The following is a 527181-nucleotide window of genomic DNA, read 5'->3' as shown; positions in this document are numbered from 1 at the left end:
ATAACATCTATTATTTAAAAAGCAGCCAGTCAAGTATTGGATTTTATTTCTGCAGGATAAATACACTGTGGTATAGCATCTCATTTACAGGGATGTCATTCAGATATCAGCTGCATGCTGCTGTACATATACTATACAGTGTACAAAAGCAAATCAGAACAAAGAAAGCATCCATTAAAACATGAGGTAATGGTTAAAAAAGTACAAATGATTGTGGACTGGTAGACTGCCTGTTCAAAGTGTCTGTATTATTTTGTGAATTCGGTGTCAAGGTTGTTCCAGGGATGTGAATGGGCTTTCGGAAATTCCGAGTGGTCTGTTTAATGTCCTATCTTACCTTTTTCTTTTATCTTATGTCAAATTATCAGTCTAGGGTCAATGACAGGGGCAGGGCCAGCGCAAGGATTTTTGCCGCCACTCATATCACTCATATATATATATATATATATATATATATATATATATATATATATATATATATATATATATATATATATATATATAGTGCTTAATTTGTAAATAAAGAGGTGCCGGGGCGCAAGCAATGACAGTGAATAATACCGTTCTTAAGAACTGCACATTCAAAATCATGCATGCTTATTTGAAAGAGTATTGTATGTACTAGTGTTACATGTTTACAACCACGTATTCTACATCATTCATATATAAAGTAGTAATACGTGCAGAAAAATTAATTCAAGGCAACCGCAGGACAATAAATAAATAAATAAATAATAAATAAAGCCTGCGTAGGGTTGCCACCGACAACGCAACTGCCCCGTCCCTTACAGTGGATTACAGGACTACATGTCTTATATGCATGTTAATAAACAATATTTACTTCGGGCAAGTGGCAATACTGCAGCAGTGATCTTAATGTTCATATTGAAGTAGGCTATAATATTTTTTTCATTGTTGTTCTTTATTGAAATTAATGTTCAGCTTTTATATTTTGTTGTGTACTCATTTAATCAAACCAAGTAGTGCACGTTTTTCAACTCAAGTAAGCTTATTTGTGAATAAAAAAACAAAAACAGAGTTGCAGTCCTTGTTGTAAAAATCGTAAAGTACGGATTGTCTCTCTTTAGCACTGACGCAAGAACTGTTTTGATAATTTTAAGAAAACAAATTTGAGAGCAAAAATGTGTAATGAGATTTTTAACTTTCATAACTAAAGAGGTTCCGGCACAAATTAAGCACTGTATGTATATATATTGTAGCATCGGATCCCGCAGGACTTATGAATGGGATGTTTTGGTGCTGCATTGAACTGCTGGGGGGGGGGGGGGGGATTTTCTTGTAAATAGTTGTATGCTGTGTTCACTTTCATGCTGTGTTGTGCGTCTGTCTGTCTGTCTAGCTGCTGCAGCCTGGTTCCAACCAGGTCTGCTCTTTCCCGTCTGATGACTCTATATAAGCTGCAGCCTGCACTTTTAAGCGCCAGCCTAGCCTGCAGCTGGAGCAATAAACGCGCCAAAGGAATCCTGTTGCAGTGTCTCTTTCTTTCCGCTGAACCCACGGCAAGCCGCTGTCATACTGGTGTCAGAAGAAAGCATGATATGGAGACCTCAGAAGGAAATTGGAAGAGAAATGGCGGCGGCAGAGAATGCAGAGAGAGAGCATGTTCTACAGCTGAGGTGCGGTGGCAGCCTGTGCCGCCCAAGGGAGAGGTGCCACGGCTGCCCAAGAGAGAGCCGCCGTGGCTGCCCGAGAGAGACCCGCCATCGTTGCCCGAGAGAGCCGCCGCTGCTGCCCGAGAGAGAGCCGCCACCGCTGCCTGAGAGAGAGCCGCCACCGCTGCCCGAGAGAGAGCCGTCGCCGCTGCCCGAGAGAGAGCCGCCGCTGCCCAAGAGAGAGCCGCCACCGCTGCCCGAGAGAGAGCCGCCGCCGCTGCCCGAGAGAGAGCCGCCGCCGCTGCCCGAGAGAGAGCCGCCACCGCTGCCTGAGAGAGAGCCGCCACCGCTGCCTGAGAGAGAGCCGCCGTGGCTGCCCGAGAGAGAGCTGCCACCGCTGCCCGAGAGAGAGCCGCCGTGGCTGCCCGAGAGAGACCCGCCATCGTTGCCCGAGAGAGCCGCCGCTGCTGCCCGAGAGAGAGCCGCCACCGCTGCCTGAGAGAGAGCCGCCACCGCTGCCCGAGAGAGAGCCGTCGCCGCTGCCCGAGAGAGCCGCCGCCGCTGCCCGAGAGAGAGCCGCCACCGCTGCCCGAGAGAGAGCCGCCACCGCTGCCCGAGAGAGCCGCCGCCGCTGCCCGAGAGAGAGCCGCCACCGCTGCCCGAGAGAGAGCCGCCGCCGCTGCCCGAGAGAGAGCTGCCACCGCTGTCGCCTGAGAGAGAGCCACCGCCTGAGAGAGGGCCGCCGCCGCCTGAGAGAGAGACGCCGGCGCTGCCGCCTGAGAGAGGGCCGCCGCCGCTGCCGCCCGAGAGAGAGCCGCCGCTGCCCAAGAGAGAGAGCCGCCACCGCTGCCCGAGAGAGAGCCGCCGCCGCCGCTGCCTGAGAGAGAGCCGCCACCGCTGCCCGAGAGAGAGCCGTCGCCGCTGCCCGAGAGAGCCGCCGCCGCTGCCCGAGAGAGAGCCGCCATCGCTGCCCGAGAGAGAGCCGCCACCGCTGCCCGAGAGAGAGCCGCCACCGCTGCCCGAGAGAGAGCCGCCGCCGCTGCCCGAGAGAGAGCCGCCACCGCTGCCTGAGAGAGAGCCGCCACCGCTGCCCGAGAGAGAGCCGTCGCCGCTGCCCGAGAGAGCCGCCGCCGCTGCCCGAGAGAGAGCCGCCATCGCTGCCCGAGAGAGAGCCGTCGCCGCTGCCCGAGAGAGAGCCGCCACCGCTGCCCGAGAGAGAGCCGTCGCCGCTGCCCGAGAGAGAGCCGCCGCCGCTGCCCGAGAGAGAGCCGCCGCTGCTGCCCGAGAGAGAGCCGCCGTGGCTGCCCGAGAGAGACCCGCCATCGTTGCCCGAGAGAGCCGCCGCTGCTGCCCGAGAGAGAGCCGCCACCGCTGCCTGAGAGAGAGCCGCCACCGCTGCCCGAGAGAGAGCCGCCGTGGCTGCCCGAGAGAGACCCGCCATCGTTGCCCGAGAGAGCCGCCGCTGCTGCCCGAGAGAGAGCTGCCACCGCTGCCCGAGAGAGAGCCGCCGCCGCTGCCCGAGAGAGAGCCGCCGTGGCTGCCCGAGAGAGACCCGCCATCGTTGCCCGAGAGAGCCGCCGCTGCTGCCCGAGAGAGAGCCGCCACCGCTGCCCGAGAGACAGCCGCCATCGCTGCCTGAGAGAGAGCCGCCATCGCTGCCTGAGAGAGAGCTGCCGCTGCTGCCCGAGACAGAGCCGTCATCGCTGCCCAAGAGAGAGCCGCCGCCACTGCCCGAGAGAGAGCCGCCGCCGCTGCCCGAGAGAGAGCTGACGCCGCTGCCCAAGAAGAGCTGCCGCTGCTGCCCGAGAGAGAGCCGGCGCCGCTGCCGAGAGAGAGCCACCGTGACTGCCCGAGAGAGAGCCGCTGTGACTGCCTGAGAGAGAGCCGCCGCTGCTGCCCGAGAGAGAGCCGCCGTGACTGCCCGAGAGAGAGCCGCCGCTGCTGCCCGAGAGAGAGCCGCCGCTGCTGCCCGAGAGAGAGCCGCCGTGACTGCCCGAGAGAGAGCCGCCGCCGCTGCGCAAGAGAGAGCCGCCGTGACTGCCCAAGAGAGAGCCATCGCCGCTGCCCGAGAGAGAGCCGCCGCCGCCTTAGAGAGAGCTGCTGCAGCCGCAGACCAAGAGCCTGCAGCTGCTGACCAAATGCCTGCAGCCGCTGGCCGAGAGCCCGCAACCGCTGACCAAGAGCCTGCAGCCGCTGACCGAGAGCCCAAAGTCCCCGCCAGAGAGCTCGGCCCCACAACCGCCGCCAGTAAGAGTGTCCCACGCTGCCTGAGAGAGGCTGCCCCGCACTACCAGAGTCTCAGAGAGAGAGCACCGCATCGCCAGAATCCCTGAGAGAGAGCATCGCATCGCCAGAGCCCCCGGGAGAGAGTCCAACGCCGCTGCCTGAGACAGAGTACACCGTGCCGTGGCTGCAGCACCCAGCTCTCTCTAAAACAGCCAGGTGCTGAGGTTGCTGTTGGGTGTGCTCTGGCTAGCCTCTGCCTCGCTGTGTGGAGAGGGGTAGCGGTCTAAGGGAGCCCAGATCAAGGAGGGACTCTGCATTGTGTCGCTCTCAAAACCCTCCGCTACTGGACTGAAGCAGGTTCTTCCTGAGCTGGGAAGTGTTTAAGCGGGGGGCAGTGTAGCGTTGGGTCTCGCAGGACTTATGAATGGGACATTTTGGTGCTGCATTGAATTGCTGGGGGGGCGGGATTTGCTTGTAAATAGTTGTATGCTGTTTTCACTTTCATGCTGTGTTGTGCTTCTGTCTGTCTGTGTAGCTGCTGCAGCCTGGTTCCAACCAGGTCCGCTCTTTCCTGCCTGATGGCTCTATATAAGCTGCAGACTTCGTGCTGTTGAGGAGAGTGTGCTGAGTGAGTGGCAGCAAGTGTTGGAGAGTGAGAGTCGAGGACGAGTGTATATCCATTTGTTACCTTCCTTTCAAAAACCAAAGGCACTTTTAAGCACCAGCCTAGCCCGCAGCTGGAGCAATAAACTGCCCTTTTAGCGCCAAAGAAATCCTGTTGCAGTGTCTCTTTCACAAGGCAAGCTGCTGTCACAATATATATTGTGACCAAAGATGTGATAAGGGCCTACAAAAATGGCAGCCAACAAAGAAACTACAAGGGCCAGGAGTACATAGGGTTTAATTGAAATGTAAACCAGCACAGCTGCAGGTGTTTAAGAGGTGTTAGTTTTGTAAGTGGCTGGACTGGTTGACAATAAAAGGAAATTATCTCCTTTGTTCAGGGTCGAGCTGGGGGAGGCTTATGGTGGTTGCGCTTAGACTTTGTGGAGAAAGGAGAAGTTAAGGAAAAGACAAAAAGAAATACGGTGCAACAAGTTTAAAACTGGTAAGTAGCTTAGCTACCCAATGGATAAGATAGATAAAGGGGGGGGAGAGTGAAGTCAGAGCTCCAAACGGAGATAGATATTGTTTAGTTTAGTTTTGTTTTGTTTGGTAAAAATAAATATACAGGCACCGTACTGTTTTATTTCATTTCTGTGGTCCTGTGATTCTATCTTACACCAAAGAAGACAGTGAAGACGGTCCTGCAAGTGGCAGACTTACCCCGGTGTGTCACAATATATATATATATATATATATATATATATATATATATATATATATATATACACACACACACACACGTACACAAATTATTGACACCAGATTATGTTTTTTTTTTTTTTACATCGTCACACAGCTATATACAATCATCACTCTGGTTACAAACGTTAGTGACATCTACTGTCAGCTCTACAATGACAATATTTATGATCAATGGATTCTACCACCATGAATGAGCTTAGAGTTATAAATAACAATTGATACAGGATACACAGGTTCCTTCAAACACATTGTATTTTCATTGTACCTTATTTGTACAGTATCTTATTGCGTTCCTTATCTACTATAAAGCTGGCATCTAACATGTAGGTTAGTGATCATATATAATTGTGCACAGCAAATCCTCTGGTATTCTTTTCTATAGGCAGATCCTTGATTTAAGAATTAACTTTAAAGAATCTTTACCGATGTGTTATGAAAATGCTTAAATGACACACAACCGCTCCAATTAAACTGCCTGGGGACTGATGAAGCGATCTCTTTTCCTTGTTGTGTCAATAATAAGCCGTGTGGAAATCAAATATTTTTTTTCTGCATCTTGAAACAATGTTGCCGATTTAGTGACTTTAAGGGCTGACTTGGCGAGATTTGTTGTCAAAAGCAACTAGCTACAAATCTAGCGATTTCCAGGACAGTCATCGGAGAATTTCAGAGATATAAAATCGGAAAAACGTTTAGATTATCTTGTATTAGCAACGTCATTTTATAAGAATCATGGTAATTAAATGAAATCCAATAATGCCACACCCCATTTGAATATGCAAGGAATTTCAATACATCTTTTGCTTAGCAATGGCCTCAACAACCACAAGCCTGTTCCCAGGGGAGAACAGATTTCGCACCGGCATGATCACCCTGTCTCCCCAGCATTCCCGTACTTCCAGGTTTAGGACTACACCACTGCTCATGATATGGTTCTGTAACATCAGCAATACGTTTTGCAGAACAAAAAACAGTGATCTAAGATGTTGAACATTTTACGATTAAAGAAATGAGAAGTATAAAATGTAATTCTGCACCGTTTTTGCCGCCCCTTCAATCTGCTGCCCTAGACGGCCGCCTGCTCTGCCGATATGGTTACGCCAGCCCTGGACAGGGGTCAGAAAATGACAGTGATTCACATAGTGAGCTGTGATAAACAGACACCGCTTACAATATGCTGTATGTCTTTCCATGTTCATTTAAATGCAGATGCACATATTATAAATGCATTTTTCATTTTATATGTGGCATGGTTCTTTATTGTATTTTTTATTACAATAAGTCAGTCAAACAACATGCACAAATAAAATAAGGTATGCATTTGGTCAGAAACCAAGCATTTTTTAATGAAGTTGCTTACACTCTTTAACAATAAAATAGAAGAGTTTAGTTAGTGATGCCAAAATAACATAGTGTATCTGGTTACAAACACATATAACTATTATGATTTGCCAATGCAATGGAATACAAGTCTGTGGACTTGAGTTGATCACATGGAGCTATAATATATGTCCTGTTACATTATCACACAAGTTTTACTCATGTCACACAATATTCCAATGACATATCTGACATTTCACATTTTCTCCTGCTTCAGTGTTTCTTCCTAGTTTCAATCAAAGTTTTTAACAATGTTTTCCAGTGTATATAGGATGAGGATATGCCACGTTTTCCCATATGGGGCCCTATTATTATTATTATTATTAGTAGTAGTCCTATTTAATGTCCAGTAGGGGGACAAAAGGGGTGCTAACAAAGACTGGCCATTAACTAATTTTAAATGAAAAAAAGACAGTTAAAAGGTCTGTAAATTAAAAGTTCAAAACAAAGGGGGGGGGGGGGGGTACTAAGCACACCACCAGAGCCCACTGGTTGACAAAGGCCATCATGTCACCAGTGAACTCCGTGCTGGCGTGCTCTAACTTAACCTGTGACCGGACCAGGGCCCTGAACATGGCTCCGCAGATACCATTCCCGGTGATCTTGCGCTTCCTGGTCTTGTATATTACAAGTTTACGAAGAGCCAGGAGCAGATTCACCAGGAGGTCTCTCATCTTGATGGAGCCACGAACAGGGTGCCCAAAAATGAGGAAGGTGGGAGAAAAGTGCAGCCAGAACTGCAGCATGAGGTCCTTCAAAAGAGAGTCCCACTGGGGACTCTCGCCCTCCGGGGGTTGGAGGGTCTCCCGCCAAGCGGTGTCTCGGTGGGAGACAAGGGCAAGAAAATGGAGGGTGTGGAGCACCATCGCATACAGGGTTCTCCTCGACGCGGAGGGGAAGGGGGTTGAGGAGAAATCAGAGATCTTGCTCAGGTTATTCTGAAGGGGAGGCCGAAGGGGGTCCCACACCTTTGGTTTGATCAGCAGGACCGGGGGTAGGGAGGGAGGTTGGCTCTCAGGTCCTGCTGATCAGCAGGGTGCATTTATTAGAACAGCAGACAAACAGGGTCCTCACTCAGTGGCTCACCAAGTAAAAATGCTTCTGTTTTTTTTTCTTTGGAGAGCAGGGTGAGTCATGCAAGAGTGGATTAAATCTCTTTCACACCTCTAGGGTTCAGTGTACTTGATGGGGAGCCCTGCCTAGGTCTGCCGACTGAAAAGAGATTGGCTAACAGTTGGAGCAGAGATTGCTCATAACTTTTCAGTCATTCTGATTATTAAGTGGGTAGCAGAAGTAAGGTGGGGGGTTTGACAAAATAATAAAGTACTGTAGACAAAAGGTTGGCATCCAAAAGGTAGAATTAGTGATCTGTTGACAAGAGACAAGAGTTTTTTGTTGTCGTTTTTGAAAACTGACAAAATTAGGAGCTCAGTCACACATCTGTCTGGAGAAGCTAACTGTCATTTTAATAAGATAGCATATGACAGGTAAAGCTGAACAGAGCATATAAACAGAGAACGCTGCAGGTGCAAGAATGATGCATTCAGTTCCATCTGTTGTACCATGCAGTCTGCAGTCCTGCAACCCCACTGAATGTAAACCACTTGGCTTCTTTAACAATGCTCAGATTATATTAGTATAATTGCTAACATCTAGTGCTACATTTGATTATTTGTTCTGTTTTGGTTTGCTTGTTTATATTTTAATGGTTTGTACACTAATAATACCCAGAAATAATATTTGCAAATTATTTGCCTAAAAGTCTACCTCTCAAGTTGTATAGCAAAGCCAGTGAGGTAACAAGATGTTATGAAACATACAGCTATGGCCAAAAGTTTTGCATCACCCTTTTTTACTTACTAAATTTTGCTTACTAAAGTCGAATGAAACCTTCTGGATAATGTTACACTCACATATTGAATTACATGCCAATTTGTAGTTTTTCATATACATAATGAAAAACTGACAAAAATTGGAAAAAAATTGACATTTCTAAATTTAACATGAAATACTGTACTATTATTATGGCTTTCTGTAGACTTTTGCGATATAATCTTGTTTCTTTGATTACATGATGTTAAATAAAAGATCTAAATTATGTTCATACAGTTTGTTTTTATTAAATTATGTCTCAATCCTAAAATTCTAGGTGATGCAAAACTTTTGGCCATAGCTGTACATATTAGAGGCCCAGTCAACATGTGAATAGTTTAAATTAACCAATGAAGCACTGTTGAAAATACAAAGATAAAGGGAGAAAATTGAAACCTAGCAAGTGACATATCAATAATTAGAAACTGATTGCAAAACAACACTACAGTAGGTTAGCGTGTTGGCTAGTGTAGACTGGGAAGTTTGATTATGTGTATGCTGTACAAACCAGCATAGAGCCACAAAAATACGTTATCAAAATGGGTGAGTTCACATTTACAATAACTCAACAGGTATCAACATCAATAAAAGCCAGGATACAGGTACAATCTTTAAAAAAAAAAAAAAAAAAAAAAGCTGTAATTTCTGTTTCACAATCATCTTGCTTATTTCTGCTCATTATACTCCTGTTTCACACCAGTAAGTAAGCAAAGTTTGGATTGATTGACTCTAATTAACTAAAAATGGTTCCAAGCCATGCATTTATTATCATGCTAGCTAGCCACAAAAGAACGCAACTATCATAAATGCAAACCTAGTTAATTTTTTAATTTTGTTTTTATTTGTCCAGAATAGATCATTCTGTTCATAAATTTAAAAAGCTATGTTCATTTACAGTTTAGTTAAATACTGCTTTTCTCAACATATGCTTATTGTGTGTTTTTACCTATCTAATAAACATCAACCCCCCTCCTAATAATTCAAAGAGCAGCAATTACTTTTTAATAATATATCCATTTTTTTTGTGATTTCGATATATATGATACAAAGCTGATGGTCCATCAAAACACAGGCACTGAGCACACATCTACAGGAGGGGTAGGAGAGAACCCGATGTGATTCGCCAGCTTCCTGCATCGAGTAGTTTCTAATAGAGTTTAGCAGATGATTCACGGCTTAGGGTGACTTAATGCATCCTTTGGCCACATGGCTACAACATAATTTGAAACGTTGTATTTCTCTAGATCCAGATAAGCTTGTTGTACTGTGACCGTTTTTGTAGAAATTGTAGAAATGTGTCATTCTGTCACTTTGTTTAACATCTGTGAATATAAAACATGTATTCTTCCTAATTGATAAAAAAAATTGCCCCTTTTTGGGTGTGGAAAATGCGACTGTTATCATGAATAAGGCATTCAGTGATATCAGAGTGTGGTATCTGGTAAATAGGATCAAACATGCATTCCAGTTTTGATGAAAACAGGATTATTGGTAGTTCCCTTTCAATTAGAAGACGACCACCAACGATACTTTTGGGAAATGCCTGCCACTGGTATGTATTTGCTGAGCATTTTATATCATAGCTGCCGGAAGGCCCCTCTGGGGAGTGACAACCTCGGTCCCGCCTCCCGAGGGAACAAACAGTCACTCCAAGGAGCTCACTTCCTCTTTTGCTTCTCACTGCAGTAAGGTAAGGTACTAACCTGAGCTATAAACACTGCGCAACTGTGCTTCGTTAAATCTTTCTTTCTTTCACCAGTCTACAAATTGCACTGTGTTGCAGACTGCTTTCTAACCCAGTAGCATCTGTTGTTGTGTGTTTTTTCTCAGTACACACTTAGCCTTCCGTCTATTGACTTGGGCACAACGGAACCTACTATCCCTCCGGGCTGTTCATCTTCCCGCAGTGGTGAACTGGGCAGCGGACCTGTCATTTTCAAGACTGGTGTATGACCAGAGGTCATGACCCTACCTCTTGCCCTATAGCAATTATTTTGCAATTCCTGCAAGAACTGCTGTAGGCGGGTAAATCCCCCTTGACGTTGAAAGTGGACCTGGCAGCCATATCTGCGTGCCATGTGCCCATTGACTCGGTGTTCCCAGGTGCTCATTTCCTGGCGATTCGTTTTCTGAAGGGCGCTGGGCGGTTACGTCCTGGGTCAGGCCCTCGCAAAGCAGCGGCTGTCTCACTGGACTGTGGACACAGTTTTGACTGCATATAATAATGCTGGCCTCCCCCCACCTGGGCGGGTGGCCGCACATTCTACCAGAGGAGTGGCTACATAATGGGCCCTCTTTAGAGGAGCCTCATTGATTGACATATGTACTGTGGCTAGTGGGGCTACTCTGCATACTTTCACCAGGTTCTACCGACTTAATGTGGTAGATCCCTCTATACCCTCATTAGGCACAAGGGTCCTCGAGGTTGCACGCTTGCACCGCCAACCATGGTTTTGCAGTCTCGAGACCCTCATCTGCTGCCTCCGCTCACGCTCCCTCGTGACAGCTTTGGTATACTTTTCCCAAAAGTATTGTTGGTGGTTGTCTTCGAATTGAAAGGGAACATTAGGTTATGGATGTAACCCTGCTTCCCTGAAAGAGAAGATGAGCACCAACCGGCGAGGTCGCATCGGTCGCCTTTGTGGGTTCGATGCAAAAGAGGAAGTGAGCTCTGTGGAGTGACTGTTTGTTCCCTCGGGAGGCGGGAACGAGGACGTCACTCCCTGGAGGGGCCTATCGGCAGCTCTGATATAAAATGCTCAGTGAATACCAGTGGCAAGCATTTCCCAAAAGTATTGTTGGTGGTCGTCTTCTCTTCCAGGGTTACATCCGTTTGGAACTTTTTTAGATTTCTTACACAAATTTTGTGTATGCCATATTGCTTTCTAAATAAATAAGCACTTTTTTTTTTACAGGTTATCTGCTCACCTAAAATGCTAGTCCCTAGAAGTTTTTTTTTTCTTTTTTTTTAGTAAGATCTTCAGAAATCTTATTTTTAAAGCTAAAAATAAAATATTTCAATACGTTTATTTGTACTGTACTGTACTGTAATGTATTTACATAGTGGAAAACAGAACCAATGATAAGTAATCCATAGCAGTAATAGCAACGCAGTGGATATTGAAAAAAATATTAGAACAGTGGTCTTGACAGGATATTACACTGGAACTGAACACACAAATACTATATGATTCAAATAAACATGTGATTTTGTATATTTAACAATCCTGTTTAAATGTCAAGTCTTGTACTGTATACAGTACACTGCACTTGGTGAAATAGCACAAGCTAATATTTCCCAGTGTTAGTCGACTAATTTGCTCATCACCTATGTTTACTAAAAAGTAAAATGAGCACTTAATGTCTTTTTAGCTTTAATTTGTCTGAAAATATACATATATATTTTTTAAATCATCTGATTTATTCTTACTTTAAACCAAATGTCGTCTTAACCTTATTTTAGTAAACAGATTAAAGTTTTAGCTGTTGCAATCATTTTCAGTTCAGTTTTTTCGTAAGGTCTTCATGCTATAATAAATGACATTAGGCTTTTGTAAATTCTTGCAGAATATAACAGATCATTGGTTTTATAACACAGTTGGTGCGTTTGCATTCTGATGAGATCATTAGGAGAAGCATAGAATAAGGCATCACTGCATACTTTTGGTGAAAAGAAAACATGAGGCGCTTTTTAAAAAGCTCTGTGGTTAGAGGACGTCAATGGGCACTGCTGCTTTAGTGCACATTTGAACATATGTTTAGTTTGTTGTATTCCTTTTACATGGAAACAGAATCATTACCACTCAACAATAAACAGAGACTTGTTTAATTTCGCTTGCTTACAAAGACAGGATAATATAGGAGTTACGGTATTGGCTTCCCTATGGTATTTTAAATTATTTTAAATACAAAACCTTGATATCAGCATGATCTTATCCTTGTTAGCATGTATCCAATTTCAATTCATTCAGAAGAGAGAGAGAGAGAGAGGGAGAGAGAGAGAGAGAGAGAGAGAGAGAGGGAGAGAGAGAGAGAGAGAGAGAAAAGAAAATCTCTGAGAGCTCTGTGGTAAACAGGCTGGGCTGGTACAATATAAACTCAGCTCAAAGTAACCCTTGTCTCAAGAGCTTATTTTAATGCAGGAGCTTACGTTGCTGCTGAGGTGCATAACTACAGTTTGGTGTTGTACTAACAAGTTGCAGAGGACTCAGTAGATAACAGAATGCTTGTAGCCCCCCTTTTGTTTTACTTGTCACTGATGTGAATAATTGTGAGTGATGACCATGCCAGACAAACCATTTTACGACTGTTATACACAAAAAATTACAACAATCATACATTTTCATTGCTCTACTAGGGCCACGTTCATACAATATTAGTGCCCAGGTAAATGAACAAGACTACATGGCACTTGTTATACTTGTACACTAGTAATTCTTTGAAGCAGACATATTTCTCCATATACATTTTTCTTTCTTAAATCGGGGTATTTAGTATTTTAAAAGGGGCAAAACAACCTTTGTTAGTGTACATTTAAGCGGTGTGAATTTGCATGTGATTACATCAAATCTAAAATTATATTTCAATAAAGTAGGCATCAGTTCATGATCCATCTATTTAATCCTTTTTTTTGGTATCTGTTGCAATGGAATAATTCACTGCATTTCCTAAATCTTCCAAACCTCTTTTATAGGGTCAGGCTACATCATGAGTCAAGTGGCCTACACCCTTAACAAACGACTTTACACTAGTGCTCCTCCACTATCCATCCTGATCCCACCTGACATTAACTTGGATGTGTATTTAATTGATGTAAACATAAGAATATTTCAGTTTTTTAATTAATTAATTAATTAATTAATTAATTAATTATGTATATTCCAGCTTATTTAATAACAGTATAGAGCAGTTTAATAAATATTAAACGTACTCAAACATATTCATTGAAAAAATACTTAATGATATGAGACTTTGTGAACAGGGCCAGCAAAGCCTTAAATCTCCACAAAAGCTGTTCTTTACATTGTTTTTCTGTGTTTTTAAAAACTAATGGGAGAAATTGTTTCATCTTAAAACATGTAAAGAAAAAAATCAAGCGCCCTGAGGAAATTGTTGTCAAAACAAATGATTTATTTAAATGATGAGTCTGCAGTGTTGTCACTGTCTTAATTACAGTAACATTTGCATCAATAGTATGCCTGGTGCACCTTAATACTTGCTTACTGCTGCTATCAGCTTGTAAATTACTGCTCACTAACTGCCATCCCATTAGCCCATTTCTGAAAGATTCAAGACCTCCCACATGTAGTCCAAGATACCCAAGCCTAAACAAAAAATATTATCCAGGTCAATGAGCCCCATCAGCCACGGGTAGACACATTTAATCTGTTTTACATCTCACAGGGCAAGTGAAAACTGCAATTTCACTTGCCCTTAAATGCAGCCGGAAATTTAAAAGATTGATTTTCTGAAACAGTGAAGACAGATTTATAAAAAAAATTAAATATACGCCTTGTTGTATACTGCTTATACTACATTCAGAAAGTGTGTTACTGTTACTTCAGAATACAACAATAATCAGTCATTCTATGCTGCTCCTGTACTTTTCAGGTATGTGACTACTTTTGCACTGACTCGTCACAGTAAACAAAATGAAAGTATAAGATAATAATTTTGTTAAAACAGTTTTTTTTTAAATTATAATTTCTTTTACAATAATTAGGATTTGCAGGTTCTTCCAGCATCAGAAAGTTTAAACCTCTTTCTGCAGTTCCACAAATGCTGGCTTTAGTTTCGAAATAAGAATGACAGTGTGAAAAGCCATTTCAGTGTAAGTATGATAGCACCACCAGCCAATCAGTGATATGTAGGCAAACACTAGTATTGTGGACTGAACTGCTGTTGAGCCCTGTTTAATATATCTAGTCAGGCAGTTGTTAGTAGCACAGTGATTTACTCTTTCTAGTGCTGACACCTGTGCTATTGAAGGCTATATCTAGAGATGTGTTTGTTTAATTAAGTGATCCTTTGCTTTTAAGTATAGCGTACGAGGCGGTAAATATTCCAAAGTCTTTATTCCACGAACGAGGATGACAAGCTCCTCAAGTGGGTTGTTTAGGGCCATTTTTTTTTCATCTATCCGCATTCATGGAATAACTACAGTACTCTATACATGTTCATGGTGTATCCTCTGTATACTTTGTTTCTATCTTTTAAATATTGACGTGTCTTTATCAACATTACTGTTCATGGACCCTGAAAATACCCAGTTGGAACAGAAAAAAAGATTCAACAAATGCCTTCTTTTTTTCCACCTGGATGTGTCCACTTCTACTCTGTGCTCTCTAACTTTTTAATCTTCCCATGACATTGCTCTGCTGAATGATTAATTGCCACTCCTTTTATAAAACTGCTGTTTTATCAGACACATTCTGGTTCCTAATGACAGTGCTTTATTCAAACAGTTTTTATCCACCCACACAAAACTGTGAAGCCAATCATTTAGAGCAGGGGTGCCCAATCCTGGTCCTGGAGGGCCGATGCCCGCCTGGCTTTTGTTGCAACTGTGCCCTAAATTACTTAATTGGACCAATCAAGCCCTTGTTAGAAGCTTAACTGGTCCAATTAATCAATTTAGTGTACAGTTTGAACAAAAACCAGGAGGGCATCGACCCTCCAGGACCAGGATTGGGCACCCCTGATTTAGAGGGTTCTGCTTGCTCTGGACCTTTGTCATGCAATGCTGCACAATTACATTTTTTGGTCATGCTTTATATTAACCAGGAAATAATTAACAAGAATTAGAGAGTAATTAATAAGGCAATTATTTTTTTACCTTTCTCTGTTTCCGAGTGCAAACTGTTAATATTGATTAGGTTGAGGTTAAGGTTGAGGCAATGACAAGGATCATCCTCCTATTTATTTCAATGGAGTATGTGTAATGGGCTATTTGATCAGGAAAGCTAAATGCAGTCTATAATGAAACACAAAGTAATAGTAGCTAACAAAATAAGTTATACATTTTCCACACCATGCACATCCATTATCTATACTGGTCTCAAATTTGTAATTTTGAAATAATACATGTCCGCTAGCATAGATTTTGCATTTAAGACATGATATCTGGTACTACACTAGGCTAGAGAAATCTCTGTTTGCAGACCTTGCTTTCTGATAGTCTTGAACTTTCATGGTCATTTCTCCTGGAGAGTGAAATTTTCCCCACCCCAACCAGCAGCTTCCCCTAATGCTTTGCAGCCAGTAAGATGCTTGCCCTCAAAGACACTGCGGAAGTCACATGACCCAGGAAGTTCAAATGCAACACATCTTCTGGAATGCAAGGCAGACACACTGGGAACTTTGTTTTACCTGCGGTAGTATCAGATGTCATTTTCATGTCGTTTTTTTTTTTAAATGAAAATACATGTTAGCCATATAATGTTTTATTCAAAACTGCACATTTGAGACTTATCGGAAAAACACCACAGGTGAGATTTTTTTTAAAGTATTCTGTTAGCTTCAACTACTTTAAAGGTAATATACAGATATGGTAATGTAGATGAGAAGTAAAGCCATGACCGCACATGCAGTGATTAGATCAGCTGTAATGATATCATATCAAAGCACTCATTTGTTACAGAAGCCAGCAGTTTACATTTGACAGAGGTTTCTATAGAGGTTGACTGCACGTTGGTGTGTGGGAAATGAACACCCAGACAGTTATACTTGATTTTTTTTTTTCCAGTTGTCACCGAGCAGGGATTATATCCTGAATGACAAGGCTTGTGGATTAATGGTATGTGAACACAGTTTTGTAGTGATTTGTCACTACTTGTCCATCAGATATACATGTGAGCCTCAGAGCTGGCAGTAAAGTATGAGAGCACTGGATGCGAAGAAGCTGATATTATATATATATAGTAGGGTAAACTTCTTGCCTATAGTTTCCAGATCATGTTACTGTGTATCGATGTGTAAATACAACTAAAAAAGGCAGCAGGGATTTATATGTTGACCAATATGTTCTATGCAGAGAGCAATATGCCTTCCTGTCTCCATGACCATGTTGCCTAGGGTTTGTCTGAAACTCACATCTCAGGTCAATAGTGAGGCACAAGACATGTGCCTTCAACCACCTGGGAAGTGGGTTGTCTCAATACAACTAAACGTCTTTTTGCGTGTTATTACTTGTGTGTTATGTGTTATTGCTTGTGTGTTATGTGTAGGGCTTCTGATTTCTGGTTTTAACTGATAAAACCCGATAAAACACCCCCGATACAAAAAAATCTAATCGGTGGATAGCCAATAAACACCGGAAAACACCGGAAAAACTGTGGAAATGGTTAATCTATTCACATTGACTTTACCCTTTTCACATTAAAAAAAAATAAAACCTACTACAAAAATAATAATAAATACATTTCCCAGTGCTGCTGGGCAATGTCCCACCTTCCTGACTTGCATCTGTCATTGATTAGTTCTGAATACTTTAAACCCGCCTCAACTACTGAGTGACAGCACATTCTTACATTTCTATTGGAGACTCCGCTTGCGAGATTTAAAATGAGATTACAATCAGGATGGAGGCTTGTTAGCAGGATTTAAAGCTGTATTACAGTTAAGATACAGAGGATTTAAAACAAAATTGTGGCAAAATGTACAAAAATGCCTACACACAAAACCCCCAGAAGAATGTGCCCGTGACCATAGGGATTTCGTTGTGGAATACAGCAAAGGAGAGAAGGTACAATTTAAGTGTGCAAGTACTGTCAAGTTACTACTATACATATTTTGACACAAAAAAAAACGCTCAAGCATTTTGGAAAGTAAACAAAAACACTAATTTCATACAGTATATCAAAAACGAAAGCCCTGAAAAAAACGATTTACATAAAACTCGAAAATAGCTAAAAATAAGCACCGAAAAATAAAATGAATAAAACCCGAAAAACAGAAGCCCTAGTTATGTGTTATTGCTTGTGCGTGTTGTGTTATTGCTTCCAAAGACAAGGGATGGGTTTTGAAGGGAGGTCTGATATCCTGTCTTGAAAGAACATACACTGTACAAGAAAACTGAAAGAAACATGGCACAAAAATAACATCTTGATAAAAAGTCATGCAACTGTCATTTCTCTGCTTCCTGCTTTTGAAGTTTATTGAATAACACATCTCATCTTATGAAAAATGATATACGGGTACAGTCTCGATTTCTGTCTGTACGTAGTGTAGAATGGAGCAGATCTGGGACTCCATTTCCTTCTCCTGTTGGTTGCTAGATACCTTATTCCCATTGCCTTTATAATATGTAGAGAAGGATTATGGTGCCATGATCTCCCAAAATGGCATTTGAATAGCTACTTTATACAACAAAGACAGACGATTGATCTTTTTTTGGTATGAATTAAAATGTTAAGGCTTTCTATTGTGAGAGCTCAAGATGTCAACTTTTCTGCACAATAGCGACATTCTTTGCAGGATAATTGTATTTTCTTTGAAGACTTGGCAGGTAAAATACTTTATTATGTATACTCTGACGGCGCTTCAGAGATGTCCCGAATTTGATTGTGCTCTCCAGATGCACACCAATGATTATACATGCATTTGCTAGATTGCAAAGAATAGATTAGCATTGAGGAGGCAGTTATTTCTTTGCAGTGGTACCTGTTACACTGTACAGTTTGTAAACTGTATTATTATTTATTTCTTAGTAGATGCCCTTATCCAGGGTGACTTACAATTGTTACAAGATATCACATTATTTTTACATACAATTATCCATTTATATAGTTGGGTTTTTACTGGAGCAATCTAGTTAAAGTACCTTACTCAAGGGTACAGCAGCAGTGTCCCCCACCTGGGATTGCACCCACGACCCTCTGGTCAAGAGTCCAGAGCCCTAACCACTACTCCACACTTCTGCCCACATCCATACAACCAGGGAAAAAATAAGCCTAGTTTAACCCAAGACAAGATTGCTACACTCATGGAGCATTTAAGCTCTTCCTCACATTATAAAGAACAGCAGTTAGCTCTTTTGGGGTGCTCACGTTTTATGACAGCAGCTTTTCTTAAATTGACTGTCCTCATTACATCATTTAGCACAACAGGATTTAAGTGTTAAAGCAATCTCCTCATTTCTTTATTGTTTTGACCAAAAAAATATATATATATTTTAAAAATCTCAGAGCATACACAAATATCTTACTTTTTTGTTTGTTTTTAAACACCTCTAATAAATTCAATTATTGAGAACAAGTGTAGTACATTTATTTCTCCCTTTTCTGCAGCCATCAATACTGGGCTGCACTGCATTTATTATTTTTATTCCAACATGGCCATACAAGGATTTGCCAAGTTACAAAAAGAGAAATACGAATTCTCCTGCAGGAGTGCAATGCCACATTCCGTGTCACAGGCCTATCTCCTAGGTAATAAAATGGAATTTTTACTTTGGTGGGTTGTCATACTCTGCATTTTGTAGAGGGGATGTATTTACAAAGAAGATGATATCACACTGTCAATGATATTAATATGATAGGATCCCTGATCTGTAAACATCTGGTTATCTTGGTTTTTCATGATAAGGGAAAGTGCTGAGGCTTTCCAGTTGGTGAGCACATTTGGGCAGATTCTTTCACACGTCTCAAATTGCAGATGGGAGGCAGTGATCTTGAACAGGCAGTCACATTTCCGTGACCATCTGACACCTTCCATTTAGAAAAATAATACTTTCTCTCTTAGCATACGCTCCCTGCTGCAACCGGCACCAAGACTTATGCCTGGGAGAGTTTGCAGTGCTAAACAGTAATGTTTAATATTTTCTATTTGTTTTGCTGTTGTTGTTGTTTTAAATCATGCTTAACCAAAGATTGCTCATTCCAAATGTTTTATGTTTTTAAATGTAATTAAATAATATCATCAGGTCTTAAATCAAAGCAGCTTTGTATGAAATGCATTTTTAGAAATGCTATTATTGGATTTAGTACATTATTAAAGTGTAAGATACAAAAACAACAGTTTTTTTTCACATCGTTGTACGATAAAGGTGACAGACATTGATCTTTTTATGAACGAGCTCACTAGATTTGCCTTGTAGTTTATACATCTCGATCAGTAGAGGCTCCTGACTTTAATAACTGGGGAGGCTATATATACAGTTGTAGTCAAAAGTTTACATACTCCAATGGAAATTTATGATTTCTAGAAATCTCTCGAAAACACAGAATTTTAGGAAAAATCATTTGTAGCAAAAGTTTTGCTTTTGTGGATGATGAAAAAAAGTTACAAGAAATAGATGACTACAATTATTTATTTCAGCAATTTTTTTGAAAAACTCAAAAAATGCTAATTCAAAAGTATTCATACCCTTTGATGCTATGCTAGTATTGTCTATAATGTGCTAGACATTTCAATATGATAATGCAGAACCTAATTCTAGAAAAGTCTAGAAAATGCTGGATTGTAGGTGAACATTCTTACAGAGTATAAAAGGGTTAGGCATAGGATGAATGCTGTCATTACCAATAAGTCAATATGGGAAAAAGTAAAGAGCTATCTGAAGACCTTTGACAGAAAATTATTGTCATAAAACTGGAGAAGGATACAAGAAGATTTCCAAGCATTTGAGAATCCCAATTTCAACTATTGTTTCTATTATCAAGAAGTACAAGACTCATGGCACTGTTACAACGCTACCTCAGTCTGGAAGAAAGTCACAAGGAGAATCGCTTAAAGTATATATATACAGTATATATATATATAGTGTACATATATATATATATATATATATATATATATATATATATATATATATATATATATATATATATATATATATACTGATGCACAATGAAAACGCAACAGTCTCATCAATAGATCATTGGGCACATACATAATGTTATTTGCATTTTAAATAGTGAGCAGATAGGTTTGTTGATTGGTTGAGTAATATTGTTCCTTGAGATAACAAAATACTGAGCTCAAGTCATGTGATTTCATAAAAACGCCAGGTGAATCAGACATAACTCCTCTCACCTCTGTCTGCTGCTGCACCCTTCAGGGTTACCAACCTGCGTGCCAGTCGCCCCGGTCACACTGTTTGGGTCCCCCGTCGCAGGTTTGTGGTCCCTTCCCGAGTGGATCAACCTGCCCTCAAGTCCGCCCACATTGTCCACTTATGGCCTTTGAGGGAGGGTGGTGGAGTTTGGAATGGCCAGTGTTTTATGCACAAGGGGGAGGATATGTGGCAGGGCAGATCCTTCTCTGAAAGAAATGTGTTGGGGGTTGGCAGGGAAAGGGTTAATTGCTGACCCTGCCAGATAAATGAGGGGGTGTGGCTGTGTTTGCATTATTTTTAGTTAAATTCAATTAGTGTCACCTGTCTGTAATAAGCAGGCAGGGATTTAAATAGAAAAAAATGTTTGTCCAGGACTCCAGTCTGTGTGAAGAGAGAGGCTGTCACATTGAAGAAACCCGTGTGGCTGTGATAAAGGTAGTGTGTAAACATTATTGTTTGTGTGTTTAAAATTGTTTTGTTTTAATTGGTAAATGGCTTTTGTTTTGTTTCCATTTCTTTTATTTCTAATAAAATGGCATGAAAGTGCTATTTAAAACTTAAATTATTGTTCTGGGTCTGTATCAAAGGGGCTACAATCCTAAAACCTCTCTCTCTCTCTCTCTCTCTCTCTCTCTCTCTCTCTCTCTCTCTCTCTCTCTGTAATTTAATAGGAAATGTAATACAGTAATATTGTATATGCAGCGCATAAGGCAATCAACTGAATATAACACAATCTTGATGAATCCTGAATGATGTCATTTGTAGAAAAAATATTTGGAAGATGAAGAGCCGGTTTGAAAAAACAAACAGCGAATACTTGTTTAGTTTTTTCATACTGTACCACGAGCAATTAAAAAGGCAATTTTGTTTTGGTCCTCTCTGTATAAGAAGGTCCAATTTAGGCTTTGGACAACCTTTATTGCTATTTTGTATTCTTATTTTTTCCTCAATTGAAAGTGAGGAAAATGGCGTATGAATTTAGAAAATCTACACCATACTGTATGGAAATGGAAACTTAAGGGAGTTACCCATAACCTGCCTGTCAACAGACACGTTAAGATTAAGTCTAATTATGAGTGGTAGAGGCCAGCAGCAAGCTTGCATCGTGTAGCCAATACAAATACATTAAAACCTGACAGACAGAGGGTGATTGCAGGTGGAATACACACAAAATCCCACCCATTTTGAGGCTACATGTTAGCCTATAGCAATACAGTAGACCTTGGAAAGCATGACGTAAGGTAAGCTTTTTTACTTTTACAAAATTACACGTAGGCTTCGCCTCCGTAGCCTCTTATGACGAGCCACCACTGACCATTTATCCATCATGATCAACCTCTGCAGCACTGTTAGTTTATTATTGAACAGAGGAGATTAGTTCAGATTTTGTAGATCCTACCAAAGTTTTCGTACACTGTGTTGTATGTGCTCCATGTGCTCCCATTGCTGGTAGTGTCACGTGAGCTGTTCAGTGTGTTGATATATAAATAAAGCCTGTTCGCCTGCGGGGCGTATCAACTTCAACCTCCGTCTCGATCTCCTGTCTGTCACTCAGCAGCGAATGCACGCATCCACACGGCAGACGACTACCCTGTCACAAGCATTAATACTCTGCATCTTTCTAAACAAGAGATTTAGGGGAGCTCCCTAATAAGAACAAAACAATAATAGAGTAATGGATAGAGTAATTGTTACAGCCATGTGTAATGGTATTTAAAAAAGGATTCATTCATCTGACTTCTAGCATACACCCTTACTCCAGTCCCACCGCGGTCGGATATGCGACAGATTACTATGTTACTGGTTCTGGCATGATCATGGCCATACAAATCTGTGGCAGAGCAGATAACAGCTACACATCTTACATTGTGTATTGCAATAACTCTTCATGTTAAAACCAGGTTCATGATGTTCTACACCAGTGCAAAGAAAGGAAAAAAGTTGAATGTTCCCAAAACTAGTAATAAACAGTTAGGTACATTACAGGAACAAAGTGGCATCCATATATTTAAAAAAATAGATCCCCACCCCCCAGCTATATGTGGTTGTAAATCCCCCAGTTTGCCAGGGCAGTAGCCATTTTAAACAACTTCCAAAGGTAAAGTATACTGTATGTTCCCAACCAGTACATGACTGCCGAAAAAGCAGTCAAGATTCAATTACCTTTGCAACAGGAGTGTGTGGGAAAACTGTGAAATGTTAAATGTTTAGTATGTTTAGTTTAGTATCCCTCAATTTTGTTTAAGTTGTTAATATGACCCACTACAAATATTATGTTTATACTTTTCATTTCTGGTACCATTGTGTTAATTTAGATTTGACATTGACTCCTTTAAATAGCTTGAGAAATGAAACCAGGCTTTAGAACAAAGGGTTTTTTTTTGTTTGTTTGTTTCATTCCATGTGGATTCCACAAAGTTTTTAGGGTGCTTTGCATCATTAACCTCGGGGAGATGTGCAACCAATATTTTTTGTACCAGAAGACACAGCATGTCTCTTTATAATGCTCTCATATTCTTGGTTGTACACAGTACCCTCTGTTTTTAGAGCATTAATTTACCAGCCGAATTACAACTAAAGCCTGATTGTCTGAAGGGATACCAATCCCATCTTCATCATTCACCCTGGCATCAGTCTTCTTCAGACGTCTTCCTGGTTTCTCTGATAAATCTGTGTTCTGCTTGGAAGGGCTGCATCCCATTTTTCTATCGCTACCTCTACCCATGTATGAACTTTGGGATAATAACCTTTTCTTTCTTTCTTTCTTTCTTTCTTTCTTTCTTTCTTTCTTTCTGACATGAAAGTAATAAATTGCTAAATCCTGGGTCAGGACATAACTGAAGATTAGGTTACAATTATTAAGTACACCCAAATGTACAGAATAGTGCTGTCATTTTATTGAGACATTTTGATGACACTTTAAACACACAAGAGCCAAAGCTTGAGTGGTTTATTTATGCACCAGAAACTAATTTGTTATAATTAGTTGTAAACGATTTGATGATTCTCAGTTTTTTCTAGTTTTTTGTATAACTGTTTGACAATGGGGATTGATTAAATCTAAAGCTAAGGTAGATGTGCATTCTGAGAAGATGTGAGAATTGTGTGGCTTTCCAGTTTGCAGTTTCTCTTATGCAGCATCAACTCAAACAATTCCTGAAAATGAAGGTGACACAAAATGGAAGAGATATAACACAGGCATGTTTGGGAGGGAACTGAAGTTACATTTTCCACTTGTATAGCCTATAGTTGTGTGTGGTGCACTTTTGTACAATATAATGCCAATTTTTTAAATTTAATTTATTTGTGGTGTTTTGGTTTTCAAACGCGATGTGTAAGAGCAACTTCAAAGTTGTCCTTAAAGGTGGGGTCTTTTACAATGCTTAAATGTATGTGTTTTTTGTACCACGTTAAATAAGACATCCCCTAGAAGAGTTAGAGAAGCCACAAAACACTGTGGCACCTTGAATTTAGGTTTTAATACCAAGCAATTGGGTGAAATTGTGAATTTTATACATACATTTATCCCACCGCAAAGAATTTAATTCATTTTTTTAAAGCTTGACATTCTATTTGCAATGACTGGAAATAATAAGACTGGAAATGCCTTATAGATCAAAATGAATATTTAAAAAGAAACGTGAAATGGTTGTTTGTCACCAAAATTAGGCGTTCTCCTGATTTTACATGCCAGAAAGAATTCTGTTTTGTATTAGAAGTGACAGAGGCTCCTTAGAAATACTAAAGAAACAGTAAGTTTATTATGTTTATTTTTGTATTTCTAAATGTAGTATTATTGAGGGTTTAATCCTAGTTTTACTCAAATGGCTGGTTTCACAAACCTTGATTAGCACTAATTGTGGACTGCTTAATCTTACACTGGGAAAAAGTGCCCATGATTGGTGCTAATCAGGGTGTGTGAAACAAGTCGTAAAAATAATTAAAAAAAAAAAAAAAAAAACATTTCTATGCATTTTACAGTTCTTATTTGTTCATATCTTGAGAGCATCTGACAGACCAGATTCTATTGAGTTTCATTATTTTGATACATTTTATATACAATTTTCTTTTGAGGATATACAACACAAAAAATATGGAATTATTTGAATTTTAAATAAATAAATAAATTACAGTTACTGTACATAACACAACAGCTGAAAACGTGTGTATAATATATATTTAAATATATAAAAAAAAATAATAATAATAAGTCAATGCATTATGTATAGAGAATTATTTGGTCCTAAAAAAACACAGTCAACTGTACTGAATTGTTTGCAATTTTGGAAAGAAATATGTGATACCTAAATTAATAACATCTACAGTCTTTTAATACATGTTTAAAGTGTGGGAAATTTCACTGAACTGAAATATAAAACAATGAAGTTCTGATTAAAATAAGTCACAGTCTACATCCACTAAATAAATGCAGGAATAAAGTGGGCTTGCAACAAAGGGATCCTAGAAACAGTAAAACCCATAGGCGAGGTTAGACAGAAACTGTTCAAATTACATAGAGCAAGCATGTTATTTAATATTCTATTTTGATGATATAATGTAAGGATTTTTTGTCATGTCATTTAACATAATAATGAGATTTAAAAAAATGTAAAGAAAAAATTACAGAAGGTGTATATTTATATTCAATTTGGAGCTCAAGGAAATTTGCATAACACTGAGGTGTGCTAGTGGTGTGTATGGGGGTGTCCTTTGACATCTGCAGTCAAACACACTCTTTATTCTTTATTCACGTGGTTACAATCCGATACAAAAATAACTTGACTCTATCAGTTGCAATTCAACACCTGTACATACAATTATGAAAACGAGACCACCACCCCACCATTAAAGTTGGCATGAATGCAAATATTTTGAAAGCTATTATGACTTATTGCTTTAATTAAATGAATGAATATCCAGTATACAGTATCTAATACGGAGCTCATTCTTTTGTCAATCTTACCAAATTAATGCATGAAACTAAACGTGTGTTCTTCTTTATTACATTTTAATTGCCAATAAAATTGGCAAGCAAAGAAAAATACATTAAAATCTGATTATTATTTAAAATGACTGAAATGCTCACATGTTCTCATGGGATGAAGAAATATCGACAGGTAATAAATACACGATTTCTCCTTGTGAGTGGCTAATTGCTCTTAATTTGCTCTTAACTTTGCACCGGCTGGGACCCGTCATCAGCACGGCAAAGGGATTCAGGGGATTCCGAGGGATACAGGTGACTGAGGGGTGAACCTGGCCAGAGGACGGGGGGAAGTTGACGGGTGGGGGGCTCTGATTGGCTGGAGTGTGTGTAATGTTACAACTGCTTTAAGAGATCCTGCGAGCTACTCTGGGTTGAGCGTGGTGGAACTTATGGGAGTGTATTGGTGGTGTTCAGAGAATTGCTGAGAAAGAGCCCTGTCGAGTTGGTGTGTGATCCTGAAATGAGCCTGTAATGGGGGGAGGTCTGTGCTGACTGTCTGGCACATGTGTGGTTCTGCAGGAAGAGGGCAGCAGCCTTTGCCTGTCAGTCATGGCGATGACACAGAGAGGTGGGGAAGAGGGTGTGTTGGCTTTCCCTCTCCCTGATTGGCTGAGAGGCGGGCCTTGGGGGATTGCTCGCCCCATAAGTACTGCGCTTGGCTGTGCATTCAGATGGCCAGAGAGAGGATACCCCGTGACGCTGGCGGAAGACACCAGTGTATACAAAGCCCAGACAGGAACGCCAGCGGTTGAAGAGAGAACAAAACAGGCAAGCACGGCTGAGGAAGACAGCCCGCCTTAAACAAATAAACCAAGAATGAAAATAAATAATTATGTACCCGAAGGGACGTGTGTAGTTATACAGGGAACTCTGGCCACCCCTGTGTATAGGGAATAGCTGAGCGTAGGTCGGAGACCTGAACTGACCGGCTTAGCGGCAGTGGGGGCACTGCGTAAGCAGCACCTTTGTTTTGTAGTTTTATTACTGTGTTTTATTTTCTCTTTTTATTTCACCTTTTGCGTTCATTATTATTTTAGAGCACCTGTGTGTGCTGACGGATACAAGTGCAACCCCTGCTTACCATCATTGGTATGAGGGGAGTTGCAGCACCAGCGCCATCTGGCGACAAATAATTAAAAAAAAAGAACATTCCCAAAATAAAACTGGGCACCAGTGCAGTGTTTCAAATAAAACCTTGTGCCAGTGAATTGCCCACCACCCTTCCACAGCTCCTAATAAAGAACTTCTGTTTGGAACCGCATACCTGCTTTACAACTTGTGGTTATAGCGGGTTTGCTACAATAATGATGCGGTAGTTAGGGTTGAGTAGGCACTTTAATGTTAAACCCCAATTAGCACAAAAGAATGCATGTGTGGTCTCCTGGGATAAATCTCTAGATGTGGCCCATTTCGTACCGCTCCGATGTGCGGATTCTGAGATCTGGATAATGAAAGAAAAAATGATCTTTTTTTTCTGTTCTCTCCAACACCGAAACGACTTGTAATTTTGGTCTGAAATGTTTAGGGTACAAAAGGGACTGGTCCAGAACAGTGGTTTCACTGGTTTGGTGAAAAAATATTAATCCATTCCTGAGTTAAAAGGATTTGTGGTTCTGAGCATACCCAGTACAGCTCTTCAAGTCTGAGCACATGGGCAACCGCAGGAGACAATGGGGGTTATTTTCAAAGCAAATCATTTTTTTCTGCACCCGTTTTTCCCACTGATTCAGTATTCTAAAGCTGTGGAAAACACGGTGGGGCTCTCCACTAGTTTGGTTCATTAGTTATTTTGACAGTTTATTTTGGTGGAATACCTAATACCGATATCGGCGAGCCAGAACTTGTGGTCCAGCAGGCGGTTCCCAAGGCGAACTTGGGAGCAACTTGACCGGTCACTGTCTTTATCCGGGCCATGGTGGTGCGCCAGGCCTCCGGGTTGCCCCCTCTGTCGCTGGGGAGCATGCCAGGGTGGACACAAGGCTGATGGTGGACCCTGTGTCTATGAGTGCCTGGAGGGGGAGTCCATTAAGTTGACACTGAAAGCCTGGAATGGAGGGTGCACGTGAATGGGTCCACGTTGTCATTGTCTTCATTCATCCCCGCACTCTGACACCAATTTAGCATTTTTGCTCTGCGTGGTTCAGGATGAAGAGACAGAAAACCAATTTCAAGTTTAGAAGCTTTTTAATGGTAATTCCAACAACCCTTAAGGACAGCAAGTCTAGCAGATAGCAGATAGCAGATAGCAGATAGCAGATAGCAGATAGCAGATAGCAGATAGCAGACACACGTGTCAGCACACATGGGGAGGGAGGTGTGGGGGGTGATTCTCACACACTCCACTGCCACTTAAGGTGGTACTGACCTATTTACCGAACAGGTACAGGGGGAACAGGGCAAGATAATACAGCATTTACACAACTATTTACATTTATTTACAATGTCCCGGAGCATTTCGATAAGTGCCACTGGCCAAAACAGTACCTCCCATCATGCTCCACTCCAAACTCCTGGTTGATTTAGAGTTCTGCTGTGTTAGTGGGGAGCCTGTCCAACAGGTGGCGGTAGCGTGCTTGATGATTACATTCATTTAGAACCACAGAAAATGATGCATGAAATGTGATCCGACGGCGGATAAAATGGAGCATCACGTTAGAAAATAGGCAGATCATTTTTAACTGATTAACAAGTGGAAAAATTCTTCAGATTTTGCCATTTCCACCAAAAATAAAACCCCTTTCAAAAACCAGGTCCAATGTGCATACAACACAGAACAGAACAGAATTCATGGTTAACCGCAGGAGAATACAGACAGATGCTTAATGGGAGGGATGGCCTTACCGTCACTGTTGGGCTGTATTTGCCCAGACCAAACAAAGACATATTTCTCAGTCAGCCTGGGTCTATCAAAACTGCAGTATACTGTAATACAGTTTAACACAATACCACCAGATCTCGGTACAAATCAATAATCATGCAGTATCCACAGTATTGTGCTCTTGATATTTCTTGCAATCGAACTTGCAAGCCAGAACAATAATATATGTATCATGGTAGGTTAAAGGCTAATCTTACCTGAGACCAGTAGCTGTGGTGATGAGTAACGCTGTAGTAAATCAATGCAATTTCTGAAGCAAAGATCCTGTCCACCTGCTTTTTTTTATACAAATAATTGTTCCACAGTCACTGGATTTCTGAGCCTGAAAAGCCAGTTTGTGACAGTCAGAATTATTTTACAGCCATTGTGTCATGGCAATCCCCCTCCCCCCCCCCCCCCCCATAAATATTAACAAACGTTATTAATTAAACGTTAATTAAATTATGACACAATCGGTTGTTTGTCGGTAAAAAGAGCGCTAAATATGCAGTGCATATTACACATACACATATGTATGGTTTAATTACCATTATATATCGTAAATAACCCATATTTTACTGTAAAGGTTATGTATTTAATCACATGCAGATCAATGTAATGTAAAACATTATTAAAATGCTGGGGGCACAGTAGAATTATTTCTAATAAGATAGTGGAAATCCTTTAAGCAACTAATGTCTTGTATAACTGGAAATTTTGGATGGTATTAAATTTGCAGATTTGCTACCTTGGTAGATTGACGGTTTTTATCACTACCACGTTCACAAAGAAAAATGCCACACAGTTTTGTATTTCTTCTTTTAATTCCCAAAACATTCAAATACATGTTTACTTAATGGAATATGTCTGCTATAACAGTATCTCATTCACAGTAACTCGTTATTGCATCTACAATGTCACTGCAGCAACCTGGATAACAAAGAAGACCTTCTGAAAATGAGTTACAATATTTATTGTTCTTATATGGCCCTTTAATGTTAAGATATCAGTAATTGGAAAGGATACTAAGTGCAGTACACTTAAACAATAGGCATTTGCTAAATCAGTTTTAAAACTTAGCTATGGTGCACTAACATAACACAGTGAAATGATCACAGTATCATTTAGTAATTGTAGGACAGTATTGCACGTGTGAAAACTTTAACAATAAAGTCAAAACTAAAACACTTTCAATTTAAAACTGGTTAATAGACTGGCAAAAAAAATGTACATGATGCAGAACTAATTGAACATATTGTTTAGGGACATTGCGATACCGGTAAAATAATAATAAAAATAACAGAAAACTGCTTAACCTAAAAAAGAACAGTCATAGACAGTGCGTATAAGAGGCTTGGGGAGGCTAAGCCTCCCGCAAATAAATTGTTCAAACCCTCACAAGAAATTGTTCTGACCAACACAATAAATATTTGTGAGAGAAGAAGATTGACTTTTTCCCCCGCAAACCCTCAAAGCAGGTCAACAAACATATTTCTCATTTTCTACTGCGCAACCGCCAGACCGCTAGGGCAGCTGGGAAATCAAAATCAACACTGTAGTACAGATACAGGATTTAGATGCCTTTCAATGTCGTTCGAGGAGACAATGCTTGGCTGGTTTAACATCCATTCTTCCCAGTCGATCTGAGCCCCATATAGATATTCGAAAGTTTATAGTAAGAGTGCAGTTATTTATTTTGCAAATACACCTTATGAAATACGCTGAATGGCCCTTGATTATAAGTACAATAGTAAGTGCATGTTTAGACGCTTAATAGTCAGTATTAATAATTGATTTAAATTGGTGTGTGATGGAAGTGGTGTTTGAAATTGGTGCAGGTACTGTAGGACTGAAGAACAGGTTAACGGATTTAAAGGTTTTAAAAAACAGTGCAGCTTGTTATCCTTACTGCTTTTCTAATTTTCTTAAATAGGCATAACATGTCTTAAAGTACAAGCTAGTGCTATATTAAACTTCATGTATCTGTCCGTCTTATGCTGGGGAAAAAAAAAACAAAACAATGTCAAATATACATGTAGCATCCCTGAGTGGTTTCAAGGTCTGTTTTTTGCTATAAATTATTATACAGTATAAGTTCTCAAAAAGATGCAGGAAAATCAGTCTGACTATTTTTCAAACTCAACACAACGAATGAAACTTAGTATTCACACTCACTAGTAACAGAGTAATAAAAAAAAATGCAAGTCTTAATTATATATATATGTACAACATATTGAAACATTGGGCAGCTGGCTTTTTGAGCTAATATATATATATATATATATATATATATATATATATATATATATATATATATATATATATATATATATATATATATTATGTGTGTGTATCTTACTGTACATCGTTGGGTTCAATAAATGCAGGGGGAAAGTGTGGAATAGCCTCCCCAAATGGAAGACTCATGCGCCACCTATGAGAACAGTCCTACAGGTACCCCAGTAGGAGTTTACACTGCCTCTGAGTTTCTGATCGCATCATAAATTCCACATTTCCATTGATGGAAATGCCCGGTCTGCTTTTAATTTTTTTAAAGCAAATTGGTTTCAACACTCACTACCATTGTCATATTCACTTTGACATCTGACACATTCTTTCCCTTGGCCAGCACATGCTTCTTTAATCTGTGCTGCATACCACCAGTCTGTCAGGGGGCGGGATCGCACTGTATGCCACACTCTGATTGGTGGAGGTATTATTGGTGATCCAAACCAAACCGCCAATAAAGCCAAAATAAAATTTATCTCCAAAATGTCCCGTTATACGGCATGTTAAAGGTAATATTAAAAGGAATGTTGGTGTTTCTTATGCATTTCACTTAAAACCAGACATTAGGGCATCCGGGTTTGTTAATTCCTGCCACCCGGACAAAGATGCCAATTTCTGGACTGTCGGGGTCAAACCCGGACAGGTGGCAACCCTACTGTATACATTGTGCAGTCATGCCAGTATGGTCTTTCTTCACCATTTCTCCAATGTCTCAGGACTATGTTGGCAGATAGCACACACATGCGTTCTATAAATAACCATCCTTATGCCGCCTCCCAGTAGCTCTCTAGGGAGCACTTTGGGGTGCGATACACGCAGTGACCCCCCATGGTGCCCAGCATGCAGGCGTTCCTCCAACACACTGTCATGGCAGCGGACGTCATACACCGAGTGGACCATGATGGATGATTCTTTTGTTATATCTGCAGAGTTGTATGTTGTTCTTTTTACTTGATGATGGCTGTCTGTGGTTGCCTTAGCCTTCCGCTGCTGGTAGAAAACCCTAACATCGCATTTGCCTACTTTTGCCATTTCATTATCAACCCTATCCGATGCATTAACAGTTTATTTTCAAAGAATATATATAGCTGTTACACACTGGTCCATGTGGGAGGGTGTGTTGGGTGGATGTTTTCATTATAATTGTAACCGCATCTGTTAGTGATTCTGTTGCAGCGGGAGAATGCCCCTGGAGCACCTGTGGATTGAGCAAATTATGTGTAGCTCCAGCAAGAATAAAGTGACATATTTATATTAAATATCATAAATCAGAAATGATAAATACATTTAATTATACAATAGTCTTTGTCCTGGCATTTTTAGAACTTGATTTAATGTTATTACAGTATTTATTGAATGGTTTGGGGTTGACTATTACAGTTTCACATGGGCCATATGTCTGAATTGTTCCATCTTAAAAAAAAACATTGGGAATTATTAAGTAAGAAGTAGTCTGAATAGGGTGAAAGGTAAAACAAATCCCCCACCTTTAGTTGTTTCACATTTATACATGAGTCTTATCTTAACAGTTCACTTTGTTGCATTCAGATAGGAATGTGCATGTCTCCGTGCCCTTTATATTAGTCACTGAGACACAGACATGGCATATCATGGTACTGATGTCTCAGTTCATTATTAAGTTATGTTATCCAGTGGTAGCTTAAAAGAAGTGCATTCTCAGAGGAACCATATATACATTGAGTTTGTCTAAGATACTGAAACACACAGCAACACAACAGAGATTGTTTTTGATAGGTTACCTTAGTTCAGTAAACTTAAATTGTTTTTGGGCACCAATGATACAGTCAGAAATATGTGTTGGCAGTCAACAGAACCAAACGTGGGGGAGTGCAGGGGTTGGCTTAGGTAAAACTAAAGGAAACTCAAGTCAAGTTCTTAGTTAAAACACATGCTGGTATGTAGCCTTACTGATATAATTCTATGTGCTATCCACACTACTTAAATAGTAGTGATTAGCATGATTACCTAGGAGCAGTCGCCCTACCAAAATCTCTCCAAGAACAAACTGGAAAATCATCACAAAGAACCCCAGACTAACATCCAAGGATCTGCAGGTCACTCTCGCCTTGGCTAATGTGAGTGTTCATGACTCAGCTATCAGAAAAAGACTGAACAAGAATGGTGTTTTCCAGGAGGAAACCACTGCTCTCTAAAAATAACATTGCTGCCCGTCTGAAGTTCGCCAAAGAGCACATAGATGATCCACAAGACTTCTGGAACAATGTTCTCTGGACAGACGAGTCAAAGGTATAACTTTTTGGCCTCAATGAGAAACATTATGTATGGTGAAAACCAAACACTGGGTTCGAACAGAAGAACCTCATCCCAACCGTCAAGCATGGTGGTGGGAATATGTTGGTTTGGGGCTGCTTTGCTGCCTCAGGACCTGGACAGCTTGCCATCATTGACACAATCATGAATTCTGCATTGTATCAGAAGATTCTAGAGGAGAATGTCAGGCCATCCATCCGTGAGCTGATGCTGAACCGAAAGTGGGTCATGCAGCAAGACAATGATCCTAAACATACAAGCAGATTTACAAAAGAATGGCTGCAGAAGAAGAAATTCCGCCTTTTAGAATGGCCAAGTCAAAGTCTGGACCTAAACTCCATCGAAATGTTGTGGCAGGACCTGAAGCAAGCTGTCCATGCAAGGAAGCCCTCAAATGTCACCGAGTTGAAGCAGTTCTGTAAGGAGGAATGGGCCAAAATTCCTCAAAACCAATGTGAGAGACTGACCAACAGTTACAGGAAACGCTTAGTTGAAGTCATTGCTGCTCAAGGGGGTGCCACCAGTTACTGAATCTAAAGGTTCACATACTTGTTCACACATGTTGAATCATTTGTGGATAAATAAATGTTGAAAAAGTATGTTTTTGTGTCATTTGTTTAATCACGTTATTTTTTATCTATTATTAGGACTTAGATTAAGATGTAATAACATTTTAGGTTTAAATATGTGAAAATCCTAAGGGGTTCACAAACCTTTTCTCAGCACTGTATGTATATATATATATATATAGATAGATAGATAGATAGATAGATAGGTAGATAGATAGATAGATAGATAGATAGATAGATAGATAGATAGATAGATAGATATATCATTTATTTTGTAATATTGTATACAACATCTCTATATAATTTATTTTCAGTCCTGGATAGAAGGTGCTTGGCTTTCTATTTAGCATGTAAACTGCTGAGCAAACAACAACATTTTTTAAAAAAAAAATTGTGTCCAATGTTGAACAATATCCAATGTATCCCCATTTTACAATCCTCAGTATCTTTATTTGAATAAAGAGATAAATGCTTTTACCACCTGCAGTAGCATTTTCGAAACCAGAAGTGCAGTTCTGTTATCTCAGCATGGGGCAAGCTTTCAATTTTTGATTGGTAATGTCCCATTTACTACGCATGAAACCACTTCTGTGTATAAGGGTTACCAGGAACGTAGGAAAAAAAGGAAATCAAAACATCTCAATTTACCTGAGGGAATCTATTTCCGTACTGATGTCAGTTTTAAGATGCGTCAAACGTAAGTAATTTGCTGCATAAAAACAACCACTAGAACATCATGTAATATATATATATATATATATATATATATATATATATATATATATATATATATATATATATAGTTAATCTTGGTTTTAATTGCTTATTTAATTGATACAATTAATGCATCCATCTAATTTAAGTTTGTTTTATTACTGATGCTATTATTATTATTATTATTATTATTATTATTATTATTATTATTATTATTATTATTATTATTATCATCTTCATCATCATCATCATCCAAAAAACAACCCAGCATAAAAACCTTGTTTTCCTATTTCTGGATTCTCGTTATAGTTTTATATTTATTTACAATCTAGTATTGTTGTAAAATTGTTTGAACCAACTGCTAAATCACAATGGAGTCCGTTTATTACCTTACTGCATTTACAATTATCAGTTTCCTTTACTCATAAACTGATGTTTTTCATTGCTGTTTAAATACTACTACTACTACTACTACTACTACTACTACTACTACTACTAATAATAATAATAATAATAATAATAATAATAATAATAATAATAATAACACTTTTAAATTATATTTTATGAATAACTTAAAATGGCCTAAATAAAACAAAACGTTCACTCAGTAAGGGTTATATCCTCCATAATTGTAAATAATATTGTTTAAAAATATATGTGATTACTGATAAAAACAGCGCTAATGTTAACGGGTCTGCATTCAGCTATCCAACAGCACTGGTTATATCATACTTAGCTTGATTCATGTGTTTGCAGCGATCCTGAATTTGTAAGAGTACTCTGTCGAAACTGACGGGTTTCATTTGTTGTTGTATTGTTGATGTCTGTAGCAGAAAAACTACTAATAGAGTATACTAATAATATTGCGAAGTTAAAGCACGTTTAGCACGCAGGTGGTACAGCAGACTAGATGCACTTCTGTGATACTGGAACTCACTTTGACAGTATATACAAGTAACTCTTTCTATCCAATGAACTGTAAGAAAGTAAATAATAATAATAATAATAATAATAATAATAATAATAATAATAATAATAATAATAATAATAATAATAATAATAATAAACGTCCCTTTCACAAGTCCTTCAGTTTGAGAGCTTTGCTACATAATGCGGTTCCGTGACTAATTTTATATTCAAACGGCGTCTACACGCATTCAATTCTGGCATGCATTAAAATGATGGCGCAGGAGATGAATTACGGTATGTTAAGGGTAATCTCCCCAAAAATGTACGTGTTAATCGGAGAAGTTAACTGCGATTATTTACAGCCCTAATGTACGTACAGTGCTACCCCATTATAACGTGACCTGTTACAGTTCAGAATCGGTTACATACAGTTTGTACGCAGCCAGTAACGTTTGAGCTGATCTAATGCGGTGAATAATATTCAGAGGCATGCGCAGTTAGACTGTAGAAATGGGGGTTCAACTGGACCGCGATATATCCAAACCCGCAGTATAGTTAGGGGCAATATATCGAGGGGTGGGTGTATGAATCAGAAATTCTGGCCTGTGATTGGTTAAAACCTCATCATCGGAGCAAAAATAGTTTGAACTATTGTCCTGACATCCTTACACCACCGTGTGTCATGTGATTGGTTCACATTACTGTCAGTCCTGCCCATTTTCAAAGGAACGCCTTTCATCTCCACCCCTCACAAAAACAGAAAATGGCTGAATAGTGATTCTGTGATTTAACAGAAAATGAATTACACAACATACTACAAAAGAAAGATGCTCCAAACACTAAAATGGTGATTAAACTGTCACTGTTTTCTGACTTTCTGAAATTCAAACAAATTCAACGTGACAATGTACAGGGCAGCAGTGTGGAGTTTTGGTTAGGGCTCTGGACTCTTGACTGGAGGGTTGTGGGTTCAATCCTAGGTGGGGGACACTGCTGCTGTACCCTTGAGCAAGATACTTTACCTAGATTGCTCCAGTAAAAACCCAACTGTATAAATGGGTAATTGTATGTAAAAATAATGTGTAAAAAATAGCGTAATTGTATGTCAAAAAATGTGATATCTTCTAACAATTGTAAGTTGCCCTGGATAAGGGTGTCTGCTAAGAAATAAATAATAATAACATATGACAGCCAGGATATAAACTGGATTATGCAGCAGTCAGCAAACCAGACAGAGAGATGTACACCAAAAAACACTTTGATAACTATGCAGTATGAACTTCAAAAACATTTTCTGTTTTTTTATTTATTATTTATTTATTTACTGTATTGTATTTATTTGCTGTATCAGCTATATTTAAACTATATATATATATATATATATATATATATATATATATATATATATATATATATATATATATATATATAAAGTCATATTTACTGTCCAACCATGCCTCATTTATTTTCTTGACTGATTCATATATTAAATATGCAGACTCAGCCATAGTGGAAAATTAAATGCCCCTCGGGAAGACTATTGTTACCTCCAGACTATTGTTACCTGCGGCTTCGGGCATTATAGACCCCTGTCGGTAACAATAGTCTTCCCTCGGGTCAATCATTTTCTACTATAGCCCTCCTCGCCAGTCCATATTTACTATATATACGTACTTACCACAGAAGTACTCGGGTAACCATAACTGTTTTGTTTATGCCTGTCAGGATGTAACCCTACTGTGCCATTCCTGCCATGCGCAGTGGAAGCAGGGGTTGTTCAGCAAAGAAACAAAAAGATGGCTGTAAGTAAGCTCCTCTGTGTCTGAGTCGATATATACACCCGAAGATTATTACACATCACACTCAACATAAAAGTCCTGATAGTCAACATATATTTTCAAATCAACTCACTTAAATAGAACAAACTGGTAGCCTTGTCTGTTTTGATGGCGTGTCTGTGTCTCACATGACTACCAATATAATATCTTCCTGACTGACAGATAGCAAGACATTTTAACTTTTGCAGTACAACACATACATGCTGTATGTTCCAGTGAAGTAACCCTGCTTTTTTATAACCCAGAAACTACAGCAACTAACGGTAAAGCGGTCAATTCTATAGTGAGAGGGATTTTACTGTGTGTTTTATTTTTTCTGTAACCAGCTTAATCAGTTCTTGAACCAGCATTAGACTCTCTAGAATTTCTTGCTTAGATTGCTAACGGGGTGACTCCTACACTGCGATGACATCATAAATACAATCCATTTTGCAAACTTAATGTACTCTGTCCTATCTTCAGATCTGCCTTTCCACACATTTAGTAATCCTACAGTGATTCAGAGGGCAGTAAACATGTCAAAAGTGATTTTTTTGTGACAGAAATCACAAACACACACAGAAATCACAAACACACACAGACACACACATTGGGTCAGTCATATTTTATGGCTTGCAGGTACATCATGAATTATTCAGGAATTGTTTAATAGTTAGTTCACAGGAAGAATGAAGAATCAGGAAGAATCTGTATTTGCTAAACTGATATATTCTGGTCATCTTATTGTGAATCTGCTCAAGAAACGGTCAAGGAGGTTTATATCAAGATTTACAAGATTTTGATTCCACATTTCCATCCCAGTCCTTCAAACTCTATGTCACATAATTCTTCAACTGACTCCAATGTTTTCCTGATAATAAAACAACATTGAAAGCCCATTTTCTACAATTAGGGCATCCATCTCCAGTGTTCTACTCATTAGACACTCATTAGGCAACTTCCTCTCGATCAAATAAAACAAGCTGGATCTCACTCTGCTACTGAACTTGCAGATAATAAGAAAAGAGATAGGCATGGTTAAAGTTCAAATGAAAATGGTGTCTCCATTGGCAGTGTATGGAGTACAATGTGTTGTTTTGACAAATATAATACACTAATTGGTGCATTCAAAACCTTTTAACTCACACCAAAACTTTCAAGCTCAAGAAGGTTTTAATGTACTTGATGAAAATGGAAATCCACCAGACATGTTTATCAAGACTTTGCTGGCTACAGTTTTGTTGTGGCAGGAGAGGGAGAGAGCAATGCAACAAAGTGTTCTGGCAGCCCCCTTTTCTGCTCTTCTGTGGTGTTCTCTTTAACCTTGGGGGCGAGGAATATGAAAGCTGTAGAGGATACTGTGCTGGTCACAGGCTCACTGGTGGCTGCCCTTTTATACTTTAGTTTTCCTTGCAGAAAGACCACGGCTTGAAGTGGAAGGTGACTAACATTTTCTTTACACTAGGGATGACTGTTAAAGGCTTCACCACTCCCAGTGCAAACCTGCCTAGAAGGAATAATTGTCTCACTCATGAGGAGTAACAAAACATTTTTTTCTTCTGGGCAATAACACGATGACAACTAGCGCTTCCTCACTGCCAATCTTTTTTCTACCAAAGACGCTTCATAATCCCCAGTTGCACCCTTGAGGTTTGTGGCTAGAAAGCAGGCTATCTATTGGTTGCCCCAGATGTTAATTTGGGCCTTTATGACAGAAATAGAATGATTCTTGATGGTAAATCTCCCTCCCAGCCTGTGTCTCACAGGCTTCAATCTCAAACAGTGCTTTGAAATCTTCCGTGATTTTTTAGCCATCATAAACAGTGGGTTTCTGCAGAACTTTTACAGCTTGTTCGGCAAGGAGGCTAGCTGTTTCAGCAGACTGGTGCTCCATTAACGTTGTTTCATTTTACAAATATCTTTTATGTCTCCACTCCCATCCTTTCCTCATGCTGGACCTCTTCCTTTAACTTCTGGGGCCCCAAAATATGGCTTTGCGTAGGGCCCCCACATCCTTTATTCTGGCCCTGGTCAGGGGAGTCTTTTCTGGTTGTCTTAAAGCTCCTGTATGAGGTTACAATAAATTATGTATGAATGACCATGTGTCATATAATTAGGGTTTGTAATTTTTGGTGTTTTAGTCTGACTTTTATACTATCCTTTAAGAATTAAATTGATACCTGTTAAGCCATTCGTGTATCTCAATCACAACTGAGAAACGTGTTAATAGTAAAATTGATTTAATTTACTGGTTTTTTTTCTGTGAAACAGGTACGTTATTTAAACAGTTGCAGCAACACGTGGGGACGTGTAATGTTATATTGTTGGGAACCCAGCTACTTACTCCTTAAGCCCGGTATTTGTCTTTTTGAGCAAATCCGTGGAAACAACAGGATTTTTTCCGTTCTTCTTAAACAAATCTTGCTCAATGAATTAGACTGAAGAGATTTTACTTCAACCGAATCTTTGCTGTCGGTAACCCACAGCAATAATACAGGAGACCACTGGCACCAATTCCCATCTATGCTAATTTAATAGATTTTGGGGTACTGTGACAGAGACAGAATGAATCTTGGTTATAAAACTCCCTCCCGACCTGTGAGGGTGCTGTGTAAAGGGAACAGTGTGCCCCGGACTGGATGGTCTGGCAATTCATTCCAGAGAAAGGTGGAAGTTGGCCTTCTAGAAAGGGGCGGAGCCACAGTACTCCAAGTCATCGCCCCAGATGGGAGGTGATGTGGCAATTGCGGATTGGAGGAAGAGCGATTGCACTCGCTAGCCAATGGGGTGTGGCTGAAGGTACAAAAGGAGATGTGGCCGAGCGACCTGCTCCTTTGTTATGGTTGCGAGAGAATCGCTGAAGGACCGTAAAAGGTACCATGAGTGTTTTGTGTTTGTTTGCCCATCTAATTGCACTTGTTTTTCATTATTAGATGGCTAACACGTTCCGGGAGCTGTAACTTAAGACCAGCATTAACCCGGACAGTGCTGTACTATTGTACACAAATAAATTGTATTTCACCACTTACACGTTAGCACTCACTCTGGACTTGTGATCGCATTTGTGTGCTGTGTGTGTTTATACCGTGTGTATTATTTCGGGACTGTACCCCATGGTTTAAACTGTGCAATACACATTGATGTGTATTGCCAGGGATTATTATTTAACGGTTGCCGAAACAACCTGGATTAAAACAGATTAAAGAATTGTTTGGACTGTGAGCTTTGTTGTTTGTCATCTGTTTACCCATTGCATCACCTCTACACCTGCGCACTGCAAACCACTTTATATGTAACTTCCTGTCCTTTGTAGATACTCATGATAGTTGCTATTTAAGGATTGTGTACAATGAATTGCATTTCATTGCTAAAGTGTAAAGGATGAAAAAACATCTTTCTGTGCTTTGCAAAGAGCTTCATTTTTCATGTATTTATTTATTGGAAAGGGCTGTATTTATTAATTGTAGTAGATTCTGTATTTTTTTTATAACCTTGTTTATAAAGCACTATCAATTTTATGAGTCAAATGTTAATAATTTGAAACAGTAAATAAAGGGTGCCACATAAAAGAAAAACTGAATGAAGAGGTCTCTAAGCCCCTCATAATGTATGCTTATTTTTTCCAGTTTGGTCAAAGAGATTGCCAGGGCTACTTCCAGCAGATCTCAATTGTTAATAAAGAATTGTTTGGTACGATGGCCTTAGTTATAGTAGCAAGTTTCGGGAGGTTACGTCAAAAATATGATTTTCACTGCTGAAGTCTCCTGAACATAAGGTATGGCTTTCAGACAAGTTTCCATGCAATAACCTTAGTTTTTGGTCAATTTGCACATATTTTTAACATGAGAAAAATGCAGCAAAAACAAAGCGAACGACACAAGCCAAGGTAATATAAAAGTTAATCATTAAACAGTTTTAGATACTGTGATGTATTTTTTTTTTTAAATCTGTGATCTTTATATATATAATAGATGGGCTTCAGTAAGTTAGCTTCGAACCAGGAGATCCCCGGTTCAAATCCCACCTCAGCCACTGACTCATTGTGTGACCCTAAGCAAGTCACTTAACCTCCTTGTGCTCTGTCTTTTGGGTGAGACGTAATTGTATGTGACTCTGCAGCTGATGCATAGTTCACACACCCTAGTCTCTGTAAGTCGCCTTGGATAAAGGCGTCTGCTAAATAAACAAATGATAATCCTGAGATGGAATTATTTTCCTATAACTCACTGAAACCCATCTATTATTTTTTTTTATAATACATGGATATTAGTATCTGTAATAAAAAAGACAATAAAAGGGCGTTAAGGTATAAATTGAAAGTGAATTTAATGAATAATAATAATGTAAATTAAGTTAATTTTAAAGAATCTTAAATATAATTTTCTTTTTGATAATTCAGTAACAGTGAATTAAACTGGGTAGATAATGAATTGCAAAAAAGTGCTTCAATGGGGTATGCTTTTTATTTTATTTTTTAGTCGCTGTCAGAGTCGAAGATTATTTGTCTCGTTCGCTTGATTGGTGCTGCCGTTGGTGAAGGATGATTGTAAATCTTCACAGAGACAGACATGTTAAAAGTGCCTAAAAACCACAAATTGTGGATGTTGTCGAGTGATTGAAAACGAGACATTTTGTGTTTGAAAGCAGGGTATGTAGTCAGAGACCTGAGTAGCAGTGGGCGGAACTAACTGAGAGCTAGCAGCCCTATAGTCGAGCAGTGGAAAGCTCCCAAGTTTGTTTAAGCTTACACCATGTTGTCTTGAGTCTCCTTGGAAGATATAAGCTATGAGGATTCTTGCTAAAATGTCCATTAACAAACATAATTTGGTTAACAAAAGTGATTCTTTTTTTGAATACTGTATCTTTTTGTGCTACTGTTTAACAGAGCTTGAAGATGTTGTTTTCTGTGTACATGTAGTTTCTACTGCTGCAAGTGCTGTAGTGGCAGGAGTACAGTAGCCAACCTAACTTTGTTTAAACAGTGTAACTATCTTTATTTCTTTAACAAGGAAAGTGTAAACCACCACCAATCACTTTATAGTGCAGCAGTGTGGAGTAGTGGTTAGGGCTCTGGACTCTTGACCGGAGGGTTGTGGGTTCAATCCCCAGTGGGGGACACTGCTGTTGTACCCTTGAGCAAGGTACTTTACCTAGATTGCTCCAGTAAAAACCCAACTGTATAAATGGGTAATTGTATGTAAAAAATAATGTGATATCTGTATAATGTGATATGTTGTAACAACTGTAAGTCGCCCTGGATAAGGGCGTCTGCTAAGAAATAAATAATAATAATAATAATAATAATAATAATAATAGTGCAAGATTGACCATCACAGTGGGGGTACTGTAGCTTTAAAGACCCTTCTATTGATCCAACACTTAAGCTTCTCTACATAATGCCTGTTGTCAGACACAGAACTATTTTGTCACAGTCGAAATCTTTTATTATTATTGTTTTTGTCCAAAATAACAGACCATATTTCTGTGTTGAAATAAAAGCTTAATGGGAAGGATTGGAGAAGGTTGAGGTGGAAGGTTAAAAGCATACTGCTATGGCCAAAAGTTTTGCATCACCCTATGGAATTAACAATAATGTCGAATGAAACTTGCTGAATAATTAGGGTGACCAGATTTTCAAAGCTCAACACCAGGACACATTGTTAAATAATTGATAAGTCTAATTAAACCTGTTAAATATAGGCTATTTAATGGTTATTTAAATAGCCACTCTCTCACTCTTTAAACAGCTAGCTAATTTCAGTACATTCCCGGGTGTATAATTTGTGGCTAATTAGTCATATTGTGTTATATATGTATTGCTACTTTTCTTATTGTTTTTATAATAATAATAATAATAATAATAATAATAATAATAATAATAATAATTCATTCTGTAGATCGTCATTAAAAATACATTTACATTTTGGCATTTCTCTTTCTTTCTTTTTTTACTCACTGTGTCAAGATGTCTCTATTTATAGGCATTGATGTGGTTTAACCTAGTGGAATCCGATGCTTTCAACCTCTCGCTGCTCTGCCTAGATCTGTCTGTGCTAAATACCACCAGAACTAAACAGCTATGAAATGTATTGCACATAATTGCAGATTCATATTGAATATAAACTAAATGAAAACACATGGTGCACTGAGGAATACACACCTATGTCTGCGTTAATCACTTTATAAAAATAATGTTCTTGATTACCCTAGTACCTTTTTTATTTTGTTTTCACTGCAGGTGCCTTATACTAAGTTATATAAAAAGCAAGTGTTTCCGTTATTGTGATCAAAGGTAGGGGAGACCGGGGTTGGTTGTCACACGTTTTACTCTTTATTATTTTCCTCAATCTGGTGACATTCTGCAAGGTTCTGTTCCTCGTTATATTGAAGAATAACTCTTCAACTACAAATTGATGTTTTTTTTTTTATTTCAGCATAACTTTATTCCAAATATGATATTTAGATGGTTGAAAATGCGCCGGTCACCTGTGACAACCTGCCCCATACTGGGGTTGGTTGTCACACGATATGGGGCTGGTTGTCACAAAGTATGTTCTTGGTTTTACAGTACGACAATAATGCAACTTTTTTTTTTTTTAATAACATAAAGTTTCTACTGTGTACAATGACAGAAAAAGTTGTATTTTTACTTTTTATGTGAACATAAAAAATATAGACCTATATATATATATTTTAAATGTTGACCCATGCTACAAAATAATACCACAGCCTCCACAGAACCGGAGATCAAACAGTAAATAACTTAAATAAGCATTATACGGTGACATATCCCACATGTTGGTGTAAAAAAAGTAGAAAGAAAAAATATGACTTCTTCCTTTAGGATTTACATGTGACAACCAACCCCCAAAACTATGTGACAACCTCCCCCAACCCGACTTTACATGACAATTGAATTCTCTCAGTACTACTGGGAGAACCTACTGGTTTTGTTTTTACACCAAAAGATAGCCAGTATCTGGTTCTATTAACATGGCCATCAGTCCAAACAATCTCTAATACTACTAAGAGTTATAACATAAATAACAAGATATACATTTTTTACTTTGGGTATGAAAAAAATGAAGTATGTGCTAACCTTTATGTTAGATGGAATTGACCTCAGATTACAAGATGGCTGAGTTCCAGACAATAGAACACACATTTCAGTGTCAGTATCACCTGCCTGCACCATCTAGTGTCATAGTTATGAGCACTGTGACAACCAACCCGTGTGACAACCAACCCTGGTCTCCCCTATATGGAGTGTGTCGCGCTACAGACAGTGGCTAAAAACCGGGACTTTTGTTTTATAAAGTGGTACATAGTCACAATGTGGTACGCTACCAAAATGTGACCCCTGTAATGTTAGAAAGTGGTATGCTGTGAGAGTTTGGTACAGGTGAAGAAGTAAAAAAAAAACCAATGTATTGCAAATGATAAATATTGTAATACTATTTTCTTAATGGTGGAAAATTATGATAAATTCAATTTTAAAAAATGTAAAAGAACAAAAACAGCATAACGTATGAGATTAGAATGGGCACTTCCCTGCTTTCTTAGTGGAAGTTGCTTAGGCATGCGTGAGGTGCCACTTTTTACAGCGTACCTAAAAATAATACTACACCGGGACCTTTGATGGAAAACCGGGATTGTCCTGGCTAAAGCGGGACGTTGGGTCACCCTTTGAATAATGTTACGTTAAACTATTGAATTATATACCGCTTTGTGGTTTTCTAAACAAAAAACTTACAAAAATGAAAAATGTGACATTTAAAAATCTAACATAACACACTGTACTTGACTTCCGGTAGACATCTGCAATATCATTTTGTAGTTTCTTTGATTCTATGATGTTAAATAAAATATCTAAATTATGTTCATAAAATTCTAGATGATGCAAAACATTTGGTCATAGCTGTGCATCTATTTTAAGATTAAGTAATTATTTATCTGTTATTGCAAGATATTTTATCTTGTAAAATTTTGGAAAAAAGAAATTGCATTTTATAGCTATTTTGACTTGGGTATATATATATATATATATATATATATATATATATATATATATATATATATATACACACACACACACACACACACACACACACACACACACAATGAAAATAAAATAAAATAAATTATTGTTTCCAATTAACAATCTCTGGAGAATATGCCAACAAGTGAGTAGATACAAAATGTTTATTAACTAAACTCACTGGGGTGTACATGCTTTATCTAAGAGGGGGGGGCGCAGATACAATATGCAATATGTGCCTAAAAAAGCAAATCATTGTCATGTTATTTGAATATGCTGTTAATATGATTAATAAACAAAGGGATGGCCATATCAAAACTACTATAAGACTTTTGAAACAGAACATCTATTGTAGCTTATTTTTTTAGTAATTGATTGACAGGAGTCTCCGTGGTATAGTATATCCTCAAACAGTTTCCTTTCCATTCAAGGATGGCAGCTTATGATAATTGCAAAAACACCCATGGTTGATCAGTTTCAGCATAAGAAAGCAAACTAGAAAGGCAAGGCTGCGTGCTAACTGATTCTGTTTCATCATTATGTCGTAGGTATACACTTTATATACAATTTAATGCTGGTGCTCATGCACTTAAAAGTGGTATAAAAGTTGGAGAATGGCTTTGGGGTACAGTGAAGAAGGTTTTTTTTTTTCGGGTATCTTTTTTTATACGTCTAGTAGTGCAGCAAGTGACGCAGGTGCGCCACGAAAGTTAGCGGATTGAAGAGCAGCTCCATTCATACTAGGGCCTCGGCAGCAGCAAGAGATGAAGGGTAATATTTTGGCGATGGAGATTAAAGCAGGGTTTTTTGTCATCTGTGCGAGACAAGCTATTCATCCATCCAGATCACAGCGAAAAAAAGGCTGGTCCCAGAAATTAGCAGTTTCAGCTCAGCAGCAAAGTCGCCAGGCTGTGAAGGCAGAGAGAAATTGACTAATTAGCAATGCGCACTAAAACTTGACGGTTCCCTCCATAAGAACGAGGGAGACTCGCTTTTTTTTTCTCTCTCTCTCCCTCTCTCTCTCTTTTCTTTCTTCCAAAGATGTTTGAAATCGCAGTCATTTACGCTCGACAGTTTTTACAATAGCCTTGAGCCATAATCTTGCGAGTCTCTCCAGCATCCATCCCCCTGCATGGTCTCTCTCCACTGGCCATGCACGACCGTTTCTCTCCCCAACCGTGGATTTCCTATTACTCTCGTTACGACTCACTGAGCCCCAGGCCCAAGGATAATGATGTGTTGTTTCTTGGTAGCATAATTTGTCACACGTACATTTTTTCTTCTTCTTCTTCTCTTGCAGAAAGCTCTGCTCTCTCTCTCTCTCTCACACACACACACTTCTTGCTAATTCAGGAGAGCAAATGATCAACGACAAAAAATACAATGTAAAAGAGTGACTGCAGGAGTTGGATTCCAGGATAATTTTGGAGAATCGACCAGAGTCCAAAAAGCAGAGGATTCTTTCTTTAAAAAAAGAAAAGATAAAAAAGAAAGAAAAGTGAAAATCTTGAGGACGTGAAGCTTACTTTTTTGCCAAGCTGGTGTGCAGGTAAGTTTTGGCCTGCATTTCTTTATACTCACATTGTTCAATTCAATTGCGACAAGCGCCTTTAGCAAATAAACCAGATGGCACCTACTGTCACATTTAAATTAAAAATTTAAATTCTCGTATAGATCAATGCTTAGGCTAAGCGTGCCGATCGGAAAGCGCTCCATTTACCCCTGCAAAGTTAATTACAGAATGAACTGTATTTGTTTGTCTGCTTACAAGATCTCGACTATAGCAGATCAGGTTAACCCTAACTTGAATTTCTTGCATTTAGCAAGTCATTAGTAACAGACAAAGCGCTATGCCTTACTCGGGGCAAGTGTTTTGCATTTTTGTGTGAGGTGTTTGTTTGTGCTTTGTGTTTATGCTGAGTGCAATAAGGTTCGTTTAAATGGAAGAGGCTACCTGAATATCAAACAGCACTATACCTTTACGGAAATATTTATTTTTAGCATTAACAACTTCAGTTACGTTAAGGGGCTGCAGTATCCCTTGTCAGTTTTTCCAAGCCGTAGACAAGATTTTTTATTCAGAATATATACATTTGTTTTAAAGAAACATTTTGAATCTTAAACGGAAAACTCTCTAGATAGATGTACATGTATAAAAACTATCCGTTATTATTTTCTCTTTACTAGATCATTACAAAAAAAAAAAAAAAGATTGATGAATGCATTCTTCTGGCGACCCTTCCACACTTTTAATTTTATATTTAACAGGTCTGAGTACTTGAAGCTTATTGATGTTATTAAAAACGTGAATTAGAACATGTCCCTGCTTCTCATTTTAAACTAACATACTATTTTATAGGGTAACTAAAATTATTTTGAGAAGAACAAAAAAAATAAAAATACATATCCCAAAACTTTACTAGATATCAATGAGTGTTTTGAGTTGCATAGGTTGTGCAGTGATTGTGGTGTTGTTGGTGTGGTAGTTGTATAGTAGATTTTTCATGGCTGGGAATTAAATGTGCTGTACATTATCTTGTTTATTCGGTAGAGTTTACTGCCAGATAGCCATGTCCAGATCTGGTGATAGAACATCCACCTTTGACCCGACTCACAGTGACACCCTGCTGCACGGTCTCAATCTGCTCTGGAGGAAGCAGCTTTTCTGTGATGTGACTCTCACTGCCCAGGGACAGCAATTCCACTGCCACAAAGCAGTGCTGGCATCCTGCTCTCAGTACTTCAGGTCTCTCTTTTCTAGTCACCCCATCAGCAAAGAGGGCAATGCCAATAAAGACCAGGGGAGTGGTGGGACCCCATCGTCCTCCCCAGATGAGAAGCTCATAGCCAGCCCCAGATCCATCAACAACCTGGTCCTGCAGGGCTGCTCTTCCATTGGTCTCCGGCTGGTCTTGGAGTACCTGTACACGGCCAACGTGACTCTGTCCCTGGACACTGTGGAGGAGGTCCTGTCTGTCAGCAAGATCCTTAATATCCCCCAGATTACCAAGCTCTCCGTGCAGTTCCTCAACGACCAGATCTCGGTACAGAACTACAAGCAGATCTGCAAGATAGCCGCCCTCCACGGGCTGGATGAAACCAAAAAACTTGCCAACAAGTACCTGGTGGAGGACGTTCTCCTGATGAACTTTGCGGAGATGTGCTCCATGCTGGACACCCTGCCTCCTCCGGTGGAGTCCGAGCTGGCCCTCTTCCAGATGTCTGTCCTCTGGCTGGAGCATGACCGGGAGACCCGCATGCAGTACGCCCCCGACCTGATGAAGAGGCTCCGCTTCGCCCTGATCCCGGCTCCAGAGCTTGTGGAAAGGGTGCAGTCGGTGGACTTCATGAGATCAGACCCGGTCTGCCAGAAGCTGCTCCTGGATGCTATGAACTACCACTTGATGCCTTTCAGGCAGCACTGCAGACAGAGCATGGCCAGCAGGTAAGACACATTGATTATTTGTTTTTTTACTGGCAAACCCATACTCGAATATTTGCCTCAGTGCATTTTAGGCTTTGTGCTAAAACAACACCAAAGTGGGTAAATAGGGAATGTTGGCTAAGACTAAAGTTGCAGTGTCCGATACTTAAAAAAAAAATTAAATAGTTCCGAACATTGTTACCATAGTGAAAATAGTAGTCCGTCTTTTTTCACACAACCGTGTGAAAATGTCCCTGTCTTCCTTCCTGAGCTGTAATGCGGCCCATAGACATCATTCATAACCTCCTCCTCCTACTAGTAGTAGTAGCAACCCAATACAGGCTTGTCTCACACATTCATTTAGCGACAAACAGTTTCAAGGGAAGCTAAGCTAAAGGGAAAAACAAAGAAAACAGACTCCAAAGAATCATTTTTTAAATTAGAACACTGCAGGTTTAAAATATGTATAATCTGTAATCTTAAAGGATTGGAATATTGATGAAGACTTCTTTATAGTGAGCCGGCATACAGTGAAGCAATATTGGTGATGAATTGCTAAATCATATTTTTTATTTTCATTAAGAGCAAGATGTCTTTTTGCTTATTTGGGAGGGGCTTTCCAAATAGTATCATGTACAATATTTCAGACCAGGCAAACAATAAGACTATTTAACCAAATGGAAAGGTGTAAGAAGATGCAGCCATACAATTGGTTAGAGGAGAAATTGTTCAAAAAGTTGATAGCATTAAACGGAAATGTATTTGGATGAATATCTCTACACTTGTTGATGTTTATAAGGTTATGCATGCAATCTCCAACAGAACAAGGAAGAACAATGATTTGTGAGCTTCCTTAGAAACAATACACTCCATTCATATGTGGAATTGATGTGAACAAAAACATGGTCCACAGGTGAACCACATGTACTCTAGTTGATGTGGTTTAGATGTGATTCATAGGCATTAGTATTGTGATCTGTACTGTGTGTGTATAGTTCAGGGTTACACAAGTTTCTGTCTTGTTACTAATAAATTATAACTTGTGACTAGAAATAGTTTAAAGACTATAGAAAGTTATATACTTTAGACTGCATTTTGAATTTAATGCCAGGTTGCAAGAGCCGGCGCTTCCCATATGGAATAGGTAGTCTAGAATTCTGCACCACAGACTAAGAGAAGCAAAGGGCAGACATGGTACAGCGGGGAAAAAAAGGATGAATAAAAAGTGAAAAAAATGTGACATTGATGACAACTCATGGAGGTGTCTGCTGTGAGGAGATGTCTATTGTGGCAGAGTGCCTAAGGGAAGGAATGTATTACGGTAATTACATGCAACACCAAGGACACCTAATGGAAACAACCACTCTACCTCAAAAATGGGCTACATCAAAAAACACCCAAAAGAGGAGCAGTGCCATCCGGTGAAGTATAAGGGTATTAAATATAAGGGTCAATTCTGAGATAATGGGACTGGATAGTGGGTTCTTATGAACTGTAGTAGTGGTCTGTTTCCCTTTTCACCTGAGCTAAACACAGTAAGTTCCATACAGATTTTATACACAGGTGAGCGTTTTGGACCATCCAGGTTTGGATAGGTTAATATATTCAAGCATTTGTATATTCAATCCTTTTATTGCTTAGAGTTGGGAAATGGTTACCCAGTAATTAGCAGTGACTGCTTTCAAGAAAAGGTTGAGCACAGTGGTGACAATGCAATGTGTTGCAGTTTGCTCTGCTAATCCACGTAATGCCTTCCCCGAGGTCTGTTATTTAATATGATGTATTGTTAGTGTAATACCATTAGCTGGTGATGTGTGTGTGTGTGTGTGGGGGGGGGGTATACTTGAAATGATTGCATTGCTAAAAGACTGGTAAAGTGGCTAGCAAAAATTATGAATGTACCAATCAGGTTCTTATGCCCCTTTGAATCAACTCTGAAAAGTATTTTTTTTACTTCATGCAGGTGCTAGTTGTTGTCAAACTCTTGAAATATACCACCTTAGGCCCTGTATGTCAATGAAAATGTCATTGGAGACACACCTAGGTTGCGTCAGAGTTTAGTGAGTTTCTCAACCCAGCCAAGTAATGTCAAATTCCCTCAAATGATCACCAAAGCCAGGTATTTATTTATTTATTTATTTATTTATTTATTTATTTATTTTACAATTTTCAGGCTTTTTGTAGATGGCCAAAATGTGTTTTTATCTGCGTATCTCTGTGTTTATCTTGGCTTTATTTTTTATTATTATTATTATTATTATTTTTTTTTGTTTGGTATATGGCCCTCAATCTGAATTGCCTCATTATTTCTGGTTTTGCCCAAAAGTACTCTAAGCTTTTCTGTATATAACTGCTCAAATCAAAATGGTCATATTTTGCCCGTAAATAACATTGCTTTTTCACAACAAAATACAAACTGTTTTTTTTTAGATCTCAAAGGTAAGAAACACAGAGCACACACGCACGCACACACACACACACACACACACGTGTTTGCATTCCTATATTTGTGGGGACTTCTCATTATCTCTCGCTATATTTATATTTACTATTTCTAGCTCCAGTCAGACAAAACTCCACACAGGGTCAAAGACGACAACAAACCCCCAAAGACGCATACAGTAAATACAATTAGTCAGGTTACTTCAATTTAAAAGTCGATGATAGACAAGGGGTTTATATTTCATACCCCTTATCGCAGTAATAAGCAAAAGCTGATGTTTCATGATGTTTCAGTAAATAACCTCTCCAAAAGATATGGTAGTCTTTCGTCAAAAATAAACACAAGAAACAAATGACCCTATGTATCCTGAATTAAAGAAAGGCATCCTAAACCACTTCTATCAACAGAGATAAAATATTGTGATATTAAACGTATGGTACTGTGTCTTTGAAAACGCAGGCAAACATAAACTACAAAAATGGTGTCGCAGCTTATCCAATAGGTGCTCGCATGTGACGCATTGCTCAGGTCCGTTCAGGGTCATTAGTGATTCCATGCATATTAATGGTTGCGCAGTGGAGCAGAGTTGCAGCCTACATGCACAGTGGGGTACTGAATTTGGCTGCAGGGGTATTTAGAAAAATGACTCACACTGCAATTTGTGTGTATCTTTGTAGACCTCTGCAGCTTTTTAGTGAATCAGGTCTAATGTCATTGCTTTAATAGCAGGACCATGGTATACTGGTGAGTCACCTGTCTGCTAGAAAACAGCTCCACTTGGATCATTTAACTTGCTTAATATGCATTCATGGGTAAAAAAAAACATGTTACATTTACTGCTAACTTTACCGTTTAGGGGTACATGCGTGTGCGTGAATGTGTCAATCAGGGTTTGTAAAACAAATGCACAGAACAAAACTACAAATATTCAGTTAAATTTTTAAAACTGTGCATCAAAATATAGACCTTTTATGGTATTTGGCCAAAGTCACTTTATACTGTTTTTCGCAACATGAAGTGACACCCAAAGGCCAAGCGTTGTAGGATCAGTTCCTGTGAATGGTATTTTTTCATGGTACACAGATCCACTTACTGGGCACATGCCAAAGTCATATAAAAATGTCCCTAGTTTCAACTCTCCCAGTAGTAGATTATTTTAGGTGTTTTAAGAGGAACTTTCTACATGTATTTGGTGTACGTTAGTGATAGTGTCTTTAGATCAGAACCCTGTCTTCCAAAAATTATTTGATAGTGGTTTAACCTTTAAACCTTTGAAGCTTTATGCATGGACCACAGACCTTAGTTTGCTTAGTTTGTAAGAACTAAAGTATCTGAGATCAGTCTGTTATTTATTCTACTTTTAATCAGCACTAGGAAGAACTCCCACTAGGTTTACTGACCTGAGGGCATTCAGTGCAATCCATTTTTTCCACTGAAAATGCCTCCCTGTTCTCCTCATTTCTGCCACATGACCTCAGCTGTTAACTTTTCCAGATTTCATAGTTTTTCAAACACCCAATGACATTGTTTTATATCTGCTAGTCAAGTAAAATGGAAGGAAGCATCAGTTGGGAAAGATAATACAGATTATGTGTGCTGGAAGAGAAGTACATTTCAATAAGAAAATACAGGGATTCAACAGAAGAATATGCTGTAAATATGTGTGATATTACCTGCATGTTTTTTTGTAAATAAGCTCACAGGAAGGATTCATTTGTTACTCAGCTGGCATCCCATTACTGATGTTTCACACGTAACAGAAGTGATGACTCTGTGGGTCATTGTGAATACTTTGCTGCAAATTTCCACCTCTCACCTCCCGAAGAGATGGTAATAGCGATGGCCATGTCCAGAACAACTGAAACACCTTGAAGACTTGTCACATTGAATACTGACTGTGATGGGAACTCCTATGTCCGACTGACAGTGATGTTGTTACATTAGATATTTTACTGTATGTAATCATTAGAGCATCAAAATGGGTAGTGGGAGGAGAGCGCTTGGCTTCTGGAATGCGACTACCACCAATTCGAGCATACATGGATGACATGAGAACCATGACTACAACAGTAGCCTGCACTAATCGGTTATTGGGCAAATTAACCAATAACATTGAATGGGCACGAATGCAATTCAAGCCCACTAAATCAAGGAGCATCTCTGTAATTAAAGGTAAAGTAGTAGATATAACGTTCTTCATTAATGGTGAGGCAATACCAACAGTGAAGAGTCTGGGGAGATGGTACGACGGGGATCTAAAGGATACAGTTTGTGTGGGAGAAGTTAGACAACAAGCAGTGGAAGGGTTGAAGAGCATAGACAGCAGTGCTTTACCAGGCAAACTAAAACTCTGGTGCTTTCAGTGTGGTCTACTGCCAAGGCTGCTGTGACCACTGACTGTGTACGAGGTTTCTTTGACAACAGTAGAGAAGCTGGAAGCTTAATCAGTTCATACATCAGGAAATGGTTGGGAGTTCCACGCTGCCTCAGCAGAGTGGGACTTTATGGTAAAGGAATACTGCAGCTACCAGTCTCCGCTCTAACCGAGGAGTTTAAGTGCACCAAGGTCCGACTGGAAATTATATTAGTAGAGTCATGCGTAAGGGAGGCAGCACCTGTGTTGAAAACTGGAAGAAAGTGTGCGGCAAATAAAGCTGTGGAAGATGCAAAGGCTGCCCTTCGAAATGGTGATATCATGGGGCAAGTTCAGCATGGAAGAGGGGGCCTTGGTCTTAGTTCAGCTCCTCCTACATGGCACAAGGCAGCCCCAGCTCAATGGAAGAAGCTGGTAGTCAATGAGGTGCAGGAGGAGAGGATGAGGTGTATAAAGGCCATTTCCCAGGCCAAGCAGGGAGAATGGATGGGATGGGAGAGTGTGGAACAACGCAAGATTGGCTGGCAAGACCTATGGTCAATGGAACAGAGCAGTTTCCTCATTAGGTCAACATATGATGTTCTCCCATCACCACAGAACATAAACCTCTGGGTAGGAGAGGATCCCTCATGTCCTTTGTGTTCATCACCTGCAACATTAAGGCACATTTTGACAGGATGTAAAGTGGCTCTTAGCCAAGGACGGTTTACTTGGCGCCATGACCAGGTGCTGCGATGTTTGGCCTTAGCATTGGAAGACAAGCGTAACATGACCAATAAGTTGCCACCTGTTCCATCAAAACATTACACACAAAAGACAACATTCCTCCGCCCAGGAGAGCAACCACCAAGAAAAGGTGTTAAAACCAATCCTCGCCCAGGACAACTGGAAGCTGCTAGAGACTGGAAAATGTTGGCAGATGTTGGTCAATGGCTTATTTTTCCACCTGAGATTGCCACCACTAACCTTCGACCAGATATTGTCTTGTGGTCTGGATCAGCACACCTTGTTCACCTGGTTAGAGTTAATAGTGCCATGGGAGGATGCTGTAGATGAGGCGTATGAGAGGAAGAAACTGTGGTATGCTCAACTAGCCACTGAAGCGGAACAGCGAGGATGGAGAGTCCGGGTTTACCCAGTGGAGGTGGGTTGTTGAGGATTTGTGGCACACTCTACAAACCGGTTTCTCAGAGACGTCGGATTCAGTGGCCAAGAGTTGCGTCGCACAGTGAATAACTTATCTGAAGCAGCAGAGAGGAGCAGCAACTGGCTGTGGTTGAGACGGAAAGATTCTGACTGGGGATCTCAAGCACAATAGAAAGGAAAGCTGATGTACAGGTAAGTAAGCTGGGCTGAGTTGAGTGGTGGATGGAGGGGGGTGATGCTGGGACGCCAGAATCACCGTCGAGCCATCTTGAGGTGTCATGGGCTAGTCGACGAAACACTGAGGATGGAAGGTGCCCACTTGAAGACCCCAGAGATGTACCCTACTTAGCTCAATCCAGACGGTTGTCATGCTGATGCGCTGGGGAGACTGCATTGTGGTTGATCCCCGGAGCCAGCATCGCAGCAGTTGTGTGTGCTGATGCGCTAGGGAGGCAATAAGCTGATCCCTGGAGCCAGCATTACACTTCAGCCATCAACACCAGACAGAAGGATATCTACATCATCATATTGGAGGAAAGGCAAATGGATGGAGACACATATGGATCACATTAGTTTACTGTAAAGCTACGTCTTAGCTAGTGCTTATCTTGGCGAGAGCCGAGTTCAAATCAGCATGAAGTTTTAACATCTACTCTTGTGTAATGGAAATCTTAAACCAAACTATTGTTCTTTAAATATGAAACATATATGTGACACATTGTATGCAGATCTGCTTTGGGTTAAGCTGTAAGGCCTGTGTAACAGCGAGTCACATACAATACCAGGTTTACTAGTTTACAAAATATTACATCATTTCAACAGTATATAATATACATTTTTTGTAGGAGCTAAGGCTGTTCTAAGATTAGTTGTTAATGTAATGAATCCCAAAGGAATGAGATAAAATAAGGCTTTATTTCCCTTAGGTCTGAAAATTATGTAAAACAATTTGTAAACTGCAAAAAAAGGTAACTCACACATAAAAAATGTACAATAAGTATAAATATTTGTTAGGAAAATTAAAACAAACAATTAGATTATAAGTCTGTAAACCTGTCCGTTCAGAAGATAGATTTATTTTTGTTTTCAAACATGTTAGCCCTCACTTCAAAAATAAATTAATGCTGACATTTTGGTATTGAATCTGCATTTCCCATCTGGTATTGATGAGAATGCAGAAATCTGTGAGTTGAGGGTTTTTCAAGAGCAAAATAATAATAAAAAATCTCAGCAACTGGACATTTGGTCACCTAGGGGACTGGTATGGGTGTTTTCTGTTTATTTTTAAACAAAAAATATTAATAATATTGCCTGAGATCAGTGTGTATTGGATATTGGTGCATAAAGTATTGGCACAAGTGCATCAATCTAGAATGTATGGCTGTGGGGAATTTGTTGCCCGTTTTATACTGATTATATTCACTAAATCATCACTGTTCTATAAACACATTCAGCTCTGTTCCCCTAGTAATGTCCTGCCCACTCATTCTGCATTGGAAGTACATTCATGATATTTGGGGTACCACTATACCGCTTGGACAGAGTTCTCATTAAAATCTTTAGCATACAGTACAGTACAGCGATTGAAGATGGAACAATTATTTATTCTGGTATATTTAGCGAGCAAGGGCTCTGAATTGGGTTAAACAGACAAGGGTTGAGAGAAAAAAAAATATTACTTTGGAACATATGAATCTATCCAGCGGGTGCACAGTTTGTAGCACAGGGACACCTGGATTAAATAAACAAATGTATTGAAGTTTACCAAGTGACTACTGAATGCATATTGAATTGCAGGGCAAAATTCAGCTTCTCATGATTTCAAGATATTTGACAGTGAAACCCATGGGGTGAATGATGGTGACTTGTACTGAAGTACTTTCTTTATGAAAAAACAGAGATACTAGGTGTTTTATAGACTGCCATGCACTGAGTTTGATTATCATAACCTTGGCCCACAAAGGGTCCTTTATTAATTATCTAAACATTTATGTATGCTGATCCCCTGCTGCTTAGATCAACCGAACAGACTCCACTGTGTTTCGTAATTTCTTTAGACCTGATTAATCATATTTCTTATGAGGATGTATAAATGTGCCATGGGAATGGCATGATATTGTATTTTAATACATTTTAATAAAAGCCACTTACTTGAATGCTGGTTAATAAGAGGTATTGAGAGATTAATATCAGGAAACAAACTTTGGAATGATAGTTTCATGGGGGGTTCCTTCCAGTTTCTTTCTGTTTGGGACACACAGCACATTCCACTTCCATCTTTCAACTTTCACCTCTCCTTTCTTTGTGTGGGTCTAGAATCCGCTCCAATAAGAGGATGCTGTTGCTCGTGGGTGGATTGCCTCCTGGACCAGACAGGCTTCCGAGCAATTTAGTCCAGTATTATGACGATGAAAAGAAGACGTGGAAGATACTTACAAGTAAGTGCACTGCTTTAAACACACCTCAGTATATTTCATGTTTTGAACATGCTTTGATTACTGACCCTTTGAGTAGTATATTCTCACTGTGTGGAAAAAAAAAAAACTATAACCTTTGAAACAGCACTGTTTTCTTAGGTTCAATCTGAAAAAAGTTCCTTCCATTCTTAAGGCAATTATGTATTACTATCACTTTTAATATAGGTTTTTACTCAGAGCATGACTTCACACTGTTGTGAAGCTTTATGCATGGCCTCCTTTGTTTTTGCTGAAATCTCTTGACAAGATTAATTTTAGTTTAATGCTTTAGCATAGATGTAACATGGAAGCCTGAGATGTGTATTCCATCTGGAAAACACTTAAATGCAAACCTGTGATAGCACTGTGCAATAGCCTGACTGTGTAGTTCACTTAACATGCAGGTGATGGTTTTGTGACATGTTACAGACCTGTATAAAGACACCACGTGAAAAAGTATTGTTGTTGCTACAAAGGACATATTGCTGATAATTAATTCCACCTGCAAAAAATATTTCTCTCACCACGTTTTGCGCAGTAAGTGGATCAGACAGCGCAATATAGGATCCCTTGCTTTGTTTTCATTGTATTAATATTGGGTCATCACTGGTAATGCCAGGCTGTCTGAAAAGTCAAATGATATGTCCAATTCACATCCATTCTTTCCTGTTAGATATGTAGGTTATTTCAAGGGATGGGTTGGCCTGTAATAGCGCAGCAATACTTCTCGCCATGTGAAAATGCATGGTATACCCCTTCATCTTATACTGGGAGACCTTTTATCTGTGCATTATCAGCATTTCTCTTCATCTTCCTTATTGAGTTTGTGTCTTTATTTATCTCCTTCTCTACAACAGGCCTAGAACACTGGTAATGTGTTCTAGTGGGGATACAGGGTCATATGGTTCACCTCTTTGTTTTATAACAAAAAGTCTTACATGTGCTGTAACTTTATTCAGTTATATTTTAAATATTCAATGGAATATTTAAAATCTATTCTCATGACTTATTTAAATAATGCATTTTTGAAGTATGTTTTTTTTTTATGAATAAAATGCTGAAACTGTTTTGTGAACAAAAAACCCAACATTTTTACTTAATAAATACATTTTTATACAACACGTGTGTAAAGATCTACACTTTTTCATTTTCACCAGTACAACATAAAATAACTTTTTGGAATCCTTCTAGGGTTCATTCAAATCCAACAACAGAATAACTGGTACATACAGTACATACATGCACACATACATACTGTACATATACATACACTGACATTCCCTTTAACAGTTTAGCTACTGTAGAGCAAGAGCAGTGCCACGTGTGACGGTACCTTGGCAATGGTTAGGTTCCGTCACCATGGATAAAGTAGACACTGACATGTGCAGGTCCAGGGAGATACACTTGCAAGCTTTATTATAATTCCTTCTTTAAGACTCACATAACTTGAATCCCCAAAAGTGGTCTATAATGAGGCATAAATAACAGCAGGCCAACAGCCATCAACTAAACCAGCATTATCCAAACAATACTGGGCCCATTGTCTTTAATCTTATAAACATTTATCAAAACTATGTTATTGTGGTTTGTTTTCCAGTGTATGCAAACAAGTGAGCACTAACTGCATCATAAAAAAATGCTTATTAAATGAATAACAGAGGTTTCTACTTACTCACAGATACCACTGATTACTTGAGTTGCATTCCACTCTAGTCATGACATAACAATACCTTGCGTAATGTTTACAACATAATCAATATAGAAAATTGTAACTTGGAAAATAAACAACCATCACCATGGAAATAACACTAAAACAAGCACACACTCTGCTTGATTTAATTTCCAGTAATGGGCAGCAGTGTGGAGTAGTGGTTAGGTCGCTGGACTCTTGACCGGAGGGTCGTGGGTTCAATCCCAGGTGGGGGACACCGCTGCTGTACCCTTGAGCAAGGTACTTTACCTAGATTGCTCCAGTAAAAACCCAAATGTATAAATGGGTAATTGTATGTAAAAATAATATGATATCTTGTAACAATTGTAAGTTGCCCTAGATAAGGGCATCTGCTAAGAAATAAATAATAATAATAATGTCACATACATGTAAGACTTAAAAGCTTTTAATATTCAAATAGATGCATGTTTGGACATAGGAAATGTACACTGGGGAAGTTACAATATAGACAAACTTGTAAACCTTATTGTTTTATTTTGCAGGATTAAACCTGATTCTTTTTTAAACCTGTGCTTTTGTGAGACACACTTTACCATGCTTGCAATTGGTACAGTACCTTAAATACCTTAAATCTAGCAAAATATAAAGACATATTTCTGTGTCATCAGGCCCTATTCAGAAATCTTTACTGGATGGCTGTTTTTTTTTTCTGTGCGGGATATATATATATATAAATCTAACAGAATGTTGGCATAGGGTTTTGCACAGGGTTATTTGTGGGCATGCCTTCAACTACATGTTGGAAAGTTTGATTGAATAGAGGCATAGTAATGACATGGGTCATAAAACAATTCAGTATTTTTCTTATTAAAATCCCCCCATAGTAGTCATTAATAAAAATAGCTTCTAAATCTGTGGCCCAAAAAGCCCATTGAAAAATCAGTAATCCCCATTTTACATTAGAAAGCTTTGTTTGATTCGGCACGGTTGGTAACAGGCAGTTGGCTATTTTACCAAAACTGAAATCACCACCATCTTTGATGTGTTAGAGCTGGCATTATTATGTTTGAATATTCTTTCATTAGCTATGAAAAGTGTATGACTGGTACCATAAACAAGTGAGGATATTTATTTTATGTTTTTAAACCGTGATTTATAAATTATGTTATAGGAATAAACACAAACATGGTCATTTTTGCCTCTGAAAACATTTTCAGCAGTGTTGTTTGAATATATGTCAGCAGTTACAAAAAGTAATAGTAAGGGATTGTTTTGAGTAACATGAATGACCAGAAAACAGATAAGAAAGGTTTCAATTTTTAGTATCAAAGCTTATATAGCGAAATAAAACAGAACTTTAATATTTACAAAACTGACAAACTCCAAGGTAAAAAGACTGCTGTTGACTGAGGGTTAATTTAGCACAAGGAACACTGAGAAATGTCTTTGGAGTAAGGTTACTTTCTGTGGAAACAATTATATATGGAAATAAATGTTGCAACATATTTTCTAAAGTGGTGTTTTTCAGATTTGTCTATTCAGGATCTAATTAATTGGGTATCACATTGGCAGCAATCCAGTACTTTTTATGCTGGCATATACACAGATGGCCTTGTGAGCTGCTACCTTGTTAAAAAAATAAAACTAATGTTTACTCACTAAGATTCTAGAAGGAAGCCATCAAAAGGGACTTATTACTCCTGTCACATAAACGCAACTAAATCTAGAGGTGAAGAACATAATGTGTAATATAGAACTTTTTTTGGCTTCCGCCATCTTCAGGTAGCATAGACGTTTTTGCAATCTGATATCTGTTCAATATCTTCTTAACTAGAGGTCACTGACTACCCACAAGTGAGTGAAAACCGCTTGTACCTGGCACAAGCTATGGTTTTAAAATATATAGTTTAGTCAGAATAATCAAACTGTATGGATGTGTGTAGCTTTTCATATTCCAGCTACTTCCAACATAACTGGTACTTTTCACAGTATCGCTAAAGTTTAGGTACAAAAGACCCAATGTAAAGGGTAGTGTCGTGTGATACGCTGCCGTTATGGATTCTGTCCCGTTGGTGAGATGAGATGAGGTTAAAAGCTCTAAAACCACAAACGCAGACAGGCCCGGTTCTTTTGAATTGTGGGTCGCTGGTTTGTGCCCCCAGCCTCATTTAACATGTAAAGGAGGCCACTCCCATAGAGTTGTGCCGACCACTGTTGCTGGTGCTGATGGAAAAAGACATGTTACCAAAATTGTATTACAGGGCAAAGGCAGTTTTCTTGTGCTTGCTCCCAGTTTTTTCACTAAAATTAAGAGAAACATGCTTGCTGTTCTGTAAGAGGCCCTATATCTAATACAAATACATTTCAGATGCAGCACATTAATATCTGGGTCTGCTTGTTAATTGTGTAATACTCAATTGAGCGTATCTATAGCTATCTGACAGTTGAATAACAGATTATTAAAATACACTCATGTCTTGCAAAGTGCAGGACAGCTTTTGAGTACATTCATCAATATGTTTTAGACCTCTGCCACCTTCCCTTAAAATATTACCACTGATGTTAGCTTTTTCTTGGAAGTAGTGATTAGTGCCACCAAGTGGTTATAGTGTATAGTCACTGAGCAGTGAGAACAGAACACTGTCAAATGACTGGGATACTGAATTCACACCCACCACAAGGAGGACATTCATTATTGATGTATCCTAATATGTACTTCATTTAACAATCTTTGGGAACGTTCCTGTAGGTATAGTCACATATTCTACCTGGCTTTTACCTGGTGAATTTTTTAACATGTTTTACCATGCTTAAGCATGTTTTTCACTATGCATTGTTGTCATGTCTTTTTAAACTTTTTCAAGGCTTTAGTGTAGTAAAATCTAATATATGTATGTAAGGTAAGAAAGACCATATTTTCTCTGGAATGGCCAAAAAAGGTTTCAGGTCACTTACCTGAGGTCAAGTTCATTAAAGGTTTGCTCTGTGACAATTGCAGTTCAATGAGCCACATGCCAAACTAATGGTACTATAACTGGAACATGATTTACCAATTGTAACCATTACACACTGGTAATACACTGCAAGATCTCTTCTATATAAATACTGGTGGGCAACATTTTTGGTTTATATCAGTATTTAAACTCGTACTGTTAAAGTCCCAGTTCAAATCCCATTGATATTGATGGAAAGAAACAGGATCTGTTTTAAATTTCTTTCAACTGTCGTACAGACAGATTAGTACGTTATTGGGCAAACTTTAAAACAAACCAGGACCCTGTTTATTTTATGTTACAATAAAGGGCATACCCTATAGAAAAGAAAGGATAATTTGTATTAAAAAATAGATAATTGCGTACAAACAGAATGGCCTTTCATATAGCAGATAGTGGGGAGTCTATGGGGAGACTTCTAATCATATGTTAGTGTTTGAGTGCGTTATGAAGGGCTGCTCCTTTATCTTATCCTGCTAAAGTGACCCTGTTTAAATGGAGAGAAGTGGTTTTAGATGACAGTGATGATGAACGCGGTCATGTTCACTCAATAAAATAAGGCCCAGTGCGTTTGAGGATAAATCAGTGAAATGTACAACCCCACCTGTCTGTCTCCATCATTCATTTCCACTGTCACTTTCACAGTAGCTGATGGATCACAGTTGCTGTAGAGTTAGACAGCCTTTAATCTAATTTCTTTCTGATTAGCCTCTCCCTACCCTTTCTCTCAAACTCACTGACTGACTTGCTGAAGGCTTCCATTACAACTTGTCTCAGTAAGGGATAATACAGCTGTATCCTTAAATAACTAAAGGAGATGATGCTGCTTGAGTAGTGCACCAAGCACAGCAGAAATACTGAAATTACAGAAATTACAGACAGACCATTTAAACAGAGGCCAATGATGGACTATTTTATATTGTACCTTATTTCAAATTGTTATATCATTGTTTTATAATGATTACATTGTTTTATAATTGTTAGTATAAAAAAAAAAAAACACTTAGCTGTTCTACACTAGGTTTCGGCTTCAATTAAATGGAATTACATTTTGTAAGCTAGCATCCATAGTAGGCAGCAGAACTGGTTTCGTTAGGATTACATAATAATTTGTAAGTTACCTTTTTTTTTGTAGATGTTTCGGCTCTTTTCAGTTAGAAGGAGACACATACATAAAGTTCTACGCATATCTTTTTTGTTTGTTTGTTTTTCTGCAATACACCAAAAGTACAATAATTTTGGTCCCATACATTTTATTTCTGTGTTTTCTTTGTAATACTGCAAGTATTGCAGTAAAATGTAATTTCAATAAATAGAAAAGGCAATATACAGCTATCCAGGGACGATATACTCTATTATGTTAAATATCATTACTTTAATTCAAATCCTCTATATGGACTAAATTAATTGTATATAGAAATTGTATATAGAATAGGATATACATCCCCCAGAGAGGTGAGAGAGGCTGCCCATGATCTTGGAAGTGAAACCTTATAGCCACAGGTTCATGTTGACATCTGTGTGTCCCATGTTCTGGAAAAATCTGGCCCATTTCCATGGAAAATGCAAGACTTGTATTTATTCCTCACAATCTTTCTCAGGGATACACCATATAAAATTGGCCTGGATTAGTTAGGTGTGGTTTAATTATTTGAACGTCTGTGAAGATTTTCCATGTGGTGTTGAATTTCTCTCTGCTCACAGTTGACAGTGGTATTAATCTGTCAGGTGATTTTTGCTTTTTATTTGCAGTTCATTTAGGTTGTTTAATGGTTTGTGTTAAAGGCTCGAATGTTGTAAATTATTGTGACGTCACTTCTATCTGATACAAACTATTTGAAACAAGCTAAATATAAACTGTTGTCCAAAAGATTCCTTGCACCCTTGTGTATTTATTTATACACTGCAAATCTGATTAACCAACTGCTGCCCTCCAACTTACACAGTATCTACAATTACAAGTACTGATCATCTGTGGGCTAATTGGCAGCATTTTCACTGACAATGGATGTGAGAAAAACAGTATTTCTGATGTTTTGTTTGTCAGATACATATTGCTTTTAAAATAAGGGACAGACAGCTTTTAAACCCAAAGGTAACCTTTATTTTGTAAACATCACAGTGCATAATTACAGAACAGCCTTTTGTTTAGCAAGGTCATTGCTTTTATTTCCTTTTCACTCCCACTTGCTTAATTAATTGTAGATTTTCTTTTTTTTTTTTAATGGCCAAACTGAATATATTTAGGCCATAGCCTCTTGTGGTTCTGGTGTCTGTGAAGCCATTAGATCATGTCTAACTTGTATCTGGTTTGTATCCCACAAAGCAGGAGGCATACTGAGAGTGTATTTCTTTGCTCTAATCTTTCAGGTAGAGATCTGGAGGCTTGCTAAAGAAATAATAAATGTTTTATCAAAATGTAAAAAAAACAGGAATTAGTTATTGAAATAAAAGCTTTTTAATTGTAAACGTATTAATTATATCATTTAAGCTGTATGGTATGACAACTGATGTGTAAGTATTTATGTAACTACTATATATGTATGCATATGTGTATAACTTTAAATATATAATCTGTAACTCTACATCTGTGCATTAACTGAATATTTTGCTGAAAATTTAGAATAATACAAATTAAGGAATGCTCAGAAGAGAAAGGTGGACAAAATGACAGATTGTTACCAGCACCATGGCAACTGACATCACTAAATCATCATTTAGCTCTTTCCAGCTAAAAACCAGTAGAGCAGAAGAGTTTGTTTGGGAGAGGTTGAGGACAATGGCATGTTGATGCCGATCACTCTTCCACATTAGACAAAGGATCCAGAATTCCCAGAAACCAGGAAATATTATCACACGTCCCTCTTATCTTCTGTTGAAGATTTTGGTATCTTGAAGTACAAGATTCAAGCAGGTTATTGTGATTACAGTCTAGGGTGAAGCTGCATATAATTTTGTGGTGCTGTATTTAAATGTTTTATGAAAATCAACCTTGGAAACCAACCTGTCAAAAATAATGTTGAAAGTCAATGGCGTATGACAGCTTCCAGCAAATGTGTAGAACATTCACCATGGAGATGACCCTGTGGTGACGTAATACTTTCCTAGTGCATAGTCTATCTTGCAATCAGGTCATGTGATGTACCACATAGTAAGTGATAAAACAGCACATTGCAAACAAATCTGTATATACCAAATTAGTGTAAAAAACAAGAAACAAAAGACATTCAGCAGAAGTAAAAGGGAAACCAGTGGCAATGCTAGAAGAGGTGTGGCTGACCCTCTGCTTCCAGTCCTTTAACATCCTGACTTTGGATAGTGTAGGTAGTAAAGGCCTGGGGACAGCTGAAGATATGATGAGAAGATTGTATTAATGTCTTCAAAACATTGGTCTCCATTTTAGTACTTCTGCAAATCTTATGACTGAGCGTGTAAAGTTACCCAAAGGCAAACATAGAGCGAATGTGCTAAATTTACTCATCCTGCAAAATGTTCTCAAGCATTGACATGACCGGATCAATATCTAACAATACAAACAGAACTGTGTTCAACTCAAGCATCTCCTGCATTGACTAGACTAGTGTTCATTTCTCCTATGGTGCATTACTTTTTTCCACACCTTGCATTTATACTCCATCCAATCAACACCCAATAGCTTGTTTAGATTGACATGTAGTATTGGATTCATGTAATTTGTATATAAAATGTGGAGCCTCCAAGGTAAAGTATGTAAGATAATACTTCATGTGTCGGGTGTTTACAAGAGATGTCTCGTGTAGCTTTGGGCAAGAGAACTGCTAAGCGAAGCTGAGTGTTTCTAGCTGCTCAAACTGTATGAAATGATATCTTTTATAACACGAGACATGGTGTATTAACATATTATAAAACAATCATAAAAAAATATTGTTGGGAACAGTTGTGCTCTATGTTCTATGCATGGGATGACATCTGTACACAGGATACGATGTACTGGAATATTTGACATGATTTGTAATATGTTTAATAACTTTATCCTTTTACCTTTTTGCAGTTATGCCTTATAACAGTGCTCACCACTGCGTTGTTGATGTGGATAACTTTTTATTCTTACTGGGAGGAGAAGATCAGTGGAACCCTAATGGTAATGAACCTTTTCAGTGTTAACCTATTTAAAATAATTGCTTCAAGTTGTGTTTTAATCCGTTTTATTTTGGGATAACCTGAATTTTAGGGGTGTGCCATTACTCTTTTTATCCAAGTAATTCCCTTTACTAAGTTGTTGTCGACAGGTATTAAATGAAACCAAACAGGCCTATTAATGTATGTGCTAATTTCACAACAAGATCTTGATCTTTCGCTCACCTTTACAATTTTGTACAAATCAATGACAATTAACTTCTGCATTGAGTGATTTAAAAGCCACATGGAAGCGAATTTTCCTTTCGCCTGGGAAAATTGACTTTTTTACTGCCATAGTGAGGCCATAAAGTGACAATAAAAATAGGTCATCCATAACTTTTTAACACTTAATAGTGCTGAATTATGAAATACTACTCAAAGAAACTCAATGACAAATGTTTCGATTACAAGTCTTTCTGAATGTCTTCAAAATAGAAGTGCAACTGATTCGTCACGTACACGTGACCTTTCCTTAGACCTAACTTAGGAGCTTCCCCTATGCAAACTGGATTATTTATTTATTCGGTAAGTTTAATTAGAGAGTACAATCCCACAATTCACTGCAGAGGTGATCCATGTTTAAGAAATAAGCAAAGTTAAATCAAAAAGATTTTATATCAAAAGGTGATAAGAGAAAGGTAAGACAAATAATTGCATAAAAATATGAGGGTTTTTAATTAATTTGATCACAGCCGGTTCTATATAAATTACAATGTCAGATTGTTAGTGATTGATAAAGAAAGGGAACCAAAGAATGCTTTGTTTTGTGTTGGGTAATTAACACGTTTATTACTTTTTAAACTTCTTAAAGGAAATAACTCTAACTATTTAATGTATAGTGCTTTGGGACGCCTGTCATAAAAGGTGCTATAAAAATGATAGTTGGCCGATAGCCGTATAATAGATTGTTTTCTCTGTAATACAACTCAGTTCGTAGTTCCAATCTGTCATTTTCTTCTGTTTATCCCCTTTGTCTCTGATAAACAGAGTAGTACCGTATCCCTTCGAATTTAAGACTTTTTGAACAATTTTTTGCTTCTCACAAATGCCCTGCGTCTTAAATTAGAGTACAGTATAGTGATGTGTGTATTAAAATCGCCAACAAAAGATGGGACTACCCGAGTGCACAAACAGCAATGTGACTGACTGCTGAGAAGAGACGTAGAAAGACGTCACTGCCTGAATACACAAGCAGCAATGTGACTGTCTGCCGAGAAAAGACGAAGAAAGACGTCACTGCCTGAATACACAAGCAGCAACGTGACTTACTGCCGAGAAAAGACGAAGAAAGACGTCACTGCCTGAATACACACGCAGCAATGTGACTGTCTGCTGAGAAAAGTCGAACCAAAACTTTCAGAACAGAAAATAGGAGGCACTTTTTTACACAGAGAATTGTGAGGGTCTGGAACCAACTCCCCAGTAATGTTGTTGAAGCTGACACCCTGGGATCCTTCAAGAAGCTGCTTGATGAGATTCTGGGATCAATAAGCTACTAACAACCAAATGAGCAAGATGGGCTGAATGGCCTCCTCTCGTTTGTAAACTTTCTTATGTTCTTATGTTCTTCTTATGTTCTTTACTGCCTGATCTTGAATCATCCATGACATACAGGCAGCCATTTTCAAAGAAGTATCATTAGCTTCCTGAGGAATTCAAAGAGAAGCTTTTACAAGTTCAGCGTTTCTAACAAACAGTACTAGCTTGGACAGATCAGAAATGCTGATCAGACCCCCGTATTTTTCGACATGCCAAGCAATACCACAGTTCACAAATTGGGAGAAAAACAGGTGTGAGTAATCACGACTGGAAATGAGAAGCAGCACATAACTGTAATGCTCTGTGTGATAGCAGATGGCCACAAACTGCCTCAATATGTGTAATTGTGGTTGTATCTTTGTAAATGCATATTTATTTTATGTTTTATTTTTTCCACAAATTGAAGGTCGGACATTTGGGCTGCATCTTAAATTTTAGGAATTTGAATTTGAAGGAATGCGGTATTTTAGATATATCGCCAACTACAACTTTTGGTGCGTGTAACAAGTCGATGCTACATACGTGGGTCGTCACCGAATAGTACTAAATCAGACACAGAGCAGTGGGTGTTGACACACCACACAGGTGCTTAGATTTAATCAAAAAACATGCCCCCAACAATGGTAATCCTAGCACCAGATTTAATAAAGAACAGAAAACAAAACAAAGCGAAAAATAAAAGTTTGCCCACAAATGGCGAGCGCTAGCCTCACTAAAAGGAACGTCCTGCTCCAGGGACCTACTACACTACACTACACAAACCCTGTATAATACTGTTTGGGATCAACATCCCCTAAACTGACCTACTTCTGGGCTCCTGGTCCCGGCATCGTCACGGCGACTCCAGCCTCTTCAAACGGCCTCGGCTGGGCAATGCCTTCATGAGCACCGTCCGGAGTGGAGGGTTTCATGTAGTAGTTCTCTTCATAGAGTGGAAGCTCTCCTTGTCGATGTCAACAAGCGCAAGCTTTCGCTGAGCGCCTGCCTGTGCAGCTATGGCATCGCATTTGCCTCGAGCTGTGCACAGACACTTTTTGAGCGAAAACATAATTCTAACCTCTTTTTCCCCCAGGTAAACACAGCACCAATTTCAACAGCCGCTATGATCCAAGGTTTAATAGTTGGATACAACTCCCAGCCATGCAAGAAAGGTAACAGTGTTTTTGATGATTGTTTCGGCCAGAACATTGTTGCTGCCTCCAATTTGTTAAATTAAATACATTTTCATGTCAGTGCAGAAGACTAGCACAGCAAACTGGAAACAGTTCTGTCAGTATTGCTCCAAAAACATGCAACAGTGACTCTTTTTGGATGCAAAAAGAACTAAACAGCAACACTAAAGACATGGAGCAGATATGATTTTATTTTAATCCATTATAGGAATTAGTGGTTACAAGTATCTTTTATATACAAGGGAAATTAACATTCGTAATTGTTTTAGTTTTACTTAAGTATATATAATCCCTTTACCAAGATACAGTTGCTCTCTGATTTTGCAACCAGGCCAAAGACACAGGACAAAGAATTTAAGAAACAGTTTCGAAAGAAAGAAAAGCACGAGAAAGCACCTGTCGTAGAACTTATTTCAGAAAAAAACAGTGGTTTTATTAATTCCAAACCAGTCTTATTTTGAATTGTAACACTGTGTTTTCTTTAGGCGAGCCAGCTTCTATGCATGTCGACTGGATAAACACCTCTATGTGATTGGTGGGAGAAACGAAAGCGGGTACCTCTCCAGCGTTGAGTGCTACAACTTGGAAACCAATGAGTGGCACTATGTGTCTTCTCTACCCCAGCCTCTGGCAGCGCATGCAGGGGCTGTACATAATGGAAAAATATACATCTCAGGTTAGTGCTATCAGTTCCATAAAGTACCATATACACAAGTCTACAACCTTACTGACAAGGTATAGGGAAACTTCTGTCATGCAAACTACAGTTTGTATTATTATTTTATTATTATTTGGCAGACGCCTTTATCCAAGGAGACTAGGGTGTGTGAACTATGCATCAGCTGCAGAGTCACTTACAATTACGTCTCACCCGAAAGATGGAGCACAAGGAGGTTAAGTGACTTGCTCAGGATCACACAATGAGTCAGTGGCTGAGGTGGGATTTGAACTGGGGACCTGCTGGTTACAAGCCCTTTTCTTTAACCACTGGACCACACAGCCTCAGTAATATTAATTGATTTGAGCAGATAACCAAATTGTTATTGTAAAATTGTTTACATGACATTCTCAGTCCAGAAAGCTGTACATAAACAACTGGTAATGGAAAACAGTAGCTGCAGAGAATTATGAAACCTGAATGTTTAATGTAAAATAGCTAAAAAAACGTTCTTAATAACCCATGCAAATAGCGTCTATATGTTATTTTTAATGAGCCAACCCCTAAACACTAAATTAGGATACTATTTATTGGCAGGAACATTAGCATTCATATACTGGTGTGGACATTTTTTCTATATACAAGAATGATCTACAAGTCAAGTAGATAATCGTTTTGGCTTTTACTTTGTTTATGCATTTTAGTTTTTCTCTTTAAAATGTTTTACTTTAACAAGCTCCATAAGTTGGTTTCTGACTTCTAAGATGTAGCTTTGTGTAAATGTGTTTAACCGATGTTTGGGAATATTACATCAATAAAATATTTTAAAAAGTGTGTTGCCTGAAAACAGCATTTGTCAATATAGGGTTAAAATATGTGTGTGTGTTAAAAGCAGTACTACTGTGTGTGCTCTCTATTAGTCACCTGTTGGTGGCAGTATTGTAGCAAACAAACCTCCATTTAAAGGAAACAAAATTATTATTGTTATTATTATTTATTTCTTAGCAGACACCCTTATCCAGGGCGACTTACAATTGTTACAACATATCACATTATACATTATTTCACATTTTACAGATATCACATTATTTTTACATACAAATACCCATTTATACAGTTGGGTTATTACTGGAGCAATCTAGGTAAAGTACCTTGCTCAAGGGTACAACAGCAGTGTCCCCCACTGGGGATTGTACCCACAACCCTCCGGTCAAGAGTCCAGAGCCCTAACCACTACTCCACACTGCTGCCCAAAATGTTCTTCTAAATAAAATAAAACATTTCACATAACTTGTATGTCGTAAAGACAAGTAATTACCGATTTTATATGGTAAATAAATTAACAGTGAAATGTGGGAATAGAAATGTGTGTTCTCTATGTGACGCTGGGATGAGATAAATGAGTCTGAACAGTCATATAGTACACTGCTGACAATTTAGGACAGCTCGGGCAAGGAGCTCACTGGTCGCTATGACGATTTCTTTCTAACCACCTCAGCCTCTATATAATAGCTTGTTGAAAACAGTCTATATTCAATACACTATGAAGACTTGTGAGTTATAATATTTTGTTTCCATTTAATGAAGGTTTGTTTGCTACAATACTGCCACCAACAGGTGACTAATAGAGAGCACACAGTAATACGGCTTTTAACACACACACATATTTTAACCCTATATTGACAAATGCTGTTTTCATACAACGTACTATTTTTCAAATCTATCAAGGCAGTAATCAGGGGTCTCTTCAGTGTTGTGGGGTCAGTTGAGGAGCTTTAGCTGGTCTTCTTGAACTCAAGTCAGACTTAAGCAAACTGTGCCTCGCAGTTTGGTCACTTATGATGACTCCAGTTTCTGTCCTGAAGTGGATATTGAGCACATATGCACTGGACTGGCGGTTCCTCAGTGCCATATTGTGCAGATATCGGCCATTTCCTGACCATTTTCCACTACCTTGTCCAGGGCATCTAGTGTACAAAGTACGGTTTGATAACGTGGGCACAATGTGCAAACAACAGAAGGGGCCACACCAAATTGACAGCTCTGGCAGTCTGGATTTCAGTCCAAAACCTTCTTCTGCCACCACCTTAGCAGCCACTTGACTAATGATCAAAACTGAAGTCTAATTAGGAATTACCTGCTTTTAGGGAGAGGGGGGTGGGGGAAGAACACATAAAAGGTCTATCTAGTTAATGCCTAAAGCTTTACCTGATGAAGCATGTGCAGAACTGTCAACTCAGTCATTGGGCACCTGTTTTGTTAACTGATGAATCAAGATTGCATCTGCCCACTAATGATCAACATGTTTGAATATAGGGAACCCAAGGAGAATGATTTGCTCAATTCAACTTAGTTGAATATTGGAGGGGACTGAGGTCACACTGCTCTTATTGTGCTTCCATGGGGAGGATTTACAGCTCTACATAGACAGATCCATAGTCTTGGATGTTGTAAGACCAGTTGTTGGTGCAATTAGAAGTCTGTTATGGACTGGCCAGCAAGAACTCCAGACCTTTACTTCATAGAACATCTCTGGGACCTTCTAGGATGCTGTGTTCATCAGCGTTGTAACCCTCCATGTGACATCAGAGAGCTTCGTATTGCCTGACTGAAGGATGGGATCCCCCAAAAAATCACCTGTATGAAAAATTAATCTCCAGTGCTCCCTTGAAATACTTAAATTTGATTATTGTTGTCAGCTGAGTTTTGTAAAAAATTCCAGTTTGAAATGTTGCTACTTTAATTTTTTGAGATATGGAACATGCCTTGAATCAGTCTGCATCGTTCCTGACTCTGTTTAATGTTCATGTGTGTCATTTCCAGGCGGTGTCCACAATGGTGAATATGTGTCCTGGCTCTACTGCTATGACCCAGCGATGGACGTGTGGGCTAGGAAACAAGACATGAACACAAAGCGAGCCATTCATGCTTTAGCTGGAATGAATGATCGTCTGTATGCTATCGGCGGAAACCACTTGAAAGGTGAATTTGTCCTAGAGCTAGTTGGAAGAGTGCCTTTGTTTTTTGTGTAATGAATGATCCCCATCAAAACACACATCTTGCTGTGCTGTGTTCTGATAGTGATCTCATATATAACTGGAAGTTTGATTGATTATCCTGTCTTAAAACAGGTAAATAATGCAGAACATTAAAATAATATCTGATCCATATTGGCAACCGAATAGCTTTGTACCCAGATAGAAAACTTGCTGCACAGGATTTTTGAGTCTTTTGAAAATAAATGATTTCTAACATCCATGTCCCGGCATATCCAAGCTGCATCTGCAGAAGGTCGCCCACCTAATGATGATTGAACAGATTGCCTCCACCGGTTTGCCTGCTGCACGTTTCACCTGAACACAGCTTTGCCTGATGAAGCATATGCAGGCAAAATGCTGTGCAGCGGGTGATCTGTCAAGTGGATCTGCACTTTTCATTTTGCAGTATATTGGTGTGTTTGCTTTTGCCTTTTAAAATTGGACCAGGGCTTGAACCCCAAAAAATTGGCTTAATTTTATTGTAGTGGTAACTTGTAACAGGAAATTGCATAGGTAAACAGAATAAAAAAATAAAAATAGTGACTGTTATTAATTGTTCAGGGGCTAGACAAAAAAGATTGAACCACCATTCTTTGGTAACAGGCTGTACCCACGTAAATGGCTTCCCTGACATGTATTCTATAATATACATAAAATCTGTAGACCCCAGTTGCAGTTTCAGTATGTATTGTAATGATTAAATATACAGATTGTACAAATTTAGCCCAAATATCATTAAAGGCCGCTGATATGTTGATGTTTTCAGCACCGCCCTAGTAATAATGAATAAAAACATCAGGAATGAAAAGGGGATGCCTTGACTTGCCACCCAGCATGCCACACTGATACTACGAAGCAGAGTGACCCTTTACAGTTGTCATCCCCCCCCCCCCCCCCCCGTAAGCCATAATGTGAGGTTTATGTACATTATGCATTAAGGCTGTAAAGGGCCACCTGCTCTCTGGCTGTTTGTTTCCTTTAATTGTGTGCTGCTTTTAATTTTCAAATCTAAAGGATGGTTGAGAGGAAAGACTATAAACTGTGGCCTTTAGGTTTCACAATGCTGGATGAGTCACCCCATTAATGATACATGCATCAAACCTAATTGTATCACATGAAAGGCTTGGCCTTTCCAAGAGTTAGCGTTCCACTGACACTCATTGACATAGATTTTATTTTGTATATGCTTTTGTTAATCATAGTCATAATTACATTGTTTAATTGCCTAATCAAAAGCCAGTGTTACCTTGTTGGATAGAGGGAAAAGAAAGGTTTGCCTCAGAATATAAAATACAGAAGCTAATTGAAATAATTGGCAGTTAAAGTTTAACAGGAAACCCCATTCACAGTCTGGAGAAGCCATTATAAATATGCAGACATTAAGTGGTGCCAGGTGCTATGTAAAACATCAGACAGGAGGTCAAGGGAAAGGCTCTCCAACAAATGACGCAGAAGCGCAGTAAAATACCCTCAAAATACGAATTTATTTTCAACATACAATACAATGTCTGTCAGTAAAATGTCATGAAAATAATGGTTTCTGTACACCTACTCCTTTTTATTGTATGTATTGCTATTCCAAATGCCTTTTTCCCATCTGTCCCATCCCTCACTACTTTGTGAACTACAGAATAATGTTGTTATACGTTATGTGTATTTTAAAAACAATATTATCTTTTTGATGGCAGTAATGGAAGACGTGTCCTCCAGGTGAGATTCTGTAGTTCACACTGCAAGGGTGTCACCATATACCGTATTCCTTGCACATTTTGCTCCAGAAATACTATATAGCGACACTTCCTGACAGGATTCATTCAAATATTATCATCTGATAGGGGTAATAATTGCCCTTAGTTGAATTGAACAGCAGGAATTTGCCAAAGGCATAATTTTATTTAATGTACATTTATTATTCAGCCATGACACCTGCTTTTTCTTTAACTAGTGCAACAGAATAATACATGCCCCAGAAAGGACAGCAAAGCCATGGTTTCAGTCTTACAGCCACAGTGCTAGGGGGTTAAGGTAGAGTTATGGTGCCACAATAAACCCTAAACATGACATAATGCAGAACCTGAAGTTCATGTGTGGTTTAAAATCCAGCCCAACCCGGTTTTGCCTCTGAGATCTGCTGAGTTCAGAATCCAAGGTGATACAAACATGCAAATTCGGAATCCATTCAATCCCCCTTCCCCCAACACCCATTACAAAGTTGCATCTCCTAACAATGGACTCCTAACAATCTTTGGAATTTTAACAATTTATATAAGCACTGCTTTGTTTTGAGTGTGTAGGGAGTAGTAGGTTAAGAACCCCCTCTTGTTAGCTGAGGAGTGGTATGTTTCAACAGTGGACGTTTTTTGTTGAACAGGCTTTTCCCACCTTGACGTCATGCTGGTGGAGTGTTATGACCCTAAAGGTGACCACTGGAATATTCTTCAGACCCCCATTCTGGAGGGGCGCAGCGGGCCAGGCTGTGCAGTGCTTGATGACAGCATTTTTCTTGTCGGTGGTTACAGCTGGAGCATGGTATTTATTTATATGCTATTGACTATTGTACTCCATTTATTATACACATCCATTTGTAGTAGGAATTAATCATCTACGGTGACCTAAATACCAGTGTAATAATGCTGTGCAATATTCATCAGCACCACCGCAATTGGTTGCCTTCAGACAAGAGATTCCAAAAAAACCTTTTGGACAAAACCTGGTTGATATATAAAACAGTTAGTTTGGCAGTGTGTGTGTGTGTGTGTATCCCAAACTGTCCTCTGAACTGCATACCCTTTAGACTGTCACTGCTGCCAACAAACTCGTTAAAGAAGCATTTGGAGCATAGAATGTTGTTCTTTTTTTTTTTTTTTTTTTTTTTTTTTTAATTTAGTCGTCGCCAATTGTTTTTACCCCGGTTTTCACCCCAATTTAGCATTCCCAATTATTATCTGTATCCCCGGCTCACCGCTCGCAACCCCCCCGCCGACTCAGGAAACGGAGGCTGAAACACGCGTCCTCCGAAACGTGCTCCTTCCAAGCTGTCATTTTTCGCACTGCAGATCCACAGCAATGCTACCAGACCTATAGTGCCGGAGGACAACACAGATCTGGCGGCTCCGCTGCAGAGCCACAGGCGCCCTATCGGCCACAGGGGTCGCTGATGCGCAGTGAGCCATGGATTCCCCTGCCGACCTAAGCCCTCCCTACCCGGGCAGCGCTCAGCCAATTGTGCGCCGCCCCCTAGGAACTCTCGGTCACGGTCAGCTGTGACATAGCCTGGATTCGAACCAGCGATCTCCAGGCTATAGGGCACATCCTGCGAGGAGCGCCTTTACTGGATGCGCCACTCGGGAGCCCCTAGAATGTTGTTCTTACAGTTTGTTATATAAAAGTAGGCTAGTGGCTTTACTTTAACACTTTTGATGACCTTACACTGGCGTGCATGGAGGTTTACATTTTTTAAAATAGAATAACTAATTTGTCAATGCTATAGCACACCCTTTTTTAACTACTGGTAATATTAAATAAATATTTTTAGCAGAGTCTGGTGTTGAAGTATAGAGCCAAAACTTAATTTGTGAAAGACACTTTACTGCCTTAACAGCTTTATGTCTGTCGTGTTTTGTAGTTTAACACCTTTAGGTTCACAAGGAATTGAGCGGTTGTTCTATGGTTTCTTCTTAAAGTACATTTGAGATTGACTCAAGTATCATAAGAAAACTGACCATTTGGATGACCAGATCTAATCTGTCAGTACATTTTAAAACCTGTTCCGTGCACCTCTTTGCAAAAATAAGAAAGTTGGCATCATTTTATTTGTGGGACACATATGTCCCTTGTGCCTTAAAGGGTCAAATGATGAAACATCAGATGGCATTGGTGCTTCTGCTAAGCTGGGACACTCCTCAGCTACCATCCCAAGCTTTATTACATTTTAAATGTATTTTGTGCATTTCAACTTCTGAAAGATGTGTACAGCAAGCTTTATTTGTCATCCTACACCGGACAAGGGAAGCAGGATTGATAAAACTGGCACAAGATTAAATTTGTTGTTCACATTAAACCCACACGCACACAAACTCATTCTGATTAATCAAATTGCAGCAAGACAATGCCAACCACCCACCCCCACACTTATTTTATTTAATACTTCCTGCTTTGGCCCTTGGTCTTAACATTTTGAAAAGGGAGTATGTATAATAAAGCTTTGAAACATTATAGATTTTAATTTCACTGTGTGGGCTTATTTTCTGAATTCCATCTGTAGGAGTGAGTTAGGAATATTTCAATTTTGCACGTCCTGCTTCGTAGGCAAGGGAGTGAAGCTTAGGGTTCTATTTTAGGGACTTATTTTTTAGAACACAAAAGCCTTTATACTGCCAGAACTACTTTGCGGGCTAAGCTACTTTTTATTATTAGTTGCATAACCTTCACATTCTTTGTGAAAACGTTTAAGGATGCCTTTGTGGCATTAGACAAAGCACACTGGTCATGACACAGATCGCAATGAAACATTGCTGCATTCACACAGTTACAGTACATTTATTATCATTTCTGCTCTTTTGCAGGGAGCGTACAAGTCCTCAACCATCTGTTACAGCCCAGAGAAGGCAACGTGGACAGAGCTGGAGGGAGACGTGGCTGAACCTTTAGCAGGCCCAGCATGTGCTACAGTTATATTGCCAGCTTGTGTGCCATTCAGCAAGTAATGTACAGTAAACTCTGTTGAACTGTGAGAAAAGGAAGAAAGATGGTTCTGTTTTGTAATGTAGTCATGGGTAACAAGCCTATTCATGAAAAATACATAACAATTCTGCTGTACTGTCACTTCAACAGCAGGGTAAAACAATTAGTAAATAAGAAGAAACAGAAATGTATGAATGATTTGTACTGGATTGTGGTGTAGCGGGGGTTATTACTTAAAGGTTTAGCAAGGTTAATAGTTTTAAATAAAATTAATCAATGAATTAAACTTGACCCCTTTTGGAACTTCCAGGAACATCCATAGGATATTGTTGTCATAGGGTTTTGAATTGTTTTAAATGGGTTCTGCTGTTTAACAGTAAATCCAGAAGTTTGGTAACTGCTTCACCAATCTGAGCCACTAATACCCCAGCAATTAAAGCACTGCACTGTCTCCAGTTTAGGTGTGAACTTGTTAGGGCTGTATTAGAAGGTTCGAAGGTTCATTCGCTAGCCAGGAATTCGAAGATTGTTTTAAACCTTCGAAGGTTCGTCAGACGCCTTTCACGCACTGTGTTTGCTTTTTTTTCCTGTTAACAGAAATCGTTTGACAATATGTGAATACTATAAATCACACATTAAATGTCACTCACATGCAAAATTCGATCTTTTTATTTGTATAATGCATATTACTTAAACAAAAGTTGTTATATTTGTGCCACTGCCGTGTATGGAGCAGGGTATATTATTCAAAGCACTGGGGGGGGGTACTATAGCGGTTATTGTGCTTCAGTAAGATATGTACTGAATACCTAGTGTACAAAAATGTAAGAGAAGTGCTATGGTAGAATATGTTTGAAACATACAAAATATACGCCAAAACTAATTATTTTAATTTTGAAAAAACTGAGCACCGTCCGTCCCTCCACCCTCCGGCCGTGTTAACCAGAGGCACATTTCTTCATTCACCATCTCGACAGCAAAACGATAGCGTAAGCTGTATTGAAAGAAATGTCTCGAAACCACTAAATACTAATTTCATGCCAATGACAGTAATGAAATCAACCCCACAGTTCCATTTTTCTTGGAACGGTGACTGTTAAATTAAATTTGTTTTGCCTGAGTCCGCTGCAGTTCGTGCTGCTGCAATGCAAGCTTACTCGCAAGCAGCATCAGTTACGTGTAAATAAACAACGTGTATTTTTTTTTTAATTTAAATTATAAAAACATGATTACTGTTCTACATAATGTATTTTTAAACTACATATGAATGTTTTATTGCATTTATACGGCTTACCTGTAAAATAATAGGATTTTCAAACAAATATAAACAAGTAGCTATGGTGACGTCACCAGTAAATTATGCAAATGAGTACCATCAAAGGTTCAAACCTTCCTTCGGTAAATGTGTCCCAAACCTTCGAAGGTCAAAATGTACCCTTCGTTGCAGCCCTAGAACTTGTTATACTATGTTTATCATAAAAGATATAAAAATAACTAGGCCTCTTATAAAAATGATCATTAGAAATTATTTCATTGAGCCTTATGGAAAAGGAACTATAATATATATTCCTATATAATGTGAATGGATTGCTCCTTGTTATTTCTTTACCTAATTTGATGTCCTAGGTAATATGTAGTTCATTGCATGAAGTATGAAGTGTTCCTGGGATTATATTGCTGGAAAATTGTACTGAAGCGTTGTGCAGAGGACACTAATTCATTGTTTTCCTTTCACTGACACAGTGTCCCATGACATTTGGAAATCGGGTCCACCTTAATCCAATTGAAATTTCTTATTCCTTGCTTTTCATTTCTGCACTTAAAACAAAAAAACAAAAAAAAACCTTCTGAAGCTTTCCCATTGAGAGCTAGAAGCATATCATTGGGGCTCTTATGCAGCGAGTAACTCCATAACAGTAAATAGTGGTACTATGTTTATTGGTTCATAACATTGTGATACGATTGGTACTGTATGTCACAATATGAAAATGCTACCACTGTGTTGCCATTCTACCACTGAATCATACAGTTGCAGCCGTCACTGTGCTACCATTACCGGGTAACAACAGTGTGGGAGACGTGGTAAGACTTCATTATTAAATTAAGGTGTCAGCATGTGTCAACTGAATGGGGATACAGCTTCCTCAAGCTACCCTGTGGTTGTTACAGGGTGTAACATTATAAATGAGTGTGTGCAACAGTGTGTTCATTACAGGTTCAGATTTAGCTGCTGCATTATGCAACTGAGAAACATGTCTAAGTTCTGATAAGGTGCTTCTATACAGTACATTGTTTCAGAGGGGTGGGTGCAAGGAGATGATTCAAATTGATATAGACCTAGTCCTAGAGCTATTATTTAAATCTTGATTTGTGCATTGTGCTTCGGCGTAAAGTCCTCACTGTTGCCCGTCACTATCAGAAATCTGTCGCTTACCTTCAAAGGGTATTTTAATGTCCTGTGCTTTTTATTAACCTGACTTAAGATGTACTGTAAACCTTTCTATCTTTCAAGACAAAAAAAAGGCATGAGCTGTTCAAATGCTGAAGAGGGAAATCATTCTGAATGTAAATTTTGTACAGTATTAGAATGTGTAAATGAAGCTTGCTTGTTGAGAAAGAACTTTAAATAAAACTTTATGTAATAAGCTGACTTTTTCTTTTCCTAAGCATTTGTCTAGTATGAAAGCACTGCTAATGCTATTACTTAAAATAGTAGGATTTCAATATTGAATTCCTGCACTTGTTAGTTGTAAACTGATCTGGAATCCAACACTGCTGCAGGTGATATCAATTCTGCACATTTACACAGCCTGTTTTTCTAGGAAAACACTTACCCTGTTGGTGTTATTTAGTAATAGTGAACATTATACAGACCCCTTATGAGGCCACCGGCCATTTGTCTTGAATTCAGGCAATATTTAATAAAGACTGGAACTTCAATACCAAAATAACTAAGCTAATGAAACTTTTACAATATGAAAACTTAACTATTAAAGATCTCAAGTCTTGGCGGTTGCATTTTGTTACCTTTCTGAGCAACCCTCCATCACCGCATATCCTTTATATCCACATGTTTATTAGTGTGTTGCAGCTTTAAATTAAAATTGAATGCATTTTTCAAACAATTTGGGAAAGTTGAGGCTTCGAGGGATAGTAATAAAGGCTTTCCTAGTCTTCCTCTTGTTCCACCTAATTATGTTCGTACTTGGATCTATGACTTTCAACATGGATTGCTTTTTGTTTTAATTAAGATACATTTAACAGCTTTGCCGTTGTGAGTAAAAAATGTAGTGGCTTAATTAGCTGTCCCCATTTTTATGATAAACAGTTTGGTAACAGCTAGCCAGTGTGTACTTCATATAAGGGCTGTATATATAAACGCCTGATTCTGTAGCAGTATTTGTTATATATATATATATATATATATATATATATATATATATATATATATATATATATATATATATACACACACACCATGTTCCACAATGTGTACACACAAACTTGTTTTTAATTATAATTTTTATTTTCTCTGTATCCTTATTTATTTCCTGTTGTAAATGTCCACCTAAACGAATTTGAACAAATATGTATGGCCTCTTACTGAGAGCCCAAACTTTGACAGTAAATAGATTAATGACAGCTGACCGTAAACTGTAGACTTTAGATCTTTACAGTAAAGGTTTTTTTTAACCTCCTACACTAATTGGAAACGATAAAAAAAAATTCTCAACAAAACGCAAATCTGTGGTAAGTAATAGTTTGGATATGTTATTGATACATATTTTTAAACAAGACAATATACAACCAACATTCAGAACGTTTATTCCAGTCCTTAAGTGGGTTAATGCTGCCTGTCGCCTCCTTGTAAACATCCCAGTAAATGGAACGTTTCAGAAGTTCAGGTATTTCTGATGTGTTGCTCTACCACCCAACCCGCAGTCGAACACGGAAAAACCCAGGACGTTAATGCGATTGGAGCGAGCAAAGAAAACAAGAAGTTGACAAAGGAGAACGGACACTAGACACATTATCCTAAATCATTAATCGTGACCGTAGCCTACTGCGTGTTCTTGAATAGATTTATATACATTCACATATCCTTAGGTACAAACCAACTAGAAATCAATCGTTAGAAAACTAAAATTGAACTGCACCTGCTGGGAAACAGAAGCATCTAGTAGTACTATAAATACGATATTGAATCATAAACGTATCGTGTTTATCGTTTTTATTTGAAAATCAGTCCAGTACAGTAGGTACTTTTAAAATGACTCCGAATTAATTTGTGTATCCACAACATGAGAAACATATGGTGATAGAAACAGTCGCCTTGATTGAGTTTAGACAGGTCAGAGATGGGGCATGGATGAAATGTGAGATTTTTGGTTATTGAAAATTATTTTGGTTTTGGTTGGGAAGACCTGCATCCTGCAAAGATATATTGATGACAGCTTTCATCATTCCGACGTGTCTACACTTGGTAAGTACCAGGAACTAACACACAAATAATGTGTACTGGTTCGCATAGTGTTTACTCGGCGAAAGCCGACTGGCAGCATCTGTGTATTTTACTGTATGCTGTATTTATAAAATAAAAAAATAAAAAAATAAAACACTGCGAGTAATCTTTAAAATCAATTCTCGGCAAACTGTTCTTGTTAACTTCAACAGTCGTGGAAGTTTAATGAATATCTTTAAAAACACACTTTATTTAACACATTTTGTGACTAGTGCCAATTATTTCTTAAATAAACAAATGTATGAATTCATATTTATTTATCTGGTATAATTCTAATGATATTCAAACAGAATTTTATTAGCATATTAATAAAATAAAATAAAAATGTATTAAAGCACCTGTTATATTATGCACATTTACACCCAAATGTAATTAATGCTTTGGTGAATGTTTACTTCACTCTTCCTTCTGTGCGCTCTACTTTTTCAGGAACTAGTTTATAGAGCTTATGTAGTTTTGATGCAGTCACACAAGCATCCTCTCTAGTTCTTTCTTTGAACTTACTCTTACTACTTGCACCATCTATGGGTATGATAGCCTTAAGCTCAGCTTTCAGTATATATATATAATTTTTTTTCTTTGTTCTTTCTTTTGTACACAAACACATAATAAACAAAGTTAGACAGTCAGCCTCACAGGTATATGAACAGATGGTTAATACTGAACATGTACATGCAGTTACATTATCGATCAGTAGTTTTAACACATTCCATTTTTTTTTTCTTTAGGGATTGATTTCAAGGTGAACTTTACACTTAAATGACACATTCATTAAACTTCAGATCTGGTAAGTTTCTGATAAAAAAAAAAAAAAAAAAAACTTAGACTGCTAACTCATCTCCATGGGTCCTCTCCTCCCCTGTGGAGAAGATTTTGAGAGGTGTTTTGACATAAGCCCTGCCTAACACATGAGGCAAACAACATTGTACTCTTAACAACAGGTGGTGTTTTGGTGTAAACTATATTAAAATAGGGAAGCCAGGTAGTCTGACAATGTTAAGAATTACTTCAAATACTTATTTAAGCTAACAGAAATGCATTCTATATTTATTATTATATGTTTATTTAGCAGACGCCTTTATCCAAGGCGACTTACAGAGACTAGGGTGTGTGAACTATGCATCAGCTGCAGAGTCACTTACAATTACGTCTCACCCGAAAGACGGAGCACAAGGAGGTTAAGTGACATGCTTAGGGTCACACAATGAGTCAGTGGCTGAGGTGGGATTTGAACCGGGGACCTCTTGGTTACAAGCCATTTTCTTTAACCACTGGACCACACAGCCTCAAATTAATTAATTTAGCAGATGCTTTTATCCAAAGCTATTTACATACGGGCCAACAGCAGTGCCCCACCCGGGAATCGAACCCCAAGTCCGGAATCCTAACCACCACTCTACACTGCCGCACTGTGTAAATACAGTGAAATACAGCCTGGCACAGTCCATTAAATACAAACAGTATTTTAGGTGATCATTTGCAATATAAGAAAAAATTCAAAGCTATGCAATAATTTTCTTTTGAGCCAATACATCTTTGCCACTTTGTAAATACGCTAAGGTGTGACTAGCTCATGGTAAAACCTGGGGAGGCTGTGCCATGCAATGAAAAGTGGTCTCTATTTAATAATAATATAATTTCTTTCTTAGCAGATGCCCTTATCCAGGGCAACTTACAAGATATCACATTATTTTTACATACATTACCCATTTATACAGTTGGGTTTTTACTGGAGCAATCTAGGTAAAGTACCTTGCTCAAGGGTACAGCAGCAGTGTCCCCACCGGGGATTGAACCCATGACCCTCTGGTCAAGAGTCCAGAGCCCTAACCACTACTCCACACTGCTGTTTCCACCATTGTTGGCTTCATATATGTGTGTGCCTGTAAAAACTAAAATTACCTCAAATTATCCAAAAAAAAATAGCTTATATTTATGGTATAAAACTCCAGTTGTTCTCTTAGATTACCTAAATCAGGGGTTCTCAAACTTTTTTTTACCTGAGGCCCGTCTGTTCAGCTTCTTGAAAAATGATAAATTAAAAAACATTTTTAACACTGTAAATAAACAAAATCTAAATTGTTCTTTTTTCATTACAATTTTATTTTTTCTCCATTAGTATTTTATTGTTGCATTTCATTATTAATATTTCTATATAAAAAAAACACTCAGGACTGCGTCACGGCTCACTTTTGGTCACGGCCCACAGTTTGGGAACCCCTGATCTAAATCATTAGAGACTGGAGATTATAACAGGGAATACTTTTTTTTTTTGTCAAAAGCCGAGATGTACAGTATATTGAATGTTGTATTTCACATTCAAACACTTCTTTAAACATATATATATATATATATATATATATATATATATATATATATATATATATATATATATACAGTATACGTTTACTGTGAAACAAAAGGAACGGTTGAAAACCAGGAAAAATATTTTAAAATGAGAAAATACAAAAGCTTTCACTGTTCTTTCCCCCGTTAAATAGACATAATGCATCATTTGACCAAAGACATCTTTTTAGAGGATGCAATGCAGACCTGGGGTAAATTACAATTGTAATTGTAGAATGTGTAATTATTATTATTATTATTATTTATTTCTTAGCAGACGCCCTTATCCAGAGCGACTTACAATTGTTACAAAATATCACATTACACATATACTACATTATTTTATATACAATTACCCATTTATACAGTGGGGTTTTTACTGGAGCAATCTAGGTAAAGTACCTTGCTCAAGGATACAACAGTAGTGTCCCCCACTGGGGAATGAACCCACAACCCTCCGGTCAAGAGTCCAGAGCTCTAACCACTACTCCACACTCCTGCCCACTACTCCACACTAATTAATTACAATTACAATGTAACTGGAATTGAACCTTGGCACACCTGTGTAATTGTATTTGTAATTGTTATTATCATATCATAGATCAATTACAGTTCAATTACACACCTTTCCTTCACAGGCCCATTTTGTGTTTTACATTTAACCAACATTCTTGTATTTTCAACCACTTTTAGTGACCCCATTTGGTTGAAAAAAGTCATATAGTAAGTTTTTGTATTTGTAACTGTGATTACTGCTTGGTAGAATAACCAGAGTAAGCATGTTAATGTGTGGAGCTGTTTATGTTACTTTTTAGTGCAATTGTAATTGTAATTGAAATTACTGCAGCATAATTGTAACTGTAATTGTAATTGAGTAAAATACCATTGTATTTTAAATTTCAGCAAACAATTATGCTGTGATTCTAATTGTAATTCTAATTAACTCCTGATGCAATCACATTTTCATTCATAGATAGATGTTGTCCCACAGTTGGTCACTAGAGGGGATCAGTGCACTGACTTGTCTAAGTAACATCGAGTGCTGACAATTTGTACATTAGTATGTATTAAGCTTGATTTTTTACTTTGTTCTTTTGCCAGGGATGCAGCTGGGCAAGAGCGTTTCGACACCATATCAACTCATTATCTCAGAGGAGCCCATGGGCTGTTAATTATCTATGACATCACAAATTCATTGAGCTTTGACAATGCTGTTGGATGGATGAAAGATGTTGATGCAGTGAGAAAAGGAATACTTTTCGTAACTTGTATCATAGTTACAAAATTGAAAACATATGTTTTAATGTTAGAAAAGTGTTATATCCTCCTTTAGTCCACAGCAGACTTGCTCACATTGTCACTGTTTGTTCAATCCCTGCTTTGTGGGTAAACAGGAGAGACTTCTACGTGCTTGTCTGGCAGTCAAACATTTCAGGAGCACCTAAAATGTATTCAACAATATTTCTGCAATTAGCCTAATTGGATAACCATTGCACAGCTTTATAACAGTTTGCTCATTTTAAAACAACATTAGGCTGGATGTGTGATAAAATCTTTGCATGGATTCTGTTTTGTTTTTTAAGAATGTAAGGGAAGGTATTGACAGAATCATTTTAGGCAACAAGTGTGACTTGGAAGAAAAATGAGTCATCTCTAAAGAAAAAGGAGAGAAGATGGGTTATAACAGATTGTTTATTACAGTCTCACAGTTACAAGCTCACAAAGAAAGATGTGAGCGATCCATTCCATCTGATATGACATACTGCTGGGGATGATTTATTTTTGTTCAGAAATACTACCATTTATTTTCCAGTTCACAGATTGAATAGTTCAGTTCTTAAATTGTCCATGCTGTAAAGTCCTACAAAAGAAAGTTAATTCTGTACCCGAATACCAGGAAACGTGAGTGAATTACATCTACATTGTACATAAAATGTACTAACACAGAATGCCCACTAAAGTGTTTATAGATTGATTAGATTGATTAAATGAGTGAGCATAATGACAGTGGCAGTTTGTCCAAAGTTTGTATTACTGGTCATCAAAGAAAACTTTTCCGGTCAAAAGAATTTGATAAGAAGATTGGTCTGGATTTACGGGGGTTTTTTTTTTTTTTTTTTTTTTGCACTATGCCAGGTTATACAGTATCTATTTTCTTATGTAGGGTTAGGCTTGTTCTTTTGACTAAGTTGTTTTTTTTTTAATACAAAGGTCAGTAAAAGCAAGGAAAACTAATCACGAGACTTTGTGTTACAGCTTGCCTGGGAGCATGGAGGGAGGTTCTTGGAGTCAAGTGCTAAAGATAATGTAAATCTTGAAAAGGCATTTTTGGCTCTTGTGCAAGATATAGTGAACAAGGTATCCTGTAGCACTAAACAATGTAGCATTTGATCAACTGTATTTAGAACTTAGAAGAAAGAAAACTCACAGTGGGCAATAGATATAAGAAATCAACTTGTTTTCCCCTCATAATAGTACGATAACAGTGAATAACAAACAATTAGAAATCAAGAGAATTTCAGGAACTTGTAAATACAGAATGATTTGAAGATGTCATTTATTTGTGTTTCTTTTCCATACAGAATAATATCTACAGTCAAAGAACTGATGTGGTCAACCTTAAAAGAAACTAAAAAGAAAAATGCTGTAGCAGAGAAACTCTTTCTGAAGAACAGGACAATGCCCCTATCCAAAAAAGTATACATGAAGCCTTGTATAGCTCAGGTTTGGATATATATTCCAAGATTTACTGTATGTCATATCGTTAAATCTACAGTATTTAAAGTATTACACTATTGTATACCGTACCAGGTGCTCAAAAATAATAATGAAAACCAAAGGGAAACGAAAAAGGGAAAATAAAACACAGTAATAGAACTACAAAACAAAAGTGCTGTTTACGCAGTGCCCCCACTGCCACTAAGTTGGTCAGTACAGGCCTCCGACCTACGCTCAGCTATTTTCTATATACTGGGGTGGCCAGAGTTCCCCGTATAACTACACACATCCCCTCGGTACGTAATTATTTATTTTACTTTTTAGTTTATTTTAAGGCAGGCTGTCTCCCTCAGCCGTGCTTGCCTGGTCTTTGTTTATACTAGCGTCTTCTGCCAGTGTCACTGGGAGGCCCGCCTCTCAGCCACTCAGAGAGAGGGAAAGCCAACACACCCTCTTCCCCACCTCTCCGTGTCATTGCCATGACTGACAGGCAGATCTTACGAGGTTGCCGCCCTCTTCTTGCAGAACCAAGCATGCGCCAGATAGTCAGCACAGACCCCCCCCCCCCCGTTACATGCACATTGACTGGTGTCTCAATTTCTCGAAGAGACAATGGACCCAATTCAAGGTTTAACTCATGACTTGTTTTAGTCTAATAATCATGACAGTTTCATGAATACAGTACCTTAGTTAATGCATCAATTGTCTTATGTTTTGTGGTCTTGCGATATCCTTTTGCATATGCATTAGAGAATTGATTTTACCAAATCGTACAATTGTTCTTGCCAATTTATGGTTATAAGTGTCCTTAGTAATCCCACACCTGTTTTAAACAAGTTATTTACACTTTGATCAGACATATTCACGATGGATGAAAACATGTTGTACTGCAGTACAAAATAAGTTTCCACATGAAACTCAAATTCAGATCAAATAAAAATCACAATATGTATTTTTTATATTGCTGTTTTCATTCTGCAGCCCACAAATAATTAGTTACATTTCTGTGAGTAAATATGCATTTAATTAAAGACGTTCTTGTAAATATACTCTTTAAAAGCAGGATATTAGTTGACTTAGAAACACAACATAAATCTTAATATTCAAAACTTTTTTTTGACTTTCGTCTTGCGTCGTTATTATTTTATTACAAACAGAATACAGCAAACATTAATTAACAATCCTTTTTATTAATTTGTTAATAAATGTAGATATTCTATTCATTTTGAGTAACATAAGTCTGGGTGTATTTGGGATAAGTAAAACTTTGTCGATATATGAAAAGAACATTGTTTACTTTGTTTATATTTTTCTTCTGCTACCCTTGCCTGCAGTGGAATGAATTGCACTAGTTGCCTGGAACATGGCTCGAAGACCCTATCGAGTCCTTAGAAATAATATAGAAATAGTAGAAAAAATTAAGTTAAACACAAAATGCTGCTACAGATGCAATACTATTTACAACCTGGGGAGATTCCCACAACTTTAAATGTTAATGCTTAGTTTTTTCTTGCTTGATACAAGTTCAAGTCATAAAGGTATGTATTGAGAATGGCATTTTATTCTGTCTCAGGTAACACAGTTACCAAATACAATTACCAAATGTTTAGATTAAAGCTTGAATAAATCGTTTTGTTTCTGTGTACAGTGTTTGTCATTAGTCTGTGTTTGTTTCTCTTCATGTGTTTCTTTCTAAGATCTCACAGTATGTTTCTTAAAGAAGTGTTTATTTACCCAGGGAATAAAATTATACTTCAAAACAATTCAGTTTACAATACCTTCATTTGTTTATTGTTATAGTATCAAATCTATATGATTGTCCCGTACTTTTTAAAAAATACTTTAACTTACCATTCCTTAGTCAAAAAAGACTTAAAGTTGGCAAAAAAAAAAAAAAAAAATGAGAAAGCTATCTTGTGGTTTCTTTGTTTTAAATGATAGCTGAGTGCAGGTGTGAGATGAAAGATGACTTGCCAATGGCAGGTTTTTAGTAAAAGGCTCAAGTTTCAGTCAAGCAACTTTGATCCTGTGTTCAAAAGTATTTTACAGTACAGTGCCCTCCTTTTATAAAGCTTCTCTTTGCAAGATGTCATAAATATCAATGTGTTATACTTTCTATATTTCTACTGGAAAACATTTCTACTGGAAAACATTTATAACATGGCTGATACTCAGAAATAAGCTAATTAACACGTGCGTGTTCCGTGTTCCGTGTTCCATGTTCAATGTTCCGTGCTGGCTGTGCTGTCCCATCCTGGGTGTGTACACCTGTGAGTGTTTTGTATATACCTGTTGTTCTGGACCTTGTGCCTGTTATTTTGTTAATGTGTTTTTGTTCATGTCTGTTTAGTGTCTTGTTAAGCACATTAGCGCTTCACAGTACCTTCTGTGTCTGAGTTTCCCTTCCTGGTAGAAACAGCCTGGCCCGTGATGCTGTCCTGTCAAAATTTTTAGCAAGGTTTTTACTAATGGAATCTGTTTTTCATAATCATGTTCTTTCCATTGCTCATCTCAGCGGATTTACCGTAGATTTTGTAACACTACTTTTTTTCTTGAATGAACTTCATCTAATTATTGAAACCTGTTCTATCTATAAAAAAGCAGACCATGGTTCATATGCAATTCAACATGTAGTATAAGTTGGTCAAAATTCTACAATTTGTAAAAGGGCTGTCTCCTATACAACTGAGACCATACAATTTCCAGCGTGATGTAATCTTTAATAAATTAAGCTGAATCTCCTTGGTTCTTGGTTTCTGTCATGATGTGATGACTGCAAATCTGAAAGACTTTGACCGAGGGCTGATAGTAGGTGATCAGATGGCAGGAGCTTCCATATCCAAGGCAAACAAATTATTGTTATTTCACAAGGAACAAGGGGATCTATTCAATTGCTCCAAGCAGTGACAGATTTAAAATATGAACCTTCATGTATTTTTGTATATGTTTACAAACTTAACATATATAATATGACACACCGCCATATAGATCAATTGAACAGACCTCCTGGTGTTTAAAGTGATAAGTCTTACACAAATATTTTGAAAAAAAAAAAAAGTCCAGTTCTTTTGTGTGGTTTGATTATTTGTTCTGAACCTTAAACATGATCCCTTCCTCCATGTCTTGTTTCTGTTTCATCCTCTGCTCTGGAAACCATAGTAAAGAATAACTGACGCGGAATTGGCAGTTACAAGTACCATAGTGTTCACTCAGGTAATTTATTAATCTTTCCATAACTGGTTTTGTTGGTTATTGCACGATGACCCTTGCTGTGAGTCATTCATTACGAGCCATTGGTTAAAATATGAAAGCTGTATAACAAACTGTGTATAAAGGATATTTTACTTCCTGAGCTAGTACAGAGTTGATGATTACAAGCACAACATCTTCAAGGTGTTGTATCATATCATCTTGAAGACGTTTAGCTCACCTATATGACTAAACGATGGCAGAATGTTGAAAATGCTACTGCTTTAAAAAGTTGTGATCTTTAAATTAGAAGATCATGAACAGCCTAAACATAAAAAATAATAATAAAAGCTTTTTTTTTTTTTTAAACTTGTCTTACCTTCCTCTAAAGCATGAACAAATCACATCTGTTGGAACCGGTATAGGATTTCAGCCATTCAGAACCTGCATTCATAGCTTGAGAACTTAAATAACAGATCTGTGTAGTTATAAAGAAGAAAAATAAATAAATAAATACAAGCAGCCCAACATCCATTACCCCATTGTTAACATTGGCACACAGCCCAGGACTAAAGGTACAATCTAAAGTAAATTGTTAATATTTGCTTAAATTATTTACTCGCTGTCTTTACACTGAAAGTAGTTTGGGAAGTTTTATGACAAGTATGTTTCTATACATGCTTTGATTTTTACCTGTTTACTCAAGTAGTCACTTACAATAAAGATGTTTGTATTATACTATGTTAGTAAAGACTATAGCTTTAAACAACTGAGTTGCCGTGGAGCAATACCGCACCTAAGTAATGGCTTTCTTACTTTTTTTTTCACACTACATTTTTACTTGGAACATGAAAACCCTTTATCAATGTTATCTCTTAAGTTCCCTGTAGGTCCATATATGGGAACTGCTCACCTGAGTTTGCTGAAACTTTTCATTTGTTACAATAATGTATTTAATGTACTTTAAATGGAAGTCATGTCGATGGACAGAGAGAGAGAGAGAGAGAGAGAGAGAGAGAGAGAGAGAGAGAGAGAGAGAGAGAGAGAGAGAGAGACAAATTGGAATAGTATTTGTATAACCAACAGAATTATGGGATCTGGGAGTGCTTCAACCTATAGGACAAGTGGTGGCAGTAACTAGCAGAGGGTTGAGCGAGAAAGCAAAAAGCCTGTTTGGTCTACATGCACGAGAGGGGAGGCGGTGTCCTCCAGCTGTTGCGCAGGCGTCCTTACTATACACTTTACCCACTGTAATTCCATGGCGTTTCCTGTCAACAGCTACAACCGAGTCTGGATAACAACTGAAAGTCTTGGAAACAGAGACGCTTTGCAGGGTCCATGTCTTTCTCCAAATGAATGTTAAATAGTACTGGGTTAATGTCAGCAGCGAGCAACCATGGACGCGGGATTAATGCTCTATAACAATCTCAAAGATATGAAATGGAGCACGACCTCTCTGCCACTGGACCGACTGGTCAGCTCGTACCGATTGCCGCAGATCGTCAAACTGGACACCGGTAAGGATCATTTGGGTCACTCGTGCTGGCTGTCATGGTACAAAGTGGGCTCTGGCATATAACATATTTATAGAGACGCCTGTATCTAGTAAAGACGCCTGTATCTAGTAAATACGGGGGTCTGTATGGATCAAATGCAGAAGAGTGGTAAACAGTACACACGGGACAAAAAGGACTTCACTTACATCATTTTTAATCTCTGCGAATTACTACAGGGTAACATACAAATCAGTTCTTTTTGACACAATACTGGAGAGAAGGACATAATAAAGGATTTTTTTGTAAATGTGTGATATTTAAAAGGCTTTGTTCAGGATGGAAGAAGTGCTTAGGGGAGTTAGTGGAAACATTGCTAGACTACTGTTGAAGTTGGTCTATGTTAGAAAAGAAATTCTGAAGGCTATATGTCTTTTTAAATTAAAATAACAAATGACTCATAACGGGTTAAAAATGTATTCTTTGGTTGACGGGCTTTTATCAAAGCCTTTAAATAGAAAAGAACAATGATATATACTATATTACTGTTACTATTATTGCAACAATGTAATATAAATGAATGCTTACAAATATTCTACAAGTAATATGTTACATATAAGGCATAAACAATATCCTGCAACAATACTTATTACATTTTTAAGGACATATTGACTTTAGTTTAACTGGCTCCATTTAGGCTGTACTAAACCACGAACTGTTGAAATGGGTGGTTGTTCGATACCTCAAAAATGTTGTATCTAACTTTCTGAATGTAGTCGGTTGGACAACCAGGTATGAATACAAGTAAAAATCAACATGTGAATAAGTATGTGATTAACAAACTACTGATTGTAGCTCTGCGTCGTATAATGCAGTGTTTGTTATACTGTACAGTAAATCTTACCTGCTTTGAAAGAGGATTTCAGCAACACTAGACAAATCTCGCTTTGTTATGAATATGTGAACAGGTAGAACACGTTTTATTGTATTGTTTCAGAAAGCAGAGGAGGGCTGACACATTTTTTAAAATGTATGTTCCCTTTCAAGTGCGAAATGTAACAATTACCTAATGGGTATTTACCTCCTAAAGACCCAAAAATCGTATACCAGTGCTGCTCATCAAGCTGTGCAGTCCCGCCCCCGAGGGCACAAAAAGACAGCGCTCACCGATCTCAGCTCCGTTTTTTCTTTAAAAGCTGGCGTGATCGGAGAGCATTGTTCAGATAAGTACATTGTTGCTTCTATCTGTATATATATATATATATTTAACATGTATTGTGTTTTTTTACATAAATTATATGTGACATTTAAACTAATTGCTGTAATAGTTTTTTACTAATTATACGCATGTGTTAACATCCCGCGGCGGCCCTGTGCGCTTCAAGTCGCACCTTGCCAGGTATCCAGCAACATAACCCCCAGGCTGCATAGCTCCAGCTGGAGGTTATTTTATTTCAGTTTTTTGCGTTTTAACACCATACAAGACGTTTGTATTATTTAAATTGTTAATTACTGTTTTTTGTTAAGAACGTATTGTAGCGATCCTGGTTCCCGCAGGCAGGCGCATCACACAGGGCAAAGCAATCCACACACAGGCGAAGGGCGGGCGCAAACCCGGGACCTCTAGCACTAAAGCATAGCGCCGATACCGCTGTACAAAGGAGCCGGCTCCATTGCAAGGAATGTATATCGGGCTCATGTCTTTGTGTGTGATTACGTCACCTACCAGCCCTGCTGCTGCCTTCCTCCGTGCACGCTACAGTATTTCTACGTGCAAGCATTTCTAAGTGCAGGCCTGTCAGCAATGTGGTGCTAAACACACGTGCAGGACCGAGATAATCGCTTTATCTTGATGCCGTTTTGGTGACAGCTTTTAGCATCACCACTGCGAAGGCTGTTGGTCCATTCTAGCAAGCAGGCTTCCCTCAGTCTCGACAGAGTGGTTTTGCCAGTGGCTTTTACAGGTTAGCATCCCTGTATGTTACCACCCATGTACCCGTACCGAACTGGTACAGAGATCACCGACCCGCTCCGCTCCTGACCCGGTACTGTACTGGCAGGTTACCGCCACCGAACCCGACCAGGCGCCGTCCCAGTGCTGACATGGTGCTAAAGATACCGACCTGGTACCATACCTGTACCAACCCGGTGCTAAAGTCTCCAAACTGGTACCGAACCGACAGGGTTAGAAACTAACGCTCGCCTGAGGCGAATTAAAACTGATGAGGACTAGCTGATGTCTGTGTCTCAGTAGTCCTGTGGACAAGTGCTTAAAAAAAGTGTACAGATATACTCTAACATTCATAGGCTTGCGTTTAAAAAAAAAAAAAAAAAAGTGAACAAACATTCATAATGGTTACAAAACACTCACTCAGAACTGAAACCTCCCTTCATCTCCCCTTGTAATGACGAATTTTGCATTATTTTGAGATAAGCAAATGCGTCTGCATTTCATTGAATTTTGTCTGTGTGATTGCTTACACTATTAATTTATTCATCGCCGTGGTTTAACTATGAGCTTTCGGTATAAACAATTTATAGGGCCCTATGAAATCTGTTTTATTTTGAATTTTCTGATTTTATTTTACGAAGCTTATAAAATGAGTCCAGCATATTGGTGTGTGTGTGTGTGTGTGTGTGTGTGTGTATATATATATATATATATATATATATATATATATATATATATATATATATATATATATATATATATATATAATTTACACATACACACACACACACACACGTTAGTTATGTGTGCAAAAGTATGTATATTCAATGAAAGTCATTCATATCAACTCATTCTTTTTGACATTTAAAAAAGTGTTTGTTACACATAAATAAAATACATTTAATTTTTTTTTTAAGTTTGCAATATAAACCCTGTGTGAGAATCCTACCCAAGACATGCTTCTAATGCAGCTTGCAAGACATGCTTCTAATGCAGCTTGCAATGCAGACGCCCTAGCTTTCACTCCACAAAGTTTGTACTTCCATTTTACAACATTTGCAAGTAGTATAGCAGTAAAGTTACAGTTTTTAATAAGTAACGAGACGAACAAGATTTTGTAAATAATGATTATGTATTATCCCGATTTGTATTGAAAGCTTTCATCTGATTTTGCAAACTATCATAATAAGCTTGATCTGTTCCTTTAGTATATTGTAACATTTTCATGTTTAGGAAGTAGTACTCAGCGAGACGGTGTTGAATTCTCAAAGTGTTTGTTTTATTTGAAACTACAGAGAATTCCTGTTAGGGGCCGGAATTCACGGCACCAAAATAATAGCCCTACGTTTTAGTCTTGGCACTTTCACTGTATATTCTCTCCGGTCACAGCTCACACACTCACTCAGTCGCACCCACAGTATCTCATTCAAGTTCAGCGCTGGACTGTCCAGTACCCAGGCTCATGCACCCTCTTATTGTATAACCTCCCGTCGTTTCCCGCTGCTGTCAAACTCATCAACCAGTCACATCCATGCTCTGCAACCCCCGAAAACAACACCACACATTCTCCCCACTCATTCACTCCCTCACTCCCTTCCCATGCTAAGTAACAGCGTGACCCCCCTTTACAATACATGTAACACATAAAAGACAGACGAGACAAATTGAACAGACAAAAAGTCTTGCAACAAAGCAATTGTCCCAGTCGTTGCAATATATTTTTTAATTTGAAAGTAAAATATATGAAAGTAGGACGACCTTCATGTACAAAAATCTTCACTAATATACAATTGAACAAGAACTGTTGAGTATTTATTTTTGTTTCATACAGTATTAAATAGCAGTGTTTATATCTGATAGTGAAAAATAAATATCAAGATAGATAAAGAAATAAATGTCTATGTGTTTTATGTATGTATTAATTTGTTACATTATTTATTAATGTTTTACTTTTACCAAATATATAGGTTGTCCTTCAGCATAGCTAATTCTCAGAAAAAAATTACGTTCCTTTTTATCCAGTGGGGACCACAAATAGTGTTGCTCTCATCAACCAGTATCGAGAGGAACCGTACTTCCTTGTGCCAATAGGGACCACAATGAGCGTTACACTGACAGGAAACCAAAATTTTCAGAGCTCAACATCAGAATCTCCGAATGATGATGATGAAGATGAATGATGACTCGAAAAATCTCCAAAATATAACAGTCTTGAGAATTCTCAGCTGGCTGACTTCATCTTTCAAAATACTGCTTATCTCAACTAATCATGTAGCACTGACAGTAACACAACACGCTTGCAAACTGAAGGTTATAGTTTCATTCAAGTCCCATGCATGTCAGACCTTTTTTTATATTTATAAAAATATATATTTTTTTGCAGGCAAATGTTCAATTTTAAAACAGAAATAAATAATTTTATATAAATGATATCAACGCCACAATAAGTGCGTTCCCTAGTATATTTCCATGTTGACAAAACAAGTTAATTGTCATTAAAACTCAGATGTCCTGTAATGTACTCATGGATAAAAGTACTTGGGGTCTGCAAAAAATTACTTGGGAGAAAAAGGTGGAGAAGGACATTTTTGCCTTAGTTTGGCAACTTACTTCTCTTACTGTATTAGAGGTGTGGCAAAGTGGTTAGCAGAGTACAGGTGTAGGAGTAGGAGTGATGCGGTGCGCAATGAAAAGACCAGTCAGAAAATGATTTAATTCTGTAATCCAGGACTGGTGACCAAACCATAAATTCCAGGCATACACAGCAATGTGTATTGCACTGTTGTAAATACAGGGTCTGCAGTGCCAAATAATAAACACAGTCAAAGTACGCACACACAATATACAAACACGGTCACCAGTCCTGGGTGAGTGCTGTAGTGCTTGTGGTGTAAATACAGTTTATCGTGATACAGGTGTAGTGATGTCCGGGTTAGTGCTGGTCTCTGGCGACAGCTCTGGAACATGTTAGCTGTCTACTAATAATAACAAATAGCAACAATTAATGACAAACAAACAAAACACTCACGGTACGATAAACACAATACGGGTCCTTCCGGGTCGTTCCTTAACCATAGACAAAGGAACAGATTACGTCGCTTCGTCCCCTATTTGTACCGTCACGCATGACTATGGCCCTGTGAAAATCCAGGAAATTTTCTTTAAAATTCACGGCAGTGTCACTGGGAAAGGATCGTATTTCACGGAATATGCACGGAAATATTTTTTAAAAGGCAAATATACAGATAAATGCACTGACATCAAAATTAACATCAAAGTTATTCAAGCACTTTACAATAGCTTGTGAAACTGTGTTCTAATTAACAGCCTGTAGGTAAAGTGTATCTGCAAGGACAGCTTTCAGTTCTAGTATGTCAGGTGAATGTTAACCATTTAGGTCTTGCAAAACAAATACAATGTGTAACTCATACTGATCTTGTGCATCACTTGACTCAGTGTGACCACTGACAAGCAACCAGACTGTTTTACCAATTCCATAATCTCCTGCTTGTGATACTAGGCAACTTTAGGTAAGTATTTACATTTGCTACACTCTGTCTGAAGAATTTCCATAACTTTTGGTTGGACTTTTGGAATATGGAAGTCACTGTTTTTTGTTTCTTTGCAAGTAAAGCAATTCCCCCCCACCCCCCCACCCCCCACCCCCCACCCCATGTTCATTTCATATTGAGGTTCAATGGTGCATGATTACAATATATATAGCAGTGACCAAACATGATTTTTTTGGAAAAGCATTTTTTTTTTTTTTTTTAAACATATATTCTTATCTCTGCCTGATCCTGTTGCAACTTACATAATATGAAAGGAAGTGTTGTGGCCTTTCATTTGATATGTTACATGCATTCAGTACAAACTACCCAGTAGTTAAACATACATAAATGAAAACAGCGAAAAACAGGTGAAAATAGGGCAGGTATAAAGAGTTAAAAAAAGAAATGGAGCGCTGGTTAAAAAGAAAATCACCTTTTTCTTCTGCTGCATGCAAAAACTTCACGTCAGGCAATGGCAAAAGCAATGGAGAGTGCTCTGTCTCACAGTTATGAACAACTCTTAGGTCTCCTGAAAGCAGCTTATTTTAAAGCAACACCAGTGTGAATGGTGACATGGTAATATATAGTTTCTATATGCCATTCCCCCTAAAATTTTGGAATCCCCCTCCCCCATTGGCTGCAGCATAGGGGGGAAATCCCCCTCAGCACACGAAAATGAAATTCAAGCCCTGCCCTAGGTAGATGGTGAGCTGATAATATCTCTTCAGCCAAAGGTAATTTAAGACGTTGCCATAATGCATACTGAAAAACTGTAATGTAGCGTGAGTTTTGTAATAAAGCAGTGTCCGCTGTTGCAAGGAAAACAACGTTTATTTCTCAAACTGACCAGAAAGGTGAAAACAGAACACATATAAATACTTGGGACTGTAATTAGGAAGTGTACTGCTGAGAAAAAATAAATACATTGAGAATTAAAAATTAAATGTACTGCAGCTTACTTGACTGCAGTGAAATAAACTGCCATTCACTAAATTTAGCTCTCAGGTTGTGCTAATGAAAATATCTAAAATATATGGCAATGTGCTTGCTGTAGTGTATTTAATATTGAAAATAGCAGAATGAACACGCTGCAATTTAAACTTGTTTTTACTGTAAAATAAAGAGTAACATGTAATCATAAGAGTTGCCTGTGTTACATTACATGCTGTCTGATCAGTGCTTGACTAATGCTGAGCGTGGGAGCTGCAGCATGCTGTTTCCCATATTACAACTGTACACAATTAAAGGTGTGGTCACCAATTCCACACACATTTTCACATTATTAAAGAACTGCTTCATTGACACTTCAATACAAAAAGCGGGCATTCCAGGTTTCCCAGGATGCTTAGAACACATCAATGTGATCTGGCAACAAATTCAATCAGCTAAAAAGGAGAGGAAGGAGCTCCATGTGACATTCCTGGATTTGGCTAATGCATATGGTTCAGTGCCACATGAACTTCTTTGGGCAACATTTGATTTTTTCAGTGTACCGATGACAATAACAAATTTAGTGAAAGCCTACTTTGGAGATTTGCAATTTAGTTTTTCAACTTCAGCACTACATGGCAATGCCTAGAAGGATGCACCATTTCTCCACTGGCTTTTACCATGGCAAAGGAAGTAATCATTAGAGAATCAAAATGGGTAGTGGGAGGAGAGCGCTTGGCTTCAGGAATGCGACTACCACCAATTCGAGCATACATAGATGACATGAGAACCATGACTACAACAGTAGCCTGCACTAATCGGTTATTGGGCAAATTAACCAATAACATTGAATGGGCACGATTGCAATTCAAGCCCACTAAATCAAGGAGCATCTCTATAATTAAAGGTAAAGTAGTAGATAAAATGTTCTACATTAATGGTGAGGCAATACCAACAGTGTCTGAGAAGCCAGTGAAAAGTCTTGGGAGATGGTACGACGGGGATCTAAAGGACACAATTTGTGTGGGAGAAGTTAGACAACAAGCAGTGGAAGGGTTTAAGAGCATAGACAGCAGTGCTTTACCAGGCAAACTAAAACTCTGGTGCTTTCAGTGTGGTCTACTGCCGAGGCTGCTGTGACCACTGACTGTGTACGAGGTTTCTTTGACAACAGTAGAGAAGCTGGAAGTTTAATCAGTTCATACATCAGGAAATGGTTGGGAGTTCCACGCTGCCTCAGCAGAGTGGGACTTTATGGTAAAGGAATACTGCAGCTACCAGTCTCCGCTCTAACCGAGGAGTTTATGTGCGCCAAGGTCAGACTGGAAATGACATTAGTAGAGTCACGCGACAAATGCGTAAGGGAGGCAGCACCTGTGTTGAAAACTGGAAGAAAGTGGGCGGCAAAGAAAGCTGTGGAAGATGCAAAGGCTGCCCTTCGATTTGGTGATATCATGGGGCAAGTTCAGCATGGAAGAGGGGGTCTTGGTCTCAGTTCAGCTCCTCCTACATGGCACAAGGCAGCCCCAGCTCAACGGAGGAAGCTGGTAGTCAACGAGGTGCAAAAGCAGGAGGAGAGGATGAGGTGCGTAAAGGCCGTGCAGGGAGAATGGACGAGATGGGAGAGTGTGGAACAACGCAAGATTGGCTGGCAAGACCTATGGTCAAAGGAACAGAGCAGGATCAGTTTCCTCATCAGGTCAACATATGATGTTCTCCCATCACCACAGAACCTAAACCTATGGGTAGGAGAGGATCCCTCCTGTCCTTTGTGTTCATCATCTGCAACATTAAGGCACATTTTAAGGATGTAAGGTGGCTCTTAGCCAAGGACTTTACTTTGCGCCATCACCAGGTGCTGCGATGTTTGGCCTTAGCATTGGAAGACAAGCGTAACATGACGAATAAGTTGCTACCTATTCATCAAAACATTACACACAAAAGACAACATTCCTCCGCCCAGGAGAGCAACCACCAAGAAAAGGTGTTAAAACCAATCCTCGCCCAGGACAACTGGAAGCTGCTAGAGACTGGAAAATGCTGGCAGATGTTGGTCAACGGCTTATTTTTGCACCTGAGATTGCCACCACCAACCCTCGACCAGATATTGTCTTGTGGTCTGGATCAGCACACCTTGTTCACCTGGTAGAGTGCCATGGGAGGATGCTGTAGATGAGGTGTATGAGAGGAAGAAACTGCTGTATGCTCAACTAGCCGCTGAAGCGGAACAGCGTGGATGGAGAGTCTGGGTTTACCCAGTGGAGGTGGGTTGTCGAGGATTTGTGGCACACTCTACAACCCGGTTTCTCAGAGACGTCGGAGTCAGTGGCCAAGAGTTGCGTCGCACAGTGAAGAACTTATCTGAAGCAGCAGAGAGGAGCAGCCAACTGGCTGTGGTTGAGACGGAAAGATTCTGGTTGGGGATCTCAAGCACAATAGAAAGAAAGAAACGCTGATGTACGGATAAGTAAGCTGGGCTGAGTTGAGTGGGGGACGGAGGGGGGGTGATGCTGGGATGCCAGAATCACTGTCGAGCCCTCTTGAGGTGTCGTGGGCTAGTCGACGAAACACTGAGGATGGAAGATGCCCACTTGAAGACCCCAGAGATGTACCCTACTTAGCTCAATCCAGACGGTTGTCATGCTGTTGCACTGGGGAGACTGCACTGTGGTTGATCCCCAGAGCCAGCATTGCAGCCGTGGTGTGTTCTGATGCGCTAGGGAGGCAAAATCAACTGATCCCTGAAGCCAGCATTACACTTCAGCCATCAAAACCAGGCAGAAAGATATCTACATCATCATATGGAAGGAAACGCAAATGGATGGAGACACATATGGATCACATTAGTTTACTGTAAAGCTACGTCTTAGTTGGTGCTTATCTTGGCGAGAGCCGAGTTCAAATCAGCATGAGGTTTTAACATCTACTCTCGTGTAATGGAAATCATTGCACATGGAGTATTTTGTCAGACACTGCAAGCAGGCCACTACTTGTCTAGCACATGCTTAACCCTTTGCGGTCCATTTATTCAGCGCATCTCAGGCGTGTCAGGTCCAATTTATTTTCACACGTGCAGTTTATTTGACGCGCTGTTTAAAAGTATTTTTTTTCACAGTAAAACAGGTTTAAAAGGCACTTCATATCAACAGGACACTCAGTACTGCATCTCCAGCCCCACCCCACCCCTAGTTCGCTGTATTTTTCACATACCTCTTCATAGTCGTGCATACCAGTAAATCATCTCCTGATCACTCCTCAAAAATGCGATCTAAGTCATTATTTTATTACTATAACATCTCAAAAAGCTCTACAAATGTCTGTGATATTCTTTGAGCGCTGGATGCAGAAGCAGCTATCTTGTTTGTTTATGTCCGTGTTATCTCTGTGGTCCTGGGGCTATCTGTATTATCAGATACACCCCTTTTCTTTTTTTTTGTTTCGGCTTCTCTCGACTCCTATCAGTCTCACTCGGCCATTGAATGGTTTTCTCGACTTTTTCCTAGAGGCCTGTTTTTTATGTCTTTTTGATGATGTTTTTGATGATTTGGACCGGAAAGGGAAAATTGTAATGTCGGACCAGGTCCAACATAGGATCGCAAAGGGTTAAACCATCCACAATTGCACCAGAAGCACCATTTTAATCCTTTTTTTCAAGGCCCACCATCGAAATTATGCGCCACTATGAGATTGGTGCCCCCTACTACCTTGTAAGTGCCACATACCTTAAAACTAGTTGAAAACCCTGGGTTCTACAGGCTAAATGTCGTGTTACCTCAAAACCCTGGTTTTGGAACTAGAGTGTTAAGGGTGGCTTCTCACTCGACCCTTAAAACACAGACATGGAGGTGAAACTCCCTCAATATTTTGACCAAGCTGCTTGTTACTGGGGTTGCGAATGGTAACGCACAAGGCCGCTTTCGGCTTAGTAGCTTTGGTATACAACTTGTGTGTTTTTTTATAGTTACAATTGACATCGTATTACATTTATTCAGCTGCACTTGAGGGTGAAGTGTTGACAGCAGAAGTGTGTTCAACTAATCTGATTTCTGTGCCAGATCTGACTTTCCTATTCTTCCAGCTTCAGGACGAGAGATTGGCAGTTTGTTTGTATTCATATTTTTGTTTTCTATGTGATATATTACACATGACGTTATATTTTTTTGATTGTTTAATATATATCTCCTGGAAATACATCCTTAAATCGTGAAGTTAACCTGAAGAAGCACTGCGTGTACCATCAGTTTTTGTACACTTCAAAGGTTAGAGGTTGGGAGTGTCCTGCTCCTAGCTTTATTTCCTGCGCAACAGACATTTTCTGTGGAACCTTTATATAAACTTGCACACAATATAACCTAGGAAGAAAATCCCACATCCTGTTTGTCTTCAGAAAATAAGAAAATACAATTTTTTTTTTCTCCTACACATTCTCTAGGCTTGTGTCTAAAATGGTCTGTTCAACCGTTTATGGCTGAAAGAACCATTCAAATGTAATACAAATACATTTTGTTCTATTTTCACAGACTGCTAAATGTCCATAAATGTGATACTTCACCTCTTACACAAGAGACATATTTAAGAGCTTAGTAAGCCATATACTGCATGGTTTCAAAGCCACCAGTCTGACAACTCTCAAAATTGCAAACGCTGTGGGAGAAAGTATCAGATTAAGCAGTGCCCAGCATACGGGAAAGTTTGTGTAAACTGCAAAGAAAAAAGTCTGCTTTTCAAAAAATAAATTTCGAAAGCACACAGACATAAATATGCTTGAAGAAGCCGAAGTAGTTGACGACACTGAAGCGATGTTTATTAGAGTCATTGACACCCACAGAAAAACATGAAATGGCGGTGCAAACAATTGCAATCAAATACGCAGCAAGTGCTGATAAATAGATAGTATCGTTAATGGTTAATGGCACGGTTTTGTAACTGAAACTGGACACTGGTGCAAAAGCGAACCTGATAACAGTGAAGGATCTGAAGATGCTGAAAAATAAGCAGCAGATCATCACAGGTGATGCTGAAAGCCTATAATGGACAAATGATTGCCACCCAGGGCGTATGCAAATTACAAGTCCAGCATAAAGAAAAAATGGCAAAGAGTCATTGCTCTGAGACTAGGCTTGTGAAGTGATGGGACTGGTGAAACTTGTTTACACAGTGACACACACGACAGGAAACAAGCATGCACAGACTGCACAGCACACAGTTTCTACCACGATGCCAACTGTGGAAGTGTGAGAACAGGTGTCCAGGCATTTTTGAGGGAGTCAGAGCATTGCCCTTTAGTATTAGATTAAAAAAACATAGCACGTCCAGTTCCTTTGAGACAAGATTTATGGAAGGAATTTGACAGAATGGTCTCGATGCAAGTGATTAAGCCAAGAGAAGCTGAGTGGGTCAGCTCAATGGTCTGTGTGAAGAAAAGCAAAAAATCATTTAGAATATGTATGGGCCCTAAGGATCTGAATGAGAATATCTTGCTTGAGCATTACTAAATACTGGAGAGGAAATTCTAAGTGAGATGGCAGGTGCACAGTATTTGACAAAACTAGATGCATCTCATGGCTTCTAGCACTTAAAGTTGGACTGTGAAAGTCCTTTGGACATTACAGCTTCCAGAGACTGCCCTTTTGGAATATGTTCTGCACCAGAAATCTTCCACCGAGCAATGGAAAATATATTTGAAGGGCTGGAAGGCGTTCGAGTGTACATAGATGATTTCATTATCTGGAGTTAAACACATGAAGTGCACAGTGCCAGAGTGCATAGAACCTTGGAGAGTGAGCACCGATATGCACTGAAGCTCAACAGAGAAAAATGCCAGTTTGCCAAGCAGGAAATTACATTCGTGTGAGACAGATTGACAACAGCAGGTGTACATCCAAAGTAAAATATATCACTGAGATGTCCAGGCCAGAAGATATAAAAGCCACCAGAGAGCTTTGGGAATGATTAACTATATGGGCAAGTTTTTACCAAACCTATCAGCTAGAACAATGGTCTTGCGAGAATTACTGCATGGAAAAAGTGAATGGTCATGGACACCAGCTTGCAAAGAAGAATGGAAGCTATTGAAACATACACTCTTGAGGAAGAATGGAAGCAATTGAAACAAATGCTGGTAACAGAACCAGTGTTAGCTTTCTTTTTGCTACAAGATAACGATGGCGCTTGGAAACCTGTGGCTTCACTTGAAATGTATTTGCTTACGATTGTAAGTCGCCCTGGATAAGGGCGTCTGCTAAGAAATAAATAATAATTACGCAGCGAGGTCTATGATTGAGACTGAAAAACGCTACACTCAGATTGAGAAAGAGTGTCTGGGCCTAATAATTGGCTGTGAAAGGTTTCACTTTTACATCTTTAGAATGCCAGACATAGAAATAGAAGAAACACTTCAATGATATGTCGCCATGCATTCAACGTATGATGATGATGATGATGATGTGCTTGCAAAGATGTGATTATGCCCAAACGTACACACCAGGCAAGTGCTTGATTTTAGGCAACTTTCCCGGAAGCATTTTTAATAACTGCTCTATCTGGAAATATTCAAATCAATTACCAAGGAAAAGACACAATCTTTTGTTCTCTGTTTATTCAAATAAAAGTATTTAGTTTTAAAAACACTTTTTTTGTACACTCATTTTATAGAGAAGATCGTTGTTATGGAGGACTATATTTATGGAATGTTCATTTTAGAGTGCTTATGTGGAAGGATATGTAAACAAAAAAGGAAAACCTAAATAAATTCAGTTAAAATCAATAAAAATTATGGATAATTGTGCTGTAACACTGACGTATATAAGCAATATATATCGGGCATTACAAGGATTATATGACTTCGTCTCGGGACCCATTACCCAAACGGTCGTGTAATGCCTGGTAATTCCCTCTGTGTCAGGTCTTATTGCTTACACACACACACACACACACACACACACACACACACACATATATATATATATAGCTCAGAGTCAGCTGCCCAACTTTTCAATATGTTGTACATATTTTTTTCAAGGAGCCTGTGTTTGAATCAAAACATTGAAGGTATTTATAAGTTTTTGATGGCATGACAACTACTTGTTATTGTTTATATTCAAATCAATGATTTATTCTTACATGATGTAATGGTGTTCTATATATTGTGACATCATTTTTGTTTTTAATTTGTATTAATTCTAATTAACATTATTTTATATAAACTTATATTTATACTATCATGCAATGTTGGCTCTGAGGATCAGCCTTGATTTGGCCTCCCCAGCGCATCAGCATGCACAACGTTTGAATGAATTGTGTTTATTTATTTATTTAAATGTTATATATTTATTGGAGTTAATTAGTTCATTCGTTTCTGTTGCGTCCCGCTGGCATAATCGTGTTTAGTCTATTTAACCATTTACTTTCTTTTATTCTTCGGTATGTTGCATTGTCTAATTTTTGCTGTTCTAATACTACAAACTATGTCATTTATGTCATGTCCTTGACTGGTGAAGTGCTGTACTATTGGTTCATTAATTTTCTTATTTCTAATTGATGAAAGGTGGTTCTGAAATACTGGTGCATGTCAGTAGGTTTAAAGAAGAGGTCAGTCTCAATTAAACCTTACAGTTTTACTATGGTATCTAAAAATTCTATTTATTTTCTTGTGCATTGAAGGTCCACCTTAATATTACTGTGTATTTCATTTGCCATTTTATGAAACTGGAAAAGAGATTCTTCTCCATGTGTCCAAACCCCCAAAATGTCATCCACAAACCAAATGTATTCTAAAGGTTCTCTTTCCGATTTTCTAAGTAACTATTCTTCCCATTTCCCCATATATGTACTGGCAAAATGCATTCCTAATTTAGATCCTTTTGCTGTACTATCATTTTGTTTGTAATTCTTCCAAAGTTTCTTTACGAGGGACACTTGGATACAAGGATTTAATATCCATGCAAAATAAAATTGTATTCTCTGGAAGGTTGTCTTTAGTGATTGGCCTCCCCAGTGCATCAGCATGCACAACTTTTGAATTAATTTTGTTTGTTTCTTTATTTAAATGTTTATTGGAGTTAATTAGTTCATTCTTTTCTGTTGAGTCCCGCAGGCATAATCGTGTTCAGTCTATTTATCCATTTACTTTCTTTTATTCTTCTATATGTCGCACAAACTTCACATCATTTATGTCCTGTCCTTGACTGGTGAAGTGCTGTACAATTGGTTCATTAATTTTGTTTTTATTTCTAATTAATGAAAGGTGGTTCTGAATTCTTTTATATAAAGTTATTCCAGTCTCTCCAACATATTTGATTTCATCACATTTAGAAAGGCAGTATAGTGTAATGAGCACAACAGTTAAATAATTAATACTGTTCCTCTAAAGGAAGGGGGATGTAAGGATAAGCCTATGTTACTAGTATGGACTAGTGGTGCTCCCATAGTGCTTGGTGCTAGAGGTCTTCACAGGTCCAAATTAATCAACCTGACTGACCACGAACTGACAATTATTTACCCACCCCAACCTGTTGTAAAATTCTTGCTATTAGGCTCAGATCCGACCCGGTCCGAAAAACGGTGGAACGCTTTTCCTTTCCCCAGCTTAGTATATGCACCAGAGCATATGCACTGACTAGATACAGTATTAAAGCAGTGTTTTTTCCAGTCAAGCTGGAAATGTGGCTGAACTACATACAGTGTTTATTCCATCATGAACCTAACAGAGGACTGTCAAATTAAATATGTAGTATGTTTGTGTAAAAGATACAAAGATAAATACATTATCTGAAAATCAAATGAACTGAAGTACGATCTCGTAAATGCGGGATTTTATTACAAACTTAACACAAGAGCAAATGGAACTGAGATGGAAAATGTGTGTTTTGCAAAACTTGTTTTCCTTCTTTGTCCACAATAACAACAAATGATTCCCACACCACAGACTTTCACGTCCTTCATAAACAAATCCATTACTCCGACTTTTTTAAGAATGATCTAAAAGAAACACCTTCGATATGGGTCAGGTGTCTGCTGCTGCACTCTGCAAGCCATGTCATGTGCTACTGGGGGAAGCCAATCCACGCAACAGGAATTATAAACAATGATTTTTAGTACCAAACTAAGAGAGCCTCTTTAACAGTAATCTACAGTTTGTGTATTACTAAGTAAACAAAATGGGACCTGACCCTACACAACCCGAGTGTGAAGAGTGCATTTTAAGAATTTAATTATACAATCAAAGTTTTTTTATGGTTAACATTAGCAGGGGTAGGTTTGGACTTGGGGGGATTGTGAATTATAATCACGATAGACAAAATGCTGTTGACTTGATTGACCTGCACTCAGAGTTAAAGGATGGTTTCTTATGTATGTTTGAGAATAACCGAATAGTTACCAGTAGTGCATTGTTAAATCTGCATGAACAACATTATTTTTTTTTTAATTTTCCTTTATTTTACTTCACAGGAGAGTCAGTAGAAGGGCTGCGAGACAATGACTACATTCTGCTTCATTCGTGTCGGCAATGGACTACCATCACTGCCCACAGCCTGGAGGAGGGCCACTACGTCATAGGGCCGAAAATAGAAATCCCAGTCCATTATGGGGGTAAGTCAAGAACAAACTACATCTCAAGCTGCAGTTAACCTTTGAGGTGGTTATCGAAGCAAAGACATTTCTAATTGTAATGATCTTTTTTTTACCTGCAATATTATTATATGCAAGTGCTTTTTTATGTTTTGATTTAAAAGAAAAAACAAAGCATGTAAAACATTTTAATAATTCCAGGCATATGAGTTATTATTGGTATATGGAGGCTGTTCCATATCTGTTTCCATCTACCACCACCAGTTTCAATAACTCGCCCACTCTACATTCTGTTTTACACGTATTCAGTGGGTGTATGTCAGTGAATTAATCAACATTATGAATCATCATACTTCCTTGCGTGATATATCGTATTGTGAAGGAGATACTGTGATACATGATCAAAATCCCAACCTATGTACAGGTATGTAGCCTTATGTAGTCCTCCAAATGTTTTTTGAATGAAGAAAACATTACAATTATAGTTGGCATGAACAAAATTGTTTATCATTAATGATCATTTTATTTTATTACGTGTCAGACAAAGTAGCTCATCAGGATCATCACATGTATTGTGAATCACACCATATTGTGACCTGTGGAATGTGACTCAAGTCGATTGACACACCCCTAAAAGGAGGCACATCTGAAGACCACCAGGGTCCAGGGGTATGCACTCTGAAAAAAGAAAGAGAGTGCATTAAAAGTAAAGTTCCTAATCATGCTACAAAATAGCTTTCAGCTGTAAACACTGCAACACATATAAGAGAAGCCTTTGGGCTGCACACTATGGAATTAAAACAGGATGTACAAGACAGGATACAGCACATATATGCAAAGTAGATTTAATTCAATCGCATTACAACCTCTTTACATGGCGCGCATGTGAAGTAGGTGTTTTTTCTGTTTAACTAAATAGTGGGTGAAGTTTTCAGGTCCATTTATCGATTTATATGTTGTTTTAATGCTGTATAAAACTGATCAACAGGGTTTTTTTTTTACGTCAGCTGTAAATACAATGGAAATGTGGTTAACTGTATGTTGGTGCTTCATTTCTGCTTAATTTACCATTAAATACAAATACTTTTACATATTTATTTAAAATGTTCTAACCCCCCCACTTTGCGCACCACTAGTTTAGTGAACTGCAAAGCAATCGAGTGAACTGTTGTCAAGTCAATGTGTGTTTTTTTTTTTTCTTCACTGTAGGAAATTGCTTTAGATTGGTTTAGTATGACTTCGGGAACCTGCTGTACGAGTATGTGCAATAACAATCACTTTTTGTTCTTTTTTCTTCTTCTAATTGCAAATATAATTTAATTTGGTTCTAATGGCAAACAATTGTATTAATCAGATTTACATAATCTAAGAGAGCTTCTGTTTCTAAGATGTAATTCCCTAAGGGCACTATAATGTATTAATGTCTACCACTGACTTTAATATTTGTTTCACCTGAATCAAAGTGAAAAGAAATATAGAAAACATATATTAATAACAAAACAATAATGTATTTGTAAGGATGCTGTTGTGCCAAGATGTTCATAAACTTGCATGGGTACAACACATCTCCAAGGTACAACACATCTGAATATTGTTAATTTCACAGTAGTGTGATCACAGGATATGTTAAATCATTTAATGGTGCATTAAAATACACAACCAGGTTAAATTTTGTAGGGCAACTTGCTGTTGATTACCTGATAATCCACTGCAAACAAGCCTATGTAGGATATTTACAAGGATAGAAATACAAATTTGCTTATACAGTAGCCTCCCCGTATAGGAACATCTCCTAAGAGAACACTTCGCCTAAGGGAACACCCTTGTGGTGAAACAGATTTTTCCCATTGTAAATGTTCCGGCTAAAGGAACAGGAACTTTGCTTAAAAGACCGCCTTCTTGGCACCGATAGGGATTCGTTCACAATGGATACAGTACTGTTTTGTAACCTGATAACTCATCATCATCAAACTTAATTTAAAATGGTTTATTCAGTCTTTTCAAAAGCGACTTGTCATGGAGAGTGTCTTGAGGCACACTGATTGGTTTAATAAATCTTTCCATCATTGACTCGTTCTGTATTTTGATTTCCACGAGTGCACATCATCGCTACAAAATGGTATGTAAACAAACGCTGAAACACGCCGCTGTTTCTCTTGCTACAAAACGTTCGAACATTTGAAAAAAAAACCTGAATCAGAGTCGCAGAACAATTTGGCGTTTCCCGTTCTGGTGGGTTGCTTCACCATTCTGTTAAATAATATACATGTCTTGTATATTGCTGCTACGTGTGTAGGGGTGCTGTGTTAATTTAGTTTGACAGTTTATTAACGTCAGTTTGTCTGTTACTTAATTATTATAGATTATAAACATACACTTGCCTATTGCTTTTCTTTTACTTATTCAGTTCATTTCATATGTTGATGGACGTGTGTCATGACAAGTAATACATATTTATTTATTGATTGATTGATTCATATTGTGTCTGGCAGCTAACTCTGTCTTGGAGAACACTTTGGAGGTAATAACACTTCGCTTGCATCCCGAGGGGTGTTCTCTTAGCCGGAGACTACTGTATTGTGTATCACAGGAATTTTGAATAAAAATAGCATTGTGGTAATTAAATGCATTCTGAAATTCAAATATCAGAGATTATGGTAAGGAGGTGATACTGTAGTATAGTGTGGTCCAGTTAAATGATACTGTACTGGGACTAATGACATTTAATGTTAACATTTAATGTATTTGGATTTGCCATTACCAGAAAATTAGACCTAAATGTTTCTTTCTTGTGAAAGGCCGTGCTAAAACTCTCTCCCTGTCATGTAAGCTAAGATAAAAGTTTTCCTTCATATTGTTTTTGATTATTGTTACCATTTAGATATAAAGTGCTGTTCCAATTAACAGAATAATCGGACTGATTAATCAACTAAAGAGTTGATCACAGATTATTATTTTTTTTACAATTAAATTGTGCATTCAAAGTGCATTCTGGGTAGAGAGAGAGATGCATGCTGCTATTTAGGTAGGTGCTGATATGAAGCTCACTGTCTCTCCATGAGCTAGGACATGGGGGCTCCCAAGTAGCGTATCTGGTAAAGGCACTCCGAGTGGAGTGCGGGATGCGCCCTATAGCCTGGAGGTCACCGGTTTGAGTCCAAGCTGTTCTATTGCCAACCATAAACGGGAGCTCCCAGGGCGCAGGGGGGAGGGCTTAGGCCGGCCAGGGTGTCCTTGGCTCACCGCACACCAGTGACCCCTGTGGTCTGGTCGGGCGCCTGCAGGCTTGTAAGCTGCCCAGAGCTGCGTTGTCCTTCGACGCTGTAGCTCTGAGGTGGCTCTGCAGTGTGAAAAAAAGCGGGTGGCTAAAGACACACACTTCGGAGGACAGCGTGTGCTCATCTTCGCCGCTCCCGAGTCAGCGCGATGGTGGTAGTGGTGAGCTGAGCCTAAAAGTAATTGGATAGGCCAAATTGGGAGAAAATAAAAAAATAATTGGCGATTAATAAGTTAAAAAAAAATTGCTTGTGTCACTGTTATCATGTACCTAATACTGTTTGATTAGGGTAATATGACAGAAAGGTAAGATTTGTTACACTTACTAAAGTAAAAATAATAATACAAATGTTTTTAAAAACACCAAATTCCCATTGGACTTTTTTTTTTGATTTTTGATTTTTTAAGTTTTATTATGTATGGCAGCCGCTATATGATCGTTACCTTTATTAAAAAATTTCCAATATTTTAATCGAGTGACAGCCCTTTATATATACCGTGTATATATACACACACATATATATATATATATATACACACACACACATACATATATATATATATATATATATATATATATCTATAATATGTACACACATACATACATGGTTCTAAATTGGCAACAAAAAGGGCAAGGCCAAAATGGCCTTTAGTTCATTTAATTTGTAGAGGGCACCAAGGCCAATAAACTTAAGTCAAGGCCAAAGTGTAGGATGTTGTGTAATTCCCTTTCAATTCAAAGATGACCAACAACCAATACTTTTGGGATATGCCTGCCACAGGTCAGGTATTTACTGATCATGCCGATAGGCTCCTCTGGGGAGTGAAGTCCTCGGTGCCACCTACTGAGGGAATAAGTAGTCACTCCGCGGAGATCACATTCTCTTTTGCCTCTCACAATCCGGTAGGTAAGGTAGGTATAAACTAACCTCTACAGCTGCATGATTGAGTCTTTGTAAAAGAGCTGTCACTTCAAGTTCCTGCTAATTCCACTGCAATTTTTTGCTGGAAGTTGGCTTGCCACTTCCCGGAACCAGAAACTCGGCTTCTGAGGACTGAGCTAAACGCTGCACAACTGCGCTCCGTTTATATTGAAAAAATCTTGTTATTTCAACAGCCTACATCGCTCGGCGACTGTAGTCTGCTTTCTAATACTACAGCATCTGCTACCTATATTTTTTCTTTGCTTTTTGTAGCTAAAAAATATATACAGTGCCTTGCGAAAGTATTCGGCCCCCTTGAACTTTGCGACCTTTTGCCACATTTCAGGCTTCAAACATAAAGATATGAAACTGTAATTTTTTGTGAAGAATCAACAACAAGTGGGACACAATCAAAAAGTGGAACGAAATTTATTGGATTGTCACAAAGACGGCCAGAGTGGGTGGCGTCAGACCAGACAGGAATACACAGACAGAGACGGTGGTGATGATGAGCTGAGTGCAATGGCTGCACTCAGCGTTTATTAACAAATAAAAGGTTTGAACAATGGAATACAAAACAGGACACGGCACTTGACGCCAAAATAAACAGACAGACAAAACGACTAAACACTTAACAAACGGTGCACGGAGACAAACAAACACGGTGAGTACAAAACACTTATAATTATTCTTATCACTTATTTTAACTCCTTTCTCTCTCACCCGTTCTCCTCTTCCGAACACCCAACCCTGAGTGCAAGAAATGTGCGTCTATATATACTATTGTGCTGGGATTCAATTACTAATTAATTATTCACTTGAATCCCAGCACGTGAATTAATTCTGTGCAACCCCGTGCTCACATATTACATTTAACCAGCACGTGAAGTGATTTGTGCTCTCCTCGTGCCTAAATACAAATCTACACTTTTTAAATACACGTGAAACACAGACCCGTTTATATCCTGTGTACCAATCTATACACCAACATTAACACACGCAACATACAACACAAAACACACAAATGCACACAGGGGCGGGGCGCATTGCCACATATACCCCCCCTTGTGCGCAGCACACATGGCCTCAACGGCCACCTCCCCCCTTAAAAACCCAGCAGTCCAGGACAAAGTCTCGGGCTGGGAAGGGAGGCTTCAGTGGGCCCATGGCTGGCCATGCTGTCAGCACCCCTGCCGGTAGTGGCACGGCTGACAGCCTGTTGGTCCCGTCCTGCAGCGAAAAAGCTGCGGGGGCAGGTGGTCCCCCGACCTCCCCCTTCTTCGTAGCCGGCAGCTCCCTCCTGTGGGGCTCCGGCCACAAGAACTCCTGCAGCGAAACTGCTGCTGGGGAAAGTGGTCTCCAGACCTCGTCCCCCTTCTTTGTAGCCGGTAGCTCCCTTTGGTGGGGCTCCGACCACAGTACTGCCGGCAGCGAAGAAGCTGCAGTGGGAGCAGGTCTCCGGACCTCCCCCACGATCTCCGGCAGCGAAACTGCTGCTGGGGTTGGTGGTCTCCAGACCTCCTCCCCCTTCGTGGCCGGCAGCTCCCCTTTCTGGGGCTCCGGCCACCGTACTCCCTGCGGAGGTACGGGCAGCAGAGGCAGCTCCTGCTCCTCTGCTCCGGGCGGTGGCGGAGGCAGAGGCAGCTCCAGCTCCTCTGCTCCTGGCGGTGGTGGAGGCAGAGGCAGCTCCAGCTCCTCTGCTCCTGGCGGTGGTGGAACCAGCAGGCATTCACCCTCTGCTGGTGGAGGTGGAACCAGCAGGCATTCACCCTCTGCTGGTGGAGGTGGGACCAGCAGGTATTCACCCTCTGCTGGTGGAGGTGGGAGGGGCAAGCAGTCCTCCCACTGCGGTGGAGGTGGCGGAGGTAGAGGCGATGGGGCTGATGCTGGCCACTCAGAGGGAGGCTGTGGCGGTGCTGGCTCCCTCTGCTGTGGCGGCTGGGCATGTGCGCGCCGTGCTGCCTTCAGCAGCATAGCTCGAGGCTGCTGGGGGACACCAGCATCCTGCCCTTCTCCCCCCAAAAAATTTTCAGGGGGTTGAGCCTGTAACTCCTCCCCTTCTGGCTCTTGGGACGGCACCAGCAGGTATTCACCCTCTGCTGGTGGAGGTGGGACCAGCAGGCATTCTCCCTCTGCTGGCAGCTTGGGTCCTACGGCTGTGGAAGCCCCGACTTCCCTCTTTTTGGGCTGTGGACGCACCGACTCCTCCCTTTTGGGCTGTGGACGCACCGACTCCTCCCTTTTGGGCTGTGGACGCACCGACTCCTCCCTTTTGGGCTGTGGACGCACCGACTCCTCCCTTTTGGGCTGTGGACGCACCGACTCCTCCCTTTTGGGCTGTGGACGCACCGACTCCTCCCTTTTGGGCTGTGGACGTTCGGGCTCCCCCCACTCAGGCGTAGGACGTTCGGGCTCCTCCCACTCAGGCGTAGGACGTTCGGGCTCCTCCCACTCAGGCGTAGGACGTTCGGGCTCCTCCCGCTCAGGCGTAGGACGTTCGGGCTCTTCCCGCTCAGGCGTAGGACGTTCGGGCTCCTCCCGCTCAGGCGTAGGACGTTCGGGCTCCTCCCGCTCAGGCGTAGGACGTTCGGGCTCCTCCCGCTCGGGCTGTGGACGCTCAGGCTCCTCCCGTTTGGGCTGTGGACGCTCAGGCTCCTCCCGCTTGGGCTGTGGACGCTCAGGCTCCTCCCGCTTGGGCTGTGGACGCTCAGGCTCCTCCCGCTTGGGCTGTGGACGCTCAGGCTCCTCCCGCTTGGGCTGTGGACGCTCAGGCTCCTCCCGCTTGGGCTGTGGACGCTCAGGCTCCTCCCGCTTGGGCTGTGGACGCTCAGGCTCCTCCCCATAACTGCGGAAGGGACAGTGGGCGAACAGGTGATCCTGGTCACAGAGGAGGCACCCTGACGATGGCTTGTTACATCGCCGTGGATGCCTGGCCCTTAGGCGGCACTCCTCCTCCCTGTCCTTCACCTCTTTATCTGTCTCCCGCTTGGGCTGTGGAGGCAAAACCAGCAGGCATTCACCCTCTGCTGGTGGAGATGGGGACAGCAGGTACTCCTCTGCTGGTGGTCCTGCTACCTGGGCTGCTGTTCCGTTTATCGTTGCCTCCAGGTAGCTGAGGAGAAACTCCACACCTTCCTCCAAGGTGTTTGGGGTGTGTTCCTGCTGATAGGCCTCCCATCTCTCACTGTCCATCATCCACAGGGCCCGAACGACTATGGGCAGAGCCTGGGCCTCCAGCCCAGCATTCTCCAGGAACCAGTCCCGCCATTTTGTGGCGTCTTCTGCCATTGACTTTTTTTTTTTTTTTTTTTTTTTTTTTTTTAATCCAGACCCCTCCTGGTCTGACGCTTGGAGGCGCGGCTATCCCACGATGACACCACGTGTCACAAAGACGGCCAGAGTGGGTGGCGTCAGACCAGACAGGAATACACAGACAGAGACGGTGGTGATGATGAGCTGAGTGCAATGGCTGCACTCAGCGTTTATTAACAAATAAAAGGTTTGAACAATGGAATACAAAACAGGACACGGCACTTGACGCCAAAATAAACAGACAGACAAAACGACTAAACACTTAACAAACGGTGCACGGAGACAAACAAACACGGTGAGTACAAAACACTTATAATTATTCTTATCACTTATTTTAACTCCTTTCTCTCTCACCCGTTCTCCTCTTCCGAACACCCAACCCTGAGTGCAAGAAATGTGCGTCTATATATACTATTGTGCTGGGATTCAATTACTAATTAATTATTCACTTGAATCCCAGCACGTGAATTAATTCTGTGCAACCCCGTGCTCACATATTACATTTAACCAGCACGTGAAGTGATTTGTGCTCTCCTCGTGCCTAAATACAAATCTACACTTTTTAAATACACGTGAAACACAGACCCGTTTATATCCTGTGTACCAATCTATACACCAACATTAACACACGCAACATACAACACAAAACACACAAATGCACACAGGGGCGGGGCGCATTGCCACAGATATTTCAAACTTTTTTAACAAATAAAAAACTGAAAAATTGGGCGTGCAAAATTATTCAGCCCCTTTACTTTCAGTGCAGCAAACTCTCTCCAGAAGTTCAGTGAGGATCTCTGAATGATCCAATGTTGACCTAAATGACTAATGATGATAAATAGAATCCACCTGTGTGTAATCAAGTCTCCGTATAAATGCACCTGCACTGTGATAGTCTCAGAGGTCCGTTTAAAGCGCAGAGAGCATCATGAAGAACAAGGAACACACCAGGCAGGTCCGAGATACTGTTGTGGAGAAGTTTAAAGCCGGATTTGGATACAAAAAGATTTCCCAAGCTTTAAACATCCCAAGGAGCACTGTGCAAGCGATAATATTGAAATGGAAGGAGTATCAGACCACTGCAAATCTACCAAGACCTGGCCGTCCCTCTAAACTTTCAGCTCATACAAGGAGAAGACTGATCAGAGATGCAGCCAAGAGGCCCATGATCACTCTGGATGAACTGCAGAGATCTACAGCTGAGGTGGGAGACTCTGTCCATAGGACAACAATCAGTCGTATACTGCACAAATCTGGCCTTTATGGAAGAGTGGCAAGAAGAAAGCCATTTCTTAAAGATATCCATAAAAAGTGTCGTTTACAGTTTGCCACAAGCCACCTGGGAGACACACCAAACATGTGGAAGAAGGTGCTCTGGTCAGATGAAACCAAAATCGAACTTTTTGGCAACAATGCAAAACGTTATGTTTGGCGTAAAAGCAACACAGCTCATCACCCTGAACACACCATCCCCACTGTCAAACATGGTGGTGGCAGCATCATGGTTTGGGCCTGCTTTTCTTCAGCAGGGACAGGGAAGATGGTTAAAATTGATGGGAAGATGGATGGAGCCAAATACAGGACCATTCTGGAAGAAAACCTGATGGAGTCTGCAAAAGACCTGAGACTGGGACGGAGATTTGTCTTCCAACAAGACAATGATCCAAAACATAAAGCAAAATCTACAATGGAATGGTTCACAAATAAACATATCCAGGTGTTAGAATGGCCAAGTCAAAGTCCAGACCTGAATCCAATCGAGAATCTGTGGAAAGAACTGAAAACTGCTGTTCACAAATGCTCTCCATCCAACCTCACTGAGCTTGAGCTGTTTTGCAAGGAGGAATGGGCAAAAATTTCAGTCTCTCGATGTGCAAAACTGATAGAGACATACCCCAAGCGACTTACAGCTATAATCGCAGCAAAAGGTGGCGCTACAAAGTATTAACTTAAGGGGGCTGAATAATTTTGCACGCCCAATTTTTCAGTTTTTTATTTGTTAAAAAAGTTTGAAATATCCAATAAATTTCGTTCCACTTCATGATTGTGTCCCACTTGTTGTTGATTCTTCACAAAAAATTACAGTTTCATATCTTTATGTTTGAAGCCTGAAATGTGGCAAAAGGTCGCAAAGTTCAAGGGGGCCGAATACTTTTGCAAGGCACTGTATATACGTAATAACAAGAGAGAAAAGAGAGAAGCTTCCTCCACCAGGTCCTGGCTCTGCTGCACCCGCTGTCGAGTCGACACCACTGGGCTGACCTTGCCCGTCCACTCGGTGTGCAAAGCCAAAAAAAGAAAACCTATACCCTACCCTTCAGCTTCTGCTGTGTGTAAGTGTGTGTTGTTTTTAAAAATAAGTAAATAAATAAATAAATAAATAAATAAATAATAATAATAATAATAATACAACGTGTGCTTCCTCCTCTGGGTCTGAATAGCCAGATGTAGAGTTGATTTGCATACATTGACCACCCACCTCCGTGCGTAGGTCTTTCTTTTTTTTCTGTATACTGTCTGCAGGCTGTGCTCCATGCTGCTGTGAGCTACACGCTGCCTCGGTTGTGTGACTGCACATGGTCCAGACTAGACACCCGGCCCAGCGACCTCGGTGCTTACGCCCCTGGTGCTCATGCCTTCAGTGCTTCTGCGCCCTCGGTGTCTCAGTGCCTCGTAGCCTCGGTGCTTCGACACCCTCGGTGTCTCAGTGCCTCGTAGCCTCGGTGCTTCGACGCCCTCGGTGTCTCAGTGCCTCGTAGCCTCGGTGCTTCGACGCCCTCGGTGTCTCAGTGCCTCGTAGCCTCGGTGCTTCGACGCCCTCGGTGTCTCAGTGCCTCGTAGCCTCGGTGCTTCGACGCCCTCGGTGTCTCAGTGCCTCGTAGCCTCGGTGCTTCGACGCCCTCGGTGTCTCAGTGCCTCGTAGCCTCGGTGCTTCGACGCCCTCGGTGTCTCAGTGCCTCGTAGCCTCGGTGCTTCGACGCCCTCGGTGTCTCAGTGCCTCGTAGCCTCGGTGCTTCGACGCCCTCGGTGTCTCAGTGCCTCGTAGCCTCGGTGCTTCGACGCCCTCGGTGTCTCAGTGCCTCGTAGCCTCGGTGCTTCGACGCCCTCGGTGTCTCAGTGCCTCGTAGCCTCGGTGCTTCGACGCCCTCGGTGTCTCAGTGCCTCGTAGCCTCGGTGCTTCGACGCCCTCGGTGTCTCAGTGCCTCGTAGCCTCGGTGCTTCGACGCCCTCGGTGTCTCAGTGCCTCGTAGCCTCGGTGCTTCGACGCCCTCGGTGTCTCAGTGCCTCGTAGCCTCGGTGCTTCGACGCCCTCGGTGTCTCAGTGCCTCGTAGCCTCGGTGCTTCGACGCCCTCGGTGTCTCAGTGCCTCGTAGCCTCGGTGCTTCGACGCCCTCGGTGTCTCAGTGCCTCGTAGCCTCGGTGCTTCGACGCCCTCGGTGTCTCAGTGCCTCGTAGCCTCGGTGCTTCGGCGCCCTCGGTGTCTCAGTGCCTTGTAGCCTCGGTGCTTCGACACCCTCGGTGCTCCAGAGCCTCGATGCCTCGATGCTTCGGCGCCTTCGGTGCATAGGCGTGCCCTGCATTGCTTAGATGCTCCTTGCATCAGTGCCCTTGATGCTTCCAACGCCTCCGAGCCTCAGTGCTTTAACACTCACTGCATCGCTGCCCTCGATAACCCCTGTGTGTAGGCAGTGCTCCACAATGGGCTCTGCCTCAGCAGCCCCAGCAGGGTCCCTGAAGGCTTGCGGCTCAGGCGCACTAGCACCACAGATACCGGTTATGCACACCATCACATTCTCCAGTCTGTGGACTTAAAGGATGCGTATTCACGTTCCTATTCATCCTGCGCACAGGAAATATCTCTTCGCTTCGCTTTTCGAGTTTTCCATGCTGCCAATCGGCCTCTCCTTAGTTCCTTGCACGTTTTCAAAGTGCGTAGATGCCATCCTAGGCCCTTGCGGCTGCAGGGGATCAGGGTGTTGAACTGGGCGACTGGTTGAGCTTTCCCCTGTCCGAAGGGGCAGTGGCCCATACAGCAATAGTAACAGAGCATCTGTCGAGGCTGGGTCTCACCCTCAACGATGCCTAAAGCCATTGAATTCCGGTGCAAGGTACGGTTTACCTGGGACTCCGGTTGGCCTCCCTTACAATGCGAGCCTACCTGTCAGACGACAGAGTGGCTGTCATTAAAAATTGCCTATCCCTGTTTCAACAGGGGACGATGGTACTTTTGGTGTTGTGTCAGAATTTGCTGGGTCTGATGGTCGCGGCTTCATCAGCCCTCCAGCTGGGGTTACTCCATATGCGCCCGCTTCAGGTGTGACTCAGTGCCTTCCGGCTACATCCTAAACGCAAACACACCGTCAGCTGAACGTATCTCACGTATGCTGGGAAGCTATGCACTGGTGGAGGCTAGCCTCTCACACGCGCGAAAGTGTAAGGATGGGAGTAATCCACTGCTGTCAGGTGGTGACAATGGACGCATCCAACTCAGGTTGGGTTGCAGTCTGGGCCGGCAGAGGAGTCTGCGGTTTCTGGTCAGGCTGTTGGTCAAACCTTTGCCAGCTGCTGCAAGGCCAGCCCTGAGAGATTCCACTGCGCTTGGATCTCCTTAGTCAGAAAAGAGACACCCCCTGGCACTCAGAACCGGGCAGACTCCAACTTTGGGTCTGGCCTCTGAACGAGACCGTATGCCCGCCTTAGGGCTCTCAGACGCAGTCGTAAGTACACTGCAGAATGCTAGGGCCTCCTCCACAAGGTTGTTGAATGCCTATTTTCAAAATTGGTGTATGACCAGAGGTCATGACCCCATTTAGTTATTTTACACTTTCTGCAAGATTTGCTAGAGGCGGGCAAGTCCGCAGTTACGTCTTCATAGAAAGGATGTCCTCCCCGAATGGAGTCTAGATGTGGTATTGGAGGCTCTCACTAAGGCCCCGTTTCAGCCTATACATTGTATAGAGTTTAAATATCTCTATGAAGACAGCCTTTTTGTTAGCCATATTTATACTGAACAATATATTGCATCTCACGCTTGCTTCAGTGCCAGTAGGATAGACCAGGTCAGACCAGGTGACATTGAAAACCACATGTGTGAATCATCTTCTGACGCAGATTTAAAAAGACCATGAAAATACATTGACGTGAATTATTATTATTTCTCCCACTGTTCAGAATGGGGAAGTAAGAATTGTGTAGGTAGCAGTGGTTTGCCAATTTTATATGTTTGATGGTGTATTGTCATTATGAAAGAACTGTATTTCTTATTCTGTCAAAATTGTATTTCTTATTCTGTCAAAATTATGACTCGTATCCCTTCAATTTTACCATCTTTTTTTCTATTCTAGTTGTAAAGAAAAATATTAATAATGACATACATTACCTCTCTTTGGGGTCTGGGTTAGCAGAGTGCAGAGGGGGAGGCGAGTGCTGGGTGGCCTGGTTGAGAGGAGACGTAAATGCTAATAAAATGTTTGTCATGGCTGTATTAGTAGAACCAGAGATTCATATCCTGTATAATAAACACAAATCGTTGTATGCAGGGCTAACAAATAAAAATGCATTATCTGGAACCAGGTATGTACTAAAAAAAAAAGTAATTTAAAATTAAGCTTATCACATTATTATTATTATTATTATTATTATTATTATTATTATTATTATTATTATTATTAGTAGTAGTAGTAGTAGTAGTAGTAGTAGTAATCATTTCTTAACAGACGCCCTTATCCAGGGCAACTTACAATTGTTACAAGATATCACATTATTTTTACATACAGTTACCCATTTATACAGTTGGGTTTTTACTGGAGCTATCTAGGTAAATTACCTTGCTCAAGGGTACAGCAGCAGTGTACCCATGACCCTCCTGTTAAGAGTCCAGAGCCCTAACCACTACTCCACACTGCATAAAAAGGATGCTTGCCTTTACTGGAGATTACAACAGGTAACAGTGGGCCTAATACCTTTTTTTTTTTTTTTAAAGCCTATGAATTTTGTGTTCTTCGCCAGGTAAAAGCTTTGATCTGCTTTTTTTAGTAAGTTACTGCATTTGAAGCCATAACTGCTGTATAAGATAACGAATGTATGGGCTTATACCAATTGAAAGATATATTGTACTGTACGGTAGAGAAGAAATGGTTAGAATACATTTTTGTAATTCAATGTACTATTTACAGTTTCTAGAATTAAACTGTTTGGCACACTTTACCACTGCTGATGTTTACAACCATTTCCTAGGTGATCAGACCTAGATCTTCGGTTATGGGTATGTTGGTGGTTGTTGCTCTGCCACAATAACATTGGCACAATAAAAACTTTGCAATCTTAAAGAACATCTTTTAATAACCAGTGCCACATCAGACCTGTAAACCCATAGATATGCATTTGTTTGTTTATTTATTTGCTTACTTAGGCTATTTGATATTTCCACATTTGTAAGGCCACACTGGATTTTTATGTATTAATTTTCATCCTAAAAGTCATGTAAGTAAACTGGTGGGCCCATGCAGTTAGGGCTCCTCGTTTGCTGAATGTGTATCTGTTTGTTCCACACAGCTTTGCTAAATAGCTTGAACTCACACAATGCGCTGTCATTTCCCAGAATGAAAGAGCATGTTAGCCTTGTAGTGTGAATGTGCCCATCCTCCATACAGGGTTTCTAATGAAGCCTGTATCACCATCGAACAACCTCCAGGGCTGTCTATGAGAGTGCTCTCTGAGAATGACAGCACTTTCTGTACTGCTGATTGACCTGGGTTATTTGTGGGAGCGATTGTCTGCAAGCAATTGATTGGGTCGTATCTCAGCTGTCACAGGCTCCAAATAGCAAAGGGCTCCAAGAGAACCAGCATTAACAGCAGTCAAGGTTAGTCCGCTGTACAGTAGAAGATCCATGCTATTACTGTAGTACTGTCGACAATACATAGCTTCTTGTAATGAAACATCGATAAGGGTATTGACTGAAAAGCCCTCTTCAAAAAGGCAAATAATTAAATAGCGTTTCTTTATTGAGGACCTTCCTCAAACACTAATTCAGTCCTCAGGGTTGCAGAATGTGTGGTTTTTATGAAGATCTTCATAGCTCTCTGAAGGCCTTGAGCAAAAACTTGTGCACTCACCCACCCACAGGTAACCACGGTAGGCATGTCGGAAAATACTCATAAGAAATATATTGTAGGGGCTCCTGAGTGGCGCATCCGGTAAAGGCACTCCGCGTGGAGTGCAGGATGTGCCCTATAGCCTGGAGGTCACTGGTTCAAGACCAGGCTATTCCACTTCTGACCGTGGACAGGAGTTTCCAGGGGGCAGCGCACAATTGGCAGAGCACCACCCGGCTGGGGAGGGCTTAGGTAGGCCAGGGTGTCCTTGACTCACCCGTGTAGACTGCCCGGGTGCCTGCGGGCCTGCTGTAAGTTGCCCAGAGCTGCGTGGTCCTCCAATGCTGTAGCTCTGAGGTGGCTGCATGGCTAGCCTGCAGAGTGAAAAGCTGACGGCTGACGGCACACGTTTCGGAGGACACGTGTGTCCATCTTCGTCTCTCCCGAGTCAGCTGGGTTGAAATAATATAATTGGGCTTTCCAAATTGGCGAGAAAATGAGAAAAAATAACTGGCAATTCCAAATTAAAAATAAATAAATAAATAAAAATAAGAAATATATTGTAAAGTCGTAATTATCAGTAAAAGGCGAAAATGTTTTTCTGCATTTTTTCAGCATTTTAATTGTATGCTTTCAACTTATTTTTTATGATTTGTGTTACATCTATGAATTCCTTTCAGGCATTTAAAATGTTACACAATGTCACACTGCAGGCCCTGATCTTGGAGACTAATAATAATAATAATAATAATAATAATAATAATAATAATAATAATAATAGCAATAATAATAATAATAATAGCAGTTTTAGCAATGTGCACAAACAGCTGTGGCCTTGAAAATGCCTTATATTTTACAGCTATTCTGAACCAGTTTTGTCATCAAAACAAGCTAGGGTAGCTAAAAAAATATATATGTTTTTCAATTGACAACACATTTGTTTTCAGTGTTTTCTTCAGTTAACCTTGGCATAAGTCACTTCTAGGCATAAAGGCAATTTGAGCTTGGATATTCTCAATACCCAATTCATGATGCCATTACCAAATCAGGAAAAGTAAAATAAACCCGTTCTCGTATTTGATTCCCTTAAATTGTCGAGATCATGTGATACATTATAGACAAAGCAGTTTAAAATGTTGAGGTCCTGAGAAAAATTGTGATTTTTTTTTTTATATATATATATATATAAATATTGGCCTAGATGAGCCACTGTATAAATCTGTGTTTATTGTTCACAAAATGTTTCCTCGAGTATTTGTCACTTTTTTTTCTAATGGAATAATAAAATTGGTGATGTTACACAACTTAAATTATATAATTCAGTTTGTTAGTTTAAGGACCCATAGGGTATTTACAGCTTTCTTATTTTGTATAATTTGTTGCATAACTTAACAACTTTCTTATTCATTTAGAAAGAATTGGTGCAAGTTCTGTAGTGGAATGAAAACATTGTGTTTAGTCCAGATGTTTATAAAGCTGTGATATGATATGTCCTACTCCTTTTGATTCTTATCTCATTGAAGTACATGCTTCCCCTGAGCCCAAAATGTATGTTATTTTTCTGGATATATTTGGTTGAAGTAAACCTTTCCTTGTTATGCTCTTTCCAAGGTGTCTGCCTACAGGCTGTGGTGTAGTCGAGCCAGAACGCTGTTCCGGTCCTTTATTTTTTTATATAGGCAGAACCTTGACTTAAGACTTAAGAATGTTTTGGTGTCTGGGCACCAATGATCTCTTTTCTGTGGGGAAATCAAATTAGTCTTTCTGTGCCTTGCTGTGTGGTCCAGTGGTTAAAGAAACAGGCTTGTAACCAGGAGGTTCCTGGTTCAAATCCCGGCTCACTGACTGACTCAGTGTGTGACCCTGAGCAAGTCACTTAACCTCCTTGTGCTCCGTCTTTTGGGTGAGATGTAGTTGTAAGTGACTCTGCAGCTGATGCATAGATCAAACAGCCTAGTCTCTGTATGTCACCTGGGATAAAGGCGTCTGCTAAGTAAACAAATAATCAGTGTGTGGTTCCCTACATACCAGTTTTGATGGTACACTTCGAATCGGCATCTCTGATAACCGGCATGTGTTTTAAATGTTTGCAGAGTCAAGAGTCCACACATCTCCCACACAATTGTTTGATTCAGTCAGTCGTCCTTGTGATGCAATGAATTGAACATTAGTGACTTAGATTACCAACTAGTACTACTTTAAGAAGGCTAACAATGGTTTTAGTAAAAATGCTGACGAAGAAGACAGCAAAAGTGCAGCCTACTGTGGAACATGGGTTTAAAGCTGATTTATATATCAGTCAGTGCAGAGACCCGGAGACTGAATGAACGACTTTCCTTGCAACTGGCTTAGTATGACACTTTGTGCCCTGGGGGGAAAAAAGGTGTATAAGCTATGATTCGGTGGGGGAGGAATGAGGTGCCGGTGGGCTGGATTGTGTGTCTATGTTTTTCCCGTGTTAATCAAGCGAATAAAGTAGCCAAATTTGTGTTTTTTAAACCAGCCAAAAAACACACTTAGATTTAATATGTATTACAAAAGCATAAATAAGTGCTACACATTTATTTAAAATAAAAATAAAAAAACAGGTAAGTAATAATGTTATAAACTATTTATTTATTGATCTGCTTTGCTTGTTTTCTTCTCACAATTTACAGTACCAGAACTACAGTTTTTTATCTGATGAGATCAAATGCAACATTTACCTGCTTTAGATGCTTTCAAAACAAGCCACATTTGGCTGGAAAAAACGCCAGTCTGGCAGCACCGGTCAAGGGGAGGTAACCTAAAAGTAGCATGAGAGACACATGCATTAGCTATTAAATGTTACCTCAAGTTCATTGTACAAATAAAACACGAATTTGTATAATTTGTTTGAGAAAAATTTAATTGGCGTTCCGGTACTTTCAGATTTAGGACTAGGTCTGTTTATCATTTGTGTAAACTAAATAAAAGAAGAAAAGAAAAACAATCTGCATTGCTTTTGGTTTAGGTATCAGCCAGATATTTAAACAGCCTGGTGCAGGTCAGATTGAAAGGCACTAACTGCAAACTGTAAAGCTGAAAGATTTCCAAAAGTTCCTCAACACTGAAATTCAATTTAGACTGCAATAGACTGAATGGGTTTACTTCCTGCGGGCTTACAAAGCAATCTTCTGTAGCTTAAATAAAAGCTCCATTTACATAGTCCTAATGAACAAATTAGAGTGATTTCAATAAGTATAGTTCAATGGGGTCTTTAGGTCCACAGCACATGTGCCCTGGTTATCCTGTAAGAATGAGCTGCATAAGCCCTGCTGGGCATGTCCAGAAAGACGTGGGAAGAAGAGCTGATTTTGATGAATAAAAAATGACCCCCGATTTGTGAGTTGTTTTTGATGCATTCATGTATTAGTGCTTTGAGTGAAGAGAAGGTGGCCAGTTGCAGGATTTTTATTTTTATTTTTACAGTGCAGGTGAGAATTAAGAGTTTTATCCTCATGTGGTGGCTACAGTATGGCCACTCCCATATTGCATATCACAATCACTATTTAAAAAAAAAAAACTTTGATATGAGGATGGGTAAAATATACCAGTATTCTTCAATATGCTGCCCAGTTCTTACCTCCTGACATGTAAAGATAGCTTTATTTTTTTTTCTGGATGGCTGTCTTTTAAATTGTCAGTTCACTAATATGCTTTCTATATGGTTGACGAGCAGCCTAAAGATGTAAAACCGACCATCGTTTTTGTAGCATTTTTAAAATACAAACCTTTTGTTCTAAGAGAGTGAGAGGAAAAGTGTAAAGGTTTGTTCACTTCAGCAAGCGTTGCATATCAAAAAGGCTTGTGGTGACGCAGGTGTTTCATACTCTCTGTATGTTCATTCATGAGATTTGCGCCAAGATAACTGGAGGTGGGGAGAGGGGGAACTTACACATAGCTTGGTCACGATTTTTGTTTCAAGGCTTCTGTTTTTCACTTTTGGGTAGGCAGCTCTCCTTCCTAATTACAAACCAAGTGCTTCCTGCTCTGTTCTTTCAAGGGATTTTTTTAGTTCAGCCAGAGTGCAGCTGGCAGGGACCCCTCCTGCACATTGGGGGCTGGCCAGCTTATACCAGCACTTTCAGCGTCTGGCACACAACGGTGATCAGAGAGCTACTCTTCATGTCCTTGCTTACAAAGCCATAGCGCATAAAAAAGCATCTGAAAAGTTGCCAACGTGACTCGGTTGCTAAGCTTCTGTATTTAATAAAACTGTAACAAAAAGTGGATTTTGACCTTTGAAGGTTTAGAACACATTTCCAAATTGCGGCTCAAACCTCCTGTTGTAGTGTTTGATTTGTGGGTGCAATATTTATCTGAAATGTCCAATGTCCTCTGAGCTTGATCTGATCGACCACTCTAAAAAGAACCAGGATTTATCAGTACACCAGTAATTTTTGTACTGTAATTTTTGTAACAGAAATATGTGAAATAGTAGTATTATGGCAGAGGTTTGCCATAATTCATAATCAGCAGCACAATAAATTATATATCAAAGGTAGTATACAGTAGTGACGACAAAAGAAAGAAATTAAAGGCATTTGATATTCCTGCACAGATGGTATTCCAATGCAGCCATTGGAATACTATCTTTGATATATAATTTATTGTGCTGCTGATTATGAATTATGCCTCTCTTCTTCTATACCATGTTTTATGTCTTCTGTTTTATGAGTATTTCTTCCTGAATGCTTTAATCCTCTTGATCAGACTTAAGTCCTTCCTGTCTGTGGCTCCCAGTCTTCCTTTCAGTCTCTTCATCTGAAAAACTCCTTTAAGAGAGGAAGATGTGACAACACAATGAAGCGAGAGAGAAGTGGCATCCTTAATGTTTTCATGTTGTGTTGGAAACATTGGGACTGCACTGTAAGGCTGTAAAAGATACTATTTCTGAAGACTATATTAAGACCCAGCAGCTTAACACAAGTTTTTCAGTGTTCTTCATGTTACTGTGAAACGGTGCTAGTGAAAACTTCTTTTTTTATTTTCCAACTAGTAATTTTACTACTTTCTGATCTGAGCTGTAACAGTTCACATATTTCAAAGTATAATGAATTAGAAATATGTCACCACTACATTTTAATCACTGTATAGTATCGATGGGGCTTATTCAGCAGTTTCTTAATTGAATGCATGGATAGGGATCTTTGGGTGCCCTGAACTGTTTATGCCCCTATACTATATGCAATTCTTGATTATCTGCTGACACTGGTGTTTGACTGGAAATGAATAGACCATGCTAAGATAGCATCCTAGAAGTTGAGATTTTGTAGTCTCATCCACTGCAGATCCCTTATGAGCATTTGTGGAAATGCAATTGCTCATGACCTAAATGAAATGTAACTTACATTATACAATTTTAAACAAATCCAAGAAGCAGAATATTATTTTTTGTCCAGATACAAAACATATTGGTGTATTAGCCTGAAGTTTTTTACAACAAAAAGGAACACAAAAATACATTAACAAAATTATTAGTGTCAGTTAATTCATGGTAATTACTTTTTACAGTTTACAGAGAAGCTTTTTGCTTGTGTTATATCCTTGTCTATTGTTATTATTGTGATGTATTCTTCGAACTGTCCTCTGCCTACATAAACCCATTACTGCTATCCACACCCATCACACCGTATCACCACAACACCAATTAAAATGAATACATTCTCTACTCTGATGTTCTATTTCCATGACTGCTGGTTTTGCTCCCATACTAAACAAAAGAACATTTTTAATTGGTTATTATTGTAAACATTATTAGCAAACTAAAAACTGTTCTTTGTGCTGTACCAGAATACCAAGTGCCTTTTAAATGTTTTGGATTTGTATTACTGTTGATATTTTCAAATATTCACTTTAAAGTGATGTTTCTTTTATATCATCTAGCCTCAGCACAGTGATGTACAGGCTTCAATGCACAATGCAACAGAAGCATGCGTCTCCACCTTAATTCAGATAATCTCCTTTTTTCAGAAGAAAATGTATGCTGGATTGCATAAAATAGAAAGCATCCCAAAAAAGGATCTGAGATAAAAAAATAAAATTAAAAAAATTAAAAAAAAACACCAATAAAGAACTATACAGAACACACGTAAAAGGACATTAAACATTTGTGTATGTCAGTAAAATGTAGATTATGTGAATAAAACAGGGTGGTGATCTCTCGTTTTTGTCTTTTCAGTGGTCATCTGTAATTTCCATATTATGGATAAAGTTTATTGTCTGGGGTTAAACAAAAAAAAAAAACTTGCCACTTTCTTTTCCCCAAAAACCTGCCCTTCTGTCATTGAGTCTCCAGGGCCACTGTCCCGCTTCTGACACCATCTGTGACCGGGTAGCATTGGCAGTGAGACTCAGAGACCAGAAGGCTGCAGTTTAAGCGCTCATGCGTATTTTAATCACCCAATACAAAAAAACAAATGCAAACAAACACAGCACTGCAGTGTACCTTCACCATTACCAGTCCTAACACCTGTGATCACCCTTTTTATACACCTGTGGCTGAAGCCTAGTTATTCATATTCAATGTACAGCTCCAGCCACATTCCCACGTGTTTTTGCAAAATAATGTATTTATTTATTTATTGCCATTATTTGGGGCTTGTCACCCAATATTCCCCACACACAAATGCCCTGCCACACTCCCATTAAAAATCAAACTTATTATATTACGTTGTTAGTGATAAAAGTAATATTATTACAGTAAAGCATCACTTAAAGGGAAAATAAGGACCTTTTATTTTATTGTGTTACATGTTCCCATGTGTTGCTACGACTGTTTACATAAGGTGTGTGTATTGTTTTATTTATTTATTTATTTATTTTTTTATTTTTTACATTTTGAGCACTTTTTTAAACTTTTAAATTGCATTCCCTGCCTCAAGATGGCTTCCCATGTACCTGTCTTGAATAACTTTAAAACAATATGGGTTTTCATTCTGTACATTGATCCCTTTGCCTTTTTATACTGGCACTCTTGACTAATAGATCTTTGTGCGTTATTGTTCACGCTATTGTATTTCCCTTGATCAAGTGGAAGTCCTTTTGCCCTTCTCTGACCAGCTAACGAACAAACTGGATCAAGTGATATATAACCACTATCTTTGTGTCAGAAGCCTTTAATGGATAACTTCATCACAATCTCTTGTATGAATTATGCACTGTAACTCAATTTCTGCTAAACCGGTTAAACGACTCCCAATAGTAATGGTGGCTAAGGATGCCCTGGCTAATCCAATTCCTGCTCATATTAATTATCTGTATATATTGATGAGTTTTGTTGGCAATATTAGAGAGCAGGCTCGTTCTATTCTAAGTGACGGTCACAGGGATATTGCCCTGATGTTTTGTGTTGTCCTTTAGAATTTCCTAATGGATCATTAAGGTTGTTGGCACCTTGGTATGCTGCTGTGGTATTTTAGCAAGTCGAGCTTGATTTCTCCACAAAACTCCATTGACCACCAGGTATGCAATAAGGGCAGTGCATACAGTTCAGTAGTCTTTCAAAGTACATCATTAGGGTCATACGCATGTTTTTATTAGTTAGAGTACCTACATTTGAGTGACCTTGACATTTAAACCATGTTGTTTTTAAATGTTTTAAACTAATAGGAAAAAGGAAGTGTTATGTTTAACAGTTTTGTAGACAAAAAAAAAACAAACATACATGAATATGTTTATCAAAAAGTAACAGGTTTTAGGGAAGGTGACCAAACACCTTCCACAGATAATGAAGATATATGTAATAATTCACGTCTCCAAATGACATGACAGTGTTCATTATATTGACTTTAAAAACAGACTCACATACTTCCCATATTATGCAGTAATAATAGTATAATGTTATCAATTATAGAATTAGTAATCATTTTAATTTGTCCAAAAAGGTCGTACAGGGAAATAACTCTCAATTGTATATCATTTGAACCACTTCAATATACAGTGAGGTTACCACTTCTGAATAAGAAAGTAGAAGACTTTCAGTTTTCACTAAACTAAGTTAAACTGTATGCGTGCAGTGCAGTCAAACTTTTCAGATCTCCCCTTTTTTTCTTTTCTCTTTTCCTGCTTGCATCCTGTTCCCTTAGTCCCGTCTCTTCTCGCTCCCTATTGGCTTTCTGTCCTCCCCAGGTCTTCGTAAAGCTGAAAGCTATTGGCTGATCTCGACATACATTTATACAAATGTGCCAATTAAAGACTTTCATTTGACAAGCATTTTCTGTTATTATTATAACACCTAAATGCCTATTATAATTATACGATTTTAAACCATCAAAAATGAAACCTGCCAACCTCTGGAACCCCCAAATAAAAAGAAACAAAAACAGACGGAAAAGACCCCCCAAAAAAACTGCGATAAGCACACTGTCAGATTTTCTATGTAAATTTTAAAATGATTATTTTCTGTAGTGTGTGTTCTTTCTGTTAATTGTGTACTGTGGCAGGACGGCCCCCTGCCTGGTGGTTGGCAGGGATAGGGTTGACTTCTGTCCCTGTAAGAAATGTGTGTGGCTGTGTTTGCACAGCCACAGGTGTAATTAGTTTATTTATTTAATTTAATTGATTACCTGTTTAATTGTTTTGTAGTTTAATTAGTGACCCTAATGATGGCATTTAAACAGGGCAAAAAGTTTGCTCAGGGCAGTCTGCAGTCAGTGTGAAGGCAAGAGGCTGTCAGCAACAGAAGGGACTGTGTGAAACCTTTGTGTGTAACTTTTGTGTGTAAAAGTGTTTATGTTTTACTGGTAAACCGCTTAGCCATCCAGTGTGTAGTTAGGATGGAGAAAGTTCAGTTAGCGCTCCATGTGGGAGTTAGGTTTTTTGCTTTTCATTTCTGTAAATAATAAATAATTGCATGAAAAACCTTCAATTTCTGTGTCTGCTTAAAAGGGGCTACAAACCTTAAATTCAGTGAAATCTTTCACAGTACTAAGTAAGCTACAGTAAAGAGAATGCGCTAAAATTGAGGGGCCTACTGGAGGTCCATTGCCCGGGGCCCACAAAAACCTGGTGCCGGCCCTGCCCGAAGCATACTGTAACCGATGTAAAACGAAAAGAAATCACAATTGTTGAAAAAAATATGTACAACAAAGCAGTAAGCTAGGGAAAGTAATGTGCTGTGTTTTAAACCCTACAAGTACTCATAAGAAAAGAAAAGGTGCATCTTGATTCAGCAGTGGCATTAGCAGCACCACCCAGTTAACAATGTTTAGAAAACAAACCATGTCTACACTGTGATTATGAACATTACCATGTCAGTACTAACTGATTAGCTCTGAGCAGATGTGTTCCAAACTGTTAGTACACTGTTTCCTGAGGAGGAAAAGTAAAACTGATACTATTGGAAATCTGATTGGGTTGGGATAACCTTTTAATTTCATTTGTCTGTCTCACCAGGACTCAGAAGGTTCTTCAGAATCATTTAGGTCACTTGGCTTAATATCAGTCACACACAATTAATTATTTTGGGTAAATGGGCCAACAATATCAAGCATTTATTCTTATAGTTGTGTAATTAAATATATACACTTGCAAGAGGGCACTAATCTGCTTACTGCAGTTTAAATCATGAGTATTACATTATACAGTATGAATTGTAGAGTTATGATACAAGACACATTTCTTTAAGGGTGGTTGACAGCAAGGCTCTCAAGACGGTGCTTTTCGTAAATTATCGAAAGGCCTTCCTCCTTGAAATGAACGTAACCTTCATCCTTTTAGGAAGCACCAAACTCAGCAATTTAAATCAAACAAATACCAAAACTTCTGATAATAGGTAGTATTTTCTAGTAAAACAGTAGCACTTCAAAATGTTGCTTCCGTTGAGTATGAATATTTTTTATCTTCTCAGTTAATTATAAATATTTGAATATGGGGTTGTGACAGGATGGTTAAGTGGTGACGTGAGGCCAGAAAGCAGGAAGAAACCAAACAAAGTAACTGCGGTGTAAAGAGACGCGCCGTGTGCCGTTTATTTCAATAACAAAAATAAAATAAATATCTAAAACACAAACAGTGCTCACAGAGCAAAATAAAAGTTTAAACAAAATAATCACAAACACAAACAATAATACGATCCCAGGTCAGGCTGGGCAGTTGCTGTCACTGTTCCTAGAATCTTTGCTTTATTTGTTATTTCCTGTCTCCTCTCTCTCCCGTACTCTCCTCTGCACTCCCCCTGGAACATGGAGAGCTGCAGGTTTTTATACAGGTGACCATCTCCCAATTAGCAACAATTACACAACTAATTAAACTCGGGGGATGCTCAAGGTTTTTAATTACTGTGGATCCACGCTACTAGACAATACAAAACATTTGGCTACGTCGTCAAAACAATAACAAAACACAGCTCTGCGACTATATTTATAAAACAATAAACCATAACAATAATAATAATACAACAATAATCATAATAATAACAACTAAAACAAATGCAAAACAATAACCTGCACAGGGGCGGAGCGGTAGACCCCGTTCTAAAAATAAATAAACAATATAAATGTACAGGGCACCTCGCCCTATTACAGGCGTTAACATAAAACATGATATTGTTTGTAGTTGACAGTATTCACAAGCAAAATCAATATGTTCATTAGCTTAAAAAAGGCAATGTATTTAATATTTCTGCATTTTACTGTTTTTCTTAACACTGAAGAGAGGAACACGGAACACAGTGCTTACATACAGTTGCCTTGGAAACTAGGTAACTGTATCCCTGCACTACATATTTTAGACCAGGCTCTTCATTCAAACATTTGATTATTGCTTTCAAAAATTACTATCAGTGCTAATGAAGTGTTCTTATTGCAGGGTGCCTACCAAGGTTGGTGTTCTGTAGAAGCACTGGTATTTAACACATTTTCCACAATAGTGTCTTCTTATCCAGTCATTTATGCTTTCCCTGCTTTCAGAAAACAGGGCCTGGCTGTTGTAAGAAAAATATTGCCCTGGGTGCTTGTGTTTTAATGTTATGGTAACACCTTTCTTCATGGCAGTATTATGGCTAAAGTGGAATAATAGACAGGTCATTTATCTGAAGACAGCAGTCAAGATATTTCATTAAAATATAGTTCTAACATTACATCTCAAACTTAATCACAGGTGCCTCAATTTGGTAACCATTTGAATGTAGATGTTTCTGTCACTTTTATATAGGTTAAAGTGGTCTGTGGAGCAGTCTGTTAACAAGCAATTTTTTAACAAGAAGAAGAAACACCCTACCATAGTGATTTAAGGAAGCACAGCCCTTAATTTTGAATAGCTTATACAGTAGTACTGGCACTGTGCCAAAGCCGTTGGCACTGTATCCATACCAATTCAAATCATGAGTATTCATTTTCAAGCACTGTTTCATCATAAAAGTGTAAAGCCTGCTGGCAGCTGCCACCTGGAGTTTAAACTGTTGAAATCATTCTCTATGCAATCACGAATTTCTGCATGTACTTTTGATACATTTTTTTGTGAAACTGGCATTTACCAGTGAAAAGAGGAAGTTAAAGACTGTCTCCTGGGCTGTGTACGTATCTCTGCAATATCTTTTTCAACATAAAGAAACCTGTTGCACACAACTATAGGGAAAATAAATAGGTAATTTCACAGATTTTGTTAGGTGCACCTTATGTTAATTCCAGGCAGGATATATACATTGCAACCAATCTTCAGGGGAGATAGGCAGTTACACAAAGCTTTTTATAATGGATACCTATTTTAGGTGAACTGGAAACACAGGAAAACAGCATATCAAATACATCTTGCAGTTATTGATTTAACTGATATAGACGTGACACTGGCTCTTTCATGTCTGTTGTCCACGTACCCCTAAACAGACTTAGTAGAAACTTGGATCGGCATTAAAAAATCTTCTCCCTTGTCATGCTGCATTAATTTATAAAATATTGCAAGCTGTTTCTGAAAGTGGCATCTGTCAAAGTTCATGTTACTATTTGTACATTACTGTGGCAAGATCATTTTAGACTTGGGATGAACAAAACAAAAATCTGAATATACTTAGTGTGTGTATGTGTCAACTGCCTGTGAAAAAACTAAGTTCATTTTTACTCTAAGGGAAACGCGGTCATAGTACGTTCTCTTCTCTTCTGTTTCATGTAACTGTGAATTTGAAACTAAATCAACCTCATGTCAGAACACCAAATTTACACTGCTGAGATATATACTCAATAGCATTCATAATGAGTTCCTGTTCCTGTTTTTTATTTTATTTTATTTTTTGTTCAAGAGATATATGGCTTGTAAAATAAATACAATTTGTATATATTGGATAATGAAACCTGTACTGTAGTTAATATTTAAATGTTTTATTAATTTCAGTAAACAGTATTTGAAACACATATTTGCAGATTGATTTCAGATATCTCTGAATGCTTATTTGGTTTATTTATTTATTTATTTATTTATTTATTTATTTATTTATGTATTTATTTGGCAGATGCCTTTACCATAGTATCTGAATATGAAAAATACAGTAAATGAAAAATACAGTACAGATGAAATGCCACCAGCCATTAGTGATGAAATTAGATTAGATCAAGCAGTGGAATCAATGCATATAGTTTCTGACCTGAAGTATATAAACTGACTGGCCTCAGTATATCTCAATATATATGGTCAGGCCTCTGGAGATCTTATTGATCAGAGAAAAGTCAGGCGCCAGTTACAGAGTGACAAACGACACTCAACTGTATTGTTTCTGGAAATCTATTTCAGAAGCAGAGGCCGCAGATAGAAAGTCTGAATGCAGCATGGACTTTTATTCAATTCACATTGACTTCATCCCTTTGCCCCATTTAAAAAAATCACAAACAATCTAAAAACAATTTAATACACAATATAACAATATAACAGAGCACACAACACACAAAACACTCGAATAGACCATGCCAGTCTACAAGCAGGCCTTAGTGTAAAAATGTGTTTTTGAGTTTAAGTATATAAAAAGCAAAAGCCCTGAAAAAAAAAAGATTTACATAAAACTAGAAAATAGCTAAAAATGAGCACTGAAAAATGAAATTAGTAAAAACCAAAAAACAGAAGCCCTATCTATAATTAAATCTTGACTTGCAGAATGGAGACAAAGTTTTTTATTTATTTTATTTTTTTTATTCCTGTAGCTGGTTGTAGTAGTAGTGGTAGTGGCAGTAGAAGCAGTATTTAAATCATAATGCTATAATATATAGTAGTGTTTTTCAGTACTAAAATGGAACATTAAAGGCTAAAATGTGCACTTAACAGTCTTCAGTGGCTGCAAAAACTTATTATAAGGAGAGACTTATATTTTTTTTTAATTCTGTTATTGGCTGGAAAGACCTATGGACAATGGAACAGAGCAGGATCAGTTTCCTCATCAGGTCAACATATGATGTTCTCCCATCACCACAGAACCTAAACATATGGGTAGCAGAGGACCCCTCATGTCCTTTGTGTTCATCACCTGCAACATTAAGGCACATTTTCTGCACATTCGAATCTGCGGTATGCTCAACTAGCCGCTGAAGTGGAACAGCGAGGATGGAGAGTCTGGGTTTACCCAGTGGAGGTGGGTTGTCGAGGATTTGTGGCACACTCTACAACCTGGTTTCTCAGAGACGTCGGATTCAGTTGCCAAGAGTTGTGTCCCACAGTGAAGAAATTATCTGAAGCAGCAGAGAGAGGCAGCAACTGGCTGTGGTTGAGACGGAAAGATTCTGGTTGGGGATATCAAGCACAACAGAAAGAAAGAAACGCTGATGTACGGGTAAGTAAGCTGGGCTGAGTTGAGTTGGGGGACGGAGGGGGGTGATGCTGGGAATCACCGTCGAGCCCTCTTGAGGTGTCGTGGGCTAGTCGACGAAACACAGAGGATGGAAGGTGCCCACTTGAAGACCCCAAAGATGTACCCTACTTAGCTCAATCCAGACGGTTGTCATGCTGATGCGCTGGGGAGACCGCACTGTGGTTGATCCCCGGAGCCAGCATCCCAGCCGTTCTGTGCGCCGATGCGCTAGGGAGGCAAATAAGCTGATCCCAGGAGCCAGCATTACACTTCAGCCATCAACACCAGTCAGAAGGAGATCTACATCATCATATGGAAGGAAACACAAATGGATGGAGACACATATGGATCACATTAGTTTACTGTAAAGCTACGTCTTAGTTGGTGCTTATCTTGGCGAGAGCCGAGTTCAAATCAGCATGAAGTTTTAACTACTCTCGTGTAATGGAAATCATTTATTTTTGTAGTTCTTAGGTATAGAGGCTTAAAACTTTGGGCAGTCTGTTAATACGTGAAAACCCTTGACATGATTTTGTGTTCCTGTTGGACAATCCTGGTACCTTTTTTTTTACAGCATGTGGTTCTTTCACCTGCGACATTACCTCATTACCTGTAAGATATGTCTTGAAAATCAATAGTGCATTAGTCAAATACTGGAGCCTGTTAAGCAGGCAAGCGTTCCAGATAATGCCGCCTTCATTAGCGTTCTGCATTCAGCCAATTTACAGTGGTGTTTTCTTATATAAATTGAGCAGGTTATTTGGTGCCTCCTGTGCAAATTAGGTGTGAATGGCACATACTAGGTGTCACATACTGTCTGTACTGTACACCAAGGTGTGAAGAAATAGAGGTTTGGCTGGGAAATAAATGTGTTGGCATGAAATCTACAATATTTACTTCCTGGACTCAGTGTTGTACTCTGTTTTACTTTATTGCAGCACAGCTATTGTGATTATCATTACCCTGCAATCATCCACTGTGTTCTCTATGACACACAAGACCAATGAGCTTTTCTAAACTTTAGTTACTGTATCAATCACTTGAAATATGGATTCACTTTCTGTCGACACAAGGCCTTTGCTGTGCTGGTAAAGCTTGGAATCAGTGAATCACAGGACTTGAAATGGAAATCTATCTGTTTATTTAGAGTTCTCTTATCTGGGTATGATTAAACTGTCTGTCTGTTGTAAATATCCTATTAGTTCTTCTCCGCCAAAACATTTAGAAAATAATGTACCACAGAAAGGAGAGATGTAATAACTATAGCTTGAAACATATGTACAGTATGTGAGCCTTTTGGGATGGTTTCTGCTCAGGTAATATTTAGGTTTTTAAATTGCAGGTAAACTAACCATTTGAGGTGCCTCACCAGCTGGGAGTTTTAAGGACCTCGTTTATTTGTGGGCTCCTGACAAAAACAACAAATACATAGAAAGTACCATAAAAACAGAGTTTAAATATTATTTAGTGCCCCCAAACTACAAGTATTATTATGGAAAACAGAATGATTATAAAAATTGAGTTGACAAGATACAGCACGTATCATTTAGGCTCTACTGCTGTACTTGTGTGTAAAATGTATTCCTTAGAAATGTAGCCGTATCATGAAATATTTCAGACAAATGCATGTTATATTAAGATATTGTTAAAGCTTGATTCCATTTATTAAGCTGTACAAATGCTAATATCTCACTATACTGCAAACATAGTCTGGCACTGGTTTTATTAACAACAGACTTGGTACCATTTTATATAATTACTTATCCGCATATTGATTTAATATAGTACAAACTGAGAGCTTGTCTAGAATGTGATCTACAAAAAGCTAATAAATAATTGTGCAATTATTGTTATTTTGCTATTTGTATTACACAGCCATATTGGATTATTGTAATTTCCTAAAACCCCCGACTTACAGTCAAATGAAAACCAACTATTATTTTGGATTGTTTTTGATTCATCCAAAGAAATTGGATACCCTCTATAAATGGGGAGATTCTGAATATGTAGATATGCTATTAAATTTTAAAAAAGCTTCTTTTTTTCCTGTAGGGGTATACACTCAACAGTGCAGATGTTTCACTACATTTCAGATTTTGAATGTCTCAACAGAAAGTTATTCAGTTTACAGCACTGAATAGGCTATTGTCATGCATCAGATCCATTTCCTTCATCATTGCTTTGGTCTTTGTGGCAACAAAAAGCTCATGATTAAATTTGGCACACTACATAAATCACCTTTTTAATAGTAGTGAAACAGCTGTTAGATTAAACACAATCTTCGAATATTTTATGAACTGTATTGCAGTGGATTTATAATTGTATACTGTATATTAAACAGTCTAGTAGTTTGGAAGATTCAATAGTAGAAAAATACACCGTTATATACTGATGTTACAATACCCCTGTCTAGGACATGTGTACCACAAACTTTAGGAAGTCTTTTTTTTTCCCAGAAGATACTTCCACTTCATACCTCTAGTACTGTATTCCTTATTCAATGGCATAGCAGGCATTCAAGATCTCTGTTTCCCACATTACATTTATGAAACCCTGAACAGTGTTTAAATCAACTGAATCCTATTTTACAAACAGCAAAAGAAATAATGCAAATACATTAAATACAGGCATATTACAATGCAAATACATTAACTACAGGCATATTACATTAAATACAGGGCAAGGATGTGAATTCTAAACATTGTGGATGTGTGTGTCATACAGAATCATACAAATAAGATGGAGTGAAAAACCTGAAATAACAATTTAGACAATAACTAATAACAGATATCAGGCTTAAAGAGCATTGAAAGCGAGAGAGAACAAGTGGGTCTAAGTTGGTATAAGTTTGGCTATATTTCTCAAATGGTAAAAACATGCTTTAGTAACTTCAGGATCAATGATGACCCCCAAACTCATTTCTAGTTTATGTTTTGATGTGACTGCAAGGGTCGAGCTTGTTTAACCCCACATTACCTTTTAGTTGCTTCTGTGATCCCACTAGCATAACCTCTGTTTTATCTGATTTCAACATTAGAAAATTCTGTGACAGCCAATGCTTGGTGTCTGTAAGACAAGTAGCTAATAACACCCAGGCAGAAGAAATTCCTGGCTTTACCGACAAATATAGCTGGGTATCATCAGCATAGCAATGGAAGTTCACTCCGTGTCTGCGGATAATGTCACTTAACGGTAGCATATATAATGAAAACATTTCATCTTACGAGTTGAATCATTGTATCACTGAACCACAGTGAGCTTTTGATTGGTGCTATGGTATCTAAGATACCAGTCAAGGTGGTGTTGTAGGTATTAACCAGCTCATCTACTGATAAGGACTCTGAGAGGTGGTAATGAACTCAAGGCATCAGAAAGCTTAACAACAGTTGAAGAATTAATTACTCGGGATTTAAATGTACGGTCCACAGTCTTTGTAGATACTGGCAGATTCACCTCAAAAAGAATGGCAAGATGATCAGAAATAGTAAGATCTAGGGTTATGATGTTCTTAACAGCTAGACCATGAGAAATTACCAGATCTAAAGTATGGCCACGATTATGCGTAGAACATTTGACATGCAGGATATAATCTAAGGAATCCAGTAGCCTCAAAAATTCCAAGGAGTTAGAATCAGAATCCATGTCAACATGAAGGTTAAAATCACCCAATAAAAGAATCCTATCATATTAGGTGGTCGATAAATAATTAAAATATGAACAAGTAATGGACTGTTTAATGTCAATGTTAAAAACTTCAAAAGATGAATAACCTTCAACAATTTCCTGTTTGATTTTCTGTAGTGAAGTTCACTACAGAAAACAGTAGCAAGTCCACCTCCCCGCCCAGTAGAGCGAGCTTTCTGGAAAAAATAATAGTTAGGTGGAGAAGCCTCAATCAGGGAAACATTGTCATTCGGTCCAAGCCAAGTTTCAGTTATTATTATTATTTCTCAGCAGACACCCTTATCCAGGGCGACTTACAATTGTTACAAGATATCACATTATTTTTACATACAATTACATTATTTTTTACACATTATTTTTACATACAATTACCCTTTTATACAGTTGGGTTTTTACTGGCGCAATCTAGGTAAAGGACCTTGCTCAAGGGTACAGCAGCAGTGTCCCCCACCTGGGATTGAACCCACGACCCTCCGGTCAAGAGTCCAGAGCCCTAACCACTACTCCACACTTCAATCCTGACAAGTCACTAATTAACAGAGCCTTATTAGACAGAGACCTGACATAAAATAAACCTAGGCGTAAATTGGTCCAATCAAGAGCATGTGGTTGAGCAGGGGTAATAGGAATTTGATGAAGGTTACTGTAGCATACACCTCTGTGTTTACTCAGTGGGTAGCGGGAATGGAAGGATACTTTTAACCTGAATTTGACATGCCTCTTTAGATTCCCTCCCCTCCCCAGTTCCTAGTTTAAATACCTTGCTAGGTGATGTTCGATGTTATCAGCTACAGGAATTTCAGCACAGATGGAAATATTGAACAACATGATGTGTAATTTAAAAGGGAAGGCAAACAAGCTTTCAATAGATGTATAACTTGCAAGGGTTTGAGACGATCAGAATTCTGCACTGCAGGTTGACATTTTCAAAGAATGTTCGAGAAAACCATACACATTTTTGTCAAAAAAGGACTTTTTTGACACCCTGCCAAAACCGAACGGCAAGGTAGAGATCAAATACTTTTGGTAAAAAACTGACACATAATCTGAGGAATATTATGAGCCGTCTTAAACACTTCTAGCTCAGGTGGAACACATTCTTCAGCCATTTGAACTCAGTGTCCAAAAACAGCTCAAAACATGATTCATTGTGCCCTTTGACGTCTGATAATGTCACATGATCATATTACCCCACACTGTGACATATTCAATAAAAACACAAGTCTCTTCAATGCAATGATACCACTTTTGTGTTAATCCAATGTGTAAAACTCTAGTTACGGTCATTTGTCTTACCACCACACCTAACATTTTAAAATATTAATTTCAGGTAAATTATATGAAAAACTGCCTCTATTTTACCACATTGCCAATGACGTACCCACCCTAGAAAGATGTATTAGGACCTAGTCTGTCTCAAAAACACAGAAAAAAATTCTCTACCGGGAGTTGCGGTTTATCGCCAAATTTGGTACTCAGATGATAGTCTATTATAAATCCCAGCCCTTCTTGCACACACCAACCAGTCAGCCAAGTATTTAAGGTCCTAATTCTACTGAATACTTCAACCCCACCACCACCAATAGGTGGTAGACCTGAGAGAATAATTCTGCATCCTAACTTTTTCAGCTGTCTTGTTAATGATTTAAACTCCTCTTTCAGAATCTCAGATTTTCTGTTCCTTATGTAATTTTCACGAGCATGTACAATGAACACAGACTCTTTTTTGTGATTTAATAATCTGTGCACTCTTGATTTAATACCCTTTACTTTTTCTCCAGGGAGGCAGGTAACAACCCTATTTACGGGATCTTTATGGCTAAAATCACCGTGGACACAGCGTATAATTGAATCACCTACTAACAACACCTCACCCCTGTGTTCATCCAGCACTAGGTCGTCATTGCTCAGTGCTTGGACTCTATTAGCTAGATCAATCTCCTCTCTGTGTTGACGGCTCGGTGTCGTCCTCCTCTTTGTACTTTAACAGTTACCCAATCCCCACTCACTTCCTGCCTTTCCTCCATGTTTGCCTTCTCAGGCCCCTCTACACATACAGTTCCACAATGACACACCTCAGTCTATTTAAAGCAGTTGCATGGAATACCGTCACTGTCTCCAAATAGTGATGAAATCAGTTGAATAGATCCTAGAGTGTTGCTCTGCAGTTGTTTGTTAATTAACTGCTTTGTTTCTTGAATAAATGAGGAAACCTCTCTAAGGTAAATCTATTTTCCCACCCAAACACTGACATTAAAACCTAAAATAATGATCCCAAATCTATTCTTAAATCTGCACTCATTTTTCGTGACACTGTAGTAGCTTTCAGAATGACACTTGCCTACTTTGTCAGATAATAAACAGTAAGTCAATCACCAGACATTGATGATAGAGAGAATGTAATTAGCAAAAATGAGTGCAATAAACATAGCAGATTGACCATTCAAGACAAACGTTTTTCTGGTAATCATGTTTGGCTTTTTGCTGACAACACTCAACTCAATATCTCAAGACAGCAATCTGTTACATTTCAGACTTGAACTAGACATGCAGAGCTGAAGACAAAAAGATAATGCGGTTACATATTGGACTGCATATTGGAAGCACATGTAAATACAAGCGGCTTAAAGTAGATTACAGTCCAAATTGTCATTTGCTCATTTTTTTCATAAAGAAAAAAAGAATACTAAACCATAAATTATTTGTTAAACCCAGTGGATGTCTTCTTGAATATTTAGTACAAATCATTATTTTTTCTTGTTTGTCTCTTTTAGGTCAGTTTAAACTGCTGGAACAAGACCGAGATATAAAGGAACCTGTGCAATACTTCAACAGTGTGGAGGAGGTGGCAAAGGCATTTCCTGAGCGGGTTTACGTCATGGAGGAAATAACATTCAACGTTAAGGTCAGAATGAAGAACAAATATTTATGAGCACCTATCAGATAAATCACCGACACTCACGAGATATAAGTTAAACATTTTCAGGACTAGAACATTAGGATGATTTGTTTTTATAGAAAAACCTAAACACCCAAATACAGTGGGATGTTTTGTAAAGCAGGTCATGAAACATAATTGCAATAAATCTGCCTCATGCAGGTTGCCTGAGCGAATCTTTCGTACATTTTTATTTAAAAAATGAGACTAAAATCCCACCCATAAAAGCTCTTTGAAACACGTTTATTCAAAACATTTGCAAATTATTTATTAAGAGTTGCGTTTGAGATAATTTTTAGTCTACACATAAGCTAGTTGAAGTGACAGTTATTATAATGTTGTAGCCCTAATAATAATAAAAACAATACACATTTATATTAAAAAAAAAAAACAGTAAAATGCAGTTCTGTTTGGTTCTTGTTGCCACACTATACTGAAATATGCTTTTTGCAACGTTTCTCAGAAGTGGTTGATATTTTATTAATTGAAATATGTCTTTTTTTCTATTAATACAGTATGGTTACCGTAACATAAAGAATGAATACATGAAAGAATAGCCTATTGCAAAATGCCTATTCTCCTGCATTGTCAGTACAGTTCAGATTCATTGTCCAGGTGACAACTATTGCCAGCAAGGGTTTGTATTGCAATTGGTGTTGGGAAACACATCCATAGCATACTGCTTGGGAGAACTCTCGAGTAACAATAAATAGGTGCATCCAGTGATGTTTATCGGGGTGCACCTGATTGGAAAGCATAAAGACACTAATTTAGGGACTGCAGCGAACTGTGTCACCAAGATAACAGTTGACCGAAGCAATTCCAAATTCCTGAAATTTATTTCAAGTGATGCTGGAAGATAGGAAACAGCACATCAAGATCCAATATATCTTACAGGTATTGTTATGTGGACGTGATACTCTTTAAAATTATTAAAAGAGACCCAGTGTGTCTTTAAAAGTGTTTAAAAGTACAGGTTTGGTCCTAATTTTATATTTTAACATAGATGGTATTTAGATCTGTCACTGTTTTACATAACAACAACAATACCTTTAGCACAGTTTGTGTTTTTCAACATAAAGAATGAACCATAACTCAACTCTCTGTACAGATCTGGACAGAAGTGTTTACAGCACACACCCTAACGTGGGTGTGATTTGCATAGTGTGGAAAAAGAGTTAAGAATTTTTATATGTAAACATAAATTGCTTAACAGCTTTACGGTTATATAAAAGTTTCAAAACTATCTATAAACCTCTGAGTCACTCAGTAGAGCAGTGTTTCCTATGAAAAGTTTGCTTACATTACTTAATCCTGACATATACAGTACACTAAGGCTGTTTTCTCATACCTCTACTCTGACCCAAGGTTTTCAGCACTGAACTGGTGGTGGTCAGAGGCTGTCATTTGTAGTAGATATTTTATGGGTTAGTGTAATAGATATGTCATGGGTTAGAGTAGTATTGTCAGACTGTACAATACCATCAGCAAAATTCCAATAACGTCTGAACTTGAAAATCCTCCCACAGTCGATAAACAGAGATAACATGCCCACAGAGAGCATCAGGAGCTCTGTAAAATGAGTGCCATACTAATGACTGAAACACTAGAAAAGTTTTGGACAGATTTATAAATTGACATGGGTTGTGAGCAAAGGTTCCTTATGCAGGTAAATTCAAACCCACTTGGATGCCAATAAGAACATAAGACCATAAGAAAGTTTACAAACGAGAGGAGGCCATTCAGCCCATCTCGCTCGTTTGGTTGTTAGTAGCTTATTGATCCCAGAATCCCATCAAGCAGCTTCTTGAAGGATCTCAGGGTTTCAGCTTCAACAACATTACTGGGGAGTTGGTTCCAGACCCTCACAATTCTCTGTGTAAAAAAGTGCCTCCTATCTTCTGTTCTGAAATGAATTGGGCATGTTCAGCTCAGTAATTTTTAACAGGGTGTTCAACACATCAATTCACAAATTAACCTTCAGACTTTTATCTCTATGTTCAGTGTTGCCGTGATGTCATGGCTCGAAGGTGACTTTGCATTTGGTCAGGGATTATATGGTGCTCAGTCAAAACTACAGTATCTCTTCCTGGTTAGAGAGTGAAAATTAAAGATCTTTCAATTCAGTCACTCAACATGTACACACAATTATCTTCTTTTAATAAAACATTTTAATAATGCAAGTTATTCGGCACAATGAGACACTAGAAACTAATTACATTGCTTATTTCTTAAAAGGAAAAAAAAAAAAAAAGGGACATATCAGTGCCTGTAACCGAGGAACAGTAGTTGGTGTTCAAAAAGTTAACTGAAAAGATACTTGTATATTATTTTGATATATTTTATAGTACTGTTAGAAAATACTGTATTTGTTACCAATTAAAAACAAGTAAAGTACAATATAAATATGTCTAGAGGGTCCACATACAAATGAAAAATGCTATTAAACAGCAATAGATACGATGATTTTCAGTTTCCTGAAAGGAGCCTTGGCCGGCCCATGTGAGAGAGCTATAGTTCTTGCTGGAAAGAAAAGCAACACATGTTATACGTGCATGTTTAAACACGGAGACCACTGTGGATTAAATCTGGTCCAATAAGCTTTTTGACAGTGTGTTAAAAATTATTAGGGACTCATGTTGTGTGTAAGTAGAACTCTGAATTGTTTCCTGAATTTGTCTATAGGAAGCAATAAAGATTGTTTAAATACTGAAAAGCTGTTTGACTTCCTGTCAGGAAACTGTGACTGAAATAATAAGCACACAAAGCCAGACTCAAGAAAACTTGCTTTGATCAAATACTCTTCCAGACAAACGTTTTCAACTTTTGTTTTTGTTCTTCGCCCTCTAAATTTAAATGGAAACTTTAGATTGTATAGGCATGATTTTTTAATTCCTTGTTTCTGAAACATTACACACAAACACCCCAAGCCAGACAAGGCCTAAACTACATTAGGTGTGTCTGTATAATTCTCTACTGTTGTCTCTGCTTAAATCATTATTTCTCATGCTTACTGACTAAGCGCGTTCAAAAAAAAGAAAAATGCTTCTGGATAAACTTATGGGGATGTAATGTGGTGACGCTTATTCAAATTCCACTGAGCACTAAAGCTTGTATGATGAAGAACTGTGCACTGAAATTCTATATAACACTGATGTGCTTCCACATCTCAGTTGCCCACAATTAGCTTTGTGGAGTATTTTCAGAAGCCATTTTAGCTGTAACTGTTAGTAAGCATGGCAACTAATGATCTAAACAACAATGTAAAACACACATTAAATATTAGGATCCCATTACTTCTCCTTTTCTTCGGTTTATACAATTTTGTCTAGGCAAAGATGCAAGCCTGTTTGTTTTTATAAAGCAACTAAGAGTTTTGACTGAAGTGGAGATAAGAACTAACTAACTAACTATACTACATATACATGGTTAATTTACTCTTCATTCAAAATGTTATATCATTAACCAAAAAATGTTGCCAACAGTTTACACTTGACAAGTGGTATTCTTCTTTCATGAAGGTAAAGCAATAAAAAGTTTAAGTGAAAATCATAAATGAAAAATAAAATCTTTCAGAGAACCCTGAAACCAAAACACTAAGTGAACCAAGCCAGACAGGAAAACTACACATAGCTCTATGCGAGAAAAGAGCAGAAGTATTTGAGTACTTTGTGGTTTAAAAATAGCTTGCCAGTAGCTCTTTATAGATTTAAACATTACAAAAATGTGGTTTTATATCTGTTTCTAGGTTGCTTCAGGAGAATGTAATGAGGACACAGAAGTCTACAACATCACTCTGAGCACGGGGGACGAATTGACTCTAATGGGACAGGCAGAGATCCTGTATGCAAAAACATCAAGGGAGAAGTCCAGACTTAACACCATCTTTAAAAAGATTGGGAAACTAAACTCCATCAGCAAGCTGGGCCGTGGCAAGATGCCGTGCCTCATCTGTATGAACCACAGGACCAACGAGAGCATCAGCCTCCCATTCCAATGTAAAGGCCGCTTCAGCACACGCAGCCCGCTGGAGATCCAGATGCAAGAAGGGGAGCACACCATCCGTAACATTGTTGAAAAGACCAGGCTGCCTGTTAATGTCATTGTGCCCAGCACCCCTCCCAGGAACCAGTATGACCTGCATCTCATCCGGGAGGGTCACCGGTATAAGTTTGTCAACATCCAGACGAAGACGGTGGTGGTCTGCATCGTGCTGCGCAGCAACAAACTCATCCCTACCCACTTTCCCCTGCACTTGGCCGTGCCAAAGTTCACCATTCCAGAGGGCTTTCTGAAAAATGAGTCCTGGCTGGAGACCATGGTCCACCGGTGGTTAAGCTTTTGCCAGGAGCAGTTTGACATTGACGAGTACTCGAGGGCGGTACGGGACGTCCGGGTGGACTGGAACGAAGACTGCAAGAGCCCCAAGAAGAACAGCAGCTGCCCCGGTCACAGCCACATGCCGAGCTCTCTGAGCTCCGCCCGTGATGAACTGACTCAGTCCTTCCACAGACTCTCTGTTTGCGTGTACGGAAACAACCTGCACGGCAACAGTGAGGTCTACCTTCAGGGGTGCAAGAACCTCTGTGGGGATTGGGCTTTGCTTTCTCACGATTCCATGCATTGCACTGACTCAGGTGACAGCGGGAGCGACTACCTTTTCCCTGAGGTGACCGAAGAACCCGGACAGTTATTCCCCACAAAGTCTGAGATTCCTTATGAGGAGCTGTGGTTGGATCAGGTAGTGGGGAGACACGCTGGACAGACTGTGTCTTGCTCTGCTGTTGAAATAAACAAATGTAATGGCAACAGAAGCTCCATTCAGTTAAAAGGTACCTCAACATCTTCTTTGCCTGCCCCAGGGCCAGCCAGCTCAGCTAAGGTTTCTGAAATATCTCTACCTCCACCTCCAGTGCCTCCAAAGTCTGAAGCTGTAAGTACCTTTTTTTTAACTGTTAAGTACTAAATAGATATGCTTGAAAGCAATGCATGCAATTTTAGTAGGGGACACATATCCCAGCAACTGACATGTAGTATGCATGTATGAATTAATAATATCTGCCATTTCCATTAGACTTCAGATGCTATTATCCCCAGCAGTATAATAACTTTTAATCACATTACATATATATAGCAAGTTATTTAGAGAATTACATTCTGGGGATATTTAGGGTGGCTGTCTGTCTATACATTTGTTGATATTACTTGAACTCAGGAATGTACATACTGTAAATCAAAGGGGGGGGGCGGGGGGGGGCTCAGGGCCGCCCCCCTTAGCCATAGACGCGATTACAATTGTGTTTTTTCTGTATTACCGACTACAAATTCATGATATATTCATATACACGTACTGTACGGAAGCACTGACTGCAGCAAACATCGCTTCCCTTCCACCCAATGAAACCATTTACACAGCTGACCAAATGCGACCAATGAAAACCACACTTACAAAGGCTAGCTGACAAAATGCAACCAATTAAAACTATGTATGTAGGTGATAGCAACGTTTTCCAATTTAGAAAAAAGCACGGTTTGCTTCTAGTTGAAATTAAATATGACAAAAAATAAAATAACACTAATATAATTAGCCTTATTAGAAAGTTAAACATTTGATTTGACGGTTGAATTTTCTTTTGAGCTCATCACTATGGTTACTGCTGAGTACATAATTACTGCATAAAAACAAAGTAAAAAAAAAAAAAAAAAGGCTTGGAAGAAAAGTTAAAAGCTATTGATCGAGTCAAAAGTGAGGCTAAACAACTGGTTGTTGTTCGTGATTTAAAAGTTGGCAAATGCAAATCAATTATGAGAGGATGGATAAAAGTGTTTTGGCCCAACATCCGTGTGAACAAGAAAAACAAGCAGAAAAAGGCCACTGAAAGTACCCCTTTGTACACTGCCTGACTGACTAACAAGTAAGTCACAGGTTTTATTTATTTGTATTTATTATAATAGGCAGTGCTTAATTTGTAAAGAAAGAGGTGCCGGGGCGCAAACAATGACAATAACACCTGTTCTACATCCTATACAAAGTAGTAGAATGTGTGGAGAAATTAATTAAAGGCAACCGCAGGACAAATAATAAATAAATAAATAAATAAATCCTGTAAACATGTTTTTAGTTATGGTTTTACATTTAAATGGCTTAAAAAATAAACAAATTAAAAGGCATTCAGAGGACTCCAGAAGGACGACAATGATTAAAAAAAAATAAAAAATACGCACCCCAACACGAACATTGGTTGACCCACAGTCTGCACGATGTGTATGCAACAGAAGCCGCTGGGAGATTACAAAAATGATTACTTAAACTCAGGCTAGGTAGTTTTTATCTTAGTATGTTTTTATTCTCTATTAATTAAATTATATTCATTGAAAAAGGCAAGAGAACCAGATCGTTATTATTTTTTATTGTTTTGGTTTAATATAATAATAGCAGGCTAATGTTCCTATTGAAGTAGGCTACAATATATTTTCTTATTAAAAAGTTGTCTTTTTCTTTGTTGAAATTAATGTTCATCTTTTATATTTTGTTGTATACTACTCATTTAATCAAACCAAGTAGTGTAAGAAGTTGCTTGTAATGTTCATGACGTTTTTCAAATCAAGTAAGCTTATTTGTGTATAAAAAAAGACAATAGAGTTGCAGCCAGTGTCATCTTACTTAAAGGCACTCAAGCAGAAATCGTAAAGTAATTTAAACTAGGCTACAAACGTAAAAGTGGTCTTTTTAGCGCGCAGGCAAGAACTTGCAGACTTGATACAACCGTGTTGAGAATTTTAAAAGAATATGACTGCACAGCACTGATAATAGGTAACATTACTGTTGTGGTGTGTGCAATCTGTTACTTTTACCCTACTGTAAACAGTGATTGCCCGTTCTCATCTAGCAAGACTGCATAAACTGAAAAGCTTATATTAAGTTTACACTATGGTGTACTGTATTATTAGCCTCCTATTTCTATGTGTTACTGGATGTATTGCTGCCCTGTTTATAATATCTCAGACCCACGGTAAAACGAGTTTGATTGTATAGTATTTGTGATTTTTTTTTTCTTTTGTGGGTCTCACTATAGCTCTTTTTTTTTTTTTTTTTTTTTTTTTAAGGTGAGGAATGTGTTACTGGCATTATTGTTATGCTAGGTTGGGGAAAAGTAGACTAGCATCCACAGACCTCAATAAGTGACCACTGACCAGAAATGTAAGTGGTGATCAGATTGCAAAAGTAATTAGGGTGAAGCTATATATTAATTAGTTATCAGTTATCAATAAAGCTCAGTAAGACGTTCAAACCAATTCTATGTAATACATACTGTACATGTATTTTTCTTTTTAACTACAGATTTAAGGCTGACATTTAACTGCTCCCCTTTCTGCCCTTTATTTTTATTCTAAAGAATATGCAGTGCAGATAATGAATTGATAAATGTTGACTGTCTCCTTTTCAAAAACTTTATAGACTAGAGTTATTGCTGTGTGGGAGGATTTTACACACAGAAGTTGTCAAGGTGATGTCACCACTGGTTAACATAAGACTCCTGACCTAGTTTGAACTGTGTGAAATGGCAGGTGGGTAACTGTTTAATGTATTAACCCCTTCATGTCCCTCACTACTGGATAAGTGCTTCACAGATATAAGGAGAATGTAAAGTGTGACCGGCGCCACTACATATGTACATCTCTGCGGGGGCTAATAACACAGAGTTAAAGGGGAACCCAAACAGGAAAAAAAAATCGAATAAAAAATACTGATAATTACTCCATGTGGTCCGTATTTAAAGACAAAATAAAAAATAAAATAAAATAAAAACTGGTATTTTTGCCCCAAGCAAAAAATCTTGTGACCTTGACCAGTGACGTCATAGAGTGAACACCTTAAGTGTTGGACAATGCAGCTGCAATAGAGACAGACTACGACAGCAGCTCTGATTCAGATTTGGTGTCTCTATATTCAGAAACAACGTACAATAATAAAAGCCTTATGGAGCAACTATCTTCAGATGACCTGATAGTCCTATCATTTTGAGCCGTACGCGAGCGAAACGGATGAAACGTAAAATAGCAGCGATCAAGACAATCTTGTTATCGTTTAAACAACCCTGCCTGGTAAGGGTTTTTGCTGGGTACCATATCTTTGTAAAACAAAAATGTAAGTTAGCTAATAATAAAAAAACAAAAACTCACCTATTCAGAAACGCTTCTTCAAATTCCGCTAGACAGAGCCAAAACCACAGCAATGTAGATGCACAGATTCCCGAATACAAACGAGAATAAAGGCCTAATTCCACTGGTATGTATTTTAATAATGACCCTCCGGTTACATGCGTAACCTGTTATCCAGACTGCAACCCAGTATGTCTCAACCGCGGGGTGCTGGTAGGGTTGCCACCCGGGCAGTTTTTCACCGGCCTTTGTTTATGAATTTGCCGGTTGCTAGGGGGATAGCTAATGTTAAACGTTTCTGTGTCCAACTAAAGACCATTGCTGCAGTGTTGCCATTTCCCAAGTTTAAGCAATAACTAAAATGCTGAAAATACAGCAGCTGTCTGCCTCTATTCTGCCCACCAACACGCAAAAGCACCCCGCGCACGCGCGTGTGTGTGTGTGAGAGAGAGTCAGGCGAGAGTACTTAGTGTGAGGTGAGAGTGAGGGGATGTGCGAGGCGAGAGAAGTAACCGTTTTGATTTAAGTAATGTGTGTGATAGGAGTAAATAAAAATTAAACAATATGACGATCGGGGTGAAGGTGCATCATTGAGTGATCCTACTACCCCCCCTGAAAAAGAAATCTCGCATCAGTAACTGCACATTCAACGACAACTGGTTAAATGCAACAGAGTTCAAAGACTGGCTGGCAAAATGTGCTGATAAAACAAAAGCCCATTGTACAATTTGTCAGTTTGTCTTTACGGTAAAATATGATGGAGTTGATGCTGTTTGGAATCATTCAGCTGGAAAAAAACACCAAACAGCGGTTCAGAGTGCTAAACAGAATGCATGCATAACATTTTTCTCACAGAGAAACACTGTTAAAGAGGATGCTGTGTTTGCAAGTGAATTGGCCTGCGTCTTTCATGGAGTGAAGCACAGCTACAGTTTTTTGTCAGTGGACTGTGGCAGCTAATTAGCTACACGGCTGCATGCCGATTCCGTTGTGGCAAGTAAGATGAAGATGGGAAGAACTAAAATCGAAAGTCTCGTTGAGAATGTACTCGGGCCATTTTATGTGGAAACAGCCGTCAAAAGATGAAAATAAAGCGGTTCTCTCTTTGCAGTTGCTACTGATGCTTCAAATAAAGGAAGCCAAAAGTTTTTTTCCTTTGGCTGCTCATTTTGTTGATAAACAACGTCCTTTTGGATTTTTATGAAAAAGCAGATGAGACATCAGAGTCGATTGCAGGACGTATAGTTAGTGCCATGAACGAGCTTGGGTTGGACAAGAAAAATGTCAGTGCTTATGGAGCCGACAACACACCAGTGAATTACGGTAAGAACTGTTCTGTGTTTGCTAAACTGAAAGCAATTCAACCACTGATGGTTCAAGCTAACTGCAACTGTCACATTTTACACAATGCAGCCATAAATTGCATGAAAGCCCTCAGCTTTGACGTGGAAGGTTTGGTTTTGAAGATTTTCAATGAGTTTTCATGCAGTGCAAAGAAAGTAGAACGTCTTAAAACCTGCTTTGAATTTGTGGAACAAGAATATTGCAAAGTGCTTTTGCATGTGCCCACTCGCTGGCTAAGCCTCTTTACTGCAGTTGAAAGGCTTCTGCTGAACTGGGAAGCTATCAAGGTGTACTTCTTGGAGCTTGGAGAATAGGACTTACAGGCTGATTTGGAGAGCATGAGTTTAGTGACAAGTTGACACTTGCGAAGTGCTACATTTATTTTGTGCATTTTCTCATGGCCATCTTTCAGAAGTCAATCTCCATTCTTGAAAATGGTTCTACGAATGCCACAGAACTTTTCGATCTCATGTCGCATGTCAGAAGCCAGCTGACTGACAGAGAAAATTACAAGTTTTTTGGTTACCAGGTAAACAAAGCTTTGCCACACTTGCCTAGAGAGGCCCAGCAAATTCAGAAATGAAGCAAAGGATGTGTCCAATCGAGCAGTAGCGTATCTGGAGAAATGGTTTTCTTTCGAAGACTCTCCATTAAGTCATTTTCATGCAAACTTCAAGAGAGTGCCTCATTTGATGACTTAACGAAGCTGCAAGACCTGAAATTGAGTGCTGCTATTGTCCTGGGCGGGGATGCTATGCACAGGGAGTTCTGTCTCTTACACACTGCTGCCCTGCTATAATAGAAGATGACTCACTCATCGCTCCTGCTGATAAGTGGCATTTTTCAGGAAGGTAGAAACCCCAAACATCTTGAAAATTGTTCAGCATGTGTTTTCTGTGCCATGAATGCATTCGTGGAGCGAGTTTTCAGTTTAATTGGAAATCTTTGGACTGACGAGAGGAATCACCTAGGTGTTGAAGAGGTCAAAAGTGAGCTTTTCGTATCTGGAATTCTATGATCATGCCATTAAAAATAAGAAATTGTTGAACACGGCAAAATCAAACAGCAAATACAAATTCAAGAAATAGACTAAATGGACATTTTTATGTATAAAGTTCATGATTTATCAATCTTGTATCTCTGTCTTATTTCTCTAGATACTGTATTTGTCTACCTTTATATGTGTAGAATGCGCTACTATAAGTGTGTGTTGTTGTATATTATTATTATTATTATTATTATTATTATTATTATTATTATTATTATTATTATTATTATTTATTTCTTAGCGGGGGTAGCGGGGTGGGTGTTTTTTGGGCATTTCAAAGGTGGTAACCCTAGGTGCTGGATAGCCTATTACCAGTACTGACAACAGTACAACGCAGACGATTCCAAGAAATTCCGGGATGAGTATGTAAATCATATTTTCCACTTTTGTAAAGTTTTGTATTACATTATTAACATTTACTATCATGAAAACAAGTTAAATGTTAAAAAAAAGCACAGGTTATATTATTTTAGCTGTTTCTGAAACAGAACGGTTAACAACAAAGATACTGTGCCTGTGTAACTCTCATGTTACATGACATCCCACTCCCACGTCAGGCCCCACAAACACAAGACACAACACATCCAGACAAGTTCTTAGATCAAGGATTCCTTTATTACTGTGAAAAGTCAGCTTCGGGTCTGAAAAGTGCAAGCCTGGAGTGATCAAAATAAAACATACGTATAGAGAGGGAGGAGGGGGGGATATATACAATAACTATATACAACCGCCTTTTATTCATTACAGACGTGTGTGTATGTGTGTGTGTGTGTGTGTGTGTGTGTGTGTGTGTGTCTATATATATATATATATATATATATATATATATATATATATATATATATATATATATGTGTGTGTGTGTGTGTGTGTGTGTATATATATATATATATATATCATCAAAATACACAGTGTAAGACTACTATATTACTGTATAGCATAGGGTACAGTTGCATCTTGTTTAGTTGGTTGATTCTGAATAGAATTTGTAAGCGAATGTACGTACCCTCAAGTTCTCCCTTTTTTTAAATGCTGGCCTTACAGCTGGCAGAAATCCTTTCGTTTTGGGGGATGATGTCAACACAGAGGCAGAAGTGTTAAAGGGACTAGGAGCTCTTAAAATAAACAAATCCCCCTGGGCCGGATGAGATCCTCCCAATAGTACTCAAAGAAATTAAAGAAGTTATTTACAAATCGCTAACCAAGATCATGCAACAGTCTCTTGACACAGGGGTTGTACCGACAGACTGGAGAATTGCAAAAGTAATACCGATCCACAAAAAGGGAGACAAAACACAACCAGTTAACTACAGACCAATAAGCCTGACTTCTATTATATGTAAACTTATGGAAACTATAATAAGATCCAAAATGGAAAATTATCTATATGGTAACAGTATCCTGGGAGACAGTCAGCATGGTTTTAGGAAAGGGAGATCGTGTCTAACTAACCTGCTTGATTTTTTTGAGGATGCAGCATCGACAATGGATAATTGCAAAGCATATGACATGGTTTATTTAGATTTCCAGAAAGCTTTTGACAAAGTCCCGCATGAAAGATCAATTCTCAAACTGAACACAGTAGGGTTTCAAGGAAATGCATGCACATGGATTAGGGAGTGGTTGCACAAAGTCACCACACCCCTCTGCAATAAACAGTGGCTGACCAGATTTGTTTGTTTTTTATCAAGCTTGTTACTATGCCCAACACTTGCCACAATAATGGGACTTTGATTGGCCAACATAATCTCAGGTGATAATGTGTTAAAAAACAGCATTTTAATCAAAATATTGTGTATTTCCTATAAAATAGTACCGGTAAAATACTGAATAGTAGACTAAAAATCAGGTATAAATTAGTTAAAAAAAAAAAAAAAAAAAATCCTGTAATTTTTCCAGTAAAATTCAGAATAAACCGGAAATGCAGAACACTAGTTAAACTACACCCCAACTTTTATCACAAGATTTGAGGGCACAGGGCATTTGCATATGTCTGTCTTAACCTTGTAGCTTTCAGTAATACGTAATGCATAAGGAAACCATGTAAACCGTTGCACCCACAAAATAGACATGATTCCATTGTTTAAATCTGCAGCCCCTGGGTTCATATTCATAAACGTATGTAGTAAAGGAATTCCCTTGTCAAATATTGATAACACTAATGCATTTTAAATAATGAGCATCAATACCTATTGTTCATGTTTTAATAAATGCATCTACTGTACATAATACCTCTGTATCCCAGTAGATAGGTTACATTACATTACATTTACTGCAGGTTTACTAGTTCTGTATGTTAAGAATCTGCGGTAGACAGCCATGCAACAGCAGGGATGTACCGATTAGTTTTTTTTTTTTTTTTTTTTTATTATTATTTTTTTTTTATTATCTTTATTTATTTATTTTTAATATATTTGGAAATACAGAATTAGACATGCAAGCTGACTGATTTGATAGTGTTAATGCAGAAGTACAAAAAAATTACCCTATCCTATTTTACAGCTTGTTTTCAATTATATATTTAAAAAACTGGGAGTTCTGCAGACCATAAAAAGCAATACTGAGACCCTAACAGATGTAATGCCAACATGCGTTATCTCTGGAACAGGGTTTTTTTTTTGTTTTCCCCCAAGCCCATCTGTTTGAAACGGGTGACCAAGTTGCTTTTCATTTTCAAAATGGAGTTTAGAACTATGCTGATTGATATTGAAAATGACATGATACATATTCTGTTATTACCGATGCATTAATGCAACACCCTTGATTAAAACATTTACAATTTCAGTCCTTTACATGTGTATTTGAGTATAACACAGATTCTGAATAAATTAGGTTACTAACAAATAATTATACATTTTTGGGAATGACCCATATGCAGGTTTGATCATTTTATATACAGCATATTCAGGTGTAGATTGAAGTGCCTATATGTACAGTATGTATTATTATTTATTTTTTACTAGACACCCTTATCCAGGGCAACTTACAATTGTTACAAGATATCACATTATACATTATTTCACATACAATTACCCATTTATACAGTTGGGTTTTTACTGGAGCAATCTAGGTAAAGTACTTTGCTCAAGGGTACAACAGCAGTGTCCCCCACTGGGGATTGAACCCACAACCCTCTGGTCAAGAGTCCAGAGCCCTAACCACTACTCCACACTGCTGCCCCAAATGCATTTGTTTTTAAATGTATTGGTATTTATATAACTGGCACAGTGTCATCCCTCTCGAGTTTCACCTATAATTTCTAGAGACCCTCAGTCAAAAGCAGTGTAGCATAATGGACAAGATCACTGGGATTAAGAATCTTTCTGTTAAGGTTAACACTCTTATCTCAAGGGAGCCTGTAGGTTATGTTTATCATGGCATGGTTACTATTTTTTTATTTTATTCAAATCATGTGTTTATGGTCTTAGTAACTCGTTTTATTATTTATGTATTTATTTTGTATGTTTGCTATCATTCTGAGTTGCTTTGTTGCTCATCTGATAACCAGAGACTTGTAATCTGTAAAAGGGGTATTTGTAGACTGAATTTTCTTAAAGGTTTTTAGAAGGTTTCATTTTCAATTTTTAATGATTGTGTCATAAAATCTGCAGGTGTTAGATCGGAAGTGTTATGATAGCACACTTAATGCAGATCCGCACTAGAGTAAATTCACTCACATTTCTATTTTTATTTATTTTTAAGTATAAGGATTCTGTATTTCATATAAATTAAACTACTAGGAGATTATTAAGAAAGGAATAGTTAACAAAAACAAACAAAAAAACAACTGAGATTTTGAACTCCACTGTCTTTTTGAATAGGTATTATAAACATGGATGGTGAAACAAGGCAAGAATCCAGGGTAGTTGGCTACATTGATCACACCACTGAGTCAAATGAAATGCCAAATATAAAAAGACAACCATTACTGGCTGGACCCGCTGTCTACTGTGCCCTGCCGAGCAATCAAAGAAGCTTTAGTATCCCCTGCTCGATTAAAAGATGCTTTACTCGCAGGGTTTACGCCCAGAAAGAGCGCTTTACTTTATGGCCCTATTATAGCTTACTCGACTGCAAGCTGGAAAGCGGATGAAAAGCATCTGGGAATCAAAATTTAAATGGCATCTACACTCTCCTATTTGGCATAATAAAGATATTTAGTCTGGTAGACAGCCTTTCTTCTCAATGTCAAGGTCTAAAAAAGGTATCAGTACCTTAAATGATATATTTAATAGGGATGGTCTTCTCAGTTTCCAGGATTTATGTTCAATTTTTGATTTTTTTTTCTATCTAAGACTTCGATCTGCCCTGCGAGCTTATGGGGTTCCCTGGGGGTCTGAACTACAACTACACTCTATAATAAAATGGATTTCCACAGGGGGCTCCTCTAGGGGGTGGTCCCTGAGATTTATTTGCATTTACTTAAAGCCTCTTACAAGTCTTTGTCCTTAACTGCTTTATGGGAAAGAGATTTGGCTATAGCTGATAGACCAATTGAATGGGAAGCAATTTGGGACATCATATTTGGAGCTTCAGAAAACCCTAATCGCCAGTTTAATTCATTTCAAGATTTGCCATAGATCTTATTTAACCCCCATAGAAGCTTCCTTATGGGTATTATTCCGAATCCACACTGTGGGCTTTGCTCTCTAGGTGTTCCTGGTACCTTATTACATGTTTTATGGGAATGCCCAGATGTTTTTGTGTTCTGGGGTCAGGTGGCTTCCACTTTATCTAATCTGATCAGCAGGGACTCAATGACGACTCTAATCTATATCTATGGGTCCAGGTTGCCAGGGGAGGGGGATATATAATATACTGTATGTTATTCAGTTCTGTATGTCAATCCTGAAGAACAAATAAAAATGTGATGTTAAAAAAAGGCATCCGTTACAAAATGCTGATTTTAATTTAGATATACAGTAGAAGTATTGCCATCTGCTAGCAGATCTTATATAAAAAAAAATATGTTCTGTTCTGATAGCAAATAAAGAAATCATAGTGGCCCTTAAGTCTGTCTTTCTTTATTTTTTATCAGGTATTACTATTCGAAATGTATTTTGTATACTTTATGAAAGGTTCTTCATAGAAATATTCAAGGATCAGTATTTGTTATCCAGCTGGGAAGAAGAAACGTTCTGATACAATAGATTTTTTTTTTTTTTATCAGTAATTCACATTTTTTGTACAGAGCACACTTCTGATTATTTGAGGGGGATATGAACTGTACTTTGCACCCCTAGCTAGACCGCTCTTTTCAAAACTAGACCATCTCTGAAAATTTGTTTTGACTCTTCATTCTTTTCTTGACATATATTCATTGGATCTGGGATCTTTTGCATTTCCTTAAATTGGAAAAGATAAAGTTCACACTGATGGGATGTTGCCCAACTCGGACTGCCTTCTGTTCCATAACTTTCTTCTAGAGTAACCAAGCATGACACTCTCTCTTTCACTCCCTCCTTCTCTCTCTATCTTTTATTATTATTATTATTATTATTATTATTATTATTATTATTATTATTATTATTATTATTATTATTTCTTTGTATTGTGATAGCTTATTTATCTCCTTTTAAAAACTTGATAAAAATAATAAACATGATTTTTTTTAAGTATAAGAGTAAAAAACACACAAGGAAATGAAATTTGAAGTTACTTTAACTGACCAAATCAAAGTATATTGAATATAAGTAGGCAAGTCCAATATAAAAAAAAAAATCCAATTGAACCCATTTATACTTCTGTTTAATAAGAAAATGTTGAATGTGTTTCCCGAAGGTAAAAGAAGAATGCAGACTTCTGAATGTCCCACCTGTCCCCCCACGGAGCTCAAAGCCAGCTTCAATGAGCCCTTCCCTCCCTTCACGCACAGCCCAGCTCCAGCAGCAGCAAGCACGCTCCCCCAGCCCAACGCTGTCGTACTACTCATCAGGACTTCACAACATGTGAGCAGGCCAGTGTACCTGTGTGTGTGTGTGTGTGTGTGTGTGTGTGTGTGCCTATGTATATCTATAAACAAACTAAATATTCTAAAATTGTTAGTATTTTACAAACAAAGTAACTAAATATTCACTTTTTATCAACTAAATATAATTGCACTGCTAGAAGGAAAGTTCTAAGAGAAGTGTTTTCTTCTCGTTGTTATTTATTTTAGTAAAAAGCTGAAAATAAAGTGGTGTGATACTCATTCGTTTTTCACATCTCTCTGCAGTGTCGTCACTGAAAACGATGTCCCCCAGCCAGCTGAGCAAAATCCAGTTTGCTACCCGTGTAACTGGATGAAGCCAGATTCAACAGACAATGACAACAAGTCAACCTTCTGGAGACCAACTTCCGAAGGTGTCCATTCCAGATCGTCTTGGCCGAATAACTTTTATGGAACAACGGATTCCCATAGTATTAACGATTTCTTGCCTGATCAGTGTCACAGTTATTACAGCTACCCACGGCAGAAGACACTGGGTACCTCAAAGGGAAACATTCCAGCATCCTTTGATGCCAGTGGGACCGAGTTCTCTGAAGGATGTGCTTCACCACCTAAAACAGACGAGGCACCCATCATCGTTCCAGGCTGCCCCAAATCTGCAAGTTACTCCCTGGAATCATACACAGACAAGACCTTAGCAGAATGTAGCACAGCTCAAAGTCAGTCATGCCCTATCTTGCCTCCAAGAGCACCCAAATTGAATGAAGAAAAACAGAGTACTGAAGTGTCATCTTTACCATCAACCATTGATGGTGCAGAGAAAGAACCTCAGACTTGTTCAATAGACCCAGCGGGGGATAACTTACTTGGCAACAAGGGCACACTGGATATCTTCTCTGTTTCATACCCGTTTTCATCTCCACTGCATCTTCAGTTGGCACTGAGGTCATGTGGAGATGGGTCAGCATGGCAACCACCCTCTGACCTCTCTGAACTGTCAGTTGAAGAAGTGTCAAAATCCCTCCGGTTTATAGGCCTGTCTGAAGATGTGGTATCCTTATTTGTCACAGAAAAGATTGATGGAAATTTATTTGTACAGCTTACAGAGGAGATTCTATCAGAGGACTTTAAGCTGAGCAAACTGCAAGTAAAGAAACTCATACAATTCATTAGTGGTTGGCGACCTAAGATGTAGCGTGAGGGGGAGGGATGGGGGAGACCAGTCTTTAGAAAAGAATATGCTGCAAATGCTGATTCTACTTCAGCAGACTGTGTTGCACTACACAACTTTGTGTTAATATTGGTTCAGAGGTTAAATACTATGCAAATTCAGGTACCAATCTTTGGAAGCTGTTTTGTATGACAGTAGTATTGAAATAGATTAACATGATGCTGTATAAGTGTGCCTTGTGCATTACTGCATATGTCATAACACATCATTTTAGAATTGAGAACATCATTGTTTTTAGTCCCAGATTAAAACTAAAGTGTTATGTTTGTCCTGAACCACGAACCAAAGCTTTATACTGTACAAATACAAATGTATTTCTGCAGGAGAAAAGATTCTCTGGTTGAAGATGAATAAATATTAAGAAAATAACCAATACATCTGTTATTAGTTTGTTTTTTTGATACTATTTGTTTATTTCGTGTTATTTCAAGAATCTGATTTTTTTTTATAGAAACACTATTTAAAGTTAAATCTCCTTTTGTCCATATATTTCCACTTCCTGAGCTTACACCAGTAGGAGTATGCATAGTAGCTTCAAATGTGTTTTTGTTTTTTTCATTTAAAAGCCTTCAGTGTTTGTGCTCACTTAAGTGTGTTTTCTCAAGCTGAATTACCATTAACTTGGAACACTTAAGTGGGCACTAAGACTCAAGAGCAGTTTCTGAATATGGATATTAGTCAAATAAATGTTTGACTTATGCCTTCATCAGTGTGCTCATATATAAGGACAGATGGCCAGACTTGACTAAGGTTTCATCACAACTGGATAAGCAATTCTCTATGATGGTGTAAAACTATGGATAGCGTATTCAGGAATATTAAAACAATCCCCAGTGAAAATAACTGAAACTGTTCAACTGGAAATGCAACCAAGCACTGTGGTGAGAGATATATAACTTACAGAAGAGTACTCTGTAGTGAACAATATGTGAGAAAAGTTCACAAATATAGGCAGGCACAATGCATGAACCATCATTATGATGCCCATTTTTGATCCCCGCCCCCACTAGGTGATCATCTTGTGGTGAAAGATTCAAATCAGATAGGAAATGGATAGTTGCTTTTTACATCTTGGGTTTGACCAAAGTGAAATTCTGCACTATTGTAAGGAGGGGGCTCCCCCTAGTGGACAATACTTGAATAACATCCATCACCAACACAGATACACAGTGCCAGACCTATTAACAGGAAATGTAATTTTATGAAAACATAAATATTTTCTTGTTATAAAATAAACAACGCATACAAAGTATGCCTTTCTCCTTAAGTAACAAATGAGTGCTATAAAACTTTATGTAACCCCTACAAAAAATGTAATAAAATAAACATAAAAGCACAATTATTTTCAAACAGATTTACTGACTGTGACTAACTATGGTGATCATCAGTATAGAGTTTCTGAGTAAAGTATCAATTGATTTAGTGATCTTATTGTATTTGTTTTTATTTATTTGTTATTTATTTTTTACCCCTAAGTGTACTCCACATGAAATTACCATTCTTGGTTTAATGCTTTAAAAATTAATAAAGTTCACAGCCCACCAAAAGAGGGAACATCAGCTTCAGGTCGAATCGGGCACTTAACAACAACCAATAACTTTTTTGAAAAACCTTAAATCACTGAAACCTGTCTTGCTTTAAAAAAATTGTAAAAACTTCTCAATGTAGCAAAACAATAAAAGAAATACAAAATACAATTCCTCCAGAGAACTTCTGCATCTGAACCAATGCACTGTGATGAAGTTTAAAGCCCTAGCTTTACAGAAACTGCTTCGTACACAACTGGATCTATTTGGACATGATGTTGTGTCACTTGTTTAGGAGGAGAAATCAAAGTGACAAGATTTTCTAAAGTATACAAAATGTTATCTTCAGGCTAAAAGAGCTCATTATAAGCACCATCAACTGGACGTAGTGGAGTGTTTTGGTTTGGACCTTTCTTTTTTTCCGTATGTTATTTGATAGCGGGGTATCATTCAGTTCTTTTGTTGTTACTTTGGAAATGGAGCATTTTGCAGCTGCACTTTTAATCTCTGCAATTGTTTTGTACCTGTCTGACTAATTTTTATTAATCTCAATTACTTCTTTCAACTTTTTGGTAGTTTGGTATGCCTTTGCTCTATCCTTTTTCACATACTTTCTGCTCCTTTTCCTCTGAATTGAAGACTCGGCTGCACTACTGTTACTATCACTTGGTGTGGCTGGGGGTGTGGATGGATGAACAAAACTTTTCAATTGCTTCCTTCTTTCTGACTGTCCTTCTGTGTTGGCTTAGCTGTGACCTGCTTGAAATTTCATGTATACTTGTCAGCTTGCCCTGCTCTTTTCTTGTATATCTTAGCTGTTCCTGTTAGAGGTATTCCTGATATTTTCCTGGATCTTCTCTAAGTTGTTCTCTGTAACATCTAATGCACTACTATGAGGCATTTAGTCTCTTTTCTTAATTTCTCTCTCTGTGTTAATCTAAAAACAAAAAACAAAAAAAAAACTGTAAACACAGTAAAGCATTAAAATAAGCAATGCCTGGCATTTCTATCCTATGGGGTCAGGTGTGGTGGAGGCCTTTATTGGTCATATTACCTTACATAACCCCTTTACTGTCTAAATATCTTAGCATCTGTAAATATATTATTATATTAATTATTATTCATAAGCAAACATTTCAAACACAGGGTGTACGTACCCAAAAATATCGTACATGTTCTAGGAATGCAGATGAATTAGTGGACATAAATGGCATTAAATGCCCCAACCCTACTCATTCTGCATTCCAAGAAAATGCTTTGGTAAAATACTGACTAATTAATTTATATTAAACAATACGTTGGTATAAAGCATTTCTAAAAAGTGTAATTACTGTCACAGTTATGTCATTGTAATAGCATTATAAACCTAATCAATGATTTTCAGACACTTGAAGTGATTATTTTTTTGTTAATACATTTTTTTAAATTGATCTAATCACCAAATTATCAAATTATGCAATCTCCTTTCATGATCAGCAGCAGTGTGGAGTAGTGGTTAGGGCTCTGGACTCTTGACCGGAGGGTTGTGGGTTCAATCCCCAGTGGGGGACACTGCTGTTGTACCCTTGAGCAAGGTACTTTACCTAGATTGCTCCAGTAATAACCCAACTGTATAAATGGGTAATTGTATGTAAAAATAATGTGATATCTGTAAAAATGTGAAATAATGTATAATGTGATATGTTGTAACAATTGTAAGCCGCCCTGGATAAGGGCGTCTGCTAAGAAATAAATAATAATAAATGATCACATGATCAAAGCACCTTTGGCATATTTGCAATATACTGTCTGTTACGGTAATGACATTGAAAACTGGGGACAGGGTTTCAATTGCTTTTTATTAAAAAAAAAAAAAAAAGAAAAAGAAAAATATTTTAAAATAATAGTTCAACATCATACAGTATTATAAAATTATTCAATGAAATGCATTTATTTTGACGAGAAAGTATAAGAGATGGAAGTGGGGCACTGAACTTCTTTTTTTTTTTTTTAAACACCCTTAAATGTTAATATTGCATTAAATAATTATGCATATTTGCAAAATGTTAACGAAAACAGCTAAAAAAAATGAATGTATAGTGCAGAGGTGCCCAAACCGAGGCCAACGAGCCGCATTCGGTTCGTTTGCAGTTCAAGTGCGGAAATGCTGGGTGATGCACGCTTTGCGGCTCGAATGAACTGAAGAAAGAATAATAACAAAAACAAAAAGACAGAAAGTAAAAATAAACACAGCGTTTATTATTTTTGTTCTTTGTATTCATTCCTGTTAATTATTAATTTAATCTTTCTCGTTCTCTAGCCTGTTTCTTTGAGCCTGCAGGTTCATTCAATGGAAATGGAGCGAGGTAACCAGTGGAGTACCACAAGGTATTAGGTCCTATGCGTTCCCTAATCTACGTTAAACGGCCAGCTCAACCGGGCGGTCGACGTCCAAATGAACAATGAAAAAATTGCAGGATTTTGCACTGACTCAACTGGTCATCGCTACTTGCTGTTAGAAGTGTATATTCCTTGTGGTGTCACTAGATGGCACTGCAGCGTCTAATTACACCTATAGAAAGTGTTCACATTTCAGGAAGTGTAGATATACTAAAACAACTCCTATTTTACTATTTAAAAAAAAAAAAAAAAACTTCTCAGTAGGTAAGGGAAGTTACTTATTTTTTGTTTTAATATATTTTAAACATCACAAGTAACAGAAAGATATTAAAGCCAAATGCGTTCAACAACAACAACATACGAATTAATTAAAAACGTGCTCGACCGCAGGGTTGAGCGGATGGGTTATGGTAAAAGTAGGTATCATAAGGACTGGCTGAACTAATCAGTAAAAAAAAACAAATCTATACAGTTATTTTTCTTTTTGTCTGTTTATTTGATTAGCTTGAAATAGTGAATAAAGTTATTTAACAACTGTAAGCTATTGTGCTCTTTCTTCAATTAATGCTTGGTAATTCATATTTTATGTAAAGTATTTATAATTGTCAAAAAAGAATATATCACCAAGGACTCTGTAAATTATCTTGTGTCGCTGGCAAAAACAACTTCCTCCAAAAAGTAATTTGCAAACAAAAAATGTAATCCTGCTTCTCTCCAAAATATATTAATAAAAAGCCAGCGTGTAAATGAAGTATTTTTATTTTGAGAGAAGAAGTAAAAGTGTGTGCTACCCCTATAAAAATGTACCATGGTACTTGTACCACTGAATTTAGAACAAGGTATAATGTTATCAGTGTGAAAGTACAGTGGTACTGTATTTTATATATAATACAATGTATAATGCTGTATTATGGTACTATAATGCAGTATCACCATAATACAGCATTGTACTTTTTATTTCTAGGAAGTATCATGATATCAAATTGCAACACTGTACCTTAGTATAGTGTAGCTATATTCCATTGTATTATTATGGTTGTGCTGCATTATAGTACCATAATAGGTAATTGGACATGGATGGTATAGGATATATACATATATTATACAAAACCATTGTACTTTCAACTGATCCCATAATACCATCATACCTTGTTCCAAAATCCGGTGGTACAAGTACTATGGTACATTTTTATGTAGTCAGTTTTATTTTGTATATATGATAGAATAGCTGCTAGTCTATGTAGTCAGTTTTGTTTTATAGGAGGAGTGGCAAACACCGTTGCAGCAGCAAAGGTCATTCAAAATGATCTAGGCAGCGTGCAAATAACATTTAATACAGAAAAGTGTAAGGTACTGCACACAGGCAATAGAAATGTGCATTATAAATATCATATGGGAGATACTGAAATTGAAGAAGGGTCTATGAAAAAGACCTTGGAGTTTATGTTAACTCAAAAATGTCTTCATCTAGACAAGGTTGGGAAACTATAAAAAAGGCCAACAAAATGCTTATATAATGAAATATATAATGAAAAGTGTTGAATTTAAATCAAGGGAAGTGATGTTAAAACTTTACAATGCATTAGTAAGACCTCATCTAGAATATTGCGTTCAGTTTTCGTCACCATGCTAAAAGGATATTGCTACTCTAGAAAGAGTGCAAAGATGAGCGATCAGAATTATTCTGGCTTTTAAAGGCATGTCATATGCAGACAGGCTAAAAGAACTGAATCTGTTCAGTTTTGAACAAAGAAGACTACGCGGCGATCTGATTCAAGCATTCAAAATTCTAAAAGGTATAGACAATGTTGACTCAGTGACTTTTTCGAACTGAAAAAAGAAACAAGGACCAGGGGTCACAAATGGAGATTAGATAAAGGGGCATTCAGAACAGAAAATAGGAGGCACTTTTTACACAGAGAATTGTGAGGGTCTGGAACCAACTCCCCAGTAATGTTGTTGAAGCTGACACCCTGGGATCCTTCAAGAAGCTGCTTGATGAGATTCTGGGATCAATAAGCTACTAACAACCAAACGAGCAAAATGGGCCGAATGGCCTCCTCTCGTTTGTAAACTTTCTTATGTTCTTATATTTCGTCACTTGTTGACTTTCGATACTGTTGACGTTTGAAGCCAGATGTGCAGTTGATAGCAAATTTCATAATTTTGAATTAAGTGCTTGTTCGTTTCATGGAGACAATGGCATTAAGCAAACACTCCACAAGTAATAAACCAGACTGGGAGAAAGTTTGCTTTCACTGAAAACAATGGTAAACCTGTCTCATCTGCAACAAATCGTACACACTATAGCCTGACCAAGACGAGCAACCTCAAACGTCACGAAAACACATTTGCATCTGAATATCCTCCTGGATTAAGTTCAAGGCAGATGCTGCTTTCAGCATTCAGTAAAGAATCTGATTTAACGACTCAAGCAAGTTTTGTATGGCAAGCAAGGAATGTTGCTCATGGCAAAGTCCTTATTCAGATGAATGAATATTTTTATATAATTAGAGTTTTGGCACTAGACTAGAGAATGCATGTTTAAATGTTATATTGCATATATATTTTACATATCTTACATCTTGTGATGAACAGGTACTGTAATCCCTTTCATGGCTCTCAACCATATGGAAATTCTGGTATGTGGCTCGTATGGTCAGGAAGTTTGGCCACCCCAGTGTAATATTTAGATACCGGTACTGAGAAGAAGGGACTCAATTTGTCCCATTTCTTAGAATGGCCCATATATACACACACGGATGTCAACTGCATAACACATTATTGAGTGATGAGAGGGTATTTATTTAGGCCTACACGGTGAGTATAGCAAAGCGTAATAATGAGCAGGGCAACCTATAGTATAGGTGCATTGTATAACAAACTGTAAAATTACCCTTGCAAATTTAGCTTGGATCGTGGTACACGTTTTAACAACACGTGTGCTGAGAGATAAAATAGTCTACAGTATAACTAAAGATTCTGCTTTTCGGTTTTAACCGATAATAATAAATACATTTCTCAGTGCTGCTGGGCAATGTCCCGCCTTCCTGACTTGTATCTATCATTGATTCGTTCTGAATTTCAAATTCAACTTCAATCCCGCCCCAACTACTGAAGTGACAGCACATTCCTACATTTCTATTGGAGCCTCCACTTGCAAGATTTAAAATGAGATTACAATCAGGAATGGAGGCTTGTTAGCGGAATTTAAAACTGTATTACAGTTAAGACACGGAGGATTTAACACAGAATTGGGATGAAATGTACAAAAATGCCTACACACAAAAACCCCAGAATGTGCCCGTGACCATAGGGATTTCATTGTGGAAGACAGCAAAGGAAAGAAGGTACAACATAGGGCAGCAGTGTGGAGTAGTGGTTAGGGCTCTGGACTCTTGACCGGAGGGTCGTGGGTTCAATCCCTGGTAGGGGACACTGCTACTGTACCCTTGAGCAAGGTACTTTACCTAGATTGCTCCAGTAAAAACCCAACTGTATAAATGGGTAATTGTATGTAAAAATAATGTGATATCTTGTAACCATTGTAAGTCGCCCTTGATAAGGGCGTCTGCTAAGAAATAAATAATAATAATACAACTTAAGTGTGCAAGTACTGTCGAGTTACATATTTTGACAGAAAAAAAACATTGCGGAAGCATTTGGAAAGTAACCGAAAACACTAATTTTATACAATATATCAAAAACGAAAGTCCTTAAAAAAACGATTTACATAAAACTCGAAAATAACTAAAAATAAGCACCGAAAAATACAATTAATAAAACCCGAAAAACAGAACCCATACAGCATAATCAAATATGCTTATTTTTTAATGTACAAATTTAAATAACAATACGCAATGACAAAAAGTAATTATAGCATTCCAAATAATAAACAAATGTATAATTTATATTGTCGCCTCTCACCTGTGCACCCCAAACAAATGTGAATGACCCTGTGACCTACACATCGCGGGAATATTTGCATAAATACTTGGGAATGGCGGTTGGTCATGTTTATGAGTTTGTAGCGGTGTTTGCTATCTGGGATGGATACCGACTTTGAAGACCAAGAATTGCGAGAGGCGCAACGAGAGTACCTAGATTTTTTGGACGATGATGTAAGTGCATTATTGCTTTTGTTGCAAATATATATTATAACTTCGAGACCAGTTATTTGGTGCACTTAATTCAATTGTTCTTTTCGAAAACTAGTCTTGGCGGTTAGTTTATTTTGTGTTTTGCTAAAATGACCGCTGCCGTGTATACGCTGGTTAAATCAAAGCTGGTCTACGCAGTGCATAGTTTACGCACTTGCATGTTGTTGTAGATTTTGTGTATACAGTTTAATAATTATACGCTGACACTATAATGTGTACCATGCAATAAAACGATCTGCTTGAAAGACTTGTAGTAAGTTTCTCCTGCCGTGGGTTCTGTGTTAGTTTTAATATAAAAACACTTCTTTGTTTATATAGTAACAGGTAGTAGCATTGTCTAAAATGCTTAGTAAACATAGGGTTGAGTCCTAGCTGTATATCCAAAAGCTGTGCCTGAGGGGGAGGAGTGAGGGAAGTCTAACTGCATGCATTTGGCTTCTAAATTTGGTAACCTTTTTCCTTGTGTTCTGTCTTAATTGATTGCAATTGAATTTGTTGTGGGTTACTGGTTGGAGTTAAAATGGATACTCGCTCTCTTTTTTTATTTATGTATTTATTTAATATAATGTGTGTGTTATTTCCACCCCTCTTCAGCAAGACCAAGGTGTTTATCATGATAAAGTCAGAAACATGATAGCAGAGAATCGGTATCGTTTACTCGTAAATATCAACGATCTCCGAAGAAAAAATGATAAGCGGGCAAACTTGTAAGTAACATTCCTTAAGGGGAAAAAATGCATTTACAGTACTTGGTCAGTTCTTCTGTACACTGTGTAGTCTTGCTCATTTTAAGTACTTTTTATTTAGTCAATATTTGCAGTCTCACTCCTAAAAATCTCACTCATTTGGCATCTCTATAGTTAGTTAACCACATGAATCAGTGTGTTACATGCAGTGAAACTAAAACAACCACTATAATTGCATTATTATTATTACATTTCTTAGATGCCCTTATCCAGGGTGACTTACAATTATTACAAGATATCACATTATTTTTTTTACCTACAATTACCCATTTATACAGCTGCTTTTTTTTTTTTTTTTTACTGGAGCAATCTAGGTAAAGTACCTTGCTCAAGAGTACCGCAGCAGTGTCCCCAACCTGGGATTGAACCCACGACCCTCCGGTCAAGAGTGCAGAGCCCTAACCACTACTCCACACCGCTGCCCGTATTGTTCTTAATTAGGTATTCATGTGATTTGTTTGACTTGTAGGTTGCTGAATGATGCATTTGGTGAACAAGTAGCTTTTCAAAGAGCTTTAAAAGATTTTGTTGCCTCGATTGATGGTACATATGCCAAGCAGTTTGAAGAGTTCCATATTGGGTTTGAAGGAAGTTTTGGAGGGAAGCATGTTTCACCCCGTACACTGACTGCACGCTTCCTTGGAAACCTGGTCTGTGTGGAAGGAATTGTAACCAAATGTAAGAATTCTTAATGTCCTTCATTGTGCTGTTTTTAGTTTTAGGTTTTGATGTGTCAATGTAACTTTTTTTAAGTTGGTTATTTGCAAACACAAAAATATGTTTATTCTGAATAGAATATCTAGTATAGGTACCATGCAAGCACAGTACATCCTTTGTAGGGGTATGCTGTAAAATTCAGACACACAAAATAAGTAGACCTGCTTTGTCATGACTGGGCATGTAGGCAGGTCTCAGTCTTCCAGTGCCTCAGACAGTGTGATGTTGTGGGTAAGAATAAATTCACCTTTCAGTACAGACCATAGTGCCCCGGGTCACTAATACAGTACCTGGAACTTGAGCAGATCCCAGGAGGTTCCCATTGTTCTCTTATTGTATTCGCTATTATCATCTTCCAGGATATGGAGTACGTCAGCGCTCATTCCTATAAGTGATTCTAAGTATAGAAAAATATCTTTCAATGATAATGTACAAAAGGCATATGCCCCCGAGACATCTGATTTATGTGTTTTGTTAAAGGCTCTCTGGTGAGACCCAAGGTTACTCGGAGCGTACACTATTGTCCTACTACTAAAAAGACAATTGAAAGAAAGTACACTGATCTCACATCTCTCGATGCCTTTCCTTCAAGTGCAGTCTATCCAACAAAGGTGAGCCGATTCTCTCGCTATGTTTTTATTTTATGCAATACAAGTCTGTGTAATGTATATGCCTAGTAGACCCTGATAGTGATGTGATGCATATACAGCCATCTAAGATTTCTTTCTTTACTGTTTTTGATTTACTTAGTAACTTGACTAAGAATTTAAAGAGCATTGAATAGCACTGATACCATAACGAATGCAACGTATGTTTTATGTATAATGTCTACATTTTATAAGACTATGGACTGTAATTTTATATGTTGCCATGGGACTGTGAGGACTTGGAGACTTCATCAAACTTTTTCTTAATTGTTTGAGTTAAAATAGCTTTTTCCAATTGTAACATACTACATGTGTTAATCATACATGGTTCAGATTTAATCGTGCTTTTATCAGGTTTGTTTTCAGGAGGAAAAAAAAATTGTTCTGGGAGAACAGGGAAGCTGAAGTCAGACTGATGGTACTATCTGATACTTAACCTGTTTACAGGATGAAGAAAATAACCCATTGGAAACAGAGTTTGGACTTTGCACATACAAAGACCATCAAACTTTAACTATCCAGGAGATGCCAGAGAAGGCTCCTGCTGGGCAGCTGCCCCGTTCAGTGGATGTAATTGCTGATGATGACCTGGTCGACCAAGTCAAGCCTGGCGACAGAGTTCAGGTGATAGGAATCTATCGCTGTCTGCCTGCCAAACATGGCGGTTTTACTTCTGGCACATTCAGGTAACCACATTGGTGGAGGAGGTTGTTTTTTTGAGTCTCCAAAGAAACAGAGTTTGGGGGGGGGAGAGAATGTGTGTGTTTAAGTTACACTTGGACCTTTAAATTAAAATGGTATGTAGCCAGCAGCATTGTAAAGTACACACTGAGGACTACTGGTCTTTCTCTGAAATCTTTGTTTTTCTTTTTTAAATTTGGAATCTCCAATTATTTCTCATTTTTCTCCCCAATTTGGAAAGCCCAATTTTTAATTTTTTTTTTCAACCCGGCTCACCGCTGCCACCCCCACACTTCCTCGGGAGAGACGGAAACGGACACACACGTCCTCTGAAACGCGTGCGGTCAGCCGTCCGCTTCTTTTCACTCTGCAGGCCTGGCATGCAGCCACCTCAGAGCTACACCATCGGAGGACCACGCAGCTTGCAGGCAGGCCCACAGGCGCCTGGCCAGTCTGCAGGGGTCGCTGGTGCGCAGTGGGAACTCCCGTCCACGGTTGGCAGTGGAATAGCCTGGACTTGAACCGGTGATCTTCAGGCTATAAGGTGCATCCTGCACTCCACACAGTGCCTTTATTGGATGTGTCACTTGGGAGCCCCCGTTCTCTGAAATCTTAACACTCCAAGAAGACTACGTTTTTCTTTCTTGCAAGCCCTATATTAAATGTCAAACATATTTCTGGTTACTTTTAAATGCATTTATGGTTTAGCTTTAATTACTTGTGTATTGGTCACATTATTCCTTCAAATAACTGTTATAAACTCTGACTAGGACCATCCTCCTGTCCAGCTATGTTAAACTTATGAGCAAGGAAATCACACCAACATTTTCAGCAGGTGATGTAAGCAAGATCAAGAAGTTTTGTAAAGCCCATTCCAAAGTAAGTAGATGACCAAGCAAAACCATGTCCTGTTAAATCATGTCTTTTGTACTTTTGTATATTTCCCAAATTGTATGTTTTTTGTTTTTTTTTCTTTTGAACAGGATATTGTTAGGTATTTGAGCAAGTCTCTGGCACCAAGTATCCATGGCCACGAATACATTAAGAAAGCTATTCTGTGTCTCTTGCTTGGAGGGAATGAAAAGGTTCTGGAAAATGGGACGCGTATAAGAGGAGATATAAATGTATTGTTAATAGGTAAGGGGTTTGTAAGAAATATCATTTGCTCTAAAGAAACATGCTGTACTTTGAAATCAAATTTCTTCTGGTTGAACTGAACATATTTACTCAAGTTATGTTTTAAAGTTGCTATAGTGCTGGGCAGTTTGTTTCATATACACAGAGGTGTAATATTGCATAACAAAGTCGTAGGACTGATCAGATTCCAGTTAAATATACAGTGCAAACCCGTTGCTCTGAAAGCTGTGTATTGCAGAACACACAAATTCATTGTACTGGGAAGTGCTACAAAATATTTAACTGATGTCTCCTTTAACATTTAATTTATACCATTTTTTTTTTTTTGAGTCCTGCCAGTTAGTCCTGCGCGGGTCCAATTTATTTTTTTTACGAACAGCTTCAGACTTGGACCCGACCTGCTTTAATAAGACCTGCAATCTGACTCGAACCCGCCAGTGTTTGTCCTTCACCTACTGCCTGCGCCGTCTGACTCGCGCGCTGTCACATCCACACACAGATATCGCTACCATTCTCCACGGATTATACAATAGACTATTAACAGTGTGGTAGCTTTTTCTAGTGGTATGAATATATTTTAACATTGTAACATTAACTATCTCTACTTAATTTACTATAAAATACCTGTCTTTTGTGCCACCAGTTGAAAGGGAGCTACACCAGTGCTTTTGCAGAGATTTTTGTGGCTGTCATTCACAAAAACATAATGACAGGTTTTACAAGCAACTAATCCAGTCGCATGTTCATTATTTTCATTTGCTATGATTCCATAAGAATTCCACACTTCTGATTTACCTCTCGCACTATTATCCACTACATGATGTAAACACTGCGCTATCTTTTGTTTCACCTCGTCCACAGGCGTTTTTAATATCCCCAAGCAGACGTGATAAAAAGATCTCGCTATGTATCAAACAAGCAATAACACTGCTTAGTCAGATGACGCCTCCCTAATCGCCTCCTGCTTCAGTGCTGGAAATACGGGTACATTTACCTTCAAATACGTTATTTGGGAAGGGTTACAGACGAGTATGCTGAAAGGACAGAAAATGTTTTAGGTGATTCAAATTCAGACCTGAATTATTATTTTTTATTTTTGACCCAAACTGCAAAAAAGTTGCCACCCCGACCCGCTTTTGCGGTTCACCCGCAGGTACCTGACCCGATGCAGGACTCGAGCACCAGTATTCACTGCTCCTTTTTTATTGAAATATATTGAATACTTGTTACTACACCCTTATTGAAATGCCATGTAATGGCTTTATGTTCAGTATTGTCAGATTATGAGAAACCTCGGTGTGGCTACAATGGTTTGTCATAGAACCAGAACTGCACAACAACCACTGCTCTCCCATTGTTTTCTACGGAGAAGCCATTCTGTTGAGAAATGAAGCATCAAGGCACGACTGGGTGGGTTGACATGATATAACCGCACACTTCAGGCATTCTAAGCCATTAAGCGGAGTGCATTTAACCCTTAAGTGTGCGGTTATATCGTGTCAACCCACTCCCTGGAGTGCCTTAATACTATTTATAAAGTTTTAGATGCATTTACTTTTTAAATTAACACGGCAAAAGCAAAAGGGGGGGGGGGAAAAAAAATCTCTGCACAAGAAAATGGTTCCTTTTTTATTGTGTTTCTTTTCGGTCAAGTTAGTTTATTCAGTATTGGTTCTGTTATTTCACTGCTGTTCTCTCCTCCTTTTTGTTTGTTAGGTCACTTATAGGTATTAAGTGTTATAGAATTAGGACAGGTAAGTGGCAGAGGAGTTTGAATTGAATGTGATCTGTTAAAAGGTTGTGTGTGATTAACATGGCTGATAGAATGCTGCTAACCAATCAGAGAGCAGGATTTTTCCAAGTAGGTTTATGTTGCTAATTAAGGACACCTGTTCTAAGACTACTGTGTAGCATGCCACACATAGCTTAAATGTTGCCATTAGCAGCACTATGAGATTGCTTCATTACAATTCACTGCTGCCAATATAACTTTTCTGATTGCAGGGGACCCCTCAGTGGCAAAGTCCCAGTTGCTGCGCTATGTGTTGCACACGGCTCCACGAGCAATTCCTACCACTGGCAGAGGATCATCAGGGGTAGGTTTGACCGCTGCTGTGACAACAGATCAGGAAACAGGTATGCTGCCTTACGTTTGCATAGATTTAACTACAGTAGTAAATAACTTTTATTAAAGATTTTATTAATTCTACTGTGTCTGAACACGCATTAAGGAGTATGAGGTGATTGATGTAATTTTAGAATATATTTCTAATAGAGGTTGTAAGGCAGGGTTACTAATCTAAAATTTCAAGTGGCTCATGTTGAAATTGTTGTGTTGCCTAATTCTGGGTATTGGGTAAAATATTCAATGGCCATAACATTTAATTCCAGCTTACTGTTTTAAAGGTTCAGTAATCCAATAATTTCTCTGTTTTTACATTTTACCGGCTGTTCCTAGGAGAACGAAGGCTTGAAGCTGGGGCAATGGTGTTGGCTGACAGAGGTGTGGTGTGCATAGATGAATTTGACAAGATGTCTGATATGGACAGAACAGCTATCCATGAGGTAATGGAACAGGGCCGCGTCACTATAGCCAAAGCAGGGATCCACGCTCAACTGAATGCTCGCTGCAGTGTACTGGCAGCTGCGAATCCTGTCTACGGAAGGGTGAGGTTTAAGTTTCTTGCCACACTAGTGGTGATTTTGTGTACTTTTAGAGCCCATCCAATAACACACAATCATTGATCACAATAAAACAAATGGTCAGATACTTAAATGTTTTTGCTGTAGTTTGAAATCTGTTTTTATTTATTTTATATACATGTATAACTGTTGGTAAACTATAACAATACGTGGTGGATATGTTACTGTTTCCTAATGCTGTGTGTTTTTTTTTATTTATTTCTACTGTAGTATGATCAGTATAAAACTCCAATGGAGAACATTGGTTTACAGGACTCGCTGCTGTCAAGATTTGATTTGTTGTTCATCGTCTTGGACCAGATGGACCCAGACATTGATAGAGATATTTCTGACCATGTTCTGCGCATGCACAGATACAGAGCACCGGGCGAACAAGATGGGACTGGTATGAGAATCTAAAGTTAAATAGCTAGCGTTCCTTTTTTGTAAAAGACACGTGCCAGCATGAGGAGTTACAGTTGCACAATGTTTCACCTACTGTAAGGCTTCAGTATGCAGCACAATTCAAATGTTTTCCAACCTCATTTTAGAATATCGTTTTGGAAGAGTTTTTGCTTGAATAGTAAATGGCAATTTAATAATCTTATCAAACAGCAATGGAGAATGAGAGGGAACACACTTAATATAGCGCGTGTGTCGCATGCATTAACAGAAAACACGTCTCCTGCCTTTTTTAGCCATGCCCATGGGATGTTCAGTGGATGTGTTTGCCACTGATGATCCAAATATCACTGAGGCAGCAGAACAAGAGCTTCACATTTATGAAAAGCATGACAACCTTCTTCATGGACAAAGGAAAAAGTATGTGAAAGATTTCCTCGAACATTTGCACAGAGAACAATAGTCTAATCTCTAATGTAACATTGAACTTTACAATACTAAACTTAACAGAACTCCTTTAAAGACACTTCTTTAAACAGCGAGTGGTCAAGTAAATGTTATGTGGTTACCTAGTCATGTTAATGCTGAATCACTGGAATCCTTTTGGTGCGTTTACCCTTGCAACTCGGACCTGAGCTGGCTTAGGGTCTATCAGATTAAAATATTATTTGAGCCACCCATTTACACTTGAGCACAAACTGAAGCTGGTTCAGGACCCGTATACATGAGCATAGACCTTGAACTGTAGTGCGTGCCCAAGGACATTTCCCGTCCCCAAAACACAGATGCGGAAGTGTTTTAAATTAGCAGTCATTTGTCACTTATGTGCTTCTAGTGGTAGTTCCATGCAAATTCTGATTAATTTGCTATCAGAAATGGAGCGAAGCATCAAACTTGCGTGACGGTACTGTCTACAAGTATCTGACTCGATCTTTTACAAATAGGCTTAAAACGTACGCTTTTAAGACAGATGGAGCTGAGAAGGCTGCGTTTTATATACACACACACACACACACAAAAAACCCTGAGCTGACTCCATGCCGGCTTAAGTGGTAGGAACCGGATGGGCTGAATGCTCTCCCCTCATTAACAGTTTCTGATGTTCTGCTGTCGTGGAATTTATTAGATATGAAACTGTCATCTTTTTGCTTTGTACATTTAGAGGCGTGAAGTGGAATACATGGTCTAACTTTTTTTTTTTTTAAATGTGTTCAACAGAGAGAAAATTGTGAGCATGGAGTTCATACGGAAATACATACATGTTGCAAAGCTGGTGAAACCTGTCCTTACTAAGGAGGCTGCTGATTACATAGCTGAGGAGTATTCAAAACTGCGGAGTCACGAGCAAGTAACATCGGAAACTGCCAGAGTAAACCATATTGATTTTAAACCATTTAACAGCTAGTTATTCAGTATAGACAAGGTGATGTTAATCAGACATGAATAAGATCTGGTACATTCATTAAGTGTATCAAGTTTTACTAGCAGGTGTTCAAAGGTAATATAAAACATGTGGAATCTATTTGCATTTCACTTTTATTGGAAATCCAGTGTCACAGCGACTTACATTCACAGTCGAGAAGCAGATATGTGACTTAATTTTTTTTGTTAATCCAGGGTCAAAGGGTAGTCCACTGCACTTGTCACAATTATAACTGTAAAAGGAATCTCGTTTCCGTCTACTGATTTTTAACCAATCAGTCTTCATGCACCCATTAGTTATTACTTGATTTAAGCCTTGTTAAAACAGGCCGTGATATGTTAATGTCTTTGCAGGGTATTGCTGTATATTTAGAAGTTCAAAAAGTGCAGAGAAATTATGATCACATTGTAGAAATCCTACAGGCAGAAAACTTGGAAGATATCCAGTTATGTAGCTGCCAGTGTGTTATTTTAACATATAATGGGCATTACAATTTTTGGTCTGTTTTCCTTTACGTACATGGACTGTGCAAAGATTTAATATGTACTGCAGACTGCAATTCGGTGAACATACTGTATGTTGTGAAGGTGTATGTGCTAATAAAATTTAGGCTAGGCTAGTATTTGAAATTATTTGTGGTTTTTGTTTCAGACCACGCCTGTTACTGCTAGGGCATTAGAGACAATGATCCGATTATCAACAGCCCATGCAAAAGCCAGAATGAGCAAAACTATTGAGCTACAAGATTCTGAGGCTGCGCTGGAATTGGTCCAGTTTGCTTACTTTAAAAAGGTATTCTTTTCATACTGAAGGCACTAGCCGAAACATTTTCCACTTGGTTTTGCGTTTGCTGGCACTTTTGGTTTTGGTGGCTCTAAATGTGTGGTGTTTCAGACTGGTTTGCTTATTTGCTCCTAGATTTTAGAAAAAGAGAAAAGGAAAAAGGTTGATAATGATGACGATGTAACTCCGAGTCAGGAAATTCCTAGCCAAGAAAGCAAAAGGTAACCTAAAATGGTGTTCTTTTTAAATACAGCAGTTCAACACATGAATGGAAGTTTATCTAATTGGTGACCTTGTTTACAGAAAAAGTTCTCGGCTCGTAAACAAAGATATGGATGTAACAGGTGCTGGTGATGAAGATCCATATGATTTCAGTGGTGAAGAAATGGAGACGAGTGAGATTTTATTTATGTATTTAAATGTATTTTAAATCCATTGGTTGAGTAGCTTAAATAAATACAACTACAGATTCAACCTGTTAAGTGTTTCTGAGGTTATTTTATCGTAACCCAGCTACATGATGGACTATGTTAATAGTAAACCCTTATGACCTCTCCTAAGGTGTTTTTTTTGTTTTGCAGCCACTTCCAGTCAAAAACGTAAGCCAAAAAAAGTTCCTGTGGATCAAGGAAGCACACAGAAGAAAAAGACTGAAGTAGGGCGGGACAGGTATACATTGCCTTGTTTATGATTTAGGTTTCTGAATCCTACACATTTTTGGCTTTCCATTTTTTTTTCACAGGTGGATTTTAGAATCTCTGGCAAGGTCTGTTTTTATTAGGATTGAGCTACTACAACATTCCGGTGAACTGTTTCTCATAAAGCCATGGTTACCAGGCCTTATCTTGGCAGGAACCTTGTTTGTACAGTAGCGCCCAAGCCATAACCTTCCCGACCCATGGTCCGCTACCAGACAATAATGCCCTCACAGAGTTGTGTTCAGATTATCTTATTGGGAAGTTTGCTTGATCTTGTGGTATGTTGGGTGTGTTTTTTTTTTTTGTTTGTTTTTTTTCCCCCTGTCTAAAAAGATTGAGACATGGAATGTACATACTATAACTGAACTGAGACCTAAACACTTTCATTCAATTTAGTCATTGCAGGTAGTAGTAGTACAATATTTATCAAGATGTAGTGTTGCATATGACAGGTTAACCAAAGCAATGATTTGCCACCTTTGCGTTCTCTCCTCGCTAGATTGAAAGTGTTTAAGGCTGCTCTACTGAAAGCTTTCAAAGGCGCCCGTTCCCAATCCATTTCAATTCCAGAACTGCTCGCTTTCATCAATAAGGGGGCCATCGACTCTTTTGAAATGGAGGAGGTGCAGCAAGCCTTAAATCAAATGCAAGATGACAACCAAGTCATGGTGTCGGAAGATGTGGTTTTCCTGATTTAAGATTACAAAGACTTTGATGTAATTTCCGTGTGTTACAAATGCCAAGTACTTTGCATTGAATGTGTGAGTTTAAATCTTGTGTCAATTAAATATATATTTACATAAAATAAAATTAAACCTTTTTTGAGCATATAACATTTCGGTGTTCTGGTTTGATATAATGGCGTACAAATTGTAGCTTTCTGTTTCTCCACAAAGGGGTGCAAGAAAGCAAAGAAATATACGTTTAGTAAAGGTATGGAGGAAACTACCCACCTAGCAGGATCTGATAGACATGCAAGATGTTTTACTGCAAAGTATGGATTTAAAAAAAAAAAAGAATCGGTAATAGGGGAAACATTCACTATTCACAATCCAGCTCCCACACCATAAACAAACATAATATATACAAAATAAAATAACTTTATAGTTGAGTAAGACCATATTGCTTTTCATGTGGGGATGTGAAGAGGGTTTTGTGGAATCTAAAAAAATATATAATTCTAGTTTTGGCTGTAAATAATAATAAAAAAGAACAGGTAGTCTCAAAGTGTTGCCCAAGCGATCTGCCAAGACTTTGTACTGTGTAGAAAAAGTACTGTATATCTCGCTGATCTGGGCTTTTCTTAATGTGCACACTTAATGAAATTCAGATTCTCTTTGTATGTTTCAACAAGTTTAATACATTTTTATTAAAAAGACATTGGTTTCAAAAATCCAGTATAAATCATTTTAACCATTCATTTTCATTTAACCATTTCATAATCTAGTCTAAAACTAAGATCTAGATAAACCTGGAATCCTCATCAAAATGTGCAGATTTCATCACTTGTGTTTGCCGGACTGTAAAAATCTAAACCTTTTTTTGTCTATTTCAAATGCAGCAAATGTCGTCTTCAAAATGCATTGGTCTGGAAAGTAAAACAAGAATTGATTTGTTTTTAATATGAGATCCAGAACTTTACAAATTGTGAACAAAAAACAGTTGTAATAGGGGTATATGAAACCAACCACAAAATGAAAAAAAAGTGTTAAGTGCCAATTACATGTACTACATCTTGCTTAATCATATGGAGAGGGCATTATGGAGCCAATTATATTGTTTCAATTTATACGGAATTCCTCACAAGTAGACATACATTTATCAAGATATAAGATGTCCCAGTGATATAAAACAAGCAACAAATGTGCCACCCCTGTAGTGGATGACTTACTGTATAAAGTAAACCAGTGTTATGGGGAATGTACTGTATTTGAGAGTATGGGTTCTGGTTATTTCAAGATGAGAGCAATGGAAAATGGATTGTAGGGGTGCATTTGTTAAAGTGTGTCCTAGTCATTGATATATGGGTTCAATGTGTTACCAGTATGGATCCTTTTGTGGTCTGGATGGCCTACAAATACTTGGAACATCCCAGTCCCTTTCTCATGTATTCTGTGCTCTGGGGTCAAGATTGTGCATCTGTTGCAGCCTGAGCTCTTTGTGCAGCTCCTTGTATCTTTGCTGGGTGATGTACAGTAATGTGATAGTGGTGCCCCTTAGAAACTCATATGGGCAGTGCTACCATGTGTTTTCCCCAGATTATTATACTTTTCTTATGGAAAACATTAATCAATGGTGTGATCTCCTTTCTTATGTATTCACTGCGCCACAGCAGAGCTGGCAGGTGACGTTCACATCCTCTGGTTGCTACAGGAAGTACCTGGAGTATCCAGAGAATCAAGAAAGATTCAACAAGGGATAGGGCTTGTCTGACTGAACTGAAACTTTGTATGGAATGTATACCAACTGGAACTCCAAAGAGATAAGCATTCTGATTAAGCTGTACACAAAAGGGCAAACTATGAAATAATGTAGCCACCCAGGATTCATCGATCAGGATCCGATTGTGGGACACTGCTGATAAGAAAATTGAAAAAAACATCTGACAAAGAGCAGCAGTATACAGTGTCAGTTTAGGTGGTAAAACAAGTTTGATTTAGCAACATGATGATAGAGACGTCAAACTGTCTTTGTGAGTGTGTTTTATTCGTAAATAAAAAAATAAATAAAGGCATTTTGATAATACTTACATTACCCATTACGATTCCTGGGGTTTGTCTCTCCATTTTCTTTAGTAATTTCTTCTTCACACAGTATACACTAGTAACTGTGACTAATAACATTGCAGCAAAGACAGCAACAGATGCAGAAACTGCTGCTATGACAGTGTCCTCTGATTTTCCTTTTTTCTGACATTTCTCTCCCATAAACCACCAGTCTTTACCCACTGCACATCTGCAAAAAATGCATTACAATTTCACGGTTCAATCTAGGTAAAGATCCTTAATCTCAAACAATTCACCCCGAGCTTATTAAATGAAAGTTCTGTGTGTCGCCTTAGCTAAGGAATACATGTTGGTATTAAACTCAACAAATTTGTAATTCCGCTGCTATTGCTTGGTAATTTAAAAAAAATGAAGATGCCACCCATTGTGTTTTGCAGGTTCTCTTATGCAGAGCCTTGTAAGGGTCTGTCATTTAACCTGGTATAAATCGCAATAATTCAGACGTAGAACCCGCAGAGCGGGTTATATAAAGTTGCACTTATATAGTGTGCTTCAAGATTCGAGTTTAAAAAATAAATAAATAAATAACAACATATCAACTAAATATAAAATTGGCATTACATATTACCAAAGTACACCAAACACAACTATAGCCTATTTAAGTGGGTCTGATACATGAATATTGTAACTTAATATTGTACCCTTGCAAAAGGTAAAAATATACCCGCTTTATATCTTTCCTCCCATTTTGCGGCACCCTTTCAGGAATTGTGTGATTTGATGCTTTGTACCACACACTGAAAGCTACTCAATATTGCAGCTTTTCCAAACACACACGTCCACCTCAGCTTTCACCGTGTCCAACAAACTTCAGTGCTGTGCCAGTGGGTGTCATTTTATGGTAATTAAGGCAGGACTATTATTTTGGATGTCACGCACCATGAGAACCATGCTACAGTATTAAATAAACTCGCACTGCATTAAAAAGGGTGTTTACAAATACTTTAGAATAATATTTTACAGTAACTGTTTAAAATACATCTTTAAAACTATGACAAATGTGAGCATTTTTATTTAAAAGCAAATCAAATGAATTGAAAAATCAACTGGATTCAGATCCATATTTGCAGCCAAATGCTTTTGTCTTGTGTGATTGGATCAATCACTTGTTTTAAACTACAGTACATGAACGTTTTTGTGGTTTTAAATCTTATTTTGTCTCACACCTTATTTTAAATTTTTCAATAAGCGAACAGTATAAATAAAATGTAAAATTTTAAAGCCACCTTCATCCTTTTGGCATGAAATATTGAAAATGCAATCAATCCTGTAGTTTACAATCACTAATCCTAGAATGTAAGCAGATTTTAATTTTTTTATGGTATGGCTTTTGTACATACAACTATTATAGGCTGACAGCTTTAACAAAGTTCATTAAAAAATGTAAAAAAAAATAATCTTACCTACAAACAGGTTTCCCCTTCTCCACCACACAAACCCCATCATTCTCACAACCAAAGGTCTTGCATAGTTCACTTGCGGGTGGAGTTGTATTTGGTGGAGTTGTATTTGGTGGAGTTGTATTTGGCACAGTTGTGGTAGGTGGAAGTGGCTGAGTAGCAGTAAGTCTTGAAATATCTATAAAACAAAAACGAGTTTAAAAGGTGAAGCCATCCCCTTCAGGTTACAGTCTCACTTAACTTTCTGGAATGAGGAAATCAAAGAAGTATCCTTAACAGTAAGGGACTTCGCTGAAAGCTACAGGAAAATAAATGCTGATTAAAATACTTTGATGACATTGCGATAATCCTTTATTTGAATAGAATATAGACATAACATGCATACAAGTATTTAAAACATTTGTTAAGCCAAATGTTCTGTAATAGAAACGTCAGCATTCCAAGCACATATCTGTGACTTTTAGCTATTAACAATTCTATTAAAAGTAGCTTTATAGTAAAACTTGTATGACAACACGTTTGACAAAAGGGGTTATGAAGGATTATGCACATATTTATACAAAATAATATAGCCTTTATGAAGGTGTTTTGAGTGCTACATAATGTCTAATTGAAATAAAATCACCAGATTGTTGGCTGCTGGCTGAAACAAAACAATTCCAAATAAAAATTGCTGGGAATAATTATATATATATATATATATATTCTTTAAAAAATATATACCTTCCATTGTTAAGAGAAAAATGACATCATCTCCTTTAATGAAGTTTCTGCTCCTCAGTCTGTCATGAGTTAGAAAGACACTTGTGCCTTTTCCTGGCCCTCTGTGATATGACGTGCCATCCGGATCCTGAACAAGGGTTCCTACTTTCTGGGGATCATCCCAAAAATATGTTTTGCTGCCATCCGCTAAAATTAAAAATAAACATTAATGAGGTTTTCAATTTGTTACTGCATTATGGTGGACTGACCTAAATAATAAAATGAGGTGACCAACCCTCTGTTTCAAACAATGTGGGGTCCGTAGTTACACTTCTTTGATTTGACATTTGCCGACGAATGTCCGGGTTTTGGTCTAAGAGCAGCCCTGTGATTTGCTTCCAGGGACATGGCCATTGCAAGCGGTCATCCTTCAATCCGGATGCCAGGTGAAAGTATATTGCCAGTTCACCTGGATTATTGTCGTCACCATTCACGTATAAACCAATCTGAAAAGCATATCCCTCACTGGAGTGGAACCTAGGACTATAAATCCTGCCACCTGCTCCAGAAGGACTAGTTGCTAAAAGATGTGTAAAATTTTTTATGTGCCAAATATGAGAGGGACACTTTGTCTCAGAGAGGTTGATGTCATCAATTGAGAAGCCCCCATTGGAAACACCGGCTCCTTTAATTCCTTGAAATACCACCCGGAACTTCTTGGAGACATTGAGACTTAAATGATGAAACTGCCAATAGTCCTGAGGCTCCCCTAAAGGAAAAAAAAATCACATTATGCTATTGTTGAGTACAATAAACTGAGTCCAATGAACCATTGGGCCGTATTCATAAAGGATGTTTATTGACAGGCTGTTTAGAAGTGTCTGAGAGTTACACATGTGCAAACTGGAGTTAAGCATGTCTGACTAAAAGGGGTTTCACCAAACTTCAACTTGTATTCATAAAATGCCTTTAACATATGTGTGGCAAAATGAAAAGAATAGGCTGGTTTAGCTATAGCCTATTCAAGCAAATACAAGCCTCCTGCTCCCATTATCACATTGCTTAAAGGTAGCTCATTGCTTTCAGGCACTAAAATAAACCCAAATGCAATCAATGAAAAGCAACTTTCAGATATTTTATTTTTTTTTACCAAAAATGTCTAAATCACATACCTTGTATACCTCTCTGTCTAAATCACATACCTTGTATACCTCTCTGTCTAAATCACATACCTTGTATACCTCCCTGTCAAAATCACATACCTTGCATACCTCTCTGTCTAAATCACATACCTTGTATACCTCTCTGTCTAAATCACATATCTTGTATACCTCCCTGTCTAAATCACATACCTTGTATACTTCCCTGTCTAAATCACATACCTTTTATACCTCCCATGTGCCTTAATTTACCCTCAGGATTCATTTCATCATACTCTCTAACCCAGATATTAAGTTCATCGTTTGGATTTCCGCTGTTGTAGTAGAAGAACTGCAAACACTGGAAACCTCGTTTTGGATACAAAATTCTGCTTTCCAAATATGCTTTGTGTCCTGCCATCCCTGTAGCGGTACTGAAGTGCATGAAGTACCCTGTACCTGCAACAAGATAGGACGTCTCTTTAACATCCATAGTAAAAACATAGCCAAGTGTAATAAAGCACAGTGGAAACATGGTAAAGCACAGGTAAGCATTGTACAATCCAGCGAGGTAAGGTAAAGTATATGAAAAACCAGGGTAAACTATGGTAAATGCATAGTATAGCCACGTGAAAAACATGGGAAAACTGCAAAAATACTGTGACAAACCTTTGTAAGGGATGTCATGAATTAGTCTTTCTCTGTACTGGTTAATAGATTTAGGAGGGTCTCCTTCACAAGATTTTAAAAACAGTTTTTTATTATTAGTGTTCCCCTTAAAAAAAGTGAAAAAAAAAACTAATAAGCTCTCACTGAAAAATGTGCCTTGAACTACAAGATCAAAACTGTCTTATTCATATTCTACAAATGGTTTACCTATAAAGTGTGACTTGAACTATAACTTTCATTAACTGATATGATGATTGTTTGTTGACACCTGCAATTACTGTCATAAAAATATTACAAAAGATCCGGGACATTCTGATATCCAGGGTGAGGTGCAGGACATGCAGACTCCCTTCCCTCTCCATCTCAGTACAGCGGTCAAATATAACAAAAAGCAAATTGTCAGACAAAGGGAGAAAAACAGAATACATGGATTTCCCAAGATTTCAAGTTGAGAATTTTTTAGAAGACTTTCCTCTCTGTAATAAAACAGTAATTAAAGTGTCTCAAGCCAGCAAAATACTTTTATAAATCTTACTATCATAATTATGCATGGTGTGAAAATGTCTGTAATTATTTTTTTTAGCTACATTGTAGTTTCAAATGTCAGATATGTTCTTATATCTTCAGTTGTCCATTTTCTTCATGTGGAGAATAAGGATAAACTGAGAAAACATGGACAGGTTACAGTCAGAAACTCTTTACCTTCACACTTCCCCATGGTTGTGTAATCGATCATAGGTCCACCATTGACTTGCATCACATGTTGCCAGTTAGCATTACCACCTGATCCTTGGATCATACCACAGATATTTTCCAGCTCAAAACTGCAGTGTTCCATAAAAGTTAGCGAAGATGCTAAAACAAAACAAACAATACATGTTTGAAACCAACACATTATTTATTTTAGATGAAGCAGTCACTTGAATAATAAAGGTGCTGACCTTCTTTAATAAAAGTTAATGGTTAATTAAAAAACAGTATCTTCTATGCACATATACTGTGTCATGCAACAGTCATCGATATGTTCTCAGTAACCATGCCAAACTCATTTCTAATCTAGACTTTATTGCTATTTATCAATCTGTACCAGAACAGACACTTTTTACAGTATTGTCTGCCACATGTAAAAAAACGTCAAATATACAGAACACTTTTCTGACATTAAAATCATTACCTGTTTGATATCTTGATTGTGAAGCAAGATCACTTTTGTTATTTCTCCCATAACTTGAATGAGACGATGATTCAGTTTCATTGATAATGTAAAAAAAAAAAAAAAAAAAAGCAACTCCTTATTTTTAATTCAAACTGAACACAAAAAGCGAGTTCAGTTATATTGCTTTCCCTCTATTTTAAATCTTAATGACTTGTTGCAACAATGTTATATAACCTGTTTGTTCGGCTTTAATTAAAAATAAGGACCTGCCTTTTTTTTTTTTTTGCAATATCAATGAAACAGAATCATAGTCTCAATCAAGTTATGGGAGGAAAAACTAAAGTGAACTTGTTTCACAGTCAACACTTCTCCAAGAGTTTAATTGAGTCAACTCAAAAAAAAAGAGACATCACGTGATTAAAAATAAAATAAAAATAAAAACGAAAACAAAGAGCCCTAGACATTCAACGTAATGAAAATGTAGATGAAAAATAAACTTTATCTAGCTGTACTTTGAAGTGTATTTCGCAAATATAAAATGCAAAACAAAGTTAAAGTCTGGAATTAACAGATTAGCATCAGTAATTACATTATCTTAAAATATGTTCCTAATTATATTTCGTAATAGACATTATAACAGTAGCTTATCAGTATTTCATTAGGTTTCATTATAACACCGTCTAAAGCAGGGGTCTTCAACCCTGGTCCTGGAGAGCTACTGTGGCTGCTAGTTTTTGTTTCAACCAATCTCTCAGATACTTAATTGAACCAGTTATTGGTTTAATTAGTCAAGATTAACAGGTGTTCCAGATCTTTAGCCACTGATGATGTAAACATTACATCATCAGTGGCTTAAGATCTGGAACACCAGTTAATCTTGACTAATTAAACCAATCATTGGTTCATTGTAAAGACATCTATAAAACCTGCTGGATAGGGGCTCTCCAGGACCAGGGTTGGAGACCCCTGGTCTAAAGGTTTTTTTTATTATCTTGTTTTTTTGCATTTTGATGCACATTGACATGTTTCAAATGATTGTCCTTCTATTTAAAAAAACCAACAAGTATTGGATTTGCAAAACATGTAATTAAAAACGTACAGCAGTTGTACAATCTGTTGACCTTCAGAAGGTCACTGTCACTGAACTCCATGCGTTGGCCAATCACGTCGATGAACTCCGGTATTCTGGTGACTATTGTTGACTCTGTTCCATTCTTAAATGCAGTTTTGCTGTAGTGCATCATCGAGTTGTAGTCATAAGGTACATTCAAGGAGCTGGACACTTTGTCGCTGTACTTATTAAAGTTGTGCTCTTTACCTGTAGCAGACAAAGAAGGGATATATTAAATCAGCATCTTTCCTGGGGGTGGACTTAGGGTTAAAGCACTAGTGAATTACATCTCACACACCCCTTGTGTGTTTTCTGAGAATGCCTCAATCTAAATTTCTGAATGTCACACTGAAGCATGTTTCTGTGTAAATTAAAATGCAACCTGTCACCTGTTGCAGCACAAGATGTGGCCTTGATGGACTTTTTTTTTTTAAATCACACACAAGTACATTCTAGTTTATATTCTGAAGACTAAATAGACGTGTTCTCCAAACGTAGTACAAGTGGTGGGAAATGACATTCGTAGCATTCTTCCAACAAATTAATTTGTTTGGCAAGGATTAAGAATAGATTTTTGATATTTTTAAAAAATCTACGGATTTCATGTAAAATGTTGTCAGCATAGCGAAAGGGTTTGGAAATGCTGTTTGTTCCTAGTATAATTTAGCTTGTACAATATTTGTTGTGCAGAAACTAATACAAATTATAAAAGATAAAGTTGCTTCAAATAGCCTTTTATTTGCTTTTTTTGCCCTACATTCTCTAAATCTGCTAAGTACTATGTTACCTTTCATCATCACCACCTGCTCTGTCTATAAAACTGCAGAGTAGGGTAGGCTGGCAGAGTTGAAAGGTCTGTGCCTCAAGGTACTGTATATGCCTTCCCTGTGCAGTCATATGATGTATGTGAAGTTTCCCTTTCAAGATATCCCATTTGGTAAACCTTAAAAAACTCAATACCCTCTGAAATTCGATCCCACATAATTGTTACATAGTCATCTCGGTCAGCTCTTGACTGCTCATGCCAGAATCCAAGTGCGTGGAGAAATTCATGTTCAATAGTGGCTATTCGGTCACATCCATTTCCAATTGATAAGCTTTGTTTTCCAACACGACGGTTTCCCACCGAAGAAAAGCACCTAATAAAAGACAAAACATTATTTTTTTAAAAATACAAACTAATACAAAGTTTTCTGAGCATATATTTTTAAAAATTATAATTATATGCAGCATCCAAATGAGTGCTTTTGAGTACTGGAAACCAAAAACTGGCAGCTTCTCAGAACACACATGCCACCTAAGTTAGATTTTATCTAGACCTCTGACTACTGTAATATGTGCCACTCACAGTGTTATTAATTTAAAATGCTGTATTTTAATTCTGTTTCTACAAGAAAAGGGCAACCAAAATGTATGTAAATTCTTAAAAAAAAATATCAGTATGATAAACCACGTTGGAAACTTGAAAAACTTTCAGAGGTTCTTACCCATTGCCTTTAAAGACTGCAATGTAATTTGGTTCCCCCTCCCAGGGTTTATAGTCAATGCACGTTTTAAGCCGATATTGTTCAAAGGCCTTCAAGATAACTCCTTTTGCATTAATATCTTTAAAAGATTCATAAGAGGACATGTTCAGATTGTTTTCCCCACACCTCCTCACTTACAAATGACTTATCAGCATACTGAATACATTATCAATATGATAGCATTTACATCTGCTGTGTATGTAGGACATGTCTCAGAAAAGAAGCAGTTTACATGCATTTGAAAATTGGGTAATCATATATATATATATATACAGTACTGTGCAAAAGTTTTAGGCAGGTGTGAAAAAATGCTGTAAAGTAAGAATGCTTTCAAAAATTGACATGTTAATAGTTTATATTTATCAGTTAACAAAATGCAAAGTGAGTGAATAGAAGATAAATCTATATCAAATCTATATTTGGTGTGACCACCCTTTGCCTTCAAAACAGCATCAATTCTTCTAGGTACACTTGCACAAAGTCAGGGATTTTGTAGGCATATAGTCAGGTGTATGATTAAACAATTATACCAAACAGGTGCTAATGATCATCAATTCAATATGTAGGTTGAAACACAATCATTAACTGAAACAGAAACAGCTGTGTATGAGGAATAAAACTGGGTGAGGAACAGCCAAACTCAGCTAACAAGGTGAGGTTGCTGAAGACAGTTTACTGTCAAAAGTCATACACCATGGCAAGAATGAGCACAGCAACAAGACACAAGGTAGTTATACTGCATCAACAAGGTCTCTCCCAGGCAGAAATTTCAAGGCAGACAGGGGTTTCCAGATGTGCTGTCCAAGCTCTTTTGAAGAAGCACAAAGAAACGGGCAACGTTGAGGACCGTAGACGCAGTGGTCGGCCAAGGAAACTTACTGCAGCAGATGAAAGACACATCATGCTTACTTCCCTTCGCAATCGGAAGATGTCCAGCAGTGCCATCAGCTCAGAATTGGCAGAAAACAGTGGGACCCTGGTACACCCATCTACTGTCCGGAGAAGTCTGGTCAGAAGTGGCCTTCATGGAAGACTTGCGGCCAAAAAGCCATACCTCCGACGTGGAAACAAGGCCAAGCGACTCAACTATGCACGAAAACACAGGAACTGGGGTGCAGAAAAATGGCAGCAGGTGCTCTGGACTGATGAGTCAAAATTTGAAATATTTGGCTGTAGCAAAAGGCAGTTTGTTCGCCGAAGGGCTGGAGAGCGGTACACGAATGAGTGTCTGCAGGCAACAGTGAAGCATGGTGGAGGTTCCTTGCAAGTTTGGGGCTGCATTTCTGCAAATGGAGTTGGGGATTTGGTCAGAATTAATGGTCTCCTCAATGCTGAGAAGTACAGGCAGATACTTATCCATCATGCAATACCATCAGGGAGGCATCTGATTGGCCCCAAATTTATTCTGCAGCATGACAACGACCCCAAACATACAGCGAAAGTCATTAAGAACTATCTTCAGCGTAAAGAAGAACAAGGAGTCCTGGAAGTGATGGTATGGCCCCCACAGAGCCCTGATCTCAACATCATCGAGTCTATCTGGGATTACATGAAGAGAGAGAAGCAACTGAGGCTGCCTAAATCCACAGAAGAACTGTGGTTAGTTCTCCAAGATGTTTGGGCCAACCTACCTGCCGAGTTCCTTCAAAAACTGTGTGCAAGTGTACCTAGAAGAATTGATGCTGTTTTGAAGGCAAAGGGTGGTCACACCAAATATTGATTTGATGTAGATTTTTCTTCCGGTCACTCACTTTGCATTTTGTTAATTGATAAATATAAACTATTAACATGTCTATTTTTGAAAGCATTCTTACTTTACAGCATTTTTTCACACCTGCCTAAAACTTTTGCACAGTACTATATATATATATATATATATATATATATATATATATATATATATATATATATATATATATATAAACAGTTAACTGTCATGGAGTCAGAAACCAGTTTATCTTATTTATTGCATAAACCCAGAAAGTGTACATTACAGTTTACAATGCTCTTTATGTTCTGTGATCAGGTGGACTTGAGTGGCGTGTTTGGTGAGATCTTGTTTATTTAGTTAAACAAAAAAAGCAGTTAAACATAAACCACGTGCTCGGTAGCTGATGGCTTCCTTTTCTGGGGCTCTGTCCCCAGACTTTCCAGTGGCGTAAAGGCTACTGCTGGAGCCAACACCACCTCGGGTATGTATGTTGATGATGTCATCCAACGTGGCCACCATGTTTTTTATTGTAGCAACTTCCCTTGAACATTGTTTAAAGACAACCACACTAGGATCATATGTGCCAATTTTTGGTTCAATCGGACTAGTGATTTCAGAGACAAAGGTTTTTGTAAGCCAGTTTTGTATGTTGATGATGTCATCCAATGTGGCCGCCATGTTTTTTTTATTGTAGCAACATCCCATGACCAAATCTTAAAGACAACCATACTAGGGTCATGTGTGCCAATTTTTGGTTCAATTGGACTAGCAGTTTGGGAGAAGATCTTTGTAGTTTGTGATTATGACGTCTGTACCGTGCAATTTTGACGTCATGCAGCATGGCCGCCATACCACACAACCTATCAGCTTCTTACGAACACCTGTTAATCTTGGACTATCCCTAAACAAGTTTACCAACTTGCAGCACTCTGCAATAAGTGGTTTTTGAAAGCCACATTTTTACATTCAGGCAAAATGTTTTCAATTTTTTTAATCCAATATGGCGGCCAAACAATGTGATCTTCGACATATGTTCAATTAACATTTACCAACTTCCCATGAGCATCTACCATTGTACCGAATTCTGTCCGTTATCGAGCAACTTTTGGTGGAAAGAAGAAGAAGAAGAATCCCAGCAATAACAATAGGCTTCCCAGCCCTGTGGACATGGAAGCCTCATAATAATAACAACAACAAATGAATACATACATAAATAGAATCCACTCAAGGGGTGGGCACCCAGTCACATGACCCTATTGAAACATTTTAAGTATACGATTAACACAAAGGACAATATTACACTGTAATTAAGACAGTGTTCTTACCTAGGGTGTCTTCCAGATAGTATGGAATAGTTGTTGGCCACCGGTACTCATCACCTAAAATAGAGTTTCTCTCCTGTGTCTGAAGAAATAGAGGTTACATGGATAAACAAACCTCCCCTAGACTGAATGCTATAAATGCTCCAAAAAAGTAAGTATATGCTATTCATGTCTAATATAGGAAGCTTGAAATGTAAACATATCCTTTTTCGAGTACAATTCATTTTTAGAATCTTTTTTCATGTTTCCATGTTTAAGGGTCCCTACATTTAGGTTATCTCAATTACTTAATAAAAATAAGCAAATACAATGTTGATTATATATATATATATATATATATATATATATATATATATATATATATATATATACACTGTATATACTTTATATATATATATATATATATATATATATATATATATATATATATATATTGAATGTTTGACTCTATATGCCCTATATACAGTTGTGTTTGATGTACTATTGTATGGTTAACTGGCCATTTGATATTTTCTTTATATACTGTGTTATTGTTTTTTTTTTAATATATACATTTGTTTTATCTTAAATCCTCAAGCCTGCTATATAGCAGTGAAGGCATCTATAAAAAAAGATCTGGGTTACCTGATGCCAGTCATACAGGATAACGTTGAATGAATGTGTTTATATACAGTACTGCATGTACGTTAAATGACACACCCCCTACAAGTCGTCTCATATTTTTGTTTTAATAGCATAAAACTGGGCGGCAATGTCATACTTTGATGTTTACAATGATTATGAATTCCTTTGAAACTGAAATTTCACAGCAGAGTATAAACTCACGTGGTCAATAAGAATATCACCCTCTACAAGATCCAGTCCTAATGCTGAAAAAAATAAAGAACAAGATGTTGGAATCTAATGGGAATATATCTGATCTACTGTATTTCACCTTTGAATCTTTTTAAACATTACCTTCATTTATGTCAAAAATGTCTTGATCCCGTCCACCATCAACATCGATTTCTATCAAGAAGCAAGATGATGTTTAATACAGTGTAGTACGATAGTCTTGAAAAACTGATAGGTAGAAACACAGTATACTTCAATCCATTACAACAGTTTAATTATTGGTTATAATTACACTTACCAATAACCCTGGATGTTGGCTAAAAAAAGAGAGAAAAAAAACAAAACAAATACAGCCATTATTAAAAGTTCCCAGTATATATAGTTAGCTCAATGATATGGTTTGGTGTTGTGGGGAATTTAGGAGATCATAAATTAAAGAATAAAATAAAACAAAATTCAAGACTCCACAACAAAAACAAAACTGTATTACAAATAAAACAAATAATCATAAATGTGCAATGAGAAAAAAATCAATCTAAACTTTAAAGCTGTACACAGACTTTACATTCTAATAAAATTCCTCAAAAAAAATCTTCACAGTCTTGCAGTTTACGAATAATAGTATGCATTTTATAATTTATTAAAACACCTCCTTCAAAACAAATACTTTTTCAATAGTTAATTGTGTGATCCACAAGAAAATGGAATCATTATATAGATGTTTTTAATACTGCACAGGTAGATAAGGGATTAGCTTACCAGGCACAGGGTTTGTTTGAAAAACAAAGCCAGAAGCAGAAGTACTGAAAAAGAAGCCATTCTCTTGAGGCTGATCACTTTCAAGTGATTTAGTACTTTGGGATTGGAGACAACCCTTGCAAGTGTCATAAACATCAAACTTTGTCCTACTACAACATGCTGATACAATGATTTTGTTACAGGTGTGAGATACAAACCTTGGTAAAAACACTGATTACAAATCTCCTTACTTTCCATGCACAGGTGGAATTTCTATGCCTTCTGCCTGCCTTAATAAATTCAGCTATGTAATTAGTCTTACATATTTATTTTTCAAGCTACAACACCAGAATTATTATTTTTGTGAAACAGTAAGCATTACTGGCTGTTTGTCATCGTAAAACCAAGTGCTTAAAAATTAAACATAATTCCGATTTTACCGACATCTTAGAGCTTATCTTCATTGTTTTAGAATATACTTAGCACACACAAAAAAACACAAGTGTTACTAAATTAAACATTATCAAATTAAACATTACATTCTGCAATAATCCTGTGTTAAGCTGCTTTCAGCTTGAATACAGTATTACAATATGTTTTCACAGAAAGTAAAATATACTTTTTTTTTTTTTTTTTTACTTCATTAGTGTTTTGTAATTAGTGGGCTGTTACAGCTTAGATCTAAAATGTAGGATTTAACTGAAAACGGAAATCGCTGGCTGCTACTCAATTGATACTTTAAATGTAGTTGACTATGACTGCAATAGAGGAGGCCTAAATACTGTACCACACAGATTTCTTTTTGATTTCATAGGCCAGGTTTTTCTTGTACCAAGTAAAACATGAATTGGTCAAGTGGAATATTCATTTTTTTAACACAGGTTTTTCTCTCCAGTAAGAACAGATCACCTTCCCAAATCATATGCAGGGGAATATGTCTTATCCTCTTTACTTCTCCAACTTTTTACACATATGTACTATATTAAATGGATGGTATACAACATAATAATCTTACATTTTGCATTGATTTGTTTCCAGATCTCACTGATTATGTTGGTATATAAATCATTTTGACAGCGTTTTTAGTAGACCAGCGGTGGGTAATTTCAGTCATGGTCTTTTCCACCCAGGTTTAATAGATACCGTATAATGGAATAATTATAAAATAAATTAGAACCTGGAGTGAAGAGGCCAGATCTGCCGTATAAAACCAGTTTACTCAAACAAACCATTGGTATTATACAATATTTAACCTTATTTTTTAGGAAGTAATTTATAACTTCAAAGACTTATTTATAAATTACTTATTTATAAAATCGTTCAAGGGCCTTATTTACAAATCTTGAATTCCATTTCATTATTATCAAAAGTAATTTAATCTTTCAAAACAGACTATATAAAAACATTCATTAAATAATATGACCCTAAATCAAGTCAGCAAGCATTTCAGAAATGAAAGTACAGTACTCCCTCGTTATACCACCCACATGGGACAAGTACCAAACTGGTGACACTACAATTAACTACAAAAACTGCATGTTGGCAATCAAAGCATTTTATTGTTCAACACAACAATGACAATAGTATGTTTGTACGGTAAATATTGTAATACTGTATGCGGGTTACTGGAGGGCTGTTAATTCTGTATTTTCTGTAAAGATTTTTTGGCGTGATGAAAAGGATGCACAGTGATAAGCAAACATCATAACGTCCTGTTGCTACATACTAATTGGCCTAGTACCCTTTCATGTCCGCATTTTAACTTACCAGCAACATCCTCCTTTTCCATTTTTTTTTTTTACATAAAAAAATGATTTGTTTTACAATCACAAATTGCATCATTTTGTGTTGTATCCTGAAAAACAGAAAAATACAATGAGGTCTGAATTCACATCCATATCTCACACAGAAAAAAAACTGAAGTAAAACTAGACAAAAGACAAAAGAGAAGTGTGATATATCCAGTACTGGATTGAAATATCTTGATTTCAGTTATCACATCCTTTTTTTTTTTTTTTAAACAGAAATTTTAACACGCATTTTACTAACACCATCTGTAACCGTATCTACTGTAAATCTGTAGTCAGCTCACACTACAAAGTAGTCGCCCACTTGTTTCTGTAATAGGGCAATGCATAATGTTTGAATAAAGGGAAATGAAACATATCAATAAGAGAAGATAATTAAATAGCCAAGGTATTTTTAAAAAACATTTAGAGAAACGTACTAGGTTACACTTTACTAGGCTACCATTTTTTCTGTAGAAATACATTAAATATATATATATATATATATATATATATATATATATATATATATATATATATATATATATATATATATGCACTAACATTCAAACTTCCATTTTGTCTGCACAATGTTCTGTCTATGACCTGTATAAGGCAGGACTTAAGTATTCTCAAGTAGCATCTCACCACATAATCCTCTATGTAGAACCCATGTCTCAAGTTTAAGTGTCCAATGAAGTCCCTGCTTTGATAAGACGGATCTCCATGAGGCATGGATGCACAGATGGGACACACCTTCCAAAGGAAATACAAGAACAGTTGAAATCCCATTTGTGGGCAAGTAACTGGACTGGATAGATATATTACTTATTTAATTACATAATAATAAAAATCTTCAGATTTACCACATTCCTGTTGTCAGATTCATGGTTTTCATTATAATGATTCAAGAGGTCAGGATTTTCGAGTCCTGTCTCCTGACAGTAAGGGCATTGAAAGGTCATCACTGGTCATCTGAAACTTAATTCATTTGTATGCAATGTTAGAGCTTTCATTATTATTATTATTATTATTTATTTCTTAGCAGACGCCCTTATCCAGGGCGACTTACAATTGTTACAAGATATCACATTATTTTTTACATACAATTACCCATTTATACAGTTGGGTTTTTACTGGAGCAATCTAGGTAAAGTACCTTGCTCAAGGGTACAACAGCAGTGTCCTCTACCAGGGATTGAACCCACAACCCTGCGGTCAAGAGTCCAGAGCCCTAACCACTACTCCACACTGCTGCCCATTAAAACAACGGGACTTAAAACAAACAAACAAAAAAAAAACAATGGTCTACACACTCGTAAATTAATTAACATACCAATTCTAAAAAATAAAAAAAATAAAATGATGACAAAATATTTCTTGTTAACCTTTTTACAAATTAAAAAAGAAAGAAATTAACTACAGTATATTGCTTCAAGAAAGCGACTAAAACCCTGCACCTGTTCCAAAGTACATACTTCGATGTCATATCAGTTTACATCTTGTATTTTGCTGACATCTGTTAAAAGTAATGTTTAGATAAGATCAGTTAAAGGAGTTTGGACTTTACAACTTCAACTTACAAAGCCACATGACCCAATGTTTGTTTTTGTTTTTTTAAATGTTATTCACACTGTTTCTGGTCTATGTAGTTTGTTTATAGTATTTTCGGCTTTTCCAGTTATTTTCCTTTTCAAGTCAGATCTTCACGTAAGCAAAGCAAAACAAAACACCTGGGAACCAAACTCGCACTAAAAACCTAGCCACCTCCTGCAATTTCAATGTAATTTGTAATTGTAATTTAAGTACCTGAAACTGCATGATGATTTACTGTTAATATCAAACTATTATTACTATCAATAGCATTAAGAGTGAAGTCTGAAAGAGTGAGAAACAGAAAAGAAATTAGCCATGAGATATTTAGTCTGTCTCATGCACGATGACACCTCGAATTGCATGACACCTCCAATATATTCCTTGTTACATGGAGGTCTCAAATCCGAGTGTAGACCAGGCCTAATACAGCTGTGATATGACCAAGATCATAATCCAAGATGGTCTAGTGACAGCTGGGTAGGGGAGCCTATATTATCACTGAACGGCAATCAAACAAACCAATTGTTCTGTGTGTTCACTGCAGATACATGGCTTGTAAGATCGGATTTCATTTGGCTGAAAGGCACCTAGGGAAGAAAAACATTATTCCTTTCTCTAATTTTAATAGGTTGTAGCTATTCAATTCCCCGTGTTTATTCTACTGATTAAATGCTGGAATTGTTTCAAAATCAAGGGGGATCTGTGTTTCATAAGCCTCAGTTATCATTTCTAGGCTGCATGGATGATGTGTTTAATACACCAGCAGCATGGGGCAAAATAAAAACGTTTTGAAAACTTGAATTAGATTGGCTAATCACTGCTTGTGACTGCCAACAAACTAAACTGGCTTTTATTTAAAGAATCATTCTGTTTGATTGTGTTTGCATGTCAGCACCAGTTCAGTGCTCGAATAACTGATTATGGGGTGGTTATTAGTATAAACTGGCTTTTATTTAAAGAATCATTCTGTTTGATTGTGTTTGCATGTCAGCACCAGTTCAGTGCTCGAATAACTGATTATGGGGTGGTTATTAGTATAAACTGGCTTTTATTTAAAGAATCATTCTGTTTGATTGTGTTTGCATGTCAGCACCAGCTCAGTGCTCGGATAACTGATTATGGGGTGGTTATTAGTATAAACTGGCTTTTATTTAAAGAATCATTCTGTTTGATTGTGTTTGCATGTCAGCACCAGTTCAGTGCTCGGATAACTGATTATGGGGTGGTTATTAGTATAAACTGGCTTTTATTTAAAGAATCATTCTGTTTGATTGTGTTTGCATGTCAGCACCAGTTCAGTGCTTGGATAACTGATTATGGGGTGGTTATTAGTATAGAAAGAGATTACATGTTGTTAGGATTTGACTGGGATGAACAAACACAAAAAATGGGTTAGTTTTTTGAGAATGGGGTGGTATTTGTTATATAAATAATTGTATAAATTGGATGAATTTTAGAGAATATTTGGGGGAGGTTCAGTGACGTAAAAAGGGCAATACAAAATGTTTTCAGCAGATGGTGTAAATGTTTAAAAAACACGCTTGCTTATCCTTAGCTCTCTTCACTGTGATTCAGTACTCAACACAAATGTTTGCAAAAATACAAACAAAATTACATTATCTTGTCAAATTAGCATTTTATTACTACTTTGCTCCCATGAGTACTTTAATGATTTAATTTTTAAATTCTTTATAAAATCATAATACTAACCTGCCAACATTGAACACAGCATTTGTTTGCTTTTCTGATCATTAAACATGTATGGGATGACAGCCCATTACTGTACAATGTCATTGAGCCTTTGGAAGAGTATTACAGTCATAGAGATTATTATTATAGAGATGCATAAATTAAATCATACATTTAATTAAGTGGTATTTTCTGTTTCCCTTGAGGGCTATCCATACAGCTGCATGTGTGTTGTTTTTTTTTCAGTTGGAATACTCAAACTACTTGCATTACACTAGAAGTCTGAAGTCTGCATACCACAGAACAGCATTCCATACAGGTGCCATGTCTGCCCTCCATCTGCTTGATGACATTGTTATTATTATTATTTATTTTTTAGCAGACACCCTTATCCAGGGCGACTTACAGTCGTAAACAAAAATACATTTCAAGAATCACAGTACAAGTATTAATACAATTAAGAGCAAAATAAAATACAATCACTTCGGTTCTAGCAAGTACAAGTATATGACAAAATACGATTAAAAAATGGAGCAGATAACAGTATCAGTGATAGTTACATCAGGATATAATTAAATACAAAATGCTACAGATTAAATGACACTTGACAGATTACAGTACTCTAAAGTACAGGGTTAAATGCAGTAAAATAGGGAGCAGATAAGAGCAAGTAAAATGCATTTAAGGAAGAGTGATAAGTGTCCAGATGGAAAAGAGGAGTTTCTACAGGTGCTGTCTGAAGAGGTGAGTCTTGAGGAGGCGCCGGAAGGTGGTCAGGGACTGGGCAGTCCTGACATCTGTAGGAAGGTCATTCCACCACTGCGGGGCGAGGGTGGAGAAGGAGCGGGCTCTGGAGGCAGGGGAGCGTAGAGGAGGTAGAGCCAGTCTTCTAGTGCAGGAGGAGTGGAGAGGTCGAGTGGGGGTGTAGGGAGAGATGAGGGTCTGGAGGTAGCTGGGTGCAGTCTGGTCAAGGCATCTGTAGGCGAGTACAAGAGTCTTGAACTGGATGCGAGCGGTGATCGGGAGCCAGTGAGTGAGCGGAGCAGTGGAGTTGCATGGGAGAAGCGAGGCAGAGAGAACACCAGGCGAGCAGCGGAGTTCTGGATGAGCTGGAGCGGACGGGTGGCGGACGCAGGGAGGCCAGTCAGGAGGGAGTTGCAGTAGTCTAGGCCGGAGAGTACCAGGGCCTGGACCAGGAGCTGGGTGGCGTAGGTGAGGAAGGGTCGGATTCTTCGTATGTTGCTCAGGAAGAATCGGCAAGTGCGTGCCAGAGTGGAGATGTGCTGGGAATAAGAGAGGCAGGGGTCCAGGGTGACTCCGAGGTTCTTAGCTGAGGATGAGGGAGAGAGTGTGATAGATTCCAGAGGAGCGGAGATAGAGAGATCAGAGGAGGGGGAGGAGGAGGAGGCAGGAAAGAAAAGGAGGTCAGATTTAGAGAGGTTGAGTTTGAGGTGATGCGAGTGCATCCAGGAGGAGATAGCAGACAGACAGGTAGAGATACGGGAGGGGATGGTGGAGTCAGAGGTGGGGAAGGAAAGGAAAATCTGAGCATCATCAGCATAGAAATGGTATGAGAAACCATAGGATGCGATGAGGCCCGGGGAGCTGGTGTAGAGAGAGAACAGGAGAGGACCCAGGACTGACCCTTGGGGGACTCCTGTTGAGAGAGGGCGAGGTGTGGAGGTTGCTCCACGCCAGGTTACCTGGTAAGTGCTGTTGGAGAGGTAGGAGGAGAACCAGGCCAGAGCAGTGCCAGAGATTCCCAGGTCAGCGAGAGAGGATAGTAGAATAGAGTGATCGACAGTGTCAAAGGCAGCAGAGAGGTCGAGGAGAATTAGGACAGAGGAGAGAGAGGCAGCTCGGCAAGAGTTTAGTGAGTTAGTGACAGACAGGAGGGCGGTTTCAGTGGAGTGAGCAGAGCGGAAGCCAGATTGGAGAGGGTCGAGCAGAGAGTGGTTGGACAGGAAAGCAGAGAGCTGGCGGTGGTTTTGGAGAGGAAGGGTAGGAGGGAGACAGGACAGTAGCTCTGGAGGGAGGTGGGGTCGAGGGTAGGTTTTTTGAGGAGGGGATTGATAGAGGCTTGTTTGAAGGCAGAGGGATAGAGACCAGAAAGGAGAGAGGTGTTGAGAAGGGAGGAGATGAAGGGAAGTAGAGCAGGAGCAGCAGCTTGAAAGAGGTGAGTGGGGAGGGGATCCAGGGCAACGTAGTGGGTTTGTGACCCTGGAGCTGGGAGGAGAGGTCAGAGTCTGAGAGGGGAGAGGAGGTGGAGAAGGAGGGTGAGTTAGTTGGGGATGCAGTGGGTGTAGGGGTGTAGCAGGTCGGGAGGTGAGGGGACAGAGTGAGTTGAGGGAGGAGGTGAGGGAGGAGAAGAGGGTGGAGGTAGCAGAGTCTACAGAGAGTTGGGAGAAGGAGTCGATAGGAGGGAAGTGAGAGAGAGCGGTGGAGGCAAGGACAGACGGGGAGAGAGAGCGGAGGTTACGGCCTGAGGTGACAGTGGGGGTAGGAGGAGCAGGGAGAGAGGGGAGAGACAGAGAAAAAGAGATGAAATAGTGATCAGAGAGGTCCAGGAGGGTGACAGAGAGGGTGGAGGGGCAGCAGGCCCTGGAGAAGGTGAGGTCCAGTTGACGGCCAGCTTTGTGGGTAGGGGGGGATGGAGAGAGACAGAAGTGGAAGGAGTGAAGGAGAGGGAGGAATCCGGCTGGGGTTGGAGAGATGAAATCAGCTTTGTTAGCAGAAGAGTGACAGTTCCAGAGTGCACCAGAGAGAGTGTGAGGGGGGAGAGGGTGAGAGGAGGGGAGAGACAGAGGGATGAGGTTAGAGGGGTTGGAGGAACAGCGGCTGGTGTAATTTGCCCAATATCTGGATTCCTGCAGGTGGGGCAGTGTTTTTTGACTGAACCTACAGAACCTACAGAACAAAATGCCAAAGAGAGAACACTAGATGTTTGTTCCAATTACTGCAGTGACCTAGAGTGATTACAAGACTTACCTTCTTGTCATAACCTACACCCCCAAATAACCCCAATAAAAAAAAAAAACACCAACAAAAAACTAGCTGTTCTATTATCCCCTGCAGTATCAATAATACTGCATGCTGTTGGAAATAACCAGCACTCGCCATTGGATAGTTTGCCGGTTTTCAGCTGATAATGCTGGTTACATTCAGGTTATGCTGGTTCAAGAAACAAATGCAATTTAAAGTCCATTATTTTAAAACTCTACACTTTTAAATGAAATCTGCTCTAGGGTTTTTACACCAGCTAGGTATGGAACCAGTAAATGTGTGTTTCACTTCTCAAACACTGCTGGTCACCTGTTCACAAGCAGTTGTTGGCAGAGATGTACAGCTCCGGTAGCTGTCAGTGGCACTAATACAGTAATCAATGATTAGTTCCCATAATTACAGTAATCTTGAACTTAAAGTATTACATTTTTTTTCATAATGAGAAAATCCTAACACAATGGATATATTATATATTTTGTTATTGATAATATCAAGCATTGGCATTTTTCGACAAACAGTTTTAAACAAACACAGACACTTCCAGAATGTAAGCATGATAACTGCTCAGGAAAAGGATAATTAGTAAACATGCCCTCCATTTAATTATGTAAATAGCTCATTATTATTAAGCTGACATATTACAGCAAATCATCTGTGCAAATTTCATAAACCATAACAGGATCTGTTAATTCCAGCACCTAGAAAGTTGTAATATTTGCTCAATCCATTTGTTACATCTTACCAATAGTGTGCTGTGCAACAACATTCCATACAGACTTAGATTTAAATTAGTTCAGTCACTGAGGCATGGTCTTTCCTCTTCACATTGTCTTCTTTGGGACAAAGGTAACTAATTAATCAAATTTCACCACTGTAAGTTATCCATGGATTTTGACTGTATAGACTGTTTTTTGGGGTTTTTTTTTGTCAACTATCAGACTCAGGAGTGTTTGGACATATGGCCTTATGTACTGAAAGGGGGATTTACACAATTAAGTGCTGAGCTATTGGTTCATTTTCTTTTATATAATGATGTACCTGTCTCTCCTACATATTTAATTGTATTACATTTTATGCAAAATATACCATAAACAAGGTTGATATCCTTACATGACGGATTTTTTAAGACTAAATATTTATTTGCTTTATTTGTGATTTCACTTTTATCTTTACCAATATATTTGCACACTTGACATGTGCTTTTACAGGTTGCAATGTCTCAATGTATCTCTGACCCCTTTAAGTTTACTGTGGACTAAAATGTCAGCTGAATTTGCATCCCATCTATACGATCGGTGCTTTCAGAAATAAATGCTTCCAAACTATTTTTGAAAAGTTGGGTAATAAATATATATACACATACACACAAAGATTTAAAATAAAAAGCTAGAAATACTGTACAATATGTATACATATTGTACAGTATAGAGATGCCTCTAGATTATCCAGAACCTAATTATCCAGCAACAAACAGTATGTCTTATGCAGTACAAGCTTTTTCAGTGGACCCTTGATTATCAAAAACACCCAGTTATCCAAATAAAATGTGACTTAAAATAATTTATTTTTTATTGTACATAGAAACTACACAATGGCGTTGAATGATTTAGGTTTCAACAGAAAGGTAATCTTACATTGAAATATTACCCCTGTATGAAGACATTTATTTTCAGTATGCTATTCCAAACATATTTCTATTAAATATAAAAAATGATATAACAAAACTGTTGCTATTGTTTATATGTGCATTAAAAATATAGGACTTATTTCTTTAAAATTACAATAAAAGGACATATACCTGCACATGTAATGTGTTTTTACCCTTCTCTTATTGTTTAATGTTTTCATTACAAATAGTTATGTTTCAATATTATGATTGAATATAAATATAATAAGATTTTGTTCTATACCATACCACACCATAGAGTTGAAAGGCTGCTATAGGAAGCAAAGACACATGACAAAGCAGCATATTCCTGCTTGTAAGATGGAAGTCAATTAGACAGAGAGAGAAATGTTTTCAATAATTTCATCTCAATACAACAATAGAATAACTGAGAAACATGAACAATGATGGCAAACATGCAAAGGTAGAAGAGGATGAGAAATACTACAAACGGGAACATGGCACCTGTATCGTCTCTGACTGGCCAAATAATGCGTGTGACCTGCTAAGACCACGATGTGCAGGCCCTGGCACATTGCTAGAGTGGAAACAGCCAATGCCATGGCACCTGCAAAGTTAGCGAGCTACTGCTACTTTCACATTATTTTGGTGAAAAGTTGCACACTACCACCAGAGTATTTAAAGGGTTCAGATTTAATATATATATATTTATGTTTTTTCGAGTTTTGAATTTTAAGAACTGTTTATTACCTTACTTAGACACAGAATAAGAATAAATCGGGCTCCTACTACACCTGTCTTAGCAAATAAAGCATCAAAAACATTACCTTTTTAATATACTTACATTTAATACACACATTTAGTGTACCTTTTATTTTAAGCACTGGTTAGGTGAATTATTGCTCTATAGCAGGTTTTCCCACTGTGGTTTTTATTCCAACCGAGTTCTCAATTACTTAATTGAACCTTTAATTGAACTATTCATTAGCTTAATTAGTCCTTTTTAATTGTTTTCAGCTTTTAAACAGTTGGAGATTTCAACTTAACTATTTTATAAGTAAATTGACATCGGCAACTTTTTAGGAGCTGAAAACAATTGAAATAGTCTAATCAAGCACATTATCAGTTCAATTAAAGGTTTAATTAAGTAAGAACTCAGTTGGAATGAAAACCATATGACACAGTGGGTCCTCAGGACCAGGATTGGGAAACCCTGCTCTGTAATAGCTACACACCATTAATGAATGGACCTGTCAAGGTAAAAACCTTTTTTTTTCATCGTTTTCAGGGGATATCTTGTTAAAGACTAATTTGAAAAAATCAATTGGATATTGGGTTTAACCCTAAAATCAGAAATCTCCAGTATATTGGTCTAACGATCTCATGACACATCAAGTAACCATAATCTGAGTAAGTTGAAGAGTAGGTGATTTTCAGATTTTGACTTTTACTCTAATTTGTTAGCTTGTCAGTGCATATATACTTTAACAAAACAACCCATGAGAGAGAAACACTAAACAGGAATGTAAAAAAATATACATTTGTTTAATTCAGGGGTGTCAAACTCCAATCCTCGAAGGCCGCAGGGTCTTCTGGTTTTCATTCCAACTTAAGCTCCCAATTAACATAATTGATCTAATTATATGTTAAATTGGACATATTTCATATTTTTCAAGGTCTTTTACAGTTGATGATTTAAAAATGCACTTGATTCAAGGTACACAACCTATGAAACACTTTGAGACCTGGAGAGAAGTGTTAAATGCGTTCAGTTAATCCAATCATTAGACCAATTAAGTAACTGAGAGCTCAGGTGGAACGAAAGCCAGAAGACACTGCGGCCCTCCAGGAATGGAGTTTGACACCCCGGGTTTAACTGTATCACATTACTAATGATTGTATGTATTACTGACTTCAATCCAGCGGTTACAGGTGTATTTAACATGTGGAGGCTAAAGTTTCCAGTGTTGCACTTCAGCATGTTATCCAGAGAGAGCTTGCATTCCATTCTTCAATTGACACGTGAATAGCAGCCTGCAGCTGCTCATCTTCATCTTGATGAATGTTCTAAAATGTGAAAGCATTAACCTCATGGTAATTCAAGAATCATCTGATGTGTGAGAATATCATTAAATCTCTATGTAGCCCCAGCTGTGCTCATGCTTCAGTTCTAAGGATTTTTAGGTTTAAAAAATATCTACCTTTACTATTTTTTTTTGAGGCAATAGTACATGCTAAAAACAGTTGGCATGTGCACTGCTGAGGCAGTTTAATACTTTTGTTTAATCAGATAGTAAAGCATGGTTGCCTCGATAGTCCATGATCAAAGGCAAGTTCAAAATTCTGCCAGTTTCGGTCACTTTACTGTAGAACTAGAAATTGTTTTTTTGAGCTAAAAAACGTTTTACACTTTTTACACTTATAACTTTAAAGTATGTTTCCAAGCTCTTTTCAAAATTGCTGCTCTAGTGCACTAGGGTTTAGGATCTGTCCTCTAAATCACTTCAGGAAGCAAAAAAAAAAAAAAAATGTAAGTGCTCTGTTACCTGTTTGACAATGTGGGTAATAATCCTTATGCTATCAATGCACTAGAGCAGCCATTTTGAAAAGAGCTTTTAAACAGACTTTAAAGTTGTAAGTATAAAAAGTTGTCAGGATGTTAACAATGAAAAGACAAATTACAGGTACATTATTTAAACAGTTGTAGCAACATGTGGGGAATGTGTAACGCTATATTTTTCAGAACCCTGCTACTTAAAAGTCTTTTCCTTTCAGAATGGTCAAATACATTACATTACTTTCTTAATCTATATTACTTTAAATTGGAATGAAGCCATCTGTCACAACTGTAGAATCATAAGGTTACAAATGTCATCTGCAACCTCCAGCATTATAACTCATGAAGCAAAATAATGAAAAATTGCACATGATAGTTTTATAGGATGCAAAACCTTATTATAAAAGTGCAACAGCCTCTTATTGTGTTAACTGTATTGGGCACTAATAATCCCAGAGTCAGCAAATAACCAGTGCAAAGTGTACCTGTGCATGTGTGATGAAAAGCTGTTTGTTTTTTGTTTTTTTTTACATCACCACAGCCTTAATATTTAATCTTTAAAGCCAATATAAAAAGGCCACTTTTAAAATTACAATATTTACTCACCATATAATGACCATAGCTGATTCTGTGCCTTTGGTGTAAATGGCTAATGAAATTTCTGCTGAAGTAATTTGGATTTCCATAGGGCATTGCAACGCAGATAGGACAGACCTAGTGCATAATAATCATGTCAACATATGTGAGTAATAAGCTTTTGTAAAACAATTTTTACATTACTACACCTATGCAAATCAACTAGTTAAGGTTGGTTGATATTGTTTTTCTCTTGCAGAGTTGGGGAAACTTTAAACCTGATTTAAAATCAGGGCCCATGATTGTATAATAATGTGTATTTTATATTATATATATATATATATATATATAGATAAACTCACATATGAATTTACGCCTAACTTACCACACGTGTAAGGTCTCCGAAGTGGTTGGAGTTGCAATGCTGCACTAATGCCATATCAGTAAATCCACTCTGATGGCAGTAGGGACATATAAATGTGGTCTCCAAGCTAGAATAGGATGTCAGAAAAAAAATAATTTGGATTAATGCCTCAATTGGTTATTATGCTGCTATAGATACAGACATTTTATAGACATTTTAATTAACATGTCTTTATAGACAATAACTCAGCAGGTAGTGCCATCTTTTTAAAGAACAAATTGAATGAAAAAAATAAATAAAAAGGGGAATTTAATTTTTAAAATACAGATTAATTTGGGAACAGATATTTCACCAATTTCTGGGAAAATACTGCCCCTGTTCATAAGTTTCTATTTATTTATCATTCCTACCTTCCATTTTCTATGGCCTGTGGTTGGGCACTGTTTCCACTTAGAAGCCTAAATTTAAACAAAAATACTTTTTCATCATAATTATTAAAAACAAATACAAAGTCATGTATTTGTTGGACCTAGCTATAGTCAAACTTTTAGCACGGACCACTTAAAATATCCTTGCCACCTAGATGCAATGCCAACAATGCCACTTTTAGTTTTGGGCAAATTGTTTCTTTTTAATATTTGGTACTCAAAACTGACACAGCACAAAAACACAATGACCACAGTATAGAACAGAACTAAAAAACTTTAGTGTTGGACTACTGTATGTTGGTGTTGGACTATTATATGTTGTAAATAAATGCCAATACCCAGGATAGATATATTCCTTTCATTGAAGAGCTGAACTGTTTTTTTAAATGTCTGTTAAATTTAAAGGCCTGTTTTTTTAATTTCCCCCAACTTCTCAGTTAACATTGGAACCTTATTGGTAGAATTTTCCTGACCTTCAAATTACTGTCAATGTAACTTACCCATCTGCGGCTGTGGCCTGTGTTATCCCTACATATATCCCCTGTGCTCTGGACTCCACAGGAGTTGCAGGAGGGGCACCATATTCTTCTTTGTACAGTCTGCAGTATTTATAGTGAGATCTCATTTTACTGAAGAAAATCTGTGGATAAGATAGCAAGTTAATCATTACACCCTCAAACACTGGACCAACAAACTAAAAGTTTCCCTTGGAAAGTATTTGTGTGAGACAGATTTTTAAAACCATCTGAAAAAAAAAATGTGAATGATAATCAAAGCAACTTACAGAGACTAGGGGCTGAACTATGCATCCATAACTGCTGCAGAGTCACTTACAATAGGACCTGTTTTACATCTCATCCAAAGGACGAAGCACAAGGAGGTTAAGTGACTTGCTCAGGGTCATACACAGTAGGTCAGTGGCTGAGCTAGGATTGAACTGGGAGTTAACAAGTCCCTTTCTCTAACCACTGGACCACCAAGCCTACTACCGGTATTTCAAAAGTGTTTACCAGAAATCTCAAGCACATGTGTCAGCATAAAGCTATTGGAAAAATCCCCCAGATAGGTAAGGGGATTTCATAAATGGTTTTGTTTGGTTTGGGAGCTTGATGACACATGACATTGAGACAAAGTGAAACAAACTCTTTAAGTTGAAATCATAGACCTAGTCACAACTTAGCCAAGTTGGCTTTTACTAACCCTTTAGCTACTGAGCTATTGAAATACAAATTTAATTATGAACAATAAAACAATATGTTTTGCAATAAAGTATTACTTTTCAATGTAAAGCTTGTTGTTTTTCTTGAAACATGATTAAAATTCAATTTTTAGGACTTTGAGTGTGTGAGTTATAGCGACACTGTTAGTGTGTCAATAGTTAACTTCTATTTGTGCCCACATTCTCCTTAAACACCTATAACAGATATTTGTCTCAAATACTTTACGTGCAAAAGATTTGAATGTGCAGTCTCAACCAATGCAAAGTGACTGGGCTGCAAAGCTTTTTTTCTGCAAAAAACAGCACCTTTAGTTTGAATAGTTGTGTGTATGTGAGGGGTATTTAAACCTCTCAAAAGTAAAGAAGAAACACAATAACAGTTACCACAGTGCTGCATGCCCTGCATTTCCCTTGTTTTTCCTTCATCTGACGATGTATATCAGTGGCTCTTCTCTCATTTTCTGTCACTGGTCCTCGACACATTGGGCAGTGTGGCCCTTGAGTCCTTACTGCAGCCACAAAACAGTTTTTACAAAACCTGTGTAGTGAAATAATGCTTTAAATTACAGTATGTTCCATTCATGACAGATGGACTCTCAATGTTATTTCCTTTGAGAGATGTGTGGGAGAATATTACAATAAACTTCCAACTTGTGCAGGGCTAAAGTGAAACTAAAATCTGAGATGCTGTGTTTGAAATACAGTTGCTACCCAGTTATAATAGCGGTTGCCAGGGTCCATAATTAGGAGACTGTGTTATTTGTGTTTCAACTTCTAACTAATATTGGCATTTTTGTTCCTGAAATGATTTACAAGGCCTACAAGCCAAATTAATATTGTAGCGTACGGTGGGAAATGAAGGAAGAAGACACACACAATTTGCATGGCTTATTGGGACGATTATTCCCGGCCCCTGTTAGCCTGGGCCACACCAAAAAAAACAAACCAAACAGGCTTGCACTGTCTCAGCAGTACATTCACACAGCAGCTGGTCTCGCTCTTTAGTGCAGTGCGTTTTTTTTGTTCCTAGAGCAGCCCTCTTTGAAGTCAATCTTATCAAGAAAACCTTAGTTTTTCTTTGTCTTTTAGCCAGCCACACAATGTAGATTCTGCAACATTTCTATCTTTTGAAACTGCTGTTTGAGTTTCACCTTTTCTTACTCTGTCCACCGCATCGAGTTTCATTTTAACAGAGAAAGATTTCCATTTTTTGCAGTCTGCCATTCTTCGTACTGTATATTTGTGAGTCAAATTGCAATACGGGGGGAAATGGGAGCCACAATCTTACTGTGTAACCGATTCCGCACTATAACAGGTTGAGTTTTAATGGAGTAGCACTGTACAACCATGTACCAGTGTTCATATTCAACTGAAAACTGTAAGTTAACAGAAATATATTTAATATATATTTTAATATAGTATGTATACGACAAGCATCGAGACATCTAGCAGCAAATAATGTTTTCATATTCTGTGGTCCTGAGTGAATAGTTATTACGGTGTGGGTTCCATTTGGGTTTCAAGCCACCAAAGGAACTGAAGTCAATCCCATTTCTCTGTGCATGTTAATAACGTACCTCATATATTGGTTTACTTATTCATTTATTTACCAGACATAACTCATTTAGTGTATTTTTTTTTATTACAACACTGTTGTTATATCCAAAATAATAACACAAATAAATTATACAAACTCCAATTACTTACACATGTTTGCAGGTTTGTGTTCTAATAGGTGTTTTGAAGACCTCTTGACAGATTGGGCAGTCAAAAGCCTCTGGGGAGTTCAGCTCTTCTGGGGATTCATCATCTACCCTGTTAATGGAAACAGGGCCTTCCATGGGATCCACCACAATGTCAACTGAATCTCGATTGAAATGAAAACCTATCCTTTAAACCACTGAAGCTACAGCATGGGTGTGAGCAGTGTAGCAGAGTGGAAAGCCCCCTCCTTGTGAGATGTTTGTATTATATCACCAGCAAACAGGGGTATTGTATTATCCTGACAGTACTTTCCTTATTAGGTGTGACCATAAAAAAAATGTTTCTATGCAGGTTAAATATTTATAAACCAATATTGTATACATCGATAATATTACTGAGGCTGTGTGGTCCAGTTGTTAAAGAATAGGGCTTGTAACCTGGAGGTCCCCGGTTCAAATCCCACCTCAGCCACTGACTCACTGTGTGACCCTGAGCAAGTCACTTAACCTCCTTGTGCTCCGTCTTTCGGGTGAGACGTAATTGTAAGTGACTCTGCAGCTGATGCATAGTTCACACACCTTAGTCTCTGTAAGTCGCCTTGGATAAAGGCGTCTGCTAAATAAACAAATAATAATAATAATAATAATAATAATTCAGTTCAAATCTTAAATGTTGAATAAGAATGAGAATCTATTGAGACCAACTACTATTTCCCCCAATTTGTCCTGAGAAAAAAGCACACAGCCACACTCACGTAATTCTAATATTACACTGCAAAATGTTCTTACAGTACTTGTAAGTCACCCTGGATAAGGGCGTCTGCTAAGAAATAAATAATAATAATAATTACAATTGAGTGACTCGTTGCTCAACACTGGTCTGTGTAGAAAATGGTAAAAGTGTCAAGCAAGCAGGCCTAACAGCTGATATACGTCTTTAGGTGACTACTGTAACAAGTCTGAGCCCAAGGTACTAATAGCAGTGTACATGCGTGAAAGTTATTATTCAGTAATAACATATGGTAATTGTCGTGTCCACGCTGTGTGGTTGTTCTGAAAATGATCCAAGAGATTAACACACAACTAATTACTGCTCTTAAACCGAGAATAGTCAATTCAAGAGTAGTTCCCTCAGTACATTTAACCCTGCTCAGCTGCCGTGAAGCGTGTGGTTCAGCCTTTTATATACCAACCTGCTCTCCAATCAGAAAGAAGGAGACTTAGTTATTAACCAACAGAACATTTTTATTCACAATATTGACATATATAGGAACGTGTAGGCAGTTATGGTTTTTATTCTTACAATATACTGTACTACAATTACTCTGTATTACCATATTTACCTTAGTATATTTCCACACTCATGCTTATCCTAGGCTCCCAAAGGGTTTTCCTTGTTTTACCATTCCTTTCTGATCTTAACCGTGGTCTAATTTTTCTTTTACATTACAAGGAGTAGGTACTAATTTTGTGAGATATACTGAGTCTTTACTGAACAAGGCATGGGTTGGGTTGGTTACTCCTCCAGGCAAGAGCAAGTAATACTTCTTTTGGGGGTGTATGTGGGAACACTGTGGGAGGTTTGTGTCTTTTAGGTACAACTGTTGAACCCGTGATGGAGGTCCCAAGACAGCACGCCCTGGTCCCCAACAGCTGTTGCATCTCCCCAGAAGATCACTTGGAATCCCTATGCTACCTGGGCTAGGTCCCGGTAGTTTTAATTTTTTTAATGGTTTACTTTTTCGATCTTGGCAGTAACTTTAAGTAAATAGAATTTGTCATTGACGGGACGTCGATAAAATTTGGCTCTTTTGTACAGCGTTATCGGCGCTATGCTGTGAAAGGTCCCGGGTTAATCTAGTTACTTGACATCCTGTATCATTTGTCAGATATACACGTCAAGTAATTAACCAGTTGCCAGCCGACTGATTATTGTGTATACAATTGCGAAGAATGTGATCCCTTTTTTAATAATAGCAGCTCCTATACAATGTATAACTACAGATACAGTACCACAGTCTAGTCTTGTTAAGTGCGGTGCTGAATATATAATAGCTGTTTCTTTGTAGAAAAAGGCTTTCACATTGTATCCCAAAATAAATATCATATTTTACATACATAGCCTTAGGTAAATAAAAGGCAAATATATGAGTGGTGTTATGATATGGGAAGTTATAACGTTAGATCCTGATAAAAATTTCTGGAGATGGACATGGTCGTTCACTCTGGGTTCAATCAGTAAAAGTTCAAGAGTGATAAACATTTTTAGGGGGTTGTTGTACAGTGCTGCGAGGTAGTGGGTTAGTTGTCTTTCTTTTTTTTTTTTTATCGCCGCTTCACAAAAGTGATGTGTGTCCACCAAGCAAAGCGGTATTGCCGCGCGCCGCCCCGCAAGCAGCGACGCGCTGCTCATGTGTCCTGGGCTTGTGTGTGTGGATTGCCTCGCCCTGTGTGATGCGCCTGCCTGCGTTAACCGAGATCGCTACAGTATTATCGACTGCAAAAGCATGGCAATGTATTAGAGTTCCATACCTGGGAAGATGAAAACAACTGAAGTCTCCAAATAATCTTATTTTAGGGGTTGTCTGGGAATGTGTTTGAGAAAGCAAAATCCCCTTTCCAACTGCAATGCTCTGCTCAACACTTGCACAATTTAGTTTCATTTTCACTTTCTGTGCTGTTTTACAGGAAGTAATCCCCCTGAATATGATCTATTTTTTGTTTTGTTTAAGCCCCGTCTCTGGAGTTGTGCTGAGCAGCACTGCACTTTGTTTTTTAATTATAATTGAGCATCTATTGTTTTTTTGAACAGTGCAAACCCCATGCCGTGACACCACCTGGAAGTTGGTTACTTATTCCCGGTTCCATATTTGCGACGTAGTTGACAAAGCAGTGTTTCCTTTTTCTGTGTGTTTTACCTCACTTACACATCTTGCTCAATTAATATATTGCCACTATTTCAAAAATAATCGCTCCTTCTTTAAAAAAAACAACGAAAATATTAATAACAAATCTGTATCAGCAGCATAGCGGTACCCTATATTACCCGCTTGTTTTGCCCCATTTAGCCCACCTTAGACGTCTTGCTCACTAAATATCGAGGTATCCCTAGATAGGTTATAACCCCCTCTTTGCAAAAACACTAAAGATTTTAGTGAGCAAAGCGTCTAAGGGCGGTAAATGGGGCATCAAAGACGTGCCCCCATGCGTTCTGTATAGGTTATAATGGGCTACACTTTGGGGTGCTGCTGATCGTGGGGAACGGCTTGCTCACTAAAATCTTTACTCTTTTTGCAAAGAGGGGGTTATAACCTATCTAGGGATACCTAGATATTTAGTGAGCAAGCCTTCTAAGGTGGTAAATGGGGCAAAACAAGCGTTTAATATGGGGTACCGCTATGCTGCTGATACAGATTTGTTATTAATATTTTCGTATTTTTTTAAAGAAGGAGCGATTCTTTTTTTAAATAGTAGCAATATATTAATTGAGCAAGATGTGTAGTGAGTTAAAACACACAGAAAAAGGACACGCTGCTTTGTCAGCTACATTGAAAATAAGGAACCGGGAATAAGTAACCAACTTCCAGGTGGTTGCTAACATATGGTCTTATAAAAAGCGCCAACAGTGTTTGTTTCTCCATGTTTTTCCTTCTCTTTACTAAATACTTTGTGGCCTCCATATATCCCAGAGAAAGCTAAAGACGGGCCCACTACCCTATAGAAGTTAGGTATTGTATCCTTGGAGAACACAACACCCAGCTTCCCATAACAATTGTATAGCGATGTGTACAATTAACTGCTAAACATAAAAGCTGCAAGCATGGACAATGTGGTTTAAGGACAAAGGTTGTAAAATGTTATGTTATTAATACAATACATGTATAGTTAATAAAAAGCACTGGTGTCTACTAGTATTATCAGTATATTTGGCAGACGTCCCAGAAATCCAGCTTTTATTTGGGCAGCAGTGTGGAGTAGTGGTTAGGGCTTTGGACTCCTGACCGGAGGGTCGTGGGTTCAATCCCTGGTAGGGGACACTGCTGCTGTATCCTTGAGCAAGGTACTTTACCTAGATTGCTCCAGTAAAAACCTAGCTGTATAAATGGGTAATTGTATATAAACAATAATGTGATATCTTGTAACAATTGTAAGTCGCCCTGGATAAGAGCGTCTGCTAAGAAATAAATAATAATTATGTACCACGTTTACTAGCGTTATACTGTGCAATGAAACCCATGCGTCTAAAGATTATATTGGCTGAAAAAGTCAGTAAAGAATTGGTGTGTAGCAAAAAAAACATAACAATAGACATTTCCAATTTTCCAGCAATATTTTGACATAATACCTGATAACTGTGAAGAATCTCTGGCGTGAAATTATGATGTAAGTGTGTTACACCAACAGTGCACACATACAGTGAGAATCTGCATTTCAAAGAATCTGTAGCTTTCTATAATGCTTAAATAATCCTTTCAATTCACAACATATGTTGCTAAAACCATTCTGATGTTTGATTAATCAATGTGTACTCGGTTTTAAGTTCTTTAATAGCTATTTTACTTGACGTACTACATATTTTATGTAAAGCTTTTGGTTTTACGATTTGTCTCGTTTAAGTTTCCCCCTACAGAAATTGCCATTCTAGTGGTGCAGCTGCAGTATTTGAATTGGCCAGCTGTATAGAGAGATACAGGCACCACCCTGTGGAATACATTAAAACTATAACAGCACCATCTGCTGTTAGAAGTCTCTAGTCCCTAAGCAGTAATAAACAGTACATTTCAAACTAAATTAACAGGAGGAAAAGCTACATAACTTTATCTCTCAAAAAATGATCAGGCAATGGATTGATCACATCACATATCTAAGTTTAGATTTTGGACCAGAACATCTGCGTGGAAGGTGAAGTTCATGAACAAGTATTCCTTACTAATAAAACTCCCATGCACCAAGGTTACTGTGTATCTTCATTGCTCTAGTGAGACACTCTGCGTCCTAAGCACTATGTTGGGACGACTATTATATTTCAGGGTTTGGTGAAATTTGGAGCCCCAGCTCACATGGCAGTGTCTAGCCATTTCATAATACGGCTCAGTATTATTATTAATATTGACAAGTTCGCAAAAAATGAGATCACACTTATAAGGTCCAGTTCTGCATTTGTAAGCGTTATAGATTGCCTTCTGTTTTGAAATATTTGACTTTTTGTGAGACATCGGTATTTTAAAACAGTGCATAACGAAACATAATAATTCGTTCTTGATGTCCCAATGTCTGTAATTGTATTATTCCAAATAAACCACTGTTCATCTCCATGTTTCACTTTGCAATAATGTGGCGCTTAGTTATTTTCAAGGTCTTGTGTTCCAGAATGTCAGAATGTTCTTAATTGGTTTCTTATCAACAGTAGCTTACGTGACATTGAGGTAACTTGTATGGTTTTCTTTTCCGTATTTAGAAAAATAAAATATTGCAAATGTTGTACTGTAAACCGGGGTCGCGTGTGATGTAATATTTACAGTTTTTAAAATTATAGTTACAAACTTGTGAAATTACTTTCAATTTAAATGGGAGGTAGTGAATTTCCAAAAATGTGTGCAGCCGTTTGCGGTTTGCTTTGAAGGGGATTCAGTCGTGTCACATGACAGCGGCGGTGCTGCATGGGACAGAAATCGATCAGCAGGCAACTCCAGGATTTAACATGGCTTCCATTGACTGTCAGTAGACGGGAGTTGTTTTCAATTCAGGAGCTTCAAGTTTACCAATAAACAGAGATCCGTGAATTGTTATTAGAGATTAAGTGCAGAGCGCGTTATTCGCGATGGCTCAGTGTCTCCAGTCTGTGCAGGAGTTTATCCAGGACTCCTTTGTCCCGATGGTGGCCGTCCTGTGCAGCGAAGATGCGGAGCAAGTGACTCGTAAAAACAACCTGAATTTCTCCGAGCTGGTTAGGCCTTTCTGTCGGCTCACCTCGGAAGGTTTGTATTTTTCATTTCAACTTGTCAGCTAATGTGCTTTGATGTCTTTGGCAGCGGTACGACAATGACTTTTGTCTTTCGACTGTTGTGTTGACACAGACCATAGTCAAATGACAGGAAGAGTAAAATGGTCTGGATTCTACTTGTGAACAAACTAGGCCATCTCCTGTTTCAGATCCTGCCACTTCAGACGGATATCTGAACAGCCTACCCATGATATCATTTTTGACAGAATAGATATACAATTGCAGTCCTGTGATACATGATGATGTGCTGTGTCCGTAGTAGAACACAACAAAAGGAACTAGACGAGCTCGTCTATGGTACACAGACTTGGTTCTGTTTGCAGCTGCAATGCATTTCCTCTTTGCTTGGCTCCAATGTAAGAGAACATCCTTTTTTATGAAAACACACATTTATATTAAAGAACAAAAATGTGAGGTAATGCAGACAGTACTGTCAGTACTGAAGATTTATCATTTCCAATTATAGCTATTAGATAACTGTTGGAGTATGTTATGTTGTTCTGATTACAATGATAAAATAAGTATGTTGGTGACAAGTTACAAAACACACACACACACAAATAAAAAAATAAAAACTACAATTACTGTAGCTATCAGTTAGATATGTTCTAACCATAATTCTTTACAACTGGAGAAGCATTTACACTCACTCTGCTATACAGTATGTGTTGCAAGGAGCTGGGAAGGGTATTTATTATCCTACAGGGAAAGAGTCACATCAAATTACTCTTATCTGTAGAGGCTATTGTAATTGAAAGGTTTTAGAAAATGCATCTGAATGCGAAAGTCACGGGGAGCTTTGAGCAAAGCACATACTTACTGATCCAAAAGGCCTCTTTGAGTATAATGCCACATGACCACACTGCAGTACAAACTAAACTGGACTTCCCTTTAGTTTCTAGACAATTTAAAGAATGTGTTTAGCTATACACAAAGTGATCTTGTGTCAAAGGCGATTTTGAAAGACAAGAAGCTAGTCTTCTGTAGCCCGTCTTAAGTAACTTACTGTGGGACTAACAGAAAATACCATCATGTTCATACTTCAATCACTTAATTTAATTTTGTAAAATATTTTATTATATCAGCCAATATGTGAAAAGGGCCTTTGGGTGTGAATCCTGTTCTTCAGAGCAATTATAAAAAGAATATTGTCATATTTTAAGAAATTATTTGTAAATATTTAGAAAACAAATTATTCCAAATATGTATTTATAATGACAGAATGTGTGAAGTTACAAACTTATGTACAGGCATAAGTGCATGATTGAAGGTCTACATCAAGTAGCCAACTCCTCAACCCACTACATTTAGCAAGCTACCATAATATTTTGGACCACTGTTTATTGTGGTCCAAAATATTAATATACTGATAGCATAGTTCACATTTGTTTCTGTTGTATGTCAATTAGCTGTACTGTAGACCATGCTATTTTACTGATACTGCGGCTACAAAATTTAACACAGAAATGGCACTGTTTTAATAATAAGCTACAATGTTTATTCTTTCGCTGTCTTCAGCCTAGCAAGGGTGATTTTAGACTAAGTATGTTGCAGGGCTCTCCCAAACATTTCCCATTGAGGGTCCAGGACTCTCAACTAAAAAGCCTGAAGGTGCCAGAGGAAATGTTGGGGGTCCCAATAAAGTACAAAGTCTTAATGTTATGGAACTTATCAACATTTTTTTTTTCTTTTCATTTAAAGTTTGTACATTTTCTTTACAAGAACAATAAGAAACAAACCCTAAAAGCTACACACATAATCTTGTTTTCTGTCTAAACGAATGGATAGCAAATAGAACAAAAGCAAAATTCTGAACTATGTGTGTTCTGCTGTCAGTGCCAGAAGACACTAAGCTATAGAAAAGTGGGAAGTGGAGTTGTTAGATTTCTTAAAACTGCATCAACATAATTAATATTGGTGCTGGGACGAACACGGGATTTTTGGATATTCGCGCATAATTTATATATTCGTTCGTTTTCCAAAAGTAATAAAAGCCATTTTATAGCATAGCATAGCAGCAGGGACGGGGGGGCGTGGCTTTATTTTAAAGCAAGACGTTACAATATGTAACACGTTAAAATAGAAAAATATCCTAGCAGTAAAGAATAAGTTGTGTAGGACTTACTTTACCCCAGTGAATTAACTACAAAACAAAGGATGACAAATAGCAGTTCAAGTTAAACGCTGTTTTGTTTATTTCTGAAATATAGTACATAATGTTGACACTGCATTTTATTTTTTACTTTTTTTTTCATTCCTTGACATTGCTGTTCCTTCACAGTAAACCGTGGCCATAGACACGTTTTCATGAAGTAATAACATGAGCTTTACTTGTTTTCTTTTTGTAGCTGAACAAGCAAATCGAAAACTGAAATTTAACTTTAAACACTTCAAATAAAACAAATGTGGAAATGGCATTGATAATGAAGGGGGAAAAACTTTGCTTTGCTTCTCGTTTTAGTACATTCCTGTGAACATGTGGGTTCAGTGCGTAGGTGTAGGGGTGATGCAGGTGCTCCAGACAACGACAAACACAAAGTTCACGGTTCAAGTTCTTTTATTTTATTTAGTGGTCAGCTTGACCGTTGAAATAATAATGCTGGCTCAACCCAACTATGGGTATTGCCAGCGTATAAACCAAGGGGTTGCAGTCCCAAAATAATAATACAAAAACAGACACACAACACAGATACAGACACGTCTCCGGACATTGTGTGCTCTAGGTGCAGGTGCAGTGTTTAGACAGTGGTGTTTGTTTGAATACAGGTGCAGTGCAGTCTGGGTTTATCGCTGGCTTGAAGCAGCAGCTCCTGGATTCGTATTAGCCATCTGGCAAAGACAAATATACACAGTTACACAAAACAAACAAAACACTTCACTCACGATTCACAAATTGATCCCTTCCTTTCTCAGTACTAGTGGTAACCACATCAAAAGGAACAGATTGCTGGGGCCATTTCACCTAAATACCCTCCGTCATGCCTCCTTTCGGTGGCGCGGCCAATCACGTCTCCTCCAATCCGTGACTGACACATCGCCTACCGCATTAAGGCAATGACTTCTGGTATTGTGGCCCCGCCCCCTTCCTGGATGGCCAGCTTCCGACTGACCCTGGAATGAACTGCCAAACCATCCAGTCCGGGGCACACTGTTCCTGTTATACCGTGCCCTCACAGATCGGGAGGGAGATTGTTGACTCGGATTCTTTCGCCCTCTGTCACAATTCCACATAACAGAAAGTTGTAACAAATATATAATACAGGGCGCGAAATAACCGACGGCAGTTGCCGTGCTGCCCAACCCGTTTTGCCGCAATGCCTCTCCAAATTTAAAAAACTTGCGACAAAAGTTGCCTCCGTGCCCGCCGTCATTGCCGCCAGTGTCCCTCAGAACCAGCACATCTGATCTATAACTCATTCACACACTTGCTCAGCGTCAGCTGGCCCGTTCTGTCACAATTCAATTCTGTCTCGTCTAATCTCGTCATGCGAGAAAATTACTCATTATTATGATCTGTCATTGTTGCCATTCTTTTTACTATACACCTCCCAGACTAAGCCACGAGAACAATGTATCATTGGTTTATAAAGGGCTAACAGAGGGAGGGGTGCTATTAGTTGTAAGACTGAGCTGAGTCTGACCACGCTTAAGTTCCAGGGATTTCAGTCACAGAGTTGTTGTCTGGCAGGGTCACTGCAGTTGTGTGGTTTTTCCCAACCGTGAGCAATGCCAAACCAGCAGCGAATTAAAAGAAAGAAGGAAGAAGAGCTGGCTAAAGCAGCACCTAAGTGTTCCAGAATTGATGTGATGTTCAGGTAGGAAATGGGTGTACAACAATTCGTCCCCCAATACTAACATCAAATAATAATAATAACCGCTATTTCATCCCCCCAGTCCCCTCTCAAATGTTTAAGTAGTGAGAATTTGGTCCAGTAGCTGTTTATTTATACTGTACATTAAAAAATACTGTTTTAATTTTAATTAATAGAGCAAATTACCACAGTGTATAAATCTGAATGTTCCATAGGACCACATTATACTAAATGAAGTAAAGCGATCTGTATATGGATTTGTGAATATCCTTCAAATCTATATACCGTATATATTTTAATTTATAGCTTAGTAAACATCCCCTATTCGTACATCGCATTACACAAATATATTCTATGATCATATGTGGTACAAGGAGATCTGATTCTATGGTTAAAATTGCATTACTTTCAAACGCAACCTGCAGTACGCATTATAACTCCGTTTGGGTCTTCAGCGTATATAAATTGCTAATTTATATGGACACTTCAGTGACTGTTGCTGGGTTATTCCTCCGAAACACCATGGCTAAATATGAACACAATAAGTAAATAATAAATAATTGTGTTCAAATTCTTACACAAGGAGCTAGTGGCTATGACATGCGTTATGAAACGAGTTGGAGAGAACACTAGTAATCGAAACACAGTAGTTCTGTTTTTTTTTTAACTAGTAACGTGTGCTTTCATGAAAGGGGTTAGAATGTGTATGACCAGAAGCAGCATTGCAGTTTTCTCTTGAATCGAGTGTCCAAATTGATGGCCCCCAATAAATTCAAATGCAGCTTGCTTTATTGTTATTATTAATTATGATATTTTTTTAATTAGTAATGATAATAATAATTGTTGTTATTATTCATAATTATTGTAAATATTATTAATTGCTTAGCAGACACCCTTATCCATCCTTTATCATTTTATTTTTTTTCCATATAGCCTTTTTTACTTTTTATTTTCGCTTAGTACGAAATCGCCTTGGTGTCCTTGGGTCTGATTTTTGTTTTTCCTCTTTGCCCCCTAGAACTGCAGTGGTGCCCCTGGATTTTCATGCCCACCGAAGGCAATATTGCCTTGCCCTTCATGAACTTAAATTCATGTCCTGATAATATATACAATCCATATAAAAATCACTACACATTTCCAGCAAGTTGGGCACTGTTTAAATGAGGCATTTCAGAATGATGTGCTTGCCTTTTTTCTGTCCCATGAGATTCTGACTTGCTCTAAAGCAGCACAAGGCTTTTTTGACCCAGATGGCCTTCCATAGAGATCACTATTCGTGCAATTTTTTTTTTTTTTTTTTAACATACAGTTGTAGTCAAAAGTTGACATACCCCACTGGAAATGTATCATTTCTAGAAATTTCTCAAAGAAAGAATTTTAGGAAAAATCTTTTGTAGCAAACGTTTTGCTTGTGGATGAGAAAAAAGTTAAAAGAAATAGATTGGCCAAGGAAAAAGCCACTCTTAGTAAAACGTCACAAGGACAATCACTTAAAGTTTGCAAAATGGCATTTGAATAATGGATATGGGTTCTGGTCAAAGGTTTTGTTGAGCGATGAAACAAAAATCAAGCTATTTGGTCATACTGATAGTTGATACGTTTGGAGAAAGTCTGGTGACAAAGAAAAGAACACCATACCTACTGTCAAGCATGGAGGTGGTAATATCCTTCTATGGGGCTGTTTTTCCTATAATGGCACAGGAAATTTAGTTCCAATACATGGTAAAATGGATTCCGTAGCATACCAAAAGATATTGGCCAATCATCTGAAACCCACCGCTACAAAATTTGGTTTAAAGCGCAACTGGACATTCCAATGCAACGATCCCAAAGCACACATCAAAATCTACTTCAGAATGGTTAAAGAAGAATAAAATCAAGGTTCTGGAATGGCCTAGTCAAAGTCTCAATCTAAATCCGATTGAGAGTCTTTGGTATGAGTTGAAGAAGGCTGTGCATAAGAGAAGTCCTCGGAATTTGATTTGTAGGTGTTACAGTGCAAAAACAATATATATTTATTGTTCTCTGTATATCTACAGCTATGGCCATCGAATGTTCATACCTTCCTTCGGTAATGTGTTCCGAACCTTCGAAGGTCAAAATGTGCCCTAGAATGATGGGAGGTTAAGAGATGGACAACTCTGGATATAGTCGTTCATGCAGTCACTGTAGAAGGCTTTCAGTTCAGTACCAACACAGTGTTTCTAGCATAAATGATGCTAGAAATGGTTGAATCCGTAGTCTCTGACAATTTTACGTAATTTGCATGTATTGTGTGTTTTTGGAGTTTGGATAGAAAATAATTAAATGTATTTCACCAAATTCAGTATATTCTGTGTTATGTCAGTCATAGACAAAGTAAAATGTTAATTTTACATTTATACTGATGACAAATTGGAAGGATGGATTGTTACAGAAATTTGGTTAACTTAAATACAGTAATGCACTCGCTGTAAACTATTGAGAAATGTGTTTTTGTTTTTCTGTTTATCAAAAATAGATTGTACTGTAATTTGCCCAAATTCATTACACATCATGACAGAATGTTGAAACATGTTCACTTACAACTCTTCCTTTTTAATTTCAGGCCATATGCGAGATCCTAATAACCAGATCCAAGTAATCAAAAATCTGAAGATACATGTGTCCAATATTGTCACCCAGCCACCTCAACCGGCTGCCATTCGGAAGATGTTGAGTGAAGTTGTCTCGGTCAGCCAGCCAGCGGAAGGATTAGTAGCTAATGTGATTACAGCAGGAGATTATGATCTCAACATCAGTGGTAAGTCACAAGGCGTAAAACAATGCAGACATAAAAAAATATATCTTTCCATATCCTATTAAAAGCTAAAGGGCCATCAATGATTTCACCTTTTACAAGTGAACATTTAGTGTTTTAGCTAGTTCAGACACCATCTATATACAGGTGGTTTGCACATTAATATACAGTGTAGGGATGTGCTTTTGGTAAATCTTTATGAACTTTTAAACTCTTTGCAATGTCAGCGTTTAAATCATATCTACACACGCACACGCGCACACACACACACACACACACACGCACACGCACACGCGCACACACACACACACACACTCTTTATATTACATTTTGATACTGACAGTCCTGGTTATTATTTTCTAAGCAAATAAACCCTAAATAAGCAAATAACGTTTTAACATTGCTTAACTACAAAGTAAAACAAAATAAATAAATAAAAATAAAATAAATACCTACACATCAAAGTGTATATTAAAATGCTCATATTTATGGTTGTAATTAAAGTTGCTAGTGAAGATATAACTATATACTATATACATATTGAACACATTTTCAGATAGTATGTTTTTAGAATACTGTGTTTCTTAAAGGTTCGTTTAACAACAAAACAGGAACCTATTATGTTTTTTTGTAGCTTTATTTTTTGTTAGAAGTAACTTTGCCCCAAACATTACCCACTGTACAGCGCGAAAGTGAGTTGTGCCTACAATTGAGAGTTAATTACCAGGGATAAAACAGCACAATATTTTGGAATTTTTAAAGAGTGTCTGATATTAGGAAGTCTGCCTCAGAGATTTAAAAGTTTACGGTCTTTGATAGTAGTGGTGGAACTTTTGAGATCTATTGTTGCTCGAGATGAGTACCTGAGCATTACAATTTCCGCGTACGCGAATCAAACACCACTCTCCTCTACATACTGTACTAGTGTACATAATGCTATTACACTAGCACAGGTATTCTCGTTATAATGCGGAACACAAACAGCACAGTCTCTTAACTGTGGCTCCTGACTACAACTTTATAAAGGGGAACACTGTACTGTGTTGTAGGTTTGCAGGTTAGTGAACAGCCAGTTCAAATGAGTAAAAACCAAGGCTTTAAAATTTATCAAACTTATCACTGGTCTCCTTTTTCCGGTGCTGAAGATATTTCAGTTCTTTAATGGCTTTGTTTTTTAATTTGAATGTGGGTTTTACATAATCTAGTTGTATTGGACACATGTGAAAGATTAAAAAGATAAGCACATAGTCAGTCTTGATTTATCAGACCTTCCAATTAAAACAACTGCATTTCTGATCCTATTTTAACTGACACCATGAGTCATAACTAAGTTTAAAACAACTTCCTTTTTAAAACTGTAAACTTAACTACAAGTGATTTAAGTCGTTCCTGTAATGAGAACCTTTACTTTTGATGTGAGCGTATCAGTTGTAGGCTACTTCATAACTCTTCATACAGCAGATCAGAGGGATTGTTAGTTATTGTGAAGTGCTACTGGTTTTTCCTTGAGATTTTAGTAACTAACCAGCAATACAAATTTAAAATGTGGTCTTTAAAAATGATAAAATAATACTTGAGTGCTAGTAATTCTGCTTCTCTCTGATAAATGTTGAATGATTATTAAGAAACCAATTATTTCAACCCGAATATACTGGAGAACCAGAAAAGGGAATGCATCATTTTTGTCTTGTATAACAGTCAACTGGGGAACATACGGATGATATGTCATAAGTTAACAAGATCTACAAAGAGCTACACAAGAATTGCTGAAAATGTGCTTTCTCCACAGCCTAATTTGGGAGAGCCAGAGCAATTCAATTCCTGCTTCATTGCAGAATCTTTGTATATCGTCAGCATGCATACATAATGAAATATAATTTATGATTATTGTCTGTGGATCTTCCATTGATGACTTTCGTAGTTATGTTTAATGCCATTATGCCATTATTAACCCCTTTTAATCAAGTCAGAATCTCAGTGTAATTAATTAAAGTGATTATATAGTTGTGTTGTGAATAGGCATAAGACAGCAGGTCTTACATTAATGTCTGTATATATGCTAAATAATAATTTTATAATTTAAATGTTTTATGATCCTCAAGACAGTTATCTGGGCCAAATTGCAATTTATTTCTCACTCAATATATGTAAACATCCATATATATTTACTATTATATAAAACTTGCTGTTGTGAATATACGATATACAGTACCAAGGTATGTTCTGTACTTTTAAAGGTATGAAAATAGCAATACTTTAAAAATAATCTCAACTCTCAAATGTAAAAACAGACTACCTTGTATGCTTTATAAATCATTTTTTAAGCAATATCGCACCCGATTAGGTTAATAATGTGGCATTTTATTTCCATCAGATCGCTCAGTTAAAGCTAGTGTTCCTTGGTACAATAGTTGGAAAGAAACACTGACGCAACTGAACACATCCAAGTCCTTCACAGGTATTCTCACATATTGGTGTGGGGCTTTCATACTCCCCCTTAATTTAAGACCCCTATTCCTGTGCCCAATCAAAATTTCCTACAGAAGCTAAACTTGCTGTCTTCAGTAGCTAACTTGATTCTCTTGCGTATAAACGGTTCTCTCTCTCTCTCTCTCTTTTCTAGATTCCTGTTTGTACGTTACTTGTTGTGATGTAGGTGGAGGCTTTCTAGTTTACATGTTATTGGTGCTTGTGTAGAAAGGTTAAGTTGCACAAAGGCCAAATGTTCAAAAAGCTTTAACATGGCTTTTAAATTGGTAACATTCCTGTACTGTGCATCACACAGTTTTGTTTTGTTTTGTTTTTTTGAAAAACAAGTTGGCTTTTGAACATTAACCTTACATGCAATCAATCGTATTAATGTTTCTGTTGTCTTTTTTTGTTGCATTTTGCGTTTAGAAACCTGCATTACTATTCTGTTACCTAAACCAAGTTTCTGTGTGTGTTTTGCTGTTGACAGTTTGTAATGCACATTGTTACAAAACACCTTGCATCACGTTACCTTTCCTGTGTCCCGTGTTGTCAGTATCACAGTGTTATTTTGTATCCAGATCACACTCCGCTGTTGCAGAAGGAAGCACGAACTGGATACATTGCAATGTTTAGAAAAAATGTTTGTTCTCCTGGTGAACGTTCCCAAGTAACATCTGAAAAAAAGTCATTTGCCAAGTTGATTTACTGTTCCTTATAAATGTGAATAAAAATATTGAATCAGTCGTGAATATGCTTAAAAAAAATTCTGCAATATAGACAACATGGGATACAGCAAAGGTAATGTGTATCTTGTGAACACTGCAGACGGTTCTGTACCAAACCTTTTTGCAAACGTAAGTATCTTTGATATTGCCCTTAATAATAATGATACATTTACTGTGTAGAGACTTGCTTTACATTTTTACTTTTATCATTTAATATTTATACTTTGTGTTTTAACAGAACATTAAAAAGTAGCACATTCGGCCTGTTGTCAGCTAACGTTATTCTTTTATGTCCTCAGATTCTTCTTGAGCTCCCCTCTAACAATCCTGATTCCAGTTATTTATTGCTTGCAAGTGTACCAGTCCAAGTTGTAACCACAGCAAAGTTTTGCTAAGAAAGAAGTGTTAATAATAATAATTAATTTTTGTTGTTCTGTGAAACATTGGCTGGGTATATCTTCTCTCTTAGGTTTACCCGCTGAATGAAACATTAAAAGAAAAAAAGGTTTCTTTGTCTTCAATAAAAAAAATTTAAAAATAAACATTTTTGTTTTTCATTTCAGCAACAACACCTTGGTTTGAGGCCTACAGAGAAAGCTTCTTCCAGTCTATGCCGGCATCAGACCATGACTTTCTTAACCACTATCTGGCATGTATCCTTTCCTGTTCTCTGTGAATTTAAAACTCCCTAACCGTAGAGTACACTTTGTATTTACAAAGTTATGGAAATATAAGTTAGGTGAGATTTACAGTACAGTTTACAGTACTTCTATTGTACTAATATACTGTTTCAGATATGTAAATATTGCAGAATGAGACTGCAGTAGCAAATACTACAGAATGAGATTTTCAAAAAAAGAATAATGTATAATATTTCAATACAAAGCACATACAGATTAATATGTTATTTAGGCTGTAGAGTTTTACAACTGAACACAGTACTTACTGATGTATGTAAGCCCAAAATATCTTTATTTAATTATATATATTTATAAAAATGCACACATCTGTGGTCATTTATAAGTGTTGCCCAGTGATTTTCATTTCGCTTAACTGAAAACTCCACGTCAGAGTTTTGATTGTTCATCTTTCTGCCTCTTGTCGACTCCCTCTGGGCTGTAGACTGATTAACAGGAGCTTGAACAGGTTTAAAAATATGCATGACAAGCCTCATATGAGTGTGTTTTATTCTAACAGTATGTATTACAATTGATGTCCTCAGGGAAATAATAAAGTATGTCATGACCAATTGTGATTATTCATACCACAGCATGCACAATAAGAAAGATTTATATTTCTTATTTATGATAAAATAACATTCCAGTAGTAAATTGGTAAATTAAAAAAAAGTGATATATAATATATAATTTGGCTAGGATTGAGTTGGATACAAACTGGGGACTAGCAACACCTTAAAGTACACAATGCTAACAAAATAATTGCTATAAATCTTACCTAATATATATTGCCATAATTTCGTAGGTCAACTGTTTTTTGTGTTTTTTGTATGAAAAATGCACCCATTATGGCAAAGGTGAATTAGATTTTTTTCATGCTATGGGAAGGTGGTGCAAGGTAACGTTAACCAAGGTTATTGTTTACAAATGCTATGAAAAGATACCGTTAAGCTAATACACGTTTGAAGTAATGTGTGCCTTTTCATATAAGAGAATGTGAGTGATGATCATACATAGTGATGATCATACATCTTAGAGAAGATTTACTGGAATCATATTGTTAGATGTTTGTGCTTTCTGAGCCACACATCAAATTTAAGTCTGTCGGTAGATATCACTACCTATATACTCAATGTTTATAATATTTATTTATTTTGTTCAGACTTGTAGTCGAGTCCTCAAACCTTGAGTCTGTTTCCGAGTCCTGAGTGTTGAATCCGAGTCATCAGGGTCCGAGTCCCTATTATTTGAGGTTGGAGTCCTTGAAACAAACTCAAATCAATTTTCATTAAACTAGTGTTAGTAGTGGGGGAACAGTTTACCTAACAGACGTTGTCTGATATCCCTCATGGAAAATGCACAAATAAATTAAAAAAAAAATAAATGATTTTGATTATTTTTTCTAGCTATATGATTCTATTTGCATGCCTTTTTCAACTTGTCTGTCACTATCTTCTTTTCAATTGGAATTGGAATACTGTTTGCATGTACCTGAAGTTTATAGATAAGCTTCAAGTTCACGTCTGTGGATGTTGTTTTTCACTTTGATAGAAGCTGTGATCTCGATTATAGAGCCGGTGTAGTGTTAGAAAGTGTTATGCTGTCCGATTGCAAGTGGTATGCAGTCAGATTTTGGTACAGGTGCAATCGATTGTGATCTGCTGGGTGTTTTCTTATTGTCAAAAAGAGGTACATTTACCATGTGTAATGTACAAGACCCAATGTATTACATATGATAAATATTTGCATACTATTTTCATAATGGTGGAAAAATATGATTCATTCCATTAAAAATGACATGACAAAAAAAACAGCATAATGTACCAGATTTGAATGGGCGCGTCCCTGCTTTCTTAGCGGAAGTTGTTTAGGCATGTGTGAGCAAGCGCAGTACGCAGAGTATCACTTTTTAATGTGTACCTGAAAATAACACTACACCGGTAAGTTACTTTCACCTCTGATTATAGCATCTACTTTGACTTTAATTCAGGTAAATCTGCCAATCTGATTTAGACATTTCTGGAACTGTTTGTGTGTGTGTGTGTGTGTGTGTCTATATATATATATATATATATATATATATATATATATATATATATATACACTATGTTCTTAAATAGTAAATGTAATATTTTTATTATTTGTTTTGCAAAACAGAAACGTTATGTTTCACTTTCATTGCATTTGCACTTTTATTAAGTCTGTAATACAATGATGCATTTACGAGATTGTGCTTCAGTTCATTTGATTTCAGATAATGTAGTTTTTCTCTTTTACACAAAAACATATTATATTTATGTATTTCCCCTTTATGTAGGTTCATAATGGAATGAAAACATGAAGTAACACACAGACAGTTTTCTAGGTTGACGCTGCACAACGTATTGTTAATGTGTTGTTCCTGCTTCCATAATAAATTATTTTCATTTTGGTAAATGTGGTATTAAGTGGTTCTGTCGTTCGTTTTTTTTTTTTTTTTTTTTTGCTATCAGTCAGTCCTTCTGTCATATCAGTCTGATATATCTGCCTGTTTGACGGTAGGCAATTTTCGATTTGAGACTTTAGTGCCTAGTTTTACACTGAATTTATCAGGTGAATTGACGTTGCTTGCAAACACTGATGGCGTGTTCTGGGAACAAGTGGAGATTAGAGATTAGCACAAAATATTTAATCACACAGCGACTTTCTGATATGAATTAAGAAGCTCTAAAAATATGATTAACTTTTATATGATTATTGTATTCATTTTTGTTTTCAGTAAACTCAGAATTATTAAGGTAACCAATGTTCTATTGTTTCAGTGCAAACAAATACATTATATTCCAGAGATTCAGGGAGCTCAGCAAAATCAAATTACGTATTTTTAGAAATGTATTTCTACAGTGTTTTAGAAATGTATTTCTACAGTGTTTTAGAAATGTATTTCTACAGTGTTTTAGAAATGTATTTCTACAGTGTTTTAGAAATGTATTTCTACAGTGCTTTAGAAATGTATTTCTACAGTGCTTAACATAGAACACGGTTTAAAGTAGTAAAGAGAAAGGCTTGTTAAAAGCTAAATAATTACTTGTTTATTTGTTGTACAACTTATTGCAAAAGAGAAAATAAACTTGGTCTGCAATGGTTGCAGTTGGATTGGTGTGGTTGTGTGTTTACGCTACAACCAGCTGGATTATTGTGGAGTGGGGGGGTGTTTATGCTACAACCTAACTCACTTGCAATTCCTTATTCTTACTATGATTGGCTGCAAAGACAACAGGGCTAACAGTGATTGGATAACGTTTTGTTGGGTGGGTTTTTATTGTGCACCGTTTCCTAGTAACTGTAATATTACTTGTGTAATAGAAAATAAAAAGGGACTCATCGTTAATATCTCCGCACGGAGCCCAAATGTTCGAGTCCGAGTTACACAAGGTCGAGTCTGACTCAAGTCCGAGTCCCGGATTCGAGTCCTACAAGTCTGATTTTGTTGTAAATTATGTGGCCTATTTATAACACTTTGTGTACCAATCAATCTGAAATTAAATAGAATTTAATAGTAAAACCACATTTTGAATGAGGTTTGATTTACAATGGCAATTACTTGTATGTCAGTGACATGCATCACCCATCACAGCTGGAAATTCAAAATTGACATAGATGGGGCATCATGTTCCCCAGATTTGGGTACTCAGTCATTTAGGCTGAAATAATATTCAAACCACGATTCAACACAGTTGAATAAGCTCTTCATTAGAATCTCTGTCCCTACTGAACCCTCATATATTTCAACAAACAAAGTGTGACCACAGGAGTCTCGAGGCTAGAGCCCATTAAAGATTTAAGACTTTATTATGAACAAAACAATAGTGTAATCATGTAGTGTCTTGCCTCATCATACAGCATTGTGGAAAATAGTCTGGTATATTCAGAATTGTAAATATTGATATTCTACTAAATTATATCTGCATTTACAGTTTAAGGTAAATGTCCCTAGCATAAAATAATTATTGCTGTTTTTTTTTTATTTTTTTTATTTTTGTTTTTCATTTGGGAAAAGTGGCACAATTGTTACAGTGTGTGTTTTTATTTTTATTAAATGTTTTCAAATAATATATGTATATTTATTATCCTTAAAATGCCTTCTAAAAAGGTATGCTTGTAGTTTCATCTAATGAACCTCAGCCCGTGGAACAGTTTTTGAAGCTGTCTCAGGAACAGCACCGGATTCAGCACAGCAGTGACTACACCTATCCAAAGTGGTTTATTCCAAACACACTGAAATACTATGTGCTGCTTCATGACATCAGTGAAGAAGACGAACAAAGGTATCTTCAGATATATATATTTATTTATTATTGCATTCAGCTTTTACTGAAGTGAAATTAGTTGCTTCAGATTTGTTGAACTAACGTTATACAGAATCAAAACTAATGGCTGATTTGTCAATAAATATAAGCTTTTACAGTAAAGTCTGTAGTACCGTAAGTCCCAGCGTACAGTATATTTTAAAATTCCCTTTTTCAGGTATTTTGGTTCTTTGCTTGCATTTTGTACTTCAATTTGGAACATACAGATATTTCAAATACAGCACTATATATAAAGGCAGTTTCCTCAATATATTAGTTATACAATGCATACTAACCTGGGTGCGTGTATCTTTTTGCAGGGCAGATTCTGTTTATGAAGAAATGAAACAGAGATATGGAACACAGGGTTGCTATTTACTTAAAATCAATTCCCAAACTTTGGCAGTAGCATCAGATGAGCAGATACCAGACCCCTGGAGCCAGTATTTACAGAAAAGTAATTTGCAAAACCAGGTATGAAATAGCAGTCAGTTGATAAACATTTTCTTATAGTCACACATTATAAATTGACCTATTATATGCATTAAATAAATTGTGATTACGTTTGAGCAAATGGAGGTGTCAAATGGAATGATTTAGAAGTTTTAGGGTAATATATACCGGTATGTCTGAAATGGAGAGGTAGAAACGTGATTTGTACACTATCTAAAAGAGTGCAGTAAATCATACTTGTTAATTAATTATTATTATTTAGCAGACGCCTTTATCCAAGGCGACTTACAGAGACTAGGTTGTGTGAACTATGCATCAGCTGCAGAGTCACTTACAATTACATCTCACCCGAAAGACGGAGCACAAGGAGGTTAAGTGACTTGCTCAGGGTCACACAGTGAGTCAGTGGCTGAGGTGGGATTTGAACCAGGGACCTCCTGGTTACAAGCCCTTTTCTTTAACCACTGGACCACACAGCCTCCTTGCAAGAAACAAAACTATTACAATTTAAATTGGACAACTTCAGTTTTACTCATGTTTAAAAAAAAAAAAACACAAAACTTTAAATTGTACAAATGAGAACCAGATACAAGAAATGTAAATTCAGTGTTTTAAAACTGTGTTTTAGGAATTGTTTGAAGATGGCACATCTGTCTTGATGGGCAGTAAAAATACAGAAAACAATGTAATTGCACCAAAAGTGGATGGGATCAATCCTTCAGTCAAAGGTAAACGAGGCATGTTGGAAATTACCATAGTGAAACACAAGAATTTCTTTTAAGTTGCAAAGTGTATGTTGAATTAATTGAAAACTACTATATACTATTCAGTTAGATGTGGTAGATGTAACATGCTACACCACTTCTATACTCATACCTGAGAATCCTGAGATTATACTGAAAAGCTGTATTATAGTAGGTTAAAATGAATGCTATAAAAGCATGAAGATGGAAATAGTGTATTTCTGCTTAACCAACAAGTTTTCTAAGAATCATGTATTGATTTGTATGTAGTTTCATTTTACAGTATCTTTATACAATGCACAACAACGTACTATAATACTTTCTGTGAAAATGTAAAATCTCAAAATCTTTTGTTTAAATGTGTAACATGGGAAAAATATAGTGATGGATCTCTCTTGTTTATTGTTATCCCATCCTCTTATAATTCCTATAAATGCATTAATAGTGCATTGCGATGCACACAAGCAAAGGGGAAGTAAAAAAAAAAAAAAAAAAGTGTTAGTTTGACCCGATATTCACAGTGCAGAAATAATACAAGATTAGTGAAAAGTGTAAATTAGTATTGTAGTCTCTGAAATTGGCAGAAGTTAAAAATATTACATTCAGATGCAGTAGGCAGTGAATCCTTCTACCACAGAATCAACCTTTGTTTGAAATTCTATTTTTTGTGGGTTATTACTGGAATTGTATGCATATGGTTCAGATGCTTTTATGTTGATGCTGCATAATTTGTATGTAATTCTCGTGCATGTTTTCTCAGATCATCATAGAGATTTTAAAGATTATTGCATTTCAAAAAAATTTGTTTTGCAAATACAAGGAATTGGGTATTCGAGAATTGTTGATTACCTTTTACCAGTTACAAGATTGGTTCATTTTGTTTTATGATTTATGAAAATTGAGGGTTAATACTGTAAATGTAAGCTGTGGCTATTGAATCATTATAATAGCTTTATTGGTGGGAAATGATTTATGAAAATAAAAAAAAAACAGGTATGGATATTTCTGTTGAAATTAAAAGACAATGGCTTGGACAATGCTATATTCTCTTTTTAAAACATGTTTCCTTTCAGCTGATGGTGTTCCCAACAACTTTGAAACCCATCCTCTTCAGCTAGATCACCCCAGTGATCCAGGTGGCAGCCTTGATGGCCTTGATGATACCTTAAAGAATACGGTACAGATAACTGATGGGAAGAAACCTAGCACTGTGACCACACATGGCGCATGTTTGACACTTAATGATCACGACCGGATTAGACAGTTCATTCAGGAGTTTACATTCAGGGGGCTTCTACCCCATATTGAAAAATCTATCCGTCAACTTAATGATCAGGTAAGAGAAGACATTTCACTGCTGTTTGCTTGTGTATTAACTTGCTTATATAAAAGAAAAAGTTGCTTACTGTGTTAATGTTAAAAAAACTAATAAATAAAAGTAACTCTGCTTCTGGGGTATTTCGATTTAAGAATGCTTATTAGGGATGTGCTTTTAGTACATTTTTATGAACGTTTAAATGCTATGCAGGTGTCAGCGTAAAAACTACTTGGAGGCAATTGCCAAACTCCTTCCTTTTTATAATATCTGCCCTTACCCTGACACCACAGCAGTCGGATAAGCGACGGGCTACTGTACGTGATGATAAATTGCTAAAACGGATACATTAAAAAATATGCGTTTGGTGAAATGTGTCGTGTGACTGGTTATACGTCCTAGCATATTATTCAACATTTAACCACTTTAGAGTTTTTATACGTTTTTAAATGCTTAAAATTCCCAGATAGGTTTTTTGAATTGCTATAATTCGACCTGAGACAAACTGTTGCTGCCATATTGTGGTCACGCGACTTTTAAGAGTTTTGCTGGATAGACAGCACACTTGAGATATTGTTGCCGTTCTAGTCTTGCAGCTTATTGTAGATCTTATGTTTACATACAATGGTGTGAGGTACTTGAATTTATTGTTGCTGCATCTCTGTCTAAAGCCCTAGTGGGAGTCATGATCATTTGTTCCTCACATTTACTTTTAATAATATCTAAACTGTACCAGAAATAGACAATCCTTATATAAAGTAATATATCTTCTGTTATTTTGCATATTTTATAAGGAAATGTGATCTCTGTGGTTTTTAAATGAATGTTGGACCAAATAATTTTGGCCTGCTTCCTAGCTTGTTTTACATGAGCCACGTGCATTTTATAATTGGGGTTGGTTTTTATGTCTGTCTAAATAAAAGTTTTTGCTTACAACTGATTAGGTACATTTTGATTGTCTATCCCTACTTGCATTGCATGTTGAAATATTGGTGACTAATGCATGTTCTTTCTTTTTTTTTTCAGCTGGTGTCCAGAAAAGGTCTGAGTAGGTCTTTGTTTTCAGCGACTAAGAAGTGGTTCAGTGGCGGCAAAGTACCAGAAAAAAGTATAGCTGAACTGAAAAATACAGCAGGTCTTCTGTAAGTATTGTGGTTGAGATTATTACATATGAGGCTTTAAAATTCCACATTTTCATGTGATACGTTAAAGGAACAGCATCTACATGTTTGTAATGGGGGGGGGGGGGGGGGGGGGTAAAAAAAGTGGTTAGACCAGCAGACCTGAAGTGTTATATACCAAAATCAACAGAAAACATGACTGCACTTCTGTTTTAAAAATGTATTTAGCATTTAAAACATTTTGCGTTTGACATTTGTATCTGATATAATATATGCCTGAATAAGTTACTTCAGCAACGGGACTTCAGCTAAAGCACCTTGGCGCACTTTTAATAATAACACAGACACAGGAACAAATCACAAGGTTGCACAAAACACTAACATATAAAACAACTCCAAAGCTACGGCTATCATGGTGCTGTTTCTTTTACTTTGTACTTCCTTTCCATTCAGGCTGGGCCAACTGCCTCCACTGAACCATCTCTACAAACAAACATTTCCTTTGCTCTTTTATATGGTGTGGCCAGGGGAAATTGACTTCAGTAATTTAATCCCACCTGGACACTTTCCATGCTTTTCTAATTAACTAATAAAACAATACACAATTAAACAATTTTAACCATTTAATTAGCTTGTGCCTGTGCAAAGGCAGCCACAAACACATATTTTACTTGTGCAGGGCCTCTGCCCTGTCACTCTCCCCTACTCCCTTCTCCCTACTGCTTCATGCCATTGATTCTCAATGTGTGGGTTTGCTGTCTTGCAGATATCCTCCAGAGGCTCCTGAACTTCAGATAAGGAAATTGGCGGATTTGTGCTTCTTAGTGCAGCATTATGATTTGGCATATAGCTGCTACCATACAGCCAAGAAAGACTTTTTGAATGACCAAGCAATGCTTTATGCTGCTGGTGCTCTGGTAAGTGGAACATATAACAAAGTTTTCATGGGAATCCTTCATACGCACTGTGCTTGGACACTTTCCCTAGGGACTGTCTGAGGTGAAAAAAAAAACAAAACACTTTGACAAACGTTTGTAATAATAGTGTAAAGCTACGTAGAGATTTGGTGATACTAAGCCTTAGTTGTAGTCGATTTAAAATGTCACATTATTAAACTGAAACTGTAACTAATAAATGGAGACCCAATAAGGGATTTTAGGAACAGATTGGTTGGAAGGGATTATGTTGAAAATTCGGAGATTCAGAGTTTCACATGCTTTTCCTAGAATACCAGAGCAGGTATCTGAGACAAGCTTACCAATCATTTTCTTAAATGACACCTGACCTCTCTGGAACTGCTATTTTTTTATAAAGAAATGTTTAATTTACAAACTAACCCAGTGGTGGCCAATACACCAAACACGGGGTTCCATTTTGGTGGACCTCAATGGGCTCTGCGATCCACCAGTAAGCGATGACCAATAATTATTAGCAGGATTTAATATAATAGTGTCAAACATGTAAGATAGCAATAATAAAAAAGAACAACCACAACAACAAAAACTTTACAAATGCACAATCAAAGCATTTTTAATATTAAACAGGTAATTATAAAATAAACTTACCAGCAGATTTCATCTGAGTCTTGCAGGGTGCTATGCTAACTTTTTTTTTAGGCACATGTGCGCCTAAGTTAAATGTAGGCATGCACTAAAAAATTTAGGGGCACACAAACAAAAATACAATTTTGCTCAAATTTATTGTTGAATAACTACATATCTTTCTTTCCTTCCTTTTTTTTACGTTAGCTTACGTGTTTCAGGGGGCGTGTATCTGGGGGCTTCTAATTTCCTGTTTAATTAGTATCTATTTTCTATTTAAGCCCTGATCACTTGCACCTTTTGTTTCATTTTCCTCCTCCTCCCCTCCTCCACCTTTCATACATGCCTTCGCATCGGTCTACTCTGGGGGGCAAGTGAGTCTCACTTCCCCGACCTCAGGGCTAGGCATCCGCCTCCCTTACCTTCAGGGGGGTTCTCACCATGTGAGTCAGAGCGGACCCCCAGCCACACTCTGTCCTGTCGCAGCTCCTGCGCTTATCTTACCTCACTCGAGGCTCTGTTCTATTCTGCCTTTCTTTCAGGACGTGGCCACTCACTCGTGCTCGAGTCCCATACTAACCTCCATGCTTCGTCCTTATTTCAGGTCCCAGGCAGCGTGAAGTCTGGGCCAATCGGGGGTTTAACGAGCAGCGCCCCTTTACAGAAGTCTCAGATGCTGGGTACCTCTCTCTCTCTCTCACTCTCTCTCTCTCTCTCTCTCTCTCTCTCTCATCTCCTTTTGTGTCCCAGTCTACCGGGACTGACTTCCTCTCGAGGGGTGGCTCCCTGTCATAACCCTTGTATGTGTTTTCGGTCGCTGGGTCCTCTGCCCCTGGGATGTATCAGCGTTGTCGCCCTCAGTCAGCAACCATCTTTTCTATCCTGTTTTGGTTGCTGGGTCCTCTGCCCCTAGGATGTGTCGGCCTCGTCTCCCTCAGTCAGTGACCACTTTCTGTCCTACTAACTGCTCCTTTCTGCTTCTTCTGCCCTAACCTTACTCCCCCTAGATAACGCCCTGTGAAATAACACTTGTGCAGTTCAGTACTTTTGCATCAACAAATTTATAATGGACAACTTTTTTTTGCAACTTAAATTATTTAACTACTGGGTAGCGTCTTCCTCAGAATGTATGGTGCAGTGGTTAAAGAAAAGGGCTTGTAACCAGGAGGTCCCCGGTTCAAATCCCACCTCAGCCACTGACTCAATGTGTGACCCTGAGCAAGTCACTTAACCTGCTTGTGCTCCATCTTTCGGGTGAGACGTAGTTGTAAGTGACTCTGCAGCTGATGCATAGTTCACACACCCTAGTCTCTGTAAGTCGCCTTGGATAAAGGCGTCTGCTAAATAAACAAATAATAATAATAATAATAATAATAATAATAATAATGCAGCGGGATGGTCTGGCTGACGTTTCTGGATGTATGCCTCTCCGCACATTGCGTGCCGTTTTGAAGCACTATGTTTTAATATATTTTCACGTTTAAACTTCAGGCTCCCTGTTAAAAATGCAGTCTTGCCTGCCATCAGTTCCCCTGCATCCTGACAAAATGTACAAAACGTGCAAAACATGGATTTTTTTTCCACTGTTGGTTGAACTTGTATGTTCTTTTGCTGCTTACAACTGTGAACATGCTGTAACTCGGGGTGTTGCGATGTGTCGAGAAAAAGATAATCACGATATGCATTCTAATGATTATTCGATCGTCAATAGTTTTAATTATTGTGATAATTTATTTATATTTATGATTTTGCACACTCTGAGAGTTGCAGCAACTGGAAAGAATGCAGAAAAAACTATAAAAGGAACACCCAGTAGATGGCGATAATGAACCTTTCACTGGGTTTTATATAGCCAGAAAAATCAACAAGAACAGTGCGCAATATAATCAGGACCATTTTGGTTTTAAAAAAAGACGATGGTCAGGTTATTGGAGAGAGGGCCAATTTGTAAATTGCACCATATTTTTTTTCAATTTGATTTATAATGTATTATAACGATTGAGCAATAACAGCTGAAAGAAAATCACGTTTATTTTTTATAGTCATCCTTTAGGAATTTCTAGTCATACACTCCCCATCAGCAGTAACAGAAACTGTTGTATGCTAATAAGTTAGTGCTTGTTCTGATTTGTCCCGAGAGCCACCAAAAATCTTTTGTGATCCACGTATTGGCCACCACTAAACTAACCTTTGCCATGGCTGCAGTTGACAGGCATTAAAGTAGCTCACCCCCTAGTGGTTATTTCTAAAACCACATTTAGATGGTTGACAGTTTTTCTAAATAGTTTGGTAAGCTTAAGCAGAAACAATAGCGAGCACACATAATATAATAATAAACATAACAAACACATAAATTAAATAATAAAAAATGTACATGGCATGAAGTACCCCTTTTAAAGTAAATCTTAAGCACCACCAACAATCACTTCTTTGTCTTATAGGAAATGGCGGCAGTATCTGCTTTTCTACAGCCTGGTGCTCCCAGACCCTACCCAGCACATTATATGGATACAGCAATACAGACTTACAGGGATGTGTGCAAGTATGTGGAATACTTCTCTCACAGCTATGAGATATAAATAGTACTACAATTAGCCTCCTTTAACGTTTGATCCAAAGTATTTAGAAGTATTTAATTCTGTTTTAAAAGTATCTGTTTTACACTCTCATTACAGGAACATGGTGCTAGCAGAAAGGTGTGCTTTGCTCAGTGCTGAAATTCTGAAGAGCCAAGCAAAGTATTCAGAAGCTGCCACTCTCTTAATCCGGATGACTAGTGAGGTAAAACAGCACTGGCCCCTATTTTCATGTGATGACATTTGTTTGGTGCTTTTCAGTCTGTAGAGTTTATGATCCCTTAGGCGAAATTAACCATGATTTATCTAAGGCGTCTCTAAGAAATAACATTCTGATGACATAGAAATATTGTAAATTGTCAAAGAATAAGTGATCTTTTAAATGTCAATATGTTACGGTAATTTAAGAATACTGCAGAGTCAGTGGTTTGCTCACTTCGAGCATCAGAACCATATTACTCACACACCTAACAAAAACTTAGTGGTCAAGTATTGAGGTTACACTCCATGAAGAGAGCTCTGACTTTCCTTTCTGAATATAGTCCAGTTCATACTTGGAGATACTAATTGTTATTGTCCTCCAGACGTTCACGTCACTTCATTGTATTTATCTTGCTCTTAATTGTATTACTTGTACTGTGATTCTTGAAATGTATTTTTGTTTACGACTGTAAATCGCCCTGGATAAGGGTGTCTGCTAAGAAATAAATAATAATAATAAGAAGAAGAAGAAGAAGAAGAAGAATTACCTTTTTGCAATCCTCAAATCACACTTAATGTATACCAGGGTTCTTTGTTGTTTATTTGAATTATCGACAGAGTTGTTTGCCACAGTGAACATTTTAACATAAAACCAGCACTGAAAAAGACTGTGAATATGACCTATATTTATACAACAATTTTCACACTATACAAAAACATGCTGTACAGACTATACAAATGCAAATGTGTTGCTGGAAAATACAGTAGTAATAGCATATAGGAATTGAAATATTTAGTGAAATGAGAGATGTTGTCTTCTGCATACGAAGTATGTTTGTCTGTACAACTACTGTATAGTACAGTACCAGTACTGAAATTACCAAGTATGCTGTACAGGAATAATAATAATAATAATAATAATAATAATAATAATAATAATAATAATAATAATAATAATAATAATATTTTATATAAGTATGTTGTATAAAATGTTTATTTTATAATTCAAGTTACTGTTATGAATAAAAGTATAAGCGACCTATATCAGGATATTTTTTAAAATAATCTTGGAGGTTGCCATGTTTTAACAAAACAGCCAAGCTTCCCTCTGTCATCCTGTTGTAGCTGATTTGCGGAAACGGTAAAATAAATTCATGCCTTTTTAAAAAGTGAGGTTTGTGAATTCTCAATTGAATAGAAAACCATGGAGTGCTAACTGATTTACATTGATAATAGTTTTATAGCCTGTCCCTCATTTTACACCACCCTGAACTAGGTGTCTAATAATGGAGCTAAATGGACTCTTTTGCGCCTCTTTTCAGATTGAAAATTGTCCATCTGCAACAAGTGCACTGAGATAAGATGTGTAGGAGCAACAGGGCCAGTAGAGCTCTGAGTTAAAAAAATAAATAAATACATTTTAAAAAAAGGCTTTTGAAAAGAGTATTTTGGCAGTGATGGGGTACACCCCGCCCCTGTGTTTATTTAGTAGTATTATTATTTAAATGTACTGTTTTGTGTTTGTTTAAAACCATGTTGTGTTATTATTGTTTTACAGCATGGATGGGGGTAGAATTCCCAGTCCAGCTAAACGTGTGCATAATGTGTCCAACTCCAAATTTAATTAAGAGATTTGGAGATGGACACGTGTATATATAAAGAGCGGGTCAGCCGCGCATGAGGGTTGGTTGGTTGGAGAGAGTTTTGGAGAAAGTAAGAATGAAATATATATAACCGTTGCTACTCGTGCTGGATTAGGACCAGCACGATACTTGTTTGTCTCTGCTTATGCTGGCCAACGTGCCTTTTGTTTTTTGTTTTCTTTGTTCAAATAAATACAAGCGCGTTTGCCCCTCACCCTGGAGTACTTGCTTGCCTGTCTATTTCCTGGTCTGGTGACGTCACTTATGAAGCCGTTCTGTCACATGGACCAAAAGTGGGGCCGTATAAAATTACCTTGCGTGCAAATAATTGAAAGTATGCCTGTAAAATGTACCCTCACACCACTAACAGATAACTGGTGACTACAATGACCTGTTCCTAGTGTTGGAACAGTTTATTGATACATTTATTTATAAAAATTGCTTTGTAAACATATTAAATCTAAAAAAAGGACGAGAACACCTCTTACATCTCGTACTTTGCCTATTATGCGATTCTGGTATAGCTTTAATTTAAAAAGCCAACCCATGAAAATCAGGCAGAAACTAGGGTTGCAATTCATGGGAGCAGAAATAACATTTAAGATAATTGTAATTTACATAATAATGACATTCAGTTGGCTCTATATATATCTTAAGATATTTTCCAACCCACAATTTTCAGAAAGCAAAAAAACAAATAACAATGCAGGTAAAATACTCATTGGTACATTGAAGAAGGCATTAGCTAAAATGTTTGTCTACTTGACTTAAACCCCTTTCACACTGGCATGGTGTACCCAGGTCGCGGGTCGGCTGCATGAGATCACACTGTTTTTTATAGAAGCAGGCTCAACCTGGGTGACAGAAGCAAGTAAATGCATGTACACAATGCCTGGAAGCAGCTTGTTACAGACGCTTCCATCCAAGCTTCTGTGGATTAAATTGTCTGCCCAAACGTTGATTAGAGCAAATGTTTCTTCATCCCTGCTGCAGCCTGGCTCAGTGTGTCTCAGTCAACGGAAATATGGCTGAGCAGAAATGTTGTTTTACGGAAGAGAAACCTTGACGTGGCTGTTTGTTACTTTGTTCTAATTACGAATGCCCATCATGCATTTTGTCTCGCTCGACCCGGGTACACACTACGCGGGATTGAGCATCAGTGTGAAAGGGGCATTAGTTATAGTCTTACCTTAAAATTCTTAATCGTTACACTCAAAGTTGTATAAATGAATCCACTTTATGAACAATTCATATTTTAGTTTGCATACAAAAAGCTTGCAAGACTAAATCACACAAGCAGCAGGGCTTGTATTTCAGTGTGCCATTGCAGGAATCCTACAATTTTCAAACCACTCTCTCCCTTTCTGATAATAGTGTGATCATTTAGTAAATTATGTGTATTGGATTAATAAAATATATAGAAATGCCCATCCCTAGTTAATGCCCTCTGTCACTTTGTTTCCAGTGTCTCTGCATTGATAGTCCAAATATGTTGAGAATATCTTGGAAAGTTTATTAATGTCTGTCAAAGTGCTTTTTTTATAGTTTTATTGAACATTGATTTGTTACGAGAGCATTGTAGTAACCTCATTATTATTATTATTTTTTTTATCAACTAATTTAGGATTCAGATCTACGAAGTGCCCTTTTACTGGAGCAGTCTGCACATTGCTTTATAAATATGAGAAGTCCGATGGTGCGCAAGTTTGCATTTCATATGATACTGGCTGGACATAGGTTTAGCAAAGCCGGGCAGGTAAGTTTCTCTCTCTTGTGTTTTTATGTCTTCTTTGTTATATACACATTAAGAGCTGCACTCCTATTAGCACTAATCTTGGATTACTTTGTCTCAGGTAGTGATGTAACGCTACACTAATGTCACGATACGATAATTGATGGTCCTGGTGGGCTACTTTTATGATGCATAATGTCATTATCATTTAATGACGGACTATTGCTAAAAGACGAAAATGAAATGAGATAGGGCAGAGTATGTATTCACACCAACTATTGAGGTGTTGCAGTCACATGCCCTCGCAGGGTATGCCACCATACTAGTGGTCAAAACAACCAAGACGGTTAATGCATAAATCTTCTGCACCAAAATGTATTTGCAACCACAGCGCAGCACACTTCTCGCCTCGTCACAGGAATTAGAAGATATAATGATATTTGGAATTTGTGACCCCCCCCCCCGGTGCTTTTTACTGCCCTGAAAGACAGCGATAAACTAGATTTTTTTTTTCCTTTTAAGAAAACTTAACTTCCATGTTACCAATTAAGAAAATATACATTTTCAATAGTTTGTTAAAAAAATACGGTACTAATATGAATTATATACAGTATTTCTATGTTTAAATCGCAATTGGGATTTAAAAAAAAAAACTTGTTCTACGAAGCGTCTAACTAGAATCTGTAGTTTTTTTTTGTTCCTGTAAAATCAACTTCAGCGAGTGACAGCTAAACGGTTAAGATAAGAGACTGTACTAGGAACAGTGAGCACAGCATTAACAATATGTTAAGGTACATGCAGAACCTGTTCAGTTTTCAAGTAGCCTTCAAATACATGTAGACGAATGCAGTTTTCATTATTGTGCATTTAAATATGTTATAAACTGATGATTCCGTAATTTGAAGTTCAGTAAAATAATAATTGTAGCATAATGCATTCTGGTAATTGTAAAGTAATATTTTATGTATTAACTTGAAGTATTTCTAAAAAATCGATTATACAATTAAGTGTGGTAATAATAATAATAATAATAATACTACCATAAAAATTGTTGTATAGGTCGCACTGGTGTAAAAGTCGCTCCCCCCTTTCTGAGACTTCACTTTTAGGAAAACACCTTTTTTGTGTTTTTAAAACACTTTCTTTTTTTTTTTTTTTACAATCGATTTGTTTCCTACATGCTCAACACCAATAAATAAAGATACACAAGTTTAGTTTCGAAATAACCCTTGTTTGCAACTTTTTATTCCATTAATAATTTTGCAGTGCTGTTTTTTGTTCTTGGTTAAACTGCTAGAAACTATTCAGTTTTTTCAAAATTTCTAAACAATTGGTTAAAGTAAATTTAAAGACATCAACATATAGATATAATACTACTACAGTACTGTAAATTCCAGTAGTAACAGTGTAAATCGCTGACAAATGGCACTTTGAATGGATTTAAAAAGTAATAAAATCAAATTGTACACCCCACATCGTATCTGTATTAACCTACTGGTATTTTATTTTAGCTTATCAAGTACCCAAACAAGTTCAAGAACATATCTTCTTTGCTTTACTGAACATTTCTTTCCAAAACCATACTTAGACAATAGTTCCCGCTGCATTGGCTTTTACAGATGCATTGTATTAATTCAAATTTAAAAGAAAGGTATTAAACAGTGCTGCTTCATTAATTAAAAAAGCAAAAAATAAAAATAAAAAACAATAAACTAAACAGTGCACCATTGAATAACCAGTAAACGATGCTGTACAAATACATTCATTTTGTTTTGTTTATCAGAACCATAATGCGTTCCTCCTCTATCATCTTGTTTTTCTTTTGCCATTTTAAGTTTGTCTTACCATGTATTTCAGCAAATTCAACAACGCGCAATTTCAGACCTGTTGAGTAACATTTTTGTTTTTTGACTGTCCTACTTTATCCAGTCTCAGTCACCTGCATTATTATAGCATTGCAGTTACAACAAACGGAAGACCTGATAAGTTTACTCGCCTTTCTAACCAATAGCTGTTTGCTACGGATCCCAGGGGCACGTTCAGTCTGAATGTTGACAAATCAATGGCTCGGCAGGGTAGGAATAAGGGAATTCATAGAGACTGACAGCTATTGTGTTAACAGTGGGGGAGTTTCCATGTGTGGTTATTTACACGTGATGTGGCGATGCGCGTGCACGTTTGGAAGAACAGCTTGAGAGGATCACTGCTCCCCATCCAGACAGCCTTGGGAGCATACATGCAAGGTGTCTGGCACAGATCATCTCTGACATATTTTATATACTGTTCCAAAAACATTTATGAAACCACCTTGTGTCTTTTAGTGATGTTAGTTTTCCTAGCCATGGTGGTTAAACTGTGGTGGCTGTATTTACTAATGTTTGAATTAAAATTAAAAAAAATGCAGCGTCTGAATAATATTATGAGTATTGATGTTTGTGCTTTTTTTCTTTGTATATACAGAAAAGGCATGCCCTGCGGTGTTACTGTCAAGCTATGCAGGTATACAAAGGGAAAGGCTGGTCCCTTGCGGAAGACCATATTAACTTTACCATTGGACGCCAGTCTTTTACATTGAAGCAACTGGACAACGCAGTGTCAGCCTTCAGGCATATATTGATCAATGACAGCAAGCAAACAGCCTCCCAACAAGGGGCTTTCCTGAGAGAATATCTTTATGTTTACAAGGTAGGTAAAGTGAAAAAAAAAATTCTTAAGCCAATAATAATAATGAATGCTTATACTGACAAGTTAAGATACATGTGATTTACTATATAGCAAGTTGATGAAATCCATGCTAGGCTTCACACGATTTCCATTACACGAGAGTAGATGTTAAAACTTTATGCTGATTTGAACTCGGCTCTTGCCAAGATAGCACCAACTAAGACCTAGCTTTACAGTAAACTAATGTGATCCATATGTGTCTCCATCCATTTGCGTTTCCTTCCATATGATGATGTAGATATCCTTCTGTCTGGTGTGAATGGCTGAAGTGTAATGTTGGCTCCAGGGATCAGCTTACTGCCTCCCTAGCGCATCAGCACACACAACGGCTGCGATGCTGGTGGTGTGGTGCCGTATACCTTCCACTTAATGATCGACTTGACTGTGCTCCAAGGGATATTCAGTGCCTTTTGAAGTATTTTTATACCCCTCCCGTGATCTGTGCCTTTCCTCAACTTTAGCCCTGAGTTGTTTTGAAAGCTCCTTGGTCTTCATGGTAGTATCTTTGCTTTGAATGCACTACCCAACTGTGGGACCTTACAGAGACAGGTGTATTTAATCTGAAATCATGTGAACCACTTTTATTGCACACAGATGGACTCCATTTAACTTATTGTGTGAATTCTGAAGGCAATTGGTTGCATTTGAGCTTATTTAGGAGTGAATACTTATCTAATGAAGACTCTTCAGGTTATTGTTTTCAATTGATTTGTTTTTTCACCCCCCCCCCCCCCCCCCATTTTATCACACATTGAAAGTGTTGAGTAGGTTGTGTAAATCGAAGGAAAAAAAATCCCATTCAAATGCATCAAGATTTCAGGTTGTAACACAACTGTGAAAACGTCCTATAGGCTGTATGTATGTAAAATAATAGTCAAGTAGGCAAATGTTTATGAAGGCAGTAGCCAGAACAATTCATACTTTTGGTTTAGTTTTTCAGAATGTATAAGACTAAGTAGCGGGGTAATAAGGCATTAATATAGCATTACTCATCCCCACGTGATGCTACAGCTGTTTAAATAACATACTTGCAATTCTTCTTTTCATTAATATCCTGACAACTTTATACACTTAAAACTTTTCTGTTTCAAAGCTGTTTTGAAGATGGCCGCTCTAGTGCACTGGGGTTTGAGATCTGTCCTTTTTAAATCACATAACAACATAACAACAAGTGATCTGGCTTTTTTGTTCCATACCACATCATGGATCGTTATTGCTGTGTTACCTGTTTGACAATGTGACCAATAATCCTTACACTATCAGTGCACTAGAGCGGACATTTTGAGAAGACTAAAGGTATAAGTGTAAAAAGTTGTCAGGATGTTAACAATGAAAATAAAAATGACAGGTACATTATTTAAACAGTTGCAACACGTGGGGACATGTAACAATATTTTTCAGAACCCCACTACTTACTCTTTAAACTTGGTAATTTACAAAGAGCGATTGTTTTAATTAATTTTTCATATCCTTTTTTTTTTGGATTTCTTAAGAATGTTAGCCAGCTGTCGCCAGATAGTCCTTTACCACACCTTCCGTTGCCGTGCATACAGAGCTCGGCAACACGGGTCTTCTTTGGACATGACCGGCGACTGGCAGAAGGTGAGTTTCAGTGACCTGTTTTTTAACATTATTTTCATTGCTTTTTGCGTAGACATGACTAAACTGTCTTATTTTCACTTTTAACTTTTACAAATACAGGTTTAGGAATAGGGCTCGAAATAAGCATTTGCAGAGTTCTGCCTCATAATTTTAAGGGCAAGGTTTAGTACTAGTATCTATCATAGGCAGGGTGTAATATAAGAGTACCGTGGGAAGTCAGTTTAAACTATTTCAAATCCATTTTACTAGGAGCTTAGTTAATGACTGAGCTTTATTAGGCTTATCCTAGAAGCTACAACCTTAGGTGCAGCTAATTAAGCTCAAAGTAAAGCCTGACATGGATTAAACTGCAATGCAATGGGAGTTATCTGTTATGCTGCATAGGGCATGCATTTTCTGGGAAGATGCACCCATTAAGCATCAGAAACTATAATAACACTGGTAAGAGAACATGAAAAATAGTTTAACTTGAAGGTATGCTGCGTGTATTTTTCTACCCAATATCCACTGCAACAAAAATAAAGGATACAAAATAAAAAGTGTAACTTCTTTTTTTTATCTTTCATGGACCAAATCACCAAAAAAAAGACATTAGCCAAAAGGCTCTTTTCTGGTTTAAAACATACTTTTTAGTGTTTTAAGCCTATGTTAAACATATTAGATTTGTCATTATTTGCTGTACATTATTTATCAGTATAACAAATATGTTTAAAAAAGGAATAGTAATAAAGCATACAATTAAAAAATCTCAACTACAAAAATAAAACAAAAGCACAAACTGCTGGAGCTTAGTGTTCAGGAATCTTACTCTTACAGTTGTTAACATGATACATCTAGTGCACATAAAGGGCTGGCACCCTGCAAACTATTTAAAAAGTATATGTATGGGTGTGTCTTCCCTTGGTGATACTACAACTTTGAGTTGGCACATGGCACTTTATATGAAGATTCGGATCAGCTGGAGACTATCTGCTGTTTTTTATTACCAGCTAGTTTTATACAGTTTCTGGTGTCTCACAGTTTTACTTAGGTCAAAGAAGCTTTTCTGACCCTGAACCGGATTTATGTGTGTTTCAAAAACGTAACTAATTAATATATTTTGTATAACCCGCAAAATGTCATGGTATAGCAGCAGCAGGGTGTGACTTGTCATATATTTCCAGTGGGAGGGGATAAAATACACAAACTACAAAACAGTAGGCAAGCCTATAGTAAATATACATCACTCATGTGCCAACAACTGCCACCATGCAAATATAGTTGTTGTCATTTAAAACTCTTTTTATTATTATTCTCTAACTAAAAGGCAATAACAATGTACGCTTAAAATCAGCCAAAAAATACATTTTTTGAAAAAAAGCACTCGGAACAAGTAATTGCACATAACCGTCTTGATAACTTATTCCTGTAGGAAGGGTATTTTTACCTAAAAAATAATTGAGCATGGAGCCTACATATTTAAAACTGCCCTGCTTGCCTTACTAAAACAGTTCAACCCACTCTGTGAAATGTTATTTTCAGTTACCAAACAACTGCTGTTGGCTGTTCTTCTGAGGTGGCTTCTGATAACTTGTCTGTTAATTGTTGATAGATACACAATTAGTGGGTTCAGAAGGCTTTATTGGGAGAGCACATGTTATTAGGAGGTGTACAGAGCAGCTGTTTAGTCTCACTCACCTATCTCACTTCTAATATCCCCTACATCAGGGTTCTTCAATATGCGGCCCGCGGGCTAAATCCAGCCCGCGAGAGCCTTCCTTTTGGCCCGTTGAGCACCAGCTGTCCTTCATTACAAAAGCTGAAATTGCTGATATGCAAGATTATAAGGTCGCTGCTATTGACAGGGTATTTGCTTCCCCTAACAAGCTTTTTTTTTGGCAGCCTAATACAGGAACATGTCAGCTGATTGGCCAAACTTTAATTGTGATGAGTTATCATTTTGGCATGTGTCACAAATCTCCGCCCATTTGCTTAGTTTTAGTGCCTCATTGGTTGAGCAGTGAGAGAAGGCTTCGTGCAATGTGAAAACAGCGGTAGTAATATTATTTTCTTTAGTGCGGAGAAACTGAATATTCTTACAAACATTGCTGCACATTAATTCAAAGGCAAAAATCCACGTCTGTGTCTAAAATGGCAAGTGATGTGTGGGATTAACATAAAAGAAACGACAACAAAGTGATGCATCAGATTTGGCAAGCGAGTCAGAATCAGGGGATACAGATGCAGGTAATGCACATCACTCGAAAATGCTTCCCACTTTCCAGACACTGGCCAAACTAGCAAGGTAAATGTTACGTATAGTGATCAACGTTTTGTTTTGTTGTGATCCTATTTTCTGTTGTGAGGAGAGAAATAAACGAAAAAACCAAATTGGTGTTTTTTGGGTTTTTTTGTATACAACTCCCCCTTTTCCACATTTATTTTTTGAAGAGTTTAAGTTAAATTTGACAGTTTTCACTTGCATGCACAGCTTAAAGAAAATGTGTAATTTGCCACTAGTTGCGAAGAAACTACAATGGCAGGGATGAAAAGAAAAAAAGCGATGTCTACTTTTGTACTGTTTCTGCCTGAAATACATTCATGAAAAGTGTATAATTTTAAGTTTGACATCCTCTGTGTTTATAGTTAATTCAGTGGAGCAAAGTAAATCCTCACCTATTCTGGAATATTACAGTTTTACATATTATTTTAGGATAAATAGTATTATTATTATTATTTATTTCTTAGCAGACGCCGTTATCCAGGGCGACTTACAATCGTAAGCAAATACATTTCAAGTGTTACAATACAAGTAATACAATAAGAGCAAGAAATACAATAACTTTTGTTCAAGCAAAGTACAAGTGTGACAAACCACAATTCAGTAATACAGCAGATAATAGTGATAGTTACATCAGGATATGATTAAATACAAAATACTACAGGTTAAACACTTGGCAGATTACAGTATTCTGAAGTACAGGATTAAATGCAGTAAAATAGGGGGCAGATAAGAGCAAAATAAAGCACATTTAAATGAAGGGTGATAGTGTCCCAGGATACAAACAGAGGAGTTCTACAGGTGCTGTTTGAAGAAGTGAGTCTTAAGGAGGCGCCGGAATGTGGTCAGGGACTGGGCAGTGCTGACATCTGTAGGAAGGTCATTCCACCACTGCGGAGCAAGGGTGGAGAAGGAGCGGGCTCTGGAGGCAGGGGAGCGTAGCGGAGGTAGAGCCAGTCTTCTAGTGCAGGCGGAGCGGAGAGGTCGAGTGGGGGTGTAGGGAGAGATGAGGGTCTGGAGGTAGCTGGGTATTGTGCAGCATGTGATTGGAACAGGAAAGTGAAAGTAGTTTTTGTATTAATTTAACTTAAATACATTAGTAATGTACTTTAGCTTAGGTATTGTATTAAGTTATATGATTGATTAACCTATTACATTTGACCTGTCGTCAGAGCAATAAAAATACTTTTTTGAAATCTTCCAAAACAACAGATGTTTGTCTCCAGTTTATTATAGCAAGGCTTGGGAAGTTGAGAGTTAAGACTTAAATGCATATGTCTATTTCCTTTATTTTTCATGTGATAAACTAAGTATTGTTAGGAAAATTAGCAATGCGGCCACCAGTAAGTGTTCAGGCACAGGAAATTAGCCGAAGAAACCGAGCCTGTCAAAGATCTTTTATTTGGGCTTAAAAAAAACAGTTTGGTAACAGTAAGAAATGCACCTACGCCACACCTCTCAAAGGTGGCACCGTGGATATGCACTTAAGTTTATTTTCCCCTCTGTTTACTGTCATGACATGTATTTAATTTAGAAACTTCATTTACATGCTAGAACATGCATATTTAGACAGTGCTACTTTTAATCTGGACTGAGCTGAGTAGGGTACTCTTCAAGTGGGCACCTTCCATCCTTGGTGTTTCGTCGACTAGCCCACGACACCTTAAGAGGGCTTGACAGTGATTCTGGCATCCCAGCATCACCCCCCTCCGTCCCCACTCAGCTAAGCCCAGCTTACTTACCTTCCTTTCCATCGACGTTGCTTTCTTTCTACTGTGCTTGAGGTCCCCAACCAGAATCTTTTCATCTCAACCAGAGCCAGTTGCTGCTCCTTTCTGCTGCTTCAGATAAGTTCTTCACTATGTGTCGCAACTCTTGACCACTGAATCCGATGTCTCTGAGAAACTGGGTTGTGGAGTGTGCCACAAGTCCTCGACAACCCACCTCCACTGGGTAAACATGGACTCTCCACCCTTGCTGTTCCGCTTAAGCAGCTAGTTGAGCATACCGACGTTTCTTCCCTTCATACACCTCATCCACAGCATCCTCCCATGGCACTGTTAACTTTACCAAGTGAACAAGGGGTGCTCATCCAGACCACAAGACACTATCTGGTTGAAGGTTAGTGGTGGCAATCTCAGGTGGGAAAATAAGCCGTTGTCCAACATCTGCCAGCATTTTCCAGTCTTGTGCAGCTTCCAGTTGTCCTAGACGATGTGTCTTAATGTAGCTGGCGATGAACACAAAGGACACCACAGATCCTCTCCTACCCATAGATTAAGGTTCTGTGGTGATGGGAGAACATCATGTGTTGACCTAATTAAGAAACTGATCCTGCTCTGTTCTATTGTCTATAGATCTCGCCAGCCAATATTACGTTGTTCCACACTCTCCCATCTCGTCCATTCTCCCTGCTTGGCTTGGGAAACTGCCTTTACGCACCTCATCCTCTCCTGCTTTTGCACCTCGTTGACTACCAGCTTCCTCCGTTGAGCTGGGGCTCATTGTGCCATGTAGGAGGAGCTGAACTGAGACTAAGGCCTCCTCTTCCATGCTGTACTTGCCCCATGATATCACTGATACGAAGGGCAGCCTTTTCCACAGCTTCCTTTGCCGTCTTTCTTCCAGTTTCAACACAGGTGCTGCCTCCCTCACACATTTGTTATGTGACTCTACCAATGCCGTTTCCAATTGAACCTTGGTGCACTTAAACTCCTCAGTTAGAGCTGAGACTGGCAGCTGCAGTATCCCTTTAGTCCCACTCTGCTGAGGCAGCGTGTAACTGACATATGAACTGATAACGCTTCCAGCTTCTCTACTGTTGTCAAGGAAACCTTATACACCTTGGCAGTAGACCAAACTGAAAGCACCAGAGTTTAAGTTTGTCCAGTAAAGCGCTGCTGTCTATGCTTTTCAAGCCTTGCACTGTTTGTTGTTCTCCCACACGAACTGTGTCCTTTAGGTCCCCATCATACCATCTCCCAAGACTTTTCACAGGCTTCTCAGACACACTTGGTATTGCCTAACTGTTAATTTAGAACCACTTATCCACTGCTATAACTTTAATTATAGAGATGCTCCTTGACTTGGTGGGCTTGAATTGCATTCGTGCCCATTCAATGTTATTTATTAGTTTGCCCAATAACCGATTAGTGCAGGCTGCTGTTGTCATGTCATCCATTCTAATTGGTGGCAGTTGCATTCCAAAAGCCAAGCTTTCTCCTCCCACTACCCATTTTGATGCCGTAATAATTACTTCCATTGCCATGGTAAAAGCTTGTGGAGAAATGGTGCAATCTGCCATTATTCCAATTTCTAGACATTGCCATGTAGTGGTGAATTCTGAAGTTGAAAAACAAAAATGCAAATCTCTGAAGTAGGCTTTCACTAAGTTTGTTATTGTCCTCGGTACACTGAAAAAATCAAATGCTGCCCGTGGTACTGAACCATATGCATTAGCTAAATCCAGGAATGTAACATGGAGCTCATTCGTCTCCTTAACTGTTTGAATTTGCTGCCAGATCACACTGATGTGCTCTAAGCATCCTGGGAAACCTGGAATACCGGCTTTCTGTACTGAAGTTTCAATGAAGTAGTTCTTCAGTAGGTAAGCTGACAATGTCTGAGCAACAGTGCTGTAGAAAATCTTGTCTTCCATGTTTAACAGTGAAAGAGGGCGAAAATGACTGATACTCGTAGAATCTTTTTCTTTGGGTATAAAGACCCCACCTGCGCGGCGCCATGCTCTTGGTACAAACTGTTTTTCCCATGCCACTTTCATCAATTTCCACAGAATTCGTAGAACTCCTGAAGCACTCTTGTACACTCTGTACGGAACTCCATTAGGCCCTGGAGATGATGACTCCCTTGCCTTTTTCACAGCTTGCTCTACTTTCCACTTAGGTGCGCAGTCCTCCATTTGGTATTCTGATGGATTGATAGGTGCGATGTCTGAAGGAATCGACATAGGCTTCTGCCTTTTTTAATCTGATTTGAATAACTGATTTGAGGGGTGCGTAGGTGATGACGTGATCAAAACGTGCCAATCAAAAACAAATGCAGATTGTATCTCCAGCGTTCACTAGACAACACAGAACTGTATACAATCAATTGGGGCCCAGGATTCTAGTGGAAATACAGCGAGATATTTTTATTTATGCTACATAAACAAATACAAACACTCTTTATAAAAAAAAAAAATCTTGCGGAACTTACTGTACAGTAGTTTACCACGGTATAATTTTGTCATTAGAAATGTTTTGTGCATGTAAATGAATGCAAAATTCTTGACCTTAGGGGAAAAAAAAATTGTGTAATTTACTGTGAATGTAAACAAATGCAAACGGACGATGAACTGAAATGTGTTGAATCTAATTCAATCTGGATGGGAGTGGAGGTGAAGATGATGAGGGTTGTATTCATGTGCCAGTTTTGCTGCTTGTTCTCCTATTTCAAGACGCTGTATTATACTGTATTTAGCTTGTATCAACAGAAAGAACAATTTGTTTTCTCTTTCACTTGTTAGACTCCATTGCTTTTTACACATTTAGTGTTGCTGCGATAAAACTGCTCAATGAGTGGTTGCCCTAGAGAAATAAAACCTGTGCAGTTGATTTGGACATGTGGTTGTTTGGCGTGCAATTTTTTGGAGTTCTACTGTACTTATAAATTAAGGTACTATGAATAAATGCATTACTGAAAATGTTCTTGAAACCTATTGATATTAATAAGCATTTATTTATTTAGAATGCAGTTACTTTGAAATATACTTTTTTTTTTTTTACACCTTTCAATACTGTACATAAAATAAAATTGCGTCGATTTGAACTGAATAGGAGATGGGAAACTTAAAAGAAACCGCTACTGCATTTTAACTTAATACTTAATACACTGTTTGACAATGTGGGCAATAACCCTTGCACTATCAGTGCACTAGAGTGGACATTTTGAAAAGAGCAAAGTTATAAATGTAAAAAGTTGTCAGGATGTTAACAATGAAAAGAAAAATGACAGGTAGGTTATTTAAACAGTTGTAGCCGCATGTGGGGACTGTAGCCCTATTTTTTTTTTTTTTTCGGCACCCTGCTAACTCTTTAAGTAACTCTAAAAGGTGAGTGATTTATCATGATATTTTGTGAGCCCCTGAAAAGTAGCAAGCTTACCTTTTATCATAATTCTGGAATTGATATTTCAGACCCTTTTGTGTCACTTTTGTTGTTATATTAACTTTATAATACTCGGCTATTGGGTCTCTTGAACTGATTTTTTAACAGTTGCAGATCTGAATTACTGCTGCCAATAAGATCAATAAAATTAGGCCTTTTGTCTACCAATAGTATGAAAAACAACAGCTGTGTATGCATGTGCATTTTTGTCTTTTTAAAAGTATGTAAAATGTAAATGTCTGAGACGGCACTATAATCAGTAGCAGTATTGAGGTCCACTGCTGTCTGTTTGAATGGATCCCTTTGTCTGCTAGCTGTTTTGAAGGAGATTCAAAAGATTGTCATTCTGTTTATGAATATTTTTCAGGAGAAAAACAAGCAGCTACCCATGTCAGCTTGGATCAGGAGTTTGACAGTGAATTATCACAACAGTGGAAAGAGCTGGAAGAACAAGTTGTAGCTGTAGTCAACCGAGGAGCAATCCCAGTGAACTTCCAGCCAACTCAATACTGTCTCAACAGCCAAACTGACAACTTCAGATTTCCACTAGCTGTAGTAGAAGGTATATTTTTCTTGAATATTGTAATGGGGGAGGGGGGAGGGGGGGAGATACAGGGGCATTCAATAATTCAGTTTTAATATCTTCGGGCTTTCTAGTCTTTATCTTGTTATTAAATGGGTGAACATGAGACATCCACCTAACACATTTAAAAAATAAATAAACTAAAAGACAGTTTAACTACAATAGATGTCTCTGCTCCTGTGGGAATCTGAAAAGGTTGTTCAGTCTTCCCTTAATTAATGGAGGCAGATTTAGTTATCTCTCTAAGAGATCAAAAGATTGCAATATCAGTAAGTTTTTGTCTTCAATTATTTAACTAGAAAAATCTCCATTCAAAACTGCAGATAAATGAACTAACCAGATACAGTCAACTTTCATTAAAACTAATTTAAAGGGACCGGCAAAATAATAATCTTATCAGTAATTCATATTATCAGTAGTCTTAACACAAATGCATACTGTCAGTTTTTATTGAAGTGGCTTAAAAAATGTTTGGTTACACACATTTTTTTTTTGTTAAGTTGGCTGCCAACCAAAAACCAAGAACATTTCATTGTAAATTTTAAACCAAAGCATAAATTAAATTGATAAAAAGACAAAACCTCTTAGACCATCTATAACATCTATTAGTTCCAGTGGTACAAATTTCTGTGGTTTTAGTTGACACTGCAGTTTCACAGATCTGGATTACAAAACTCTGTAAAGATTCTAAACAATTCAAATTCCAGAGCTCGTCTCCAAAACATCCAGTCAGATAACATTTTACTGTTTATACCATTTACAAGTGCACGTTCTGTTTAGTAAAAGGGAAGACTTTAGGAGTATGAAAATGAGCAATACAATACATTAAAATAATCAAAAAAGAATTCCATGGAAGATTATAGTGAAAGTTCTGATTGACCATCTGTGGCAGGATAGCATCACAGCCCAAGCTGTTTAGAGACTCAGAGACAGAAGCTGCAGTTTAAAGCACATTTATTAAACACACAAAACAAATAAACAGGGCACTAGGGCCAAAATGAAGATTCAAACAACAGACGAAAGAGTTGTAGACTGGGCATCTGCCTTCACTACAGGTTTGTCTAAACACAGGTCAAAACCCCCCTAACTCCTTCTTCCAAACAAAGATTTCTCCCTGCTTTTATAACATGTGGCTGGCCTTCATTGATCCTCAATTAATCAATTAAGCTCCAGCCACGTTCTGCACAAGGATTCGTCAGGGGTCAAATTAACCCCATTTCTGCCAAACAAATAAATAAATAACACAACACCCACACTATTTAGACCAACAGGGCTTCTGCCCTGCCACACCATTGCTTGCTTTAAAGCTAGCAGACAGTTAGCATCATCTCAGAAGTGCAACACAGTGGTGTTTTAGATGTATTAACGTATTGGACGGGTGTATTTCTCAATGCATCAATGTCAGCAGAATAAAGTTTAATTAATTATATATATATATATATATATATATATATATATATATATATATATATATATATATATATATATATATATATATATATATATATATAGGAGGCTGTGTGGTTCAGTGGTTAAAGAAAAGGGCTTGTAACCAGGATGTCCCCGGTTCAAATCCCACATCAGCCACTAACTCATTGTGTGACCCTGAGCAAGTCACTTAACCTCCTTGTGCTCCATCTTTCAGGTGAGACGTAGTTGTAAGTGACTCTGCAGCTGATGCATAGTTTACAAACTCTAGTCTCTGTAAGTCACCTTGGATAAAGGCGTCTGCTAAATAAAAAATTATATTTATATATATTTTAGAGGAAGTGGCCACTCCCCTGAGTCTGGCAACATGGATTTCAAAGAACCTCTAGAGGCCCTGTAACACAAATTAAACATGTGGTATTTCTCTACATGGAGTAGGTCACAGAATGGCACTTAGATTATATTCACTGCCACATTCTTTTAACCTTGGATCATATGAATGATACAGACCAATTAACTTTAGGCAGCATTTTACAGTTGAAACAGTGTTGTAGTCTATGATTCTCTCAGGTGGTGTCCGGTAGGAATGAACCCCATTCACTGCTGCGGTGCTTTAATCTCAATACATTTCAATAATACAGATGTTTTTCTTTATTTTTGTAAACCATTCTGATATCGGGTACGACATTGCCCTTAGATTTTCCCCTGGGCATCCCATTTAGTGTTCGACATCCTAGGTCAGTTTTTTGTAAGGATATTTTGTAACAAAAATAAACACACACATTAGAAGTTTATATGGCTACTCTTCTTTAATTATTAGTTGCTTGGTGAAACTGCAAATGTAAACCAAAAGTAAAATAAAATTATTTGCCTCCTAGGTTGCTGTAACCTTGAACTTCCTTGAATAAAAAAAATAATAATAATAAAAAAAACAAAAACAAACAAACAGACAGAACCTCTATACTGTAGCCAGATACACCTTTATGTACTGATCAAAACGGTTACACTCTGTGAAAGAACATGCGTCACAGGTCAGTCTATTACTGGGAGTAATGCATTTTTCAATTTAAAAAATAACTGTGTACTACTTCTTCCTTATGATTTGCTAACATTGATTTGGTTTCCTTTAGAGCCCATCATAGTGGAGGTTGTCTTTAGAAACCCCCTGAAGGTTCCTCTCCTGCTGACAGACCTCTCGCTGCTAGGGAAGTTTCAATCCAAAGATTTCGGTCAGCTTCAGAACAGGGAAGAGCCAAAAAGCAACGAGAAAGATGCACATGGGAAGGTACAGTTTTCATAAACCCCCACCCCCCGGTGTCTTTTAAACGTTCTGAATACTTGCTATGTATTCACCTGGGTTTGCTCCCAGAACAATTTCACTGCCCATGTCTTGAACTTTCTTTTGAAATCAAGCATGTACTGTTTGAACATCAGTGTTGTAGAAGTCAGTGAAAATGAAAGGACTCTAACCATGTTGCTGATTCTCTTTCAAAAACTGCTTTGATTGAGTTTTTTTTTTTTTTTAAGCATGCAGCAATACTTCTAAAAGACAAGATAAAGAAGTTTTCTGAAGACAGTTTGGAATTGCTTTAGGAACAACTGCAAGTTGGGCTAATGGCCCAGGTCACACAAATAAGTACACAAAAACATTAATTTAAATCCTAAAATGTAGGTATATGTATTGTCATACCTAAAGGGACTTTTACCTCCTCCATATAGGTAAGAGTGGCTGGCAGAGCCTTGTTTAAACTGCATTTCATATGCTCCGTGTCCATGTGATTTATTTATTTTTGTCAAGTTTTGTGAAAATCTGTGCGATTTAGTTTTTAAGTTATAGAATCGTGAACTTTTTTTTCTTTTTTTCTTTTTTTGACAAATTAGTCTCTTTTTTGCGCTAAAATAACTCAAACGGCTGCGTGTTTAAACACCATATCTGGAGGCGGATAGTACTCATTGACTAGGAGTTTCTTTTTTTTGAAACCGAAAAAATGGATAAAGTATTTAGCGAGTTATTTAATTTTTTCATCGTGCATGCACGGTTTATGTTTTGCTAACTCTCAAGATGCGCAGTCGGGCTCCACCACCAAGAGTAAGTTAGTGGGTATTAGTCAGTTTAATAATTCTTCCTGGGTAATTTTAACTTGAGTTCCTTAGGTCACTTATAGTTCACTTATAGTTCACTTATAGTTGTGAATATACTAGGGTCACTTATAGTTATGAATACACTTGGGTAGCCTGCATTTGTACAACAAAAAAAGTTTTTTTGGGGGGGGGGGTGATTTAGGTCACGGTGTCCTCAGCTCACTGACCCCTGTAGACTGGCCGGACACCTGCGGGCCTGCCTGCATGTTGCCCAGAGCTGCATGGTCCTCCAACGCTGTAGCTCTGAGGTGACTGCATGGGGGGCCTGCGGAGTGAAAAGAAGCGGACGGCTGATGGCACACGTTTCGGAGGATGCGTGTTGGAAAACATGGATCGAGAATTGATTAGCAGTTTGCTACGCATGTGGACTGGCAGAGCTATACTGGTGTTCTTTTCTGAAAAGAAACTAATATTGCAGATAGCAGACTGTTTGGTTCAAATTGCATGTACTGCTAACAATTGATAAGAGACCTTGTGTCTACAAGCTTCTTGTCCAACATTGACCTCAAGCTAACAAGATATTGGTGCTGTGGACCAGGAGGGGCTAGGCTCTAAGACTTTTAGGAATACAAAGCATAAAGGGGCTAAAAGGCTCCCAGGGACTGCTGTTGGACCAAGAGGTTCACAGGGAGAGTAAGAGATAATACCACTAGGACTTGAAGGGTCTAAGGCAGAACGGAGAGAAGATGACAAAAACCAGATGTATGGACCTTTTTGGGGCACCAGGGGTTTGAGGAATGCACTGAGTTCAGAGGTCGTCACACTAGACTCACACACACACACACACACACACTCACACTAAATGAAATATATGTTAACAGGATAATGAGTTGTACCTTTTCTATTGGTTAAGTGTCAGAGAAAGAGGAGGAGAGAGACACCTATGCAGAAGGGTATTTAATGTCATGCAACAATTGTAAGAACGAGTATTCTGTGTCCTGTACCTGGGACCAGACTCCCTGCATATTTCAATAAACCTAACAACTGACTGAAGAAAAGGACTCTGTGCAGTTTCTTGAATCTACTTACTCACCATCCTCTTTTTTAAGTTACATCAATGCGTATGTCTGTCTTCGTCCCTCCTGAGTCAGCGCGGGGGTGGCAGAGGTGAGCCAGGTTGAAATAAACAATGATTGGGCTTACCAAATTGGGGAGAAAATAAGAAAAATAATTGGCGATTCAAAATGTACTGTACTGTACTGTGTTGAAGGGGGTTTTGTTCAATTCATGCATTGAACATTTATTTCAGATTAAACATCAGTGACATCATTTGTGAATTGATCTTTTCATATTTATAGGCAACCTTCAAAAATGAGTTTATCAGCACAGACGTCATACTGGAGTTTTCTATGGGTAGTGAAGAAACAAAAGTGGTAAGTTTCTCATAAAAAGCTTTAGTTTAAGAGGACATTTTTATTTAAGTACTATTTATTTTACTTTAATCTACTCGTCTCATTAACTGCTCTCTATCTTGGCAAGCCCGTGAGTTTCAGTTTCTGTGAGCGCATGTACTGCCCCTAATGAGTCCTTGCTTGCTGCAATGCGTGAGAGCCCTGTGCTTTGTTTCCCAGAATCCTACTGGAAAATGACGTTGCAGTGTGGTTGATGGTTCACTTCTATATATGTGCAAAACACAATCTGTATCCAAAACCGGGATCAATCACTGGCAGAATTCGAGGGATTGACATTCAACCAAACAGCCCTGCAGTTTTTAAAACCCTAAAACCCTAAAACCCCTGCATTTGTGTAATGTGAAAACAGCAGCTCACCCCATAGACTACAATAGCCTATTGGAAAGCACTAAGTCGCAGTTACACCATCTGATTTCATGAGACGGGTCACGGTTCAGTGAAACGAGGTGTGTGGATCACAGTTCAGGCATCTACGGGTTTTATGAGCAAGAGAAATCTTACTGTTTACAACATGAGGATAGCTATAACAAGTGAAGACTTCCCCTTCAAACCCTTAATGTTATTGTATTTCAGAAAATTGTAGAAGAGATTTAGTGATTTTGTTATTGTCTATTCATCGATTAAATTCCTTATTGTATTCAAGTAAATGGTCAATGTATTTGTTAATAATACAGTAACTATCTACTATGTAATACAGTAGGGTGTTTTCCAAATGTATTAATAATGCAGATTTGAGTTTTATTCTCTTTTTTTTCTTTCACTGTTATTGGCAGATGAGATTATGTTCATAATTCTAAATTATTTAAGCAGTAGGTGAGTGCTGCACTTGACACAGAGTAAAGGAATGTGTTTTATTATTATTATTATTATTATTATTTGTTTATTTAGCAGACGCCTTTATCCAAGGCGACTTACAGAGACTAGGGTGTGTGAACTATACATCAGCTGCAGAGTCACTTACAATTACGTCTCACCCGAAAGACGGAGCACAAGGAGGTTAAGTGACTTGCTCAGGGTCACACAGTGAGTCAGTGGCTGAGGTGGGATTTGAACCGGGGACCTCCTGGTTACAAGCCCTTTTCTTTAACCACTGGACCACATAGCCTCCTCTTTTTGTTATCTTCCTTTTATTATTTGCATTCTACTATAAAAAAAGTACATTTCTTTAAAATGATTTATGCATTTGTTTATTTTGGGTGCCAAGACTGGGAAAAGAATACAAATTATGAAGCAGGTTAAAATGTCTTAGTACTGTTGTCACAAATGACTTGTTATAATTTCCATTTCATAGGCACGTTTGAAGCTCCTTCCCCATCAGACAGGAGAGTTGCACATTCTTGGGGTTGTTTATAACTTGGGAACTGTCCCGTTTGTGAATGTGGTAGATGGAACAGATCCTTCTTCTGGTCTACAGGTGGATGGTGAGTGGAAATGCTATATAAAGTATGTTGTTCAAGGTGACAAAACTGCACATGCATGGTGTGGATGACTGGGAATTTTGAAAAATAAATAGAAATTCCAGTTTTCCCAAATGCCTGACCAACAGGGTCTGAGGTACAACAAGCTGAATTGTTGTGGCCAGCACTCCAGGTAAGCTGCGTAATGGGTGTTTTACACCTTGAAGAAAATATGAATTTGAAGAAAATTGATCATAGAAATGTCAGGACAGCTAATTGTAGCCTGCCTGGAAATTGCCAGAAACACATGAACAGTGAGTTGGGGTTTTCATATAAAAAAAATAATAATAATCACTTTCAATGTGAGTTTGTGACTGGTGAATAAGCGACTGGATTCTTGATCCTTCGGATTTCTCAATATACCGAACAGTCAACTGAATTTTTTTTAAGGTAAATCTATATAATAAATACAATATCCTGTGTTTGGAGGGAGTTGGGATGCTTTATATTGCTATAGCAAAGCGATCAATAAGGAGTACAATTTTATTGTTTCTTTATTTGATTTAGTGCAGTTTTAAAAAAAAAATACTCAAAATAATATATAGTATGTGAATGCAGGCCTGTTGAGTATATTCCATCAGCAACGTTGGAATAAAAAGAAAAGTTCTGCTTCTGTGTTTATTTGCTTCACATCCATATTGTTTGTGGTCAATAAAGCAAATAAGAGTAATTTTTTTATTTTGTTTATTTTTGTACAGTAGTTCAAAGTGACATTACAGTTAAAATGCAAGGCTGTAGTTAATACATACCCCATAATTTAACTTTAAAGTATGTACAGTATTTATTGAAGGTATTCAGGATTTTAAGGTAATGTTGCATTTTACTCGCCCAAAATACATTTCACTCACATTGGGCCTCATTTACTAACCCTTCGTAAAAGCAGAACTAAGGCGCTCTAACACCATCCTTTAACGCGTTCCTTATTTCTACAAGTAAGGTGGTATTCACCCAGATGAATGCCTCTTAATAAGGCATAGCGTGCACCTTATCAGATAAGGAAATTACACCATACGGAGGAGAAGAGAGCCTCTATCCTGCACACGGAACAAGTGGAGGGACGACCAGGGCTCATAGACACAGATAGAGATCCTGAGCAGTACAAAAACATGTGTGTACATTTTTATTAATTTAAGGTTGTTTATATTAAATAAAATAGTATTAAATCAATATATTAGTGGGGCAGGCTGAGGGCATTGTCCCCTGGAGGTAATGATAGTTCTTCCAGAGGGACCTGTAGTTTCCCACTAAAGGCCTGGTCCCACGGGCAACTTTTGTTGATGGCAACAAGAGGAACACAGTTGTTGCCTGCATGTTGCCTTGCAGTTTGAGGTGGTCACACGAGAGACAAACCTGCAGCCGACAAGCTGGCCACACACAGGCAACAACGTAATGCAAACTAATCACTAAACTAATTTTGCTGCGAAAAAGTTCATTTTTTGGGGTTAATGTAGGAATGACAGGCATACTGCATACACAGCAAATTCATTTTAAATAGATATTTTTAAAAAATACACTACACATGGCATATTATTAAGATACATTTATTCATAGCTTAAATATGTTATTGTAATCATGGACATTAACATTCGCTTATCACTATAATAATAATAATAATAATAAACTTTCTTTTGTATAGCGCCCTTAAAAGTAATCATCTCAGAGCGCTTCACAATTAATAGTACAGCAATAAATAAACAGATTATACATAAAAAAGCACAAGGAAATAAATGCCCAGGGTGGTCACACGAGGCGACAAGACGGCAACATCTGTCGCCCCCTTGTTGCCATCAACAAATGTTGCCCGTGTGACCAGGCCTTAAGAGCTGAGGTCTGAATCAGTCAAGAAAGTAAGTGAGGCAAGGTTGTGTACTAAATATGATGTTATATATATATATATATATATATATATATATATATATATATATATATATATATATATATGTTGTTTAAATAAAGCTGTTACAGGAAAAAAAATAACTTTCTCACTGCTGCATAGAATTCTCGGAGGAGTCAGTTGAGTTTGTGGACGTCGTATTTATTTACATTGTTGAGTTGGATTTGTTTGAATTTTAGGAAGTCAGAAAACAATGAAAGCAAACTTGTTATGATGATTTTAGTGTTTGCAGCATCTTTGCTTCATAGTATATTTTGTATATAATATATTTACATCACACAATCTCTGTCTAGCGAGATGCGGGTTTGTCTGGCATTTTGCCTTTTTGTGTGAAGAGAGGAAGGACGCTCAGCGTGATGTAATTTGAAGGAGTTTGTAAAAAAAAAAAAAACTATTTACCGTAAGCAACGTCACAGGGGCAATAGTTGGATTTATTTTTGGTCATGTTATGAGGTTTTAACCAATCACATGCCAGAATTTCTAAGGACTGATACATATATATACACACACGCGCACAGAGGCATACAGAGAATACAATGACAGTGGTAATGCCTTGTAAACCATTTCATTACAGGATTCTATATACAGTAATGTTGCAAATGAATGAGAATTCTCTTGTAACACACATTCTGTACTGTAAAGCTGGGTCTCTCTCTCTCTCTCACTCTCCTTTGGGCTATGATCCTTTCTTCCTCACTACTTTAAAAACGGTGCCTTTCTCTGTTAGCAAGGAGTGTCTCCATGATAACTCGTGCTGAAAGGCAGCTTTTTATAAGAAGGATCTCAGCTGATAACACCTGCTTTCCATCAGTGCTACTAAGCACGCGATTTAAGGCGCACTTTATGGTTAGCACGGTTTAGTGAATACCATGTGTGTACCATTCATCTCATTAGTGCTATCTTTCCACATCATTTTAATAGTTACAATGCATTAGGCAAATTCAGCAGATGCTAATCAACCCAACAACTTATTTTTAAGGCTTGTGTGTTAATGTGCGTCTTATGCTTTAAGGTGCACCTTATCTAGGTTGATCTAGGCGTTCAATAGCATGCACCTTATCCTAGGAGAAGGCACGCTTTATAGCATAAGAACATTTAGTGAATGAGGCCAACTTACTTTTTTGTGGGTTTTTGCGAGGGTTCTTTTTTATAGTCCTTAGACAGTGACTGTGATGATATCAGTGACAAAAATGAGTCACTAAAGGGGTTAGAGAATGCATAATCTTTTCACCTCTTCCACTCAATTCACTATTAAGTCAGCGAGGAAGAAGTTTTATTTATTTTATTTATTTATGTATTTATGTTTTAAAATATGTTTTGCTTTGTGTTTTAGATCTTTAAATCTTTCAAGCTTGCATATCTGTAAAGAGGTCCTGGCAGACTAAAATAAAATGCTCAAGAGCACAGGCAAATATGAAAGGAACTGCACAGCTGCTGTAACAATGAAAAACTTGCAAGACTGTGCAGGAAAATGTACCTGCGCAAAACTTTATACCAGAAAATTGATTTTATTTCCTTTATCGTTCCCCACTCTTATACTCAAGGAAACCTTGTAAGTAATGGTATGTCAGTTCGAGGTCGACAAGATCTGGAAATTCAAGGACCTCGTCTTAATAACACTAAAGAAGAGAAAACTTCAGTCAAGCATGGTCCTGATCGACGGTTAGACCCTATCATCACCCCACCGATGCCATTGCTAGAGGTGATCTTTTAATTTTGTTTTTCAGCATATTGAAGCACTGAATCTGAATATCAAAAAATAAACAAACACATGGTCAAGTCCTGACCATTTTCTGATTTCACACGTACAAAACATCTGTACACTAATTTGTTTTATGTTTTAATTTTAAAGTTTTAAGTTTTAAAAGAAGGCATTTCTGACATTTTCAAGAAAATTGTATATTACAACTTTTTTACTGTACTTGTACTGTTTTCTATAATAAAAAGTGTGTGTGTATATATATATATATATATATATATATATATATATATATAGCCTTTTGTTCGTTATATCGAGGGGTTCATCCTAGCTAAAGGACAATCAAAATGAACGATAAACTGTTGGAGTAAGTTAATGAGATTATATATATATATATATATATATATATATATATATATGAGTACAACGTCGCATATCCGACCTCCTGTGGACTGGGGTATAGGCGGATATGTGAAAAAGTCATGTACACATGCATAAATAGGTTAGTGAACAAAAACAACACTCAAACTGCTTTAAACACGGTGAAATTATTTGCTTTTAAAAGTAAGCAAAACGTAAACAAGATTAATTAGGCTACAATACACAGTGTTGCTCTGCGGTTTACTATAAGCCATCTCCACGCAAAGCTTTTAAAAAAAAAACCAAAAAAAAAACAAAAACAAATGGTAATTGTAGAGTAACCTCCAGCTGATGGCTTCTTTCTAAACTCTAGAAGTCCCTGCCTCCCTGGTTCTGCTTTCTTAATATCTCTGTCACAGTGCTTTGCGCTATTTCTTGATATTGCCAACAGCCGATAAGAAGCTTGGTTTAAATACTGCTTCGGTTATTTTAAACAGACGGCCGGTAAGCATTGCGTTTATGAAGCTTGCTTTGTTTAATTCAAATGCATTTAAAAGCTACAACAACACGCTGCCAATATCTGCAACCATGCGCTCCATCATATAAATACATTGCACAACAAGAGTAAAACACAAAACTTTCTCAACTGGTGTATTGACATGTCACTGCTACACACAGCTGACTGACACGCACACATTCCGTCTCTCTTAAAGGGGAACGCACCAAAAGGCTGATTTGCTATAACGCTGTCTTTCTGTATCCATTGCGGACGCTGCATTTGCTGATAATACCATTACTCTTGTAGCTGCCTTTATTTATTTATTTATTTATTTATTTATTTAGCGAGGCAGTTAATTGATCAGGACGGTTTTGTGACGGTCGGATATGCGATGTTCCACTGTATATTATTATTATTATTATTATTTTTTTTTTTGGTAGTTTGTGGACTTTTTAAAAAGGCTTCAGCCCTTTGTGCTATCAGTAGATGTGTTTTCATTTACTGACAACTTTGTATTTCAGGTATTCTTTATAAATTTTCCTACTGGACTGCTCTGTGGAGAGATACGGAAAGCACATGTTGAATTTGTGAATGTAAGCAAGGTTCTTCTTACTGGATTAAAGGTTGCATCCAAACATCCAGAGTTCTTTACATTTGGAAGCAATACTGCAGCACTGACACCCCAGAGTCCCACATCATCAGAAAACTGCAGTGCATACAAAACAATAGTAACAGACTCTACCTCTGCATGTACGGCATTGACTTCCCTGGTGTCTCCTGTGGACTTTGGAATGGGTTCTGGGAACTCATCTCTTGGGGTGATTGATATTCCGCTGCCTGACTCTGTTCTCTTACCGGGAGCATCTATTCAACTGCCTCTGTGGCTGCGAGGACCTGATAAAGAAGGCGTCCATGAAATTAACTTCCTGTTTTATTATGAAAGTGCCAATAAGGTTTCCAAGCTGAGGTAGGTAAAGCAATACACAACTGTTAATTTGTACAAACTGTAAAAACAAAGTTTTTAGTTTTGTGGTGTGACTGCATGCATTGTCAAGTGTTTTTTGCAGCCTTTATATAAAGGGTAAGCACTCAGCTGTTTTGAAGTGATGGTGGTAATGGGGGATAAACATGAGGATTTCTACATTGGACACAAGGAAAAAATATAACAATACATTGCATATCAATCAAGAAAGACTGCTCTTTGGACAACTGCACTGGAAGCCTTGTTGTGTTGGAAAACCGTCTTGTATTGATTGTTGCTTTGTAGGTTTCATTTTTCAGCTTTTATGTTCACCAACTGACTTCTGAATTCCTGAATTCTGCAGGTGTGTTGATAATTTGGTGCACTGCTGGGATTTGGCAATTCTCCCAGTTGCCATGATTGCTTCAAAGCAGCAGAACAGATGTCCTTGAAATGTTAGCAAGTGTTTGGAATAGCTGAAGATACAATACAAATGTATGACTGGCCATCTTTGGTACTCACAGTTCTTCTGCATTTTTAAAAAGTGTATCCTATTTGGGATACCACTGAACAGAAATGTATGTTACCTCTAATTTATTGTTAGACCCTGCTTTTGCATGGCCACCTACATGCTGTTGAAATGACAAACATATGCGTAAGTCAGGGTCCAAGCATCTGAGATGATTAGGCCTTTTATTTTGGCTCATTTAGGCCACTCTTTGTTTTTCAGTGAGAAAACCTGGACATAGGAGGGAGGGAGGGATGGGGGAAAGAGCCTGTGGCCTATGTGGAACTGTTTATAATCTAGCACCATAATTGACAATCAGTTGTATTTGAACCTTCTGAACACTCTTCACAGACTGTGGTATAAAATGTGTGTATGTAAACTTAATATGACAGACAGCATTGGCATTTTTGACATGCATCTTGTTAAGTTTTCTTAAGGTGTAGTGGCTGCCTAAAGATTAGTGCCCTTGTTTTTCTTTCCTAATATATGGCAAAACAGGTCAAGGAGAATGTTCAACCATGAAGAGTGTGAACATCCCTGCCAGGACATTGTCTGTTTACTGCTTAGTGTTCAGGATGGATTTTATCTGGGTAAAAGTGGAGCATTAAGCCCAAGATATTCTCATAATTATTCCCCCGCACATTAAGTTTTGTTTCTAAGAGCAATTTTGTGTTCATGTCAAACAGAATTTATTGTCCAGAAAGTGATAGGTGTTTATATAAAAGTAATACTTTTGTTTGTAATGTGTGTTATACAATACATTAATATATCCATCATGCTTACCAGGAAGTAACTAAACGTTGTACACCATGTGCATTGTTTGCTAGCATAATTAATAGTAATGGTTTTAAATGGGAAACCACTAATAAAGACGGTGCAGTACCTGTACTTCTACCCAAAATTGGACTAGCTTCCAATTTATAAATGGCTGTGCGATTGGTCAGATAATTTTAGGCTTGTATTTTCTTCTCCAGCCATAGAGTTTTACGGCATACAGCAGTGATCTGCACCAGTCGGTCTCTGAGTGTGAGGGCAACAGTTTGCCGGAGTAATACTTTCCAAGATGAAGAAGATGGTAGAAATGGCAATATGCTCGTTTTTGTGGATGTTGAAAACATCAACACTGTAAGTAGAATTATTTACCAATTTATTTAGTTCAGTATGTAACATGAGCCCGCTGAAATGGCTTTTATTAAGAGTTTGATTGATTTATTAAGCTTTTAAAAGTTACAAGTCACTTCTGGAATTGTGGATACATTAGCAGGGTAGACCAAGATATGTTTATATTTCTTTTTTTATTATTATTATTATTATCTTCAAGTTGCCATTGCTGTCCTGTTCACATCTGATAAACCTCAACAGTTACTAATTAAACAGTTAATGAATTTCATTCTGCTGCCACTTAAGATGAATCTTTTTGTTTTCACTTCGTTCCACCTGTGTTTAAATTTCTACATTTCTGATGCTCATTTTTTTGCATTTGCAGAGTGAAGGAGGTGTTCAGGAGTTTCACATTGTGCAGGTGTCTAGTAGCAGTAAACAGTGGAGGTTTCAGAAATGCATCAACCCATCTGAAGATAAAGGTTAGTTTCATATTTGTAAGCCCAGTTTAAAGTTTATTCTGGCCCCAATCTTGTGATGCGTGCAGGGTCTGTTTGATTAGTATCTTTGGTCTAACCCTGCAGATGTGAAAAAAACACTTGAAAAAAAAAATACAATAAATATACATATGCAATACATTAAAATAGAACCGTGGTGTTTGATTGCTTAATATACAACACTAATTTATCCTGATGTTATTCCTGTAATTGTGGAAAAGAGTTTTTATACAGCATTTTCTTTAGATTTTACTGGTGTTTTACAGATGCAAAGCTTACAAGCAGAGAACGAGGGAAGTTGTGCTTCAAAGCAACTACATGTAAATATCAAGATGGTAAGTTACTGGTCGGCTTGGGGGGCATATTTAACTGTGTATAGTAGTTTTATAATGTTGTGCATTTAAACTCATATTTGCTTTATTTTTCTTTAGCTACCTCTGGTGCATTAGGGAAGTATACATTTGCTGACATCATTTTAGGAAATGAACAGGTAGGCCTTTGTTTTGTCATCACTTTACAGTTTAACCCTTCGTCTACCAAACTGATAATAGGCTTGATTGACTAAGCAGGCAGTGCTGTCCCTTTCAAACGCCAACTAGAAAATGCTTCCAGATTTAAAATGTAGGCACATTCAAAACTGGAGCTAAGGTAGCTTCTCCCTGTTTTAAATAAAATGTTTTGTTCTGTGCTTCAGAGTCAAACCGCCTCATAGATCCTAGATCCTTTCCCTTCTTCCTAAACTCTTCTTGTGATTCCAGAAGTGGGCATCTTATCTTTCAGTGCAGGATGCTCCAATTCATGTTCTTAATATCTTTAAAAAGGGAATGTGAGTATCTAGGTATAAAACATTCTATAGAGATTTGTTTCTTGTTCTTGTTAATACTGTTTCCCTTACCAGATTTAAACCTCTGTGTATACGATTGGATATTAATTTGGTGCTGTCCTACACACTTTCTATTGTTTGAATGAAAGCAAAATATTCTGCCTCCACTCATAGAAAAAGCATAGCATATTTGACAGTGCCTTAACATTATAAACATCTGAAATTCCCCCTACAAAGAGTTCAGAGATGTTCTGAGTAAAGTACTGCACGCAGGCAATAAAAATGTGCATTATAAATATCATATGGGAGATACTGAAATTGAAGAAGGAATCTATGAAAAAGACCTAGGAGTTTATGTTGACTCAGAAATGTCTTCATCTAGACAATGTGGGGAAGCTATAAAAAAGGCCAACAAGGTGCTCGGATATATTGAGAAGTGTTGAATTTAAATCAAGGGAAGTAATGTTAAAACTTTACAATACATTAGTAAGACCTCACCTAGAATATTGTGTTCAGTTCTGGTCACCTCGTTACAAAAAGGATATTGCTGCTCTAGAAAGAGTGCAAAGAAGAGCGACCAGAATTATCCCGGGTTAAAAGGCATGTCGTATGCAGACAGGCTTAAAGAATTGAATCTATTCAGTCTTGAACAAAGAAGACTACGCGGTGATCTGATTCAAGCATTCAAAATTCTAAAAGGTATAGACAATGTCGACCCAGGGGACTTTTTTGACCTGAAAAAGAAATAGGAGGCCCTTTTTTACACAGAGAATTGTGAGGGTCTGGAACCAACTCCCCAGTAATGTTGTTGAAGCTGACACCCTGGGATCCTTCAAGAAGCTGCTTGATGAGATTATGGGATCAATAAGCTACTAACAACCAAACGAGCAAGATGGGCTGAATGGCCTCCTCTCGTTTGTAAACTTTCTTATGTTCTTCTTTGCAGTAAACTAAATTGGGGGTTTTCAACCCCTGGGGGGAAAAGCGAAATTAAAGTTGTTGTTGTTTTTTTTTACATTATTATATATTTTCTATAAACCACTGTGCATAAATATTTCATTTTAGTTTAGCAGCTCAAAGGTTAGTATAGTTTCTAAATGATCATCCATCTGTACACATGCATGATTTCGATTTGAGTGGACTTCTTCTCTGACATTAGGGTAGGTGAAGCAGGCGTTTGGTGATTCTGCCATGGAGAACTCTGCAGAGAGCGTTCTGTGCAGCTCATGAACTTTGTAGTTTCCATTGTATAATTGAATGCCAATGAGTATAACACAGTCCTTCTGCATTTTTCACCAGTATACGTGCTCCTGTAAACATGAATAATAATCGCAATACTCGTACTTTGACCGTTTTTGTTTTATTTATTAGACAGGGCTGCATTTTAGTAACCGCAATAGCAGTTGGTTGAATTTGTTTTCGATGAGTACATCCAGATTGCCCTGTGTGTCATTTCTCAAAGATGGATACATTTCTTACTTGCTGAAGAAAAAAAAAAAGAAGAAAACACAAAAGTCTGCAGAAAGTGCAAAGCGACAGAAGGTTATAATGAGATGCTTTGGATCATTTTTATGTTGGCTTTATTAAAAACGTTAGCGTTGTTAAGGCTGTATTTTTTTCATGGTTCCATGTGAAAATTCCAATTTCTGAAAGACTAGTATAAATATAATTTTTTTACCTCTTAAATAAATACAGCAAACGTTTGCCTTACTGACACTGCATTAGGAATCTGACTGGCGGTTTAGTTTCCTTCCATCTGGTAAATGATTGAACACACTAGAACAGCACGATTTCTTTAAAATGTATTTGCAAATTGTCAATGTGGCTGAAGAGCTTTGCTTGTAAGGCTTAAGTTTATTTATTCATTAGGTTATTAAATTGATTACAATCCAATTTAATTGCATACCTGGGGATAATAGGTCAGATTTACATTTCTGTTGCCCAAAGAAACATAAACATGCAGTTGTAACCATGAATTTCCCTTGTGCGTCTAACGTTAATTTAAGGTGGTTAGTGTTAAGGAAAACATTCCTATGAATGAGGATTTATTGTATATTCGATATCTAAACTCCATGTGCAAGTAGCTCCGATGCTTAAATATACTCTCAGCAGGGATTTCATAATGATTTTATGAGTGCATGTTTGTTTTGTTTTGTTTTTTCTTAGATAATCAGTGCAACCACTCCATGTGCAGACTTTTTTTTCCGAAGCTGCCAGTCTTCGGAATCAAAGAAGACCCTGACTAACGGGTATACAAGTTTTGTACCTGCGAGATGGCCAACCGACGATGTGGGAAAAATCGTACGAAAATGCAGCGAAGTTGATTTGAACATCATTGTGCTGTGGAAGGTATAGCTTATGTTTTAGGTTTTATGTTGTCTTTTAACATTTATGCTAGTTACACAGAAATTATTTGACATGCTTGATAGAAAATGTTATGCATCTATAACTTTTAACACACAAGTTGTAAAATTCAAGCCATTATTTTGTAAGTCCCACTTTTTTAAAGCTGTGATTGTAATAAGAGTTATCAGCTTCAGCTAAATAACCCTGTGCCTGTACCTTTTAGCTAAAAGTACCATTTATATTTACTGTACCAAAGCAAGTGACTTGTATTGTATACAGCCGTGTCAGTAGGGGGTATGACTAGTTAATAAACAACAAAATATTTCTTTTAGATTGGGGGAACCTGTTCATTTTGTACACTTGCCCATTACCTCTAGTTGTGCTGCTCAAATGTCCATTTTTAAGTTGCTTTCCCATTGTCTGTGCCTGCTGCTTTCCAGGTCCTAGAAAAATTCAAATGGATTTGCAGGGCTGCAGTTTGCCTGTTTTTTTTCTGCTCATTGGTTGCCTTTTTATTTGCAGGCATATGTGGTTGAAGACAACAAGCAGCTTATCTTAGAAGGTCAGCTTCATGTAGCTCTTCAGACAATAGGGAAGGAAGCATGTTCTTTATCACAAAAACAGGTAAAATAAATATATATGTTTAACATGGCAGTGGTAATTTTTGGTAGATTTATTGTTTTGTTTGGAAACTAAAAATAAGGCAATTTAATTTTTCTAACATGAATTGTGTTACCTATTGAGCGCTACAGCTTTGTTCCTAGTTTGTACCAATAAAAAAGACAAACCTTTTTTTTTCTGACTGTATGAACACCCTGCACACCACAAGATCATACCAGGTAAGCCAGAGACCCTGTCTCTCTCAACCCTTTCAGGACCAGGTATTTTTCAGTGAGATGCTGCTCCCCCAGGACCAGGCTCTTTTTGGCTGTAGTTGACTCTCTTCCTATAAAAGTGCACTCAAAATTCATTTTTTACAGTAGCATCTTGCAAATGGTGTCCTTCTGGGGAACATTATAAAGTACTTCAGAAACCATACAAACTTTTCACTTTTTTTTTTTCAACACAATATCTTTTTTTTTTTATTAAAAATAAATGCATGGGTTTATTCAAATTTGTATTGTTTAAACAGCAGCAGCATTTAGATCAGTTAAATTGACTACTATTTGTAAACTAATGTTGCTGCCTCAGTAACTTGCACATTGTTGTCCTTGAATCCCTGTGTGCTCACAGGTATAGTGTAGATACAACTGAGAAACTGAGATTACATTCTGTCAGTCATGACTGGCTGGTGTCAGACCTTATCAGGACTTCAGACTGCTGCCCTAGAGATGTGATGGCTGTTTTTGGGATGATAGCAAAGTATATCAGTCTGTAGCACAGTACAACAATTCCTTGTGCAGAAAGATGCATTCTAGCCTTTTCCTCTCTGCCAATATTTATGTTATTTGTTTATTTAGCAGACGCTTTTATCCAAGGCAACTTACAGAGAGTGGATCAAGATCTAAAAATGTTAAGATCAAATATTAGCTGCTGATGAGAGATGTATTTAGACTTCATTGATGTTATGACCATTTTTTTTTTTTTTTTTTAAATTAAATTCAGTATACAACAAATAAAAATTTTACAAACATGTATTGTACATTTTGTATTGTGCCAAGTCTAACTGTTGTGCAATGCATTGTTTTTTAATCCCTTTTAATGGTTTGCATATACCATACTTTAATCTATTGTACATTTTGATATTTCAGCAAATATTTTTATATTGTGAACATCTGTCTAGGAATTTGCCTAGTTGCTTTTGCATACATGTACGACATTTATAACATCCTGCTGCTGCCACACCTGTCCGTCTTGCAGGAAGACATGAAGGATTTTGAAACATTTTTTCTGATTAATTCATATCTTTTCAGCTGTATGCACATGTGACCGAACCAATTCCAATGTTTTAGATATCTGTAATGGCGATAGGTGATGATAAACCATAGTGCTTTTATTTCTAGTATTTTATTTAAACTCCAAGTCGTTCTGAAGAAATCATATTTGTTGTCAAATCTCACCTTTTATACTTCATGAACTTCATATTTTACATATTACTACATATTTGTTTTTGTTTTGTGGATAAAGGGCTGTTGCTGTTTGACAAAGCCTGAACAAAGGGTGCTGTTTACTGTACTGTTTCTGCTGACACTGATGCTAGTGATGCAAGCTTTAGACCAGTAATTCCGAACAAATACCTTTTATTTCACTAAAATGACATGTAAAATGTTAATTTTAGTGAAGGTTGACTCTTAATTTACAATACTCCGTCTAATATATTACCACCCACTGGTAACACTTTCAGTTACAAGTGTTATCTAGGGAAATTGAACTAACCTTTGGCCTTATACAAATCAAACATTTGGTACATTCCTGTATTTTGCAATTCTCTTGATCAAGATTCATAATGGTCACTGGCTATGTTTACAGTGACTTTTGGCTTCTAGAATGGAATGTTCTTTTCTAGAATTTTGATGTCATCATACCATCATCGTACTATACTTTTCTAGATTTAAGAAATGCACGTTCAAAACGTGGAACATCTGGAGTGGGTAAGCCAGTGCAAGTTTGGTTCGATTTACATCTTTCCATGGGTCAAAAAGTGTCAAATTCCAGGGACATCTTACTGGCGAAGAAATACACTTTCTTATCTTCTGTAATCCTGTTGCAAATCTTGTGTTAAAAAATGCTTATTGCACAACTTCAGTACAAATAACGCAGCTATAGTACATCAGTGCTTCACCACGATTGTCGAAAGTGCTTTCTCAGGAAATTCACAGCAGACTTATCTTAATAATCTTAGAACAGGTTAATCTGTTTGTACTGTAATTATTATTTTTTAGTTTTTTACAAATACAATATTTTGTCGAGATACTGGCGCTGGTAAATCACTGAAGGTCCTCAAGATCACAGCATTGTATCCCACTGTTGGAAAGTATTTAATGCAGAGGTACTTATCTTATAATAATTCTAGTAGTTTTAACATTGCTTTGAAAATGTAAGAAAGTAAATAATCATCTTTTACCATACATATTTTGTTTTAACTTGAAATTCCTATTACTATATTACTATCCCCTACTAACAAGGAGGGGAAACCGCATACATAACATATTAATTCTATGGTTAAAAAAATAAACTTCACTGGAATTAGTGTTAGCAATAGCCTGTTTGGCACATCTTTTGCACAGCACATTAATTCATCTCTTTTGTGCTACTAAAGAATCTTAAGGAATACATTTAAAAATAAATGCATTTGTCTGTCCTCGGATATCGAAAAAAAATAAGGATGACTGAGTAGAACGATCCAGGTACATCTGTTGTAAACCCTGGTGTCCTAGATTAAGTAAGTAAAATTGGAAAGTTTTTTGCAATATAGTTATAAAATCTTATAAAGGTGCTATAAACACAACTTTTTATGCAATATGTGTTTTATTAATTGTACGGTCCCTTTGATGCATGACAAGGAAGTTATGATGAGGTTGTATAATGCACTCATCAAACCGCACTTAGAGTGCCGTGTCCTGTTCTGGTCACCACAGTACCAAAGGGATATTGTGGCCCTGGAGAAAATCCAGTGAAGAGCAACCAGAGTAACCCCAGGTCTTAAACGAATGAACTACGAAGAAAGGCTGAAGGAACTGAATCTATTTAGCTTAGAACAAAGAAGACTTAAGAGGGACAGTATTAAAGTCTTTAAAATCTTAAAAGGAGTTGACATAGTTAACCCTAACCAATACTTTATGTGCAGAACCCAGGACCAGAGGATTTTCTTATGTTCAGATGACATCTAAAGTATTAGCTTAGCCCCTCCAGAAATACCATAAAATGACACCTTGTTTTAATTTAGTAGTCGCCAATTAGTTTTTTGTTATTTTCTTCCCAATTTAGTAGTATCTAATTATTTTGTTTGGCTCAGCTCACCGCTACCACCCCTGCACTGACTCGGGAGCCGCCCGCTTCTTTACACACCGCAGACTCACTATGCAGCCAGCTCAGAGCTACAGCGTCGGAGGACAACACAGCCCTGGGCAGCTTATAGACAAGCCCGCAGGCGCCCGGCCAGACCACAGGGGTCACTGGTGCACGGTGAGCCGAGGACACCCTGGCCAACCTAATCCTCCCTCCCCCCGGGCAGCGGTCAGCCAATTGTACGGCGCTCCCTTGGGAGCTCCCGTCCTCGGTTGGCAAAGGAATAGCCTGGACTCGAACTTGCGACGTCCAGACTATAGGGCGCATCCTGCACTCTACGCGTGTGCTTTTACTGGATGCGCCACTCGGGAGCCCTTAAAATGACACTTTTTCTCATCAAGTCATTTGTTACCTGAATCTTTTGACTATTGTTTTTTTTTTTTTTTTTAATATTGAAATCATTGGATATGAACCCAGATTAAAATACACAAAATCATGTTGTAAATGATCACAAATCAGTTATTTCAGTTTGTTTAGGGGGGAGTTTGTGTTTATAAACTGTAATCTAAACATCCTGAGTCAACAGGGCTTGCAGCTTCAAAAGAATTGCTGTGAAGATAGTGGCTTACATTTTTAAAAAGTGTTAGGAACTCCTGTTTTAAATTAGTGCTGTTGTGTAATTATTTGAAATATATCCTAACCCCAGACAGTAGGTTTGTTTAAAAATTTCTGGTAATAACAGTGTGTACTTGTTTTATTTGCAGGAAGCGCAAGAAATGGTGCTGTTAAAATTAATCCGACCTGAACAACCACCTGTACCAGCAAGGCCGTCAGTGGAGCAGCTTTCTCATCTTATAAAAACAAGTCTTCATTACCCAGAGTCATATGACCACCCATTCACACACAAGAGGTAAAAGAAAAATTTAAAAACAAAAGCTATTTCATTCCGGCAACATGAATAACTAAAAGTTATTCTCAAGAGTTCTCGGCAACATGACTGGAGTAAATAGTCTTATATTCCTGTTTTAATATGAAATATGTTTATTTACATACCAAATTATGCATTTTCTAATCAAACACTTAGTTATGTCAGACTCGATGATTAGAAATCATTGTAACATACACATATATATACATTCACACAGTGCCGTGAAAAAGTATTTGCCCCCTGTCTGATTTTCTGCATTTTTCACATTATTTGGTCAGATCTTTTTGTGGATTGTGGTAGTATATAGAGGGAGTCTGAGAGAAAAAATGACACCAAAGTTTGGTACTTCTTTCATTTGTTTGGTGTGCAAGGTAATCAAACATGCAGTCTTCAGGTGTGAAAGTTATTGCCCCCCCTAGTTAACTCAACCCAATTAAAGGGATAATTAGGGTCAGCTGTTTGAGTACTTGGCCTGATTTGGGCCAGCCCTGCCCAATATAAATCTGACTAACTTTGGCCCTTACCATCAGAGTGAAGTTGTCGGCACACAGGTTCTAGAGGCACATCATGCCACGAACAAAAGAAATTCCTGAAGACCTCCGGAAAAAAGTTGTTGATGCCTATCAGTCAGGAAAGGGTTACAGATCCATTTCTAAGGCTTTGGGGCTCCACCGAACCACAGTCTGAGCCATATTGTCCAAATGGAGAAAGTTTGGGACAGTAGTGAATCTTCCCAGGAGTGGCTGTCCTGCCAAAATCTCTCCAAGAACCCTAGAACAACATCCAGGGACCTGCAGGCCTCTTTCGCCTCGGCTAAGGTCAGTGTTCATGACTCCACCATCAGAAAGACACTGTGCAAAAATGGGATTCATGGCAGAGTAGCAAGGCAGAAACCATTGCTCACCAAGAAGAACATGAATGCTCGTCTCAAGTTTGCCAAAAAGCATCTGGATGATCCTCAAGAGTTCTGGAACAATGTTCTATGGACAGATTAGTCAAAAGTGGAACTTTTTGGCCGACATGGGCCAAAAATGACATGTTGTGGCAGGACCTGAAACAAGCAGTTCATGCTCGAAAACCCACAAATGTCACTGAGTTGAAGCAGTTCTGCATGGAGGAGTGGGCCAACATTCCTCCAGGGCGCTGTGAGAGACTAATCAACAGGAAGCGTTTGGTTGCAGTTATTGCTGCTAAAGGTGGCGTAACCAGTTATTGAGTCTAAGGGGGCGATTACTTTTTCACACGGGGGCATTGGGTGTTGCATAACTTTTTTAATAAATAAATAAAATGTGTATCACATTTTTGTGTTGTTTGTTCACTCAGGGTCCCTTTTATCTAATATTTAGGTTTTGGTTGAAGATCTGATAACATTCAGTGTCAAAAATATGCAAAAATGCAGAAAATCAAGACGGGGCAAACACTTTTTCCTGGCACTATATATATACAGCTCTGGAAAAAATTAAGAGACCACTGCAAAATTATCAGTTTCTCTGGTTTTACTATTTATAGGTATGTGTTTGGGTAAAATGAACATTTTTGTTTTATTCTATAAACTACTGACAACATTTCTCCCAAATTCCAAATAAAAATATTGTCATTTAGAGCATTTATTTGCAGAAAATGACAACTGGTCAAAATAACAAAAAAGATGCAGTGTTGTCAGACCTCGAATAATGCAAAGAAAATAAGTTCATATTCATTTTTAAACAACACAATACTAATGCTTTAACTTGGGAAGAGTTCAGAAATCAATATTTGGTGGAATAACCCTGATTTTCAAGCACAGCTTTCATGCGTCTTGGCATGCTCTCCACCAGTCTTTCACATTGGTGTTGGGTGACTTTATGCCACTCCTGGCACAAAAATTCAAGCAGCTCGGCTTTGTTTGATGGCTTGTGACCATCCATCTTCCTCTTGATCACATTCCAGAGGTTTTCAGTGGGGTTCAGGTCTGGAGATTGGGCTGGCCATGACAGGGTCTTGATCTGGTGGTCCTCCATCCACACCTTGATTGACCTGGCTGTGTGGCATGGAGCATTGTCCTGCTGGAAAAACCAATCCTCAGAGTTGGGGAACATTGTCAGAGCAGAAGGAAGCAAGTTTCCTTCCAGGACAACCTTGTACTTGTATGTATGTGTGTGTGTGTGTGTGTACTTGCATACATATGCAAACACTTCTGTCCTCTTTGCTGTTATTTATTTATCTTTCTCTCGTGGATTGTGGAAGGAGCTGAAGGAAGCAGTGGGGTAGGAATGGAAACTCTTGAGCAAGTTTACGCATTGTTTATTGCATTACTGGTTTTAGTTTTATCATAAATAGTCTATATTTGTTTGTTTGTATAATTTGCTGGGGTTGTGTTTGTGCTGATTGTAGGTCGGCACAGCAATGGCGTCTCAGTCGGTCAGAGCAGGTCTGACTCGCCGGCACGGTGTGTACCCGACAGCGCGGTGTCGATTAGGTGGGAGGGGGAGAAAAAATTGTGTCAGCATCTAGAATGAACAAAGCGTTAGTCATTTTTCTTTAGAGAGATACAAGATGTAAACAAACTGGTACAGGAAGGGTTTGTACCCGATGAGAGAAACTGTGGAAGGACAGGAGGCCGGGGGAAATCGGAGAGCACGAGAGAGAGCCGGTACCAGAATCGGAGCCGAGAGCCGAGACTGCTGAAAAGCAAGGGAGCTAAGGTTTACTGTGGTAAACAGGGGAGGAATGGTGGCGGCTCTGGGTCTCAGCCTGGGGTGGTAGCACCTCTCTGTTCAGAGGGAGAGGAGCACGGCGCTGGGTCTCAGCCCGGAGCTGATGCGACTCCATCTCCACCTGACTCACAAGCAGAATCAGCCGAGGTGGATCGGGGAAGTGACAGTGAATAAGAAGAAATGGACATGAATGAGGCAGAGGCAGGTGATGCTTCAGACTGCTCGTTGCTTTCTGAAATTCCTAACAGCCAGATCGCCAAGAGAAAATTATATTCAGTAGAGCAGATCAATGATTTTTTAGACTTGACAAAAGGTAGGAGAGGGGTTGGATATAAAAAACGTTTTTCCCAGACCTTAAATTGTTTTTGGGTTCTGCTGACATAGTTGCGAAAGGAGCTAAATTAAAAGAAATTGATCAGCCAGAGAGATACAGGCTGAAAAAATTAACACAAACTGTTAAGAAAATGTTAAAAAAAGAACCAACCTGCAAAGCACAAACAATTGATATTGGTCTTAAGTGGCACAAAAGTTCTCTTGGTCTGTAGTTAAATATATATTTTTTTCTAGTTAAGCGTTTTTTTTTCTTGGTTTTTTAAATTTTCTTAAGGTAAACTGCTGCATTGTCTTGTGTTTTTTCTTAAATTTAAAAGTCTAGAATGTAACAAGAAACTGCCACCTCATGTTACCTTGAAATACTGATCAACGCTTCTACTCTTTCATTAGTGATCTGAGAAATATAACACATTTTACAGTGTCATACAGATAACTTGTGATCCATCATGTTTACTACAGTATAAATAGAAATGCTTAAATATTCTTCAACGTCAATTGCTGTAATGCCCGCACAGTTTTTCCTGTTCTTCTGTTTCAGTGTGGTTGCTATTAAAAACTGAATGTTATGTGTCAGTATGCAGGGAGACGAACCATACATGAAGCAAAAATAAATTATTCTCTGTTAAGTAAGCCCATTTCAAGCCCATTTTTTTTCGTGTTTAAAACCTATTAAACTTATTAACATGCATGCTTTTTAGTTTTGTAGTTTTCTGATCTTGGGACCAAGATTACTTTGGGATATAGTGGAGGTGCTTGTCTGTACAAATGTCACTTTTATTTATAGATAGATAGATATTGTTTCTGGGAAGACGAGATGTCTTGTGTATAGGAAAACTATTTTCTACAGAACCAGTACAAGGCTCCAACCAGCAGAATATTTTCTAGCTTTGTCACATATCGGCAACACAGTGCTGGAAACGAAATATGTCCCTGTTAAATGTTAGATCGATGGAGCAAATGAGGGGACAGGTTTCCTCTTCCATCCCTTAATCATCTTGAAATAAGATGGGATACACTCCACAGTTCTACTTCACAGGGAATTAAAAACAGAGCATTCAGATTATTACCCTTTGGCTATTTTGATGTGCTTTCATGAAAGAGGAATTGGTGACAAACTGAAAAAGTGGCTTGGAGAGAGTGCATCCAAAAATGCTAACACATGCCTTGAAGTTCCAAAAACAGTTCCCTAAATAGCAGTACAAAGTGGTGTGATTTTTAAAAAAAATATCAGTCATAAAAAGGTAATATAACCTATGAAGTGGACTGTCTACCGGGAATAACGCATTATTACTATCCTGTGGTATTCTAAAGAAAGAAAAATATATATATATATTTCTCTATTTGGCCAGTCAGTGATTGTCAGGAGTGAACTTTTAGACAATTTTGTAGATTTGTATTGGAAGAGGTCTACGCCTCACCAATAAGAAAACAAAGTGCTCCGTGGTTTGTTCTGTCAATGATAGTCAGAGGCAGGTTTCTGAGAAACAGCAAATATTTGCAATGAAATAAAAGTCCTATGACAATAAGAAAGCTTCTTCTCTGAGGTTTGGTTTACAGTCGTGGTGGCTGACAGAACTGGTACAGCATTCAAAGTGATTCCTGTCTTGATAGTCACCATTGCAGAAGCAAGTTTTCAGGATAAAAGAAAAAACGAACCTCCCACCCCTCATGCCTCCATCCCCCCATTAAGGTACAAAAAACATCTGTCCAATTTACTGTGTAAACATTGGGTAAAACTCCTTTTTACTATTTCTTAATACAGTGTACACTGAAGAAGGCACTAGCCGAAAAGTTAAGTTAATTTGTTTCTTTTAGCTTTACCTACTGTACTAACCTACACACCTAGTCTAAAAATTGTATCTGGCAATGGGATTGCCTTTTAATCAAGTTATAGTTAGGGCTTCTGATTTTCGGTTTTAACTGATACATTGATAAAAACCCCCAATTTAAAAATAAATAAATACATTTTTAAAATCGGTGTATATCCAGTAAAACACCGGAAAAACACTGGAAGTGGTTACTCAATTCACATTGACTTCACCCCTTTCCTAGTGCAGTTAGTTATGCAATGTGTCTCCTTCCTGACTTGTATCTTGCATTGATTCGTTCTGAATACAGTAGTCTCCACATATAGGAACATCTCCTAAGAGAACACTTCGCCTAAAGGAACAACCTTGTGGTTTAACAGATTTTTCCCATTGTAAATGATCCGGCTAAAGGAACAGGAACTTCGCTTAAAAGAACACATTCTTGGCACCGATAGGGATTCCTTCACAAGAGGTACAGTACTGTTTTGTAAACTACTGTACTGTTTTGTAAACTGATAGCTCATCATCCCCTTCAACAGTTTTCAATTGACTCCCCTTCAGTCCGTCTGGTTTCTGTCCAATAATTGAGGTAGTCGTTCTCTTATTACCTTATGGTCCGCCACGTGCTACCTTGAGTAGGGCACATCCATCTTGTCTTTTAAAATACCTCCCCCCGTCTCAGGGTCAGCCACGTGTAATGAGAGAATTCTAAACTTGGACAATACTGCATTAAAACAACTATAAAAACACATTCACACACAATTTAAACATAATGATTCTTAACTATAAAAGACACACACATAATGTAAAACTTTAATAACATAATTAATGCCTCCTGCAGAAAGCCATTACTACAGTCCATCCTTTTTGTGTCGAGTTGTACAAGTACATCCAAATTATCATATCCGTTTGAGGTCCATCAAATGATGTTGACAGTTATTAGTTAACTGCAACCATTTCAGATGCTAGGTGAGTTATGTTTGTATTAATTGGAGTGACTGCAGGGCATTTTCATACTACATTAGTTTTATAACAGTATGCTTTGTTCACCATATCACTCCAGTCACCATGTTGCAGTTTCACAGACTATAGCTGTCTTTTTAACGTTTGTCTAATATGGGTATGTGGCTTGCAATGCTGATCAAACGTAACAGTAAGATTACATAACGTGTTAATGCCATCATAATAAAAAAAAAAAAAAAAAAAAACTTTTTGTTTAAGAATTAAGGTTATTTCTGAGCAGTCGCATAGATTCAAAGCTATCAATGATCATCTTCAACTGTAGTTTTTGTCTGCGCAACCAAAAACACTGCACTAGATTCCCAAGAACAATCATTACCATGAATATCCAATCCCACTATGTGCCGTTGGCACCCTCACCAGACCACCCAAACCACTTCAGGACTTTGGCCTCTGCTTGAGCCAGGTTTACCTCAATTTTGGCTTTGCTGAGCTCTCTGCCAGAGTTTTCTTCATCTGAGCGTGGATATCAGCAAACACATTGGATTCGGGTGCCAGATAGTTGTCGTGCCACCAGGCTGAAATTTCAAATTCACTGACTTCCAAGGCAGGTCAATAAATGTTTCCCATTTGAACAGAGTGAATTGGTGCAAAACAATATTCAGTGTAAATCACACCCTGGTTTTTACCATATACAAATTTTGTGTGAAAGCTCAGAATGCACCATTGATCTCGATCTATCTGCACTGCCCTTTCTACCTGTTGTAACGGGTATATCTCCATTTCAGTGGTTAAGTTACTGTCAATAGAAACCACTGCATCGCATCTGCATACCATGTGGGTGTTTGTCTCTTATCAACAGCTTTTGTGTATCATACCACTTCAATCCCCTTTCTGAACCTTCCAAGTTGCTTTTTCCCATACAATCACAGTATTGTTGTTATCCACTACTCCAATAGGCTTCGCTTTAACTGCTAATCTGTATTGATCTGTATCAGATGTAGCATACGGGACCACCATATAAAAACCAATATGCCCTGATGGCTCTTTACCATTTCCTTGGGCCATACCATTACTGCTCCTAATATATCGGTCTCCTCTGGGTTATGGAGCTGTAATCTCCATCTCAACTCGCTTTGTGCCTTCCGGCGGACAGTAGCTAATCGTAAGGCCATGATTTTCTCTTTCATTATTCCCAGAAGTTCATTAGCATAATATCTGCAACTTTGTTCCTTGCTTTGATAATATAGTGCTTGCTCAACCCCTTCAATTAGTTCTGCTGTTGCTGCTCCTTGCAACTTTATGCTTTGGCTGGCATACATTTGTCCATTTCCTATCCTGTCTATCACCCCCTGGTCCATATGCCATTTTCACCTGTGCTTTTGATAACTGATACATGTCCCAGCTATTTAGAACCGAGTTACCTGCCCCAGTCCATCCTGCAGTATCATCTATTAACCCTCTTTTTTGTCTCTTTCCCACTTTCATTTGCTCAGCTATCCTCTCTCAATAATATTGAATGATATGACCCACCTGTTGTTTTAACCATTTCTTTATCTGTCTGTACTTTTGGCAGTGCTGATCAAACATAAGTAAACTTATACATGACATGTGTTAGTACCAAATTAACATCATTTAAAACAATTTTATGTTCTGGTCCAAAAATGATACCCTCTCTGGGCATGGGGTACAGTTGAGGACATTTGTCTGGTTGTTCTAATTTGCATGAAGTTAAAGTTACGTTCTGAATAGCTTTATGTGTGCTGTTGTGACTCCAGAGCGTGAGTTTACTCACCCCTGTGTCTGTCCCATTTGTCCAACTGTTTGAATCTTCCCATGTTCTAGGAGGTTGACACTATATTTTCATATGTACCTGCATGTTGCTCTGACCATACAAATGTAGGTGCATCATTGTTAGACCAGACCTCTACCCGGTGCCATCCACATAATTCTCTCAACCATTTATCTTCTGGCACACCTGTGTTATTTTTAACTTGTATATGTCCTACCCATGTACCCCCCATACTTCCATGTGTATAGTATTCCAAGGTCAGGCTACAATTATCAGTTTCAAACCAAAGCTTTCCAGGGTAATATGTTAATAAATGCTCAGTTATTACTTTCCCCTGGTTGTTCCGACCCTCAGTCCAACTATCTACGTTACTTGATTATTGTAGTGTGTCCATTCACATGCTTTTATTGTCAAATTGAATTGTTGTATTCTTGGGCATTGCATAATCATATTACACCCCTATGCAATTCCCTAAATTCGATCCAGTCCAAATGTTTTTCCATCTGCAACCCCAGTGGCGAAGCAAACTGCACCTGGATATATTGTCTTTGTTTGACACATTGTGTTTTAGTTACGTTTGTGAAGGGAGGATCCCATTCAGTGCTGATTCCCGTCCACAGTCCACTCCACACTAGCAGAGTCAGTGTCTTCCTCATCCTGAGATGTTTGCTGTAGGAGAGAAAAAACTAATGTGAGTGTATGTCCTTATGCAGTTTTTATAACTTTCACTTGTGAAATGTGATACCATTTCATTTTTTTTTCTAATGATGACTCACACACACATTTACCCTGTCGGTTACCGTATATGGCCCATGCCATTTTGGGGTGAGGGGTCTCTTCGGAACAAATACCCTGACCATTATGCTATTTCCTACATTAATTTCAGATTCCTTAATTGCAGCACGTTTGCAGTCATTTTCAGCTTGTATCATTTTTTGTTGAATACCAGCTTCGATTTTGAGCTGTGCTAACCTGTTCTGCCCCTGTGTCAAGTATTTGATTTGATTTTGTTTTATTTGAGCACCTACCAGGTCAATTGGATTAGGATCTATTGGTAGCCTCATTAGTCTCCGTGTCATCATTTCATGTGGGCTGATCCCTGTTGATTTGGAGGGTGTGGCCCTTATTTTGGCCAAAATTATTGGAATGGTTTGAGGCCAATTGTTTCTGTCCAGTTCATGCGTTCAACCATCCAACGGTATTGGCATCTGCAGTATTGCTTGTTTTTTAGCAGGGTCAATGCCTCTTATTCCCCGAGTTATTTCATGGCCTAGAAAGGTTACCGAGGGCTTCATTAGCATCGCCTTTTTCGGGTTCAATTTTAGTCCTTCTGCTCGGATTTCAATAAAAATCTGTTGCAGGGTTTAGGATTAGGTAGTGGTTAACATGTAGAAAACAAAGTACTGATTAGAGGAGAAACCTCAAAATGGAGAGAGGTAACCAGTGGTGTACCACAGGGATCAGTATTAGGTCCTCTGATATTCCTAATCTACATTAATGATTTAGATTCTGGTATAGTAAGCAAACTTGTTAAATTTGCAGACAACACAAAAACAGGAGGAGTGGCAAACACTGTTGCAGCAGCAAAGGTCATTCAAAATGATCTAGACAACAATCAGAACTGGGCAGACACATGGCAAATTACATTTAACAGAGAAAAGTGTAAGGTACTGCACGCACGCAATAAAAATGTGCATTATAAATATCATATGGGAGATACTGAAATTGAAGAAGGAATCTATGAAAAAGTTTATGTTGACTCAGAAATGTCTTCATCTTCTAGACAATGTGGTGAAGCTATAAAAAAGGCCAACAAGTAATGTTAAAACTTTACAATGCATTAGTAAGACCTCATCTAGAATACTGTTTTTAGTTCTGGTCACCTCGCTACAAAAAGGATATTGCTGCTCTAGAAAGAGTGCAAAGAAGAGCGACCAGAATTATCCCGGGTTAAACGGCATGCCATATGCAGACAGGCTAAAAGAACTGAATCTATTCAGTCTTGAACAAAGAAGACTACGCTGTGATCTGATTCAAGCATTCAAAATCCTAAAAGGTATAGACAATGTCGACCCAGGGGACTTTTTTGACCTGAAAAAAGAAACAAGGACCAGGGGTCACAAATGGAGATTAGATAAAGGGGCATTCAGAACAGAAAATAGGAGGCCCTTTTTTACACAGAGAATTGTGAGGGTCTGGAACCAACTCCCCAGTAATGTTGTTGAAGCTGACACCCTGGGATCCTTCAAGAAGCTGCTTGATGAGATTCTGGGATCAATAAGCTACTAACAATCAAACAAGCAAGTAGGGCCGAATGACCTCCTCTCGTTTGTAAACCTTATGTTCTTATGTTCTTAAGCAGTGGCACATCCTGTAGTGTTTTGAGGATTTTTTTTTTTCTTTTGTTTAGTTTTTTTTAGTGAATCCATACTTGGAATGCATATCACTTAGATGGGGATGCTGTTGAGGTGTTGGGGAGTGTGAATTGCAGATATTTATTTCACAGTGTTCCTCTATGTCACACATTGTTTCTGGGGTGTGAAAGGTTTCTTTTTTGTCACATCACAGCACATATTTGTTGGTCACGTCTGATGTGTGGCAGCCTTCACCCTGCACTCCAAACTGTGGTGCTTTTACTTGCTGAGCAACTTCGGAACTTGTTTTTACTTATGACAGCCATAGTGTTATACAGTAATAGTAATTGTTCTAAATGTTTTGTCTTCTGGAGTTTTAAAACCAAAATACAGTACTACAATCGTTTCTATGACACCAAACAATAAAATATATAGATTGACAACTATTCAGCAATATTGTCATTTTAACAGCCTCTTGCCAACTTTATTACCCTGTTAAATGCCTTGTAATTCTTGTGCAGGAATGATTCAGTGTAAGTTCAAATTGTATTGTATTGTATTGAATTATACAAATATATAATCATAATTCTTTAACTTCTAAACATTCCTTCTGCATCACACCATAAAACATGTAAAGGTTTGTGTATTAAATCAATAATTATTTTCAGAAATAATCAAACACAATCTAATCAAGAAGATTTTAATATATGATCAGGTTTTCATATATACAGTAATCCGTTGCGTATCCACCTGTCACGTATCCACCATTACTGTTTATCCGCCATGATCAACCTCTTCAGCAACATTAGTTTATTGTTGAACAAAGAGGATTGGTTCAGAGATTGTAGATCCTTCCATAGTTTTTGTACACTGTGTTGTATGTGCTCCGTGTACTCCCATTGCTGGTGGTGTCACATGAGCTGTTCACTGTTGTGATATGTAAATAAGGCTGTTCGCCTGTGGGGCGTATCAACTTCACCTTTGCACCGGTGCAAAACACGCGCTATTTGTCACTCATATGGAAAACAAGCACTGTTTTCGGCGCAAGGTACCAGTTCTTAACACTACATTCCTCTGCATACTTCACATTGCTACAAGCAGTGTACAGTGGGTTACTCTGCCTTAGTGCAAGAAAAAGCAGATCAAGTTCAAAGTCTGAAACACACTATGGAGCACTTTAGATTTTGTTCAACAAAATATGCTTGTAAAAAAATTATTTTGTTTAAATTTAATAGTAGGGCTAGATTTTTAAGCTTTAGTGCAGTGCCTCCCTCCCTTTGTCATCTCTCTCCATGCACGGCTTCTGATAACATTAAATGTTTTTTTCAGTTTTCTATTTAGTACAAAAAGCTTTATACTGATCACGTTTTTATTGCTTTTGAAAGTAAAATATCTTGAATATATTTGGAAAGGGTTAATAAATTGCTATAGTACTGGTAATATGTTGCCAAATTCAAAACACAAGCTCATTGAATTTCAGTTTCAAAGATTGTACTTTTCATCACATGGCTGTTCTCAAAGATTTTTCTAACATTGCTAGTAAAAAAGCATAAAAAAGTAATTATTTCACTGTTTTAAGATCGCCCAATGTATTGGATTTTACATAAAGATGAGGTTATTTAATAGAAAATCTGTTTCAGCTGTTTCTTATCATTATATATATATATATATATATATATATATATATATATATATATATATATATATATATATATATATATATATATACACATACACACACACAGTACTGTGCAAAAGTTTTAGGCAGGTGTGAAAAAATGCTGTAAAGTAAGAATGCTTTCAAAAATAGACATGTTAATAGTTTATATTTATCAATTAACAAAATGCAAAGTGAGTGAACAGAAGAAAAATCTACATCAAATCAATATTTGGTGTGACCACCCTTTGCCTTCAAAACAGCATCAATTCTTCTAGGTCCACTTGCACACAGTTTTTGAAGGAACTCGGCAGGTAGGTTGGCCCAGACATCTTGGAGAACTAACCACAGTTCTTCTGTGGATTTAGGCAGCCTCAGTTTCATCTCTCTCTTCATGTAATCCCAGACAGACTAGATGATGTTGAGATCAGGGCTCTGTGGGGGCCATACCATCACTTCCAGGACTCCTTGTTCTTCTTTACGCTGAAGATAGTTCTTAATGACTTTCGCTGTATGTTTGGGGTTGTTGTCATGCTGCAGAATAAATTTGGGGCCAATCAGATGCCTCCCTGATGGTATTGCATGATGGATAAGTATCTGCCTGTACTTCTCAGCATTGAGGAGACCATTAATTCTGACCAAATCCCCAACTCCATTTGCAGAAATGCAGCCCCAAACTTGCAAGGAACCTCCACCATGCTTCACTGTTGCCTGCAGACACTCGTTCATGTACCGCTCTCCAGCCCTTCGGCGAACAAACTGCCTTCTGCTACAGCCAAATATTTCAAATTTTGACTCATCAGTCCTGCCATTTTTCTGCACCCCAGTTACTGTGTTTTCGTGCATAGTTGAGTCGCTTGGCCTTGTTTCCACGTCGGAGAGGTATGGCTTTTTGGCCGCAAGTCTTCCATGAAGGCCACTTCTGACCAGACTTCTCCGGACAGTAGATGGGTGTACCAGGGTCCCACTGTTTTCTGCCAATTCTGAGCTGATGGCACAGCTGGACATCTTCCGATTGCGAAGGGAAGTTTCCTTGGCCGACCACTGCGTCTACGGTCCTCAACGTTGCCCGTTTCTTTGTGCTTCTTCAAAAGAGCTTGGACAGCACATCTGGAAACCCCTGTCTGCCTTGAAATTTCTGCCTGGGAGAGACCTTGTTGATACAGTATAACTACCTTGTGTCTTGTTGCTGTGCTCAGTCTTGCCATGGTGTATGACTTTTGACAGTAAACTGTCTTCAGCAACCTCACCTTGTTAGCTGAGTTTGGCTGTTCCTCACCCAGTTTTATTCCTCCTGCACAGCTGTTTCTGTTTCAGTTAATGATTGTGTTTCAACCTACATATTGAATTGATGATCATTAGCACCTGTTTGGTATAATTGTTTAATCATACACCTGACTATATGCCTACGAAATCCCTGACTTTGTGCAAGTGTACCTAGAAGAATTGATGCTGTTTTGAAGGCAAAGGGTGGTCACACCAAATATGGATTTGATTTAGATTTTTCTTCTGTTCACTCACTTTGCATTTAGTTAATTGATAAATATGATCTATTAACATGTCTATTTTTGAAAGCATTCTTACTTTACAGCATTTTTTCACACCTGCCTAAAACTTTTGCACAGTACTGTATATACATACAAAAAAACATGTGTTTATTTTATAATTCTGAAGTTATCCAATGTGAAAGTGTGGACTACATTGAGTGCATATAATAAACCATTAGTGCATTTCAGACCACAATTGTGTGTGAATTAGTGATAATCGTCTTTGAACCATTTGCACAACTAGTGAGTCTTGATTTACCTGTGTAATAGAAGCAATAAATATATAATTTATTTAAGGAAACATACTTTCAAAATGTATTGTATTAATAAGTCACATACTGGAAACTGCTTTCCTTCTGTTATGGTTAACATATACTAGCTGTCATTCTGGTTATAAGAAAATAAGCTTATTGTATTTCTTGCCTTGCAGCCTTTGTGTAGTACCCGTAACCCTTATGCTTTCAAACTGCTCTCAAGCTGGAGTTGATGTGATAATAGACCTGCGCCATAAAGCCATAAGGTAAGGAACATTTCTGGATTGCATCTCACCATTCATGTTCATTTTAACAATGATAGGTCCTTTTGAAAATAGCAATGTTGCAATAAAGAGGTCAGGTTTGAGTGATCTGGTTTAATATGGTTGTCTATTGGAGTTGCTAATTATCTTGTGATTATTGATATAAGTTTGTGTTTTCACATATTAAACACAATTAAATAAATACATGTCTATTACAAGAATCATATCCCCTTATTTGTATACTTTTCTACAGCTTGCCTGCCAACAATATTCTGTTTATTGGTGCTTTTGTGACTATTTTGTACCCTGCTTAACTGAAGCATTAACAATCGTATTTCTCCCTCCTCAGCCCTGAAACATTAGAAGTCCATGGTTCTTTCACTTGGCTTGGACAGACCCAGTTCAAACTTCAGCTCAAAGCTCAGGAAATTCACAAGCTTCAGCTCAAAGCCTGCTTCATTCATGCAGGGGTCTACAATCTGGGAACTCCAAGGGTCTTTGCTAAACTGACTGACCAAGGTTCAATGTGTGAAACCAGCCAGCAGAACTCTATGCCAGCACTGATCATAATCAATAACATCTGATCTCAATTTCATGTCACATACTGGAAATCGAAAATACATTGTTTTGTACTTCTTAATTCCTGCATCAGACCTGCTTGTATAGAACAAATAGCAAGAATTTAAATAAACCTAGTTATTTTATGTCTCAAATAACAGGCACTATGGACTTTTAAGTGTGTATGTAATTATTTATATTTTTTCAGCATATTTGTCTTTCATCAACAAAGGTGATTGAAACATTGTTGCTGCCTGGAACTGTCAGCAGTGCGGTTCAAGTCTGTATTAATTTGTGTCTTCCACAAATGTCTATTTGTGGCTCTATTGTTACCTGCCTATCTGCACCAACACAGGGCTATGGTGTTTATTGGGGTAGTTGACAAAACGTTCTACACTGCATGAGCTAATAACTCTTTGGAATCAAGACAATTTAATTAATAAACGTTGTGTCTTTTGTTTGCATTGTATGTTTATGTTTTACACATTGATCTAGTTCATTATTTTGAAATTTAAAACTCAAAAAATGATTTCAAACTTGGAAAAGGCCAAGAAGAACAGATGCATCAGATTAGGACAAGTCAACCTCAAGTTTCACTATACAGATTCAAGTTAATTCTCAGAGCAGGGGTCTCCAACCCTGGTCCTGGAGAGCTACAGGGACTTCTGGTTTGTTTCAGCCAAGCTCTCAGTTACTTCATTGAACCAATTATTACCTTTAATTAGTCCAGATTAACATGTGTTCTAGATCTTTAGCCATTTATGATGTAAAGACACCTGTAACACCTGCATGATTGGGGCTGGAGACCCCTGCTCTAGAGTATATAATTCACTTTTTGTGTAAGTTAAGCATTCAAGTTGATTTATGGTGTTATTTAAATGTCATTTAATGTGTTGCTTTTCAGAAAATTATGTATTATATTTATAACAAATGTACTGTAAATAGAATAAAACAACATAACCAATACATGATGTTGTTGCAAGTCTGTTCTATTTTGCCTCTGACTCAGTACAGTTATTTGTGATTTTACCAAAGGTGTACCGATTACACCTCTTATAAAACAGGATCTTGATAACTTATGAAGTGTGAAAAATCATCCCAGTACATTCAAAACATTCAATCAGAATTCTAAGGTAAAACTCTTAAGAAACTAAGTCAAGCAGACACGTTTTGGCTAGTGAAAAAGTTATAAAGGTTTTACCTTTAGCCCTTTGCAGACGGCCCATTATAATTACGATCGATTACATAATTGCTTATGTTATTTATTTTTTTATATTAACATAAAAGCCTTCTTCAGACTTCAGATAATAATCAAGAAAAACACAAATAAATATAATGTTTACAAATAAATACAATGTTTACAAATAAATACAATGTTTATTCATTTTTCAGCTGATTTTTAGTTCGTTGCTTTCTGCCAAGAACTTGTAGAAACTCAGAAGTTTCATCTACTGATAGGAAGGGTCCATTAGACAGTACAATCAAACAGAACATGCACATTTAAAAGAAAATAAGTGAAATAAACCATATTTATTTATTTATTTATTTTAAATAACAATAAAGTCACTGTTTGACAGCTTCTAATCACAATAAAACCTTGTCTGCAGTATGTGCCTGTCTGATGAGGTCAGTTGCTGAACAGTAATGCCCTGTGACCAAGGCTATATTGCTTGTTCTCTATGAAGTTTTGTAAGATTTGCTGTCTTGCCCATCGTGACTCAAACTGTGCTTGCAACAGGCTTTTGTCATATAGAACATTTGTCAGAGAAAGCATGCAAAGGCTTAAGATAAATACAGCTGGATAAGATAGTAACACACTAAGAAACGGGATGCTTCTGGATCCATGGAACCATAACGCTTAGCCTGGCTACTGAGGAGACCAGCGGATGATATGTACTAGCAGGCTGCATAGAGTAAGCTAGTGGTTGATATGCAACAACAGGCAACACTAAAGTGGTTGTAACACAATACACATCTTACCTGTTGTTAATCTCATACACCTTGTTGTTTATCTGACAAGGTTTGATACATGCTCTATAAGTATCCATTCGTTACAAAAAAAAAAATTAAAACAAAATTTATATATATATATGTCATGGTTTTCTGACAATCTTGCCCATGATTGGAGTAGTGGTTAGGGCTCTGGACTCTTGACCAGAGGGTCGTGGGTTCAATCACAGGTGGGGGACACTGCTGTTGTACCCTTGAGCAACGTACTTTACCTAGATTGCTCCAGTAAAAACCCAATTGTATAAATGGGTAATTGTATGTAAAAATAATATGATATCTTGTAACAATTGTAAGTCGCCCTGGATAAGGGTGTCTGCTAAGAAATAAGATAATAATAATAATAATAATAATAATAATAATAATAATAATAATAATAATAATAATAATAATAATAAATAATAATGTTTTAAAATATAATTACAGTACACATTTGCTATATCATGTGTTTCTTTCAAAACTGTAAATTTCAGATCTTTATAGTGAATTGATGTGCATGACAGAGAACATTTATGTAACTGTTTTGTTAGCTTCAGTCACTAATTTAACAAGTATTTCATTAGCAACCAAACAGCGAGGAGTGGTTGTAGTCCAGACTAGCGTCTCAAAAGGTACTGGGATGCAGCAAACATATTTAAAAATGTATAGCAGACCATATTTATTTGATACAGCCACCTGAAATTATATATATATATATATATATATATATATATATATATATATATACATATATATATATAATGAAGAAGAAACTTAATTGCTAAACTAAAAACTCACTTTAACAATTAGCTACAATGTTTCGGCTTCCACCACCTTCTTGTTTATATCAGGCTATGGTAATCCGGTTTACTAGCGTGTTGTGCAATAGGGGTGTTTTTCAGAGGACATCCCCTTTTATATGATTTAACCTGTTTTTGGTTAATTAATTTTACACTTCCTATGTAATCATTTCCAACTTGGTTTTTAAAACATTATAATGAAAAATACATGATCACTTTAAAGATACACTTATTTCGGTTACACTTTAAAACAACTGCAGCAATTTCCCGTGATTTTGCATTGGTAATCCCGTGCTGTTCCACTTGAATTCGTTGTGAATTTGTGGCCCTTTAAAAAACAAATATCTTCAGCACTAGAAAAATCATTAGGCTGCAACATAAAAAAACAAAACATCTGTTATTGAGATGTTACTCTTAAGCAGTCGCATGAAACAAAATGCATCTGAATTTGCGTCTATTGATATCCAAAACGCAGCACAACAAATTGCCCAGCAATTCTTTTGAATTGTTTTTTTTTAGGGTTTTTTTTTTTGTTATGAGTAGGAGTTTTCCTTTCCCGGTGCACCTTCAGACGCCACAGAATCTGTCACTCACAGGCACCAGCGTGGCAGGAGGAGGTAGCGAACACTCCCTGAGCCACTTCTCTCACGCTATGTAAGAAAGATGCTCAAACAGACGAAGTCTCGCCACTGCAATGACATGTATGTAGAATTTAACCACTTCGGTTGAGATTCAAACAAAACTGCCAGACACAACATCCTGATTATTGTATTTAAGAGAAACATTTGTAAGTGTGGCTGAATTACTGAAGCACTGATAGAAAATGTGAAAGTTGTGGAAGTAGGTCGTGGTAAATGTTGGGCTTTCCGTGAAACTGGGTCAGACTTCCCGGATTTGTTCCAGCTTAGTGGGAACCACCAGAACAAGGTAAATTCTGCTTTATTTATTATAAACATTTTTTTTTTAAATAAAACATCCATTGTTGCTGTTTATAATTGATATTGGCATACGTTGTTATGATAGAGTAAGTAGATAGAGTTGAAGTAACCAGAACATCAACATTATGTTTTAAATGCCATTATTCTGAATCTTAAATGCTATAAAAATTGAAGCTTGAATTTCCAACTCAAACAAATCTCGAAATCACCCAACTACAAAATTAAAACGTGTAAACTAACTTATTACGATGTTAAGATGCACAAGGTTATGTTTTTTTTGTATAATGCAATTGCTACATTTTATTGCCGTTAATTTGAAAAAAATGTGCAATTGTATGTTTCGTTTATAAATGCAATGTTACAAGCGTAGTTATAATTATAATCTAGAAAGGGTACTTTACCATACTTCCTCGATTATAAACATTGCTGTATGGAATTGACGTGAGAAATTCAGATGAATTTGATAGACAATGATGCTGTTCTTTTATTTTTTAAGGTACCAGTATTTTCATAAATATGGAATTACTTTAAACAGCAAACGTGTTGTAATTATATGTAGGCTATAGACTGTATACAAGTTAAATTGTAGAACAATATTATACAAAATAACAAAAACAAACTTCTACAGCTGTGCACTTTATTTGAGAACGAATAATCTATACGATTATTAGCATTACATACAACAAACGTACTATTGGAATTTCAGTGCAATTCTGGAATTGCACTGTCTCATTAAATGTCACAGCTGAGATTATAGAAATGAACACTGATAGGTCATTAAAGATCCTTGCCTGAGTGTGACAGAGCATGAAAGAAGGAGCAGGCAGCATCAGGGTTATAAGCTACAGTGGAACAAATTGAATTGGCACCAGGTGAGTTTTTTTTTTATATAAGGTACAGTGCTGCTACAGAAAGCTTTGAGAAATGTGAAATGCACAATATGAATTTAAGTGTGTAAGTAAGAAAACTTACATAGTGAATACCACTATAAAGATTAATGTGTTACTTAAGCAATAGAACATGAATAAAGCCCCTTTCACACTGGCATGATCTACCTGGGTCAGAACCTACCCAGGCAGGACCCAGTGTCATGTGGGTATCGGGTACGCGATTTCACACTGCTAAAGCAGGGTTGACCTGGGTGACAGACGCAAGTAAACAATGCGCATCAATGCCCCGGAAGCAGCTTGTTACAGATGCTTCCATCCAAGCTTCTCTGGGTTGACCGTCTGCCCAAATGTTGATTAGAGCAAATGTTTCTTCATCCCTGCTGCAATCTGGCTCATGGTGTGTCTCAAACAACAAAAATATGGCTAAACAGAATAAACGTTCCTTGCAGAAGTGAAACTTTCAGCTTACCTGGATGCGGTCTGTATCCCTACCCAAACCGCTAGCTTCAGAGCTACGCCTGGTCTCGGGTACGTTGCTACAGATATCCGGCTTCCAAGGGCAGAAGCCTGGCAGGCCTGGTGGTGGCACGCAGACAGCTGTGGCTGTCTCAGGCGAGGGTCCACGATGCAGACAAGTCCGCCCTATTGGACGCACCTATCTGCCCTGGCCATAGCTTCGGGCCAGTGGTGGAGGAGATACTGCTACGCTCCCACAGGGAACGGGAAACATCTAAGCAGATGGCAGCAATGCTCCCCTCCCATGTCTCGATTGTCATTGTATGATGTTGCTTCTTTTAAAAATGTTTAGTATTTACTAGGTACGTTTACTCTCTGGAGTTTAAATGTTCAGTGTTAGTAGTTTAATCAGTTCAGTGTTTTATCTACCTTTACGTTTTTAAATAACCGTATTATTGAGTTGAGCAGGCAGCTGGGCCGTCCTACGTAGACAGTGAAATCACTTGTTCTGCGCTGGAACTGGAGCGACACAACTGTTATCTTCACTTGCAATGCTTCTGTGTGTTTTTTCATTATATTCGTTGAAGAACTCCTTTGTCATGTGAGTGCATTACCCTACGCTTCCACACTGGTAATTATTACTAAAAGCAAAATAATTTGTGTGTTTTTGGTATTTATGTACTCTTCTATGTAATGCCGTTTAATGCAACAGAACTAAATCATACAATTTCACACAAAGACACTGGGTATTCAAATTCTATTTGTGTATGCCTTTTCATAGCTTTAAAACAAACTTGACTTGGAAACACACTGCATGATGGCTCAACTGAAACAAATAATCAGCTCAGATTCTGCTCCAGAGGGCTTTGTATTGGAACTCTCAAGACCAGGCCCCAGGAGAATGTCCCTGAACACACCCAAAAGTAAAAGATGAGAAACAGAAATGTTTTCTTTGTGTGATCTCCAGCCCACACTGTGGCTTATGTTGCAAATGATCTTTTGTTCTTTTTTTTTCAGATGGGAAGGTTTGCAGATAACACTAGATTCCAGTCAAACATACCCAAAGCTGCTGATATTATTGTTGCAATAGTTTATTCTATATTTGGTAAGTAGATGTAAGTCCCAAAGCACTTAATTAGCTAATTAGAAATAGCCACATTCCATCTGTGGGCTCCATCCCTGCCAAATTTACATTCAAAATACACAATCTTTTGTCTTCTGCCCTGCCACAGATACAATGCAAGCTTTTCATTGTTATTTTGCAAGAGGGTGTATTAAGTGGACAGGACTTATCATGCCTATCATGTCCGTTAATAGACAATAGCCCTTGCATTTTATACCACTATCGTTGCAGAACAGTATCGTAACGTCTGTTCACACTGGAGTTGTTACCGGCGTCAAACCGGTAAATCTGTATTGATACGGAACCCAGACAAGAGCAAATGTTGTACTGGTAGAGTTGCGATATGACACAGAACAGTTCAAATGTGGACAGGTGGATCGGTACAACAATGGAATAGAGTCTGAGGCATGCACACGCTTACACGTAATTATTCTTAACAGAAATACTCTTTCAAAACATGCCATCAAATATAGTCTAGCAGATCGAGTAGCAGATCGCAGGAGAAGTCAACGTCCCAGATCTGCCACCGCTAATGAAGTCACAACTATTGTTTAGGTAACCGCAGTTGTGAGCCTGAGAGTCAACAAGATATATCACATTGCAGATAAGAGCCTTAAAGGGCTATCTCAACCATCTTTGTGTGGGAAGCCTGCAGTTAGAATCAGCGCCACCTATAGTCAGGAGGTCGGATATGCTTGAGTACCTTAACCCTGTCACAATAATATACCAAACTACAGAGATAAATGGCTGGATTTTGAAACTATTGATAAATTACAATATATTAGAACTTAAGGTTAGATAACAATTTACATGTACGTGTCTCAAACTACACTGTAAATGTGTAGTTACAATTCAACAATATTCTTTATTACAAAATCTTGGCAGTTGTAGCTTTTTTTGTTATTACATTGCACACATTTTATTTATAATGTATTGACACATACCACTGTAGTGTGATTACAATGTAGATGCACATTACAGACACTTAATGTAAAGTGAAGGATGAAATACATGTATTTTAAACAATCCATGTAGTTATTCCTTGCTAACAATATTACTAAAAATGAAAGACTTTTGTGACTAGACCTTACATTTTTTTTTTTTTTATTGTAACACAAGTGACACCTCATCAACTTGCAGATTCCTGTACAGGTGTTTAATGCATCATCGTGGACCATCATTTGTTCTATATCATATATATTTAATAGAAAAATCAAATTTTGTTCTCCTTTTGTCTTTCCAGGAGTTTTCTCTTTGTTTGGAAACAGTATGCTCCTGTATGTCGCATACAAAGTAAAAGACTTTGCTGAAGCCGGCAGAGTTTTTCTTCATCAACCTTGCCATCAGTGACCTTGGCATGACTGTGACTTTATATCCTCTAGCTATAGCTTCCAGCATATCACACAGGTAGGTTCGGTGGCCTGGATTTTCCACTTCCCTTTATGAAGTTGTGTTCATTTCAGTTATTTACGCCTGTTTAAGGGGAATGCAATATGACAAGTAATGTATTTTCAGTACAGTAATGCATTTTGAGTAAAAGAAAAATATGAAACCGTTGTAATTACAGATAGTGGTGTAATAGGGCAGCAGTGTGGAGTAGTGGTAAGGGCTCTGGACTCTCCCAGGTGGGGACACTGCTGCTGTACCCTTGAGCAAGGTACTTTACCTAGATTGCTCCAGTAAAAACACAACTGTATAAATGGGTAATTGTATGTAAAAATAATGTGATATCTTGTAATAATTGTAAGTTGCCCTGGATAAGGGCGTCTGCTAATAAATAATAATAATAGCACCACATTTTAGCCTTATTCATTTTAATAAGTCATGTTTTATCATACAGCACAATGGAAAATAGGGCCCAATGTGCTATTTGTTTTGATGGAGAAGCAAAATGTAACAGTGTTTTATGTGAATATGTTACATGCAGCCTCAGAGTACGTGTTTTCATGGCGTCTGTATGCACTTACGTTCACTCCACTGAAACTGTCCTACTGTCTGTCACCAGCTCATTTAAGTGTGCCTGAGCTGCCTCTCTCTCCTCTGTCCTAATTCTCCTCGACCTCTCTGCTGCCTTTGACACTGTTGATCACTCTATTCTACTATCATCTCTTGCTGACCTGGGGATCTCTGGCACTGCTCTGGCCTGGTTCTCCTCCTACCTCTCCAACCGCACTTACCAGGTAACCTGGCGTGGAGCAACCTCCACACCTCACCCTCTCTTAACTGGAGTCCCCCAAGGTTCAGTCTTGGGTCCTCTCCTGTTCTCTCTCTACACCCACTCCCTGGGCCCCCTCATCGCATCCTATAGTTTCTCATACCATTTCTATGCTGATGATGCTCAGATTTTCCTCTCCTTCCCCACCTCTGACTCCACCATCTCCTCCCGTATCTCTACCTGTCTGTCTGCTATTTCCTCCTGGATGCACTCGCATCACCTCAAACTCAACCTCTCTAAATCTGACCTCCTTTTCTTTCCCTCCTCCTCCCCCTCCTCTGATCTCTCTATCTCTGTTCCTCTGGAATCTACCACATTCTCTCCCTCTTCCTCCACTAAGAACCTTGGAGTCACCCTGGACCCCTGCCTCTCTTATTCCCAGCACATCTCCACTCTGGCACGCACTTGCCGATTCTTCCTGAGCAACATCCGAAGAATCCGACCCTTCCTCACCAACTACGCTACCCAGCTCCTGCTCCTGGCCTTGGTACTCTCCCGCCTAGACTACTGCAACTCCCTCCTGGCTGGCCTCCCTGCGTCCGCCACCCGTCCGCTCCAGCTCATCCAGAACTCTGCTGCCCGCCTGGTGTTCTCTCTGCCTCGCTTCGCCCACGCTACTCCACTACTCCGCTCAATCCACTGGTTCCCGATCACCGCTCGCATCCAGTTCAAGACTCTTATACTAGCCTACAGATGCCTTGACCAGACTGCACCCAGCTACCTCCAGACCCTCATCTCTCCCTACACCCCCACTCGACCTCTCCGCTCCGCCTGCACTAGAAGACTGGCTCTACCTCCGCTACGCTCCCCTGCCTCCAGAGCCCGCTCCTTCTCCACCCTTGCTCCGCAGTGGTGGAATGACCTTCCTACAGATGTCAGGACTGCCCAGTCCCTGACCACATTACGGCGCCTCCTTAAGACTCACCTCTTCAAACAGCACCTGTAGAACTCCTCTGTTTGTATCCTGGGACACTATCACCCTTCATTTAAATGTGCGTTATTTTGCTCTTATCTGCCCCCTATTTTACTGCATTTAATCCTGTACTTCAGAATACTGTAATCTGCCAAGTGTTTAACCTGTAGTATTTTGTATTTAATCATATCCTGATGTAACTATCACTATTTAATCATATCCTGATGTAACTATCACTGTTATCTGCTGTATTATTGAATTGTGTTTTGTCACACTTGTACTTTGCTTGAACAAAAGTTATTCTATTTCTTGCTCTTATTGTATTACTTGTACTGTAACACTTGAAATGTATTTGCTTACGATTGTAAGTCGCCCTGGATAAGGGTGTCTGCTAAGAAATAAATAATAATAATAATAATAATAATAAACGATATGACGAGAAGATGCTTATGACAATTTGGGTTCATAAAAAATCTATTGCATTTCACAGGGGATGTTAACAATCTCAGGTTAATATGGGATGTCAAGGCCTGTTAAAATGGATAGAGGGATGACAGAGGGATACTGTGTTTGGGGATTCCCAGCTCGTCCTGTATAGCCTGTAAACGTTGTTTGGCTAGCACAGTGATTGAAATGAGTGGATTTGCCAGAATGTCCACCACTGCCTTCTGACTAGAAATGCCATCATTAAGCTGTAGTGCAAGCTTAGAACACGATTCTATCATTGTTCTAAAGCCAACCACAAGTGAAGAGACTACAACTTCATTAGCAAAAATCACCACTCCATGAAGAAGCAAACACATTCAAATTAATAAATAAAAAGCTGAGTGCCATTGCTGCTCAATTGAGCCCCGTACGTTTTCGTGTTTCGGTTTCTTTTCCCTCGATCTGCCTTGCATATATTTTTGTAACTGTTAGTATTAATCTGTATATTTAAGGTTCAGAATGAATAATTCAAAATTAAACATAACCTTAATTTTGATTACAATTTTAGATTTTAAAACCATTATTTAAAATAAAATGCCCTTCCCTCTGAATTTAGCTTTGTCCCCATAAATTAGCAATGCCTTGTAGCTACTACAAAAACGTTTAGGGAGGGTGGGGGTGGGGGAGAAAATACGGGAGAAAATTTGTCCCGGGAGCTGTCCGGGAGAAGTGTCCAAAAAAACTTATATTCTAATAAAACAAAAAGAAAAACCTTTCTGGTGGCTTCCTATGACTTTTAATGTAGTACTGCTGCCACTTGATTATTTCCTGGACTGCTAACACTACTAAATTACTTCATCTCCACCTACTGGACATATTGCACATTACATTCAATTTTTCAGTTTCAGGTTTTTTGGAAAAACTGGTCCCGAGCCAGCTTCTCCTGGCTAGTGGCATGTGGGCATAGGCCCTCCTGGTTAGTGCCTCTATCGCTGCCACTATTACACTAAGTGGCTCCCCCGGTTTCCTGCTTTGGCTGCGGAGCCCGTTGCAGAGCTCCTTGCTGTAGGCTGTTCCCAAACTGCCCCTGTCAATGCCCCACAGTCCAGTCTCTGCCCCAGTGACTGTTCTTGTGAGACAAAGAGAGGATCCCAAAAAGCACACAAAAATATGAAATAATCCAAAAACACCTTCAAATAATTTATACACTAGTTGTTTTTTCTAAATGACTACCCAGTATCAACTCAAAATATTTTTTTTAAAGTATATTTTAATAAATGATATTCTTTTAGAACAATTGTTAGGAAATCACCTTTTTAAAGTGGTCGACAGTTTGTCACTGCCATATTGGAGCCAGAAGTTGATTCAATGCATTTTTCTACTTACATTGTTTCTCTCTGAATAACGAGTAATAGCAAAAGGTAGATTGCTATCTGTCTGACAATACCTTTTACTTAATTTGCATCTTCTAGCACAGTGATTGAAATGAGTGGATTTGCCAGAATGTCCACCACTGCCTTCTGACTAGAAATGCCATCATTAAGCTGTAGTGCAAGCTTAGAACACGATTCTATCATTGTTCTAAAGCCGACCACAAGTGAAGAGACTACAACTTCGATAGCAATCGCTAGTCTCTTTGCGCTTGGCTCTATTATCTTAAATATTGCATAATGTATCTGCAGTAGGTCCTTGCCAAATATAAACTACAGAAGTCAAATCTTATTCCAACTGTGATTTATCCTGGTGGGGTATTGATTGATCAAATCCATTTACCTGTTTAAAATTCTAGCAATATTCAGCCTGTGATAATAGGAGTCAACCTCTATAAAGATGATTTGTGAATTGTGAAAATGGATTTCCATAGAACATTCCTGCTAGCTAAATTGTGGAAGATTTTATTTTTTAAAAATGTTGAACTAGAAAGCCTAAACCTCTGGGTTGAGCGGAAACACAAAAGAAAATATGTATTTTTACTTCACAAACAATGTGAGATTTTGACAGAAAGTTAGTAGTACCGGCAGTAAAAATGAAGTGTAGAAGTCAGATAGAAACTGTGCCACTGGTTGTAAAGGAGGTCCACATTGTTGACAACATAGCCTTGTATTGTATTGTATTGTATTGTATTGTATTGTATTGTATCATTGACAATGGCCTATGGAATCCAATTGGGGCTACATAGGTGAGCCAGATAGAGACATGCACTCCATAACAATATACAAGACAACTACAGATACCAGACTGGATCCTTGTTCAGGGCCCAAATGGCATAAACAGCAACAGTTTAAGAGCAAAAGGTGAACTCACAACTGCATTTAGACTGTATGTGTACGTAGCCTTTAAAGTTGCAATTTCAAACAGTCACTTCCAACTGCCTCTGCTTTTTTGAAAGTGAACAGTTATAACCACTGTACTTTTTAGGGTAACTACAATTGAACTTTTAGTTTAGTATTATTGAATTTATTTATTTTGTATTATTATTTTATTTTTTTAATTATTATTATTATTATTATTATTATTATTATTATTATGTTAACTGTAGTGGCTGTAAGAGGCTTACCTTTTATCTCTATTTTCTTCTTTCTTTGCTTTCTTTCTTTTTCTCCTTTGTTTCTTTCTTTTTTCTTTAATTTTCATCTCTTTCCTATTCTTTCCTCCTCTCTCTGTGTGTATTTCTGTTTATTTCCTTAGCACTGTGGATCCTGGGTGGGTTTTCTTCTTTTTCTTCTGTTTTGATGTGGTTGTTATTTGTACACATTATTTTAGTTCAATATTTGTTTACATATCTTTGTGTTTAGCATTCCATTTCAGTAAGAAATAGTATATATATAAATTCTTCAAGAGCACATCTTTTTGGTGACTGCTCACAGAAAGACTGCTTTAAATTTTGGTATTTGGCTCTCAAATTTAGGAATATATTTCCCCTGTATTTCTATGTATTTTAAGCACGATAACTGGAAGTGCGTCTCTGTTTCAACCTCCCCTAGTTCACAGTGACTGCACAGTCGTTCCTCTGTGGTAACCCAGGATTTTTTTTATGTCTGTCCTTTTCAATGGCCAGACTGTGGTCACTTAGTCTGTACTTTGTTAGAATTTGTCTTTCTTTTGTATTTTTAATTTTTAGATATTCCGATAATTTTATTTTTCTGTTTAGGGCCCGATAGCATTCCAGTTTATTTGTTAATTCTATTTCAATGTTCCAATTTTAGGTGTATTTGATCTTCAAGTTAAGGTCAATTTTTTAAATTATTGTTATTGGAATTTTTTTTGGTTAGTGGCTTGTATCTGAGGCTCACTGGTTTGAGTGTGGCTCGCTTCTGTGAGCCTCAAAACCAGTTGGCCCAGGGGGTCCTTGTCTGGGGAGATCTGGTTGCTAAATAGGGTCTTGTATTGATAGGAGTCCTGGTCTGCATGTTTTAAGTCGAACCAGAATTTGGCTGCTCTCTTCTGAATAGGGATTAGAAGGGGGAACAGTCCCAGCTCATCCCTGCAGGCATTATGGGGGCGTTTCTGTGAACCTGCATGATATTTTTGCAAAATTCCAATTGTAGGATTTCTGTTGGGCTTTTGTCCCAGTTTTTGTATTTGGGGTTTACGAGGGGTCCCCACACTTCACTGCCGTATAGCAGGATTGGTTGTATTCTTATTGGTATTTTGGTTTTGCCAAGTCGAGTCTTTATGGTATAAAGCCTGACGTGCTTTTTCTTTTAATGCATTTATAGTCAGTTTGAAACTCTGAAGCACTGATGGTCAGACCCAGGTAGTTGTAGTTTGTGCTGTGATCTAACACGTGTTGCCCAGGGTAAAGTGGTACCTGTTTGCCTGAGATCTGGCTTTCTTCTGGAATACCATAACTCTGGTCTTGTCCAGATTGACTGTCAGTGCCCATTTCTGACAGTACTGCTCTAGCAGTGACAGGCTCTGCTCTAGACCCTGCTCTGTCCCAGGTCTGACAGTACTGCTCTAGCAGTTACAGGCTCTGCTCTAGACCCTGCTCTGTCCCAGGTCTGACAGTACTGCTCTAGCAGTGACAGGCTCTGCTGTAGACCCTGCTCTGTGGGGGACAGGAGGACCAGGTCATCTACATAGAGCAGGAATTTTATCTCTGTATCATGGAGAGTGAGGCCAGGGACTGCAGACTGCTCCAGCACTGTAGCTAACTCATTGACATAAATATTGAACAGTGCTGGACTCAAGCTGCAGCCCTGTCTCACTCCATGCCCCTGTGAGAAGAATTCTGTCCTTTTGTTGTCTATTTTCATACCGCATTCATTTTCTGAACACATAGAATTTATTATGTCATATTATTATTATTATTATTATTATTATTATTATTATTATTATTATTATTATTATTATTATTTATTTCTTAGCAGACGCACTTATCCAGGGCGACTTACAATTGTTACAAGATATCACATTATTTTTTACTGGAGCAATCTAGGTAAAGTACCTTGCTCAGGGGTACAACAGCAGTGTCACCTACCAGGGATTGAACCCACGACCCTCCGGTCAAGAGTCCAGAGCCCTAACCACTACTCCACACTGCTGCCCTATACTGTCATATACTTTACCCCCTACACCACTTTGGATGACTATAAGGAAAAGTCCTTCATGCCAGATTGAATCGAATGCTTTTTTTAAATCAATAAAACATGCAAATATTTGTCCTTTATTTTTTTTTGATGGACGTGTTTATTAGGGTGTGTAGGGTGTAAATATGTTCAGAAGTGCAGTGTTTTGGTAGAAAGCCAATCTGACTTTTACTCAAGACACTGTTCGGTAAGGATGGCCAGTATCCAGGTGTTAATGATGCTGCAGAATACCTTCCCCAGATTACTGCTCACACAGATGCCTCGGGAGTTAGTGGGGCTTGCAAAGCAAAAGTCCCCACTTTAAATCTTCGACATACTTTTTCTTCATCTTCTTATTCTTTGGCACGCTACTCCTCTTACACCGTTTAAGCTACAAACGCCATTCAAACTTTAAAACGTGTAGACCGGTCTGGAATAGTGTGCTTGTATACAACTTTTTGATATATTTGATATTTTTTAAACTATTAAGCTTTTGTCCTTTTTTTGTCCATCTTCATTCACTTTAATGGGACTTTTTTCAACATTCTAAAGCTCCCCATTGTTTAAAAACTCCCAGACTTCCAACATTCTATTTACTGTAAACAATGTAACACAAATCAGCTACTTTGACCACTTTCCCAATAAAGCAAGCCCCACAACTTTACTTGTAAAGTTGCCATCTAGTTACTGGGGTCAAATTTGTCTCCACTTTTATAGACAGGGGTAATTAGTTGTTGATTCCAGATCTCAGGAAAACACCCAGCTCCCAGGACTAAAATAGTTTTTCCTAGCCACTTCGGATTGTTCATTTTTTTCCGTAATTCCCAAAAGGAGTTTTGATCAATTGATCCTCAATTTGGGTCAGTTTTTTTGGACATGTAGTCTTGTTTTTTGTTGTTCAGGACGTGTTTGTACTGCTTGAGTGCAGTGCAGTAGTTAAGGCCACTGGTGGGACTCCCTTGTTTTTGGTTTGACAGTCATCTCAGGTGTTTCCTAGCTGAGCTACATTCACTGTCAAACAATTTCTCTTTGAGAGGGTTTTCTGAAAAAAAAAATTTTCATTGATATTTTGCATAGAGTTGATTTTTTTGGCAATTTTTCAAAAATACTATTTAAATTTTCAGCAGCTAAATTGACTTATTTTTGGTTATTTTGGTAATGTTTTTTTGGAAGCTGTTTAGCATACTTCCAATCTCTCTCTCTCTCTCTCTCTCTCTCTCTCTCTCTCTCTCTATCTCTCTCTCTCTATCTCTCTCTCTCTCTCCCTCTCCCTCTCCCTCTCCCTCTCAGATACGGCACCTCGCTCGGCACAACTCCCTCAGATAGAGGGGCTGCCCGCCAGATCATAGGGGACCAATCAGCACACACGTTCAAATTCTCATATCTCATTTGCTGCCTTCTGTCAGGCCCGCCGTCTTGCTCTGACATCAGCCCGTCAAACATTCACAGCACAACAGGTTACACGCTGCACGCAACACATAAAACAATACAATAACAATGCAATAACACCATGTAACAATTTTTTTTTTTTTTTTTGTTCCTGGGTAGTAAGTGTTATTTGCTAATTGCTTATGCCTCAAAAGTATAGAAAATGGCTATTATTCCCCACAAACTTTGCTTTTGTGACCAGGACAGTGATATTTTGAAATTTACCTATTTCCAGTGAGAAAACGCTCGAATTTGTGTCTTTTCATTCACATAAAGTCAGAAAAAACAACATATGAATCCAAATTAACATGTATTTATACTAAAGTAATACAAAAATGACTACAAAAGATTTAGAAGTGAGTAGTTTTTCGAGATTTACGATTATACTGTAAATCACTTTCACGAATCAGCCCCCAAATGTAGTCTCCCATCATGTTCTCGTTATACTGTCCTTCACTGACAGCTCATCCAGGAGCCTCAAAGCCGTGCTGCTCCATAATGGTAACAAGTACTCGTCTCTTCCCCTGGCTTACTCGGTGCACCTCAAAGAGGATTACAACAGCATCAAGACCTTGCTGGACGCCTTGAAGTATGATGAGTACGGCTGGGACCCCCGGAAGGTGCTGATGCCACCACTGCACATCAAATTGGGCCTTATGAAACAATTTGTCAGAGCTCTAGATAAGGAGTCGGCAGCCTTCAAGTACCTTCAAGACTTCTTCCCTAAGCTGTCTGAGGCAAAGGTCAAAGCCGGTGTCTTCGTCGGACCACAGATAAAGAAGATCCTGGAGTGCAATGAATTCCCCAAGAAGCTCACTAGTAAGGAGAAAGCGGCTTGGAACAGCTTTGTCGCAGTGGTTCGGGGCTTCCTGGGCAATCACAAGGCCGAAAACTATGTGGAGCTGGTTGAGACTCTGGTGAAGAACTACGGCACAATGGGCTGTAGGATGTCCCTCAAAGTCCATATCCTTGATGCTCATCTTGATAAATTCAAGGAGAACATGGGAGTGTACTCGGAGGAGCAAGGCGAGCGCTTCCACCAGGATATACTGGACTTTGAACGCCGCTACCAAGGACAGTATAACGAGAACATGATGGGAGACTACATTTGGGGGCTGATTCGTGAAAGTGATTTACAGTATAATCGTAAATCTCGAAAAACTACTCACTTCTAAATCTTTTGTAGTCATTTTTGTATTACTTTAGTACAAATACATGCATTAATTTGGATTCATATGTTGTTATTTTCTGACTTTATGTGAACGAAAAGACACAAATTTGCCCGTTTTCTCATTGGAAATAGGTAAATTTCAAAATATCACTGTCCTGGTCACAAAAGCAAAGTTTGTGGGGAATAATAGCCATTTTCTATACTTTTGAGGCATAAGCAATTAGGAAATAACACTTACTACCCAGGAACAAAAATTGTGTTACATAGTGTATAATCAACAATACTGCCAGTCCCCCTGATAGTCCCAAAACCAGTTCCTATAGTTCCAGGGCTCGCGCCCGTTTGACCCAGCGTCACGCATTTGTTTAGGCCTTTTCGCTGTGTTATTTATGGGTGATCCATGAATACTGGTAGCTACATTAAAGTCTAACTATTAACAGCTTTGTAGCACGGTTATCGTAGTTTTTGTGTCTGTGGCCGGAATGGTATGTCAGATCGTAAATACACGGAGCACAAAAACATACAGGCTAGTGATGTGCTTTTTGTGAACGATTTGTTCTTTTTGAACGACTCATTACGGTGAATCATTGGAATCCGTTCAGAATTTCGTTTGAATCGATTAATTTGATTCACCCTATCAAACACACCACATGACATGATTCGAGTTACCAGCCCAACTCATTGAAAAGGTTGATCTCGAATCTACCATTCATAAATGTCCAACTCAAGCCTACACACAGCCACATAAATAAATAACATTTTCCTTATAATTATTATACACGAGTACCAATAGGTTGACCTCTTATTACAAGACAAATGTTTTGTTTTTCCCAGATTTAGCGCACATGTGTAATAATATCGTACTTCGTATTATTATTGCTTAATAACATAGGAGCTAGGGACATGAGCTGCGTGTCATCTAGCTAAATAAAAAACCCAAGCTGTATTTATTTAAATGTTGTCAGATGTTTATGTATCATTTTGAAGTGCGCGTGGTGTGTGCTGAGCGCTGCTTCATAGTCAGGGTTGCCTTGCTTTGATGTTCTTGTCTTTGATTTGTCGTAACCGGGTGGATTTCGATCGTGTTGCTGAGAAAGTTATGAAACTTAAATCTGCCAAAATCTGCCATGTTGGCTCCAAATGCTGTATAGTTTAATACATGATGGAGACTATGTTGGAGCCACAATAGTGTCAGTTTCACAATCTCGGCCATTAAAAAAAAAAAAAAAAAATCTGTACAATCCCGTACAAAAGGTAGGAAATCGACTATTGTTAATTTCATTTACACTATAGCTTATACTTTTTCATTTTTGTAAAATGTCACATTATTAAATAGGTTGCAGTTAAAGCTAAATTACATAGTTTAAAATAAATAGCTAATACTTAAGTTTTCTCTTTGAGGATTTTTTTTTTTTTAGTAAAACGTAGTTGTATTTTTTAAACTATAATACAATTTCATGTGTAAACACAACTACCCAGAAAATCAATCAATGATCCTTTCTGGACATTTTTCAGTTCCATTAACCCAGCGATTCAGCCAAGACGTGATTGTTTTCCGTCAGTGAATCACTGAATCACACGAACGAATCTTTTGAAACGATCCCAGAGTTGAAAGTAACTTTAATTAACGTCTTGCCGGTGTTACGTAGAGTTCAGTGCCCCATGGAAATCAGCTGTTTCCTTGCTTAGTGGTCTGGCGATTCGCCTTCCGCCCTTTCGCCAAGGTTTGTTTTTGCCGAATCCCGAAGTGAACACTTGTTAAGGTTAGGTTAAGGGTGAGGGTTAGTCTATTCGCCCGATTACGCGCGACAAAAACAAAACAAAACAAAACAAATTCCAGACGAAATTACTGGCAGGGGAAACTCATTTCCACGGGGGAACATAATTCTTCGTAGCACCGGTACTGTATTGTTCAGTCCCGTCCTCTGCCCCTGAGCAGTAGAATAGTTAACTTCAGTTACGCCACACTGCACTGTAGGCAATTTGACAAAAGACTGAATATATTTTACTGTTTTTGTGAGTTGTGTCAAGTTGTTCGGCTTGGATTTTGGTCTGACGAAATTTATATCAGAGCTTTAAGTTTCTCACACTCTCCATGTAATTAGATTTACCAGATTCCAGAGTGAAAAACTAGTACCTTTTTTTTTCAATTCACTGACGCCGTACCAACTCTGAAGCCGTTAAAATAACAGTATGATAACACAATAGTAGTTTAACAATTACAAATCTGGTGTATTCATTTTCTTATTGGCACCTCAAAACATGTTAAATGTAGAACAATCCTGATTTAAATATAAATCAGCTATTAGCATTACAATTTTAATGTGATAAACACATCATCAGAATGATCAAACAAACAATCCACAATATTATATAATTGTCTTTATTTTTGAATGGCGCTAACACAACCTAAACAATTACTCTGTTATTATCTTACTGAGCACACCGATGCAGTTTTGTACTTTAAAAAAAAAATGTGATACAATCGCAAAACAGGGACGACTTACAATTGACTTCAATTCAGGCCACTAAGATTTCAGTTTACAAAAACTGCAAGAGTTTCCAGGGCGAGGATATATATATATATATATATATATATATATATATATATATATATAGATATAGATATAGATATAGATAGATATATATATATATATATATATATATATATATATATATAGATAGATAGATAGATAGATAGATAGATAGATAGATAGATAGATAGATTGATTTCCAGAAATGCTTCCTGCACCGAATAGACAAATGTTACCGAATTACCCTGTGACGGTTACCATGGCGATCACACGCTTTGTCATCCTGTCACGTGAACGGGATCTGAGGTACTGCGAGTTCTTTTGCTTAAATACAAATTAAAAATGATGTAGCCTAAACCAGTGGTTAACCTTTTTTTAGGTAAGGCACACCCGGGCACTTGAAATTATTCTGAGGCACACCACATTATATAATCTTAAAATTGTAGTTTAATCACAGATAGTATTGCTTTTTATATTACTAATTGTACATAGGCAATCAGTGCACTATGGGCACTGCATTCCCAACGGGCAAATCATTACTGACAAAAATAATAATAAAAAAATACCATTATAAACTTATTGGTGCAATTGCAAGGGACAATCAGATTGGTGATTGAGGTTTAAACTCAATGCAATTGCACCATCATGTTTCAGGATAAACAAAACTAAAGACATTGACTAAAGACATGGACTAAAATGTAACAAATGACAATCTTAAACATTGCAATGAGCACTCATATTCAAATCGAGAACAAAATACTTAGTATAAGACAAACAACTGATTTAAGTTAATATAGCATTGTGTTCATTTAAAATGATTAATCAAACTATTAATTCAAATAAAAGTTCAAATAGTTCAACCTCGTCAATTTAAGTTGCTAAATAGGCATTATAAAAGCCAAGAAAAACCATGTCAGAATGCTCAAAACTGAAAGCATTGTCCTTAACACGGTAAACACACACACACACACACACACACACACACACACACACACAAACTTTTAAATAAATTATTTAAATGAAAAACCGTTTATAAACAATATACTCGTATGCGCTCAAATTGTAATTGAAGATCGAAGTGAAATTAAAAACAATTGGTTGACAAAAGTGTTGTGCGTGCTGCTATTCACAGTCTGTTATGAAAGCAAAAAACAAAACAAAACAAAAAAACAACAGTGTGACACCTGAGGTGTTTAATCCTTGGGAGAATCGTTGACAGTGACACTCGGAGTCGCAGTCGCTCTCTTTGTTTGTTCTTGATGTAAGTAAGGCTTGAAAAACTTAACTCATGTAAATTGTCGAAAATTGCTTGTCGCTAGTTACTTCTCACGTGACAGAAACACACCGCTAGCTATCGGCCTACTTAGCGTAACTTTACTGTAGCTGATTATTATATTTTTTAAATATACAATACAAATTATTATTATTATTATTATTTATTTCTTAGCAGACGCCCTTATCCAGGGCGACTTACAATCGTAAGCAAATACATTTCAAGTGTTACAATACAAGTAATACAATAAGAGCAAGAAATACAATAACTTTTGTTCAAGCAAAGTACAAGTGTGACAAAACACAATTCAATAATACAGCTGATAATAGTGATAGTTACATCAGGATATGATTAAATAGTGATAGTTACATCAGGATATGATTAAATACAAAATACTACAGGTTAAACACTTGGCAGTATTCTGAAGTACAGGATTAAATGCAGTAAAATAGGGGGCAGATAAGAGCAAAATAAAGCACATTTACATGAAGGGTGATAGTGTCCCAGGATACAAACATAGGAGTTCTACAGGTGATCTTTGAAGAGGTGAGTCTTGAGGAGGCACCGGTATGTGGTCAGGGACTGGGCAGTCCTGACATCTGTAGGAAGGTCATTCCACCACTGCGGAGCAAGGGTGGAGAAGGAGCGGGCTCTGGAGGCAGGGGAGCGTAGCAGAGGTAGAGCTAGTCTTCTAGTGCAGACGGAGCGGAGAGGTCGAGTGGGGGTGTAGGGAGAGATGAGGGTCTGGAGGTAGCTGGGTGCAGTCTGGTCAAGGCATCTGTAGGCTAGTACAAGAGTCTTGAACTGGATGCGAGCGGTGATCGGGAGCCAGTGGAGCGAGCGGAGTAGTGAGTAGCATGGGCGAAGCGAGGCAGAGAGAACACCAGGCGGGCAGCAGAGTTCTGGATGAGCTGGAGCGGACGGGTGGCGGACGCAGGGAGGCCAGCCAGGAGGGAGTTGCAGTAGTCTAGGCGGAGAGTACCAGGGCCTGGACCAGGAGCTGGGTAGCATAGTTGGTGAGGAAGGGTCGGATTCTTCGGATGTTGCTCAGGAAGAATCGGCAAGTGCGTGCCAGAGTGGAGATGTGCTGGGAATAAGAGAGGCAGGGGTCCAGGGTGACTCCAAGGTTCTTAGCTGAGGAAGAGGGAGAGAGTGTGGTAGATTCCAGAGGAACAGAGATAGAGAGATCAGAGGAGGGGGAGGAGGGGGGAAAGAAAAGGAGGTCAGATTTAGAGAGGTTGAGTTTGAGGTGATGCAAGTGCATCCAGGAGGAAATAGCAGACAGACAGGTAGAGATACGGGAGGAGATGGTGGAGTCAGAGGTGGGGAAGGAGAGGAAAATCTGAGCATCATCAGCATAGAAATGTTATGAGAAACCATAGGATGCGGTGAGGGGGCCCAGGGAGCGGGTGTAGAGAGAGAACAGGAGAGGACCCAAGACTGACCCTTGGGGGACTCCAGTTAAGAGAGGGTGAGGTGTGGAGGTTGCTCCACGCCAGGTTACCTGGTAAGTGCGGTTATTATTATTATTATTATTATTTATTTCTTAGCAGACGCCCTTATCCAGGGCGACTTACAATCGCAAGCAAATACAAATACATTCAAGTGTTACAATATAAGTCATACAATAAGAACAAGAAATACAATAATTCTCAAGTGTGACAAACCACAATTCAATAATACAGCAGATAATAGTGAAAGTTACATCAGGATATGATTAAGTAGTGATAGTTACATCAGGATATGATTAAGTACAAAATACTACAGATTAAACACTTGGGAGATTACAATATTCTGAGGTACAGGATTAAATGCAGTAAAATAGGGGGCAGATAAGAGCAAAATAAAGCATATTTAAATGAAGGGTGATAGTGTCCCAGGATACAACAGAGGAGTTCTACAGGTGCTGTTTGAAGAGGTGAGTCTTAAGGAGGCGCCGGAATGTGGTCAGGGACTGGGCAGTCCTGACATCTGTAGGAAGGTCGTTCCACCACTGCGGAGCAAGGGTGGAGAAGGAGCGGGCTCGGGAGGCAGGGGAGCGTAGCGGAGGTAGAGCCAGTCTTCTAGTGCAGGCGGAGCGGAGAGGTCGAGTGGGGGTGTAGGGAGAGATGAGGGTCTGGAGGTAGCTGGGTGCAGTCTGATCAAGGCATCTGTAGGCTAGTACAAGAGTCTTGAACTGGATGCGAGCGGTGATCGGGAGCCAGTGGAGCGAGCGGAGTAGTGGAGTAGCGTGGGCGAAGCGAGGTAGAGAGAACACCAGGCGAGCAGCAGAGTTCTGGATGAGCTGGAGCGGACGGGTGGCGGACGCAGGGAGGCCAGCCAGGAGGGAGTTGCAGTAGTCTAGGCGGGAGAGTACCAGGGCCTGGACCAGGAGCTGGGTAGCATAGTTGGTGAGGAAGGGTCGGATTCTTCGGATGTTGCTCAGGAAGAATCTGCAAGTGCGTGCCAGAGTGGAGATGTGCTGGGAATAAGAGAGGCAGGGGTCCAGGGTGACTCCAAGGTTTTTAGCTGAGGAAGAGGGAGAGAGTGTGGTAGATTCCAGAGGAACAGAGATAGAGAGATCAGAGGAGGGGGAGGAGGAGGGAAAGAAAAGGAGGTCAGATTTAGAGAGGTTGAGTTTGAGGTGATGCGAGTGCATCCAGGAGGAAATAGCAGACAGACAGGTAGAGATACGGGAGGAGATGGTGGAGTCAGAGGTGGGGAAGGAGAGGAAAATCTGAGCATCATCAGCATAGAAATGGTATGAGAAACCATAGGATGCGATGAGGGGGCCCAGGGAGCGGGTGTAGAGAGAGAACAGGAGAGGACCCAAGACTGACCCTTGGGGGACTCCAGTCAAGAGAGGGTGAGGTGTGGAGGTTGCTCCACGCCAGGTTACCTGGTAAGTGCGGTTGGAGAGGTAGGAGGAGAACCAGGCCAGAGCAGTGCCAGAGATCCCCAGGTCAGCAAGAGATGATAGTAGAATAGAGTGATCAACAGTGTCAAAGGCAGCAGAGAGGTCGAGGAGAATTAGGACAGAGGAGAGAGAGGCAGCTCGGGCACACTTAAGTGAGTTGGTGACAGAGAGAAGGGCGGTTTCAGTGGAGTGAGCAGAGCGGAAGCCAGATTGGAGAGGGTCAAGCAGAGAGTGGTTGGACAGGAAAGCAGAGAGCTGGCGGTGTACAGTCCGCTCGAGGGTTTTGGAGAGGAAGGGTAGGAGGGAGACAGGACGGTAGCTCTGGAGGGAGGTGGGGTCGAGGGTAGGTTTTTTGAGGAGGGGAGTGATAGAGGCTTTTTTGAAGGCAGAGGGGAAGATGCCAGAAAGTAGAGAGGTGTTGAGGAGGGAGGAGATGAAGGGGAGTAGAGCAGGAGCAGCAGCTTGAAAGAGGTGAGTGGGGAGGGGGTCCAAGGCACACGTGGTGGGTTTGTGACCCTGGAGCAGGGAGGAGAGGTCAGAGTCTGAGAGGGGCAAGAAGGTGGAGAGGGAGGGCGAGTTAGTAGGGGATGTAGTGGGTGTAGGGGTTGGAGCAGGAGGGGGTGCGGGGGAGGGAGAGGTGTTAAAGAGTTTGCGGATATCTGAGATTTTAGAAGAGAAGAAGGAGGCAAAGTCGTCAGGGGAGATAGAGGAGGGAGGAGGAGGGGGGGGAGGGTTTAGGAGGGAGGAGAAGGTAGAGAATAGTTTACGTGGGTTGTTAGTGGAGGCTTGGATTACAGATTGGAAATAAGCACATTTAGCAGAGGAGAGAGTAGAGGAGAAGGAGGAGAGAAGAGTGCGGTAAAGGTCTAGGGCAGCAGGGAGTTTGGTTCTCTTCCATTTCTTTTCAGCAGATCGCAGTGTGATTCTTGCCGAGCGGAGCACAGAGGAGAGCCAGGGATGGGGAGGGGAGGGGCGAGCGGGTCGGGAGGTGAGGGGACAGAGGGAGTCGAGGGAGGAGGTGAGTGAGGAGAAGAGGGTGGAGGTAGCAGAGTCTACGGAGAGTTGTGAAAAGGAGTCGATAGGAGGGAGGTGAGAGAGAGCAGTGGAGGCAAGGACAGAGGGGGAGAGAGAGCGGAGGTTACGGCGAGAGGTGACAGTGGGGGTAGGAGGAGCAGGGAGAGGGGGGAGAGACAGAGAAAAAGAGATGAAATAGTGATCAGAGAGGTCCAGGGGGGTGACAGAGAGGTTGGAGGGGCAGCAGGCCCTGGAGAAGGTGAGGTCCAGTTGACGGCCAGCTTTGTGGGTAGGAGGGGACGGAGAGAGACAGAAGTCGAAGGAGTGAAGGAGAGGGAGGAATCCAGCAGAGTGGCTGGGGTTGGAGAGATGGATGTTGAAGTCACCCAACAGGACAGTCGGGGTAGACAGAGAGGGGAGGGAGGAGAGTAGATAGTCGAGTTCATCCAGAAAGTGAGTGAGAGGCCCAGGGGGGCGGTACAAAACAATGAGCAGGAGAGGTAGGAGGAGAACCAGGCCAGAGCAGTGCCAGAGATCCCCAGGTCAGCAAGAGATGATAGTAGAATAGAGTGATCAACAGTGTCAAAGGCAGCAGAGAGGTCGAGGAGAATTAGGACAGAGGAGAGAGAGGCAGCTCGGGCACACTTAAGTGAGTTGGTGACAGAGAGAAGGGCGGTTTCAGTGGAGTGAGCAGAGCGGAAGCCAGATTGGAGAGGGTCAAGCAGAGAGTGGTTGGACAGGAAAGCAGAGAGCTGGCGGTGTACAGTCCGCTCGAGGGTTTTGGAGAGGAAGGGTAGGAGGGAAACAGGACGGTAGCTCTGGAGGGAGGTGGGGTCGAGGGTAGGTTTTTTGAGGAGGGGAGTGATAGAGGCTTTTTTGAAGGCAGAGGGAATGATACCAGAAACTAGAGAGGTGTTGAGGAGGGAGGAGGGAGGAGATGAAGGGGAGTAGAGCAGGAGCAGCAGCTTGAAAGAGGTGAGTGGGGATGGGGTCCAAGGCACACGTGGTGGGTTTGTGACCCTGGAGCAGGGAGGAGAGGTCAGAGTCTGAGAGGGGCAAGAAGGTGGAGAAGGAGGGTGAGTTAGTAGGGGTTGCAGTGGGTGTAGGAGTTGGAGCGGGAGGGGTGCGGGGGAGGAAGAGGTGTTAAAGAGTTTGCGGATATCTGAGATTTTAGAAGAGAAGAAGGAGGCAAAGTCGTGTGTATGATGAGTTAATTGTGAGCAACATTGTATCAGCTAACGTTAGCTACGTATTTCAAACGTGTATGAGGGCTTAATGTAAATGTAACGTTAGCTAGCTAGCTAACAGTAATGTTTTCATTTTTTTCCACGGAACACATGCATACGTCCCACGGAACACCACTGTTCCACGGAACACCGGTTGAGAAACACTGGCCTAAACAATCGTTTTGATAAGTCGAACTATAAAATGATCCAGCACTGCATCGCCAGCTATATCCTGCCACCACACTGGATTGATGCATTCAGCAAACTTGTTATTTATACTGATTTTATTATTATTATTATTATTATTATTATTATTATTATTATTAATAATTTATTGTAATTCTACCATATTTGCTTGATCGTATTTTTCACTTACTGCTTAGTAAAACTGTAAGTCACCTTGGATAAAGACTTCTGCTGTATGAATTAATAATAATAATAATAATAATAATAATAATATGGAAATCCATCAAGATCTTTTCATAGATGCTGTCACCAAAGTAAACGTTTTTTTTTATTTTCTTCTAATGCTGAGGTGATTGAAACGCCTTTTTTTTTAGTAGCCTGTTTTGCTTGAGACTGAATTATAATAGGTTGCAATTGTAGTATCTACCCCAATTGGTTAGAAATGGGTACGCCTTTTTGGCACAGTGCGAGATTGACAGTTGGCAGTTCAAATTTAAATTAATTAATTCGCAGAGAGGTGAATCGTGCAGCAATCGATTCACCCAGAAGTCAGTCCAGCCTTTGAATTGCTGCACTGATTAATTCATTGATGAATTGGCGAATTAATTTCTGAATTGATGGACGAATTAACGAATGCATCTGTGAATTTATGCAGGAATTGATTAATTGATGAGTTGACGAATTAATGGACAAATTGCCAAATTAATTTCTGAATTGATCCCTTTGGCTCCAAAGATGTGACTCACGCCCCTTGGTCCCACAATTATTTACTGCAGTCTGAGTGGTTGCAGGAGGGCCGGGGAGAAAGTGGACTGGTTACACCCACCGGAAACAAGGTCCGCAACACAGCAGCAGCTATGAATTGGAACGAAACTTGACTGTTTTTAAGTTTTCTCTTTAAAACTACTAACATACCGTTTCCAGAATCACATAGTTCATCTGGTGTTGTTATGTTATACATTAGATTTAACCGTTTAGATTCAGACTAGACCGTTTTGAAAACCAACAGCTAGTCCGTGAGTGGGAGGAAGCAGTGCAGAACCATTTTCCAGGGGTACAATACAAACCAGGCTTCATTGTCTGCGAAAAAATGTAAAGTACAATTAGGGAGTCATATACTGTACCTTACGCTTTTAAAATAACCTTTTTTTTTTTTAAACTAACTTGTAATTACCGATATTATTCACTGCCGATAATGTGCTTGTGGTATTTAAAATATTTGACAGGGCCTGGCGTTTGAGTCTGAAATATCTTGCACAGTAGATTTTTTTCATTTTTTTTTTTTCATTTTTACTGCACCAGCATTTAGGAGGAAGACTGTATCGACAGATTTGTTTTTTTAAAATAAATATATTGTCTCGGTTACGGACCTTGTTCTGATACATCTAAAGTGTATATTTTCCTTTTTTTTTTCTTTTTCTTATGGGATTGTATTTTTTTCCCTCGTCTAACCTAAGCGAAGATGCTGCATCTGAAAAGGTTGCTGCGGGTCTCAAACCGCTCCTTCCTGGCCTTCATTTTCTTCTTCTCCTTGTCAACATCATGTCTCTACTTCATATACGTGGCACCTGGACTAGGTAAGGGTGCTTTTTTAAATATTCGAATACGAGATTTAGAAATAAAGGCCGAGGCGGTCTACATTAGTATTGCATTTTTTTTCTTTACATATCATCTCAAGCGCAACATGCAGTGAATTGAATTTAAGCCTTAATTCCGCATGGTTTCAGTATTAATATAGTTCTGTTTATTTTTTTTTAAAAAAGGACAATAAGGCCGGGTGTTGTGACGGCTGTGTGTACAAAACGGTCAATGAAGTGCTACATTGACAATGAAAGATTATATACCGGTACCGAGCTGGATAGTTACAGCATAACAGAATCTCTCTTCCTTTCTCTCTCCCCGCCCCCGGCCATTGGTTTTTTGTGGTAATTTAATATGTATGTATGTATGTATGTATGTATGTATGTATGTATTGAATTAATTATTTATTTATTACGAACGTGACAGTGAATTGTAAACTATGGAAGTTAATATCATTCAGTAACTTCCTCGTCTGTTACATTGTGGACATGCTTGCAGTTGTTTTAAATTTATTACATATAATTAATATTAATGAACATTTACGTTTTATGTTAGTACAATTCCGACATTCACTAATATTGGATTACTTGAATAGAGCTATATGAAACCATGACGCTCCACTGCTACATGTGGAGCAAGGGGGATTGGAGTTGTCAGAGTCTACAGTCTATGAAACGGTGCATGTAAATATGAGTTCCGATTGTATATTTAAGTGTGGAATTGACTCTTTCACATGTATTTCTTAACTGGAAAAATAAACGGTGCAGTAAACTTGTTATTCTTCAAGAAGCGTACTGAAATAAGTGACTTTTTAATCGTTGAAACCTTTTGTGTACATGCAAAAAAAGAGAACTTGTAATGTTAATCTTGTTGTTTTTGTACACTGCCGTTATACCTTCATACCAACTTTATTTTTGGTGTTAATTTTGTTCCATGTGTTTTAAGTAAAGTTGATGCTATCCAATTTATTTGTTTTTGGATTTGTCAAATTGACTCCTATTGCTCTTCCTTCTAAAGCTACATTTTTATCTGCACCATGAAATCAGTATGTAAAATTTCAAACGAGGCAGCAGCCAGTACCATCTGCAGTCTACAGTCATCAATGAGTCTACAACCGGACATTTTGTACACCAGTAAAATAACCCCTTTGTGTCATGCTTTTTGTAATAACTGTAAGTTAATTAGTGGACCTCAGACATTTCCCAGAGTATAACATATTCACAACATGTTTAGCTTAGATCAGTGATGGCCAATACACCAAGCACTGCGATCCATTTTGGTGGATCTGAACGGGCTCCGCGATTCAGCTATCACCAACAATTATTAGCGGGATTTAATATGTCCAATACGTAATAGCAACAATAACACAAAACAACCACAACAGAAACGTAACAGACGCTTTACGCTGACTTCTTTGGCATATGTGCGCCTAAGTTTAAAAAATAAAAAAAATAAACGCGCACTGAAACGTTTAGGGGCACGGAAAAAAATAAACATTTTTTAACACTGTCAAACTTAAGCCAGGGGAAATCTTTTAGCCACTGTTGGTTGAACTTGTATTTTACAACTGTGAACACGCTGTAACTAACTCGGAAGTTCACTGTTCGCTTTCATCTTCTGACACACCTGCATTGCTCATTTCTTGTAAAGACGCCGACATATGAGTTTATTATTTTCCTCATCTTAGTTTGACAAACTCTGGGGTCTTCAAGTGGGCACCTTCCATCCTCGGTGTTTCGTCGACTAGCCCACGACACCTCAAGAGGGCTTGACGGTGATTCTGGCGTCCCAGCATCACCCCCCTCCGTCCCCCACTCAACTCAGCCCAGCTTACTTACCTGTACATCAGCGTTTCTTTCTTTCTTTCTATTGTGCTTGAGATCCCCAGCCCGAATCTTTCCGTCTCAACCACAGCCAGTTGCTGCTCCTCTCTGCTGCTTCAGATAAATTCTTCACTGTGCGACGCAACTCTTGGCCACTGAATCCGACGTCTCTGAGAAACCGGGTTGTAGAGTGTGCCACAAATCCTCGACAACCCACCTCCACTGGGTAAACCTGGACTCTCCATCCTCGCTGTTCCGCTTCAGTGGCTAGTTGAGCATACAGCAGTTTCTTCCTCTCATACGCCTCATCTATGATGTCTGGGAGAACATCATATGTTGACCTAATGAGGAAACTGATCCTGCTCTGTTCCTTTGACCATAGGTCTTGCCAGACAATCTTGCATTGTTCCACACTCTCCCATATCATCCATTCTCCCTGCTTGGCCTGGGAAATGGCCTTTATACACCTCATCCTCTCCTCCTGCTTTTGCACCTCGTTGACTACCAGCTTCCTCCGTTGAGCTGGGGCTGCCTTGTGCTATGTAGGAGGAGCTGAACTGAGACTAACACCCCCTCTTCCATGCTGAACTTGCCCAATGATATCACCAATTCGAAGGGCAGCCTTTGCATCCTCCACAGCTTTCTTTGCCGCCCACTTTCTTCCAGTTTTCAACACAGGTGCTGCCTCCCTTACGCATTTGTCTCGTGACTCTACTAATGTCATTTCCAGTCTGACCTTGGCGCACTTAAACTCTTCGGTTGGAGAGGAGACTGGTAGCTGCAGTATTCCTTTACCATAAAGTCCCACTCTGCTGAGGCAGCGTGGAACTCCCAACCATTTCCTGATATATGAACTGATTAAAGCTTCCAGATAAAAATTCAAGATAAATCACATATTTGTTTACGTGTTTTTCATTTGTCTAGTCACTCTAGTGTTATCGGTTGTATTGAGTGGGGGTTGTATTGTTTCCATTAGTTGTAATTGCCGTAATGTGAATAGCTATTTAATCTTAATAAACTGTAAGCCCAAAAAAAAAAATCAAAATCAAAAGCTTTTGTAAGATACCCAGTATAAATTTGATAAAAACTACAAGCCCCAGTACAGCTCATCCACACGTCATTTATCAACAAATTTGTATGGAAGCTCTGAAGGGACCAGGCCAGCAAGCGAATTACAGCGTGATACCTTTATTGAAATACTAATGCTGGTACTGTATCCCAAACAATATTGCAAACATGAAAACAGTTCAATCTTCTGAAGTTATACCACCAATCTAATTACATTATCAACCCGCGACTCGTTAATATTTCCTGCGGCTGTGTTTTTGAAGTAGCCTAATTCTGCGGGGAAAACCGCGGACCTGGCAACACTTGGTATGACACAGGCCTGGTTTTTGGGATGGAACCGCATAAGTCTCGCGTTTTGATTGGTCCATGTCTGTCACATGAATGTTGTCACATGAGTGGGAAGGCTTGCAGGCATTTTTAACATTGCGACCAGAGAGAGAGATACATTATAGGATACATTAGTTTATCTCTAATGTAATCACAGTTTTACATATAGACTGCCCCTGTTTTCGTTTACGTCCCAAATTCTGGGCCGTTTTGCTTTTCAGATAATGTCCAGAATTCTGGGCCGATCTGGTTTGCAGATAATGTCCAGAATTCTGGGCTGCTCTGATAACTCCCAAATTCTGGGCCACTTTGCATCTTCGATATTCTGCTTATCTGACCGCTGGTGTGCATGGCCAAAGAGCTCTATTTTCGTCTCATCTGACCATAGCACCCGGTTCCAATCGAAGTGCCAATGCCATTTAGCAAACTCCAGGCGCATATGTTTTGTTGGTAGAAGCACCTTTGGCAGCAATTACAGCTGTGAGTCTTTTTTGCTAAGTCTCTACCAGCTTTGCACATCTGGATCCTGCAATTTTTGCCCATTCTTCTTGGCAAAATTGCTCAAGCTCTGTCAAGTTGGATGGGGACCGTTGTTGAACAGCAATTTTCAAGTCTTGCCACAGAGTCTCAATCGGATTGAGGTCTGGGCTTTGACTGGGCCATTCTAAGACATTCAGGTTCTTGTTTTTAAACCACTCTAGTGTAGCTTTGGCTGTGTGTTTAGGGTCATTGTCCTGCTGCAAGGTGAACCTCCGCCCCAGTCCCAGGTCTCTTGCAGACTGAAACCAGGTTTTCCTCTAGAATTTCCCTGTATTTGGCTCCATCCATCTTGCCCTCAATCCTGACCAGTTTCCCAGCCCCTGCCGATGAAAAGCATCCCCATAACATGATGCTGCCAACACCATGCTTTACCGTGGGGATGGTGTTCTCAGGGTGATGAGCAGTGTTGGCTTTGCGCCACACATAGCGTTTTGCGCTAAGGCCAAAAAGTTCAATTTTGGTCTCATCACACCAGAGAACCTTTTCCACATGTTTGCTGTGTCTCCCATATGCCTTTTGGCAAAATCAAAACAGGATTTGATATGGGTTTTTTTCAGCAATGGCTTTCTTCTCGCCACTCTTCCATAAAGCCCAGCTTTGTGGAGTGTCCGGGTTATAGTTGTCCCATGGACGGTTTCTCCCATCTCAGCTGTGGATCTCTCCTGCTCCTTCAGAGTTACCATTGGCCTCTTGGTTGTTTCTCTGACTAATGCCCTCCTTACCTGGTGAGTTTTGGTGGACGGCCTTCTCTAGGCAGAGTCGCGGTTGTGCCATATTCTTTCCATTTTTTAATAATGGATTTAACGGTGCTCTGGGGGATGTTCAAAGTTTGGGATATTTATTTTATAACCCAACCCTGATTGATGCTTCTCCAGAACTTTATCCTGGACTTGTTTTGATAGCTCCTTGGTCATCATGATGCTGTTTGTTTAGATATGCTCTCTAACAAACTCTGGGGCCTTCCAGAAACAGGTGTATTTAATCTGAGATCATGTGACACTTTAATTGCACAGCACACAGGTGGACTCCATTCAACTAATTACGTGACTTCTGAAGGCAAATGGTTGCACCAGAGCTTATTTAGGGGTGTCACAGCAAAGGGGGTGAATGCTTATGCAATCAAGACTTTTCAGTTTTTTAATTTGTAAATAATTTAGAAAAATATGTAGATTTTTTTTCTCCCCACTTCGACATTATGGACTATTTTGTGTAGATCAGTGACAAAAAAATCCTAATTAAATCCATTTTAATTCCAGGTTGTAACACTACAAAATGTGGAAAAGTTCAAGGGGGTGAATACTTATGCAAGGCACTGTATGTATGTGTGTGTGTGTGTGTATATATATATATATATATATATATATATATATATATATATATATATATATATATATATATTTGGGGTGTGAACTCCAATAAACCAATGTTGTCCTTCACCAATCAAATAAGTGTTTTAAATTCAAGTTTTGAGTTAACACTAACAGTGTTTTTATCATTTGTTGCATTTTCAACAGCCGCATCTATCCCACATGTAGTCTGAGGATGATTTAATTGTGCAGGAATGTACCTAGTTACACAATGAGCCGATAATATCTCTTCAGCCAAAGAAGCAGGCACAGAAATTAAGACATTACCATAACTGGTTTTGTACTAAAGCAGGGTCAGCTGCTGCAGTGAAAACCAGTTTATTTCTCACTAACCATTTTAAGAATGCATTCTGCCGTCACCATATAAATACTTTGGACCGTAATTAGGAAATAAAATTAAGTATGATATCTAAAATATGATATTGTGTTTACTGTGGTGTATTTAATATTGTAAACAGAACAAACTTGTAACCATTTATTGTCAGTAAAAAAACAAGTGAAATACATCAGCACTGGCTGTGTTGCATGCTCTTCAATCCGGACTAACACTTGGCATTCACGCTGCAACATGTTTCCCATATTACAACTATACACAATTAGAAGTGCGGCCACCAATTCCATACACAACAAGAAGTTAGACTGTAGTTATTAAGTTACGTAGGTATTTATTTTTATTTTATTTATTTATTTATTTTTATTTATTTATTTATTTATTTTTCTTCTGTGGCCAATAATTTCCTACACTTTGGCCATGCCCTCTACAAATTTATTAAATTTTGGCCTTGCCCAATTTGTTGCCAATTTTTAGAGCCCTACTACAATATATACTACAGTGCGTCATGCAACAATATAATTAGTGTTCCACATTCTCGTTTTTTATCTTAACAATTTTTTCCCTGGAATTTTGCAGGAGACTTTTACAAATATTAAAATTGTGATCAAATCTGTAAAAATGTTTTTAATTGAAACCTCAGGAACATTTTGGTAAAAAAATCTCAGTATGCACACTTTACATGTGGAATATGATGCTTAGCAGTTTTGGTTTCTTATTTAAGTTTGTAGCAGTTTTGGTTTCTTTAAGTTCAATGTCCCTGGGTGTATGATGAAGCAGAAACTGTGCAAATCGAGGCCACATTTTCCCAAGTTACCTGGTACTTTTGGGCAGTCACTGTGCCCAAAAGTTCTAGTATCTAGCAACTAGTATCTGCTGAAGGTATGAACGTGACATCCACACAAAACAAGCCAGTTTTTTTCGCCTTGAAATCATAAAGAAAAGAAATTTGACAGAACTGGACAATTCAAGACATCGGGAGACGTGTTAAATCACACTGGACATTTCCATCAATGTGTTACATAAGGTTACCAAGTACCAAGCATCATGATTTTCTGTCAAATATTTATGATTAAGATTGTCTGCGTTTGGGGGTCCTTGAGTGTCTTATCCAGCACAGGCAGACTTGTCACCGGCCACCTTCAACGGTTGGGCCTTACGGTGAATCATGCGGAGTCAGCTAACACCTTCCCTAACAGTTTCCTATTTAGGAGTGTGCTTGGACTCCAGGGCCATGCTGTCCAATCTGTCGGACGGCAGAGTGCAGAGAATAGCTGCTTGCTAGGAGCGCTTTCAGAAACTTATGGGCCTCATGGCAGCAGCTTCCCAGACCCTTCCATGTGCACTCTGCAGGCCTGGTTCAACAGTAGGGTTTTTCCAGCCCATGTTGAACTGCAACCACCTATTGACAGTGTCTCATCATTGTATAAAGGCTCTCTCTTGGTGGAAACAGCTGGCCCATCTACGCCTAGGCATAGCACTGGGTAGTGTCATCAGAAGAAAGGTCATCGTTACAGACACATCCAGTGTGGGCTGGGATGTTCACCTATCCTTGCAGAATTTTTTGCAGGAGGTTTGAGGGAGACATGTGCTTGTCCATACAGACAACACAAAAGTGGCGACTTGCATCAACCACCAGGGCGCACTCCGGGTGCATGAGAACCTCCTCTCACTGCGTGCAGTTCATCTGCCTGGGGTAAACTAGGCAGCAGATCTAATCTCAAGGGGAGTTCCCAGCAGCTCAGAGTGGAGGCTTCACCCCGAGGTGGTGAGTCTCATCTGGGAGAGGTTTGGGAGAGCACAGATAGACCTTTTTGCCTCCCAGTAATCAACCCACTGTCCCCTCTGGTTCCTCACAATGGGACCCGCTGGTGATGGATGCCTTGGCACACCGGTGGCCGAGGCTTCTGTTTATATGCCTTCCCACTGCTTTCCCTTCTTAATTTTTAGAGGCCAGGACAAAGTTCACGCTCTGTACCAATCCTGCCTTTTTGCCGAAGACTGTCTCGGCATTCCATGTCAACCAGTCTGGAATTGGAAGCTTTCCCGTCCATCTCCATTCCAGTCTGACGGAGAGCGACAGTTACATATGCTCTGCCCAGATTGGGCTCTGGCGTACTATGTTGACAGGACAAAAAGTTGGAGGCAGCTGAAACAGTTTTTTGTCTGCTATGGGGCGAGGTCCCATGGTCAAGCCCTGTCTAAGCAGTGGCTGTCCAAATGGATGGCACAGTCAGGACTACCTATAAGCTGGCCAACTTGCCCCTCCAGAAAAGCTCACTGTCCATTCCACCAGGAGCATGACAACTTTGTGTGCTTTATTCCAGGGTGTATCTGTCAATGATATATGCAATGCGGCGGTGTGGGCTACTCCCCATGGGTTCTACAGGATGAATGTCTTGGATCCTTCAATTGTGTTTTCTTGTATTGTATTTTCTTTTTTTGTCAGTTCTGTCTGGTTTGCTGGGTATAGGCAAAGAGTGTGAATTAAAGGCATCATTATACATTGATATTATTGAGCATTATCGTATACACATGATTAAAAAATGCAACTACTGCCATCCCATTATATCAAACTTTTGGCAGGGAAACTGTAAAAGCGGCAACAATCAGTGGTACTGTGCATCTGACAACACAATACCTGGAACAATGAACCGCAAACAAAAAAAGATAATTGCGATCGCCCTGCTCTACTGGAGAAAGGGACAAAAAATGTAAGATTGCTGTGGGTTTATGACATCCTTAAGAAAAAAAGGTATGGCGAATATCATCGTCTGATACAGAAGCTCCGGTTTGATGAATGCAGATTTCAAACCTACTTAATGTTGTATTATACAACTCTGGAAAATCTGAAATCAGAACCACAAGTTTTTCCTCCGTTTTTTTATTTATTTATTTTTAATTTCTTCCTCGCAAAGGAGCCTCCTACTTTCCCCCGATTGGCTGCTGGTAGTTTACGTCACGGCGCGGCGAAAGTTGAAAATAGTTGATCTCCTGTGCGCCACTCTGCGTGACCGCCTTCATTGAAAACAATTGCTTTTGCCGTGCAGCACTGCCGTGCCGTGTCTGGTGTGAACACCCCTATACATTCCAGCCGTTCTGCAGTATTGCCCTTGTGACGGCTTTGGTGTACTTGCCCATACGGTAATGGTTACATTTTGTACTTGAAAAGGAACGTTGGGTTATTATCATAACCCTGGTTCCCTGAAATACAAATGTAACCATTAACCACCAAGGTCACTGTGTCCATGATTGTAGCAGGCTTGAAGAAAAATATTAGAGATTTGTGAGTGTAGGCCTTTTGTGCCCTCTGAGGCAGGCCATTACTGGGTCACAGGCTTGCGGAGCAGCTTTGATATACAATATTTAGGTTTCGGGTTTTTAGGAGGTAAATATCCATATGGTAATGGTTACATTTCTATTTCAGGGAACTAGGGTTATGATGATATTTTCTTAGTTGCTTTTTTCGGCAGTTTATGATGGAGTCTACTGCAAATAGTGGATACTTTTTGGTAGAAAAACAGGAAACAGTGCAGAAAAACTTGATGGGTTATATGCAAGTCCTTTTTAAAAATCTGTGGTTCAGCAGTTACAAAAGAAAAACTGAATTTCACAAAGTAGCAGTAATATTTGGCAATGATTTCGTGTCTGTGATGCAACAAACAAACACTTGTATATCAGCAGTTGAATTCAGCTTTGAGAGAGTGGGGGGGAAAATAGGCAGATGCTTAATTGTATAAAAATAAAAAAAATCATATTTTAGTAACTCAAAGTATTGCATTTTATAGTTGTACTCTTAGTATGTTACTTTTTAAATATATTTGAAAATTTGTCCCAAATTGCACTGAAAGAAATATTTACTCGGTGTTTTATAAATTTGTTGAGGTGGGGTGGGGTCACTTGGATTTTGTGTATATTGAAGAATTTAATAAAGTCAAGCTACAGGCCTAAATCCACCCTTCTCTCTCTATCTATCTATCTATCTATCTCTATATATCTCTGTCTGTCTGTCTGTCACTTGCATCCGGTTAACATTGCATACTTAACATTGAGGGGCCTGAATTTGAGGAGTATGAATATTGGCTTACTTCTGGTGGTACCATGTGAGGGGCCGTAAGAGACATCTTTCTTTCTAACTCTCTTGGTCCATGAGGTCTGATGTAGTTTTAAATCTTTTTTTTTTCTTATATATATATTTTATTTGTATTTATGGTTTTGCCATGAACACACATTTTGAAGTTGATTTTTCTAGCATTTTCTCCCTTGTATGTTGCGATTTACATCATAATTTTAGAAAAAGAACATTCCAACAAGAGTATGCTGTGAGAAATGTAAATTGCAAATGCTGGTAATTTTGAACAGGCCTTAAAACAAGAAGTAAATATAAAGGCCTGATCACACGGGCAACTTTTGTTGACGGCAACAAGACAAACACAGTTGTTGCCTGCGTGTTGCCTTGCAATTTGAGGTGGTCACACGAGAAGACAAACCTGCAGCCAACAAGCTGGCTACACACAAGCAACAAAGTAATGCAAACTAATCCTAATGCACATTTGTCACAAGATGTAAACATGCTGCGAAGGAAGACTACAATATAAAAATGTACTAACTTACATTATAACATTAAATAAAATGAAATAACAAAAAATTGAAATAAATTGCATCTTATTTATGTGTATTTAATGTTGGCACAAATTATACTCCATAACTGCATACATGGCAAATTAAAATAAAACCATTTTAAAAAATACGCACACGTGTATTTTATTGTAGAATTGTATTCCTAGCTTATATGTTATTGTAGCAGTGAACATTAACATTCGCTTATTCACATACACACTGTATTGCATATCTATAGACTACATGTAATTGGATGAAATGCAGGAATCAGAATGCATCATATACACTGTCTGATGTTATGGTCGAGCCTTATGTGACAGTACTATCAAATTTGATTGGCTGGTATTGAAAATGTTGCCCTCGTGTTAACTGAAAAATAGAACATCGTCCTTAGTGGGAGATATGTTGCCCAGGGTGGACACGTGAGGCGACAAGCCGGCAACATCTGTTGCCGTCGACAAATGTCACCCGTGTGACCAGGCCTTTACAGTATTATATACTGTATGACCCAAATAAATAGTGTAGTATGTTGTAGGAAGCTGTAGTACTTATTTATACAGCTGTAGTATACTACATCATGCAACAATATAGTACAATACAAAGTACACCTTTATACCCACTTTCAGCAAAGTACGTATGTGAAAAGTATTGTAACGGTCAATTTACAAAACTTCTGAAAGTATAGTTTAAACCATCTACCATATCTAGTTTTTAAATGCATGACAATAGTTATATTTGTTTATTCTTTTGAGATGTAAAAGTCTTAAATTAGTAAAAATCTAAGTGTTTTATCTGTGTATTTCAGCAAACACCTACCTCTTCATGGTTCAAGCACGAGGTATAATGTTAAGGGACAATGTGAGAACAATAGGACATATGATCAGATTGTACACAAACAAGAACTCCACCCTTAATGGCACAGGTAAGTGTTCCCTGGAGGTATGGGTTAAAACACAGGACTGTCTTATATCCCATCTTTATAATGGCTGATTCTAACGTAGCTTATTTTGTTCAGGTACCATATTTTTAGTCCAGATTACAGTGTAGTACTGCATTTTTTTTTTTTAAACTTAAGTATAATTTAAAGCAATGAGATTTAAAACTGTCCCACTATTCCCTTGCTTGACTACAGCAGGAAAAAAAAAATTCCTGACCCTTCAGTAAAATGGACCCTCAATTCAATTTATTTAGCCAAAATATCATTAGTGACAGCTACTACACACCAGACGCTATATGATTTTTCATCGGGTGACAATAATTTCCGAGCGACATGACCATACACACCAGAAGCAACACAGATGTGATGCGACAGATTTGAAAACTGCCAGATTGATAAAACTATTAAAATTGCTATTGACAAAACTATGATCTACTGGTACATATTTGTCAAAATGATGTGGAAATTGAGTGCCTTCTGATGGTATTTCAACATGTAGCCTATGGTAATACATCATACATACCAGGCTTATCCATTTCCTTTTGAAATGGACATGCACATATTATCTTTTAAATCTGTATTTTTATAATTGTGGTGATCTTTGTCATAAAGCTCTGGGTATTTTTCCACGGCAAGCATTATTTTTTCCTGTCATTTTGGATACTGCTACACCCTGCAGAACCACATGCTAGAAGCTGTTCTCTGCTGAATTCCCTAGTTGTCGCATGACAACATTGCAAAATGGGATTCAATCCTATTTTTTGCATTGCTGCCGTGTTGCTTGTTGTGTGAAAGATAGATACTTCTCAGTTATAGGTTCTATTAATTTTGTTGCATAGCTGCAGGTTTTCGCTTGTTTCATCATGTCTGGTGTGTAGCAGCATTAATGCTGGCTTGCAAGATTTAAAACAAATGTTGAGACCTGTTTTACTCCATTGTTTCCAGAATGGAGTGTTGTGGACTGCTGCTCTATTCTGTTCCTAATTACTGTTTTATATCATTGTTTCATTAGATTATCCTGATGGCAATAACACCAGTGAATACATTGCTCAACCAATTGCATATCTTCCAGATAATTTTACCTATGCTCCAAACCTTCCTTGTCCTGAAAAACTACCTTCTATGAGTAAGTAGGCTGTAAACCATTGTTTTTATAGCCATTTTTCTTAAATTGTTATATGATTGCTTGTTGAGTAAATAGCTGTATTTTTCATGCTTAACTTATGTAACCTTTTGTACTATTGGAATAGTATGGTAAGTAAAATAATGGCAGGAATTAAATATAATTTTTGCATCAGAAAGCTAAATAATTATTCTGTAAAGTAATACTCTGAAACCTTTCGTGAAGAGTTGGAGACTATTAAAAGAAAATTGTATCTTAATACTTCTGAATTATTGGTGTCTGCTACAGTTTATGATGCTACAAGAATAATAGTTTAATAATTATTCATAGGGTTCAAATTTAAGACTTGTCCATTTGCCCAGGACAGTCAAAACTGGATGGACAAGTGCTTCCAACATATTCAGTGGTCTGTAGGACAAGTGCTTCATAAATATATTAACGTCTTGTATAAAGAAAGCTGAATTTTCCAGTGTGTGCCTACCATCTATGCAGTGGTACAGTAGCTAAAGATCATAGAGATGCTGAGATAAATAAATATATTGTCAGATTACAATTTTAAAGTGATGGATTACAATTGTATTTAATGGAAGGGGGGGGGGGGGGGGGGAATCTGTATCGGAATCCAGTATCTGCCATTAATTGATATGGAATATTGGTAATCGGAATCAGCCCCAAAAAACACAAACTGTCCGTCACCTCGAGCTATGCAAGCAATGTGGTTTGCAGTGCTTTTCTGTAGAAACTAATTTTAAGCGCTACGTATACCACTGTACATTAGCATAATCATTCTGTAGGGGTAACATCATTTAGGGGTCTCGCAAATGTTGCATGTGGATTAGTCTCCAACCAAATAACACAGTTCCGCTTATTCACACTTCCAGACGGTGAAGTGTGCTTCATCCGTCCACATGATATTAGCAGGCCACTGGTCATCCAATTCCAGTCGTGCCAAGGACTACAATGCAAAATCGACACGTCCTGATAAAATCCGTCTCCTCCAATGCTTGAACGTAATGCAGCTCGTATGGAAACATCCGCAGAGTTGAACGGAGAGCCTTACGAACTGAATGGGCAAATCCAGGCGGCGGGCGACAACACGTGCAGCTTGTGCTGGGTTCTACTATGGCATGGCTGAGCTCAAGTTAAATTTATTAAAAAAAAAAAAAACTAAAAAAAAAACTTGAACAGCAGCTTTTGAACACTGCCTGTTGCGGACGTTATGCACTGTACAGTATTCCAAGAGCTGCCTCGGCATTGCTTCCTTTTGCTGTAAAAAAAATAAATAAAAATAAACTTGACCACTTCACCTCTCTGCACACTTGTCCGCTTCATGTTGCTTGACTGAGCTGCCTTGCGAGTGACAGGACTATTTATACCCACAGTACTGGAAGGTGGAAATACTCTTCACTAACCACAGTGGTGTCCCCTAGTGACAAAAAATTAATAACTTTGGCATTTGCGTCCCATGGTTCCCTTAACCATATGTAACTGTTTGTGAGATATGGTGTGTTGATGTGGTAAACTTACTTTCTAATTGCCCTGTTGATAGATAAATGGTATATACATACACACTTTTTATTTGTATTGGACAACCAGTGATCTGTCTTAAACTTGCCCGTCGGATAATCTGAAAAAATCCTTAAAAATCTAACCCTGGTTCATAATGTCCATACTAATTGCTTTAGCTGCAACAATAAAATATTGTATAGTATAATATTGTATAGTTGTTTTTGGATGCGAAGAAAGCAATCCAGATTTAGATGCAAGGGGGCTCTGTCCAGTTTTCTCGTGTTTCTTTTGGAAGTTATAGAAGTGATTTATTTTTATTTTTATTATTTTATTTATTTATTTAATTATTTATTTATTTAGAAATACTGAACCAGAAAATAAAGGCTGTAAAATCCATCTCTCCATTCTCTGTCTGTTTCTAATGCCCTGCATGTTCTTTTACTCTGCATGGGCAAGTCAGGGATGGTATTCCTTGTGCAGTGCTTGTTCCAGCTTGTGGATAAGCAGAAGGTAAAACCGGATCTTGTTAGAAATGTTTGGGAAACTTCTTGTTTTTTGTTTGCCTTCCAGAGGGTGTTATTGATGTTAATATGACTGAAATAACAATGGATGAAATTCATCAGAACTTTTCAAAGTATCTGGATATCCAACCTGCAGGACACTGGAAACCTAAAGACTGCAAACCTCGATGGAAGGTAAAAAGAATACTTTCAAATCCAATATTATTTAGACCAAGATGAAGGTAGATACAGACTTTATATCTGCAGGTATCAACAAGACAACTGTACAGCAAAGTTGGCAACATAACATTTTCATGTCCTATTAATATATTTTCCTACTTCTTTTCACAGGGGATGAATATCCCCATTGGCAGGTCCCCATGTGCAAATATAGGATTTGTCTTGATTTAATTTGTTTAAATGTTGCATAGAGACTGTTTGTTTAGTAAGTTTATTACACAGAATGTGAATATACATCACAGTGAGTACCAGGTGTAAGTATAGTTTTTGTTTTTGTAAATGATACTCGCACCTGATAGGAGTGAGGTTTTAAAGGCGTTAGCCAAACCAATCAGCAAATGTTTGCGCACCTACTACGGATATCTTCCAAACCATTTAAGTGGTCAGCTTCAAATAATTCAGTGTTATGGAAACTTCTTGTGCAAAATTTAACACACTTCATTTTCACCGGTTACCTAAAATGTCTGCCATGTGATTTTTTTATTTTTTTTTGGATTACGGATGATAAAGACCTGATGCTTCTTACTGAGTATACATATGTATTGTGATTCCATAGGTCACGTCTGATCGTGGCTGTCGGACAACAAAAAATTAACTGCCTTCATGTTTTTACACAGCTGTATTGTTCACAAGATCTCCCATTTTAATTTGTTTTCTTAAACAATTTAGACAGGCCGTTTTTCTAAAGAAATTGTATATGGACAGTGTTTGAAGTTAGTTTACAAACCAGTACTATGAACGTAGCACACAGTTACTAAAAGGCTCTATATTGGGAACCAGCAGTTTTTATGAAAGTATACATGAGCAGTAAAGCAAATAAGTAATTGTTTTTGTACAGTAGTTAATGTAAGACTGTAGTTTAATACTTGCCCGATAAGTAAGCATTAAAGATGTACAGTGTTTATTGAATGTACTCGACTTCAAGGTAATGTTGCATTTTAGTCAACCAAAATACATTTAGCTCGGTGTCTAATTACTGAATCACCCAAAACCTTATCTGGAGCGCTGGGCGCAAATACATGACCTATTGAACTTCAACCCAGTGTTCTGATCACTTAAATAAGTATGCCCTCTGTTACCAAGGATACATGGTAAAACATGAAGTTTGTGTGTGTCATCCCATTCAAAGGTGTTGGGTTTTGCTCCATAAGGGAAGCAGACTTGATGAATATTTTAGGAAGTGGTTTAGATTTCACTATACCTGCAAGCTGCTCGTCATATGGAATAATGATCATATGTTGCTATTTAAAATCTGATACACAGTCATCTGATTTGTATTTATTTATTTTATATTTTTGTGCTTTTCCATTGTCATAGAAATATGCTGTAAAGTAAATTGTGTACAATTTTGGTTAATATATATATTCTTTGGCATTCAGAAATGTACTGCTAACATTTGAACACCACTTCTGTCGGTTGCAGGGGCCTGTTTCACAAAGTGCTTAGAAGCCTGCTAAATCTTTAACTAGTTTGTTTTTATTTGGTAAAGTCCACATTGTTCATTGAAATAAATAAATAAATAAATACATACATAAAACAGGTCAGCAGTGAGACCATTATTACAAATTCCAAAAATGTACATAAAAATCATAAAAAGAAATATATTGTCTACCTAATACCCAGGATGACCCAACAAGTCAACTAAGTCAACTTATTTCCATTGGGATCCTGTTGAAATGAAAAGGGTGGAAGCCAGGTATAAAATAAATTACATATTGAAATTAAAATGTTGTAATAAGGGTCACATGGGCATTCAGGAAGACATTGTGTCTTCCATCTGAAGTCTTCTATTATATAAGTTTCTTTACCTCCTTCTTAAACATTCATGCTGTTTGAACTCTTAATATGGTTTGGAAGTGAATTCCATATCTGTATGCCAGTGAAATAAACAGTATCCATAGCTCAGCTATTTACCATTGGCACAAAGTTATAAATAATATTCCTTGTAGAATAACTTTGTTGTTTTTACTACTCTTGAAATTTATGTAAATAATTGATAAATTGCTATGAATTTTGAAAAATTAACTGATTGACACTGTCGTTGACATTGAATTCCAATACTAATTAATTATTTCTGTCCAATATGTGACCTAGAGTCCCTGCCTTTTTTATAAAGCAAATTACTTTACTTTATTTTGTGCCACTTGTAACTTATTCTTCAGTTTTTGGGTTAGGCCTGAATACAAAGATGAACAAGAGTAGTCAAAATGGCATTTAATTAAAGCTTGACAGACCATTTTAAAAAATGTTCCATTTAAAAAACAAAAAAACAAACAAAAAAAAAACAGCTTGCCTAACAAAAATTTAGACGAGAGTTACTTTACAATTTCATGTGCCATAAAATCACCTGACATTGTTTCATCCAGGATAATTCCAAGATATTTAACAGAGCTTTTGACTCGTGCGTGATTATCTGATACTGATATAGCACTGTCAGCATAAAGTAGAAGCTTGCATGTAACACTTATTGGCATGTCATTAATGTAACATAAGAACAACAAAGGGACTAAAATACTTCCCTGTGGTACTCCACGATCAATACTCATAAACTTTGATTCAGCGCCATTGACATTGACTGTTTCCTGTTACTAAGATATGACATGATTTGAACCACATAATCAACCCTACACCTATTGCTTCTAGTTTCTCACATAAAATGTTATGATCAATAGTCAAAAGCCTTTTGTAGGTCTAAGTGCCATACCTGTATAGTTACCTTTGTCAATTTCAGATCTAATATAATCTGTAAGATAAATAAGACATCTTCATCTGAAGAATCTCCACCTCTGAATCCTGATTGAAACTGATACAATATTTTGTTAACTATTAAATAACTTATATAATTGAGTATACACTGATCTTTCTAATATTTTGTATACTGATGAGAGAATACTAACAGGTCTGTAATTTCCAACTTCCTCTTTTGTTCTTCTCAAAGAGAGGTCTAACTCTTGCTAGTTTAAAATCTGGTACAGTATTTGTGGTAATAGATAAGTTTACAATAAATGTAATAGGAAACTTTTTTAATTCACTGGCACCATCTTTCTAAAATCGAACAGTAATGTTATCTAGCCCAGTGCTTTTACAAGAGTTCAGACCACAGAGTTGTTCATATGTAAAGCTATCACATACAGGTTGTAATTTAAAACTATTTAGCGCAACTCCTTTAGTTCTATAAAAGTATTTAAATATCTCAGACTTGGTATTAAACTTCTCGGGTGCACTTGGTAATTTGATAACCAGCTCAGAAGCCACGTTCGTATCGAAAGTATATAAAACATTAGCCACCTTGTTAGAAGCATAACAAAGTTCACCATCAATTTCCAAAACCACATTAGATTGACTTTTAGAATTCTCACTGTAACTTTCAGGTCTTGCCATAACTTTTTTGAATTCTTGTTTTCAATAATTTGATCACTAAAATAATCAGATTTGGCCTTTTTTAATATCTCTCTGAACTTTATTCCTCAATTTGCAAAAGTCAGAGTACACTTTTAATTTTACTCCTAATCTTTTTAAAAAAATATTTAGGAGTTGATCTCTAAATCTAATATTCTCAAGGATTTTGTTATTCATCTATGGCTCAGTTCTATTTTTTTAAACTAATTTCCTTTACAGGTGCAATATCTAGAACTAATTGCAATAACTAGTTGGCATCCTTCTATCCTTTTCACTGAATTCTAAGTATCAGTAACTTTGAAACCCTAGCTATGTATTTTGTATGCTGCTAATACTATTATTTGTATATTTAGCAGATACCTTTATCCAAGGCGACTTACAGAGACTAGGGTGTGTGAACAATGCATCAGCTGCAGAGTCACTTACAATTACATCTCACCCGAAAGACGGAGCACAAGGAGGTTAAGTGACTTGCTCAGGGTCACACAATGAGTCAGTGACTGAAGTGGGATTTGAACCGGGAACCTCCTGGTTACAAGCCTGTTTCTTTAACCACTGGACCACACAGCCTCTAACGGCTTTCCAGAGAGTCTCGCGACATGCTGGTAAACGATCCGATACTGTTAAGTACATTCTAAACCTAGAAGCCCTCTTTTAGTGGCTAACTTTACATCAAAAGGAAGAGTTGACAATTGTGAACATATTCCACTGACCGATGATAGCAAACTTTTAATCATGGCTTTGCTACTGATTTGGGTCAATAGAAATTTGACTGAATATTTTGGGACAGAATAAATCTGCTAGATTTAAATATGATCATCATGAATTCAAACTAGTCTAAATTCTAATGCTAGAATTGTGACATTTTGAATACCAGTGAAGCCACACATTAATGTAGCTTTGCCTTTTTATGCATCTGGCTAAAGAAATGTTGGTGATTTACATGGCATTAATAAGGCAACCGCTTCAGGTATGAGTGCCCGTGTTTCCCTCAGCCATGCCAATAGTAGGAAATACATCCAGTTCCCCTTCAATCGTGAAGATTAAAGGCTTATTAAACAGGGTTTTGATAAATATGCAAACGTCCCAAATGTTCTAGGGTGCATAGATTGTACTTGCTTCACAATCCTAGCACCACCACAGAAGAAGCATTTGTAATATCAACAGAAAGGGATATCCAGCAACAGTTTACAGCTTTGTGTTGCTTAAATAACTTACCCGTGTGCAACGTCTCCTAAAATGTTAATTGCTGTAGAATAGATTTATATTAACTCATTTAGCCAATTTATTTGCTGTAAATGTTTATTTTTTTTATTGAATATATTTTTATTGAATATATTATGTATATTGTAATATTCCTCCGTCGTGGGTGGTGGTGTTTGTGAACATCTGGGTTTAAAAAAATAAATACACCCTCTAGTAAACTATACTCCATCTTCAACTTTTATTTGTTTAGATGGCCCACACATGAGTACAGTTACCATGGTAATGATCATTCCCATCACCTGGAATCATACTAGCTAGCAGCACAGAAGCAGCCTTCTAGCTTTTAACAGTAGAAGCACTTTATGAAACCGGCTCCAGGGCTCTTGGACATCCCATGCTTTAGGGCAAGTGCAGAGCTTTTTCTTCAAAGGAAATAAATCATTTAGTTGAATAAGCAGTATTGTAATTTAGCATACCTGATGAAACTGTTTATTTTTCTTGTTTTGTCTTCACTTGCCCTCAGCCAGTGCATGTTTTTACTTTTGTCAGGTGGCAATACTTATTCCCTTCCGTAACCGTCATGAGCATCTCCCAATACTCTTCCGACATCTAATTCCTATGCTCCAAAGACAGCGTTTGCAGTTTGCCTTCTATGTCATTGAGCAGGTAAAAACCTTTTTATTGGGTCATTTTCCATCATTTTTGTGTGAGGACTGACATCTAGTGTCATTTAAACTACTACTATTTGAAAGCATAACATTGATTAAATCATATTACTAAATTATGAATTAATCGATATTTGAAAAGTGTTCTGCAGAACATAGTATAGATAACTTGTATAGATGTTTTCAACAGTGTAGTTACTTTTCCATGTAAAAAAAATCTTTACAATAAGACACACACGGTATACTTGACAAATATCAAGCACAGAACATATGTAAAGAGAATCGCAAGTTCCTTTTTTGTTTTAGTTTTAACTTTCAACCTGTAATTGGTAACAAACTTGGTTCTAGGACAAAAAGTTAGTTTTAGTAAAACACACCATCATAAGACATAAATACTAGACGAGTGTAATTTCTCCATCTTCACTTTGTAATGCCAGTTTGTTTTCCTAGGGTGGCACCCAGCCCTTTAATCGTGCCATGCTGTTTAATGTTGGCTTTAAAGAAGCCATGAAGGACCTAGACTGGGACTGTCTTGTTTTCCATGATGTGGATCATATCCCAGAAAACGATCGGAATTATTATGGTTGTGGACAAATGCCTCGCCACTTTGCTGCAAAACTCGACAAGTACATGTATATGTAAGTTGTGCCTTTTATTCTATGTTTGAGCATTTTAAAGGGAAAATGCAGCACATTTTCTAACTATGTAAACACTGTAGAGTATATCTACCAATTTTAAATCATTTGTGTAGTTGGTCTAGTTAATCTGTCCCAGCTGTGCTCAGTGCAGTTTAATTCTGCTCTAGGGAATCCTGTGTTCATGAACAATGTGTCGATAAGTTTAATTGACTTGTTGATACTGACAAATGTAACAGCAATGGGTATCACTTCTTTTACTGGTCAGTAAAATGTTTCCACTTTACAGTTTTTATAGTCATGTGGTATACACTGTGTGATGTATGATTTTAAACGTTTATACTTATTTTAACTGCAAGCTTTTCTACAAGCCAGCAAGTGTTTTTCACCCTGTCAGTTGGAATAAAAATAGCAGGGTATTTTTATTACATCAAAACCACCACAGACTTACCAAGCCCATTGCATGCCAAGGTTATGGAAATAGAACATCAGCAGTATTTAGGTCCTCTGCTAGATTTTCATCATTTGAATAGACATCAAAAAAGAGAACACCAATTTGGGAGAAACGTCATTACCTTATCTCTGCATCTTGAAATAGTTTGCTTGTTTTATCTGTGCTTAATCCCATTGTCTATTTGTTTTTGCTTTGTCTTTTTCTCTTTTTTCAGTATTTTGACACAAACTTCTGTTTTTTTTAAGTTTATTTTTTATTATTTATATGTTAATGTTATGTTTGCAAACTTCTCATTTTAATATTTTATTTGCATACATATTTTGAGCTGAAAGACAATGAGAGGTTTGATTGCCAGGTAAGTAGCAGGAGCTTGGTTGTGTAGTAATGGAGTGTGTACATAACACAACTGGTAGCTGTGGTGGCAAAATGTTTGTTTGTTTGTTTGTTTGTTTGTTTGTTGTGTTGCCCTGGGATATATTTAAACTTTAAATGTTCATATGTATAGTGTACGCTATTTGTTTTGTTAATAGTTAAACTTTTTAGACACACTAATGGGGTCATTCTACACCAAATGAGTGTACACATTTATGTAGAAGGATGCCGTTTACAAATGCACAGATTAGGATTTTTGTGAATTCCGTTTTACCGATATACCATATTAATAACAGTTTTTGGATTGTAACGTGCACCCATTTACACATTTATTTAGGAGATTATTGCAGATGGGTGCACAGAATGCATTGAATCTTTGATCTACAAATTTTGCGTTTATCTGAACGTGCAAGATGTTTTGCCAACACTATTTGATGTCCTGTGCATCATAATGTTATTTATGTTGAATTAATTGCCCCCCAGGTTTGTCAAGCAAGATTATATATATATATATATATATATATATATATATATATATATATATATATATATATACAGCTCTGGAAAAAATTAAGAGACCACTGCAAAATTATCAGTTTCTCTGGTTTTACTATTTATAGGTATGTGTTTGGGTAAAATGAACATTTTTGTTTTATTCTATAAACTACTGACAACATTCCTCCCAAATTCCAAATCAAAATATTGTCATTTAGAGCATTTATTTGCAGAAAATAACAAAAAAGATGCAGTGTTGTCAGACCTCGAATAATGCAAAGAAAATAAGTTCATATTCATTTTTAAACAACACAATACTAATGCTTTAACTTGGGAAGAGTTCAGAAATCAATATTTGGTGGAATAACCCTGATTTTCAAGCACAGCTTTCATGCGTCTTGGCATGCTCTCCACCAGTCTTTCACATTGATGTTGGGTGACTTTATGCCACTCCTGGCGCAAAAATTCAAGCAGCTCGGCTTTGTTTGATGGCTTGTGACCATCCATCTTCCTCTTGATCACATTCCAGAGGTTTTCAATGGGGTTCAGGTCTGGAGATTGGGCTGGCCATGACAGGGTCTTGATCTGGTGGTCCTCCATCCACACCTTGATTGACCTGGCTGTGTGGCATGGAGCATTGTCCTGCTGGAAAAACCAATCCTCAGAGTTGGGGAACATTGTCAGAGCAGAAGGAAGCAAGTTTTCTTCCAGGACAACCTTGTACTTGGCTTGATTCATGCGTCCTTCACAAAGACAAATCTGCCCGATTCCAGCCTTGCTGAAGCACCCCCAGATGAGTCCGATTTTCAGCTTTGCCCAACACCTGGTCGTCTAATGGTTAGACGGAGACCTGGAGAGGCCTACAAGCCACAGTGTCTCGCACCCGCTGTGAAATGTGGTGGAGGATCGGTGATGATCTGGGGGTGCTTCAGCAAGGCTGGAATCGGGCAGCTTTGGCATGAATCAAGCCAAGTACAAGGTTGTCCTGGAAGAAAACTTGCTTCCTTCTGCTCTGACAATGTTCCCCAACTCTGAGGATTGGTTTTTCCAGCAGGACAATGCTCCATGCCACACAGCCAGGTCAATCAAGGTGTGGATGGAGGACCACCAGATCAAGACCCTGTCATGGCCAGCCCAATCTCCAGACCTGAACCCCATTGAAAACCTCTGGAATGTGATCAAGAGGAAGATGGATGGTCACAAGCCATCAAACAAAGCCGAGCTGCTTGAATTTTTGCGCCAGGAGTGGCATAAAGTCACCCAACATCAATGTGAAAGACTGGTGGAGAGCATGCCAAGACGCATGACAGCTGTGCTTGAAAATCAGGGTTATTCCACCAAATATTGATTTCTGAACTCTTCCCAAGTTAAAGCATTAGTATTGTGTTGTTTAAAAATGAATATGAACTTATTTTCTTTGCATTATTCGAGGTCTGACAACACTGCATCTTTTTTGTTATTTTGACCAGTTGTCATTTTCTGCAAATAAATGCTCTAAATGACAATATTTTTATTTGGAATTTGGGAGAAATGTTGTCAGTAGTTTATAGAATGAAACAAAAATGTTCATTTTACCCAAACACATACCTATAAATAGTAAAACCAGAGAAACTGATAATTTTGCAGTGGTCTCTTAATTTTTTCCAGAGCTGTAATATATATATATATATATATATATCTCTATATATCTCTATATATCTCTATATATCTCTATATATCTATATATCTCTATATATATCTCTATATCTCTATATATATCTCTATATCTCTATATCTCTATATATATCTATATATATCTATATATATCTATATATATCTATATATATATATATATATCTATATATATATATATATTAGTCACCACCAAAATTATTGGCACCCTTGATAAAGATGAGCAAAAAGTCTGTATACAGTAAACACAGGTAATGAGCTATATTTTATGCTCAAATATATGGGAAAACCTATATTCTTTTATTCTAATACAATTGCTCAGAGTTTTTTTCTTTAAGTTCATCTCAGTCTTAAGGAACTGTATTGTGGCCTTCCATGGCTTCCTGTTTCACTGGGGTATAAAAATGAGGTAACACGCATATGAAATCCATTTGTCATCCATCACCATGGGGAAAGGCAAAGAACTCACAAATGAAAAGAGACAAATGGTTGTTGACCTTCATAAATCAGGCAATGGGTACAAAACAATAGCTAAAAAACTAAATATACCACTTGCCACTATTAGGGCAATAATTTAAGAAGTTCAAAACCACTGGTAAACTTGCCTGGTACAGGACACAAGTGTATCTTGCCCCCACGCACAGAGAGGCAGATAGTTCGGGAGGCAAAGGGAAATCCAAGGGCCTCAGTTGGAGAATTACAGAACTTGGTTGCATCTTGGGGTCACCAAGTCTCCAAATCTACAATTAGACGCCACCTCCATGCCAATAGGCTGTTTGGAAGGGTTGCCAGAAAAAAGCCTTTATTGAGAGCAACCAACAAACGTAAGCGCCTGGAGTTTGCTAAGCGGCATTGGCACTTCGATTGGAACCGGGTGCTATGGTCAGATGAGACGAAAATAGAGCTGTTTGGCCACACACACAAGCGGTGTGTTTGGCGTCGAAAGATTCTGTGCCATTATCCTTGCAAGGGGAGGGTGCACAAAGTAATGAAAACAAGGGTGCCAATAACATTTCTTTTTTTTTTTGGAAATTTATAATTTGAGAAATGTGTAATTTTGGTTGATTCCATTGAATCATTAATAAAGTCAAATCTATTCCACATGTTGGAAAATTACAATATAGCCAAGTACTGGTATTTATTTTATACAGTCTTTTTTGCTCATCTATCAAGGGTGCCAATAATTTAAGCTGACTGTATATATAAAAAAATTATAGTGGTTTGGAGAAGTATTCACCCCCTACCAATAATGTATGCATAGCTTTTCCTCAAGGATTCGGCTGTACTTTGCACCATCCAGTCTCCCCTCTATCCTGACAAGCTTCTGTCACGAAATCCGAGGGTTCAGATTTCTTTACGTACTCTTTTTATTTGCTCAGCACACACTCTTATCTCAGGGGAGACGTTAGGAGGACAGAGATGTTATTACTCCTAGTGGGGTATAGTTCGTGCACTGGACCCACAGTATATCCAGATGACTAATATAGTACCCAAGGAATTGACAGACTCATGTATCTAAAGTGTTTATTTACGAATCAGAGTATGATCAGTACTCCTTTGGTTTATTAACAGTTAAATATTGGATTGAGTAGCTACAGGCTACTTCATATCCCCAGCTGACAGACGTTCTGGGTAGTCCAGTGTCTTAACAGATATTAACGTTAACACTTTAATACATCTTTATGTATTCGTGCAGCCTGCAGGCCTGGCCACGACCACGACACTAAAAACACCTAGTAGCCTATTTCAGCACATTCAACAAATGTTCTCCTATTTTCTAAACATAGCGTGAGTCCCTTATAGCAATACATGCAGTACATGTGAGAGAAAATAATAATTGATTAATGCTTACCCTTTAATATAAATCGTAAAGGAATATGACTGTCTTCATCAGGCAAATGAAACGGAGTTCAATCAGCTCAATTGTGTAAGTCTGCAGAAGATGGACCACATTACCCTGTCTGGGATGAGTGTGGTACTCCATTGTAATTACTTAGGAGTTATATAGGTTTTTCGTCTCATTGGAATACATGGGACGCCTCAATTAAATCCAGTCATTAATCTGTTGAGACCGCTCCTTTCCCTTTTACAAATAATAGTTTAAGATCCGGACTAACTTTTCAGCATTTAGGTGTCATGTACTCAATAAATTCAAGACTTCATATTTGTCCAACTCTATGATCTCATTCCTTGTTTTCCTCCGAGCCCCTCCTTTATCTGAAAAGTCAAGTAAACCAAGGTTCCCAGGATCTTGGATTATAATATAATATAAAAAACACTACTGTTATAGGTGCATGCAAAACACTATTTTTATATGTGTTATATATAAGAGATGTTCTTAATATGTGACATCATCTTGTAATTGATTATATTTTGCTAAATTAAAGGTATGTGTTTCTTTTAACCTCATATTGTTTCATCATTTTGTTAATGAGTCAGTTTTGATTCCATATACCATTGTCTAACAGGGTATTTGACAAAAGATTGTCTCATACAGTATTTAAGTCAATTAGTTTCAATAAGTTTGAGAGGTAATAATTTTCATTAGAATTATTTATCCCTTAAAAGATGCACTAACCAGGCTTTGACCTGTACTTGACTCTGAATAAGCTATTGCAAGCAATTTCCACAGTCTCTGGCCTTGAAAAAACTAAAGTCTGTGCAAACACTTTTTTAGATATGACCTATCAATGTCTGTTAAGCCATAATTTTTGCATATTTCAAGATATATTCTTATCTGTGATAAACCACTAATTCCATAAACCTCAAATCCCAAATCTATAAGACTTGCAGCTTTTGCTAGAGTGGAATGTAAAATTACCCCTCCTTTCTCTACAGCCCGTACATCTTGATAAGGAGAGAGGCCCCCTTTTTCAATGCAGCAGTTTCAAAGAACCACATTATAATGACTCCATCTACCATCATTAGACAATAGTATAGTGGATTAATAACAAGGTACATTATAGTATATTATTACAAACTTAACACAAAAACATCACAACACCTTTTATATTCTATAATTCATTGGATATCATAATGTCTAGAGGTTTTGTTGTTCAATAGGAGAAAGAAACTGTACCACTTTCCCATTTTAATTAAATCGAATACTGCTTTTAGTTTCAAATATCATGTTGTCTAAAAAAGGGGTTGATCATTTATTTTATTAATTTATAATACCTTTGTGTCTAATTTTTATTCTTTGACCATTATAAACTATAAACAGTGTCAATTAGCACTGAACCTTTTTTTATTTTTTCACTTTGTGGCATTATAAGATAAACTTAATTAATTTACTTCAGTTTAACAGTTGCTCCTAGAATTTTATAATATCACTTTATTTCTTTGGTGAATCCCTCTAAGATTTAAATCCAAATACAGGCCAGCATAAATGCATTCAACTCTTATATATTTTATAATGACTGAACTAGGCTTGACCCTATTCTTTATTCATACAAAATCCAGCCAAAACAGGTTTTTTCTTAAGACCTTGGCTGTTTTAGTTTTAATGTTAATTTATATGTTGCAAAGAGTCCCTTTCTTATCTTGTTTTTAGAAACATAAATTTGTAGGTGTGATTAATGTTCACTTTTTAGCCGGAATGGTGCTTTTTATCAAGCGTCATGCTTTCTGAAGATAAGATATACAAGCGGTAAATCGTTCATTATATATTTTCTTAGAATTTCCCAGATTACTAAGTATTTAATTAAAAACAAGGGTGGACTGACCTATTTCATGGAGCTAGAGAGCCAGCTACTGGCGGTACAAGGATACTCTCTCTTTATCCTTCCTTCAAAAAACCTCTAACACTTCATTTTTATATCAAAGTACATTCCATATTTGAAATCGCCTAGTACATGTCCAGCAGATCCCCACGTTCCCAGCTGGATTCAGCTTCTTTACTAGGTTTCGCTCTAGTTGTTTCTACAAGAAGTCCCTTGATCCAATGTTTCTCCAGCACAGGTGTGGATTTCCATGGTCTGACTTCATTCCTATAAGATACTTGGACACGTTTAGCTGTACATATTATTTCTATATATTTCCTTTTGTTCACACCGGGTTGTTTTGCAAGGTATGCGCTCCATCCAGAATTCTAAAGGAGGTCAAAACTCACTGTTATTCATATTTTTGGGCACTCAGTTGTTGCCTTGCCCTACATCATCAGTGGCAGACTTAACATAACTGAATCTGAATCAGTTGATGAACCATGCACTGTAGCTTACTGAGATCCTCCATGCAAAGGAGTCCAATGTTTTACTACACGGAATAACTAGTTCAGTGTCACCTGCGACACTTCCCAGTCCCTGCTGAAGAGAAGCATCCCCATAACATGGTGCTGCTACCACCATGCTTGACAGTTGGGATGGTGTTGACTGGGTTATGTGCAGTGGTGGGCTTGCGCCAGACGTAACGCTTGGAATTTAGACCGAAAAGTTTGATTTTTGTCTCCTCTGACCACAAAACCTATTTCCACGTCTGCAGTCTCATCTACATGCTTTTTCGCAAACTCCATACGTGCTTTAAGATGATGCTTTTTGAGTAATGGCCACCCGTCCATACAGGACAGCTTTGTGTAGGGACCTGCATATTGTTGATGTGTGAACACTGACTGCCATCCCAGACACAGAACTTTGCAGATCTCTCAAGGTCATTGGCTTCAGAGTGACATCCCAAATCAGTTTCCTGCTTGCCCGGCTGCTCAGTTTGGGAGGGTGACCTGATCTGGGTAGTATCTGGGTGGTATGATGCATCTTCCACTTCTTAATGATGGATGTCACTGTGCTGAGAGGGATAATCGGCACCTTTTGAAATGTTCTTGTACCCTTCTCCTGCTCTGTGACTCTCTACCACTTTGTCCCTGACTTGTTTCGAAAGGTCCTTGGTCTTCATGGGTGCTTTGTTGGATCACTATGTGAGTTGCAGCTTGAAAGTCTTTATTTACCTGAGGGGAAATTACCTACATGTTAAACCACTTTGAGTACACACAGGCTGAAACCATTTCACTAATTCTGTGACCTTTCAAACAAATAATTTGCACCTGAGCTGATTTAGGGCTGCAGTAGCAAAGGGGTTGAATACTTATGCAACTGAGATTAATCTGTTTTTCTCTGTAAATCTTACTTATTTATATTCTATATTCATTTTTTTACTTTTATCAATGTGGAGTAATTTGTGTAGATTCTACATGTAAACTCTAATTTGAAAGTGTCGTGGAGTACGCTCAGGTGCCAACAAAATGTGAAAACTTTGCAGGGGGGTGAATGCTTCTGCAAACCACTATAAAATTTAAATAGCTACAAAAAAAGGCGATTCCATCTGGATTATTAATTGGTGTTATTGTATGTGTATTTCCTTAAAACAGACGCCTTATCCAGGGCGACTTGCAGTTCTTACAAAAAAACACATTACAAAAATCAGATCAGTCCAGACACAGAGCAATAGTGGTTTGATAATTGAGATCACGGCTAATACTGAGAAGAGGGGAAAAAAAACTGATGGTACTGTAACAGAAAACAAAAGTAAAATATTAATTAATTAGAATAGGTAACATGTACTCGTATTTTTGTGACTCCTGTAAGAATTATGGAGACAGAAGTAGAGAAATCATAAACATGAAGCGGAAAACACTTACCAATACTACCCTAAAATAAATCGTACTTTTGTAATTAAACTGCGCAGATTGGATTTATTTATTTTGTCACTGGTGTTTTGTCTTTTAATTTGAAAACCATCTGTGTGCATTTTATTTTAAATAATGAATCCCAATAGATTTCACTAAATAGGGGTAAATATCATACATAACTTCATTTTGCACATTAAGCGCTTTTCATATTACGAGCCGTTCACATTAAGTAGGTTATTTTTAGGGCTTAACGTTATTATGTTAATAATGATGACGTTTTAGGATAGTATTGGGAAGTGTTAAGCCTGATGATATTCACAAAGTTTGTAAGCATTTATTTTCCATTTTAAGCACATTAAGCCACAGTAAGCGTTTTAGGCTGTCCCCATAAACATACACACAGATAGTTAGCAAATGTCTGACGAGGGTCGATCCCTTTTCATTGAACAGTGCAAAATCACCTGCCCTGTGATCTGCAGCATATTTTAAAATGTTCAAATTCTTTGTCAATTTTCTTATCTGTACATTTATATTTGTGCGGTTTCAGCACCCTCTTATTTTATGCATATGCTGAGACTGAAAGGCATAGCACACCAATGCCTTTCTTTTTTTTATCTTCTTTTTCACATAGTTATGTTTCAGAAATATATTTTGCAGAATATCCTCCATTGTACCCTAACTAGGCGGTTCAAAATTGAAAATGAACCTCAGACTTGCACACCCTATCTCCAGGTGCTTGTCAGGGTCCTTTTACCAATCAGTAATAGTTTGGGTTGCAATCCTTGAATTATTACTTAACAATGTGAACTATTGATTGTGGAATCAAAAGGTTCGATGCCCCAAGATATTAATCTGTTTAGTGGTGTCCCGCACCACAGTCGCAAGTTGTAAGGAACTCATTTAATTTGATGTCTGCAAATGGGTGCCCACAATACTAATGGCTATGTTAGTAGGTTTCCAGTTATTGATTCCAGTATTCAAAAGTTACACATCTATAGCGTAAACATTTATCATTAGACATAACAAATGTGGCACCTAATTTTAAACGGAAATCTGGTAATGATCAGTTAGCTAATTCTCTGGGAGAAATGCTCGGGTAGAGATGGTCTGTCGTTGGGAGAGGATTCATGTAAGCTTGTCTCGCTCGCACTAATGAGTGCCTGTCTTGTACATGTTGCCTAACTCTGTGTGTGTGTAGCTGAACTTTGAACTCTGCTTCCACTATGTTTACCTGACAATATCTAAACACTATCGTTTTCTTGGCATGTGTTATGTTACCAAGTCGTCTGGGCTGGTTGAGTAGATGATAATATTCCTACAACTGCAGCTGAGCTCTAGTGTTCTTTGTTTAGCCTTTGTTGATCCCTACAACAGGGAACTACATATTACACGACAATGGGTACATTTCACGGAAACCACAAAAGGAATGCAGCCTTAGTTCAGCCAAGTGAATTTAGCAATTTTAGCAAAGCACTGCTAAAATCAAATAGCATGCAACATGGACAGTATAAGCATTCACTGCTGGGTGGATTTGCAAAATGAGTGGTAAGAGGTCGTACTCCTGTATAAACTGATTTTATAAATCCCCCTTTTTTTTTTTTTTTTTTTTTTTTTAAAGCTTAATCTGCTTTTTACAAATTGTATTGCAGTATTCATATTGCACTTTCGTTTAACATTGTAAACATGAAATACATCCATTACCATGAAAAACTAGTGCACTATTAAATACAAATAAACACACGCTTTATGCCAAAGTTATTTTGAAATACATAAATGTACTACAATAAGGCTGATTAAGGAAACGGTGCTACCCAGCTCCTGGTCCAGGCCCTGGTACTCTCCCGCCTAGACTACTGCAACTCCCTCCTGGCTGGCCTCCCTGCGTCCGCCACCCGTCCGCTCCAGCTCATCCAGAACTCTGCTGCCCGCCTGGTGTTCTCTCTGCCTCGCTTCGCCCACGCTACTCCACTACTCCGCTCTCTCCACTGGCTCCCGATCACCGCTCGCATCCAGTTCAAGACTATTGTACTAGCCTACAGATGTCTTGACCAGACTGCACCCAGCTACCTCCAGACCCTCATCTCTCCCTACATCCCCACTCGATCTCTCCGCTTCGCCTGCACTAGAAGACTGGCTCTACCTCCGCTCCGCTCCCCTGCCTCCAGAGCCCGCTCCTTCTCCACCCTTGCTCTGCAGTGGTGGAACGACCTTCCTACAGATGTCAGGACTGCCCAGTCCCTGACCACATTCCGGCGCCTCCTTAAGACTCACCTCTTCAAAGAGCACCTGTAGAACTCCTCTGTTGTATCCTGGGACACTATCACCCTTCATTTAAATGTGCTTTATTTTGCTCTTATCTGCCCCCTATTATACTGCATTTAATCCTGTACTTCAGAATATTGTAATCTGCCAAGTGTTTAACCTGTAGTATTTTGTACTTAATCATATCCTGATGTAACTATCACTATTTAATCATATCCTGATGTAACTATCACTATTATCTGCTGTATTATTGAATTGTGGTTTGTCACACTTGAACAAAAATTATTGTATTTCTTGCTCTTATTGTATTACTTGTATTGTAACACTTGAAATGTATTTGGTTGTGATTGTAAGTCGCCCTGGATAAGGGCGTCTGCTAAGAAATAAATAATAATAATAATAATAAATAATAATATGCATCAAACATACTCGTTTCAGACGCAAATCTGTAGCCCAACAGAAAACACACAATTTGTGAACTATTCTAAATAAATTCTTACAAAGATCCTGTGGCAATGTGCCCCGACCCTGTGTGCATATTATGTGTTGTATGCTGCGTGCGTGTGTTAATGTTGGTGTATAGATTGGTACACGGGATATAAACGGGTCTGTGTTTCACGTGTGATTTAAAAAGTGTAGATTTGTATTTAGGCACGAGGAGGGCACAAATCACTTCACGTGCTGGTTAAATGTAATATGTGAGCACGGGGTTGCACAGAATTAATTCACGTGCTGGGATTCAAGTGAATAATTAATTGGTAATTGAATCCCAGCACAACAGTATATATAGACACATTTTCATTCAGTCGGGGTTGGGTGTTCGGTGACTGTTTATTTTCTGTGCTGTTTATTAAATGCTGAGCGAAAGCATTCGCTCAGCTCCACCAAACCACAAGTCTCTGTCTGTTTATTTCCTGCTTCTGGTCTGACGCCACCCACTCCGGCCGTCTTTGTGACAGATCCTTATGTATATTTTTGTCAAAAGTGTAGTTAGGATGTAAGTGTGTGGGATATATTATATTGCATATATTCAGGCTTATTTGTTATTTCACCATCGCCTGGGGAGGCCAGTTCGCCATCGGCTGGGCGTGCCTGCACAGTGCTGCCCGGGGTGCCTGCTTATCATCGCACAAGGCTTTGTGTTCAGCAGCGCCGCCACTGCCGGAGTGTCCCATGCTGAGGGCAACATGGCCACTGCTAGCGCCACCACCACTTTCGAAGTGTGCCACACTGCTGTCAGCCTTTCTGCAGCAAGCAGTGCCACGGGAGGAGGACCCTGCCCTGCTGTCAGCATTTCCACGGACAGCATTGCCACTGGAGGAGGACTTCGCTCCGCTTACAGAACCGCCTGGCTGGAGGAGCCAGCCTTTCCGCTGTAGAGAATTACCCCGACTGGAGGAGCCAGCCTTGCCTTTGTCCGCATTTCCGCTGACCGCATTACCACTGGGAACATTTCCGCCCGTGGGCCCAGTGAGGCCCAGGAATATGATCAGGACTTATGGGGTTTTAAGGTGGGAAGTTGGCCTTTTGAGGCTGTGTGTGCTGTGCACAAGGTGGGAGATATGTGGTGGGGTACACCTGCCCCTGTACCTATTTTATGTTGTATGTAGTGGTGCATGGAGTGTGGGTTATGTAGCAAGGGTGATTTTAAAATATAAATTGGTATTTAGGCACGGGGATTGCACACGATACTTGTTTGCATTGTTCTGTGTGTTTGTCTGTCTGTTTTGGCCATCATGCTATTTTTGTTTTCCAAAGTGTTTTGTCTGATTTTGTTAATAAATGTGCACAGTGTTCATAAAGTGATTAACCATAAGTTTGCAACAAGGAAAAATGTACAAATACTTATTGCATTTCATACTGTGAGCCACTACAACAGTGTGCTCTGAACAATGCTGAGTTGATGCTTCTGTTTGAAGGGCGGGATAAAGTTTTGTTTAATTTATGGAGACCCACAGGCATGGGACGACAATTTAAATTGTCAAGGGTGGATTGGAGATGAAAACTGGGTCTGACCCCAATGTTAAAGTATAATATCATAGCCACAGAGCTTTTGAATTTGAAATTCATTGGAAACCTTTGTTTTAAAGTATCTCCACAAATCTTGTTTAGTACACTGCAGCTAATCCGATTTCAGATAATCTTAAAGGGCTAATAATAATCCTAATCGGAGATAACGACAGAGAAACAACAATGACAGATTATGGTATTTTATCAATAAGCGGCTCCTGTTCCAGTCCGATGATTTGGTTGCATCCCTTGTGAATTTTACAATTCCAAACTTAGAAAAAACATCGCTTTATGACCTATTTAAAGCACAAGTGTGTGTATGAAATCCCTTTTAAATTCAGGAGTGCTGAAGGGATGCCATTTGTGGCCTGATGTCCACATTGGGGGCTCATAACATGTGACACTGACAATTTTGTTCTGTAGACAACCTGAAGAAACTACAACGAAGGTGATAATTACAGTGGTACAGGAGTTCTCATAAGTACAATATGGTATTTATTGCCATCATTTCACTTTTTCATGGTTGCCAATATTGAACTAGAAGAGCAGTTGTGTGTGCAGCGACTATCAAGATGATGTCTATACTTTGAAATATATGACTTCTCAAACATGGCCCCTTTTCAAAGAATCTGAGCCAGTGAGGGGGTGACCTATAGTCCATTTGATGTGGAATGACCCAATAGTTTTGCATACAAAATGTAAATAGTCCTGTGCAAGTATTACAAAAGGGTTAAATGATATGAGTGTATGATTTTTATAAATAATTTGTTATGGCATTATGTAGTTATTTTTTTAAAACATGTGTGTTTTTAGAAGTGTTACTTTGAGTTGGGGTTAGGGTTTTACACCAAGCCCACTGATGTGGTTATAACTTGTCCACACGATTTTTATTTACATTGTGTTTTCTAATGTCTGCTGCTTTTGCTGTCTCATCACTTCTATTGAATAGTAGTACTGTATGTAAACTGGGATTTTTTTTTTTTTTTTTTTTTTTTTTAGTAAATTGGTAAATAACCATACAATCAGTATTGTTCTTTGTTACCTAATGCTTGCACTGATACATAATGGTAAGGTTGTGCTTTCTTGATTTTCTTATTTCTAAGAACACATTTTATTCCAAATTTTACATTCAACAGGTACAGTAAGCTGTGTATTATTATTATTTTTTTTTTTATAAATCCTTTAATGTTGAATAAGATTTTAGTTTTGGCTGATTGTCTGTCTGTTTTACATTTGCCATTTTAGCCTTCCATATAACGAATTCTTTGGGGGTGTAAGTGGTGTAACAGTGGAACAGTTTCGGAAGATAAACGGATTTCCCAATGCTTTCTGGGGCTGGGGTGGAGAAGATGATGACCTGTGGAACAGGTGAGCTGCTGCAAACTTGTATAGATACAGTAGATATGAACCAGTAAATGCAAATGGAGGATAGCACACTATACTGAGCTTTATATGGAAAAATAAAATGGCAAACAAAGAATGGCCACTGTTCTGTTAACTAAGCATTGTGGGTTATATTGTAGGCTGTTAATATTCTTAAACAACCACGTTTTATTATGTATAAACCCGTTCTCAATATAGTTCTCTGAAAATGATAGCAGATTTACATGTTGCAACAAAAAAAGACCACAATTGATTTTCATTTAAAGTCCATAAATCGAGGTTGTTATACAGGAAAATTATTTACCAGGAATCTATTTTAAAACCAAATTTATTAAACATGCATTCAATTTAATAATACGTTCAGAAAATCAAACGGGCTATAACACAATACATGTAGAATATCAATTAAATCTGCAATAACAATATGTTCAGATAATCAATAAAAACAAGTAGTAATAAAGAATGTCTATTACATTAAACAATGTTACAGTAAAACAAAGCATTAGACAACAATTTGCCAACGAAATACTGACTTGCCAGCATATGCACGAGCCACAGCGAACCTACAATAACCTCACTATTCCCAAATGGAGATTGAAAATAATTATACTTAAGATTTAAGTTGAATTCCAAGGAGCAGGGCACAGAGTACAGATTAGACGTGCAGGGATCGTCAGGACTGCAGAAATCTTGGTGGAAAAGTTTATTGGACAAAAACTGAGCCTTATCCTAAGCTGCAGTCCTTTACAGAATGTCAAACAGGAAATATCTGAATTTCCCGATGTGCCTTCTCATTGGTTTAGACTGCATTTGGGGTTTGTCTGGGGGTTGGGTTTTTAACCCTGCCCAGTCTCCCAGAACTCAGAGCAATTATGATGGTGAGACAAGCAAAACTTTTAAAAGTACTTAATGTTTGCTATGCGTTTTTATATTTTATTCTGAATCTCTGCTACGTTGCCTAAATTAAATTGTCTCTCTTTAGACGCTTGATACATCAGTGTGCATCCCCAGTTCAAAGCTGCAAGCAGTTTTTATTTTTACTTAACAGCTATGCTGACTGCTGTCATGTTCATTGGGGGAGTAAAAACTATATTTTGTGCTAGAAGTGGTTTTAAATCATGATGTGGAAAATATCCATGTTTTGTAGTTTATTTGTCTTACACTAGGAGCACTGTTAAGTTCTACTAAAAATTTAAGATGACTTGGATTTTGTATATTCGAGTCTGCTCTGCAAGCCTGGTGTCATGCCTCAATGTAGATTGCAATCTGTCTGGCCAACAAGTACCCTTTTGCTTAATAGGCATTTTCTAATTAACTTAAAGTGAAAGCATCTCTAGGCTCAATGTCTCTGTACAGCACGTGGGTATAGGCTCAAATAATGCATATAGACCTTTGCCAAAGACTTTCAGTATGTGAGATGGGCAGTGTGATGTTGTTTAAGCCCCTTTCACACTGTCACTCTTACCCGGGTCACAGTGACCCACCTCAGGATGTGGGTCGACACGCTTTGACCTGGGTTGTGCGAGACGAAATGCAAGGCGGACGTTTTGATATGTGCATTGTGCTCTTGCGTCTGTAACCCAGGTCAACTGTGCTTTTATCAAAAGCAGTGTAAAATCGCATACCCCATCTGCATGACACTGGATCCTGACCTGGGTAGGTTCTCACCAGGGTAGAGCATGCCAGTATGAAAGGGGCTTTAGATTCCAGTAATGTACAAAAAAAATTCTGAAATGCACATGGCAAAAATATATGCAGTAAAAAATAAACATCTATTGCAGTTCAAACCTGTTGTATTGCCTGATCTTGTTTTTGATTTAGTTTTTATGTCCTTTCTTCCTGTGCATTAAAAAAAAAAAATAATAATAATTCCCAAGTCTGCAACACATGACTGTGTAGGACTAGTATGAGTTTAAGCCTTATATAATTGTAAACTTGATTAGCTTGCTTTTAAAAAATATCTAAATTATAACCACAAGCTTCTTTTCAAATGCTGCAGTGAACTGTTTCTGTAGTTCTGTGTTATTGCGTGCTTTTTCATGCTGCATATGGGATGTTTTAAATGTAACATTTACATACAACTAGTTATTTTTGTTTCAGAGTTCACTATGCTGGATTCAATGTGACAAGACCAGAAGGAGACTTGGGAAATTACAAGTCAATCCCACATCATCACAGAGGAGAAGTTCAGTTCTTGGGAAGGTTAGTGTGGAAACCTTTCAATGTTTACTTCAGCCTATTTTACTCGGGATCTTGCATTGGTGCAAGCTTCCAGAGCTCCTGATCATTTACAGTAGATATGTAAAATAATATTTGCACACCATGCCTGCAAAATTGTTGATTTATTATACAGCAGGGCTCTACACTAACTTTATTTTTCCAGTTGCCCTGCAGGGCAACCAGAAAAAAATCCAGGTTGCCCGGAGTGAAATTTTTAGGTTGCCTGAAAACAATAGCCTTGCCTTGGATGTCAGTGCTCCCTCTCAAGGTGAACCACAATTGCTGCAAAATGATGCACCAATGTTTGCAGTGCATGGTGAATGTGTGCCAGCCAACTGGTGCCTTGAACCCTGGTTGGTTTGTGTGCCCTTGTGTCGAGGAGCTGTGCTTTGTACATCTTGTACATATTCTCAAGAAGGTCAGTTATATCCTTGACCTGTTTCTCCTCTCTGATGACATCTGTGGCTGTTGGCTCCAGGCAGTGAACAGGTATCACACATGGAAAGTCCTGCTTCAGAACTGCTGCATGACCTTTGTTGATGCTGTGCATCATTGCAGCACTATCAGCGCCAAACCCCACAATTCTTTATGTCCAGCTTGCAAGTCCTACATGGAGAGAACTAAAGCAGAGTTAACACTGTACAATAATTACATATTCATTGAATCATGCATTCCCATTAAATACATTTCTATAAATACATAACTGAAAAAATCACTGCACTTTGAAATACAATACCCACTAATAATTAATTGGCAGATAAATAATAATAATAATAATAATAATAATAATAATAATAATAATAATAATAATAATAATAAAGAATAATGGTACTCCACCTGGTGGGGGCAGGGAAACCATTCACTCTGCTACATTGCTAGACAGTTAAGCTAGTTTAAATATGAAATGCTCAAAAATCTACACCAAAACAATACTCTCTGCAGCCAGCTACATTTGTTATGACATTCTATAACGCAGCCCATAATTTCATTTGTGCACTTTTGTTTAGCTAGCTATATTCGCATGTTACATGTTTTAGCAAGCAAACAGTTTTACGAAGGCAAGTCACAGTTCCATTCACGCAAATTAATATAGGCACAGTAATACAGATATTGTATGAAACATATTTTCTATTGAAACATTAGCTAGTTATTTGCAAAGCAAATAATTTGTCAAGTACAATATATAAATCTAAATATCTATTTTTCAATTAGCAAGCTAAGTTAGCTACTTACTCCTCGACTACACCACGGTGGCCTGTGGCATCAGCTGTCTCAAGCTCCTCCACTCCAAAGAAGTGGTTGGTAGGGGTACCACTTTTAAGGTACTGTATGTACAGTCTCCAAATCCTTGTTGCTTATGTCTGTTGATGAGTTAAGAAAAATGCTCATACTTGGTTTGATTTGACAGCTGTCAACTCTGCCTTGATCAGATCTTGGTAGATGAATTCTGTGAACTTTGATGTGTGAACAAATACATGGATCAATTGGCTAGTATAAAAGTTTAAAAGATAGCTTTTCCTCAAACATAGCTAGCTAATTTTCAAATGATTAGACAGTAAGAAACATACCTGCGGCATGCGTTGTCGTTAAGCAGATCCCGCATCAAGTCTGTTCACTTGCAAATTTAACAATCTCAGAATATTTAGTGAATGGGGAGTTCTGATTTTGCCACGAAGTACGCTGTATTAAAAAGTTTATTTACTCGAGCCAATAGCTTCTTGTCCATTATTATAAGATGGTCGGGGATCGTTTCGGGCTTAGCACTGGACACACTCAATGAAATTTCCTTTATTCCGATCAAGAAAGCACCTCCAGTCTCTGCCAGTGTAGGATAGCTTCTACACATGTTGCAGAACATTTTGTTATTGTCCATATTGTACCCAAGCCATGAAAACTCCACTTTCCACTTAACCTGGAATTTGCCTTGCCATTTCTCCTCGTACGAAATCGCCGCATCCCCTTTACCGGCAGCCTGTGGCTACTACGACTACTTTGAATTTATATTTGTGTGTTTTGCATTTGTGGAACATCTAAAAGTTAAATTTCATTAACACTAGAACCGCCTTCTACAATACATGTTTTTATTTTGAATATACCCTACAATATTATATACAGTGAACTCCAAAAGTATTTGGACAGTGACACACTTTTCCTGTTGCTTTGGCTCTGTATTCCAGCACTTGAAATGAAACAATGACTATGGGGTTAAAGTGCAGACTGTCAGCTTTAATTTGAGGGTATTTTCATCCATATCGGATGAACCGTTTAGAAATTACAGCACGTTTTATACATAGTCCCCCCATTTTAGGGTACCAAAAGTATTTGGACAGATTAACATTATGTACAATAAAGTAGTCATGTTTAGTACTTGGTCGCATATCCTTTGCATGCAATTATTGCCTGAAGTCTGCAACCCATAGACATCACCAAACACTGGATATTTTCCCTGGTGATGTTCTGCCAGGCCTGTACTGCAGCCATCTTCAGTTCCTGCTTGTTTCGGGGGTTTTTTGCCTTCAGTCTTGTCTTCAGCATGTGAAATGCGTGCTCAATTTGATTCAAATCAGGTGATTGACTTGGCAGGTCAAGACTTTTCCACTTTCTGGCCCTGAAAAACTCCTTGGTTGCTATGGCAGTGTGTTTGGGGTCATTGTCCTGCTGCATGATGAAGTGCCGTCCAATGAGTTTGGAGGCATTTGGTTGTATCTGAGCAGACAAGATGTTTCTGTACACTTCAGAATTCATCCTGCTGCTGCCGTCAGCAGTCACATCATCAATGAAGACAAGTGAGCCAGTTCCAGTTGCAGCCATACATGCCCAAGCCATAACTCTACCTCCACCATGTTTCAGATGAGGTGGTATACTTTGGATCACGGGCAGTTCCTTTTTTTTTTCTCCACACTTTCCTCTTTCCATCACTCTGGTACAGGTTAATCTTTTGTCTCATCTGTCCATGAGACTCTTCCAGAACTCTACAGGCTCTTTTAGGTACTTTTTAGCAAACTGTAACCTGGCCGTTATGTTCTTGAGGCTTACTAGTGGTTTGCATCTTGTGGTGTACCCTCTGAAGTTCTGCTGGTGTACTCTTCTCTGTATGGTAGTCTTTGACACATCTATGCCTACCTCCTGGAGAGTGTTCTTCACCATTTGAAAGCATTCTTCACCATTTGAAAGCATTCTTCGGTCATCCACTATAGTGGTCTTCCTTGGTCTACCGGGTCGTTTGCCATTGCTGAGCTCATCAGTGCTTGCTTTCTTCTTAATGATGTACCAAACAGTTGAATTTGGCATCTAATGTTTTGGCTATGTCTCTGATTGATTTATTCTGATTTTTCTGCCTCATGATGGCCAGCTTTACTTGCATTGACACTTGTTTGGTCCTCATGTTGTCAGACACCAGCAACAGACTCCAAAGGCAAATGCAAAGCTTAGAATCAAGACTAGACATTGACAGCTCTCTTGTACATACACTAACGATGCAAACAAACACACCTGCCTAATAAGAAACAGCTGTGAAGCCAATTGTCCAAATACTTTTGGTACCCTAAAATGGGGAGACTATGTACAAAACGTGCTGTGATTTCTAAACGATTCATCTGATGTGGATGAAAATACCCTCAAATTAAAGCTGACAGTCTGCACTTTAACCATAGTCATTGTATCATTTCAAATCCAAAGTGCTGGAATACAGAGCCAAAACAACAAAAAATGTGTCGCTGTCCAAAGTAGGAGAGATTTCATCTTGAAGCTAACCACAGCGCTTCAGCAGAAACATTTCGATCAGAAAACTCCAAAGCTGCAGCAGCTCAACCTGGATTCTGAGCTGTGAGTGACACACAAGAGAAATCATATGTTTTCATTTTTAGATTAAAAACTACTTTTTGTTTTTACAGTTTTGTATGTACATAAACCTGTTTTCACACTAGTTTCTTTTGACATGTTTATTTTATTATAGTTCATTTTTTTTAAAGTAGTGCTTTATATGTGGTAATAAACCCTTTATGTTTGATTGTTCATTTTAAATACGGCGTTTCGGCTGTGCAGATGTTTGATATAATGTGCTTGAATAAAACTTTTGCGTTGTATCCGGAAGTTTGTGTTCCATTTTAATACTGATGCTGTTTAAAATGTACCATGATAATGACTGCCGTTGGCGGTTGTAGGTATGAGTAACTGTGGCGGTTCTAGTGTTACAGTAGTCCTTAAATTTGTACATTTTGTGTGTGTGTTTTGTACGGCCTTTCAGATGGAGATTAGGTGAGATTAAGTCGGAACAACAGGATCATGCCGGCTGAAATCTCGTGAACCACAAGCACGATTCCTGCTCTGGTTTACATTGGTTTTTACAGCTATTTTTATCGTGAGAAATCGATTGACCCTGCCCTTGGTAACGCTGCCAAAAGGACTTCCTTTTGCTGTTTCACGATGTATTTGAATGACGTCACAGTCATGACTGTAGAGTCGATTTTCATGTGCATGTAAACCAAACCATTGAAAATTGTCAAACTCCTTAAATTTGGTCTTTGAAAATTATCAGAAATGTCCTTGAAGGTCCATGAAATTTATATCAGAAAAACTGTATGAACCTTGTATTTACCACATCTGATTGAATTAAGCACAGATTGTATATTTTCACGCTGAGGTTTTATAAAATTAATATGTGAAATGGGCATACATGTAAAAGGTTTGAGTAACATTTCAAATGTTTAACTAGCCTTGTGTGATTTATCAGGTTGATAAATGACACGTTTTAAGAAGTAAATTCTGAATTTTATTTTTCTACAAAGTCAAATTAGCTTCAGAAAGTGGTCTAAATGGTTCAGAATGCATCTTGGCGCATGTACAACCCCAGAGCTTCGGTGGGCCTAAACAGGCTCCCAGTCAAAAGATTGGTTTTGCCCCAGGAGTTTCAGTCAAAATGACCACTGGCCACTTTCACCCATGATAATGGTATGTCCGCATGCACAAATTCAGTCGGGTTTTCGATTTTTAAACTTTCATTTCGATTTTATCAAAAACCAGTTGGACGTCAAACAGCTGAAAAGCTGATTTAAAAAAAAAAAAATCAAACAGACTTGCATCGCACTGCATCATTATTTTGTGTACAGCGTAAAGAACTCAGCTGCACAATATGCAAGGGACCTGCAGTATAGCAATGAGAACATGCAGATATAAGATAAAAGGTAAATGCTAGCATGCATTTCAGTTATTTTATTTGTGATGGCAAACACATATGTTGTACATTTAAAATTGTTCTTATATAGTAGTTTAACTTCTAATAACTCTTTTTTTTTTGAGGTGTGCATAAATTTCATTGAATTTTTTATTTTTTTTTTACTTAACTAAACAATATTGTTTTTGTCTTTCTACAGGTACAAGTTACTAAGGTACTCCAAAGAACGTCAACATCTTGATGGTTTGAACAACTTGAACTATACCCCAGAAATTACAATGTGTAGTTTGTATAAAAACATAACGGTGAACCTTACTCCAGAACTAGCTCCAATTGAAGACTATTGATCTAATATACATGGCCACAGATTCAGTGAATTCCATTGAACCAGTAATGAAGATCTCACGCTGAAACTTGTGGCAGTTCAGAATGGGAGTATGGTGTAAAATTTCAAAGTTACTTTATTTTAAGTGGCGATTTTTTGAGGGAATTTAGGGCCCATATAATCTAACAGTTGATTGTGTGTGTCATTGCATGTTAAGTGTCAGTGCTGGCTTTTGCTAATACATTCACATCACCGTAAGGAAAGAGTGGCAGCAGTTACAAATTAAAATGTTTACTGCAAAGCCTTTATAAATCCATTTAGGCTTTGTATCACTATCTGTTACAATGTGAAGCCACTTCACTACATTGGGAGCCAATAGAGATGTTTCTCTTTAATGTTCTACGCATATCATTTGTGATTTAATTTGAAATTTATTATTCTTTGTGTTTTTTAAAGTGTAGTTCATTTTATGTGTACATGTGATTGTACATGTTAATTTTAATTATTATTTTAGTAGCACTCCTGGTCATATGTAACAAGTATTGTCCATTCTTCTGGCTGTATAGTGTATTGCAGATTCAATTTGCATGAGTGAACATACGTAAATGCAGGCCTTTTTAAACCAATTGTTTAACATATTAGAATTGTGAAACATACCAATGTATCTTTTTTTTTATTATTTATTTATTTATTTATTTATTTTTTATTTCTGCTTTGGTTTTGGCAGCTATGACTACACATTTTTATTTGATAACCTATAAAAATGATGCGAGGCCTTCCATGTGGGAAGGTATAATGCATATAATGTGGGCAGAAGTTTTGACGACTTTTAGATTGACTGTCTCCTGCATGCCTTAATTTATTGTATTACTGTGCATATATATATATATATATATATATATATATATATATATATATATATATATATATATAATTAGTGTGTGTGTGTGTGTGTGTGTGTGTGTGTGTGTGTTTGTTTATTTGATCAATTCAGGTGTTTTACTTTTGCCTATTTTGTTGCATACAATGGTTTTGGATATATTTTTGAAGTGCACTGTTTTAAAATCTAGGGTTCTTATGAAGGCATATTAGTCAGTCACAGGGTGTTCCAGAACAGATACAGAGGGATGGTAAACGTGCCAGTGCTGCTTGATGCCAGAATGTTTCTGACAAAATGATTACTTTAGTTATAAGTATGATTTGATACTGCATTTCTGTTTAAGCTGTACAAATTATTTGAAATAAGCCTGAATGAGAGGACATGATGGTTGTCCTTGAATGGCATGTGGAATCATATTTGGCTCTTGTTTTTTTTTTTTTGAAAACTTGTACAAAGATTGAGCACAGCATGAAATTGCAAAAATAAGGATTTTATTTTTGTACCTTAAACTTTTTATTTATTTATTTATTTGGTTTAAAGCAGGAATACAACTTTTTTTTATAGCATTCATATATTTCATAAACTCTTAGACCAATTTGGTGCTTTTTTTATATATATAATTTGCCAACTGTACTGCATGTGCCACAGTGCTCCCATATATAATGCAAAACAAACTTGACTGAGTTTTTAAATAAGTGTTTTGTAAATAACTTTTGGAAAGTTGATGAACAAAACTGTTCTAGACAGCTGAGCCAAACCTCTTACTAAAATGTGTCTTAATTTGGGAAAACGTCACTGGACCTCCATTATTTTAAGTGCTACTGCAGTAAACAGAATTTACAAGTCTCTATTGCAAGATCTAAAAACAGAAATGAGAAGTAAGTGCTGAATGCTTCAATAGTTAACTATATTGCAGTACAGTATTTCAATGAGAAACTTTAGAAGATTATAAAATAGCTGCATGCTAATCATGTGTTAGGCATAGAGTAGCCTATTGGAAAGAGGAGGCCAGGTTCCAGGAAGACAGAAGCTGTCTGTTTAAATAATAATAATAATAATAATAATAATAATAATAATAATAATAATAATAATAATAATACAAATGGATGAGTAATCTACTTGCCAATCAAATAACTTATGGCAAAACTTTTTGAAAAATCATGAATTCTGAATTTAATAAGATGTGTGTTTAGGGAACACGAAAGAGCAACTAAAAGTTGTAGTATTTATGAATACCACAGAAACATATCTTGCGGCCATGCACATTGGTAGCTGTATAGTTTTATCTCATGACTAAGGAGTTTATTGCAAAACATTCCTGGCTGTCGGGATGGAGGTAAATAACATCCATTATAAAAATAAAAATGGACTTAAAAACCAGTTGCTTTCCATAAGTTACTGTTTGTCAAATAATCCCTTTTTTGTTATTAGTGTTCACCATTACTAAGACATTTTAATGAAGAGCATAATATTTTGCTGTATTCATATTTTTGTGCCTTGAGGTGTGGTTGTTTTTTTTTTCTTTTTTGTATTGTATAATAGATTGACTGAACTAGGGATGGAATAGTTCTAGACTAGAATCTCGGTGTGCACTTTCTATTTTTTGTTTTTATTGAGCCCCTTTTCCTAGACTTTTTGCATTTCAGGTTTAAGCAGTGTAATTATAGTAAAAATGCTGATCTGATTCCAGGGAAACACATTTGCAGTAAAACTCGAGACTGTTTCATTCTGCTGACCACAATTTGGAAATTTGTATGATACACTGCACAATCACCAGTGTTTACTTTTTAAATCTTTTATTGTAAATGTATATAGTATGATCAAATATCTGTGGTGAGGTATGAAAGTATTTACACATGGTTTGATGGCTAATGTAACCTCTTTGTTACAACATGGCTTCAACAAAATGCTTTTCAGTATAATATGTAGGCCTCCTAGGACATGGCATGGGTTTCTTTTAAAAATACTGGAAGGTAGATCTAGTTAACTTGGCGAAATATTGTATTGTCCAAGCTGTCCATGTTAAGAAGGTTCTGCAGTAAAACGATAAAACATTTTGGTACAACTTGAAGCCTGTTTGTTATTCTAGTGAGACATAATCACCAGTGGTTTATCTGAATTTCTAGTAACATTTTGTAACAAACCATGTATTCTGTTTTACCAAAGGTAAAACAATCTCTGTGTGTGTGTTTGTTTGTGAGGTGTGTTACATTGGTCATGTTACTATGTTAAGACAACACAATCGTACATCAAAACTGGCATATGTGTGTTGCATACCAGTGTGTGTCACCATGCTGTAATAAGTTTTACCTTATGTAGGTAAACATAACACTTATTGTGACGAAACAGTGGAGTAGCACAGCTGCAAATGAACTTCCTTGTGTACTGTAGTCCTCTTATTTATGTTTATAGAATATTTGTATATTTATCATGTATATTTGTCTTATGAAAATAAATGGTAGCAAAACAAATGTGACTTGTAAATGCTGGTAAACTCTATCAGCTGGCTAAGGTTTCTTTTTTGTTTTTAATATATATCATGAGACCAGCATTGACCAACATCAAAAAATAAACTTTAAATGACCATAAGATTTTTTTATTTTTTTTTGTCATGCATTTTTGTATTTCTTGCATAATTTTATTAAATGGTTAAATGTTTTATGTTTACAGTGAGGGCAAAATAAGTACTAGATTCTAAAAGCTGATAACCAGGAATAAGTGAAATATTTCCATTAACAAGAATTAATACAATGGAGGATATACATGTTTATTCATGCGCTTTGCTGACTACAGCAGTAGTTGTGTAAGAGAAGGGACTCAAGAGAACTGCAAGAGTATAATGACGATGACCAGCATTATTTGCTTGAAACACCACCTGAAAATAAAATATACGTGTCATCTTTACAATTTATAAAAATTATACTATTGTAACAGTTCATTTAGTCTGCTGTTTTTCTAAAATCTAAATCAGTTTATTAAACACATCTCATTGGTGTATTATTTTTAAAGATGAGTTCTTAATGGAATTAACAGATTTACATTACATTCGTAAAATGTATTTCATTGTTGCTGAAGCCAAAAATGTAATTTTAGCATAATAACTTAAATGGATGTTACAATTATCATTATACATATTTATTTATTGCTGCTGGGCCATACAATGAACGGTTATAATGAACTGGCATAACACATTCACAAGCTGTGTTGGGTTATTTATTTTATATATATATATATATATATATATATATATATATATATATATATATATATATATTAAGCGCAAAGTAAATAATGCTTTTATTTTTTGTTCTTTTTACTTACTTCTGCCACTTCGTGAAAGGGGCTAACACCCATGGGTTTCCAGTAGGATTTTGTGTCAAGCTCCACCTTGTATGTTCCTTCAGTGAAATCGGCCTCTGGGATTAAGTCATGGACCTCTCCTGTGTCATCTGTGACACTGAATGAAGCAGCAAAAAACAAATATTCTATCTGATTGCATGAAAAGCAATTAGCCAATGTATGTTAATTAATGTTGCATTCTGATAGCATCTAAAAACAGGTATGGGAGCAGCATATGTTCCCCACCACACCTGTAAATTCAAAATTAGAGCTATTAGGATGACAAATGTTGATGATCATGTACATCAACAGTATGTGTAGAATAGGAAATGGCAATTAATAGCTTAATGTAAGTGGTATTTAAGACCTAGATGTCATTAAGTAAGCAAATGAGGTGTTTTGTGTCCTTGTACTGTATATTAAAATAACTGATTTTACAGTGTGTAAAAACTTGTTTTCAGTATAAATCTGACAGGCACCTCTATAAATTTCACAATCTACTTAATATGCTAAATAAGGGTAAGACCACATTTCATCTTAATTTTAATACAAAGCTTTCCAGATATATGCAAAAATGTAAGTGTGATGTACAGATGGGCAATTGTACGGACAGAAAACTCCATACAAAATCCAATGCTCTCAATCTGCTTTATTATGCACGTATGTACTGTATAGCTTAAAACTCACCTGCTAGCTATCAACTGCCAGCTTTTATCCTGTGCCTGTCGATGGATTTTAATCGCCACCTTCCCAGCGGGAATTCCCATGACTGCATCAAGAACTTTCACCATGAGAGGGCACTTGCTGTCAGTTTCACCATGGCTTTTGTGGTCCTAATGTACATATAAAAAAACAAAAAGAATTTATTAGTTAGAATAATTTCTTATTTTTTAATTAGGTTGCTTGTTTATGTTTTAAATTAAATTGTCAGTATCAGCACTTAAGATACAACAGTAAGTTTGGATATTTAAATCCTTTATTAGGCAATTTGTGTATTTATGTTTCTACTTGTTTGGAACAGGACAAAGTGATAAACAAGATAAAACTTGCTGAAGTAACTCAACTCAATCTTTTATTCCATGGATTGACTAGAAATACTGGAAAATCCAAAATAATTATTTATTGCTCCCAGTCAACCTTAGATTGCATTGAAAACAGGTAAAATACCCTAAATGTTACAGATCCCAGACAATAATATAATATAAAAACTTACCAGTGGTGCTGCATTACAAAGAAAAGCAGTGGCAGCTAATACAACAAAGAAACTGGAGGTTGCCATTCTGCTTTTAAGTAAGAGTTCCTCACTGTTGTGCGCTGATGCTCTCCTTTTGATTTTATACCCCAACTTTTGTTTTTTCAATAGACCATGTGGCCTAAAACCTGCTGACACTGATTATTGACTCAGTAAATAGTAGGCGAATAAGTAACCTGTGCAAATGTGCTGTGTAACAGCATTCCAAAAGATTCAGCCTCCAACATAATCCACCTAGCGTAATCCCCAATGTTGCTGCACATATTTTAATAATTCACAATCTTTCTCATTGCTGGAACTCAATTTAGTTGAGTGTTGTTTTTAACAGTATAACGTGAATTCATCATGCTTTTTTAATTATTTTTTTAAAATCTTGCACTAAAGATAAGAACCATTATCCACAATACAGTATATTGTTACATTGGGAAATACGTTACAGAAATAACTTCCAAGTAACAAAGCATGTGTGCAAAGATAAACGTTGGATCTAATGTAACATTTTTTTATTTTTTTGTTAAACTGTAATCGTGCATTAACTACTTCTACCAAAGAATGAGCACCAGCTGTGCAGATTAAGTCATCCTTGGAGCTTGGTGCTGCATATGATGCTGCTTGTATCTTTCACCCATAGTGGTTACAAATGTGTGATCAACGTTTCCATCCAAAAATAATGTTGCATTAAGAGGTTTAAAGACATGTTTTCGGTATCAGGAATTCAGTACTGGAATGAAGTATTATATATGGCTGATTTCTTATGGGGAACAGATACAGTACGGTTCAATAAACCAAGAAGAACAGTTGAAAGTGGTATTGGCATTTGTTTTTGGGAACATGGAAAATCAATTACACAATTACTAAAGGCACTCTTAACCTATTTTCTAGTATCACTATTCATCTGATTAACTTTTCTTAGCTAACTCTCTTTAACTGTTCCTTTTGATTTATTTTTAATTCCTTTCTCTCACTTATTTTCCCCAACCTTTTTAAACTGCTGTTTTATTTGGAATAGGATGGATTGCTAACCTACTAGTGTATATCTGTGGATTTTTAGTAAGATTACAAGTGACCCTTGATCCAGTCTAACAGAAAAAAAAATCAATCTTACTGTTTGTCCAGTGAGGTCCAACTCGATATTTGGGTGGACATAATTTGCTATTTAAATCAACACATCTTCTGAACTCCAAGTTTAAAGGAAATTCATCCTGTATTAATTGTAACACCTTATTAAATATACCTTAAAAACATACAATGTATGGTTTATTCATAGAAACCAGTGCCAAGATTTTCGGCATCATTCTCTGTCTGTGAACTTCAGAAAGAAATACTCTGAATTACATGCTCTGTCTAGAGCTAGGAAATGCAAGGCTATTTAATGTCATAGTACAGTACAATATCATTCCTTAACATATAACAATATCATGCTAACATCTAACCTTGTCACTGCTGAAGATTAAACTAGATTGTACAAATAGTTAACACGATTTTGTTTTTTTGTACAGTCAGCACCTGTTAATCCGCCTCTCTTTAATCCTTTGATAATTGAATTGCTCTTAGACCCACTTGTTCACACTTGCGATTTGTGGGCTGCCTTTTCTCGTATGTGAACACTCCAAAAAAGAAAAGGCAGCCCAGGACCGGCCCAGATTTAGGCCGCCGTTTCAATGTGGCCCAGGGCCTGCAATCTGAGACCAGGGCCGGCCTTTACATATACAGTACTTTGCAAAAGTTTTAGGCAGGTGTGAAAAAATGCTGTAAAGTAAGAATGCTTTCAAAAATAGACATGTTAATGGATTATATTGATCAATTAACTAAATGCAAAGTGAGTGAACAGAAGAAAAATCTAAATCAAATCCATATTTGGTGTGACCACCCTTTGCCTTCAAAACAGCATCAATTCTTCTAGGTACACTTGCACAAAGTCAGGGATTTTGTAGGCATATAGTCAGGTGTATGATTAAACAATTATACCAAACAGGTGCTAATGATCATCAATTCAATATGTAGGTTGAAACACAATCATTAACTGAAACAGAAACAGCTGTGTAGGAGGAATAAAACTGGGTGAGGAACAGCCAAACTCAGCTAACAAGGAGTTTACTGTCAAAAGTCATACACCATGGCAAGACTGAGCACAGCAACAAGACACAAGGTAGTTATACTGCATCAGCAAGGTCTCTCCCAGGCAGAAATTCAAGCTCTTTTGAAGAAGCACAAAGAAACAGGCAACGTTGAGGACCGTAGATGCAGTTTTCAGCCAAGGAAACTTACTGCAGCAGATGAAAGACACATCATGCTTACTTCCCTTCGCAGTCGGAAGATGTCCAGCAGTGCCATCAGCTCAGAATTGGCAGAAAACAGTGGGACCCTGGTACACCCATCTACTGTCCGGAGAAGTCTGGTCAGAAGTGGCCTTCATGGAAGACTTGTGGCCAAAAAGCCATACCTCCGACGTGGAAACAAGGCCAAGCGACTCAACTATGCACGAAAACACAGGAACGGGGGTGCAGAAAAATGGCAGCAGGTGCTCTGGGCTGATGAGTCAAAATTTGAAATATTTGGCTGTAGCAGAAGGCAGTTTGTTCGCCGAAGGGCTGGAGAGCGGTACACGAATGAGTGTCTGCAGGCAACAGTGAAGCATGGTGGAGGTTCCTTGCAAGTTTGGGGCTGCATTTCTGCAAATGGAGTTGGGGATTTGGTCAGAATTAATGGTCTCCTCAATGCTGAGAAGTACAGGCAGATACTTATCCATCATGCAGTACCATCAGGGAGGCATCTGATTGGCCCCAAATTTATTCTGCAGCATGACAACGACCCCAAACATACAGCGAAAGTCATTAAGAACTATCTTCAGCGTAAAGAAGAACAAGGAGTCCTGGAAGTGATGGTATGGCCCCCACAGAGCCCTGATCTCAACATCATCGAGTCTGTCTGGGATTACATGAAGAGAGAGAAGCAACTGAGGCTGCCTAAATCCACAGAAGAACTGTGGTTAGTTCTCCAAGATGTCTGGGCCAACCTACCTGCCGAGTTCCTTCAAAAACTGTGTACAAGTGTACCTAGAATAATTGATGCTGTTTTGAAGGCAAAGGGTGGTCACACCAAATATTGATTTGATGTAGATTTTTCTTCTGTTCACTCACTTTGCATTTTGTTAATTGATAAATATAAACTATTAACATGTCTATTTTTGAAAGCATTCTTACTTTACAGCATTTTTTCACACCTGCCTAAAACTTTTGCACAGTACTGTATATGAACGCAAAACAGACTTAGGGCCGGCTTTTTGTATCACATGACCAATGTGGTTACGTAGCTCAGTAGACACTCTAATACTCCCACACGTGTGTGAAAGGTAAATAGAAAGCTGAATCTGTGCTAGACAAGACGACGATCAACATTGAATGTGCTGAAAAATCAAGCTTTAGTTTCTGGGTCACGTTTTTATAGGGGCAAGAAACCGAAATAAGGCCACCTTGTCGCAATAGCTACAGAAGTGGGCGTCTTTACATTAACGCTGATCATTTCTTTTTTAGCTGCTTGCTTTTACACACACATAAAATACTGTTCTGATCCACAAATATTAAGATAGTTGATGCACCATGTGAGGGTGAAACGCTCACTGTAATATTTCAATACTGTGATTATTATTGTTAATGTTATTTTACTGGCGCTAGAGCAGTGGTTTAGGCCTATCATGTATCGTTCATGGTGTTGAGCAAAGTGTATTTGATATGTGACGGTATATTGTTGTCTTTAGATTACGGCGCTTCCCTTAATGAAGTTGTTGTTTACATGTGGGACAAGGATTTTGATGTATAGCCATATGTTCGGTAATCCTCCAAGAGAAGGGGTAATGATAATGTTATTCAGTCTTTATTGGTTATGGTTAGGGACTAGAGAATAATAACAATGATAATAATGAGTAAGCGATAGAATAGTTTAACGATCGTGTTTGTAAACACAATCTAAATACCTCTGTGTTCTTGAGAGAATACTGTGATTGTGGGTGGGGTTAAGCTCGGACCATCACCCCATTACACACCATAACAGCAAGTCAAAATAGGCCCTTTTTAAAAAAAAAAAAAAAATATATATATATATATATATATATATATATATATATATATATATATATATACCATAATTGCTACTGTACTGCATTGAAAAGAAATATTAATAAAACATCTGCTACAAAATGATTGTAGCAGATGTACAAAATGATTGCTGTATATCCCGGTAGCGCTTCCATTCTGGGTGCAGGCTATTGTTCCATTAAAAAAAAAAAAAAAACGCAGTTAGCCATAAAGGCACCTTAAAATAAAAACGCAAATGTGAACGTGGTTGCAGACCTAAATATGGGCCCTGGGTAGTGTGAACGGGGTCTTACTTAGACATCGGTCAGCACTGTAAGTAACAAATTGATTCTATATGGGCTGTTAATGTACTTAAAGACTGGCTAAAAGAAAAAAAAAAAACATTTTATGGAAATAAGTCAAAAAAATCTCAACAACATTAAGGGAATTTTATGCCAGTGCAAGAAGTTCAAGTGCAAAAGAAAGTAAATCCTTATTTTTACAATGAAAAGATACACCAGAGGGCAGAGTAGAGATGGCACTGAGGTTGAGGTGTGTTTTTTTTTTCCTTCCTATCCGTGCAGACATAAGAACATAAGAAAGTTTACAAACGAGAGGAGGCCATTCAGCCCATCTTGCTCGTTTGGTTGTTAGTAGCTTATTGATCCCAGAGTCTCATCAAGCAGCTTCTTGAAGGATCCCAGGGTGTCAGCTTCAACAAAAACTGGGAGTTGGTTCCAGACCCTCACAATTCTCTGTGTAAAAAAGTGCCTCTATTTTCTGTTCTAAATGCCCCTTTATCTAATATCCATTTGTGACCCCTAGTCCTTGTTTCTTTTTTCAGGTCAAAGTCCCCTGGGTCGACATTGTCAATAACTTTTAGGATTTTGAATGCTTGAATCAGATCGCCTCGTAGTCTTCTTTGTTCAAGACTGAATAGATTCAATTATTTTAGCCTGTCTGCATACAACATGCCTTTTAAACCTGGGATAATTCTGGTTGCTCTTCTTGCACTCTTTCTAGAGCAGCAATATCCTTTTTGTAACGAGGTGACCAGAACTGAACACAATTGTAAAGTTTTAACATTACTTCCCTTGATTTAAATTCAACACTTATCACAATATATCCAAGCATCTTGTTGGCCTTTTTTATAACTTCCCCACATTATTATTATTTGTTTATTTAGCTGATGCCTTTATCCAAGGCGACTTCCTGAGACTAGGGTGTGTGAACTATGCATCAGCTGCAGAGTCACTTACAAAAGACGGAGCACACAGAGGTTAAGTGACTTGCTCAGGATCACACAATGAGTCAGTGGTTGAGGTGGGATTTGAACCACCTGCTGGTTACAAGCCCTTTAACCACTGGACCACACAGCCTCCTATAGATAAAAACAATTCTGAGTCAACATAAACTCCTAGGTCTTTTTCACAGATTTCTCCTCCAATTTCAGTATCTCCCATATATTTATAATGCACATTTTTATTGCCTGCATGCAGTACTTTACACTTTTCTCTATTAAATGTCATTTGCCATGTGTCTGTACAGTTCTGAATGCTGTCTAGATCATTTTGAATGACCTTTGCTGCTGCAACAGTATTTGCCACTCCTCCTATTTTTGTGTGGTCTGCAAATTTAACAAGTTTGCTTACTATACCAGAATCTAAATCATTAATGTAGATTAAGGAATAGCAGAGGATCTAATACTGATCCCAGTGGTACACCACTGGTTACCTCGCTCCATTTTGAGGTTTCTCCTCTAATCAGTTCTTTCTGTTTTCTACATGTTAACCACTCCCTAATCTATGTGCATGCATTTCCTTGAATCCCTACTGGTTTCATTTTGACAATTAATCTTTTATGCGGGACATTGTCAAAAGCTTTCTGGAAATCTAAATAAACCATGTCCTATGCTTTGCAATTATCCATTGTCGATGTTGCAAAAAAATCAAGCAGGTTAGTTAGACACGATCCCTTTCCTAAAACCATGCTGACTGTCTCCCAGGATACTGTTACCATATAGGTAATTTTCCATTTTGGATCTTATTATAGTTTCCATAAGTTTACATATAATAGATGTCAGGCTTATTGGTCTGTAGTTACCTGGTTCGGTTTTGTCTCCCTTTTTGTGGATCGGTATTACGTTTGCAATTTTCCAGTCTGTTTGAGCAGAACAGACGGGAGGAATAAAAGTAAATTCAACAACATCTAGGATTTCAGTAATTTTGCAAGGTTTCCAATCGGACAGCATTGGATAATGTGCAAGTGTCTTTTAGTGTTTCTGTAGCGTTTACAAACCGCTAAATACATTATTGAAATGTCTGTTTATGCTGCTTTGTGGAGTGATTTTTAAATGAAAGCGCTATTTAAATGTATTATTATTATTTGAAGTGCCCGAGGCGTCAGTTGAGGGCCTTTAACCACTTCAGAAGTGGTATATAATATAGCACTGGAACCGCACGGCCCAAAGTGGTTTATAATGCTTACAACAAGGCTACCCATCATTCTGTGGGAAGAAATAATTAAACACATTTTAAATTAAGACAAAACCAGAAACTTTTATGTATACATCTGCAGTGTAATATAGTCCCAAATGTAATTTCAATATATTGTTCACTTACTAAAAATAAGTTGCACATGTCCGTTTATTGTGAATTTCTGCTAGAGGACCAATCACAAGCTGGTGATGGGCCGAGTTTCAGATGACACTGAGGAAGGCAGGAGCGGCGGCGCTGAAGCCGGATTTTGAGGTGAGTTTGTGTCCTCGTCATATTCAAGTCTGTTGTCATCTTTTTGGATCTCAAAAGATGTTTTTGTTAATTGTCGGACACCCTTGCATCCTAGTCGTGCCAGATTAAGTTGACGATTGAACTAGACTTTACGTACCAATCCGACTGTGGTGTCAGGGGACAGTGCCTCACTTTCCCATAGACACTTCAAATCCAGGCTGGTAATTCGGGCGGTGTTGTCTGGCCTGTTACCTGCTTTTCTAAAAGTTTTCGTGACTGATAGACATACATTATTGTTGGTTTTAAACTCGCTGACAGAGATGTTAAAACTTCTACTGTTAAAATATGTATTTAGTCCAGCTCAGCGTTATAAAACTGGAGACTGAATACTGGTCCCCAGTTAGGGTTGCCACCTTTTCCACAAACCAAAACGGGACATATTTCTCAATTAGCCTATCAAACACCATACTATCAGATCCTGGTACATATCAATAACATCATACTGTTGGTATTTTTAGCAATTGAACTTGCAGGCCATAGTGGATATAGTAAAGTAATTCCTGTCTGGTTGCACATTTCGCTAGTTCAGTATGGTGTACATTACTGTGTAACACCACTGAAAACTCAATCATTCATAATTTCTGTCTACGGTACCCGCGTTTGCTCTTATATAGTGTATTATACAGTACATTACTTTTAATGGACAGAAAATCTTTAATTTAGTGTCTGCTAAATGTCAATAATAATAATAATAATTAACATGTTAACAGTATGTATGCTTTGCCTTTGTAGAATGCACTATGCATTCTAATTTCTACATTCCAGTATATTAAACTCTGGTGCCCCGTACTGGATTACTTTGAAATAGCCTCTAACAGTTAATTAACGTTTGCAGACACAACTGATAATTTAAGTACATTAAGCCATGTTTTTAGCATTTTTAACATCAAGCATTTTAGAATGTCATAATACCATACGGTATGTAAAACAGTTCTCAGGAGTTAGGACTTTTTAAGTTGCAAAACCCTAATAGAAATTGGATATTTAATGTATTCCAGTTTTAAAACTTTTTAAACAAATGCAAAATAAATGTCCGGAACCTCCTTAACTTTACTGGTGCTGAGGCTTACAATGGTCACGTAAAAAAAAATAAAAAATAAAAAAAATTCCTCATATACCGTTATCCATTATGAATAGAGCATTACAGGATAACAACCACGAAACTCATAAAATACAAACTACATACCATATCTAATTTAAAATCCATGTTAAACAATAATTGTGCTGAATGATAATAGGGTTTTACCGCAATAAACAAAATAACCCAGCATATAAATAAAGCATTTTCTTAACTTGGCTGTCATTAAATCCTTTCCCCTGCGGTTCTATTGACTACTATTTTCCTGTCTGCAATTTCTTTTAACACCAGAGGCATTATTTCTGGTGATGCTATTGGGTATGATAGCACTACCAGAAATATGAAGACAATAGTTTTTAATGAATGTTTCATTTTGATGTTTTAAGAGGGCTGTAGTTTCCTTCTAGCGTTTATATTTATTTATTCCGCAGCAGCCTTCAAATTCACGCCAGAGCAGACCTCTATAATATATTAACCAACTGTTTTTTGTTTTTTTTTAGTAGTATAGGAGAATTTGTCTCTCTCGCGGGATCTAAGGTTTTTGCGGGTGGGAGCGGGATAAAAGAGGCAAGAAACGGTGTGCACTCGTCCTGGAATATGAATTCTAATTCGCAGTCCTCGGCTCGCACCTAAGTCCCACGAGTCACGAATCACAGCTATTGGATTCTTTACATCAGGTGGATATATACGTTGTTCAAAACTCGACACTAGGAAGTGCAGCGCTTACATGACATTTTAAGTTCAATGATTGGACAGTACATTCATTTCACGTACACAACATAAAATAACACAAAAATACAATGTACATATCAGTACTAAACAATCTAATTTTCAATACGATATTGGAACTCCTTTAAGCAGTAAGGATGTTGTTGCTTATGCATTTCACCTAAAACCGGACATTCGGGTTTGTTAATTGGCACCCGGACACAAATGCCAAAAACCGGACTGTCCGGGTGAAATCCGGACGGGTGGCAACCCTATCCCCAGTTGAACTTGCAAAAAAAAAAAAAACACCTAACATCCACCACCGACCCACGCACACACGCAGTCCTCCGTAGCCGTGCAATCTAACTAAACAAAAAAAAAGTTTATTGGCTATCCACCGATTTCATTGTTTTGGTATCGGTGGTGTTTTATCGGTTAAAAACGAAAATCAGAAGCCCTTTGTATTGTGTAGCGCCGTCCCTTTTCTTTACGGCGCCAACAATAAAGTCGCTGACAAGTTCGTTTAGCCGTCTTTTATTTATTCACCACCAACAGAACTGAACTGTAACACACTTAAGAAAAAAAACAAAACCTAACATCCACCACCGACCCACGCACACGCAGTCCTCCGCAGCCGTGCAATCTAACTAACCCCATTCACTCCCGGCTGCGCATACACACTCGCATACCAGTTTAACAATACACCCAATACGTACAACACATAACACCCAATACGTACAACACATAACACCCAATACGTACAACACATAACACCCACAGCAGCGGGTCTTCTGAGCGCCTAGTTGTCCGGATCACTAGTACAGTATAATATTATCCTGTGCAGTTCCAATATCTGCCACAAGGCGTCACTCTCACTTCATTTCAGATTTGGTAAGTTCTGCAAGGCCGTCTTTAGTTGGCTCTGTTTATACATACGCTTTTGTGACACCACCTTTTTGAAAATTAGAATTGAAAGTGCAATGCATACGTATATGCATTTTTTTTTTAGCTTACAAGCCTCTATTTAAACACATTTAGCGTCTACATATCTGATTGACGTACTATACTGTTCCAATTAGGCATTTCCAACCGTCCATATAAATCGCAGAGAATGTTATTGAGGTCCTGATTTTAATGGATTTGAAGTCTACATATATTGAATAAGCATGTCTCTCTATATTTACATAAAAACTTAGTGTGATATATGGAAGGAAGACAGACAGACAGACAGACAGACAGACAGACAGACGAACAAGGTGCTTCCTGAGCAGGGCTACCAGCCAAGCGAACTCTGCTAACTTAGTGTCATGTAAATGCATCGGTCTTACATTAAACTTCATCATAATTCAAATGTCATCGTAATTGGATAGACAGTAAAAGCTGTGACACATACATCCACCAGATTGTAATACACGAAAGACATTTCTTAGCAAGTTTCATCTCGTCCTTAGTACGTTTTTACTCACACTGTGGGAAGTGGATATACGCAATACATGCAAAACTGAAAGCGTTGACACACAGTACAGCATACGTAACCCCAGTGGATGTATAAAGTCAATAAGCAGTGTGAAATATGAAAATGTATATTATAATTATCTGGGACGGATGATTAAGGACAAGTGAATATATTACTAACAAGCTTGATAATGTGTAAAAATAAATAAATAATAATTGTATGTAAAATCTTGTAACAAATGTAAGTCGCCCTGGATAAGAGCTAAATAATAATAATAATAATAAATATCTATACAAGAATTGTGGTGGATTTATATATATATATATATGTTTTTTTCTGGCTGATTTTCCAGGTGTTTTTGCTATTTGAAGAATGCCTACTTAAAGTTTTTATTTTCTTTGGTGCAGCACTTTTCTGTTTCGGATTAAATGATATCGCCAGTTATATAACTCATTTTAATTTTCTCTTTGTATTATGCACGTACAGGATTACAGTCCAAGTGTCCACAGTCGTCTCTTTTGCCTAGTGATATTTTCAGAATCATATCGTTCTGAATTAAAATACTTCTGTTGAAAATATAGTACTGTACCAACAAAACCAACTACAGTACATATAAATGGTTGCTAAAAAAAAAAACAGCCCTTTCACCAATGTATTTTTGACATTTGTATGCATTTTTGTGTTCCCTGAAAAAACGGACAAGGGTTGGAACGGGATAAAATGAAAAAAATCAGATATGTTTCACACTCTTAACCGTATATATGAATAAGTCTAAGTACCTCCACTGTTTGTTTTCAAAAACATTTCCCTTGACTAAGGCAACATTGGGAAGTTGGCTCTTTTTATATATATATATATATATATATATATATATATATATATATATATATATATATATATATATTAATCTTGGACATTTCATAAAACTGTCACTCTCATTTATCCATCAGGGGAGCCTGTGACAGGAGGGATAGATAAATGAGTACTGACTGTAATTCTCTTCTGAATTTGCAGAAAAGCAATGCTCTGAAGTCTTTCATGCTTATTTCAAGGGCAAATCAGTGTCATCTTTACCAAACCACTGTTAACGTTACAGATGTGTGTTTTTTTTTTTTTTTTTTTTTTGTATTGTACAATATTTGTCTTCATTTGAAAATGTTATTTTATTGTTTATAAAGTTATGGTTTAAAATGTTTATACCGCGTGTCACTTTTTTGGTTCCAAGTATTTCTGCCCTCACTGGATCCACTTCAAAATGGATGTACAATAACTACAGTGTAGCTACACTGTACTTTTATTACATTTAATACACAAACTTGTGATTGGGAAATTAACTTTGTTAAATACATGCTTTTAATGTGTAAAGCGCCTTACCATCACAGAATTCTGTGTTAAATGCAGATCGTTCACCCTACTGTACGAACAGGAGAAACATGTGCCACAAGCCGTCACTACATTTCAGATTTGGTAAGGTCTGCAATACAATCCTTTGCTGACTGTCTTCAATAAATATACATACAGTTTTGAGACACAATCTTTTTGAAATGTATTTAATGTGCCATTTCTAGCTTACTAGCCTCTATTTAAACACGTTTAGCATCTATATGTTTTAACATGATTATGTTTCTGACAATAACAGGAGAATTTAATTCTGTTGATTGACATGCTATATATTTTGTTCCCATTTGGCATTTCCAACAGCCCCACAAAAATCACAGAGAATGTTATTGAGGCCCTTAATTTCAATGGATTTGAAGTCTAAGGGCCCTCTCCTGTTCTCTCTCTACACCCGCTCCCTGGGCCCCCTCATCGCATCCTATGGTTTCTCATACCATTTCTATGCTGATGATGCTCAGATTTTCCTCTCCTTCCCCACCTCTGACTCCACCATCTCCTCCCGTATCTCTACCTGTCTGTCTGCTATTTCCTCCTGGATGCACTCGCATCACCTCAAACTCAACCTCTCTAAATCTGACCTCCTTTTCTTTCCCTCCTCCTCCCCCTCCTCTGATCTCTATCTCTGTTCCTCTGGAATCTACCACAATCTCTCCCTCTTCCTCCGCTAAGAACCTTGGAGTCACGCTGGACCCCTGCCTGTCTTATTCCCAGCACATCTCCACTCTGGCACGCACTTGCCGATTCTTCCTGAGCAACATCCGAAGAATCCGACCCTTCCTCACCAACTATGCTACCCAGCTCCTGGTCCAGGCCCTGGTACTCTCCCGCCTAGACTACTGCAACTCCCTCCTGGCTGGCCTCCCTGCGTCCGCCACCCGCCCGCTCCAGCTCATCCAGAACTCTGCTGCCCGCCTGGTGTTCTCTCTGCCTCGCTTCGCCCACGCTACTCCACTACTCCGCTCTCTCCACTGGCTCCCGATCACCGCTCGCATCCAGTTCAAGACTATTGTACTAGCCTACAGATGCCTTGACCAGACTGCACCCAGCTACCTCCAGACCCTCATCTCTCCCTACACCCCCACTCGACCTCTCCGCTTCGCCTGCACTAGAAGACTGGCTCTACCTCCGCTCCGCTCCCCTGCCTCCAGAGCCCGCTCCTTCTCCACCCTTGCTCCGCAGTGGTGGAACGACCTTCCTACAGATGTCAGGACTGCCCAGTCCCTGACCACATTCCGGCGCCTCCTTAAGACTCACCTCTTCAAACAACACCTGTAGAACTCCTCTGTTTGTATCCTGGGACACTATCACCCTTCATTTAGATGTGCTTTATTTTGCTCTTATCTGCCCCCTATTTTACTGCACTTAATCCTGTACTTCAGAATACTGTAATCTGCGAAGTGTTTAACCTGTAGTACTTTGTATTTAATCACATCCTGATGTAACTATCACTATTTAATCATATCCTGATGTAACTATCACTATTATCTGCTGTATTATTGAATTGTGGTTTGTCACACTTGTACTTTGCTTGAACAAAAGTTATTGTATTTCTTGCTCTTATTATATTACTTGTATTGTAACACTTGAAATGTATTTGCTTACGATTGTAAGTCGCCCTGGATAAGGGCGTCTGCTAAGAAATAAATAATAATAATAATAATATGTAGACACACACACACATAATTGAATAAGCACATCTCTCTATATGTAAAAACTGATATGGAAGAAGACAGAAAGACAAACCAGGTGCTTCCATCTACCCCCAGATTACTGGTACTAATAATATTAATTTTTGATAATGAATGCCCTTTTCAAATTTCATCATAATTGGATAAGCAGTAATACCTTGACATACATACCCTAAATACTCGAAAGAAATTTCTTGGCAAGTTTCATATTGTCCTTAGCATGTAGCACAAGTTGTTATATGCAAATACTTGTATGCAAAACTTGAAAGTGTGACGTACAGTACAGCATGCATAACACAGGTTAATGTGCTGCTTGTTGTTTTTTGGCTGGTTTTAATGTCAAGTTTTTTTTTTTTTCTTAACTCCTTGCTTATTGAGGAACGCCTATTTAAAGTTATTCAATGACTGCACACTATGACGTGTGTTATTGCCCTTATAAAATGTCTTGTACAATATAAACTAAAGCAAAATGCTTTTTCTGGACATCAAAGACATTTATTAAATATAAATCCACCACAATTCCAGTATAGTTATTAATTCAAACTTGTTAGGAATATATTCACATATCCTTGAATCATTTTCCCCATAATTATAATTAAAATGTTCACATTTCAGACTGATTTTTGACTGTGGTGAACATTATACATCCACTGGTGTTATGTATGCTGTACTGTGTGTCACTCTTTGAGTTTTGCATGTAAGTATTTACATATATCCACTTGTCATAGTGTGATTAAATCTATGGACCAGATGAAACTTGCTAAGGAATTTCTTTTGTGTATTATAATATGGGGGTATGTACAGACGTGCTCAAATTTGTTGGTACCCTTACAGCTCATTGAAATAATGCTTCATTCCTCCTGAAAAGTGATGAAATTAAAAGCTATTTTATCATGTATACTTGCATGCCTTTGGTATGTCATAGAATAAAGCAAATAAGCTGTGAAAAGAGATGAATTATTACTTATTCTACAAAGATATTCTAAAATGGCCTGGACACATTTGTTGGTACCCCTTAGAAAAGATAATAAATAATTGGATTATAGTGATATTTCAAACTAATTAGTTTCTTTAATTGGTATCACACATGTCTCCAATCTTGTAATCAGTCATTCAGCCTATTTAAATGGAGAAAAGTAGTCACTGTGCTGTTTGGTATCATTGTGTGCACCACACTGAACATGGACCTGAGAAAGCAAAGGAGAGAGTTGTCTGAGGAGATCAGAAAGAAAATAATAGACAAGCATGGTAAAGGTAAAGGCTACAAGACCATCTCCAAGCAGCTTGATGTTCCTGTGACAACAGTTGCAAATATTATTAAGAAGTTTAAGGTCCATGGAACTGTAGCCAACCTCCCTGGGCGCAGCCACAAGAGGAAAATCGACCCCAGAGTGAACAGAAGGATGGTAGAAAAAGAACCAAGGATAACTGCCAAAGAGATACAAGCTGAACTCCAAGGTGAAGGTACGTCAGCTTCTCATTGCACCATCCGTCGCTTTTTGAGCGAAAGTGGGCTCCATGGAAGAAGACCCAGGAGGACTCCACTTTTGACAGAAAAACATAAAAAAGCCAGACTGGAATTTGCTAAAATGCATATTGACAAGCCACAATCCTTCTGGGAGAATGTCCTTTGGACAGATGAGTCAAAACTGGAGCTATTTGGCAAGTCACATCAGCTCTATGTCACAGATGAAAAAATGAAGCTTTCAAAGAAAAGAACACCATACCTACAGTGAAACATGGAGGAGGCTCGGTTATGTTTTGGGGATGCTTTGCTGCGCCTGGCACAGGGTGCCTTGAATCTGTGCAGGGCACAATGAAATCGCAAGACTATCAAGGCATTCTGGAGCGAAACGTACTGCCCAGTGTCAGAAAGCTCTGTCTCAGTCGCAGGTCATGGGTCCTCCAAAAGGATAATGACCCAAAACACACAGCTAAAAGCACCCAAGAATGGATAAGAACAAAACATTGGACTATTCTGAAGTGGCCTTCTATGAGTCCTGATCTGAATCCTATCGAACATCTATGGAAAGAGCTGAAACTTGCAGTCTGGAGAAGGCACCCATCAAACCTGAGACAGCTGGAGCAGTCTGCTCAGGAAGAGTGGGCCAAACTACCTGTTAACAGGTGCAGAAGTCTCATTGAGAGCTACAGAAAACGTTTGATTGCAGTGTATTATTTTTTCTTTTGTATTATTATTGCATTATGTTATGGGTGGATGAGGGTCGAGGGGGGTCACCAGAGAACAGATTTGTAATTGTAATCCATGTGTTATATATGGTATACCTTTAAAAACTCAATAAACACAATTAAAAAAAAAGAATGTTGTTATGCAGTGGATGCATTGACCTACATGGTCATCAAGACAGTCTCCCAGGTGCTGGAACTTGTGCTAACCATTGTTTCTTGTCCAGTTCCAAATGTAAACAGCAATGTTGTTACAACTCTGTTAAACAAACATCCCATACCAAACTGATTATCATTATTTAGTGTGCAGCAAGAGATCCTGATTACATGCATACAGTGATCATTAGCGATATGAAGTAGTTATTTCTTCACATTATACACAGTGTGCAGATAGTGTGCATTTAACATGTAATTAAGCCAACCATATGTACATAAGGTTGTGGATGTTTACATGTGAATAAAGTCGATATACTGTAGGTCATGGTGATCCTTTTTTTGTTACTAGTAGCTTTCATTTTAAAGTTACAGTTGTGATGGTGGATGAATGTCTGATCGTTAGCATCAAGACAATAAAAATATGATGGAATGAGGACCTATTTATATTATTAAACAACAGCAGACTGTATGCAAAGATCTTACTCAAAGTGTGTACCTTGGGAAGTGGCTAATCAATTAATGTCCCCAGCCATTCTGAATTGAAAGTTCCCAAGCAAAAAGTAATATGCTTGAATCTGCAAATCCCAAAATCTGACCTATTCAGAATTCAGATAAAACACTGAATTTGTTGCACGGCTTTAACTATCTTGTTTCTAGTTTTCTTACATTATGTATTAAATAAATACAAAGCTTTGTCACATTTACAGTACTAAATATATATAAATATTTTCTATACAATTTGGAAGCTGATCTTGAGTGAGTTCTGTGCAGTGCATGAAAGTCAGCAGAGGCAGTGTACGGCAAACTGACGTGCCTATCCCCTCACTTATAGAGTGAAACTACATAACAAGCTCCAAAATACAAAGTGATTTTGTAACATCATGTGTCTTTAGAATATCTGTATATTCCAAATTAAGGAAAGAAAACAACCAAAAGATAATTTACTGAGAATCCAAACAGACCTCAGAAAATGTATGTATACTTCACACAACTTTAAAAAAAAACAATCTTGTACAATTCAATGTTGCCACTGCATCCCGAGTATTTTAAAAAAAAGGCATGTGCGGCATTAATCACAAAGGAGTGCTGTTTTGAAAATAACAAGGTGTATTTCACCCATATCATCATCTGCCTTTAAACACTGAAAACAGGTTGTACTTGCTAAATGAGACCTGCACTCTTTAACTCCACTCTAAATGGCAGACTGCCAGTGCAGTCTAAGATAAATAACTCCACAGACCAGTTAACCAGTCCTAGTAAATAAACTATACTTACAGCCCGGAACACACTGCCCGATGCAAGAGTTGCATCTCAGCGGAGGAAGTCGCAAAAAAATCACAAAACTATGGCAGTACTAACTACAACATTGACTAGAAGGCGACGTGATTGTGAAAACCACATAGGAGACATGCATATATTCTCTCTCTCTCTCTATTTAAAAGAATATATATATATATATATATATATATATATATATATATATATATATATAGTGTAGCAACCTGAGGGACTATGGGCTGCGGGACTCTTCTATGTTGTTTGTCTGTTTGTTATTGAATAGGTGCATGTATTGTCCGGGATGGGATCATCAGGGTGTGTGTCTGTGTATGTGGGGAAGGTTTGTGAGTTTATAGCAGTCCAGTCAGATCACCCCCCCCCCCCCCGGTGTGGAATGGTGGAGAGTGATGAATGAGAATGATTGAGAGCAGACAGAAAAGTACAATTGCAGTAAATCAGCCTATGAGGGTTAGCCAGTGCGAGAGCTGGGTGGCTGTGAGAGCAACTGGAGTAGGAATGAGGAACGAGAATAGAAGGAGCAGGTACTGACAGTCTATAGAGATAAATTATATAAGCAAGGGGGGTTATTGTTTTGGTGTGGTCTCAGCCATGCAATCCCTGAGTCTGTCCATTTATTCTGTTTAAAAGAAAACAAAAGAGACCTTGTGTCACCACTATATACAGTGGCTCTCAAAAGCATTCACCCCCCTTGGACTTTTCCACATTTTATTGTGTTACAACATGGAATCAACATGGATTTAATTAGGAGTTTTTGCCACTGATCAACACAAAAAAAGTCCATAATGTCAAACTGAAAAATAAAATCTACAAATTGTTCTAAATTAATTACAAATACAAAACAGAAAATTATTAATTGCATAAGTATTCACCCCCTTGAGTCAATATTTGGTAGAGGCACCTTTGGCAGCAATTACAGCCATGAGTCTATTTGGATAAGTCTCTACCAGCTTTGCACATCTGGACACTGCAATTTTTGCCCATTCTTCTTTGCAAAATTGCTCAAGCTCCATCAAGTTGGATGGAGACCTTTGGTGAACAGCAATTTTCAACTCTTTCCACATATTCTCAATTGGATTGACTGAGCCACTCCAGGACATTGACATTTTGTTTTTAAGCCACTCCAGCTTTCCAGGCCCTGACGCAGAGAAGCATCCCCATAGCATGATGCTGCCACCACCATGCTTCACGGTAGGGATGGTGTTCTCAGGATGATTTGCGGTGTTAGGCTTGCGCCAAACATAGCGCTTAGCGTTGAGGGCAAAAGCTCTATTTTGGTCTCATCAGACCATAGAATCTTCTTCCACTTGGTCTCAGAGTCTCCCACATGCCTTCTGGCAAACTCTAGCCGAGATTTGGTGTGAGTTTTTTTCAACAATGGCTTTCTTTTTGCCAATCTCCCATAAAGGCCAGTTTTGTGAAGCACCCAGGCTATTGTTGCTGTATCCAGTGTCTCCCAGCTCAGCCGTGGAAGACTGTAACTACTTTAGAGTTGCCATAGGCCTCTTGGTGGCCTCCCTGACTAGTGCCCTTCTCGCCCAGATACTCAGTTTTTGAGGACGGCCTGTTCTAGACAGATTCACAGTTGTGCCATATTCTCTCCATTTCTTAATAATGGACTTTACTGTGCTCTGGGGGATATTCAATGCCTTGGAAATGTTCTCATATCCTACCCCTGATTGGTGCTTTTGAAGAACCTTATTCCGGATTTGCTTTGAATGTTCCTTCATCTTCATGATGTAGTTTTTGTTAGGAAATGTACTAACCAACTGTGGGACCTCCCAGAGACAGGTGTATTTAACCTGAAATCATGTGAAACACCTTAATTGCACACAGGTGGACTCCATTCAACTAATTATGTGACTTCTAAAGACAATTGGTTGCACCAGAGCTTATTTAAGTGTGTCATAGCAAAGGGGGTGAATACTTATACAATCAATTATTTTCTGTTTTATATTTGTAATTAATTTAGAACAATTTGTAGATTTTATTTTTCACTTTGACATTATGGACTTTTTTGTGTTGATCATTATATATATATATATATATATATATATATATATATATATGTGTGTGTGTGTGTGTCAACAACTGTTTCCAAAGATCGGTGGTTTACTTAATTTAATTCACTAATTAGTAGATGACACAATAATTGGTTTTGATTTATGGTATTTGTATTGTTTGATGATTTGTTTGTATATTATGATTTGTTGTGCACCACTAATTTCTTTTCTTTTGATTATTTCATTTCTTTTGATTATTACAACTGATAATTGGAATTTGGCTTCTAAAGAACTAGCCACCATCAACCACCTCCAGGTGCAGCATTCCAGCACACCTATAGAAGAACAGAGAACGGAGCATGGAGAATGGAGAACAGGGCATTGGAGAATGGAGCACGAACAGAGTACAGAGAACAGAGAATGGAGAACAGAGAACGAAGCATGAATGAAGAACAGAGCATGGAGAACAGAGAACAGAGCATGAACGGAGAATGAATGGAGCATGGAGAACGAAGAACAGAGAACGGAGCATGAACGGGGAATGGAGAACAGAGAACGGAGAACAGAGAACAGAACGGAGCATGGAGAACAAAGAATGGGGAACAGAGAACAGAATGGAGCATGGAGAACAGGGAACAGAGAACAGAGCATGGAGAATGGGGAACAGAGAACAGCATGTAGAACGGGGAACAGAGAACAGAGCATGGAGAATGGGGAACAGAGAACGGAGAACAGAGCATGGAGAACAGGGAACAGAGAATGTAGAACGGGGCATGGAGAACGAGGAACAGAGAATGGAGAACGGAGCATGGAGCATGGAAAACGGGGAACAGAGAATGGAGAACGGAGCATGGAGAACTGGGAACAGAGAATGGAGAACGGGGAACAGAGAATGGAGCATGGAGAACAGAGAACGGAACATGGAGAATGGAGAACAGAGAACGGAGAACAGAGAACGGGGAACAGAGAACAGAGAACGGAGCATGGAGAATGGGGAACAGAGAATGGAGCATGGAGAATGGGGAACAGAGAATGGAAAACAGAGAACGGAGCATAGAGAATGGAGAACAGAGACCAGAGCATGAAGAATGGGGAACAGAGAACGGAGAGTGGAGCATGGAGAACGGGGAACAGAGAACGGAGCATGTTGCATGGAGAATGGGGAACGGAGAACAGAGAATGGAGCATGGAGAATGGGGAACAGAGAACGGAGCATGGAGAATGGGGAACAGAGAACGGAGAACAGAGAACGGAGCATGGAGAACGGAGAACAGAGACCAGAGCATGAAGAATGTGGAACAGAGAACGGAGAGTGGAGCATGGAGAACAGAGAACAGAGAACGGAGCATGGAGAATGGGGAACAGAGAACGGAGCATGGAGAATGGGGAACAGAGAATGGAGAACGGAGCATGGAGAACAGAGAACAGAGAATGGGGGATTGTGAGCAGCGAACAGAGCAGGAGAGTTAACTGCACAGACAGCGCAGCACAAAGGAACGGATAAAGCCAGGTGAAGCGCCAGTATCCAGAATGAGAAACGAAGAACACTGGAAAGTAACCAGGGGAGTAAGCTGTTTCTTTTGTTTTGGAAATATAACTGTGGTTAATGGATATTAACTAATGGATATGAACTAAAGCGAAGTAGCTCCGGTAGTATACACTGACAAGCAAGGAACTGCCAGGAAGTTAGCAAATAACCATTAGACAGTTAGAATTGTGGACGAAATACTGCTGCTCTGTATTACTCTATTGAACATCGCAGTACCCTCAGAGGCCTGCCTAGAGGACTGGGAGAGAGTGAGGGAGAGGACGCGTTGCCACGGAGTTAAGTACCGGTATTCCATTCAGCCTAGGTGCGGGAGCACTTTATGGCTGAGGCATAAATCTGTGGTGCTTAAAACTTTGTTATACTACTTGACCAGAGTTGGGGTGAAGGGGAGTGGAGCAGAGATCTAGCCTTGCAGTTGGTTGGTGGCTAAGCAGCTGTGTTTTGTTTCTCTCTCTCTCTCTCTCTCTCTCTCTCTCTCTCTCTCTCCACTAGCATCTAGAGGCGCACCAGCATGGTGATCAGGGCGGAGCCAGCACGGAGGGTACAGAGGCTTTTGAACTGTAGTTGAACATCATCATTTAGAGATACAATTATATTTACAAATTAATTTATAGATATCTCTAAATATTTGAAGATGTCTCTAAATCATTTTAAGATATCTAAAATACATTTAGATACATGTTAACTTTAGTGGAATTAGGGGGGGGGGTGAGCCAGGGCTTCACCCCTTCCTAATTTCACCTGCCTATCATCATTGACTTCCTATTTAAACCCAGAGAGAGAGACAGAATATAACCAAATTGATTACTGTGAATGAACCTTGCCTGTCTGACTTCCCTGATTCCATTTTCGACTCCTGAACCTCTGACTATCCGATCCGGCTTTGAACTTTCTTTCGTACGACTTGATGACTGAACTAAGAATGGACCCGACACCGACCATGGATCTACCTACCTCTTCCTCTTCCGACTCTGAGAATCCGATCCCTCCAGCGGCATCTCCTTCCTTTGTTTCAGCCCCTGACCCAGGGCCTTCCCAGCTAAACCTTTCCAAAGGAAACGCCAACAAGATTCCTTCCCTGCTGTCACAGGTGGCCTTGGCATGCCCCTTTTGTGCTATAAATCATTGGAACCCTTTGCATGGCAGGTCTCAGTTGCTAGGGTGAGCGGTTCTTTAATGGACCCAGGTTCAGTTACAATGAGCCTGCCCACTGATGATGTGCAAGGCAGAATAGGTTGGAAACCAAGTGTGGCAAAGTGGTTGATTGTGTACAGGTGCAGAGGTGATGCAGAGCAGGAATAAAATAGACAGAGATTGTAATCTGGTATGGAAAAGGGTATTTTTATTTTTATATTCCAGGTCTGGTGACCAAAGCAATGATCCCTGGCAATACACAGCAATGTGTAATGCACGGGGTTAATAATAACGGGTTGCAGTCTCAAACAATAAACACGGGTGTCTCTCCCACAATATACAAACACCAGTCACCAGTCCTGGGTGCGTGCTGCAGTGCTCGTGGTGGGTGACACAGTTTAATGAGTGACAATTGTGCAGTGCTGTTCCGGGTTCAGTGCTGGCCCTTAGCGACAGCTCCGGAACATGTTAGCCATCTATGAAAACACAAGTAACAATTATAGACAAGACAAACACTCAGGATATTTCACAATTACTGCACGGGTCCTTCCAGGTTATATTTCATAACCAAAGCGAAGGAACAGATTACGATTCTCCGTCCCCCTTATATGCTGTCATGCATGACCCCTTGGTAAACGAATGCAGCTGCCTTTACAATCTGCGGCTGGTACATTGTTTCCCTTCTGGGTCAATACGTTCTTGCAACGGAGTCTCGCCTTCTTCCAGACTGATCGACTTCCTGACCCGGGGAAAGAACTGTCAGGCCAGCCCGTCCAAAGAACTCTGTCCTCGCTGCTTAGTGCCTTTTACCTTTTTTGTTGTAGAAAAACTCCAAACGTAGCCGTCTTGCCATTTTAACATGGCTACATCAAATTGACTCAATTTTTAGCACATATTTTCGCTGACTGAAAGTGAAAGTCTCACACGAGAACAAATATAACAGTGAAGAGTCTTACACAGTCTGGTTATGTTATTAAGGTTTGAAAGTTTGAAATAAACTGTTCACTTACATATTTTCTACCCACTTACAAAAAACATAAAAAATATATATTTTCATTTTTAAATAATAAACCCTGGCAGCAGTGGCATACCCAGGATTTTTTTTTTCGGGAGAGGGTGGAAATGGTAACTTTTTTAAGGTGAGTAATCACAGTGGTGCAATTGGCAACCTGATTTCTTATTCGTGCATTGACGTTTTATTTTCGAAAAATAAAGAACAATCTTAATAGTTTGAAATTTGCAACAACTTGTACATGTCCCCTTCCTGGCCCAAGACCATCTGCCCAGCCAAATGACAATCAGCACTTTTTCAGTCTCCACCCCCATCAACATCCCAGCCCTAGCCAACGCACTCCAACACCAACCAGATTGGCAATTCATTGCTTATTTAATTAACAGCCTGCAGTCTGGTTTCTCCATCGGCCTTTATAATCTCCCCTCTGTCCAATTCATATGCAAAAATCTTCGTTCTGCTTATCTGAGCCCCGAATCACAAAGTCTCTAATTCAAGCCGAGGTAGACAAAGAATTCATGTCTGGCCCCTTCCCAGCTCCGTTCCCCGTCTTCAGGATTAGCCCCATGGGAGTAGCGACAATTCTCCCTTCATTACATTACAGTTTCCGACGCTATTAAATCCATTAAAGCAGCAAGCCATGACACCTGGCTCGCAAAAGCGGATATTTCAGACGCTTTTGAGTCATGCCCATTCATCCCTCCCTCTGCCACCTGTTTGGGATCAGCTGGGAAGACGACTTTCTCCTTATATCCCCCCCTTCAGATGGGATGGCCGACACATAGCTTGTTCCACTAACCATCTATTTTTAGTTATTTTGTTTGTCATTGTTTGTCTCTTCTTGCTTTTATGTTATACATTGGCACGCGGTCTTTGTTTGTCTTCACAGGTGTGGGTTCAGCGGGAAGCCAGTGGTCCATCTTTTGAGGGATAGTGAGTCTCACTTCCCTGACCTAGAGTTCCAGTAACTCCACAGGCTCTTCATGCAGTCAGAAGGGACCACCAGCCACACTATTCTTTCACAGCTCAAGTGCTGTATCTTGCCTCAAGAAAGAAGGCTCTGTCTTACTTCCTCATTTATCCTCCTGGGACATGGCCCTCATACTCTTAGTGCTCGAGTCCTATAGCTAACAATGATTTGTGTTTTTCAGATTCTCTTTTCATCCTTACGTCAAGGCTTCGTATGAGCCGTTCTGTCCTCTGGAGGTCAAACCCGGTCACTAACTGGGACCCAGTCGCAAAGCAACGCCTATAACGACTCCTGAGAAGTCAGAGGACTGTGTTATCAGGGGCCTGGAGGCCGATATGGCCAGCCTCGACTCCATAGGGAAAGCTCTCTCGGTTGGAGTCCAGCCCGTCCTTTTCTCTCTCTCTGCCCTGCTCTAGAGCCCATGCCTCGAATCCTAAGTTACAAAACACTCCCTTCCTCTCGCAGCCCTGGTTCCCGCCCCGTGAAATCTATTTAATATTTTGATATCTCAAAATGAAATTAAATTATCTTTAAAATAGTTTATTTACAAATTCATTTAAATATATCTGCAGGTAATAATGCATTACAATTGTCAATTCTAATTATCAGGTGTTTCTTGAGTCTCACCTGGAGATGGGAGATCACGTCTCTATATTTGGAGTCTCCTGACAAAATCGGGAGACTTGGCAGGTATGCATTTACGATCCAGCACCTTTAGGGAAGAATACAAAGATGCTAATTTTCAGCTGCAGTCTATGCAATTTGTTTTTTAGTGTGTTACCGAGCTATGTTTCATGAAATTTTCTGCGTCTTGTTTTGTTGATGTGACGGTACAGGAAGATTTGTCCTACTTCTGAGGCTGGCTTATCGATACCATTTTAGCTTATCATCTGAGTGGGGAGACAGTTAAAAACTTGCGGTTTCATTTTTTCCTGTCCAGTGGTGTAAGCTCAGCGATCGGAGGCTAAAATAAACATTAGGAACCACATGATTTCTTTTATAATAGTTGCTGTAATTGAAATCTCAGAGTTTGTTGTGTCTGGTTGAATTGGTGTTAGAGAGAAAGCAGATTGATCTGCTTTACATAGCATATCTTTTTCGATTATCTTATTTTTGTAATCCCTGTATTACATCCCTTTTCTTACCTTATAATTTTATATTAGCTCTAATTCTTAAAATCTTAATGTTTATATATATATATATATATATATATATATATATATATATATATATATATATATATACAGCTCTGGAAAAAATTAAGAGACCACTGCAAAATTATCAGTTTCTCTGGTTTTACTATTTATAGGTATGTGTTTGGGTAAAATGAACATTTTTGCTTTATTCTATAAACTACTGACAACATTTCTCCCAAATTCCAAATAAAAATATTGTCATTTAGAGCATTTATTAGCAGAAAATGACAACTGGTCAAAATAACAAAAAAGATGCAGTGTTGTCAGACCTCGAATAATGCAAAGAAAATAAGTTCATATTCATTTTTAAACAACACAATACTAATGTTTTAACTTAGGAAGAGTTCAGAAATCAATATTTGGTGGAATAACCCTGATTTTCAAGCACAGCTTTCATGCGCCTTGGCATGCTCTCTACCAGTCTTTTACATTGATGTTGGGTGACTTTATGCCACTCCTGGCGCAAAAAATTCAAGCAGCTCGGCTTTGTTTGATGGCTTGTGACCATCCATCTTCCTCTTGATCACATTCCAGAGGTTTTCAATGGGGTTCAGGTCTGGAGATTGGGCTGGCCATGACAGGGTCTTGATCTGGTGGTCCTCCATCCACACCTTGATTGACCTGGCTGTGTGGCATGGAGCATTGTCCTGCTGGAAAAACCAATCCTCAGAGTTGGGGAACATTGTCAGAGCAGAAGGAAGCAAGTTTTCCTCCAGGAAAACCTTGTACTTGGCTTGATTCATGCGTCCTTCACAAAGACAAATCTGCCTGATTCCTGCCTTGCTGAAGCACCCCCAGATGAGTCCAATTTTCAGCTTTGCCCAACACCTGGTCGTCTAATGGTTAGACGGAGACCTGGAGAGGCCTACAAGCCACAGTGTCTCGCACCCACTGTGAAATGTGGTTAAGGATCGGTGATGATCTGGGGGTGCTTCAGCAAGGCTGGAATCGGGCAGCTTTGGCATGAATCAAGCCAAATACAAGGTTGTCCTGGAAGAAAACTTGCTTCCTTCTGCTCTGACAATGTTCCCCAACTCTGAGGATTGGTTTTTCCAGCAGGACAATGCTCCATGCCACACAGCCAGGTCAATCAAGGTATGGATGGAGGACCACCAGATCAAGACCCTGTCATGGCCAGCCCAATCTCAATGTGAAAGACTGGTAGAGAGCATGCCAAGGCGCATGAAAGCTGTGCTTGAAAATCAGGGTTATTCCACCAAAAATTGATTTCTGAACTCTTCCTAAGTTAAAACATTAGTATTGTGTTGTTTAAAAATGAATATGAACTTATTTTCTTTGCATTATTCGAGGTCTGACAACACTGCATCTTTTTTGTTATTTTGACCAGTTGTCATTTTCTGCTAATAAATGCTCTAAATGACAATATTTTTATTTGGAATTTGGGAGAAATGTTGTCAGTAGTTTATAGAATAAAGCAAAAATGTTCATTTTACCCAAACACATACCTATAAATAGTAAAACCAGAGAAACTGATAATTTTGCAGTGGTCTCATAATTTTTTCCAGAGCTGTATATATATATATATATATATATATATATATATATATATATATATACATATATATATATATACTTTGCATAATTGACAAACTTTTATTCATAATTGTATATTTTATCAGATTTTTTCCTTTTCTACATTTTAAAATATTTGATTTTTTTTAAAACAATTTTGATTAGTATTTATTGATTAATTTTTTTCTCCACTCCACATCCCCCTGAAAACTTTTTTTTTCTCCCTGCGATTTTATTGGAATTATTGATTTATTTATTTTTATTCTCCTGGTCCATTTAAAAACGTTTTTAGAATTTTTCCTGTTCTATATTGGTAAAAAAAAAATAAGACTTATAAAAATAAGACTTATAAGACTTATAAAATAAGACTGATTTATATGTAGTGGAAAAGTCAACGTGGCCTGCTATCAGTCTAGGGCATTAAACATCTGAAAAGCTATATAAAGGTGCACATATTTGGTATTTCTGAACTCAGAACACTTGGAGAAATTTGAAACCACTGTCTTTTTAACAGTGAAACTAAAGATGTCAGATTCACAGGTCCAAATATTGTGAAAAAACAAGTGACTTTTACTACATACAGTGACAGTACCTCAGATAGCAAAGGATTGTGGGTAACAATCACTGGAAGGGCGATGTTTTTTTTACCCATTTCTAAAATCCTTATTTTGTGCAGTTTCAAAAAATGTATACTTATGCCAGGGTATATCATTCTTTGGTGCTGTACTGGGCACATGAAATTGGGCTGGCTAATATACACTATGGGCTGCATAATTCGAAGTGGAAAAGTCAAAGTGTCCTGGTGTCAGTCTAGAGCACGTAATACCCCCAAAACCAATGAAAAGATGCACACATAGATAGGAATATCATGCAGCTTAAAAGTTTCTACAATCTTACATCAAACATTATGATTTTAAGGACTAAATGTGATCTAGGTATAATACATTTTATGAATAAGTAGCATTTTGTTTCCAATAAGAGCTGTATTTTGTGGTATCACATGACCAAAAAAACAATTTTGTATAGTTTAGAGGGTGGCTGTATTCACACTTGAACAGTTTGAGATACAGCCAAAACTACATCAGAGCAGAGGCAATAACAGTGACCACATCTTGTTTTTGACTTTTTTTTTTAAATATTATGAATATTTGCTGACACACAGGACACACAGGGATATACTTAGGAGACTGGTTGATTACCTGTGTGCAATTAAAGTGTCACATGATCTCAGATTAAATACACCTGTTTCTGGAAGGCCCCAGTGTTTGTTAGAGAGCATGTCTAAACAAACAGCATCATGAAGACCATGGAGCTATCAAAACAAGTCCGGGATAAAGTTCTGGAGAAGCACCAATCAGAGTTGGGTTATAAAAAATATCCCAAACTTTGAACATCCCCCAGAGCACCGTTAAATCCATTATTAAAAAATGGAAAGAATATAGCACAACCGCGACTCTGCCTAGAGAAGGCCGTCCACCAAAACTCACCATGTAAGGAGGGCATTAGTCAGAGAAGCAACCAAGAGGCCAATGGTAACTCTGAAGGAGCGGGAGAGATCCACAGCTGAGATGGGAGAAACCGTCCATGGGACAACTATAACCCGGACGCTCCACAAAGCTGGGCTTTATGGAAGAATGGCGAGAAGAAAGCCATTGCTGAAAAAAAACCCATATCAAATCCCGTTTGGATTTTGCCAAAACGCATGTGGGAGACACAGCAAACATGTGGAAAAAGGTTCTCTGGTCTGATGAGACCAAAATTGAACTTTTTGGCCTTAGCAGAAAACGCTATGTGTGGCGCAAAGCCAACACTGCTCATCACCCTGAGAACACCATCTCCACGGTGAAGCATGGTGGTGGCAGCATCATGTTATGGGGATGCTTTTCATCGGCAGGGACTGGGAAACTGGTCAGGATTGAGGGCAAGATGGATGGAGCCAAATACAGGGAAATTCTAGAGGAAAACCTGTTTCAGTCTGCAAGAGACCTGGGACTGGGGCGGAGGTTCACCTTCCAGCAGGACAATGACCCTAAACATACAGCCAAAGCTACACTGGAGTGGTTTAAAAACAAGAACCTGAATGTCTTAGAATGGCCCAGTCAAAGCCCAGACCTCAATCTGATTGAGAATCTGTGGCAAGACTTGAAAATTGCTGTTCACCAACGGTCCCCATCCATCTTGACAGAGCTTGAGCAATTTTGCCAAGAAGAATGGGCAAAAAATTGTAGGATCCAGATGTGCAAAGCTGGTAGAGACTTACCCCAAAAGACTCTCAGCTGTAATTGCTGCCAAAGGTGCTTCTACCAAGTATTGTCTCAGGGGGGTGAATACTTATGCAACCAACAAATGTCTTTTTTTTTGTTTAATTAACTTTTGTGTCACAATAAACAATATTTTGCACCTTCAAAGTGTTAAGTATGTTGTGTAAATCAAATGGTAAAAATCCCAATTAAATCCATTTTAATTCCAGGTTGTAACACTACAAAATGTGGAAAAGTGCAAGGGGGGTGAATACTTGCAAGGCACTGTACTTACCACAGCCACTGATAATGTTATTGTCATCAGATATTTAATCCAAAGGAAACATTTCAAAACTTGTTCTGGTAAAAACCACGACTGTGACTAATACAGCAACAAGGCCCAACAGGACTTGTAACTGCTGCTTTGATTTTTTGTAAATGTTGACAACATGAAATAATGCTGGAACGAACATTTTACAGGGGCGTAGCGTACTTTGAGGTAAAAATCAGCTCTGTACATTAAACAAACAAAAAAAATTAAAATAAAATTTTTATTTGCCATTTCTTCGTAACATTACTGTGACCACAGGCTGTATACAAATTTGATAGCCTGGGTATTTAAACTTTGCGCCACACAGACATGTTCGCTTCTCATTGGTCAGACAGTTACGCCGTGTATAGCTCCAGAATTAGATCACAAAAACAGGAGCAGTGGCAAACACTGTTGCAGCAACAAAGGTCATTCAAAATGATCTAGACAGCATTTAGAACTGGGCAGACATATGCAAATGACATTTAATAAAGAAAAGTGTAACTTTTTATAAGAATGTAGCAGGGCGGGAGCCTGCCTGCTGTGTGTGATTGCCAGCTGTAGATAATCAGCAGGTAGGTGTGTTCCAGCAGGGTGTCAGGTATAAAGAGGTCCCGTTTATTCAACACAGGGCTGCTGCAAAGCCAAGGACAATGGGCTGAAGATCGTCCACTCTACCCGAACATAGAGACTGAAATACCTTGCTGAAATCCTCTGATCGCCATGATGGTGAAACGGGATCGGAGCCAAAAGAAGAGGTCAAACCTGCAGACGGCTGGAGACGGTGTTTGTATCGATACATTAAAGATTAGTTTGGGGATGGTAGATCCCCATAAAGTATAGAGAGGTGAGCAAGCGGGACCTCCATGCATTAGGGAGTAGCGCACACCGTTTTTACGGCACCTTTTATTTTATAGTTCTTTGTATTGTTTATTTTGCTTTTTGTACGCTGGCCGTATGTCCTCAGTGCACTACCATTGTTGGTAGTGTCACGTGAGCTGTTCTCACTGTGTGTGTGTAAATAAACCTGTGCGCCTGCGGGGTGTGTCAACTTCATCCTCAGTCTCGATCTCCTGCCTGTCACTCAGCAGCGAATGCACACCCACAAGCAAGAACCCTGTTTCAAAGAAACTAATCATTTCATTTGGATATTGAAAACATTTCTATTGTATTAATTGAATACATTTTCTATAAACATGCAAAAGAAAGTAAATGTTAGCTGGTTCACATACAACCCAGTACACTAACCAGATATTACTGTTTATTTGAACAGAAACGAAACCATCCCCTTGGCCCAGCATTTTATGAATATAACAGTTTGATACAAATTAAACTTGAAGAGTTGAAAGTACAGTGGCATATTTACAAACACACCTAGAGGATGCTTAATAGTTTATTTTATTTGAAAAAAGGATTAAACAGACCACTGAAATACCTGTATGAAAAACAACCACATTCTTAAAAAGCGTACATACAAATATTGTTTATTCCAGTGCATCTACCTTGAACACATATATTCTATTACAGAGGTGGCCAAACTGCGGCATATAAAAAAATAAATGAGAGAAAGTAATAATAAAGGTAACGTTTATTACTTCTGTTCTCTGTATTCATTTGTGTTAATTATTCTTTCTTCTCTCTCGTTCTCTCGTCTGTTTCTTTAAGCCTGCATGTTCACTCAAGGATATTTTGTCACTTGTTGACTTTCGACACCGCTCGCTGGCGCATGCGTCTTTCGAAGCCGGATGTGCAGTTGAAAGTAAATTTCATCATTTTGAATTAAGTGCTCGTTCATTCTGCGAAGTAAATGGCATTGAGCAAACCCCCCACGAGTAATAAACAAACGTATGAGGCTTTAAACCAAACTGGGAGAAAGAGTTTGCTTTCACTGAAAACAGTGGTAAACCTGTCTCATCTGCAACAAATCGTACACACTATAGCCTGTGCAAGGCGAGCAACCTCAAACGTCACGAAAACACATTTTCATCTGAATATCCTCCTGGATCAGGCTTAAGGCAGATGCTGCTTTCGGCGTTCAGTAAAGAAGCTAAAGCTGATTTAACGACTCAAGCGAGTTTTGTATGGCAAGCAAGGAATGTTGCTCGTGGCAAATGTCCTTATTCAGATGAATGAGAATCTTTTTATAAAATTGGAGTGTTGGCGCTAGACTAGAGAATGCATGTTTAAATGTTATAGTGCAGGTTTAAAATTATTATTATATATCTTACGTCCTCATCGTGAGCAGGTACTGTAATCCCTTTCAAAATAAATACAGTGCATTTGTCATCCACAAAGCTCAACAGCATTTAATACATGCAGCATTCAGATCTTCAATGGATGAGCTTGTCAAAAAGAATCCTTACAAAAATTTGTGTTTTTATGTAGTCTTTCTGGTGAAATCAGGTCAGTTGTTGTATTTTGCTTCATAATAAATGCATATATTTTATTAAAAATGCGTAATACATACAGTATAAACAGAAATAATGGAAAAACAGCATGGTGTTACATTTAAAGTTTAATGCACTGTAGATCTACAGTACAATACTAATTACACAGAAACTATAGGCCCTGCAATGTTCTATCCCTTGTTCTTGTGTATTCTGCTGCAATGCTAGCATTTAAAATGTCTTGCTCGCAAACATTTCATGTGTTACAGTATGTGTCTTGCGGCTCTCGACCATATGGAAATTTTGGTATGCGGCATTAAAAGGTGAATCCTATAAAAAATGGTTTGTTTGATAAATTTATTCAATTTTGTAAAAAAATAAAATAATAATAATAATAATAATAATGATAATCGTAATAATAATAATTTTTATGTAGTTTGCATCACTTAATACAGGTGTTCCCAAACTTTTTTACGGTGGCACATCTTTTAAGCTGCATTAGGCACTGAGGCCCACTATTAGCAATTCTTAAGAAAAATTACAAATTAAAAAAATTAAACCTGTAACACTGTAAATAATCTTATACTAAATTGTTCATTTTTCATTTTAATCTTATTTTTTTCTTCATTAGTATTTTATTGTTGCTTTTCGTTATTATAGACAGTATATATAAAACATGCATAGAATATCATTGCTCCCGCAGCCCACTCAGGACCCCCAAGCCTTTAAATCTAACAAGTTAATCTATGTATTACTGTTTAGATTATTCTTATATATATATATATATATATATATATATATATATATATATATATATATATATATAGTTTACATACCCCAATGGAAATTCAGAATTTTAGGAAAAATCTTTTGTAGCAAAAGTTTTGCTTTTGTGGATGAGGAAAAAAGTTACTAGAAATAGATGATTTATTTCAGCAATTTTTTAAGCAAAACTCTAAAAATGCAAATTCAAAGGTATTAGTTTGAGAAATGTCTAGAAATTATAAATTTACATTGAGGTATGTAAACTTTTGATTACAACTGTGTGTGTATATACATGTTTTTTAAATGACCCTCTATATATGCCAAGTGCATCTTATTTCATCCTATTAAACCACCCTGCACACTACTTGCAGATACCACTCTCTTCTCTGTTACCGTTACATTCTGTGAGCCTGGCATTACATTCATGCGCAGAGTACCCTGACCAAACCCCATCTTTCCACCCTGCATACTGGAATCAGATACCACTCTCTTCTCTGTTACGGTTACAGTCTGTGAACCAGGCATTTCACTCATACGCAGAGTACCCTGATCTAATCCCACCACCATGCCACCCTGAATATCTGAGCCATGCACCAATCTCTTCTGGGTCACCATCACATTCTGAGTGCTTGGAATGTCACTCATTAGAAGATGACCTTGCAAGCCAGGGACAGAAGACCTTTCTATCACAACATTCCTTTGGATCTGTGGCTCAACAATGTATCGAGTGGTCTGAATGACTGGGTTAGTGGCATAGTATACAGGCTGTTGAACATAGCCAGGGTCAGAAACAACTACATTTTTCTGGAGATATACGACTTGCTGAGGAAGAAGAGGAGGAGGCATGTTTTCTGTAACAACCACATTCTTTTGGACCTGGAGTGCTGGAACTGGGCTGATCACCTCATTGGTTTTGTTGGTCACCACACAATTATTGGTGATGGCTGAGTTAGTGGACATGGTGGTGTGCTGAACAGCAACACTAGGCTGCTTAACTGAAACTCCTGAAGTCATCTCTGTGCCCCTGCAGAGTTCAGCAAGAGTCTTAAACTTTGGTCCTAGTTCATTTAGGAAGCTTTGGTCCAGATCTTCTTCAATAAAGCTACAAGATCCTATCGAACCCACAGGGGACTCCTGGCCTTCGTAATCATACACCAACATGGCATCTTTTTGTAAATGACCTTCCGTTAAAACATATTTAGCCTTCTACGATAAAAAAAGAAAATAAAAATGCATTTAGTCTATTGTACTTCCTGGTGGAAAAAACAAACAAACATAAAGAATAATTTGACGTTTAAAACACCTTTTCTATGATCTTTACATGTGAAATATTAGATCATTATTCAATTTCTCCATATTTACAAATACCAATAATGTACATGTCAGAGCATAGAAGAGTACCCCTTACTAAATATTAGCTTCAAGTACACTGTTCTGGAAAATGTCTTGCAAAGTTTGCAAAAATTTATAAGAGGCACAACACAAAAAACAGCATTTGAATATACCATATAATTCATTGTGATTTTTTTCCCCCACAAAGTTTAACTTGTAGTTTACCTCCATATAGTACTGTTCCAAGTAAGTCTCATGTAGCGCTATACCCTCAAAGGCACCTACACTCCATCCCTTAGAGTGCCCCCAGTCTGCTTCACAACCAGACCCATATCCTATTGAGTTATGTCCTGGCATCATAGGAGATTCTCTAAATCCTGGTGTCTTCATGCCACTGCCATTGCTTCCAGTGAAGTCCTTGCGTATTGGTGATAGAAGAGCTGGAACTGCCTGTTCAGAAAATAAATGCAAACATTAAGAGTAATGTGCATTTGAACACATTTATAAAAATAAAGAACAGTTTAGAGAAAGCATTTAAAACATAACAGGCATGTCTGCATGGAAGGGGATATATAAGTACTTAAATCATAATCAATACTATGTCCCCCCCGTCCCCCCCCCAGTTTTGGGATTTGAGGGTGGGCCCTACAATTGCCATACTGTCATTAAATCTGATGGCAATGCAGGCCAGGGCAGAATGTTGACATGGTTACATATCATTGAGCTTCCACTACCCCTACAGTAGCCAATCATCTCTCACTGAGACAACAACATATTTTATTCAGTAGGATTACTATTGGAAGCTATTAATGTACCTATTTTCAAGAGAATGTAAAAGGGAAAAAAGACTGAATACAAAAATAATTTGAATGTAAAACAGATTACCTTATCTTCACCCTTTTGTTCTATGTCATAAAAAATCAAATGTCCTGCTGAACCATCAGTAATTGGCACAAAATCACATTTCGCTCCAGCTCCACATGAACAAAATAGCAGCAGAAGAGGCACAACTGTAGAAAAGACGGAATAAGGCACAAAATACATATATTTCTAACCAAGTAACATTACACTATATTAAAAAGAAAATAAAAAAAACACAATATAATTGTATTTTATTCATAACTTTAACAAAGCACTGGAAATGTCTTTCATGTTTTAACATATGTTATAACTTCTCATTTGAATATTTGTCTCTCTGTATAACTATCTTTATTCCTAGCACTACTGTATATCAGATACCTCACTTCTTGCACTTTCTACAACTTCAACTCTTCTATAGGGTCACAACTGAATATAGGCCAGATTGTACGTTAGCTTTGTATTCCTATTGCATTTCATAATCGCCAACTTTTTACAGGTAAAAACATAACTGTAGTGTAAACATATCTTGGAGACCAGTCTAAATGTTTATAGTGAAAAGATCATAGCACATGGTTTGACCTTGTCAACACATCTAAGAAAAGGCCTCAGCTACATTAATCTGCCTTGCGTTACTTATCAGTCAATTCCAAGTGGTTGGACTTTATGGTTAAAGCAAATGTGTCCACGAGTACAGTCCAGGATTTTGCTCTGGATTGCATGTTACCCATAATTTAACGCAACAATAATATATAGAAACAAAGAAAGGTGTAGTAGGGAAAGTGTAGTATAAGCAATACAAAGTGCATTCTTTTTTTTTTTTAAAGTAAATGCATGTATATAAATAAAAGAATAAAAAACCAAAAAGAGACATCAACCAAGAATCTGGAGCTTTAAGCCTTTTAAAGCTTAAAAAAGTTCTAAACAGCACAAGGGGTCAATGCATGGAAGCCTTCTTGTGTTCAGTTTTCTGTGTTAGACAGAACCCTAGCTACAGCCTTATGAATAAGCTGAAAACATAATCCTAGATGAACCGAGGGGCTGCATTCATTGGTCTTTCAAAATCAGGCACAGAAAGAACAGGTCTTGCAATATTTCTCACTTGAGAAAATAAATCACACAAAATAAACAAAATACCAGTCATTTCATTCAATAACTTACGTAGTAGCAGTAAGAGTCCTAGAATCATAAGACCAATAGCCGCAGCGCCAAGTCTAGCTCCAGTTAATTGAAATCTGTCAGACTGTGCACAGGCCCCGGTATTATTACAGGTACAGACAGCAATATTTAGAACCTGTTTGTCACTACAGGATTTCCCCTGCTGATCATATATTAAAAGGGGTACACCATATTGACCAGGCCAAAAGGTTTCCATGGGTCTGAGTATCATGCTAGTTCCTGTTAAAGAAAACAAGCAACATAAATATGTGGTTATTACCTAAAAACTTACACTAAACACTCACAAAAACTGAATGTCATTAGTTATAAAACTTAAAATTATATTATACATATATTATCTATGTCAAAATAGCCAGACTTCTAGAGGGATATAATATCAAATATTTACTAACCATTGAGAGGTTCAACTTTCCATTTCTGCGCTGTACCCTCAGGTTCATCAACAATCTTGTATTTGAAGGGGACACTATTGGGATCCGCATCTTCATCTACAGCTGTGACTATCACTGATTTGTCATCGGAACACATGGCTGTAGAGGTACTTGTAAGAGTTGGACAGTGATCATTGAAGTCTTCTACCTGGATTGCAACAGTACCAGTGGCGGTTTTTGCAGGTAAATCTATTGTTAGAAGATCAGGTCAGAATATTAGTTAAGAAGCCCCGTTTACACTCCCCTTCTTATATCATTGTGTGTGCTCTGCAACACTTACAATGGTGTAAAAAGGTGAGTGTAGACACAATTGATTAGTGTAATTGCTTTGCTCAAAAGATGAGGAACAATAATGAATTAGTGACAGAAGCAGGTGAATGTGGATGCTCTCAGGAAGGGATACATGGCAACTTCCAAGACACTTAGCGATCATTTCTTTGATGTGCCAGTTTAGAAGAAGATATGGTTTAATTTCTTTTTTTTTTTTAAATCAATAAATACAAGACATTAGCAGTTCCTACGTTTTGGTTAATACTTTTGTTTTATATTAATATAACCTTGCAAGCATGAGGTCAGTACCATTAGTAACAGCTTTGTCAAATTATTGCTACAAAACAGTTGTTGAATTATACTCACAAGGTGGGTGCTTAAATGCTTACCATCTGTAATGGCCAATATTTCTGCAGTGTATGTGCCATTAACTAAAAATTTTGATTCACGGTCTGGTACTTTTGCAAGTTTAATATCTCCAGTCTTTGGATCAATTATCAGCCAATTATCAAGATCATATTTCTTTACATACCTGTATAAAGATAACAAAATCACAAAATCCACTTTTTTGGTTTAGTACAGAAGTAACTTAAATAAATTACCTGCATACTGGCAATGTGAATCGTATCTTCTCTCCAACTATTGACTGTGTGATTACATTTTGGTTACATAACAGCTATAAATTCTGAGTACAATCATCCACTGCCTGCATAGATTCTGACTAGTTACTATTAGTGGCACCATCTTGGCTAATCAATCTGAATCTCAGAATCGGACAGTATTGGACAAACTTATTAACCACAGACTGACAGATACTACAAAACCCAGTTAACTAAATTAATGTCAGGGTGTTTGATATACCTATACAGTATAAAAGCTATACATTGTTAAATAAAAGACTTCACAGAACATCCCAAAACAAAATTTGAAAAAAAAAACCAAAAAAACATTTACTTACTTGACTCTCTCAGCAATTTTTCCAGAGTCTGCATCAATGGCTGGATACTTTGCAATTACTTTTGAAAGAACCACTTTTGATGTCTCCTCAGAAATGGGAATTACCTTTACCTTTGGGGAAAACTTAGGACCTTCAGGCTCATTTTTCACATTGATTTTAACTAGAAAATGTTTTTGAATGAAAGAATATGATGAGGATGTTGTTGAAATATGGAAAGCTACTTTGTTTCTGACAACAACAGTGAGGGCAAGGCTCTGTATTTCTTCATAGTCAATTTCCTGAAAATAGAAAAACAAACATTTCAGGATATCATCACATGTTGTCATCATCATGTGATGGCAGATTAGTTTAGATGAGTGATTACCACTGACAGTTAAAAACACTAACATACAATAACTAAAGATATTTTAGATTATTATTATTATTTATTTATTTATTTGGCAGATGTCTTTATCCAAGGCGACTTACAGGTGTTACAAGGCAGTAAATGATTACAATGCAAGCTTAATATTTAAATACAGTGTCGTTTACAGTGAGTGCAAATATTACTACTAAAATACAATATGAACTAGATGTTATTTAATGTGGCATACATTATTTTATTATATCTTCACTTTTCAGTTTCATTAACCGTAAAAAGGATAACCAGAATGAATTTGATATTCAACACAAAGCTAATTACTAAATGTAAAAGTTTACCTTTTGTAGAATTAAAATCCCTTCATTAGTCTTAGGATCTGTCTCAATCCTGAAGTAACCCCCTTCATTGCCTGATTCAATTTCGAATTCAGCAAGCCAGTTGTCTGAAAATTCTTCATCTGCATCAAGGGCTTTCATTCTCATTACTTCCACGCCTTTTGTATTTTCAACAACACTACCTTCATACTAAAAGAAAAAATCAGTAATTATTTGTTCAATGTGTTTACAGTATAGACTATACAGAGCAGACACAAACACATCTGGTTTAAAAGAAGAAGACATTCATTCCAAAAGTACCACTGTGGAATGACATTGAATACTCACCCAGTCCTGTGCTTTATTAATATCATTATGTTGCCAAAATGATCAGGTGCCAACATTTTTGCCCTAATAAATCTGGTTATGGTCAGTTGACAAGTTTTGAGAACAACATATTCAATATATAAACAATTAACAATTTACATTATCAGTGTGTGAAATGATAACAAACAAAAAGGAAAAAAACATAACACAACTTACAGACTCCATCTCCAGTGTTGGGGCATTATCATTGACATCTTTAATTTTAATGTCAACTTGTACTGTGTTAGCCAGACCACCCGATTCTCCATCCAAATCTTTGGCTTGTACCGTAAGAGTATACTTTGACTGTTTCTGCAAATCAAAGAGCAAGATAAAATTACAAAAATACACATATACATACTATCTCTATAAAATATTATCCAGACATCCATCTTAGTTAAAATCATAAAGTAATGATCATAAAATCAGAAGATTTCTCTTGAATTAGGCGAGCACAATTTGACAGCATAATCTAGAAAATGTATTAATACGCTGTAACACAGTACTGAATAATAATAATAATAATAATAATAATAATAATAATAATAAATAGTATGGCTATGCCAAACAATCTGTTTTCACTGAATATTCGATTGGAAATCAAAGGTTATTAACAATATTTGATAACCCCTTATTTACGTTCCACCTCGCTGTCGTTCAGGGGAAAAAAAACTCCCCAGGTTATTCACTAAGGTTTGTTGGCTTTTATTTTTTTAAAGTCTATAAATTATTTAATATTACTATTTACCTTAATACTACAAATAAACTGCTTTCCAGTAATGGTTAGTTACTCTAGATTAGAAAATGCTGTTTATGAATGTGAGGCAAGAATGAAAAAGGGAACCGTGAACTGTTAGGTTTTTTATGTACTCTATTTTATTTAATTCCAGCATAAATAAATATATAAAATATTAATTTGTACAGGGAAATTGATAATGTTAAAAAAAAAAAAAAAACATCTGATGGATTGGATTTTAGGTCTCTTTTGTCAAGTTATATAAAACCCTTTAAATGTTAGCTAGCGAGGTTCGGGGGGCGTGGAGCTGGGGGGGGGGGCGCTAATCTTCTAATCTTTCAATTTTCTAATCTCCCGTTAATTAGTATCTATTTACTATTTAAGACCTGATCACTTGCACCTTTTCTGTCTAGTGTTTCGTTTCTCCTCCTCCCCCCCTCCTCCACCTTCTACATGCCTTCGCATCGGTCATCTCTGGGGGGCAAGTGAGGCTCACTTCCCCGACCTCAGGGCTAGGCAGCCGCCTCCCTTACCTTCAGGGGTTCTCACCGCGTGAGTCAGAGCGGACCCCCGGCCAAACTCTGTTCTGTCGCAGCTCCTGCGCTCATCTCACTCGAGGCTCTCTTCTATTCTGCCTCTTCAGGACGTGGGCACTCGTGCCGAGTCCTATACTAACCTCACTGCTTTGTCCTTATTTTCAGGTCCCAGGCAGCGTGATGTCTCGGCCAATCAGGGGTTTTACGAGCGCCCCTTACAGAAGCCTCAGATGCTGGGTACCTCTCTCATCTCCTCCCGAGGGGCGGCTTTCCAAGTCATAACCCTCATATGTGTTTTCAGGTTGCTGGGTCCTCCACCCCTGGGATGTCGACAGCGTCGGCCCCAGTCGGTGACCTCTTTTCTATCCTGTTTCGGTTGCCGGGTCCTCCGCCCCTGGGATGTCGACAGCGTCGGCCCCAGTCGGTGACCACATTCTGTCCTACTAACTGCTCCTTGCTGCTGCTTCTGCCTTATCCCCCCCCAGCTCACGCCCAGTGAAATATCATGAAATTATAAATTGTAGAGTTTAAATGTGTTATGAAAGTCTGCTTTCATTATTTTACAGTTAGAGTTTTCTCTTACTGTAATGATAAATGATTGATTCTTCAGAATACACCTGTTCCACGTGGACAGTTTGATTGAGCATTAATTAATAAAACTCTCACTGGTAGTAAGACCAAAATCCTTAGTAGTGTGGAATCATTTTAGAGTACTTAACTGCTAGACATCAGACCTATAAAAATGAACTGTCTGCAAAATGCAGTTCAAATACTTTAACAGCACAACATCCTGGATGGAGCACATTAAAAGAAAGCATCCCACAGCTTTCTCAGATCATAAGTCCAATAGGTAAGTGGTGCATATTTTCCAAAAATAAATAAAAAAATGATAATACTGTCAAGGCACCTTGAAATTATTTGCCACAATAAAACTTGACTGCTGGATTTCATCTGTAAAATGAATTTTATCTTAGCTGGGATTCAATTGATCTTAACTGTGAACATATAATAGATTAAAATGTAAAAGGAAATAAGACACTTCTTTTGTTCTGTTTTTTTTTTTTAAACACAATAAACTGATAGTATAAAACAGGTTTTTAAAAAAAGGAAATCCTGGACTTTATACAAATAAACAATTTAGATTAGAATATTCTATTACAAAAATAATCGCTTGGCAGAGCCCTAAAAAAAAAAAAAAACTGCCTGAGGGACCTCTTTAAAATTTTCACACAAGACAGCTTTGGCCATTGATTGGGAATCCCAATGTATCTTTTAGTTGAGACCAAAGCTCTACAAAACACTTACCTCTCTGTCAAGGGTAGACTCTGCTACCATAATTCTGCCAGTGCTGCTTTCAACAGAAAACATATCTGCAGGGCTCTGTTCAAGTATTTTGTAAGCAATGAGTGAATTTCTTGAGTTTGGCTCATCTGCGTCAGTTGCATTAATTTGCATTACAAAAGTATCTAACAAACAGACAGATGAGACATGACCATTAGTAACTGCTTTACATGAGCACTGTTTGAGAAACACCAAGCCATAAAAAAAGCATATTTGTAAACAGAAATGTGTCTCTGTGACGGAAATATAATGAGTTCTGGTTGTAAATCTCCCTCTCAATCTGTGAGGGCACTAAGTAGTGAAAGGGAAAGGCTTTGGACAGGTTGGCCTGACAGTTCATTCCCTGGGTCGGGGAGGTCAGTCAGCCTGGAAAAAGGCGAAACTCCTGTGCAGGAACGTATTGACCTGGAAGGTAAACGAGGTAGTAGCTGCAGGCAATAGAGTCAGCTGCAATCGTTTACCAAGGGGTCATGCATAATTGCATAAAAGAGGCCTGAGAATTGTAAATCTTTTCCTTTGCTTGGGTTTCAGAGATACAAGGAGACTGGAAGGACCGGGAGATATCCCCAAAATAAAAATAAAGAGTTAGTGAGTATTTTGTTGGTATTTTCTGTTTAGTAACTGTCTGTTTTTTTGTTAAATAGCACTAGATGGCTAAACACAAATCCGGAGCTGTCGTCAGGGGCCAGCACAAAGCCGGATCACCACAGCACTTGTTTTTCACCAATAGCACGTAATATATTGTACTTCACCACAAGCACTGAGAGCACTCACTTTGGACCTGTGATCGTGTGTGTCTAATTGTGTGTGTTTTGTACTGTGTGTATTGTTTGCGGGACTGCAACCCTTTTTCATTACTGTGCATTGCTGTGTATTGCCAGCTCATTATTGTTTTCTGGCTGGTCATCAGACCACTGGATTTATAATCATTAAAACCCTCATTTCACCCGTACTTTGTTGTCTGTTTGTTATTGGAATTACTGCATCCGCACTGTACCTGATATACACCGGCTACCAATCTACCACTTTGCCACAGTCTCACATTTAATAAATCAATCTCACAAACTAAACCACCATAACCAAACCACATTTAAAAGGCTTAAATGGTATGCTTGTAAAGTGCTAGAAATAAAATGACTTGTATTTTCCACTTTCCCTTTATGTTTGGTTGAAAATGCCTCAACATTTAAGTTATATATTCCAGGTTAAGGGGCATGCAATGTGAAACGTTATTAAAAGAGTTAAAGGTAAATTAGTCATGCTTTTTTTTTTAAAAACACAGGGTTGACACATTATGTTGTATTCTCTTGGTATGTGCATATACTTGCCTCTCTCACTCAGTTCATAAACGCTGCCAGAAAATGTTTTCTGCGTGAACATCGGGCCGTTATCATTAACATCTTTAATTTTAATCTTCAGGTCAATATCATTTTCCACTTGTTTTCCTGCAGAGTTATAAGCACGTCCTTTCAGCTGAAACAATAGCAATATCAAATTCAGAAAATGTAATTCACAAATATGGGCAATTCAGATGGACCATATTTATGAATGCTGAAATATACTTACTTTGTAGATAGCCTTTTCTTCTCTGTCAACAGTTGCTCTGATGCTAATTTCACCATTGTCTGGATTAATAGTAAATAAGTGATAAGGTTTCTGATCAGCTCCTTCACCAACAATTTCATATTTAACTACACCTGGTGCATCAGATCGAATCTGAAAATGAAAGCAAAACACTACTGATTATCATCACTATGGTTTAAAAATTGAATATTTACTTGTACTAAAACATTAACAAAAAGCTCAATAAAATACAAAAATACTATAGAAATAATTTAGCCTCCTGCTGCTACGATGACTGATAATGAACAAACAAAAGGTTAAAACCTGTATACATTGACGGTATCTTTCAACTTTCAACAGGCCTTTTGTTATAAGAAAAAAACAAAAAACATTAATGTATATATTCTCCTGTAAGGCTTGTTTACCACAGAACCAGAAAATACATAAAATATATATTCCAATAAATTACAAAATAAAAAGGATCATACTTTGGCAATTGGGTTTTTGCTGGAGTAGTCTTCATTTTCTCTAACTTCAACCGGTGGAATAATCCATTCTGCTTTCACATGACTTTCCAAAATCTGTAAACACAAAAATAAAAAGCTAAACCAGTTTTTTTTGTTGTACATCAGTATGGAATAAAACCTACACACACACACACACACACACACACACACACACACACACACAAACACACACACACACACACACACACACACACAAGAGGATCCTCCTACTCTTACGCTATGAGCTCCTAGTGTTCTGAACACTCTGTTGGTTTTGAAAGTGTATTTAACTTAAATTTGTGATTTTATAGAAGCCTTATTTACCTTCCTTCCATAGTTGAGACAGATTAACATCAGAGCTGAAGAAAGACAACATTCATATTTTATGGGCCTTACATTTAGAGAAAGGGCAAGCAGGCACTCATTTGTAAGGTGGGATAACACCTATCTCATGTACCTAATTTAAACTGTAGTGGATATTTGATCACACACATATTAAATCACAAGTTTAGGGGACATTTTTTTTTAATTTTTTTTATTGATTTCAGAGTAGACACAACAAGGTGTATTACAGGTGTATAGAATTTTCAGTTTTAATGGAAGTAGTCAGAACGTGGCATTGAATGTAAGGAGAATATAAATATTTATATAACAATCAACAGTTTACCGGAGTATAGCCAATTGTCTAAAGGAGGTTAGTGTAGTTAAAAATATGTGTGATGCAGTTGGGCAGATGGCCCAACTTGCATGAGCAGTGCATAAGGGTCAGATTGTGAATCAGGGCTAAAAAATACTTCAGTGGGACCTTCATTAATAAGCATTTGAGAAGACCCAAATTGACAGGGTCATAAACAGGTTTTACGAGAACAAGATGGTTTCCATAGAGAGAGGGGATAGAGGTGTATGGGGGAGGCCATTTGTTGACCTCTGTTAGTGCCCTTAACAACTTATGTCATTTTTACTAATTATATTATTATTAATGAGTCATTCAGCAGATGCTTTTATCCAAAGTGACTTACAGAGACAAGCATCACAACTGCTGTACCACAGTCACTTATAATAGGAACTCGGTTTTACGTCTCATCCGAAGATTTGGCCAGCATCAATCTTGAAGCGTTGGACGAAACTAGACTCGCCCGGGCTTGACAAGATATTAAATTCCAAACCACTCTCCAAAGTTTGAGAAACTTACAAAGCTGGTCTATTTTGAAAATTTTCTCATGAACATTTCAAGAAAGAGGTTTACAAGGATCTCGTGAATAAAAAACAGCAAGCAATGTCATTTATATTCTGTCTCTCAATAGCATTATGCATAAACCTAGTGCTAAAACAACATAGATAATTATTCTTACTGGGGAAAAAAGAAAGTGGCTCTCAAAGTGAAAACATTGTCAGGTTGTCTTTGTCTGTCTCTTGCACCACATCTACACCTACACGCAAAAAAAGTACCGGTGTTGCGTACCGAGGCTATTTTCACCCTGCTCTGCGCATGCCCAGATTTTTTTTCCCCTTAAGACCAAGGACGCTCATCAAAACCTATTTTCTTTGGATGAGAAAGTATGTGTATGAAAGTAAGTTACATTTTACCCCACATGTAATAATTAGTTTTATGTTAAATACAGACAGCTGGCGTTAACGAACGATCGGTACATTTTTTAAATAAAAAAAGCAAAAGATAAAAAGGCAACTATACGCTGACTGCAAAAAAATGTTTTGCAAAGGTATTATTATTATTAGTAGTATTATTATTATCATTAGAGATATTTCCTGGTGTGAATTCCGATCATGTTGTTGATATTAGTTTAAAAATAAGTAAAAATAAACCCCCAGCTCACTCTGCAGTAAAAATGAAGTACACAAAATTAATCCGCAGTATTCCATTTGATTTCTTTATTATAAAGTGTGATAGCTTGTAATAGGTCATTTCAACTGCTTTTACTCTGCTCACCTGGTGATAAAAAAAGACCAAAAAAAAAAACTAAACTAAACTAAAACATTAAATCGCAAACTGCGTTCCGTACTCACCATTAACAGAAACAGCAAACCAAATCCTGGAAAGGAAATTCCAGCCATGACGGGTAACTCCTTTATAAAACTCCCCCTGAACCTATTTCTTCTTTTGATGTTTCTTTTCTTTTTATATGCTTGTGACCCCCCCTTCCACTAAGACTCCTCTTCAGGACGCCTCCTCTGAGCCAAGGATAAAGATTTGGGACCTGGGTTCGATAAGCTATACTTTAAGTAAGAGTGGTGGCTTTCTTTCTCAAGTCTATACACCTGTGCTAGAAGTCAATTTTGCTAGTTAAACTGGAATTATAAGCATGGCAGCACATCTACCAAAGCTTGATCCACTTGATCTCTGTTCAATATAAAAAGCAACGGAGTGAGGACATTAAGGACTTGATCCACACCCAAACTTGCTGGGTTGGTCAGGGGAGGACTTATCTTTTTTTTTTTTTTTTTTTCAAACAAACTTTATTTGAATATGAGTCAGAGAAACAGACTTATCATCATGGATCTACATGTTTACAGCATGTCTAGTGTGGGCATAAAAATAACAAACAAGAGAAACAGCAGACATTTGGAAGAGACCTTTATTAATAAAGTTATTTTTTAACTACACGCCATTGTTCTTTAAAAAGAAAGAAGATATTAAACTAAAAGGAGCATAATTGTGTTGTTATTGATGATTAAATGTAATATAATTTCTTAAAATAAGACATGTTAAATAAACCAATGACATTTCCATCTAAAATATTTTCCAGGAGATAATTAAAATGCTATATCAATGAAATAATAAACAGATGTAGCCTTAAATTTGAATGTATTTATGCATTTGTCCTTTACATAACCTATTTCCATTTAAACTTTGGCTGTCTTGGATTCTATTGATGTTTTTTGTTGTAATTTAAATGGTAAGAATATTAAAAACATAAATAGCATCTGTGCAGTAGTGTTGTTACTTTAAAAAGAAACTATGCTTAATGATATGATATGGCTGTATTTCCAAGGTGTCCGTTTATATACAGTACATACATATAAGCACACTATTGGTCACAATGTTTTCATATATATATATATATATATATAGTAGGGCAGCAGTGTGGAGTAGCGGTTAGGGTTCTGGACTCTTGACCGGAGGGTTGTAGGTTCTAATCCCCAGTGGGGACACTGCTGTTGTACCCTTGAGCAAGGTACTTTACCTCCATTGCTCCAGTAAAAACCGAACTGTATAAATGGGTAATTGTATGTAAAATAATGTGATATCTGTATAATGTGAAATAATGTATACTGTGATATCTTGTAACAATTGTAAGTCGCCCTGGATAAGGGTGTCTGCTAAGAAATAAATAATATATATATATATATATATATATATATATATATATATATATATATATATATATATATATATTCCTGGCAAAAGTCTTTGATAATGCATCAGGGTTGATATTAAAAATGACAAAGGTAGAGAAATGTGATGTTAGGGTGAAGGTGTAGAAGTAAGATCAACATCAGTGATTTTTTTTCTTTAGTAATACTGATCCAGAAAATAAAGGCTGTAAAATCCATCTCTCCATTCTCTGTCTGTTTCTAATGCCCTGCATGTTCTTTTAATATGCATGGGCAAGTAAGGGATGGTATTCCTTGTGCAGTGCTTGTTCCAGCTTGTGGATAAGCAGAAGGTAAAACCTGATGATGTTAGAAATGTTTGGGAAACTTCTTGTTTTTTGTTTGCCTTCCAGAGGGTGTTATTGATGTTAATATGACTGAAATAACAATGGATGAAATTCATCAGAACTTTTCAAACAAAAACATTCCTTGCGGAAGTGAAACTTTCACACAGGAGTGACTGCTTGTTATTTAGTTGGCCGTCATGCATTTTGTCTCGCTCAGCCAGTTCAAAGCATGTCAACCCCTGCAGCTATGTGGTTTCACATTACATGAGTTTAATCAACACAGTTTTAAAGTGCAAGTGTGAAAGGGGCTTTAGAAACCATTTAAACGGCCAGCTTCAAATAATTCAGTGAAAACTTATTGTGTTAAATGTAGCACCCTTCACTTTGACCTGTTACCTAAGATGTCTGCTATGTGATTTTTTTGGATTACGGATAGACCTCATACCAAATAAGCACATTGTATGTGTACATAAAAGACATGAATACAATTCCCCATTAGCGAAACTGTAGCGTGTCTGCCTGTAGTGCCAGGGTCAGCAGTTCAAATCCAGACCACAGTGAGTGTAAAAATAAATAAATAAGAAGTGTTACAAATGACACCCAACTAGTGGTATGACTCACACAGGTTGTGTAGTCTGAGTTCAGATATATACTGCTCAGTTGCTCTACACTCAAGGATAAGCTTTCTCTAAACAGGGGAAATATGTAGTGAAAGACCCCTACTGGCCAAATAATCACATTGTATGTGTGCATAAGAGAAATAACTACAAATTCTGCTAGGGGGGATTCACCTTTAGCAAAACTGTAGCATGTGTGCCTGTAGTGCCAAGGGTCAGCAGTTCAAATCCAGACCATGATGAATGTAGAATTAATGAAATCCAGCGACAGGAAGCAAACCACAGTTCGCAGGATATCAGCACCCCTGTCATAGACGTGAGGAGGACTTGCATGGATACAGTTAGTGATGAACCTAATGATCCTTGTGAACCCAGTCAGACAAACCAGCATAAGAGAGAAAAGAACCTCAACGGGCACAAGCCTAGAGTTAAATGGCCAAGAAATTGTGAGAAAATTGCATGGGACACAGTAAACACATATCTCTGCTTTGCCTTGGAAAGGTTAAGAGGAACAGTTGAAAAGAAGCTGGATAAATTTGGGGACATCATCTACGCATATGGAAGCGAGAGGTTTGGAGTTGAAAAAAGGAAGGAAAAAGTCTAGACGGCAGCAGGAGATTGAACGCTTAGTTAGAGAAAGGAGACAGCTGAGGAAGCAATGGAGAAGAGCAGAACAAAGTCAGAAGGAGGGACTCAATCTCTTACAAAGGGTCATAAAAGATCAGCTTGCAACATTGCGCAGAGCTGAGCGCCTACGGAAACGCTTCAAAAAGAAGAAGCATGCGAGAACTAACTTTTATAAAGACCCATTCAAATTTGTAAAGAAGTTATTCACCAGTGAGAAGAATGGCACACTAAAAGCATCTAAGTTTGAGCTGGAGAGATATTTGGAGGAAACACATACAGATTCAAAAAGGCAGGAGCCTATGTCAATTCCATCAGACATCCCACCTATCAATCCATCAGAATACCAAATGGAGGACTGTGCACCTAAGTGGAAAGAAGTAGAGCGAGCTGTGAAAAAAGCAAGGGCTTCATCATCTCCAGGGCCTAATGGAGTTCCGTACAGAGTGTACAAGAGTGCTTCTACAAATCCTGTGGAAATTGATGAAATGTGGCATGGGAAAAACAGGTTGTACCAAGAGCATGGCGCTGAGCAGGTGGAGTCTTTATACCTAAAGAAAAAGATTCTCTTTCTCCTCTGGGTAGGAGAGGATCCCTCATGTCCTTTGTGTTCATCACCTGCAACATTAAGGCACATTTTGACAGGATGTAAGGTGGCTGTTAGCCAAGGATGGTTTACTTGGCGCCATAACCAGGTGCTGCGATGTTTGGCCTTAGCATTGGAAGACAAGCGTAACATGACCAATAAGTTGCCACCTGTTCCATCAAAACATTACACACAAAAGACAACATTCCTCCGTCCAGGAGAGCAACCACCAAGAAAAGGTGTTAAAACCAATCCTCGCCCGGGACAAATGGAAGCTGCTAGAGACTGGACTAAATGCTGGCAGATGTTGGTCAACGGCTTATTTTTCCACCTGAGATTGCCACCACTAACCTTCGACCAGATATTGTCTTGTGGTCTGAATCAGCACGCCTTGTTCACCTGGTGGTTACATTATTGTTTTAAGTTATTTTATTAAGGGCAAAGTTTGCCCTCAAACTCAATGGACCGTATTTAAAAGCAAACACAAAGGCAAAGACACAATTTATTGGAGGAATAAGACCATTTTAATGGTACAAAACAAACAACTCTTGACCATTCCTTCCTGCAACTAAGTTTTATACTGTTAAATATATACTACTGTTAATAATAATATTAATAATTTGCCTCTCTATGCTGGGCAGTTAGTCCTTCGGTTTTTTGCCTCTCTATGCTGGGCAGTTAGTCCTTCAGTTTTAACATCTACTCTCGTGTAATGGAAATCATTATTAGCAGACCAAGTTTTTGTGAAGTAGTTCAAAGTAACATTACAGTTCAAGTGTAAGGCTGTAGTTAATGCATACCCCACAAGTTTGCATTAAAGTATGTACAGTATTTATAGAAAGTACTTATCACTTCAGGTAGTGTTGCATTTTACTCATAGGGCAGTTGTAACAGGGCGAGGAGCCTGTACGTTTATTTGTATATTTATTTTTAGAACGGGGTCTCCCCCTCCGCCCGTGTTATTTTGTATTTGTGTTTTATGATTTATTATTGTATTTGTAAATGATGGCGAAAGCCATGTGTTTTGGTGTATGATTTATTTGTTGTAGTATTATTATTATTATTATTATTATTATTATTATTATTATTAGCGTTATGTGTAAATATGATGGCGAGAACCATGTCCCGTGTTTGTTATTGTTTTGTTTATTTTTAAACGTGTTCTGGCAGAGGTGAGATTGGTGCTCGTCCTCTGCCACGAATAATTAAAAATCTCATGCAGTAGGTAACCATCTCCCGAGTTTAATTATTTGTGTAATTGTTGCTAACCAGGAGATGGTCACCTGAATAAAAGTCTGCAGCTCTCTGCACTCGTTGTGGGTGTCAGGAGCGAGAACGAGAGCGGAGAGAGAAACTTATTTAAAATTAAACCTATAGGGTCAGTGAAGGCAATTGCTCAGCCTGACCTGGGTTTTGTTTATTTTTGTGTTTGTGATTATTTTGTTTAAACTTTTGTTTTGGCTCTGTGAGCAAAGTCCTTTTGTTAAAACGTTTTATTTATGTTGTTGTATTTAAATAAACAGCGCACGCCGCGTCTTTTTGCAACTGCAGAACTGCTTGTGTTTCTGTTTCCTGCTTCTTGCCTGACGTCACCGCACAGTCACCCTGCCACAGCAGTATTTAGCAAATATGTACGTAGCTGCTTCCAGTCGGGCAAAAATGACAGTGTTAGCGAACCGCTGTGGTAGCGCACGAAAACATGATTTAGAAGTCAAGTGTCATACATGGGCTAACTCACATCAAATAGCGAATCATGCGCCCAGCTAATCAAACACAGTGGCGTAACGGTACAACCAATAAGGATTCAACATCCCTTTAAAAGCACCTGTGTATCTGCGATAGCGAATGGAGGGCATTTTGAAACCAAAAAAAAAGGAAAGAGACAAAAGCGCAAAGAAATAACAAATGTACAGCAGCCCAAGTGAGGAGGTTGACCACGACCCTCAAGCAAGGCTACAAAATAATAAAAAATAATCTATAAGACTTTGTCTGATCTGCCTGGCACTTTCAGCATCTGCAATCTCCACCACTTGGGCTTCAAGTTCAGCATCTGCTTCCCTCAAACCCTGTCATCTTTCCTCTATAAGTAAAACATCACATCCATTACGGAGAGCTATGTTATGTAAAACACAAGAAGCCAGAATGATATTGCTAACCTTCTGATGAGTGTAGTATAGTGTTCCCCCACAGACATCCAAACATTGGAATCACATTTTGAGGATTCCAAATGTTCGCTCAATTACAGTACGAGCATGTTTAAAGTAGCCACCGCTTCAGTGGATACCCATTGTCCCCTATCAACCGGCCTCTCATCCTGTTCCCCTATCAACCAGACTCATCCTGCTGAAACGCAGCTGCCACCTGTGAATTAGCCAGGATAAACGAATCATGAGTGGAGCCAGGATGGTTTGCATACACATTTGTGATGTAGTTGTTGGCATCAGACACTACTTGCATGTTGACAGAATAGGTCCCCTTACGATTTATGTTGAGGTGCCTATTCTGTGTTGGTGTGTGTAGCTTCAAATGTGTGCAATCGATGGTTTCCAGGACACCAGGAAACCCATACCTCCCAAGAAAACCCTGCTTTGTATGTTGTTGCAGTTCGTGAGAGACAGGGATATGGATGGATTCTCCTGCCCGCTTTACTAAAGCTGAAGTTGCATCTCGCACTGCACATGATACAGCTGACTGGCTCATGCCTGCAGTATAACCCAGAGTGCAATGAGCCAGTGGCATAAAATGTTAATACATCTCCTCTTCTCTTTGTCTGGCCACGTAGAAATCCAGTACGCACTCCATATTTCTTTTATTTCTCTTTTTCTCTCTCTCTTCCCTGGTAGTTTCAGCGGTAAAATCATAGCCTGGGATAGCCTGGGATGTGTTCTGTAGTGCATAAAATATAACACTGTGTAACAATTTTTTTAAATTTTTTTTTTGTTCCTGGGTAGTAAGTGTTATTTCCTAATTGCTTATGCCTCAAAAGTATAGAAAATGACTATTATTCCCCACAAACTTTGCTTTTGTGACCAGGACAGTGATATTTTGAAATTTACCTATTTTCCAGAACATTCCAGATAGATTCAGTGCTGAGTAAACTTGGAGTAACTTCTAGAACTTTCTAGAACTTTCCAGTAATATAAATAGTAGTATAAATACAGGGGCCTTAAGCCCACCAGTTCAGTTTAGTTCCAGCTGCCTAAGTGGATACATATCTGCATTTTTCTGAGATGGCATCAAGAGGCTGCAAGCATCCGGCAGACGCATTTTGCTATGTCTGCGGCCAATTTATCAAGACAAGAGCGAAAAAGTACTTCGTGGAAGCATCTGCTAAGATGTGTGAGGTCTACAAGGCATATTTCGGCATGCCTGTCGGGGATCAAGACAAACCCTGGGCACCTCATTTCACCTGCGAGCACTGCAAAAAAACTCTGGAAGGTAAGATGGACAATTGTTGCTCGGAATTTTATTTGATAAAATTTGTTAAAATTTTTAAAATTGTAAAAGTTTTTAATTTTAAAATGTTTTACAATTTTCAATGTTATTGAAAAAATATATCATATATGAAAAATGTTGCGAGAATCTCTTACACATTAGTCATGGGTGAAATAAATGTATTTTTGTAGGATGGTACAGAGGGGAAAAGAAAGCCATGAAGTTCGCTATCCCAAGAATTTTGCGGGAACCCACTGACCACTCAAGCAACTGCTACTTCTGCATGGTGGACCCTTCCAAACGTCGGACTGGCAAGAATGCACCTGCTATCACGTATCCGGACCTTCCTTCATCCATCGCCCCGATGCCACACTGCCATGAGCTCCCTGTACCCACTCCTCCGGAGAGAGAGAGTAGCCGTCTTTAGAAGAGAGCAGCAAGTCAGAGAGCGAGGAAGACGTTGCAGATCCAGATGACAAGGTGAGGTGAGAGCTGAGGTGGAGCTGAGGAGAGAAACCCATACTACCCCAACCAAAAAGACCTCAACGACTTGATTAGAAATCTTGGTCTCACCAAGTCCAATGCCGAGTTTTTGACGTCTAGGCTCAAGCAGTGGAGCTTGTTGGATGAAAGTGTGCAAGTCGCAGATCAGAGGAAGCGTCACCAACCTTTTCCAGCTTCTTCACCCGTCAAGATGGGCTTTGCTTCTGCCACAATGTGACCAGTCTGTTCGAGGCAATCGGAATCGCCTGTAACCAGAATGAGTGGCGCCTCTTCATTGACAGCTCATCCAGGAGCCTCAAAGCCGTGCTGCTCCATAATGGTAACGAGTACCCGTCTCTTCCCCTGGCTCACTCGGTGCACCTCAAAGAGGATTACAACAGCATCAAGACCTTGCTGGACGCCTTGAAGTATGATGAGTATGGCTGGGAGGTCATAGGAGACTTCAAAATGCTGACATTCCTGATGTGTCTCCAAGGCGGTTTTACCAAGTTTCCCTGCTATCTTTGCCTTTGGGACAGCAGGGACACCAAGGCGCACTACCACAGGCGGGACTGGCCACAGCGGACCAAGTTCTCTGTGGGGAGGAACAACGTCAAGTGGGAGCCAATTTGTCAGAGCTCTAGATAAGGAGTCGGCAGCCTTCAAGTACCTTCAAGACTTCTTCCCTAAGCTGTCTGAGGCAAAGGTCAAAGCCGGTGTCTTCGTCGGACCACAGATAAAGAAGATCCTGGAGTGCAATGAATTCCCCAAGAAGCTCACTAGTAAGGAGAAAGCGGCTTGGAACAGCTTTGTCGCAGTGGTTCGTGGCTTCCTGGGTAATCACAAGGCCGAAAACTATGTGGAGCTGGTTGAGACTCTGGTGAAGAACTACGGCACAATGGGCTGTAGGATGTCCCTCAAAGTCCATATCCTTGATGCTCATCTTGATAAATTCAAGGAGAACATGAGAGTGTACTCGGAGGAGCAAGGCGAGCGCTTCCACCAGGATATACTGGACTTTGAACGCCGCTACCAAGAACAGTATAACGAGAACATGATGGGAAACTACATTTGGGGGCTGATTCGTGAAAGTGATTTACAGTATAATCGTAAATCTCGAAAAACTACTCACTTCTAAATCTTTTGTAGTCATTTTTGTATTACTTTAGTATAAATACATGTTAATTTGGATTCATATGTTGTTTTTTTCTGACTATATGTGAACGAAAAGACACAAATTCGCCCGTTTTCTCATTGGAAATAGGTAAATTTCAAAATATCACTGTCCTGGTCACAAAAGCAAAGTTTGTGGGCAATAATAGCCATTTTCTATACTTTTGAGGCATAAGCAATTAGGAAATAACACTTACTACCCAGGAACAAAAATTGTGTTACATAGTGTAATCAGTAGCTGCACATAATACAATGTAGTGCTGTGTTTTCGCACGCCGTCTTTCAACGTGTATAATGTTTACCTTCCGGTGGATGTAGGCGGCAACGCAAAGCAGACGAGATTACGCAGTGCCGTGCTACAGAAGCAGCGTGACTAAGTTAGGAGAAACGTCATCAAATGCGGATGGATACTTTTAAAGTTGCTTTTCTTTAGGGGCAAAGCGGGAAACATTTCAGCGACGGAGAACTCGTGAAAAAAAATTGCCCTGGCTGTACAACCCGACAATACCCTTTTCAGAGATGCACCACTGAACAACAACACAGCTTTCAGAAACCAAACTTGGAAGTCAGCCCAGACAAAAAGTATTCCTGTCTGCAAGTTAAATCAGTACTAAAGTGATCCAGCACAGCCACCTCGCTTCAAACTGCTGCTTACTTTTTCGTAGTTGGAATTTTAGACCCGAATAGCCACGTTCTCTATGTTTTGACTCGGTACTAATCAAATAAATTATTGGATGGGACAAATAACATGACAACGAACGTGCTGCATACATTGCCTTTATTAAAGTATGCCAGATGCCCTTGGGTAAACGAGTTTTGGGGCTGTTTCTGATTGATTGATCTGTATAACTTGGCAAAGCTTTGCCTTAACTTCCAACCAATTTAGTAGATGTAGAACGTGCAGTTTCAATGTATGGGCAAGTCAACTGCAGGGGGATGCTTCATGCTTGCCTTTAACAAATTACAACACTCTGTTTTAGTAAGGAAGCTAGTACCACTATTTTTAGGCTTTATAGTGTTCTGAAATACTGTCTACTTAGGTTTTTTAAACGTTTAAACAGGTCCGCTAACTCCTAATTTTATTCCTCAACATACCCGAGAAAAATACGTAAATTTACCGTGATTTAGGTAGACCCCTACTTATTTGTAAAAGATCACTCATCATAGAAAACTTGGATTCCAAACCCCCCAAACATTACCCTCCGCCTGGTACTGCAAGCAAGCAAAGGTTACCAAGATTAATTACCTTCTCTTTGGCAAGCCTACTATATGCTTGACACAGACTGGTATTATTGTGCTTTGACTGAAGTTTTTACTTTAAGTTAATTTCTGCACTATATTCTCTTATTTTCAAATTTAACAGTTGTTCTGTTAAAATAAAACATTTACACCAAATTATTCTATAATACCTGTGTTTAGCTTAAAGACTACTTTCAGATCAAGCTTACTTATTTAAATAAGAGACTTGACTGTGAACATTTGAGTTAATTAAATGAGATTCTTGTTTCTGCTTTTCTCCTCAAGGTTATAAACCTTGGCACCAGTAACTCAGACAAAGACAAGCTTAACACATTTCACAGGAGTTTTTTGGTCAGCGTGACCAAAACCTAGATCCCTTTTTACTCAGACTTACAAAGATACAATAATATTTGTCACTGTTATAACAGAATAAACAGGAATATAGAATGTTCCAACATAACTATAGGTTAATAAGAGCATATTATAACTTATTGTATGGACAGTGTGTTTTAACAATTTGTTTAGTATTTCAGCTGGCTTTATATTCTTTAAAACACAGTACAGTTATTACAACATTTTAACACACATGCAGTTTCACAAATGTTCAATTTGTATCCCAAAGATCAGCCTGCTTCCAGTAGCTGTCACAGTCTTGGGTCAGTTTCTGCTCTCAGTGAGTCTGTCAAAGCCACCACAGGTGTGTCTTTAAAAGCCTGATACCTGCAAAAACGTAAATCTTGTTAGCAGAGCTTCCATCTCTACATTCCCATTCCCATCATCAGTGGGAAGACTTCAAATAAATTAAACTGTTTCTATCAAAGAGACATCTATCTTTTAGGTTCATTCGTGACAGTGTGCTGAATTATTTCCAAGAGAGCTGCATCCAAAAGCTTTTTATGTTTCACTGTTTTGCCCACCAGTTCTTGCCAGTATGGCTTCCATGAAAACCATGGATGAGGTTGAATCCACAGTGAAAAAGAGTATCAATGCAGTCACCACTAGCAGTGTTAATAAAGTGAGATTTGCAGTGTTCAGTGAAACAGGCATTGAGGCGCATAGCGTGCTGCTGAATTACAATCCAATCAACTGGCTCAGTTTTAATAACTGTAGATGAAATGGTAGCCATATTAGTCCAGAGCTGATGGACAAAGAGAAGGAGATGTGATACCTTTTATTGGACTAACTAAACAATAATTAATCACAAGCTTTCAAGACCTCAAAGGTCTCTTCTTCAGGTGAAAGTTGGACAGACAGATTGATGTTTACATTCAAAGGTGATGCCAGCAAAGGGTCTGCACAACTGGAAATCCTCTCTGAGGATCTTGAAAAACATTTCAGCGATGGGAATTTTTTTTGTCAGTACACACCACCTGTGTGAATGTCTTTGGCTGCAAGCAACCGAAGTGCTTTGCAAAACAGATAGCTTCTTTTATCTCAGTGAATTTAACCTGTGTTGCAAATGCGTAATGATGCAAGAATGAAAGCGTACTTTGATCAGCCTGGTGTTACAGTGCTGGAGTAATATGTACCAGTTTTCAGATAACTACAAGCCCCTAGCTGGCTAAAACTGCTTTGCTTTTCTTGTCCTGGTTCCCTAACACAGTGCCCTATGAGAGAGCATTCAATGCTCTGCACTTTCTGAAAAACAAGCACTGGAAGGAGAATCTAAAACGAAAGTAAAAAGAAAAGAAAGCAATTGCTGGGAAGCACGAGCACGGTACTTATTGGTGTCAGTTTATGTTTGAGATTTGTTTTTGTTTAAACTTTTTCTCTGTGAGCAGTGTTTTGTCAACCCTTTGTATTTATTTTTGTTTTCAATAAAAACGGCGCACCAGCGCCTTGCACTCATAGTACCTGCCTCTGTGTCTCTGTCAGCAGTCTGGTCTGGAGAAGTCATCAGCCTTCCTGTCACACCAAATGTATTGCAGTTCTGAATGTTTTAATCTAGGCGACCCATTGTGAAACGTGTAGCTTATTTTTTTCAAGATAGAATTTCTGGGGTGTTAAGTGATCACAGGTTTAAGCAGATTTTTTTTTTAATTATTATTTTAAGCTGAAAAGCGTGTTCCAGTACTAGCTGTTCTTTTTACTGTGCAAGTTTTGTGCAAAAAACATTTTATTCAATTTCAAAGTTTTAGAAAGTTTTAGGTTACTGTTAGTTATTTGTTTGTTTCTTTGCTGCTAGATTTTTGTGTAAGACAGTAATTCTGGGCTTGTTTGCGTATTTCTATGACCTTGTTTAACATGATTTGTTATGGAGTTTTACTGTGTAAAAGCATTATTAAATTTAGCTCTGAATTGTGCAGAAAGTGATTGATTGTTTTTTTTTTGTCTGCTGACAGACACCCAAGTTTTACCTGTTGTCAGTGCAATAATAATAATAAATAACCCTTGCAAGTGCCCTTTTTATATCTCCAGTTTATTGTTAGAAGGGCCTTAGAATTAAGATCCAGTAGAGAGGGACTGTTGTAATGTAGCTTTATTACAGAAATGATTGAAAACTATGTGCGTATGTCTACATATTTTTTATCAAACGATTAACTAAATATATTTAGGAAAATAATGTGCAGTGAGGCCACCACTAAGAAAATAGTTTGAGAACCCCTGTTTAGTGGCTACCTTTATTCAGATTCATTGACTCTCCCGTTTGATGTAAATATAGATAAATATAACGATCATGAATTCAAACGACTCGAAATGTAATGCTAAAATTGTTTGACATTTTGAATACCAGTGAGAAGTTACAAGTTCCTGTAGCTTTGGTATTTTGTGCATTTGGCGAAAGAGATGTTAGTGATTTACATGATTGCTTGTGTTTCCCTCAGACATTCCAAAAGCAAGGAATACATCCAGTTTCTCTTCAGTCTCAATGATCAAAGGCTTATTAAACAGGGTTTCGATAAATCCGACATGTCAACCCCTAAGTGTTACCAGTGAGACCCCTGCTGGAAAACCTTAACCTAGACCACTACATTTTGTTTGGGGGGGTGGGGGGTGGGGGGTGGTGCTGGTGACAGATCAAGCTTTTTGCACGTGGCTGACAGCTATGCCACTGACCTAGACTTAAGGGCTATGCACACTGGGAGCGAAGCAAACGACACAAATACAGCACAAGTACATAAAAAACGATACACAACTGTAGCTAGTCATGAAAAGAAAATACTCCTTTTGCTCCTTTTATGGAAACGAAATAAAATAAATAAAACAAAGGAATAGTCTGGGTACACCACACACACTAAAAAAATGACATTTAACAGTAAATGTTTATATGTGATCTGGTTTAACATGTCAGTTATTCAAAAGGAACACATCTACACATATTTATTTGTAAATACTGAGAATTAGTTTAATATATATTTTTTTCAGTTTTGACAACATCTTCAGTTAGTGTGTGAATGTGAATATTATTATTGGTCCACATTATTAAAACAAAGAAGCGTCATTTTACAGAAATACGAAACCAGTGTGTGGCACTCCCCCATTACTTTGACTAAAATTAAGGTGAAATAAAGAGATAGACATACCATCAATTTCCAATTGTTCTGCTATTTCTTACCATATGACATCTTTTCTTTTTATTGTCTTTATAACCACTGACACTGGCATCATAAAGAACATTATATTTTTTTACTTTAATAATTAAATTCTCATTGATGTCCATCTCTCTTTTATTTCTGTGGTAATTTCTGCGTGAACGAGACAGTGACAGTCTAACAGCCTCTCCTTCGACTTTCTCGAGTAATGACGTGTTGTGTACAGAAACATAGAAGGCTCGCGCAGACAAACCGTCAGTTTGAGACAACAAGGCAATTCTATCTTTGGAGTAAGGGGGGAGTTTGCATAGCACCTACAGGAATATAGAATGGTAATGTACATCTCTTCATGGTAACCTCCCCCCAAAATGAAATAATACGCTTGGACAGTTGTGTTGGATTTGACGCTGTATAATGTAAAAAGGGTTTCACAGCCTAGCAAACAATAACAAACTTATGCACAAACGTGAGACTCTCAAAATTGTGAAAAACTGTGAGTTTCACGGGTAAACCTTGAGATTTGCCATCCATGATAAATATGCAAAGGATAAGAACATAAGAACATAAGAAAGTTTACAAACGAGAGGAGGCCATTCGGCCCATCTTGCTCGTTTGGTTGTTAGTAGCTTATTGATCCCAGAATCTCATCAAGCAGCTTCTTGAAGGATCCCATGGTGTCAGCTTCAACAACATTACTGGGGAGTTGGTTCCAGTCCCTCACAATTCTCTGTGTAAAAAAGTGCCTCCTATCTTTTGTTCTGAATGCCTCTTTATCTAATCTCCATTTGTGACCCCTGGTCCTTGTTTCTTTTTTCAGGTTAAAAAAGTGCCCTGGTTCTTACTGTTACCATATAGGTAATTTTCCATTTTGGATCTTATTATATTTTCCATAAGTTTACATATAATAGAAGTCAGGCTTATTGGTCTGTAGTTACCTGGTTCGGTTTTGTCTCCCTTTTTGTGGATCGGTATTACGTTTGCAATTCTCCAGTCTTTCTGTACAACCCCTGTGTCAAGAGACTGTTGCATGATCTTGGTTAGCGGTTTGTAAATAACTTCTTTCATTTCTTTGAGTACTTTTGGGAGGATCTCATCTGGCAAGCTGTATCTCCCTCTGGCAACTATCAAATCTTATCTAGCTGGAATTCAATATCATTACACCGTGTAACAAATTTTTTTTTTTTTTTGGTTCCTGGGTAGTAAGTGTTATTTCCTAATTGCTTATGCCTCAAAAGTATAGAAAATGGCTATTATTCCCCACAAACTTTGCTTTTGTGACCAGGACAGTGATATTTTGAAATTTACCTATTTTCCAGAACATTCCAGATAGATTCAGTGCTGAGTAAACTTGGAGTAACTTCTAGAACTTTCTAGAACTTTCCAGTAATATAAATAGTAGTATAAATACAGGGGCCTTAAGCCCACCAGTTCAGTTTAGTTCCAGCTGCCTAAATGGATACATATCTGCATTTTTCTGAGATGGCATCAAGAGGCTTGAAGTATGATGAGTACGGCTGGGAGGTCATAGGAGACTTCAAAATGGTGGCATTCCTGATGGGTCTCCAAGGCGGTTTTACCAAATTTCCCTGCTATCTTTGCCTTTGGGACAGCAGGGACACCAAGGTGCACTACCACAGTCGGGATTGGCCACAGCGGACCGAGTTCTCTGTGGGGAGGAACAACGTCAAGTGGGAGCCACTGGTGGACCTCCGGAAGGTGCTGATGCCACCACTGCACATCAAATTGGGCCTTATGAAACAATTTGTCAGAGCTCTAGATAAGGAGTCGGCAGCCTTCAAGTACCTTCAAGACTTCTTCCCTAAGCTGTCTGAGGCAAAGGTCAAAGCCGGTGTCTTCGTCGGACCACAGATAAAGAAGATCCTGGAGTGGAATGAATTCCCCATGAAGCTCACTAGTAAGGAGAAAGCGGCTTGGAACAGCTTTGTCGCAGTGGTTCGGGGCTTCCTGGGCAATCACAAGGCCGAAAACTATGTGGAGCTGGTTGAGACTCTGGTGAAGAACTACGGCACAATGGGCTGTAGGATGTCCCTCAAAGTCCATATCCTTGATGCTCATCTTGATAAATTCAAGGAGAACATGAGAGCGTACTCGGAGGAGCAAGGCGAGCGCTTCCACCAGGATATACTGGACTTTGAACGTCGCTACCAAGGACAGTATAACGAGAACATGATGGGAGACTACATTTGGGGTCTGATTCGTGAAAGTGATTGACAGTATAATCGTAAATCTCGAAAAACTACTCACTTCTAAATCTTTTGTAGTCATTTTTGTATTACTTTAGTATAAATACATGTTAATTTGGATTCATATGTTGTTTTTTTCTGACTTTATGTGAACGAAAAGACACAAATTCGCCCGTTTTCTCATTGGAAATAGGTAAATTTCAAAATATCATTGTCCTGGTCATAAAAGCAAAGTTTGTGGGGAATAATAGCTATTTTCTATACTTTTGAGGCATAAGCAATTAGGAAATAACACTTACTACCCAGGAACAAAAATTGTGTTACATAGTGTTATCACCTATTGTGTATTTCCTGTCCTCCTCTCTTATCGATCCCTGCTATTCATCTTCTTCTATTCATCTTTCCTCACTCATTAATAAAGCTGGTCTTCCTCCCCAATTGTATTCCCCCCATTCATTATGTATAGGTGCAGCAACATCAGCAGTCAAAGGTAAAATCAACCAGTACTTAATTCTAAAAATCCTCCATTCTGTCAGCACCTTTGCGTTTCATGCCGTTGAATTGCATTCTCCCTGCCATTATTGTTCTCTATCGCCCCCCTGCTCACTTCCTTGATGAGCTTGATTTCTTATATCACCACTATTCCTACCATTTTGTTAGGTGATTTTAACATTCATCTCTCCAACTCAACTCATTGTGCTGCCTTCCTCCCCCTTCTTGATTTTTTCTCTCTTCAACTCTCCCCTTCACCTCCTACTCATAAAGCTAGCCACCAGCTGGACCTGATTATCTCCAGAAACTGCTCCCCCTTCCCCTACTATCAACCCCATCTCCTTCTTGGACCACTTCTTCATCTCCTTTTCACTTCTTCTACCCTCTTTCTCATCCACTTCTACCCCCTTCTCTCCTTTTGCCACAATCTCTGCTCCCTTTCCCAAACCACCTTTACTTCCTCTGCTCTCTCCCTCCTTTTCCAACTGACTCATTCTCTCCCCAGCCCTGGCTATCCTATACACTCTGCTCAACCTGAAATGAGCTGCACACTGCTGAGTGGAAATGGAAGAGATCCAAGCTACTTTTTGATTTAGACCATTACTGCTCCCTCCTCTCCTCTTTCTCGACAGCCCTCACCTCTGCCAAATACTCCTACTATCCATCTATCATCCTGTCCTCCACCAGCAACCCCCACTGACTTTTCTCTATCTTTTCCTCCCTCCTTAAACCCCAACCCCTTCCCAACCCTCATCCTTTACACCTGACTTTGTCTTCTGCTCCAAATTAGAGGACATTCCGAAGCTATTCTCCAGTCCATCTTCTCCTTCCCCCTGCCCACCTGAGCATATCCCACCCTCCTGCCCCCCTCTCCCTCGTCCTCATCTTTCACACCTCTATCTGACTCCCTACTCCTGGATTCCAGGCCAACTACATGCACCCTGGATCCCCTTCCTACTCGCTTCTTCCAATCCATTGCCCCTGCCCTGCTTCCTTTTATCTCCTCCCTCATCAACACCTCAGCTCTCTGGCTCCTCCCTCAGCCTTCAAAACTGCTTGCGTCACCCCCATTCTTAAGCCATTCTTAAGAAACCTTCTCTTCACCCTTCCTCCACCCAGAACTATTGCCCTGTCTCTCTCCTTGCGTTCCTCTCTAAAACGCTAAAGTGAGCTGTCCTCCGCCAGCTGGCATCCTTCTTCACCGAGCATGCTCTGCTTGACCCTCTTCAATCCGGGTTCCCATGTTCTTCTCCTCTCCTCTCTCTTTGACCTCAGGATCTCAGGCACTGCTCTTGCCTGGTTTTCTCCCTATCTCTCTAACCATTCCTTCCAGGTTTCCTGGCGGGGCTCCTTCTCTTAGCCCCATCTCTACAGGTGAACCTCAGAGAGCTGTCCTGGGATCCCTCTTCTTTTCACTCTACACCAACTCGCTAGGTACTCTCATCTCCTCTTTTGGCTTCCCCTACCTCCTTTACACTGATGGTGCCCAGATCTTCCTCTCCTTCCCCTCCTTTGACTCCCACATCTCCTCCCGCATCTCAGAATGCCTCTCGGCCATCTCAACTTGGACAGTCTCACCACCTCAAACCCAACCTATCTAAATCTGATCTCCTCTACTTTCCTTCTGCTTCTTCTCCCACCTCTGACCTCTCCAGCTCAGTATCCCTTGACTCTATGACTCTCTCTCCATCTACTTCTGCTAAAAACCTAAGTGTTATTCTTGACCTCTCCTTCTCCTTCTCTCAACACATCTCCTCCATGTCACACACTTGCCGCTTCTTTTTATTTTGTATTCATTTTTTCTCTTTAATTTTTTTCAGTGTTTATCTTAATTGTCTATTACAACAAAAAATCAAGAAAAGGATCATTGTCAGAGTTTCAATGACATTCCTTGCCAAAATGCATTGAGGCCTTCTGCAAGTTCTTATGGAAAAAGCATTTTGAACAGTTGCCTGAAGAGGGCACCTAATAGCCGCTAAAAACATGCCATATATTAATGATATCCGCTAAAGTGCCTCGTGATGGGGTACGCCCCACCCGTGTTTATTTGTATTTCTATATTATTATTGTTGTTATTTAATGTATTTGGTATTATTATTATTAATGTAGGTGTGTGGTGGCACGGCAAGGTGAAAGCCCTGCCATAGCACAGGTGTATGTGTGTGTGGGGGGTGGGGGTGGGGGTGGGGGGGTATTGGGTGGTGTGAATGAAAGTGGCGGCTCGGTTTATAACCACGGTCTTTAAAATGTATATGTAGTTTTTTGTCTCAGCTGTTTGTTTTGGCCATTGTGCCTTTTTCGTTTTGTTATTATTTTATTATTAAAGTGTGCAAAAGCGTGCTTAAACCTGCAGCTTTCTTGTGTCCGAGTCTCCTTCCTGGTAGAAACAGCTTACCAGTGACATCATCCTGTCACATGCTCATACAAACTTCTCAGAATCAAGGATTTTAATGTTTTACCTAATGTAGAGACGGCAGGGGCGCTGAGCGAAAGCTTGCTTGTTGACATTGAGGAGAGCATCCGCTCCGCAGGATTAACTACTACGGAACCCTTCAACTGAAAGATGGTGCTTGTGAAGGCAGTGCCCATCCAAGCACCCGTTTGAAGAGGCAGGAGTCGCCATGAGGATGTAGGGACTCCGGGAGCCCAGAAGTAGGTTAGTTTAGGGGAGGTTGATTCCAAACAGTGTATAGAGAGGGTTTTCGTAGTGTAGTAGGTTCCTGGAGTGAGACTTCTCTTTGAGTTAGACTAGCGCATGCCTTGTGTGACAAGCTTTTATTTTTAGCTTTGTTTTCTTTATTAAATATGACACTAGGGCTACCATTGCTGGTGCCCTAGTGTCAGCACTTGTGTTTATTAAATCTGTGTGCCTGTGCTGCGTGTCAACACCCAATGCTCTGCGTCTGCCTCATTATTATCCAGTGACGACCCACACATATAACAAATCCCCCTGTGTGCTTGTGGGGTTTGTTCCTAAGGTACCATATATGTCAAACTATGAGGTTGTTCCATATGAAAACAACTGCTTCAAGCACATATGGAAACACATCTTCTTCATGGTATGTACAGAATCTATTCCAACTACTTTGTGCTTCAGACGCTTTCCATTGAATTACAACTTTTAGGCACCTGAAACAGGTTATGTAGTCCTCCTTTGTTATACTGCCAAGGACAAGAGCGGTGACAATCATATGTTGTAGTAATCAAAATGTGTTATTATGCTATATATGGTCTTAGATCATGGGTTAGTGTTACACAAGCCATGAATAACCAACATAATTTATTGGGGAGGAAAATAGGAACAGCAGCACTGGAGTGGTGTAGCCGTGTTCGTGTTTTGGGAAAGAAAAACAGTCCAAACACCATTTCTTGCAGATTTGTTTTAAGGATGCAAGTGATACACTATAAACACATTTACAATTGTGTTGTTACAGCACTGCTTACTTGCTTTACAATCTACACAGCCACACTTGGCTGCTCACTGCTCTCCATCTGAACAACTGCTGACAGGATTTCTAAACCTAAAACAGTGGAGAGTTCATGCAGTAGTGTGGCTCTCACTGATTCTATTAATAATAAACTTGGAAACCGCAGCGAGATGTTGGCATCTCATACAGGGATTCTTAGATGTTATTTCTAGAGTAAATTGACAGAAGGTCTTGTAAGGGCATGTGAACCTTGTCCTAACCTGTGTTGTAATCCTGAGCTGACCTTCTGCATTCAGCTTGAGTATAGCCGCGCTTGTAAAGACCTGAGTCTGCCTGCAAACTATTTGAAAATGCTACATCTTACGTTACAGCATATCTGTCAGCGCTATTGGTTTCTGTGTTTCTGGCTAGGTTATTAAAAGCAGCTCTTGTACAATGGGCAAGACTACTGTAAAATGCAACTGCTATGAGAGATCAATTATATCATCAATTAAATTATGAAAAAGCCCACCAGCCCGTGTACAGTATTGTGTTTTCATCACCAGTGAGGGAATGTGAAATAAATGAGGTAAATGTTTGTTGTTGGCTTTGAATTATGTTGTGTAAAAAATGTGTACAGCATTACCATATTTTAAATACATATGAAACTAATTTCATTTACAGCAGCCCACATGGTAACCACTCTTGCTATTATGCTCATTTTTAGGGTACAGAATACACAGAATCTACATATTGTTCAATTGGCTGAAAGCTGCATGGGCTTGTCTGTCATTGCATTTCTATTCATGTGGGCGTCTTTCTGCAGCCTGTCTCACTGCAAACTTTTATAAATCAAGCCAAAGCCTTTGCCTCTTAGCTTCTCACGCTATACTTCTATTACCTGGTTATAAAATGCCTCTTGGTCAAGTATTGTTATCTCCCTGTGTCCTGAAGATGTTGACACTATGCAGTGCAGCATCAGCTTTCTTTCTCTTATTCGTGTTACTCATTTATCTGAAAAGGCTTTATTCAGAAAATGTTGGTTTCAGAAAACACACGTTGCAGCTTTCGTAATCTAAAGTATGTAGGATCATATTCTTGCTTATCTGATAAGACATGATCCAAATGCACAAAGCAAGGAGCTGTGGGTGGTGATTTAACGCACCCTGGCTCCTATACTTCTAGGAGTTTTAGCTTCAGAAAGGCACACAAACCTGCAATGAGAACGAGGAAAGTTCAGAGATCTGAATTGTTACATCTGGGAGACAGCAGATTTTGTGCACTAAACCAGAACAAGCTGCTAAACTGGGAGCAGACACAAGCAAGAAAACGAAAGATCTTTCTGTGAAGAATGGAATAAAGTGCACATCAATACTAAAACCATTAATTAACTGTAGAGTGTGTATAGGTGTTAGAGGCTCAGTGACAAATTGTAAAATCACTGTAAAATCTCCAAAACTCGTGACATTTCTGATTCCTAATCTGAAGCGTTTGATGGTCACATTCTATTAGTTAGTCCTTTTTTTTTGTTCAGCAAAAAAATAGTTGTTATGTTTTACATTACATGAACTTTAACTCACTTAAAAATTATAACACAGAGTATCTGTTGCTGGTCTGGAACTGCACTGAATTAGGGTGATTAATTATTAAGCAGACTATGGCAGCTATTAAAGTCCCATAATAATGCATCTATGTCCATATTTATGAGCTAAATCATTTAGCTGATGCTCTCTGTTTTCAAAAAATAAATAAGACAGTGAAACCATTATATCTGAGCATATAGCAACTCTCATCCCACAGTAAAAAAGTAAAAACAGGTACAGTATGTGAGCAACATAGACCCGCCCTGGCTTACTGTACAGCTTCCTCCTCTTATCTCAATGGGAGATAAAATAGCAACCCAAAAAATGACACTCTTTATTAACCTTGTGTTGAATAGAAGAGTAGATATTTGTAATAGCAGTATAAAATCTATGTATAAACTACATTTAGAAATACTAAATACACTTTGATAAAGATTTAATCAGACTTGTCTTTGGATTTATTTGGTTCCTTTCAGTATTTCTAAATGTAGCCCTATTGGGTGTTATACAGTTATGTATGACGTATGTAGAGGTTTTTCTTGTTCCTTGCAGTTAAAAAGCAGTTCAGCTTTTGAAAAAAAAACATTTTCTTTAATTAAATTGATCTTCTCTGCTTCTCTCTCACAGTGCACACAGTCTTTCACATGCAGGTATGTTATCTTTTCAGGATCTACACAGTTTTTTAAACCTGCCTTTTGCTGGGATAAACAGGAATGTTAACACAGGATTGATTGTTCCTTTGTTTGAGGATGCAGAAAACATTCAATGATTATTCCAAGAAATGTGATCATCAAGATCTAAAATTATAAATGAAATAGAAAGGACTAGAACAATTGCATGTGGGCTGCAGATAGACAGATAAAAAAATGCTTTAATTGGATCATATGAATGTCCAATGTTACATTACAAACAATGTTTCTTTTTTTCAAATTAGAAATCTCTAAACTAAAGTGGTTCTAGTGAAACAATTCCACAGATCTTACACTACCACTCGCTATGTTAATGTTTTAAAAGAAACACAAGTTCAACAAAACACTCTAAGCTACAACCACTTTAAGGAACCTCCTACATGTTCTGTTTGGGATGTTGTTGTTTTTTTTTTTATTGGTGTGACAACCTTCATACAGTACATTGTTTCACTTAAATATTGAAGTGACCCCACATGCTAATGGTTACAGAGCCATAGTTCCTGACACAGAGCCCAAATCGAAGACAGATATGCCCTACATAGTTTCTGGTAGCTTCAGCCATGAAGGGTTGTTCTGCAGTTTTCTTTTAGAAATAAAATAGTTTAGGTTTGAAACCTGCACCCTGTAAAAGGGCACAACAGAAACTCTAAAATGTTCTTTAAGAAAGAGTAAAGCTGGCAAAAATAACAATAATAATGTGACAATAATCTCTCGGACCTCTGCTCCTTACTCCTGGACCCCAGGCAAAGTACTTACGCCCTGGATCCCCTTCCTACTTGCTTCTTCCAATCCATTGCCCCCCTCTTCTTCCTTTTATTTCCTCCCTCATTAACACCTCAGCACCCTGGATCCTTTCTCTCAGCCTTCAAAACTGCTCGCTTCACCCCCATTCTTAAGAAACCATCTCTTGATCCTTCCTCTGCCCAGAGCTATTACCCTCCTCCCGTTCCTCTCTATAACTCTTGAGGGAGCTGTCAACCGCCAGCTGGCATCCATCCTCACCGAGCACTCTCTGCTTGACCCTCTCCCAATCCGGGTTCCATCCTGCACATTCCACAGTAACCGCCCTCCGCTCTGCTCGGGCTCTCCCTCTCCCCAATTCTACCTCTCCTTGACCTCTCCTCTGCCTTCACGGTTCATCATGCTATTCTTCACTCCTCCCTCTCTGACCTGGGGATGTCAGGTACTGCTGTTGCCTGGTTTTTCTCTTATCTCTCAAACCGTTCCTTCCAGGTTTCCTGGCCTCTCTTCTCACCCCCTCTCTACAGGTGTACCTCAAGGCTCTGTCCTAAGACCCCTCCTCACTATACACCCACTCATCTCCTCTTTTGGCTTCTCCTACCACCTTTATGCTGATGATGCCCAGATCTTCCTTTCCTTTCCTTTCCCTCCTCCCGCATCTCAATATGCCTCTCGGCTATCTCAACTTGGTGCATTCTCACCACCTCAAACAACCTGCATTCAATTCAAGACCCTTGTTCTTACCTAGCGCTATCTTCACCACACTGCCCTCCTCCTACCTCCAATCCCTCGTGTCTCCCTACACCCCCTGTCACCCTTTCCGCTCCTCCTCTACTGGCCGACTGGTCATACCTTCCCTCCACTCTCCGTCCTCCTGTGCCGGCTCCTTCTCTTCCCTAGCCCCTCTGTGGGTCTTGCCCTCAACCAGTGCATGTTTTTACTTTTGTCAGGTGGCAATCCTTATTCCCGTAAGCAAACCGTCATGAGATCTCCCAATACTTTTCCGACATCTAATTCCTATGCTCCAAAGACAGAGTTTGCAGTTTGTCTATTATGTAATTGAGCAGGTAAAAACCTGTTTATTGGGTCACCATTTACCATAGTTTTTGTGTGTGAAGACTGACATCTAGTGGACCATTTAAGCTACTGACATCTAGTGGACCATTTAAGCTACTACTATTTTAAAGAGTAACATAGATTAAATATGAATCCAAATTAACATGTATTTATACTAAAGTAATACAAAAATGACTACAAAAGATTTAGAAGTGAGTAGTTTTTCGAGATTTACGATTATACTATAAATCACTTTCACGAATCAGCCCCCAAATGTAGTCTCCCATCATGTTCTCGTTATACTGTCCTTCATTGACAGCTCATCCAGGAGCCTCAAAGCCGTGCTGCTCCATAATGGTAACAAGTACCCGTCTCTTCCCCTGGCTCACTCGGTGCACCTCAAAGAGGATTACAACAGCATCAAGACCTTGCTGGACGCCTTGAAGTATGATGAGTACGGCTGGGACCCCTGGAAGGTGCTGATGACACCACTGCACATCAAATTGGGCCTTATGAAACAATTTGTCAGAGCTCTAGATAAGGAGTCGGCAGCCTTCAAGTACCTTCAAGACTTCAAGACTGTCTGAGGCAAAGGTCAAAGCCGGTGTCTTCGTCGGACCACAGATGAAGAAGATCCTGGAGTGCAATGAATTCCCCAAGAAGCTCACTAGTAAGGAGAAAGCGGCTTGGAACAGCTTTGTCGCAGTGGTTCGGGGCTTCCTGGGCAATCACAAGGCCGAAAACTATGTGGAGCTGGTTGAGACTCTGGTGAAGAACTACGGCACAATGGGCTGTAGGATGTCCCTCAAAGTCCATATCCTTGATGCTCATCTTGATAAATTCAAGGAGGACATGGGAGCGTACTCGGAGGAGCAAGGCGAGCGCTTCCACCAGGATATACTGGACTTTGAATGCCGCTACCAAGGACAGTATAACGAGAACATGATGGGAAACTACATTTGGGGGCTGATTCGTGAAAGTGATTTACAGTATAATCGTAAATCTCGAAAAACTACTCACTTCTAAATCTTTTGTAGTCATTTTTGTATTACTTTAGTATAAATACATGTTAATTTGGATTCATATGTTGTTTTTTTCTGACTTTATGTGAACGAAAAGACACAAATTCGCCCGTTTTCTCATTGGAAATAGTTAAATTTCAAAATATCACTGTCCTGGTCACAAAAGCAAAGTTTGTGGGGAATAATAGCCATTTTCTATACTTTTGAGGCATAAGCAATTAGGAAATAACACTTACTACCCAAGAACCAAAAAAAAATTGGTGATTCACATTTGAAATAACAGTGTTCTGCAATGCATAGTATAAATAATTTGTTCTTTGCTTTCAACATTGTATTGACTGCTTTCCATGTAAAAAAAAATCTGTTTGAGACACACAGTATACTTGACAATAAATATCAAGCAAGGACCATATGTAAAGAGAATCACAAGTTTAGTAATAAGCCCCAGTAATCATTATATTTTGTAAGCAGCATTTGCGTAATCGCAAACAACAGCAGCTCTTGCAGAATTCAATTTTTTACCACATTTTTGGCATCCAATTTTTTTTTTTTTTTTTAAATAATACCTTAACACAGGACAGTGTGGTTTACCTGTCCTAGTACCCTCCTGCGATGTCAAAATCCAAAAGTAAGCGAGCAATGACGGTGGATTTGACCTACTCTGAGGGGTCTAAGGAAAACACAATAGTGGTAATTATTATTATTACTGTATTTAAGTTATTATTATTTAATTTTTTTATTTAACATAATTTAAGAACTGGGAAGAGATGGGGGCATGGGCTGTCGATCGTTCGTCGGGGCTGGGACTGGGAGACACGGTTCGACCTGTGTGTTATGGTATGTGTATGGGCTCTTCCATTTTGGTACTCATTTCTTACCAGTGAGCACGCCTTTGAAGCTAGGACCAGCAACTAATGAGTCACCTATGTTCTTTATCTGGCATGGTGCTTTGTTATTTAAAAGCGAGAGTGGTGATGTTTTATTTATTTATTTGTATTGTTATTTATCTATTTATTCATGTATCTTTTAAATGGGAAATGACTCCCATATAACATAAGCAGGACTTTGTAAAACCACCCTTTTTTGTCTGTTCTTCATTAAACTGTGCTCTTTATTAAATTGTGCACCCAAACTTAACATAAAGAATAATACAAGGACCCCCCCCGGCCCGCTCCCCCCCCCGACCCTGCTTAGTTTTGTTATAATGATAACAAAACTAAGCAGTGTGCAGCAGTGTGGAGTAGTGGTTAGGGCTCTGGACTCTTGACCGGAGGGTTGTGGGTTCAATCCCCAGTGGGGAACCCTGCTGCTGTACCCTTGAGCAAGGTACTTTACCTAGATTGCTCCAGTAAAAACCCAACTGTATAAATGGGTAATTGTATGTAAACATAATGTGCTATCTTGTAACAATTGTAAGTCGCCCTGGATAAGGGCGTCTGCTAAGAAACAAATAATAATAATAATAATATTGAGAACTTTGAGCCTCTTGTTAACTGTGTTCTTGACATTTTAAGAGTTAATGATCCTCTGGAACTAGATTTCCCTTTCCTACCCCTTTTTAAAAGTTGTATTATTATTATTATTATTATTATTATTATTATTATTATTATTACTATTATTACTGTCTCAGTCTACAGTATTATGTAAGCCACGCTGCTAATGGGTGATTCTAGCAGGATGCTACCTTTTGTTCTCTGCAGAGTTGTCAGTAAAGGTACACCTTAGCTATAGTATAAAATAGGTGTGAATAGAGATGAAGCTCTGTGGCAGAGTTGAAGCTCTGTGACAGAGTGCCCAAGACCTGCAACCCGACTCGATCCCGCCAGTGTTTGTCCTTCACCTACTGCCTGCGCCGACTGACTCTCTCACGCTCTCACATCCACACACAGATATACACGCTCTCACATTCACACACAGATATACACACTATCACATTCACACACAGATATACACGTTCTCACATTCACACACAGATATACACGCTCTCACATTCACACACAGATATACACGCTCTCACATTCACACACAGATATACACGTTCTCACATTCACACACAGATATACACGCTCTCACATTCACACACAGATATACATGCTGTCACATTCACACACAGATATACACGCTCTCACATTCACACACAGATATACACACTATCACATTCACACACAGATATACACGTTCTCACATTCACACACAGATATACACGCTCTCACATTCACACACAGATATACATGCTGTCACATTCACACACAGATATACACGCTCTCACATTCACACAGATATCTCTACCATTCTCTACAGATTGAGTTTATACAATAGGCTATACAGCATTGTAGCTCCCTCTAGTGGTCTGAATATATTTTAACATATTAACTAACTCTGCTTACTTTACTATAAAATACATGTCAATTCCTTTCGTGCCACCAGTTAAAAGGATGCTTGCACAGAGATGTACCAGTTTTGTGGCTGCCCTACACAAAAACATGATGACAGGTTTTACAAGCAACGAATCCAGTCACATGTTTATTATTTTCATTTGCTATGATTCCAAAAGAATTCCACACTTCTGATTTACAGCTCAAATTATTATTCACTACATGATATAAACCCTGTGCTATCTTTTGTTTAACCTCATCCACAGATATTTTTAATATTCCTTCAGGAGACCCACTTTCACTCTTCTGCACTTTCGTCTGTGAAGTGGGTGGGTGGGAAAGCTCTTCCGTTCACACCTCCACGGGAAGGCCTTAGCTGCAGCAATTAATACATAAAACCATTCCTTTTGTTGCTTCCCAAACTACAGTAGATCCAAATGGGCAATATATTATAGTAGCAGGTAAACTCTACAACACCCCTTTAATTCTGGCAGATGTATATGCACCTAATTGGGACAATAGCAGCTTTATTACTCTTTCTGTCCTCTTTACCTGACTTACGCTCTCACCATCTCATTCTAGGATGGGGGAGGGGGGGACTTCAACTATGTCCTGAAACCAGCCATGGACCATTCTTCCCCAAAATCTCCTTCACCATCTAGTTCTGCTAATGCCATCTGTACTTTTCTAGACTCGTATGGGGTCTCTGACCCCTGACGTTTCCTCTTCCCTATCCCTAGACAGTACTCATTTGTCTCTTCTGCACATCACTCTTTTTCTCGTATTGACTACTCCTTCATTGACATCAAATTACAGTCTCCTCTGTTTGATCCTGATCTTATCACAGCATTGTTATATCTGACCATGCCCCCTTGTTACTGGAGCGTGCACTTCCACGCCAACCTTGGCGCTTTAACCCTCTGTTGCTTTCTGATAAAGAGTTTGTTGAATTCATCTCTCAAACTGAACTCTTTCTGGACACCAACACTACTGAAGAAGTTTCCTGTACTCTCCTATGGGAGACTCTTAAAGCTTACCTCTGTGGTCAAATAATTTCATACACAGCAAAAATAAATAAACAGCGTGCAGGACACCTGTCGGAGCTGACTACCCTTATTTTACACGTAGATCAACAATATGCTGAATCGTCTAACCCTGATCTTTAAAAAAAAACAGCTTACCTTACAGACAGAATCATGCAGAACAAACTCTTGACTAAGTCCCATCATGTTATGAGCAACCAAAATCTTGCCCCATCAAGCTTTAGCAGTCCTGCAGCACGCTTGATTACTGGAGTCCGCACAAAATCAGGTTCACCTGCCACTGACCAGAGGGAGAACAATATTGAATTCCAAAATTTCTATTTGTCCCTTTATAAATCTGAATCTCTTAAATACCCCTCCTTATTTAATTCATTTTTCGAGAAGCTTTCCATCCCTACGATTGACACCCAGTCCAAAACGTCTTTAGAAAAGCCCCTGACACAACCTGAAATCACACACGCCATTAACTTAATGGAGATCGGCAAGTCTCCAGGCCCGGAAGGATTCCCTTCAGTTTTTTAAGAAATTCTCACCTCAATTTTCTCCACTGTTGGGATCCGTGTTCTCAAAATCTTTCAGGTCCGGATCTCTGCCTCTGACCCTCTGCCAGGCATATCGCTTTTATTGAAAGAAAATAAGAATCCTCTCAACTGTGGTTCATATCAACCTATTTTCCTTCTCAATGCAGACGTCAAGATTCTTGTGAAAGCCCTTGCACACAACCTTGAGTCCATTATTCCATATATTATCTCTTTAGACCAGACAGAGTTCAGAGTAGGCAGTCATTTTTTAATCTTCAACGTCTGTATTCTGTTATATACTCACCATCAACTTCACCGCTCCCTGAGATCCTTGTTTCACTTGATGCAGAAAAAGCTTTTGATCGTGTTGAGTGGGATTACCTCTTCGCTGTGCTTCATAAATTTGGTTTTGGCCCCAATTTTATCTCATAGATTCAATTACTATATTCTTCACCTCTGGTTCCCATCCGTACCAATAATATACAATCCAAATATTTTTCACTACACCGTGGTACTAGACAGGGCTGCCCTCGTTCCCTGCTCCTTTTTTCTATTGCCATTGAGCCCCTTTCTATTTTCCTGCGTACTAACCAGGACATACAGGATGTGACATGGGAAAGGCATGAGCAAAGGATCTCACTATATGCAGATGACCTCCTTCTCTACATTACTGATCCTATATCTTCCCTCCCTCACATCCTTAAATCCTTAGAGCAGTACATTCAGGATATAAACTGATTCTTTACAAAAGTTAACTTTTCCCTATTAATTCAGTGGCTCCACACCACCCCTTTACCAGCCTCCCCTTCCAAATAGGCCCTGTCAAGTGTACTATTTTAATTTCAATTACTCTGTCCTTCAATAACCTCTTCAAATCTAACTTCACTCCCTTAATAGAACGTACAAAACAGGCCTATGCCTGTGGGTCAGCCCTGCCCCTTTCACTTGCTGGCCGCATTAACTCTGTAAAGATGAACACACATTTCTGGACCTGTTTCAGTGCATCCTAGTCTTTGTCCCTAAAACCTTTTTTAATTGCATAGACCAACTAATCTCCTCATTTATTTGGAGCCAAGAATTCGCAAGGTCTTTCTCCAAAGATCCAAACCCTTAGGGGGCCTGGCACTACCACATTTTCAGTTTTACTATTAGTCAGCTAACTTCCTTTTTTTTATTATTATTTATTTCTTAGCAGATGCCCTTATCCAGGGCGACTTACAATTGTTACAACATATCACATTATTTTTACATACAATTACATTATTTTTTACACATTATTTTTACATACAATTACCCATTTATACAGCTGTTTTTTTTATTGCATTTCCTTTTGGCTGCATTCCAGCCCTGACCAGGACATCCCAACTTGGTTAGATATGGAAGCAGTCTCATGTCAATCCTCTTCCCTACCTGCACTGCTGTGCTCTGCTCTACCTCTGGCCAAATCTCATTTTAGTGCTAATCCTTTAGTTCAGCACTCTTTTAAAATCTGAGCACAATTCAGGCAGCATTTTGTCTTACAAGCAATTTTACTACTCTGTCCAGTAGATAGAAATCACTTATTCGATCTCCCTGACCATGTTTGGGAGTCTATTCTTACTCAAGTGCACTCATCATCTGCCTGTGCCTGTCATGGCCTAATACAATTTAAAGTTTTAGATCGCATTCATTTCTCCAAGGTGAGATGGACCAAGATTTACCCAGATTTGGATCTTATCTGTGACAGGTGCAGGCAAACTCCTGCTACCCTTATCCATGTTTTGGTCTTCCCCTGAGCTAGCCCCCTTCTGGACATCTATCTTTGAGACTCTCTCCCAGATTGTACAACAGCCTATTAATCTCAGCCCTCTGATTGCATTATTTGGGTTAACACCCAGTGACAACCCCTTGACAAACTACAGTCTGACTCTCTGGACATCTCTACCCTACTAGCTTGACATCTGATTTTGTTTGTTTGGAAGCGAGCTGCCCCGCCCTTGCATACTCATTGGCTAAGGGACCTCATGCAACACCTCAAACTTGAAAAAATAAAACGCACGCTTCATGGATCTACCCAAAAATGTTCACACAGCCTGGCATGCCTTTTTCTTATATATTAGGGAACTTACACTTCCACATCTCCCCTGACCTCTCATCTTATCATCCATAATTTATTTTCCTACACCCACAAGCAGACCCGTTTTATTCCTCCTCTCCTGCTCTTCTGTCTCTGTCTCTATCTCTCACTCTGTCTAATAGAAAGGCTGTTTTCATAAAGAGATATTTCAACTCTATGGAATGTATAGGCTCAAACGGGGCCTTAGTGAGAGCCTCCAGTACCATGTCTTGGCCGGACAGACTGGAGGATGTGGCGATGTGTAACCATCTGGAACCTCCTCTCCCTCAAGAACCTGTTGAGGTGTCTCAGGTCTAGGATGGGGCGAAGGCCGTCGCCCTTTTTTGGCTCGAGTATCTTGAGTAGAACCCCTCTCTTTAAGAGGTGTGCTCTAAGAGACGGATGGCTTGTTTTTCAAGTAGTGTTTCTACTTTTTGTCTGAGGGCAAATACCTGGAGAGGGTCATTCACAGATGTGACCGTGACTTTCTTGAAAGGGAGGAGGTCCCGAGTGGAATTGCAGTGCATAGCTGGTGTGTACAGTGGCGAGCACACAGGAGTCTGAGGTGCAATTGTGCCAGTATTGCAACTGGTGTTGTGCAAATGGGTTGGTCTGAGGCCGCAAGCCTACAGGGCCCCTTCTGGGGCTGCCGTGGCTGGGGCGGAGGCTGCCTTGGATGTGGTTCCTGGGCGCTGGTGTGCTGGGGCCCCACGTCCGGCGTTTCCCCATCCTTGCTGACGGCCTCTTGAATAAGCTGCTACAGAGGCCTGAAGGCAGTGCCTCAGGTTTCCCCCTGGCGCTGTAGGGATTGTAATAGTCCGGATTACCGTAGTAACTGCTGGACGCCATCACCTCCCCCATCCCCGTGCCGGGGCATGGGAGGGGAACATTGCTGCCACCTGTCGGGACGCCTCTCATTCTCTGTGAGAGCGTTGTAGGATCTCCTCTACCACTGGTCCAAAAGTATGGCCAGGGAAGATAGGCGCATCCAGTGAGACAGACTTTTCCGCATCCAAGACCCTTGCCTGAGACAGCCACAGCTGTCTGCGTGCCACCACTAAGCCTGCCAGGCTTAGTGCCCAGGGCTTGCCCGGCACCATGCGTAGCTCCCAAGCTAGTGGCTTGGGGAGGGTTACAGAGCACAGCATGCTGTCCAGGTAGGCCGCCAAGATGCTTCCTGTGTTGGCAAGGCTCGTCACCTGCACTTCAGCCGAGTAAGCCTTTTTCAGGTGGGCTTCCGTGATCCTGCATTGACCGTTAGGGCATACAGGATCCTTGGACAAACCTCCTACTGGGGAGGCTCATACTAGGGCCGCTATGGTGGATTCCACCAGAGGGAACTGTGCTAGGCCTACTGCCTCTGCACCTTCCATGTAGGCAAGTGCAGCAGTGCTCTTGGGTGTTGCCAGGAGGATTTGACCTTCTTCAGAAAGTCTGGGAACACCGGAAAAGGCTGGGGGGTCAAAGTCTGGGCTGGTCTGAATGCAGACCTGCGCTGTTAAGAGACTGCCTTCCAGGGAACCTGACGGTTGTTGACGACTCGTTCCATAAGCTCCCGAACAGAGCTTGAGGGCACTGGAAGGCAAGCTCAGAGCTAGGGACCATTACTTGAGTCAGGTCTGGATCTTGAGTATCTCCCCAAAGGAAGGACACGGACAACATGCTCATCATACCTGCTATATAAAGTGCGTCCTGTTCCTCCTTGCTCATCACCACATCCTGCTCTGAAACGTCTGGAGCAACCACCGGTGAAGCCGGTGGTGGAGCTGGGGCAGGTGTGGGGGGGCGGGGGGAGCCTGCTGCCTGGTCAAGTGCTCGAGTATATAACTCAGCAATGTCCCTCACCTGGTCCGCATTTTTCGCTCGCTTCCTACCCCTCGAGAAAGATCTAGAGCTGTTGCGGGATGAACTGGTTGGAGCCTGCGTGCAGATATACTGCGCAGACTGGAGACCTGGGATCCCGAGACCGAAGACTGCTCTCCCAGGCTGGCCGCAAAGGTCTCGCCTGTGAACTGCGCCATTCTATTCTGCAAGGTCTTTTCCTTGGATCCGGTGCAAATAGTGCAGAACATCCCATCTGCCAAAGCAGCAGAGGCGTGCTCTATGCCAAGGCACGTGTGTTTGTCCTTGGGGGCAGATTCCGCCTGCATGACATTGAGGCCGACAAACGGCTAAGCGTCGAAGCTCTGGAGCATTGACGGAGCCGAAGTGTCAAGGCTATGAGCACTGAGGCACCGAAAACCTTGAGGGGATTGAGGGGGCCGAGGATGTCGAGGCACCGAGGTAGCGAGGCTATGGAGCACCAAGACACGAAGCCACCGATATTGGGGAGCACTTGAACACTGAGGGCACCGAGGCGTCGAGGCTTTAGTGCACCGAGGGTGCTGAAGCACTGAGGCACCGGGACCTGAGGGTACCGTGGACGTCGAGGCCTAGACACTGGGCGCTGAAGCATCAAGTACCGAGGGCAAAGCACCAAGATGCTGAGCTGTGTGTCTTTGTCAAGGCTGCTTGCAGTCACACAACCAGGAAGAGCACGTAGCTTGCACCGGTGTGGAGCGTAGCCTGCAGACAGTTGCAGTGCAGTCACACAATCAGTGCAGCGCGTAGCTTGCAGTGGGGTGGCACAGCCTACAGACCTGGAGAAAGGAGAGAAAAAAAGACAGAGAATATTTTTTTTATATATATATACCTACACACTGCTTTATGGGTGAGTGGTTCAATGTGCTTAGTCAGCTCAACAATAGGGCCAGATATATCAAGCCTAATGGAGGAAGCACACGGTTGTTGTTTTTGTTTTTGTTATTTTTTAAACTGCAAGGCAGTAGCACACACAGACACTCAATAAGTAACAGTAAGCTGGAGTGTGAGGATTTTTTAAAATTTTTTTTTACTGCAAGCAGTAATGAAAAAACAATAGTAATTAACAACGTGTAGGGGCACTAGGCTGCACACAGCGAGTGGGTGTGCCTAGGTCGCCCAGAGTCCAAGAGTCAACAGCGGCGCAGAGCAGAGCTGGTCTCGCTGGAGGATCATGTTCTCCCTTCCGAGGAAAATTTTAGAAAACACATAAACACAAAACACAAAACGCAGTTGTGTAGCGTTAAGCTCAGCCTTCAGATGCAAAGTTTCTTATTCCGGGGAAGTGGCAAGCCAACTTCCAGCAATAAAATTGCGAGGGAACTACAGACGAACTCGAGAGAGAGAGCTCTTTAAAGAGTCAATCACACAACTGGATGAGGTTAGTTCGTGCAGTGACTATTTATTACCTCGGGAGGCGGGACCAAGGACGTCACTCCACGGAGGGGCCTATCGGCAGCTTTGATATCCCAAAAGTATTGTTTTAGTGGTCATCTTCAAATTGAAAGGGAACTGTCTGTTTACCTGAACCACATTTTAAGTACAAGTGTAATTCACACAACTTAAGCTTTTCAACTGCAATTGAACCCAAGGTTTCATTTGTGCTCTGAATGTGTTTGCTGCGGTAGGATGGCACATTTACGATCCAGCGCATTGAGGGAAGAACACTGCTGATTTACTGCTGCAGTCTATGCAATCTGTTGATGGCAGAATACTAAAATTGCCTTGAACAGTAATAAGGCATGTAAATGTACTTCATATTTAAGAAAAAAATTGTGAAAATAAAACAATATATATATATATATATATATATATTGAATACATATTTTGCATAGGATAGCTGTATTCACACATGAACAGTTTGGGATACAACCAAAACTGCAGGTGGTGGGCAAAAAAATGCCTATAATTATGGGTAGCATGGCTGCAAGAAGAGACCTCAGTGACTTTGAAAGAGGGGTGATTGTTGGGGCGCATTTGGCAGGAGCTTCAGTGACCAAGACAGGTCAACTTGCTGATGTTTCACAAGCAACAGTGTCTAAGGTGAAGTCAGCATGGAACTCAGAGGGAAAGACATCATCAGCAAAGGGCAACAGTGGGCGGAAGCGCATACTCCAGGATCGTGATATCCGTGCATTAATTTGAAATCCAAGGCAAAACAGGCGAGCAACTGCAGATCAATTGACTGCAAATTTCAACCTGGGGCGCGAGCAGCCAGTTTCATCAAAAACGGTTCACCGAGAACTCCACAGAGCGGGATACCATAGTGGCCCAACGCCCTATTAAGTGACTTTACTTTGGTGTTTCCATTTTTTTGTCCACTACCTGTACATCAGAGCAGAGGCCTATTCACAACAATGACAGTGACCTCCTCTCTGCAAATTAATTTGATCTTTTTCTTTTTTTTTAATATTATGAAGATTTGCTGACACACAGGGATATCCTTAGGATACTGGTTGATTACATAGTAATATACAGTATAACATTCATACAGTGGTTGCGTTAAGCCACTCAGAGCTGCTCAATGAAAAAACCCCTGTAACAGCATGCTCAGTTCCGCTCTTCCTGAGCAGCTCAGAGCGTGACAGAGCAGACTTCATCTGTGATCCTGAGGGAGTGGAAAAATTCACTCTGAGACACTCAGTTACTTACCACACCCACTGATATATTTTCCTGCCATCTCTTTGTCATGACAGGTATTGAATTCAAAGATAACATTTCAAAGCTTATCTGGAAAATAACCACAACCACTATGACTAATACAGCAAGGCCCAACAGGTTTTACTACAGTGTACACATGTACTACAGTGGTCTTGTTTGCTATTATTTTAAAACAAAGAAACACATTGAGAACATGTAGTAGTGCTGGAACAAACATTTTATTTTCTTATTTTTTCAAAATTATTATTAGTATTTTAATATTCTTTAATCTTGAATTAGCTGGAATACAAAAGTACAATATCCTTTTTTTCAGATGTAATTTATGTAATGGTTTTCTTTGCATGATATCCGTTTGGTAGAGGTATTAATACATTCTGTTACATGATCAGGTTCATTTTTGCTACTGAATACATTTCAGGCAGTGTTTGTTTGAATGTTCTTCCCAGTACTTTAATATTGGGTCAGTTCAGTATTTTTTTTTCTAAATCAAATGGGAACATTAAATTGCAACTTTTATTTTTATTTATTTTTTCTTTAAAACTACAGTTGGCAGTTTTATATTAGCCAGAGCAGTACGGCCATTTTATAAATTATTGATTTGTTTGAAAGTGCAAATGGTTTCCTTTATTTTTAATAGTGGAGGTGGTCTGAATATTCTCTTCACACTAAAGTTAGTGAAAGCATATTGCAGCTGTCAAAATATGGCCTTGTGCAGTGGTTGTCAAGCAAAAAATCTCTCATTGTAAACTAAAAGATGTGTTGCCTTAGAAGCATATTCTGGACTTTAAACCCTTTGTTATCATTGTGGCGGAATGTCCCGCCCCTTTGTTTATTATTTATTTTATATTATGATTTATATGTTTATATTACGGCGAAGCGCTGCGTATTTGTTATCGTTTTGTCTTGATTTTAAAAACCTCGTGAGGATGCGTGACTGATCAGCTAGTGATTTATTTAACTGGCTGACAGTCACGCATCCTTACTAAACTTGTGCAGACTATGGCTAAGGGGTAATAGGATAATTAATTAACAGCTAGTTAACCCCTCGGTCAGAATATAAAAGACCCACTCTCGACTCAGAAAGCGGAGAGTGTCAGAGGAGAGATGTAAGGCTGTGGGAGAGTGAGAATAAAACAATTGCTAGACGTGCTGGCTAAAAACCAGCACGATACTTGTTTGTTTGGCCAACGCGCCTTTTTGTTTTGTGTTTGTTTAAACCTTTTGTTTGATTTATTTAATAAAACACTGAGCGCCGTTGCATTCAGTTTCACCCGCCATTCCTTGTTTTGGTTTCTGTCTCTGGTCCGTGACGTCACCACCCACACGCCACTCAAAAACAACTCGGTCACAATCATATAATACGATTTTAAACTGCAGGTGAACACAAGGTTCTCTTAGTTTGTTTGTGCTCTGAATGGCTTTGTTGTGGTATTGAAGGATGGCACATTTACGATCCAGCGCATTGAGCGAAGAATACAAAGATGCTGCTTTAGGGTACATTCTATGCCATCTATTGATGGCTGAATACCAAAATGGTCATTGTGGAATTAGAATTAAATGCCAGTTTAGAAAAAGAAAAAAAAACTGCAGGGAGGCAAATAAGCTGATCCCTGGAGCCAGCATTACACTTCAGCCATCAACACCAGACAGAAGGATATCTAGAACATAAGAACATAAGAACATAAGAAAGTTTACAAACGAGAGGAGGCCATTCAGCCCATCTTGCTTGTTTGGTTGTCAGTAGCCCATTGATCCCAGAATCTCATCAAGCAGTTTCTTGAAGGATCCCAGGGTGTCAGCTTCAACAACATTACTGGGGAGTTGGTTCCAGACCCTCACAATTCTCGCTGCGTAGTCTTCTTTGTTCAAGACTGAATAGATTCAGTTCTTTTAGCCTGTCTGCATACAACATGCCTTTTAAACCCGGGATAATTCTGGTTGCTCTTCTTTGCACTCTTTCTAGAGCAGCAATATCTTTTTTGTAACGAGGTGACCAGAACTGAACACAATATTCTAGGTGAGGTCTTACTAATGCATTGTAAAGTTTTAACATTACTTCCCTTGATTTAAATTCAGCACTTCTCACAATATATCCAAGCATCTTGTTGGCCTTTTTTATAGCTTCCCCACATTGTCTAGATGAAGACATTTCTGAGTCAACATAAACTCCTAGGTCTTTTTCATAGTTCCCTTCTTCAATTTCAGTATCTCCCATATGATATTTATAATGCACATTTTTATTGCCTGCATGCAATACTTTACACGTTTCTCTATTAAATTTCATTTGCCATGTGTCTGCCCAATTCTGAATGCTGTCTAGATCATTTTGAATGACCTTTGCTGCTGCAACAGTATTTGCCACTCCTCCTATTTTTGTGTTGTCTACAAATTTAACGAGTTTGCTTACTTTACCAGAATCTAAATCATTAATGTTGATTAGGAATAGCAGAGGACCTAATACTGATCCCTGTGGTACACCACTGGTTACCTCACTCCATTTTGAGGTTTCTCCTCTAATCAGTACTTTCTGTTTTCTACATGTTAACCACTCCCTAATCCATGTGCATGCATTTCCTTGAATCCCTACTGCGTTCAGTTTGAGAATTAATCTTTTATGCAGGACTTTGTGAAAAGCTTTCTGGAAATCTAAATGAACCATGTCGTATGCTTTGCAATTATCCATTTTCAATGTTGCATCCTCAAAAAAGTCAAGTAGGTTAGTTAGACATGATCTCCCTTTCCTAAAACCATGCTGACTGTCTCCCAGGATATTGTTACCATATAGGTAATTTTCCATTTTGGATCTTATTATAGTTTCCATAAGTTTACATATAATAGAAGTCAGGCTTATTGGTCTGTAGTTACCTGGTTCGGTTTTGTCTCCCTTTTTGTGGATCGGTATTACGGTTGCTATTTTCCAGTCTGTCGGTACAACCCGTGTCAAGTGACTGTTGCATGATCTTGGTTAGCGGTTTGTAAATAACTTCTTTCATTTCTTTGAGTACTATTGGGAGGATCTCATCCAGCCCAGGGGATTTGTTTATTTGAAGAGCTCCTAATCCCTTTAACACTTCTGCCTCTGTTATGCTAAAGTTATTTAAAATTGGATAGGAACAGGTCGACATGTCGGGCATGTTGTCCGTGTCCTCTTTTGTAAAAACCTGTGAAAAGTAATCATTTAATATATTAGATTTTTTTTTTTCTTCATCTATGATTTTGCCATTTGTGTCTCTTAGACATTTAACCTCCTCTTTGAATGTTCTCTTGCTGTTATAATATTGGAAAAATATTTTGGAATTGGTTTTAGCCCCCTTAGCAATATTTGATTTCCATCTCTCTCTTGGTCTTTCTAACTTCCTTTTTGACTTGTGTTTGCAGTTCCAAGTACTCTTTCTGTGTACTTTGTTTTTGGTCCCTTTTAAACACTCTCTCATCATCATATGGAAGGAAACCCAAATGGAGAGACACACAGATGGATCACATTAGTTTACTGTAAAGCTACATCTTAGTTGGTGCTTATCTTGGCGAGAGCCGGGTTCAAATCAGCATGAAGTTTTAACATCTACTCTCATGTAATGGAAATCAATCATCTTAAAATAGAGGGCATCTCTGTTCACACATGGACATTAGCCGAGGACAGCTCACTGCAGTGACAGTGACCACAATACAGTCTCCCAGTTTATTTGATCATTTGTTTTAGGTGTGGGGTTGAGGGTTGCAAGTTTGTCCCAAATGTTGCACAAGCTGGGTCGTGCTCAGCCACGTTGCAAGAAATAATACCTCTCCACAGATCTGCCTCCTGATTACAGAAAGCCAATCACTTCAGTGGAATCCTGAAACATGGCTTGCAAATAGCTACAGCGAAGAAACACTGGCAAAAACAAGTCACAATTTTGTTAAACGTGCCCTTAGTTATTTTTCTTTAATTCTTGTAAATTGCATAGGGACGTTTTATTAAACATTCTTGACAAACACAAGAGATGGTAAAATGCTGAATATTTAGAATCTGCATTAAGTATTTTAAATAACGTTAATCCCAATGATGATGCCATTTTTAAAAACAATGTGACGCTAAACATGGGAAAGTTAGTCCCAGTTGGGTCTTGTTTAACTTGACCATTTTTAAAATAAAAATTTTGTACTGACTGACAGAACATACAGAATATACACATTATTTTGGCTTTCAATATGCATAAGTGTTTCATGATAGTTTATTTTAAAAACAAAACACAACTGCATCATGCAGATAGTATAAAACTGAATTAACAGCATATTTCAGACACTAGATAGATAAAATGTTTGTGTTTAATGGGTATTGGGACTTTTAAAGAGAAACCAATCATTTAACTTGGATACTGAAAACATGTTAGCTGATTCATATATTCATATACAACCCAGTACACTAACCAGATGTTACTGTTTAGAAACAAACCATCCCCTTGGCCCAGCATTTTATGAATATAACAGTTTAATACAAATTCAATTTGAAGAGTTGAAAGTGCAGTGGCATATTTACAAACACACCTAGAGGATGCTTTATAGTTTATTTTATTTAAAAAAAAGGATTAAACAGACCATTGAAATACCAATATAAAAAACAACCACCGTCTTAAAAAGCATACATACAAATATTGTTTTTCCAGTGCATCTACCTTGAATACATATTATTGCATTAAAAGGTGAATCATTTAAAAAATGGTTTGTTTCGTAAATACATACAATTATGTAAAAAAAAAAAAAAAAAAATGGTTGTTTGCATCACTTGATACAGATGTTCCCAAACTTTTTTTTACCAGAGGCCCATCTGTGAAGCTGCATTAAGCACTGCGGCCCACTTAAGAAAAATGACAAATTAAAAACATTTTTAAAACCTGTAAATAATCTTAATATAAATTGTTCTTTTTTCATTTGAATCTTATTTTGTTATATATATCAGGGTTCTCCCCAGGAATTCTGTACAGCGGGGCGGCAGAACATTATAGCCGGGAGGTCTATTAACGGAAAAATAAACTTGTCTTACCTTAAATATATAATACGACAAAGCATTTGAATAATGTGTTGTCTTTCGTTGACTATCTCTGGTTGTGCTTTTTTATGTTCTACATTATTTTGCTAGAAGGGCAATCAATCCTTATTGTTAAAGGCACAATAGCATCTGCAAGACGGGCGGATCGGGTTTTTTTCAGCCGGGCGGAGACAGCTACTTTCCCAGGTGACGCACGTGGCTGAAAAGGCCTGGGAAGAACCCTTTTATTTATATATATATCGATTATATATATATATATATATATATATATATATATATATATATATATATATATATATATATATATATATATATATAAATACATGGATGAAGGCTATAGTTGAATCCTGAGCCATTCGAAAAAAGTGATAATACCAAGGTAGTGAGGTCAAAAAGTGATAATTCCTCTAGATGAAAATATACTTTGACCCTCAAGACCATCACTTTCAATTCAACACACAAAATGTCTCGTTTTCAATCACTCGACAACACTCACAGTATAGAAATGTTCATTAATGAATACGTATAAAAAAAAAAAAAAAAAAAAAAGTAAAGCTGGTACATTTGTATTTCAGAGAAACTAAACATAGAACGTCTGTACAGCACCTTTAGGAACCCCCGACATTTTCTATCTCCGATAACCCAACACCACCAATGATAATTTTCAATAGAAAAAGGCAATACCTGCTTATGAAATCATGAATTGTGTTAAATTCTTGGAAATATTCACTCACTTCCAGAACAACTACCTTCTATTCAAGTCTTTTAAAAAGCAATGATGAGATGCACAAAGCGTATAGAACCCCATTAGTGTTTAAAGAGGCCTGTACAGCACACCTGATCCAACCCCAAAGCATCAACCATGCCCCAAGCCTTTAAACCTAACAAGTTAATCTACTGATTACTGTTTAGATTACAATATTTTATATATACGTACACACACACAAATACAGGACACAAGCATTTATTTATCCATATAGATTGTATTTTACATAAACAGTCCTTGAAAATTAAAAATGAATTACTGTATTCCCAGAACCCTGGCATAAACCTTGGATAAAATTAAATTTGACTTGGATACGGAATCCTATAATACTTAATTCAAATGTAAGATATAGAACCATTCCATTCTAAGGTGTTCCGTCGATGTTGTGGGCTTAATTTTAAATCTGTCCTCACTCACACTTGTTTGTTAAACAACTTTTTATATATGCCAAGTGCATCTTATTTCATCCTATTAAACCACCCTGCACACTACTTCCAGATACCACTCTCTTCTCTGTTACCGTTACATTCTGTGAGCCTGGCATTACATTCCTGTGCAAGCTGCCTAGTTCATACCCCATCATGCCACTCTGCACATTATGTCCAGACACCACATTATGAGAGACAGGTTCACTCAAGCGCATGCTTCCCTGATCAAAACCTCTATTTTCTAGCATCACCACATTCTGTGAGCCTGGCATTTCATTCATGCGCAGAGTACCCTGACCAAACCCCATCTTTCCACCCTGCATACTGGAATCAGATACCACTGTCTTCTCTGTTACGATTACATTCTGTGAACCAGGCATTACATTCCTGTGCAAGCTGCCTAGTTCATACCCCATCATGCCACCCTGCACATTATGTCCAGACACCACTCTCTTCCCTGTCAAGACCACATTCTGAGAGACAGGTTCACTAAAGCGCATGCTTCCCTGATCAAAACCTCTATTTTCTAGCAGTAACACATTCTGTGAGCTTGGCATTTCACTTGTGCGCAGAGTACCCTGATCTAACCCCACCACCATGCCACCCTGAATATCCGAGCCATGCACCAATCTCTTCTGGGTCACCATCACATTCGGATTGCTTGGAATGTCACTCATTAGAAGATGACCTTGCAAGCCAGGGACAGAAGACCTTTCTATCACAACATTCCTTTGGATCTGTGGCTCAACAATGTATCGAGTGGTCTGAATGACTGGGTTAGTGGCATAGTATACAGGCTGTTGAACATAGCCAGGGTCAGAAACAACTACATTTTTCTGGAGATACACGGTTGGCTGAGGAGGAGACACATTTTCTGTAACAACCACATTCTTTTGGACCTGGAGTGCTGGAACTGGGCTGGTCACCTCATTGGTTTTGTTGGTCACCGCACAATTATTGGTGATGGCTGAGTTAGTGGACATGGTGGTGTGCTGAAAAGCAACACTAGGCTGCTCAACTGAAACTCCTGAAGTCATCTCTGTGCCCCTGCAGATTTCAGCAAGAGTCTTAAACTTTGGTCCTAGTTCATTTAGGAAGCTTTGGTCCAGATCTTCTTCAATAAAGCTACAAGATCCTATCGAACCCACAGGGGACTCTTGGCCTTCGTAATCATACACCAACATGGCATCTTTCAGACCTTCCGCTGAAACATAGTTAGCCTTCTACAATAAAAAAAGAAAATAAAAATGCATTTAGTCTATTGTACTTCCTGGTGGAAAAAACAAAAACAAACAAATCATAATTTGAAGTTTAAAACACTTTCTATACACATGTCTAACTTTACACATTAACTATTATTCAATTTCTCCATATTTCATATTTCATATCTCCAAGAGCATAGAAGAGTATTAGCTTCAGAAAGAGTCCTGCATCGGGTCGGAATGTGAACTTTCGCAGTTTGTGTTTCGGGAGTGGGTCAGAAAATGTCATTTTCGGGCCAGGCTCGGGTCTGAATCTGAATTTCCTGCACTAAAGCAGGAGGCGATTAGGGAGGAGTCAGCTGACTAAGCAGCGTTCTCGGGTTGTTTTGCCGCTTGTTTGATACGTCGAAAGATCCTTTTACCACGTCTGCTTGGTGATATTAAAAATGTCTGTGGACGAGGTGAAACAAAAGATTGTTCAGGGTTTATATCATGTAGTGGATAATAGTTCGAAAGGTAAAATCAGAAGTGTGGAATTCTTATGGAATCATAGCGAATGAAAATAATGAACCTGTGACTGGATTCATTGTTTGTCATGTTTTTTGTGTATGGTAACAACTCAATCTGTGCAGAATGTGAGAGCATGAGTTGGCGCAAGCAGTAGGTGACGGACAAACGCTTGCAGGTCTTATTAAAGCGGGTCGGGTCACGGTAAGAAGACGCTGTTGCAGCGGGTTGCGGGTTTAGGTTGGTCTTGTAGTAGCGACTCTGGCTTCAGGTACACTGTTCTAGAAAATATTCTGCAAGTTTGCAAAAATGTATAAGAGGAACAATACAAAAAAAAAGCACACAAAGTTTAACTTGTTTACCTCCGCATAGTACTGTTCCAAGTAAGCCTCAGGTAGAGCGACACCCTCAAAGGCATCTACACTCCCTCTCTTGGAGTGCTGCCATTCTGCTTCATAACCAGACCCATATCCCGATCCCACCAAGTCATATCCAACTGCTACTGGTCTTCTAATCCACTGCATTTGTTCAGCAGAACCCACGAAGTTGCTGTTGCTTGTGTGTATAGCGGATGCTCCAAATCCTGGTGTCTTCATACCACTGCCCCCTTTTCCATTGATGTCCACTGATGATAGAAGAGCTGGAACTGCCTGTTCAGAAAATAAATGCAAACATTAAGAGCAATGCGCATTTGAACACATTTATAAAAATAAAGAACAGTTTAGAGAAAGCATTTAAAACATAACAGGCACATCTGCATGGAAGTGGTGATACATCAGTACTTAAATTATACTCAGTACTGTGTCGCCCCTAACCCACCCCACCCCTCCAAGTTTTGGAATTTGAGGGTGGGCCCTACAATTTCCATACTGTCATTAAATTTGATGGCAATGCAGACTTACTCGGAAATCCCCGAGTTTCACAAGCAGCATGTGGACAGGCATTAGGAGTGACCTGAAAATGTATGTAGTAGTGGCTGCTTATTCCTTCACACTTTGAGCTTCCACTACCTCTACGGTAGTCATCTAATAGTTTGGTCTATGCTTTCTGCTGTTGAAGCCGTATAACTATGGTCCAACTGCACTTGATCAAATAAAATTCCTAACTTCAATATTAACGATGTGTACTCCAGACACTGACTGGCCATTAAAACAAGGATTTCAAGCGAGTTGGCTTATTATAGCCAATTGTCTCTCACTGAGACAGCAACTGATATTTTATTCGGTAGGAGTACTATTGGGAGATTAATGTACCTATTTTCAAGAGAATGTAAAGAGAAAAAACATTGAATACAAAAATAATTTGAATGTAAAATAGCTTACCTTATCTTCACCCATTTTTTCCATGTCATATGAAATCAAATGTCCTGCTGAACCATCAGTAATTGGGACAAAATCACCTGCCGCTCCAGCCCCACATGAACAAAATAGCAGCAGAAGAGGCACAACTGTAGAAAAGACGTAATAAGGCACAAAATAAATATATATTCTAACCAAGTAACGTTAATATATTAAAAGAAAAGAAAAATACAATACCTGTATTTTATTCAAAACTTTAAACAAAGCAATGTAACAAATGTCTTTCATGTTTTAACATATAACTTCTCATTTGAGCATTTGTCTCTCTGTATAACTATTCGTGGCACTACTGTATATCAGATACCTCACTCCTTGCACTTTCTACAACTTCAGCTCTTCTAGAGTCACAACTGAATACTGGCCAGATTGTACGTCAGCTTTGTATTCCTATTGCATTTCATAAATCGCCAACTTCATTTTTTACAGGTAAAAACATACCTGTAGCTCGGTAGCATAGGAGACCAGTCTAAATGTTTATAGTGAAAAGATAATAGCACATCATCTGACCTTGTCAACACATCTAAGAAAAGGCTTCAGCTACTTATCAGTCTATTCCAAGTGGTTTCCCTGAATATTACTGTACAGCAACCCTCGCATGAGAATGCAACTCCAAAAATAAGTGTGGCCTTTATGGTTAAAAGCAAATGTGTCCATTATGTTACCCATAATTTAACGCAACAATAATATATAGAAACAAAGAAAGGTGTAGTAGGGAAAGTGAATTATAAGTAATACAAAGTGCATTCATTTTTTAAAGTAGTAAGCTTATGTTTATATATAAAAAAAAAAAAAAAAAAGGAGGAAGAAAAAATTGATTTTTTAAACGTGGATTTTAAAGAGCCAGAACACCAGCTTCCCTATCAGATAACGACACACATTATTTTGGAGAGCCATAATAACAAGCCCTTCTGGGTTTTCTGTTTGATCGCCCCCAATCCCCACCAATTTAAGAGGCAACAACCAATAATCCTGTTATTGGAAGCATACAGGGTCAGTAACTCCTGTAAATAACTCAGTTTTAAGCCTTTTAAAACATAAAATCTCTTTAAATCAATTCTAAACTACACAAGAGGTCAATACATGGAAGCTGAAAATAAGCCTAGATGAACGAGGGTCTTTCAAAATCAGGCACAATATTTCTCAGTTCAGAAAATAAATCCCACACAAACAAAACAACCATCATTCAGTAACTTACGTAGCAGCAGTAAGAGTCCTAGAATCATAAGACCAATAGCCGCAGCTCCAAGTCTAGCTCCAGTTGATTGAAGTCTGCCAGACAGTGGTGCACAGGCCCTGGTATTTGTACAGGTGCAGACGGCAATTTTTAAAACCTGTTTGTCACTACAGGATTTCCCCTGCTGATCATATATTAAAAGGGGTACACCATATTGACCAGGCCAAAAGGTTTTTGTGGGTCTAAGTAGCATACTAGTTCCTGTTAAAGAAAAAAAAAAAAGAAGCAGCCTTAAAAATGTACACTGAACACTCACAAAAACTGAATGTCACAAGTTAGTTATATTACTTAAAGTTCCATTCCACATATATGTCAAAATAGCCAGACTTCTAGAAGGATATAATATCAAATATTTACTAACCATTGAGAGGTTCAACTTTCCAGTTCTGCGCTGTACCCTCAGGTTCATCAACAATCTTGTATTTGAATGGGACACTATTGGGATCCGCATCTTCATCTACAGCTGTGACTATCACTGATTTGTCATCGGAACACATGTCTGTAGAGGTACTTGTAAGAGTTGGACAGTGATCATTGAAGTCTTCTACCTGGATTGCAACAGTACCAGTGGCGGTTTTTGCAGGCAAATCTGTGGATGAGAATATTGTAAGAAGATCAGGTCAGAATATTAGTTAAGAAGCCCCGTTTACACTCCCCTTCTTATATCATTGCGTGTGCTCTGCAACACTTACAATGGTGTGAAAAAGGTGAGTGTAGACACAATTGATTAGTGTAATTGCTTTGCTCAAAAGATGAGGAACAATAATGAATTAGTGACAGAAGCAGGTGAATGTGGATGCTCTCAGGAAGGGATACATGGCAACTCCCAAGACACTTAGCAATCATTTCTTTGATGTGCCAGTTTAGAAGAAGATATGGTTTAATTTCTTTTTTTTTTTTAAATCAATGAATGCAAGACATTAGCAGTGCCTGCGTTTTGGTTAATACTTTTGTTTTATATTAATATAACCTTGCAAGCATGAGGTCAGTACCATTAGTAACAGCTTTGTCAAATTATTGCTACAAAACAGTTGTTGAATTATACCCACAAGGTGGGTGCTTAAATGCTTACCATCTGTAATGGCCAATATTTCTGCAGTGTATGTGCCATTAACTAAAAATTTTGATTCACGGTCTGGTACTTTTGCAAGTTTAATATCTCCAGTCTTCGGATCAATTATCAGCCAATTATCAGGATCATATTTCTTTACATACCTGTATAAAGATAACAAAATCACAAAATCCACTTTTTTGGTTTAGTACAGAAGTAACTTAAATAAATTACCTGCATACTGGCAATGTGAATCGTATCTTCTCTCCAACTATTGACTGTGCAATTACATTTTGGTTACATAACAGCTATAAGATTCTGAGTACAATCATCCACTGCCTGCATAGATTCTGACGAGTTACTATTAGTGGCACCATCTTGGCTAATCAATCTGAACCTCAGAATCAAACAGTATTGGACAAACTTATTAACCACAGACTGACAGATACTACAAAACCCAGTTAACTAAATTAATGTCAGGGTGTTTGATATACCTATACAGTATAAAAGCTATACATTGTTAAATAAGACTTCATATAAATTAATGTCAGGGTGTTTGATATACCTATACAGTATAAAAGCTATACATTGTTAAATAAGACTTCATATAAATTAATGTCAGGGTGTTTGATATACCTATACAGTATAAAAGCTATACATTGTTAAATAAGACTTCATATAAATTAATGTCAGGGTGTTTGATATACCTATACAGTATAAAAGCTATACATTGTTAAATAAGACTTCATATAAATTGTACCAAAACAAAATTTGAAAAAAACCAAAACATTTACTTACTTGACTCTCTCAGCAATTTTTCCAGTGTCTGCATCAATGGCTGGATACTTTGCAATTACTTTTGAAAGATCGACTTTTGATGTCTCCTCAGAAATGGGAATTGCTTTTACCTTTGGGGAAAACTTGGGACCTTCTGGCTCATTTTTCACATTGATTTTAACTGGAAATTTTTTTAGAGTGAAAGAAGATGAGGAGGATCCTCCACCTGATCCAAAACCACTTCCTCCTCCACCTCCTCCTCCACTTCCTCCTCCACCTCCTCCTCCACCTCCTCCTCCACTTCCTCCTCCACCTCCACCTCCACCTATATTAACATTAGTGCTGGTGGTTACAACAGAACTGTGGAAAGCTGCTTTGTTTCTGACAACAACTCCAAGGGCAAGGCTCTGTAATTCTTCAAAGTCAACTTCCTGAAAATAGAAAAACAAACATTTCAGGATACCATCACGTCATCATCATCATGCGGTGGCAGATTAGTTTAGATGAGTGACTACCACTGACAGTTAAAAACACTAACATCCAACAACTACTGTGTATTTTTCAAATATATTTTAGATGTTAATTAATGTTGCACACATTAATTGTATTATATCTTCACTTTTCAATTTCATTAACCATAAAAATAATCAGAATAATTGTATTAAGACCGGAGGCTTTTAAATTTGATATTCAACACAAAGCTAATTACTAAATGTAAAAGTTTACCTTTTGTAGAATCAAAATCCCTTCATTAGTCTTAGGATCTGTCTCAATCCTGAAGTAACCCCCTTCATTGCCTGATTCAATTTCGAATTCAGCAAGCCAGTTGTCTGAAAATTCTTCATCTGCATCAAGGGCTTTCATTCTCATTACTTCCACGCCTTTTGTATTTTCAACAACACTACCTTCATACTAAAAGAAAAAATCAGTAATTATTTGTTCAATGTGTTTACAGTATAGACTATACAGAGTAGACACAAGCACATCTGGTTTAAAAGAAGAAGACATTCATTCCAAAAGTACCACTGTGGAATGACATTGAATACTCACCCAGTCCTGTGCTTTATTAATATCATTATGTTGCCAAAATGATCAGGTGCCAACATTTTTTCCCTAATAAATCTGGTTATGGTTTATTCCTCAAATTTATAGAATGGTGAGTTGACAAATTTTGAGAACAACATATTCAATATATAAACAACTAACAATTTACATTATCAGTGTGTGAAATGATAACAAATAAAAAGGAAAAAAACATAACACAACTTACAGACTCCATCTCCAGTGTTGGGGCATTATCATTGACATCTTTAATTTTAATGTCAAGTTGTACTGTGTTAGCCAGACCACCCGATTCTCCATCCAAATCTTTGGCTTGTACCGTAAGAGTATACTTTGACTGTTTCTGCAAATCAAAGAGCAAGATAAAATTACAAAAATACACATATACATACTATCTCTATAAAATATTATCCAGACATCCATCTTAGTTAAAATCATAAAGTAATGATCATAAAATCAGAAGATTTCTCTTGAATCAGGCGAGCACAATTTGACAGCATAATCTAGAAAATGTATTAATACGCTGTAACACAGTACTGAATAATAATAATAATAATAATAATAAATAGTATGGCTATGCCAAACAATCTGTTTTCACTGAATATTCGATTGGAAACTTTAATCAAAGGTTATTAACAATATTTTATAACCCCTTATTTACGTTCCACCTCGCTGTCGTTCAGGGAAAACAAAACTCCCCAGGTAATTCACTGAGGTTTGTTGGCTTTTATTTTTTTAAAGTCTATAAATTACTTAATATTACTATTTACCTTAATACTACAAATAAACTGCTTTCCAGTAATGGTTAGTTACTCTAGATTAGAAAATGCTGTTTATGAATGTGAGGCAAGAATGAAAAAGGTTTTTTATGTACTCTATTTTATTTAATTCCAGCATAAATAAATATATAAAATATTAATTTGTACAGCGAAATTGATAATGTTAAAAACAAAACAAAACCAAAAAAAAACATCTGATGGATTGGATTTTAGGTCTCTTTTGTCAAGTTATATAAAACCCTTTAAATATCATGAAATTATAAATTGTAGTTGGTGTTTAAATGTGTTATGAAAGTCTGCTTTCATTATTTTACAGTTAGAGTTCTCTTACTGTAATGATAAATGATTGATTCTTCAGAAAACACCTGTTCCACGTGGACAGTTTGATTGAGCATTAATTAATAAAACTCTCACTGGTAGTAAGACCAAAATCCTTAGTAGTGTGGAATCATTTTAGAGTACTTAACTGCTAGACATCAGACCTATAAAAATGAACTGTATGCAAAATGCAGTTCAAATACTTTAACAGCACAACATCCTGGATGGAGCACATTAAAAGAAAGCATCCCACAGCTTTCTCAGATCATAAGTCCAATAGGTAAGTGGTGCATATTTTCCAAAAATAAATAAAAAAAATTATAATACTGTCAGGGCACCTTGAAATTATTTGCCACAATAAAACTTGACTGCTGGATTTCATCTGTAAAATGAATTTTATCTTAGCTGGGATTCAATTGATCTTAACTGTGAACATATAATAGATTAAAATGTAAAAGGAAATAAGACACTTCTTTTGTTCTTTTTTTTTTTTTAAACACAATAAACTGATAGTATAAAACAGGTTTTTAAAAAAAGGAAATCCTGGACTTTATACAAATAAACAATTTAGATTAGAATATTCTATTACAAAAATAATCGCTTGGCAGAGCCCTAAAAAAAACTGCCTGAGGGACCTCTTTAAAATTTTGACACAAGACAGCTTTGGCCATTGATTGGGAATCCCAATGTATCTTTTAGTTGAGACCAAAGCTCTACAAAACACTTACCTCTCTGTCAAGGGTAGTCTCTGCTACCATAATTCTGCCAGTGTTCCTTTCAACATAAAACATATCTGCAGGGCTCTGTTCAAGTATTTCGTAAGCAATGAGTGAATTTCTTGAGTTTGGCTCATCTGCGTCAGTTGCATTTATTTGCATTACAAAAGTATCTAACAAACAGACAGATGAGACATGACCATTAGTAACTGCTTTACATGAGCACAGTTTGAGAAACACCAAATCGTAAAAAAAGAATATTTGTAAACAGAAATGTGTCTCGCATTTAATAAATCAATCAATCTCACAAACTAAACCGCATTTAAAAGGCTTAAATGGTATGCTTGTAAAGTGCTAGAAATAAAATGACTTGTATTTTCCACTTTCCCTTTATGTTTGGTTGAAAATGCCTCTACATTTAAGTTATATATTCCAGGTTAAGGGACATGCAATGTGAAACGTTATTAAAAGAGTTAAAGGTAAATTAGTCATGCTTTTTTTTTTTTTTTTAAAACACAGGGTTGACACATTATGTTGTATTCTCTTGGTATGTGCATATACTTGCCTATCTCACTCAGTTCATAAACGCTCCCAGAAAATGTTTTCTGCGTGAACATCGGGCTGTTATCATTAACGTCTTCAATTTTAATCTTCAGGTCAATATTACTTTCCACTTGTTTTCCTGCAGAGTTATAAGCACGTCCTATCAGCTGAAATAATATAAAATATCAAATTCAGAAAATGTAATTCACAAATATGGGCAATTCAGATGGACCATATTTATGAATGCTGAAATATACTTACTTTGTAGATAGCCTTTTCTTCTCTGTCAACAATTGCTGTGATGCTAATTTCACCATTGTCTGGATTAATAGTAAATAAGTGATAAGGTTTCTGATCAGCTCCTTCACCAACAATTTCATATCTAACTACACCTGGTACATCAGATCGAATCTGAAAATGAAAGCAAAACACTACTGATCACTATGGTTAAAGATTAAAACATTAAAAAGCTCAATAACATAAAAATACTATTAACATACTTTAGTCTCCTACTGCTACTACGAATGATATTGAACCAACAAAACATTAAAATCTGTATACATTGAGGGATTCTTTCAACTTTCAGCAGGCCTTTCATTTTAAGAAAAAAGCAGCGAGGCAAACATGATTGTATATATTCTCCTGTAAGGCTTGTTGACCACAGAACCAGAAAATACATAAAACATACATTCCAATAAATTACAAAATAAAGTTATAAATTGAACATACTTTGGCAATTGGGTTTTTGCTGGAGTAGTCTTCATGTTCTCTTACTTTAACCGGTGGAACAATCCATTCTGCTTTCACATGACTTTCCAAAACCTGGAAAGACAAAAATAAAAAGCTAAACCAATGTTCTTCTTTGTTGTACATCAGTATTGAATAAAACCTGCACGCACGCACTCACCTAATCTTACGCTGTGAGCCCCTCGTGTTCAATGTGTTGGTTCTGAAAGTGTATTTAACTTAAATTTGTGATTTTACAGAAGCTTGGCTCTAAAAATACTTCAGTGGGACCTTCATTAATAAGCATTTGAGAAGACCCAAATTGACAGGGTCATAAACAGGTTTTACGGGAACGAGATGGTTTCCATAGAGAGAGGGGATAGAGGGGTATGGGGGAAGGTCATTTGTAAGCCTTTGTTGCCTTTAACAACTTATGTAATGTTTACTCATTATATAACACAATTTGAGTGTTAGGCTACTAGAATATAAGCATTAAAAAAAAACCACACACAACACTTTGATAATATGTCAAACCCATAATAAATAATGCATTTCCATAAACATAAATCCTGCAGGGTCTGAAGATGTTCGATCAGTTCTAAGCTTTGTAAAATTAATTTTTGTCCAACTAAATGCCTCCAATGTATCCTGCTTTGCAAGCCTGCTTTGTTTTTGCCATCTGTTCACATCCCTTTTAAAAGGCAGGTACACACACCAGCACCCCCTCCCTCAAGAAACTTGCTTGTGACGGCACTGCTGCAGCACTTACAAGTTAGACCAAAGTCAACCTACAGTCATCTGGAAAAACAGAAAACTGTATTTCCTTGTTAATGTTAAAAAGAGCCCTTGTTTTTGCAAAAAAAAAACCTGTGCAGGTATTTGTGTGAATAGGCTTACTATACAGTGAAAATGTCTGCACATGAATACTATACTCACTTGAAATCCTTTAAAAAGCACAAGAGAAGTTTTGGTACATACAAGCGATACTGTGATATTTCAATGCAACAAACGGACTTAGCATACAGTATTTGAGATGTCAAACTACATTGCTTGGGAAAGTTGTGGTAGAAGAAATAGGACTGAAATCATTAGTTGCAGCAGCAATAAATTCAACCAGCTCATCACATGACAACTGACAGGACAGAAGCTCACTCAGGATAGGAGAATGCATTAGGCCTATATATATTTAACAGGTTTATAATGCATTTTTAATGATGTATGCTTGATATGTTTCAAGTACACAATGCAGCATGAATCTAATACACAGCATGTGAGGTGAATGGTATCAATTGTGACTTTATATTAGAGTCACACAAATGTAAATTTCTTGCTAGTAGTAGCCTCTTGCCAATGTACAGATAGTCATTCAAGGTCATTCACATAGTACCATGCAAAACAAAAGAGATAACACTTTTTTATTATTATAACAGCATACCAACACAAACTTTACTTTCATGTATTTGTATTTCTTTACGAGTACAGGTTTGTGGGATAAAATGATTATAATTATAGGAACCTGAAATGAACAATACATATTTCACACCATACAAAATGTCATCACACCAGAATAAGATATTCACAACCTTCGTATTAAGCTACAAAAACGCAAATGCAAAAAAAGGGAAAGGAAAATTCTGAGGAGTAAAACAATTGTAACAATATACAACTAGCATGAAACAAACTATTGAGCCTTTTTTCATTTTGCAACTATTAACTATCAGCAGCGAATCGTTATCAATGGGTTTTGAACCCGCAACTCACAGTACAGTATGTCATTAAATACACACTGAGAATTCGCCTTGGCCCAGCCAATGGACGAAGTTACTTCATGACCATCAAATGCACAAGTTTCTAGTGTTAGATTTTAAAATGACATATGACATAAAAATAAATAGAGCGCTAATTTTATTATAAATGTATATTTATAAATGGCAATTATATGAAACCATTCGTTTTTAGATTGTATTATAGACAGGGCAGACACAGTTTGATATTAGAACGAGGTGAGATTTGCTTACTAGCGCAGATAGAAACATGGTATCACCTGCAGAACAGCCCAGACAAGTGTGGGCCTATACCTGATGTTCATCGCATCCATTGTTTAAAAGTAAAATGACACTGGGGACAAAATACAGGCCTGCAACTTTATTGTATTACTGTCTTTTTTTTTTTTCCACTGGGATAGACACAAGCTAAAGCTAAAAGCGTTACCCACCAATTGATTCCTTTGTTGTATGCCTTTCAGAATACGGACACAGGTAAAGCAATGCAATTATGAAACAAATCGGTATATGATGTTTACATATTTATCTACAGTATGTGTTACATAGAATATCAGAATATATTGTCATACTATGTTCTATGTTACCCTGGCAACAGACCCCTAAACTGTAAAAAAATAAATCCTGATATTAGTTAAGGTCCTACGTATAAACAAGACTAATATTGTTTTCATATTATACCCCTTACTAGGTCATTACCTTCAGTGTGTAGTGCCTGTAGTGCTTAATTATTATTATTATTATTATTATTATTATTATTTATTTCTTAGCCGACGCCCTTATCCAGGGCGACTTACAATTGTTACAAGATATCACATTATTTTTACATACAATTACCCATTTATACAGTTGGGTTTTTACTGGAGCAATCTAGGTAAAATACCTTGCTCAAGGGTACAGCAGCAGTATCCCCCACCTGGGATTGAACCCACGACCCTCCGGTCAAGTCCAGAGCCCTAACCACTACTCCACACTGCTGCCCCACTGCTGCTTAATGCCAACAGCCGCCATATTTATCATCAATTACAACAAGCACTGTAAGCAGACAATACTAGGCTACTTTCAAAACAAAGATATGGACAACTGGAAAAAAATGGAGGTTCACACCAATAACAGAACAATTTAAACAAAAGTATTTAATAGCAGAAAAATGAAAATACAATATGAAAAACTTACTGACATTAACCTCAAAGTCATATTTGCGTTAAGTGGGAGAAACGAGATACCTGAAAGAGACCTGGTCCAACAACCTTTCAAATTCAGTAAAGAAAAATGGGGACGACTTTTAACCAAGTTCTTGCCGAAGCATTCTTAGCAGTTGAACGTTATTTTTTTAGACTTAACGAATGCAGTGCCGCACGTTGCAGATTACAAACAAAATACTCTCTCTCAGCCAAAAAAAAGCTTAAGAAAGAAGGTAAAGGCAACCAGGTTTAAGAAACATAGAATACTGTAAAGCCATAAATATTATGTGTTTTTCGCATTGGTTTTGAGTTAGTAATGCACCTGTGGCTGTAAACCAATTCCATAATGTCTTTTCTCTTTGATAAACTTACTAAAGTTTAAATGGCTTGATGTATTTTTTTTATTTTAAAAAACAGGTACAGGTAAAATTCCTACGGCCTCCACCATGAGATGTAGCTGCAGGCAATAGACACACCTTATCGCATTGTGATTGGGTGTGACTCGAGTGTCTGGTATGACTGACAAATTTCAATCAACAGGGTCTGTAGCCATGAAGCACATTTGGTGAAAAAAAAAGAAACCACAAACAAATATGACAACTAACAGTTTCTTGCAATGGGTCTGAATTAAAGTCTATTTTTCGTTGAATATGCATTATTGTTAATTCTGTTCAAATGCCCAATTCCCGCAATGTTCAAATTGAAAAAAAGATGGCTGTGTTCTTTGCAATTAAATATTTAATTGTCATCCATGAGTTCCTACAAATGAAATGTAATAAAAGTTTTGACATTTTGGAATTTCAATTGATATTACATCATGTAAACATATGTATGCACATTGCAGTTAAATCTGTTGTAGATGAGATGTAGAAAGGCTTTTAAAATATTTGAAATAGTAAATGAATATTGAGTCCCTGGCAGAGTGTTCTGGAGTGTTCCGGGGTGTTAAATGGCGAAGTCATCCTGTGCGGCTCACACAGATGAGAGAAAACATTCTGAAGACTAAACTGTGATGGTCTCCCATTTGTGGGTCAGCTGCAAAAAAATGAAACCATGGACACTAAAGAACCTATGTCAAAATGCTAGGCCTCAGGGGTCAGTGAGTACCCATACAGTAATTTAGACTGATACACACCCAAAAGTTATTATATATAAGAACATAAGAAAGTTTACAAACTAGAGGAGGCCATTCAGCCCGTCTTGCTCGTTTGGTTAGCTTATTGATCCCAGAATTTCATCAAGCAGCTTCTTGAATGATCCCAGTCTGTCTAATATATATATATATATATATATATATATATATATATATATATATATATATATATATATAGATAGATTTAGTTGAGATTATATAGCAAACCCACATCTGCCAAACCCATAATGATATTTTATTTATTAGGGGATTACAGTTGATGTAAATATATATTTTTCAAAATGTCTTTGATGAATCACATTTGATAATATTAGAAAGTTCATTTACTGTGCTATTTCTGTCTAAAAATATTTTAAACGTTATTATATTGTTTATGTTGGTTTACAGCAAACGATTAATTTAGTGGTGCAGACAGCAAACTGTTTTAAAACTTAACAGCGTCTCAACCAGAATTAATTGCTGGTTATTGCAGCCATTTCCCTAAGGGAAAATCACATTCTCTTCGCTTTTTAATAATTGTTAGGTAACACAGAGTGAAATCCTCATACCAGTGCTTGCTGAATAATTCAGTATGGTAACAAAGAAAAAACAACAACAGCATCACACTAAAATGCCAATAATATTTTAGTGTTTGTGACAATATTACATCCCAAACCACACTCAAAGATTGAGAAACGCAAGAAAAACGGGTCGACTTTTAAACTCTCATGAACATTTTAAGAAAGAGGTTTACAAGGATTTTACACACTTATTTTAATAAAAAAAAACACAAAGCAATGCAATTTATATTCTGTCTCAATAGTATTATGTATAAACCTAGTGCTAAACAACACAGATAATTGTTCTTACGGGAGGGGTGGAACTTAAGACTTAAGTTATGTCTCAAGGGAGAAAATTGTCATGTTGCCTTTGTCTTTTTCTCTTGCACCACATCTACACCTACACGATCTGTGTTACACTGTGCAACATATGAAGAAAGCAACACAATTTATATATATATATATATATATATATATATATATATATATATATATATATATATATATATATATAAAAGTACCGGTAAACAAACAAGCATACAAAAAGAAAAGATCATAACAACAAAACAAGCGTCAACTGTTTTCGATCAACAGATCTCACGTTAACACTGCGGCAAAAACAAAGTACTACAAGCTAAACTTAATTAGCACAGTACTTAACGATTCAGTTTCATTTATTTATTACTGACAGTGAGATAGCTGATAATACGTTATTTCAATTACTTTTATACCGATCACCCAGGTATAATAACAACAACAACAAAAATAAACATTAAATTCAAACTGCGTTCCGTACTCACCATTAACAGAAACAGCAAACCAAACCCTGGAAAGGAAATCCCAGCCATGACAGGTAACTCCTTTGTAAAAGGGTTTTGATTAAACTCACCCTGTACCTACTTATTTAATGTTTCTTTTCTTTTTATATGTTCGATTTCAATAAAACCTGCTGGGTAAACCGGAGGTTGCTTCGCTTGATCTCTGTTCAAAAAGCACCGAAATGGGGAAGTCAATAGAGTTTCACTTGATCCACACCCAAACCTGCTGGGCTGGTCAGGGGAGGACTTTTTTTTTTTTTTTTTTCAAACAAACTTTATTTGAATATGAGTCAGAGAAACAGACTTACCGTCATGTAACCGATCAACCTGTTTAGTGTGGTCATAAAAATAACAAAAAAGAGAAACAGCAGACATTTGGAAGAGACCTTATTAGGCTTAAAGTTATTATTTAACTACACGCCATTGTTCTTTAAAAAAGAAATAAGCTATTAAACTAAAGGGAACATATGTGTGTTGTTATTGATGATTAAATGTACGTTCTTAAAATAAAATATGTTAAATAAACCAACGACATTTTATCTAAATAAATAAATAAATAAATAAATAAATAAATAAAAAGATAGTTGAATGTTCTTTCAAGGAAATAATACAGATTTTACATCTGTATATTCTTTTAAAAATACAACGTTTCCTATTTGGTGCTTGTTGGTTATGATACATTAATTTTAAAATCCTGTTTATCATGGTGTATTTATTAGAACTAGAAGAGGTTTGATTACTTATGTGTTTAACACCGTATTTTTCTTTTAATCGCTAATGCAAATGACCCAGGCAGTCTGGATTGACCCACAATTCGAATGGACCACATTTCAATATCATCCTTCTGTGGTAAGTGTGTAGACATTTACAGCAATCTCGGTTTTTGTTAATGTGTTTTGATGTAATTTAAATTGTGATAATATTACAAACACCGTCTGTGAAACTAGTCGGTTTTACATTAAAAAAAAAAAAAAAAAATTATGCTTAATAATATGGCTGTATTTCATACTACTCCAAAGTGCGTTTACACCATTGATCACAATTTTAAACTTAAACTTTTGAGAAAAACAAAGTGTGTGTGTGTATGTGTGTGTGTATATATATATATATATATATATATATATATATATAGTTGTAGTCAAAAGTTTACATACCCCAATGGAAATTTATAATTGATAGAAATTTCTTGAAAACAAATAATTATAGGAAAAATCTTTTGTAGCAAAAGTCTTGCTTTTGTGGATCAGGAAAAAACGTTACAAGAAATAGATGTCTACAATTATTTAGTTCACCAATTGTTTTGCAAAACTCCAAAAATGGAAATTAAAAAATATTCATACCGACAATGAAAATTAAATTAAACGATTAGGATATTTGTCAATGAGCTTTCGGCATGATTCTTTAGAGATTTCTGACCATTCTTCAATGCAAAATTGTTTCAGTTAATACAAATTCCGAGGAAGTCTCTTGTGCACAGCCTTCTTCAACTCATACCAAAGATTCTCAATCGGATTTAGATCGGGACTTTGACTAGGCCATTTCAGAACCTTGACTGTATTCTCCTTTAACCATTCTGAAGTAGATTTTGATGTGTGCTTTGGATCATTGTCTTGTTGGAACATCCAGTTGCGCTTTAAACCAAGTTTTGTAGCGGAGGGTTTCAGATGATTGGTCAATATCTTTTGGTATGCTCTGGAATCCATTTTACCATGTATTGGAACTACATTTCCTGTGCCATTAGAGGAAAAATAGCCCCATAGAAGGATATTACCACCTCCATCCTTGACAGTAGGTATGGTAGCTCGATTGTTGTTTCATCACTCCACAAAACCTTTGACCAGAACTCATATCCATCATTCAAATGCCATTTTGCAAACTTTTAGCGATTGACCTTGTGACGTTTTCCTAAGTGGCTTTTTCCTTGGCCTACGACCACTGAGACGTTCACCATGCAATACTCAGCCTATGGTTGAAATGGAAACCCCAGTCCCACTTGCAGCCAATTCACTTTGAATATCTTTGGCAGTCAATCTCGGATTGTTATTAACCTTCCTCACAATAGTTCTACTTGTTCTTGGTGAAAGAACCTTCTTTCTTCCAGACTGAGGAAGTGTTGTGACAGTACCATGAGTCTTGTACTTCTTGATAATAGAAACAATAGTTGAAATTGGGATACTCAAATGCTTGGAAATCTTCTTGTATCCTTCTCCAGCTTTATGACAATACATCATTTTCTGCCTAAGGTCTTCAGATAGCTCATTACTTTGTCCCATATTGACCTACTGAGAGGAACGGTAGTTCCTCACGCCAAGTTATCCGCGAGAACTGACAGAGACTATACAGCAAGGATAGTTTCCGTGTTTTCAGGGTATTGGCGCAGCAAAAGTAAATTGGCGCAGCAAAAGCCAAAAGCACCACTTCACTTTTAATTTGTAGTTCCCAACACTCTTAGGTTAAATGCAGGGGTGGAAAAAGTATTCAAATGTGTTACTTGAGTAAAAGTACTGTTACTTGGAAAAAAATGTAAGTAAAAGTATCCTAGAAAACTACTTGAGTGAAAGTACAAAATTATCATCTCTTAAAAGTACTCAAGTATCAGAAATAGAAAGTAGCCACCCTTAAATTCTACCCATGGAAATCTGTCCTGCAGATCTACAGTATGTATTTGCTTCTGATATTATTTGTATTTTCCTGCTTGATGGAAGAAAATCTCCGTTCTTATTGTACACACACTCTGAACGCAGTCTGTCAATGAATATTTCCTAGCTGTCCTCGATAACAAACACTTCACAAAACAGGGTACGAACAGCTGCATGTAAGTAGAATATTTTAATTAAATACTGTACTGTATTAAATTGTTATTTACGCCGCAACTGGAAGTTCCCTACATGGTCCACAGCTTGGATTACACCAAAGAGCCTGAGAAAACCACTCATAGTACATACAACATAAGAAAATTTACAAACGAGAGGAGGCCATTCGGCCCATCTTGCTCGTTTGGTTCTTAGTAGCTTATTATTATTTGTTTATTTAGCAGACGCCTTTATCCAAGGCGACTTACAGAGACTACGGTGTGTGAACTATGCATCAGCTGCTGAGTCACTTACAATTACGTCTCACCCGAAAGACGGAGCACAAGGAGGTTAAGTGACTTGCTCAGGGTCACACAATGAGCCAGTGGCTGAGGTGGGATTTGAACCAGGGACCTCCTGGTTTGCCACTCCTCCTATTTTTGTGTCGTCTGCAAATTTAACAAGTTTGCTTACTATACCAGAATCTAAATCATTAATGTAAATTAGGAATATCAGAGGACCTAATACTGATCCCTGTGGTACACCACTGGTTACCTCGCTCCATTTTGAGGTTTCTCCTCTAATCAGTACTTTCTGTTTTCTACATGTTAACCACTCCCTAATCCATGTGCATACATTTCCTTGAATCCCTACTACGTTCAGTTTGAGAATGAATCTTTTATGCGGGACTTTGTCAAAGGCTTTCTGGAAATCTAAATAAATCATGTCGTGTGCTTTGCAATTATCCATTGTCGATGTTGCATCCTCAAAAAAGCAGGTTAGTTAGACACGATCTCCTTTTCCTAAAACCATGCTACCTCATGGAATACTGAGGTAAACGCTTAGCAACAAAAAATAGTTCTTCATAAAATCCGGATAAAAGTATTAGAAAAATTTAATTTTTTAATTTTGTTTAACATACCCATATTCTAATAGCATTTGAGCCCTCAGGAGCCTTCTCACCTTCAGCACGGCATGTAACTACACAAAGCGGGCATTACTACACGATAAGCCCACTCCTTCGGGTTCAAATGCTTCATATAAATCTCAAATCAGGAATTTAAATTGTAGTCACAATCTTTATACATAAATAAAACACAATTCATGAAACAGTTCTAGGATCAAATGTTAAAAATGTGAAATCCTATTTTGAAACTGCTTGTAGATTCCTATTACTCTTCTAAGCTACTAATGCAGCTTGTGTTTGTTGATTGGTTATTTAAAAAATCAAAACGGTCTCTGGTTGGGCATGAACATACTATGTCATCATCAAAGTAAGCAGACACTGCGCATGCGACTCTGCTTTACCCAGTCAGAATCCTGGCCCGCGCAAGAGTCTCAGTGTGCTGAAAGAACGAGTAACAAGATGCTTCTGGGAAATGTAGTGGAGTAAAAAGTACACTATTTTCTAAACAAACGTACTTGAGTAAAAGTATCCCAAAAATAAAGTATAGATCCCGAAAACAAATACTTAAGTAGTGTAACAAAGTATTTCTACGTCATTACTTTCCACCCCTGGTGAAATGTAGCAAAGTAAATACCTGGCATACAGTAAAAGAAATAAGTCACCAAAGTAAGGTTAAAATGTTCTTCTACTTCGTCATGTTCTTTTTCTCCTGTTTTTTTGCAGATTTTTGCAGACCCCAGGCACTTTTATCCCCGCATATGTATATTACTGGACACCAGAGTTTAATGACAATTAACTTGTTTTGTCAACATGGAAATATACTAGGGAACACACTTATTGTGATGTCTATATCATTTATATTAAATTACTTATTTCTGTTTTTAAAATGGAACATTCACATGCAAAAAATATATTTTTTTATCTAATATAAATATAAAAAAGTTCTACAATGCGTGGGATTTGAAACTATAACCTTCAGTTTACAAGTGTGCTACACGATTAGTTGAGAAAAAAACTGTATTTTGAAAGAAGTCAGCCAGTTGAGAATTTTCAGGACTTTGCTATTTTGGAGAAAATGGATATGTTGCCCCAACTGTTTCTACTAACTTGGCTTGTGTTTTTCAGGCATAATAAAAGCGGATCGAACTTTTACAGCTTAGTGCTGGCCAAGGTTGCCCCAATTGTTTCTTCTAACTTAGCTTGTGTTTTTAATACAAGTTAGAATAAACAATTGGGTCAGCCTTGGCCCCCATCCTTTTTACAGTTGTGTCTATTTGCTTTGTGCTGGGCAAGGTTGCCCAAATGGTTTCTTGAAACTTGGCTTGTGTTTTTGATATCTCCACTTTCAATTATTTATTATTATTATTTATTTCTTAGCAGACACCCTTATCCAGGGCACTTACAATTATTACAAGATAACACATTATTTTTACATACAATTACCCATTTATACAAGTTTATAAACTGTCACAGAACCCCAAGATGGAATTCTTTTCCTGTAACTCACTAAGGAGGCCTATCTATTATTTTTTTTATAATCCATGGATACCCTTGTGATGCTAATATTAAAGAAGACGAGGTTCAGCAGTACAGTTGGGTTTTTACGTAGTGTTTCAGTGCTGTACAGATGTTCTATGTCGTTATTCATTAGTGCTTCAGCTTTATTTTGATGATTGCCTTTACCTTTTTTTAATTTCCTGTTCCTCTCCAGTTTCTCTGAGATACAAATGTAGAAGCCTTACATAACTTTTAACGTATTCTCATTTTGTTGATCATTAATGAACATTTCTGAACTGTGGGTGTTGTCGAATGATTGAAAACAAGACATTTTGTGTTTGAATTGAACATGTTCAAGTATATTTTCCTCTAAAGGAATTATCACTTTTTGACGTCACTACTGTGATATTATGCCTTTTTTTCGAATGGCTCAGGCTGCAAATATAGCCTTCATCCATGTATTATATATATATATATAATATATGCCCAAAGGTGTAGAAAGACTATTGAACTGAAACTACCAAGACTGAACTAGATTAAACACGAGACACACCCATTGACACCATGGCAACACACAAAGCAATTACAGCAACAGCCTGGGGTGTGGTAAAATACCTGCAAGTCTGTTGGTGAACTCTTGGAAATAAACCAATTTAAAAAGGTACTGTAGAGCCAACGGTATGTTTCCCACAATACATATAGAATTTGCCACAGCTGTTAAATAAAAAAATAGAAAGATGCTTTGTGTTAGTAAATCAAAAAGTTTAGATTACAAATAAAAAGTAGGAGACCCTTTTTAACTTGACAAGGAATACAAGTTTGGTTAGTTCCCATATTAAAGAGAGGAGAACCCCAATGAAAACAACAGCAGGATGTTCAGATATGGTCAAATATCCGCACACCTATGTAGTCTGGCACGAGTCAGCAGTCTCTCAGTTGAAACCACACCTTCACTCCCCTAGCTTCATTGTATAGAAGGTCACCTGGGTCAAAAAAGCATTATTTAGTACACTTTTCAAATATTTAGTGCACATTCTAATTTGACTTTAGTATGTGTAATTCTAATTATTACGCATACTAATTTGGCCAATCACATCACTGAAAATGAAATGAGAACCAATAAATTAAAAAAAGTGTAATACATTATCCAATTAAAAGTCGCCTTACATCTGCCATTCCCGCCCAATTCGTCGCAGTATATGGACTTAGCATTGGGTAAACCGACCGTTTCAGAGCCTTAGAAACTGGTTTAATTCAATGGTAACCCCATTGTAACTAATATCTAATTTTAAACAAGTGTTGAAAGATCTGACATTAAAAAAAGGATTGTGTACATCGCTAATACCGTATCATGGTCAACATCTGTCTCAAAGTCAACATCACTCAGCAAATCTATATTTGCACCGTCGAAGAAAATCTCTTGCCGCCATGATTTGTAATTTTCCTTATTCCTGATTTTTTTGTGTATTTATGTCTGAAATTAAAGATGTTATCCCAAAGGTGATTGGCTACTCTTGTAATTACGCTGCATAACTGTAAAATGATCATTTATTTTGAACACCTAGGGCTCTATTCTAATGAAATGAGTGCAATTGCAAACGCAGTGGTTAAAGTCATTTGTATCTGCCCCGCAGGGAGTGATTCTGATGAAATTAAAAACACAGCACAATCACGATTAGTGACGCACTGACATCTCCCAGCCAATCAATGCTGAGTAGGTTGGAGAATTTTCTATCCAAATAGGGCCAAGCAACAATCCCTTTAAGACAGGGGTCTCCAATCCTGGTCCTGGAGGGCTGGTGTCCCTCCTGGTTTTTGTCCCAACTATACCCTAAATTACTTAATTGGACCAGTTAAGCTTCCAATAAGCACTTAATTGGTCCAATTAAGTAATTTAGGGTACAGTTGGAACAAAAACCAGGAGGGACAACGGCCCTCCTGGACCAGGATTGGAGACCCCTTCTTTAAGAGACAGAATGCGCTTGCTTCACCGCAAGGCTCCATTTTGAATGTAGAAGTGGCGATCATGTTGAGCGGCAGCAGCACAGATCAAGAAAAAACAGCTGAAGTCAGAACAACAAGTGGTAGGTCACTTGCCGAGAGAATACGTAAACCACGCTTCATGACACAGGAGACTGATATATTAATAGATGAGGTAGAGGCACATAGGGCAATAATTTATTAGTTATAATAATTATACAAGATACATTATTTTATGGCATTGACATTACTACATGTAAAGTATAAAATAGTTACCCTCCCTGACCTGTCTACCAGTAGTAGCAGCTGATTCATTTTCTAGCAGAAAAAAACACATCACATTCTCTCTAAGCTTGTAATGTATTAGGGATTAAAATCTCATGGAATATTTCCCAGAGCTAAACCGTTACTGAAACTAATCAGACTGCGTCAGTTGTTTGATTTCAACTCGTCATTCAAACCGGAGACTAGTTGCTATGGTATTGTGGTCACTGTATTGCCACTGACAGCAAACACTTTATCTTTTTTTTTTTTTTTTACTTGTATTTGCTATACTAAATTTAAATAGATAGATAGGACAGTGAGGAAGCAGAATATCTTACATTGACAGACAACATTCAGGGGACGTGTGCACTACAAGAACGGATACTTTATTTCAACAAGCAGGCACAAGGTAAAATATGTATTTTCGGGCGGATTGACTTGGAACAGTGATTAAAGGATAACATTCAAGGTCCTTTATCAGAGATTTAAGCCCTTGTATTGACCAATCAGGTATTGACCAGCAGGGCTTCTCAAACTCTGTCCTAGGGACCCCCTGTGTTTGCTGGTTTTCATTCCAATCGAGCTCTCAATTACTTAACTAGACCCTTAATTGAACTGATAATTTGCTTAATTAGACATTTTTACTTGTTTTCAGCTCTTGAACAGTTGCATATTTCAAGTTAGCTGTAACATTTGATAAGTAACTTGAACTGCAAGTTTAAGAACTGAAAACAAGTAAAAATGTCTAATTAAGCAAATTATTAGTTCAATTAAGGGTCTAGTTAAGTAATTGAGAGCTCAGTTGGAATGAAAATCAGCAAACACAGGGGGTCCCCAGGACCGAGTTTGAGAAGCCCTAAAGGAAATCTCTGATCCATTTTCTAATTCATTCGAATGTTTTGAACTAGTTAAGCGTGTACATTAACAGGCAACTAAACCCATCTTGTTTCAGGCCTGCCGTTAGTAGTGACTTATTTCAATCACAGAAACAAAGCAAATACATGTTTTACACAGCAGTTAACTTGTTTACAGTTGCACATGATACACGCACACACACACAGCACTAGCAACAACCAGGGAACAGAAGGGCAGACATACACATAACAGATACAGAAGCGGCGCTCCTGTTATGTTGCTCTCCATATACTGTACGTAAATATTTTCACTTGTAATAATTGCCATGAAAATAAATTACTACAGTCCTTCTGAAAATTAATATATTTGTTTAGTATTTATTTACGAATAATATTTCCTTACGTTTTGTCATTTCTAATCTTAGGTTCTTTTTTTTCTTTCTTTGATTTCCTCTTTCTATGTCAGTCAAAATGCAGGTAGTTACTACTTAGGACTACTTTGCTTTTTATAGTGTGTTCAATTGTTAAAGTTACTGATTGCACCACTAAATAAACCTGATTTCAGTGGGTCTTAACACAGTGCTCAATTGTCTATTTGGGACCCCATCAGAATCGCTTTGGCGAATCTGTTAATGGTACCACGATGCAAAATTTATGCCGACCCGTGGCGATGGGGCAGGTACTCTATAACGGCGCAAGAATGTCTTCAGAATACCATTTCAGCGCAGTGTTTTTTTTTTATGTCTTCGCTCCATTTATGCTCCACAGAATAGTGGGGGCAAGCGCTTTTTGCTCTTGGACTCGCATTTGCGCTGTGATCAGAATACAGCCAGTAGTATTTTATGTATTCTGATTGGTCCAAATCAATATGTGCAGTAAATATTTGAAACGCGTACTAAATAATACGTTTTCGACCAGGTTTGGCCACCCTACTATGACTACTACTACGACTAATAATAAATACCTATATCCTAATTCTGCAGAGTGCAAGGCTCGGCAGTCAGCACTCACGTATCCGACCCTATAAAATGTTGATGCTAATCTGATTATTTAATTTTGGCACTTTCAAACCCTTGTTTGTTTTTCAGGGAACACAAAAAAGATACAATGTCAAAAATACATCTTTCAAAGGACTGTGTTTTAAAATAAGTAAGCTTCCATTTTGATGTACTGTAGTTGGTTTTGTTGGTACAGTACTATATTTTCAACAGGAAGTATTTTAATTCAGAATGACACGATTCTGAAAATATCACTTGCAAAAAGAGACTACATGTGAACTGTAATACAGTACATACTTTTAAATCCTGTAGGTACTGTAGCAGTATGTAAAGTTTCCCAAACAGCAAAATGAACTCAAAATGTTATCCATGCACAGAACTGCAATTTAGCAACAACAACAATACAAAAACAACAAAAAACAGTTTCTAGAATTAAAACGGTACCCAAAGTCAGTATTCAAAATGGCAAAATACAGTGCTCAATAAGGCCCTAATGTCAAAGTTCACTTGCAAATGAAAATGCACAAAAGCAACTAAAGATCACAGATTTAAAACAAATAAAATACAATCACAGTATCTAAAATTGGTTAATGACTGTTTTACATTACAGCTGGTATCATTCACTTTGTTTTTGCTGCATTTCCGTCAGATGTAGCTGGATGAAGCGCTGTGTAACTGCACAATAAAGACAGATTGATCTGGCATGCAACAAAAAAAAGTTGCAGGCTGTGATGGGTAATCAAATAAATTGTAACACTGAAGAGATGGAATGGGTGGTGGAGTCAGAAATCGTGTGTGACGGGTAAGTGCATTCATGTGTTACAAATACATATAATGGGAATTGATTTGTTTAATACAAGGACGGTAAAACGCGACTGACGTGTATCTGAGTTGAACAAATTTATGGAACTTTTTTTTTCATGTTTTCATTCTTGTAAAATAAATCTTCCTCAGTGAATTAAGTTTACGAGATTTTACTTTGACGCTCACCTGGTGCTGTCGTAGCTATAATAAAGTCACTGGCAATGAATTCCCAGCTATGCTCATTTTAATACGTTTTGGGGGTAAAAACATGACCTTTTTGTCCTTGGTTGGTACCCATGATAGATGCTACTTAAGGCTAGTGTACAGTGTAATACATCTTATAGCTAAGGGACAGAAAAGTCTAAGCTTAAAGCAATCGCCAAACACGAAGATAACAAAACTGTAAAAGGATGAAAAAAAATCTGTATTTAAGAGCTTTGTTATTTTATTTATTTATTTATTGCATTTTTTTTATTTGTAGTAGCTTCATTATTTTTTTATACCTTGCTTATAAAACAAGTGACTTAGTTACGGTACACCCTGCTGGACTGGCATCGCCAGATCAGTTCCTCTTTCAGTGGGTGGTGGCTTCTCCTCCCCTTAACAGGTGGGACCAGCGGCCAAATAGTCCATGATCACTACTTTCACCATACCCATACAAGCAGTCATGATCCTGACACTGAACTGAATACTTAAACTTGACTTGATAATGATGTAACAGCCGTACTGGTAACTAAATATGAACAGACGAAAAATATAAGTTCTAGAGTTCAAACAAATTGCATTCTCATTTAGTACAATCCCTATGTATGGTGAGTACTGATTGCTGCTTACAGAACTTTGAACCAGAATGCATGTTTAAATACGTTATATTTGCAATGAAAAAAAAGTGAAATTAAACATATTACAAAGGCAATTTTATGTATTGTGTTGGCTGTTTCTCAATGTAAGGGCTCTTGGCCCTGCAGTGGAAAATACCAGGTCAAAGTTTGTTCAAGATTGCATTACCTAGTGGATAGTTAATCATTAAAAAAGAGAAATTGTTAGTTTAAAAAGTGAAAGATAATATTACATATTCGTGGTAGAGTCAACAAGTATGCACAGTTTTATAATAATCTTCATTTATTTCCAATGCTTTTCCAAGAAGATGTTACCACTGTAAATGCTGATTTGCATTTACACACACATACTCATTGTATCAAGATCGGACATGCTTTTTATACTGCCTGTCCTCATTGCCTCTTTTGTCTAAGCAGTATGTCAAATGTAATCCTACCGTTAAATAATTTTGTATTAAACTGTATGCTGTGAAATACATTAGCAGCATATGAGATTTATAAAACAATACTTGCAGGCTTCCTTAAAACGTGCTGTTCTCTGGCAACATAAATACATTTACAGCAATATGAACAACAAGGTATTAAAATACTGTAAAGATAGAAAGAATCAGTACACACTTTTTGTTTTAGCAATTTTAGGACAGTCATTAAAACTGGGTTGAGTACATTGCATAATTAGGTATTGGCACGCAAATAAAAGGTCATTTACAGTATGCTGCATAGTACACTTTAATATGTGCCTGTAAAAGGGGTGTGGGAGAGCGAGTGAGTCAGATTATTATTATTATTATTTGTTTATTTAGCAAACGCCTTTATCCAAGGCGACTTACAGAGACTAGGGTGTGTGAGAAATTGTTAGTTTAAAAAGCTGTAGAGTCACTTACAATTACGTCTCACCCGAAAGACGGAGCACAAGGAGGTTAAGTGACTTGCTCAGGGTCACACAATGAGTTAGTGGCTGAGGTGGGATTTGAACCAGGGATCTCCTGGTTACAAGCCCTTTTCTTTAACCCCTGGACCACACAGCCTCTTCAGATAGAGGGATGTTATGTCTTTTCTTTTCTTTTTCTCCATCAAGGATAGAGATCTGAAGCTTCTCGGTTGATTCTGGCTCAGAACCAAGGAGCTGGCTCTCTGTCACTCCTTTATACATCGGGCCAGGCAATCAGCTAACCAGTTTAGCCTGATGGAATTTTAGGAGATAAGTGTTTTCTTGAGAGGAACACTTTTCTACTCCTTGATGACTGCATGACTGCAGACTCAGCTTCCTCTGGAGTGTGTCTCTTCTTAAAAGCTATGTCAGGCTGCTGGAGTTGAGGCTAAATCTTACACAGTTCATAACTCTGAGCACTGTGCTTGATGCTATTGGCTATTGCAAGTACAGCTCAAAGAAGATATGAATGCATCTGAGAAGTTTACTGTAACCAAAAATAAAATTCCACAGAAATAAGTAATGTCCTCTTCGATCCCCCTGAATTGTAGTTTGAGAGACACACATTTCAAAGTTTTAATTCATATATATATATATATATATATATATATATGAATTCTTCTACAAAGTGTACGGTCACATTCAAAAGTTTTTCACAGATAGTTTTATAATTATTTTAAATTTTAACATATTATTCTTCATAGTTGAAATGTGTAATTCACTTTTTTAGCGACTGCACATTTTGTTGAGCTATAGGTAATGTTCTAACAATCAGAAATGGGAAGACATGGATAATTAAGGATTGTGAAAAAAGTGCACAATTACAGAAAAGCTATTTTCTGTAGAATAGTATAAATAAGCTATTTACTGCAGCTCATCTGCACTGTGGATTGTAGTTCATTCTCTAAGAACTATAAAATGTGTTTTAATTGTTTTTTTAAACCATCATGCCTGAGTGACAGCTCCACCATTAATGATGACCATAAATGCGAACTGGGAAATCTGCCCAAGGCCAAACTGAAGAAATAAAGCTGACAAAACAGGTTTATTGCCGAGAAGTCTTTTGTAACCACACCCCAGGCTGTTGTTGTAATTGCTTTATGTGTTGCCATGGTGTTAAAGGGTGTGTCATACAGGGGAAAATCTGATTTCAGCATTTAGCAAGGAGATGAAGAGAGTGAAGCATATGGTCATCACAGAGCTATATCAAAATGTGTACTAAACAAATGACAAACCTCGTAGTTCCATTACTGTAAGGTCCTCTCTATCAGTCTGGAGAATTTTTCAATTAACATGTCGGCACGTATTAACTAAAAATAAGTTAATTGTAAAACAAGAAACAGTATATTTTCTTTTATTTCCAATATACACATACAATAAAGTGAGAATATATGTTTGTTTGTTTTTTTACTGTCTGTAGATTCAACTTTACTGTGTAGTCTACAGTTTTACAGTGAACCGTTTCAGTCAAAAATATAGCCATGAGTACGAATAGTTTGTAATATTGTTTGTTTATTTTATAATCAATATAGTTTTTTGTGAAGGTGGAACTTTTAACAATAACTGATTGGCAAAGGTTATGTGCATATTGAAATACAATAATCCATTGCGTATCCGACTGCGGTGGGACCAGAGTAAGGGCGGATATGTAAAAAGGTGGATAAATGAATCCTGTTTTAAATACCATTATACACAGCTGTAACAATTACTATCTTCGCACAATTATTGTTTTGTGATTCAGCTTTTATTAGGGAGCTCTCCTAAATCCCTTGTTTAGAAGATACAGGGTATTAATTCTTAACAGAGTAGCCGTCTGCCGTGTGGGTGCGTGCATTCGCTGCTGAGTGACAGGCAGGAGATCGAGATGGAGGTGAAGTTTTTTTTTTTTTTTTATAAATTTAGTCGTCGCCAATTATTTTTACCCCGGTTTTCACCCCAATTTAGCATGCCCAATTATTATCTGTCTCCCCGGCTCACCGCTCGCAACCCCCTCGCCGACTCAGGAAACGGAGGCTGAAACACGCGTCCTCCGAAACGTGCTCCTTCCAAGCCGTCATTTTTCGTACTGCAGATCCACAGCAATGCTACCAGACCTATAGTGCCGGAGGACAACACAGATCTGGCGGCTCCGCTGCAGAGCCACATGCGCCCTATCGGCCACAGGGGTCGCTGATGCGCGGTGAGCTGTGGATTCCCCTGCCGACCTAAGCCCTCCCTACCCGGGCAGCGCTCAGCCAATTGTGCGCCGCCCCCTAGGAACTCTCGGTCACGGTCAGCTGTGACATAGCCTGGATTCGAACCAGCGATCTCCAGGCTATAGGGCACATCCTGCGAGGAGCGCCTTTACTGGATGCGCCACTCGGGAGCCCCATTGATGGAGGTGAAGTTGATACGCCCTGCAGGGGAACATGATTTATTTACATATCAAGTCAACACACTGAACAGCTCACGTGACACTACCAGCAATGGCAGCGCACGGAACACATACAACACAGTGTACGAGAACTTTGGTAGGATCTACAATCTCTGAACTAATCTTTTCTGTTCAATAATAAAATAACGTTGCTGAAGAGATTGATTATGGTGGATAAACGCGACAGATTACTGTAGCACAGTGTGGGTTCAACAAATTATTTTAGCCTGATACAACTTTTCATTGGCTCTGGTTATCTGATTGATCCAAATAAAATGTGTAGTATTTCGATTTAGAACATGTTCTAGATATCTTTTTAATGTGTCTACATGGTATTGACCTGCACGGCTTTCCATTTCTTGGTGATATTCATTTATATTCATGTACTTTCAAGTAACTGTTTCCCTAAACAACACAAAACATGTAGGAGTAGGTGGCATATCATTTTCACGTTGATTGAATAGTTCACACCCTGATGCATAGTTCACACACCCTAGTCTCTGTAAGTCACCTTGGATAAAGGCATCTGCTAAATAAACAAATAATAATAATAATAATCCTAATATTCTACTAGGTGATGCAAAACTTTTGGCCATATATGTAAACTATATTAGAGTATATAGCCTATGGTATGGAATTGACAACTGCTGTACTGTACCATTCAATTTTTCTATATTGTATGAAAAGTCAGTCATGTAGTGCATACCACTCCTGTGTTTCTGGGTGCAGAGTAGCGGTATTGCGCCGCACCTGTCTGTCTCGTGCTTTAAGCCCCTTTCACACTGGCACTCCTACCCAGGTCCGGACCCTGGTTCTGGCTACCCAGGTCACAATCCTGCGTAGTGTGAAACCATGTACCTGGGTCGTACCTGGGTTATCCCGGGTCCCAGCAACCCACCTCAGGATGTGGGTCAACATTCTTTGACCCAGGGTTGAGTGACACAAAATGCATGACGGCGGACAAAATAACAAACAGCCACGCCTGCGTGAAGGTTTCACCTCCGCAAGGAATGTTTTTGTTTATTCTGTTTGTTGCTTGAGACACACCACAAGCCAGATTGTAGCATGGATAAAGACATGTTTGCTCTAATCAACATTTAGGCCGACAGTTCAATCCAGAGAAGCTTGGATGGAAGCATCTGTAACAAGCTGCTTCTGAGTCATCGATACGCATATTGTTTACTTGCGTCTGTCACCCAGGTCAACCCTGCTTTATCAAAAGCAGTGTGAAATCACGTAGCCGACCCGCATGACACCTTGTCCTGACCTGGGTAGGTTCCGACCCGGGTAGATCATGTCAGTGTGAAAGGGGCTTAAGTTAACGTCATCAAAAACATTTTTGAACTGAACTGTTACCTGGCTGAGCAAAGTTTTGCAGTGCATAGCAAATGATACATAGGATGTATGTGCAATTTGTATATCGGCATGTGACCGATTAGCTGTTGTTGAGTGGTGTGTGTGGTGACAGGAACCAAAACAAGAAATGGTGGTGGGTGAAACTGAACGCTACGGCATTCAGTGCTTTTATTAAATAATAAATAAACAAAAGGTTTAAACAAAACAAAACAAACAGAAACCAAAGGGAACGTTGGCCAAACAAATAAACAGAAACAAGTATATTTAAATATAGCAATTGTTTTTCGCTCTCCTTGCTTGTTCTCCCGTACTCTCCTCTGTACACTCTTCCCGGAGCACGGACAGCTGCAGGTTCTTATACTCTCTGGCCGAGGGGTTAGCTAGCTGTTAATTATCTTATTACCCCTCGGCCACAGTCTGCACGAATTTAATAAGGATGCGTGACTGACAGCTAGTTAAGTAGCTGATCAGCCACGCATCCTCACAAGGTTTTTAAAATATAAAAACAATAACAAATACGCGGCACTCTTATCCACGCCGCAAACAATAATACAAATAATACTGCTACGGTAAAAGTACTGTTATCTATCAATGAAAACTGACAAAAAAGATAAGACAGTGACACCTATCCTGCTTCCTTCTACTCAGCAGTCTTGAGCACACTGGCGTCACTCCTTAAATACCCTGCACCTGGTCCTAATTCAATAACAACCACCAGGTGCAGGGTATAATTAAACAATAAAACAATAAAACAATTTAAATGAAACAATAAACAAATACAATTAAACTAAAACCAGTGTGCATTTTCACATGTTTTCTGTGCAGGGACGTTTTAACCCCCTCCCTGCTGTCTCACAATCTATATATATATATATATATATATATATATATATATATATATATATACAGACGTGCTCAAATTTGTTGGTACCCCTCCACAAAAAACAAAGAATGCACAATTTTCTCTGAAATAACTTGAAACTGACAAAAGTAATTGGCATCCACCATTGTTTATTCCATATTTAATAGAAATCAGACTTTGCTTTTGATTTTTTATTCAACATAATATTGTAAATAAGAAAACAAATGAAAATGGCATGGACAAAAATGATGGGACCGCTAACCTAATATTTTGTTGCACAACCTTTAGAGGCAATCACTGCAATCAAATGTTTTCTGTAGCTCTCAATGAGACTTCTGCACCTGTTAACAGGTAGTTTGGCCCACTCTTCCTGAGCAAACTGCTCCAGCTGTCTCAGGTTTGATGGGTGCCTTCTCCAGACTGCAAGTTTCAGCTCTTTCCATAGATGTTCGATAGGATTCAGATCAGGACTCATAGAAGGACACTTTAGAATAGTCCAATGTTTTGTTCTTATCCATTCTTGGGTGCTTTTAGCTGTGTGTTTTGGGTCATTATCCTGTTGGAGGACCCATGACCTGCGACTGAGACAGAGCTTTCTGACACTGGGCGGTACGTTTCGCTCCAGAATGCCTTGATAGTCTTGAGATTTCATTGTGCCCTGCACAGATTCAATGCACCCTGTGCCAGGCGCAGCAAAGCAGCCCCAAAACATAACCAAGCCTCCTCCATGTTTCACTGTAGGTATGGTGTTCTTTTCTTTGAAAGCTTAATTTTTTCATCTGTGAACATAGAGCTGATGTGACTTGCCAAAAAGCTCCAGTTTTGACTCATCTGTCCAAAGGACATTCTCCCAGAAGGATTGTGGTTTGTCAATATGCATTTTAGCAAATTCCACTCTGGCTTTTTTATGTTTTTCTTTCAAAAGTGGAGTCCTCCTGGGTCTTCTTCCATGGAGCCCACTTTCGCTCAAAAAGCGACGGATGGTGCGATCAGAAACTGACGTACCTTCACCTTGGAGTTCAGCTTGTATCTCTTTGGCAGTTATCCTTGGTTCTTTTTCTACCATTCGCACTATCCTTCTGTTCAATCTGGGGTCGATTTTCCTCTTGCGGCCGCGCCCAGGGAGGTTGGCTACAGTTCCATGGACCTTAAACTTCTTAATAATATTTGCAACTGTTGTCACAGGAACATCAAGCTGCTTGGAGATGGTCTTGTAGCCTTTACCTTTACCATGCGTGTCTATTATTTTCTTTCTGATCTCCTCAGACAACTCTCTCCTTTGCTTTCTCTGGTCCATGTTCAGTGTGGTGCACACAATGATACCAAACAGCACAGTGACTACTTTTCTCCATTTAAATAGGCTGAATGACTGATTACAAGATTGGAGACATGTGTGATACTAATTAAAGAAACTAATTAGTTTGAAATATCACTAGAATCCAATTATTTATTATCTTTTCTAAGGGGTACCAACAAATGTGTCCAGGCCATTTTAGAATATCTTTGTAGAATAAGCAATAATTAATCTCTTTTCACAGCTTCTTTGCTTTATTCTATGACATACCAAAGGCATGCAAGTATACATGATAAAATAGCTTTTAATTTCATCACTTTTCAGGAGGAATGAAGCATTATTTCAATGAGCTGTAAGGGTACCAACAAATTTGAGCACGTCTGTATATATATATATATATATATATATATATATATATATATATATATATATATATATATAATATAAACAGACAAAATCTAAATGAAAAATAAATAGGAACACTAAACAGAAAAAAAATTAAAAGAAGATAATTGGTTTGACGAAGGTTGTAGGAATTTAAGAAAACAACTTTTATCAATTATGAAATAGAAAACACATACAACCAGACAACCAAGATCTACGCCTTAATTACAGTGAGACATTACAAAATTACAAACACACACTCCAAAAGAAAAAAAATAACCACACCAATAAACAACTGACAGAAATCGAGGAGTCCATTAACTCAAATAGATTCTGGGAAAATTGGAACAAACTGAATAAATCAAAACCTGACAAATTGGCTATTCAAAATTGAAACACATGGAAAGAACATTTTAAAAAACTATTCAAAACAATACCACAAAATGAACAAATATTAGACCAATGGAATTGTCAATTAAAGACAATCAGAACCCCCTGGACTCCCCGATCACTAAGCAGGAACTAAATGAGAAACTGCAGGCCCTCCAGAATAGAAAAGCCAGACACTAACACATTAACACCCTACACACCCTAATAGACAAACATGTAAACCAAAATAAAAATAAAATATTTGCTTGTTTTATAGATTTTAAAAAAGCTTTTGACTCAATTTGGCATGAAGGGTTATTTTACAAACTTATCCAAAATGGTGTAGGGGTTAAAGTATATGACGTCATCAAATCAGTGTATACAGAAAATAAATGTGGGGTTAACATTGGCAATAAAAGAACACCATTTTTCTCACAAGGGTGGGGAATGAGACAGGGCTGCAGTCTGAGCCCAACACTGTTCAACATTTATATCAACGAGCTGGCCACAGTGCTGGAGCAGACTGCAGCCCGTGGCAGTGAATGCACTGAAAGAAAAAGCATGCAGAGCATTTTATGCTATTAAGAGACAAATTCATATAAAGATTCCAATTAAAATTTGGCCGAAAATCTTTGAAAGTGTCATCCAACCCATTGCTCTGTATGGCAGTGAAGTGTGGGGTCTGCTCACAGAGCAGGATTTTACAAAATGGGACAAACACCCAATAGAAGCCCTGCATACAGAGTTCTGCAGTATCCTGCAAATACAAAGGAAAACTCCAAACAATGCATGCAGGTCTGAATTAGGCCAATACCCACTATTGATTAATATCCAAAAAAGAGCAATTAAATCTTGGCTCCATCTAAAAAATAGTAACATAAACTCTTACCACCATAAAGACCTGCAATACCAAGATCAGAGCCCAGAGAAGAGTCCCCTCAGCCAGCTGGTCCTGAAGCTCACTGCACTGAGCCACACTAACACCAACCAGCTTCAGGACAGCACCACTCTAACACATACAATCAGAGTAAACCAAATTATAGCACAAAACAAACAAGAATTCCTTATTCATTGGGACACACACACTAAAACACAAAGCAAACTGGAATGCTATCGGGCCCTAAAAAGACACTACAGCCTGGCTGAATACCTGACCAGAGTGAAAGACAGTAAACAGAGACAGACCTTGAGAAAATACAGGCTCAGTGAGCACAGCCTGGCCATCGAGAAGGGCTGACACAGGCAGACATGGCTGCCCAAAGAGGACAGGTTGTGTGATCACTGTCTGCTCAATCAGGTTGAGACAGAGATACACTTTTTACTGCAGTGCACTAAATAAAAGAAGATAAGGGAAGCCTTTTTCCCAAAAATACAACATCTCTGCGCAGAATTCCCAGACTTGCCAGACCCAGAAAAACTCCTCCTCGGAGAGCAAACAAGCTGTATAGAAGTGGCAGCCCAGTACACAAGCGCCTGTCACAGCCTGAGGGACAGAGACTGAACACTTAGGCTCCTCACACAGGGAGGGAGGGGGGAATATTATTATTATTGCTGTTTGAAATGTTTTATTGTTCTTCATGTTGAATATTCACTTGTTTGTAAACTGTTGACTGAATGTGAGAGAGAGAGGGATATTTAGTGCTTAAGTAATATTGAATTGTATTTTGTGTTGTATTTGTAAAAAAGAAATTCAAAATATGATATGTCATGTGACTATTATGATTGTTACGTTTTTCGTTAATGGGTTTGTTGCAAATCAGTATAATGGATGGCAGCGTTGTGCTTTGGCATCATTTCACTTTGTATGGTAGGGAGGGATGGATCTATCAAATCAAATACAGCCTCTTACAACGCAGTATAAAGATGTAAGTAATTCAATTTACTTATTAGTTATTTATTTATAATAAAACAACAACAGCAGATCAGTTTTTGTAAGGTTGCAGGCTATTAAAAATGTTTTCTCCAGGATTTTTACTAAAATGTAATATTGTTTGTCATTGTTAAGAACCCAGACAACCAACTATAGATTCCAGCTAGCTATTTCCCGTTAGTGATGTGCAGTCTGTGAACGATTCATTCTTTTCTGTTCAAATAAACCTTCGTAACCAAGTGATTCAGGTCTACATTGATTGGTTTTGTTTCATTCAATCAGTGAATCAAAATCTTTTGAATCGACCCACCAAACTGAACTGAATCAAATGAATCGAGTCAGTAAAATGAATCGAACTGCCCACCACTAGTCGTCAGTCAGAATTGTCTGACGTAAGTCACTGCCGAAAATTTAAATAGCCACCAGCCACCATCACAGTCGGATTTTTTCTGACTGACAAATGAAGAAACCAATAATGGCAGCAGCAGGACCAATTCTGAGTCTGTACTGGCAGGCAAGATCTGTGGCCCCGCCTCTAAGAGTGACGTTTCACCCGAGTCATGCGCTGTTAATCATGGGAGTCGTAGTTATTTTACAGCATGGTGATTTTGGCGGCACTCAAAAGCAGAGCAGGGAGCAGAGTCATTATAAACTCTGTTTCTAAATTGTATTGTTAATGTTTCTGTAGTTTTAATAATGCTCTTAAAATGTGTTTTCTGAAACACTGATAGGTGTCTTCAAATTCCTAGCCGCTGCCTTGTTGGTTTTACATGTCGTGTTTTGAAGAGCGTATGATTTAGGTTGGGTTTTAGGTTGGGTTTTAGTCTTTTCTTTGTGCAAAGAACCGCAACTAATTGCCATTTTTTGTAGGTTGCTCGCAAAATAATGTTTTATATTAAAAGGGCAGCAAATGTTTAAATGAAGAAAGCTTTGTGTGGGTTGCGTTATTCTGCAAAAAAAAAGTTTTATTACATTTTCTTACTTTGTTGAGCTAATCCAGAATTATTTATTTATTTATTTTTTAGTGTTTATTGTAATCAACCTTTGTACCTGCTTGGTAGGGAATCCAATTTTATATTGAATCATTCAAAAAATATAGGGGGTCATGTATCAGGTGTTTGCGATGGCATTAAGGCCATACATAGCACTGAGTTTACGCTGCCCATAAAACTGCCCTGTATGTATAATGACACTTTTGGCAAGTTAAGGTTGTGTTAGCACCACCAAAATGCGCTCTGCCGTGCAATGTGCTCAGTTGCTCGTTAGCCATGGATTTTAAGGTATGTCAAGCCTTAATTATATACATGGGCAAATTGTAGGTGGGGCTTATTTGTAAATGAAGTCTGTGATATTAAATTGAGATTTATGAAGCGGTAGAACAGCTGTGCCGGCCCTAAAAGGGTCCACAAATAAGTCTGATTTCAAATTGGTCTTATTTGGACGTAAAGGAAAAGTCAGAAAGTAGCTGATAGGAAAGCATTATGGAAGCAGTCATAACATATTTCTTATGACGGACAGTGCAGACACCTAACCTTCCTGAACAACCCAGGAACAGAGGGAGAGTACTGAGAAGCAGGGAGAGAATATTTAGCGTCCGCATTACCCTTATTGATCTCCCTGAGGATGAAATGATAGCTCAATACCGGTTAAGCAGCAGCGTTATTTTGGATTTGTAGGAAATCATGGCAGACATAGAACCAGGCACCGCTCACACACAGGCTGTGCCAGTGTTCTGAAAATCTGAGCTCCCCATCCAAATGGGCCTCCCGTAGCACAGATTTTCAGACTAGTCTGATAAATAACGCCTCCCCTCCAAATGAGCTACCTAAATCGAACAATACCAAGAAGCTCATTTGGAGAAATGACTGCTCCAAATGGGCAGCACATTTACGCATTTAAATATGCCAGCTTACGCTATGCCTCATTCATTTTGGTCCAGTTAATACATTCGGGATGGTGTAAAATTTGTGCTGCAGCAGAGCGCTTCTTTACACTCCGCCAGTTTAGCACTGCGTCGGTCGATCTTGATACACGACCCCCTTTGTATGTATCAGTTTTAAGCTTTATGTTTAGATTTGCTAACTATAACCTATAAGAATTATTTTTATATAAAATGCTTACAGCCTGAAAATGTCACTGGAGACATGCTTTTCTTTGTCATCTCTCCTTCTTTGCATTATACATTCTGAAAAACCTCTTAAAAGGCATTTACTTTCAGCTCATCAGACTACACCTCAAGGAGCATAGAGGCTTGACAAATTAATTTTTTACATCATTGTTTTTCTAAACATTTTTTAAACAAATATTTATTAAATGGGACTCTACATGGAAATGACTTAGCCTTTATATCTTTTAGAAAGAAAATTGTGTAAATATATCAGCATCCTGGCCTTGCTGCTGCCTCTACTTCGCTGCTGTGACCACGGTCAGCTCATTATGGGTTGCGGTGGTCATCTGGTTCTCCTGAAGTGCCTGGTGCCATTCTTGGCCCCTATCCCCTCTCTGCTCAGTCGCAACCAGCTCTTCCTCCTGGATCTCCCGCTTGTGGCAGTAGCTGCAGTCCTCGACAGGACAGCGCATTCACATTGTTGTGGCCAGTCCTGGCTGTGTGCTGGATTGCATAATCGAAGGGCTGTAGCTGCCTGATCCAGCACAACACCTGCCCCTCTGTTTCCCGAAATGACAGCAGCTACTGCAACGTAGCATGATCCGTGTGGATGAGGAAGGGCAATCCACACAGGTAGTGATGAAAATGGCAGACCGCCGCCACTACTCCAAGCAAGTCCCATCGGGTGACATAGTATAGCCGCTCTACCTTGTTCAGGGACCGGCTGAAATAAGCTACTACCCGCTCTCCGTCTTTACCCTTTTGTGACAACACGGCTCTGATAACCTTCATTGCCAGCACCAGTATCAAGTAGGAACAGGAGAGTTGGATCAGGGGGATGCAGTACAGGTGCCTGAGTCAGCGGCACTCGCAGGCTATCAACGGCGCTCTGACAAGCCGCAGTCCAGTCATATGGTTCTTCGTTCCTCAGCAACCTGTGTAAGGTGTCCCAGGAAGGAGACCTCCCACTGCATGAACCTGCACTTGTCCTGGTGCAGTTTCAGACCAACCGCCTCAACTCGCTGCAACGCCTCCAGCAGGGAGCATAGAGCCTCAGGAACGTTGGTCCATGTACCAGCAGTAGTACACCAGGCAGTGCTGTGGTGGAATCTCGTTCAGTGCCATCTTCATCAGCCGCTCAAAGGTAGCAGGCGCATTACACAGTCCGAATAGCATGACTCGAAACTGCCACAGCCCCAGGCCGGTGGAGAAGGCAGTCTTTGGCTGGGCTGCAGGGGTGAGTTCGACCTGCCAATAGCCACTTTTTAAGTCCAGCGAGCTAAACCAAGCTGAGCCAGCCACCAAGTCCAGAGACTCACTGATGCGGGGAAGTGGGTAAGAATCCCCTGGTTTGCCCACCACAGGGACCTTGCACTTTTGTAAGCAGTGGCCGGTAGCATGGTGAACGCTGGGCTCATAGTCCTGACTGCACCACACTGGGATAGTCAGCGAAAGGCTTTATGATGATAAAATGATGTTTGGTAACATAATTTAGTAGTGACTCTTTAACTGGATATCAATGTAATTTAATAACCATTTAAAAATATTTAAATGAATGGTATCTAAAATCCAAAAATGATAGAACGAAATTTGTTAGAAAGATTAGCCCCTGCAATTATAAAGAAACACATGACTTTTGGGGGTCATTGTTAATGTTTAGAAAACGATAAGGGAGTTTCAGTCGTCTTTTATCAAATAAAAAATGAGATAAATATATTTATGTTCTGACTCAGTTAAGTTATTGCCATCAGCAACAGTACAATGTGATAGTTATGTGTACCTATGACTCTCTGTCTGTGAGTAAAGTAAATGGTTTTATAGTTACTGTGTAAAAGAAAATATCTAGGTGTGGTGGGAAGGACAAGTCTCAGCACAACTATTCTGCTCAAAGAACCATTGTGTTAAAGAACATGACAAACCGAAGACGTTTTATACAAAGTATTACCTTACAAGAAGCATTCTGTTTAGCTTTAAAAAACGAACAACTACAAAACACTACAAAAAACATAAATGAATCACTATTTTAAAGTTTTACATGTTTAAGACATTCTCTCTATGGAACAGTTTTGTGATATTTTTCAAAATGCAACCTTTAGCCGATATAGATAAAGGACAATTAGCCTCACATTCAACAAAATATTAACTTTATTAACACCTTGCACATAAGGCTCAGTTCAGTACATGGTTGTTCAGTAAGGAAAAAGGTAATTGCTTTTTTTGATTTATACTGTAATACAAAGTTTTACTCTTCAAAACAGTTTTTACAGAATGCTGATGTAGGAGTCTTGATAAAGTCTAACACATGTTATATTCTCTTGTATTGATTGCCAGTGTATTTTACAGCTCAATTTAAGATTTTGCTTTTGATATATAAGGCTCTGAATAGATTTGCTCCATTTTATTTCAAAATGAGGTCAAAATGCAAAGAAGGGGGAGCAAGAGTTTTCTTATTATGTCTATAACCTTTGGCACTATCTGCCAGCCTCAATGTTTTTTTGAGTCCAGTTACAATTTTAATATCCTGTCTGAAGGGACATTTGTTCAAATGAGCATTACTTAGCCAATTGGTTTTGAGGTTTCTATACCTGATAAAAAAAAGTGAAATGTTGTTTCTGTCTGAAAAAATTTAATAGTTAGGGACACCCCAGGGGCAGATGTACTAAGATGGGCAGTGCAAACATACTGCAATTTGCATTTTCGTTTTGACTAAGAGAAAATATGTTAATGAAGACAGCAGCAATATGCCAAATTAAATATTTGTTGTGTCATCTTAGCAAGACCTCTAGCATTTTGAGAGTCGTGCAAAATTTTTTCAAATAAATAATGAAAGGCAGTTTAGTTCCATCAAATTCTATAGTGGGACCTCCACCTTCATCCCCAAATAAAAAATGTGTTTCTATCAAAAAGCTTTTCATAATCATACAGTAGCCCCTTGCTAAACCGGACATGTTTGTCTGACATAAGAAGGTGTATGGTGTTAAATACACATACATTTATAGTGCTCAGTGTATTTTAAATGTATAAATCATTGTGCTGAAATAACACTAATGTGTTTTGGGTAGGCTACACATTACATTATGTAAAAATATAAATCTGTACAGTACACCTATATAGTATACAGTACAGTAGTAAATGAACACCTACAGAACTTTCTTTTTACTTTCGCCTATAGGCTACTGGTATGGTAACTCAAAATAAATCATGCTGCTGCATTGTACACATGGTGTAAAATGCAAATAAAAGATTATTTTAAATTGAAGCTAAATTATTTTAGTGTTTTTTTTTTTTATTTTAGTGCATGGATAGCATGGCTTCTCTGGGCTCCAGGTAATCTTTTAAATCAGACAGTAATTATGGGCAGGAACACCCATAATTACATATTTATCTAAGGTTGAACTGCAAAGAAAAACTGCTGCCGCAAAGCATTCCCTAAAAAGTCGCTAACAGCATTGCATTTGTTTAATACATTTCACCCAAGACTTCTGACTCGTCTGCAGTTGGTTTGCGACTGTTGCCACAGGTGCAACATTTCAGTACATCTACCCCTCAATATTTTAGATCAGTGCAACAATGTATGAAACTAGTGCAGCTGGTGTGATGTGGCAAAACAAAGCACTGAAGCTGTCCTAAAAATCAATAACGGTATATTGCAAACAGTTAGCCATTTAAATGTTATGTTTAATTAAATTAAATACCATCCGAGTCATAATACTCATACTAACTAATGCTTACTAACACTTGAAGTATTACAAACAAAAAAATCTTATACTAACTGAGCTGGCACGGTTGAATCAGTTAACTTTTTCCTCATAGGAAATCCAAAAAGGTTATAATCCAAGCTGTGTCCAAAATGGTATAACCTCTTTTTTAAGACTTCTTCCTGGTCATATTGTAAAATAGAAATGCCCTTATCTGAGTGTAACCAGAAAATACTGTGATTTTTTACATGTATATTAAATAAAGTGCTTTATGTACTGTACCTCTGTGTTTGTGAAAGTCAGTGTTAACAGTACATACAATGAATTATGGGTCACAATCCCATCAGATGTGACAGGCTACAGTATAAATAATGGATGTGATAATCGTTGATTATCTTTGGATTTAAAAAAAAATACAAAAAAGAAGGTATTCACAGCCTTGTGACATCTCTATGTACAATATATACAAAAATAAAAACCCTGCCATCTGCCCAGGCCTACACCACTGAGGCATTTGCAATGGGAGCTGTGTAACAAGCAATTCACCCTTGACAAATGTGAGTTGCGAACAGAGTCCATGAAACATTTCTGTGTTAATAAAATAGAAATACCAAAATAAAATGTTGACTTTAGGTAGCGCAGAGATAGCATGATATAATGTTAGTTAGGTCATACAATGGCATATCAAATGCATGGAATATCTGAGGAAATTACTTAAATTGCTTAAATCTGTGTACTGCATACATATTTACAAATTCAATTACGTGCTAATCTAAAAAGGACATGTAGCCAGAGAAACTGCAGCTAGGCTGATTCTGCTGTTTCTAGTACATTATTGAATGATACATTTAACTCTTCTTAAAGGTTATGAATTGACATACATGAAACATACTTATACTTACTTAAAAACATGCATTTCAACACTGCAATGATACTCTTTGAAAATGATTTTTTTTCTAAATTGCCAATTTATTCCTCTGACAATAATATCTGAAACTCTTACTACAATTTTAATTATAGTATTATTATATTGTCTAAACTATGTTTTTGCTCCAGTATGTAGTAAAAAAAAAAGAACCACACACACACAAAAAAGAAAAATAATTGAAAACTAAAACAGCAAAATAAGTAAATAAAAATACAGTATTTATTTTTTGACAAAAGTATTTATCTACCTGCATAGCTGTATCGTCAGAATAGACATAGTCTTGAAGAAAGTACCAAAAGAAACTGTGGGGATGTTCATTGAAATATTGTGTGGTGTTCAACACCTGTGGACTGTTCTTGTTTATTAAAAATATAGCGTGTCAGCACGTAAAAAAATCAATTTCCGTGTCTAATTCTTAAAGGGACAAAAACTGTGAGTGGTGCCGGCTGGTTCACAATGTGTGTGTGTATATATATATATATATATATATATATATATATATATATATACACACATATCTGGGGGGGATCGGGGATGTGTAAAGTGGATAGCGTAAATGGTGTAGTTGTGTGTGCGTGCAGGGCGTACAGGGATATAAGGGGGTGCTTGGAAATGACCGGGAGGTTGGGAGACAACAGTGAGTGGAGAGAGTGTGGGAGAGCCACCCTGGCTCACCAACTCACCACCTGCTCCCCAGCTCGCTGCCTGCTCATCAGCCAACCAGCTCCCCAGCTTGCCTGCCTGCTCGACAGCCTCCCCAGCTCGCCAGCTCGCTGCCTGCTCATCAGCCAACCAGCTCACCAGCTTGCCTGCCTGCTCGACAGCCTCCCCAGCTCGCCAGCTCGCTGCCTGCTCATCAGCCAAACAGCTCACCAGCTTGCCTGCCTGCTCGACAGCCTCCCCAGCTCGCCAACTCGCTGCCTGCTCATCAGCCAACCAGCTCACCAGCTTGCTTGCCTGCTCGACAGCCTCCCCAGCTCGCCAGCTCGCTGCCTGCTTATCAGCCAACCAGCTCGACAGCTCTCTGCCTGCTCGACAGCCGCCCTAGCTCGCCAGCTCGCTGCCTGCTCAACAGCCTCCCCAGTTCGCCAGCTCGCTGCCTGCTCAACAGCCTCGCCAGCTCGCCAGCTCGTTGCCTGCTCGACAGCCGCCATAGCTCACCAGCTCACCAGCTCACTGCCTGCTCATCAGCCAACCGGCTCGCCAGCTCACCTGCCTGCTTGACAGCCTCGCCAGCTCGCCTGCTTGCTCGACAGCCAACCAGCTCAAAAGGTGGGCCCCAAAGAGGAACGAGTAGTGGACTACTACAGTAAAGTCCTCAGCAAGATCGAGCGGAACTATTGCGTCACCTGGAGGGAGCTGTTGGCGGTGGTGCTGTCAATTTGTCACTTCCAGCCCTACTTTGCTTCGCTATAGTGGCTCCTTGGCTTTAAGGAACCAGAGGGATAAGTAGCGCGCTGGATCTAGGTGCCCCAGGGCTTCAACTTCCAGTTCCTGCACTGGGCCAGCCAACAGCATGGGTATGCTGACGCCCTGTCTCACCGGCCATGCTAGGTTGCTCAGTGCCGGTACTGCGAGTGCCTGGACCTGAAGGGGGCGGGCCACAATGCCGGGGAGCGGGTGAGCTTGGCTTCCGCCAGTGAGTGGGTGTTGATGGAGGTCCGGGGTAGGACCTGGCCCAGTTGCAGAAGGATGACCCGGAGCTTGGGTTCCTGATCTGAAGAGGGCCGTATGGGAGGAGATATCGACACTCTCGACGGGGGTCAAGGCACTCTGCAGACAGTGGGACGCCTCGGAGTTGAGAGGGGGAGTGCTCCACCACCAAGCCTGGGTCCACCCGGCCAATCGACAGTGGCGCTGTCAGTTGATCGTCCTTCAGGTACTCCGGGAACAAGTGTTGCGGGCTGTTCATGGGAGTCCAGGCATCAGTCATTTTGGGGTGGCAAAAACGTTACAACGACTGCACGACCAGTTTTACTGGAGTTACTGTAGGTGCGACGTAGAGACCCATTGATGGCGGTGCAACGCGTGAATAGCCTGAAAAGGGCCACTAGGACAGTCACAGGCGCCCCTACAGAGCTACCAGGTGGGGGGCCCAATGGAGCGCATGGCTGGGGATGTCCTTGGGCCATTCTTGAGGTCCGAGCAAGGGAACCGGTTTGTGCCGGTGGCAATGGACTGTTTTGCCAAATGGCCTGAGGCATACGCTCTACTGGACCAGAGCACGCCCACCATTGCCGATGCCCTCCTGGGGGCATGTTCAGTCTCTTTGGGGTGTCCGAGGAGCTCCATAGTGATCAGGGCTTTCGAGTCTAGGGTCTTCACCGAGGTGTGCAAGTGGATAGGGATACAGAAGATGAGCACCACCCCCCTTCCCCACCAGAGCGACGGACTGGTTGAAGGGTTTAACCGCACCCTGGCTGTGCAACTTGCCCCTGGCTCTCTTCACCTACTGGACGGCTGTCCAGGAGTCCACAGGGTGTATGCCTGGCAGCTTTAATGTTCGGGAGGGAGCTGCGTACCCTGTGGACCTACTCTTTGGCCAACCGCCTGGAATGGAGGGCATCCCCATTCTGGTAGGCCTTGAATATGTGCACGATCTTTAGGACCGGCTGGACCAGGCCCACCAATTTGCTCGGGAGTGGCTAGCGGGCGCTAGACTGAGGCAGAAGCGAGCCTATGATGTACAGAGCAGGGGAGCATGCAGGTCTGGGTGCACTGTCCCCGCTGTCCTTCACTGGGACCGGCTTGCCCCCGATCAGCCAGCGGTTGACCACCCCTACTGGATTCAGGTGCTCCACCGGCATCACCAGCAGGGGAGGGGCCCGCCGCTGTGGCTGCCCACCAGGACTCTGTGTTAGCGGTAACACCCCCACATGGCCTCCCTCGTCGGAGTGGAAGACCCCGTCAGGCCCAGCGGAGGCTACAGGACAGTTTTCTGGGTTAGGGCAGTGAGTGGGATGACTGGCATAAGGGGCGGGGAGCGAAGGGATATAAGGGGGTGCTTGGAAATACCCGGGAGATTGGGAGACAAGAGTGAGTGGAGAAGGGGCTCCCGAGTGGCGCATCCAGTAAAAGCACTCGCTAGAGTACAGGATGCGCTCTATAGCCTGGACGTCGCCGGTTCGAGTCCAGGCTATTCCACAGCCGACCGTGGACGGGAGCTCCAGGGGGCGTAGCTCAATTAGCCGAGCGTCGTCCGGGGGAGGGAGGGTTAGGTCAGCCAGGGTGTCCTCGGCTCACCGCGCACCAGCGACCCCTGTAGTCTGGCCGGGCGCCTGCGGGCTTGCCTGTAAGCTGCCCACAGCTGCGTTGTCCTCCGACGCTGTAGCTCTGAGACGGCTGCACGGTGAGTCTGCAGAGTGTAAAGAAGCGGGCGGCTGACGGCACACGCTTCGGAGGACAGCGTGTGTTCATCTTCGCTCCTCCCGAGTCAGCGCAGAGGTGGTAGTGGTGAGCTGAGCCTAAAAAATAATTGGGCATTTCAAATTGGGGAGAAAATAATAAAAACTAATTGGCAATGACTAAAAAATAAAAAAAAAAAAAGAGTGAGTGGAGAGAGTGCGTGGATGGAGAGATAGCGAGAGAGATCGGGAAGGATCAAGTGTGTAGAGAAATAAACCAGATCCTTTCCCTTATACTTTTATTTTCGTAACAATTATATATATATATATATATATATATATAAATAAAATTAAAGTCTACACCCCCTTTCAAAATTTTCACCTTTTGTTGCCTTCTAGCCTGGAATTAAAATGCATTAAAATATATATTTTTTTCATTTATCTACCCACCCTACCCCACAACTTCCAAGTGAAATAAACGTTCTAGGAATCTGTAGAAAATTAATTAAAAATAAAAACTGAAATAGCTTGGTTGGATAAGTGTCCAACCCCCTTGTAATAGCAATCCTAAATGATCTCAGGTGTAACCAATCACCTTCAAAATCACACACTTGAATATCCCTTGGAGCATGGTCAAGACGATTATTAAGAAGTGGAAGGTGTATGGCACCACCAAGACCCTGCCTAGGTCAGGCCGTCCCTCCAAACTGGATGACCGAGCAAGAAGGAGACTGATCAGAGAGGCTACCAAGAGGCCAATGGCAACTTTACAAGAGCTACAGGCTTTTATGGCCAAGACTGGTCAAAGTGTGCATGTGACAACAATATCCCAAGCACTCCACAAATCTGGCCTGTATGGTAGGGTGGCAAGAAGGAAGCCATTACTCAAGAAAGCCCACCTTGAATCCCATTTGAAGTATGCAATAAAACACTCAGGAGATTCTGTAGCCATGTGGCAAAAAGTTTTGTGGTCTGACGAAACTAAAATGGAACTTTTTGGCCTAAATACAAAGCGTTATGTTTGGAGCAAACCCAACACAGCGCATCACCCAAAGAACACCATCCCTACTGTGAAGTATGGTGGTGGCAGCATCATGTTATGGGGATGTTTCTCATCTGCAGGGACTGGGGCACTTGTCAGGATAGAAGGGAAAATGAATGGAGCAAAGTACAGAGAAGTCCTTGAGGAAAACCTGCTGCCCTCTGCAAGAAAGCTGAAACTGGGACGGAAGTTCACCTTTCAGCATGACAACGACCCAAAGCTACACTTGAGTGGCTGTAAATGTCCTTGAGTGGCCCAGTCAGAGCCCCAACCTAAATCCAATCGAAAATTTGTGGCATGACTTGAAGATTGCTGTCCATCAACGCTCCCCCAGGAACTTGACAAAGCTTGAACATTTTTGTAAAGAAGAATGGTCAAATATTGCCAAATCTAGGTGTGCAAAGTTTGTAGAGACCTATCCCAACAGACTCACCGCTGCAATTGCTGCCAAAGGTGCTTCCACCAAGTATTAACTCAGGGGGGTGGAGACTTATCCAATTATGATCTTTCAGTTTTGTATTTTTAATATATAATTTTTTTCTCAATAAAAACTTTTTTCCCCTTAACAGTGTGGAGTATGGTGTGTAGATAAGTGGAAAAAAAAATCCTCATTTAAATGCATGAAACTGTGAAAAAGGTTCAAGGGGGTGTAGACTTTCTATAGGCATATATAGATATATACAGTGATTATATATATATATATATATATATATATATATATATAGTGAGGAAGGAGCAGTGGCGCCTTTAAGAAATGGCGTCACTGGGGAAGAAACTACACAACCCATAGTCCCCAGTGGTGATTAAGAAGGCGGGGTTAGAGGATTTAAAAGGAAGCGGGGCAGAACAAAGAGGTGGCGTTTGTGGGGAACTCTACCCGGTTGTCCTGCCTGTTCAAGCTTCCAAGGAGTATTCTGGTGCTGACGGAAATTTAGTAAGTGCGTTACGTTTGAATTATAGCGATTTTTGGAAAAGTCTAGCATAGAGCGTTTTTCCTCTTGGTGAGGCAGACTTTTGTTTTTGAACTGTTTGGTTTTGTTTGATAATTTCTGGTTTAAAATATAGTACGGTGTTCACACTGTTTGGTTTCCAGCTGCAGGAGAAGTGATACTTTGACGGAGTGTGTTGTTTATAGGAGTGGGACTTGTTAAAACATTACGTGTTCTCCAGCTGCAGGAGCAGCATGACTTTGACCGAGTGTATTGTTTATATGAACAGGACTCGCTACAAATATTACATGTTCTTCAGCTGCAGGAGCAGCAATTACTTTGACCAAGTGTGTTGCGGGACGTATTAAAAATACTGCACGGTTTACAGCTGCTAGTGCAGCGAGTGCACATCAAGAAACGATTTACAGAACCAGGTCCGGCTCATTCAGGGTGGATTACAGGCTGCCGGAGTAACGGTACAACCCTAAGAAGGAGGGGTAGACATTTGTAAGAAAACCACCAAGCACAGAATCGGGGTGTGAGAACAATCTTTATTATTACTGGTTCCTTCTGGCCTGCTCCTTGCTGTCTTCCAGGCAGCCTAGGATAGAGGATGTGCTGTTCTTCCTTATGTTACAGGAGATAACCTCCAGAGGGAGCCCAACTTATATCCACCTGTGTTCCAGGCTCGCTCCACCAGGGCATAGCTACACAGTGTAGTGAGCAGGAGATTATTGACGATACGGGGGAGGTTCATATAGAGACCGGGGAATCATTGGGAGATGGGGCATGGGGAGATAGCCTCCAGCTCCCAAGTGAAGGTTTTGCCAGAGAACAGGAACAGGATCCCACTGAAGCGATTCCCTTGCGTAACACAACTTCCCGAACTATAACTAAGGAGTTAATACAGTTGTTCTCGCGAGTAGGAATTCCTAAAGAGGTCTTAACGGACCAAGGTACACCTTTCGTGAGTCACGTAATGAAAGATTTTTGTTCAGCTCTTAAAATTACGCCTATCAGAACATCGATTTACCATCCTCAAACCGATGGGCTCGTAGAGAGATTTAACAAGACCCTTAAGTCGATGTTAAGGAAGGTAGCTAGTAAGGATGGGAAGGACTGGGACCTTCTAATACCTTACTTGATGTTCGCTATTCGCGAGGTGCCTCAGTCTTCAACGGGTTTCTCCCCGTTCGAGCTATTATATGGGAGACAACCATGGGGAATCCTCCTAAAGAGACTTGGGATGCTCAAAAATCCTCAGGCCGAAATGTAGCAGACTATATTTTACAGATACAAGACCAGACTATTTTGTATAGATCAGTGACAAAAAATCCTAATTAAATCCATTTTAATTCCAGGTTGTAACACTGTACAAAATGTGGAAAAGTCCAAGGGGGGTGAATACTTATGCAAGGCACTGTATATTGCATTGGCTGTATTAATTGTAACAAGCTATATATTGGTGAAACAAAACGACGCTTGGCTGATCGCTTCGTGGAACATCTGAGAAGTATACAAATTAACACCTCTACCATTCCCGTCGCCAGACATTTTAACAGAAATGACCACACTATAGAAGACATCACAATTTGTGGAATGGTTCAATGCTATGGAACTAATGCTGTCAGGAAACCAAAGGGATGTGAACTTATTTTCAAACTAGGCACTTTGGAGCCATTTGGAATGAACATTCTATTCTGAGGTCATCATCATCATCATCATCATCATCATCATCATCATCATCATCATCATCATCATCATCATCATCATCATCATCATCATCATCATTATCATTATCATTATCATTATCATTATCATCATCTTCAACATTCTGGAATTTTGTTTAAAAGACTACTTATTTGTTTTTTATCAACTGTTTTTTTTGTATTCAGCCGATGAAGTACCTGAAATTCCGTTTCTCTTTTTTTCTTTTTTCTTATTCATTTTGGTACACAGACTTTTCCACATTTTATTGTGTTACAACATGGAATCAACATGGATTTAATTAGGAGTTTTTGCCACTGATCAACACAAAAAAAGTCCATAATGTCAAAGTGAAAAATAAAATCTACAAATTGTTCTACATTAATTACAAATACAAAACAGAAAATAATTGATTGCATAAGTATTCACCACCTTGAGTCAATATTTGGTAGAGGCACCTTTGGCAGCAATTACAGCCATGAGTCTATTTGGATAAGTCTCTACCAGCTTTGCACATCTGGACAACTGCAATTTTTGCCCATTCTTCTTTGCAAAATTGCTCAAGCTCCGTCAAGTTGGATGGGGACCTTTGGTGAACAGCAATTTTCAACTCTTTCCACATATTCTCAATTGGATTGACTGGGCCACTCCAGGACATTGACATTTTGTTTTTAAGCCCTCCAGCTTTCCAGGCCCTGACGCAGAGAAGCATCCCCATAGCATGATGCTGCCACCACCATGCTTCACGGTAGGGATGGTGTTCTCAGGATGATTTGCGGTGTTAGGTTTGCGCCAAACATAGCGCTTAGCGTTGAGGGCAAAAGCTCTATTTTGGTCTCATCAGACCATAGAATCTTCTTCCACTTGGTCTCAGAGTCTCCCACATGCCTTCTGGCAAACTCTAGCCGAGATTTGGTGTGAGCTTTTTTCAACAATGGCTTTCTTTTTGCCAATCTCCTATAAAGGCCAGTTTTGTGAAGCACCCAGGCTATTGTTGCCGTATTCAGTGTCTCCCAGCTCAGCCGTGGAAGACTGTAACTACTTTAGAGTTGCCATAGGCCTCTTGGTGGCCTCCCTGACTAGTGCCCTTCTCACCCAGATACTCAGTTTTTGAGGACTGCCTGTTCTAGACAGATTCACAGTTGTGCCATATTCTCTCCATTTCTTAATAATGGACTTTACTGTGCTCCGGGAGATATTCAATGCCTTGGAAATGTTCTTATATCCTACCCCTGATTGGTGCTTTTGAAGAACCTTATTCCGGATTTGCTTTGAATGTTCCTTCATCTTCATGATGTAGTTTTTGTTAGGAAATGTACTAACCAACTGTGGGACCTCCCAGACAGGTGTATTTAACCTGAAATCATGTGAAACACCTTAATTGCACACAGGTGGACTCCATTCAACTAATTATGTGACTTCTAAAGACAATTGGTTGCACCACAGCTTATTTAGGTGTGTCATAGCAAAGGGGGTGAATACTTATGCAATCAATTATTTTCTGTTTTACATTAGTAATTAATTTCAAACAATTTGTAGATTTTATTTTACACTTCGACATTAGGGATTTTTTTTGTGTTGATCAGTGGCAAAGACTCCTAATTAAATCCATTTTGATTCCATGTTGTTGTAACACTACAAAATGTGGAAAAGTCCAAGGGGGGTGAATACTTTTGCAAGGCACTGTGTGTGTGTGTGTGTGTGTGTGTGTGTGTGTGTGTGTGTATATATATATATATATATATATATATATATATATATATATATGGGCAGCAGTGTGGAGTAGTGGTTAGGGCTCTGGACTCTTGACCGGAGGGTTGTGAGTTCAATCCCAGGTGGGGGACACTGCTGCTGTACCCTTGAGCAAGGTACTTTACCTAGATTGCTCCATAAATGGGTAATTGTTTGTAAAAAAATAATGTGCAAAAATTAATGTAATTGTATGAAAAAATTATGTAATTGTATGTAAAAATAATGTGATATCTTGTAACAATTGTAAGTTGCCCTGGATAAGGGCGTCTGCTAAGAAAATAATAATAATATAGATAGATAGATACATACATACCTACATAAATACATACAGAGAGAGGAAGATTTTAAAATGCTTACCAAGGATCTGGTAGAAGGGAAGCGATTCATTACATGGCATCAATATGGATTCTTCTACTATTTTCTCATTGGCAAAGGGGCAACATTACTGTTGTATATGACCAGCAAGCAATGCCTACATAATACATACCCAACCGTGTTCAAAGAGACAAAATGTGAATACGTGAAATGGAATTCTTTGTTTGCTGGCCACAGCAGTTTATTTTTTACTGCCTGTCTGTCCCTGAGAAGAACATTTTCCAGTGTTGCAGTCTGTAGGTGTTATGCATGTGATAGAAATTACATCAACTTGCTCAATTTTTTAATAGTACATGTGGTATTTCTTACATCCACTGGGGGAAAAGTGTTTCAGGGTGCAGGTTAATGGTTACACTCTGGTGTACCAGCTGTACCTTTATATGTCATACCCATGCAAAATTGTTTTCTCGTTTAGCTTCATGGCTCCAACTCTCTGGAACTCTCTCCCAGCTTTGGTGCGTGATGCTCCCACTGTCGCTTGCTGTAAATCAACTCTCAAGACCCACCTGTTCTCTCTTGCTTTCCATGCTCTTTAAGCCTGATATCTGCTATTAGCTGCTGTGTTGCTGCTACTATTATTATGCTACTATCATGTATTATGCACTTTCCACTGTATTTAATGTATTATGTATTTTCTTGTTGTTACTGCATCTTGTAAAGCGCTTTGTGATGGTGGTCCACTATGAATGGCGCTATATAAAATAAAGATTGATTGATTGTTGAATGTTTTACTATGCTGCTGCCTTCCATTGTCCTTTTCCTTTACGTGCGGATCTAGATTAAAAACAAATACACACTTAAAGTTGAAATTGACGGGAAGAACATCCTATGAATCCTGTTCATGTGAGAAAATCTTTTTTTAATTAATGGATACTATGTGTTACAAGGATCTAAGAACTCTACAAAAAAGGAGCAAAAATATGAGAAGATGAGTTTCAGGTGAGGTTGTTTCAGGTGAGGTTGTACTCATTCTGCCATTAATGTCACGTATGCATTATTGATACTGGCTATTTCTGTCTCTACAAAAATGGTGGTCTATGAACACAGCTTTTTACTTCAAACTATAATATACACAATTTAATAGCATTTAGTTGTTTTTTTTTTTACATAAAAGTGACCAATTATATTTAGCCAGTTCCGTATCTGTAGTTTTATCTGTGGGCTTGACATGTTTCAAAGAGTTGTTTTCACACTGTTGTCATGCTGTTAGCTTATTGTAAAACTGAACATTTCAAGATTACAATTTGGAGAATGACTGAATCCCTTTAACAATTTAATTGCTTGACATGACGTAAGTCATTGCTTGACATATTTCCTGCTAACTTCGCTGTTGCACAGAAACCGTGGCCACAGTTGTTTTTTCAGAATTATGCTAATGAGATTCAAGGGAATTTTGGAGTATTGTTTGGTTCATTTCACACAATTACAGCAAGGCATTAAGTTAATAAGCAGGGAAATAGCTTTTCCCTGATTTAAAATATAAATTGAGACATAAGAACATACGAAGAACATAAGAATGTTTACAAACGAGAGGAGGCCATTCGGCCCGTCTTGCTCGTTTGGTTGTTAGTAGCTTATTAATCCCAGAATCTCATCAAGCAGCTTCTTGAAGGATCCCAGGGTGTCAGCTTCAACAACATTACTGGGGAGTTGGTTCCAGACCCGCACAATTCTCTGTGTAAAAAAAGTGCCACCTATTTTCTGTTCTGAATGCCCCTTTATCTAATCTCCATTTGTGGCCCCTGGTCCTTGTTTCTTTTTTCAGGTCGAAAAAGTCCCCTGGGTCGACATTGTCAATACTTTGACAACACTGTATCTTTCACAATTGTCAAATACAAATATATTATGCCTTATAACAAAATGTGCACTTATCAATGTGGAATCATAGATTAAGGTAGGCTAACAACACTAATAAACTAATATTGGTGAAAGGCATCTACTGTGAGAAGTAACTAATGGCATTAGGGTCACAGCCTTGAAGTCACCTGTTTTGCCCTGCTTTAGTGCTTGTTGCACACTTTATATGTTGACTAGAGAATAATAAAAATCAAAGCTAAGATTTTTTTTTTTTGTTGCAAGAGAAGATATAAAATGAGAAAAACGAACAATAATATTTGTAATAATGAAATCATTTTTTTAATACATTTGTGTTCCAGGTGTAGATTGTTTAAACATGTTAAAACAGAAGATCTACCTGGCTGACTCATTTCCAGGGTAGGGTGTGGCAACACCTTGTTTTTTAAAATTATATTGCATTAGTCATATATCATGTTCAGTGAGTCAGACAGGCCTTTGCATGAATATTTAAGGACAAAAGATTGTAAATCCCCTATTAAACTACCTTACATTTTATTCCTGTTGTAGATCATCTAGCATATTCATCGTCTATGTTTGCCTTTTGAATGCTATGATGTGTTGTAAATAAAGTTGATTTGGGTGATTAAAAAAACAAAACATTATCTCTGCTCTGATTTTAACTGGTAAACAGGCTCCTGATACAGCCTCATATGACATACAGTGCCTATAGAAAGTCTACACCCCCTTGAACTTTTTTCACATTTTGTTGTGTCAGTGCCTCAGAGTTTCATGCATTTAAATGAGGATTTTTTTCCACTTATCTACACACCATACTCCACACTGTTAATGGGAAAAAGTTTTTATTGAGGAAAAAAATTATATATTAAAAATACAAAACTGAAAGTTCATAACTGGATAAGTCTCCACCCCCCTGAGTTAATACTTGGTGGAAGCACCTTTGGCAGCATTTACAGCTGTGAGTCTGTTGGGATAGGTCTCTACAAACTTTGCACACCTAGATTTGGGAATATTTGACCATTCTTCTTTACAAAACTGTTCAAACTCTGTCAAGTTCCTTGGGGAGCGTTGATGGACAGCAATCTTCAAGTCATGCCACAAATTTTTGATTGGATTTAGGTCAGGCTCTGACTGGGCCACTCAAGGACATTTACCTTTTTGTTCCTTAGCCACTCCAGTGTTGCTTTGGCTGTGTGCTTTGGGTCATTGTCATGCTGAAAGTTGAACTTCCGTCCCAGTTTCAGCTTTCTTGCAGAGGGCAGCAGGTTTTCCTCAAGGACTTCTCTGTACTTTGCTCCATTCATTTTCCCTTCTATCCTGACAAGTGCCCCAGTCCCTGCCGATGAGAAACATCCCCATAACATGATGATGCCACCACCATGCTTCACAGTAGGGATGGTGTTCTTTGGGTGATGCACTGTGTTAGATTTGCTCCAAACATAACGCTTTGCATTTAGGCCAAAAAGTTCCATTTTAGTTTCGTCAGACCACAAAACCTTTTGTCACATGGGTACAGAATCTCCTGAGTGTTTTATTGCATACTTCAAATGGGATTCGAGGTGGGCTTTCTTGAGTAATGGCTTCCTTCTTGCCACCCTACCATACAGGCCAGATTTGTGGAGTGCTTGGGATATTGTTGTCACATGCACACTTTGCCCAGTCTTGACCATAAAAGCCTGTAGTTCTTGCAAAGTTGTCATTGGCCTCTTGGTAGCTTCTGTGATCAGTCTCCTTCTTGCTCGGTCATCCAGTTTGGAGGGACGGCCTGATCTAGGCAGGGACTTGGTGGTGCCATACACCTTCCACTTCTTAATAATCATCTTGACCGTGCTCCAAGGGATATTCAAGGCCTTTGATATTTCTTTATACCCATCTCCTGATCTGTGCCTTTCAACAACTTTGTCCCGGAGTTCTTTTAAAAGTGCCTTGGTGCTCATGGTTGAGTCTTTGCTTTGAAATGCACTACCCAGCAGAGGGAACCTACAGGAACTGCTGAATTTATCCTGAAATCATGTGAATCACTACAATTTAACTCAGGTGGAGGCCACTTAACTTGGTATGTGATTTTGAAGGCGATTGGGGTGGACACTAATCCAACCAAGCTATTTCAATTTTTATTTTTAATTAATTTTCTACAAATTTCTAGAATATTTTTTAACTTGGAAGTTGTGGGGTAGGATGTGTAGATAAATGATTTTTTTGTAATGCATTTTAATTCCAGACTATAAGGCAACAAAAGGTGAATATTTTGAAAGGGGGTGTAGACTTTCTATAGGCACTGTATATTTCCTTTCAGATTAAATCTATAACATGTTTAAAATTCTTAATTTAATTGAGGTGTCATTTAGGCTACTGTGGTGCTTGTCATAGAAAACAGTACAATTGTAAGAATACCACAGTAAATATACATATTTTTAGATAACAAACTTACTATAACTGTGGCTCTGAAGTGTCTCTGAAGTCATAAACAATACGTAACTTTGGGGGTTCCCGAGTAGCGCATCCAGTAAAGGCGCTCCACGTGGAGTGCAGGATGCGCACTATAGTCTGGACGTCGCAAGTTTGAGTCCAGGCTATTCCACAGCCGACCGTGGACGGGAGCTCCCAGGGGGCAGCGCACAATTGGCCGAGCGTCACCCGGGGGAGGGAGGGTTAAGGGTCGGCCAGGGTGTCCTCGGCTCACCGCGCACCAGCGACCCCTGTAGTCTGGCCGGGCGCCTGCGGGCTTGCCTGTAAGCTGCCCGAGAGCTGCGTTGTCCTCCGACGCTGTAGCTCTTGGGTGGCTGCATGGTGGTCCGCAGTATGAAAAAAAGCGATTGGCTGACGGCACACGCTTCGGAGAACAGTGCGTGTTCGTCTTCGCCCTCCCGAGTCAGCGCAGGGGTGGTAGCGGTGAGCTGAGCTTAAAAAAATAATTGGCCATTCTAAATTGGGAGAAAATAATGAAAATAATTGGCAACGACTAAATTTATATATTAAAAAACAATACGTAACTAGTTATTATTATTATTTATTTGTTTTATTTAAGGTATGAAGTTTCAATTCAAAGTAATAAGTCATTCCTTGTGTGTGTTTACCAGTTTCTTTGTTTCTGTTTAGTTACAGTAGTAGGAAAGTACCTTTGCTTCTATGTAGTAAACCCAGTGAAAGTTAGAAGGCATGTGATGAGGCAAGGGCTTCTCTGCCTGTGGTAGTCATGTTAAGTTACTAGAAACTAAAAGTATTTCATTTTGTAGATACACTCAGGATATACATTCATACAAAGGGCAATGTGGAGTTTTATAACTTACCAAAAAAATTAAATGCTTGATATACAATGTGTTGCATAAGGGCCATGTAAACCCGCAGAGGAGCAGAACCCTTTTAAGGTACTGTAACAGGGAAAATATTACCTGTTTTAGATTGTAAAACACCTGATCACTTCCATAAAATCTTCTTCTCCACTACACATTTCGGTTGAAATCAAATTTCCCATAAGATACTACTTAAAATTAGAAGCCTCTGAACTTTCATCCACCAATCAAGAAGTTGAAATTTAGGGTTATTCTTCTAGCTTTCTAACTTTAAAAAAGCACACATTAAAAATGAAACAAGAAAGCAACACATTGACTAAACCTGTAAATTACACAGAGTTGCTGCTGATTTTTACACTCTGCTTGAAATGATCATTTCTGAAGTCATTGTATTTTATCTTGCTCCTAATTGTATTAATACTTGTGCTGTGATTCTTGAAATGTATTTTTTGTTTACGACTGTAAGTCGTCCTGGGTAAGGGTGTCTGCTAAGAAATAAATAATAATAATCATGTAGATAAAAGTATATCGAGACATAAATTGGCCTGTAGCAGGGCGGTAGAAAGCCCTGTTGTTTAAATGTATTTATTTATTTTGAGAACCGGGTCTCCCCCTCCGCCCCTGTGCAGTGTATTTTGTATTTGTTTTGTTTTATGATTTAGTTGTATTTATATGACGGTGAAGCGTCGAGTGTTTTGTTGTTTTATTTATTTATTTAGAAAGGTATTTAAATGACGACGTAGCCGCATTGTTTGTATTTGTTTAGTAGCGTGAATGGGTAGCCCCATCCACAGTAATTTAGAAAACTCGTGTAGATTGTGGCCGAGGGGTAATAGAATAATTGCCAGCTAGTTAAACCCCTCGGCCACGATATATAAACCTGCAGCTCTCTGCACTCAGGGTGGGTGTTAGAGCAGAAAGAGCGAATGAGGAGCGAGAGAAAACATAACTAAAAGAAAACAAAAAAAAAACTATATAGGAACAGCAAAGGCGATAGCCCAGCCTGACCTATGAAGTTTGTATTATTTTGTGTTCAAGATTTGTTTTGTTTAAACCTTTTATTTTGCTCTGCGAGCACAGTATTTTTCTGTTTAAACTTTTGATTTATTTTTGTATTATTTAAATAAAACGGCGCCACCGCGTCTTTATTATCTTGAAACTGCAGTATACTGGTGTCAGTTTGTTTCCCTTCCTGCTTCTGCCTTGACGTCACCGGCCAGCCACCCTGTCACACAGTGGCCTTGTTTTTTCTGTTGCATTTCCTGGAGTTGTCAGATTGTGTGATTTCTGCCATTGATCTTGACTTGTGGTCTAAACACCATTTTTGTTTATGAAAAACATGAAATATTGTCCTAACAAATGTATTTGGATTACTGTTATAGTTGTTGTCTGTTGTGTTGTCTCTCTTCATTTGTTACCATTTTATTTAACTCTAAATCGTGTTTGGAATATTCTGTGATAAATCCAGGAAGTACAGTATCCATTACTGTTTCCCTCTGCTGGGAAGATTCTACATATTTGTAATGAAGATATTGTTAATTGTTAGGTTTAATATACATACTTGCTTTAAAATATGTGCTCTGTGTTAAATTCAAATGAGATATTCTCATACATTTGGTTGCAACCTAAATTAATGAATGTCACAGGTTAGCGTCACAGCCAAGCTGTTACCGGCAGGAAGAGAGACTCAGAGACAAGAAAGCTGTAGTGAAGCTCTAATGTGCACGTTTAATAACAAATAAATACACTAAACAAAACACATTAACAAAATAAAAAGGCACAAGGGCCAAAACAAAAGTTCTACACAAAACACTAACAGACATAAACAGGACACGGACATGGACGTAAACACAGTACAGCACCACAGCACCACAAACCTACACACCAACATTAACTCTAAATTAATTCTTCACTAACACCTGTGATGACCCTATTTATACACCTGTGGCAGCCACATTCCCACATGATTTTGCATGGAGGAATTTAACCCCCTCCGTGCCACCGAATATTCCCCAAACACATACACACCCGTGCACCAGCAGGGCTTTCACCCTGCCACAATGAATTGCAATACTATTTACAAGCCAAACCCTATTTGCCCAGCTGTTTGGTCAATCTGTGCCTTAAAGCTATTCTAATTCTTATTTGATAATCCAATTGCTGTTCTTTGGATTTGGAGATACTGTGGTGTTGACCAGTGAAGTGGAAACAAATCATCATGAGCTTGTATTCAAGTAATTTCAGGATGAATGAGGGATTGTTATAAGGGTTGTAACCAAGTGTCCTTTTAATAGAATCTATACCATCATCATGTGGGATTGATGTACAGTCAGCACTCAGATATCCGTTACCCAGATGCTTGTCAGTCACGTTCTACCGCCCTTGTATTAAGAATAAAATCAATCCTCATTATATAGTTTGACTCCGTCACCAGTTTTCTGATACAAAGCCCATCTCTTCAATGTTACAATGTATTTGTTTATCCATCACAGCCCTTTTTTTTTCTTTTCTCGCATGCCAAATCATTCTGTCTTTATTGTGCAGCTACACAGCGCTTCCTCCAATTTCACATGACGAAAATGCAGCAAAAACAAGGTGAACAAGACAAGCTACGGTAATGTAAAAGTTAATCATTAAACAGTTTTAGATACTGTGATGCATTTTTTTTTAATACTGTGACCTTTAGTTGCTTTTGGGGATTTTCATTTCAAAGTGAACTTTGACATTAGGGTCTTATCGAGCACTGTATTCTGCAATTTGAATACTGACTTTGGATACTGTTTTAATTCTAGAAACTGGTGTTGTTTTTTAATCTTTTCCTAAATTGCATTGCCTTTTAAGTTTTACGCAGTTCTGTGCATGGGTAATATTTTGATTGAATTCTGCTGTTGGGTCGTTAATGGGGAATTTTACATACTTCTACAATACGTACCAGATTTAAAAGTATGTACTGTATTACTCTTTTGATTGTTAATGCAACAGAAACCACAAGCCCAGGAGTGTGTTATCCCACTTATAAAACAGACACAATACATAGAAAAACAAACTTTAAAAAAATAAAAAATAAAAAAACAAACAACTTTATTGTATATTATTCCGCTTTGGAGAAAAAATAGTCCATCAGACATGGTTAAACTGGAGGTTTTCAACATTTCCAACAATAAATACAATACTATTTTATCCCAGCCAGGATGAAAATAATGAATTGTAGCCCTGTCCTGCTACTTACCTCAAATGCCTGAAGCTAGTTAAAATGAGAGTACACGCAGCCGAGAACGTGCTAGACCCGGGGGAAGGACGAAATTTAGTTGCAGGCTTTGCAATGCGCTAGGCCGTGATGGGGGATAACTAGCCAAAACAGCTAAAATAACATTAAAACACGGCTAAAAACTTAGTAACAACCTCTACTCGCCTGTGTTCTTGGCTCACTCCACCAGAGTGAGCCCAACCACGACTCACCTGATTCCTGGCTCACTCCACCAGAGGGAGCCCAACCGCAACGTACCTGTGTTCCTGGCTCACTCCACCTGAGGGAGCCCATCCTCAACCTTCCTGTTGTGCAGAATCGTGACATTCTACATGCAAAGCCTGTTTCAGTCTGGTCATCTCGCAGTAGTATAGAGAGGGGAGAAATAAAAGTAATTACCTGAATACGTAACGAGTTCACTCCAGTCCTTGGGAAGAAAATACCAGAGTCCAGTAGCACCACACAATATATATATATATATATATATATATATATATATATATATATATATATATATATATATATATATATGGTAGTAAGACCGTAGGGAGGGGGTTAAAAGCCTCCCTGCAAGAAAACATGTGCGGAATGCACATTTGTTTAATTTAATTGTGTTTTGGTTTATTGTTTAATTGTTTTGCTTTATCGTTTAATTTAATTTGTTAATTGTTGTATTATTAATTATCCCCTGCACCTGGTAATTATTGTTAAATTAGAACCAGGTGCAGGGTATTTAAAGATGGCAGTCAGATTGTTCATGGCTGCTGAGTGGAAGGAGGCAGAAGAGATGCTCTGCTTCCGAGCAGTCTAGAGAAAGGTATATGCAGTTTAAACCTGTGAGGTTTTGTTTTTTTTGTGCTTTGTTTGGTGGGGAAACGGCTTAGCCGTCCCACTTGTAGTCAGGGTGTTCCCAAAAGTTTAGTTAGTGCTCCGAAAGAGCTAGGTGTTTGTTTTGTGTTTGTTTTTGTGAATTAAAAATATAGTGCAACCGCGCTTTAAAATCAATTTCTGGTGTCCTGGGTCTGATTTTAAAGGGGCTGTAACAGGGCGAGGTGCCCTGTACATTATTTTGTTTGTTTTATTTTTAGATCGGGGTCTCCCCCTCCGCCCCTGTGCAGATTGTTTTGTTTGTTTATTTTTATGTCGGCGAAGTGCCGTATGTTTTGTTATTGTTTTGGTTAAATGTTTTGTTTAGTGTGGATGGGTAGCCCCATCCACAATCCAATTAATAAACCCGTGCAGATTGTGGCCGAGGGGTAATAGGATGATTTACTAATTGGTTAAACCCCTTGGCCATGATATAAAAAGCCTGCAGCTCTCGGCACTCGGGGTGGGAGTTCAGAGGAGGAACGAGAGAGCAGAGAGACGGCGAGTAAAAACGAAAACGAAACTTAATAAAAGAAACATAGGAACAGTGAAGGCAATCTGCCCAGCCTGACCTTTGTTTATGTATTTTTGTGTTCGTGATTTTGTTTTGTTCAAACCTTTTATTTTCGCTCTGTGAGCAAGAGTTTTTTTTTAAACGTTTTATTTATTTTTGTTAATAAAAACGGCGCATGCGCCTTTACCTGCAGTATGTCCCTGGTGTCAGTTTTTGTTCCTGCTTCTGCCTGACGTCAGACCATCGGTCACACTGTCACAGGGGCAAAGAACCGTGAGTGGTGCGAGTCGGTTCACTATACATATATATATAGCTGATCATAAAACGGCTTAACAGAGATGATAATTCCACAGTTGTATAAGGTAATTGAGAAAGTAAATGTTTAATATATATTATCCATGAACTAGAGAAAGTGTGGCAGTACACATTGTCGTACTAGTGTATTATCTTTAATTGATAATTTAAAAACAATAGGACAAAGTAGTAATAAGGCATACCATGAAATACATACTGTGACAGGGTGGACGAGTGGTAACGTCAGGCCAGAGTCAGGAAGCAAAACACAAGCAGTACTACAATTCAAAAAGAGACGCTGTGCGCCGTTTATTTCAATACAAAAATAAATAAAATATTTAAACAAAAACACTGTGCTCACAGAGCAAAATAAAACAGTTAAACAAAATAATCACAAACACAAAATAAACAATACAGTTCAGGCTTGGCAAGCACCTTCACTGAACCTATACGTTTTAAATAAATTTCTCTGCTCTTGCTCTCCCGTACACTCCTCTGTGCAATCCACCACGAGCTGGGAAAACTGCAGGCTTATATACAGGTGACCATCTCCCGATTAGCAACAATTTAAACAATTAATTAACTCGGGAGATGGTCACCTTCTGCACAAGGTTTTTAATTACTGTGGATGGGCTTCCCATCCACGCTATTAAAACAATACAAAATAAAACAAAACATTTGGCTACACCATCAAATATATTTCTAAATAAATACAAAAACAATAACAAAACACATGGCGCTTCGCCGTCATATAAATACAAATAAATCACAAAACAAACAAATACAAAACAATAACCTGCACAGGGTGGAGGGGAAGACCCCGTTCTAAAAATAAACACATATAAACAAATATAAACAAATCAATGTACAGGGCACCTCGCCCTGTTACACATACATAAAAGCAGACAGATTCTGCAAATGTTTTACTGATTATGCTGACAAACTGTAAACCGTTTACCCTTTTCAAATACATTTTGAAAATAATCTTGATGTATGAGTTTGAAGGGTTTTTTTTGCTAATACTGAGAGTAAACAAACAACCATCACCTGTGAGGCTGATGACTGCAACTCTTTCTGATGGCCAGCATGACAGGCAGTCTAGTCTAGTGTGAGTAACTCCTGACAGTTCAGCAGAGTTCTGTGAGCAGGAGGCTCGACATTAAAATATATAGGTGGAAATATGCATTGGAGTTAGGGTCGGCTGTGCTCTGGCTTTGCTGGCTCCGGCTGAGGAGTGGTTCCGGTAGTTCAGCTCTGGTGCTGCTCCACATTGCTTCTCCAGCCCCAGCTGCTTTTAGCTGGCTTCGACTCCGGACTATCATAGTTAAGTTTTTTTTTTTTATTATTGTTTTCAATCAGGTTAAATGTGTTTTTTAATAAAAAGCAACAAGAATGAAAAATCTGGTTTTAAGTATTTCTTTTTTTATTTTCCTTTAATGTAACAGATTTTTATGAATCTAGGCTCTTGTATATTATGGGCAGTCCAAAATAACTGTAATTTTCTGGGGGAGTCGAGGACAATGTACGCTTTTGATTTCCAGTCTACAAGCGTGTAGAAGGCAATGGGGCGTCAGCGTGTGTATATTTAACACTTTTCTTGGGCCTATCAAATTCATTTCTGATGCAATGTGGTTTGCAATATCAGTGTATACCATGGGTCATCATTTGAATGGCATCTCAAAGAGCTTTTGTGGTAAATTAATTAATTAATTATTTTCAGATCTAACTTTTCTGTGTATCGTTTTCAATATTTGTTTTACAAGTTTACATACAAAAGACATTTAACTATTTGTTTTTCATCCATCGCTTACAGAATTTTTATATATAATATGCCCAGTAATTGTAGCAAGGTTGTAACATGTTGAGACCTTTAGTCTTTATTATTTTGATTCTTATTCTTATTCTTATTACAATAAATAATACAGATTTTTTTATGGTAAATTTTGGTGTAATAATAAAATGCAACACAGTTAAGTGTACAATAAAATATATTTCCATATATATATATAATTTAGTGCTATTTGAATATCCAAATTATTTTTTTTGGTGTATTCAAAGGGCAAAAAATGTCTGTGTCTGTCAGAAATGGCAAGAAATTAGTAATATGTATCACAATGTGTTTTGCCTTGCACCAATGACAAATGGATTTTGTTTTGTTTTTTGTTTACAAAATGACCACATTTAAAAGACGATAAAATACTAAACTCATAATGTTAACTTAAAGTAACTCTGCATGCAATAGACTGGGCCTGATTTTCAAAACCTGGTTAGTAGATTTTGAGAAAATGTACTACAATGTTATCATTTTAAAAAGTATACATCTGCTTTTGTAGTTCAACTCACATTTAATGTTGCACGGTTAAACAGGTTTATTTATGACTAGACAGTGCAGATTAATTGTACTTTAAAAGCTCCGCTGCAGGAGGGCTGCCAAGACCTGGGCCTCTTTATGGGGTATCAGGGAATGCATTGTGAATGAGCAACTAAGGTCACCAAGGTTCACCATAAACATGAAAGAATGTTCCGTGATAGTCTAAGCTGAATTTGGCTGTCTGACAGTGCCAGAGCTGTGGTGGGGTGTGGGAATGTTAACGCACAACATCAAGGACAATGAGACAATTCTTTTATTTTTATTGTACATCTGGGGCTTGAGAGGTATCATATCTGAGGAGATTAGGTATACATTTCAGATAAAAATTGGATCCAGCTATAATATTAGAAACCAATGTAATGCCTTCATTCTGTTTCTGCATTTATATTGCATAATACAATTGAATATAACAGTAACCTTGAATAGTTGTTTTTTGAATCTTAACAAAAATTATGAAATAAAACAATGCAAAGTACCAATGTAAAAATGATTTGACATCATTAGTCCTAAACTCATCTTGGATACGTCTGTTTATAAAAAAGATACACGGGCTTTCCAAACCTTCTGTATGATTGTGGGGTTGCACTAGTGACAATACTGTACCTGTTTTTGAAGTACAATGAATATTACAGTGAATGAATGATACAGTATTGTTACAAACCTTAAAACTTAGGCTACTGCAGTTAAAAAGGGTTAACAAAGTGTTATTTTTTATTCACAATTTAAATTCCCTAATGTTAAACTAATCTTTAAAAGCACTGTAAAGTAAAATTATGTTGGGCAACATGTTTTCCACAAACTCTTGCACATCATGTATAGCATGTTTTGTTCTGGCTCAGTGAGCTTGTATATTTAAGATTGCAGTAAAAGTGACTAAAGCCCCTTTCACATTGGCATGATCTTGCCAGGTCAGAACCTACCCAGGCAGAACCAACAAGTAAACAATGCGTGTATCAATGCCCCGGAAGCAGTTTGTTACAGACATTTCCATCCAAGCTTCTCTGGATTGAACTGTCAGCCGCATTTTTAATTAGAGCAAATGTTTCTTCATCCCTGCTGCAATCTGACTCATGCTGTGTCTAAATCAACAAAAATAGGTCTAAACAGAATAAACAGAAATGTTCCATGCAGAAGTGAAACTTTCACGCAGACATGGCTGTTTGTTATTGTGTCGGCTCACGAACGGCCGTCAAGCATTTTGTCTCACTCAACCTGGGTCAAAGCGTGTCAACCCACATCCAGAGGTGGGTCACTGGGACCCAGGTTAACCCAGGTCCAACCCAGGTACATGGTTTCACACTACAAGGGATTGTGACCCGGTTAGCCAGGACCCGTCCAGACCTGGGTAGGAGTGCCAGTGTGAAAGGGACTTAGGTGTGGTCAAAGGGCACTGAATTGCTTCTAGTAAAAATAAAGCCACCTGGAAAAATAAAGTTATCTGCTTTTACCAACCAGTAAACCCAAGCCCAGAATAGATTTTACTTTAAACAAGTATTCACTAGCATACATCGCCCACCACAGCTATAAATTCAAAATTAGAGCTATTGGTATGATCACAAAAGTTGACAACTATGACATATAGCAACATTGTTGGTATATGTCATAGTTGTTGCAGCAGGAATTGTATATATACAGTAAAGATTTAATTCTGACACAGGCTTACACTGATGCATTTGCAGGTTGTGCTGTGCATTTTGATGCAGACCAGTCGATATGGTCAGATAACTTGCCACTTGTATAAAAGCCAAACAGAAGGAAAATCCTAGGTCAAGGAGTTCGAAAAGGGGAAGGACCCTAATCATTTCCAAAAGAAAATGATTTTAACTTAATAGGAAATAACAGGTTATGATTAAACATGTAGCTGAATCAGATGAACGGTTGAACATCACATGAGGATTCCTGTTTCCCACTCCTTATTAACGGTACAGTACTAATCTGGGCGTGGAGATTATTTAATACATGCTCTACTCTAGAATAAAAATGTAATGTAATGTAATCTCCATTTGTGACCCGTGGTCCTTGTTTCTTTTTTCAGGTCAAAAAAGTCCCCTGGGTCGACATTATCTATACCTTTTAGGATTTTGAATGCTTGAATCAGATCACCGCGTAGTCTTCTTTGTTCGACTGAATAGATTCAATTCTTTTAGCCTGTCTGCTTACGACATGCCTTTTAAACCCGGGATAATTCTGGTTGCTCTTCTTTGCACTCTTTCTAGAGCAGCAATATTCTTTTTGTAACGAGGTGAGCAGAACTGAACACAATATTCTAGGTGAGGTCTTACTAATGCATTGTAAAGTTTTAACATTACTTCCCTTGATTTCAACACTTCTCACAATACATCAACCCGAAATGAAAAGTCAATGCGGTACAAAGCAGTACAATGTTGAACTAAACAGAAATAGTTCAACAAAAATGTATATGAATTGTTATACCGTATTACATGTACACAAGTTAAATATTACATTATATAATTGGTATCAATATTTACATAATTTACTGTACTGTCATAAATCTATATTTTAAAACACTTGAGAAGTTTCCAAAAATTGGTCTAAATTTGTTGGAAATATGTGTCACAAAAATCCCCAAAATTATAAACTCATTATTGCCTTTATCCTATGCAACGAGACATTATATAATTTGTAATTTAAAATAATACTGGAATGAACATTTGTTTTTCTTGTTTTTTTTTTTTTTTTAAACATTCTGTCTCCATATTACAGTAATAAAAATCTCTAAAATAAACCTGGTACCCCATACGGAAAATAAATATATTTTTTAATATATGGAATTACATATTTTTAAAACTGAAATGTATTTATAATATATTTTCTAAAACATGACATGTTGCTTAAATATATTTATAATATACTATAAATGTATTTTGTAAATCAACATATTCACATTTATACATTTTATTTTTCTAAATTATATTCAAAATATATTGTAAAATATGTTCTAAATAAATATATTCACATTAATATATTTAAAAGTGTATGCAGTGTTTTCAAACAATGCGATGGTCAGGCAGCACTGAATTTAAAACAGCAAGGCTTCATAAGTTTATCCATGTACAGCAGATAAAAACACAGACACTGAGATTTTAATTTGGTAAATAAATTTATTCTTGACGGAACAAATATGGTGGTTAATCAATCTTTCTGCAGATACCGAAGTGTTACAGATACCTCATAAAAAATAACTGGGCTAAGCCTAGTATTTAGAAGGAAAAAAAGAGAGGTCAATAACAATCAAGGACACAATTGGCTGTTCATATTTTAAGTCACCTTATATTTAAACTGTATGCCCACCAATATGAAAAAAAAGAATGAAATTGTAAAAATGTATTTCCAGTTTATTAGTGGATTTTTCTTTTTTTACTTTCATAGCTCTATTTTCAGCAACAATTCCATAGCTATTAATGAATTTTTAATTGGAAGCAGCAGTTTTTTGTAACGTCTCATAGTTTCAGAAGAACAATGTTAGTAGGTCTACAGAGAAGCAGCCCAAACACCTGTTGTAATGCAAACAGCCTTTTAGCATATGTTGAAAACTTTTCATTTTTGTACCTGAGTGTTTTATATACACTGAATTTTTACAATTTTTTTTACAAAATGATATATTCTGTTATATTTAAAGATAATAGTTATTTTTAAGTGAAATTGTGGAATTCCATTCCTTTCTTATTTATTTGCTTCATATCTGTTTGATGGAACACATGCAAAATACGGTGTGCGTCCAGGCACTTTACATTATGTAATATATTGTGAATACATTATATAATACATGTTTAGTAAATATATTGAATAATACATTTCTAAAAATACATGGACAATATAATTGATATATTGTTACCTGAAATTATATTTTAAATATATTTAAATTATGTTTAAGCAAATACATTGTAAATATATTTTCCATATGATGAAAACGGGCCAATTTTGTAATATGTTAAATATATTTTATATAACGTTACATACATAATACATATATTTTCCCATATATTCTATCATTCCCAAAGACTATCAGTTTTATATGAATAATATGTTTAAAAAAATATATTTAAAATAAATATTTTTTTAGTATGGGACCCCACCAAATTACCTATTAATTAAAGGAATGGAACACTGTACAGCAGAATGTTATTTATTTATTTCAATGCATTGCTTTCCTCTACTTGTTACCTTTTTGATACATTCATTTATACATTCTATAATATAAACAAATATGAACATGGTAATTTTTGCTGCCGAATATATTTCAAGTAGTGTTTGTTTGAATGTTTGAATACGTGTCCTGGCACTTCCTTATAATAAGCATTAGTAATTCATATATAATTATGTACAAACTAAGATATGTTCCTGGTAAAGTCATATGGAGATCAAATAAGGGTACTTGCTTTTATTTATGATATATCAACAACATCATAGAAAAAAGATGAATGCTTTTGTTAGGGTAAAATATGAATGTTGCTTACTTTATTTTGATTTAATAGTAATTGATTTTTCATTAAAGACATTTACTAATATCTGAGATCAGACATGACAGCTTGGATGCAGATACACCTTCTTTTTAAATAGAATCTGTGGAACTATTTCCAATAAAGCGGCATGCTGAGTTAAGCTTTGTCGTAATCACAGCGGATGTTGTGTTTCTATTTAGTCAGTTTATTGTTTTTGTAGATGTATCTGTTTATATCAGTTTTTTTTTAAAATATAAATTGTCATTCCTTACACAAAACTGAGCCTCACACAATTACAGGATTCTAAATTCAAATGTGTATTGTGCTGCTCTGCTTACACTAGGTCTGTAGGTTATATAATTAAATATAATCTAGACAAGATTTGCAGAAACAGGCTTTTTAGATTAACAAAGCATAGAACAATTTGAATAATGCAACCTTATTGTTTTAAAATATTTAAATTACTGTCCGGTTCAAATTATTGTCTTTCCCCAAGTGTTAATCGTGGCAAGTCCAATTTTATAGCCAAATGAACTTGCTCTAATTGTGTAGCACAACAAACAAAACCATACGTTTACCAGCAACGGCCACATACAGCATACACAATTCTGATTCCTTTATTTCTACGGGTGCTCTATCTGACTTGTATTTAGGGTGCAGTAACTGTCACTTACAGCTTATGTGAATGTAAATCTCAGTTCCAGACTCAACAAGTATTGTATCACAGGCTGTTTATTTTGTATAGCCTTAAAATTCATTATGGCGTATGCTTCTGCTCTGTCTGCCTTTAACAGTCGTCGGGATAGTAAGCTATGATGTCAGGAGGAGCCTTTCTAGTCCTTGGATATCAAAAGTTTACAACACTGGATATTATACTGCAGGGTATACTAATCAAAGTCAATGGCAGATAGAGAGCCCTACCTTTAATTAATTAATTTCAAATCTAACAGCAAATGCCAAGTGTAACCTAGGTGGTGCTAAGCTGTCTTTTCTCTTCAGGCCTTTATATGTACACCGACGCACACAACAAGTTGCTGAACAGGTTATTGCTTTGACTTTGGGGGGTTGGGGGGATTTAAAAGAATGTGTCCACTTAAGTGCATTCCTCTCTCTGCTAGGGTTCATCAGCAGGGCTTTTAAAGAAAAACAGATAACAGAGCCATGGCAACACCCATGCCTACAAAATAACTGCAACAGTACATTCATCGTTGAAATCTGATATATTGTTCACCACTGTTAAATCAACCTATGTTAGCTATCAATATAGCTCACCAACAGGATTAGGATGGCATAATGCACAAATTAAATAGATACAAACAGAACGGGAATGCATTTTAAAGAGTAGCAAACCGTTTTTTAAAACTAATTCACCCTTGTAATGTTACTTAATGTTGAAAGGTACAGCATTTTTTTTATTACTGGTACAATGTTTGCCTCAAACCGGCCCTCTCAAACTCAATTTTTATTTTATTAATATTAGCTTTTCTAAAATATGTTTTTGCTCCAGTGTCCATAATAAAATAAATAAATAAATAAATAAATGAAACAAAATATGAATTCATATATATTTATTTTTAGGGCAGGAATGTGTAATAGTAATTGCTGATAGAAACATATAAGGAGTGGCAACTACAGTAACAGACTTGCTAGGTGCATATTGTTTGCTTTTCTAAAGTTGATATCTCACAGCTTTGATGACCCAAAAAAATATAGGAGGCTGTGTGGTCCAGTGGTTAAAGAAAAGGGCTTATGGAGGTCCCCGGTTCAAATCCCACCTCAGCCACTGACTCATTGTGTGATCCTGAGCAAGTCACTTAACCTCCTTGTGCTCTGTATTTCGGGTGAGACGTAATTGTAAGTGAGCAGCTGAGGCATAGTTCACACACCCTAGTCTCTGTAAGTTGCCTTGGATAAAGGCGTCTGCTAAATAAACTAATAATAATAATATACCCTGCTCTGTCTGTGTCATTTTGTAGGGCTTTTATATCATAAATCATACACAGGAGGTTTTTATTTGTTATAGTTTGATAAAACAGAATATAATATGCAATTATATTTTCAATGCTAGTTTCCTTTCTGGGCTGTATATGCATTGAATAATATTCCCATAAGAACTGTATATTTAGGTAAAAAAAAATAAAAAAAAGACACCACTCCCTTTTACTAAGCACGCTATTATTATGTTTGTTTTACATGTATAGATAGCCTGATCTGTGTGAATGACTTCAGGATAAATAGACTGGAAATAAAAGTAAAAAAAAAAATGTGGGGGTTTTTGGTTGGATGCCAAAGTCCACACCTTGCGTTTAAGAATTCACATTTTGCTAGCTATTATACAGCACAAGGTGTGTACTTTGCAAGTGTTTCCTGCAAGTTCTGTAACATGTTGTTGAGCAACATCTTTCAGGATCAACTCACTAACTTCTATGTGCCCCTTCCCAGCCAGAAAATATCTGTAAATGCCTGAGGAAACAAAAAAAGCTGTAACTGTGGTTAATACTGTGTAACTACTAACTTTACAAAGACATCTGGAAAATAAGAATACCCTGAAAGGTGGACACAATTATGAAACACAATGTACTGCCCACAATGCATAATTTCCTTTATGTATGCTTATTACCAAGGTTGGAATACCTATTGATCCACATAAATCAAAGAACACAACAGGGAATATCCAAATCATCACCATCCTCACCGGTATCTGTGCATTTATGGCTTTGGGAGCACCATCACAACCATTGATTTTGATGACAATGTTTATACTGGTTGTGTTATTGGAACAATCATATGTATTCAATATGAGTCACCAAAATGGGATTGATAGGCCCTGTTTGTTTTCATATATTTTAACAAAAAACAAAGGGGGACTGTGACAGGATGGCTGAAGTGGTGCAGGTGAATGATGTCACACGAACAAGGAAATACAAGTTGATTGCCACAGTACACAGCAACACAGAATACAGTTCAATGGCGGCTCCCCCCTCTTCTCTGGGTTGCTGGTATTCTTTCGTGTACAGTGCAAGGGTGGTCATGGTGAAGGTGCTCGTGGTGCAGTAGTGCTCTCAGCGTCTGTGGAATCACAAATTAGTCTGCAGCTGGCTGAACTTGCGGCAGCTGCTCCGGTTTCAGTCCACTTCCTCGGCAGGAAAAACAAAGCACACATGTGTACAACAGCCCTCTCAGCTCCGGCAAACTGTGTTTTAGAAAAAGGCCCGGTACTCCCGGACAACCGATCCCTTTATACTGCCTAGCTGCTCCACGTGATCAGCACTAACCATTTCTTAGCCAATAGGTGCCCACAGTGATGACCACTTGGGATTCACTGTGCAGTACTGCATTTCCGCCCTGCACCAAGATGGCCGACTTCTGGTTCCACCCCCACTGTTCATTCGGCTGCCCCTGGCACGATTATACAGTAAACCTTTCTCAGCGCCTCCTCTGGTCGAGAGAGCAATTTACAGCTCGGATTACCTCTCACCTTGTCACAGGGACATGTATCAAGTGTTTGCGTGTCATGATACATTCTTAAAATGATACATACTTAAATGTATGATACATACTTAAAATTGCCGAGTATGTATAATGACACTTTTGGCAAGTTAAGGCTGTGTTAGCATCGCCAAAAAGCTCTCTGCCGCTCATTAGCCATGCATTTTAAGGCTTGTCAAGCCTTAATTATATGCATGGGCAAATTGTAGGTGGGGCTCATTTGTAAGATTTCACAGTGTCACGAAACTGACATTTTATTAAAAAAAAAAAACATTTTCTCTTTACATTATTTTCTACTGATGTAAGTTGTGGTTAGGGCTCTGGACTCTTGACCGGAGGGTCGTGGGTTCAATCCCCATTGGGGGACACTGCTGCTGTACCCTTGAGCAAGGTACTTTACCTAGATTGCTCCAGTAAAAACCCAACTGTATAAATAGGTAATTGTATGTAAAAATACTGTGATGTCTTGTAACAATTGTAAGTTGCCCTGGATAATGACGTCTGTTAATAAATAAATAATAATAATAACAAAGTCATGCATTCTTGTTGAGGTTGAAGAGGAAAAGGCAAGGCCTAAGACTAAACCAAATCAACAGACAGAAGATGAATGCACAAGAAATTTGATCATTAACTATAGTTTCTGATATGATACAGAACATTAGGGACCTCAAGGCCAAAATGTAATTTTTAAATATTTAATTTCAATAAAATATAATCACTGTAATTGACTTGATTGAAATAGTTTCTTTTTTAAAATGAATACAGTATATCTGAGTAATTTTTGTCCCACCACCTTTAAACATATAATATAAATTGTAGACTGCTCAGGAGACTTCAGACCTAACAAACAATCTCAAATTAATCAATCTCAAATCATCCCATATTAAGATTTGACCGTACTTCATTCTCAATATCTGAACGGTTGACTCACCGGCTTGAAAAATCACAGTAAGTGGCATCAAATTGGGGCACCTTTCATCCCTTCATTAACCTTTTCCTTCTTTTCAGTGAAAGTCGTGATGGGCTAGATTTAATGTTTGATGAATGTTCAAAGTGAGAAAATGGAAACTATGAGAGCTCAATGAGATGACATTTTTTGTTTGTTGGCACTCGACATGAGGTTATTATTATAATTATTTTTTTATATTGCCTCTCAGAGAAGGACATTTTTCCAGTGCTACAATCTAAATGGTAGGTGTCATTCATGTGTTAAAAATTCCATCTACGTGTTACATTTTTGCATGCTGGGCTACCAGCTCTTTTAAAATGTGTAAAACAGGATGGGAAAAGCGCCTCTTAGTTTTCTACACAGGTCATGATCTATTGCATTCTGTCAGTTGTATTTCCATTCCAATAATCTATTTCCAACTCCAATAACTAGAAATGGGAGTTTTTGTGAACAAAAACAAAAACATCCTGGTAGCATGATCTAAGTGGGTGACAGGGTAGCGTCACTGGCCAGGCTTGCATGATCTAAGTGGGTGACAGGGTAGCGTCACTGGCCAGGCTTGTTACCGGCAGGAATAGAGACTCAGACACAAGAAGCTAGGGTTGGCAGTGCTCCGGGTTTGCTGGCTCCAACTCCGGAGCTGCTCCACATTGGTGCTCCAGCTCTTGAGCTGCTCCACACTGGTGCTCCAGCTCTTGAGCTGCTCCACACTGGTGCTCCAGCTCTTGAGCTGCTCCACACTGGTGCTCCAGCTCCGGAGCTGCTCCACACTGGTGCTCCAGCTCCGGAGCTGCTCCATACTGGTGCTCCAGCTCCGGAGCTGCTCCACACTGGTGCTCCAGCTCCGGAGCTGCTCAACACTGGTGCTCCAGCTCCGGAGCTGCTCCACACTGGTGCTCCAGCTCTTGAGCTGCTCCACACCTGTGCTCCAGCTCCGGTGCTGCTCCACACTGGTGCTCCAACTCTTGAGCTGCTCCACACTGGTGCTCCAGCTCCGGTGCTGCTCCACACTGGTGCTCCAGCTCCTGAGCTGCTCCACACTGGTGCTCCAGCTCCTGAGCTGCTCCACACTGGTGCTCCAGCTCTTGAGCTGCTCCACACTGGTGCACCAGCTCTTGAGCTGCTCCACACTGGTGCTCCAGCTCTTGAGCTGCTCCACACTGGTGCTCCAGCTCTTGAGCTGCTCCACACTGGTGCTCCAGCTCTTGAGCTGCTCCACACTGGTGCTCCAGCTCCTGAGCTGCTCCACACTGGTGCTCCAGCTCCTGAGCTGCTCCACACTGGTGCTCCAGCTCTTGAGCTGCTCCACACTGGTGCACCAGCTCTTGAGCTGCTCCACACTGGTGCTCCAGCTCTTGAGCTGCTCCACACTGGTGCTCCAGCTCTTGAGCTGCTCCACACTGGTGCTCCAGCTCTTGAGCTGCTCCACACTGGTGCTCCAGCTCCTGAGCTGCTCCACACTGGTGCTCCAGCTCTTGAGCTGCTCCACACTGGTGCTCCAGCTCTTGAGCTGCTCCACACTGGTGCTCCAGCTCTTGAGCTGCTCCACACTGGTGCTCCAGCTCTTGAGCTGCTCCACACTGGTGCACCAGCTCGTGAGTTGCTCCACACTGGTGCTCCAGCTCTTGAGCTGCTCCACACTGGTGCTCCAGCTCTTGAGCTGCTCCACACTGATGCTCCAGCTCTTGAGCTGCTCCACACTGGTGCTCCAGCTCTTGAGCTGCTCCACACTGGTGCTCCAGCTCCGGCTGCTTTTACTTGGCTCCGGCTCCAGAACCACAAAAACCTATACGTGACTATCATAGTATCATATTATTTCAGATTTGAATGTTGTTTGTTTGTGTTTCTCATGAAAAGAGACAAGTGTGAATCTGGTTTTAACGTTTTATTGTTTTATTTCTTTTTTACAAATCATTTGGCTAATATTCAACAAAATCAACATTATCATCGACATTGATCCTTTTTTGTCCCTTTAACTAAAAACAACTTTTAGGTTTCAAAATTTTGTTCTAACTTGGCATCTCAAACTGTTTAAAAGCTGAAAATAATATAAAAGCCTGCTTAGCATGCTTATAGAGCTTAATTAGCTGGTAGATGCTCTTATTGCCACATGGACGTGCACTCTTGGCTGGAACTGGATGCCTCAGGAGATTCACATGCAACAAACAAACCTTTTATAACAGCTTATTTTTGCTGACTGTTGAGAGCTTTTAAACCGTGGATCCAGGAATGTTGACATCTGAAAATGAAGGTCATTCTCGTAGCTTGATAACCTTGTTGAGATCTGATTCAAAAGGCAGTCATTCATCTTCGATCCAGGTTCAGACTTCACTTCAGTCTTGCCAAGTGCTCTGTGAATTCTAACCACTGTGGGCACAATGAGAGATGCTGGA

The 527181-nt window shown here is 38.4% G+C and overlaps 10 protein-coding genes and 2 long non-coding RNA genes across 18 annotated transcripts; 7 read left to right on the top strand and 5 right to left on the bottom strand.

The window, feature by feature from the left end:
- The first annotated feature begins 45420 nt into the window (after nt 1-45420).
- Nucleotides 45421-79381, top strand: LOC117400727 (kelch-like protein 14). Its single transcript, XM_034001026.3, has 9 exons — nt 45421-46535; nt 47538-48431; nt 56690-56811; nt 65525-65614; nt 68264-68342; nt 68849-69039; nt 71845-72003; nt 74431-74588; nt 76625-79381. The coding sequence occupies exons 2-9, from the start codon at nt 47557-47559 to the stop codon at nt 76763-76765; spliced, it is 1815 nt and encodes a 604-aa protein (XP_033856917.1). The 5' UTR covers nt 45421-46535; nt 47538-47556; the 3' UTR covers nt 76766-79381.
- Nucleotides 79382-80736: 1355 nt separating this feature from the next.
- LOC131737030 (uncharacterized) lies at nt 80737-85702 on the top strand. Its single transcript, XR_009328604.1, has 3 exons — nt 80737-81225; nt 81993-82051; nt 84712-85702. It is a non-coding gene; the product is annotated as an uncharacterized LOC131737030 (long non-coding RNA).
- A 4939-nt stretch (nt 85703-90641) lies between these two features.
- On the top strand, nt 90642-162994 carry LOC117399748 (GRB2-associated and regulator of MAPK protein-like). The gene is made up of 6 exons (XM_033999114.3): nt 90642-91034; nt 106893-107033; nt 141868-141998; nt 145780-146964; nt 158368-158534; nt 158801-162994. Exons 1-6 carry the CDS (start codon nt 90914-90916, stop codon nt 159708-159710), a joined length of 2655 nt encoding a protein of 884 aa, XP_033855005.3. The 5' UTR covers nt 90642-90913; the 3' UTR covers nt 159711-162994.
- Nucleotides 162995-167646: 4652 nt separating this feature from the next.
- On the top strand, nt 167647-178560 carry LOC117400773 (maternal DNA replication licensing factor mcm3-like). The gene is made up of 17 exons (XM_034001100.3): nt 167647-167772; nt 168406-168518; nt 169027-169235; nt 169755-169885; nt 170369-170607; nt 171373-171481; nt 171586-171739; nt 173744-173875; nt 174198-174406; nt 174653-174827; nt 175120-175243; nt 176042-176192; nt 176898-177038; nt 177165-177250; nt 177333-177424; nt 177611-177698; nt 178227-178560. The coding sequence occupies exons 1-17, from the start codon at nt 167701-167703 to the stop codon at nt 178423-178425; spliced, it is 2424 nt and encodes an 807-aa protein (XP_033856991.1). The 5' UTR covers nt 167647-167700; the 3' UTR covers nt 178426-178560.
- Nucleotides 178561-179069: 509 nt separating this feature from the next.
- Nucleotides 179070-192921, bottom strand: LOC117399984 (meprin A subunit beta-like). Its single transcript, XM_059022107.1, has 15 exons — nt 192843-192921; nt 192382-192400; nt 192207-192257; nt 192075-192118; nt 191253-191331; nt 188178-188295; nt 187651-187829; nt 186679-186897; nt 185126-185278; nt 183998-184213; nt 182911-183384; nt 182637-182822; nt 181917-182091; nt 180478-180682; nt 179070-179315 (listed from the first exon to the last, which is right to left on the bottom strand). Exons 1-15 carry the CDS (start codon nt 192900-192902, stop codon nt 179301-179303), a joined length of 2193 nt encoding a protein of 730 aa, XP_058878090.1. The 5' UTR covers nt 192903-192921; the 3' UTR covers nt 179070-179300.
- Nucleotides 192922-203615: 10694 nt separating this feature from the next.
- Nucleotides 203616-209508, bottom strand: LOC117399983 (E3 ubiquitin-protein ligase RNF138-like). Its single transcript, XM_059021211.1, has 7 exons — nt 209375-209508; nt 208052-208205; nt 206949-207088; nt 206431-206478; nt 206042-206147; nt 205687-205794; nt 203616-204590 (listed from the first exon to the last, which is right to left on the bottom strand). Exons 1-7 carry the CDS (start codon nt 209506-209508, stop codon nt 204498-204500), a joined length of 783 nt encoding a protein of 260 aa, XP_058877194.1. The 3' UTR covers nt 203616-204497.
- A 5469-nt stretch (nt 209509-214977) lies between these two features.
- Nucleotides 214978-291017, top strand: LOC117400221 (trafficking protein particle complex subunit 8-like). 3 transcript variants are annotated; one of them, XM_033999816.3, is made up of 30 exons: nt 214979-215348; nt 221774-221968; nt 224340-224423; nt 225726-225815; nt 229972-230146; nt 230488-230641; nt 231249-231348; nt 232437-232699; nt 233705-233820; nt 234566-234716; nt 237782-237882; nt 238016-238121; nt 241385-241516; nt 243953-244177; nt 245710-245818; nt 253611-253805; nt 256385-256539; nt 258695-258769; nt 260100-260229; nt 263704-263861; nt 265239-265684; nt 267161-267311; nt 267673-267769; nt 268051-268119; nt 268216-268274; nt 270774-270956; nt 271476-271577; nt 275666-275811; nt 289407-289496; nt 289843-291017. In XM_033999816.3, exons 1-30 carry the CDS (start codon nt 215192-215194, stop codon nt 290075-290077), a joined length of 4449 nt encoding a protein of 1482 aa, XP_033855707.3. In that variant the 5' UTR covers nt 214979-215191; the 3' UTR covers nt 290078-291017. The 3 variants fall into 3 exon arrangements, with proteins under 3 accessions (XP_058878089.1, XP_033855707.3, XP_033855708.3); XM_059022106.1 differs by lacking the exons at nt 289407-289496; nt 289843-291017 and adding an exon at nt 276360-279484 and having other exon boundaries at nt 214978-215348; XM_033999817.3 differs by lacking the exon at nt 224340-224423.
- Nucleotides 291018-293482: 2465 nt separating this feature from the next.
- LOC131737029 (uncharacterized) lies at nt 293483-297995 on the top strand. The gene is made up of 3 exons (XR_009328603.1): nt 293483-293764; nt 296139-296226; nt 297488-297995. It is a non-coding gene; the product is annotated as an uncharacterized LOC131737029 (long non-coding RNA).
- Nucleotides 297996-316822: 18827 nt separating this feature from the next.
- Nucleotides 316823-360859, top strand: LOC117399277 (beta-1,4-galactosyltransferase 6). 5 transcript variants are annotated; one of them, XM_033998366.3, is made up of 10 exons: nt 316823-316933; nt 317560-317674; nt 328560-328676; nt 329704-329817; nt 331894-332018; nt 337218-337334; nt 337784-337971; nt 352098-352220; nt 354336-354437; nt 359828-360859. In XM_033998366.3, exons 2-10 carry the CDS (start codon nt 317560-317562, stop codon nt 359973-359975), a joined length of 1149 nt encoding a protein of 382 aa, XP_033854257.1. In that variant the 5' UTR covers nt 316823-316933; the 3' UTR covers nt 359976-360859. The 5 variants fall into 5 exon arrangements, with proteins under 5 accessions (XP_033854257.1, XP_058878087.1, XP_058878088.1 ...); XM_059022104.1 differs by having other exon boundaries at nt 316840-316933; nt 317555-317674; XM_059022105.1 differs by lacking the exon at nt 316823-316933 and adding an exon at nt 316940-317189.
- A 2554-nt stretch (nt 360860-363413) lies between these two features.
- LOC117399615 (transthyretin-like) lies at nt 363414-365542 on the bottom strand. The gene is made up of 4 exons (XM_033998904.2): nt 365386-365542; nt 364860-365005; nt 364155-364290; nt 363414-363708 (listed from the first exon to the last, which is right to left on the bottom strand). The coding sequence occupies exons 1-4, from the start codon at nt 365449-365451 to the stop codon at nt 363601-363603; spliced, it is 456 nt and encodes a 151-aa protein (XP_033854795.1). The 5' UTR covers nt 365452-365542; the 3' UTR covers nt 363414-363600.
- Nucleotides 365543-397425: 31883 nt separating this feature from the next.
- Nucleotides 397426-410509, bottom strand: LOC117399720 (desmoglein-2.1-like). Its single transcript, XM_033999069.3, has 14 exons — nt 410129-410509; nt 408086-408178; nt 407601-407750; nt 407363-407507; nt 405999-406159; nt 403599-403733; nt 403080-403265; nt 402381-402658; nt 401812-401954; nt 401114-401341; nt 400704-400940; nt 399570-399694; nt 398910-399134; nt 397426-398558 (listed from the first exon to the last, which is right to left on the bottom strand). Exons 1-14 carry the CDS (start codon nt 410174-410176, stop codon nt 397689-397691), a joined length of 3024 nt encoding a protein of 1007 aa, XP_033854960.2. The 5' UTR covers nt 410177-410509; the 3' UTR covers nt 397426-397688.
- Nucleotides 410510-449752: 39243 nt separating this feature from the next.
- Nucleotides 449753-467438, bottom strand: LOC117399375 (desmoglein-2.1-like). The gene is made up of 14 exons (XM_033998476.3): nt 467173-467438; nt 461719-461811; nt 461251-461400; nt 461012-461156; nt 460459-460619; nt 458842-458976; nt 458298-458483; nt 457593-458002; nt 456816-456958; nt 456105-456332; nt 455705-455944; nt 454474-454598; nt 453514-453801; nt 449753-452665 (listed from the first exon to the last, which is right to left on the bottom strand). The coding sequence occupies exons 1-14, from the start codon at nt 467218-467220 to the stop codon at nt 451478-451480; spliced, it is 3540 nt and encodes a 1179-aa protein (XP_033854367.3). The 5' UTR covers nt 467221-467438; the 3' UTR covers nt 449753-451477.
- Between the last annotated feature and the right edge of the window lie 59743 nt (nt 467439-527181).

This window comes from Acipenser ruthenus, chromosome 4 (genome assembly GCF_902713425.1).
Source record: "Acipenser ruthenus chromosome 4, fAciRut3.2 maternal haplotype, whole genome shotgun sequence".
NCBI classification, from domain to species: domain Eukaryota; kingdom Metazoa; phylum Chordata; class Actinopteri; order Acipenseriformes; family Acipenseridae; genus Acipenser; species Acipenser ruthenus.
This window is presented reverse-complemented; position numbering and strand designations above follow the sequence as displayed.

Coding starts and splice junctions, on each gene's coding strand:
- LOC117400773 (XM_034001100.3), top strand. CDS start 167,701: ATGGATACCGACTTTGAAGACCAAGAATTGCGAGAGGCGCAACGAGAG. Junction 169,236..169,754: donor GGAAGGAATTGTAACCAAAT/GTAAGAATTCTT, acceptor GTTTTGTTAAAG/GCTCTCTGGTGAGACCCAAG. Junction 174,407..174,652: donor CGAATCCTGTCTACGGAAGG/GTGAGGTTTAAG, acceptor TTTCTACTGTAG/TATGATCAGTATAAAACTCC.
- LOC117399375 (XM_033998476.3), bottom strand. CDS start 467,220: ATGGCTGGGATTTCCTTTCCAGGGTTTGGTTTGCTGTTTCTGTTAATG. Junction 458,003..458,297: donor GGATTTTGATTCTACAAAAG/GTAAACTTTTAC, acceptor TTCTATTTTCAG/GAAGTTGACTTTGAAGAATT. Junction 452,666..453,513: donor TGGAACAGTACTATGCGGAG/GTAAACAAGTTA, acceptor TTTTTATTGTAG/AAGGCTAACTATGTTTCAGC.
- LOC117399277 (XM_033998366.3), top strand. CDS start 317,560: ATGCTGCATCTGAAAAGGTTGCTGCGGGTCTCAAACCGCTCCTTCCTG. Junction 317,675..328,559: donor ATACGTGGCACCTGGACTAG/GTAAGGGTGCTT, acceptor TGTGTATTTCAG/CAAACACCTACCTCTTCATG. Junction 337,972..352,097: donor CTCGACAAGTACATGTATAT/GTAAGTTGTGCC, acceptor TTGCCATTTTAG/CCTTCCATATAACGAATTCT.
- LOC117399748 (XM_033999114.3), top strand. CDS start 90,914: ATGGACGCGGGATTAATGCTCTATAACAATCTCAAAGATATGAAATGG. Junction 141,999..145,779: donor AAATAACATTCAACGTTAAG/GTCAGAATGAAG, acceptor ATCTGTTTCTAG/GTTGCTTCAGGAGAATGTAA. Junction 146,965..158,367: donor TGCCTCCAAAGTCTGAAGCT/GTAAGTACCTTT, acceptor TGTTTCCCGAAG/GTAAAAGAAGAATGCAGACT.
- LOC117399984 (XM_059022107.1), bottom strand. CDS start 192,902: ATGGCTTCTTTTTCAGTACTTCTGCTTCTGGCTTTGTTTTTCAAACAA. Junction 191,332..192,074: donor GTGATATTCTTATTGACCAC/GTGAGTTTATAC, acceptor CTATTTCTTCAG/ACACAGGAGAGAAACTCTAT. Junction 186,898..187,650: donor GTGGGATCGAATTTCAGAGG/GTATTGAGTTTT, acceptor TGTCTGCTACAG/GTAAAGAGCACAACTTTAAT.
- LOC117400727 (XM_034001026.3), top strand. CDS start 47,557: ATGTCCAGATCTGGTGATAGAACATCCACCTTTGACCCGACTCACAGT. Junction 65,615..68,263: donor AGATCAGTGGAACCCTAATG/GTAATGAACCTT, acceptor TTTTTCCCCCAG/GTAAACACAGCACCAATTTC. Junction 69,040..71,844: donor TGGAAAAATATACATCTCAG/GTTAGTGCTATC, acceptor TGTCATTTCCAG/GCGGTGTCCACAATGGTGAA.
- LOC117399615 (XM_033998904.2), bottom strand. CDS start 365,451: ATGGCAACCTCCAGTTTCTTTGTTGTATTAGCTGCCACTGCTTTTCTT. Junction 365,006..365,385: donor TTTGTAATGCAGCACCACTG/GTAAGTTTTTAT, acceptor TATGTACATTAG/GACCACAAAAGCCATGGTGA. Junction 364,291..364,859: donor TGGCAGTTGATAGCTAGCAG/GTGAGTTTTAAG, acceptor TGCTTCATTCAG/TGTCACAGATGACACAGGAG.
- LOC117400221 (XM_033999816.3), top strand. CDS start 215,192: ATGGCTCAGTGTCTCCAGTCTGTGCAGGAGTTTATCCAGGACTCCTTT. Junction 232,700..233,704: donor TCCGTCAACTTAATGATCAG/GTAAGAGAAGAC, acceptor TTTTTTTTTCAG/CTGGTGTCCAGAAAAGGTCT. Junction 238,122..241,384: donor TAATCCGGATGACTAGTGAG/GTAAAACAGCAC, acceptor CAACTAATTTAG/GATTCAGATCTACGAAGTGC.
- LOC117399983 (XM_059021211.1), bottom strand. CDS start 209,508: ATGGAAGGCCCTGTTTCCATTAACAGGGTAGATGATGAATCCCCAGAA. Junction 207,089..208,051: donor GCAGGGCATGCAGCACTGTG/GTAACTGTTATT, acceptor TCTTATCCACAG/ATTTTCTTCAGTAAAATGAG. Junction 204,591..205,686: donor TCAGCTATGGTCATTATATG/GTGAGTAAATAT, acceptor TTCACATTTTAG/AACATTCATCAAGATGAAGA.
- LOC117399720 (XM_033999069.3), bottom strand. CDS start 410,176: ATGGCTGGAATTTCCTTTCCAGGATTTGGTTTGCTGTTTCTGTTAATG. Junction 403,734..405,998: donor AGTCTACCCTTGACAGAGAG/GTAAGTGTTTTG, acceptor TTTGATTTGCAG/AAACAGTCAAAGTATACTCT. Junction 401,342..401,811: donor AATATTGGCCATTACAGATG/GTAAGCATTTAA, acceptor TTCTAACAATAG/ATTTACCTGCAAAAACCGCC.